A 469,301-nucleotide genomic window follows, 5' to 3' on the forward strand; every position below is an offset into this window, starting at 1 on the left:
TTCAAGTCTTTACTGTCCTGCAAGACTGAGCAAGTCACCTCTTTGACCTGAGTTCTTCTGAAAAAGAGATGACAGCAGTACCCCCATCTCCTGGGGTTGGGAGGAGTGAGTGAGAAATCTGCGAACCTCTTGGCATGGTTCTTAGCATACAGTCGATGAGCAGTTATCATTCATAATTATTCGCTTTGTTGTCCCTTCCTTCTTTTCAGTGGTTAAGAGTATATACTGCTTTTCCAGAGAAGCTGAGTTTGGTTCCCAGAACCAATGTCAGGCAGTTCACAACTGCCTGTAATTCTAGCTCCAAGTCTCCCTGATGTCTCTGGCCTCCTCAGCCACCTGCACTCATATAAACATAAACATATACAAATAATTAAACATTCTAAAAGTTAGTTTTTTAAAAAATTGTAGCTCTGGGTGACCTGGAACTCACAGAGATCCATCTGTCTCTGCCTCCTGAGTGTTAGGATTAAAAGGGTGGCCATCATTCCTAGCAAATTGGTTGCTGTTGATATATCATTGCTGAATTCTTTATACCTTGAAATATGGTGATCCCTATTTTTTAAGGGGCTACTTGGCCCTTCCTCTCTTTCTTTTTTTTTTAAATATTTATTTATTTATTATACAGTAAATACACTGTAGCTGTCTTCAGACACTCCAGAAGAGGGAGTCAGATCTCATTACAGATGGTTATGAGCCACCATGTGGTTGCTGGGATTTGAACTCTGGACCTTTGGAAGAGCAGTCGGGTGCTCTTACCCACTGAGCCATCTCACCAGCCCCCAGTGATCCCTATTTATAACATAACAAACATATAGTGCATGCCAGGTATCAAGGCATTATTTATTATTATCTATATTTTATATTAATATATATTAACAGTAACTTTCAGAAATGGGGTAAGACTTATCTCTATTTAATTGCTGTGGGTACTCAGATGCCAGTGACAAAGCAATAGATAGGCACCACCTGCAGTGCCTTGCTCCATGTGTATACTTAAAGGCTCTCATCCACTGCACTTCCAGTTCACAAGTGAGACAAGCAGACATTTATGGGAGGATGCACAGGTGGCTAGAATTAATTATCAGAAGGCTGAGGATGGTTAGAATTCATAGGAGGGCTTGTGGGTAGCTAGAATTCATGGGAAGTATGCACGAAAACTGAAAAGAAGCTGTGTCTGGCTGACTGATGACAATTTCAGTACTGTGGGGGAGATTGGGATGTTGCAGGTTCAGAGGCTAGTTTACCTTTTCTTGGATTAATTTTGGCCCTCTGGAACAGCCATTTCTTTTTTTTTTTTTTTTTTTTTTGGTTTTTCAAGACAGGGTTTCTCTGTATAGCCCTGACTGTCCTGAAACTCACTCTGTAGACCAGGCTGGCCTCGAACTCAGAAATTCGCCTGCCTCTGCCTCCTAAGTGCTGGGATTAAAGGCGTGCGCCACCACCGCCTGGCTTGAACAGCCATTTCTTGTCCACCTCTGTGTCGGAGCCAACATCTTGTGACTAATAGAAATAAGCCTTTTGAATCTATTAACTTACTTGATGGCAATCTTAGCTTTTGGATTGGTGGGAAGAGTGGTTAGCTACGAGAAGCCTCCCCCATCTCGCTGGGCCCGCCTCTCTGATACATCCACTTCTCTTAGTGTTCCTACCTTTCTAGTGTACCCATCTCTCTGACTCACCCAACAATGCTTTATTTATTTATTTATTTTTGGTTTTTGAGACAGGGTTTCTCTGTATAGCCCTGGCTGTCCTGAAACTCACTTTGTAGACCAGGCTGGCCTTGAACTCAGAAATCCGCCTGCCTCTGCCACGCCTCCCGAGTGCTGGGATTAAAGGAGTGTGCCACCACTGCCCGGCCCAACAGAGCACTTTAAACTTCATTTGATAACTTTCTTTGTTCTGTAAAACTATTTTTAAAAAATTCATGAACTCACTTCTACATTAGAACACAGAATTTAGAGAAACCCAAATCTGTGTTCCTGAGCCAAGGTCACTCAAAATGGCTCCAAAATAAACTACCTCTTATTCTTCTTAAGACGAAAGCTTGTGTGTGTGTGTGTGTGTGTGTGTGTGTACATGTACACAAAGCAGAGGAATAGAGTAGCCATCAGGTCTCTACTGACTAACGTTATTTTATAGGCAAAGAACATAAGCATTTGAAACTCTGAATTCTAAATTAGGTAAAGGTGATAACTTCACAAGTGAGTTTGATATTCTTGCTTTGCCTCACAGTTTTCCTGAGACATGTCTCTTCCACAACACTTTTTAAAAGTTGTACTCAAATGTATTCCTTAATTAGACATTAATTTTAAATAATTTTAACTATTAAGATCCTAATGTAGTTTACATCCTCCTCTTCCCTCTCCTCCCTCCAGACCCTATACACTCTGCCATGCTCTTTTCCCACTTCATCCCCTCTTTTGTCTCAATTGTCCTTACATGTGTGGAGTGGAAATGTAAGGGTTCTTCGGAAAGTCGGTTGGATGGTGTTTGCTGGGGCAAACGTGAAGAAACGTCTCATTAAAGTGGACACGGATGTGAAAGGCTGAGGCAGACTCATGAAGGAAATGTTGTGCTGACGCAGACACAGGAGAGGGTGTTCCACTAAAGCAAGCATGTGAAAGGACACGTGATGGAGGATTCTTTGCTAACAACGTGCGTGTATGGATCTGCCTTACATTGCGTAGTTGAGCTGCATTGTCAGGATGTTATAGAGAGAAACACACAAAAAACTTCTGGTGGTATGCTACACTTCCAAGGACTCAGGCTAGCCGGGCGTGGTGGCACATGCCTTCAATCCCAGCACTTGGGAGGCAGAGGCAGGCTGATTTCTGAGTTCAAGGCCAGCCTGGTCTACAGAGTGAGTTCCAGGACAGCCAGGGAGATACAGAGAAACCCTGTCTCCAAAACAAAAACAAAAACAAAAACAAACAAACAAAAAAAAAACAACCCCCAAAAACTATAAATACAACCTGTTTAGGACTTTTGATTGATTGGTTGATGATTGACTGAAACTGGCTCATCAGAAGTGGTGGTACAGGTCTTTCATCCCAGATCTTGGGAGGCAGAGAAAGGTGGGTCTCTGTGAGGTTGAGGCCAGCCTGATCTACAGAGAGAGTTCTGGGACAGAACTACACAGAGAAACCCTGCCTCTAAAAAACAAAAGTGGGGAGGGGACTGGAAAGATTGCTCAGTGGTTAAGAGCACTGACTGTTCTTCGGAAGGTCCTGAGTTCAAATCTCAGCAACCACATGGTGGCTCACAACCATCTGTAATGAGATCACATGCCCTTTTCTGGGGTGTCTGAAGACAGCTACAGTGTATTACATATAATAAATAAGTAAATCATTAAAAAAAGAAAACAAAAAGGGAGGGAGGGACTCTTTATCTAAGATAAAGATGGCCAAAGATGACCTTTAACCTGTGATCTTTTCTTTTTTCTTTTTTTAAAAAAATATTTAGCCGTCGCCGGGCGGTGGTGGTGCATGCCTTTAATCCCAGCACTTGGGAAGCAGAGGCAGGTGGACTTCTGAGTTCAAGGCCAGCCTGGTCTACAAAGTGAGTTCCAGGAGAGCCAGGGCTACACAGAGAAACTCTGTCTCGGAAAAACAAAAACAAAAACAAAAGATTTAGATGTCTTTACACATCTCCAGAAGAGGGTGTCAGATCTTGTTAGGATAGTTGTGAGCCACCACGTGGTTGCTAGGATTTGAACTCAGGACCTTTAGAAGAGCAGTCAGTGCTCTTAACCGCTAAGCCATCTCTCCAGACCCCTGTGATCTTTTCTAGTGCTGGATTTGTTGGACTTTCTGACTTGGGACACACCCTCATGGTATGGAGGTTTGACTCTACGCAGCACTTGGTGTGTATATGGAACTGGCCAATCAGAGAAAGTTATCCTTTTCAGCTCGCAGGTTCCTAAGCAAGGGCAGCCAAGTCATTGTCAGGAGCTCAGCTCCAACCCTGCAGTAATGAGCATTCTCCCTTTTAGCTCCCATTCTGGAGCCACCATCTCTCTTTCTTCACCTTAAGGGAAACCATCTGAGGATCTGCTTCTGAGGTAGCTGCAGAGAGAAGGGGGAACGGCTATAGACCATGCCCAGCTGAGCTTATGCAGAATTCTGAGGTCAGCTTGCCCTGTAATGCCCTGAAGCCAATGTCCCTGGATTTTCAACCTTGCAGACACAGCTTGGAGTTCCATTCCTGCCCTGAAGCCATTCACTTCCTTCTGCAGTCCCCTCCCCCACCAACTCTTCTAATACTTTATTGAGGCGTGTTTTGTTGTTGTTGTTTGTTTGTTTGTTTGTTTTTGAGGCAGGTTTTCTCTGTATAGCCCTGGCTATCCTGGAACTCACTCTGTAGACCAGGCTGGCCTCAAACTCAGAAATTTGCCTGCCTCTGCCTCCCAAGTGCTGGGAATAAAGGCGTGTGCCACCACTGCCCAGTTTATTGAGGTGTGTTTAAGAGGAGTTAAGGGAAGACTGTCTTCTCTAAACCGCTCCCTTCACAAATAAAACAATCTCTAGTTTGAACCCAACCCAGTTGCTAATGGTCTGTATCCTTATCCCTTGGGGAAAATGTTTGCGAAATGACTTGGATTTCTAATATCTTGTCCTCTGGACTTTGGAGAACCTGCATATACACAGTGAGGTTCAAGTCTAAACACACAATTTACTTTTGTACTGTATTATAGATATAATTTTGTGTATGGAACAAAGTTTCATGGTATAAAAATTTACACTTGTGGTATCCTCTCTGTATTCAACGAGTTTTTGTATTTTGGAGCATTTTTGGTTAGGGGGCTTGTTGGTCTGTATTTGGACAATCATGGGATAAATAATTCTACCCAAATCTCTCTCAGCCCCCAGAGAACAGATTCTTTGTCTCTCTTGCTAAGCACTATTTCACAGTACCCAGAAATGCCTAGCACAAGTATGTTGCTGATATAAAACTCAAAGGAAATGGGATAATTAATTTTCGTCCAAACATGGGTGTCCATGGCACTGGAACGTAGATTCATGTTGCCCTGAATAATGTGGATGTAGAAATGGCCTCATGACCTTTTTATAGTTGCAGAACAAAAGGGAGTCATCAATCAAAGTACTTACCAAATGCATTGTGGGATCACCAGGTAAGTAGGTGATGGCAGAGAGGGGAAATCTGTGCTCTTGTTGGTCTCAGATGCTGCCTTGTGATACTCTTGGCTTTTGACTTGAGGAAGCTGGTAGTCTGCTAAGTTTAGTGCATTCCAAAAAGTTTCCCCTGGTGTTGGCAAGGATGTCATGAAGGAGGTTAATAAAACCGAAGATGCTTTGTTCTGGTTCTCCAGCATTCCCACTCTCCACAATCATGAAGTTCTGATCAGTATCCACCTACCCAGATCTTTCTTCTGAGAACTTCAGCTCACTGAGCTACTGTGTCAAGTATATGCCCTTTTCTCCATGGAAAATTGTTTTATATTTGCACAACACAAGGAAAGTAAAACAAAACAAAAAAGCAATCAACTCTGATTAGCCAGTCCAAGCTGGTTTCTGCATTTTGCCTATCACTGCTCCCATGATCACCAGTGAGAGGACTCATTTCCTAGGTCCCCTTTGCACACACACACACACACCCACACCCACACCCACACCCCCCCCACACACACACACATACACATACACACACACAGCTACACATTGCCTTTGTGGCCACCACTCCTCCATCTACTTTTCCCCTTCAGAAGACAGAAATCTTTGGTAGGCTGTTGTCAAGTCTCTCAGTCTCTTGGGTCCTGTGGTGGAGCTATAACAGGCATCCATCCATCCTATCCGAGCTACCCTATGACAACAGCCCAATTGTTGAGAGACCCTCAGCAACAGCCATTCAAGTCAAGCCAGGGGAAACTGGGAGCTAAGTACTACTCTGTGGATGAAGGAATGGAGTTTGGAAATATTTTGTAGGTAGGGAATGAGCAAGATGGGTTGCTCAAGATGGGCTGGGCTGTGGCTCATCAGCATAGCAACTAACTGCCTAGCATGTGAGAGCCTTGGCTTCCCGCCGAGATAAGGGGCATCAAGGGAGGGGTAGCAGGGGACTGATTCTCTAAACATTGTTGAAACCTGGGACACAGGAGCATGTCTGACACATGACAGAGTCTAGGAAAAAGTGATCCCATCACTAATCCAAGCTCCCTCCCTGATAGATGGTTACTAATAAAGGAGCTCTGTAGGGTGAGGTTGACTTGCATTGAGGTGGTCAGGCGGGGGTCCAGGCAAGTGACTTTGGTGGCTTCCTCTGTGGTAGGACAGTCCTGCCCACAAGAGAGTGAAAACAGGGCTTCTGATTTTCCCAGTAGAGGCATAGGGGTAAGATGGCCACTAGTCCAACCAAGGGAGGCAGGAAAGGCCCAAACCAGCTTGCCAGTCAAGGGAGCCAAGTTGGGTTTGTTTTATTTTTTTAGATTTATTTATCTTATTGTATGTACATGAGTGTTTTGCCTATATGTATATCACATGCACACCTGGTGCCTGCGGAGGTCAGATGTGTGTGTGTGTATACCACATTTTATTGTGTGTGAGCATTAGTGTGTATATGTATGGGACATGTGTGCCACAGCATGGGTATGAAGGTCAGAGAAGAGCACACACATGCACTATGTCCTCAAACTGGTCTCAAACATGCAGCAATCCTCCTGCCTCAGCCTCCTGGGTATTCATTTTCTTTTCTATGATAATTGATAACTTTGTAAAAGGTCAAACAAGAAAAAAAAAAAAAGGATATTTGCCTCATCCCAGGTAGAGAAGTAGTAATCCTACCTGGTGCCTCCAGGGAGATGGAATCACAGGCTGTGCCACCACACCCAGCTACTCACCTTCCTCTTTTAAAGGAATTATCTGTCTAGTGTCTAGTATGTTTGTGTAGGTGCCTGCAGAGTCTGAAAGAAGGTGCTGGAACCTCTACAGCTAGTTACAGGCAATTATGAACCTCCTGATGTAGGCGCCCAGCTACCTTCTAAAACTTTTGTGTTTGCAGTCCTGAAGATACAAGTATTTTGCGGTGCTCACTGTTGTTCCTGTATATATGCACACATGCCTGCATGCCTGGTGCTGAAGAGGGCCTTGTGCATCTAGGAGAGGGCTCTACTACTGAGCTACATCCCTAGCTGCGGATAGGCTGAATTCAATTCAGTAGTAGATTTTTTGGGGGGTGGGGGGTTGAGACAGGGTTTCTCTGTGTAGCCCTGGCTGTCCTGGAACTCACTCTGTAGACCAGGCTGGCCTCAAACTCAGAAATCTGCCTGCCTCTGCCTCCCGAGTGCTGGGATTAAAGGTGTATGCCACGACTGCCCAGCCATTAGTAGTAGATCTTAAACTTAGCAAACATTATAATCATGAATTGTTGAGATAGGGTGCTAGGCCCAAGTTTCTGGCTCATGTGACTGAAGTCAAGTGTGAGGTCTGGGATTCTGACGGGTATGTGGAGGGTGTTCTGTTGGCATTGGGAATTGTACTCTGGGAGCTTCGGTCCTTAAGGTGTGTTCCTAAGGATGGGGAGTGGATATTGGAGGATATCATATATTGTCTCCTACATATGCTGTTCAACAGAGGTGCCCAAATATAGGCAGGCTCTCTTCAAGCCTAGCCTTTGGATTTAACACTCTGTTCCTATCACATGCATGATATGAGTACCCTGCACAGTTGCTAGCTCTCTACTGTGCAGGGCTTTCTCTCATGGGTTTGCCCACAAGTGACTCCTCAGCTTAAGACACACTGTGGCATTTCTTGCACAGTGAGAAGGTCTAAGCAAGTGTTTCTGCTGTCCTAAAATCTTCAAGAATGTTCAATAGACTGAGTATAACATTATATTTTGTGGGCACTTAATGAAACATTTCTGATTTTTGATCTTGTAGCTATTTAAAAAGTTTCAGATTAAATGAAAAGTCTATAAATGGATTTAAATTTAATTAAGCTGCTGGCCTAGCATGAGTAAGGGCCCCCAAATCAAAATAAAAAATAAAACTTTTGTGGTCATAAATTCTGATTCTGGTGCCAAAAGCACTTTGACAAAGTGGGCTCTTTCAGGAAACCAGGACTGTGGGCCTAGAGAGGGCTTTCCTCCCCCCCCCAGACAGGGTTTCTCTGTGTAGCCCTGGCTGTTCTGGAACTCACCCTGTAGACCAGGCAGGCCTCGAACTCAGAAATTCGCCTGCCTCTGCCTCCCAATTGCTGGGATTAAAGGAGTGCACCACTACCGCCCAGCGAGAGGGATTTCCATATGGACAAGTAGCTGGGGTCAAGGCAGAGACTGAAGGAAATGAGGCTCCTTCTCAGGTCTGAGCTGTCTAAAAGCCAGTTCTGTGGAAGACAATAAACGCACTAACTGGTCAGGACAGGCCGAGTTCAGCTGCACTGACAAATGAGTCCCAGGCTGTTAGCTCACAGTGAGTTAGTCAGCTTTCTGTTGCTGTGGCAAAATAACCTAAAAGAAAGAAAGAAAAGATGTATTCTGGCTCATGGTTTCAAGAATTTAGTCTATGGTCACAGGATTTGTGGTGAAGTGTTGTGGGCACAGAGGTCCTTATATTCACAGAGAAACACCAAGACAACCAGAAATGCTAATCACGCAGGGGTGTCTCCTCAATGGAGGAGATATAGACCAAATACCTGCATTCCATCCAGAAAGCTGGAAGTGGAGGTTGTTAGTGACCTGGTGATCCCATTCAAGTTCCCCAGAATGATTATTCTCGACTCTTCCCTCTATCCTTAGGGGAGGTAACAGATGTACTTTATGGCCTACTGACCTCCATGCTGCTGGTCCTGTAGAACCCACTCACATGGTCACATGCACTCTGTGAAAGCGTTTCTATGTAGCTTTATTGTGCACCTGGAGCTGGACTGATTGGACTGGTTGTTGCCTAGAAACCTTTTGCCAAACTGTACTGTGCTTTAACTATGCTGACAATGAATTGCCTGGCGTTAGACTCCCCGAAGTCTGATTCAGGTTGGCAAGTCAGTCTGCACCAGCTTTGCATTCTTACCTCTTTGCGGGGCGGGGTTCACTTTCCTGTATGACACCCGCAAGGACGCCTTCAGGGAGTAGTACGTCATGGCCACAGTATGTGGTGAAACAAAGCTGCTCATTTCATGGCGGCAGCAAAGAGGGAAGGGTTGTACCCAATCTCTCACCAATGGTACACCCCAATGACCTAACTTCCCTCGCCTGTCCCCAACAGCACCATCAGCTAGAGCCAAGTCTTCAACATGAGCCTTTGGGAGACACTCACATCCATGTCATAACACACAACATTCACGGTACCAACAAAAACTTGTCATGTCACCTGTGCCTTACGGGTCATCAGGGGCTTCACTCCCCCCATATTGGAAGTTCATATCGAATAAAACACCTTCAATCCGATACCTTGCCACAGCAGGGAGAAAAGAGTGTTTTCATTAAATATACATTTTTAACCAAGAACAGTGAGGGGCTGGAGAGCACTGGCATCCTTGGCAGAGAACTGGAATTCAGTTCCTTGCACCTACCTCAGGTGGCTCATATGTGCACATGTGAATACTCACATGTAGATGCATACACGTAAGTAAAAATACATCTTTTTAGGAAGACAGAAAGGCTCTTCTCTGACCTTCACAAGTACCTCCCCCCATCACCCCCCCCCCCCACATCTAAAGACAAATCTATGCAGGAGAGAGAGGTCAAAGGAAACAGCAGGGATCTGGGAAACATCTGAGTACATCAAGTCAAGGGCAGAACTGCAAGGCAACATAGGCGCCAGAAGTAGAGGAGTTGCTTTTCGATTGGTGGGCTGTTGTGTGTTTACTTTTAAGTTAGGCTCTCATCGTGAGGCCTCGATGGCCTCAAACTCATGACAATCCTGCCTCAGCCTGAACCACTAGCCTAGCTGACTGTATGGAATTTCTATTCCATCTGTTTTCAAAGGCAACACCTTGGCTGTGCAGAAACCCTCAATCAATCACATTCTGATTGGCTGGTTAGTGAGGCCCCTCCCATCTGAGAGGTGATGAAGGCCAGAGACTGCTGATCTCAGTTGTCCCTGGAATCTACTGGAATAATGTGCAGGAACACTTAGCAGGTTTAAAAGTCTTCAGCAAGCCGGGTGGTGGTGGTGGTGGTGGCCCACACCTTTAATCCCAGCACTTGGGAGGCAGAGGCAGGCGGATTTCTGAGTTCGAGGACAGCCTGGTCTACAAAAGTGAGTTTCAGGACAGCCAGGGCTATACAGAGAAACCCTGTCTCGAAAAACAAAAACAAAAACAAAAAAAAGAAAAAAGAAAAAAAAAGTCTTCAGCAACCTCCCAAGTCAGTCTCCACGGCCCTGTATGTATCCCTTCCTGCAGAATAAATTCTTCAGGCTTTGGCTGGGAAGCGACTCTCCTGTCATTTCTGTTGTCTTACCCTCCTCCTTTCTCGAGCAGACTCTCCCCAGGTTCCTCCAAGCTCCTCTGCAATGGGCTTCCAAGTTTGGACTTACATATTCATCTCTACTGTGCAGAATTTCAGCAAGAACCATGCTAGAGCAGGGTAGCCAGAACCCCTATCCTTGATATTAGATCCCCTTGAGATCTGACCAGATCTGCATCCTCTACCACCCTCCTGAAGTGCCGTCTGGATATCCTGACTTTACACTAGGTGGGTTTAATGAATTACCCTTCCCACCCAAGCTTCCTCTTAGTCACTTCCATCCTTGCCTAGCTCATGACTACACATTCCTACTTTACCTTGCTTTGAGCTAGAGGCCAGATGAAGGAATCAGATACCCTGGAACTAGAGTTATAAGAGCATTGTGAACCCAAGTCCTGCAAGAACAATGAGCATCCTTAACTGCTGAGCCATCATCTTTCCAGCCCCAGTGCCCTATTAAAAAATTGTAAATCAATGTGTATGTGTATACATACATATGTATGTATGTATGTGTAAATATGAGTGCACATATAGGGACCACAAAAGAGAGTTGGGTATCCTCTATTCCTCTGAAATGGGGCCTCTCCGAACCTGAGGCTTGCATTTTCCTGGCTGGATTGGGAGCCAGCAACTCCAGTGACCCTATCTTGCCTCTTCAGAGCTGATGTTATATGCCTGTACAGGGTGCTTGTTACTACGGTGCTGGTATCTGAACCCTGGCCCTCATGATTCCTCAGTAAGTGATCATATAAATGCCTGGCCAGTTTTCTAGCCCCACGCTGGCGATGCTTTCTCTAAGCTATAGGAACTCTTCTTTACTGCAGTGCAAATACACCTTCCCACAATGCACCAACACTTCAGGTTACCTTTCATTTTGCAGTCTGACAGGGTCTAGTTGCATTCTGCATATAGATATCTAGTCACAGAGATATTTGGGCAAACTACTTTTTTCTAGTTCTTTAATGTTTAATGGGTTCTCTTTTGAATAGTTTTGACTTGTTAAACTCCAATGACCACAACGTTCATGTTTATTTTTGTATATCAAACTCTGTTCCGTTGAGGACCAAATGAAGTAACTAATCTTACACTGATACCCACTTTTCATTAAAGATGTCAAATGGCTTAAAGGACAACACAAGGAGCACTCAAAGTCAAGTGCCTCATGGGTAAACTGTAGAAAAGTGGCTTTTCTGCAAGAACTGGACCTCTCTAGCAGCTGTCTGGTCACATTACATGTCCAGACATTACATGTCACTGAGTCCTAAATCTAGGCCTTGCTTCAAACAAATGCAAAACGGAGTTATTTTTCACCCTGTCCTAAAACAAAATAAATTAACATGTAAGAGCTTTTGAGTGCCAGGCGGTGGTGGCGCTCGCCTTTAATCCCAGCACTCGGGACGCAGAGGCAGGCGAATTTCTGAGTTCAAGGTCAGTCTGGTCTACAAAGTGAAGTCCAGGACAGCCAGGGCTATACAGAGAAACCCTGTCTGGAAAACAACAACAACAACAACAACTAAGAAGAGCTCTTGAGTAACCACAGCACAGGTGTCAGTGCTCTGGCACAAATCCTGTGTGTCTGTCATGGGTTATCATCACCCATTTCCTATAGGCATTGTTTATTAAATGTATTTTTAATTTTTATTTTGAGATAGATCCTATTATGTAGCTTTGGCTGTCCTGGAACCTCTCTGCAGACCAGACTGGCCTCTGATATGCAGAGATGCGCCTGCCTCTGCCTCCCCACTGCTAGGACTAAAGGCGTGCGCCACCACATGGAGTAGCAGTGCATTTTCAGATCCAATTTCCTAACTTACCTGCCAAAAACACTGTCTTGAATTTCAGATTCCTCACTCAAAGATAATATTCTCACCAAGGTTCGTAAAGCATAAAAGGGATTTAGGAACGACTTAAAGTCCACACAGCTGCTGACTCAATGATTCAGTGAGCAGCCAAATGCCATCTAGCACTGAGTACATGTAGGAGAGACAAGTTCTCTGAGCATTAACTGCTCCCTGCTAAGCAACTGTCCTATAAAAACGCCAACTAGGACTGTGCAGAGACGAAGAATGAAGAATAAATTAGTGTGAATTCTGTGCTTCTCCTCTGGAGTTTTCAAATATTTGAGTCCACAAGCTCATGCCTAATTTGCCCCAACTTAGGTTCCTCTTCCTTGTTCCTAAGAGACTGAGACAGGCCATTTCTAATCAGAGCACTTCCTGGTTCTCATGCTGGACTACAGAACAGCTCCTCTTGTGGGAACCAGTAAACACTGTGCTATGGAAAAGAAGTCATTCACTCATTTATTGAGTGTTCTCAAACAGAATAAAGTTGTTTATCAGCAGTTTTAAGCACAGCATTCCCAGGCAGGAGAAATGCTACTTCACAGGGTCAGCTGGATAGAGAGGGAGTGAAAGGGAGTGAGATGGAAAGAGGGGTGCCATCCTCTCTGACCTGAAGTGCTGCAGGAACTGACACTGAACACCAGCTGCAGGCACAAGGGAGGCACAGGAACCCCGACACGACAGATGCATCAGGGACCTACTCCATGTCCACATCTCTGCTGCATTCATCTCAACTTCCTTCTGCCCTTGTAAACTACCTTGTGTTAACTACCGAGAGCTCCTACACAAGCTCCTACACCTGGTCCTTGTGAGGCCCGCTCGTCTTTCTAGAAGAGAACAGGGCACATGAGGGCTGTAGGAAGGAATTATGTCAAGAACAGAGCTTCAACAGGTGAGAGTTAGAAAAAACCCACAGAGCAAGAAAACCAATTAGCAAGTTCACTGATAATTCTACTTACATTTTCATGGCCAATAATTTTCCAGGTTAGGACGTGAATATAGGTGCTGACCCATGAGTGTGTGAACTTGTCTAATTCCATTTTATGAGATACATGATATGAAATAAAAATACAGAAACATAAAGCATTTATTTATTATTGCTATAATCAAGGCAAACTTTTCTTTAAACAATTAGCCTTGATAATGGTAGTATATCAGAACCGTTACTCACTAAGTTTACAGCTGTTCTCCACTGCTGAGACATCACTGCTTTATACACACCACCTACAAGACCTTTGTCATACAAGAAGAGCTTGAGAGTCACAGTGCAGTTTCAACACTTGCCTACTTCCTGTCTTCACACCAACCTTACCCTCTCCAAACTTGTTCATATTATATTTTTAAAAAGTGGTAGAAGAGGAGGCCAACTACATCTAGTTACTTGGAAAATCAACTGAGATAAACGGGGTAATTGGGAGAACATGAAAGAATTTAGTGTAAAAATTACAGAAGGCATTTTACCACTAATATAAGGAGGGATATAGTCTTGTCTGTAGGAGCCTGCATGACAGCTTCCAAGAGTTTTGAATCCTGGAGCAGGGCAAAGAATATTGATGGCCAAGTTTCCAACCCACTCTCTAAGGAAGCATCTGGCTTGACAAGCCTTCATATTAACCCAACTATAACCTAAAAACACTGTCAGTTTTATTTAACCTTAATATACATTTGTACAAGCAATTTAAAAAAGGCTATTCCACAATGACTTAGTGGGTTTTACCTATTTTGAAGATAATGCAGTTACAAATGAGAGGTAGAAACACTGTAGTAAAGACCTAAGAATACAAACATCCTATACATAAACGTTCAAATTAACTGCTGGAATTTCATACAGATAAATAATGTAAAAATTACATTACTTTGTTCACCAAGTAAATGAAAACCATGTTTTCTCTGTTAACTTTAATCAGCACACTAAAGCAAGTGTGGCGCCAAAGAGTTTCTGTGCAGCTATCAGAGAGTAGGTCAGTATGTGTAAGTTTTGAAGTAAAAGGATTAAAACCGGTGAATGGTTTATTCAAGTATTCAAGCAGGTAAGTAAAAGATACCAAATAATATACAACACAGGAACCATTCTTGGAGAGGTGCTGATCTGCCATGACTAGCTATGGTGAACTCAGGGTTAACACTGAGAAGTACACATTAGTCTGGAGAGAGCTGCCCATTTCCTAAGGGAAAACGAACCTCATTTCTTACTAATTTCATGTAGAAACTCCACATCACTAACAAGCCATTATTCATCACTTTGATTTGGCCCTATTAAAATTCTCAAGAGTATTTCTTGATTCATGATAGCTTTCTAATACTGCCCAAATAAACTTAGCCTTTAGTAAACCTAAGATCACAGGAGTCGATGCACATTCTGCATGCACAACAAAAAATGCAAACAACCAGCAACTCAAAATTCCACTAAGATCTGTTGGTGAAGATAACAGGTGAGAAAAATGCAAAGGTTCACATGAACGCAATTTCCAACCATTTAAAAGTTCAGTGGAGATTACACATGAATTCTGAAAAGGACATGTATATAATCAAGTAAAATATTTAAACAAGTCCATTGTGCCTCAGTTAGTTTTAAATTGCAAAATCCAATACACAGTTATTTTAATAAATTAGTGCAATATGAAAGATTTTTGGAAGATTAAAATCATGTCCACATTAGATCAAGTTGAAGATTTCACAATTCATCCAAGAGTCACCTTTTGTTTCTTCTTAAGATTCCTCCTCCTGAGCTGTTTAAAGATGCAGGCTCAGATTCAGACAAACTTACCCCAAACCTCAGATCGTCTGGACGAGCTGTATACGCTTTTGCTTGTGTATGCTTTAGCAAAACACGGAATTTCATGTATTGCTCAGAGAGCTGAATGAAGCCACTCACTTTGTTTCCTGTTTAATTATCCACAAGAATAACTGTACTTATGATGCTAGTTCTAAGGTACATTTATTATTTGCCAGGTTCAAATAACTTGAGCCATGTGGAAAACTTTTTGTTCTGCTTCTATGAAGAGAAAGGAAAGGGGGAGTGACTTCTCCAATAAGGCAGGTTTTCTACAATATGTAGTAGTTTTGTATTGTTCTTCCTTCTTAAGCTGCTGCTTGTTCTTTGGTAGTCACCACACTGTCCTGGGATGGGTGACAGAACCAAGATGTAATCCCAAATGTATCACCTCCTGTTCCATGCCAGTCCACAGACAAGCCTGCTACTCACACAGTTGCAGTGCTACAGCAGAGTGCTGACAATCTTCTTTCAATACTACATTTATCTAGAAATAAAATGTAAAATGGTATTAATAATAAAACTATTTGTGTTTTTTAACCCAGGGACAGAGGAACTAAAGGGAAAATCATGACTCTCACCACCATGGTTCCTGCTCTATCTTGGCCCCAAGATGAACACAATGAATACACTTTCTTTCCTCTTTCCAGCAACAGTTCAGATATGACCAGGAGCTTAATGCTGTAGTGGTAAAATTCATATTGGCAAAACAACTCTCTTGCTGAGAAGTACAAGTAACTTCAGGAATGCTGTCCTAAAACCACAAAAATAGCTCCTCCTCAAACACCAGATACCTGGGATATATATAAATAATATATGTGTGTATATGCAGATATCTATATATATACACATATGTATATGTGTATATAATGTATGTATGCACACACACATATACACATGTGTGTGTGTGTAGCATTCTGGTATCCCATCAATCTATGCTCTGTTGGTTATATAAAATATGTAGTATATAGGATCTTTACAATATTCTTTGGTTACTACACCCAGAAAGCTTAAAAGAGTTCTATTCAATAATAAAACAATGTCCTCCTATAGTCTTAAACAAGAATGTGACAACACAATAATGCAATGAGAACAATATGAAGGATGAAAGTTATATATATTTTGTATGAAGCCTTTCTAATCCTTACAGTATACAAGGTTGGCATTGTTGTCAACATATTACAGAAAGATTAATAATTTGTTCAAGTTTTTAAAGCCAAGATTCATCTCAGGCAGTATGATTCCAAATCTAGAAAACAAATTACAATTAAATAAATTCATCAGTTCTTTTTTTACCCACTCTAAGATTCCTGATTTAGGCCTGAAACTATAAGTATTCTCAAACTCTATCTACAAACCCAGTACTACCAATACATTATACTATCAACACAGTATATTTCACAGCCACTCCTACTAAGTGACTCATAGGCAGTCATATACATAGCAAGTGTGCATTGGACAAAGGGATGCACCATGTCCCAGGTAGCAGAGGACGACTCAAGATTTTGTCATGCTACTTAGAACAATGTAAAATGTGAATGGGGAAGAAGAGAGACAATAAAAAAAGACAGAAACAAATTTTGTTTGAAAAATTCCATAATGAAGGCTGGAGAGATCTCAGCAACTAAGAGCAATGGCTACTTTCCCAGAGGACCTGCATTCAAGTCCTAGTACTCACACGGCTTCTCATGACTGTAACTCAAGTCCAGGGGATCTGATACCTTCTTCTAGTTTCTAAAGGCATCAGGCATGCATGTAGTACACTTAGACATACATGTAGGCAATGCATTCAAACACATAAAATAATGAAAAATTTAAATGTCATGATTCTAATTCTTTTCTGTTTTTTTTTTTAGATTTATTTATTTACTTATTATATGTAAGTACACTGCAACTGTCTTCAGACACTCCAGAAGAGGGTGCCAGATCTTGTTATGGATGGTTGTGAGCCACCATGTAGTTGCTGGGATTTAAACTCAGGACCTCTGGAAGAGCAGTCAGTGCTCTTAACCACTGAGCCATTTCTCCAGTCCTTGTTTTTGTTTTCAAAATAGGATTTCTCTGTGTAGCCCTGGCTGTCCTAGAACTGGCTATGTAGACCAGGCTGGCCTAAAAGTCACAGAGATTTGCCTGCCTCTGTCTTCCAAGTGGTGGGATTAAAGTCATGCACCACCATTGCCCGACTGATACCCAATTTTTAAAAAACTAAACAATTAAAGAACCCTATGGCTGTTTATTCCTCAGTTTTCTATGTAATCGTTCTGAGCCCTGCTGTGGAAAGTGGAGCGAAGATGAGCGAGCACTGCTGTGTAGTGACTTACACTTATGCACATTTTCAACATCTGTAGGGTCCTGCAGGATCTTACTTAAGCCTTCCAAAAGAAGGGCTGCCTTGTGGTAGCGATAAACGATGTCTTCAGTCTGCTGAAACATCTCATCCAGGGCTGCAGATTGAACCTGGAACCAATTAACAAAATAAGAAGATCTGCAACTGCAAGGATAAACAAGTCCTATGGACAGAGCACCTTTACATATTAAAATCAATATATTCTATGAAAAGAAGAAAGACTCTGTAATGTTACAATTAGATTCAGAAAGGAAAGAAGCAATATAATTCCTAATAGACAATTCTTATTGTCTTAACGCAGTATGGTTACTACCTACCATTCCTATCAATAGTTTAGAGCAATAATAAACTCTCATCAGGTTACATTCCAAAACTTTTTCATAAAACTATCTATTTTGAGCCGGGCGTGGTGGCGCATGCCTTTAATCCCAGCACTCGGGAGGCAGAGGCAGGCGGATTTCTGAGTTCGAGGCCAGCCTTTTCTACAAAGTGAGTTCCAGGACAGCCAGGGCTATACAGAGAAACCCTGTCTCAAAAAAAAAAAAAACAAAACAAAACAAAAAAAAAAACTATCTATCTTAGTAGCTGTCAAGGTAAAGCCAAGAGTATATCAACAATAAATGCAATTTATCTAAATGGGATATATATATATTATGTTGAAACGGTATAATAACATTAGTCCATGGGCTGGAGGGATGGGTCAGTGGTTAAGACCACTGCTCTTCCAGAGGTCCTGAGTTCAAATCCCAGCAACCATAAGGTGGCTCACAACCATCTGTAATGGGATCTGATGCCCTCTTCTGGAGTGTCTGAAGACAGCTACAGTGTACTTATAATAAATAAATAAATAAATAAATAAACCTTTTTTAAAAAAAGCTGAACAGTGTACATGAAATAATCTAACCCCCCCAAAACCCCCCAAAACATTAGTCCATAAATTTTCTCCATTTAGATACTTAATAACCCTATGCTACATACTTGTTAGAACCATTTTCCCACAGTAAATAGAAAAAAATTTCCAGTATAGTCAACAAATGGAAAAATAGCTTTTCTTCTATTGTCTATAGTTCAATAAAGTCAGTAAGTTGAAGTCAAGAATCTAAAATTTGGGGGCTTAACAAAGTACTATTTTTTTAAGGTTTTTTTTTTTTTTTTTTTTTTTTTTTTTTGGTTTTTCGAGGCAGGGTTTATATATAGCCCTGGCTGTCCTGGAACTCACTCTGTAGACCAGGCTGGCCTCGAACTCAGAAATCCGCCTGCCTCTGCCTCCCAAGTGCTGGGATTAAAGGCATGTGCCACCACACCCGGCTTTTTTCTAAGTTTTACAGAGCCAAACTTTCTTAAGTAGCAGAAAATGCAGAAACAAATTAATTTAACTTTTAGATAAAAACTATAGAAGGATAAGAACATACCTATATAAATGAAGTTTAAAAAGAAATATAATAAAAAGTTTCGACTATAACAACTAGGATTATAAACTATAGTAAATTTATTAAATAAATCATATAAGCACTACTTATATATCAGGTAAGTTCAGTGACTTCATTAGGTAATCACACACCTGGGACTTGAGAAAGGGTAGGATATAACCCTTTTCTTGGTTGTTTTTTTGTTCTATTTTTTTTTTTTTTTTTTTTTTTTTGTTATTTTGAGTCATGGTTTCTCTGTGTAGCCCTGGCTGTCCTCAAACTCACTCTGTAGACCAGGCTGGCCTAAAACTCACAGAGATTTTCCTGCCTCTATCTCCCATGTGCTGGAATTGAAGACATGTGTCACCACACTCAGCAGGATATAAATTCTTAAAGGACAGATCATTGCAAGTAGGTGTTCAATTTAAAGACACCCAGAGAGAAGTACTACCGTTATAAAATATCAAGCCTTGAAAGGTTTACCATTTCCACAGCACAATTATAGATGAGTTTCTCTGCAGTCACACTGTTGATTTCATCAATAAATCTCTGTTTATCGGAGAAGAAGCGATTCAGCTTTTCTGTAAGTTTCTTGCACATGGTGATGCAGAATTTGTATCTTTCATTCAGATTTTTAACAACTGAAACAAAGTTGATATTGGAATTATTTTTAATTTCTTCCAGAAGTAACACAGTGACATGTACCTTTCCCCGCTGTTGGAAGGAGAGTGACACTACATGCTCACTGAAGGAAAAGCTGGGAAGTCAGGTTCTGTGATCTCTCAGTACTGAAAGACAGATCCAGCACTCCTGACTTCTCTGTATCAAGTTAACATCAGTGGACTGACTCTGTGGGACACAAAGGCCCTTGGGCCTGAACACTGCACTGTTCTGTACCTTGTTTCACAGCCATGGATGGGCTCAGCTTCCCAGACTTGACCTGAGCTTTGGCGAGATGCAGGGAAGCCGCCAGCAGCTGTGCTGCCTTCATGTACAACACCAGCTGCTCCACCCGCCTGCCGGAAGACAGGAGCAGAGAATTATCCTGGGAAGTGACCCACAAGACTCAGCATGCTAAATATCAGGCTACCATCCAAACAGCTTTTCTAGGGGACTATGTCCTCATTTTTCCCACCATGAGAAATGATTTTCCTATGTAACCCAGGCAGGTCTCAATTTATTAATCCTCCAGCCTTAGTATCTTATGTGCTGGGTATGGAACATACTTGGCTTCTTCCTGACTTTTCTATATATATATATATATATTTATCTAACTCCTGAGGAAGAAGAACTTGTATGGAGAAATATATGAGAACTTTGAATATTATAGGAACACTGAAACAAAAATATGTATAACCTCTTGGTCATCAAATATCTTCAGTCGTAAATTTTCAGAGAAAGGTAACGCTAAGGTTGTGTAATAAACTCCTGGCTAACATATCACACAATAAAACAACTTATATTTTCTTACAACTATTAAAAGTGAGACCTGACTTCTAACAATGCCTACATTTAGATACAGGTTTATAGAAAGCATAAAGAATCTGGTGTGTGGATAGCACCTGGGTTGCTTGTATTTTGATGCTAATTCCACTCTCCTGGGAAGGGCTGTGAAGAAGGAATGAGTCACATACTCAGGTGACTTCTTTTTTTTTTTTTTTTTTTTTTTTGGTTTTGGTTTTTTTGAGACAGGGTTTCTCTGTGTAGCCCTGGCTGTCCTGGAACTCATTTTGTAGACCAGGCTGGCCTCGAACTCAAAAATCCGCCTGCCTCTGCCTCCCAAGTGCTGGGATTAAAGGCGTGCACCACCAAGCCTCGCTCTTAGGTGACTCCTTATAAACCATCCCCTAATGAATAAAGGATGCAATCACTGGGCAAGTAGGAGGGACTTCCGAGTTGGATAGGGCAAGAGAGGAAGTAGAAAGGAGAAAGGGTCCTTTTGCACAGGGATAGTGTGAGGACAAGATGTAGCTACTAGTGTCTCCCTGTTTCAATGGCAAATCTGTTAGGATTTGCCACCTGAGGTTTTAGATTTAATAAGGCTTACAAGATTAGGATTTTAGTTGTTGCACCCAGTGATTGAGTTACCGTTGTTTCTGAACTAAATTTTGTGTTTTCCTTCATGTGATGGCTCCTCTGGGTTCAAGAGAGAAAGGTATGGTGGCAAAGCAGGGGTTTGCCAGATGTGCACCACAAAAGGCCATGGAGGTTTTGTAGCTTGGGGCTGGTATAGTAACAACCTGCCAGTGGGAACTTAGCGAGCTGTGTATAGAGATTTCAGATCTCTGAGTCAGAGAGTCTCCACGAGATAAAAGAACTGGCCAGTGAGACACTGGGGCTGAGAGTAGCTGGGTGTAGCACAGAGAACTTGCCATTCTTTTCAATATTTCCTGTAACAATCTGGAAATGAATGACAGGAGGTACCTACCCCCAATCTTTGCTTAGCTGGCTGATCTGGTCCACAACTACACTCTCCTGAATCTGGTACAAGGACACAGCAGATGTGCACAGCTCAGGGTTCCCACCCCTCACTGCCGTCAGGTCCAGCACACACTCAGTAAACATTAACATCATGTTCAGATGGCGTAAGGTGTCTGTGTGCTCTCGCTGCAAAGGCAAGGTGTTTTATAAGATTTTAGATTAAGGATTTAATTGAAGTATATATATATAGATATATATATATACGTTTTCCCATATTATGAATGTTGGAATGATCAAAGAAAATCAATGTTTTTAAATTTCAGAAAGCTGTTAGAAAATAAATACAAATCAAACCAAATATTATACCTGGATATGTCTGCATGTATTACAGCACCATGTAAGTAGGCTGCGAACTGTGCCTTTACTAGAAAAATAAGACCAAACTAAACCAAAACTGAATAATTGAATGAATGTATGTAAAACAAAACATGACAAAACAGACATCAGGAGTACAAGGGCGGGCTGGGAAGATGGCCCTGTGGTAAGTGCACAGGCTGCTCCTATAGAGGACAAAGGGTGAATCCCCAGCACTCACATAAAGGGTCACAGACACTTGTAACTCTAGGTCAGGGGATCTGATGCCCTCTCTTGAACGACGAGGACAATAGGCAGACATGTGGTACACAGACATAACACAGGCAAAACATTCATATAGAGTAAACAAAGTAAAATGTTAAAAACTGAAAAATGACAAGGACAGTTGTGGATGGTCCAGACGTAGAGAGATGTCCAGCAGGCAGACACACTTGCTTTGCAAGCTTCAAACTCTGAGCTTAATCTCCAGAACCCATGAGGGGAAAGAGAATGAAGACCACTAATCTCAGAACCACTAACTAGTGAGATGGGAGGTAAAGAAGGAAAAACATCCAGAAACCCATGGGTCAGCTATCTAGGAGTGCACATTGCAGCAGAAACAAAAGAGGTACTGTTTCAACACAGTCTAGAACCAACTCCCCAAAATTATCCTCTGATCTCCATATGGCATATATATGGCACCTACACTCCCATATAAATAATAAACTTAAAATGGAAAATATTACAAGGATACTGTTTTTTTTTTGTTTGTTTTTGGTTTGTTTGGTTTTTTTTTTTTTTTTTTTTTTTTTTTTTGGTTTTTTGAGACAGGGTTTCTCTGTATAGCCTTGGCTGTCCTGGAACTCACTCTGTAGATCAGGCTGGCCTCAAACTCAGAAATCCACCTGCCTCCCGAGTGCTGGGATTAAAGGCGTGCGCCACCAAGGATACTCTTTTTTTTTTTAAACGGTTTATGTATGTATGTATGTATGTATGTATGTATGTATGTATGTATGTATTTATTTATTTAATGTGTGTACACTGTAGCTGTCTTCAGACACTCCAGAGATCAGATTTTTGTTACGGATGGTTGTGAGCCACTATGTGGTTGCTAGGATTTGAACTCAGGACCTTTGGAAGTTGGAAGAGCAGTCAGTGCTCTTAACCGCTGAGCCATCTCACCAGCCCAAGGACTCTTAATACTAAATCAAACTTTTTGGGGGGAGGGTGACAGGGTCTTGCTCTATATCCTAGGCTAGCCTGTAACTCCTATCTTTCTTTTCCACTGTCTTTTTTTAAAAAAGATTTTTATTATAATTATGAGTAAGTACACTGTAGCTGTCTTCAGACACACCAGAAGAGGGCGTCAGATTATGGGTGGTTGTGAGCCACCATATGGTTCCTCGGATTTGAACTCAGAACCTTCGGAAGAGCAGTCAGTGCTCTTACCTGCTGAGCCATCTCACCTGCCCCCTTTTCCACTGTCTTAATAGCAGGAATTACAGGTGCTGCCACCAAGAGCTACACCTCTTTATAATTCAGTGAGCGTATTGACTTGTTCTTTTAGAAAGTTTTTAGTTAAGAGTGAGTCACAACCAAAGCTCCGATTTTCTGTGACCTACTTAGTTACTGATGAGAGCATGGGGAGACACTCTAAAAAATGTCCTTTCAAAACAAGTACTCTAGAACTTTCTTCTTTAGTTATAAATGAACTTTAAAATCTCAAATAAGACTACATTTCTTTCCAATATGTGTGTGGTAGGGGGTAGTATGTGTGTCGTTTTTTGATCAGTATCCACTTGTATTTTTGTATGTCTCTGTGACTGTAAATGTGTGTGTGGATGCACACACTTCTGCATGAATATGGAGGTCAGGTGAGGATGCTGGGCAGCCTCCACCACTCTCTGCCTATTATTCTGAGGTAGGGTCTTTCTCTGAACTTGGGTTTCCTATTTTCTCAGAGAGGCTGTAAGTCAGCAGCCCCAGTGATTCCTCCAAACTAATGGAGTTATAGGTGTGAGTGTGATACCTGGCTTGTAACCTGGATGTTAGGATTCAAATTCTGGTCCTCATGGTAAGAGTTCTAAACCACTGAGCCTTCTCCACAGCCTATACCTTATGTTTTGTGACAGGATCAGCCCTTAAATGTGAATCTGTGATTCAGACAGACTGGCTGGCAATTAGCTTCGGGAATTCACTCCCTCAAGGCTGTGGTTACAAACATGCCATGTCTCTTTTTTATTTGGGTTTGGGGACCCAAATTCAGGTTCTTGTATTTGTGCAGCAAGCACTTTACTGAGTCATCTCCAGCCTTCCATGTTTCTCTGAGACAGGAGCATAAAACACATTTCTAAGTGTCTCTTAGCTGTATGACAGTGTGTTGGACTATATTCCCCAACATATGGAGTGTTATCTTTAAGTTGGGAGTGAGGAACAACTGCAAAATCACAATAACTACCTGTGGTTCTAGATTTGTGCTCAGCACGGGGCAGATGACATGTAGTGTGTTTTATTTTCATGCAGAACTGGATCCACAGAGAAAAGTACTGACCTATGAGTTATAAGCATCTAGTCTGCTTAACAGGGCTATTTCTACGTTAATGGCTAACCTGGTATTATGGCTTATTGTTACTATTATTATCAACATAGCATCTTACCTTGTTGCCTGGGTTGACCTCAAACTCAAAACCCTACTGCCTTGACTTCCAAGTGCTAGAATTACACAGGTATGTGCCATCATGTTGTTATTTTATAACTTAATATTTCTATTAATTCTTTAAGAATTTCATATACTGTATTTTCATCATATTTAACACTGATTCCTCTTCCTAACTCCTTTCAGATTCATCTCCACCTCGTTACCTCCCAATCTTCATTTCTACTCTGTTTGTTTGTTTGTTTGTTTGTTTTTTGTTTTTTCGAGACAGGGTTTCTCTGTGTAGCCTTGGCTGTCCTGGAACTCACTTTGTAGACCAGGCTGGCCTCGAACTCAGAAATCTGCCTGCCCCCATTTCTACTTTTTAAAAAATAACCAAGTCCAATTTTTGCTGTCTACATACTCCTAGGTGTGGGCCATCCACTGGAGCTACAGAGATCACTTTTTGTGTGTGTGTGTGTCTCCCCCGGTCCATAGACTGGCATCATTTTAAAATTTATGTTTAGATGCATTTTTTGTTTTTTTGTTTTTCGAGACAGGATTTCTCTGTATAGCCCTGGCTGTCCTGGAACTCACTTTGTAGACCAGGCTGGCCTCGAACTCAGAAATCCGCCTGCCTCTGCCTCCCGAGTGCTGGGATTAAAGGCGTGCACCACCAATGCCCGGCCCTAGCACTGGTAAATCCAAGGTCAGCCTCATCTACACATTTTTAGGACATCCAGGGCTATATATTAAGACCTTGTCTCAAACAGACAAAGAAACAAATGAACAAAACAAAAAAGGGAATTTGAAGTCGGAAATACTTGATATAGTGTGTTCTTCCCTCCTCACTAGGACACTCACATCAGAGCAACAGAATATTCACACAGCCCTGTAATCTCTTGCCTACCTCCATCAGTGTCTCCTCTGGTAGTTCAGGGGCTTCAAAGGTGATGAGACCCTCTAGGCTGGGTGGTGAAGCACCATAAGGCACGTATCTTAGGCTGGGAGCTCCCTCTGCTCCTGGTGGGGAAGAGCCCAACCCTGGTCCAGGAGGGGAGCCCACACATACTCGGCCACTTGCAGAACACAAGGAACCTCCTGAGCTGCTGGACCCCACTGCAAAGAAACAATACATGTAGCACATGTTCACAGTCAGGCAGAAGGGACTTTCACACTCACACCTCTCATTTACTGAACATAAGCTACTCAAGTGACAAAGACAATAAAGTCCCAGGCTCTCATTCTATAAATAGATGAACAGATCTCGTTATATACATACATATGCGTATATAAATAAAACAGAATCAGCATGTCTACTTTTCCCACACTCCATTAAACACATTTGTATAATATACAACTTGTATAATATTTTTCTCTCTAATGCTCCATAGACTTAAGTATAAAAACACAACTGATGCACAGTAGTTCACTAACTTTACGTATACAATGTGTATCTGGAATACTTTTAAATTGCTGATTGTTTTTTATATTACAAATTACTACTAAAAACTTTTTTTTTCTTTTTTTTTTTTTTTTTTTTTGGTTTTCCGAGACAGGGTTTCTCTGTATAGCCCTGGCTGTCCTGGAACTCACTTTGTAGACCAGGCTGACCTCGAACTCAGAAATCCACCTGCCTCTGCCTCCCAAGTGCTGGGATTAAAGGCATGCGCCACCACGCCCGGCTTTAAAACATTTTTCTTAAGTTGTTTCTGTGTGATAAGTGCTTCAAAGTAGGAATGGAATTTTCAAAGTGTAAACATTATAAACATTTTTTTTTTTTTGAGAAAGGATCTTTCAATGTATCCTTGGGTGTCCTGGAACTCTCTCTATAGACCAAGCTGGTTTAGAACTCACAAGACTTGCCTGTCTCTGCTTTCCAAGTGCTGGGATTTAAGGTATGCATCACTACCCCTACTACTATACACCTGGGGTTATACTACAGCTCTTCCTGAGACTAGCCATCTAACTTCCTCAAGAAGCATTAGGTGTGCCTACTAAACCACATCATCCCTGGACCTTATACTTGAGAAAATATGCTGATATGCTGAGCCCTGTGTGGAGAGCTTTTGAGGCTATGTCTACAAGTTTGGCAGGAATTTGACATTGGGCCATGCAGGACACCCAAGTAAGCTCAGGCAGGAATCTGATTTGGGGCTAGAACAAAGAAGTAGACTTCAGGCATGAATATGATTTTGGGCTAGGATAGGGAAGTAGGCTCAGATATCTTGGTCACACTGATAAACAGTGATTGCAGGACTTTGTTTATTGCCTTGTGAGTTCTTTGACTATTTGTGTTTGTTGTCTTGCTTGTTCCTTAACCTAGAACTGACTTATTATTTGCATGTAACTAAATTGGTATAAAAGCAGATTGGGAAAAAATAAACCCGCCTCAGCCTCAGCTGGGGTCATGCTATAGTATTGTCTAATTGTCTTTTTTTTTTTTTTTTAAGTCCTCAATCTAGACCTGGAGAACCTGTTGACTGACTGAGCTGGCTTGGTTAGCCCTGGTGGCAAATGTCTTTAATCCAAGCACTTTGGAGTTGGGAAGCAGAGGCAGGTAGGTCTGTGAGAGTTCAAAACCAGTCTGGTCTAGAGTCAGGCACCCCCCTCCCATACGAAAAAAAAAACAAAAGAGAGAAACAGAGAAACAGAGAGAATTTTTTAAAAAGTAATAAAATGGTAGTTTATTATTTAAGATTTAGAAGTATTTTATTTATTTTTTTGTTTGTTTGTTTTACTTTGTATTGTTTGCAGAGAGGGCAGACCTGGCTAGCCTAGAGTCCTCTCTGTATTTTTTTTTATTACGTATTCTCCTCAATTACATTTCCAATGCTCTCTCTGTATTTTTGAATATCTGCATAAAATGCTTTAGTTCTACCTTTTATTATCTCTTTCCCTTATTAATTTATAAGAACCCTGATTAGAAACTTATTTATAATACAAGAACCTAGAGGACACAAAAAGCAGCACACAGAATTAAGACACATGATCACTTCAAACCCACACTTAATACTTTTTAAAAAGAATCTACTGTTTTATATTTTGTGTGTGGGTATGTACACATGATGCAGGCACCTGCAGAGGACAGAGGAACTGGATCCCCCGGGAGTGAAGTTACAGACAGTTGTGAGTACCACGTGGATGCTGAGAACTAAACCTCTGGAGGAGTAGGCAATGCTCTTAACCACTAGCCAACTCTCTAACCTTAATCAAATACTTTCTTCTTTTGTTTTAAAGATCTATTTGTTTTATGTATATAAGTACACTGTAGCTGTCTTCAGATACACCAGAAGAGGGCATCAGATTCCATCACAGATGGTTGTGAGCCACCAAGTGGTTGCTGGGAATTGAACTCAAGACCTCTGGAAGAGCAGTCAGTGCTCTTAACCTCTGAGCCATCTCTCCAGTCCTTCAAATACTTTCTTAGTGTTTAGTATTAGTAGCTGACTTAGACAGTATGGATGATTAAGTACAAACACTGGTACCTGAAGCACAAAAGTAAAATTAAAAAAAAAGTTTTTTTTTCTAAGTACACTGTAGCTGTCTTCAGATACTCCAGAAGAGGGCGTCAGATCTCATTACGGATGGTTGTGAGCCACCATGTGGTTGCTGGGATTTGAACTCAGGACATTCAGAAGAGCAGTCAGTGCTCTTAACCACTGAGCCATCTCTCCAGCCCCGTAAAATAAAATTTAAACCAAATCTGTTGGCATATGCTGTAATACTAGTTACTTGGGTGGCTGAGGTAGGAGGATCTCAACTTTTGAAGCCAGCTTGGACTGTACCGTAAACTCAAGGCCAGCCTGGGAAACACCAAAAAGAAAGGTGTGTGTGTGTGTGTGTGTGTGTGTGTGTGTGTGTGTGTGTGTGTTAGGGGTGGGGGAGTGAATTAAGCCAGGTGTGGTGCCACACACTTTTGGTCCCAGCACTAAGGAGGTAGGAGTAGAGAGTTCAAGGCCAGTTTGGCCTATGTAGCAAATTCCAGGTTAGTCAGGACTCCATAGTGATACCCTGTCTTTAAAAGTGTCTGGGGGAGGAGCTGGAGAGATTGCCAAGTAGTTAAAGAGCATCCACTGCTCTTCCAGGGGACCAGTACCCATATGGCAGCTCACAACTGTCTGTAACTCCAGGTCCAGAGGATTGTATACCTTCTTCTACCACCTTGGACTCTAATCAGGTACAAGGTGCATATACATACATGCAGGCAAAATAATCATATATACAAAATGATTTTTAAACGGGGGCACATTGAGGATGCCAAGTCATACACCTACATTTCCAACACTTGGAAGGTAGATGCAGGAGGATCAGGAGTTCAAGGTTTTCCACGTGAGAGGGGCTGGAGGAACCTGGGAATAGAGTTCAGTGGTATAGCACTTGTCTAGCATGTGGGAGAACCTTGGGTTCAATTTCCAGCACCACAATAAGTAAATTAAAAAGTTTTATGAGCCGGGCGTGGTGGCACACGCCTTTAATCCCAGCACTCGGGAGGCAGAGGCAGGCGGATTTCTGAGTTCGAGGCCAGCCTGGTCTACAGAGTGAGTTCCAGGACAGCCAGAGCTAAAAGAGAAACCCTGTCTCGAAAAACCAAAAAAAAAAAAAAAGTCTTATGAGTGAGGTAGTGTACAAACTAGTCATGCATATCTATTTTCATGAAGAAGTCATGTTTTACTGAATGTTATACTGAATATAGACACATGTAAATATACATATAGTATATATTACCTTACAAAGTTCTCCCTAACATGTATATTTACTTCTGACGTATAACCTTTAAGGAAGGTAAACAGCTATAATCACTTTACAGGGACAGAAAGCAAAGGCAAGAGAAGTGAGGGGATTTGTCTGAATTTACTACACTGTCATCAGAACTAATCACATAATGTTCTGAACTAGAACAAGTGAGCTTTACCTGAGGTGGTTCTTGTTCGAAGGACCATATGAGTACAAGTGGGGGCTGTGGCACTGTGTGGAGGAGACCCCACGGTGAAGAGGACAGCTCTGGCGCTTGCTGCTGTTCCTGCTGGCAATGCCAGCATAACACCACAGGCTCCTGCAGGAGCTGCAACAAAAAGTTGACCAGATATTCAATTATATTCATAGTATGCCTATATGTAACTGGAACATAAGGAAACATACTTTTACTAACTTTAACATTCATTCATTCATTCATTCATTCATTCATTTATTTATTTATTTAGGTGTTTCAAGACAGGGTTTCTCCGTGTAGCCCTGGCTGTCCTGGAACTCACTCTGTAGACCAGGCTGGCTTCAAACTCAGAGATCCACCTGCCTCTGCCTCCTGAGGTATAGGATTAAAGGCATGTACCAGCTAGGCGGTGGTGGCGCACGCCTTTAATTCCAGCACTTGGGAGGCAGAGGCAGACGAATTTCTGAGTTCGAGGCCAGCCTGGTCTACAAAGTGAGTTCCAGAGAAACCCTGTCTTGAAAAACCAAAAAGAAAAAAAAAAAAAAAAAAAAAAAAGGCATGTACCACCACCAAGTGGCTGATGTGTCATATATTTAATCCCAGTACTTCAGAGGCAGAAACAGGAAGGTCTCTAGGAGTTTAAGGCCAGCTTGGTTTACTATATTGTGAGACATTATCTTAGGAAAAAATTCTGTAATAAAAGAATAATAAATAAATAAATAAAAGAAGCCCAGTATTCAATGTTTTGGATAATTAGAAAATATCTGAATTGCAAGTTATATCTGTTGATAATTAGAAAAATTAAGACAATGAAAATGGGAAATAAAAATACAAAGGTAAACAACACAGATTAGAAAAACATAAAAGTTTAAACAAAGTATATCCATTCAGACTAGATTTCACGCTTGTGAGAGAGGGAGCACTGGTACAGCAGGTGTTGATCGGGCAGAGGCTGATGGGTTGAGCTTGGATTAAATGAAGATTGAGTAAAAAGTTCCCCATCCAGCAAAGCATGCAGAATCAGCAAGTTTAGTTCAGAGCCTCTGCACATTCAGACATCTAAAAATTATTACCTTTATGGGACTAAAGTCAAATATTTATAGTACATATCAAACATGAAAGAAGACACCTTATAACTGAGGGGGAAAACTAAATAAGACTTCTAGCTTTGCTTGCCTTCACATGACAATAAATTGTTTTTTTAAAGTTATTTACGTGTAGGAGTGGTTTGCTCAAATGTATGTATCTGCACTACAAGTGTGCCTGGAGGTTAATGGTCGCCAAAGGAGGGTGCTGGGTCACCTGTACCTAGAGTTATCAACAGTTTTGAGCTCTCATGTAGGTACTGGAAACTGAACCTGGGTTTTCTGTAAAAGCAACCAACACTCTTAACTACTGAGACATCTTTCCAGCCCCTACCGATCACTAATTTTGAAAGACTAGGATAGAGTCAATGCTATATACACTTTACCTAGTACAACAAGGCTGTGAGTTCAATTCCTAATACTACAACTTGGTCTGCATCGTAAGTTCCAGGCCAGTCAGAGCTACAAAGCAGGAGATAGCTGGGGAGATGGCTCAGCAGTTAAGAGCACTGATCGCTCTTCCCAAAGGTCATGAGTTCAATTCCCAGCAACCACTTGGTGGCTCACAACCATCTGTAATGAGATCTAATGCCCTCTTCTGGAGTGTCTGAAGACAGCTGCAGTGCACTTATATGAAATAAATAAATAAATAAACAAACAAACCTTAAAAAAAAAAAGCTGAACAATATGTTATTAGTCTCTTATTAATTTTGGTGCAGATGGCACCTCTGACAGAAATTGCCTAAGAAATTAACACTGTTCAGTGTCAAACAATTATGTTGCCTTTCCTTATTCTGTATCTTAAGCTGCAAGGCTAACTATCTCTCTAAGTAACTGAAGAGACATAGAACACACAACTTACAGGTGAGAAGCTTTCTGTCTTCATTTACAGAGCACAGAACTTTATATAACACTGGGATGTGCATCATCTGACAAACACACACTTCCTATTCCTGCTCCTTAACTAAAAGTAGAACTCTGTTTACTGTGCAAGAAAATAATGTGTTTATTACAGAGACCGGCCTAGAAAGGGAAGTGTTCTCCATTAGGAGGAGGGTATGAAGCCTGGATGCTGGCCCAGCATCTATTCCCTGATCACTGCACTTTCAACTTCCCCTTCCCTGATGGGACAGTGAGTGATTGGACTGAGTTCCCTAAGATGTAGCTTTAGAAATATTTATTTGATTGGACACATGTGTGCCTGGCTGTATGTATGAACATGCAGGAACTTATGGAGGTCAGATCCCCTGACTAGAGTTACAGCTGTGAGCCACCAATTGAGTGATGGAACCAAGCTTGGGGCCTCTGCAAGAGCAGTAAGTGCTCTCAACTGCTGAGCTATCCTTCCAGACCCCACAAAAGAACAGATTTGAGGACAATATCCTCTTCTATCTTCTAAAGTCCATAACTAAGCTGATTGCTTTCCCATCAACTATAGTCTCTGAGTAATGATTTTCAAGTGGTGAGCTTCAAAACCTGAACCCTGAACTAATATAAAAGGAAACCCTGCAATGTCCACCCATCTACAAGAGAGCACCGCAAACTTAAAGAGCTCATAAACATTCTAGCGAGTAAGAGAACAGTTAAGTAAAAACTGCAGAGAACATACAAAGATTTAGAAAATGAGGCAGATACTCTATTTAGCGTAATGTCTTCAAGGCTTTTATTGTACCATGTATAAGAAGTACTTAAGAATGGGGCATAATGGCACACGCTTATAATATGAGCACTGAGAGGTGGAGACAATCTGATCAGGACTTAAGGTCATCCCTGGCTATATAATGAGATCAATGCCAGCAACATTTCAAAAAACAAAAGTATTTAAGGGTGTTTATTAGTGTACTCTAAGACCCACTGATGTTATATTTTTTGGAAGGCTTAAAATTTTCCTATTATCAACAATTTTCACTTCCACAAACTGAGACTTTATGGTTAAAAAAGAAAAATGTATAATTATAAATGTTAACAAAGTTCATGTTCAAGAGAAAAAGAGAACATGAATTATCAAGACTTATGGATGGCTAGACATCCTTAAGGAATGTTTCATAGCTAATAACTTGGATTTAAATTATAACATGTGCATATAAAACTATTATGCGATATACATTTTTTATAAAACTAAGAAAATTTGTGATCACTCAGATAAGCTGTTTTCAAAAAACAGTCCAAATACCTAGTGACTGAGAAGAGTAATTCCTAGATTATTCACATGAAAAGCTCCTTCCTTCATAGACCTACTCCTCAGTAAAACTATACTGAAGAAAAAAATTCTTACATAACTACTTAATAAAATATCTGGAAACTGTTCAAATCATCTTAAAACACTGTGTCCACTTACAATCCCTGGGCTGAAAGTAGGAAGTGGAGAGTAAGAATACGGAAGGTGAGCTGCTTTCCTTTGGAAATTTGCGCAGTAACGGCACTGTTGAACAGTTCTGGGGACGGATGCTACATCTGAGCTGTAGAGTTCAGTCACTATGTGACAGTTCTATAATTAGCAAAGCAGAGCAGTTCACAGTGGTGGGGCAACATGGTAGGAGCTATTCTTATCACCAAGGATCAGGAAGGAGAGAGCAAGATGGCAAGGAGCAAGGAATAATACATCCCCAAGAACTTCTATCTAGTGATTCATATCTTGCAGGTGTGCCCTCCTACCAAAGTTTCCAAACAGACTGACCTCTTGGTAATCAAGATTCATATTCAGAATATGAATCTACAGAGGGTGTTTCAGATTCAAGTCAGATTAAGTTTCTTTCGCTGTGCAGAAGCTTTTTAGTGGACACAACTCCTGGCTTGTTTTGAGGTCCTAACCAAAAAATTCTTTGCCTATACAATGCCTTAAAGTTTTTTGTTTTTTTGTTTTTTGGTTTGGTTTTTCGAGACAGGGTTTCTCTGTATAGCCTTGGCTGTCCTGGACCTCACTTTGTAGACCAGGCTGGCCTCAAACTCAGAAATCCACCTGCCTCTGCCTCCCGAGTGCTGGGATTAAAGGGGTAGGCGTGCGCCACCATGCCCAGCCTTAAAGTGTTTAATTCAGATACTTGGTCTATTTTGCACTGACTTTTTACATAAGGTGAGAAAGAGGGGTACAGCTTCACTTATTGAAGACTGTCCTTTCTCCAGACTACTCTAGCATTGTGATACACAATTTATTGGAGAAAAAACTGTTATTAGAGTAACGAGGCATTTTCAGCAGATAATTGTGACATTCAGGCTCAACACAGTAGCAACAAGAGGCAGCTGTGAGACTGCAGTGGCATTGTTTGCACTAGCTAATTCATGCAGTTATGCTTTATTTATAATTCTCTTAACTGAGTGGCTCCATGTATGCTATTTTCAGTATTTTAAAGAGAAAGAAACTGAAAATATAACCAATGAATGATGGTGAAAAACTACACAAACTTCATTTAAGAAGTTAACCTCAGGGGCTGGGAATACACAACAGCTGTCTAACATACATTTGTTTAGTTCTCAGCACCACACACACACACACACACACACACACACACACACACATCCCTACCTACCACCATATAGTATAAAGGCAAAGTGAACATTAAACATAGTAACAGTGAAAACACAAAGAGAAAATCTTGAAAGCAGAAAAGTAATCTGTCAGTCAAAATGAACCCAAATAAAAGTTCTGGTTAACTTGTAATCAGAAGTGCTGGAAGCCCCAGGGGACTGGGGCAGTGTGAAATGCTGAAAGAAGAAACTGCCAACTAAGGATCTCCATCTAGAAAATTCTTCAGAAATGGATCTAAGAGCTGGGGGTTACAGCCTCATCTGCATGAAAGCAAAAAAGAGCAAATCACTGACTTGATGTCAAACTAACATACTTCTTATTGGAGAAATGGTTCAACAGGCAAAGTGCCTCTATCTTGGTCCTGAGTTTGGCTCCTTAGAATGCACAGGGAGCTCAGCATGTCTGCTTCCCCAGCACGGCTCAGTGATTGGGAGGTGGAATCAAGGCAGTCTCTGGAAACTCAGGCCCAGTGAGCCCAGCACAGGGAGCACTGAATAAGAGACCTCGCCTCAGCACAGGGACGGGGAGGAGGGCAGCACGGACTTTCACACACAGAGTTACATGCCTCATTCTCACACAAAAACATGAACACACACAGATTTTTAAAAAGAAGATAAAATAAAGATACTCCTAAATAAGACATAATTAAGAAAAAATTGAGTCCAGCAGACTTGTTGCTTTGACAAGAAATACTGAGCAAAGTTCTTTAAGCCCCAGAAGGTAATCCATGTAAGTGATAGGGAAATGAAAGTGCATCAGATGAAGATAAGTATGTAATTACTAAACAATATAACCGCATCCTCCTCCTCCTTTCTCAAATGACCTGAAAAGTAACCATGGAAGGATAACATGCATGGAGCTGGGAGAGGGCTCAGCAGTGTAGAGCATGTTGCTCTTACAGAGAACCTTAGGTTGGTTCCTAACAGTCACGGAGCCTCATGACCATTTGTAACCCATGCACAAACACAGTGTACATATACACATGAAGGCAGAATATTCATAAACATAAAATAAATAAATCTGAAACAGAATAGCATATAATTCTGTTGTTAGACTGATCTGTGACATAAACAAATGTAATAGTACATTTGCTGATACCACAAAGAAAGGAGATGGAAACAAAGCTGTATTTGAGTAAGAATGTGTCACTGGATCGAAACAAAAATTCACAGAAGCAACTAAAAACAACCAAAAATGGTAAATCAGAAGATAGAGCAATGAACTGCTAATATAAATTACCTTTTTAAAACTCAGTTGCTTTTAAAAAATATTTTTACTATTCTTAATTATGTGTATATCTGTGTGTGTACATACTACAAGTGCCCCAAAGGCCAGATGACAGCTTGAAGCTAGAGTTAGAAGTGACTATGATGCCTTAAGAGGGGGATGATAACTAGCCACCTGCAAGTCCCATTCCAGAAGGTCTAACATACTCTTCTAGTCTCTGTAGGCACCAGGCAAAGTGACGCACATATATACATGCAAGAAAACACTCCTGTACATTAAAAAAAAATCTAAAAGAATACATCACATCATATCTAGAGTAACAATGATAGTACTAAGAAATGAAATGAAAATTGATACTTAAGAGGGGTAATTTTTTATATCTTTACTAAAATTAAGTTAATGTAAATTTGAACTTGATTGTAATGATATATGATAAGCCCTAAGACATTTATTAAAACTAAACTAAGTTAAAGAAAAAAAAAGAGAAATAGCTGGTTGATAATGGGCAGGTGGATCTCTGAGTTTGAGCCCAACCTGGTCTACAGAGTGAGTTCCAAGAAGATCAGAGCTACATAGAGAAGCCTTGTCTTTGAAAGAAAATATCAAAATGTGACTAGTACACAAGAAAGCAGTAAAGAAGGATCAAGGGTTGGGTGTGGTGGCACACATGCAATCCCAGAACTTTGGAGGCAGAGGCAGGAAAATAACCACAAGTTTGAGGCCAGCCTGGCCTATCTAGTAAGTTTCAGGCCAGGCAGGGTTGCATGGTGATATTCTGTCTCAAAAAAACTAATTACAATTTTATGCATGTGCACAGGATGTGCTCTAATGCCAAAGGCAGCCCTAGGTTAAAGGGGAAGGGAAACGAGTATAACACAGTATAACACCGGCACCCACTGCACTGCACAGACCTTATAGCAAGAACAGGATGAAGGGACATCAAATCCCATGGTTGCTAGTTGTTGTTCCTTTCTGATTAGAAAACAAATCCAGTCAGGCAATTTGCTGGCCCAGATATGTTTTAGGATGCAATAAAGACAATAGAGAACTGGGCACAGTGGCACACACCTTTAATCCTAGTACATTCAGGAGGTAAAGGCAAGTGGATGTCTGTGAGTTCTGGCCAGCCTCCTCTACATAGCGAGTTAGAGGAACATCCAGGGCTATGTAGAGAGACCCTGTCTCAAACAAACAAAATTCAACAAAACATCAGAGAAAACAAGAAGGCTATAATAGATTGAAAAATTTAGGTACATCTAATACATAGGAATTCCTAGGCTCCACTCCAGAAGATTTAATTGTAAACAAGCCTGGGTTAGGGCATGGAATCTCTCTGGTGTTCATTGTTTGCTTTCGTTTTTGATAAATAGTTTAAATAATCTAGAATGAGTTGGTCAACAAATTTAAGCCCTGGAGAAAATCTGAGAGGTTCAGTGGCCTCACTAACTGGATATTTCTGAGATTCAGCTGCTATAAAGGAAATGCTTGGGAATACTGTATTTAGGCTAATTGTGGCCAGGATGGTCCTACTGACAATAACATTTTGGTCACAAACTCTTCCAATCACAGACACTGTCCATCAAGATACTGAGTAAGGTCTGTTTTGACAGGCACTGAGGAGAAAGGGAAGATGACAGGGTGAATGCTACAACTGTAAAAACATATGTGTGTTGTTTTAAGCCAGCCACCAAGCTTGTGATACTTTGTTATAAAGTAATAAACTATGCATATGCTAACAAATTACTTCTTGACAAACTAAGAAAGTTTTCTTACCTACATCCATTGGTCGTTCTGTGTTTAAACTATCCGTGCTGCCCTGGTGTCCACCTAAAGGTGCCTTTACTTGTTGTTCTGATAACTTCCCAGTACTGACAGATCTGAAGAAAATAGTGATGTGAATAAGAAAAAGGTGCTTTTTCTTTTTTTTTTTTCTTCAGAAGTTGATGAAAAATAATTCAGGGTATAAATAAACTTTTCTAGCCAAAATGTATAGTTTATTCAAGAAACTCAGGAAGAGCTCTATGCAGTTACTGGAAACATCTGTATTTTTTTTAAAAATTCCAAATGTATGTGGTACATATTATTAATCACATGGCATAAACCACCTACTAAACTAATGTGTCTTATTGCTTTACAAGAGAATACATTGATTTAGGGAATAGTCTCTTACCTGCCAAACACTGCCTTGCTCTGCTGCTGCTCAGATCGATGCCTCTCGCTTCCTTGTACTGAGAGGCAGTGGGAACACTCACGAGGGTCATTCCCATCTTTGGACTGGCTTTCAGCAGGCCCATGACGAGTAACCAAGGCTAACAGGTTAGAAGATGCTTGTGTTTTAGGGATTTTGAAAGGAGCTGTAGTCTAAAGAAACGTATAAGCTGGTTAATATGATACAGTGCACTGCCATGAGTACAGACTGGGGACTTAGATGTTCATTCAAATACCAGCTTTCTATTTACAATCTGTATGACATTGTGCTGTTCCTTTAAGCTCTTTAAGGCTCAACTTCCTTTTCTGAACAGTTAATGTTCACTAAAATTGTAACTATTCTCACAATGAATCCTTTCATAAAGCACCAAAGTTCATATGTATAACAGGCTTAAGAAACACACCTTAGTAGGAGAGCCAATGATTGTTGGTAAAGGAGTTTTAAAGAACCAGTCAGAATTCCGTGGAGAGGACCCCGTGTGCTTGGTGGGAGAGGTCCCAAGGCTGCCAGGCCGACTAGGCTGAGGTGAGTAACTATACCCAGCTCCAGCATGGGACGGACACACAGGGTCAGAGTGCTGCTTTCTGAGCTTCTGCTTGTTCTGATAGATATCGGTGAGGGTGGGTGCACTCTGCAGTCTAGCACCCAGTAAGAGTGACTGTGGTGCCTGGGTCTGTGGCACTGGAGAACCTATTGACAAAAATGAAGGCAACATTAAAACCCACAAAGAAGTGCAGAGATAAAACAGGAAATGAAAAAGGCAAATTGGTGTGCATGTGTGTATCTGAGGACAGGCCAGTCTCTCAGGGAGTGCACGTGGAGGCCAGAAAACAACCTCAGGTGTTGGTTCTCATCTTCTACCTTGTTGGAAACATACACAGAAAGACAGGCAGGCAGTGCAAATACCGAGGAAGGTAGGCATCTCTTTTCCATGTAAATCGTGTTGTTGTCAAGCAAATGTCACTAGTATTTAAGTTCCACTAAGACGTTCTCTTAAGTTTCTTGCAAACCAAACTATTACTAATAACATTAAGAACATGCAAGTGTTCCTAGTGTCTAAAGTATTCTCTTCTAAACAGCCACTGAAGCCAGGTTTGGTGCTGTATACTTGTAATCTCATAGACAAGATCTTAAAGTAGGAAGATTTCAAATTCACAACCAGACTGAGGTTACACAGCAAGACCCAGTCTCAAACAAGCAAGCAAGCAAACAAATAAACAAAAAGCCAATTGACTAACAAAACCTTAAAAACCTCCAACAATTACAGCAATGTAATGATCGATTACATTCATAAATACCAATTGAAGAAAATAACAATTGAAGGCTGAGCATGGTAGCACATGCCTTTAATCCCAGCACTCTGGAGGTAGAGACAGAAGGATCTCTGAGTTCAAGGCCAGCCTGTTCTAAATGAGAGTTCCAAGCCAGACTGGACTAAATAGAGAAATCCTGTTTAAACAAACAAACAAACACACACACACACACACAATTGGAACTTTGCTATTAAACATTCCTGCTTGATCTCATTCTAAACCTGACATTATTAAGAACATTATTCTACTTTTTAGAGAAATAAATGAATAAATAGAAAAGTAAAATTTGTGATAAATATCATGAACAGAAAAAGTAACTTAAATATTACTTTAAAGAAAATACAAAATTAAAGAGAACGAGTGAGGTTTTTTCAATAATATGAACTTTCTCTAATTATTAAACTCTACATGTCCATATGTATGATTTACATGTTCCTTTCCAGGAATATGCATTATCTAATACAACAATAAACACACATGCACACACATACTTTTTTGCATAGCCTCATGCACCCCAGGCTGCTGCTGCTTTACTATGCAGGCCACTGAGGATGACCTTGAACTTCTAGAGCTCTGGGATTATAGGCATGGTTTTATGGGGTGCTGAGGACTTTTGATAAGACTAGAAAAATATAACTCAAATTCACTAATAATAAAATATGTTTTCATACCTGAGGAGTGCCTACTCCTGGCTTCATGGCCCTGAGGATGTCCACAGCAGCACTGACTAAACTGTTCAGGAATGGTACCAACTAGGAATGGAACAAAATAAAAATTACTTAAAACCAATAAAGGACAGAAATGGGCAACACACACACACGAGCTGCTCAGTCTGTAATAGTTTAAATAATTCTCATTAGGAAAGATTTGATATATCTAATCAATGTGTTAGGTGCCAGGAAGGCTGAGATTTAAAAAGTATTATATTAACCAAACCCAAATCAATGCCCAACAGTAGGTATATAAAGCAGAAGTACCAGAGTTTGAATAAATCGGGTTTGTGGGGTTGCAGGACCCAGCTGACTGATAGGCCAGCTGTAGTCCTTATATATCACATTTGTGCTGAGGTCGGGTTCCTGCGGGCTGCTACCAACCAATGACAAATCTACGCCTGTTGAAAAGGTCAAGGAATTCATTTGAAAACTTAGTGCTGAGGCTATACTTGTAGTCTGGATAAAACTTTTTAGACCTTGTTATAGTCTGAGACTCTTTCCTAATGTTTCCTCCCTCTCCAAGGTATGAGATCTATGCCTTGGTCTAAAGCCTTCTGTTTCCTCTTCACCCTTCTTCCGTTGGCCTTTACAGGTAGTTCCCCAAACAATCTCCTACATAGACAATACCTTCTTTATATCCACATCCCTATGAACATACACTGCCATAAGCAAGAAAGTTTCAGAGTGTTTACACATACAGAAGACAGGTCTACAATAGGAAAGGGCTCTGCTCAAGAAGTAATGCAATGGGCCCTTTCAGCTTTAAGAATAAGGTCTGGATCTTGTCTTTGTGGGCCATAGCATGCTCCAGTGGCTCCTGTAGGAGTGAAGGGAAGCCAAGATTTGGTTTGAAGATTTTTTTTTTTTTTTAGCTAAAAACAGGCTCTTTAAATTTTCTTTTATGTAGTGTATAAATGTGGATGCCTAAACCTGACTGACACTGTCTTCTCTCGCCCTTATTTCTTTTTCTGAAACAGGGTCTCTTGCTGAATCTGGAGCTCAGCAGCTGGCCAAGCAGCCCCTGGTGCCCACTCGCTCTGCCTTCCCCCAGTGCTGTTACAGATGCACGCTGCTGTTACATGGACTTACAGATCCCAATTTACATATTCATGCTTAAATGGAAAGCACTTTACCCACTGAGATAACTTCTCAGTCCCTAAACTTTTAAAAACACAGGATCAGAGATCTCTGACTACAGATGAGGCCTTTCTGCAGTCAGAGTCTCCAAACTGTCTTAGTACTTTGAGGAGGAGACACTACAGACCTGAGTACTTTGGCCTCCCTTATATAGACTCTGACTTCAGAATTGTACTTTTTAGTTTTACTTAAAATGAAGTTCATTTTTCTGTTTGCTGTAGTTTCCAGTACTTTGTTTTAGACTTTCTTTTCTTTTTCTTTTCTCTCTCTCTCTCTCTTTCTTTCTTTCTCTCTTTTTTAAAGATTTTGTTTATTTTATATATGTGAGTAAACTGTCACTATCTTCAGACGCACCAGAAGAGGTCGTCAGATCTCATTACAGATGGTTGTGAGCCACCATATGGTTGCTGGGAATTGAACCCAGGACCTCTGGAAAAGCAGTCAGTGCTCTTAACCACTGAGCCATCTCTCCAGCCTACATTCTTATATTTCTAACAGTCATCATAAAGATTGGAGATTTTTTTTTTTTTTGCTTTTTTCTTCTGTGTGTCTCTTGATTATTCTTCCTCCATAGTCTTTGAGACACAGTCTCTCAATCAAATGCAGAAGTCACCAGTTTGCTAGGGGGAAACAGGTAGGAATCTCCTTTTTTTGCCTTTTAGGGCTAGAATTACAGGTAGGTCACCAAACCCATCCAGCATTTTTTTGAGTTCTGACAAATCTGAACTCCAGTCTTCATGCTTCCCTGACAAGCAACTGCTGAGCCACCCTGCAGGTTCAAATAGAGATTTTTATGGTGAAGTTGGGAGAAGGATACAGCACAACAGATAATGTTCTACAGTCTGCTTAAAAGCACTATTTCATTATCTTGAGAATATAATCTGCTTAAAAGCACTGTTTCATTATCTTGAGAATGTACTTTATCAGATTTGTTACAGGGAAGAAACAGGTTTTAATTGACTGCATTCAATTCTCCTCACCCAAAGGGGATGGTGAGTAAGGCCTGGAAGAGCCAGTAGAGAGTCTTCGTCCTCCTGTCTGCACTGTGTCTCCTGGTACAGGGGAGCAGGACCCAACCCGGAGGAAGCCCATGGGGCTGGTATTAGACCTTCGTACTACTGCAGATCTGAAAAGAAAGAGAATCACTTCCTATCTGATAGGACCCAGGGCAGAACTTTATTTCTGATATTTTTTCCTGATAACTCCTAACAGCATTCCACGTGGAACACACATAATGGTTATAAGAAGCAAAAATGAAAAATGTAAAATGAGCCAGCTGTGGTGATACATGCCTTTAATTCTAGAATTTGGAGGCAGATAGAATGAATTCTAGGTCATCCTGGTCTACATAGTGAGTTCCAGGACTAGAAAATGAGATCTGGTCTCAGAAAAAAAAAAAAAACAAAAAAAACAAAAAACAAATGTAATTTAAAAAAAAAAAGAAGGGGAAGGAAGGAGAGGAGGAGGAGAAGAAAGAAGAAGGTGAGGAGGAAGAAGAGGAGGAGGGGGAGAAGAGGAGAAAGAGGAAGAGGAGGAATAGGAAGAAGGTGAGGAAGAAGAGGAGGAGGAAGAGAAAGAGGAGGAGGAAGAGGAGGAAGTTTCCTCTCTTTTCTTCTTCTATCCAATCCTCCGAGCTTCTCCTATCTTATTATGAAGGTTACCACTACTCTTAGTTACTGGTGATCCTTTCAGAGCTCACTCATACCCTGAATTCATACCAACACTACTATTAGCTTTTAACCTCTGAGTGACACATGGCGGACTAATCACTGTTAGTCTAGACTCAGGTCTAGTTTCTTTTATGCTCTGAAAAACAATTTAGCTTCCAGAGAGTTTTAGTCAACTTATCTCTTGTTATTTGCTATATGTAAACAAAGTTTTTAAGTTAAAAGCTAATATATTAAATTTAACCTAAGATTATAAGAGGTAAATATATTTTTCAAGAAAGTAAATAAAAGGGAAGCATAGTATTTTATACTTCTGAAAATCTCTAATACCTTGCTTAATAGAAGACATTTGAATTTTTATTATTATTCCAGCAATCAAGTTGTTATATATTATTTCATTTTGGGTAAAATATATAAAGAAGACTCAAACTTACACAGATATGTCCTAGAAAAGCAAAAATATTTTGGTAGGTTTTTCAGGTAGCTGATACTTTCCTTTGACACCAGCAAGTAGTGGTTTCTAAAGAGTTGGACACAATCAGAAACTATCCATGAATATTGTACTTTGTTACATTACAGTTCATTCTTCTGAAAAATATCAGGACTTTGAATAAATCTTTAATTTGTGCAGAATGTTTAACATATTTTGGACAATACTGATTAACTGAATTATGCAGATAATTCAAACACTGACACATTACACAGTATCAAAAGGTCACATGTATATAAAAATGTCCCTGTATGTGGCTAGAGAGATGGCTCAGTATTTAAGGGCAGTTTTTGTTCTTGCAGAAAACAGGAGTTTGAGTTCAAGCACCCACATGTTAGCTCACTATACACCACCTATAACTCCAGTTCACTATACACCACCTATAACTCCAGTTCACTATACACCACCTATAACTCCAGTTCACTATACACCACCTGTAACTCCAGTTCACTATACACCACCTATAACTCCAGTTCATATACACCACCTATAACTCCAGTGCTAGTGACTCCAGCACCTTCACTCTCTTCTGATCGCCAACAACATCTAGGCATATAAGTGGTACACAAACATACATGCAGGCAAAACATCCATACACATAAAACAAATCCAAAAAATTGTCACTATCAGTCAAACAGAAATACGGGAGGAAAAACTAACAATACCTGTCAGCATTACAGTGGTGAGCATGTTTTCCAGAGGTCTGGTTTGTGTTTGAAAACTCATTATTGGTATTTATCCTCATTATTTTCTTCCAAGTAGAAAAATTTAGTTCATTTCTGACAAAATGGCTGCTCTATTCCCATACCATAGTTTGTCATTCTTTAAAATAAAGAGTGCTCAGTGAAAAGGGGGCTAGTTTAGCTGGCGACCCAATCATGCAATGCTTTTCCTATGGCAACTATTTAATATATTACAAACATGCTTCATTAGCATCCTGGGTAGCATATCTCCCTAGGGCTGTGATTTTCAAAGGATAATAGCTTTTGCTGCTTTGCTGAGGACATTCCTTTGTATGTAGTGGTAAATAAAGGCCACAAAGACAGTACACTTGCAGGTTATCACCTCGATTCATGTTAAGACACAAGCAGTTTTATTCATTCTTGCTTTCTTCACCATCAATGCATATATCAACACAATGAGAAAAGAAAACCATGTCCTAGTCTTATTATCAAAGTTTTGACCTATGGGCTCTATGAGAAGACCCAATAGTCACAATTTTCATTTTCATTTTTATACTATACTTTGGAAACTCTCTGTGTCAAACTTAGCTTTGTTACTCATTTGAATAGAAGTTGTATAACTTTTTTGTTTGTTTGTTTGTTTGTGGGTTTTTTTTTCCGAGACAAGGTTTCTCTGTATAGCCCTGGCTGTCCTGGAACTCACTTTGTAGACCAGGCTGGCCTCGAACTCAGAAATCTGCCTGCCTCTGCCTCCCAAGTGCTGGGATTAAAGGCATGCGCCACCACTGCCCAGCTTGTTTGTTTTTGAGACATGGTTTCTCTGTGTGGCCTTGGTTGTGCTAGAACTTGCTCTGTAGATGAGGGAGGCCTTGAACTCACAGAGATCTGCCTGCCTCAGCCTCCCTGGGGTTAAAGGTATGCACCACCACCACCTAACTTCCATAACTTTCATTGTCATAGATGGACTATAATAAATTAGTATGGAAACACTTGGCTTATTTATCACCTTTTGGTACAACAATAAGCTACACCAGATGCAAAGACTGTGTATGAGGAATATGTATCTGATTATGTATAGATAGATTAAGAGCAAGTTAGCTGGGCAATGGTGGCGCATGCCTTTAATCCCAGCACTTGGGAGGCAGAGGCAGGCAGATTTCTGAGTTCAAGGCCAGCCTAGTCTACACAGTGAGTTCCAGGACAGCCAGGGCTACACAGAGAAACTCTGTCTCGAAAAACTAAAAAAACAAAAACAGAAAACAAAAAGAGCAAGTTGCCAGAATTGAAGGACTAGTCCCTTCCTTCATGCTACCAGAGTTCACTGAGATTTAGGCCTCTATGGGATACAGTGATTTCCATTCTGTCAAGAGTCCTGAATACATTCACTCTGATGCTCTGAAGAGGTTGGCTTCCATCCTTTTTGTTTTCTAGAAATTTAGTGAAGTCTGTCACCACTGACCATCTTTTTATTTTGTTCATGGAATTTTTCTTTACGATCACCTTCAGACGTTTCAGATGTAGAATAAGTACACAACACATTTAAAAAATCCTGCTGAAGCTGAAAGCCTTCTTCCCTTCCGATTTTGTCTGCTATGTAGCCCAGAGTTGCCTTAAATTGTCAACCTTCCTGCATTAGTCTTTAAAGTGGTTGGATTACGATCATGAGCCACCACAGTAGAAATGTTATTTATCAAACTAGTTCATCTTCCTTCCCCACCCCCCTTGTTTTATTTTGAGATAGGATCTTACTCTCTCAAACTATCTCACCGGCTAGACTGGAGCTTGCTATGTAGACCAGGTTGATCTTGGACTCAAAAGATCTGTTTGCTTCTTTATGTGGGGAATGAAAGGTACCTGCCACCAGGACTGGCTGGTGGTGTTGTTTTGAGACAAGAGCTCCTGCAGTTTAGGAGGGCCTCAAATTCTCTGTGTAGTTAAGGATAGCTTTGAATTTCTGATCCTCTTGCTTATACCTCCCAAGGGCTAGGATTACAGGAATGTGTCATCTTGCCTAGTTTTTTCTTTTCTTTTTTTTTTTTTTTAAAGATTTATTTATTTATTTAACGTACGTGAGTACACCATTGCTCTCTTCAGACACACCAGAAGAGGGCATCGGATTCCATTACAGATGGTTGTGAGCCCCCATGTTGTTGCTGGGAATTGAACTCAGGACCTCTGGAAGAGCAGTCAGTGCTCTTAACCGCTGAGCCATCTCTCCAGCCCCTTAGTTATTTTTTCAACTAAAAAAAAAAAAAGTTCCTCTGCAAGGACAGGAAAAGTTTATATTTCATGACATGATTTTAACTACTCACATTCTGCCATTCAGTACTATACAAGTACAGCACAGCGTATACAGTGTTTGCAACTGAATGAAGGGCTTTGTGTTTGGTAGGCAAGCATACATGACTAAGCTACATCTCCAGCCCAAGTTCTTCCTCAGCAATTATATTTCTAGACTATCACATGTGTGTGATAGTCATCACAATCTTTTGAGTATCAATAATAACAACAACAACAAAAACCAATTAGACAAATAAAAAGAAGGAAGACACTGGCTTACCTTGGAGAACCATGTGGGTTTGTGCCAGAGCTGGCAGTGGATATAAGATTCTGTTCTATGCGCTGATAATTCCTTACTTGAGTAGGAACTGGAATTGGGGCTGTTTCGCTGTGAGGTGACACAGTAGGTTGACACTGCCTGTCACCATAATTTAAGAAAGGAAGAATAGTCAGACTAATTTTCTTTCAGTTGATCTGCTAGTGATATTTAGAAAAAATTCCAGAAAGGCACATGATCACTTTTAAATGTGAATAAGAAATCATCCTGTTTTTATTTAAAAAAAAAATGTAACCCAAACTCAAATCTGTCAAGAACTCTCCTGGCAGTCATACACATACTGAGGACTAAAAACTGTGTCAAAGCTGGGCAGGGTGGTAGACGCCTTTGACCCCCAGCACCTAGGAGGCAGGGGCAGATGGATCTCTGAGTCCCAGGCCAGGAACGGAAAAATAAATCCTGTCTCGAAAAAAGTGTACATGCACGTGTGCATGAACACACACACACACAAGCAGCAGAGGAGGAGGAGGAAGAAGAGGAGGGGGAGGAGGAAGAGGAGGGAGGAAGAAGAAAAAAATGTATCAATAATCTAAAAAAAAAAAAAAAAAACCTCCTCTACACTGAGGAGAAGCTCACCATTTGGTGAAATGGTTTCATCTGCTTACATTCTGTTATTCACTACTATACAAGAAAGAAGTCTATGCCAAGTCAAGAACAGGACATCCAAAATCAAAGATGACTGGAATGTTTATAAAAGTCGTAAATGAAGTAAGCATTCCCAAGGAACTCTCACAAACTGCAACTTGAAAATATAGTATGCAACTCATAAGCACACAGCTGGCAGGATGCCCGCATTTAAGGATAGGGTGAATAACTTTTGTAGCCAGCTGTTTGCTGCTCACTGCTGTAGTCTGGAAATCCTGAAGCTCCAGCAAAACTCTTGACAAGTAACTGCATCCAGCATCTTATCCAGTCCTCAGGAGGTGTGGGAAGTAGGAAGACAGGTCTTCTGCCTGTACAGACCTAGTGCCATGTTTTCTTCCCACACTTGAAATACAGCAAGAGATGGCACTCACTTAGGACATGAGTCACACCACAGAGGATGATCTGGAGAGTTTGGGGGGCAGGGGTAGGTAGGTGCCTCTTATGTACTGCCCCCACTGTTTACTACACTTCTAATAATTTAAGATTATTATATTAAGAAAGCTTTTTATAGCTGGGTGGTGATGGTGCACAGCTTTAAACCCAGCACTTGGGAAACAAAGGCAGGCATTTGGGGTCACCCTGGTCTACAGAGGGAGTTCTGGGACAGCCAGGGATAGAGAAACCCTGTCTTGAAAAACAAACAAACAACAACAACAAAAAAAAAATAAAAAAAGAAAGAAAGAAAGAAAAAGAAAGAGAGAGAGAGAGAGAGAGAGAGAAAGAAAGAAAGAAAGAAAGAAAGAAAGAAAGGAAGGAAGAGAGAGAGAGAAAGAAAGAAAAGAAAAGAAAAAAAAAGAAAGGAGGGAAGGAAGCAAGCAGGCTGACTAGCTTTTTATATTTTCTGCATACATTCAAATTTTGCTCACATACTTTTCATTACTGAACAATGCATGCATACACACAAATAAATAACTTTTTTTAAAAACTTAAATGTTTAGGAAAGACTTCCTGTTTTTCTTTTTGTTTTTTTGAGATTTATGTATTTTATTTGTATGAGTACACTGTAGCTTTATTCAGACACACCAGAAGAGGGCATCTAGTTGTGAGCCACCATGTGGTTGTTAGGAATTTAACTTAGAACCTCTATAAGAGCAGTCAGTGTTAACTGCTGAGCCCCCTCGCCAGTCCCTCCTCCCTCTTTTTTAAGAGGAGTGTTGTGGGTGGTCCTGGTGCTGTTTGTATTTTCATGTTAATTCTACTTTCCCAGGAGTGGCTGTCTGGACCCAGGAATAAGTCATGTGCTCAGAAGACTTCTTGTGAACCTTCCCCTCGTGAACAAAGGAACCAATCACTGGGCGAATAGGTTGGATGGAGGAAGAGAGGAAGCAGGAGACAGATAGGGGCTTTGGGACAGGGACAGCCAGAGGACAAGATGTAGCTACGAGTTAGTGTCTCCCAGTTTAGACAGCAAATCCATTAGAGGACTTAGATTTAATATGGTTTACAAGATTAGGATTCTAGTTGCTGTGCCCAGAGATTGAGTTACCATTGTTTCTGAGCTGAGTTTGTGTGGTGTTTTCCTTCCAGAGAGAAAGGTACGCTGGCAAAGCGTGGGTTTGCCTGATGTGCACCCCAAAAGACTGTGGGAGTTTTGAAGCACGGGGCTGGCATGGTAGTGACCTGCCAGTGGAAAGTTAGTGAGCTGGGTGGAGAGATCTCTGAGTTCTGAGTCAGAGAGTCTCCACGAGATGAGAACAGGCCAGCCATTGTCCACCAGTGCCTTGCTGGCAATAGTGTGGATTCTTTTTTATAATTTCCCACAACAGAGGAGATTTGCTGCCTATAGAACCTTTCTATGTTAGAAGGAAAACTTTTTTTTTTAGGTTGCAATTGAAAGACAAGAGAGCCTTTGGAGATCAGTTAGGAAGACTGGCTTGTAAACTGAGAAGATATTAGGCAGTAATATGAAGCCATAAAAACAAAGGTAGGCCTGGTGTGTTGGCACACACCTTTAATCCTAGCACTAGGAGACAGAGGTGGGAGGATCTACATGTGTTTGAGGCCAGCCTGGTCTACAAATCAAGTTCCAAGGAAGCCAAAGCTAAATAGAGAGACCCTGCCTCAAAAAAAGAGGGGGAGTCTATAAAAAGGTATAGGTATCATGTGGACAAATACACAATTCTGAATTACTATACTCGATTGATTGATTGATTTATAAATAATAATTACTTATTTATTTTATGTATATGAGTACACTGTTGCTGTCTTCAGACACACCAGAAGAGGGCATCGGATCCCATCACAAGTGGTTGTGAGCCACCATGTGGTTGCCAGGAAATTGAACTCAGGACCTCTGGAAGAGCGATCAGTGCTCTTTACCACTGAGCCCCAGCCCTAGATTTATTTTTTAAGGATTTATTTATTTATTTAATGTATATGAGTACACCATTGCTCTCTTCAGACACACCAGAAGAGGGCCTCAGATTCTATTACAGATGGTTATGAGCCACTATGTGGTTGCTGGGAATTGAATTCAGGATCTCTGGAAGAGCAGTTGGTGCTCTTAACCACTGAGCCATCTCTCCAACCCCTATACTATATTTATAAATCAAATTTTAATTGTTATGCAGAATCTAGTTGACAAAAGCACACGATTTATAAAACCAATGTCAATGGGCACACAATATATAAATAACTGTATACTCCCAGGAAGTGGGGGAAATTGGGTTGCAACATCCATCACTCTACTAAGTGCCAGGGTTACCTAAGCTACAGAACAATGAGAATATATTTAAGCCTCTCACTATAAGCTTCAAAGTACTTAAGAGGATCAATTTTATGTATTTGTTATTATAATGAAAATTTGTTTTAATGGGTTTAAGAACACAGGCCTGTAGCTACTTAGGAAGCTGAGACAAGATTTCCAGTTTAAGGTCTGCCTGGGCTACAAACTGAGCTCAAAGCTAGCCTGGGTAACTTACAAACTATCTTTAAAATGAAAACCAAAAAAAGAGCTGGGTATATAGCTCTGTGGTACAGAACTTGCCTATCATTGGCAGGGCTCTAGATTTAATCTCTAGCACTGCAAATACATACATAAACACATAAAAGTATTAATTGTTTTCTTTTAAGAAAGAAATTGTAGGGGGCTGGTGAGATGTCTCAGTGGGTAAGAGCACTGACTGCCCTTCCGAAGGTCCTGAGTTCAAATCCCCAGTAACCACATGGTGGCTCACAACCATCTGTAATGAGATCTGACACCCTCTTCTGGAGTGTCTGAAGACAGCTACAGTATACTTAGATATAATAATAAATAAATCTTTAAAAAAAGAAAGAGAGAAAGAAAGAAAGAAAGAAAGAAAGAAAGAAAGAAAGAAAGAAGGAAGGAAGGAAGGAAGGAAGGAAGGAAGGAAGGAAGAAAGAAAGAAAGAAAGAAAGAAAGAAAGAAAGAAAGAAAGAAAGAAAGAAAGAAAGAAAGAAATTGTAAGCTTTACTTGGCAGTACAAGCCTGCTCAAGAGACTAAGACAGGAGAACTACAAGTTAAAAGTTAGCTTGGGTTTCAGTGAGTTCAAGGCTAGCCTAGGTAACTTAGCAAATGCTATCTCAAAATGAAAAACAAATTGTAATGGCTGGGCATACAGTTCAATAGAAGTGCTTATGTATTATGTCTGAACAAATGAACCAAAAGCTCCCCAAATAATATGTATGTGTGTTAATATACATGAATGCATATATGTGTAAATTGTGAAACAAAAATTAAATCAAGAATAAAAGGTTAAATAAAGGCACTCAAATAACAAAATATCAAAAATCTTTTTTAAAATTAGAACTTCTCATCATCCTGCCTCCCTCCACCCTTCTAGGTGCTAAGATTACAATGGTGTGCCACAGACCTCACCTCTGTGCTCCTGCAGTGGAACCTACAGCTCTGTGCACGCTAGAAAAGCACTCTACCAGCTGAATTCTTCCCCAGACCCAAGACGAAAGCTCTGTGGTGAGCTATGGAAACATACCCTCCACACATAAAGAATTCATTTGAAGCACGTCTGGCCGTAGTCCCCATTGGCATGTCATCTGAGGAGAAAGAACAAACAATCACATTATATCACACACTTCAAAGAATGGAAATATCTTCCAGCAAGATGGTTTAGAAATAATCTGAATACAAGAAGATGGGTGTTGTTTGTTTCAGTTTCTTGAGATAGGGTCTCTCTACATCTGACTGACTTGGAAGTCTCTATGTAGGCCAGGTCAGCCTCAAGCTCGTAAGTATCTGCGGACTTCTGCTTTCTGAGTGCTAGGGTTAAAGATGTGAGCTACCATGTCTGTCTAATGACTGTGCTTCAATTTCTACAAGAAGCACATGAACACAGAAACTGCACCTAGCTAGAAACAGAAGCTGCAACTTTGGACCCATCCATTCCCTCTAAGCAAACCCACAACCTTGTCTGTTTGCTTGTAAATAGGATCTCACTTTGTAGACCAAGTTGGTTTCAATTTACAGAGATTCACATGTCTGCCTCCCAACTTCAGGGATTAAAGGAATATATCACCACAGCTGGTCTCATCTTTCTTCTTTCTGGCATTAGACAAATCCACCACTCAGTAATAAGAACTTATTTCTCTTAGCTGAACCAAACTGCAGACCTGGGAAAGACCCTCTTGTAGGCAGTGGCTGGGCATTGCCCAGCATAGCCCATAATCGTTTTTTGTTTGTTTGTATTTTGTTTTGTTTTGTTTTTGTTTTGAGTTAAGGTTCCATATGTGCTCCTAAGTTTATGTATTTCTTCACTATTTACCATGTATAAAAGTTATGATCTTTTTATCAGGTTCCTTTCTATAGACCACTGAGAAGGATTGGTACTGTGTCCAATATCATTTTGCTTGAGTGGTCTACGATTTCCCTTCCTTTCCCAGTCTTGTATAATTGTATGTGTGCACATGTGTGTATGTGTGTGTGAGTGATAATTTTGTATGTTGTATGTGTTTTGTTGTTGAATTGTGTCTCACCATGTTGCCCAGACTTGGAAATCACAGAGACAAGGATCCTTCCCCAATCATGGTCTGCCCCACCTTTCCTTCCAACTCGGGACTTCAGGTGTACTACACCATGCTGAGCTTGCTTTTACAGTTTTAGCTTTTTTGAGACAGATTCTCTCAATGACTTAGTGACTTTTACCACATAATTTTGCACAAAATATATAAACTGGTTATAAAACAATGTGTAGCTCAACAGAATGTTAGGTACCCATCCTCTTGTGCAGCCTCTGCCAGCTTGTGCCAGCTTGACGAGCAAGACAGTGTTCTGCTGAAACAGCAGACAGCACAGGCATTCCTCATCTTCTCTCCCATCTCTGTATGTGCAGCTGCACACAGTTCAGAACTCAGGATCTTGTCATTGTTATACTTCCTATATCAATGATCCTGTGCCACTCTACATGATGTTAAATAACAGCTAGCCAAATAATGTATTTGTAAAATAAACCACTTTAATAACCTATCCTCAAAAACAAAAGGACAGTTACAAAACTCCTGTGAATGATCCTGAAACTGAGTGCTGCATTTATCTGGCACAGCTCAGGTCCCGCTCTCACAAACATATGTCCTAGAAGTCAAAGAATCTGATATACTAGTGTCAGATAGTGCTTAGAGGACAAAGGAAACTAAATGAAGGTCATGAACAAAGTTCAGTGGAGCAAGACAGGAAGGAGTCTACTTCATAGACAAAATAAACTGGGGTGAAAATAAAGGAAATGGAAGTAGAGGCAGGAATGTACACTTGAGGCTAAACAGACATGTTGCTCAGTGAGTAACAACAGCCACTTCTCTTCCAGAAACACAAGCTTGTCCCCACACCCATTTCAGGTGGCATACAATGACCTGCCTGTCACAGCGGCTCCAGGGGATCCCAACTCAGGCTCCTCAGGCCTCCATAGGCTCTGCAGTCATGTACAAAACCTTCCCCATCTACATACACAAATAACTAAAAATAAAATCTATATGCAATTATAAAACAAAATTATATTAAAACAAATAAGAAATAACCCCCAGAAACCCAAAGTAATCCGAAGCAAGGAACTTAGCTACATACCAACTTGGAAACTTAACCTAATCACAGAGTGGGAAGTTATTTCAAGTGACTTTAGGCCTTTATATACCTAAATACAAAAAAACAAACAACAAAAAACAAAACAAAACAAAAACTCCCCAAAATATCTCCAATACTTTTAGTAATTTTATTTAAGTCCTATTTGTATTGTACTATGAGACCACACTAGTATTTTGAAATTCCAAAGAGAAAAGGAGACAATAAAGAACCTGTACTTATACAGGCAAAAAGAAGAGAAAAACTTACTAACACAGAAACATACAAGCTTGGGCCAGTCACTCTGGGAGGTAGGAGAATCCTCCTGAGAATCTGCCTCAAAAAGGAAAAATGAACAAGAAAGAGAAAGAGGAAGGGAGGACGGTAAGAAAATAAAACTAAAGAAAAGAAAATCAGAAAGCTGATGGGTAAGAGTAGGTTCTTTCTCATCTACTTGACCCAAAAAAATAGAATGATTAGCTCAGAAAAAAAACCAGTTTACATCACAGAACCCTAAAAGGCTTCAAATAACCAGCAATACCAGATGCCTATCACTCTCGACATAGGGCTGAAAACAGGTTATCTGAATGTCTGTTTTAAAAAAGTCTCGGACTGGCAGGTTGACTCAGTAGGACCTGAGTTCAATCCCCAGAACCCACGTGGGAGAAGGGGAGAACTGACTTCTGCAAGTTGTCATTTGGCCCCACAAGTACATATACATACCTAAATACAATAAAATACGCCTTTGATCTACACTTGGGAAGTGAAGGAAGGCAGATTTCTGAGTTTAAGGCCAGTCTGGTCTACAGAACTAGTTCCAGGACAGATAGAGATAAAGAAACCCTGTCTTGAAAAAAACAAGTAAGGCCGGGTGTGGTGGTGCACGCCTTTAATCCCAGCACTTGGGAGGCAGAGGCAGGCAGATTTCTGAGTTCGAGGCCAGCCTGGTCTACAAAGTAAGTTCCAGGATAGCCAGGGCTACACAAAGAAACCCTGTCTCAAAAAACCAAAAAAAAAAAAAAAATAATAATAATAATAATAATAAAATAAAGAGTACTACAGCAAAAATTGACAAAGTTATTAAGTAAAATTGTATACTAACTCTTGAAACTATAGGCATTGATGATACACTAAAATATTATCAGTATTATTTTGTTTACACAGAAGACCATGTCAGAGTAGCCCTTCACAAAGGAAATAGTCCAGTGAAATGCCACAGCCATATATAACCCCCAATATAGACACTGAAGTAAGATAGCTTCCTTCCTTTCTTTTTTTTGTATGTGATGTGTGTGTGTGTGTGTGTGTGTGTGTGTATGTATGTGTGTATACACACACACACATACACACACTTTTCTGAAACAGTATGTAGTTCCAGCTGTTCTGGATCTCACTATATGTACCAGATTGGCCTTGAATTCAGAGAACTACCTGCCTCTGCCTCCAAAGCACTGAGATCAAAGGTGTGCATCACAGTATGCCTGGCTAAAAGATAGCTTTCAAACTGCTCATGGTGGTACACAATCCCAGCACTTGAGAGACAAAGGCAGGCAGAGCTCTGAGTTTGAGACCAGCCATGTCTAAAAATCCAAGTTCCAAGATAGCTAGCTAGGGCGACACAGAGCAACCCTGTCTCGAAGAATAAAACAAAATAAAAATCTTAATTTGCTTTATTTTATAGTGTAGAATTAGCCACTGCTTTGTTCTATAAAGCAGAGTAAGAGTTCCATGGTGAGGTTGGTTTTATAGTTTTTTAGGGCTGAAGAAGAGAAAACAAAACAAGGAGATAGCGGCTGTCTAAAAGCCATGTGCCTGGTAAAGTCTGGATGGGGTGGCAGAGCACAGCCAATAGTAACTAATTCCTTTGCACTGAGCTACTTCCTGTAATTCTTTCTATGGAAAGATCAAGGTGAAGAGAACTTAATCACAACACCAATTGAAACTAGAATTGAGCTTGAGAAGTTCAGCAGTTATCTCTCTGTACATAGAGTACGTCTGACTTTGTGAAAGACCAGATTCAGACTGACGCTGTCTAACTTCAGCATGAAGGACTTCACTGTGATTGTTCACTGAGCCTTAGTCCACAGATTCCTGTCAAGATTTTCTATAATACTTAGCATTTTCTGCTCAGCTTATTTATTTATTTATTTATTTGTCAGAGTTTGAATTGTACAAGTTCTTATTTCATGGTGCAGTACTTTGTTTTGTTGTATACTCATGATCAAGAGGATTTATGGGGCAGTTAAGAGCACTGATTACTACTGCAGAGGCCCCGATCATGTTCCTAGCATCCACATAGCTCACAACTATCATTTACTCCAGCTCCAGGTGATCTAGTGCCCTTTTCTTGCTTCTGTGGGTACCAGACGTATACGTGGTACATACATATACGTGCAGTCAGAACATTCACACACATGAAATAAGAATCATTTAAAAAAATAACAGAGTGTAAAGTGTTTGAAAGGGACTGAAGGCGTGTGTCACCATGTCAGCTTATACCAATTAAGATTTTTTTTTTTTCAAGACAGGGTTTCTCTGTGTAGCCCTGGCTGTCCTGGAACTCACTTTGTAGACCAGGCTGGCCTCAAACTCAGAAATCCGCCTGCCTCTGCCTCCCGAGTGCTGGGATTAAAGGCGTGCGCCACCACGCCCGGCTTTATACCAATTAAGATTTTTAACTGTGTCTGCTGCTAACACTGATGACCTGGGTCCAATCCTCCAGACCCATAAGATAGAAGAAGGAAAATGAAATTATTATTGTTTTGATCTCTAGGAATGTAGGCACACACACTTTTTGATCTACAAAATAATTGCAGGTAAAGTTACATATGAAAAAAATTAAATTGTGAAAAGAAAATATCATTATACCATTGGCAGCACAACAAAGATCACAGGCACAACTTCTTGACACTGATAATTCAGAGACAAATCCGACACTCACATTTTAAAAGGTACCCACTTTGAAAAAAACTCTGGCACCTGTACTCAGACACATATAATAAATTTTCAATACTGAAAATGCTTAATCTAGTGTAAATCAGTAGGGAAATGGGCAAACTGGGCTTTAGTTTTACTGTAAAACTGAAGCATTAAAATGAACTAGTCATAGCTGGGTACTAGCAGCACAAGCCTTTAATCTCAGTACAAGGGAGCCAGACAGAGGCAGGTAGATCTCTTTGAGTTGGAGGCCAGTCTGGTCTACAGAGCAAGTTCCAGGAAAACCAAGACCATATAGAGAAATCCTGTCTTGAAAAACCAAACAACAAAACAAAACCAAAGAAGAAGAACTAGTCTATGACTAGACATGCGTCTAAGTCCAAAACAAAAAGCTATCGAAATAAGCACTCTATAACATTTACTTCAACAGAAAAAAGACAAAACTACTATGTTTTCTATGAATCCATATACAGTCTGAAGGATCAAAATATTTATAGGACGAATACAGATCCAAAGGACTAAGAAGAGCCAAAGAACTTTATATGTACTTGTATTTTCCTATCTTTAGAAAATTAGTTTAAAATAAAATACAGGAAAATACTGGTATATGCATGCCATGGTGGGTGATTTGAGTTTCTGCTGTAATATTTTGTTTGAACTATTTTATAACTTCAAAAGTTGTATTATTTCTAATAATGAGATAAGACCATGCACTACAGGGTGATATTTACAGGTCAACTCCCTGGTTTTACAGCACTGATTCTAAGAGAACACACACTTGCAAGGTTCTGTGCTTTCCTGTTCTTTTCAGTTGTTCAGGCTGGGAACTATGACCTGACAAACACAAACACAAGCCTTGGGCCTGGGAGATGCACCTAGTAAACTGAGTGGGTAACAGGCAACTGAGCAGACCTGCACCAACCTGTCCTGCACACAGCAGGACCAAAGCTCTAGCTCTCCTCAGCCTCTTCCCTTTACAACCACAGCAAGGTTGTTTCCCCGTCAATAGTTCTGCCTGTCTCCTTTCTCTGGCTTTTCTGGTACTCTTCACCATTCTACATAGCCCTGGCTAAGTTCACTCAACCTGGATTCCCTCCCAAACTTACTCCCTACAGATCTGAAGGTAGGTATGGTGGTGCACACCCATAATAATCCCAGGACTCAAGAGGCTGACACAGGGAAAGGACAGTCTGATGTCTACATGGGGAGAAGCCTCTCACACCAAAAGAAAGAGACTCCTCTGACTAGTAGATTTTTTTTCTCTAACAGGTTCTTCCTTTACATCATCCCTTTAAAGTTACTTGCTTATTCTGCTCATTTTTGATTTCTTTCTATATGAACATAATGTGAGATTATTTCTTTAATCATTTTCATTACATTCAGAATTCAAAAATACTATGTTAGAGAAAATCACTAAACATATTTTAGAAAAGTAGGTATATAATTCTAAGAATTCAAAACAACTAAATAAAGGTTCCCTGCACAACCAGTTGTAACATTGAAGTTTAAATTTAGTAAATTAAAAACTATAATGTGTACAAGTAGAAAAGATTCTCACATGAGTGGTCTGACGAGATGTTGTGTGGAACCAAAACAAAGTCATCCGTGTCACAAGAAGAGTTCTTGCTACTATTACTCGCAGAGTCTTTGGACACCTGTAGATAGTTGGGAGGACCCAACGGTGGGGAGGATAAGTTTTCTTCCTGAATATGCTGCATATCTGGAAGGGACTAAAATTAACAACATAAAATTAAAAATGTCCTAATAATCAAATACAAGTCAGAATAGTCTAAAGAATATTTCTTTTATAAAAATGGGAATAAACGCCCATCTAAGGTTTTACACACACATAAAATCTTTTCTGAAGATTTTTCTTTTAGAAAAGCAGTTTAAAATGTTTATAGAAAAACTTCTGAAACACTACCAGAATGACTCTTAGAAACATAGTATTTATCACATGTACATATCCACCCCACCTGAAACTTTGGAGAAGCTAAGTTTTTTTTTTTTTTTTTTTAATTATTGAGACATCCCCCAGTCCCAGCTCATGGCCTTGCAATGTAATACTAAGTAATCATTTACTTAACGACTAAATATATAATGTCTAGTGACTTTAATCCCATACTATGCATTAAAAGTTTTAGACAGACTGAAGAAAACATTGCACACAGAAAAGCAAAAAAACATGTTATGTAAAAGAACAGACATGTAATATGGGTAATGTCTGTTAGACTACAAAGTTTACGCTCACAGAAAGATTTAAACAACCTTACAAGTATGGATGTGTTTCTTTTGTTTTTGTTATTAAAAGGAAGAGGTAGGCTGGGCAATGGTTGTGCACGCCTTTAATCCCAGCACTTGGGAGGCAGAGGCAGGCAAATTTCTGAGTTCGAGGCCAGCCTGGTCTACAGAGTGAGTGCCAGGACAGCCAGGGCTACACAGAGAAACCCTGCCTCGAAAAACCAAAAGCAAAAAAAAAAAAAAAAAGAAGAAGGAGGAGGAGGAGGAGGAAGAAGAAAAAGAAAGAAAAAGAAAAAGAAAAAGAAAAAGAAAAAGAAAAAGAAAAGGAAAAGAAAGAGGTGGTTGTTTGTGGCAGATAGGATAAGAAAGGAAGAGAAGTATACAATTACATTTAAACAACAACTTAGGCATAAGCTGCTATGTATCTTTTGGCATTTGACAAGCTCAGAGACTGGTGATAACTCTACTGAAATGCCTTGATTAATGGTTCTAAAACAATCGATTTTATAAGTTGTGTTAGTCTCTATGATCCTATTTAAATTGGTATTTCAGAAAAAAATAAAACAAAAAGCCCTACATCATGCTCTTTAAATCCAGGCCTTAAACCCCCAATTCGCTTTTCCTGAGTCTTTAAATATCACTTAAAATGAAATAAGTCTCAGAAGCACTTTACCACATCTGTTTATATGTGTATGTGTGTGCACATCTGGGCATGTGTGAAGGTATGTGCAATGCATGTGTATCAAGACTGATGTTGTTCATCAAGAGTCATTCACCAGCTGTCCTGGAACTAACTATGCAGACAAGGCTGGCCTCAAACTTACTGAGGTCCATCTGCCTCTGCCTATACCTCTCAAGTACAGAAATTAAAGGCATGTGCCACTGACCCTGGTCTTGCTCTTTAAAAATTTATTTATTTTGATTTATGTGTATGCGTGTCTATGTGTGCACACTGTGTACATGTAAATCCTTACAGAAGCCAAAAGAGGGTGTAAGATCCTCTGGAGTTAGAGTTACAGGCAGTTGTAGTAAGCTACCCAGCATGGGTGCTGACTAGTGCAGATCCTCTGGGAGAGCAAGTGCTCTTACTCTGAACCCTCTCTCTAGCTCTCTCACCTTGTTTTTCTGAAACCAGACCTCTTGCTGGAACCTGTGGCAAACAGTCCCATGTATGTCTTTTTGTGTGTTTCACATACAGAAGGAGAAATCCCTCTGCCACTCTTGTGAACACTATGGAGATAATAAAGTGAGGGAAATGGAGGACTAACATTACAGTCATTGACTGTTCTGTTCAGCTCTAATTCTAGTTATATTCAGGATTCCATTTCACAACTAGATAAACCAAAACATAAAAGCTCAGAGGATCAGTTTCATGTAATGAAACTGAAATGTGACCCAAGAGCCTTGCTCCGTAATTTCTTTTTTCTTTCTTTTTTTTTTTTTTGGTTTTTCGAGACAGGGTTTCTCTGTGTAGCCCTGGCTGTCTTGGAACTCACTCTGTAGACCAGGCTGGCCTCGAACTCAGAAATTTGCCTGCCTCTGCCTCCCAAGTGCTGGGATTAAAGGTGTGCACCACCACACCCGGCTGCTCCGTAATTTCTTGCCAGTGACTTAAATTCTAATTTCTTTCCCTGCTATTCAAAAGCTCCTGCATCCACAACCACCTTGCTTTCCTTTCTTGTCTTGTTCAAAGCTTGTTACTTCTCTTGCATCCAAAGCTGCTCTATATTCCATTTCCTAGGTTCTGACAACGTAGATCAGGTCCCAAAATTGTACCCTCTCTATATTCTGGCTTTTACATAAACTCCTTCCTTCCTTCCTTCCTTTCCTCCCTCCCTCCCTTGATCCCTCCCTCCCTCCCTTTCCTCCCTTCCTTCCTTCTTTCCTTCCTTCCTTTCTTTTCCATCGCAAATCTCTGATTACTACCTCTTCTTTTTAAATTTTTCTTCTTTTCTTTTCTTTTCTTTTCTTTTCTTTTCTTTTCTTTTCTTTTCTTTTCTTTTCTTGACAGGTCTCAATGTGTAGCTCTGTCTGTCCTGGAACTCACTATGTAGACCAGGCTAACCTCAAACTCACAGAGATCAGCCTGCCTCTTTCTCCTGAGTTATGTGACTAAAGTTGTGCACTACTATGCCCAGATTTTTGGTTTTTATTTTTTTAATCACGTTTCTTTATTTTTAATTTTGATTTTGCAGGAGTAGGGATAGAACTGAGGGCCTCACGCATGCATGCCAAGCACTGTATATGGGCTGCAGCCAGCCCTCCTTACTTGTAAGGATGTTTCCTGAAATCATCAGTCTTCACTTCCTCCAATTCCTTACCTCACACATTCTGAACTTGGAAAGTAAGAAAGGCAGCAGGGAAAGCTACACAGTGTGACCACACAAACTGTTGTGAAAAGCTACACAGTGTGTCCACACAAACTGTTGTGAAAAGCTACACAGTGTGTCTACACAAACTGTTGAAAAGCTACACAGTGTGTCCACACAAACTGTTGTGAAAAGCTACACAGTGTGACCACACAAACTGTTGTGAAAAGCTACACTGTGTGACCACACAAACTGTTAAAAAGCTACACAGTGTGACCACACAAACTGTTGTAAAAAGCTACACAGGGTGACCACACAAACTGTTGAAAAGCTACACAGTGTGACCACACAAACTGTTGTGAAAAGCTACACAGGGTGACCACACAAACTGTTGAAAAGCTACACAGTGTGACAACACAAACTGTTGTGAAAAGCTACACCATGTGACCACACAAACTGTTGTGAAAAGCTACACAGGGTGACCACACAAACTGTTGTGAAAAGCTACACAGGGTAACCACACAAACTGTTGTGAAAAGCTACACAGGGTGACCACACAAACTGTTGTGAAAAGCTACACAGGGTGACCACACAAACTGTTGTGAAAAGCTACACAGGGTGACCACACAAACTGTTGTGAAAAGCTATACAGGGTGACAACACAAACTGTTAAAAAGCTCCATTAAAACGGCAACTGAACGAGAGAGAGAGAGAGAGAGAGAGAGAGAGAGAGAGAGAGAGAGAGAGAGAGAGAGAGTCTCTTAGATGTCCCATTCCAGGAGGGTCTTCTAGGGAACATTTTCCCAGGTTCAGCTAGTAGGACACTCAGAGGCCACTCCAGCTTTGGTCTAAGGGGACAACTATACTGGAGTTGGCATTGCCCACACGGTGCTGGTTTTTCAGGCATGCACATAAAGAGTGAATAGGATAAGGAGGTTTGTGGAAAGGTTTAAGAAGCTGCTGAGGCCCAGGCAATACATAGGTCAGCTTCCCTCCGTGGAGGTTAGTGGCTGTGAATGAAGCCTTTAAGGTAAAGTTCTAATGATAACATCTGAGACTAAGCCCAGATGACACCACCATGAACCCTAGATGAAGAGATGGAAGTATAGGTAGGGTCTGACATTTGTCTGGAAAGTTCCAGCCTCACTTTGGCCCCCATTTCCTCCATATTTATGTTCCTTTCTGAAAGGGACCATTATAGGTTGGAAGCACCAAACTTTTTTTTTTTTCCATTTCACAGGGGCTCACCTGAGTCTTAAAAACTTTTGACTTTAGGATAGTGTTTGAACATTAAGACAACAGGGACTTTTAAATTGGGTGGAGTACATTTTGCATTAAGAGATAACCATAAGCCTATGATAGAATGTTATGGTTTGAATGTAAAATGTCCCCCACTGGCTAATGTTTCAACATCTGGGAGGTTGTGGAACCTTTTGGAGACGTGGCCTAGCTGACATTGTAGGTCATAGGGGTAGCCTTATAGGCTATAGCTTGTCACAAGGCTGTCTCTGCTTCCTGAACTGTAAGCAAATTCTTTCTTGCTGCCACAGTCTTAGACAATTCTTGCCATCATATCTTTCCATCAGGATGAACTGTACCCCCCTTAAACTGTGAGCAAAAATAAACTCTTCCTTCTTTACACTTCTTCCAGGCATCTTTTTTTTTTAATTAGGTATTTTCCTCATTTACATTTCTAATGCTATCCCAAAAGTCCCCTATACCCTCCCCCCACTCCCCTACCCACCCACTCCCACTTCTTGGCCCTGGCGTTCCCCTGTACTGAGGCATATAAACTTCACAGTGAAGCCAGTAACACTCAGCTCCAAGGCTATTCCCCCACTCCTCAAACCTTATGGAATCTGAACCTTTACAGTGTACAGTAATTAATTAGTCACCATTTATCCACCCCTAGATTCTTTGTTTTCGTGGATCACTAAATTCCCACATGGCACAAGAAGGTGGTAGTAATAATCTCTGTTTAAAAAAAAAGGGTCGGGGCTGGAGAGATGGCTCAGCGGTTAAGAGCATTGACTGTTCTTCCAGAGGACCTGAGTTCAGTTCCCAGCAACCACATGGTGGCTCACAACCATCTTTAATAGGATCTGATGCCCTGTTCTGGTGTGTCTGAAGGCAGCAACTGTACTCACATACATAAAATCAATAAATAAATCTTAAAAAAAAAAAGAGGGGGTCCTAGAGAAACTTGCCGAAATTACACAGCTAAGAGAGCAAAAAGCCAAAGTCAGGACAATTTGACCCAACTCTGATGCCCTTTCCCCTAGACCTCAGCTGCATAGTAAACACACCCACTAGAACAACAAAAGCCCTAACTCTAAAATCATTTTAATAAAACCCGACTTACTGGTGGAGAAGCAAAGCGACAAGATGGTGAGCTGCTGCAGGAGCTTCCAGGGACAGGGCCAGAATACACAGGCACTGGGACTGGGCAAGCTAGGGAAGAAAAACAGTAAAAGAACTGTCTCTCTATAGTGGGTTGTAAGATCTGTCTAACAGTACAAGCCGTCAAAACACCAACCTAGTTTTAACCAAAAAAAATTGCATTTATCTATTCATTAATGCTTCCATAGATAGAACAAAAAAAATGCAACAAAATATTTAAGAAAGAAAAAAAGAGCTGGATGGCGGCGCACACCTTCAATCCCGGCACTCAAGATAGCAGAGGCAGGCAGACCTCTGAGTTTGAGGCCATCCTGGTCTACAGAGCAAGTTCCAAAACAGCCTGGACTACAAGGAGAAACCCTGTTGGGGATGGGGGAGGAAAAAAGAAAAATGACTCGGAAGATTGCTCAGCAGGTAAAGGTGCAGCCAAACCTGACCACCTGAGTGCAACCCCTGGACCCATATGGTAAAAGAGTGAACCAAGCTGTGCTTTAACTTCCACATGTGTGCATATGCACGGACACACACACACACACACACAAAGTAAAATGCAAGAGCAGTTAAGAGGGTTAAGTATGGTCCCCAGGGCCCACATCAACTGCCCCATAACCACCTGTCACTCCAGTTCCAAGGGATCCAACCCTTTCCTTTGGATTCCCTGGGCACCTGCATTCCTATCCACACACAGACGCAAAGACATACTTAAAAATTACAAAGATAAATACTTTTAAATTTTAACTTAAAAAATTAAAAGTTAACCAGAAATGCAATAGTTGGGCTGGAGTGATGACTTTGTAAGCAAAGGTGCTTGCCACCACACCTGACATTCTGAGTTCCATCACCAGGACTCATATGGCAGAAGGAAAGAATTGACTCTTACAAGTTGTCCTCTGTATGTGTACACACACACACTAACACACACTCTCACACAGCATAAAAATGACTTAAAATTTTTTAAATAAAAATGCAGCAGCTAGTAGACATTTTTCAATTTGGGTATAGAAAGAAGTACTGCTGCTGTACCAATACAATCATAGGTACGTAGGGAATATTTACGGAATTTCTGAGAAACACATTAAAATTAATTTTGTGTTTCAAAATCTTATTTTTTATCTTTTAGCTTGCATACTCTCTGTAAGTAAAATATGTAAAAATGTGAACTTACATTTTTTAACTGGAACTTGCTCAAGGAAAGGATGGCTGAAAAATGCTTCTGTAATAGAACATGAGAACACAACCTTTAAAAAAGAAATTTTAAGGCTGGAGAAATGTCTTAGCCATTAAAGGCTAAGACTCACAAGTAAAAGATATCGACTACTAGGTAAATTAACCAATGAGGTCACAAAAGAGGCAAAGAGAAATACATCAGAGCAAAAAAACAGATATAAAAGAGCAACTTCAGTCCATATGAACATCAGAAATGGTAAATATATGTTAATATTAACTCTATATATTTTTCTTCTTTCAACCCTTCTAAAAAAGATATGAGTACATAACACAATAGTTAATACACTGCTTTGTGTTTAAATAACCTAGATGTACTCTGTGACAATTTTAGCACATTCAGAAGATGAAATGGAATTACAACAGAAATTTTTTATATTTGGTGAAATTCAACTACCATCTATACAAAGTAAATGTAATAAGAAACCCATTATAATCCCAAAGCAACCATTAAGAAAATAACTAATACATTTTAAGAATTCAAGTAGTAATTAGAAAATGCCATGATTAATAAATATCACCCACTGGCTAACATCTCCTCGATTTATCCTTAGCTTAGCTCTCTCCTGACGTTAGCGTTCTCTGACATCTATCTGCATTAGCTATCTCATCAATATTGTAAATGTAACATGTCTAATTCCAGCTCCTCTTCTGGTCCCCACAGTTCTCTCTATCCATAGTTTTCCTATTGCTGTAACTGACAGGTCACCCTTCCAGCTGCTCAGGTCAAAACCCATGGAGTCTACTTTAGTCTGTTTCTTAACAAACTATTAGTGAACACTGAAATCCCTACCTCTAGAAAGGTCCAAGATCTCCACTACTTCATTCTTTACTTCTATTACCCCAACTTAAGCTACATTCTACTCTCAAGTGAATCAACAGCCAGCTTTTGACTTTCCTAGCATATTGTCTGTTCTAAAGAAATAGCCAGACCAGTACTTTCTAAAAGCATCAGAGCCTTCTAATGACTTCCACCACACTCTGTCTTCTAATGACTTCCACCACACTCTGTCTTCTAATGACTTCCACCACACTCTGTCTTCGAGTGGCCTCCTCACTGGATCTCAAGCTTCCATTCGTGCTCCCAGCTCAAAGCTTCCCCATAGATTTTTCCCTCTGCCTAAAATCCCTGCCCCCAGCCACACCACATGCTTCAGGTTTATCTATTCTTTGTTCGTGTGACAGTGGACTACCTTATTTAAATTTTAGTTCCCTACTCCATATTGTGTCCTATTTTTGCACAGTCCCTGGCACTTTCTAACACAACACACAATTACAGTTTTAAATCATTCAGTGTCTCTCTCTCCTCCTCTGGACTGTCATTTGAGAGCACAGATTCTCCTTACTATTCTATCCCACATTCCTGCTCATAATAAGCACTTGATGAACATTTATTAAAATAATGAAAGAAAAAGAGACAAACAAGCTGGGTGATGGTGGCCACACACCTTTAATCCCAGCACTCCTAAGGCTGAAGCAGGTGGATCTCTATGAGTTCAAGGCCAGCTTGGTCTACAGAGGGGGTTCCAGGAACAGTCAGGGCTACACAGGGAAATACTGTCCCACAAAACAAAATTTAACAAAAACAAAAACAAACAAAAAGACAAACAAAAGCAAAATGGATAAATCAAAAGCAATCTATATAAACTTTTCAGCAAATATAAAATTAGAAGATACACAAAGCTTGACATTATTACTTACCAAAGTCCATTCTATCCTTTTGATTTCTCTGAAGCAAACCCAAAAGGAGATTAGCCAAGTAAGGTGATGTTTCTCTGGGAATACTGAAGTAAAAGACAATGTAAGTAATGAGTTTATATGTATTTAACAACATTACTTTTGCCTTCATTCTGATAAATAAAAAATGTTATATACACTTTCACAAATATTCCATCTATAACAACAAGACCTGATAAAGCTTCATGCCTTCGAGTGATAACTACCAGCACAGCACCCTGCACATGTTGAACACTGTTGTTTACACATGTTCATTTGCTACAAGATAGAGCCTGAAGTTTAACACAGCTTGTATTAACAGCTGGTATAAAATTCTCTCAAGAAAAAACCTCCTCCAGTCCTGTCTAGAAATGAGCAAAGCTTAATTATAAATGCAATTGACATGGAATAATTTTAAAAGCCAGTATTAAAATAGGAAAACAACTGAAAAATGAGGAACAATAATATACATGCCATGAACTACTAACTAGTAAAAGATATTAGGACAAATAAAAGTGAGCCAACCTCATTAATAAATAGAAAAATATAAAATAAAAAGTTAATTGGGCCAGGCAGTGTAGGCGCACGCCTTTAATCCCAGCACTTGGGAGGCAGAGGCAGGCGGATTTCTGAGTTTGAGGCCAGCCTGGTCTACAGAGTGAGTTCCAGGACAGCCAGGGCTACACAGAGCAACCCTGTCTCGAAAAACCAAAAAAAAAAAAGGTTAATTGGTCTTCTTTCCTTTATGAGGAAAGGTATTCTCGTCACACTTTAGCATCAAACAGGAAAAAGAAAGTACACCTGTCTGTCAGTCCAACAATTATATTTTCAACAAAATTCTTAAAAAAAAAAGTAAGTGTGGTATGATCACATATGTCACTAAAGCTGTCTGTAGTAGGCAAAAAAAAAGGAACAAAAGAATTTAAATAAAATAGAACATCTAGTTTTATAAGACTTTATGTAGCTACCAAAAAGGATAAACACACTGTATAACATTTAAAATATAGAATTTTTTAAAAAGCCAGGCATGGAAATACATGTCTATAATTTTGGCATTCAGGAGGCTGAATTGAGGTCACTCTGAAAGCCTGAGCTACCCAGCAAGAGCCAATCTAAAAAGAAGAAGAAGAGGAAAGAAAAGAAAAGAAAGAAAATACTACTCAAAATGTAATTTATCTTAAACTGTACGTATACACACACACTTTCTCTCTCAAGCATGTATAATGAACTCCCACAAAGAACATTTTTGGAAAAATACACAATAACTCTTATTGTTGCTACACAATGTCCACAGTCAAGGTAGGAATTAACTTTCTGTTTTATGAACCTGCGTCTGTTTGCCTCCACAAGTTATACATACATACATACATATATGCATATATGCATAAATATATACATATGAATATTCTGTGATGCCTTCTCTTAAATTTACATTTTAAAAATAAATAACATATGATACAGTACTATCTAGGTATTTATGGTGTGTTAGCACCTTTCTAATTCCCTATTACAACATTTCTATAAATTAAAACTCATTAAGAGAAATGCACAAAACATGGCATTCAAATAAAAAAAAAATCCACTACATTCACAAATAGTAAACCCAGACCAGACAGGAATGATGGCTATACTCCTGTAATTTCACTTAAAGGTAAAGTAGGAGGATTGTGGGCTTGAGTCTAAATAGGCTACAGAGTAAGACTCTTATCTAAATAAACATAAATAAAAAATTAAAGTAAAACCTAGTGTAATTTAAGTAAAATTTAATTACATACCTAGGCATTAAGCTCCTGTTTTTTTCATAAAACATCCTTAGGTCCTGAGGACTATTAGCCTATTTAAGAAAAAGAAAAGTTAACTTTCCATACAGAGAGGAGCAAAACTTCCAAATCATGATTAACATTCGTGTTCCTACTACAGAATATACATGGATGCTGACGCTGAGTGCCATGGACAAATGGATTGCTGGGCATAAGACTTATAAAACCTCTGAGATAGGGGGTGGGTGGATATGGGGGACTTTTGGTATAGCATTGGAAATGTAAATGAGTTAAATACCTAATAAAAAATGGAAAAAAAAAAAACCTCTGAGATAGTGTGCAAATTCTGAGTATCTTTGTACAATATAACTTTTCTGACACTAGGCACTCAAAGGAGCCTAAAGCAGAAAAGCTGCTATTCTGGAGGTTACGTTACCTGGCCTACCCAATAAGTCCATCATTATTGTGTATAATGTAGGTGTGCTTTACCTTATGACCTTCAAGGGACTAAAGGAAGAAAACAAGTCTATTGCCAGTATTGTCCCTCCACAACAGCAGCACTGTTACAGGAAGAGGAGCTGGGATCAGTGAATCTGTCTCTACATACAAACCACACTGGGAATGCAAAGAAACTAGCTTGACTGCATTACTGATTTCTTTTTGTGCCGTGCTGGGCAAATAATTTCACTCTATTATAATTTTCAGGTTAAAAAATTAATAAAACTATAAATTATTGCTTGACAATATAAACTTGAGATACTGGCATATCCTCTGAAGGCCAGCCTCTTAATAGGAAAAGATGAGGAAGACAGACACAGAATTTCAATATTCCCCCTCTTACCCACAGAGTGCCAGGAATGGAGAGTTGGAGACAAGGTTTCTGTGCCCCTAACTCATCTGGATTCCACAACCCCCAAACCAAGCAGGAAGAGCTTTGGTTACCATTCATCATAAACTGCTAGCCCTGACTCTACTCCACTATCCTGGAAAACATCCAACAGACTTCATGCCAGTCTTACTATAAAGGGCAAGCACAAAGAAAGGAAGAGCAAACACCTTGGCTTCCCACAGCTTTAACTCTAACAATGTCAAGTAAGTGGCAGAGAAGCCTAAAACCTACTGCTTCCAAAGTATTCCTTATTTTATAAATCAAAGGCAACTGCAAAATTTGAAGATGCTAGAACCAAGGACATTAAAAAAAAAGTCAGGCTACCTGAAAAGGTGGTTTTCCAACTAGGCATTGATAGATCACTGTTCCTATGCTCCATAAATCTGCCTTAGCATCATAATGTTGAGACATAATAACCTCGGGAGCCTGTTCACAAAAATCCAAGAGACATGAACTATGTTAGTTACAGCCTTAATGTGCATACATTGATTCACTGTTAATGATCTGATCATATTAAATAAAAATGTTAACATACTGTGATATTACCCTTATAGAACGATACTCCCTCCCCACCCCGTCTCTTTTTACTCCCTCCCTCCTCCTGTCTCTCTCTCTCTCTCTCTCTCTCTCTCTCTCTCTGTCTTGCTCTCCTAGTATAAATCTCTCAGTTGAACCTTTTTACCCTCTTCATGGTTCAGGTCACTGAACCCAAGGCCTGCATCATTGAGCTACCTTTCCAGATAGTCAACCTTTTTTTAATAATCAGTTAAAATACTTTGATCAAGGTTAAGTTAGTTTTTTTTTTTCTTTTTCTTTTTTGAGACATAGTCTTGCTATACATAGTACAGACTGGCCTTAACTTCTGATCCTCCTGCCTCCACTTCCTAAATGCTGGGATTATAGGCATAGGTCACCAAGCCCGGATCTTGACCTAATCTCATACTTAGCAAGTTTTAGACTTCTATTAAAGTGTTGTTTATTTTATATAAGCAATAAAATTGTGATTTAAAAAGTAAATGTCATTTAAAAAAAAAACACGGGGCTGGCGAGATGGCTCAGTGGTTAAGAGTGCTGACTGCTCTTCTGAAGGTCCCGAGTTCAAATCCCAGCAACCACATGGTGGCTCACAACCATCCGTAACGAAATCTGATGCCCTCTTCTGGAGTATTTGAGGACTGCTACAGTGTACTTACATATAATAAATAAATAAATAAATAAATAAATAAATAAATAAATAAATAAATAAATAAATAAATCTTTTAAAAAAAACCCACATGATTTTTCATTACTAGTTCTCTTTACCTCAGAGCAGATTCTAAATGTTTTGACTTTATGAGACTGAGTTTGCTAATCAGTCTAGGCTGACTTGGAATTCACAAAGATCCTATCACAACCTCTTGCATTCTGAGATTACAGACATCTGCCAATACTCAAAGTTAATTTTACATTAGAGGGTACAAACGTAAAACTGAAATAGGAATTTTGTTTTGTTTTGAGACAGGGTCTCACTGTGTCACTGTGTAGCCTGGGCTGAACTGGAACTTACTACATAAATCATGCTGGCTTCTTTCTCCTGATAGTCATATTTATTTATTTCATATAATTCTGCAGCTCCATAATTATTTCCAAGCTTAATACTTCACATTAGTTCCTAAGATTCATAACATACTATACATTATCAAAGGTTAAATAGCTAAGATTATTTTTCAGCATTAAGTGCAGAGTTAAAAAATAACTTCTACAATATAAGAAACTTGTTAGATAGACATCATGTATAAGATATAAGTCTATCTTATGAAAAAAGAGAGCCGGGTGTGGTGGCACACGCCTTTAATCCCAGTACTTGGGAGGCAGAGGCAGGCGGATTTCTGAGTTCAAGGACAGCCTGGTCTACAGAGTGAGTTCCAGGACAGCCAGGGCTACACAGAGAAACCCTGTCTTGAAAAACCAAAAAAAAAAAAAAAAAAAAAAAAAAAAAGGAAAAAGAAAAAAAGAAAAAAGAGGTAACCCAAAAGGCATGTGTAAGTATTCTTTTTTGTTGCTGTTGTTTTGCTTTTTGAGTCAGGGTCTGTCTGTGTAGCCCTGGCTGTCCTGGAAATACTTAGCAGACCAGGCTGTCCTCAAACTCAGAGATCTGACTCTTGACTCCCAAGTGCTGAGATTAAAGGCATGAGCCACCACCAGCCAGCTTCTATAGGAATTCTTAATTACTGCACATTTAAGTATACTTTGACAGTATTACTTGAAATTTTATTTCCAGTTGACTCTGAGGGTGTTGTGGTCTCACTGAGAAAGGCTCACATATGCCCAGATGATGGCGCTATTTGGGGAGATTATGACCTTTCACAGTGTGCAGCACTGCTTGAGGAAGTATGTCACTGGAGGTGGGTTCTGAGGGATAACAGCTTCACCCCACTTCCTGTTCTCTCTTCTCTTCTTCCTCCCTGCTAACTTCTTGGTATCCTGTTTATGGACATAATGTGACTGATCAGCCAGCTCCCTGCTCTGGCTGCCATTGCCATGCTTGTGTTGCCATTATAGACTCCCCTCTGGAACCATAAGCCAAAATAAACTCTTCCTTCTATAAGCTGCTTTTGGTTCTGGTATTTTATCACAACAACAACAAAATCAACAACATTACCAATACACAGAGATCTCTAAAATAGTTAATCTTTAAAAATAAAAAATAAAAACAGGGCCAGGCATGGTGGCACACACTTAGAGGGCAGAGATAGGATGAATCTCTGGGAGTTTGAGATCAGTCTAGTCTACAAAGTGGGTTCTAGGTCATTCAAGCCCCAATTTAGAAATAAATAAGTATAAACAAACAAAATAGGGGGCTGGAGAGATAGATCAGCAGTTAAGAGTGCTGGCTCCTCCTCCAAAGTACTCAGGTTCAATTCCCAGTATCCACATGGCTTACATCTGAAGCTCTAGTTCTAGGGGATCTGATACCCTCTGTATTGGCAAAAATCTCATCCACATAAAACAATAAAATTTAAAAAGATTCAAGACCCAAAACCAAACATGAAACAACTTTTAAGTGTAACAAACAAGATTTCTGTGTGATCTCATTATTGTTAACATAATTAACAACAGCACTATAAGTCACTGTTCAGATCAGACACTCAAGTTCTTCTCACTCACCATGTACATTGGGGATCCACACAGTGTCGCTGCCATTGTGTTACTATGTAGGTACCGTGCGAAACCAAAATCAGCTGTTTCACAAAGTTAAAAAAAAAGAATAAATGACAGTTTGTTCAACACTTTACATATATTACATATACTAAGTAATTCTGTAAGACATAGAAGGCACAAAAGAACTGTGAAAATAAAGTGTCTATTGAAAAACTCTGTCTACCAAAAGAAAACAAGTAGATATCTCAATTTAAAGAAGTTAAAAATAGTAGCAACACTAGCAAGCGTTTGCTAAAAGGACCCTGATATAGCTGTCTCTTGTGAGACTATGCCGGGGCCTAGCAAACACATAAGTGGATGCTCACAGTCAGCTATTGGATGGATCACAGGGCCCCCAATGGAGGAACTAGAGAAAGTACCCAAGGAGCTAAAGAGATCTGCAACCCTACAGGTGCAACAACATTATGAACTAACCAGTACCCCGGAGCTCTTGACTCTAGCTGTATATGTATCAGAAGATGGCCTAGTTGGCCATCACTGGAAAGAGAGGCCCATTGGACTTGCAAACTTTATATGCCCCAGTACAGGGGAACGCCAGGGCCAAAAAGTGGGAATGGGTGGGTAGGGGAGTGGGGGGGAAGGCATGGGGGACTTTTGGGCTAGCATTGGAAATGTAATTGAGGAAAATACCTAATTAAAAAAATAGTAGCAACAGTCAATTATGTAAGTCTACTGGCTTTTAACCAAGGATCCTCAATCTTTGCAAATGGAAATGCTACTTATATTAAATTATTAATTAACATAGCTCTCATTAAGCATCAATACCACATTTAGAATTTGAATTCTCTTTACTAATAGCTTCACACACTGCCAGAGCACTAAAAGCATCAGCAGGGGCTGAGTAAGATCCTTTGGACATCTGTGTCAGAATCAGAACTGTAGAGTCACGATCATGCTGCATCAGTTCCCCTATCCAGGGAAGCAGGCTTTGCATTTGACCCTTAATAGACTTAATAAAGAGTCACATATCTAAACAGATCTCAATGAATCCCGTAACAATTTCAAAATGGCATTAATAAAACCCATTAGTCTAACAAGTCTGAACTAAAATGAGGTAAAATTACTGTCTCAAAAATGTCCTTTCCGGGGCTGGAGAGATAGCTCAGCAGTTAAGAGTACCAACTGCTCTTCCGGAGGTCCTGAGTTCAAATCCCAGCAAACATATGGTGGCTCACAACCATACGTAATGAGATCTGATGCCCTCTTTTGGAGTGTCTAGATTCAGCCACAGTGTACTTACATATAATAAACAAACAAACAAACAAATCTTTTTTTTTAATGTCCTTTCCATGAAGCAAGACATGGTTATTTACCTATTTTAATACGAATACCACTGACATTCGACTTCCTTCGATTGGCATAAGACAACAGGATATTCTGTGGTTTGAGATCCCTGTGGATTATCCCTTTGCTGTGCAGGATTCGCATGGCTGCCGCAATCTGATGGAGAAACACTCTGATAGTATCTTCACTCAGAGTTCCTTTAGCTGGTAGAAAAGGAATCACATGAATAATTAAACAGACAAAAATCAAATACCTTTTCATTCCATTAAGATAATTGAGCTGTTAAAGAGGGTACAAAATAAAAACCTGGGATTCACATGTATTTCTTTTGTAAATTTAACAAGCAAAATCTAAAATGACAATAAATTTCTAAAAAAAAACCCAAACTGATCTGTTAAAGAAAACTGATTTGTGCTTTTATTGTTGGTATCTTTTCCTTTTTTCTTTCATATTTTTACTAGTCAAGGTTCCTACAGTACAGCTCTGAACAACAAAAGAGGTGCTCAACAAATGGAAATGCCCTTTACAGACCAAAAAATAAGTTTTGTTTGACATTGGTCATACCTAGGAAAAAATGTTCAAGTTTCATACCAAGCAGCTCATGAACACACGACAGACAAGTGAAATCCTTGTGTGGAACCTATAGCCATCTACTCTAGGGGTTTCTACGTAGTAGTGTCACTTTCCCCTTAACTCTCATGGCCACAGTACCCCTGCCCCACATAGACTCTCTCAGAAGGGAAGACGTCTTTAAGAAGTCGTGCTTCGGGCTGGTGAGATGGCTCAGTGGGTAAGAGCACCCGACTGCTCTTCTGAAGGTCCAGAGTTCAAATCCCAGCAACCACATGGTGGCTCACAACCATCTGTAAACGAGATCTGACTCCCTCTTCTGAAGTGTCTGAAGACAGCTACAATGTACTTTCATATAATAAATAAATAAATTAAAAAAAAAAAAAAAAAAAAAAAGAAGTCGTGCTTCCACTCTTGTAATCATTATCCAGTGACTATCACAGAACATGGAGAGGCTACAGGCTAATAGCATGGTGTGGCAGTAGGGTGAGTAAAATCCCAGCCTCTGCCCCATGTGTGACTTTGGAAGAAGACTCTTCTGTAGAAATCCGAGGAGACTGACTTTATAAAGTAGCTGTGATAACACAAAACAATATGCCTCACAGTGGAAATGTCAAAAGACCTACCATACAATGTATAAACAAATTTACTTAGGTATGTAAATGTAAATTTTCTATAGTAATAAATCTGTCACAATTCAATCTATTGACTCTGAATAAAAGATTTAAATCCTTCATGATGGGTTGGAGACATGGCTTGCAGTTAAGAGTGCTTCCAGTACCAAGTTTAGTTCCCAGCACCCATATCATGTGACTAAAAGCTACCTCTACAGTCCCAAGGAGTTTGGTGCTCTCTTCTGGCCCCCATTAGCAGCTGCATATGCCATACATTCACATAAACATATTAAACCTTTAAATCCTTTATGAGCATATTTCTGTCCATGTAATTCTTAAAATGCATTCTAGAACTTTTTCATGTATAACAAGAAAGGTAAAATAACATTAACATTTGAAACAAGTTAAATACAATTTTTTTTGTTTGTTTGTTTTTTGTTTTTTTGAGGCAGGGTTTCTCTGTATAGCCCTGGCTGTCCTAGAACTCACTTTGTAGACCAGACTGGCCTTGAACTCAGAAATCTGCCTGCCTCTGCCTCCCGAGTGCTGGGATTCAAGGCGTGCGCCACCACGCTCAGCTTACAATTGTTTTAAAATCATTTTTAAAAAAGATTTAATTTATTTTATGTATGTGAGTATACAGTTGATGCCTTCAGACACACCAGAAGAGGGCATCAGATCCCATTACAGATGGTTGTGAGCCACCATGTGGTTGCTGGGAATTAAACTCAGGACCTTCAGAAGAACAGTCAGTGCTCTTAACCGCTGAGCCATCTCTCCAGTCCTTAAAATCATTTTCATATCATGTCAAATGACATTTCATGGCTTGAAACCACTTTAATAACTTGCTGGCATGATATTCTTAAGGACAAGACATGATGCCACACCTTTAATCCTAGCACTCAGGAGGAAAAAGCACATGGATCTCTGAGTGAGTTCCAGGACAGCCAGGGCTACACAGAGAAACCCTGCCTCAAACAAACAAAGACAAAGCAGAGAAACAAAAACAAAACAAGACAATTATGTCCTTAAGATTGAATAAAGTCAACCCCATGGCTTGAAGAGTACGAAATGTTTTTCCTATGAGGGTTGTTCTTATTCTCTCCTCTGGGGTTTTTTCTGATAAACACTTTTTTTTTTTTTTTTTTTTTTTGAGGCAGGTTTTCTCTACACAGCCCTGGATGACCTGGTATTCATTATGTAAGACCACTCTATCCCAGTCCACTTGCCTTTGTCTCCCAGTGCTGGAATAACCATAACAGACTGTAAAAAAAAAAAATTTCCAAGTACTCTAAAGTGAAATCTCCTATATCATGAACACTAAAGAATTTCAAGTAGAACCTAGTATGGTCTCACATGCCTTTGATTCCAAAACTCAGGAGGCAGCAGAGGTAGAGACAGGTAGATCTCTGTGACTTCAAGGCCATCCTAGTATAGATATACAATGATACTATGTCTCAAAACCAACGTGAATTTGAAATCTTTAGCCAGTTGCAGATACCTACAATCTTAGCAATTGGGAAACAGAAGCAGGAGGTTCAGGAGTTCAAGCCCAGTCTCATTTAATAGTAGGTTCAGAGATAGCCTACAATACATGAAACAAAACAAACAAAAACTGATCCCAGCACTCCGGAAGCAGAGGTGGGTGGATCTCTGTATTTCAAGGCTAGCCTGGTCTACATAGTGAGTTCCAGGTCAGCCAAGACAAAAACAAAACAACAGAAATCTGGTGATGTCTGGAAAGATGGCTCCATAGTAAGGGTACTCAGGTTTGATTCCTAGGTCTTACTTGGTGGATCACAACAACCTCTAACTGGTGTCCCAGGGGATGCAACACCCTATTCTAGCCTCTGGAGGCACTTCATGCACATGAACAAACATATGCAGGCAAAATAACCCAGTCATACAAAATAATGATGATAAAAATAAATATTATTATTATCCAGATTAAATAAATAAATCTGGAATGCATTCTTTCAGTTCTACTTTCTTTTTTTTTTAAAGATTTTATTTATTATATATGTAAGTACACTGTAGTTGTCTTCAGACACTCCAGAAGAGGGCGTCAGATCTCATTACAGATGGTTGTGAGCCACCATGTGGTTGCTGGGAATTGAACTCAGGACCTTCAGAAGAGCAGTTAGTGCTCTTAACCTCTGAGCCATCTCTCCAGCCCCGTCAGATCTACTTTCTTATAAGCACTAAGATGTATGTTACTATACGTTAGTGGGTAAGTCAAATCAGTGTCTAGAGCAGTGGTTCTGTTCTCTACCTTTCCAATGTTGTGAAATGTTCCTCACTTTAATACAGTTCCCCATGTTGTGGTGATCCCCCCCAACCATAAAATTATTTAGTTGCTACTTCATAGCTGTAATTTTGCTACTGTTATGAATAGTAATGTAAATATCTGATATGTGACACTGTATTGGCTGGTTTTTTACATCAACTTGACAGAAGCTAAAGCCATCAGAAAGGAAAAAGCCTCAGGTGAGGAAATGCCTCCATGAGATCCAGCTATAAGGCATTTTCTCAATTAGTGATCAATGGGGAAGGACCCAGCCCACTGTAGGTAGTGCTGCTGTGCCAGGGAAATGTTAGTGATTCCCCAAAAAACACACACAAGAGACAATCTGATGCAACTCACAGCACGGTCTTTATTCTATTCGAGCTAGCTCGCTCCCCGTCCCCCAGTGCACCTCCATCACACAGGCACCTCCATCACACAGGACGTTTTGGTGGAGAGAGGATCCCTGAATGTCAATCGGGCAAGGCTTTATAGAAAGCAGCAAGCAGGGAACACATGTGCAAGCATCTAATTGGAAAGTACTGTGGCCTTTAACATAATTGGCTGGTGCTACGAGTCATATTATAAACTTAATCTCTGTTCTCCTCTGCATTGGTGGTCATTAGGCAGGAGGGTGGGCTTGTGTAGGTTTGTTGGGGGAAAAACCTGGAGACACTAGTCTTGTTTGGCGGGGGGGGGGGGGGGGTGCAACTTGGAAACTAGTGTTAGTACAAGCCTGTTAGTTTACCTGAGTTAAAACTTAAACGATTTGGCATCTCAGTGCCATCCCTGGGCTGATGGTTCTGGGTTCTATAAAAAAGCTGGCTGAGCAAGCCAGGAAGTAGCCACCTCCATGGCCTCTGCATCACCTCCTATCCAGGTTCCTCCCCTGATTTGAGTCCCTGTCCTGACTTCCTTTGGTGATGAACGGCTATGTGGAAGTGTAAGCTGAATAAATATTTTCCTTTCCAACTTGCATTTTGATCTTAGTCTTTCACTGAAGCAACAGAAACCCTAAGACAGACCCCCAAAGGGGTCTCACCCCACAGGTTGAGACCTGCTGCTCTATAGTCTTATTTTCTGATATAACATTGTATACATGCATAATGATTTAGACCATATCACCCCTTATTCCCTTCCCACTTCCTTCTTCTTCCAACTTCCCCTTCTACTTCATGGGTTTTGGTTTGTTTGGTTTTTTTGGGGGGGTTGTTGTTTTTGTTGTTGCTGTTTGAGACTGGGTTTCTCTGTGTTGTCCTGGCCATGCTGACCTCGCTCTGTAGACATGCCTGCCTCTGCCTCAAGTGCTGGGATTAAAGGCCTGCTCCCACTGCCACCACCAACCAGCTTTGATTTTTAAAGAAATGAAAGGAACTAATGGCTCAGTGATGATAAGACAGGAAATAAATTGAAGAAAATGAATTCTTATTTAATTTCTTCCCTCCTGGGGAAGTCCCTCCTTTAAACCTCTTCCTCACTGTCAGAGAACAAGGTTGATACTTATGTGAGCTTAGAAAATTAAAACCAGCTGGTCAGCAAAATAACTACACGTTATACACAGTTTGTATTGAATGTTTCTACACAAGTTTGGGACACAGAGGCAGCATTTCAGAAATGCCTCTCAGAATTAAGCATACTCCACTTACTGAGCATTGATAAATACACATAAATTTACCTTGCGGGGTTAGTGAGATGGTTCAGTGGGTAAAAGTGTTTGCCACCAAACCTGACAACTTGACTTCCATTCTGAGACCCACATGGTGGAAAAGGACAGTGTACTCCCACAAATTTTCCTCTAACCACATGTGTGCCATGGTGTCCCTGTACACACACACACACACACACACACACACAAACCTGCACAAATAAGGAAGTGTAGCAATAGAATTACCTTGCAAATAATCTGCCAGGTCTCCACCATTGCAATACTGATAAGTAAAAAAAAAAAAAAAAAAAAAAGGTAATTAACTTCAAAAGATACTGTTATTGTGATTAAAATCAAGTATTTAATAGACTGATAAGGGGGTATACTTCTTTAAGAGGCAGAGGTAAGCAGATCTTTGTGAGTTCAAGGACAGCCTGGACTACAAACTGAGTTCCAGGACAGCTAAGATACACAGTGAGACCTGTCTCAAAGAAAGAAACAACAACAAAAACATTTTATATTTACAAACAAAGGAGTGTCTTCAAAGTGAGCTAGCAGGTAAGGGTGCCACATGTGACCAGAGCTAGATCCCCAGAATCCACTCAATGGATGGAGATGGAGAGAACCAAAGCCTCGAAGCCTTCCTCGGAGTCTGGCTGTTGGGATGCACGCCTTTAATCCCAGCACTCAGGAGTCAGAGACAGGCAGATCTCTGTGAATTCAAAGACAGCCAGGCCTACACAGAGAAACCTTGTCTCGAAAAGCCTAAACCAGGGCTGGCAAGATGGCTCAACAGGTAAGAGCATTGACTGCTCTTTTGAAGGTCCAGAGTTTAAATCCCAGCAACCACATGGTGGCTCACAACCACCCGTAATGAGATCTGATGCCCTCTTCTGGCGGGTCTGAAGACAGCTACAGTGTACTTACATATAATAAATAAATAAATTTAAAAAAAAAAAAAAAAGCCTAAACCAAAACCAAGTCAACTAAAGAAAGTCCAAGTCAGTGCCCATCCCTCCCACACACATATAATAAGTAAATAAGATGTACTGTATTCTTTTTATTTATTTTTGTGACAAGGTTTCTACTATACAGCCCTAGCTGTCCTAGAACTCCTGCTATATAGACCAGGCTAGCCTCAAACTCACAGAGATCTACTTATCTCTGCCTCTGGTGGGATTATAAGCATGCGCCATCATGCCCAGCCAATAAAATGTAATTTAACTTTAAAAAAGAAAAAGTAATTAAAATGAGAGCATTAACTCAAAATGAATTTAATCAATTGTTAAAATTGTTTATAAAATATAATCTAATTTTAAAGTATTTTAATTGTCTAGTTAAAACACTTACATTTTTTTTCTTTATGAAGAAGTAGAATCTAAATCATTCAATCAACTTTATTAATACTTATTCTCAATACTGGTAGAATACCTACCTCCATCACCAGAAAGACAGAGTTGGGCAATTCCTAGAAAATAAGCATAAATATCATAAAAAACTAAACACTAGGTTTAGTTAATTAAAAAATACACATGTTCATCATTAAATGAAAGTCACAAAATTCATCAGGAAGTAAAATTAAAATTCTCAGGCAAGAGAAGTCTTATCTTTTTTACTTCATACACTTTCAGGATAGAACCTGGGCTGGGGACACCCAATGCAAGCCCCTCTATGCTATACCTCTGGCTCTGAACTTCTCAACTGTGTCTTATGTATTGGACTGCATAGTCAAAATAGATTTTGATGACACTAAAGTAGTTATCAACCTATTTAGAGGCTACTGCAGGATAAATTAGCTTAGCGTTGAGGATGTTGAAAAGCAGTGGAATAAAACCCAGTGACACATGAGGAACACTGCAAGCTCGAGGCTTCATCAGCACAGCAAGTCCTGTCTCCAACCACAACAAAAAGCATGATACATTCACCATTTGTGAACAATAAGAGAGAAAGAAGGCTTTACTCGGCCCTCAGCGAAGTGCTCCCACTCTGAGAAGTTTCAGCTCAGTAGCACAATGGCTTATGCTCTTCCTAGCAACACTAGCAAACTCTTATTTCTGAAACATAGCCATAGGATGAGTAGTTTTGGGTTTGTTTGTTTGTTTTTGTTTGTTGTTGTTTAGGACAACCATATTATCAGTAAATTTTTGGAAAATGAAGATTTCTTATTACAGTATACAAAATATATTTAAAGATTTAAGGAAATTAGTTTGAGTATTTTTTCCAAACTGTCACACTTATACAGCTTCATGTCTGCTGGGTTAGCAATTCAGAGACTAAATATATGGCAATTTTTTTATTACATTTTAAAATTGCAATGCTGCCAGGCAGTGGTGGTGCACACCTTTAATCCTAGCACTTGGGAGGCAGAGGCAGGCGGATTTCTGAGTTCGAGGCCAGCCTGGTCTACAGAGTGAGTTCCAGTGACAGCCAGGGCGATACAGAGAAACCCTGCCTCGAAAAACCTAAATAAATAAATAAACCAACAAACAAATAAAATAAAATAAAATAAATTACAGTGCTAATTTTGAACTGGCTCTCTGGCTTGACATAACCAGTGCTGAAATGACTCGAGATACAATACTTCACAGGCAGCAATTAAGCTCAACAAGTTCCAAAATTCCAAGACAAGGTGATCCATGGGAAACAAGAAGGCATCTGAGAAAGGGAGCGACTAGTCCAGTCAGAAAATGACTTTACACTGTCCACACTGCAGCTACAGCAGAGAATCAGAGAAATTAACTAAGGATCTGAAAAAGTTAAGACCATTCTACAAAATAATTTTCACAGTTTAACTTAATACAAACTTTGGCATGGGAGCGTACATCATTCACAAAATACTTGCCTAGTATGCACACATGAGCCCCATGTTCAGTCTCCAGCACCACAGAACAAAATAAGCTCCTCCCCTCAAGTTGACCTCCCATTTATAAGCCCTCTTTTGTTTACTTTTATAGTAACACATTACTAAATTAAAGTTGTAGTTCACCCAGAGCAGAAATAAAAACTGGTGCTTCAGGACAGGAAGTCATACAGCCGTTTTCAAGCTGCACCCTTTAACCTCAGCACTGAGTATAAAAAGGAGCTGCCCTGGGTCTGTTCTCCCTGTTATCTCGGGGAAGCCACTGCAATGCTAGAGCTGAGTGTGAGGTTCCATCCACGAGAAAGTCAGTGACTTAGGTTAACTTGATTCACACACTTATTTCTCAAGAGGACTAGATAAAAAGAACGGAAGCCTCCTCTTCCTCCTCCTCCTCCTCCTCCTCCTGCTGCTGCTGCTGCTGCTGCTGCTAGTGGTGGTGGTGGTGGCACACGCCTTTTATCCCAGCAGAGACAGGTAGATTTTTTTGTTTGTTTGTTTGTTTTTGAGACAGGGTTTCTCTGTGTAGCCCTGGCTGTTCTGGAACTCACTCTGTAGACCAGGCTGGGAGCGTACTCAGAAATCCGCCTGCCTCTGCCTCCCAAGTGCTGGGATTAAAGGCGTGAGCCACCATGCCCAGCCACAGGTAGATTTCTGAGTTAGAGGTTAGCCTGGTCTACACAGTCAGTTCAAGAAGAGCCAGGGCTACACAGTGAAATTCTTGTCTCAAAAAACCCAAATAACCAAAAGCAGAAGGGGGAGGGGGTGGTAGAAACACATTATGCCCAATTCTTCAATTCTTTTATCCCAAGGTCTATAGCCATTTTCCAAAATGGTGATGCCATCTTTTTTTTTTTTCTTTTCTTTTTGCTAAGGTGAACAACACATCCAGACATGGAACATTTAACACATCCTGGCTTCCTCAGCAGCAGCACTCTCTTGACAAATGAGGAAGGATGTGGAGAACAGACAACATTTAGCAAGCAAGAAAAATCAAGTATAGAGAAAATAAATTGTCTGAGGTCAGCAAATGGCTCAGAGGGCTCTGGCCTAATTTGTGAGCTCCAATAGAAACTGTCTTAAAGGATGTGGACAACATTCCTGAGGATAATATCCCAGGTGGTTCTCTGGCCTCTACACACACACACACACACACACACACCACATACACACAAAGTAATGCCAATAAAAGACTTCTAACAAACAATAAAAAAGACAACCCAATGTATAAGCAAGCAAGAAACTTCCATGGAAATTTCAAAGAGATATTTAAATAGTTACTAAATTTACAAATCATATTTAAACCAGAAGTCAGTAGAAAAATACTAATTAAAACCATAACTAGGGCCGGGCGAGGTGGCACACACCTTTAATCCCAGCACTTGGGAGGCAGAGGCAGGCAAATTTCTGAGTTCGAGGCCAGCCTGGTCTACAGAGTGAGCTCCAGGACAACCAGGGCTACACAGAGAAACCCTGTCTCAAAAAACCATAACTAGAGGACTGGAGAGATGGCTCAGTGATTAAGAGCACTGACTGCTCTTTCAAAGGTCCCGAGTTCAACTCCCAGCAACCACATGGTGGCTCACAACCATCTGCAATGGAATCCAATGCCCTCTTCTGGTGTGTCTGGAGAGAGTGAGAGGTATGCTCACGTAAAATAAATAAATAAATAAATAAATAAATCTTTAAAAAATAAATAAAACAAAAACCAAAAAAAACAAAAGCAAAAACAAAACAAAACCCATAACTAGAAAGTAGGCAAAGTTGTACACCCTGTAATTCTAGTACTTGAGAGGTAGAGGCAGGAAATCAGAAGTCTGAGGCCATTCTGAGCTACACAATGAGTCTGCGCCAGTCTGGACTATGTAAGCCTCTGTCTCAAAAAAAAAAAAAAAAAAAAAATTAAAAATCCTAACTTAATACAATCACCAGAATAACTAAAATTGCCAGATGTTAGCAAGAACATGGAACAAGTGAAACCTTTAAACACCTGCTGGGAGGAGTGTGAAGCAATTCACTGGCAGTATCTACTAACAGGTCTGTATTTACCATAACAACCAGACATCTTAGAGAAGGCTTTTGCAAGACCTATTTCAATGAGAAGGAGAAACTACAAGAAGCCTCCTTTTCCATTTCTTTGAGGCTCTAAGGGAAGTGTTTTGGTGAAAATAATATACAATTAATAAAGTAATCCTGATTTGGAAAAAGATAGCTTCATATAGAGCCAATAAAAAAAAGAGGAGGAGGAAGAAGAGGAAGAGAAGGAGGAGAAAGCTAGCCTAGAGATGTAGTTTTTGTCTTCATATATGCAAAGCCCTTGGCTGGGTCTCCAGCACCCTGAGAGAAAAATGAAATGTTTTCAGCAGTGTTGAATGTGTGTATACAAGCACACATGTACTAAAAAGGAAAAAGCAGGGACTGGAGATGACTCAGTGATTAAGAGCACTTGTTGTTCCTGCAGAGGATCAGGTTTTGGTTCTCAGCACACACATGGAGGTTTACAAACACCTATAACTCCAGTTCCAAGGGATTTGACTTCTTCTTCTTCTGACCACATGTGGTACACACACATGCAATGTAAGCAAACATAAAGTAAAATAAATGTAAGAAAGAAAAAGTTATATATAAGATACACCAGAGGTTTCTTCTAGAAGTAAATGGTACAAGAACAAACTCTCTTTTTGCTTTATATTGTTAGATAGTTTGAATTGTTTTTACACTAAGAGTATATTACTTAATTTTTGAAAAAGTGAGTTCTTTACAAGTTGAACAGCAGGACCAAGTGGTTCTCTGTAGCAGAGTTTACATAACTCACACCAGAAATGGAGAAAACAACAGTGAGATACAGAAGCAGCAGAAGCCAATTTACTAACAAAGATTAAAAGAAAATCTTGTGGTTCCTAAAACCCAATCTTCCAGTTTCTCTGTAACATGTTTGTCTTGAGACAGGGTCACCCTACACAGCAATGGCTGTCCTGGATCTATGTGGTCTCAAACTCCTAGAAATCCACTTGCTTCTGCCTCCAGTGTTGCAATTAAAGATGTATACCACTACATCTGGCTCTGCGACATTTCTTAATTCATTCCCCAACCTGCGGCACCTTCTATAGACTGTCTCACAGAAAGAAGAAGAATGATGTCATGCCTATAATCCTTCGTGTTACTCCCCTTGGGGTTACCATCTCAGAGTATCCATCATGCCCATTATAGTGAGTGACAAGGGTAATAGTGTTCACATGGACAAGATCTTAAATGAGTTTGCTGTAAAAAGCAATACTCTAATCTAGGTTCCTTACATTCGGAGCTCTTAGGTTATTCCTGGCTACTATAACAACCAATCATAGCCTGGGTAACTTAGTAAATAGAAATTTACTTTTGTATAATAAGTATTTTTTCAAACTATAAATGCCAACCACCCTCTTTTGCATTTAATACATATACTTTCTATATTTTAACAGTCTTATTTAACCATACAGTTCAATTAATTATAACAAACGTGCACATTCAGATCAACACGTGTAACATTCGCTGACAGTCCTTCCAAGTTTCCCCACTTCACTCTCTCTGCTTGTTTTCAAAAGTCACAAAAACATGCCTGTAGTAGCAGAATATGGCTTCATGTTTTCAACTACTGAGATTCCTCAATTATGTTATTGCTATACATTTTTTGATGCTTTTAATTTACCTGGTAATTAAAAAAAAAGAATGTAAATGGTATTTTTCAGCTTTGTATTTTCAGTTTTGCCTACACCATCTATTAAATAATGCATTTTGTTCTTGTTATGATAAAATTATCAAGAGTTGATTATGAGGGTAAAGGGTACTCTACCTATAGCAGGCTCAGATTACTCAAGATTTATGTTTGAAAGAAAGACATAATTTTACTCTCCTGCTTATGAGCTGTCCTTAAAGTAAAGATCATGGGCTGGAGAGAAAGCTCAGTGGTTAGAAGCACTTGTTCTTGCAGAGGACTGGAATTCAACTCCCAACACCCTTTGGAGGATCACAACAATCCCTAACTCTAGTTGCAGAGTATCTGACACCCTTTTCTGACCTCCACAAATCATCAGGCATGCACGTGGTACACAAACATACATGCAGGCAAAACATTCATGCACATAAAGTAAATATATCTAAATGAAAACCTTAAAGCTACCAGGCCGCCTCTGCAGCATCACCAGTCCCCTTCTATTATCTGACCTTGAAAGCCCTCTCCTTGACCCTCAAGTCCAACAGCTCAATCATTCTTCCTTGCCGCGGTATTCACAAGGGAACTCCTTGGGATGCTTATGTGCTGTTCCTGACCTAGCTTTCCCACCCATCTATCAAATAATTTCTTCAGAGAGCCTTCCCCAGCCCCAACCTGACATCTTCATATTGTTTCCTCCAACGCTCTGCACCAGTTCTTCACATACAGCCTCTTGTATGTGAAGGAACAACTAGGAACTATTTGCTTAATTTCACCTTCCACACCAAACCTGTAAGCAAGAACCACTTCTTTGCTCTCTATTATAATCTGTACTAACTGGCTCAAAAAATACTAATCATAAAGACATTAGCAACAAACACACCAGAAGCAGCAATGGAAAATCAGAGAAGAAATAACAAAAAGCAAATATAACAAGATGATACATTTACTAACAATTTATGAAGTAATTTTGTTATTTTTCTCCTAATGAGATGTGTTGAGTGTGTGCTTAAAATAAACTTGCATAACCTTTCAGGACAACATGATAAATATTTTGAACAACTAATTTCAGTTCAAAAAAGACAGGAACCCTAACCAGACATGGTAATACATGCCATTAGTCCCAGCACTAGGTAGACAGAGGCAACTGAATCTTTGTGACTTCAAGGGCAGCTTAGTATATATATAAAATGAGTTCCAGAACAACACAGTAAGACTCAAAAAAAGAAGTGAGCCTTACAAGTTCTAGGACCCAGAACCACACAACACATACTTGTAATCTCAGTACTGGGAGAAAGAACAGCAGGCAGGGCTTGCTACCTAGGGAACTGGCCTTGCCTATCTCATTGAGGATTTGGTCAGAGACCTTGGAGTAGAGAAAGAGAGAGAGACAGAGAAACAGAGAGACACAGAGAGACAGAGCTAGATATACAGAGAGATGGGGAGGGAAGGCACTTGATAGGCACTCATTGTATTTCCATACAAAGACTGTTAATAAATTCCTCATAGTTAAAGGTATTACAAATAAGGATTAACCTGTTTTATTTATAAATTTCTAAAGGAAATACACCAAACAATGTTTACATCGGAGAACTGTCATTTTTTTCTAATTTGTCACTCTGACAATGTTGATGGTTTGAATATAATTACAGGGAAATATGTTTCCGTTAAGTGTCATATAAACTACAAAAATGTGGCAGGTTGTCAGTTTCAGACGGGGGCAGATCATTCATATATATATATATATATATATATATATACATACATACATATATATATATATATATATATATATATGCTTAGCCTATGTTTGAATGCCAGCACAACAACAGATAAGGACAGGGTAGATGTAAGCAGATGAAGGAAGGAAGGAAAATGTGCAAGTTACAAAAACATATGTAGGGCACTGAGAGGGCTAAGAAGGTAAAGATGCCTGTCACTGAGCCTGACAACCTGAGCTCAATCCCTGAGAGCCACATGGTGGCAGAAGTGAACCAACTCCTGAAGGTTGTCCTTTGACCACCATAGGCCCACAACAACACCTCATCCCTCACAGACAAAATAAATAAAAATATAAAACAGAAATAGTGTATATGTGTGTATGCGTGTGTGTATATTTATAAGCTTCACACAGCTCTCCAAAAATGAAAGTTCGTAAAAGTGGCATTCCTATTAATATAAAGTATTTTATTAGTCTGTAAACATACTATCCCCCTTTACAAACAAACAGAATCAGAGAAGCAAATCTAAACTATTAGGCCAAGACTGTTTACCTGGTAGCCAAAGGCTATACTTAAGTTTATTTTATACCTTAGTTCTAAAAGTACAAAATGGGTAATAAAGCATTTTTTATGCAGCCACCTTGAATTCATAGACTGAAAACTTTGATTTTGTTAATATCTCTTCTAATGATAGCTCATTCCACAATCAAAACCTGTACTAAAAGAAATGTTTTTCCTTTCTGAAAAAAAAAATCTAAGTACAAGCAAACCTGTTCTTGGTTGTCAGGGTTTTCTAACCCTCTCGGAAGCTAAATGAGGAGTCAGTCAATATCATTTAACAGCTTTGTACAGAGCACCACCCTGCACCACCCAGGGCCCTCTATCCACAAGACACAAGCTACACTCAGAGCTCTGAGGACAACAGACACTTCAGTTAGGAATGGTGATATGAATTTAGCTTGACTTGAGAAATTTTGTTTGCCCTTTCTTTCTATATTGCTTTGAATTCCACAAATGAAGAGGTAAACTATATCTAGCCCTGCTGATATTCATATTTTTGTGCATGTGAGTTTATATTGCTGACTTTTTTGGAGTGGAGGGGAGAACAGTCATACTCTGTCAAAATCTGTAACACTGTTCTTAGTATTTGAGCTACACACTCCAAATCCCAAAGTCAAAGACATTTTCAGAAAGGATATATTACTCTCATTTCTATAAGAGGAAAAACATAAACTTGTGCTAACATGGGCTTAGTCAAACGTCTTGTGATGTGACCTGGTAGCTGAGCACGTGTGCCAGTCCACTCTGTATCATCCCACTAAGGCTAGGCACAGCAAGGTCAAGATCTTGTCCACTCTTTCATTCTAGACTCAGGGTAATGGCTGGCACATGGCAACCACACAAAAGGCCTCAACAACAAATGCAGCTGAATAATTTAAAGGACAGACAGAGCAGGTGTTAACTAGAAACAGAGCAGAACCATCTCATTTACTGTAATGGAATTCAACTGTACAAATGAAGTAAGACAGGAGACAGACAGGCAGACTATGTGCACTGACCAGTCTTCCCTGGAGTCAGCATCTTAAGAACGAGCTGTTCTGTCCCTGTGCTCTCACATGCAACACACTGGCCACACAGGCTCTGGGATTAAACCAGGACTGTCAAAAAGCACCAGATAGCCTCTAGATGCAAGCCAAGTGCTTCATCAGAAAGCTCCATTTCTCTCCAAAGTACATCTCCTGAAAAGATTTCCAAGAATGATTCTGACTACAAAGTTTGCTTCAGATGACTTTAGACTCTGCCTCAAAAAAGCAAACAAAAAACTGACCTTAGAATCCAGATTCTCTATCTAAATAAAACACAGGTCAAGCATATATCATGCTGATCATCGCACAAACACAAAATTGTACACACACACACAGTAAATGTGTACAACATCCTTGTTTTCATTAATTTTATTTTCTTCTATTTCTATGATTTACAAATGCTACTTTTATAAAGAAAAAAAGGTTTTTACCTAATTTCTAAGTAGACAACAACCTTTACATTTACTAAAGAAATGTTAGATTTGATATAAACTACAAGTAACCCAAAGCAATACCACCCAACAATGTATCTGCAATTGTTAAAACATTTAATCATACAACACATTATTTATTTTATCCTATGGCTATATGCAATTTAAAAAAATTCTTGGAGCTAGCAGGATGGCTCTTAGGGTAGAGGCCAAGACTGAAGGCCTAACTTCAATTTCTTGGACCCTTTGACTTTCACACATACACTACAGCATACATTCTCTCTCTCTCTCTCTCTCTCTCTCTCTCTCTCTCTCTCTCCTCTTTGACTTTCACACATACACTACAGCATATATTCTCTCTCTCACACACACACACACACACTACAACATGCATTCACAAACACACACAAAATACGTACACTACAGCACACATCCCCCCATACACAATATATATACTCCAGCATGCATTCACACATACAATATATATAGATACATGAAATAAATAAATGCGATTTTAAAAACTTATTTATTCATTTTTATGTGTATGGGTGCTTTGCCTGCAATTTTGTCTGTGTGCCATGTGCATGCTTAGTGTCCAGGGAGACTGGAAGGCGGCACTGGATCCCTTGGGACTGGAGTTACAGACAGTTGTGAGCCTCCCTGTGGGTGCTGGGAATCAAACCTGGATCCTTTGGAAGAGCAGTCAGTGCTACTAACCACTGAGCCATCTCTCCAACCCAAATAAATGCAACTTTAAAAATTAAAAATAAAAAAACATTTTAATGTAATTCAAATAGTAGAATTCTTTTCGACATGAATTAAGGAAGCTTTAAATTTCAATTAAAATTCACTTAAATTCACATAAAAGAAACTTTTTAAAAATTTAAGTTTAAAAGAAAATCCAAAATCAAGTACCTGAACATCATAGAGCGCTACGATGTTTTCATGCTGAAGCTCCTGTAAGGAGATAGGAAATTTAAATATTATTATATAATCTGAAAATATACTCTACTATGCAAATAAAACTCACCTCTACACATGCAGATCCTACCTGTAGCATATGACACCTTTACTAACGGCTTTGAAAAGTCAGTCTATTACAGAACAAAAATAACTGTGTCTGATCAGACTTTACCTAAGACCTAAATACTTTTTACCACCGGTTCCTTTTTTAAAATGTTTTATCTTGTCTGTTTACTTGTGTGTGTGTGGTGTGTGGTGGTGGTAGTGATGAGATGTTCTTATCTGCTTGACTATCTGTGCACCATGTGGGTGCAGTGGCCAGAAGAGAGCGTCAGTGCTCCTGGAACCAAAGCTATGCACAGCCAGCTCTGAGCTGCCATGTGGGTTCTGGCAACTGAACTAGGGACCTCTGAAAAAGCAGCTAGTTCTAATGAGTATTCTTGTTTGCCAAACAAGTGCCATAATTAATATGATTGCAGACTATCTACTAGTCTTCAGTGTTTGCCTTTAGAAACCATTTTCTGCCTGAAACATAATTCATAGCTCAAAAAACTCTTGCAACTGGTGCCCTGTTCTTCCCATCCCAAGAACTCTAATTCTTACCAAAATCTTACCAAATCTTACCAAAAATCCTCCACAGAATGCTTTTGAGGAAAGCAGCTGTTGGATGATATTTTGTGATCAAATCAGTATGGGAAACACTGGGTTAAGTACACCAAACCAGTAGAAAATTTCACTTTCTTTAGTGAGCCAGATGTTTGTAACTGTACAAATATTCAGTAAACAAAGTTTACCAAATTTCTTTGACCACAGGCTCTTTCATTTTCCTCTTGAAAGCATCTCACTTTGATAATGCTACAGGCTGTGAACTGATCTAAAAATGAACTTTCTTCTGGAGCTAGAGATTTGGCTCAGCAGTTAAGGGTATTTGTTTCTCTCACAGAGGACTTGGGTTCTATTGTCAGAACCAATATGGCAGCAGCTCACAACTGTCTGTAACTCCAGTCCAAGGGGACCTAACAAATAAATGTCTTCTGGTCTCCCTGGGCACCAGGTATATAAATACATACATGCAAGTAGAAACACTTATACACATAAAGCAATAAAATAAATAAATCCAAAATAAATAACTATTAAAAAGTAACTTCTGGCTGGGCAGTGGTGGCACATTCCTTTAATTTCAGCATTCTGACAGCAGAGGCAGAGGCAGGCAGACCTCTGTGAATTTGAGGCCAGCCTGATCTATCAAGTTCCAGGAGAGCCAGGGTGGTTACACAGAGAAACCCTGCCTCAAAAAAAAAAAAAAAAAACCAAAATAAATAAATAAAACTTTCTTCTATTTATAAGGGGGGAAAAAGGATACCAAGTTCTCTTACTCCTTCCCCAAAACGTAAGGGTATAGGAATATGATAAATATGTCAGCAGAAAAGAGCAATATACCAACTGTATCTGCCTGGCATTCAAACAGCAGCACTGTAATTATAAGAAATCATAAGAAGTTAAAAATCTTCAGAGAATCCCTCTGTTTGGCCAAATCACAAACATCTAGTCTCAAAAACAGCCTCAAAGGGGGCTGCAGAGATAGTTCAATGGCTAAGAGCACTTGATGCTCCTGCAGAGAACTTAAGTTAGGTTTCGAGCACCTATACCCATCTCCAGGGGTTGCAAATGCCTTCATTGGGCACTGTACTCGTGTGCATATTTCCACACATGCATAAAAATAAATTTTTCCAGCTTGGCAGTGGTGGTGGTACACACCTTTGATTCCAGGACTCCGGAGACAAAGGTAGGCAGATCTTTGAGTGAGTTCCAGGACAGCCAAGGCTATCTGTGCTTTTCTAGCACTCCAGAGGCAGAGGCTGGCAAATCTCTGAATTTGGGGCCAGCCTGAACTACACAGTGAGTTTCAAGTCAACCAAGGTCACATAGCAAGACAAGACCCTATCTCAAAGTAAACAAACAAATCTTTGAAAATAGCTTCAGAATACTCTGTAACTCAAAACAGCAACAAAAACAAAACACATGCAAAATGAACAGCAACTAAAAATTATCAAACTTTAATCCAACTACCAAACTTCAAAGGATGTTATAACATGCTCTTTTAACTCAGGGTAACTTTTAACTCAGACTGTGATAGGTATTCTAAAATAGCATACCTTTAAGATTTTTATTTCCTTTCCAAGCAGAATTTGTGATTTTGACAAGTTCTTTTTATTAATACTTTTAATAGCCACCTCCCAATCAGTTTTCTAAAAAGGAAAAAAACAGTGTTATGCCTGAAAATTATAACATAGAAACAACTCAATAATAAAAGCTGTAAATTTATTTTTAGCCACTCAATGTATATGTGGTAGTGGGGAAACATGGCAAAGACCTCAAATCTCAAACTAAAAAACTGATTTCATAAACAACACAATACATAGCAATGTCCTACAGCACTAGTCATTAAAAGTTGTAAATACAAAGACCATATAGGATCAGTTGAAAAAAGTTTACAGTCACATAGGAGTTATGGATAAATAAACTTGGGAAGTGATAGAGTTTAATGAAGTTATCCTGGCTGGATTACACTGCTCTTATTTTTTTTCCTTGACTTTTAAGTTATTTCATAATGAATAAGACATAGACGACAGTACCTTTTTAATAGGCACTCTTGAAACAAACAGAATAACCAAAGCTTTTTTTTTTTTTTTTAATTACTTCCAGTCTCAATGTGCCTTCTCAAATTCTTTAGATTCTATAACCTCGTGTGACCTATTTGCGAAACAGTGGCTTGGAAAAAACAAAGAAACAACAAAAAAAAAAACCCAAACAACTGAGGTTTGAACTTGCATCTACGTTGTATTATTAGGTTAGGGTCCAACTACCTTTGTCACTTATTTCCTCTAACTCAAAAAGGGGAGGGATACTACAAAGCTCCCCCAGACACAGAGGAACGTGATAGTCTGAGAAAGCTTCAGACTAACGGGAAACGCGCCCGTTTTCCGCTGGGTGTGCAATTATCCACGGTAAAGGTGACAAGCTCCGGAAAGCCCGGGGCAGGGAGAAGGGACAAAGGTCCACCGACCCATAGTATGGACAAGCACATTACACTGTGCAAACACTGGAGTCCTAGTCGCTTCGGGACCAGTGGCTTCTCTGAGCAGCAAGTCCCCGGGCGCACCTCGGTTACCCAGCACACTGTCAGGGAAGAACATCAGTGGCTCTGCGCCCGTCGGTAGGTGGAGCTCAGCCTAGCGGCTCTGGCCTCCAAAACAAACCCTGCGACAGTGACAGCAAGCACAAAGGCAGGCAGGCCCGGGGAGCCCTGCCCAGCGGCCAGGACCGGGGCGCTGGCTCCCCAGTTTCGCACCAGACAACGGGCCGGCGGCGCTCACCTGGCGGTGCCGCCCCCGGAAGACCACAGCGAAGGCCCCGTGTCCCACGAGGTCCCGCTTGCAGTACTCGAAGTCGCCCACCACCTCCATGGCCGCGCCCCCGGGACATAGAGCGCTAGGGTGGGCAGGCGTGGCGGAGAACCGGGATCAGCACCGCGGGCCCGAGGGCCCCAAGCACGCCCGCGGGCGGCGGGACAGGGGCAGCCACGGCCCCGGGCCCGGATGGACACTCATGCCGAGAGGCCGGAGCGGAAACGGGACGGGCCGCCGCGCGGAGCCGGGGTCAGCGAGGCCTGGGCCCGGTCGCTTCTCATGGCCCGGGCCGCCGTCGGCCGCGGGGCTCTAGCCAAGCGGCCTGGGCACTGCCCGGCCGAGGGCACCGCCGCCGTCACTGGGCGTACCCGGAGCTACCCGCGCGCCTGACAGCGGTGCAGGGCCGGGGCCGCGCCATCCCCGCAGGTGCGGCTGCCTCCGCTTGTTGCGCCCGCGGCGCTGCTGTGTAGCGGCCGCCGCCCTGGAACCCGCACAGCCGCGGTGGCGGCTTCTGCCTGCTTCGCGGGAGCGCCCAACGCACGCGCGCGCGCCGGCCGCTCCGCGCCGACTACCGGCCCTGTGCGACGTCAGCGCGTCTTGTAGGACGATGCGCCCCAGTCCTGCTCCCTCCGCCGAGAAAAGGAGTGCGCACCCCGGGACGCGGCGCCAGGCACCGGGGCGAGTCTGCAGTCACTGGAGCGAGTTGGCGAGCAGGGGTGTGGGGAGGAGGCCGCGGCTGCTTAGGAACGGGCGGCGGGCTCGGCTCCGCTCGGCTCGGCGCCCGCGGCTAGCTAGAGCCCGCCACGCCCTGACCTGAAGCCACCCTCTAAGAGGCGGATCTTGAACTCCGGCCCCGGGAGTCGCTGAGGCGGTGCAGACACTGGAGACAAAAACTCCGGGAGCTGCCTTTCAAATCCAGACCGCAAACTGCTAGACAACCCACCTAAGGGATAGGGTCTGACTGGAACCTGCGCCTTCTGGGGGTCTCTAGACTTCTGAGGGAGGCTCAGAACCTCCTTTCTAAGGAGGCGCTTCATCACACCAGTCAACTACCAGTTTGCCTCGGGCTTTTTTTTTTCCTCGGATTGTTTAGGTGAAAAATGATAGTCAACTTTTGCTCAAGAAAGCATTACAAAGCCATGGTAAACAATATGTGTGACCCCATACCTAAGTGTGTGTTCAGGTTTGGGGATGTTGCTGTCAATTTCATCGCCTGCCCCTGAAACAACTCCTCTCACCTCTCTCACTTCTCTCACCTCTCCCTCTCTGTCTCTGTCTCTCTCTCCTCTCTTCTTCCTCCTCCTCCCCTCCCCCCTCTGATTTTACTTTTATGTGTATGGGTGTTTTGCCTGCATATATGTGCACCACGAGTGCACCTAGTGCCTGCAGAGGCCAGACCAGGGTGTCGATCTGAAACTGCAATTACAGATAGCTATGAGCCACAATGTAGGTACTAGGAATCAAACCTGAGTCCTCTGGAAGACTAGCCAGTGCTCTTAACCACTGAGCCGTATCTCCAGCCAGCCCTCTGGAACTCATCTTGACAAACAGGTAGAAGCCCTAAAAACCTTCAGCTTTGAGACAGGTCAGGAATCTGAAAGCAATGTCTCTAGTCCATTTTCTTTTCCTAAAAAAAGAATACCACAGACTCAGTAAGTCCATTTTCCATTGCTAGAACAAAATGCCCCAGGCTTGGCACCTTATAAAGAAATGAGATTTATGCAGCTCACAGTTTTGGAGGCTGACACCCCAAACAGCAAAGCACCAGCTCTGACAAGGAGCTCATGAAAAAAGGCTTCACAAGGGACTATGGGACAGAAAGAGATCACAGGGCAAAGAAACCAGAGACTGAGAAGGGACCAGTGTTACGACTGTATAACAACTCACTTTTGAAAGAACCCGTATCACAGTCTCTCAATTCAACTTACTTCTTGCCACACGGAGGACCAAGCATCCACCACAGGAAACTTTGAGGAACACATTCAAACCATCCAAACCATAGCAGTAAAGTAAAAATTGTTTTCTTAAGCACAGAAAAATCTTGTCTTGAAATACCAAACAAACAAACAAACAAACAAACACCAAACACTAGAAAACAAAAAGTTTTTAAAAGATGTATTTATTATTATATCTAAGTACACTGTAACTGTCTTCAGACCCACCAGAAGAGGGTGTCAGATCTCATTATGGATGGTTGTAAACCACCATGTGTTTGCTGGGATTTGAACTCAGGACCTCTGGAAGAACAGTCAGTGAGTGCTCTTAACTGCTGAGCCATCTTTCCAGCCCCCCCCCTTTTTTTCTTTTTTTAGTTCTAGTCCACAGAAGTGGCACAAAGCATCCTAAGATGAGATCCAGGAAGTAGTGAGGGGGCCTAGGCCAGCTGGAATATTTTTTTTCTCTCCTAGATGTAGAGGATCAGACCCAGGGCCTCACACACGCTAAGCAAGTGCTCTACCACTGAGCTTTAGCTCCAACACCTACCCACCTTTTAAAAGACAAGTATTTAATGTGTGTGTACTTTTGCTCCCTTATGTGGAGGTCAGAGGGTAACTTGCAGGAGTCAGGTTTTTCCCTCCATCATGTGGGACCTTCCTTTGGAACTTAGGTAGCCTTGGTGACATGGCAAGCACCTTTATCCTATCTAGTGAGCCATCTCACAGGCCCTCCCTCGCTTCTTTTATAGCAGACCTACCCAGAAGGCAACATATTTACCTAGTAACTTCATGAATGGATTTGTCTGTACCTGAGGACAGACCTGTAGTGGTTTCTAATGATAATTTGGGTCCCCCCAAACTGTTTGTCTGCACATACGACACTGAGGGACTCTGTCCCAAGTTAATTCTGATTGGTAAACAAAGATGCCAGCAGCCAATAACTGGGAAGAAGAGACATAGGTGAGGGTTTAGGTTCCCTGGGCTTGGGACCAGGAGGAAGAGAAGGGAGCCGCTATGGAAAAGGAAGAACTAGCAGGAGGGAGAAGAGCTGCCATAGACTAGGGGCCAGAGGGCTGCTTGGCTGGAGCTGAGAGCAGCCCAGATGGAACAGTAAATTGTGAGTGATGGCTTGGGATTATCAATGGGAAGGTAGATTCTAACAACATGGAGGGTAGGCAGTTGTCCAGCTATTGTGCTGCCTAAGACATATTTAAAAAATAAGACTGTGTGTGTGTCTTTCATCCAGGAACACATGGTCTTAGGTGGAAACGAACCCCAGAACAGGATTTATTAAATATTTATCACTACCCAGACTCATAGTCACTTCTTGAGTCCCTGGTCCCAGCTCTTCTTAAGGAGATTACATTTACCACAAGTTTCAGAAGGAACAAACTTTATCCCGGCTATGGCACCTTCTTCATACTCTCAAAATGGGGGGCTTTGCGGTAGATGATGATGAATATGCACATACCCCTTTCTAGAAGTAGGTTTCATGTATGTCCAGCTCCCCTCTCCACGTTGGGATTTGGGCTTGCATCAATCTTGTGTGTGCTGTCACAGGTTCGTATGTGTAGCTGCGCTGTTGTGTCCAAAAGATACTGCTTCCCTGTAATCATCCACCATCCCTGACTCCATGTCCTCTTCTGCAGTGATCCCCCAGCCTTTGGTGGAGGGGTGTCATGTATATGTTCAATTCTGGGCTGAACAATTCCAACGTCTCTCAATCTTGGCCAGTTATGGGTTTCTGTGTTCATCATCAATCAAGTACAGCTTCTCTGACGGTTTTAAGATGCTCTAACCTCAAGTGAAGGGTCAGAGGGCAAGAAAGCATTTGAAGGGGGCTGGGCTTGACAACTAAGAACATAGACTGTCCTTGCAGAGGATCTGAGTGGCTCACAACTCCAGCTCTGCAGATCTAATGTCCTCTTCTGGACTTTTGAGGCACCATGCTCACATGCACATACTCCCCATCCCCTCTCGATATGTACACCTTGTCAGAAGATTCCAGGTAAGTCCTAACTTTCATTATCAGTTTAAACCATTATTCATGCTGAAGTGTCTACAATAGAATGCTCTGCCCTTTTAATGTTATTTGTGCATTTTGACTTGGGATACGGGTTTCAACGGATATTGTACCAGTTTAATTAAAAGAAACACTATTTGTAAGCAGAAAAGAAAGATTTATAGTTAAGAGATTATGCATGTTACTGTTTAGTTTAAAAAGAATAAAGCAGCTGGGGGGAAGGTATGTGTGTACCCTTTTAATCCCAGCACTCGGAGCAGTGGGCAGAGACAGGCGGATCTCTGAGTGTGAGACCAGCCTGGTCCACAGAGTGAGTTCCAGGATAGACAGGGCTACAAAGAGAAGCCCTGTCTGAAAAACAAAACAAAAGATAAATAACGTACCCTTGGATCAGTTCTCAGCGCGCGCACACACACACACACACACACACACACACACACACACAAATACCTAGACATGTGCTTTCTCTTATAAAATAAATATGTAGTGAAATGATCCAAGGGCACCCATGGTTCAGTTTTCTGAAACCAGACACTGACCTGGACGGCTTATTCCTCAGGAATGGTAGACACAGGAATCAATGAAGGTAAAACACGTTACTGGTTTGACCACTTGAGAGCCTACCTAGCAGAAAGTTCTAAAGCCAAAAATCAGGAGCTAACTGTGTATGGTGGTGCATATCTTTAGTCCCAGCACTGGAAGACAGAAGACTGGAACCCTGGCCAAACTCAGGGTTCCAGGCCAGCCTGGTTTACAGAGTGAGTTCCAGGATAGCCAGGGCTACACAGAGAAACCCTGTCTTGAAAAACACACCAAACCAAACCAAACCAAACCAAACCAAACCAAACCAAACCAAACCAAACCAAACCAAACCAGAGTTGTCCAGCCCCGAGCCCATCTCCTAATGGATGGGTGTGGCTGCTAACCAATGTTGAGGGCCTGAAGAAGCTAATAACTACAGTCCAGTTGTGTGTCAGCTCCTTCCTCTAAGGGGAGCCTGGACAGAATATCTCTGAGGTTATCATGCCAACTGGAAAACTTCCAGAGCAGGCTGTAATTTTCCAACATTACATGCCATGTCTATTATTTCACAGTAAATGTTTCTTGTTTATTTTGTTGGGTTTGGTTTTTTTTCTTTTTTTTTTGAGATAGGATCACTCTAATGTAGTCCTGGCTGTTCTGGAACTTGCTATGTAGAGATCCACCTGTCTCCCTGGGAGAGACACTGCACAGGTACACATGCACACACACAACTGTGAAGTAGAGTGTGATGTGGTGGTCTATACACTTATAATCACAGTACTCAGCAGACTGAGGCAGGAGGTTATATGATCCAGGCTACCCAGGGCTACAGAGCAAGATCATCTCAATAACCCAAAGATAAGTTATTTCAATTATAACATAACATCCCTGCTGTCCTGAAACCCACTTTATAGATTAAGCTGGCTTCAAACTCACAGAGCTCCTCCTGCCTCTGCCTCCTGAGTCCTGGGACTAAATATATGTGCCTCAGTGCCTGGCATAATCATAAAATTCAAGTGGCTAAAAAAAGAAGGTAATGTGTAAAATTTGATATACTCAGATTTAACAAACAGCATTAAGAAGCCAATTATTTACACTTACCAAATCTAAGATTGAAGCTTAGTGCTCACACTCTTGTCTAGGAACTGTGAAGCCCTAGGTTTTATCCTCAGCATCACATATGCACATATACATGCATATATACATATACATACATATACTTAAATATACCATTCATATATACACCACACATACACACATACTTATATACATATACCATATATACATATACACACACATATATATACACACTACACATATACACACATACCACCTGCACACACATATATACATATATACCCTACATACCACATATACATACACATGCACATATACACATATATACCACATGTATACACACATATGCACACTATACATACTAAACACATACACAGCATATATACAAACATGTACCACACACACCATATAATGTATGTATGTGTGTGTTTATATATATATATATATACATATATGTATATATATATATTACATACAATACAGACTTACACATTGGTGTGTGTTCACACACAGATTAGTAAGCTGATAGAACAATTCAACCTTCACTTTCTCTTAAATATAATCACTGCCACACTTGGCTAGTACAGTGTTTTTCAATTTGTGGATTTTGAGGAGTCCTAAAGGCCCCAAGATAATACCAGGGGTTCAGTAAAGTCAAATATATTTTCATAGCAGTATAGACAAATAAACTGCCTTTTTAAAAAATTGTGTCTATATCTGAGACAAGGGTGTAAAAGAAGTGACTGGTGAACTTCCTGGCCCCTTGGCAGGAACCTGGACCAAACCAAACCAGAAGAAATCACCAGCTCCAGTTTTCCCTAAGTTTCCTTTGTGTAGCAACAACAATCACTAAATTGGGAGAAATCTTAACCCTCAAGTATATGGTTTTATGTGCATTGGTGTTTTGCCTACATTCATACCCGTGTGAGGGTGTCAGATCTCCTGGAAATGAAGTTACAGACAATTGTGAGCTGCCATGTGGGTACTGGGAATTGAAACCAGGTCCTTTGGGAAGAGCAGCCAGTATTCTTAACCACTGAGCCATCTCTCCAGCCCCAAGTTTTTTGTTTGTTTGTTTGTTTGTTTTTAACATGTTGACAAAAGGGGAAATCCATATATAGCACTTCCTCATGACAAAGCATGGCTCTTGGCTGCCACATGCCCTCTACTTTCACAGAAGAGCATTTCTTTCAAAGCTCTTTCACAGGCATCGGTGTTTTGCCTGCGTGTAAATGTATTGTTTGAAGGCGTCAGATTCCTTAGAACTAGGGCTGCCACTTCCTGGGTGCTACGAATTCAACCTGGGTCCTCTGGAAGAGCAGGCATTGCTCCTAACTGCTGAGCCACCTCTCCAGTCCCCGGAATATCATTTCTAATGGCAAGGACAGCTGAAAGTAGGGTATTCAGACTTCCTCTACATTTCTTTTGCTTTTATTTATTACGTAGGTCCTCCCAACCCGGGGACCAGGTCTCCCTCCTATGCAACCTAGACTGTTCTCAAACTCATGTTGTTGTTTTGTGCTCCCCCACCCCCACCCCCCGGTCTCCCATGTGTGTGAAGGCAGGTCTCACTATATATCCTTGGCTCTGGTAGACCATGTTGGCCTTAGATTTAGAGATCCCCTTGCCTCTCTGCCTCCTGAGTTTTGGGATCAAATGTATATGTCGCCAAGCCTGGCCGTAATCTTATTTTCTTATTCTAAAATCATTTCTCTTAGTGCAGTCCTAGTAGCTAATCAGGATTTATTTATAGTTGTGTAACTGGCAACATGAAGAAACATTTCCCTATTCCCCCCACTCTAAGAAGAACTGCAGATTCAGTGTCTTTGTCTAACTCAAGAGGAAGTTAAGTGTTCCATCTTCACCACAGATTGCAAAGCAGTCTCTTCTGTCCCGTGTTTCTTGATAGAGGTCAGAAACACAGTGCACCGCAGACATCCTACCTCTCCAAGAGGAAGCACAGGTGTGCCCAGCCTCCCATGAAGGAAACAGGAAAGCCTACTGGCAACAAGCACAGAAACCAAGTGGGTCATCCAGTGCTGAAGTGGGGAGGGGCTAGAGTGTAGTTCTGTGGCAGAACGGCTGGCCAGCTGTGCAAGGCCCTGGGTCCCATCACAAAAGACAAAGAAACAGAGGAGCCAACTTGAACTCCGTGTAAAGCATCCTGCAAACACAGGATTGAGGTACCACCAGAAGTTGGTTCCATTCTTTTCTGATAAGAGCAAGTCACAGCAGGACACAGAGACTGTGACACACAGGCATGATCCAGAGGTCCAATTTATCGATTCATGAGTGAACATTCAACTGTTTAAAAGATAAACCAGAAGACGTGTTTGGAAAACCTAGTTATCTATTTGTAGGAAAAAAAAAATCACTTCAGCAAACAAGGGGGGCAGTTCTTGTAACTGGCCTTTGCTACAATCCTGACTATGAAGCTGGTGAGTAGGTGTGCAAGTATGTTCATGAGGCGCAACCAATGTAGCATATTCTGTGTGTGTGTGTGTGTGTGTGTGTGTGTGTCTGGAGGTGGCAGGGGTGGGTGGTAGATTCAGACTTAAGAAGGCTGCCAGGGCAGGGACAACACAGGAATTCTCTCTAGTCTTCCCAGTGCTGGGCAGCCCTAGAGCATTGCATAGGCTACTCAGTGCTCTAACCACTGATCGATCTTCCCTCCAGCTCCAATTTTATGTATTTTCTGCTTAGATTTGTTTTGAACCTAAAACTGTTTTTTTAGAAGACACCCTCCCCCCAAGTAACTGAGATTTGTTGTTGCTTACACGCTCCTCCCCCCAAAGCACTCTCGTTTCACCCAGGGGAGAGGTCAAAGCTGAGAGACCCTACAGGATCTGGCCCATTTTCTCGGTGGTGCCTCCAAGCACAGTTCTGTCTGAGGCCTCTGCATGAACCATTCCTTTGACCTGAGATGTTGGGGTGAGCAGAATCTGCTTCTTCCAAGGTTCGTGCCACCCTGTTAGCATGCTAGCCCTGGTCACCAGTTCTAAAATCAAGTCCTCCCTCTTATACTTCTCATCTCTCAGCCCAGACTTAGCTTTGTCCTTAAACTAGCTTACATACATTTATTTCATTCTACCACTTCTTGATGTCTGGGTTAAGATCACGTGTACCATCTACTGTAACCCTTCTCCCACTTATGCTTCTGAAATAGAGTAAGCCCCCTGAATGGACAGACTTAGTGGTTTTGTTGTATCCTACCTAGATGGGCCTGCTGGCACCTGTCATTTCAGCACTTTGGAGGCAGCAGCAGGACAGCCTCAACATCCGTGTTTCCTTTTTTGCACAAGTATGTAGCCCAGGGTGGCCTCAAACCTTTAATCACCTTGTGCCTACTGAGTGCTGGGGTTACGGGTGAGCACCACCACATGCAGCGATGGGAACCTTCCCAAGTGTAAACATGACTTTGTGCAAGGGCAGTAGCCATGAGAATTAGAAAAGATACCTAGTTTAAGGTCTGTCTTCAATACTAATAAGGAATTTGGACTTTTTCCAACCCCCCCCCCCAAAAAAAAGAACCCCTTTGAGTTAGAGAGTTATAGTGCGTACCTCCTGTATTCACACCTTTGAGTTAGAGTTATAGTGCGCACCTCCTGTATTCACACCTTTGAGTTAGAGTTATAGTGCGCACCTCCTGTATTCACACCTTTGAGTTAGAGAGTTATAGTGCGCACCTCCTGTATCCACACCTTTGAGTTAGAGAGTTATAGTGCGTACCTCCTGTATTCACACCTTTGAGTTAGAGAGTTATAGTGCGCACCTCCTGTATTCACACCTTTGAGTTAGAGAGTTATAGTGCGCACCTCCTGTATTCACACCTTTGAGTTAGAGAGTTATAGTGCGCACCTCCTGTATTCACACCTTTGAGTTAGAGTTATAGTGCGTACCTCCTGTATTCACACCTGCTAAAGATTTAAGAAAGGCAAGAGGATTGCTTAGGTTTATGGCATGCAACGCCAGCCTAGGAGCCAAAATGAGAACTAGCCTTTAAATACTAAAAGTGTGTGTGTAGAAGAAAAGGAATGGGGGTTAAGGGAAAGAAAACCAACAGAAATTTTGTTTAAAAAAGCTATAATCAAACCTAATGCTGTGTATGCTAATTAAAATTTTAAATAAAGCTGAGCAGTGGTGGCACACGCCTTTAATCCCAGGACTTGGGAGGCAGAGGCAGGCAGATTTCTGAGTTCGAGGCCAGCCTGGTCTACAGAGTGAGTTCCAGGACAGCCAGGGCTACACAGGAAACCCCTGTCTTGAAAAACAAAAACAAAAAAATTTTAAATAAAAAAAAATATATATAAATTCAACCCAATCCTTATGTTCTTGAAAAATAATACACAGCCTGTAACTGAATTTTTTTTTTTTATGAAGAATGTGGCCTTAGAGCTGTACAGGTAGTTATCAGTATCACAATCAAGTAAGCTAATTAAGTAAACCTGTGTGGTTAGTGCTTTGAGAAAAAGAACATTTTCCTTTTACTGTTCCTTCTTGTTTATACATCTGAGTGATTCCACCAACACCTGTAATCAGCCTAGCAAAATATACCATAACAATAACAGAATACATGTAAGATACACATTAAATAATAAGCTAGGTGCATACATTATAACTGTAACATCAGATTTTACACATTGATAGTTAAGCTTATTCTAGAGCTCATTAAAAAAAAAAACACAAAGAAGGCACAATCCAGAATGATCTCTATCTCTGAAATCTGAATGCTAAAATATTAAGTTTCTCACATCTTTCCTTATGTTATCTATTAGCTTATCTAGTATTTTGTTGCTTTGTTGGTCTGCTTGCTTGTTTCCAAGTCAGGGTCTCACTATGTAGTTCTGGCCTATTCTGGAACTCACTATGTAGACCAGGCTGGCCTCAAACTCATAGAGATCTACATGCCTCTGCCTCCTAAGTGCTGAGATTCAAGGCATGTGCCACCACACCTCAGACTAGTCACCTAGTGTTATAATAATAATAAATAAATAAATAATAATAAAAATGAATGCTACAACTTAAATAAGATCTTTGGTCAGTTTGGGAAAACTTTTAAAAGTAAAAATAAGTATCAATTGTGAATACTTAAACTTCCAGAAATAGAAATCAAATAGCCAGATGTCTATTTATAATATCTAATTTATTTAATTATACATGCTTATTTTAAAATAACAATATATATATATATTACAATAATACAAAATATTGCTTTTCCCCATTCTCACATTAAGTTAACAATTAGCTTCAAATTCTCCACAAGCATCTTTTGAATCAACACCTTCATGATATCTACACCTAGTTTCTTTAAGTAGCTCTCCTTTGCTTGCATCTAAGCTGTTTGTGATACAGCACTTTAAAGATGTATGTCTGACACTCTCCCACGGAGTCTGGCCCAATGTGTCTTGTCATAGTAGAACTGTCCTCCTCACCCTTGACTGACCCTGAGGGTGTGTTTGTAATCCTCACCATGGAACCACTTGCTTATTGCTTTTGAAATAGCTCTTTGAAAGGCTGGTTTGCAAATGTACTCTTGTACTAGTGAGGGGATGTTTCCCTGGAATAATGAGAAATCTCTCTGTCCTGCTTTTATAGAAAAACAAAACAAAACAAAACAAAAAAGCACCCACTCCCAATTCGTTCAAGTAGGAGAAGCTTGGAACTGCACAAAACTTGCCTTTCTGAGGCTCACACAGACTATAAATGTGAGAAGCCATCAGAAGCTAACAACAGCAGGAAATGTCAAGGTGAGTTACAGGGGTGTGGGAGAGGTTGAGACCAGATTGTTAGGCAGTCAGGGATTGTGATGTCTCAAGAGCAAATGAAGTTGTGAAAAAAAGTTGGGAATGGTGTACCAAAAACTTTTGGGGAGAGGAAGGGAGAGAGAGATCCCCTTGATTCCCCAACAGTTTGCAGCTGGCCAGATACTAGAGAGGGTAGCCTTCCAAGTAAGGGTCTGAATGTGAATGTCACAGCAGCTTGGAGCAGGTGTTCCTGGTCGCGAGCATCAGGACTGTGAGAGGATCAAAGAACACCATGCAGAACAGGCAGGTTTTGGAGAAAGAATGGGCTGAGGAGAAACCTGTGAATGAAAATATGGAGTGGCGGGCGTGGTGGAGCACACCTTTAATCCCAGCACTTGGGAGGCAGAGGCAGGCGGATTTCTGAGTTCAAGTTCAGCCTGGTCTACAAAGTGAGTTCCAGGACAGCCAGGGCTATACAGAGAAACCCTGTCTCAAAAAACAAACAAACAAACAAACAAACAAACAAGAAAAGGAAAAGATGGAGAAATCCACCTACCCTAACTCCAACAGGCTTCTTCCTCTTTCAGAACAGATTACATTGCATTGTCAATACTAGAAAATGTTCTAGACTGCAAGGAAGACAAAGCAGTAAGTCTGTGCAGGGAACTGCTGCACTGCTCAGAACCAGAACAGTCGTAAGGATTTATGCGCTAGATGAGGAACTGGAGACGAGGATGCACAGAGAGGAGGAACGGGAGAATGAAACAAGTGTCTACGGAAAGACGGTCGGCAGAGAACAGGCGAGGGTGCATGGGCACCTCGGAGGGCAGCCAGAACCAAGGGGCTGAGACAAACAGGGAGGAAAGACTGAGGACTGGGATTTGGATGTTGTCAGCTTTGATAAACACCTGGATATTAATGAGAGACTACGGGTATCGAGATATCAAGAGTAGGAATTAAATCATACTCCCAATAAGAGAACATATTCCCACAACAGAAATACTCATTCCCCTAATTGCAAGGAAGATTTTAAGGCAGTGAGTCTCAAACTGTAATCTTACCACCAGCAGCTGTAATCTGCTGCAAAAATTCTCAGGTTCTACCCAGACCTACTAGATCAGAAACCCTGGGGGTTAGCTAGGCAGCCTGTGTGCTAACAAGTCTCTCTGGGGACTCAGGTACACAATGAAGTTTAAGAAAAGTGCTTTTCAGGCTGGGGATACAGTTCAGTTGGGAGAATGCTTGCCTAATATGTTCAAGGCCCTGAGTTTGGTTATCAGCATTACATAAGTGTGTGTTTGTACATGCCTGTGCCTCTTTGGGAGGTAGGAGATAAAGGAGTTCTAAATCACTCTCTTCTACATAGGAAGTTGGAAACCTGACTGATGTGCTTGAGACCACTTCAAAAACAAAAACTCTAATGTTTAAGGATGGAACCTTCCCCTACCCTCCCTCCCTCCCTTCCTTTCTTTCCTTAAGACAAGGGCTCCACAGCCCAAGCTGCCCTTGATATTCGTTTTTAACTACATCTTTGTTTCTATCTCCTAAAAGCCAGGATTACAGATGTGTACCACCACACCCAGCTTAAGTTTTTCCTTCTTCCCTTTTATTTATTTGTTTTGTTTTATTTGAGACAGGCTTTCTCTGTGGAACAGTCCTGGCTGTCCTGGAACTCTGTAGACCAGGCTGGCCTTGAACTCTGGCCTTGAGATCTACCTGCCTCTGCCTCCTGAGTGCTGAGACTAAGCACAACCACTTCCTGGCTGCTTAAGTTTTTCTTTCTTTTCTCTCTTTCTTCTTTCTTTTTTTTCTGAGACAGGGTTTCTCTGCATAGCCCTGGCTGTCCTGGAACTCACTCTGTAAACCAGGCTGGCCTCGCCTGCCTCTGCCTCCCAAGTGCTGGGATTAAAGGTGTGCGTCACCATTGCCCAGCTAACTTGCTCTTAATCTATCTATACATAATCAGATACATATTCCTCATACACAGTCTTTGCATATGGCGTAGCTTATTGTTGTACCAAAAGGTGATAAATAAGCCAAGTGTCTGCCAGTGTTTCCATACTGCTATAATGGATGCCAGGACTCACTACTGAGTAGTATAGCAGATGTCAAAGGGTTAAGAAAACTTAAGCTACTGGCTTGTCCCTGGCTGTGTGATCCTACAGTCCTCTGTTCTTCCAGCTTCAGTGTCACTTATTAACATAAAAAAGAAACGAGTACTCACCTTTTAAGTCATAAGAATCAGAGACAGTGCTTAGCACATCCTAAGTGATCAATTATACTGGTTATTATTATCAATAAGAGAGATTCATAAAGTCCACCACTTCATGGAGTAGTTCGATTCTCAGCTAGGCTTTTCCAAAGTCATAATTTCCTATCACGTGCATGTGATAGACTTACATAACTCTTCCCGTTTCTAGCCTCTAAGAATTAACATGTCCCAAAGTTCTGCAAAGCACCCTGAGGCCAAGAACAACCCTGCACTCTATTTTTGTGCTGTTCAGAAACAGCCTTGCTGATCAGACAAGCTGTGCACACCTTGTTCAACACGTGACCAAACGCCCAAACTCATAGCAGGTGAGTGGGGTGGTACAGTGGCTAATCCTCAGAGAGTGGAGAAATTAGGAAGGTATGGAAGAGTGGTGATGCCCAGTAGGGCTCTTGGTGGTAGAGGAGTTGAATCATGGGTCCAAAAGGACCCAAGTTAAATAACAAAAAAGACCACAAAAAAACTAGTTCATATTTGATTTACTGGTGCTGAGGTAAAACCTAGAGCCCCATGTGTGCTAAGCATGCACTCTACCACTGAAAGACACCTGAGCCCAGCATGTTTTAGATGCAACTCCAAGGGTTTCTACATGTTAATCTTATTTTCTCATCTACCATGGAATCATAAATAGTACTTAGACTAAACACTCACCAAACTAGCAGTTAAGTAGAAGGAACAAAGGCTGCTCTTTGCCAAAAGAAGAAAAAGAAAAATCTGGGTATCAGGCTGAGTTTTGGTGGCTATCACTTAGAGCTATACCAGTCTGAAGGGCCAAGTCTTTGTTGAGTGTTTATTTCAGCTACAAAGTGTTTTCATTTTAAACTACACACACACACATTTTAAATAACATACACACACACACACCCCTGTATGTGCAATGTGAATGAATGTAGGTGCACATGGAGGCTAGGTGTGAGCGAGCAGTATACCCTCTCATTACTAAGCAATCTCTTCAGTACTTGCTTACACTTTTGAGACTGGGTTTTATCTAAGCTGGCCTTAAACTTGTGATCCTTCTGCCTCAGCCTTCTGTGTTCTGGGATTATAGGTACCAGCATACTTGGTGGCTAATAACTCTTTCATGACTGTGTATGTGGGATTCTTACTATTATACAGGCAGAGATCAACTTGGGATCATTTAAGGACCAGCCTGAAGGCACATTTTAAGAGTGGTCTTGGAACCTGAAACCAGAAGAAACCAGTCATGTTGGAATCTTCATCTCTCATTCATTCTTGGGAAATAGGAACCCACTCCAAGATCCTTGTACCTTCCTACCCGAACCTCAGGTTCCTCTGGTGTTGATGTATCATCTTTAGCAAAGGGTTTAATGTATCCCATTCAAGTTCTACAGCATCTTTAGTGTGTCAAAGCAGGCTACTTTGCAATGAACCAAGGATATGCACAAATCACCAGACAAGAATACTGACCTCCTGGTGTACTCAGGCAGGCCCTCCGTGATACCCTTGGAGCCTTTGCTTGAACCAATACCTTAAATACTCTTTTTGGCCTTCCCCACTTGTCCAAAGCCCACAGTACCAATCCTCTTACTCTGAGCCACTCCCAGCTCTGCCCAAGCAAAGAGGCAGTTCCTCAGAGCTTACCTGGAAAGGACTCAGAGCACAGGACAACTATTAATGTGACTCCCTCAAGTTGTAGCATTGATGAGTTTTAACAAGTAGTTTATGGCTACTTGCTACTTTATAGCTCTGAGGTATAGAGGTGTGGGCTAGTATATAGATGTACTCAACACCTACATAGGTCTCACGCGTCACCACCTCCCTGCTAGTTGAAATGTCTTCTGTTTCTTGGTGGTAGACAGTTAAAGAGTGGGGATCAAGCTTATTCTTAGGTAGAGCATGAGGAAACATGAAGAGGCCCTGGTCTAGGATGCATGAGTTCTAGTGACCATCCTGCAATACAATAGGGCCTTTCTAAGGTGTGAATAACTTCTCAGAAAAAGAATTAAATGTTTTAGTTCCAGGAGATTAGGATTCCATTTCAACAGTATATACAAGATGACCAAGGCAGGCTTATTATAGGAAAATTCTGTTCCAAAATGTCACAGTAATTAGCAATGTGCTAAACACATGGCTGTTAGTGTTTTAGAGCACTGTGATAGTACTTTAATCAAGATCCTTTCTGTTGCATGTACTAACAAGTCACTTTAGATTCATGTTAAAAAAAAATCCAGATGCATTCTAAGCATACCCTAAGGATGACTGAAAACCAAGACGAGGGTACAGAACTGGATGAAGAGACAAGGGAAGTGCTCAGGCTTACCAAAGCCTCCTATCTCTCATGCTTGTTCACCAGTGCCAACTCCTGCCTGCGGAAGTACTCAGATCATCTCCTCTTCCAGGTGGTGACTGATTTTTCTCCTTCATGCAAAAGCCTCAAGATACAGAATTATCACTGGGCGTTTCAATTAGTTCATCCCTGGCTTCAACAACTAGCATGCTAGAAAAGAGTGAAGAGGGAGAAAAAAGCAAGGCCACTGAGGGTGCTGAGTCAGGCAGAGTCTCAACAGTGCCTTTAGAGACATCAGCTGCTACATCAGCTGCTTAGTTGTTGATGCTCAAACAAACCAGCAAAGCCGGGTCTGAAGGCTGAGCTTCTAGTCCCTGACTTTGGAAGGCTAAAGGTAAACTAACTACACAGTGAAACCTTGTCTCAAACAGCTGAAAACAAAAGCTCTAGTACTCTAAACAATTTACATCTCAAAAAAGCCCCAACAGGTACTGGAATCAAACTAGAGAAGTCTGTTGCCTTTCAGTGCACTTCACTGGATGTGGCTGACACCTGCTTTTCAGGTAGGAATGATGAAGACAAGCCAATTACAATGCTGTCATTTTCTCCTTAGTAGGTTGACTGTTAACAATCTGCTAGCTGACAACAATGGAATAATAAGAATGAAGTCCAACTGCTTCCTTAGACTTAAAAACCCTGTCAGGGAATCATTTTGTGGATACATTGCACAGAGCCTGTAGCACGTGGGTAGGTAGGTGATCAATGTTAGGTGAATCTTGTGCTAATTTTAAGTAAGTACAAGGATCTAACATACAATTGGTCTTATTGATTTGGATTCTTCTGCTCCTGTATCTCAGAGCAGGCAGAGCAGAAAACAAAACCAATCTCAGGTTTACTCTTTCCCCTTAGACATAGCTTACAAATACTGACATCTTGACCTCAGAAGCACAAAATGCACAAAGAAATCACTAGAAAGTATTTTAACAAACCCACTAGTTTAAACAGCCGAGAGCATTACAGATTTTTTACCCTGAAGCATGCAAAGGCAGAGGACACTCAGAATCACGTTTGACTCTATGTCTTTATGTTGCTTTTCACTTAAAGTTTGAAGCGATATGAAATGGAGAGAAATGCTTTGTTAAAGGAACAGAAGAGCCACAACAGCACATACACTAATTAAAACCTCATGTCTATGTCTACACCCAAACACAAGGCTATGTCCAATTGGGGATTATGTTCTGGAGTTTTGTAAAACAAGTGGAAATATTAGGAAGGGTCAATATACTTCAACAGGAGAGCCAGAAATGCCCTGAAAGCAGGAAGTTGACACCATTTTAAATATAATTCATATATATATATATTTAAAATCAAACACAATTAAATAGAATATGGTTTAAGTACATGAATACTTCAGAATAACAGAGATGGTACATAGTACCAAAAACTTATACACAGCCTTTTTGCTTCTTCTGTTGAACAGTGTGCCTCTGTACAATCAATATTGCAATGAAATAAATTTTCTGTTCATTCAAGACTTTCCCCAAGGACAGAGGTGATTAATAATTATATATGTACATGTGTGTATACACACACACACACACACACACACACACACACACCCTTTTGCAAATTCTGAGCAAAAGCAATAACACCTAAGAAAACTTCCTTTCTCTCTAAGCTGTTACACACAAGGAAGCACTGGCACCGTGAGGCTGGGGGAGTGTGCTTGCCAGCGGGGTGGCCCCGCCAACGGCTGTGCCACAAGTGCAAAGCCAACTAAGCAGAAGGGCAGCGAGTGAGTCTCCTACTGTCTTAAGACAGGGAGGGAAAAGGCAACTGCACATTTCCCACTCACAGTGAAGAATTGGGGAGACACCCACAAGGGAGTGCTTCTGTCCCCACCTTATTAAAAAATAAAACCAATTTTGTGAATGTGTTCTAAGGACCACAGGGAAAAACTGGAGTGCTCATTTTTTCCATGTGTATTCTGAAGAGGGAATGAAGCGTCTGGAGCATAGCGTTCTGATAGCGGAATGGGTCTTGATGCTCAAAGTAAACTAAACTCGCCCTCTTGTCAGCAGAGGAAGGACTAGCTTTAAGGATCGATCACCTCGGGAGTGAAGGAAAGGTGAACAGTGTGTTCTGTCAGCGAAGGAAAGGATGCAACACTGAGGCTTGACCCACGACTTGCCAGCTTTCTAAATTAATGCTTCTGTGAAGGAAGACTAGGCAAGGAATTGTCCTCTGCTCCACAGGCTGCTGGCCCACACTGCCACTTGGAGATGCTCGCTCCAGGCAGGGCTGACTCACCTGTGACCTCTAGGAGACAAGAATGAAGCACCTCTGTCATGCTTTCTGACACAGCTGAGGAAGTAATCTGCTGCGAGCATGTGGTCCCTGTCTACCCCAGTGAGCGTGGCCACTGGAAAATGGTCTAATAAGTCGCCACCACCACTTTGTATCTCGGGACTCACTGTGTTACTGTCATGTGTGTCATCTATGTCTACATTTAACAACCACTCTCGGACTGTCTCCCACTCTTCCCTGGAAACAACAGTGATCTAGCAGTGAAAAGAAATGCAGTGCTCCGTTTTCATCGGCTGTGTTGAAGAATCCAACCAAAGGGGAAAGTTCTTATTTTTTTCAAAATCAGATTTCCTTATCTCTGGTTTCGAGTCATAGCTAGGGAAAAAGAAGAAAAAGTAAAAGGTAAGGTACATTCCAGTAGTAGATGACATACTATCAGCACAGATGAGAGAGATGCCCAGCACATACAGTGCTTCCAGTCAGGGCTTAGGGCAGAGTATTAATTATCCTCAGATATTCCTGAGTTCACAGGAGCTTAAAGAAGCTAAGAAGTTTTTTTTAAAAGGTTTATTTTATGTATATAAGTACACTGTAGCTGTCTTCAGACACACCAGAAGAGGGCGTCAAATCCCATTACAGATGGTTGTGAGCCACCATGTGGTTGCTGGGAATTGCACTCAGGACCTGCTCTTAACCACTGAGCCATTTCTCCAGCCCTGGATTCATTTTTCTGTTTAGACAGAGTTAGTAGAATAAGACCATTCACTTTTCTGTATGTTTGTGTTCATGTATTTGCATGTGCATTTGTGTGAACATCGTGTAGAAACCAAAGGTGAACTGTGGGTGCCATTCTTCAGGGGCTGTAAACTTTGTGGGGTTTTTTTTTGTTGTTTTTTTTTCCCCTTTGGTTTTTTGAGACAGGGTTTCTCTGTGTAGCCCTGGCTGTCCTGGAACTCACTCCATAGACCAGGCTGGCCTTGAACTCAGAAATCCTCCTGCCTCTGCCTCCCAAGTGCTGGGATTAAAGGCGTGTGCCACCACTGCCCAGCCTACTTTGTGTTTTTTAAAACAGGGACTCTAACTGCCCTGGAGCTCAGCAATTTAGTGATACAATGAACCCTAGGAATCTGCTTGTAAGCACCAGGTTACAAATGTCACTGCATCTGGCTTTTTAATATGGGTTCTAGGGATCAAACTCCAAAGAACTTAACAACTGAATGATCTCTACGTCTGTCAATGTTCTCATTTTTTAAAAGAAAATTATGTACATTGATGTTTTACCTATTATGTATGTCTGTGTAAGCATCCCTTGGAACTGGAGTTACAAACAGTTGTGAGCTGTCACATGGGTGCTGGGAACTGAACCTGGGGTCTCTTAACTGATGAGCCATCTCTCCGGCCTGATATTTTTATTTTTTGACGAGGTTCTACTTGTAGGACTCACTCAACTCTACTGAACTCATCTGAGAAGGTAAAGACACACGTGCAGATACTGAATACACACTGTCTTTGACAACACTACATAACTTAAATAACCCAGGAGACACATAAGGATTGCTTTTTTGTTGTTGTTTTTGTTTTTGGCGACAAGTTTTCTCTGTGTAGCCTTGGCTGTCCTGGAACTCAGCAACAAATCCTTTAAAAATTCAGTAATGATGTGAGATAATGCCTAAATACACTCCAGGCACAAATATATTGAATCCAAGGAATTCAAAACAGAGAGGTGGCAAACTGGCTACACAGACCAAATAATCTGTATGGGCTCATGTCTGCTCACATTCATGGCCATGGAATGAGAATCGGAAGGAGGTCTTCTGAGGTTTTCCTCTCCCAGTGTCTCTGATCTATCACTGAAGGAAGAAAGACCTCACAAAACACATCCAAAGGCTGGGAGGGTCGGCTCCACAGTAGAGCATTCAGGAGGCCCTGAGGAGCTTGGTTCTCTCTTTTTCTTTCTTTTCTTTTCTTTTCTTTCCTTTCTCCTTTCCTTTATCCTTTCCTTTCCTTTCCTCTCTCTCTTCTTTCTCTCTTTCTCTTTCTCTCTTTCTCTCTCTCTCTCTCTCTCTCTCTCTCTCTCTCTCTCTCTCTTTCTTTCTTTCTTTCTTTCTCTTTGTCTGTCATTCTCTCTGTCCCTGTCTCTGTCTCTCTCTCTCTAACATCTGGCAGGGCAAGATGAATGTTGGACCTGCATCAAATTCAAAACATCCAAGCTGCTGAGGATGTCACAGTACACTTTCCTAGGCCAGGATACATACAGTTTAGGAAAGACCACTCATCTAGCATGCGTGAGACCCTGTGCTTGATAAAGCACAGGACCCTTATGAATATAGTTTCCCAAGATGTCTTTTTGCTTGAATGTAAAGTATAGCAATAGTTGACACCTCCCCCCGCCCTGCAAAAAATGAACACAGTTGGATGTGGTGACTTATGAATATAATCCTCATACTTAAAAAAGCTGAAATTAGAAGAGTATTATGAATTCAAGGATAGCCTGGGCTATAGAGACTTTGTCTTGGAAAATTCATCCAGGAAGTGTCAAAAATTTGCAATTAAAAACTAATTAAAAACTCTTGTTGGATTGCTTGTTTTGTTTTTTTTTAGACAGTATTATTATGTGGCCAGGCATTCTTTGAGTTCCCTATATATAAGCACAGGTTGGTTTTAAATTCATGATCCTCCACCTTCAGGTTCCTGAGAACTAAAATTATAGGTTCTACTGCCACACCTGGTTTAAAAGAATTTTCTTAGGATTGATTTCAGTTGTTCGGTCACTAGGACTGAATTCTCTCAGGTTTTGTTTGGCTTATAAAAATCCCTTTATTTTAACTTCACTTATCAAGAGATACCTTCTTGTTTGACTTTTACGTATTAGGCAATTTTAAAACACTGGATCGTCTGGCTTACTTAAGTTTTAACAGGATGATTGCTGTTCTTATCTATATGTGTAATATACCTCCAGCTATTTTAAATATCCTTTTTATTACTGGAACCCAGAACTCATGTTATGTATTCTAGTATTTTGTTTATATTGCTTCTCTGTAAATATATTAAAGTTTTCATTAAATCTGGAACTTTTAATAAATATTTTTTCAAGTATTTTTTTCTGCATTTGTGCCTCAAATGTTTGTTAGAAGGTATCACATCATCCAATTGCTTGCTTGCTTATTTATTTATTTATTTATTTAATTTATATTTCCAGTCTTTTTCTGTTTGTCTTCATGGAGGAGTAGACATTCTTTTCAGAGAACCTCTTCTTGTATTTCCTAAATGCAAATGATTTCATTCAGGGTTAGTTTTCATCTCTAATATTATTTCTTATTTCAGGAATCTTAGTTTTTAAAACCTATCTATTTCTTCCCATTAAATTGTTTGCCTTGACATTCTTGTAAAATGTTATTCCATATTAAATTTTCAGTCTGCACGCCCCTGTGCAGGTGGTGAATCTGCTAGAGCATGCTGTGGAGTTCAGGACAACTGTGTCACTCAGCCCTCTCTTTCCATCTTTACTTGTGTTCCATTAAAGAGGACTAGCTTTAGTTTTAGCATACAGTTGTTACTTAGAAGTTAGTCTGATCCTTCCAAACTACTTTTGTTGAGGTCTATTAGGGCTCACTTAGCTCAAGTATTAAGACACAAGTCCCCACTGTTCTGTATCCTTTGTGTTAACATCAACTACACTACTCCTAGCCCTGTCTTTCAGGCATCATTTGGCAAACTTTTGGGGTTTGTCCCTTGAGACAAGCATTTTCTTCCACATCCATGCAGATCGGTTTCTGGCTAGGCCAATGGTTTGAGACCTTCCTCGAGTATCTCTGTACCTTTTATTTCTGGACAGTATCTTCTTTTCTGCTATAAATAACTGCATCAAGCTTTCCCTCTCTAAACTTTCCTTTTGATTTTTTAGTTCAGCAAATCTCCTGGGCTCTGTTCAGATTTGCCTTCTCTATTTCAGAAGCCAGTTCTCAACAGTGGGCTAGGGCTCACTTGAATCCTACTTCTTTCAGGGATTACAGTCCCATATGCCCAACATCCATGATCTAGAAACAGTTTGCACTTAGTTCACCATCTTTGCAGTGCCTTATGATGAGAAAGATACTTCCTATAGCAGTTAGTTCTTCCGAGGGAGATACAGAAGGATCCTAATGTTGTATGTGTGTGAGAGTGCAGGGATCTGAGGAGACCACAAGCATCAGTTCTATGTGTTAGAGATGGCTGTGGATACAGGGAACCAAATTCTGGTCCTGTGCAAGAGCAGTATGCACTCTTAACTGCAGAGTCCTAATTCCAGCTCCTCTTTTTTTTTTTTTTAATTACTAAATACTCAAAGTGTGTGTGTGTGTGTGTGTGTGTGTGTGTGTGTGTGTGTGTGTGTGTGCTTATTGATTTATTTTACAAAAGCTGGTCAAGGGCAGAGATACAGTTAAGTTGTTAAAGTGTTTACCTAACATTCACAAAGCCCAAGGGTCCTTCCTCAGCACTGTACAAATCAGCTGTGATGGCACGTCCTATAATTCCAGCAGTTAGGAGGTGGAAGTGGGAAGATCAGAAGGTCCAGGTGAACTGGCCACAAGACTTTGAGGCTAGCCCAGCCTACATTGTGACCCTGTCTCAAACAAACAACATCAACAAAAGGCTAGGTCAGAATAGAAGTAACCCTTACCTTTGTAGACTTCTCTAGTGGTTGATCATGGTGTGCCTGCTGCATAACATCACTCACTATCATTTTTGCAATCTTCCAAGCTAGCTCTTCTTGGGCCTGAAAGAAGTATTTCAAACTGTTGATAATGTCAGGAAGATCAGGATACATAGAGTTGGTCTTCTAACCATGCTTACCACTGGATCAAAAGCACTTTCCAGTACGTCCAAGAATCTGGTTACCTTTGACTATGATATATAAACATGACATTCACTGTTGTTCAGGGTCAGCTACTGAGTAGCCAACATCACAACTACTTTCTATATTGATGGTCAAAGGAACACTGTTTTTTTCACTCTCATCTCTCAATGCACTTAACTAATCCAAAGCAAGCTTCCTCAACTGGAAATGACAAAGCATCTCAGCTTTTGTCTTCGCACTCATGACCTGGTGTGATGTGAAAACCTGAGCCTAGATTTATGTCTCAGTGACCATAGACTCTGGGTTGAGGATACTTTTACTGTTCACACCAGGCAATGACTAAATGCTAAAAGAGCATTTCTGTTACAACCAAGGCAAGAGAACATGGATATGATCTGTATTACAAGGAAACCAAAAGCAGAGACCATGTGGAGCCTTCCTTAGACAAGGGTAGGCCTTTTGCTTCTATAAGAATTTACTAAAGACTTACCTCGTCAGTATTTCCTTGCACCCACTTCTTCATAGCTTGTGAGAACATGAATCCTAGTAAACAAAGCCAAAATGAATATGGAATTCAAGTGTAATCTTACATTACAAATGTTTTTAGGGCATGCTACTTGAACATGCATTGCTTCTATAACAGAATGTTTATAACTTTGTGAAAACTGTGATTCAAAGTGCTTCTGAAGAGCTGTTTCAGAGGTCTGGAGGCTTCTCATTTTCTCACCAGATGAAGGAGGTTAACATTAGACTTGTAGCAAACATTGAAAACAAACAAACAAAAGCCTTAATCAACATAATGGTTTGGTATAAGAATCTACCAACACATCAGGAGACTGATATGTCTCCAGTCTAAAGGATTCCTTCCAATATTTCCTTTCTTTAAATAAACATTTTATGTATTCATTTATTTAAAGAAAGGAAATATTTACTCATCCATTCTTTCATTCATTTATTGATTGACTGGGGTTGGTGCGAATGTGTTAAGTGTAGAGATCAGAAGACAATCTAGAGAAACGGTTTCTTCCTTCAGCACGTGTGTCAGCACATGCGACCTGAGAACTGAACAAAGGGTGTCAGGCTTGGCACAAACGCCTTCACTCCCTGAACCCTCTTAAACCCCAGTAGATTAATTCTTAAGGTTCATTAACAGAGATGAGCCTAGACATACTATTTATGAAAAAAAAAAAAAAAAAACCCAGATCTTTTTCCTTTGATACTTTTTGTCATTGGAGGTTTTTTTTTTTTTTAATGCTTAGCAGTGGTTGTACACAGCTTTAATCTCAGTACTTGGCTGAGGCAGATGGGTTTGAATTTAAGGCTGGCCTGGTCTACATACACAGTGAGTTCAGTGAGTTCCAAGACATCAAGAGCTACAAAATACCCTGTCTCACAAAAACAAAACAACAAAACAGATTTACTTATTTGTTATTACTTGTCTGTGCATGTGAGTGCAGAATTTCATCAAAGTCAGAGCACTGGGTCTCCTGGAGCTGGAGTTACAGGTGGTTTTGAACCACCATATGTGGATGTTGGAAGCCAATTCCAGTCTTCCACAAGAGCAGCAAGCACTCTTTTAAGAGTACTCTCTCTAGCCTTCTACTCTAAGGTTTTAAATCTAGTTTGATCATCAGACATTGCCAAGCAGAAGCAATAAGGCCATAATACTAAAATCTCACATGGCTGCTGAATTATCTATGTCCTACGCTACTCTGTTAGGTTCATCTGCAGACATACAGTAGTCTCCCTTGCTGACACTTTCCAGTACCCATGTATTTAGCTCCTTTCCTAATACTTCTTCAGGATAATACTGCCAACCTCCTTTCTTAACCCATTTTCTTTGATGTACTTCATCCCTTCCCATGGTTTTAAATTCCCTATATGCCAGCAATGAAGAACCTCCTCTGTTGGCCACAAATCTGTACTTCTATCTAGTAGGCATTTCAATTGTAACATATTCTAACCAAGTTTATGTGCTTCCCACTCAGCCTTAATTTGTTTCTTCTCAGTGGTAGGATCCTTCTCTAGTATGTAGGAGACTTTAGATTCACTGCTATAACATTAACCAAAAACAAACAAGCACCTTCTTCAGTCACATATGACATCTGCTACCAAATTTCACCTGAGATTGCAACTTCTCCACTTCCAACCTTCAGTCTAGACTCTTTCTTCTAATTCTTATCTCATTTAAATTCCGTTCTCCTGAGAGCCAGTCTACAGACTGATAATCTTGATAGCCACCTCTCCCCAGCACCATTTCCTTCAAATTTTACCACCAGAGCAATGCTCCCAGTCATTAGTAAACTCTGAAGCTCAGTACCTACTAGTTAGGAGTTTAATTTCCTCAATGAGGCATAGAAGGGCTCTCCCAAGACAAATGCAGGAGAGGCACACTGAAGGGACACATGCTCACATTTTTTTGTAATTCCTTCTTGTTATTATTTCAAGATTTATGATTGTGGGTGTTTTGAGGCAGGCTTTCTGTGTGGCCCTGGCTGTCTTGGAACTTGCTCTGTAGACAAGGCTGGCCTTGAGCTCAAAGAACCACCTGCTTCTGCCTCCCAAGTGCTGGCTCTACAGGCATGAGCCACCACACCTAGCTACTTTTATTATTTTTTAAATTTTATGTGTGTGTGTCCCCACAGAGGCCAGAAGTGTCAGAACTCTTGGAGCTGGAGTCAGAGTTGGTTGTGAGTCACCTGCCCTTGAAAGTTGGGAACTAAATTTGAGTTCTCTACAAGGCCAGAAAGTCTCCTTAACTTCTAAGCCATCTCCCTGGCCACTTGCTTTTTTTTTTTTTTTTTTTTTTTTTTTTTTTTTTTTTTTGTTAAATATAAATTTTCAACTTACTTTGTTTGCCCTGAGATAAAAATTCTCATAGTCTTACAAACCTCTAAGATACACACAAACCTTCTTTAAAATTAAAAACATGCTTTATTATTAATTATCACTATCACTACCACTGCAGGAGGACAAATGTTCTATGACCCACGTATAGAGCTCTGAGAGCAATTCTGTGGAGCTAGCACACATTCTGGGGACTGAACTCAGCTGCCACGGCAAGGATCTTTATGCACTGAGCCAAGCTGCCAGCAACTTTCTCAAAACTAAATCTTTTTCTCTGTGCTCTGTTGAGGTCTTTTACTATGTGTTGTAATGCTAAATACTGCTCCCCAAGACCTGGTTGCCTCTAGAGATGTGAGAATCCGCACATAGACTCAAGTGACACAGTGTAACCTTGCCCCCTAAGTTATCCCTGATTGATGAATAAAACTGCCTACAGCCTATAGCTGGATAGAAGAGAGATAAGTGAGTTTTTGGTTTCCAGGCTTGGGGTCGGAGGCAGGAGACCACCAGAGGAGAGAGAGAAGATGGAGAGAGGACAAGATGACATGAGGCAGGAATCATGAAAACATGGCCATGAGGGCTGGCCAACTGGAGTTAAGAGTTGCCCAGATAGAACATAGCTCTTTTTTTTTTTAAATTTATTTTACATAAATGAGTACACTGTAGCTCTTCAGACACACCCGAAGAGGGCATCAGATCTCATTACAGATGGTTGTAAGCCACCATGTGGTTGCTGGGAATTGAACTCAGGACCTCTGGAAGAGTTGTCAGTGCTCTTAACCACTGAGCCATCTCTCCAGCCCCCACAAGTTCCAAGTTCGAACTCAGGATTATTCATAAGGAAGTAAATTCAAATAGCTTAGAGGGTAGCTAACTGCCTAGTTCTAGTGCTATAAAGTCTTATTATAAATACGAAAGTTGTGTGTGTCTTTTATCTGGAAACTGAATAATCAAAGGCAGGGCAGAAACCCTTGATTGAAATTAAATATTTACTACAACAGTGCTCTGTCCACCAGGGTTTCAAAAGCCAAATCAAAATTGCTGGCCAATAAATGACAAAAACGCAAAAGGAATTGAACTATAAAAACTTTTGCTGAGTGTATGTGTGTGTGTGTGAAACTCTTGCCGAAGATATTCTGAGTCAAAACCCTGGAGTTGCTATTTGTGAAAGCCATGTTACCTGTCAAAGCTGACTGAATCTAGAATTCCTTTGGGAAGACCTGTGAGGGCGGCAGCACGCTCTTGAGCTCCCTGCCATGAAGGACTGTACCCTTAACTGGGAGAAGAAGCCCTTTCTCCTTTTAGTTGTTTTTGTTAGATTACTTTATGACAGGACAACAAACCATTAATGTACTATGTGATTCCTAAAGCCACAGCCTCCTTAGCTTCCAGTTTCCTCATTTATAGGAGAGTAAACATATACACAGATGCATCATCTAAACTATATGAGCTTAAAAATTCTAATAAGTATCCACTTTTTATGTCTGAGCAGGGAGGACTCTTTTGAGTATCTGCAACCAAAAAGGTTATGCAAATAAGAAAACTTACATATCTGTGCAAAAGGCAACCTAGTTTAAAAAAATGACTTTGTTTTGAAATAAAATATACACTGTTATTTTAATCACTCAAATAATTACCAATTAAAATTTAAAATTAATGTATCAACAAATGTTAATTAATATCTGCTGCGCACAATTTTAGAAACAAGGAATATACAGCCAAATAAAGGTAGGACAACACTGTTGAGTTCTCAGTGTTGATGCTGTAGTTACACAGGAGTAAGTATACAACAGTAAACTGGTGGCTTCTGCAGCCAGGGAAAGCTTTTCTGAAGAGAGAAAACTGAGATGAGGAGGAGCCAATCACTGCACACAGTCCACAGCAGGGCAACTACAAAAGACCAAAAGGCCATATGAAGGCAGAAACTTCAGAGCTGCAAAGGATAGCTTGCTTAGAGCTTGGCTTGTGAAAAAGGAATGGTTCAAAGTAGAAGCCAGAAGAGGGCAGTCATGGGTTACAACAGGAAGAACTGACTTGCATTTCAAGTGTAGTAAGTTGCCCCAGGATGGAATACGTGGATGACGAAGCAGTAAAATGTGCACTTGACACCTCAGCCATGCTGCACGCTCTAGTTCAGTCCTCAATGCTTGCTTCACAGAGGAGATGGGTGTGTGTGTGAACTGTATAATCGCATGATGGGTGTGTGTGAACTGTATAATCGCATGCCCCTCCACTTTGTGTGCTTAATTGCTACTGAACTTCTCACTGATCTCTTCAAGTGGTATTTTAATATATAACTTCAACATTATGGAGAGTCTCAAATTTTGGCCTGGAACTCATCACTGTAGACCAGACTGGCCTCAAACTCATAGAGATCCACCTACTTTTGCCTCTGCATCTCAAATGAGAGCCTTTGAATAATATCATATACAAATATTTCCTACCAAATGTATAATTTCCAGTTTACCAGAAATACTAGGAGAATATGCTGAGTGGCATAAAGAGGAGAATCCAGGAGGTAGAGAACTCTGGGATTAGCCTGATATGTTTAACAGGTCAGAGGCCTAAGAAAGGGAACAAGTCAAGAAAACCTGACAGACTACATTCTTTTATTTACAGCCCTGGCATTTAGCATAATGCTTAGTATTCAGGATGACTTACGTTTTTCCTGAGTGTAACACAATCAATCTGTATGCTTCTGTATCACCAAAGCATATGTGATAAAGAGCCATCTTGACAACCAAAGGAAGTGGCAGTGTATACTCATGTATACACATATATACAGTTTGTGTACATACAAACTGCATAATTTCCTAATCATCACTTCATGAAATATATCTTGATTAAAAATTCAAGTAACCCGATGGAGAGTTAGATCGGAGGTTACAAGCACTTGTTTCTCTTGCAGAGGACCTGGGTTCAGTTCCTACAGTGGTTCACAATCATTTGTAATTCTAATTTCAAAACTCTCAACGCTCTTCTGCCTTCCATAAGCACCATGCAAATCAAACAAAGAAACCCCACAGATGCCTTAATGGACAGAACTGCTGCTGGCAGAGACGGAACCCTGTTGCCTGTCCTACTGTACCTACACCAATCAACCCGCCCGTCCACTGTGTGCCTGACCCACTCACGGCTCCGCTCAGGCTGCCAAGATGCCTTTCCACTTCTCTCCAACTGCCACGCTCTGTTTCCAAAACGCTGCAGAGTATTTGATCACGCTGTGAGATTTGTCATTTACTGAAAAACCCCTGCTTCTAGTTGTGGTGAGGCCCAGCCCTTGGCACACATTTTATCACCCCCGGCTGGAGTACAGACATACCCTTAGTACAGACTTTTAATCCTAAACACTGACAGAAAGTTCATGTGTAGAAGGAAGCAGCCATGTTTGAAAGTGATGTCGAACTGAGTGGAAGACAAATCAGAAAGATTTGACAGAATAAGATGTCCCCAACTCTCTTGAGAGAGGAAAAGGAAACTATAAGAGGAGCAGAGAAGAAAGGAGTCAGTTTTACTGGGACAACTGTACAGAAACAGTTACAACAAGCTAGACACAGGGGAAGACAGAACAAGTCAGAGAAGGAGAAGGAGCCAGAAGATTAAAACAGATTGCTAGAGTTAGTCTGAGGCCAAGCAGAGCAAAAAGTCAGAGACGGAGAGAAAAGCGAGTTTGAATCGGTCAGCATGGAGAGGAGTCCATGAACATGCAGGAGCCAGAACAGCCGAGTTGACCAGCCAGCCAGAGTTCAGAAGAGCATTAAAGGGTGAGCTTCTTCAGCAGTAAGTCTCAGAGGCTGAAAACATTCTAGGCCTAGATTAGATTGTGTGGAGGCTAGAAGCTCCAGGACTAAGCTTAGGGTAGCAGACTGAAACAGTAAACCTCCAAAACCAGAATTACATCAGGAGAATCAAAGACATTTTTACACCAAATGGTTGCCAGAACAATTCCTTCAATAACAAAAATCATGTGATGTCACTTCTCTAATCCAACATGTCATGAGTCTCCATCACCCTCTAAACTTTGCAGTGGTCCTCATCTACCATTCTTTCTTCTGCTTACTCTACTCCACAGACACTGGTCCTGCCCCTTGATCATGAGTGTGGTGTTTGTATTTGCTTGACTCAGGGAGTAGCACTAATAGACCCTGTTGGAGTAGGTGTGTGGGCCTGGGCTTTAAGACCCTCACCCTTGCTGCCTAGAAGTCAGTGTTCTGCTATCAGCCTTCAGATGAAGATGAAGAACTCTCAGCTCCTCCTGCACCATGCCTGCCTGGATGCTGCCATGCTCTCACCTTGGTGATAATGAACTAAACCTCTCTGAACCTGTAAGTCAACTCCATTTAAATCCTGTACTTTGTAAGACTTGCCTTGGTCATAGTGTCCACTCACAGCAGTAAGACCCTAAGACAACGTGGTATGCTCCAGTTCAGCCATCTACTCGTTCTTCAACTGAGATGCTGCTGGATTGAAACCTCTCTCCTGGAACCTCGGCCCACCCTAAACCGCGGCTAACGTTCCTGAAGATTACCTTCCCACTAATCTGACAATCCCTTACCCTTCATTTTATGCTTACAGCTAAGTATTATCCATGTGCATAAGCTGTGTTTACAGTCTCCCTCACTGTCGCATGAGTCACACGGAGGACACAGCTAAACAGAGATCACAGAGCGCCTGCTTTCTCCTAGGTACTGAGAGCACCATAGGCGCAGTAGATACTTCATTACTCTTCAGAATAAATGATATGAAAAGACTAAATAATTAGAATGGGCAGAGAAGAACTCAAAAACCACTTTTTGGGCTAATAGCACAGCTCAGTGGTAGAACAATGCTTAACATGTTCCAGGAACTGGGTGTAATCCCTAGCATTAAAAAAAAAGTCTTACATTTTTCTTTACTCTCTACTCTCTTTTCAGCATCTTAGACATCTCTGATGAAACAGGAAATAAATTATTTGGAGTCAACTAGAGAACAGACTCTCTTGTTCTTTATTACTTCAATAACTTTGGCATCTTTTTCTTTGAAAATATATATATTTGAAAAGAGTAGATCAAAATAGCAGTGAAATTCCTATCAAAATATAATTGCATTAAGGAACTGGGAGATGGCTCAGTGAGTGAAGCTCTTGCTGTGCAAGTGTGAGAACCTGAGCCCTGTCCTCAGCACCCATGTGATAACCAGGTATGCTAGTGTGTGAATGAAATCCTAATGCTCCCATGTTAAACTAGAGAGGAGGCAGAGATGCCCAGACTCAGTTCTAAACACCACACATACACACATACCCCACATTAAGAAGAGAAAAACAAACTACATTTAAAAATAGGTACAGCACAATGGAAAGCAATTAAATCCTGAAGGAAGAGTAACAACAGCTTCCATTTTAAACCTAATAAAGTGGGGCATTTTTTTTTTTACAAAGTTAGTATCATTTACTCAATACAGTACGGTTGATCCAACCACAATGACAAGATGTCATCTGAATGGATTCATATTTGTTCCCAAAATTTTCCTGTGTGAAAAAATTGTTTGGAACTAGAATCAGTCACAAAGAGTACATTTTTATGAAAAAAAGACTTGAAAGAACAGCCAGGTGTGGTTATAAGGAGAAAAAGGGGGCTATATGAAAAAAAAAAAAAGAGGGGGGGACTGAGTGGAAACAAACTTGAGGGGCTGAGGAGGGGGCTCAGTGAGCAAAGTGCTCGAGGTACTCAGAACCCAGAGCCTGCACAACAGTCAGATGTAGCAGTGCACCATGGGAACCTTCCTGCTGGGTATAAGGTGGTGAAGATAGCATTAGCCAGCTAGCAGAGCTGAAAGGCAAGTTTCCGGTTTTGTTAGAGACCCTGTTTCAAAACGGTAAGGTGAAGAAGTCACTAAGGAAAACATTCCCACATCACTCTCTGGCTTCCACTCCGCCTGTGTGGGTGAGTGAACACAAGTTCATCTACCATGTACACACGAAAGGAGAAGAGAAAAAGGTTCTAGTCTAAATCTTAAGACTTCATCAAGCCACTCTTCTTTTACAGACTGTTAGACAAAGGCTTTGGATTTTAACTCATTATCTCCCATACCTATTTCATAATAATTTTCAGTAACTGAGGAAATTTAATAAACTAAAGGGTTACAAGATGCTGCAGCCACCGGCCAACCGGGATTCTACTACTGCTGTGCTTTCTATAGTGGCAATAACTTTTTATTCAACGGAAGAGATTTTTGAAGAGGTACACAAATTCCTCACATACAAGTGTATCTATAAACAGAGTAAAAACATGGTAGTTACAGCCACTTTAAACCTTAAATAGTCCTTCACTTTTAGTTAGTATCTAATGTGAGCAAAAGCTTAATTTGAAAAATAAAAAAACTGCATACAACCTTTTGATTTCTTCACATCAGGTTCAGGCTCAGACTCTCGGATGAACTGCCCCAAATCACTAACTCTCCCAAAGGACATCTTCCTAAACAGAATGAAAAGACAAATATCATTTCTAAAATTCAAAGTTAAATAGCTTACCAAAAGCTCAAAAGCTGGAACCACAGCTCATATTGATTCGAGTTATTCAAAGTGAGGCTTATTTGAAATAGAGCCTCTTTTCATAGAAACTGAAAGACACTAATCAATGGAATTCCTTTAAAACCCTAACAAGGCTTATGAAACATAACACTAGGTGATTTACAGTTGTAAAATTCATAGAGAGAATAGGCACAAGACTAGCCAAGACAATTTTGAAAAAGAAGTAAAAAAAAATTCTGATTTACTCTACATGATCAGAAAAATGGCAAGTCCAGAATGAAAGTGTAGTTCTTGTGTGTGCCAGCACAGGTGAGACCCTGGGCCCAATTAGAAACGCTGAAGACCAAACAAAACTAAGCTAACCAACCAAACCCCTCCTCTCAACTCACGAATGAAATCACTAAACAGAACAAAGTATAATTTCAACTGTGGAAAAGTGAGCAGTGGACACTGCTGTGACAGAGTTTACAGCGACTACCTGAGCGGGGGGGGGGGGGGGGGGGGAGAACACCACTTGTGAGTGATTACAGCAGACTAGCAGCTATGTGTGCTTACTGCAACAAGCTCATTTTTATTTAAAAATGAAACAAACAAACAAACAAACAGAAACAACAAAACTATTTGAATTACAATGTAACAGAAGAGAAGACCGCGTTCTGGTACTTATGTGTTCTTTTATACATTGGAAAGGGTCTTACTTTACAGACATTCTCTCTATCCACTCTCATATATGCCATGCATGTATGTCAGTACACCAACAGACACAGATTATTTGCCTCGGGAAAAACTTACATAATATACATTTTTATATAAAAAATACTAAATTCATCACTTTACAAGCTGGGAGTTTTTTGTTTGTTTTGTTTTATTTTTGTGAGACAGGGTGTCTATGTAGCCCTGGTTGTCCTGGAACTTGCTAGAGAGAATGCCTGCCTCTGCTGTAACTAAAGGCATGAGCCATTGCTACCAATTGACTTTTCTTTCTTTCTTTCTTTCTTTCTTTCTTTCTTTCTTTCTTTCTTTCTTTCTTTCTTTCTTTCTTCCTTCCCTCCCTCCCTCCCTCCCTCCCTCCCTCCCTCCCTCCCTCCCTCCCTCCCTCCCTCTCTCTCTCTCTCTTTCTCTGTATAGTCTTGGCTGTCCTGGAACTCACTTTGTATTCTTGGCAGTCCTGGAACTCACTTTGTAGACCAGGCTGGCCTCGAACTCAGAAATCCACCTGTCTCTGCCTCCCAAGTGCTGGGATTAAAGGTGTGCGCCACCACCGCCTGGCACTAATTGACTTTCTTAAGTCAGGTTCTAAGTAAATGAACAATTTCATAACATTAAATTTCATCTTCAAGAAAGAACTCATTTGCACTTTGTTCAGGTGTGTGTGTGTGTGTGTGTGTGTATGTGTATGTATGAAAGCCAGAGGTTGATTTCAGGTATCTTTGTCAATCATTCTCCACAGTATTTACTACTGTCTTAAATCTGTATCCAATGTATTTATATATGTAGTTGGGGAGTGAGAGGCTCATAAACATGACCCCTGTGTAAGGTCAAAAGGACAACTCACAGAAGTCAGTTATCTCCTTCTACCATGTGGGTCTCAGGGATTCAACTCAGGTGGTCAGGCTTGGCAGCAATTGCCTTTACCCACTGAGCCATTTCACTGGCCCCATCCACTTTACTTTTTGAGCCAAGCCTCAAAACTGAACTGAACCTTGCTTGAGTTTGTTGATTCGGTTAGACTGGATGGCCACTCAGGGCCACACACTTGCACAGCGAGCACTTTAGCTACCATTTTAAAAGATCGCTATGACTGCTAAACACGACAGGCAAGATGGCTCGGTGCGTAAAGGCACTTTTAGCAGCAAGTCTGGAAACCAGAGTTCAAACCCAGATAATGGCGAGAAGACAAAACCACTTCAACAAAGTGGTAGTCCAACCTTTGGAACACCACTGTACCATGACATGTGTGACCACAGGGACACATAGTCACACATACACACAATTAAAAAAAAGTTTCTACAAAGTTGACACAGCCAATACGTACTTTCAAAGACAACGTGATAAAGTTTTTGTTTTCCTTCAAGGATTTCCCTAGACTTCTCAGTCATCCAAATGCCACTGTTAATTTCTGACAAAGGCATTAAGGCCTGGTGAAATCCCTTTCCCACACTGCTAAGATCAAGTCCAGCACAGGGTAAGTCATCAAGTCTACACACATTTATGTGTTCAAACACACCAAGAGTAGGGGTAATACACACACAGAGCAGGGTTTATGTAGTCATCAAATACACTTAAGAAGGAAGTCAGTTTATAAGATATTTCAGAAAGTGGAACATTTTATTGTCTTTTCATTCTAGGCTCAAAAGAACAAAGTTCATTCTCAAATACAAAGAAATAACTCAGTTTCCTAAGTATTAACTATGTAACACTCAAGTAATCTCAGCATCTTTTTTTAATTCTTTTTTTTTGTTTGTTTGTTTGATTCTATTTTTGATTTTAAGATCAAGACTTTTAAAAAGCTAAAATGGCCAGGATGGTGGTACATACCTCTGATCCCAGCCTTTGGGAAGCTGAGGCTGGCAGATCCCTGTGAACCTCATCTATGTACTGAATTCCAGGCTAGTCAAGACTACATAGTGAGACCCTGTCTCAAAATAAATAAGTGAATAAATAAAACAGGTAAAATGTAAACGAGATGGAATGTGTCCAGCAGACAGCTGAGACCTCACTATGTAACTATGACATCATCAATCTGGGACACAGGAGTGGAGTGCTGATGGGAATGGTGTGTTCCCAGTGACTATTTTAATTGCTTTTCATGCATTACTTCATTTATGTCCTTAGTGAGTTGGAGTGTTACATCTGAGTCACTAGAAGACTGAGTAGCATGCCTAGACACAGACAGAACTGAAAACTCAAGACCTCCCTAGCCCTCCTTTAAAAAAAATTTTTTTTTTTTTGGTAAATTTATTGTTGTTATATACATGTGCCTGGTATGTGTGTGAATCCAGTTATGCACATGCCATAACATGCATTGGAGGTCAGATGAAAACATCAAGGAGATGATTCTCTCTTTCCACCATGGTTCCAGGAACTGACTGAACTCAGGTCCTTCAGGCCTGCTGGCCCCAAAGCCATCCTTTTTGTCCTATTTATTTATTTATTTTTTTCAGACAGGATCTCACTGTGTAACCTTGGCTGGCAGGGAATTCACTATGGAGACCAAGCTGGTCTTGAATTTACAAAGATCCATTTGTCTTGGTCTCTTGAGTGCTGAGATTAAAGGTAGGCCACAATGCCTGGCTTCCTTTTAACTACTATATCACATGGCATGTGAAAATGCTGGGCATTTAAACTTTTTAAAAAAACATAAAAAATGCTAAATTCTACATGCCGAATTAAGCTTACCCTGCATATGTCCGTTGATATAAAGATTCTGGGTCCAGACTTGCAGCATCCACAATTATTGCTTCATCAAAATTTTTCAGAATTTTAATACTGGCTTTTTTCACACTAGACTACAACAGAAATTAGTATATTATTAAAACAAAACAAAACAAAACAAAAAGTCCTGAGTTTGGAAGACGAGAGACCAGTATAAAGTCATTTCAAATATCCAACTCCTTCACTGGGGAATATGGAGAGTTCTGAAACACTCTACAGTTTCAATGGAAAGGAGGAAAGCACAGCATACACAAATGTACACCAAACAGGACTCCACATCTTCCTTCAACTTTAACTGCCTGTAACTCTTATGAGCCCTCTCCACCATCCACAGCGGAATGCTGATGGGCCAAGCCTCTGCAGGCAGGCAGCCACTGTAGCTGTGAGCCCAGGAGTGCAGCATCCAGGTCGTGTGCAGAGGAAGCATTTACCGCTTTCCCCTCATCCTTCAGCTCATCCATTCTTTATGCCTCTTCTGCAAGCTTTCCTAAGTCATGGAGAGATCATACAGATGTCCCATTTGGGGCTGAACCATCAACAGTCACTTGCTCTCAGGAGGTAGAGCCCCCCCCTTCCTTTTTACAGAGCTCTGTACTCTGAGTTAATTGATTTTAATAAAGTCACATAGGAAGTGTAGAGCCAGTGGTCCCTAAATGATACACATTCATAATTTTCCCATTGAAGGAAGATGTGGAGTCCTATTTGCTACTGACATACTACCTTCACTCAAGCAAACACCCCCCCCCCCCAACCCATTCTTGTGCAGGCAATCCTGATTAAATGGAGTGGGTTGGTCACTACACCCCCAATGAAAGGACATGAGAATAGGAGAGGACTTAGAAAGAAGAAAGTCGATGGGAAAAGAGAGAGAGAAAAAAAAAAGAGACATAGAGGGGGGAGAGAGGGAGAAAGAAAGGAGAGAAGGAAGGATGGAGGGAGGGAGGGAAAGGAGATAAGAATCAGGGAGGGTATGGTGGTAAAAGCCTTTAATCCCAGCACTCAGGAGGCATTCAAGTGAATCTGTGAGTTTCAGACTAGCCTGGCCTACACATTCATGTCCTGGGAAGCCAAGGCTACACAGTAAGACCCTGTCTCAAAAATAGATAAAAATTTAAAAGACACAACCTTATAAGGAGGGGGGAAATGAGAGGATAATGAGTAGAACTTTGATTAATATATATGGATGAAATTTCAGAACACTATATACATTTAAAAAATCAGCTAACTTAAAAAAAATATTGAACACGTCCATATTTGCATGACATTGGAGTGGACATGGGCAACATGTGCATATGGAGTCCAGAGGAGAACTGTGTAGGGTGCGTTCTTTCTTTCACCTTTATGTGGGTTTTGTGAGTCCCATTAAGAGCCTTTTCCAAGTGAACTAACCCCTGGTTCTCAGTTAAATTCTTAATGCCTCCTTCTGATTTGCTATCTCAGGAATATCCTTACGACTTTAGGGAGAATCAGATAAGATATGCTAACACTTGTTTTTTTTTTTTTAAAGGGAGACATAACATAGCATTCTAGTTGGAAACAATTCTGAAAGTAGTAAGGAAGCGCCCTCAATGAAACAGATGAGCAGGTCAAAGTGCTCACCCTGGAAGCCTGAGGGAGGATATGAGTTACAATCCTAGAACCTGAAACAGACCACTGCAAGTTCTCCTCTGGCTTCCACACTCACACCGTGACATGTATGTGCCTGCACTCACACACACATCACACATGTTTTAAATAAATTAAAACAGTCTGAGTTCACTAGTAATAAAGTATCTTAAACTCAGTTATTAAAATTTCTCAAGTTATAAAAACAGCTCTGGGGGGCTGGCGAGATGGCTCAGTGGGTAAGAGCACTGATTGCTCTTCTGAAGGTTCTGAGTTCAAATCCCAGCAACCACATGATGGCTCACAACCACTCATAAAGGGAATGGCATGTCTGAAGACAGCTACAGTATACTTATGTATAATAAGCAGGAGCAAGGACTGAGCAAGTGGAGTTGACTGGAGCGAGTAGGGTCAACTGGAGTGGGCAGAGGTCCTAAAAAAGAAAAATCAATTCCGAACAACCACACGAAGGCTCACAACCATCTGTTCAGCTACAGTGTACCTATATACATTAAATAAATAAATAAATAAGTCTAAAAACAAAACAAAACAAAAAACCCCCCAGCTCTGTAGAGCTTGATTACTGGGCTGAAGAGAGAGAAAAGTGCTTGTTATGCAAGCATAAAATCTAAGGTCTAGCCCCAGGACCCACACAAAGAATCTGGCCATGGTGGAGTGTTTATAATCCCAGACAACACCCTGAGGGAGCACCCTGAGAGAATGTGTACTATGGATGTGACCATGGTCATGTTAAGGGCAGCAGTGCTTCAGAACCAAAGGAATGGCAATGCTTTTCCTTGGTCTAAGTATGGATAGTGACAGCTGTATGCAGGAAATATCAACCACAGCTGCTGCTCTCTGCATGATTATAGCCAAGACTGCTACCCTACGGAGGCCCCTGTACTGAGATTCAGCTGTATATAAAAAAGCCACCTCCTTGTTTCGCTGTGTATAACAGAGATGCTGAGTGTTGTCTGGGCTGCTAATGCATCCATCAAAGTTCACAGCCCATCTGACCCAGCTTCTCCGTATACGTCACTGTCAACACAGTCAGGTCAATCCAAAAGCCATGCAAGAGTGTCAACTGGGGAGGTAGAGGCTGGCAGATTCCTAGGCCTTGCTGGTCAGCCAACCTAACCTAATGTTAAGTCAGGGCCAGTGAGAGACCCTATGTCAAAAACCAAGGTGAATAATGTCTGAGGAGTAACATCCAAGGCTGACCTGTCCTCTGCACTTTTGAGCATGTACACACACATACTTTGTCACTAAAACAAAAAGGCATGTTGTCCAACAGATGAACAGCTTTTATGACAGAACATAATACTTTACAATATAGTAGAAGCCTAATTACTATTTACAGTCTGACTAGAGTTTACAAATAAGCTGATTTTATTTTCTTCTATCTACTACTTAAAACATACGAATGGGATCTACTGCTGGCATTTGGAGGAGAGGCTCTCTATGCCTCCCATCCCATTGATAGAGTGACATTGGCTAATACCTGAGCAGTGGAGCCATCGGAACCACCTGAGTGAGACTCCTCAGGAAGGCAGACAGAGCCGTGAGCAGCCAGGGAAACATTCCCTCCAAGAAATTCATCTCCTCGAACTGAATGGATGAGATCATTCAAATATTTGTAATAAAGATTGCTGGACAGAAAACCAGGCAAAAAGACCTGAAAGAGGAACAACATTTTAAAGACGAAAATCAAATACATCTAGTAAAATTTCTTTGAATAGCTTTACCTACAAGCCTATCACTAATAGCAACATCACCATCACTTCTACTTCTCTCTGTTACACTTCTAGCCTTTTGTACAGTTTTCGCTGCCACTAAAATCAAGTGTTGTTGCCCGCCCACACTTTTCATGGACATTACATAGTGACAGGTTGGTAGTCTTTACCACATACTGATTTTAATTCTGAATTGACTTCCCTAAGATAAATAATAAGGCATGTGGGCTGAAGAGATGGCTCAGACCTGAGTTTGGTTCGCAGAACCCACGTCAGGTGGCTCACAACTCCCTGTAGCTCAAGCTCCAGGGAGATAGAACACCTCCAGCCTCGATCGGCATCTTCACCCAGGTATACAACCCAAACACAGACATGAAACTAAAAAGAAATATTTTAAAAATTACAAGGAATGAGATTGCTAAGTTTAATTTTAACCTTCAGATATCTGACGATTGTACCTACCAAAGAGATGTTTTTAATTTATATTACTGGTTATAGATTATCTGTGTCCACACAAGCTTCCTGGTGCTGATTTTCTTATCTGTTTCCAATTGACTAATGGCACTTGCTGAATAAATGCCAACTAAAGTATGTCTTTATGGTCACTTAAGAATTATTAATGGTGGAGCTAAAGGGATCTGCAACCCTATAGGTGGAACAACATTATGAACTAACCAGTACCCCGGAGCTCTTGACTCTAGCTGCATATGTATCAAAAGATGGCCTAGTCGGCCATCACTGGAAAGAGAGGCCCATTGGACACGCAAACTATATATGCCCCAGTACAGGGGAACGCCAGGGACAAAAAAAAAATGGGAATGAGTGGGCAGGGAAGTAGGGGGGAGGGTATGGGGGACTTTTGAGATAGCTTTGGAAATGTAATTGAGGAAAATATGTAATATTAAAAAAAATAAATTAAAAAAAAGAATTATTAATGGTGCTGAATAAGTACTCATTTATCATCTCCCATTACAGACTTCCTTCACAGCACTTGTAACAACTGTTGGTATGTCTGTCTGTAATTAAAATATCTTTTTTTTTTTTTGGTTTTCCGAGACAGGGTTTCTCTGTATAGCCCTGGTTGTCCTGGAACTCACTTTGTAGAACAGGCTGACCTCGAACTCAGAAATCCACCTGCCTCTGCCTCCTGAGTGCTGGGATTAAAGGTGTGTGCCACCATGCCCGGTTTAAAATATCTTTTTATAGACATAAGTTCCAGAGGTCCAAAGCCCCATTTGTTTACCAGTATAACACCAATAACTAGTATAGAAATATTCAACAGAATTTGTTGAATATGTCATATTTTCACTTTTCTTTTTTTCAATTTAATTTTATTTATTGTTTATGTGTATGTACAAATAGTTGTCTATGTGCAACGTCCCACACGTAGATGTGAGAGGACAACGTGCAAGTGTTAATTCTCTGCCTCTCTCTCCCATGTACTCTGGGAACTGACCTCTGAATCTGAGAACTCCTGCTAGCCCTTCTCTTTGCTGTTTAATATGTCAGTGTGTGTGATCCTCAGGGACTTGGTCTCTCACTGGTCTAGAGATCAGCCATCTCTCTGTACTGGCTGGATAGTGGGCCCCAGGGATCTCCTGAGCACAGGAGTGTTCGAAGATGTGTGCCACTCAGCATTTTTTGAGTTCCAGGAATCAAACAAGTCCCATATCTCCTAGCCTTAAACATTTCATCTTTTCCACCTATCTGAGATTGTAAGTTGTGTGTCAATACACCCAACTATATATCTTGGTTTTCTCTGTATTTTATTTTCATGAAGTTTATATCTTTTATATTTCACAAGACCCGGACTTCCTTAAAAAAAAAAAATCAGAAAAAAAAATTATTTTAATTATGAAAAAGTGACTACCTGGAGTTGTTATTGATACCAGCCTTTTATACTAATTCTTTTAATTTAGTCCTTTTTGTGTGTATGTTTATGTGCATGCATGTGGAAACTAGAGACTAATTTTTGAGTGTCTTCCTCAATCACTTCTCCACCTTATTTTTCAAGACAAAGTCTCTCACTGAACTTGGGGCTCACCAATTGGCTGGATCCTCCTGTTCCTGGGTCCTCAGCACTAGGATTAGAGGCTACCTCTCCATACCTGGTTTCTTGAGAAATTATTGAGGGTCAGGAGGTGGTAGTGGCAGCACACGCCTTTGATCCCAGCACTAAGGGAGGCAGAGGCAGGTGAATTTCTGTGAGTTCCAGGACAGCCAGGGCTATACAGTAAAACTGTCTCAAAAAACCAAAAAAATAAAATTAAAACAGAAAGAAAGAAAGAAAGAAAGAAAGAAAGAAAGAAAGAAAGAAAGAAAGAAAGAAAGAAAGGAAGGAAGAAAGAAAGAGGGAGGGAGGGAGGAAGGAAGGGAAGAAAGGAGGAAAGAAGGAAGGAAGGGAAGAAGGAAGGAAGGAGAAGGAAGGAAGGGAAGAAGGAAGGAAGGGAAGGAAAAGAAGGAAATGGAATTCCTGCGGATACTAACAAGCCTGACTGAGCTACTTTCCAAGCATCTATATACATTCAGTATTTTTGTGTATGGCATTTTAGAATCATTAATGTTTCAATCTTGAGGATCAATAGTTATTTGTCAATTATTCAGAAATTAACTTTGTCTCATACTGCTACTGTAGCTAATAACAGTTAATATTTTTAATGTGGTCATTAAGATAATAAACATTTTATATCATTACTTTATTTTAATACTGTATAACTTTGATGTTATTTCTATTTTACAGATGAGGAAATGGTATTAGGAGTTCAGTAACAGCCTGGGCTGATTAAGCCTACAAACGTAAGGTTAATACACACCAAGTCAAGATTCAAGTCTCTGCTCTTAATCACTGTGCTGTACTGTTTCAATTTCCCACAGTTCCCACAGTTGTTATACATTATATTTTCAGAGTTCCACAAGTAAAACTTCTCATAGTTTAACATTTGAAGATCTTTTTTTTTTTTTTACAACCCATAATTATTCTATTTATATAAAATCAATGATGATCTGTTCATTTGTTCATTTGAAGATCTTGGTTACCTTCTCCATGGTTGTCCAGGCCTGACGTAATGGAGTTGTGAAACAATTAGGAAGTGGTCCACCTTCCCTGCAGATATTAGATTCAATTTCTAATCGTACAACATCATCAAATCCAAGGGGGTGTGTGGCTTGGAGGGAAAAGTACCTATGCAAAAGATTCAAAGTATAACCAAATTACACACAAGATGAAACAGCTGTCTCTTCTTACAGACACTCTTACCGGGGAAGGAAAGTGCTACTGTGTAGCCTTTTGCTGATTCTCATACCCTCTAGAAAACCTGCTACTTTTCACCTGTCTTCCAACATCTTCCGTTTCTACCTAGCCAGCTCTGCAGGTACTTGAGTTGTGAGACAGGTTACACAGAAGCAAAGAAACCAACCAGCTACACATACTCAATGGACACCTGTTTTCTTGTCTAGGATCTAAATAGGAGTTTGTAACAAAATTTCTTAGCTAAGACTCTATCATTTTCCCTGAAAAGAGTAACAAAGACTTGTGCACAAGATAATACTGAAACACACCACCACACCTAGCATTGAAATAAACACATGGGAATCCAAATAATACTAAAGGTGAGGCTGATGGATTTAACTGGAGTTAACTCAGAGGACCTGCTAATGATTTAGAGCAGAAAGGAAAAAGTAGTGGATGAGAACCCAAAAGAACCTGAGCGTAATGGGATATAGTGCAACTAATGTTTGGTACCTTGATTATGTATACAAAAAACACAATAAAAGCAGGGAAAGTAAACTTTCACATACTTTAGAGCTCTCTGCCTCCATCTGTGACAGACACATGGAAAGGATAGTGATACGTACGTACAGGAAACAGAAAGATAAACAAGCAGGAAACAAGAAAGTCCAACCCAACAACCAACGAACAAAATAGCAGCACCCATAGGACATCAGACTTGGAAGAGTGACTTCCAAGGTGAAAGCAGGCCTGCTCTGAGCAATTACTATGCTCCAGCCTGAACTGGGTGGGGCCCAGGACCACTGTTCTACCCCAGCGTTCACAAGCTGTTCTCTCTTCATCAGCCTTTCCATATCAAAAAGCACCTCTCCTGAGCTACAGGCAAGGAGTTAACAAGTACTCTCAAATGAGTTTAACTTCCAGGCACCCAGGTCAAACTTCAAATATGCATTCTTCCTATTGCAACAGCCATCACTCTCTTTACCCAATAACTTCCACTAACCCACCACAGCAAGGTGAGCACTGGGCTAAACAGGAAGAACAAGATCTGTTAGAGTTCCACTACCACCCTGCCCTCTAACTGACTTTGGGAAACAATGTTCTCCACAGGACTTAGTTCTCTACCTTCAAAACGGAAAAATCAGACTAGACGCTTAATCTGATTATTCATCAGAGTTATCTAGAATGTTTTCAAAGGAATAAGCATTCCCAAGTCTCCCCTTCAAACCTGCTGAACCAGAATCTAAAACACAGGACTGGAAGCAAATTTTAAACAAGGTCCTAGATGAATTTTTTTTTAAAGATTTATCTTATTTACATGTTTGGGTGTTTTGCCTGCAAATGTCTGTGCACAACGTGGGTGCCTGGTCCTTGTATCCCCTGGAACAGCAGTTGTAGATCGTTGTGAACCAAAATGTGGGTGCTGGGACCTGAACTCAGAAGAGCAACCGTTGCTCTTAACCATTGAGATGTCTCTCCAGTCCCTTGTAGATGAACATTATGCAGACAGCTTGACACAAATCTGCAGTCCCATGTTTAGCATCCACTGGTCTAGACATTCCGACTCTTTTCAATGGCATCAAAGAGTTCTTGCTTTTAATATTTTTTAATGTGTGCATGTGTTGTCTGTTTGAATGAGCAAAATGTATGTGCAGGCCCCTTGAGCCAGAAGAGGGTGTCAGTCAGATCCCCTAGAGATGGGAGCTATACACGATTCTGAGGTGCCTAACACGGTGATGGAAGCAGGAATTGAGTTCTCTAAAGAATAAATGCTCTTAGTTGCAGAGTCACCTCTCCAGCCACCAGGCCTGAGGAATTCTTTTAATCCCCAAGTCAACCCTTTTAATTTGTCTATGGAGACAAACAACAAATTTCCTCACAAAAAAGAAAAAAACAAATGTAAATAATTTAATTTAATCAGGGAACAGGACTATGGTGACAGAGCTGGCTACAGTCTTATCATTTGCCTGAGCAGATGTTTTAATTATATTTATAGTCAGATTTTTTTTCCCAAATTCTTGTCTTTGGTGAAAACTACTGAGAAATTGGCTGGTATAGTCCAGAGGTAGAGGACATGCTTAGCATGTACAAAGCCATGGGTTCAATTCCTAGCACCAAAAACAAAACCCAAAAATTCCTGAAAGAAACAACAACAAACCCCACCCCCACTATTTATTATCAAAGCAGGTTAAAGGTATGATACATCTACACCCTTTCCAATGTGTTCCAATTATTTTAGTGTATGTCCTATTGTGTTCTAGAAACATTTTTATTACCCAAATATAAGTCCTCTTTCCTTGTCCTTATACTAGGGACGATGCTGGTTCCTAAGACAGGCTCTTCGGCTGGGTTCTGCAAGCCCTCTTTCCATCTTGGTCCTCGCTAAGTGCTGTGTTTCCCTGCTTGCCTGGACAACTCGCATTGGTTCTTTTTCTTGCTCTTTTCATGTATATATGTATGCACAATCACATGTATATGTGCAAGTGATTATGCATATGTGTACCTACATGTGTGGGAGCCACAGGTTGATGCTGGGAGGAGTCTTCCTTGATGGCTCATTTTCTTTCTTTTTTGAGGCAGGGTTTCTTTTTCTTTTTTTTTAAAAGATGATGCTCTCGCCATCACTGGAAAGAGAGGCCCATTGGACACGCAAACTTTATATGCCCCAGTACAGGGGAACGCCAGGGCCAAAAAGTGGGAGTGGGTGGGTAGGGGAGTAAGGGGGAGGGTATGGGGGACTTTTGGGATAGCATTGGAAATGTAATTGAGGAAAATACATAATAAAAAAAATTAAAAAAAAAAGATGATGCTCTCTATGCCTTTTATGTGTATGAGTGTTTTGCCTGCATAGATACCTATCTATGTATCATGTACAAGCTTTGTGCCTGAAGAACTCAGAGGACATCAGGTCCCCTGTAACTGAAGTTATATGCTTATGAGCCAGGCATGGAACCCCGGTCCTCTTGAAAACCAGCAGTACTCTTAGCAGCTGAGTTATCTAGCCCCAAGGCAGGACTTTTAATCAACCCCCAGCCTTGTCCCCAAGCCGCCGTCGCCACTGCCACTGCCTCCTCCTCCTCCTCCTCTTCTTCTTCTTCCTCCTCCTCCTCCTCTTCTTCTTCCTCCTCCTCTTCCTCTTCTTCTAATTTTATATGAGTATGCTATTTTTGCTGAGAGTTGAACTCAGGACTCCTGGAAGAGCAACCACCTTCGCTAAGCAATCTCTCCAGCCCTTCAATTTATTCTTAAGGATCTAAACCAAGTTTGTCTGTGAAACCCTTCTGAGTACCACACCTTGGTCCTGCTTACTATAAAAACACATTCATTTCCTCAGCAGGGACTTTTGTTCTCCGACTGGAGAGCTCTGTATCTATCCCATCCAAATCAGCTTTTATGCTGTCTTGTGGACTCACTGACAAAGTTCAAAGTTATCATCCAGTGCATATAGTGAATGCTCAGAACAACTCACTTGTCATATAAAATCATGGCATCATTCTGGGCCTCCTGTCCATCATACTGGCCCTTTTTGGCAGCAAGCTGAGACTGGAAATTATCCGCTGCTAACCAGAATTGTAAGATATTCACTGCATCTTCTTTTTCCATGTACTAGGAAGAAAAACACAAAAGAGTAAGACAAGAAGCAGTTCTCTCATGACCTATAATTTCTATGTTGTTAGCAATAAAGTCAAAAGGATCCCCTGCACTCCACACCTTCCAGCTACATGTAGAAACCTGAAGTAGACAAGTTTAAATATTCTTCCGGGGGAGAGGGGAATAAAAAAAATGACAACAAAAACCCACACCCTGTACCAGGAGATGCAAACTTCAGTGCACCAGAGCAAAACTTAGACAAATTTGGGCTCATACTCCCTCACCAGTAATGACAGTGAACTAACCGAACTAATTCTTTTACACCCAGCCACAGCTATCATTCCATAAGAACGCATGGACACTCCATGAGGACAATCTGAACAAATACTCATTTCAAGTATGGTTAAAAGGGAAAAAATGAAAACCAAGTTGACTGTTTAGTGTACTTTTGTAAAAAAAGGCACAGGTCAAGCATCTAGGTTGCTATTTTGCCAAGTGACGTTGTGAACTGTGAACCTAGAACCTCCTAAAGGTTAAAACAGAACCTACCACAGGAATCTTTATCATAGTCACTTGTTTTGCAACACAAATAGTTTCATTTGCTAAAATCTAATAAGCAGTTATATAAAGCTGTATGCCTTACCTGCTGTAGGTGGATAATGCTGCTCCCAGAAGCCATAGGTTATTAAACCAAATCTAAGTGCCATAGTGGGCTATCTTTCTGTAAGCTGTTATGTAGAGAGACACCCCCCCCCCCCCAACCCGAGGCCCTCAACATAATACAGGCAATTGCCATTGTAGCTGCTTGCTCACCAGTACTAGATGGTAAGGCCCCACTGCTGAAGAAATCACTTTGGTCACATGATATAAAGAAATCAAGCAGGAAGTGGAATGGACGTTTCTTCCCTGCTAGTTAGCCCTTATAAGTTGGAAGGTACCATCAACTGTGCTGGGGAAGAATTGTTACATGGCTATAGCCTCCAATACTTCTGACCAGCCAGGCAAGATGAGCCCCCTGGTACCACAGTAGCAAGTCTGTTATGGAGCTAGCCAATTGTTTTCTGGTTATATTTGATACCCACTTCAAAGGAAGAAATCCACATTTGTTACTTTAAACCCAATCAAAAGGTCATGGCTGAGGTCAGAAGCCCCAGTGAGGAAACTATTGCTATTGTTTTGCTAAATGGATATGATGTGCCTTCTAAATAACATGTTCATACATACAGAACAGAGCTATTGTCCCTTTTTTCAAAGATTTATTATTATTATTATTATTATTATTTATTATGTAAGTACACTGTAGCTGTCTTCAGACACACCGGAAGAGGGAGTCAGATCTCATTACCAATGGTTATGAGCCACCATGTGGTTGCTGGGATTTGAACTCGGGACCTTTGGAAGAGCAATCAGTGCTCTTAACCGCTGAGCCATCTCTCCAGTCTGCTATTGTCACTTTTAATGAGAGTTGGTTTTTTTGTTTGTTTGGGTTTTTTTGAAAGTCTCTTTGTGTAGCTTTGGTTGGCCTAGAACTCATTATTTGTACATCAGGCTATCTTTGAACTCACAGAGATCTTCCTGCCTCTGCCTCTCCAGTGCTAGGATTAAAGATATACAATACCATGTCTTTTTGCAGTGATTACTGGTGACTGCAGAGATCCCATAAATAACTACTGAATGTGCAACTATAAATGGGACATCTGTATCACTACTCCACGGCTCAAGGAATATCATGGAGGAAGAATCAGAAAGAATTAGGAATTTAAGAGCTGGAAGGAGATGAGTGATGTACAACACCGTGGCTGTTCCCCTACTGAACTCACAGCAGCTGTGACTACCTGCAAAGATCTCCACAAACTGGGCCCATCAACAACCTTGTGGAAGGGGAAGGTTCATAGGGCTATGTAACTCTTTAAAGCTTTACACAAAGTTAATGATGGATGGGGGAGGGAGAGACACCTTCTTCACTGCTAAGTTGATGGTAAGGTGGCCATGCTTTTGTAAACAATCCTAATGAAACTCACTGGGGGACAGACACACATTCACCAAAAAAAAAAAAAAAAGGAAGGAAGGAAGGAAGGAAGGAAGGGCCAGTTGAGAAATGAAGGGAATTAGGAGAAGGATAAATAACAAGGTATTTGTGTGAATATAATCAAAATACATTATAATCTATGAATCTGTCATAATGAAGCTCATTATTATGTGTGTTTTATTTGTGGCAATAAAAACTTTTTTTAAAAGACTTTAATAAAATGAATAATTGTTGGAAAATATCATGTATGTCTCAAAGAGATTAACAGATTCAGTTTGCTTCAAATATTATACTGAAAAATTCTAACAACTAGCTAAAATTTTAAAAAAGTGGGAAAATGAAACTTTTCTTTCTTTCCTCTGAAATCAGGTCTATAATTACTGCAATGGAATGAAGTAGCCAATTCTATAGCTTGATTTACTTGCTTTTATTTAGCGTGTATATGAAGTGCATGCAGTATGTTCACCCTTGAACATAGTAAGGCCAGAGACTGATAGCAGATGTGAGCCTTTATTGAACTCTATTTTTTTTAAAGATTGATTGATTGATTGATTGATTGATTGATTTATTTATTTATTGTAAGTACACTGTAGCTGTCTTCAGAAACTCTAGAAGAGGGCATCAGATTTCGTTACGGATGGTTGTGAGCCACCATGTGGTTGCTGGGATTTGAACTCAGGACCTTCGGAAGAGCAGTCAGTACTCTTAACCACTGAGCCATCTCACCAGCTCCCTCTTGCACTCTATCTTATTTTTTGACACATGGTCTCTTACTAAGCGTGAAGCTCAGTGGTGAACTGTCTAGATAATTTGTCAAGGCTCCAAAGAGCCTGTCCACTTCCCAATACCGAGCAAACTGACGGGTGTGGCCATGCCAACATCCCCCATGGATTCCCTGGATCTGAACTCAGGTCCTCACGCTGGTGCAGCACACACTTGGTTACTGAGCCGTCTCCCCAGCTCCTATTTATTTTTGAGGTAGTCCAGGTTGTCCTCAAAGTCATTATGTAGCAAAGAATGGATAACCTTAAATTTTTGATCCTCTTGTCTCCACCTCAATAATGCTGGAATTACAGGTTTGCACCACCATGCCCAGTTTCACATAGTGACAGGGACTGAACTCAGAGCTTCGTGCACACTAGGCAAATATTCTGCCAACTGAGCTACATCCCAGCCTTCAATTTTATGGCTTTAAAACAGTTCAAACTATCTCTTATATTGTATTTTCTTATAGTGTAGCTAAAGTACTTTCTAAAAATTAGGGTTATTTTATGAGTTTCCTCTTTAATCTGATAAATATGCCATTGACATACTCGTGCCATTAAGTACAACCTAAAACAATCATTTTGCGAATGAGTTATCTCTTTTATGTCATTTTCTTCGGACAGGGTCCCAGCATGGAGCTGGAATGCTCTAGCAGAATATAAAAGAAAACGCAGAATTTACCTCAGAAAAATAAAAGAGGGCTGACTCACAGAAGAGGATATCAGCCAGGTAAACAGTCCCACTGGTCAGCACTTCAATCTGGTATTTACAGAAATGGTGACTTCGCAGAAACTCACTAAAGTGCCTGCACGTGAACAAAAAGAAAATATTTGAGGGAAGGATCAAGGAAAGAGCATAACTGGAAAAAAATACTCTTTCCAAAACTATTCCTAGTCAATCTTTTTTTTAATATGTTTTTTCAAGACAGGATTTCTCCTGTATCTGTATCCCTGGCTATCCTGGAACTCATTCTGTAGACCAGTGCTGGTGTAAAGGCATACACCATCAGAGCCTGGCTTCATTCCCATAAAATCTTGAAGGCTTAGGTCAAGGCTACCTTATTTCCCAAGGTGCTGCTCCTGACTCCTTTCAGCTGTAAGCCATCTCTCAGTGAGTTTGTAGCTTTCTTCTGATGGTTAGCATGTACTACCTTGTGTTACAGTAACCAAAAAGCATGGCCTCTTTCTTTTATTAAGCTGTAACTTCCTTTAAGGCAGATTTGTATCTACTTGTGGCCCCTTACAAAAACATGTAATAAATACCAAGTCAAAAATGAACATACAGATTCTTAAAGGCCCACAACAGTAATCTTAATAAGTCTGGAGACATTTATTGTTATTATTTAGTTATAGAGCATAAACTTAAAGCATGAACAAATCAGATGTCCATTTGAAGACATGCATTACTAAACTAGGAAATCCTAAGTCATATACCAGTCTCAATCACCCCAATGACTTTATCCAAGTACACTGTTTTTAGTTGAGTAAAGTCCATTTTCCAACCAGGAGCTAGAATCCCCAGGAATGCTAATGTGAGAGTATGAACTTACTCTTGCTCCATTGCACTAAAGACTACAGCCTGTGCCAGAACGAAACAGTTGGGATCCACCTGTCCATCTTCTCCACAAATCTTTGCTGTGAAAAAAATAGCAATTGAATTTCCACTAAATTCAAGCTATACCCACTTTAAATAAAATTGGGAAATAATAGGGCATACACATGAGGTTTCCAGGAGAACTAAAAGAGCTGGCAAGATGGCTCAGTAATGCTTGCTGCCAAACCTGATGATGACTCAAGTTCAATACCCATGTGGTGAGAGAAGAGAACCAATTCCCACAGATTGTCATCCAACCTTTACTGTGACACATGTACCACCGCCCGAAATAAGTAACTAAATATCTAAATAAAAGAACGAAAGGAAAACATTGGTACCATCTTGGGACCAGAAAAATCTTTTGAGATATGCAAATGGGAAACCAATCAAAATACTGAACAAGACAAGCATCTCTATACATTAAATTGCTTCAAAAACAGAATGAAAAGGCAAATAAAACAAATGGGCATAGGAGTAGAAATGGACCAGGGGTAAATAGAGGACTCAAGTATGGTTCCCAGCACCCATGTCAGCTCGATCATAACCACATAGAATCCCAGCTCCAGGAAACAAGCACCTGAACTCAAATGTACATGCCCACACACAGATATATGTATACACACATAATTTAAAATAATAAAACCTTCTTTAAAAGTCAGGACATGTATGACAATTAAAAGTTTAGCATCAATGAATGGCCTACATCCCAAATAAAAACTGAACTAAGGACATGACAGAGACTCCAAAAGAACAGAGGTGGACAGCACTCTTAACATTACCCAGGCCATCAACCTGCTTTCTTCTATTTAAAAAAATAACAACAACAACAACAAAAAATGGCTATTATGAAGAGATACATAAACTTGTGAGTTATCAAATGAAGCAGACAGCAGACAAAAAATCAACACAAAACTGCTTCAGAAATTATATATATGTAACATGTGTATATGTATACACATATACAAATGCATTTATGTGTGTATACAGAAATTATAGATAATATATAATATACATATACATTTATACACATAGTAACTATTTAATAGCATATGCTTAAGCAAGCTAGGACAGAGGAAAACATACCCCTACTAACAGGAGCACACACAGTGTACCTTCTATAGGGCAATTTGATAGTTTCTATATTAGCTTTTTTGGGGGAAGACAAGCATTATGTAATCCTGGGTAGCTGTAATTCTTTGAAGACCAGACTAGCTTCAGATTTATAGAAATCCACCTACCCCTGCCTCTGGAAAAATAAAATATTTTTAATCAGCACACTACTTCTAAGACTATGTAACCTAATGAACTATGGATTTAAAAGTTTAGAAGTGAGTGTTATGAAGAAAGCTGCCTAAAATACATCATAGAAAAACCCTGAAGCAACCATAAAGGGCCAGCTCTGCTCAGCCCCTATCTTTAGAGAGGCTTCAGGAAACCCAAGGTCAGTCACATCCTGATCCCTTTTTTCAGCACTCTCCAGACAATGCTCAGCTGTGGTATGGATATGTGTGTCATTCTTGAACAATTTCCTAGCAGTCTGATCGTAAACTTCTTGGAGTCTCTGGAGTTCTGAGAGTGTTTATCATATGCTTATAAGATAATCAGTATTTAGGAACACCTAGAAAGCTTCAGGAAAGGGCCTGGTCACCAGAATGACTTGGGCCCCATGGCCATGGCCTGTTGAGAGGGTTAGGATTTCAAGTGAAGGGGACTGAAGGCCAGGTACTCAATACTCTTGGCCAATACTCATACTCAGCTATGCACACACAATGAAACCTCTATTAAAACCTAAAGTACAGGGCTGAGAAAGAGGAATTATACATTAATGACCATTCAGAGGGTGGCATGCATGTGGAAAAAGCACAAAGTTTCATGTTCCTTCTCTAATTTGCCCTGTACATAGCTTTCCATCGTCTATGGACTTGCATCCTTTCTAAATATCCTTTATAATAAATTAGAAAATATAACTATTTTCCTAGATTCTGCAAGTTGCTCTAGCAAATGTATCAAACCCAAGGAGAGTAAATGAGAGTCAGCAATGTAGGCTGCAACCTTCTTAGAAGAGAAAATCTTGTGGGACAAAGCAATCAACCTGTAGAATCTGAGGCTATTTCCAGGTGACAGAACTGAATTGACAAAGATGACATCCAAGTAGCATCCTCTAAAGAACCATATAATTAACTGGTTGTTGACAGGGAAGGCCCCATGTATCCGGGGTCACAGACCAGTCTCACAATTGTCAAAGTATAGCAGGAGAAGCTAAATGTTTCTATTACAGCATCTAGTACCTCCTCTGTCCTCTCTGCTGAGGACTTCGTTTCCCACTTCACTGAAAATCCAGAGCAATGAGATTAGCCTCTTCTGTCATATGGGCCTCCACCACCCCAGAGTGCATTTGTTCCTGTCACTTCACATGAACCTTTATTCTTTCTTTCTTTTCCCTTTCTTCCTTAATTGCTATATGTGTGAGTGTTTTGCCTGCATGTCTATATATGCACTATGTGCATGCCTGGTGCTCAAGGAGACCAAAGAGACTGCCAGATCGCCTAGAACTGGAGTTAGACAGTTGTGAACAGCCATGTGGGGGCTGAGAATTGAACTCTGGTCCTCTGCAAAAGCACCAAGTACTCTTATCCACTGAGTCACTCTCCAGCACAGATGAACCTTTCTTGCTCCTATCTGAGCACCCTTCCACTCCGGCTCTGAAATCCCACTGTTTCTGCCTCCACAAGGCTCTACCTCAGGCTTTTGTGTCAGTGCTCTCTCATTACTCATCAGCTGCCAAGAGGGTGCTAAGCACACACTCCTGTTGAAATGTGAAAACACACTTTGTGGTTGTAATACCTCACTTTAGAAACAAAACCAAAGGCCTTGTTCCTTGACTTCACACTTTTCATAGCAATATGGCTGACTCATTAGAATTTTCAATACTTCCTGCTTCATTCTTTATTCTTTCTCTTTTCTTTTGAGATGAGGGTCTCACTACGTAGCTCTGGCTGTCTTATAACTTACTATGTAGACCAGGCTGGCCTTAAACTCACAGAGATTCGCCTGCCTCTGCTCACTTAGTGCTGGGATTAAAGGCATGCACCATCACTGCCTACAATAAACTTTTTTAAAGGCTTGTTTATATATTTTATGTATATGAGTGTTCTATATGCATAAACACCTGCACGCCAGAAGAGGGATTAGATCTTATTATGAAAAGTTGGGAGCCACCACATGGTTGCTAGAAGCTTTCTCCCGTTTTAAAAAAAAACAAAACAAACAAAAAAAAAAATCAATGTACTTTATGTGAATAGGTGTTTTGCCTGAATTTATTTTTGTGCACCACATGCATTCCTGGTACCCACTGAGGCCAGAGAGGGCATCAGACCCCCTAGAACTGGAGTTACAGATGGCTATGAGCCACTCACTGTGTGGGTGCTGGGAATTAAACTCACGTCCTCTTAACTACTGAGCCATTTCTCCAGTCCCAAAAGAGTTTTCTTTTTGTATTTTTTATTTCTGTGGTGTGTGTGTATTCTATGTGTGCAGGTCATAGGGTCCCCCAGAGCTGAAGTCACAGGGTACTAAGAACTGAAATGGGGTCTTCTGGGAGAGAAGGAAGTGCTCTTAACCACTTAGCCCTTTCTCTAGTACCTCTTCTCCACAACTTTAAAGTTTGAGTCAGAGAAAATATAACTGTTGACATAGCTTTGCCTATGCACACATATGTATGATGGAAATACATTCTTGAAATGTTTGCCTCAACAACTCTGAAATTCTTCAATTTTTTTTTTCTATCCTAGTTTTGTTTTTGTTTTGTTTTGTGGTTTTTTGTTTTTTGTTTTTGGTTTTTCAAGACAGGGTTTCTCTGTGTAGCCCTGGCTGTCCTGGAACTCACTCCATAGACCAGGCTGGCCTCGAACTCAGAAATCCATCTGCCTCTGCCTCCCAAGTGCTGGGACTAAAGGCCTGCGCCACCACCGCCCGGCCCATAATGTATTTTTATGAAAATACATTAAAAAAATGTTTGCCTGTCTAACAAAAACAAGAACAAAACAAAACAGAAACAAACCCTATATGCCATGTCCTTGAAAGCACCAGCTTCCCTAGTCTCAAGCTTTCTCATTTTCAAGCTTCCTTATTTACAAAGTAGTAAGTGTAACTGTATTTATTTATAAGAAGAGATTCTTATTCAATACATGGAAAGGCCTCAGAATATTGTCTAAATCTTACAAAGTTGTTAATAAAATGTTATTTTTGCTATTAGTGGTCCCACTCCAAGATTCTGAGTCAACATGCAAGAGAGAAGTGAGCTAAAATCAGATAAAAGTACCTTGGGAGGTTGAAGATTGGTACTGCAGTTAAGAGTACTTACCGCTCTTGCAGAAGACCTAGGTTTAGCTCCCAGCATCCACACAGAGCCTCACAATTGCCTGTAACTCCAGTTCCAGGGATCAAATGCCCTCTTTCTGACTTTTGTGGGCTCCTGCATGCACATGGTACACACACACACACACACACACACACACACACACACACACACACACCCCACAATTGCATAATCTCTTTGGACCTGAGAGATGGTCCAGAAGTTAGGAGCACTTGTTGCTCTGGCAGAGGACATGGGTTCAGTATGTAGCACTCGCATGACTACACTCAACTGCTCTAGTTCTAGGAGCCTGATGCTCTCTTCTGGCTTCTATGAGCTCTTGCACTCATGTCATACACATCAATTCATATATATATATACACACACACACACACACATAAAAATAGCAAATTTCTTTTTGGCTGGGTGTGGGGGCACATGCCTTTTGTCCCAACATTCAGGAGACAGAGGCAGATGGATCCCTACAAGGCCAGCCCTCTGTTCATAGAGGTACAGGCTAGCCAGGACTATATAGTGAGACCCTGTCTGAAAAAAAAAAAAAAAAAAGAGAGAAAAACAAAAAAACTTCAATAATAATGGTGATTAAAGATAAAAAAAAAATCTCCTAGTCAGTAAGCAAACTCATCAGTTCTTCCCCCCATTACTACTCACCGATGATGTCGTTTCTCATGGCTTCTGTAATTGGTATTGGCTTAGCAGCATCTGGAGATATATATTTGGTAAAAGTATTCACTGCATCTTGTTCTATACCTAAAAGAGAAGAAGATGACACCTTCAAAGCCAAAATGCAATTTGGATCACTGAAGTGGACTGTGTTCATAACAACAGGGTGCCGTTTGCTGTGTAGTGCTATCTTAGGACAACTTCCACTGTAAAGCTGTCCTTTCACTGTGTGGTTCACAGCACAGAAAAACCTAGGTCAATTATTTTCCCAGTGTCTGAATGAGATTCTTACTTATGATGATCTCTTTTTGTGTCTCTTCTCCAGAGTCTCAGATTGAACTATCTGCATATAAACATTGAAGCTCAAAAATCTTTATAAATCTACATTTATAGATAACATTTGAGATATTTAAATACCATATACCGAACCCCATGAAACTAATGCCAAAACGGATCATCTCTTTCACAGTTTGTTACTACCAAGCACTTGCTAGCAAGATGAAAGCAAATGTGATTGAATGTTGGTATAGGCTGAACAGCTCTAGAAAGTCACCCATTTATTTTAGATTCTCCAGTTTAGGGGAGTATAAATTTTTAAAGTATATCTTCAAGAATCTCTGGATTTCCTCAGTGTCTGTTGTAATGTCTCCCTCTTAATCTCTAATTTTATTAATTTGGATATTCTCTCTCTCTCTCTCTCTCCTGGTTAACTTGGCTAAAGATGTGTCAATCTTTTTAAAGAGCCAACTCTATTCCATTGATTCTTTGTGTTTCTGACTTCAGCTCTAACTTTGGTTCTTTGGTTAGAGCATCAGCCTTCTCTCCAGCTCTCAGCTCTGATTTAGTCTCTTCCAGTCTGCTTGTTTGGGCTATTGATGGCTCTTGTTTTTCTAAGGCCTTCCCATGCACCATTAAAGTGATAGTATGTCCCAATTTTTTTTCCATAGGTACATGGTGCTCTGAGCCTTCCTCTTAGCACTGACTTCACTGTGCCTCCTAGATGTTGGTATGCTGTGTTTTTATTTTCAGAAGTTCAATTGTAGGAATTTAAAGACTTTCTTCTTAGTTTCTCCTTTCATTCTACTTTGATTCAGTGTACTTCCTATCATTTCTATTGCTGATATTCGGCTTATTCCATGGTGAATTAGGATGTGATTTCAATTTTCTTATATTTGTTGACACCTGCTCTGTGTCCTACTATATGATCTATTTTTGAGAAAGCTCCACGGGCTGCTTGGAAGAACACATACTCTATGGGTGGAATGTTTTATAGACCTGCAAGAAACATCCTACATGTCCACTAACTGCTGAACAAACAATGAAAATGTGGGGCATCTACATAAGGGAATGTTATTCGGCTATTAAGAAAAGTGAATTTTGCAAGTAAATGGATGGAGGAGGAAATGAACATTCTCCATGAGGTAAACCAGACCAAGAAAGACAAAGAGCACATGCATACTTTCTCTCATTTGTGGTCGTTAGCTCTGACACTTCGGAGTCATGGGGGAGGGGTAAGAAAGAGCACACTGTTATAAGGGATTAAAAAGGAATAATGGTAACAGGAAGAGTTAAATTGGTGTGAGATAGAGAGGGTAGGGCAGAAAAGGAAATAGTGAAGGATATGTTCCACCAAAGACCTTTTGAAAAAATAACATGGAAAACTACTACCATAGAAGCTTCCTAAAAATATACACATTAAGAATTAAAATTGAGCTACTCTAATGAGGTAACAATGTCCCTACAAGACAACACCACAGACTAACAAAAAGCCCAGTGCCAGGAATTAGCTATTTCTTTTGGAGTTGTTGGCAAGTTAGGTCCCACAGACTCCCCCAAACATCAAAGGTTATTGCCTTCATTAAGCTCTTGGTTACCTTCAAAATTTGACAATAAGATGCTATTCCTGAAGACACCATATATTCAAGTCATAGAACATGTAGATACCAAACTAATACCAACTTGAAACTTCATCCCCACTGACTAACCTTTTACAAGTGATGGGAGGGACTATGCACACTACTGAGGAGAAAAGTAATCACCAATCTCATCTAGCTATGAACCCCATGAGCTGCAGTAACGAATGGCTTAGCAATACATGCCCACTGGTGTACTAGTGTCAGGCCAATGCTGGTGTAACCAATCACTCTCAGATTGGATTTAAGGCCCAGTCTACAATATGAAACCCATACCTGGCACCATTATTAGGCCAAGAACCTATGGCTAGACATGTATAGGCCCTACAGTAAGCTTACTATGATTCTGCTACTACATGGATACAGTAACTGAGTTCTAATGACTTATTGATATATCCATAAATTGATGTATCTTTCAATCTTCATCAAAGATTCATAACTCAAAACAAACATAAAACAAAAATAAATAAATAAGTAAGTAAATGGAGCCTGTAAGATGGCTCAGCAGGGACCATACAGTGGCAATTGTTCTCTGATCTTCCCGGTATGCGAACATCTTTACATATACACAAACACAAATGAATGAATGTGATGTGACTTTAAAAAGAAAAGGAATAGGAAAATTCCTTAAAATAGCCTGTACTGTTTTTAAAAGATGTACCTATTAGGGTCCGTGATATGCCAGAAACTGGAAAAGAGAACTTACTTTCAGGAATCAGGGAGATCTTTAAGCACTAAGTCACTCGATTTCGCGTTTTAACAAACAGCTTTTAAAATACTCCAGGGGATTACTTTCCCAAGAACCCAGGTTTGATTCCCAGAACCCACATGGCAACTCGCAACTGGCTGCAACTTCCACTTCCAGGAGAGCCTCTGGCCTCTGATGGCACTGCACACAGTGATTCATAGGCATACTTGAGGCAAAACACCCTCTCCCAAAAACAATAAAATAAAATATCTGAATCCTTAAGATCTTGTTTTTCACCTCAAAACTGATCTTCAACCAACCACAACAAAACTCAAATAGTGACTCCATGAAACCATACAAATAAAAATACCTAGAACTTTACAATTTCTTTTAACTAAGATATAAGGGTTTTGTTGTTGTTTGTTTCTGAAAATGACATAGCTCAGGAACTAGAGAAGTGCCTGGGTAGTTAAGAGCACTTGTACTGTATGGTTGAGAGCCTGCCTTCAATCCTCAGTACCTTCTAGTAGCTCACAATCATCCATAACCTCCCACTGGGAGATCCAGCAGGCACACATGTGCTGCACATACATGTATGAAGGCAAAACATTCGTACATATAAAATAAAAAAAAATTGTAAAAGTAAAATAAATTAAAAAAATTTTTTTAAAAAGTGATAGATTTCAGATCACTAAATTTTAAGAACAAAGACTTAAAATTACTTCAGGGCATATAAAGCAATTTAAAATTAATTAAAATATAAAAGATGAAAGCTTAATAAAAAAATTCTTCAGATAGTTTTTTTTTTCTTGGTTTTTCGAGACAGGGTTTCTCTGTGTAGCCCTGGCTGTCCTGGAACTCACTCTGAAGACCAGGCTGGCCTCGAACTCAGAAATCCACCTGCCTCTGCCTCCCGAGTGCTGGGATTAAAGGCGTGTGCTACCATGCCCAGCCAGATATTTTATAAATTGGATAAGAACTTCCCCGAGTGGTTAGCCTGTGGCTACTTCATTTATGACTACATCTTGAAAATGAAGTGTGTAGTAGATACTCAGGAATAAACGTGCCACAATAACTTTCTGAAAGATTGAATTTACCAAATGAAGTAACCAATTTTTTTCTATATTTTAAATAATTAAATTATTTTAAATTTAATTTAAATTATTAAATATTTTAAATATTAAACAACTAAATTAAATTGCTCTTATGAACAAAGACAAAACCCAAGAACGCCTGAGGTCTTGCTGGGCAGTGGTGGTATACACCTTTAAATTCCAGCACTCAGGAAGCAGAGGCAAGCAGATCTGAGTTTGAGACCAGCTTGGTTCACAGAGGAGTTCCAAGACAGACAAGATGACAGAGATAACCTGTCTCAAAAACCCTAAGCCAACCAAACAAAAAGTCTGAGGTCTTAGGGCTAGAAAGACAGATAAGTAGTTAGGAGTCCTGGCTGCTTTTCCAGGACCTGGTTCAATTCCAGCACCCACAGGAGGCTCACAACTATCTGTAATTCACACACGTATATAGCAAAACATATTCCACACCGAGTTTCTGAATCTCAAGATTACAATGAATCAGAAACACTAGAACTATAGATGGGAATATCAGACAGCTATGTTTAATAGATTTAAGAAAATAAAGATAGTATCTTTTATGGAGTGAGAAACAAGAAACTACAAGGGAAAAGAAAGAAAGAAAGAAAAAAAGACATTCCAAGAAAGAATTCAGGGGACAGCAATATCAAAATGCTTGAACCACAAGCCTGATTCCCGGAGCCTACTGTGGAAGGAGAGGAAGCCTGAAGACTCTCTTCTGACTTCTGCACGCACAATGGCACTCGTATGCCCACAATCACACATTTACACACAGAGTAAAATAAAATCTTACAAAAACTTAGGAACTTTCCAAGATGAAATGACAAACTGAAATTGATTCATTAGCAAACCAGACCTATCTTTAGAGATTCCATAAGCTATAAGCATTTGAAGCAAGCAAAGCCTTTAAGAACTAGAACAGAGCAATAATTACAAAAATTAGAGTGTGGTACAATTTCTGAACTAACAAAATAGGAAAGAAAGATGTGCTGTTTTCAAAATGCCTGTGTTTAATTCTAGCTCCTCACTCACTAGACAACCTAAAGAAGCAACTTTCTAAACCAGTTTTCTCAAAGGTAAACAGAATATTAATACTTGTTTAATGCAGCTGTCATGACAAATGAAATCCAAATATATACTTAGTACAGAACTCAATAAATGATATCTAATGGCAATCTAAAAAAATAAAATGAAAAACAAATTAACCTACGAGGTGCAGTTAGACAGTTCCGAGGACCGAGACCTGGAGACTCCCCTTGGTCAACAGCTTCCCTTCCAAACGTACAAAAAAGCAGCACACTGACTGCCCTGCCGCTCTGGTCAGCTGGTTACACACTGCAACAACGACACCCAAGCTCTCCTTCCTGCTCCCTTTTCACACCCTGACTCACTCAACCCTCAAATCCTCCTAGATGTGTAAACCAGGGGGACCACCTACGGTCCTGACAGCGTTGGGAGACATCACTTACTTTTCATTAGTTTTTCTGACAGTTCTCTCAGTGGAGAAGAGCAACTGTTTCTACTGCCTACTGCAAGTCTGGAGGAGGAGTCCTGGGAGTCGGTGGGAATCTGATGACTTCCTGTTCTGGCCACCTCACGATGGAGAGAACGGGCACTGTGGCCTTCCTGGGAAAGCAGCAAGTGGTTCTGAGGGTTCTGAGTTCTACTACTCAGGTCAGTTCCTTCTGATTGAGTCACAAGCAGTGGGGCTGAGCTAGAATCCCCCAACCTCCTGTCAAGAGCCTCAGTTACAGAAGATGCTGGAGTCTCATGTCTTTTAGATGGAGAGACAGGCTCAGCCAGTGAACTCTGTTTCACTGTGTTTAGACTGTGTGCTCTTATTCGGGACCACGTTGTAGAGTGAAAACTTTCAGCCTCTAACCAAAATTTCACCAGGTGCTCCATTCTCCGAAGTTCCATAAACTGAAGGAAATATGGAAGGACAACAGTGTCACGCAAGACTTGTTCAAGGGTCTTTGAAAGACTGGATTTGGTCTCTTGAGTCTGATAGTCCAGACAGGATCTGCCTAAACAACAGAAGGAAATGAGTCAGACATTTGGTAATAATGTTCTATCTACACACAGTCTACCAGCATTTCTAACATAGAATCAGACAGAACTTCTAAACTGACTGCTGTCCACAACAGGCTTCACTCATTCACACCATTTACAACGAGGACTGGCCATTTCCCTCTGCCCAACTTGATGTTCAAATTAGCAAACGCTGAATATATTTTAATATTCTAACTTGCTATTTTGCTTTGTATCTCCTTGAGTACTACTGAGTTATCTTTGTGTGTGTTTGTGTGCAATCTTATTAAGTGTCAAATGCATCTCTCCAGTACACTGCTCACTATTCCACTGGACTAGCCTTGTATTTACATGACTACTATTTCATTACACTTGCAGTGTTTTGGGGTTTTTTAAAATTTAATGTATCTTTTCAAAGTCTCCTCAATCACACAGTTCAGTATCCTATGGTAGAATCTCACACTGATCAGGAGATACCCAGAAGTGGCAGTCACTTACCTAGGTCTCCAAAATGAGCAGCCTCCATGTGGCTTGGCTGTTTCTTAAGCGTTGCTGTCCTGCTACTTGAAAAGGAGTCCATGTTGGCAGAAATGGCATTGATCGCAACATGACTTGGTCCTGCAGCCTCCAGCAAGGCATGATTTTTAGTGCTTTTTTGTGGGGAATGTACGGCTACTGAAGCTATACATTTTGAAAAAAAAATATTTAAAGTTATACACAATTTTTTAAAAGATTTTATTTATTTATTTATTATAAATACACTGTAGCTGTCTTCAGACACACCAGAAGAGGGCATGAGATCTCATTACAGATGGTTGTGAGCCACCATGTGGTTGCTGGGACTTGAACTCAGGACCTTGGAAGAGCAGTCAGTGCTCTTAACCACTGAGCCATCTCTCAAGCCCAAGTTATACACTATTTGATTACTTAAAACTTATGGGCAGGCTTTAAGAAAACTTTAAAAATTAAAAATTTTAACACAAGCAATATTCAAAAAATAGTTAAAGTGCTACAGAGATAGCTTAGTGGCTGCTCTTCTAAAACCCCCGGGGGGCTCAAGCCCAGCACGCACATGAAAACTTGCACACACCTGCAACTCCAGCTCCAGTAGTCTGGTGCCCTTTTCTGGCCTCTGTGGCGAATAGACACACACACATGATGCACAGACACACACGTTACACACAGACATACAAGCAGGCTGAACACCCATACACATTAAATAAATAAAATAAGTCAGGTCATTTGACACATGCCTTTAATCCCAGCAAGTGGGAGACAGAGGCAGGCGACATTCCATGACTGCCAGAGCTTCACAGCCCCTGTCTCTAAATAATAATAGTTAGAAGATATCAAGCCTCAGCACAATGGAAGATACTCTATTATTTAGAACTTTTTAAAAAATATTTATTTATTATTATATATAAGTACACTGTAGTTGCCTTCTGACACCCCAGAAGAGGGCGTTAGATCTCATTACAGATGGTTGTGAGCCACCATGTGGTTGCTGGGATTTGAACTCAGGACCTTCAGAAGAGCAGTCAGTGCTCTTAACCGCTGAGCCATCTCTCCAGCCCTATTTAGAACTCTTAAAATACTACTCCAAAATACAATTTAGAAAGATCTGAAAATTTTGATTAAAAGAACCAAAGTCAATCTGAGTTTGGTGCTATACAACTGCAATCCCAGCAGGGAGCCAGGGAGCCAAGTCAGGTTCCAGGTTAGTCTGGGCAACAAGGCAGAGCCTGTCTCCTCAGAGTGAAGTATAAAAATTTAGAAAGCATTCTGAAATATGGACCTTTTCAACTTCTTAAACTGAAATTTAGAATAAAGTTATTGTGAGAAAAAAAATGTAGAAAAACGTTTACCACGATACTTTTCTTCCTTAATTGAGCAACGAAGTTTCTCCACCTAATATAAGACACTGATGACTAAAGTTCAAAAAAAATAAATACTCTTAGGTAGGGCATAGTGTTCCATCCATGCCTTTAATCCCCTAACTTAAAACTAAGTTATCTTTGCTTTTGTTTCATGTTAAATTGAAGGAAGTAAAACCATTTTAGCAAGTTTATAAACAAAAATAGTTTTGCTTTTTATCTGTCTAATTATGTAGGCCAGGTTATCCTCAAACCCCGAATCCTCCTGCTTCAGCCTCCAGAATGCAAGGATTACAAGGTAAGCACTATCAGAGCCAGTTTTAGATTTTAACAAATATTTACTGGGGTGTGTGCACATGATCCGTGTGTATGAGTATACTTGCCACAGTGCACACGTGGAGAGCAGAAGACAACTTTGTAAAGCTGGTTCTGTCCTCCACCTTTACGTAGGTTCCAGGGGATCAAACCCAGAGTCCCTAGGCTTGCATGGCAATCATGTTTAGCCACTGAACCATCTCACCACCCCTGACTGGTTTTTTTTTATACAGATAATAGTTACACTGAAAAATCTATGTGACTGTCTCCTTTCTAATTCTATCTTAGTTAGATGTCCATGATAACAAAAATGCTATGAATCCATTTGTTCAGTACTTCCTCTTAGAAGGTGGGAGGAAGCGATGCATCAGTTAGCACTCACTGCTCTTGGAGAAGACCAGGGTTCCATCCCAGCATCCACAGGTGGCTCATAGCCATCTGTAACCTCAGTTCCATGCCCTCTTCTGGCCTCTACATACATGGTGCGCACATAGGCATGCAGGGAAAACACAAGGTTTTCCCCCGCACCCCTTCACTACTCCATTAGAACTCATGCATCATATCCACTGGTTCCTTCCTCATAGTCTCTTTAGTTGGTCTCCATGGTACTACACTCCCTAATTTCCCTTGAGTCTGTCCTTCTCATTCTAAAACCCATCTCTTAATTGTCCACTGTCAGAAATGGTCTCCCTCACTGATTCCTCTTCCTAAGAATGTTCTCTAATGCTTTCTTCTCGAAAGTACATATATTCTCAAATATTCTCAAACCCTCAGTTATTACTAGAGCAAAAAGTTTTCAAACTGTAAGTTCTCCCTACCCCAAATAAACTTAATAAAAATCAGGTCTAATTAGATCTACAAATTCAATAAACGCAGGATAACTAAGAGCACATTATTGTTCCTTTGGCAACAGCTCCTAGAGAAAACCCCTCTGGAGCATCTGGAAGAGCCCTGGCCTGACTGCTTACCTATCCTTTAGTCTGGGCTCTGCTCTGACATCTCTTCTTATTTATTGCTGGGGAGTCCCTCTCTGGCTTTGCCATCTGAGGCCATATTTGTCCTAACATAAAAGTTATCTGCTCTTCTAAACCAATTCTAACTCCCCTGTCTGCTCAGATCTGTCTATTAAGCTCAAGAGTATGGTCTTACTTTCTTTCGTTTTTTCCCCCCCACTATCTCAGTATCTTTTTCTTTTGTTTACTTTCCTATTTATTTTCAAGACTAAACTCTTTTTCTACAGTACAAAAGAATTTCTGGGTCTCCATCTTAGAATTCTTCCAAACTACCCTTTTGAAAAGTAGCATCAATATCCTGCTCAAAGGCCTACAGTGGCTCCCCATTTTCTCTGAGTCAACTTTCTTTTCTGTTTTTGAATTTTTTCATTCGTTTTTCTGTTTTGTTTTGTCTTTTGGCATAACTCTTTTCAGTTTATTACATGAAGGAGTTAATTAGTATGAATTAAAAGTGGACCCCAAGAGGCTGGAGAGATGGCTCAGCGGTTAAGAGCACTAACTGCTCTTCCAGAGGTCCTGAGTTCAAATCTCAGCAACTACATGGTGGCTCACAACCACTTGTAATAAGATCTGATGCCCTCTTCTGGGGTGTCTGAAGACAGCTACAGTGTATTTACATATAATAAATAAATAAATCTTTAAAAAAAAAAAGTGAACCCCAAATGGATATACTACATAAGATGGGAGGTTTTTTGTTTTTGTTTTTTTTAATTGTGACAAGGGACAGAAGAGAAATTCTACTCATTGTAAGGAAATCCTCACTTAAGCTTCAGAGAGCCACGGCACTTAAAACCCATGAGCCTTCAGGAAATAATCCTTAGCTAGTCCAATCTCTATTAGAAACTGGTATGTGTTCATTAGCTGAATTGCTTCTCCATATTCTGGATGCATAACTATAGTACGATGGTAACAAAGGCAAGTTTCTTCTTAAATGTCTCTAGCTTCTTTTTATCATAATTATGAGCAATCCCTGGAAGTAAGGAACTTCCAGCCAGTTGAATTCTTACATGGATACGTAATGCTCAGTCACCTTTATTTGAAGGTTCTAGATAGCAGCATCTGATACAATTCCCTCTCCTCAGTGGAAATGGCCTGCCAAGGAGACAGCAGGAGAAGAGGGTGTGGGTGAGGGGTGGGGGCGGACACACTGGGAGCATCAGGAATCTAGGGGTGTGGGGAGGAAGAGGCAGCTGAGTGGTTGGCAACTACCGTAACTAGGGCCTCTTTTCTTTTCTGGTCTTTATGGCTCTGTACAACATCATTTCAATCTTTCTGTAGAAATTTCCCTTTACTTATTTGAAGGACCCTCTGAGATAGATAGATAGATAGATAGATAGATAGATAGATAGATAGATAGATGTATTCAAAAGAATTTAAAGGCTGGCAAGGACAAAAACAAACAAACAAACAAACAAAAAACCCAAACCAAACCAATTTTCTCTTTCATTCAAATCTTCTTCATTCTTTAGTGTTTATATCGGCTGTAACACTTCCATGAAGTATTCCCTAAAGTTTTCTCACCTCAAATTTTCTGGGCCCCTTGCAATACCTCACTTCAGCTCACTATGTTAACATTAGGCAGCAATCTCTACCTAGAACACCCATGACAAACCAGGCAATCTACTGCTTTGTCTACGGATTTTTACTTATGTTTAGGTCTTTCTGAACAATTCTTCAAGACTGGTATTTCCTCCATTTTAACGGTAGAGGCAAACATACTGAAAAGGTAAACTATTCTGTCCTAGATCTATGAACTTGAAAAGAGTCATTTCAAAGAGTCATTCCAACCTAGGTCACTTAAGAGTCATACCTCTGGTTAAAACCTCAGACCCTAGAATTACTATGTGTGAAGCATATGGAAATGAATAACTCAAAAGCACTTCCCTGTACAATATACCACAACTAAACATGTAATTCCCTCGCTTGGTTCTGTGAGGCAAGCCAGAAAGGTAGCAAGTCATAACCTTCCATCCGTGCCCCTCACGCCTGAGATCTAATTACTAACAAACCTCAGTTAACGCATCTGTTGGACTTCAACGCTGTCCTCATCTCTCTATTCCCATCACTACTTTGAGCTGCCTGTAAAGTTATTTGGCAAATTTTCTTCTCTCCTACCAGTCTATGAACTATATCCAATATCCAGTAACCAAGCTTTTCACAGTCTTACTACAGCTAACTTTTGAAGTGTTTAAAAGTTACAGCCATGGCCGGGCGTGGTGACGCACGCCTTTAATCCCAGCACTCGGGAGGCAGAGGCAGGCGGATTTCTGAGTTCGAGGCCAGCCTGGTCTACAAAGTGAGTTCCAGGACAGCCAGGGCTACACAGAGAAACCCTGTCTCGAAAAACCAGGAAAAAAAAAAAAAAAGTTACAGCCAACCTTTTAAATATCAAGAACTAAAAAGTGCTCTATAGATGGCGGCCACTTACTATGTCTGGTTCATTAGCAGGTGTGCATTTAAGTAGGTCCTGTTAACCAGACTACATCTTCACACTTACCCTTACATATGTCTATGTATGCATGGATGTGCATGTTCATGCATGCAAACAAATACAGGTGCATCCCTAGCAGGAGTGTTTATGGAAATAAGAGGATAACCTCCAGGATCAGCTCTCTTCTGCCACGAGTAGTTTTGCCCACTGAATCTCAAGGGTCCTTCTTGAAGGGTTGGTTCTTGTAACGCTTCTGTTATTATCCTAAGATCAAGTCCTTACCTGCTAAGCAGAGACTATGTGATCTCACTAGCAGATTACAAGCATGAAGATTATTTTACTTCATATATTATTTGGCAAGTTATTATTTTTCAGACATAACTTATTTACTTGTTTTTTTCTGAGACATGGTCTCACTATATAGCCTGCGCTGTCTTAAAACTTGCTGTATTGGCCAGGTTGGCCTCAAATTCAAAGAGATTTGCCTGCCTCTGTCTACTGAGTGCTGTGATTAAAGGCATGCTTCATCTTACCCACCAAGTATGAAGTTTTTAAATCTCAATTTTAATTTAGAGAATTAGAAACTTACTGGGAAACAAAATGAAGCCAATCTCCTCACTATGCAAAATGAAGAATCTAAAGAAAGTTCCAAGACTTTCTTTCCAAAGTCCGGATACTAGTGTCAGTTCTGTGTGAAGACTGCAGTTCTGATGGCCTAGGGTGCTAATCCTTTCCTTCTCCCAGGCAAGCCTCCACTTAGAACTTTCACCTTTAGTCACATCTGGCTTAAAGAAGGTAGTTTAAATGAATTCACTTTAAATTATCAATAATAAGTTTATAATAAGGCTGGAAGAGCATTTTTTTCCCTCTAATCTTACAGGTCTTATAAATGTTATAAACTCTCTGGCTAATTGAGCAGACAGTAAACACTCAATGCTGGCCACATATCAGAAAACACTGGAAAAGAAAAGTCTAAATAGCAGTCTGCATATTTTTGCTATGTTAGATAATGAATTTTGTATATACTGGCTATGGAAATAATTTTCCATTGTAAATTTTCATTCCAATCTCAGTATAATAGATATTAAATAAAAAACCCAGCAGAGATTTAAAAAAAGAAATAAAAGCATAAATAAGAAGTGTGTTAATGTCCACAATGTCCACGATGTACTGGGAATAAGCTTCAATGAAGGCCATTGGTCCTAAGCAATACAGTGGAAGCTGTACTCATCCACACTTCTGAATAGACAGAAAACCAGCCTTGTAAATGGGATTCTCTTCAGCTGTCACAGCTCAGTGTCTGTTTTATTGAACAAACCAACTAATAACTGTTAGGGAATAATCAAGTGTGTGATTTATAAAGAAAAACTGGTACACTTTATAGCAGCCAGCAAATGCTCAGTAGAAGCCTGTTAGAATATAATTAAAGAGAAAATAAATCACAATGATAAGTAATAGTAATAATAATGATGGAAAATGATTTCTGTCATCGCAAAAGAAGATAGAAATTGGACATTCATACCCACACATCCATCACAGTGACTATGAAGGAGAGTCACTCACCTTTAGTGGACTTGACATCTAAGGTCTTCTCTTGCTCTTTACCTTTCACTAGAACACAAAAGGGCATCATGACCAACTTATGCAGGGAAAGAGAGCCATTCTATATATTGTTAACATCAGAGACACTTGAATCTAATAGAATGAGTATTCTGATTTCTACAATCAAGTGTAGGTGCCCTGGGGATAGGTCAGTTCTTAGAAAAGAATTCTTTGAGAAAGTAACCTCTGAACAGCAATGGATCAAAACCTCGGGAATGGCTCTTGAAGAGCCAACCTTCAAAACATCTATATTCAAGTTCTGCCTCTTGCTACTTATCAGCAGTGCAATCATGGATAAGTTATTTAATTTCACTGAATGTTAATTTCCTTAAGTATTAAGTAGTAAAATCAGGTAATTTATAAAACTCACTTAGAGGGTTGCTGATGAAAAATGAAATACTTGCAAAAGGCATTTGAAATAAATTTAGGGTAAATTTTAATACCACAAGTCACCCACTATGCTGCCTACAAGCGCAGTAAAGAAAAAGACTTCTTTGGTTATATATAGCATCTTACTTCTTTTGTATGCCCTCCCTAGCTTTGGGTACAAACATCCCAAACTTACAACCTCAATTCCTAAGCCTAAGGCTAACAGGTTGTCTCTAAAGTGATTACATAATCTTTCCTTTATTACACAAAACAGTGAAAATTCTATAGCAGAAAAGCTCACAACAGCAAGCAAGAAAGCTGCAAAGCTGCTCTAGGCAAGTGTGGATTCTATTATAAGACCTGACATGAGGTTATTTTTAATCTCCTTTACTTTCCTGGTATTTTTGTCTTAAACATTAAATTTCCTTGAATTCACTGAATGGCTTATCAAAGTAAGAAATCTCAGAACGTGCCTATGTCTCCATGTTCTGAAATACTATTAAATGCTGAAAAGCTAGTAGCAAAAAATAGCTGGCTCTCAAGTATCTCCCTAAAGTCAACCCATCAACAACCCAAATCCCCAGAGTGTACTCAACTCGCCCTGCCCAGAAAAGTGCCCTTGCCTTCAGCAAATCTACTTCCAAGCATGTAGGCATCAACCTGAAAAAGATAAAGTGGCTGCTGTCACTAGGCACTGCTGTCAGGAATGTGTGACAGAGTGACCAGTATCTGACAGGAATCCTCTTGCCTTAGCCTTCTAAATGCTCAAATAGCAAGAATGTACCACCCACCACCGCACAGTGGTCTATGTCTCTTCTGATATAAGGAGATGGTGAAGCCTTGCTCTAGAGAGGATGAAATCTCTGGAGAGATTATCATTTGTCTTTTTAAATATTAAGATGTCATGATGGTCATTTATATTTTCACATAGAACTAGCCTATAAAAATTAAGCCTGATTTTTAAAAATATTATTAATTTTTTTGAGACTGGGTTTCTCTGTGTAGCCCTGGCTGCCCTAAAACACACTCTGCAGATCAGCCTGCCTGCCTCTACATCCCGACTGCTAGGATTAAAGGCATGTACCACCAACCTTTAATCACCCTGATTGTTTTTGTCTTAGCATTTATTTTGAGGCGTGGGCCTCAGGGGTTGCAGTCCATTCTTGCTGTTGCTGTTGCTTGTGAGAGGGTAAGGCACAGGGGCAGGAAAGGGGCAGAGACCACACACCCCCGACAGTGTCATCCTTTAAAGTCATCTCTGCAGTTTTAACTTCTAATTTTACACCTTCTGCTTTGCACCTCCTCTAAAACCAGACTGGTGCAGCTAACTGTTGATCCACTTTTTATCTGACAGGTTTATTTAAATTATCTGAAATTTTAACTCCAAACGTGGTCCATGAAGACCTACCATCAGATTTTTAGTATTTACTTTCTCAGGGTAAAACTTCAGTCCACCCTTCAACTTGTCTTTCTTTCTTACTCTGTATCCCTTCAGTCAGCAGGTCTATTAAGGGCTATCCCAGAATACAACCTAAATTCAGCCACATGTCACCACTCTTGACAGTCAACATCGGTTGAGACAGTCACCTCTGATTAGGCTGGTGTCTAAAGAAGTCCTCTGAGATATTGCTTGAATTACAGCTGAGATGTCAAGAGGAAGCTGATTTTATGAAGATGGAGAACACAGCACTATGTTGTTATCACCTTGCTTATGAAGTAACTGCTTAAAACTATCTGGAAAAAATAATTCCACATCTCCTCTTATTCTTTATCTGTATCTATACATCTACAGCTATTTTAAAGGTTCACACTTATTCTGAAAAAAAGGCCAGAATATAAACATTTTTTAAAAATGTTTTAAAAATATGTATTTTATGCATATGAGTGCTCTATTTACATGTATGCTTGTGTGACAGAAGAGGGCATCACACCCCATTATAGATGGCTGTGAGCCACCATGTGGTTGCTGGGAATTGCACTCAGGACCTCTGGAAGAGCGGCCACTGCTCTTAACCTCTGAGCCATTGGGATGGGAGAGATGGCTCAGTGGTTAAGAGCACTGGTTACTCTTCCAGAAGACCCTGGTTTGATTTCTAGCACCCACATGGTGGCTAAAAACTGACTGGAACTCCAGTTATAGGTGATCAATGCTCTCGTCTAGCCTCCAAGGGCACAGCATTCACATAGTGCATGAACTACATACTACATTCAGGCAAAATATTCATACACTATTTTTTTAATCTCAAAGTTTTATTTTACTTGATATACTGTGTGTGTGAATATCAGTATACACATGTGGAGATTAGAATATAATGTGAGTCCTTTCTCCTTTCACTATGATGAGTTCCAGGGACTGAATTCAAGCTGTCAGACTTGTCTGACAAGCACTTTGACCTGCTGAGCCATTCGGATAGTCCCATACTGTAACTACTCTAAGTTCTGCTGACCTCAAAGGTCTCTGTTTATACTATCAAAAATACACATATGTCTGTGTTACAATAACACCTTGTTTCAAAAGCTGGTGGTGCACTGCACTGCACTGCACTATTGAGATGGCTTAGAGGTCAAGAGTATGGGCTGCTCTTCCAGAGGACCTGTCTACAGTTCCAGATGATCCAACTTCCTCTTCTGACCTCCAAGGGCACCAGGCACACACACGGTACACATACATACATGTAAGCAAAACACTCATATACATATATAAATCTAAAAACAAAATAAAAAACTGGAGGACTGAGAGATTTGATGAATGGACTGTATCTTGTCTCTGAAATAGAGAAATAAATCCCAAGGACTAGAGAGATGGCTTAATCCTTAAAGTGCTTGCCATATAAACATGATTAACCTGAATTTGATCTTCAGAACACACAGTAAGTTGAGAACTGACTCCACAAAGTCACCATCTAAGTCTTTTGAAATATGCTCTTTGTAATCTACTGTCATGAGCTTTGTCTTCTTTATTTTTTTGAAGTTTTGGATTCTTACATCCTTAGATCTCCTTACATGTCCAGTTACACCTGTACCCCATACACACAAATAAAATAAAAATCTCCAAGTAGAGAGGAACACTAAATGAGAATTAAGATTTAAAATGATTTAGAGGGAAAAAAATCTGTTCTTGGCATAGAGAATTTAAGGAAAGAAGGCTAAAAAGATGACTCAGTAGTTAAGAGCACAACTCCTGCCTGTCCTGGGTTGCACACCTTTAATCCCAGCACTCCAGCAGAGGTAGCTGGGTCTCTTGAGTTCCAGGCTTGGGCTATAGAACAAGTTCCAGGACAGCCTAGAGTACACAGAGAAACCTTGTTTCTAAAAAAAAAAAAAAAGAAAAAAGAAAAAAAAAAAAAAAGCACATATTATACTCCTGTATCAGACCCGAGTTTGGATCTTACCACTCATGTAACTTTAGCTCCAGATCTGACACACTCTTCTAAACTCAGAATGCTGCACACACACAAACACACACTCTCTCTCGTACATTGTTAAAGACTTTTAAAAACCAATTTCTAGAAGGAAAGGGCTCCATCCTAAGTAAGTTTCTGAGTATCCTAGAGTGGGCTGAAATTACTTCCCGTTTGCTGCTCTTCTGAAGGTCCAGCAAATGAAGGCAGATCTTTGATGAGCCCCTGAAAGCTGAGAACACTGTACTGACGAAGGCATTCCCCTTTTTGCTTGTGTCTTCTGGGTTTCAGAGCCATGATCTATTCAGCTGGTTGGAAGCACTGTGCCAAGTGGCCAGGTGTGCTAACTTATATTTTGGGAGCTATACTGGCTTCCCAGTGTGGAACTGTGTCTATCAATAACATTTCAAAAGAGAAAGCTGGCAGCAGTTAAACCAAAAAAAACCAAAAAAACAAAAAAAAAAAAAACCCAGGTGTGGTGACGCACGCCTTTAATTCCAAGCACCCTCATGGTGGCTCACGACAATCTTTAAACTCTAGTTCTAGAGAATCAGATGCCCTCTTCTGGCTTCCTTGGGCAAAGGCACACATATAGTGTACATACACACACAAGCAACACACCCATACATATAAAATAAAACTCAAAAGGCAGTGCTAATTCCTATGGGACAGTTCCATGTGAAAGTAGAATAAAATGACAGAGATCTAAGAGGAGCTATTCTTGTGTGTGTGTGTGTGTGTGTGTGTATGTTTCTGAGACAGGGTTTCTCTGTGTAGCCCTGGCTGTCCTGGAACTCAGACAATGAGAATTCTGTCATTCCATCCATTCCAGGATATGTATACGGAAGAGACAGACAGGCCAGACCGTCACATTCCTGTAATCCCTGTACTCAAAAGACTGAGACAGGATTGCTGTACTTTTAAGGCTAGTAATGACTTCATATCAAAATACTGATTTGAAAATTCAAAAATTAAAAAAAGACAAAACTCATGACAGTAGATTACAAAGTGCATATCTCAAAAGAAAAAATACAATAGACAGGTAAACTGGGGAAACACTAAGGTAATTCTTACAATTGTTTCCATTTTGTTGTGGTGTGTGAGTGGTTTGCCTACATCTATACATGTAGATGCCAAGTGCCAAGGAGGCCAGAGAAGAGTAGGGGAGTCCCTGGACCTGGAGTTACAGATGGTTCTAAGCTGCCATGAAGGTTCTGGGAACTAAACCCAGGTTCTGTGTAAGAACAACATAAGTTCTGAAGGGCTGAGCCACCTCCAGCCCTCTTTTCCTGATTTTAGATTTACCATTTTTAATGAAATATGATAAACCTCTAACAAGAAAGAAAATTAAATTGAAGGATCTTTATGAGGCTGTTTTCAGAGGTTGGGTGTGGTGATACATGCCTATAATCCAAATACTAAATTAGAGGAAGAAGAATGTCCACAAGGTCCCCATCTCAACAGGAAATGCTAAGGCCAGGACTACAAAGCCAGACTGTCTTGACTCCCAACCCCTCAAAAAGGTTGTTTCTAGCTCTCTTGCCACATTCAATCTCCAGAAATCATCTGGAATAATCTTTTTACTCCTTAAGTACATTTATTTATTTTGTGGGAGTGGATGTACCACACAGCACATGTGTGGAGGTCAGAGGACAACTTAATGGGAGTTACTCTTTCCCTCCACCATTGTGGGTCCTGGGGCTCTAACTCTGATGGTTAGGCTGCACAGCAAGGGTCTTTATCTGCTGAGCATCTGGCTCTAGAATAAACTTTCTAAGCAAATAATCAGATCACCCTTTATTGTAAGGTCACCTCTCTTCAAAAGCTTTACAATATATTCTCTCTGCATTTGGAATAAAACTCTCGATAATGTGGTGTCTGCCTATCTGCTTCTCTATGCCTCAGCCACAGTGGCCACCTTGCCTTTCCTAAAGGGCACCAGCTCTTTATTCCTGGTACCTCCAGTGTCTTTCCTGACCTCTCTAAAGTTACATTCTACTACTGATCCTCTAGTTTTACGTTTCAAGGTTACATACTGAATTCTTCTAACATCCAACCAAAATAGGTTTTTCTTCATAAATTAGTCTTTCATTACACATCATTCAATTTGTAAGTATATACACACTTTTTTTTTTGGCCTTATTTATTGCCTGCCTTCAGCATCAATGAGTTTCATAGGTACAGAGACTACGTCCATATAACTATTTCATGACACCCTAAGACAGTGTCTGGCAGACTGGACACTCGACAGTGTGTGTTAAATGAACAGACAGAAGTCTGTTGTTCAACTTGAATTAGTCCCATACTTAGAATGCATTCCCCCCCTTAAAAAACAAGCACCACAACACTGTCAACCTAGGTACATTAACAACTCCAGAGATATTAAGACACTTTACTGATAAAGCTTCCTATTATTTACCAGTTTCATTCATTCCCTCACCTAGCATCAACAGACAGCCTCAGTCCTATGAGGCCTTTAGGAATCATCTGATTCTCAGCTGGAAAAAAAGTGGGTTAACCGGCTGTTTCGGGTTACAGAGTTTATGAAAAAGCTATCACGTGAATACAAGTCTGATTTGGTGTTATGTTTAAAAAAAAAAAAGTCTGTCTGATACATCTTCTCAGTAAGAATGAAGAGATACAACCACCTCCACCTAAAGAGATTTGATTGATCAATTTGTGTATGTATATTTAATGAAATACCATAACCCTTTCCAGGATCAAAATCACCTTGCCTCTACTTTAAAAACTAAGTAAGCTTTTACAACTGGACATCCGAAATCTAAGTAGTTCGTTTATAGTAGCAGCAACGGTCTCAATAATTAGTAAAGTTGCTCAATCATCAAAAGCAGTAGTCTTCTGAATACGGAACTTCAGTAGTAAGAAATTTTATTTTAGGAATAACAGTGGGCCCCCTTCCGCTCTCCACCCCCGCCCCCAAAAGAGGAAACTAGAAAATAGCGCTAGTTGAAGAAATAACAGTTGCACGTGGTTTTAGGTATAACCCCCCCCCCCCAATATTCGGAAAAGTCAAGACTTCCTATAAGTAAAGGGATTTCCTTGATCTTCATCCACAGTGCGCGCGTGGATCACACACACATACAAACCTCCAGAAACCAAACACACCAGGAAAACCTTTTCTTTAGCCAACAGGTGTTAATTTCTATGGGTTTAAGCAGACACTTTTGGCCCAAAGCGACAATGCCCCTCGACCTCGCTTGAGGAGGCCACCTTCTTCCCTGCGGAGTCCCGGGCAGCACACTGCACCGCGGGTGTCGGCGCCGAGGCCGAGCGGCTCATCGAGAGCCTCGCGGCCGCCCTGACAAAACCCTTGCAGGTTTGCTGCCCCACCGCTGCCCGAGACCCGGCTCACCCCCCGCCGGCGACCCCTCGGCTACCTTTCCGCCGGAAGAAGGACATGGCGGGGCCCGGGTCGGGGCGGAGGGCGCGGGGGGAGTGTCGCGGGGAGGGCCCGGCTCCCCTCATTCAGCAGCTGGCCGGGACTTCCGGGGCCGCAGGAGCCGCTGCACTAGTCCGAAAACAGCCCCTTCTTCCGGGTGTGGGCGCTGCCGCCACCTCGGGATGCCCCGGCAGCTGCTGCCGCCATGTTATCAACAAGCCACCCGCTTAGAGTTCCGGTCCGTCCGCGCGCGGGGCTTCACGGGAGGCCCCGGCCCCGCCTCCTCCTGCGCACCTCCTCCCGCGGGGCCGGGGCGCGCGCCCGCTCAGCCCACGTGACCTGGCGTCCTCGAGTCCGCGAGCCCTTCCCCCTGGAGGCTTCGGATGACAGCGTCTCTTTGCTGAACCTCCTCCTCTTCGGGAAGCCCCCGCCAGCACTGCTGCGCAGCCTTTTCGCGGAATCTTGCTAAATGCCGCAGGCTGCTTGGCAGCTTTACCCTGCCAGGTCCCCGGGGGATGCAGGCGAGCCTGCAGGACGAGGAGCTGCTCTTATGTAGCTCCCGAAGCTCCCTCCCTCAAAGTGACCTCAGGAAGGAAGGAGAAAAAGAGTGGTAGGCTCATTTTCAGATGAAATCCCTACAGATGCTCAAAACAGAAAGAGCCAGCAACCTGAGCCTCAACAGAGGGCTATTTCTTCCGTTCTTATTCGAAAGCCACCTTCCTATAAATCTTCTGGCTTTCTTAAAGCTTACCCACCTTTAGCGCCCTGGATGGATGGCCACTATAGCTACAACTACTGTCAAAAGCGAACCAGGAACTCGTGATGCACACAGTTGCTGATTTTTATGTTGGATCAGCAAAGTCTACCTGAGACAGAAGGAAAAACAAGTGCAGAAGCGGCAACTTGCCTGATTATTCGGTGTGTTAAAACAGGAACTAAGTAAAGCCTGGAGTCTTAACCATATTATTAGAGCAGGTTAATAAGTTTGCTAGTTTTGTTTCCAAGCCTGTTTGCTAAATGATGAAAAACCATCATAGCTAAACTTATTTATAACATCGTGCACAGATACCATACTAAACCCTCCAGGTTAGTAACAGTCTTTAAACTTGCTCTTGGTATGGAGGAAACTAGGCCAGCTTTCAAGGTCACGCTGGGCAGGAACTGAAAAGGAGAGCAGGGCTGTGGTTGCCCCATGTGAGGTAATGGTGTGGAGGTCTGAGATGATTTGGAAATGAATATTACACTCTGGGCATACCCCTCCCCTATTCCCACCCACTGCCCACCCTTGAAAACCTTTCCTTGCCTAAGAATATTAAGGCAAGCCAGGGGAGGTGCTCTGGTGGTGAAAGCCTTTAACACACTTGGAAGGCAGAAAGAAGCCAGTGGATCACTGAGTCCCAGGTCAGCTTGATTTACTTAGGGAATTTTAGGCCAAGGTGAGACTGTGTCTCAAACAGATAAAAACAAAACAAGGCGTTGAACGATGGCTTAGCAATTAGGAGCACAGACAACACTTGCAAAGGATCCACAGTTAGAGTATCTACTCTGTTCTTAGGCAGAATGGGTGGTGTGTCTTACATTATTCCTTTGCCTTTCCCTTCTGGAGTTCCAGTCTTGGCAGAGACTGTTTTGTATTTGTTAACTATTGGTTAGCTGATCAGGGCAGGAGGAACACCAGACGAATGAGTGAGAAAAATCCCTTAAATGAGCAAAAAGTCAATGGGGTTGAGGGGAGGGCTCTGGCTCCATTAGGATTTCTAGAATCCTTACTCATTCTCTCAGGCTAAATAAACATAAATCAGTGTTGAGGAAGTGTTTTTCAACTCAATTTCCAATGAGGTTTATTCTTTGAGCCCCCCCTACCAGAGATTCTGGAGTTGCTTTTATTCTCTGTGAGAAATAGATTGTTACAGTCCATTTACAGATAAGAAGAAAGCAATAGGCCCCCTAGCTGGTGGCTGGTGCAGGCTTGTCACAGAACTCTAAAAAAGTTACAGGTAGTCTGCTACCCTATTGCTCATGGTCAGAAAAGGAGGAGGGGTGCTATCTCAAGCCCCAAACTATTCATTAGATAAGGTTTTGTGTCCTAAAACAATAACATGGGAAATTTGGGAAAGGGGCAAGTTCTAGCCAATGGAGACAAGAATAGAATTAGAGGGAACTTAAAACCCCTCCAGATTGGGGGGACCTTAAAAATCACTGCCTTGTACCAAAGCATTGCACCAGAAATTTTTGACTTTTCTTTTTGCTGGCATCCCTTTCTGCAGAATTGTATATTTAAAAACTGCTTCGTTTTGTTAGTTCCTTGAATAAGTTTTATTATTTCCACTATCTCTCAGACAGCTAGACATAGCAGTCAGCTAATCGAAATCATTATTTACTAAGAACTTGTGATGTACTCTCTATGTTCCTAGCACTTTACAATTAAGACTTTTCATAATCCTTCACACATACACCTCACCACCACCCCACAAGAGATCCTGCCACCATCATGTCTTGTTTATAGAGGATGGTTTGGGTTTCTTTGTAATGACCTAGGATCTCAATGGTAATACAAGATAGAGAAAGGAAGGAAGGAAGAAGGGTTGTTGGTGAAGCTGTGACTCCCACTTCAGGAAGTCTTACTGTAGTTATAACCACTCCAGACAACTTGTACCTGCTTTGGAAGACCCCAATCTGGGCAAGATATGCTCAGAACTGTAGAACTCAAAAGAAGTAGGTGAGGACACCTGATGCCCTGTTCTGGCCTCTGCATGCACACACACACACACACACACACACACACACACACACACACACTCACACACACTCACACACACACACACACACACACACACACAGAGAAGCATGTTTACCCCTAACATAGAGGTCCAGTTGTAGGTGATCAAACAAATCAGTTAAAAATAAAGTTAAAGCTCAAAGGTTGGATAAGTCCCAAGATATTTCTGTCAGCCCTTGCCCTGCTGTGTCACATGACAACAACAATTATGCACTCTTGCTTCTGAACACACAAAACACGATGCACTTAGGAATCTGAGGGAGTACTTTCCCACATAGAACTCCACCAATAAATGATGCTTGAAACCCCTCAGATCAGAGTTAAGACTACTGGATATTATGAATTGCAGTGTTATTTACTGTACTTATCAAGTTTCCTGATGCTATAGAAATACAATGTCTTCACTGTGGAAAACAAAGTGTTCAATATTTCCTACCATCATGCCACAGCATGGAAATATCAAAGTAGTGTATCTTTGGATTGTGTTGTGTTAGAACATCTGATTTTCAAATTTTCTGTTTGATTTTCTTATATATATATATATATATATATATATATATATATATATATATATGCCGTTAACAGAGAGATTCTCAAAAACTCAGAAATGGCCCCAAACATGCATAGTTTGTTGTACTATGCCTTTAGGCAAAGCGGCAGTGTAACAATTACAAAATCAAAATATTCAATTCTGACAGACATTGATGATGCTTTTTGTCTTACAGTATTAAATATTTAGCCAAGATTTAATTCTTTGTGTAAAAACAAAAAAGCATACCCGTCTTGTATGTGTGCCAATTTGCTTTCATTTTAAATAAATGGTAAAATTCTACTTCTGTCAAATAATTGTTTTCAAATAGATTTCTCTGTGGTTTGTTATCAGTAAATGTTTCATATGCTTATTTTATATTCCTACATATTTAGGATTGTGCAAACATTCTTGGGCAAAATGTTTCTTGATTAAGTTTGATTGTTCATTTGATTGGACCAGACAATGGCCAGGGGGTTAGTAGATTACACCTCAGGGCCTGTCTGTGAGAGTGCTTCCAGAGACACAGTATGACAGCTTTGACTTAACAGGTTACTCCTTGATGGAATTATCATTTTATGGGTTTCTTTTAGTGGTAGTAAAAAGGAGGAGGTGAGGTGTTAGAGGCAGTAGGTCCCTGAGGTCCTCTCTTTGGGGCTATATCTGGCCTGGCTTCCTACATGCTCATGTTTGCTGCCTGTTTGCCATTGAAGAAGCTCTCCCACATACCTTGCTGTTCTGTGCAAGGATGTGAGGCAAAGAAAACATGAAAACACAAGCTAAAAAACAACTAAATTCTCCTCCCTTAAGTTGTTCTAGGCAATGCTTTGGCTACAATGACATCAAAGTGGCAAAAAAAAAAAAAACAAAAAAACCCTGTTTCTTGTTGTGGTATGGCTCAGCCCCAGCACACACCCAAGAGCTTTCTGTAAACAAGAGCTAAATACGGGTGTCAAAGATAGGTCAAGAATCAGAGCAAGCAACCGGTTGGCAGGGAATAAACATGAGGAAGCCCAGGAGAGAGAGAGGAGGGTCTTTGACTTGAAGGGTATTTAAGACAGCATGAAGAAGTTGAAGAAGGAGAAGGAGTTGGACCTTTGTCCTTCTGGGACTGCGGTGGAGTAGGAAGGTCAGCTGGGTGCTTCCTCTGCCTCTCTGAGCAAGCAGGCTTTCACCACAATGTCTGGCTTCTGAGTTGTCATTTGGTAAATTGAACATTTGGGTTTTTTTTTTTTTTTAAACAATGTGGCACTCCAACTTGTGGCATGGCCCCCATGGGAGAGAATCACTCTATCACTCCAGCTGCAGACAAACTGAGAAGTGATCAGACTTGGTAAGTCACCTGGGAAGTCCTTTAGGAGGGAGCTACAGATAAGCAGCACCATAATACATAATGGTTTCCATTCACCCTGTGTGAAGCAGATATTAAATTCATGGGCAACTCGGAACAGAAATATCCCCCAAGACTGGAAAGATTTGGCAACACCAATGTCAGAAGCTGGTCCTCAGTTACAATGGCAAACGTGGTGGAAAGAGGAAGCTGGGCCATAGAATAAGGAAATCAGGCGAGAGGCATTGATATTTCCCCAAGATCAGTTGTTAGGTGAAGGTCAATAATGCTGATTACAAAGGCAGCTTGAATTTGAGGACCACACCTTGGTGTTATGTCTTTTAGCAGTTTTAAATGTTTGGGATAGGTTGAAGAATCAGGAAAGAGGTCTGTGTCATTTACTAAAACTATATAAGCCCCAAAAGAAGTCTTCAATAATTTTTTACAAATATTGACTCCAACTGTAAATAGCATCAGATTCAGAAATCAGAAAAATACTGACTGAATCTTTGACTTTGCAAGTGGTATTTCATAATGCAAAGTGATGATGAGGCTTTTAAAGGCAAGGTCACTACCAATAGAGGAACAGATTAGAGATATGGCTGATTTTGGCTTTCACATTTATGATGTGAATCTGATAGAAGTAATTTCTAAAAATCTTAACAAAAATAAACATGGCACATGTTTTAATTGTAGTAAGCAAGGTCATTTGAAAAAGAATTGCAGGCAAGGTGTTCCTAGAAATAATGATTTTTGTCCTGGAAATAATCCAAAAAGAAGGCCTCAGACTTCTGAAGTATGCAGAAGATGTGAGTGACAAAGGCAGGCATTGGACAAATGAATGTAGATCAAACAAAAAGGGAGATATGGGAATAATATACGAATATTAGAAAAAGGGTAGATTATTGAATCTACTCTTATATATTTTTATTTGATGCAAGATTAAGGTTATTCTGGGCAGTGGTAGCACATGCCTTTAATCCCAGCACTTGGGAGGCAGAGGCAGGCGGATTTCTGAGTTCAAGACCAGCCTGGTCTACAAAGTGAGGTCTAGGACAGCCAGGGCTACACAGAGAAACCCTGTCTCAAAAAAAAAAAAATTAAGGTTATATTTGGTTATACAGGTATAGATCTTTATATATTGATACAAAATTAAGGTTATATTTTGGTTACTACATATTCCTCTTAAGATACTGTGTCTATATAATTCTTTTTTTTTCCATTTTTTATTGGTATTTAGCTCATTTACATTTCCAATGCTATACCAAAAGTCCCCCATACCCACCCCCCACCCACTCCCCTACCCACCCACTCCCCCTTTTTGGCCCTGGCGTTCCCCTGTACTGGGGCATATAAAGTTTGCAAGTCCAATGGATCTCTCTTTCAAGTGATGGCCTATTAGGCCATCTTTTGATACATATGCAGCTAGAGACAAGAGCTCCGGGGTATTGGTTAGTTCATATTGTTGTTCCACCTATAGGGTTGCAGTTCCCGTTAGTTCCTTGGGTGCTTTCTCTAGCTCCTCCATTGGGAGCCCTGTGGTCCATTCAATAGCTGACTGTGAGCATCCACTTCTGTGTTTGCTAGGCCCTGGCATAGTCTCACAAGAGACAGCTATATCTGGGTCCTTTCAGCAAAATCTTGCTAGTGTATGCAATGGTGTCAGCGTTTGGAAGCTGATCATGGGATGGATCTCTGGATATGGCAATCACTAGATGGTCCATCCTTTCGTCACACTTCCAAATTTTGTCTCTGTAACTCCTTCCATGGGTGTTTTGTTTCCTATTCTAAGAAGGGGCAAAGTGTCCACACTTTGGAAAAATATGGAACGCTTCACGAATTTGCGTGTCATCCTTGCTCAGGGGCCATGCTAATCTTCTCTGTATCTTTCCAATTTTAGTATATGTGCTGCCGAAGCGAGCACGTCTATATAATTCTTAAAAGTGCAATGTGGAGTTCTAGTCCTTTTGAAAGCTACTATTACAAATTGTTTAGGATGATGAGGAAATCCAATTTAATGCTCAATCAAACTTGTGTTTTTGTTAGGTACTAGTTTAGTTAATCACAGATATTTTCTAAGTTAATCAAATAGTAAATAGCTAGAGGCAAGCAACATTTGCCTATTCAAATATTCTGAGATAGATGGTTTTCAAAAACATCAGCAATCTATAGAGTGTGGCATGTAAATGTGTTTTATTAATGTAAGACTTTTTTGACAATGAGACAAGTCTATTCCTGGCAGCACCCCCATTCTACTTCAGAGAAGATGGTGAGCATTGAAGAATCTCCTTATGGAGTTTGCTTCAAATATGGCAAGCTGCCAATGGGCAAGAAACTGCCCTTGCTTCAGCTGCTGACAGTGTGCTGTCCAAACTGTGGGCAATCAGGACACAAAGAAAGTCCATTGATTAACTCTGCCAGGACAAAGTAGAGAAGACCTTTATAATTCCTGCTCCACAGAAAAATATGTCAGATATTCTGGGACAGAAGGCCAGAGAGATAGATGCTCCAATGTTGGAGAGGAATCTTGAGTGACTGTCCATGAGACCAGCAGTCTCTGTCATTTTTATAGTTTTGGAAGCTGCTTGCTCTGCAATTCTTGTTTCTTCAGATAATATTTATTATTCTCAGCTCTGATGAAATTGAAGACTAGATAGTTATAGTCTCACAGTTAAGCATAAGTTGTTTATGATTAAAGAAAATGTTTTAAGGTCTAAAAAGATGGTTTTAAGCCAGGTGTGGTGGCACACGCCTTTAATCCCAGCACTCAGTCTACAAAGTGAGTTCCAGGACAGCCAGGGCTATACAGAGAAACCCTGTCTCAAAAAAACAAAAATAAAAATGGTTTTAGGTTGATAAATGCAAGTTATGATAGAAAGTGATGTAGGTACAGAACTTTGGACTCACTAAGTTAGGACAGGCAGTAGAGTACTTTCTCCAAGTTTGCTAAATACAAATGGGCTGGACATTGTGAATGCAATTCTTACCAGATAGTATATAGTTTACTGATGTTAGAGAAAGAATCTTTTATTTTAAAATGGGGGAAACTTAGCAGGATATTTGATCACATTGTGAACACTGAGACTGGAAAAACCTGTTTCTTGTTGTAGTGTGGCTCAACCCTAGCACACACCTTTAACCCAAGAGCTTTCTGTAAACAAGAGCTAACTAACAAGCAACCTGTTGATGGGAAGTGAACATAAGAAAACCCAAGAAAGAGGAAGGAGGGTTTCTGAGTTGAAGGGTATTTAAGACAGTATGGAGATGGTGCTTTGTCCTTCTGGGCTGTCAGTGGAGTAGAAAGGTCAGCTTTCTCTGCCTCTCTGAGCTGGCAGGCTTCCACCTCAGTGTCTGGCTCTGAAGACTTCATTTGGTAAACTGAACATTTTAGGATTTTGTTTTTAAGAACAACATAGTGGTTTCAATGAGCTGTCCCCCACAGTCTCAGGCATTTGGAAACTTGGTCCCTAATTGATAGTTGGGCGGTTTAGAGAAATGATCCATGTGAGATAGTTACTAACCATGCTGGTTAGTCAAGTAAAAGTTCTGCTGAGTCTTTTTTATTAATGTGTAGACCAAGAGGGGGCTTGTGCCCCTGAAAAGCCTCTTGGTGCCTGAGTTCAAGGATACAGGGTTTTAACTATATGTAGCTATAGTTACATCATTTCTTAAGATGGTAGTGATGATGGGGTGTACATTAGAGAGGAATGCAGAATTGCCTGGTAACATCTGCTTTCTTTTCAAGCTTCAGTGGCATCTTCAACTGCATAATACATTATGGTCAAGGTCATGGACAGCCCCCAATGTGCTGCCAAGGCAGAGGATGCTGCTGGAGGAGTGGAAGACCGAGAAGTGACCCCGCAGACAGAGTTGGGAGAGGATATTGTTAGCTTAGTCATGTCATTAGGAGGTATGGCCTTGTTGGCAGAAGTATGTCACTGAAGGTAGCCTTTGAGAGTTTGCCCATTTTGAGTCCACTCTCTCTGATTCCTGGTTGTTATTTAAGATATAAGCTCTCAGCTTGCTACTCCAGGTGCCATGTCTGTCACTTTCCCACCATGACAGACTCTTATCCCTCTGGAACTATAAGGCCAAATAAACTCTTTCTATAGGTTGCCTTGTTCATGGTGTTTTATCATAGCAATAGAAAACTAATACACACATATACAGTGAGAGATCTTGGGAATGGAACCCAAGTCTAAACATGAAATTTGTTTATGTTTTTTTTTAATAACCTTATACACAGAACCTAAGGCCCATTGTAATGAGAATTCTGGAATACTGGTTTCTTTAAAAAACAGAAGTATTATATGAATGTGCAGGCTGGAGAGGTGGCTCAGTGGTTAAGAGCACTGACTGCTCTTCCAGAGGTCCTGAGTTCAATTCCCAGCAACCACATGGTGGATCACACCATCTGTAATGGGATCTGATGCACTCTTCTGGTGCGTGTCTGAAGACAGCTACAGTGTACTCATAGATAGATAGATAGATAGATAGATAGATAGATAGATAGATAGATAGATAGATAGATAATGTGCTTTCATTTTAATCCCAGGTGTAGGGATGTGAGGCTGCTTTGGACTGTCCACAGTAGCTGACCATGATGTGGCTGATACTCTATCAGAAGCATGGTTTTGCCAGCTGCAGATAATTTCTATGATTCTGTGATGTTTGGAATTCTGGGAACTTTTCAGAGGGCTCTTAAATGCTAGGTCCCCAAGAGAGGCTGGTGGTTGTTGATTGTTTAGGGTGGTTGATTACAGTTTGCTTGTAGCTGTGGTCAAAGAAGAAACAAAAGGAGGAAAATTAGGTTTAGGGATCTCTATCTCCCTCTTTCCTCTATCCTTGTTTCCCTCCTATCTTGTATTCAGGGTGAAACCTGGATGACAAAGGATGGGGAAAAGAAGAACCCACAAAGTAGCAAAGTCTAGCTACAGCCTATTTTACTGTGTTTCTATGGTGGCTCATCATATGAGGTCAGGTGAAGAATTTTCAATTTATGACATCATGTTAGTCCTGCAATAGTTTAGGACTTTGGAGCATTTCTGCTTTTGAATTCTCAGCTAGGAATACCTAAGTTAATTATTTTTCCTTCACTGCTTAAACACAGTTGCCTGATCTTTGACAGAATCCATCATCCCTATTGGCAGGTACTACCTCTCTTATTGTCCACTCTTATCAATGGAGGACTGCCACCATCAAGCCATACAGAGTGCCTCCTGGTAAGACTGCTCAGGTCTAGCGTAGAGAATCAGTTCTAACTTTTCCTCCTTCCTTAAGCCTCCTGACTTCCTCCTTAATACCATATCAAGAAAACACAGGAAATATATATTTTTCATGTATTCTAAGCCATATTACATTCCAACAATCTATTAGTAGTTCTTGGTGTTCTTGCCAGAGAATGGGATCTTGATTTGTGAAAGAAGGCCCCAACTAAGGAAAAAAATATTCCTCTGGTGGTTTCTAAAGTCTAACACATATTCAGCCCAACTGTAACTGAATACAGTATATTTGCATCATGGGAAGTGCAAAGCCCAAACACAGGTGGCAGAGACATAGAAGAAAGGTGTTCTTCTCAAACAAAAGAAATGTTGGAGCTTTATCCAGGAAGCCTATGTGTATTCATATAGGATAGCCCTTTATAGGTAGACACTTCCTGAGGATGTTCAGTGAAAGGAGACTTGATAGAAGACCATGATTGAAGGAGAGATAGAGCTGGGTTGTAGTAGCACACGCTGCTAGCCCCAGCACTTGGGAGGCAGAGGCAGGTGGATCTCTGAGTTTGAGGCCAAGCAGGTCTACAGAGTTAGTTTCAAGATGGCCAGGGTTACACAGAGAAACCCTGTCTCAAAAACAAAAACAAACAAACAAACAAAAAGCAAAACAAAAAAAAGGAAGAGAAGATAGAAACATTTTTGTTTGTTCGAGTTTTTTTTTTCCCTGTCATGCTTAGCTTAAGGCCATGGTGCATATGTTTAAAAGCCTGCATTGGGGGCTAGAGAGATGGCTCAGTGGTTAAGAGCACCGACTGCTCTTCCGAAGGTCCTGAGTTCAAATCTCAGCAACCACATGGTGGCTCACAAACATCTGTAATGAGATCTGATGCCCTCTTCTGGTGCATCTGATGACAGCTACAGTGTACTTAGATATAATAATAATAGATAAATCTTTTTTAAAAAGCCTGCATTGATGGACAGTAATGTATCATTTCATGCTTTTCTTGCACCATAAAGTTTTAGCTGGAGAGCTGGCAAGAAAACTCAGTAGGTGTCTCGGTGACTGTTGTGTTGTTGTGAAGAGACATCATGACCAGGGCAACCCTTATAAAAGAAAGCATTTGACTGAGGGTTTGCTTTCAGAGATTTTGTCCACTGTCCTGTGTTCATGGTGGGGGAGCATAGCATCGTGCAGGACACTGCTGGAGTAGTAGCTGAGAACTACATCCTGACTCAGAGGCAGAGACAATGGGCCCATGAGCTATTAAAACCTCAAGCCCACCTCCACTGACATAATTTCTCCTTAATCCTTCCAATTCTATCAAACAGTTACATGCCCTGGTAACTCAGTACTCAAACACAAGAGCTTCTGGGGACTGTTCTCATTCAAACCATCACAGAAGGTAAAGACACTTACCACCAAACCTGAGGACTTGAGTTTGATATCTGAAATCCATATGGCAGAAGGAAAGAAATAGGGCAAGTTGTCCTCCAACCTCTGTATCTCTGTATAGCACAATGGCTACCCCAACCCCAACCCCTCCCCCAACATACTTACTTCATTAGTTACATTTCCTGCTGCTTTGGTAAAATACCCTAACCAAAGCAATCATGCTAGCTAGTTTCAAGTCAACTTGACAAAAGTTAGACTTATTTGGGAAGAAGAAGCTTTAACTCACAACGGGTTACCCTGGTTTCTCCCACACCAGAGCCTTGGTTCAATGTGGTGTTGTCTGTCCAGCAGAGACTGTCTCCCTTGGTCAGCTAGCCAGTGCTCCAACTCTGGTTATTTACCCAAGCACAACCTGAAGTGGGGCTCTATTCCAGCAAAGCAAAGAGCAACCAGCATGGCACCTGTGTCCTCTGGAGTAATGGAGACTCTGGAGGAATGGGAAAACTCGAGCCGCACAGAGCTCCACTCGTTCATCAGCTTTGATGAGAAGCCTGGTTAGGAGTTTACATTCTGTCTCTTTCGCAAATTTCCTGATATTTGCAATATAATCTGCACCACCAAGAGCAATCCTGCAACTACTTTCTTTCTTTCTTTCCTTTTTTTTTTTTTTTTTTTTTTTTTTTTGGTTTTTCAAGACAGGGTTTCTCTGTATAGCCCTGGCTGTCCTGGACCTCACTTTGTAGATCAGGCTGGCCTCGAACTCAGAAATCCGCCTGCCTCTGCCTCCCAAGTGCTGGGATTAAAGGCATGCACCACCACGCCCGGCCCGACTTTAAGCTTTATAAATCATCCTCGCCCCCCCCCCCACAGTCCTCCCTTAATTGCCCTCCTACCACACAATAACTCTTAATAAATGTGGATGGCTATTCAGCAATATTCCATTTCTACCATATCTATTCTCCGATGCTAAGTAGCTCTAAAGGGACAGAGCTAATTTTATCCTCATCAAGTGTGCACCACACACTAGAAATCATCCAAGGGATTTTTCATTTCATTAAATGTAATGGTGCATTTAATTCTCACGACAACCTGGGATGGTAGATATTTGCCTCATTTGGAAGATGGAGAAATGAGTCTTCTGAGAGACCAAATAAATTGTCTGTGATCTTGCAGTGAATTAAAACAGAGCCAAGACTGAAACAGATTTCTCCTTTCCATAGTCCCAATCTTCCCGCCTCACTGTGTAAAGATTTGACTTGTCAAATGTGATAGTTAGTGAAATCTGTCAGTAAGTTTCTAACCTTGGAGAATAGCATCTGTAAACTGAAAAACTTACTTCTTTCCTATGTGATACTGCACTTAAAAAACAGTGTGTTGGGGCTGGAGAGATGGCTTGACAGCTAAGAGCATCGTTGCTCTTAGAGAGGCTCTGATTTGGTTCCTGGTACCCACATTCTGGTTCTCACGGTCTGTCACTCCAGTTCTAAGGCATCCGGTTCCTTCTTCTGACCTCCTCAGTTACCAGGCATCCATCTTGTTCACAAGCATACAGGCAGACAAAACAGTCTTACGGGTAAAAGAAAAATACAAACAAACAAACATCAAAACACAGTGTTGGAACTGCCTGGAACAAAACTCCATCCCCCAGAATGTATTCAGTAGACAGAGACATCTGCGCTACAGTGTTGCCGTGGTTCTATTGCTTCTGTTGATTATGTATATTGAAGATGTAGGTCTTGTTATAGTCTCCAGGGTATAGAAGATTAAAGCCTGTTGCTATCTTAGTGGGTGGGGACTCACAGAGGGGACAAATCCCTAAAGAGAGAATGGTGCTCAGAGGACCCATGAAAGAGGAAGGAAGTACAATGTAGCCACCACTGGTCCTGATAACAGTGGCAATCACAGAGTGTTCTCTTGGCTCCTCTGTTTAATGCCTATCTTTTCTCCTTAGGAACTAAGTTTCAAGTTCAACTAGTTTCAAGTTCAACTTCTGTTGCCAGTCCTCCCAGACTTATCCAGCTTCTGCTGGATTAATTATTTATAACCCATCATATTTAGCACAAGGCAGCTCTTGGTTGTTGAACACGTACTGTGTCCAAGGCACCCTTAGTGCAGTATCTCAAAATTGTCATACCCTTTATCTCATCCTCTTGAGAGGAAGGTATTTGAATTCCAATTTTATAGATGGAGAATCTGGGGCTTAGAAAGCTTTGCCAAGCTCCTACAGCTCAGCAGCAGCAGGGCCAGAATTCCAATTTGTACCTTAGTGATTCTTAAGTAAGACTTGGCAGATTAAGGCCCTCAGGCCAAACACAACACATTCACTGTCTATTTTTTTTTTTTTTGTAAATAAAATTGTTTTAGAACAAAGTCATATCCACTCATTTCTATTGCAAGGCTGTTACTCTCAGCAGAATCTGTACTTCTCCAGGGCTGCGGTCTGTCAGTATAAGCCAAGTTATGCTGCTGTAACAATCAAGTTTAATAGCTCAGTCACCAAAGACAATGAGGATTATTTGTCATTCATCTTGTACTTCCAACAGAAGTCCACAGGGGGGTTGGTTTATTGTGATATACAAAAGGACATATGTGGACAGTGACATCATTGCCACAGGAGCTCCGATACTACTGTATCTGTAGATAGAGTGACATATCAAAACATATATTTTGTTTCAGAGCTTCTGTTCACATTGTACTTGCCAATCACAAGGCTATGATCAACTCCAAAGGTGGAATTAAAATAAAGCTGAGAAATGCTATCTTACCATGAGTCTGGGGAAAAAAATAAAGCGTATTTGTGAGCAGGTCTATAGACCACTATATCTGCTAACACACTCTCCTGGGTATCCCTTTTCCCTGCCTCACGTAGGGGTCAGAGTGCATTGAGAATGTTATCCCACATAGAACCATGTGAATTTGTGTAAGCATCCCTGGTTTTCTTTCCTCTGGCTCCACTAAAGTTTACTAATAAAAGTATATCCTCTTCTCTGGATGCCACTGTGGCTTCCCTTTTTCTTTTTGTTGTTAGGGTTTTTGTCATGTTTTCTAGGCTGGTTTTGACCTTCTGGCTCAAGTAATTTCCTGCCTCAGCCTCTTGAGGAACTAGGACTACATACAAGCAGGCACCCTGGTGAGCAGCTGCAGTGAAGTTTTGACTGATCCATACTTGGCTAATTTTAGTATATTTTGAATAAGGGATTTTCTGGGAATAGTTACTCCACAATGTGAAGTGGATATGACCCCACAGACAGTGGGAGACGAGCACTGACCATTGGTTTGGTTTGCTCTGGATGCTGCCATTGAGAGCAGCTTGCCCAAGAACAGCTCCGTGAGGTTCCTGTGGCAGTTTGCTGCGTCTGTGGCCTCACCTCAGGCCACACGATTGGCAAGCCGAAAGCTTCCTGACAGCTTCGGGTTTGCGTCTGGTGTCAGCCTGTCTAAAGGATTGGTCTGTAGCTGCCAGTTCGTGTGTGCTGTCTGCCTGCCTAGAGGATTGGTCTGCGTCTTCTGTCATATTTGGTGTTGCCATGGGACTGGACTGCTACCAAAGAAGATCAAGCTCACCTTATAAGCACTATTGCTGAACAGGCCCACTTCCCCCATATCCTAATAACTTTTCTCTACCACTACCTCTGCTGGGTGGTGGGCTAGTGGAGAAGTTGGACTGTTATCAAAATTAGGCTGCAAAAATTGGTGCCTACGATACTGAGATACTTGGGTCTTGGAACCCTGACTAGGGGCTGCGAGAGAATGGCAAAGGAACAGACAGACATGTAGACACATATACAGGAAAGCTGGGGTCAGGTGGGTGTATGCACTCTGGAGAAGTAACATCTACCACCACCACGGTGGCACCTGCTACTGCTTTAGTGGCACCTGCTACTGCTTTAGTGGCACCTACTACTACCACAGTGACACCTACTACTACTATAGTAGCGCCTACTAACCTTAACCTCAGCGTGTTTATTTTGTTCAGCACAGTGGGAGGGGTTAGTTAGTCTGGGGAGGGGGTTCTCTATAGGGAGTTCAGGAACCAGGAAGCTGCAGTTGCTAGTTTTGTATACATTGGTCACTTGCTTGCACTCAGATCCCAGTGGAATCTGTGGTGGTAGTAGGTGCCACCGTGGCGGTAGTAGATGTCACTTCTTCAGAGTGCATACACCCACCCTGACCCCAGCTCTCCTGTTTGCCATCTGTTGGAGCTTCCCAGTGTTAGATGTTGCCACCTCTGAGAGGCTGAGGTACTACAGTCCTGGATGTGGCCAAACCTGTGTCAACAACATACCCAGGATTTCACTCACTGAGTCTTATTAAGTTTCCCAGTTTGGTGCTGAATTGCTATGTAGCCTAGGCTGGTCTTGAACTTATGACTCTCTTGCCTTAGCCTCCAAAAAGCTGAGATTCTGGGCCTGAACCACCCTTGGGTTTGTCTAAGAAACAGGTTGGTCTGATGCTGGCCACCATTGGTCATTACTTGTGAGGCTGAGTCAAGAAGCTCACTGGAGTCCAAGAGTTCATGGCTAGCTTGGACTGTACAGAGAAACCCTGTACAGGGTTTCTTCCCTATACAGGGAAGAAGGAAAGAAAGAAGTGGTTGGCTGCCATTGAATGTTTACTGTGCATCAGGCCCCAGACTTAGCATTTATATCCATTCAATCCTCACACTAACTCCATTGTTATACTCCAATGTTAGATGCCTGGAGAACCCACAGCCCAACTCCAGAGCTTTCTCTGTTCACTACTTCCTGCCCATGCTGAAGAACAAGGAGGTTGTTCTGGGCAGTGTGGGGCATGGCTTGGCCTGCCTGGATTGTACTCTACCTTGGGGGTGTGGCTTGGCCTCTCTGGATTGTACTCCACCCTCGAACACATGCAAGTCTCATGGGTCAGCATCTCATTGAGAAGTGGAAAACGTTGCTTAGGAATGTTGTGTAAAGATAGACAGTTTGAACCATCTTGAGTTTATATTGTACTAAGAAACTGAATTCTAGAATTGTGGTTCTGTGGGACCAGAGATTCAGCGGCCATATTTCTGTCTTTCCTAAGACCACAGAGTACCTTTGGACCAAGTCTCCTGCTCAGTGGCCTCAGAAGTCATTGTACCCAGGGTTCTCTGAGCGATCAAGTATGGTCCCAGTGGTCTTTGAGGTCAAAATGAATGAGGTTCTGAAGTCTAAGATGCTAAACATCACTGCAGGGCCCAGAGTCTATATTTCTGTGGTCCCAGAGGTTGCTTTGGGCCTTTGGCTCTAACCATGGCCTCTTGGCAGTAGACTGGCTTCAGTGGGTCTGAAGTTTGGTGTCCTGCCTTCAGTAGTTTCATAGATCACCAGGGTGACCAAGGATTAGACTCCATCTGCTCACCTCAGTGTGTAGTGTGCAGCGCAACCCTTGGTCCTGTTGGCACATAGCCAAGACAGGATCCCTTTAGCACCCCACTCCATAACCAACTTTCTCTTGTCCTCATAGCTGAACTTTGTGTAGATATTTCTCTAAAGGGAGCAGAAACTAGAACTCCCACTAGGCTTTGGAGAAGAGGAAGTAAAAAATCAGCCCACTTCAACAGATGCGCAAACACGACAAAGCAGTATCAGGATTATGATACTGCCATCCACTGGACCAACTGCCCTATCAAGGGCAAACACAGAGACACCACAGATACTAAACCAATATAAAAAATTCATTTCTGCTGTTAGTCTACTCTCTAGGAAAGAAATTAGAAAAATTTCTATTCAAAATAACTCAACCCCATTAAATATTTACGAACATATCTAACCAAAGAAATGAAAGATATTGACAATAAAATTGCAAGATACCGAAAAAGGAAATTATAGAAGATACTATATGATGGGAAAGTATTTCATGTTCTTGCAGAGTTAATATTGTGGAATAGAATAGAATAGAGTGTCTATTCTACCAAAATTAATTTACAGAATTAAATTAATACCTACCACAATTCTCATGTCCTATTTCACAGGTTTAGGAAAAACATGAATTCAAATGGAACCACACAAGACCATGAATTAGCCAAGAAATCCTAGGAGGTAAGAGAGACACATGACTTCAAACTATACTGTAGAGCTATAAGGATAAAAACAACATGATGCTGGCCTGAAAATGGACAGGAAAACCAGTGGAATAGAATAGAGGTCCTGGAGATAAAACAGCAGAGCCACACCCACTTAACACTGACAAAAGAGGCAAAAACATACTCTGGAAAAAAGATAGCCTATTCGACACACTGTATTGCCCAAACTGGATTCTGCCTGCAGGAGAATTAAGTTAGATTTATGTCTTTCAGCTTGTAGAAAAAATATTTCAAAATGGATCAAAGACTTCAATTTAAAACCCGAAACACTGAAATCTTAAAAGAAAAGACCGGGATATCCTGCCAACATATTGGGGAAGACAAGAAATTTAAAAATAGAACACCAAGATGGGAGCTGAGTGCAGTATCAACTGATAGATGTGGAAAATAAAAGGATTCTGTGCGCCGAACCGTTACAGGACCACGGTCAGCATAGTTATCAGGTAGCCCAGAGAACGGGGGAAAATTTGTGCCAGCTACACTCAGACAGGGGCTATGTCAGAACTTACCAAGAGCTGTAGAAATTTAATACCAAGGGGATGAACCAGCCAACCAACAGACAAGTAAACTAAGTAGACATCTTTTAAAAAATACAAATGGCTAATAACTGTTTTAAAAAGTGTCCAATATCTCAGCCATCAGAGAATTGCAAACTAAAATTTATTTGAGATACCACCTTATCCCAGACAGAATGGCCATTGTCAATAAATCTGACAACAAATGTTGGAAAGGATATGGAGAGACAGGAGCCCTTATGCACTGTTGTGGGGTACAAATTAATTGTGAATTTTCCAGAGTATGTTTTTGCCTCTTTTGTCAGTGTTAAGTGGGTGTGGCTCTGCTGTTTTATCTCCAGGACCTCTATTCTATTCCATTGGTTTTCCTGTCCATTTTCAGGCCAGCATCATGTTGTTTTTATCCTTATAGCTCTACAGTATAGTTTGAAGTCATGTGTCTCTCTTACCTCCTAGGATTTCTTTGGCTAATTCATGATCTTGTGTGGTTCTATATGAATTCATTGTGAAAACTGGTTTGAAGAGTCTCACAACATTACAAATACAACCACCATCTGGGTATCATGCCTTTAATCCCAATTCTTAGACGGCAGAGGCAGGGGGATCTCTGTAAGTTCTAGGACAGCCAGGGCTACATAGAAAGGTCCTGTTTCAAAAGACAAAACAAAATGAACTGAAGCAAAGCAAACTACCACATGGCAGCTCCACACCCTACCATGGAGATGTCTGTACCACCCCCCTTTCCCGTGTCTATTGATGCTTTATTCACTGTAGCAAAAAATAGGAATTAGCCGAGTTGTCTATCAAAAGATGAATGAATAATGAATATATATAATCTATAATGGAATATTACTTAGTTGTAAAGAAAAATGAAGTTAAAAAGTTTGTAGGAACATGGGTACAGTGTAAAGTGAGATCTCAGAATTTTAGAAAGACATAAACCTCATGTAGCTTTTCATAATTGAATCTAGCCTATATGTATTGTTACATATGTTACAATATGACATATGCAAACAAATGTCCATGTGGGTACAGTATAACATGAAGAAAGAGAACAAGAAAGGCGCGTGTACAGGGATGGGGAGGACTGAACTCAGGTGATGGACACAGCTCCACTCCGAACGCCAATCCTAGCTAGATAGAAGCTATGTATACAGTCATTAAAAGCTGTATAGAATTGGCATCTGTGATATTTTTATTTATTTGCAAGTTTTATTTTCTTTATAGTGTAGTGGGTTTTTTGTTTGTTTTGTTTTGTTGTTTTGAGATGGATTTTTATTATGTAGCCTTGGTTAGTCTGGAACTCATAGAGATCTACCTACCTGGCCCTATTTTTTTTAAGCAATAAAGTTTATAAAATAAAAATTTACATTGTGTTTGTTCTCTGACATTATAGTTAATCCCATATTGACAGAGGTTCTGCCCTGGGGACTAAACACTAGTGTGCTCTTCAATGCTCTCAGATTCATGATGTCTCAGGGAGAGTCAGTATGTAATCACTTCTGAAAATGTGCCTGTGGCCTGTAAAGCTATTCGTTTCTATCAGAAAAAAATATAAACGTTCTTGTTCAAAACTCCAAGGAATTCTGCTTCATTTAATTAAAAGCCTCTAGCCATGGGGAATGCGGGATTTTACATTGGGTCACTACTAGATGTGTCCCCTAGGTGGCAGCAAAGTCCTAACTCTAATTCTGACCTACTGGGCTTGTGTTTTGGGAGGGTGGGATGGGGAAATGGGGGAGGGGGGAGGGGGGAGGGGAGGTGTCTATTTGTTTGTTCTTTTTGTTGTTCTTGTTGTTTTGTTTGTGCTTTAAGACAGAGTCTTTCACTGTAGACCAGGCTGATCTTCTACTTGTGGCAATCCTCCTGCCTTAGCCTCTCTAGAGTGTCAGGAGTATAGGTATATGCCAATGTATCCAGCTTCCTGGTCCTTTTAGAAACTAATGATGACAATGAGAGTGTATTTATGTAATATAGATATGTACGTATATATCTATATATTACATAATAAATATTACATAATATGTTATATAATACATTACATAATATATTGAATATATATGTTTTGCAAATAGGTAAATTTTGAGCCATCTTTGGATTTAAATTTTATTTTTAATTGAATATCGTTATATAATATTACTATTATGAGGTTTTAGTTCATTCTCCTGTGGAAAGAAGATCTTAATATGCTCTTCAGTAATCCATATATGTGTATATACTGCCACATCAATCATTAATCAACTTGCCTAATCTCAGTTGAGAGTCTCTCTTCTAAAATGACTCTAGCTCATGCCAATCTGACATAAAACTAACCAAGACACCCGTGTTACACAAGAATTAAGCAATTTAACACTGGTTAGAGAAGGCTTTACATTTCTATGGTGCATAAGAGTCCCAGGGCACTTACCGAGTGGTTTTGGTTGTTATAAATAATAAAACTATACATTTAACAATAAACAAATACAAAAAAGTTTATAAACTCTGGTACTCTTAAGCATAAAAATAATTTATCTGAATGACATAAGAGCCATCTGTGAGGGCTCCAAAGTGGTATTTAATCTAAAGTGTCCTCGGGTACATGTGTTACATGCTTGGTCCTTAGCTTGGCCCTGGAAGGTCCCCAGCCTCCCACTTGGAAGGTGCTGGAACTTTGAGGAATGGGGACTACGGAAAGCATTCGGGTCATTGAAAACATGCCCGTTAAAGGGGACACTGTATACCAGCCCGTTCCCTTTTTCTTTTGCTTTCTGAACACTTTGCCTTTTCATTTACCCCAGCAGGGAGGCCAACGAACAGAAACCCTCAAAGCAGTGAGCGAAAATCAACTGTTTTCTTTATAACTTGATTATCTCAGGTACTTGGTACAATAATAGAAAGCTGACTCCCATAAAAAGGCTCATCAAATAGGCCCAAGCAAAGGAGCCTCCATGAGGGCCTTTCAGGTGAGCAAGACGGCGAGGTCCCTTCCGCTGCCACAAGAGGGCGCTCTAGCAACATGAGTCACGGTTTGGAACTTGACTCACTTTTGCATCACGCATTCCAAACTTCGGGGTGGCACAACCCTTTGACAAAGCAGATGTCACAACTTAGAGCCCCAAAAGTATAAAGAGAGGGATGGTCTCCCTGCTGCAGCCATTAGAAAAGTAGGACCTACAGCATGCTTGCAACAATTCGGGCACGGTTTTTGTCACCAGCCTCGACAGTGGAGTGCCTCAATCCTGGCGTGCCTGTAAAAGTAATTATTGTTGTTATTGTTATTATTATTGTTGTTGCTGCTGCTGCTGTTGTTGTGTGTGGGTATGCTTTTACTGCTGAGCCATCTTGCTACCCAAATAGTGCTTTTGTTTGTTTTGTTTTGTGAGACAGGGTTTCTCTGTGTAGCCCTAGCTGGTCCGGAACTTGCTCTGTAAACCAGGCTGACCTCGAACTCAGAGATCCGCCTGCCTCTGCTGGATTAAATGAGTGCGCCACCATCGCCTGGCCCTGGTAGTACTTTTATTGCTGCTAATTTTGATTTGGGGGTGTAGGGTGGGGGCGGGGCTAAATTTGACTGCCCAGAGCCTTTGCTTTGTATGGGGATAACCCATATAAAATGCTTTCCCAAGGACTGCGATGCTCACTGAACTACACCGCAAGAAACAAAACAGAAAGAGGGAAAGCGTCAGACAAACCAACCAGGAACAAGGCAACAGAAGGGAGGCGGTAAATGCTGAGGCTCGATGACTGCAAAGCCCAGTCGGCTTGTCTGAGGGAGGACGAGACTAAATCCAGGCAAGAAGTGAAAAGGCTGCACAGAGTTACTCGAGGTCAGCGCATGACGACAAAGGGCAGTCTGCCGGAACGTAAGTGTCCAAATAGGTGAAGCAGCAGCGTGGTTATTTACAAAGCAGAACTCTGGGGGGACCGGGTGGGGGCGCACAAAGATGACATCAGATGTTCGAACTATACCTAAAGACATGGAAGACCTTAAGAATGCAGCTAACAAGTTATGCAGGGGAGTGTAGGTAAGGCCGGAAGGACTTGGCAGGAGGGCACAGGAGAGGGAGAAGGGCGAAAGAACACCAGAGAATTGTGGAAGGATCAAGAGACACTGATGAAACTGGGTTGGATTATGTCATACTTTGGAGGACTGTGTCGAGTAGGAGGCACAGTTTAGAGAGATCACCGGAGGAAGCAGACTTGTTTAACATACGGGCCTATTTCCTTCAAGGGAAGGAAATGATAACCGATACCCGTTCACCCGGAAGGCTAGAGTGGATGCTGTCTAACCCTGGTGATCTTCTGCTATTCTATGGACTCAGCCTTCACCTGAATCTGCCAAAATCCTGAGCATTGTCTAGGCCTCAGTCCTGAGCTTTGCCTCCCAGTGAATAGACCCCATCCTTATGAGAGAGGTCCCGTGTATTTTGCATTCCCCATCAATAGAATCTATCTGAGTGCTTATTAAAGGGCTCTTACAGGCCCCAGCATGGCAAACGTGGAACTGGCAGGTTTTGCCCTCTCCCCTTCCCCCTCTCTCGTCAAACTATTAGATTACATTCCTAAAGCTAGCCACCAAGGTCTAGCCCCGAATTTGGCCACTTCCTTATGCCTTCGTAATAGAATCTCCTTTGTGCCGAGAACTTGGTGTCTGGGTGTGTTCCGTGCCCACTCTGAGGTCCCTTCACTTCCTACAAGTGGATTTGTAGGGTCTTTCTTCCTTGGCCTGTGCCGTGAGCACTATTTATCAGTCAATACAACTCATTCTTAATATAAGAGTCACAGGTGCTTGGCTAGTTTGGAAGGGAGTTTAGGTGCAGCCGTCCCTGAAGCTTTATGGTGAGAATTGTCACATGGAGACTTTCCCCAAGGCTTTACTGTGCTTAAATGTGTATGGAAAATAAACCATGAGATCAGACTCTGGATGTGTGTGTGTGTGTGTGTGTGTGTGTGTGTGTGTGTGCATTTTAAAGACTCTCCTAGCGTGAGCCTTTCGGTGCACACCGCACACCTTCTCTCAAAGTACTTAAGAGGCAAAGGTGGGTCTCCGAGTTCATAGTTAGCCTCATGTACATGGGGAGCTCAAGCCCAATCAGAGCTACGTAGCGAGAACCTGTTAAAAAACAAAACCCAAACCCAAACCCAGCCCAACCCAGCCCAACCCAGCCCAACCCAACCTAAACCCAACCCAAACCTAACCTAAACCTAACCCAACCTAAACCCAACCCAACCCAGCCCAGCCCAACCCAACCCAACCTAAACCCAACCCAATCCAACCCAACCCAACCCAACTCAACCTAAACCCAACCCAACCCAACCCAACCCAACCCAACCCAACCTCAACCCAACCCAACCCAGCCCAAACCAACCCAGCCCAAACCAACCCAAACCAAACCAAGGGCTAGCAAGATAGCTTGCTGTGCTTAAATATGCTTGCTACCAAACCTGACAACCTGTCTGATTCCAGACAGCCACATGGTGGAGGGAGAGAACTGACTCCAGTAAGATATTTTCTTACCCACATGCACATGCACCACATGCACCCCGACACACGTGCACCGCATGCACCCCGACACACGTGCACCGCATGCACCCCGACACACGTGCACACCACAAATATAAATAAACAAAGCAAAACCAAAAACCCCAAGACAAAACTCCGAGGACTGATTTTGATAAACCATGTTTTCTTTCATACAGTCAGGGCCGGGGAACAAGCTCAATTCAAGAAGCTCTTGCCAGGCTGGCCCAGACCTGAGTTCCATCCCCAGAACCCATGAGACAACAGACAAAACCCAAACCCAACCCAAGCCAACCCAAGCCAACCCAACTCAACCCAAGGGCTAGCCTGCCTCTCCCTTCCCAGCACCAGAATCATAGATGCTCCCCCATGATCCCGGTGCTGGGACGGGAGAGGCAGGCTGATGCTTGAGGCTTGCTGCCAACCAGTGAGCGACCTATCAAAAGAAAGATGGCTGGCACCCGAGAAACAACACCTGAGGTCCTCTGGCCTTCAAATGTACACACACACACACACACACACACACACACACACACACACACGTATAACTGCACACTTATGTGTGTGTGTGTGTGATCTGCATGCTTGTGTGTAAGTGTTGGCACAAGTGTGTCACAGCATGGCATGTGGTGAGTCAGAGGATAACCTCAGGCTAATCCTTGCCTTCCACATTGTTTGAGACAGGGTCTCTCTTTGTTGCTCACCATGTATAACCAGACTCCCTGACCTAAGCTGGGAGTTCTGGGGTTCTCCTGTCTCTACTTTCAATCTCCTTCAATCTGGGATTACAGATGTGTGCCACCAAGTCTGGCTTTACATGGGCTCTGGGGCTTCAGATTCAGTTTCTCATGCATTCATGGCAGGTGAGCCATCCCCTTAATGCCTGCTTACTTCTTATTAAAGGCAGCGATCACTGTGGTTGCCATTGTGTTTCTCTATCTATCAGGACAGCTTGGGTTCTGTCTAACTCACAGATGGGTATGTGATGGCCCTAACTTGACTCCACGCTTACCACCCATCTCACTGTCTATTTGGCTCCTGCATAAGAAAGGTCCATTGACTGGGTGGCTTAGATGATGGAGATGGAGTCTCAGGGCCTCCAGATGTTGAAGGTCAAGGCTAACTTGATGTCTGATGAAAGTTCCCTTCCTGATTAATTGATAGGAACATCTTTCTACATCCTCACACGGGGAGATGTACAAGAGAACTCTGTTTTTGAGGATATTAGTCCATTTCCTGAAGTCTCTGCCTCATTATTCTCTAAAGGCTCCACCTGGGAACATTGAACAACACTGGGGATTGTGCTGCAACATCTGAACAGGGACATAGTCATCCAGTCAGAGAATCCAACAGTCTCACTGCCTGATGCTGCCTGATGGCAACAATCAATACTCCAGGTTATCATTCTGGATTGATACACACGTGTGCACGCACACACACACACACACACACACACACACACACACACACACACACACACGGCCTCCTGCTCACTCTCATGAATCTCATCCTCTCTTCTTTTCCAGAGAAAACCCTTTTGACTTTCTTCCCTCTACTAAAGGAAACCTTCATTTCCCTTCTTTTATACTTCTCTCATCTTACAGTGTGGGGTGGGGTGGAGCTGGGCGGGGCTGGGTGGGGTGGGGTGGGGGCTGCTTCCATCCTGGCCAGGATTCCCATCCTTTCCCTTTTATACATGCACAGTCTGCTGAGCAGTCATGCAGAGTTAACTTTTCCTGACTGCCCTTCAGTGGTATTCTTTCCATAAATATTTAACATGCTGAAGTTTCTTCCACCACGAAAGCAAAGCAAAACACCAACAAAGGCCAGCCCAACACCCAAACCCTCCTTCAACAGCCTTTCCACCTCTACTACCCGGGCGTCTCTTCCCCTCCCCACCTCATCTAGAAAGAATTGTCTGTGTTTCACTCTCACTACCTCAAGCATGACTCATGGTCCTGCCATTCTGTTCATGCATATTTAATAGTCGTAGGTGACTTTTATGTTAATAAATACAGAACATGTTCTTTAGTCTCTGGACAAAGCGTTCACCCCCAGGGGAGGGAGAACCAGGCTGAGAGAAAGGACAACCCTGAACTCGGTCTTGACCTTGTTCAATTCCAGGGCCTCAGAGGTGTCCTAGAGATGTTGGGGAATGAGGGCTAAAGTGAGGGAGAGGTCTAAGCTGGAACATAAACGGTCCCTGCAGTGTATCCACAGAAGCGTGTGTGTGTGTGTGTGTGTGTGTGTGTGTGTGTGTGTGTGTAGATAATCAATGTCAAATGAGTCATGGAGTTATTTGAGGGGAACAAGGGAAACCTAGACAAGTTCTCAAACTTGAATCTATTTCAAAATTATGTCAAGAATTTATATGTAAAAGTACAAATTTCTGGATCCCACCTTTACAGAGGGTGTTTTTCTCTTTTGAATCTAGTAAAACTAAATAGTGCATGAGTGTAGCTCCCTGGTGGACCCTTATTTAGCACATATGGGGCTCTGGTTTTCATCCCCAGCACCACAAAAGATGACCCAAACCAAAACCTAATATTCTCTGTAGGGTGTAGATTCTTGTACTTTAAGCAAGCTCCCGTACAATGTTGAGGGCATTGGTCTGAAATCCTCACTTTAAGAACAATGGACTGAGAGCTTGTTTGGAGACTCTACCTCAGCTACTTGAATACCCTTGATCTAAGACGGGTCTTCCGATCCTCGTGGAAGGTCATCAAGTACATAGTTTGTACACCTGGACACACATGGAACAGTGAGGGAGGAAGGCCAGGCAATGGTGACACTTGCTTTTAATCCCAGCACTTGGGAGGCAGAGGCAGGAGGATCCCTGTGAGTTCGAGGCCAGCTTGGTCTGCAGAGAGAGTTCCAGGACAGCCAGGGCTACACTGAGAAACCCTGTATCGGTGGGTAGGGGGAAGAGGGAGGAGGAAGAGAGGAAAGGAGAGAAGGAGAGAGGAGAGTGGACAAGGAGAGAGAGAGGGAGGAATGGAGGGAGGGACGGAGGGAGGGAGGGAGAGAGAGAGAGAGAGAGAGAGAGAGAGAGAGAGAGAGAGAGAGAGACCGGGTGGTGGTGGGCCTTTAATCCCAGAACTCAGAAGGCAGAAGCAGGTGTATCTCTCTGAATTCCAGGCTAACCTGGTCTATAAAGTGAGTTCCAGGACAGGACAGACAGAACTACATGGAGAAACCCTATCTTGACCCCCCCCCCCCCCCCATAAAAAAACAATAGTCTAAAGTGCCGAGGGGGACCCTCTTTCTTCCCCAGTGAGATGCTCCATCAACGACTACCCATCAATGGAGGTTGAGTCGATGAGAACACAAGGAAAACTTCCGGAAAGAAACCGCTAGATGAGAACGGAGGGTCTGGACTACATCTCCCAGAAAGCCCCGCACTGGCGCGCGGGCGCCCCCTGGACGTGGCCATCGGGAAGGCGCCAGCGGGATCGCCAGGACCTTCCCCAGAGCATCCGTGAGCTAGGAAAGCCGCGGTAGCTGCGGGCTGCAGCGGCGCGGGAGTCCGGTGCGAGAGAACCACGGCAGGTGAGTTGGGGTACGGGATGCTCGGTCCTCTGTTTCTCAGCTGCCTTTTCTCAAGTCTGGCGAACAAGACGGGGTGCAGGAGTCCTGGCTCGGGGACGTGGGGTGCCCTTCTGGAAAGACGCGCTGCGGTCCTGGATACCCAGGCGGCGGGCAGCGCAGGGACCGCGCTGCAGGTGGGGACCGCAGGTGGCCGGCCCTCCCCTCCGGCCGCGGGTTTGGCGCAGCAGCCTGGCACGGGGACCAGGTGGCTCGGCCGGCTGTGGCCCTGGGGAGCCCCAGCCCCCGGGACAGGTGCGTGCGCTTCGGCGGGACTGGAGTGCCGCTGAGTGTTTGTCCACAAAGCCGCTGCATCCCTGTCCTGCCCAGGTGGTCGCCTAGAGCTTGGGCTGAGGGTTTCCAGGACGCCTAGGAGCGCGGGGAACTGTGCGGATGCTGGTGCGTGTCCCCGCGGTGCGCAGGCTAGCGTGAGCGCAACAGTGCCGATCTCTTTTCCTTAATGCCCTTGGAACAAAATTAGTTTTATGTGCTTAAAAAAAACAACAACAACCAAAAAACAAAAAAACAAGTTTGACTCTGAATATCTTAGTTTGATTTTGTGGGAGCTCCAATACGCCAGCGCGCAAGTTTATATAATAAGCAGTATACGCTTTGGGGGAAAAAAAAATCCCATTGAAGGTGCTCTTCCTTGCCCTCTATCGGATGAATTATGTCGAACTGGTTGACATGGGTATCCATTAGTAACTGCGGTGGCTGGAGGCGAGAGATAAAGTGTTTTTGAGTGAAGTCACGACCGAACCCTTTTGATCAGTTTTTGGTTTCATACGATTTGGTTATCCAGTTTCAAACACGATGTTATTTCAACGTTTAAGACGGAGTTGGAGGGTGGAGACCGAGGGTTGTCAATCCTAATACCTTAGTCTAAGGAAAATAGCTTTGCATGATTAACTCAAAGCCATCAAGTTTGCTTATTGATTATTTTGAGACAGGGTCTTGCTAACTATCTCTGACGAGCCACCACATTCGCAGTCCTTTAGTTTGTGTTCCAGATAGTGTCTCCCTAGGTAGTTCTGGCTGGCCTGGAAGTGCTATGTGGCCCAGGCTGGACCCTCCTCCTTCCATTGGGAATTTCAGGAGTGAGCCACCACACTTGGCCAAAGAAAGCAGTTTTAGAGCTAACTCCGCGGCCCCTTCTGAAGCCCGCATCAGTTTTAGTTTTTAAGCTGATTTGTGGATGTGCTGGGTAGATAATTTTATTGTTTGTTAAGAAGCACCGTGGGACATTTTTGTCGTGTTTGGTTTTAGGGAAATGTTCCCCTGTCTTTTCTGTAACTGGACTTTGTTGTGTTAAATGTATTTTTATTCATACCTGATTTCTTAGACGTTAAAAGTCAGGGAAGGCTGGGTTCCCACCCACCCACCCCCACTGCTTTTGTACAACATGCATTGATAGGACCATGTAGGTTTCCTTCTTGAAAATCCCCAGCACATTATTTTGCTGGATTTTCTCACTAAAATCCTGTAATGCTTGAAAATGAATTATTTTGGAGCTATGTATAGTGGCTCATGACTGTAATTCTAGCATTCCAGACTGAGGGAAGAGGATGAGTTTGGGGCCAGCCTGTGCTACATGGCAAGACTCTGTCTCAAACAAACAGTATCAACAAGACAACAACAACAGAAGACAAACAGGGAAAACCCAGTCCTGACCCCCAGAACAAAATCTCACCTAAAATGTGTGTTTGGCTTGTTTGATTGATCCAAACAGGAACCTTTTCTTTAGTGTTGGTAAGTGGCTTTGCTATGACGTTTCCCTCCTCCCTGTCATTAGGCTCGTGCTGTTCAGAGTGATCCTGCTGGGAACTTCCTATCGTTTTCTGTGCTTTGGAAGAATGATCTGTTCCTTGAAGTGTGGCAGAAGTTGCCTACAGGCTGCCCAGGCTGCTGCTGCCTACAGGCTGCCCAGGCTGCTGCTGCCTACAGGCTGCCCAGGCTGCTGCTGCCTACAGGCTGCCCAGGCTGCTGCTGCCTACAGGCTGCCCAGGCTGCTGCTGGCATGGTTTAGAAAGCGGCTAGCAGCACCCAGCAACCTCGCCTGTGCCATGACCACTGGTTGTTCGCAGCTCGCCTGTTGCTCCAGTCATATTTTTTTTTTTTTTGAGACAGGGTTTCTCTGTATAGCCCTGGCTGTCCTGGAACTCACTTTGTAGACCAGGCTGCCCTCGAACACAGAAATCCGCCTGCCTCTGCCTCCCAAGTGCTGGGATTAAAGGCATGCGTCACCACCGCCCGGCTTAACGTCCATTTTTGTCTCAGGAAATCATTAGCATTACTGATAACCAGACTATGTTAGCATATGGTATGTACTCTCTTTCAGAAGATAAACACAGGCATTTATGACGAATTATTATTCTTATTCATACTAATGCTTCGTGGCTTCTCTTTTCCGTTCTCTTGTTAGTATGTGTTAAGTGTACAAAATAATGGCTTCATGTACTTTCTTACATGTATATAATGTATTTTGACTGCACCCACCTTTTCTTTCTTTTTTTTTTTTTTTATTGGTCAGGCTTACTTACGATTGCTTCTTTCCTGGATCCTTCCAAAGAATCAGTTTTTGGACTAATTGATTAATGCTATTGATCAGTATCTTCCTATGTTCCTAACTTCTGTTATTACACTTTGATTCTTTCTACTTATTTGACTTTATTGTGCCCACGTTCTGGTCCTTTTGAAATGAAAGGGTGAATTCTTTATTTAATTGTTTGGCCCTTGCCCTAAGCAGGTCCAAGATGTTCATTTTGCTCTGTAGCCTGAGCTGCATTTTTACTTTAACCCCTGGGTTAGGCACTGCTGCTGATGCTGTGGTCTTGTAAGATGGTGGTCATCACAGTTAGCAAGCTGACCTACTTACCTGTCTGTCACTCTCCTCCTGTTTTCTGTCACACACTGTCTTCTGGGGAGCATTTTCCTTTTCCTTCAAGTACACTTTTAAAAATCTCATTTAGTCAAGATAAACTGCTGATAATATCTGAGAGTACTTTTATTTTGTCTCCATTTTTGGATTTGGCTTTCTCCATGTTTCTTTTTTAAACTAATTTCGGAGGTGTGTGTGTGTGTTAGCATTTTTGTAGCTGAGAGATTTGAGGATCGCTTGTCATATCACTGAAAGGAAAGTAAAGGTAAAAAGATATTATTTTGTAGTGTAATGAACCGGGAGTTTTGTGACCTTTAATATATTGTACACTTTTTTTTCTTTTGGTTTTTCAAGACAGGGTTTCTCTGTGTAGCCCTGGCTGTCCTGGATCTCACTTTGTAGACCAGGGTGCTTTTTGAGATTGGCCTGCCTCTGCCTCCTGAGTGCTGGGATTAAAAGTGTAGTCCACCACACCCAGTCTATATTGGGTAGTATCTGTGAAAGCCAGCTACTTTGCTAGTGTTTACTAACATTGTTGCCTAACCAATCTCTAGAGCTACCCATCTCGAGAACTGAAACTAGATGCATGTTGTCCTTCCCTTGCCCCTACAGCTGTTCCTCTCTCTGTCTCTGGGACTGGGTTTTAGGTACTTCCTGTGGTATTTTATATGATATCTGGATTTTAGGCACAGGATTGTTTTATTTAGGTTTATTTATTTATTACTTACTTAGCGTGGTTTCCTAAAGATTCCATGCTGTATTGTGTGTCTTCCTTCTAGTTCCCTTCCTTTTGAAGTCTGAGTAATGTTCCACCCTCTGGGTGGGCCACTCCATGCTTACCTGTTCTCCTCTTTTGTCAGTGGACACATGTTGCTCTCACACTTTAGTTACTGTAGATGACCATTGTGCACACATATCTCTTCGATAATCTGTTCTTGATTCCTTTGAGAAATGAATATACATAGAAGATGGAATTACTAGCTTATAAACTAACTTGTTTTTTAAGCTTTTGGGACTTTGCCATGCTATTTATTATCCATAAAGTTTGTTCCTTTTACATTCCCATTAGCCTTCCTCTCTCCTGATACAGCCATCTTGACAGATGCACATTTTTGTCTTTAAATAGGCAGCTTTTGTTTTACATTTTATTTATTTCTTGTGAGTATGTGTATTTATAGTATAATTTATAACAGTAGCAAAATTACAGTTATGAAGTAGCAACGAAATAATTTTATAATTCGGAGTTGCAGTAGCAGGAGGAACTGCATTAAAGGGTCACAGCATTCGGAAGGTTGAGAACCACTGGTGTGCGTGTACGTGTGTGGGAGCGCGTGTTGGGATTAAAATACATGTATCACTTCACCTGGTTGGATTGAATTTTTTATTCCATTTTTATTTGACTCAAGACTTGAAAGTTAAATATATTCTTCTACTCTATATATGGTTAAGCACCCATATATTTTGTGTCAAGTGCTCATTGCAATGCAAGCATAAAGGTATGCAAACTATAAATGTGTAGTTCAATGAATTTTAATAACCAGAACCCAGAAAAGTTTTTTCTTATGCTCTAGAATCTTCCTCATTCCACCAGCATTTTGAGGTAAAGGAGAAAAACTACCTGAGGTACCCCAGCAGCCCAAGGATGTGTAGAGCTTTAACGACCTTGACACAGGTCCAAATCAACATTCATGATTCTGATACTGAAAAATATATATCAGGGCCAGGTTTGGATATTTATTAAAGGTATTTTAACATAGTCCTTGGCTTAAGAAATAGAGGAACGTAAGACACGCCCAGGTGTGGATATGTCTTCAGGGTGGAAAGAGCCCCGGTCAGTGTTTTTACAAGTCACCCCTAGGATTTTGGTGGGTTTGAAGTGACTGCCCTGTCACCATGTGGTTCCTGAGGGACATCCAACAGGGTTCCAGTTGATAAGGTTAAAGTCTTACCTATAGGGATGCAGAAAGGCAGGATGTCTTCATACAAACAAGATGAAGTCTTGTTTTGAGATCCTCTGGCAATGACTGGGGGAAGGGGCTATGCCCTACCCAGCATCCTGTATATTCTGGTGTCAGCCTTTGGCAGCGTTTACCACAGGGGCTCTTCTCCTCTCATGGCTCCCTTAGAACAGCTCATCATGAAGGGTAGCCACTGTTTTGATTACTAATACAGAAATTGAGTTTTGCCTGCTTTTTCTGCTTTGTACTAATGGAAGCGCACAGTCTGTGCCCTTCTGTGCCTGGCTGCTTCTCACCAGCACGACATTTGTGAGATTCCTCCATGCTCTCTGAGGAAGATGAGGTAGGTTTGTTCCTGTTGTGGTGCATAGATTTCCCTAGAGGATATCTGTTCACCCTAGATAGGGCACCGATGATGGACCAAAACACGATTCCACCAGTGCTTCCAGGAACCAATAGGTTTATTGGGCTAACTTATATCGAGGGGTTACTTACAGGAGTGTAGGTAACCCCAAAGCAGCTGGACCACACTAAGTTCCACTCCATGGTGGATGGTAGCTGCATGGATGGTGTTCAACGGATCCCCACTTTCAACTTACCTTCCACTTCAAAATCACCGCATCTGGAGGAGGGCAGGAAAGAGTTAATAGATGGAGTTCCGCTGTGAAGACCCCTGACCTTCCCTTCCTCCATCTAAACAGAATGTCAAGATCTCCATCACTGTCACCTAGACCTGGCTATCCCAGTGCTGTTTTGCTCAGGTGTTGTCATGGCTACCAGGCTGTGTTATTCTCTGTTCTAATATGGCAGGGAGGGGAGCACATTGTGCATAGAGGAAACAGGCCTACTACACATGTGTGTACATCCGTACAGTAAATAGCCATTCTACTATGGCTGGTGTGGGTGGTTTGTAGTTTTAGAACACTGCAGACAGGGCTGCTGTAATGTTCTAGCAGTTGCCTTTTGTTGGATGAATACATGTATTTCTGTTGATCATGAGTGAATCCTAAGAGTAGAATTCATTTGGTGTGAACAGACCCAGTGCTCGCTCCCACTGTCTTTATCTCCCATCACACAAAGCAAGGCCTCTCACGACAGTTTCACTTCCTGCATAAAGCTGTCGGTGTTCAACAGCGCTTGTGGCATGAACGTGCACTTGGAAACACAGATGAGCATGCGTGTGTCTTTCCCTGGTGTCAGGATTTACTAAATAATAAATTTGCACAGTATGGCATTTTCATTGATAGTGATGTGCCAGACAGAGCTGGCTGAGCCAACCAGATTCTTGATTTCCATTCTTAAAACCAACAACAGCAACAACAAACAAACAAACAAAACCCCTGTAACATTTTATTTATTTGTGTGTCTGTGTGTGGGAAGGCCAGAGGAGAACTTGTGGGCTGTCTCCTACCCTTTATGTCCTTAGGATCAAACTCAGGTGGTCAGGCTTAATGGTAGGTACTTTTACCCATTAGGTTATATTATTGCCAGCCTTCACTTTTTAAAAATTACTGTTTGTATTTATTTTCTGTGTATGGGTGTTTTGCCTGCATGTATGTCTGCATGCCATGTGCGCACTTGGTACCCATGGAGGCCAGAGCAGGTGCTGGCTCCTCTGAAACCACAGTTACAGATAGTTGTTTGTCACCATGGGGGAGCTGGAAGTGAACCTTAGTCCCTGGAAGAGCAGTCAGTCTGTGCAGTCATCTCTCCAGCCCCTGTGCTACAAGACAGAAGTTCAAGTAGACCATGTCAGCCGTATACACTGAGCTGAGCTGAAGCTCCGAGAGAGTGGGGAGTCCTCTGCCTTTGGACCCTTGACACAGTACACTGAATGGTCAGATGATGGTGGGGCTGAGATAGGGGGATTGTTTGAACCTGGGAATTCAAGGCCTGTATGAGCCACAAAGATTTTCTGTTTCCAAAATTTAAAACAACAGCAACAAAGACCCCAAACCAACAAAAATCCCCAAACACATGCAGATACATAACCAGACAAAACAAAAACGGAGCTGCAGAAACCCAGCATGTGCTGGGACTGTGGCTCAGTGGTAGTGTCTGGCCTGTGGGAAATATGGTAAATAACCCCCGGCAACCTCCAACGTAAACTGTGGTGATTCTTCAGTGTTTGTAGCCTCATCTTTGAGATGTTTTTCTCCATCTGATGAGAAGCCATAAGTTTATTAATGTTGCAAACAGTTCAGATTTCAAACCATGCTGAGACCCTCTGAAACACTATCAAAGGGTCTTTGTTTCAGATGGTTATATTGTTAACAACAGCGTTTATACATCAGTACTGTTGCTTCTCAGGGCTCCTTTGCTCTCTCTCCATGCATTTGCTTGTGACTCAATGTTCTTTCTTTCTCTCTCTCTCTCTCTCTCTCTCTCTCTCTCTCTCTCTCTCTCTCTCTCACACACACACACACACAGAGTATTCATCAGCCTCTTCCTCTTCCTTCTGCTCATTTTCTTGTATGTTTGAAACAGCTTTCCCTTCATTTGGATTTCTCAGCAGCTGCTTGCTTTCTCAACTGTGCTTGCTGATATAAATTATCTTGGCTTCCCCTAACATTATATAGGTATCTAAAGCAGGACTCTTGTGGCCATCTGGTTCTATGATGACAAAGGAAATACTCTTAGATTTCCAGATAGTGACTCTGGTAACTCCTGTAAACTGTGGAAGACCCAGTCTGGACATTGCCCTCCTTGCCTTCCTTTCACACTGACTCCTTTTCCTTCATGGACTTTGGCTGCTGCCATCTGCAATCTTGTAGAATCTTGTTCTTCATGCCTTGATACCTATCATCACTGTCAGATTCTATTCCAGACTCAAGATGTCTATGTTCAAGCAAAAGCTTGCAGGAATTCAAGCATAGACCCAAGATGTCTGTGTTCATGCAAGAGCATCTTGCCTTTGAGTTTGATGATTCTTTTTTCCTTGCCTGTTTTGTTCGCTGGGGCCTCCTCTCAAGACTGCCTAATTTTCATATGCGGTTGAGTGGGCTTGTGCATGGAGTGTTTGGTGGACTGTGGGTGACTCAAGCTAGGGGGGAAGGCTCGAATGCTCCTAGCCATCCCAGCTGCTGTTTCCTAGTGACTGGGTGGCTGGATTCTATCCTTGTCTCTCTACATATTTGGAACCTGGATGGTGCTATTGTTTTTCACTGCCTGCCGGCCTCATCCCAAGCTCATAGTGTGGTTTAGTGGTTTGCCCAGATTGTCTGGTTCTGAGGACTCTTGACATTGCCGGAATGCCTTCGGCATGTAAGTTGGCCACTGGCATGGTTTCCTGTTTTCTAGGTTTATTATTGATTGATTTAAAAATAATACTTCTGTTATTCCAGGTAACGTGAAGCCTCTTGAAAGGCAGAAGGCTACGCTTAGGCCATCATCTTGGTCCAAATCTTTTATCTTGAGTTTATTTCTCTTGGGACCCAAGGCCACCTGCAGATTTGGCGATTCATTCACCATGGCTCATAGGACTTAGCATGGCTGTACTTTAGTTCAGTAAGAGGTCACCAAGAAACATTAAAAGGGGGGAGGTGCACAGAGCTATATCTGGAGGAGCCAAGCCCCGTTTCCAGGAGTCTTCACCCCATTGGTCATGTAAGGTGTGCTCAACTCTCCAGCAGGGAGCTGTGAACTGATGTCTACCTGGGAAGGTCACGTCACACTCAGCCTGATGGGAGGCAGGTTTTAGGGATTGGTCATGTTAATTCCTGTCCATCAGATAACCCATTCCAGCCCAGAAGAAAGCTATGTATCCAGTATAGTACCTGTGGCCACCAAAGCTTGCCATTGGCATGGCAGAACTCACCTTTAATCACTGGGAGGCAGAGGCAGGTGCATCTCTGAGTTTAAGGCCAGCCTGGTCTACACAGGGAGCTCCAGATCTGTAGAAACCTGACTCAAAATCCCTGGAAACAAAAACTCTTATGCTCTTACCAGACAGATGGTGAGAACTCTACTGCCCCAAGTGCCATTCATGAGTCAAGTTTGCCTTTCATTTACTTTTTAATTTGCCACAGTGTAACAAATTTCCTTGTGGTGTTTTTTATATGTAAGTTTATCAAGCCTCCCTTCACCCTCTCCTGGTTTAAACCCCGAAGTTTCCCTATCTCCCTTGACTGACTTTCTTGCCCTATTTGTTCCTTTGCCCTGGCCATCTCTTCTTCCCCTTCTCCCAGGCCCCCTTAGTATTTCCTGGCATTCACCCACACTCCACTCATTCCCAATAAACATAGAAAAGTGAGAAGCTAGAATCCATATGTGAAAGAGGACACACACAGTGTCTGTCTTTCTGCACCTGACTCTCCTCACTTAATATGTTCTCGAGATTTCATTTCCTAGCTGTTGTGAATAGAGCAGTAAGGATAGGCAAGTGTCTGTGGTAGGATAGAGTCTTTAGGGTATATGCCCAGGAGGCATAGCTGGGGTGTGTGGTAGTTCTATGTGTAGTGTTTAAAACAGTTTTTATTTTATGTGTATGAGTGTTTTGTCTGCGTGTATGTCTGTGCACCATGTGCATGCTTGGTGTGCACAGAGACCAGAAGAGCTTTGGATTGCCTGGAAGTGGAATTACAAATGCTGGTGAAACACCATGTAGATGCTTCAGATTGAACCCTGGCCCTTTGGGAGAGCAACCAGTTTTCTTAACTGCTGAGCCTTTTCTCCAGTCCTGTTTTTTTGTTTTGTTTTTGTTTTTAGTTTCTAGTGTTTTTGCGGAGAAGCCTCCAAACTGATTTCTGTAGTGGCCGCAGCAGGTAGCATTCCTGCTAGCAGTGAAGAAGGAAGGGCTCCTATATTCTTACGCCCCCAGCATCATTTGCTGTCATTCCTTTTCTTTGATGATGGCAAGTTTGTCTTTTAAGGACCCTTTAAAGAGCAGCAGGCTCAGGCCCTACTATATTAACTTCTCTGCAAAAGTTCTCTCCTATTTTCTTCAAAGAAACATGAATACAGGATGCTTGGAAGTGACTTCTGGTAGATGACCAAGTGTTTTTCACCCCTAGAAGAGAGAAACATTTGTAACTATTTAGGTGTAAATGTTAGTACTTGCAAATATTAGTGCCTGTGTTGGGGGTTATAACTCCCAACATGTTGGGGGATAAAACCATTGCCTCTCATGTGTGAGGTCCTGTGTTTAATCCCCAGCACCAAGGAAAAGCAAAACAAGACACAAAATATGATTAAAAAACAATTTCTTGACTTGAAAAGAATTCCAGAGTGTGGCAGATGTTGTGTAGAGCATGGAGGAGCCGGCATTTTAAGAAAACGATCTCACCCTTTCTTGGCTACTGTGTCTTCAGACCAGCACAGAAGTCTGCCGCTTCTGTCACATCTTTTCCATTGTTGGATTGCCCCCCAACCCCCTTCATGGTCTCTAATCACTCATATTTTGGCTCTGTCTCTGGTCATATGACATCTCTCCGCCCTTCTTCTCTGGTCACGTGGCATCTCCTCTCTTCCTTTCTGTGGTTGTATCTCTGTCTGAGTTTGATTGCTCAGCATATTGGGAATCCCTGAGAACTGAGCGGCAGGTCACAACTGTTGGCGGGGTGGACTGATCAGTCGAGGCTTTCCCTGTGGCCTTGCTGTATAGAGAAGGAACGTCTAAAACCAGTAGCATGTTTGGCAGAGCCAGCAATAGCCTGGGACCAGGGCCTTGGGAGCTTTCCCCTGAGGCTCCGTATACAGAGAAAGAACATCCAAAACCAGGCACATGCTTGACAGAGCTGGAGCCAGGCAGGGCCTTGGGGGAGCAGTGGCTTCAGATCTGGAAAATCCAACTCTTTCCACCATATGGGGCTGTGGTTTTCAGTCCCGCGGCCACTTTGTTCTCAGTCTATAATGTTCTTGAGATACCCTGGGGTCCTCTTGTGCAGCATTGTTTGATTAGCTTTCACTGAGTTGGTCCCATTATATGATAATTTCTTCCGACCTTGTCCCAACTCTGCCCTGGAAGATGCTATACCTTAATAAGCTTGGTTGGCATAAGACATAGCAGGTTCAAGACCTCCAGGTCCCAAACTTAAATTGTCTCTTAATCTTCCCATCTCTTGGTCCTCTTAGGACCCTATCACAACCTGCTGGCCTAGGTCACATACCTGGTTACACGCCCCGTGTCTCTTTTGGCCTATAGTTGATGCTTACTGATGTTAATTGGTAGAACAGCTAAAAGGAAGCCGGAAGCAGGCTCTCCCCTTTCTGTCCCCTGTTTACCACACACCTGATTTTTACTTTGTGCTGAGGATGGTGATTTAAAACTGTAAGCTGGCATTGCCGGTGAAGGTTGTCTGGGTTCTGTCTGCAGTAGGTGGTATAATTAAATGCTTGCCTTTGAGAGGCCTTTTGAGGTCATATAACTTAAGTATGGGCTTAGATTGTCAAATCATAATTTTTAAAAATCAGTGAATATTAATTGTACAGAGTGGTGGTTTTCTCCTCCTTCCCTCCCTCCATTTCTTTCTTTAAAATTTTTATTTTTACTTCGTGTGCTTTGGTGTTTTGCCTGTGTGTAGATCTGTGGTTGTGGGGTGTCAGATCCTCTGGAACTGGAGTTACAGACAGTTGTGAGCTGCCATGTGGATACTGGGAATTGAACCCTGGTCCTCTGGAAGAGCAGCCAGTACTCTTAACCCCTGAGCCATCTCTCCAGCTGTCCTCTATTTCTTTTTTGAGGCAGGGTCTTGATATGTTGTCTTAGCTGGCCTGGAACTTTCTATGGCAATCAGGCTGCCTTTGAACTCCCAGAGATCCAGCTTGCCCCTTATGGTGGTTTGAATATGCTTGGCCCAGGGAGTAGCACTATTAGGAGGTGTGGCTTTGTTGGAGTAGATGTGTCACTGTGGCTTTAAGACCCTCATCTTAGCTGCCTGGAAGCCAGTTTTCTCCTGTTTGCCTTTGGAACGAGATGTAGAACTTGCAGCTCCTCCTGCACCATGCCTGCCTAGATGCTGCCACGCTCCAACCTGGACGATGATGGACTGAACCTCTGAACCTATAAGCCAGCCCCAGTTAAATGTTGTCTTGGTCATGGTGTCTGTTCACAGCAGAAAAACCCTAACTAAGACACTCCTGCCTCTGGGATTAAAGTGCTGTTACTAAAGGTGCGTGCACCACCATACCCACCTCTGGTCTTGAAGTCACAGTGATCCTTTTATGCCTGCTGAGTGCCGGGCTACAGGTATGTAACACTACAACTGGCTAAAGTCATTTCCAAAAAGAATTTTAAAATTACATTTATTTATGTGCATGTGTGTGTGTGTGTGTTTGCTTGTGCACATGTATGCCTTGGCATATGTGTAGAGATAAGAGGACAGCTTGTAGGAGTTGGTTCTTATCAGACCATGTGGGATCCGGAGACTAAACTCAGGTTTCAGGCTTGTTGGCAAATGTTCCCACCTGCTGATTCATCATCATCATCATATATATACATATATATATATATATATATGCACACACATATATTATATATTATATATATATAATACATGATTTTTAAATCATATTCTCTTATCCTCTGTTATCCCTTCTTCACCCTTGTCCCTTTCTACCTCTCCAACAGTCTCCCTTCTACTTGGGTGTCCCCCACCTGCCATCCCAATTTGAGAATAAACATGCAAAGAAAAAAGTGTCATTTTTTTGGTCTGTTTTTGAGACAGGGTTTCTCTGTGTAGCCCTGGCTGTCTGGAAACTTGTTCTGTAGACCAGGCTGGCCTCGAACTCAGAGACCCACCTGCCTCTGCCTCCTGAGTGCTGGGATTAAAGTGCTGCCTGGCTGGTGATCTCTAGTTTCATGTATTTCTTCTAAACAGCATGATTTCACACCCCCCCTTTAAGTAACTGAATAGTACTCCATTGTGCGTATATTCCACATTTGACGGATGGGCACTTAGGCTGTGTCTGTGATTTGGCTGTTGTGACGAGCGTTCCTGTGAGCTTGGGTGTGCAGATGTTCATACTGGATGTTCATTTTGATTCCGTCAGGAGTGGTCCAGAAGAGTCACGTCATCGTTCCTGACGCGACACTCGAGTTTCCAAAGCATTTGCTCTAACTTAACATTCCCACAGTGCTGTGTAGGCCCCCTTCACCTCACATCTTTGCTGAACTTTGCTATCTTTTGTTTCTCTGATGAGGACCATCCCGACTGGGATGAGAGGCAGTCAAGAGGCGATCTCAGCATACTTATTTGCATTTCTCTCAGGGCTAAAGTTGATAAACATGGCCAGACTAGGTGGCTCAGCAGGTAGAGGCGCTTGCTGCCCAAGCCTGACGACTAAGTTTGATTCCCAGAACCTACAAAGAAAGAGGAAAGCAAAGTCCACAGAGCTGTCCTCTGACATGGGCACTGTGCGCACACGTGCTCTCATCGTACGTACACGGTCTCTTACACTACTAGTGGCTAAGATACAAATGAGAAACGTTTTGGAAAATGATGAACATTTGCACTGTACTTACTGCTTTGTGTTCTTACTCTCTTGACTTCGGACATGTCTGCTTAGTTAATTTACCCATTTCCAGATGGGTTATTCATCCTTCTGGGTTTAAGTTTTTAAGTTTTCTATATTTAATATGTTGGATACATATATATTATATATGTTCTAGAAAGACAGCCTTTTCCCACTAGCGCTGGGAAACTGTATATCCATACCTAGAAGTCCAAACCTATGTCCTTTTCTCTCAGTTTGTATAAAAGTCATCTCAGAATGTATCAAAAGAATTGAAACTCTCTCTCTCTTTTTTAAAAAAATTTCTAGACAGGGTCTCACTATGGAGTCCTGGCTGGTCTGGAACTTGCTGTGTAGACCAGGCTGATCTTGAACTCATAGAAATCCACTTGCCTCTGCCTCCAAAATGCTGGGATTAAAGGTGTGTAACACCACCCAGGCCTTCAGTGACTTTCTGAATAAGACTCTTAACAGCCCAAGGATTGAGAAATGGAATTGCATGAAATTAAAAGGTTTATCTGGGTTTCTGGCACATAATTTAAACACTGGGAATCAGAGGCAGGCATATCTTTGAGAGTGTAAGGCCAGTCTGATCTACATAGCAAGTTCCAGGGCAGCCAGGGCTGCATAGGGAGATCCTGTCAATATAGAGAGATCTTCTTCCCTGCCCTCTGCCTCCTAAATTCTGCATAGCAGAAGAATTAACGGAGTGAAGAGTCAGCCTACAGAATAGGAGGAAACCTTTGCCATCTGACCTTCGATGGGATTAATATCAATTTGACTTCCTGTCTCACTGTTCTGGGTGTTTAGTTACAGACAGTCCCCCTGGGATTTCAGACTGTAGACTTGGCACACAGAATGACTCGTGCTCACCATGGGAAACGGAATGAATCATGTTATTAGTCTTAGCGGTTTTCCCTCTCTTGTTTTGCTGGTTTCTTCATTCATTGGTTCATATGCTTATTCATGTCATTTTATCCATCTGCCCTGTCCTTACTCCCACATCCAGCCAACCCTAATGTATTTCATGTGTACATTTTTGCTGCATTTATACTTAAAAAGGAACCACTCTATGTGCATGTTTTTTATTTTAACACACACATGTACACATTCATGCACACACACATACATACAGACACATACACACGATCTCACTATGTAGCTCATAGCTCAAGCTGGTCTGCAGCTCAATTATGTAACCCAGACTTGCCTTGACTTTGTAATCCTCCTGCCTCAGCATTTCAAGGTCCAGGATTACAGGCATGCTCTACCACACCTTTAATTTTAAAGAACACATCTGTAATTGTATAAGAGGTGTAATGTTAAAGACTTTACCCCAGGTCTTCTGGTGTTCTTTCTCCACCATGCCTGCTGTCCCTCCCCCACCTCTCCTGTGGTTTTGGGGTTGCCAGGTCTCTGTGCTTGGTGCTCTCCTGTGGGCAGACATTCAATTTGTTGCCATTCCCAGGCCCCACAAAGGATGACAAGTGAAGCTACATCATCCTCCTAGCGACTTGAGGGGGAATTGCTCTGGGATTTAGACAGAAGAGCAGTATTGCCTTGTTATGACATAGACCTGCAGTTTACTCTTCTGCATCCATGGGTCCTTTAGTCAAAGGTTCAACCAATTGTGGATGAAAAACCAAAACCAAAACAACGAAAAAACAAACCCAGAAATCCAAAAATCCAAACCCTTAAGACATCCTATCTGTACTAAGAATGTATAGCTGTTTCTCCTTGGCTTCATTCCTGAAACACAACACGGCTTCACAGCCTTGCGTCGTACCAGGGCTGGCCAGTAATCTGACACCGTTTTACATGAGGACTTTAGCACCTGTGAATCTCAGCATGTGTGTAGTGAGGATGGCGAGGTGGGGTCCTCTGTGGATGCTGAGGGACAACTGTGTTAATGTAGTCAGGTCTGCCACTTCATTCTCCAGATGGCCTGCACCATGCTACCTGCCCCTGAAAACACACTAGGCTCTTTCCTCCTCTTTTGTTGCTAAGGCTAAGGTTATATACAGTTTAGAAACCCTTACCACACATGCTTTTAATGTGTAAAAATTTATATATTTAGGGGCTTTCTTTTTTATAATTTATTTTTTTAATTAGGTATTTTCTTCATTTACATTTCAAATGCTATCCCAAAAGTCCCCCAGACCGCCCCCACCCCCAAATAGGGGCTTTTTTGTTGGCAGGAACTAAGTCTTGAAATTCATGTATGTTTCATGAGAACCTCATATTCACCACCTGAAGATGGTTTTCTTTTTTTAAAAAGATTTATTCATTTTATTTTATGTATACGAGTACACTGTAGCCACAGAGATGGTTGTGAGTCTTCATGTGGTTGTTGGGATTTGAACTCAGGACCTTCAGTAGAGCAGTCAATGCTCTTAACCGCTGAGCCATATCGTCAACCCAAAGATGGTTTTCTGTAGTCTCAGTGCGTCTGCGTTTTGACTGTGATGTGCCTCAGAAGATTAGGCTTGGGCTTTTCCGTGAGTGATTTATGCCAGCACTCAAAAAAAGAGAGTTTGGATTTTAGAGTTTGGAACTAGGGATGTTTAAACCCTATAATAATACTCTGTTAATAAATACATTGTAAATGTCCACTGCATGACTGGAGCTGAGATCAACACAAAGGATAAGACACAAATATTCTTAAGCTGAATGTCTGGGTCAGGGGACAGATGAGCGAGCAGTTACAAAGAGAATGAGAAGCTAGGGCAGGATGAGCACAAGGCTAGAAAGGTAGGAGCTGGGAGCACGAAATGCCAGAGAGCACATCCTGAGAGCCGGGGAGACGCTTGGAGGGATGGGGTAAGGATTTCACCTGCAGGATCCAGAGTGGCTGGATGGTGAGTTCAGGGTCTCTCAGGGTTCTGAGGTCCTGAGGGGAATTGAGTTAGATGCAAAGGGGACAGTAAGTTGTCCAAAGTGAGACTGTAACAGAGACCCGACACACCATCCTGATGCTTATGCTTACGTTCTTGAGCCTGGTGACGACAACCCTTCTGCTGTTAAACTGTGTCACAGCATAAGGAAACACAAAAGCATCATGACTGATTTATGATGTAGCAGTAACCCGGGTAGGAAGAGCAGAAGCCCATAAAAGTAAGCCTCGGGGAAGTTTCCAGACAGTGTGTGCACCAGGATGCTGAATATCAAAGGGCAAGAAACCTGGACAACATAGGTTTCACTCCAGAAATGGCAAAATATTTGACATTAGGACATATATTAGTTTAATACAGTATTCTAATAAAAAGGGAGTTTCATAACCATCTCTGAAGGAGCTGGAAGGTGCTGGGTGGAACTTACTTGTCTCATGGCTGGCAACCTTGGTTTGTAGTGTTCCCTTCCCTTCCCTTCCCTCCCCTCCCCTCCCCTCCCCTCCCCTCCCCTCCCCTCCCCTCCCCTCCCCTCCCCTCCCCTTCCCTCCCCTCCCCTCCCCTCCCCTCCCCTCCCCTCCCCTCCCCTTCCCTCCCCTCCCTTCCCTTCCTTTCCCTTCTCTTCCTCCTCCTCCTCCTCCTCCTCCTCCTCCTCCTCCTCCTCCTCCTCCTCCTCCTCCTCCTCCTTTTCATTTGCAAGGTTTTGCTTTGTTTGACAGCAGTTTTGTGTTGAGGGGGCACACAAGCCTGACCACCGTGTTCCATTTGACCACATGAGGCGATCCACGGCAGTGCTGGTGGGCCTGGGGGACCAGCCAGAATAGCTCAGTTTGAACCACTGGCTTCCAGGCTCTGTGTTCATTTTGCTTTCGATGCCCCTCTCCATAGGCTTCCCCGTGCCCTTCCCCCAGAGCTTAAGGCCGATGGCTCTCTCAATTTTGCCCATAACCTGGTTATTCAGAGTGGCCTGTCCCCTTTCATAGTCTGCGGTGACTTGAGGCTTTTCATTGATTTTCATGGCCAGGTCCTTCTGTGTCAGGCCTTTGCTCTGCCAGCCCCGCTGGATCACTTTGCCCACCTCCACGGTCACCCTGGCGTGATGCAGCTTCTCTGTCTCCTGGTCGAGCTTGGCTGTGTTTTTAGTGATGGAATGCTGCTTGTTCTGGCCAGCAGCCCAGTTTTTGGATGTCTTCACATCTCGTCGTCGCCGAGCTGCTAAGGTGGCCTCCTTAGGACTTGGCCTGTGCTGCCTTGGAGCGGTGGTCCATTTGCAGGTCTGGCAGTGCCTGTTCCCTGTCTTCTGAGACTTTTGATTTCTCACTGTTTCCTTAGCTTTGTGGTCTCTGTCCATGTTCATCAGTTCTCATTGCCTCTGCGTGGGGCAGGTTATTCACCCCCTGGTCTAGCACGTGTTGCATAGCACGTGTTGCAACATGTTTCCTCCCTGATTTTTGCTTTGGAAAGTGGTGCGGGGGTAGTCCCAGCTGTAGCTGTAGGATCCTGGTTTTTTCCTCCTCCTCCTCCTCCTCCTCCTCCTCTTCCTCCTCTTCCTCCTCTTCCTTCTCCTCCTCCTCTCCTTCTTTTCCTCCCTCCCCCTCCCTCTTCTCCTCCCTTCCCCTCCTCCTTCCCCTCCTCCTCTCCCTCCTCCTCCTCCTCTCCCTCCTCCTCCTTTCTGGGGTCTCACTATGCCCCCAGCTGACCTGGAATTTACTATTTAGGCCAGGGGGTCCTAGAACTCATAGAAATCCGCCTGCCTCTGTAACTTGAGTGCTGGGATTAAAGTGTGGACTAACATACATGGTCCTTTCTCCTTTTAAATTCCATCCTTCTGCACATACAGATGATAGAGGGATCCTGCTGTGGCAAACCTCTGGGCTGGCTTGCCATTCCTTCTCAGCCCTTCTCCAACCTTGCAATTAGTAACTGTACTTGCTAAGTTCCCTCTACTGGACTGCTTCTCCAGAGCACAGCTCCAATGCAGCCTGATGTGCTCACAGTCTTATGAGGAAAACAGACATTGAAGTGACTGTAATTTGGGTCCATACAGTGATTGTCCTCGTGTGTGTGTGTGTGTGTGTGTGTGTGTGTGTGGTGTGTGGTGTGTGTGTATGTGTGGTGTGTGTGTGTGTGTGTGTGTGTGTGTGTGTGTGTGGTGTGTGTGTGTGTGTGGTGTGTGTGTGTGTGTGTGTGTGTGTGTGTGTGTGGTGTGTGGTGTATGTGGTGTGTGTGGTGTGTGTGTGTGGTGTGTGTGTGTGTGTGTGTGTGTGTGTGTGTTTTCTATTCATGAATCCAGGATAGCTCTTGGGCGGGTGTGCATGTGCAACTGGCCAGGAGCACAAAGCAGTGTAAGCAAAAACGACATGCAACAAATACACACACATATGTGTGTGCAGATGTACACACACACACACACACACACACACACACACACACTCACTCACTTGTACAGAGTCTAGACACTTGGTCAGGTCAACCTCAGGTATCATTCCTCAAGTGCTGTCTGCCTTGTTATATGTCCCTCACCGCCAACTGCTCCAGACAAGGTCTCTCACTGGCCTGAGGCTCTTTGATTAGACTGGGGTAGCTGGTCAGGAATCCCCAGGAATCCTCCTGTCTCTCTCTCCCCAACACTAGAATTGCAAACAAAAACCATTATGCTTGACATTTAAACAATGTGTTTTAGAGTTAAGTGTTGTATGTGTGAGTGTTTTGCCTGCATGCATGTATACTATTGTGTGCATGCCTGGTACCTCAGAAGTCAGAAGGCACCATTGACCCTCCTAGGGCCAGAATTATGAAAGATTGTGGGCCATCATATGGGTGCTAGGCCCTCTGCAAGAGCAGTATGTTCTGTTAGTCACTCACTGAGTCTGCTGGTTTGGATATGGTTGGCCCAGGGAGTGGCACTATTTGGAGGTGTGGCCTTGTTGGAGTAGGTGTGTCACTGTAGGTGTGGGCTTTAAAGCCCTCCTCCTAGCTGCCTGGAAGCCAGTCTTCTAGCAGCCTTCAGATGAAGATGTAGAACTCTCATCAGCTCCTCCTGCATCATACCTGCCTGGACTCTGCCATGCTCCTGCCACGATGATAATGGACTGAACCTCTGAACCTGTAAGCCAGCCCCAATTAAATGTTGTCCCTATAAGAGTTGCCTTTGTCATGGTGTCACTTCACAGCAGTAAAACCCTAACTAAGACACCAAGCCATCTCTCCAGCCTGTACTTTTGCCTTTTTGTGTAGGTTTGTAAATCAAACTCAGGTCTTCATTCTTGCATAGGGAGCATTTGACTGACAGAGTTATCTCCTCACTCTCTCTCCCCCTCTTCTGCCCTTTCCTCTCCTCTCCTCCTCCTTCCCCTCCCCCCTCTGTACCTCTCCTTTCTTCCTCCCCCCATCTCTCCCTCTGTCCCTTTCCTCTCCACCCCTCCCCTCTTGAAAGTAGATTTTGCTTTGGGCACAGGAATTGGCTAGAATGTGTGAGTCTAAACATGGACACAGACATGTACAGAGGGAAGACGATCTGATGAGGGAGAAGATGCTGTCTCACAGGAAAACTGGAGAATAAAATGGTGGCCAGCTGTGTCCACTCAGGGCCCCTGTCCTCTTTTGTTTTCATATTTTGTATGTTTATGTGTGTATACGTACATGCAAGCCATGAAAAGGGGCCTGGGAATTCCCTCATAGCACTGTGAAGAAGCCAGCTGGCAGACACCTTCATGTCAGGCTTCTAGCTTCCAGAGCTAAGAGAAAAGGCCTCTTCATTGCTCTAGCCCCGCAGGTTTTGGTACCTTGCTATCGCTGCCCAGCAAATGGATACGTCCACCATCCCTCTGTGCATCCCCAGACAGCTGCTCTTCCTTCCATCCTTGTAGATTTCCTTATACTGCACACTTCCTATAAATGGAATCGAGTTTTCTCCTCTGACTGGCTTTTTTCACTTGGTTGAGTAATTTCAGGGTTCACCCGCGCTGTAGCATGTAGCAGTGTGCCTTTGCTTCATACAGAGAGGTAATATTCTAGCATCTACCACTGAGCTGCAGCCCTAGCCCTCATGTGTGAATATACTGCATGCTATTAACCCATTAGCAGTTGGTAGACATTAATAATACTGCTGCAAATGCTTGTGTTCTTAGATGCATGTGTAGTCTCCTGTTTCTGGATTTCTACCTTGGGTGGAGTGGCTGGATCAGATGGGAACTCTGTATTCAGTCACTTGAAGACCCGTGGGGCACATTTGCAATGTGGCTGGATCATTTTGCAGCCTGCTAGTAGTGAAGGATGGTTCTGTTTTTTTTGCATATCCTCATGTCGTGACCTGACATTCCCAGCATCCTACGGGGGATGCAGCTCTGCGGCACCGGCAGGTGTGTTGTTTCCTCCTTTGTTTTCTTTTGAAGTGGGGTCTCACTATAAATGCCAGGCTGGCCTCAAACTGATGGTCCTCTCACCAGCTGGATAGCTGGGATTATAGATGCACACTGCCACACCTGCCTCACTGTGACTTTAATGTGCATTTCTGCATTTTTCTCATGCTTTTATTGGACATTTATATATCTTTGATAGAAAACTGTGTATTCCTGTGGGCTTTTGATGTTGTTGGGTTGTAGAACTTCTTTATACATTAAGGGTAGTAAACCTTTATGAGTTGCATAATTTGCAAATGATTTTCCATTACTAGTTGTCTTTTGATTCTCTGTCGGTCTGTCTCTCTCTCTGTTTCTCTCTCTCCCTGCCTTCCCCCTCCCTTTCCGAGACAGGGCCTCAGTACGTACTGCTGCTTACTCTGGCCTGGAACTTCTATATAGACTAGACTGGCTTTGAACTCATAGAGACTTGCCTCTGTCTCTCAAGTGCTTGGTTTAAAAGCATACACCACTAGCTCCTACATGTAAGTATTTGGTCCATTTTGAACATGTATATATGATTGTTCTTGCTAACCAATTCGATGAGATCAAGAGATGCTTAGATTAACAGCAGTTGAGGGTACAGAAATTTTCAGACACAGAAAGCCTTGAATCTGATCAGTGGTTTAACTCATTAATGAATACAAATTGGGGTGGAGTATTTGTTTATGCTTAGTAATATATCAAAATCAATCTCTTAAGATATATTCAGGGCCTTTTGATTGTTTAGAGACTAGTTCATGGTGACTTCACATGCCAGATGTCTGATATGAGAACTTTTTATGTGTATGAACATTTCTGTGTGTATGTGTTTATGTGTATGTATATGTGAGTGTGTGTACACATGTGTGGATGCCAGAAAATTACAATAGATGTTGTCTTCTTCAGGATCACAGTCTACTTCTATTAAGGCATGGTGTCTTGTTGAACCTTGGGCTCACTGATTTTGGCTAGGCTGCCCAGTGAATCCTGAGGATCCCCACCCCCCCCCATCCCTCCTTCCCCAGGGCTGGGATTGCTAGTATGCCCCCCCATCCCTTCTTCCCCAGGGCTGGGATTGCTAGTGTGCCCGCACCCCCCATCCCTCCTACCCCAGGGCTGGGATTGCTAGTGTGTAGCATCACTTCTGGCATGGATCCCAAAATCAAGCACATCACCGTCTGAGTTGTCTTCCTGAGTCCTGATAGGACTTTCTTAAATCACAGGTATGACGTGACTGCAGGCATCGCATACCAGGTATGGATGGGCTTTGTGTGTTTTGCACACACACCGACTCTGGTTTGCATTCTAATGAGTCCAGAGGCCTGTGTCCTCTACCTCCATCGCCGACCCCAGAAGCTCTCCTCTTCATGACCTGTTTCTAACTTCCCAATGGTCTTTTCCCATAACCCCCAACTCCTAGGACCCCCCCTCCCATTTTCCTCAGAACTTACTTCCCCACATTGCATGCGTGGAGTAAGGCAACAGAGAGCCTGGGATTAGCGGAGGTAGAACAGGACATTTACAACAGCCATTTTTTCTACCAGGGTAGACTAGGTAAAATGGCCAATAAAAACAGAAGCTACAATTACTGCCTTGGTCATGAGCTTCAGTTCTTGGTAATGCCAGTGGCTTCTTTCTGAATTGTTCTTAAGGACAAAAGACTCTGGTTTCTGTCGAAGTGGGATACTATCCAATGAGGTCCACTCTTTCTCACTCTGGCCTTTCTGCTAGGTGTGAGGATTCACCTTCTCCCTGGGGGCCGATCTTATGTTGGCCAAGTGGTGACTACTAGGTCAGCGCAGTGAGAAGCCCCAGTCTCAGCTGAAGAGAGATCTGGCCCAGCTCCCCTTGAGGGCCATCGTGACAGCTCCTTGGAGTGGTCACTGTGCCCTCTGACCTTCACTGGCCTGTCCTCCAAATTTTCAGCTCTACTAGGTATACTGGCTGAGAGGTAGACCTGGCCGTTACTCTAGACTCCAGTTCTGCCATTGGTTTCAGCTTGTTTCCAAGGCTAGACCTGCCCAGTCCCCAGATCACAGTCAGGAGCAGGGCTGAAAAGCAGGAACTACTGAAGAGAGGAGCTGTCTTCTGTTCTATTGCCAGGTACTTCTGCTGCACAATGGCCACACCCACTTAGAAACTGGCCAGATGTCACTGCAGGCTAAATGTTATAATAATCTTGTTTTGTTTTTGTCTTTAAAAATTGTATCTGTTTTTATTTTATGTGCGTGGGTGTTTTGCCTACACATAAATGTACTACATACATAGAATGCCCTAGGAGGCCAGAAGAGGGCATCAGATCTCCTGGGACTTAAGTTACAGATGATTATGAGCTACCATGTGGGTGCTGGAAACCCTGGTCCTTGTGTATTTTCTTATTGGTGTGTGTGTTGTGGTGGGGTAGGTAAATAAACCAGGGTCGTGTCCATGCCAAGTACATCCTCTACCGCTGGGCTATACCCCTGGGGTCTGTCAAGCGCCTTTTCTGCATTAATTGAGGTGATGTCTGATACAGGTCAGTTACCATGTTTAACACATCTATATAGGAGATTATATTTATGGATCTTTAAATACTGACACAACTCTTCATTTCAAGAGTAAACCCAGGATGTTATTATTATGTATTGCTTGCATTTGCTGATAGTCTGTTATGGGATTTGTGGAGTTTTGTGTTTTATCTGTGAGGCCTACTTATGTTTCCATTTTTGTATGGTTCTTTGAATCATTCTAGTAGCATGGGACACTAGCTGCATAACATGAATCACAGGTTCTGGTCTCTTCTGTTGTCTCAAGAATTTCCAGTAGACTGTGAATTCTCCTTTAAACATGGCAGAATTTCCTCAGTGAATCTCTTGACTCAGAGATTTCTTTAATGGGGAATTAAAATATTTTCAGGAAATTAGTGTCCTAATAAAACCCTTGTTTTCTGAAGGTACATATATTTTTTATTTGTTAGGGAAGGAGCATAGTTATCTAACGTATCATTTATAAAAATTTAAGGTTAATGTTTCTATTTTTGAGCTTTTAAATTAATTTTTAAGAGACCGTCTCTTGTCTCTTTAACGAGAGCACGTCTGTGTGGAACAGTCTGTATTGCTTTGGCTGTGACCCACACATGCTGTAGGGGGAATTCTGGGAATTTTCTTTGAAGTCTATTTTGCTAGTTATCAACTTAGCTACCCTGCTTTCTTCATGAATACATGCAGATACCACTACATGTAGATACAACTAACCATTCTTTATTTTCATCCCCTCTCTGATGTTTAAACTGACTTTCTTACTGTCTTTTTTTTTCCTTTGTAAACTGCTTAGGTTAGCAAGCGGAGTTCTCCCAAGCATCTTCAGCAGGATATGCCTTTACATTGTTACACTTTGTTTTCCACATTCCCCTTTCCCAGCGTGGCCAGGCCCCACCCCAGTCGCTTCCTTCTCTGCTTTCTTACTACATACTTTACATAATTGCCCTTGCTATTTTGCACCTCCCTTAGGAGTTCTCCCTTCTTTCATGATGTGCTTTCTAGTTCATGCTTCACAAACACACACATACCCATATACAGAATTTAAATTCAGTTTACACATATGGGGGAGAGGGTGATGTTTGTTTAAACATGTTTTTAAATCTGCTTTGCCAATCTCTGTCTTTTTAGGTCCTTTCCATGTACATATGTTGACAGTTCATCGCTTCCGCTATACCCTGCCTTTTCATTTAAATCTTTGTTCTTGGATTTTCATGTTAATGTCTATTTTCATTTTCTTGCCTTCCTGTGAACTATTTGGGGTTTTTTGTTTGTTTTTGAGACAGAGTAACATTATGTATCCCTGGATGTCCTGGGACTCTCGATGTTGATCAGGCTGCCCTCAAACTCAGAGATCTGCCAGGTTCTGCCTCCTGAGTGCTGGGTTTAGTTTCCTGATCTTAGACATTTTATGTGCACAGGTACTTTGCCTATATGAATAGCTGTGCACTGTGTGTGTACAGTGTCTGCAGAGACCAGAAGAGGGCGACAAATCCCCTGGTCTTAGAGTTACAGAAGGTTGTGAGCATCCATATGTGTGGGACAGTGGACTATGCCAGGAAACTTGGTGAGGTTGAGCAGGTTGGAAGCCCTAGAACCTCCCTATCATGTGACCACAGCCCCCCATGGAGAGGATCATGGCCTTCAGTCATGTAGGGCCAGTGGCCCCAAGTCCCTCTACATGCAGGTGAGGCATCCCTAACATCTCAGACCAAGCCAATAGAAAGCATCTGTTGTCAGACCCAACCCACCCCTCAAAAGTATGTAAGATCCTATCTGGAAGGAGTAACGGTGTGTGAGAATTTGCTCCATCTCCTGAGAGCATCTGTCCTCACATCCTGGCTTTAACACATCCTGGGGAGGAGAGCGCTCTCCCAATGCTTCAGCTCCTGGAAACTCCTCTGCACCTTGCTTGTTAGCTGAGCCCTTCACTGACTCTGCATTGCACAGCTCTCTCCCCTTCACTTGAATGCTCCTGTGGGGCCATTGATTTCTGAGGGTAGAGTGTGGTACACAGACGGACACATTTGGTTGTTGGGAATCAAGCCTGGGTCCTCTGGAAAAGCAGTCAGTGTTCTTAAACCATTGAGTCATCTCTGCAGTCCATGTCTGAGTTGTTTTTTATGAACTCATTACACAGCATTATTAGTAGCTGCTGTATCTAACCTTTGTGCATAACGTATCTTCCCCTGACGTCATTATTTTGTTACCGCAGGGATGTGTTGGAACGTCACCTCCCTTTCCTTCCCCGTTTATACGAGAGTTTAGAATCAGAGTTGTGATTTTTTTTTTTTTTTGCTTCAAAAGTTAAATGCCATTTAGAAGTCATGAGGATAGAGATTAGATTATTAAAATACTTTGTTTCCTGCCATTTCTTCCCTCTACATACTCTTCATTGTTTCTTTCTCGCCGAGTGGATTTTCTGTTGCACGTATTTTTGGGTATAGGTGGAGGTACAACCCAGTGCTATGTCCTTCCCGGAGCCTCCCCCTTTCTTTTTAGAGAAAGTCTTCAGGCAACCTTCTCTTTCTTTTCCCTTATCTCAGACAGTCTTGATTTTTCTTTGATTCCTAATGGATACTTTTAAAAGCTCGTAGGGCTCTGGCTTGAGGGGTCTTTTCTCTCACCATTTGAAAAGTGTATAGGTGGAACAACATTATGAACTAACCAGTACCCTGGAGCTCTTGACTCTAGCTGCATATGTATCAAAAGATGACCTAGTCGGCCGCCAGGGCCAAAAAGGGGAAGTGGGTGGGTAGGGAAGTAGGGGTGGGTGGGTATGGGGGACTTTTAGTATAGCATTGGAAATGTAAATGAGCTAAATACCTAATAAAAAATGGAAAAAAAAAAAAAAAGAAAAGTGTGTTGCTTCCTTCCAGCCTGCAGTTCCTGTTGACTGTCCCCCTTTCCCTTTTTGTTCATCTCCGATCTGGCTTGTCGTGGACTCTGGGCCTCTGGCTTGTGCTCTGGCATTGGATGCACAGTGTTATCTCTTTTGTCAAACCTGGGATGTTTCAGTTACTGTATTCTAGGCTCGTAAGGGCTCCGATCTCCTTGTCCCCTCGGTCTTGGCCCTAATGTCGAGTGTTAGATCCTTCTGGTCCCAGCTGTTCTCAAGGCCGTTCTTTCTCTCTTCCTTGGCTCCCTCTTTCACCAGCCTCTGTTGCTCGTGGTGGCTGAGATCCAAGGACTTACCTTCAAGTTCGCTGATCATTTCCTGTGACTCCTCATTCTGTCTGTGTGTAGATCATCCTTAGAATTTGGTTACTGCATGTGTCAGTCATAAAATTTTCATTTTTTTTCTAAGACTATTTTTCATTTGTTTGAGTCACATTTGTAACTATGAGACATTTATTTTATATTTGTGTTTTGTTTGTTTGTTTGTTTGTTTTTGAGACAGTCTTACCATGGAGCCATGGCTTAGCCAGAGCGTATTAGGTAGAGCTGAATTCATAGAAATCCACCTGCCTCTGCTCTCCAAGTGCTGGATTAAGGGCGTGCGTCACCAGGCCTTGTCTGAGGTGTTTTCTAGTGGTGGCTTTAGGATCTGTCAGGTTCCTTTGACCTGTGCTCACTCTTAGTCTTTATTTTTTGTCTCTCTCTTCCAGTCTGGGACCTTTGGATCTTGGTATATACCTTTGTCCTCTGAAACGTGGACATTTTGAGAATGAATGAATTTTCTTTAAAAGGCCAGGCAAGTTTTCCAGTAAAACACCCCCCACCCCCACCCCAAGCACCCAAGCATCTCACCTGTAATGTTTTGAACTGACAAGAGGTTCAGAGGTGATCCCTGCCTGTCCACATCGTCCTTGGAAGCCCAGAGTGGCAGGCAGCCCAGTGGCTTTGAAGGTCAGCTTTGATCATGGCTTCCTCTTTACAGTTAATAACTTTGCCTGTGGGGTGAAGCTTTGCTGTCATGTGAGCGTGCTTTTCCATGGCCATCATCAATGGTTTTGACCTTTGGTCTTAGTGATTGTGTTAGGTTGCAACAGAGTGATTATTTTTTCCTAATTCTATTCTTCACATTTGTCAGCTAGTATTCTGTAAGTTAGACATCTCCCTCCTGAACTTTTTATTCTTTTGATATTATTAATATGTATTTAAATAATTTATGATTAGTTGTCATTATATTTATTTTGCTGAAATTGTCTCAAATTGGCCGTGTTGAACCCCTTCACTTTAATTCCTCAGTCCATCCAATGTGACCACTCTAAACCTTTGATAATTTCCTTCCTTCCGGGATGTCAGTGGTTTCTTGCATGTGTTATGTTATACCTGATCAGCTTCTTCCAGTGAGAGAGAAAGAGAGAGGAAAATGTAAAAAGCACTTTTTAAAAGGGCCATCCAGTCATAATTGTCATGATTTTTCCATAACTTAGGTTTTTATTCAAAACCATGCAGGTAGAATTTTAGTAACTTGTACGACTGGGTTCCTCCAGTCACTCAGAAGTTCATGGAAAGCAATGTGGTGTCTTTTTTCATATTTATATTCATGGTAATTAACACTGTGTCTGGAATACAGGAGACAATAAAGTTTTTGACTTGAGTCAGACATCATATACCTCTAATGCTAGCTTCTGGGAGAGTGAGGCAGGAGGGTAGCCTGGTCTATACACCATCTCAAAACCACACAAGCGATGAAAAACCCAAAACAAAACAAACAAATAAGGCATGTACTTAAATTGTTCTAAGTAGATTCCATCCCAATTATAGCATAAACCTTTATCCTTTCCTTCTTTCCTTCTTTCCTTCCTTCCTTCCTTCCTTTCTTTCTTTTTCCTTCCTTCCTTCCTTCCCTCCTTCCTTCCTTCCCTCCTTCCCTCCTTCCCTCCTTCCCTCCTTCCCTCCCTCCCTCCCTCCCTCCCTCCCTCCCTCCCTCTTTCTTTCTTTCTTTCTTTCTTTCTTTCTTTCTTTCTTTCTTTCTTTCTTCCTTTTCCTTTCTTCTTCCCTCCCTCCCTCCCTCCCTCCCTTCCTTCTTCCTTCCTTCCTTTCTTTTGCAGTGAGGAATCAAAGGCAGGGAGTTGCTCGTGGTTCACCACAGAGCTACACACCTCAGGCTAGTTCTCTTACTTTCCTAATGACTGAGTCAAGGACAGTAAAGTTGCATGGAAACATTCACAGGACATAGGCAGAGCTTGCCTCTCCTGTGCCATGGGAAGTATTTCATAAGCTTCAGCATCCTGAAAGATACCAGCTCTGGTAGTACTGGTGAGGTGCTGGTGCGATGAGGTGAGTGCTGGTGAGGTGCTGGTGCGATGCAACAGAGCCCATGGCTCTTCTCCGCGGGGAGTGGTGTGAAATGGCTCTCAGCTCGGCAGAAGAGACCTGTGGTTTCTTTCACTGGTTTATATAACTTGAAGGCAGTCATTCAATTTCTTCCCTGTACTTTTCACTCGGGAGAGTGTGATAGCATCCTAAGCCAACCAAGACATAATGGACCATTGTCAGATGGGTGGAATGTTGCATGGCGCCCCATTAATATGCACACCTTTGCTGTTTTTGCATACTGGCTTAAAAATAAAGAAAAAGAAGTGATGAAAAACATGCAGTGCACTGATTAAATCAGAGCCGTGCTATGGTAGAGAGCGCAGTCATTGTGACAGCTACGAGGACTACTCACTCCGCGTCCAGGGTTTGTTTTTTTTTTTCAGAAAGGCACTGAAGTGGTATTTGATAAGAATACCAAATGAAAGATGGGTTCTGCGCTGAGCCTGGGTCCGAGACTGCGATGACAATAGGACCGTCATGCTGTGATGTTTTCAAACTCTAAGTGGGTTTAGGCAGATGGCACATGGAAAGCAGACTCATTAACAAACTGCATCTGTGAGAAGGAACAGACCCTATAAGGAAATAATGAAAGTTCAATACAATGTCTATCAAGTAAGGAGTGTGTGTGCATGTGTGTATGTGTCGGTGTTTATGTGTGTGCAAGTATGTGTGCCTGGGTGTGTTTGAGTATGGGTATAAATGAATGTACATGAGTGCATGTATGTGTGCATGTGTCTGTACATGTGTATATATGTGTACATGTATGTGTATGTGCAAGTATATATGTGTTGCTTGTTTATTGGTGTTTCAAGTGTATGCATGGGTATGTATGAATGTATGGACAGGTATGTGCATGTGAGTGGGTATGTGTGAATGTATGTATGCATGCATGTGTGTATATGTGTATGTATGCATGTATATGTGTATGTGCATGCACATACATGTCTTTATGTGTGCATTAATATGCTTGTGTATATGCATGCATATGCATGTGTGTGTATGCAAATGACTGTGTAGGTTCATGGTCAGGAAGGGCATGTTCATTTAATCACTGCTTTTTTTTTATTACATATTTTCCTCAATTACATTAATCACTGCTTTTTAAAAAACAAGATTTAAAGAAAGACTTTGTTTTCTGAATTTAATTTCTTATTTCAAGAAGTAACTCTCACACAGTTGAGGGCAGAGTGCTGGTGTAGTGTGCTCAAAACCCTGAGCTCTGTGTTTCATTTCATCACCCTTCCTCTGCAAAATGTAATTCTGTGCCAGGAGTGGTGGTCTCATCTCCAGTGTGAGGCTACTTGGGAGTCTGAGCCAGGAGGATCATCTGGGCCTAGGAGTTTGATGCCGTCTAGGAGAGACGCCGTCTCGAGGGGAAAGGAGGAGTCATTCTTGCTTGGGGATCACAGTCACAAACCTCCCAGGTTTTATCTGTTTTGCTTCCGTTTTTATTTTTATTTTTTGCATTTACTCATGAATTGCTTGTGCATGTATTTGAGGGTGCACACATATGTCACAGCACACGTGTGGAGTAAGAGGACAACTTGTAGAATTGTTTCCCTCCTTCCTTGATGTGGGTTCTGAGGATGGAACTCACGTCCTCAGGCTTGGTGACAAGTACCTTCCACCCTGAGCCGTCTCATCAGCCCTCGTTTCTGTTCTTTCAGGCCCAGATCCCTTTTTATAGGACGATTGCTCATACTAACATGATTACACATTTGTGGTCAGCTGGAGCTACCTGGGAGATCTATCTCAAAGCAAAACGAAAACAAAAAACATTAAATAAATAAATACGTAAATAAATACAATCTTACAGTGTTGGCAGTCAGACACAGGGCCTTACACATACTGGGCTTTTCCCTTTTCCTCTCCTTCTGAGTCAGGCTCTCACAGTTTGGCCCTGGCTGGCTCACACCCCTGAGGCTCCTCCCACCAAGACACCAGGCTCTAGCCCGTTTGCTGTTGCTGGTTTTGTCTTGTTTCTTTGAGACAGGGTCTCTCTCTACAGCTCCAGCTGTCCTGGAACTTAGTATATTGACTGGCCAGGAACTCTCAGAGATCTGCCTGCTTCTGCCTCCCAAGTGCTGAGATTAAAAGTCTCTGGCTCTGGCTAGTTTTGATGACTGGCTTCTCTTGTTTGTTTCTCATGTTGCAAGTGTCCTATAATAAATGCTAGTCTCTTTCTTTGTTGCTGTTATAAACACCCCTGCCATGTCATACGATCATGTCTGCATCTGCACACACAATCATGTCTGCATCTGCACACACAGTGTGCAGCACTGGGATACTCTAGATCACTGAGATGATATTTGGGAATTTTCCAGTTGTTCCCCTCAGACGTTGACATTGAGAGAATCCTCATCTCAGACTGCCAGACTACAGCCCTTGTCCCTTCTCTAAGCACCGTGTCGTCCTCATCTGTCACACACGTCAGGACTATGCTTAAATAATTGAATGTTCCTTTTTAAAGTTCCCTTCTTGGTCCTGCTCTCTTCTGTTTCTGTCCTTTTGCCTCCAGCTGCTGACTTTGTGTGTGACAGAAAGAGAGAGAGAGAGAGAGAGAGAGAGAGAGAGAGAGAGAGAACACATGTGTGCATGATCTGAAGGCCAGAAGTTGACATCAGGTGTCACTCTGACTGCTTTCTACTTTGTTATTTATAATTTTTAAATTTGTTTTTTTATATTATGTGTATGAGGGCTTTGTCCTTATGTATGTTTGTGTGCTACCTGTGTGCCTGGTGCCTGCAGAGGCCAGAGGAGGATGCTGTGTCCTCTGGAACTGGAGTTATGGATGGTGGTAAACCACTGTGTTGGTTCTGGGAGCTGAATCTGGATCGGCTGCTGAGTGCTCTTAACTTCGGAGCTCTTTCTAGCCCCTGCTTCTTACTTTTTGAAACACAGTCCCTTATTGAATCTGGAGCTCACCAATTCAGCAAGACCGAGCGTCTTGAGCATCTTGTCTCACCCACACCTGAGCCCCAAGTGCTAGGGTTACAAATGCTTGAAGCTATGCCTGGCTCTTAAGTGCCTGTTGGTGACTGAAGTCAGGTCCTCATGGAACAAGACTTTGTTAAAGAAGTCATCTCTCCAGCCCTTAGAATCTTAGTTGGTCTTCTATTGCTGTGAAGAGACACTGTGAACACAGCAATTCTTAAAAAAGAAAGCATCTAACTGGGGGCTTGATTATAGTTTCAGAGGTTTAGTCCATTACCATCATGGCAGGGAGCATGGTGACACATAGGCAGACATGGTGCTGAAGAGATAGTTGAGAGTTCTACACCCAGATTTGAAAGGCTGTGAGAGAGAGACTGAACCTGGGCTGGGTTTGGATTTTTGAAACCTCAAAGCCCACCCCCAAGTGGCACACTTCCTCCCAACAAGACCACACCCACTCTAGCAAGCCACACCTCTTAATCCTTCTCAAGTAGCATTTGGTTATTTCCATTTTGTTTGTTTCTTTGTTTTGTTGTTGTTGTTCATTGAAACAGGGTCTTACTAGGTAACCTTGGCTGGCCTGGTACTGACTATGTAGACCAGGCTGGCCTCGAACTCAGAGACTCTCCTGCCTCTGCCTTGGGAGTGTCAGGATGGAATGTGTGAGCCGCCATGCCAAGCCATATTTGCTTATCTCTTAAGTTCCATCCTGAGCTCTTCAGCTTTTTTCTTTTAGACTGTGATATTTATACGAATGTTTTAGTACCTCTCCCCTCCCCCTTTTGATATTTCCATTAATTTAGTTCAACAAATATTAATTGCTGCTGGCTCCACGATAGGCAGTGTTCCAGGTACTGAAGTGTGCCGACAGATCGGAGGGAGAGGTGCTCTTTCTGAACTATAATCTCAGGCGCTAATCAGTGCTGTGGAGAAATGGAGCATCGTGGGTGTTATATTGGAGTGCCCTGGGTCAAGTCTAGTAAGGGGTTGATATAGTTAATAGTCAGCTTTACTTAGGGCTCACAGGTTATCATCAAGGCAGCTTCTGGAGAAAGGAAAAGCATAGATCTTCCTTATCTAAGATGCAATCATCTCAGCTAATCTACTGCGAGCTGTGTGGCCTTCAGCAGGTTACTAACCTCTTGGATCTCAGTAGCCCAGAGGAAGAGAATCATAGGTACCTCCTAGGAGCTTGCTAAAAATTCAGTGTGAGGACCAGAGAGGCGGCTCAGGGGTTAAAGGCCATGAAGCCTCAGCACCTGATTTTGACTCCCAGACTCACATGATGGGAGGAGGAACTGATTCCTGTATGGTTCCACACTTTCACAGTGGCGTGGATGTACTCTTTCATATCTCCCACAAATAAATGCAAACACTGAATCTGTTTTTAAAAATAACTAAATGGGACAACATAAGCAACCCCCCCAAAAACCCTAGAAAAGTGTTATATCTTAATATAACTTTATTAATTTTAACTAAGATATTACTAGCTTAATCACTTTATTCAGTAGTTTTTAAATAAAAAAAGTTCTCCATGATTTCGATTATGTTTGGCATCGCGTGGCTAATAAGATGTGATATTTCAAAGACAGCTCCTTTAAACAGCTGTTGATGCCTCTTGTCACCATGGTAACTGCTAAGATGGGAACTGCCGGTATCAGCATGTTTATTTCCGTGAGTTGTCATAGTTTGATGTTCGCATCCTGCTGGCCAGATTTTGTTGCAGTCATGCAGAGCAGAGAGGTGGTACATTTGTACTGACCACTGTGTTTGAGCAAACTTTAGTAGATTTGGAAGGTCTCGTGTAGTGACGTGTAGTGGCTTACATGCACACAGGCAAAACGCAAAACGCCCATACACATAAAATAAACAAACTTTAAAAAAAAAAAAAAAAGCAGTAGAAGGGAACCTTAGGCACTAGGTCATTGTGACATCGTGGCTTCCTCTGCTCTTCTAGATCGTTGTCTCTGGGAGATAAAGTGTCAGTCTGGAAGATAGATCTTCTTAGCAGCCCCATAGGGAGGTAGGTGTTCTTGGCTGGTGTGTTTGTTAGTGTTCTCCAGAGCAGCAGAGCCGATAGCATGTACATACAGGTATGTGTGTATGCATGCGTACACACACACACACACACACACACACACACACACACAATTTATTAAATCAGCTTACACTGAAATACTATCAACAGCTACCTCACCTGAAAGGCTAACAGCCCAGTAGTGTCTCAAGTTGTGCCACAGCTGAAGAGTCTTAGAAATCAGAGCTCCTGGGGCTGGAGAGATGGCTCAGGGGTTAAGACCACTGACTGCTCTTCCAGAGGTCCTGAGTTCAATTCCCAGCAGCCACATGGTGGCTCACAACCATCTTTAACAGGGGTCTGTTGCTCTCTTCTGGTGTGTCTGAAGACAGCAACAGTGTATTCATAAGTATAAAGTAACTAAATAAATCTTTAAAAGAAGAAAAAAGAAATCAGAGCTTCCACAGTGGCTGTTTCTCACTGGAGAGCCTGAGCGCCTAGCGAAGACTCAGTCCATGGACCTGGGTACCTCAGCAGTCCCAGTTGGCAGCTGAAATCCCGGAGGGCCCCCCCTGAGAGCCACTGGTCCTCAGCCAACAGTGCAAGCCTGATTCTTCTATCACTGAAGGAATCAGCCAGTGTTGAGAGGGAAGGTCAAGAGAGCAAAAGACACTCATCTTCCTCTTTGACCTTTTAAAAAAAAACTTATATATTAACTTTATGTGTATCAGTGCTCTATCTGTATGTAAACCCGCATGCCAGAAGAAGGATTCAGGTCACATAGATGATTGTGAGCCACCATGTGGCTGCTGGGAATTGAACTCAGGACCTCTGCAAGAGCAGCCAGTGTTTTTAACCACTGAGCCGTCTCTCCAACCCTCTTTGGCTCTTCTTTATCTGGGCTGGCTGCTACCAGAAGCTACCCACCTATACTTGGGTGAGCCTCCTCACACTAATGAAGGCAAAAAGGACAAGTCTGTAGTTGAGGATCGCTACTCATATGATCCCAATTCTTAGCATGTTGACATTAAGATCAGCTGTCACAGCTGGGACCAAGGTCTCCCAGGGGCATTAACACATGCCGTGCATGTGAGCTTACATCAATCCTCCAGCTCCAGATGAGGCTCCTGGGTACAACATCATGGAAAACCCCGAACTTGACCCAGTCAGCAAGGCCTCTGCTGGAAAGTGTGGGATAATGTACATTTTGGTTTACGCTGTCAGAAGTTGAGAGCGATTTGTTACACAGCAATAAGTAACCATTGCAGATGACTGACAAGCCTGTTTTTTAGTCCAGTGAATTGCACTGATACCAGTAAACTCTTTGCTGTGCAACATCCAACCTGTGGTCAGGTGCTGCTGCTTCCAGTCGGACCTATTGATTTAGCTTGAATATATCTTTAATGAATCAATATACCTTTAATGAATCATGTGTCTCACCAAAACCTTGGGTTTGAGGCTCGTGAGGGCCATGGGCTTTTCCATGGGATTACCCATCCTTTCTGACTCTCTGGATGAGGCTTCTGCTCCCCTCCCACTCCCCACCCTAGAGACCCATGTGGCAGGAGCTGTGCCAGCTTGGCTTGCCAAGTCTCTGGTCTTCTTCTAGGCTCATCTGTTGTCCCAACATTATCTTCCAATTTCTAAGGCCCCTCCCCTCTTTCTCTCTTTAGAATAGAGTTTGCTTTTTCCTCATTCTGACTCTCCTTTACCAGGTCACCAGGAGGCAGTTTTTAAGCTGCCCTCTTAGCTGGAAGCCCAAATTTGTCAGTATTTACCATCCTACTACAAAACCAGAAACAAATACAGCCAAGAAATAAGAGTGAAGAAAAAATGTATTGCCTGTCGTGGCAAGGGAGAACATGGGAGTTATTTTCAAAGCGATGCTCTTGAACAAAGATTTTCCTGAAGAACTGACACATTTTCATATAGAAAAGCACTCTAGGGGCAGGAACATACCTTTGCATGCTCAGTGTAAGAGGTACATGATTGCATGATCATTTTAAGGTCGTATTTCAAGAACGTAAGATGGCAGACACACACTTCAGTCAGTGTCATGTTTGAAAGGTAAAAATGGTGGAAAAGGGCACTTCTGGGCATGCTCAGCTTGTGCCATGGAGGTGACAGAGGAGTGCCTCTGATCATGCTCCTTTTTCTCCAAGAGGTTTCGGGTGAAACAAAAGGAAAGGACATTTTGAATGTGTGTTAGTGTAGGAGTTTTCTCCTACAGGTGCCTCATTTCTGGGCTTCCAGTACTTTGGTGTATCACTTGGATATACAACATAGAAACTTGTTAGTTGGACACAGAACTGATAGAATGTGTGTGTGTGTGTGTGTGTGTGTGTGTGTTCATGGATCTGTTAGGATGGCTTATAGGATGTGGTGTAGATAATCTGAAAATGTCTCACACTGGAGAGTCTGAAACTCTGGTAGTTGCTCAGTCCATGATGCTGGATATCTCAGCAGAACCAACCTTCCACTGAAGGGGTGGAGGATCTTGGAGAACTGTTGGTCTTCAGTCTACCTTGGAGTCCTGAAGAAGCTGGTTCTAACAGCAGCTTCAAGAGAGATGAACTCGCCAGTGAGAGTGAGGGCAGGCAAGCCAAAAGCAGTTTCCTTCTTCCAAGTCCTGTTATCTGGGCCCCATCAGAAGGTGCCAACCACATTTAGGGTGAGTCTTCCTGCTTCAGATAATCCAGTCAAGACAATGTCTCACAGGAGTGCCCAGTGCTTTGTATTTTCGTCGATTCTAGGCATAGTCAAATTGACAACCAATATTAGCTATTATAGCTTTCCTGGTACACATTTGAGTTCCAGTCAGTATATGCTTACACACGCTAAGAATTGTATTTTAATTCCTCTCAATGTGACTTTATACATCATCAAACCACATTGTAGTCTATAATGATGTACTACTGCAAAATTAAGAATTGGAAAAAATGAATTTTAACAAACATGAGCACAAACTAATAGTAAATGCCAGTGAACAAATATTATGACCACATCATTTAACTCTGCTATAGACAAGTGACCAGTACCTGTAGTGTGGCCTTAAATAGACACAAAGAACAGTATAGACACAATAAACAACAATTCTTTCCAAGAGAGACATTGTAGGCATAAATTATAAATTTTCCTCAACCTACTTTAATAAACCTTCAACCTCTCCTCTTGCCCACCATCCACCAGAGGTAGTGAAAGAGAAAAGTTATTAGGACACGGGGAAAATAGACCTGTTTAGAATTAGTTCTTTGGAGGCAAGTCCAATCTTTGTCAGGATATCAGCAGTTCAGTGCAGTAGCAAACACCACATATGAACCAGCAGCTGCATGCAGTCCAGTCCTCTGGACAGTCACCACGTGACTCAGCAAGGGCAGCTCAATCCAGAAGAAGCAAGGCTCACCAATGGGCTGGGGTCACAGAAGTGCAAGAGGCCACAGGAACCTCATGAGAAGTTCTTTGGAGAGTTTCTCTCCAAGGAATCACAAGTGGCACTCTGCAACACAATGTAATGTGAACCAATATGTGCTTGTCGTTTGCAAAGAATAGTGAGGCGGAGCAAAGCAAACCAATGCTCCCGCTCCCGCTCTCTGTGGGGTCATTTTTTATATTTCTTCATCACACATCATTTCACCTGTTTGCTATAGCAAAACATCATTTCACCTGTGTCTGTGCCTGCTTCAGGAAAACATTCTTTCACCTTTGTGCCCCAGAAAAACATTATTTGACATAACCGACTTTCCCAAGAATCCAGAAGTTTCCAGTTCAAGACATAAAATTAAGAGTGGGTGTGTGCTTGGGGAGGGATAGGGGGAAAATGGGGGTTACATGTGATCATATTTCATTATATAGATATATGGAATTCTTGAGAATGATGGAAAAATGTAAAGACTATATATAACAGTATTCCATTGACTATAATTTTATACCTACATGTGTGAAGAATGTGTGAATAAGTTTGTTTCTTTCAAACATCATACCACATATTATTTATTCGTATTTTAATGATTAAGACAGAGTCTCAGTATATAGTGTATTAGTTACTTTTCTGTTGCTTTGATAAAACACCACAACCAAAGGAACTTACAGAAGGAAGGCTTTATTTAGCTTATGATTCCAGAGGGACGAGTCCACCTCAGCAGGGAAGTAAGTAGCAGGCAGGCTGGCTGGAGCAGCAGCAGAGAGCTCACATCTTCACCACAAACAGGAAGCAGAAATGTGGTATTTCTGGGATATGTCACTTCAGGGATGTTTGGTCTCTGGGGCCCAGCAATTGGGATTATAGCTTCTGAGTTTGTGCTTCCTCCCACACAGGCTGTCTATGCAGGTTGGGTAGACTCTTATCGCTGTGTCCTTTGGGATTCTTGGGTCTACTGCTGTCTGGTAGTGGACAGCCTAGTTAATAATTGCTCAGGACTCCTCACCAACAAGGCCTGTGAGGACTGGTTTTTGTTTTTTTAATTGTGTGTGAGTATGTGTGTGTGTGTCTGTCTGTGTGTGTCTGTGTGTTTGTGTGTGTGTGTCTGTGTCTGTCTGTGTGTGTCTGTGTATGTGCCTGTCTGTATGTGTCTGTGTGTGTGTCTGTCTGTGTATGTGTGTGTGTCTGTCTGTGTGTGTCTGTGTCTGTCTGTGTGTGTCTGTGTATGTCTGTGTGTATGTCTCTGTGTGTGTCTGTGTGTATCTGTGTGTGTGTGTGTCTGTATGTCTGTGTATGTCTGTGTGTGTCTCTGTGTGTGTGTCTGTGTGTGTGTGTCTGTGTGTGTGACTGTGTATATGTCTGTGTGTGTCTGTGTGGGGTAAATTCAGGTGGCCATGGAAGCTGGAGGCATTGGCTCCCTTTGGAGCTGGTGCCAAGAGGCAGTTGTAAGCCTACTGATGTGGGTCCTCTGGGAGAGCCGTCTGTGCTCTTAACTGAGCTGTCTCTTCAGCACCAGGGCTTTTTTTTTTCACCCCCCACCCCCACCCCAGGATACTTTTGGAAGTTGTAATGGCTACTCCTGGTTGCCAACTTGACTATATCTGGAATGAACTACATTCCAGAATTGGAGGGCTCACCTGTGATCAGACCTAGAGGCTGGAAGACACAAGTTTCTCACCTGGATCTTGGCATGGAGAACTTGAGCCATAGGGCTATGAAAAGCTTAGGCCCAGGCAAGGTAGTACACACCTTTAATCTCAGGAGACTAAGGCAAGGAGATCTCTGAGTTCAAAGTCATCCTGGGACAAAACAAGTCCCAGACCCAGGCGTGGTGGTTCACCCCTTTAATCTGGGCCACACCTTCTGCTGGAGACCTACAGAAGGGCATTGGAAGAAGGAAGATTCTCTCTTCTTCACCGTTTGCATTTACTTGCCAGCACATCTCTTGGAATCTACTTCTACAGAAGACCAGCTGAAATAACTAGGCTCATGGGACTGAGCCACTACTCGATCCATGTGTTTCCAGCTGACCGTTGTTGGGGACTTGGACTCTAGACTAAGTCATCATAATAAATTCCCTCAGTATAGAGAGACATTCCATATGTTCTGTGACTCTAGAGAGCCCTGATTAATACAGAAGTTTTTTCTATTACTGATCATACAATACTTTCTAGTATGTAAATCACTGATTTTGGTCTTATTTGTCTTTCATTTGTTCCACAAACCCTGAGTAGCTTGCCAGGTGCTGTGCACTGTGCAGCAGGAGTTTTGCCCTCGGGCTGATACGGTGTGGCTTCTGTGCTCCCTTGATTATGTTTCTATCCTTCATTTCTCATCCTGACTGTGTTTCAGACCCACAGACTATTTTCAGTCTGTGTCCTCATTTTGGATTTTGCTCTTCAGTGTGAAGACAGTAACAACTGTGGTATCCATCCTTTCCATGAGAGTTTAAAAGTTCTATTTTGTTTTATCTTCTTCAGTTCCAACACACAACAACACATTTTCTAAAATTCAAAAATACAGGCTGGGGATATGACTCCGTGGTTAAGAGCACTGGGTGCTCTTCCAGAGGATACAGGTTCAATCCCCAGCACCTACAGGCTGTCTCACATCCATCTTTAGCTCCAGCTCCAGGGAATCCAGTAGCCTTTCTGGGCATGGTGCACAGGCAAAGTACCTCTGTGTGTGTGTGTGTATAAAATTAATATGAATACATCTTTAAAATAAGAAAAAAATAGTAATTTTTTAAAATATCAAATATAGAAACACTGCAATATAAAACATCTTTACCACTTTCACTCTGCTGACCTGCCATGCAGAACAGCTCATCAGAGTGCATCTCTCTTCTCTCTCTCTCTCTCTCTCTCTCTCTCTCTCTCTCTCTGTGTGTGTGTGTGTGTGTATCTCTGCAGGATCTTACTTTGAATATCAAGTTGGGCTGGAGTTCTGTATGCAGCCAAAGATGGCTCAAACTCATAGGGATCCTCATGCCTCAGCATCCTCAGCCTCCTCAGCCTCACTCAGCCTCCTCAGCCTCCTCAGCCTCCTCAGCCTCACTCAGCCTCCTCAGCCTCACTCAGCCTCCTCAGCATCCTCAGCCTCCTCAGCATCCTCAGCCTCCTCAGCCTCACTCAGCCTCCTCAGCCTCACTCAGCCTCCTCAGCCTCACTCAGCCTCCTCAGCCTCCTCAGCTTCACTCAGCCTCACTCAGCCTCACTCAGCCTCACTCAGCCTCCCTCAGCCTCCTCAGCCTTACTCAGCCTCCTCAGCCTCACTCAGCCTCCTCAGCCTCCTGAGTATTAGGTTTATAGGTGTGCTTGGCTTATTTTTCATTTTGGTAAAAGTGATGTTTTTATTGGCTAACCATGACTCTGTATGCTTGGTGGTCGTGTGTGTGTGTGTGTGTGTGTGTGTGTGTGTGTGTGTGTATCCTTTGCTTTTTTTCTGTTGGACTCTTTGTCTCTTCTTGAGTTAATTTTGGTCATCTGTGTTTTCATAGAAAATGATCAGTTTTGCTTGGTTTAAAGCCCATGCATATAATTATGCCCTCTTGCTTGTTTCTAATTTTTTTTTCTTCCTTGATGAGATTTTCAAGAGGTAATCTCTTGTTAATCCTTTTGAAGCGCCCTGTACTTCTGTTAATCTCCAAGGCTGATTTTAGAATCTCATTCTGTTTTCTTAAGCACTACCAGCATCCAGCAAGTCTCTGTCCCTTCTGTGCTCTCTGAAGTCCCTTTCTGCACATTGACAGGTTCGAGCACAACTGTCACAGGCTGAGAGAGACAGTGTTAAGTCATCCCCTGTTCTCCTTCCACCCCCCCCACCCACCTCTACAAACACATCTGTAATCCCAGCACTCAAGAGGCTGAGAGAGGGGGTTCATAAGTGGGAGATAGCAAACCGACTGACTGACAAGCCTAGGCAGATCAGAATCAACCAAGACACAAGGTATCAGGAGCCAGAGAATCCAAGTTGAAACTGTTGCCTTTACTGATGCCGAGGCTGGTTTTGAAAGTAGTGAAAGACCTGTGCCAACAATCAGATGGGCTTCCCTCTGAGATGAGATAAGAGGACCTTGAGGAAAGTTGGTCTTTCATTTCTGTTTGGGGGCCCAAATAAAAATAGATTAAACAAATAAAAATAAGTTGGTGATCCCAGGCTGGTGGGTGACAGTCAAGGACATGTTGGTGGAAGAACATGATCTTGGCGTGGGAGTTTTCAGAGAAGTAGGTATGTGGGACCAGCAAGAGAGGAAAAGAACCAGGAAAGAGGGAGGGGCCAGAGGCTCTAACTCCCTATGAGCCAATGAGCGAGGCTCAGGGTGAATATGGTAACAGGCTTGGGAAGAACAACAGGAGAGCATCATATAGCCTGGATCTTATGGTCAGAAAGTGTGCCGGATGGTCACATCCCCGAGTCAGACTGAGGCTGGGTCATTTTAGTCTACATTCTCCCTAAATTAGTTCAGCATCTGTTTAGAATCCAAAAAAGTAGCTGATCTCTTGTTCCTGGCTCATTAAACAAACTCTAATCTACGTAGCCTGGGATGGAAGCTCAGCATAGCTGGCAGGTATGGAAGGCCAGGAGCAGAGGGAGGGTGGTCCTGCTGGGTGGGAGGACAGAGGAGGGTCTGTCGTTGGAGACAAACACATCTCACCCCATGCAACCTTTGAAGGTTGTGCTCCTGATCTCAGTGAGTGAGTTCACCTGGTGATACAGCACTGCTTTTATAAAAACGCAAACCTTGCAACACACCGTGACTTGTCAGTAGGCATGCTTCTTGCTCCTAGTCATGTACTTATAGAGCGAGCTTTGCTGCATAATGAACCTTGTCTCCTGGCTCTTATGATGTCGGCCTCTCCAGCCATCCCTTGCCCAGTGTGGTGTCTCCCCCTGTAATTAGTTCTCTCTATGTAATTTTGTACCGTGAAATGTGATGCTTTAGAGAGAAATTAAAGTGATCTGAAGAGATGCTTTGGTTCACAGAGAAGTCAAGTTCCTCTGAGCAGGACCAAGTGCTTGTAGACACACAGACCTTATGGATCTCACAAAGGACAGCATTGTATAGCTGGATCTTGAAATGTCACCTAAAGTGTTTTGTGTTAAAGGCTCCAAGACCAACAGTTAGGAAAGGGGGGCCCAGATGCAGGGCCCATTGGGAAGTCTCCTAGTCATTGGGCATGCCTTAGAGAAGGCAATGGAGCCTCTGGCTCCTTCTCTTCCTCCACTGCATCCTGGCTATGAGAGAGTAGCAGTACTCCACCATGCCTCACTGGCTGGTCACAGGCTGGGAAGCCATGGTCCCACTGACTGTGGTCTGAGTCCTCCAAAGATAAACCTTTCTCTCCTTTAAGTTGATCATCCCAGGTATTTTGTTATGGTGAATGAATATCATTCTATACTCTGACAATTTTCAGAGTTTGTTTAGTACATTAGTGTGATCATTTGCTAACTGTGGCTCTCAACCTGTGGGTTGTGACCCCTTTCTCAGGAGTCACATATCAGGTATCCTGCACAGCAACTATTTACATTGTGATTCATAACAGTAGCAGAGGATTACTGTTACGAAGTAGCCATGAAATAATTTTATGGTTGGCGTCACCAAAACATGAAGAAGTGTCTCAGTGTGAGGAAGGTGGAGAACCACGATCTAACCCACCGCCTGTTAATAGACACTGGATCCATTTCTGGCTAGATGAAACCTAGAAAACTGTGAAGATTTTATCACCCTCCCCAACCCCAAGTGTGCCCTGCCATTCTGCACCATCAGATTCTTCTCAGTCCCTCTCTGCTGTCACACAGAAGTCCCCAGGACACTTCTTCTGAGTCTTTGTAAAATTAGTCCAACATCTGTTTGACACTCATGCAGAATCACTTCCATTCCCTGACTTCGTCCGAGTTATTTTTAGGGTTGATAAATTTATTTTCCAGCAGCAAAACAGAACATTTTTTAAGGTTTGGTTTGGGCGAGGATCTAGGAAATTCTTGTTCTTTGGAGACTGGGTAGGTTTCTCACTGAGACATGAACTTAGCCCGGGCAGCTGTTGCTGCAGCTGCAGGGCACTGGCCTGGGCTCGGCCTCCTGGGCGTCCTCCAGCATTCATGCTTACAGATGCCTGAAGTGAAAACTTAAGGGTTCTTTGGAGAGTCAGTTGTGATGGATGGTTTTTTTTGCTGGGGCAAACACACGAAAGAGCGTTTTCCTGAAGTGGACACAGGTGAAAGACTAAGGCAGACTTGTGAAGGCATGTTTAGCTGAAGCAGACACAGGTGAAAGGATGTTCTGCTAAAGCAAGCATGTGAAAGGACACGTGATGAAGGATTCTTTGCTAACGACACACATGTATTGGTTTACCTTACATTTTGTAGTTGAGCTGCATTTGTCAGGACTCCATAGAGAGAAACCCACCAAAATCTTCTGGTGGTGTGCTGTAGTTTCTTGCTGCTTCGGTGGACTCAGGCTGATTGGCAGAGTGGTATCAGCTGAGGCAGGACCCGTGGGGGACATACGATGTTTGGAGGGTATAAATAAAAAAGTGACAGAGGTGGAGCTAGACTTGCTTATAGAGCTAGCTGTGCAACACTTGTGGGTCTGGAGTCTTTGCTGATCTTCGCTTCCCTGAGAGAGGCACTTCCCCTGGCATTCCTCCTGGTCCCTCCTGCTGACTAGAGCCGAGGCTGAGGCCTGGCTGTCTCTGCGAGGTCGTGCCACCACTGCTGATTCCTGTTTGCTATGCCGACTCTAGCAAACTGGACTGCTGGTGTATCCGAGAAGTGTTTGCGAGTGAATTGAGCTGCCGCTGCTGATCTGTGAACTGAACTGCCGATTTCCAGACAACACAGACGGGAGTTGCTCCAAAGAACCTTTCTAAACAGGTCCCCCCGTATTCTTTCTTTCCGACTACCTCTGGTGGGTAGTGGGCTAGAAGGGAGGTGAAAGTGTTTAATAACCATCATTGAAAGTAAGATTTGAAAAATCAAAGTTACAGATGCCTCCAAGTGGTATGGTTGTCAGTCTCCTCAAAAATCAACCGCTGCTACAGTTAAGAAAGCCTTTCTTGGGCCGCTTGAGCTTGCTTTCTGCAGTGTAAGCTATGGGATTATACAAACAGCATCTGATGCGTCGGGGTACATAGACAACATCATCTCAGCAGCACAGTTTTTACTGCTGCCCAGTGCTAGTCCTCCCGAGCCCTTTCACCTTAACAAGTGGCCAAAAGTCTAACTGTTGATAAAAGGAACAAATAAAAACATTACTATTCACTGTTAACCACCATGTTATTACAAATGCAAATGACCATGAATACTGCCTTTCTTGAGGAAGTCTTTAACAAAAGAAGCAATGTCTGCCATTAGTAAATTTTCTTGTTTTAAAGTAGTCATTGGGCATGCTGGTGCACACTTTAATCTCAGCACTCAGGAGGCAGAGGCAGGTGCATCTCTGTGAGTTTGAGGCCAGCCTGATCCACAGAGTGAGTTCCAGGACAGCCAGAGCTACACAGAGAAACCTTGTCTCAAAATAAACCACACTGGGGCATTTATGTTCTATAGATAAAAATTATGTAAATAAACGTTACTCCACAAAATTGTCAAATATTTACTGTACTGTAGAAAAATTTAAAAAGCCTAAAGAAAGTTCTTCTGTCACTGCACTAGTCAGTAAGAGCCTTCTCTCTCTCTCATTTATTTACTTTAAAGATTTGTTTATTTTATATATGTGAGTACACTGTTGCTCTCTTCAGACCCACCAGAAGAGCGCGTCAAATCCCATTACCATGAGCAACCATGTGGTTGCTGGGAATTGAACTCAGGACCTCTGGAAGAACAGTCAGTACTCTTAACCACTGAGCCATGTCTCCAGCCCCGTTTGTTTATTTTTTTGAGACAGGATCTCTCTGTGTAGCCCTGGCTATCCTGGAATTCAATTTGTTCACCATGCTGGCCTGCCTTTGCCTCCCAAGTGCTGGGATTAAATATGTGTGATACCACTGACCAGCTGAGAATCATTCTTAGTAAGTATAAATGTGGGCTCTTACCATTTATGATCTGCATTTTCCAAAAATATTACTCATTGCTCAATATCACAGATTATTTCCAATATTACTTTTTTAAAAAAATTATTTATTTATTATATGTAAGTACACTGTAGCTGTCTTCAGACACACCAGAAGAGAGAGTCAGATCTTGTTAAGGGTGGTTGTGAGCCACCATGTGGTTGCTAGGATTTGAACTCAGGACCTTTGGAAGAGCAGTCGGTGCTCTTAACTGCTGAGCCATCTTACCAGCCCCAATATTACTTTTTAAATTAAGATAGAATTCACTTGCCAAGTAATTCAGACCTTAAAAATCTCCCGTTTTCTTTGTTAGAGGAAGATTTCTGAGTGATGTCCCATGATGCAGTGCAGAGCAGGTCTGTTCAGTAGCTGCACACCGTCAACATGGGCTTTAGTGAAACTCTGCTGGTGATTGAACAGTTCCTATTCTGTGTTCTGTATGGCAATTTACCACTGCAACTCAGGACTGGGGGATCTGTCGCCCTCTTCTGGTCTCTGTGGGTACTATACACATGATGAAGAGACAACACTTGTAGACAAAACATCTATGCACATATTAAAGTAAAATACATATGTATTCTTAAAGTTGATTATTTAGAGTATAGCCGAGGATCCTGTCTTCAGGGACATCTCCAAAGCAATTGGCTGCAACCCTTATGTGCCTGCTAAGCTCTCTGCACAGCTGCATTGCTGTGTGAGCTGCCTCTCCATATATGGAAGGTGGTCAGACACCAAGGAGGACTGAACTCCTGACCCAGGTTTAGACCTACCCTTGACTTCCAACCGAGAGCCGATAGCTGGATTTTTTTTTCCAACAGAGAGCCCATAACTGTTTTGTTTTGTTTTGTTTTGTTTTTTGAAACAAGATCTCTTTGTGTAGCCCTGGCTATCCAGGTATTTAATACATAGACCAGGCTGGCCTGGACCTCATATAGATCTTCCTGTCTCCTAACACACAGGATGCCTGTCCTTAAATTTCAAGTTGAATTTAAAAAAAAAACAAAAACATTTATTTTATGTGAGTATGTGTATGTGTGCCAGCACACACACACCTGAGAATAACCTGTGGGAATTGGTTCTCCCCTTCCACCAGGAGGCTCTGGGAAACTCAGGCTGTCAGGCAAGCCTGGGACCCTGGATGCTGAGCCCATCTTGCTGGCCCACCCTGTCAGGATTTTCAGTGACACTTTGCAGTTAGCAGTGAGCACATCTTATTTATTCGTAAGCACTTTAGTGTTTTTAATGTACATATGTGAATTACAAGCCCAAGCCACCACACCTGGCGTTTGTACGGTGGCTCAGGGGATCAGACAGACTCAGGTGCTTTTCAGTGCATTGTTGACTAGACATAGGGAGGACAGAGAAATCTGGTCTTGTTTCTGGTCTCAAGAGAAGGGTTTCCGATGTTGGTCGTGGGTGTTTTGTAGTTACCCTTTGTCACGTGGAGGAAATTCCCTTTTATTCCTAGTGGTTGGATTTTATTTTTTTTTAATCATAAAAATTTGGGTTTTTTAAAAGTGTTTCTTCAATATTTGTTGAAACGGTTGTGTGGGTTTTCTCTTTTAGTCTTTTAATTTGAACTATGTTGTCACTGTTAATCAGAATTATGTCTGATTCTCATTTGTGATAATCAGTCTAAAATTCCTGCTGTGAATCTCCTTTGGTCACGGCATAGCATCATTTGTATACACTGCTGGATTTAATTTGCTCTTGGTCTGTTCGGGCATCTGTTTTGCTGTTTGGATTGTTTTTAGGCACTAAGGATTGGACTCAGAGCCTTGTGAATGCCAGGTAAATTCTCTACCACTGAGCTGTGTCCCCAGCCACTGGTATTTAGATCTTAAATCATCCTCAAAAGCCTCATCTCCAGCACAGAAGTATTGAAAGATGGGGCCTTCGGGAGTCCACTGGGCTGTGGATGCCCTGGCCTTGTGGGTGGATTAATTGATTTGTGCATCTGTAACTGAAGAGGCTCCGGTGGTGGGAGATGCAGGAAGTGGAGCCTGATTGGGAAAATTAGGTCATTACCAGCACACTCTTTTCTTTTTTAAAAAAGTTACTCATTATTATTGTGATTATGATGATGATGTGTGTTTGGGGGTGCGTGCTGATGCTGTGGGGGTGGGGTGGAAATCAGAAGACAATTTAGCTTTGGTTCTTCCCTTTCCTGTTTGTGTGTGCGCTGGGGATCCGACTCAGGTGCCTGTCATCGTAGACAGCAAGTACCTTTACCTCTTAGCCATCTCACTGCCTCTGGGATCCTGCTCTTGGAGGCTACATTTTGACCCCAGCCCTTATGGTCCTCTGGTTTCCCTAGCTGCCATGAGGAGAGCCACTTGGCTCTGCCATGCGCTGTGTGCTATAGCATAGGGCCAGAAAAATGACCCAAAGCAGCTGTGGACTGAATCTGAAGCTCTGAGCTAATGAAACCTTTCCCGTCCGTTTGACTTTGTGAGGGATTTTGTCATGATGGAAGTCTGACTAACACGTTCAGAGCAGGTAAAGACCATAGTTGTTCACATAGCTTTGTATACCTAGTCGTTGTTTTTGTCACGACTGTGATAAAATGCCCAATAGAAGGGGCATAACGGAGGAAGGGCTTGATTTCGCTCATCATTTGGGAGGGTCTCAGTTCATCAGACGTGGATACAGTAGGAGCTCATAGCTGCTCCTCCATATGGTAAGGAGCAGGTGTTAGAAAAAGCTCCAGCTGGAACCAGAATCCAGTATAACTTTCAAGGACCCACCTCCAGTGACTCCAGCCAAGTTCCATGCCCTAAAGGTTTCACAACATCCCCAAACATCACCACCAGCCAGGGACAATGTGCTCAGACACAGAGCTTGTGCAGGAGACCTCACACTGAGGCGATTCAGCGTTCCCTTATGGTCACTGAGTAGCCGGCATTTGCACCAAGGGACTAGTGAACCAAAGGCTGTGCATGCATGTCTGTTTGTCCCATCTTGTCATTCATTGGCTTTTACATTTTATTTATGGTAGAGTCTGCCTCATTTTCCCAGGCTGTTTTCTTGGTGTTAACCATCACAGAATTTCCTGCACATTTGCTCCAAAGTATTGCTGCCCAAAGGGGCAGCAGTAGCGGGCACAAGAATTGCTGAGTTTATTTAGAGGCACGGGGCCACAAGCCAGGTATAATGAAGAAGGAGCTATCATTTGGGAGCTTTGTGAATTAAAAATTAAGTATGGACCTATTTACTTAGGATTAAAAAAGAAATTACAATAAATTCCTGAAGGTGCCGTGGTTAAAGACTTCAGGTCTTTCTGTCGAGTCCAGACTACTGCCTGCTTTAAAGAGCTTCCTGGTTCCTGACTTCCTGTCAACCCAGAGCTCCACAGACAGCAGCACTCACGAGGGCCCCAAAGCTCGAAGCTCTTGGGCAGACTGCCTCTTTCTCTTGGTTCGATATCTCAGGGTATTTGTCCTTGCTCTTGTGGGTTGAGGGAGTTCCCTTTTCTTCCTAGCCAGCCGACATCTTTACATTTTTAATTTTGGAGAAGTCTAAATTAAATACTTGGCACCCAGTGAGAGAGAAATTTGATTTTGCACCATGTGTATATGTGAACTTGTAAGTGGGGGGCGGGAGGGGAGAGGGAGAGGGAGAGGCACGGGAGGCAGAGCCCGCCTGCTTCCTGAGCAGGCCTTGCCCAAGCGCTGGCTGAGTGTGGTTTTCCTCTCAGACAGCAACTGGCTCAGAATAGAGCAGTGGCTTTACTGACTGAGGCCGGCAGCTCCCGGGAGGGAAGAGGAGCCGAGGGCTTTGCAGTAAGTACGAAGCTGGTTCTTATTTAAGACTGGGGTGAACGATCTTAGGGGATGGCTCTGACTGGAAGAGAGGTCTTGCTGCACCCGTAGACCTGAAGGTGCTCACCCAGCAGCCGTGTCTTCAGTTGTGTGGGGACTGCGGAAGCCAACATTGCTTGCTTTGGGGGCTGACCGTGCATTTGATCCTCATATACTATCTTGGGAGGAAAACAGTCTTCTTGTGAGTCATTTTTCCCCCCATCATGCAAAGTCAGAATGACTCATGCTCAAGTTACTGTATAAACTTCTGCCAAAAAGCCTTCTCCCTGGGTGCTAGTCACTAGAAATGCAGAGCCCCCTCCTTGTAAGTGACTAGACCGGCTTGGTGCATCTTTTTGGATAAGGGTAGAAGTCTAAAGTCCTGCTGAGAAAAGCTTCCAGTTAGATGAGTTCTTGGTATGTGGAAGGTTCTGGAGTTATGAGCATGTCGAGTTTGACCTGGCATCTAGCAGAGGAGTGGATTCTGTCCCAGTGCTGCACATCTGGACCAGACTTTATTTCTGGGGTCTGGAATTAGATACTAGAGAAACCCCAGATGGCAGAATTTCAAAGTGATAACAGGACAGCGACTGTGGCTTTTCTAGGAAGCTATGTGTTCATGTTTTTTTCTGTGACCGTCTTCCCCGACTCTACAGAAGGCTGTCAATTCTTTGCTGTATCTTCTGAAGGCTTCTGGATTTCTATTCTTAGTTTCCACTCTGTTTTCTGGGAATGGAGCTTGGGCTTTGATTTCCTCTTCCGGTCCATTGGAACTTTTATATTGGAGTGATTTAGCTCAGTAATGTGGAGAGCTCACGCTGTAAGTGGTGAGATGCACCTTCCCTTTCAGAACGCAAAGTCACCCTTGCGTTCCCGATGTGTTTGTGCGGCTTCTGCAGGAGTTCTCATCCAGGTGGCTCCTTTCATCCCAGTAAGTTCCAAAGTTCCATTCTCTACACTCCCGGTGACTTAGGGCTCTTTTTTTAGAGTAGCTGGTTCTGCTTCCCGGGACCTTCCCCTTGCCAAGTGAGTTACTGTCACGAGACATCTGGACAGGGACTCCTGAAGGCAGAGGGGAATGCAGAATGAGCTACACTTGGCGCTCAGGTAAAACTCTGGAGTTGGAGATAAACTCTTGCACCCTTGGAAGCTCTCCTCTTTTAAAGACTCCTCTCCGTCTTATTTTTCAAATGTTAAATGACAAAGGTAATATTTTAGAGCTCTCACCCTGGAACAGGCAAAGCTGCCGTGTGTGTGCTTTGTAAGCAGGACTCCAGCCATTCATTGCCTGCAGTAGCCCCTGGGGCAGCTAGCTCTGTGGCCCTGACTTCACGAGTGAGGTGGGCACAGCTAAGCAAGGCAGTGGGCAGAAGGAGACGGTGCAGGCAGAATGGGATGGCTTGTCTTGACTTCCTGGTCCAGGGCTGTGCTATTTGCCTGTTGCTTACCCTCCCCCACTCTTTAAAGAAGTATTTTTGCGTTTTCGAGACAGAATTTCTCTGTGTAGCCTTGGCTGTCCTGGAACTCCCTCTGTAAATGAGGTTAAATTTTTTAAGTTAAAACAAAACAAACAAAAACAAAACCCAGGTATAGCGACTCATGCCTTTGATCCTAGCACCTCAGAATGCAGAGGCAGGTAGATTCCTGTGATTTCGGGGCTACATGTAAGACTCTGTCTCAATAATCAATCAACTAAATAAATAAATCATTGAAAAAAACCCTAAAAATTCAGTTTGTTTGTTTCTCCTCTCTCTTCTCCCTCCCACCCTCCCTCCTTCCTCCCACCCCACCCCCACCTTTCCATTTTCCCTCCCTCCCCCTCTCCCTTCTTTTCTTGCTTCCTTCCGTTTCTTACATTATAACTAATATTTCAGTAACTTCCTTTGGTCAGAGGATGTTTCCCATATTTATGGGTTATATCTGTAAATTTGCCAGTGTGGGATCACTGGGTCAAAGGGTACACATGCTTTGTGTGTGTCACAGGTCCTGAACCAGAGCCTAGCATGAAGTGTATGCTGTACCCCTAAGCTGCTCCAGGCCTGGTGGGAGCTCTTTAATGGTGCCTGATATGTGCTTCTGGCTTGCTTTCTACCCGCTGGGCGAGAGCTTTCTATTTTAGTTCCATCTGTTTGTCACCATGGACATGACAAGGAGTGAGTCAGAACATCTTCATTTTCACAAGACGATGTTAAAGGTCTTGCCCCCATCCTGTTGCTGCTGGCTTTCATGGGGGTTTTAGTGGAATACATGAAATGGTTAATCTTGACTGTCAACTTGATTTGACCTGGGATGCTGAAGAGGTTCCTAAAGTGCACGTTGGCCGTTCTGTGAGGGTGTTTCCACAGATGACCAGATGACATTTCAGACTTAAGCGATGCTGAGTCCACTGATAGATTCAGACTTGGGAGATCTTGACTTGTGGGAAGGTGGGAAGTGGGTCTGGCTTGGGGAAGGTAGCCCTGAGCTGTGCCTTGCTCTGGCCCCTTCCTGTCACCCTTGCTCTGGTTCCTTCGTGAGAGGAGCAGCACACCCCACCCCCAAATCTAGTCAAGGACTGAATCTGTCAAAGAGAAAGAGACCCCTGCTGCCTTAGGCTGTTTCTGTCAGGCATTTGGTCCCAGCTTGGTGTCTGTCTGTCGTGATGCCATAATGTCACCATCTTGCAGGCTGCTTTGCCAGCTCAATGTTAACCTTCTAAAGGTTTTTCATGGATCTGGAAAGGCGCCAAGTGGTGAGGAGCACTTCACAGGTCCCCCTCCTGCGGGTTTCCATTCAGCCCCCAGCGCGCGCTCCAGGGAGCTCACAGGAGGTTCCCGGGTATCTGCCACCTTCTTCTGACCTCTGCAGGTACCAGTATTTACCTGCCCTCCACGTAATTAAAGTAAAGCAAATCTTAAGATTTGAATTTGGTAGATGCTGGCTTAACCACATACAAGACCCTGGTTTTAATAAGTAAAACTCTTAAAATAAATAGTAAATAAATAAAATAAAAATTATTGGGACACCATGTGGTCATTTAGTATTTTTCCACAGTCGAAACTGTTCTGCTTTTTCTGAGCCTTCTCTTTGAAGGGATTTATTTTCTTCTAGCATTTACTCTGCCGAGTGGTGTGGAAGGTAGATTTAACCTGACATTTAAAAATAATACTGAGCTGTTTTCCCAATATCGTTTATAAGTAACCTCATGCTCTCTGATATATTTTTAAAGATTTTTAAAATCTCTCTCTCTCTCTCTCTCTCTCTCTCTCTGTGTGTGTGTGTGTGTGTGTGTGTGTGTGTGTGTGTGAATATGAGTGCAAAACCTGCAGAGGCCAGAAAAGTGTCCCTTACAGCTGGCGTCGCAGGTGGTAGTGAGCTGCCCCATTCGGTGCTGAGAGCTGAACCTGGGTGGCCTGTCCAAGCGGAAGCGCTCTCTCCAGCTTCGCTTGTTGATATTTCATAATGTCCTTTGTTTTTTTTCTTTTTTGAGACAGGGTTTCTCTGTGTAGCCCTTGCTATCCTGGAACTCACTCTGTAGACCAGGCTGGCCTCGAACTCAGAAATCAGCCTGACTCTGCCTCCCAAGTGCTGGGATTTCATAATGGTTTGGGATAATCTGGAATGTGTGTGTGTGTGTGTGTGTGTGTGTGTGTGTGTGTGTGTGTGACATTGATATGTATTTCTATCTCATTAGCACATCATGGTAATTTATTCTTTTGTAATATATAGGAAGAATGGAATGTCTAAAGTAATTATGTCAAAATAAGAAACTAGATAACTAGATAAAAAAATTCTTTTAGGCAGGAACAATTCTGGGTCAGAGTTTTTGACTGTGGGATGGCAACCCCATCCCTCCACTTGATGCTCTGTCTTTCTACTGGAGGTGAGCTCTTCGAGTTCCCTCTCCCCACTGTTAGGCATTTCATCTGAAGTCCCTCCCTTTGAGTCCTGAGAGTCTCTCACCTCCCAGGTGAGAGTGAAGAAATAAAAACTATATTCTCTAATACATGTATGTGTGTGTACACATAGAGTCTGCTATATGTAATGTGTAGAGAGTATGTAACATATGAATACAAGTATACTGAATGCAAAAGTGTGCAATATATATATACACATACATACACACACACACACACACACACACACATATATATATATATATATATACTTTTCCTTTTGGTTTAAGAAAGCCCTTTGTATAATCCGGACACTCTACACACTAGGAACGGCTACCCTGTAACAACAGGCTGGAGGGGAGAAGGATGTGGAGCAGGACCAAGGCTGTTGTGTAGTGGGGAGCTCACGTGCATGAGAAACAAACAAGAAAAATGGGCAACACTTATAAGTAGGTGATTCTCAGGAGAGTAAATACATGATATCCAGTCTCATGGTCACAGGAGGAGTGCACAGCATGTCACATGCAATGCCGTGCAGCGTCACTGGCAAAACACTGACAGCTTTGAATATGAATATGACTGACATATGAATGACAAGAACATATAGATGTGTACATTAGCAATAAGAAAGTAGATAGTGAGCTCTAGACCAGTCATGGCTACACAGTGAGACCAGTCTCAGAAAGAAAAGACGAGACCATATATTTTGTGTAGTTTTACATGTGTGTGCGCACACAGGCTTTTGTGCGCAAGCATGCAGAGGCCTCAGGAGTGACAGGATCTGACACTGTACTCGGAGCTCACACTGGTTTGGCTAGGAGAGATCGCCATGTCTCCACCTCCCCAGCACTGGGGTTCCAGGCACGTGCCACCAAGCCTGGGAACTGGGATCAGAGCTCAGCTCCTCATGTTCGTATGCTAAACGCTTTAGCAACTGAGCATCTTCCCAGCTCGATGCTGTACATTTTTAAGTAAGACTATATGGTGTGATCAAATTACGTTTAAATTCTTAGTTATTTGAAGAAGCATCATTATTTTTATATAGTCATAAGAATTCATTTTAAAAAGCAATAGATGTGTGATATCAAGTTGTGTGTGCTGCTCCCTCCAAAGAGGGAAGTAGACCCGGGGCAAGTCAGCTTTCTCTTTGGGGAGGATATACTTCAGTGTTGGAATTTCTTATGAGTCTGCGTTTGTATATTTGTGTGACATAAATAGATAATCAGGAAACTTCTCAGACCCATGGGCGAGAAGATTCTTGGGACCAGGATCCCAGATGTAGAAGCCCAGCGTTGGGAAAGCAGGTTTTTATATCAAGGAGCATTTGGAGGCGGGGGAGCCTGAATCAGGTTATAGAAGAAGAAGCCCAGAAGCCGTTGAGAAAGCAGAACGGCAAGTACTGAGGACAAGTTGCTGGAGTGCTGCATGCTGGCGGCTTCCCTGCTCTGTCCCCATTCCCAGGCTTCATGTGGTGACTACCTACGGAGCTCAGTGGCCCCCTAGCGTCCCTTGTATTTTATCTCTCCATTTAAAAGCTGCCACCTGAGGTTCAAAATGAGCCTTTATCCAGTTTCTTAATCCGTTTCTTGCTGCTATAACAGAAAACACCAAGTACTTTATTCATAAAATAGCAGTTCTCAGCTCACAGTTTTGGAGGCCGAAGCACAAGATGTGCAGCCAGCCCACGCGTTCAGCCTGTGCCGAGGGCGGTCTAGCTAGGTGACAGCGTGGTAGATGGCCTCATGGAGGGAGCTCGTACAAGAGTGTTCTTTTTATAACCACCTATTCTTGCCTGAGCTGACAACAGTCCCACGAGTATTATGTTAATCATTTCTGAAAGGGGCACCTTCAACCACCTAGCCAGCTCCTGTCAGGTCCCACCTCTTTACATTTTTATCTTAAATGTCCTTCCTTCTTTCCTTCCTGCCTGCTGCCATCCTTTCTTCCTTCCTTCCTTTGGGTCTTTTGTTTTGTTTTGTTTTTGTTTTTGTTTTTTAGATAGGGTCTCACTTTTTAGCTTGGCAGGCTCAGAATTTGTCTGGTAGACCAGGTGGGCCTTGAACTCATATAAATCCACCTGCCTTTGTTTCCCTAGTGCTAAGATTAAAGCCCTTAGTTGCTGGCCAACCTTAATTCTGTAAAAACAAACAAAGAAACAAACAGCTATTGTATCAAGTCCCATCTGTGCTGCTTACACACTCCTGTGTGGGGCCACTCAGGGCTGCTCACTAGAGCATCATCAACCTAGCATAGGACTCCTCACCGAGGTGGGTTAAATATCCTTCCTGCTTCATCCTCGGATGCTGACTGGTTTGATCTTATGCAGGTCTGGTGCAGGCAGCCACAGCTACAGCCACCATGAACTCAGGAGTACAGAGGTCCTGTCCCACCTAGAAGATGCTGCCCTTCTTGCCCCCCGCCCCCAGTCTTGCTCGGGCTCTTAAAGTCTTCCCAGCCCCTCTTTGTGGTGATCCCATTTGTGGATGAGCACCTCCCTGACATTCACTCTCTACACTTTGATCAGTTGTGAGCTTCTGCCTTAACCATGATCCACAGCACAGAGAGACTTCTCGCTAATATGGAGATATAAATTTGGAGGGTAGTTTGATACTGTGACCATTGAGCCAAATGACTTAGTAGATTTACCGCCAGCAGGTCCTGCTGCAGCAGTGCCATCACACTGGGGACAAAGCTTCTAGCATACAGATCTTTGGAGGACACGTGTAGACTATAGCACCTAGTTAAATACCTAGCAGACATCAATACCTAGTCTGCACCAGGCAGCATCATGCCTGGGGAGATAAGGAGGTCTTGGGCATGATGACGAAGGGACACAAACACACTGAAGAGTCTCATCGGCTACTGTGTCACTATGACATCACCCGGAGGGTGCCGGGGGGAAGAGTTACAGAGGAGGGACGTGAAGTTGTGGCTATTCTGGGAAGCACCTGTGGAGTGTCTGCATCTTTTTTTTTTAATTAGGTATTTAGCTCATTTACATTTCCAATGCTATACCAAAAGTCCCCCATACCCACCCACCCCCACTCCCCTACCCACCCACTTCCCCTTTTTGGCCCTGGCGTTCCCCTGTACTGGGGCATATAAATTTTGTGTGTCCAATGGGCCTCTCTTTCCAGTGATGGCCGACTAGGCCATCTTTTGATACATATGCAGCTAGAGTCAAGAGCTCCGGGGTACTGGTTAGTTCATAATGTTGTTTCACCTATAGGGTTGCAGATCCCTTTAGCTCCTTGGGTACTTTCTCTAGTGTCTGCATCTTTACTGGGGATTTTCCGACATGCAGCCCCCTCACCTCAAGCTAATCTCACCTCTCTAGTTCTTTTTTTCATCTTTTCTTTGACAGGACTACAGACCTTAGTTATAATTCCTCTTCTCACGGTTGTTGCCACTGCCAGCCACCAAGACTTCTGCAATTTCCCCAAAGCTTACGTTCTTAACAGACAGATGGAAACACCAAATTAAGGTGTGAGAAACAAGGAAAGTGAAATGAAGCCAAATGTAACAATTAAAATTTAAAACGCCCTGTTGGGAAGGCTAAAGGCGGGGTGGGTTCGGTCACAGAGAATGCTGTTTATAAGGAGGAAGGAAATGTATTAGGCTGAGACATTAACTGTGCTGCCGGAGGGATGGCAGAAAGAGACAGGAGGACATCTATTAATTCTGAGAGTGCACAAGGTAAGCCAGCAATGCATCACGACTTGGGGAACAGGGGTTCCCCTGAGGCAGGTCTGTGTGGAAGTCATACCTGGTTGCTGCAGTAACAACCTCCTCATGAGAACTGGGAGGCCTGAAATAGCCAGGTCTGCTTCAGAAAAAAAGATGAGTAGCCTTTTCCATCTCCCCTACGGGGAAGTAGAGGTAGGGTGGGAGAGAAAGGGGACATTAAAGGTAGGACCTTGAGAGATGCTTTTAGGTTGTAAGTGTCCACTGAGCCCGGCATTGTAAGGACCTCTGGGGTACTCAGGCTCCCAAGGCACTGTGGACAGTGTCCTTTTCTGATGGCTTCCTATGCTACTGGAACCCCTGCATGGGGAGACACTGAACCTTCCTGTGCTGCTGAGTGCTTTGATGGTCTCGTGGACCCTCTGTGAGGAGGGCTGTGTCCCTCTGGCAGGACCAGGGCAGATGATGTGTGAGCATGGCCTCCTAGGTCCACCTGAAGCACTGAGCACCACCTGCTTGCTTCCCATCTCCTGCTGTGGTGTCTCCTTCTCTGATGCTGCTGTTCCCCCCTACCATAGGCAACGTCACCCAGAACCTTTCCCTCTTGTCTTGGGCGTATCCCTTCTTGGGTAAGCTCTTCCCTTTTTTGACAGTCTGTATTTTCTGTTCCCTATATTGGACCCTGAACCCAGGTGGGAAGGGTGGGACTGGACTTGCCCATCCTTGTGCCCTGATGCCTGCCATAGTGCCTGAGGTACACACAGTAGTCCCAGAATGCTTGCTAGACAGGTGAAAGAATAAAGCCATTCAGCTGTTGTGTTCCTTTCATCTCCCATTGTAGCAGGCAGAGGCAGGAGAATCTCTGTGACTTTGAGGCTAACCTGGTTTACAGAGTGAGTTCCAGGACAGCCAAAGAGACCCTGTTTTCAAACAAACAAACAAACAAGCAAACAAACAAACAGTACCCCAAACCAGATATTTGTTGTTGAAGGGCTTATTTATATTTTCTTGAAGTGTGCATATTGCTGTTGTGTTGTGTCTCTTATTTCTTTGGTTGAATCTCATGAGTTCTTTGCAAAATGCCTTCCAGGTTCGTGTTCTGTGGCTATTAGTTTCTTAGCAGCATCTTTTGAAGAGCAGAAGTTTATATTTGATAAATTCCAATCTATAAGGAGTCTTGTTTTAGATTTTTGTTTTTGTTTTTTGTTTGTTTGTGGGGTTATGTTATTGTTTGTTTTGTTTTGGGTGTTTTGTTTTGATTTTTTTTGGTATTTTGAAACAGGGTCTTATATAGCCCAGGCTGACTTCACTGTGTGGTCAATGTAACTTTGGACTCCTGGGCACTGGGAGGGTCCTAGATTTTATTCTTCCAATCATGCATTTGGCCTCATACCGAAGAACTTGTACATAAAATCTTTGTCTAACTCATGGTCACAGAGACTTCATCCTGCTCTCTCAGATTCTTTCTGGTCTTAGATTTCAAGTTTCAGTCTGTGGTTCACCTTTAAAATGTATTGTGGTGCCGAAGCTGGCCTCAGAAGACTGATCACCAATGAGTCTGTCTCTCTCCAGGGCCTCTGGGCTGTGGTGGGGACTTTCCTGAGGTAAACAGGAGTTTGGGCACAGGGTACTGTTAGGACCTGTTGTCTAAGGACGGTTCCCCAGAGAAGGGAGTTAGGAAGAAAGGATGCGGGAAGGGAAGCCTGTTGTTCTAGGGTCTAAGTGGAGTCTGGGTGATGGTTTCCCTGCAATGGATGTGCCTGGGGGCGGGGGTCTGTGTGCCAAGAGGCTGGCAGGAGTGGACAGAAGAGAGCCAGGGCAACATATAGAACACTTAGTATCTTCTACTCTGAAGTAAAGAGCTGGTGGCTTTAGGACAGACCCATGCCCTGCTCATGGACAGTCAGATGAAATTGATTCTTCATCACAAGCCTGCCCTTAGGAAACAGGACTGTACTATAACTGTTTATATCCCACCGCTCTAGGGGCAGATGCTGTACTCACTGTCCCCATAAAATTACTTTTGAGGATGGTGCAGGGAGTGGGTTACAACCAGGTAATCTGGGAGCAGTAGAAAGAATCATCGCTCAGTGCGTGGGTTTTATATGTATTTAAAACACAACCTGAGACGCATTTGAGATGGGGCATAATGCAGGTTGCTGAATACGTTACCCTGCAAAGCACAGCAGTCGCTTTCATTAGCCAGCTGGCGCTCCGGGAAGATCGCTAAAGCCTGTGGGTTAGGCAAAAAGGAGTTCAGGAATGTGAGAACAAAAAAGAAATAGCTGTGTCGCCGATTTCAGTTTAATCCGGCAACAATAAAGAAATCCAGGACTCCCCATGTTCTGAGAAGGGACAGCCACCCACAGCCCTATGCGTGTGTGAGGGCTGGACTTTCACTGTTCACCAGGGAATGGTGGGTATCCTTGACACTCAGGACACCATGGTGACAATGTAGCTGTAATGTAAATGAGGTCCCAGGGTTCTCCATGTCTTTGGAGGCTCCTGTTAAATTCTGCCTTCCCTGGCTGTTCAAGGTGGATCCCAGGAGTGATGGTAAGTACTACACAGACTCCACATGGCTTTTGTTCCCAGCCGGCACACTTCCTGGGGTAGCTGAGGTCCCTGCTGTATACAGCTCTGCAGGCACTCCACAGCTTTGGGGACCACGATGGGAGCCAACCCCAGGTGGGCTACCTCCATCCTTGGATAGTGAGACTATTACCACCATGGTCCTTTGTAGCTTCAAGGTATTGGAGCCAAGTTGTTAAGGAATCCCAGAAGGCATGGGGAGCATGCTGGGAGAAGGTTGGCTTTCCTGAGGAAATAGCTCTTTAGTGTCTTGCAACCCAGTTCCTACCTCCCTTTCTAACCCTAGATTGAGGAAGCCTTGCAGCCTCGCAGATGGACAGACAGACTCCCTGACACCTGGACCACAGCATCCCTTGTGGTGGGAGTTCAACCGAGACCTTCTATGCTTAGCTTTTCAATCTTATAGGACCTTGGGTTGTTTTACCAAGTACGGAAATGCTGTTGAAGATTCATCTCTACCTGATAGGAGACCTTCATGAATGTCTTGGAGTCTGTAGGACTCTGAAGGCATCATATCCAAGAAATGGCCATCCTGGAGCAGGAGGCAAGAGGAGCCAAAGACTAGTCTTGTTCTTTCTCTGGCAGTTCTGAGTTTTACCGTGCTTAACATTTACCCTATTCTCTTGCATATCTTCTCCTTATATACCTACTATTGCATGAGTTTGCATGCATGAATACACACACGCAGAGTCAGCAATCAGATTAGCTCGGGCCTTTGTTCAGTGAAACCCCTGCATTTGATGTATGATAAGGACGAGTGGTGAGGTCAGCAGAACTGAGCATGTACCTTCAGGGAGAAGAGAGGAAATCATGGTTAAAATATCATAATAAGTGAGCCATTGGGGGATGTCTCATCATGTGACCTGTGAAGCTTATATTGGTGTTGTATGTTCCCTCCATGATGACAAGTTGACACCAGCTCTCTGAATCTGAAGGGGTTGTAGCTGAGGATAGTGGCTCACACCTATAGTCTCAGCATTCCAGAGGCAAAGGACCCCCCTCATTTATCTATCTATCTATCTATCTATCTATCTATCTATCTATCTATCTATCTATCTATCTATCTCTATCAATCATCTGTCTGTCCATCTATCGTGTATTTATTCATCTGTCTATCTAATCTAATGTATCCATATCTATCTATCTATCTATCTATCCATCCATCCATCCATCCATCCATCCATCCACCCAGAGACAGTCCCACTGTGTAGCCCTGGCTAGCTTGAAATTCACTGAGATGTCCCCTGCCTCTGTCTCCTTAGTGCTGGAAATAAAGGCATGGGCCACCACACCATGGGAAGATAGTGATTTTGAGTTCAGCCTGGGCTACATAATGTGACGCTATCTCAGATAACACCACAGTTTTGGGTTGAGTGGGTTTGGGTGGCATGTGTGTGTCTACAGTATCCTGCTTCCTGAAAGCATGAGGACAGTCTTGGTGACTTCTGTGAAGTTTCTTATGGCCTTCGTTTGCAATATATCCAGCATGAGGCAGCCATGGGTTTGTAGAACTGGTGTTGACATCTCTGATGATGGCTTCCTGTGGTCAGAGAGGCAGTGGGGAAAGACAAAAGCAGTGGATGCCTGATGCTGTGGCCCTCTGAGAAGTCCACCAGACTTCTGACTCTCAAGCTGCACTTCCGGAGTGCAGCTGCTGGAGCTTTGCAGGAGGCAGGTGAGCCTGTCTCATTGGCCTTTTTGAGGGGACCAAACTGAGTTCTAGCTGTGCTTAAAATGTAACAATTATTCCAGAACATACCAGCTAGCATGTGGCATACACAAACTTTAGACTCTGAGGAGGAACATTTCATTCTCAAAAATAAAATAAAATAAAATAAAATAAATCCCCTTCTTCCTGTTTCCAGTAGTCCTGAATGTTAGATAATTTTTTCCTATGGGGTCAAAGTTACCGAAGCATACAATTGCAACTGGAAAAATAAGGGACAGGAATCAGGTGTTGGCAGTTTTTCTGTTTTCATTTGTGTGTTAATTTTTAATATAAATGCAGGGTGCAAAGCATTAACGTAAGTCAAAGTGTTTCAGTGAGCTCATTTCAGCATACAACTTTGTAGCAATTATAAATAAGCCTGTCAAAAATTTCTGGACAATGCCAGCATTTTAAATTTGAATTAAAAAAAGGTAAATGTCTTATTCTCATTCTCTCTCTCACCCTCCTTCCCTCCTCCTCCTCCTCCTCCTCCTCCTCCTCTTCCTCCTCCTGTTCTTCCTCCTCCTCTTCCTCTTCCTTCTCCTCCTCCTGTGCTTCCTCCTCTTCTTCCTCTTCCCCCTCTTCCTCCTCCTCCTCTTCTTCCTCTTCCCCCTCTTCCTCCTCCTCCTCTTCCTCCTCCTGTTCTTCCTCTCCTCTTCCTCTTCCTTCTTCTCCTCCTGTGCTTCCTCCTCTTCCTCCTCCTCCTGTTCTTCTTCCTCCTCTTCCTCCTCCTGTTCTTCTTCCTCCTCCTCTTTCTCCTCCTCCTCTTCTTCCTCTTCCCCCTCTTCCTCCTCCTCCTCTTCCTCCTCCTGTTCTTCCTCTCCTCTTCCTCTTCCTTCTCCTCCTCCTGTGCTTCCTCCTCTTCCTCCTCCTCCTGTTCTTCTTCCTCCTCCTCTTCCTCCTCCTGTTCTTCTTCCTCCTCCTCTTTCTCCTCCTCCTCTTCTTCCTCTTCCCCCTCTTCCTCCTCCTCCTCTTCTTCCTCCTCCTCCTCTTCCTTCTCCTCTTCCTCCTCCTCTTCTTTTTCTTTGAGGCAGGTCCCCCTATGTAGTTCTAGTTGTCCTGGAGCTCACTATGTAATTCTGGATATCCTGGACTCACTTTGTAGACCAAGCTGGCCTTGAACTCACAGAGATCCACCCGCCTTTGCCTCCTGAGTACAGGCATGAAAGGCATGCACCACCATGCCGGGCTATAAGTACATTTCTTACTGAAGCCCAAAGGGAGGGGGAAGTAGCAGATGTGGTCATGGAGGTGGCCTTGCCTCTCACAGGCTTTTGTCATATTGTCACAGCGGGTCTAATTCAGCAGTGCAGTAGGCAAAGTTTGTCCCCCGCCCTTGAGTGTCAGTAGTTGATGTGAAGGTGCAGGGCACAGAAGTCTTTCTGGGCAGGAGGGGCAGTGTGCTTTGCCGTCCTGGCATTGTTTCCAGAGGAAATATCCCAAAGGTGACAGAATTGGCTGCTGCCGTAGAAGGCTCGCCTCTAGTCCCAGCTCACACAAGGGTCTCGGGAACAAAGAAGCACATGGGTGGAAGATAGAGTACCCAGACCTGAAGCTTTGAATTATTGGTTCCATAAATTTTTGTTTACCACTAGTTCCCATATTTGGAGCATCAGCTTACATAAATCCATTCGTTATGTTCCTGTTAAGCCATCTGGTTCTTATCACCACAAACTGGGTCAGCAAGGTTTCTCAGCAGGTAAACACCTTCCACCAGGCCCGAGAACCTGAGTTTAGTCCCTGGGATCCACATGATGGAAGAAGAGAATAGACTCCCTATAAGCCTATAAGTTGCCCTCTGACCTCCATATGTGCACTGTGGTATGTACCTATACACACAACACATAAAATGTAATTTAAAAAAGAACTTTTAAGACCCCATAAACCACTGTTGATATCATATGGAACGGTGGCTAATTTTTAGAGAGCTGGCATGGAATAACTTCGGGAACTATTTTCTTTTCTTCTTTTTTTTTTCTTGTAAAAAAAAGATTTATCTATTTTAAATATATGAGTACACTGTTGCTGTCTTCAGATACACCAGAAAAGGGCATCAGATTCCTTTACAGATGGTTGTGAGCCACCATGCAGTTGCTGGGAATTGAACTCAGGACCTTTGGAAGAACAGACAGCACTCTTAAACCACTGAGCCGTCTCTCCAGCCCCTTCAGGAACTATTTTCTTGAAGTATTTTTGTTACTTTTGTTTATTTGTGTGTCCTGGGAGGTGGCACACAGTGTGAGGATTGGAGGATAACTCTGAGGAGTTGCTGTCTCTCCTTCCATCCTGAGGGATCCAGGGATCAAATTCAGGTTGTCAGTCTCCGTGGAAGGTGTCCTTACACTCTGAGCCATCTTGCCACTATGAGTTAATGAAATTAAGTTGTATGATGTAAAGGGTTGTGTGTCAAAATGAGTATTAGCGTTGGTGACAGTGCAGGAACACCTGATACCTTGAGCAGCGGTTCTTGTTCTGAGAGCAGCTTGGGGTCCTTTTCTGGGTGACTGTTATAGATTTTCCTGAGAAGTTCCTTTCCTCTTTCAGAAGAGACTTGCTAGTGCCTTCTAGTTCAGCTTTGAATTACCCATTACTTCTGCACTGTCATAATGGCTCTCCTATTGCAGGGCCCTACGCTGGGACCTGGGTGCCTTCTGGAGCTTGGTTGGGCAGAAAGCAGGAAACACTTACCAGCAGGTCCTCTTTTAGTCCCTGATGGCGTGGCCCTGTTACTTTTGGGTCTGTGGCAGCCCAGCCCAGCATGCTAGGAGCACGTGGCAGAGGGAGCCATCCATTTATAGTGTCTAGGAAGCAAAGATAGAGGAGGGAGGGGCTGAGTTCCAATTTCCACAGTGGTTTGGTTTTTCAGAAAGGTGTCACCATGTCCCAGTAGGAATACAGGCTAGAGACCAAGCCTTCAACCCACAGACCTTTCATGTGTAATTCTATTTTTTTTAAAAAAGATTTATTTATTATTTTATGTATATGAGTACATTGCTGTCTTCAGACACACCAGAAGAGGGCATCAAATCCCATTACAGATGGTTGTGAGCCACCATGTGGTTGCTGGGGATTGAACTCAGGACCTCTGAAAGAGCAGTCAGTGCTCTTAACCACTGAGCCATCTCTCCAGCCCTTATGTGTAATTCATAACCAGAGAATTAGCACCATGTGATATGGGGGGGGGAATGTGTCACAGTGACACAGTGAGAGGTGATCAATGACAGGTAAATGATGGCACCACTAGGCATGGTTTGTTTATAAAGGTTTTGAAGAGATAAGCCGGGCACTGTCAGCTGGGTGAGAGAACTATTCTAGAGCCTCCCAGAGGAAGTGCTCTTATACAGAGATGGAACCCAGAATGAGCAGCCCTGAATGTGAGCATCTGGGGGAATTCACACAGAGAGAATAGCAGGCACAGAGGGAGCAGCAGGCACAGAGGGAGCAGCAGGCACAGAGGGAGCAGCAGGCACAGGGGGAGTAGCAGGCACAGAGGGAGCAGCAGGCACAGAGGGAGCAGCAGGCACAGAGGGAGCAGCAGGCACAGGGGGAGTAGCAGGCACAGAGGGAGCAGCAGGCACAGAGGGAGCAGCAGGCACAGGGGGAGTAGCAGGCACAGAGGGAGCAGCAGGCACAGAGTTTGCTGGAAGAAAGCAGATGTCTGAAGAAGCTGAAGCAACTTGTTTGGCTGAAGTGGAGTGGGCAGGCGCTAGCACTAGGGCCCAGGTGGAGAGCTGGACACAGCCTGAGACCTGGGGGGTCATGACACAGGACTTGGCTTTTTATTCCAAATGCACTGAGAAGTGAGAGGCCAGCATGTGTTCTGTGGGATGTGACACAATATAATTTGTGGGGTGTGTGTGTGTGTGTGTGTGTGTGTGTGTGTGTGTGTGTGTATCTTTGCTGAGGCTTGAGCCCAGTGTCTTGTGTGTACATGGTAAGCACACACACTACAGCTGAACAGCACCCCCAGGCCCCTGGTGAGCTATGCTAGATTTCCATTATTGTAACAGAACACCTAAGGTAAAATTGTAGAGAATGTGCTGGGTACTTTTATGTCAAGTTGACACAGGCTAGAGTCACCTGAGAGGAGGGGACCTCAACTGAGAAAAATGCCTTCATAAGATTGGGCTGTTGGCAAGCCTGCAGAGCATTTTCTGAATTAGTGATTGATGTGGGAGGGCCCAACCCATTGCAGGTGGGGCCACCCTTGAGCTGGTGGTCCTGGGTTCTTTAAGAAAAGAGGTTGAGCAAGCCAGGGAGAGTACCCTTCCATGGCCTCTGCATCCATCAGCACTTTCCTCCAGGTTCCCTCCCTCTTTGAGTTCTTGTTCTGACTTCCTTCAGTGATGGACTGCTACCTGGAAGTGTTAGCTGAAATAAACCCTTTCCTCCCCAAGTCGCTTTGGTCATGGGGTTTCATCACGGCCGCTGTAACCTAAATAGGACAGAGAGGAAAGGGTTATTTTGGATCACAGTGTCAGAGGTTTCAGGCATGGTTGATGGCCTCCTGGCGGGTGAAAGGAAGAGAATGAGATGGTGAGAGTATTGTAGTTGGAGGCTTCCTCCTTTATCCATTTCTGATCCCTCAGGCTCTTGGCATATTGGAGGGTGCCACCCTTCGGAAGGCTCTCCCCTGCTCACTTTCCACATGTCCCATGTCTCTGCAAATTCCCTCACAGATACAAATGCCCATTAATTACCCAGTATAAGGTTTCTTTTCTGCCCTTTGCAGTGTTGGGGCTTGAACTCGGGGTCCCGTAATGCCAGGCAAGCACTCCACACTTGAGCTTTGTCCCCAGCCCCATAAGGTATTTACTGTAGTACCCAGAAGGGACTAAGACATTGAATGAGATGGAGTAGTAGCCCAGGACTGGGTGCACAGGGGGCAGGTGGCACTGCCTGGCCTGCCTCTGGGCGTTAGCTGCCTTCTTGTTCCTTAGTGCTGATCTGTAAACCCTAGATGTCAGTGGCTACTTGGCAAGGGAGTCAGGAACATGAGAGATAATGAAAGGATATGCTTGCCATTGTGCTGGCTCATGGTTGATAAATAGTAGCTTCAAAATAAGGAGAAATGGATGGTTGTTAGGAGAAAGTGACCAATCCCAGAGGAACCTGCAGAAGTCTGGTGGGAATACACAGAGGGATGAGGGACGTGTTGACGAAGGTTTGTGCTGGGCACAAGGGCCTTTCAGAAACAGGACAGGGGCCTGATCTGCCCATGTGTGGACAGTTGTGAGTTTGAGAAATGAGCCTAGGAGAGAGTCCAAAATGATGCTCCGGATGGCTGAAAGCAAGACGGTACTGAAGACAGACCAGGAAGTTGGGAGCAAGACTGGTTATGAAGATCTATTCAAAACTGTGCTAAAGCTTGTGGGAGACAGGCAGACCCTCTGGATAAGTTTGCAGATCTGGTGGGCAGGTGGGTAAAGGGTCAGACTGCCTAGGAGCCCCTAGAAGACCCTTGTGGCTGGAGAAACAGATTCTAGAGGGAGTAGACTTAAGTTCACTTTGGAAGGTAGTGTTTAAGTGAGCCAGCCAAGGAAGCTGGGCGGGTGTCCTTAGTTTCCTGTGTTTGTGCCAGGCAGGGCCACCAGAAGCACTAGGCTCACACACTAGCCTCTCTAGCATGCTGTGGGGTGGGGGTGGGGGTGGGGGTAGGGGGAGAAATGGCTTCTTTGAAGGTTTTTTTTTCCCCCTAGCTGCATCCTCTGCATCTAGGTGGTGGATTCGCTTTTCTCCTGAAGTACACACACATCTTCTGGATACTGGTCCAGCTCCGTCTGAGCCGTACTTTACTCTCCTCCTTTATTCTCCCCTGCAGGCTAGCGGTGCAGACGGTGATAGCCCTAGGGTTCTACCAGCTCTGCCATGCCCTCATTCCTGTCAGCTCCACTCTGTTTCCCAGCAGGCATTCCAGGCAGAGGTGGAGGCCTGCACCAGATGCCTCAAGCCAGGACAGAATAAATATGACTCAGGATGCTTCAGTCTGAGTAGGCATGAAAGCCTCTGGGCTCCCTGTCTCCCTACCCTCGCTTTGTTCTTCTGCCATGTGCTCTTTAAAACTGCTCCCAAAGAAAGGGCTCCGGGGGGATCTTGTTTCCATCTCCTTTTCCTGAAGCTTTGTCTCATTCCCTTCAAGTCTCTGATGTGAAACCACATGATAAGTAAGGAAATAACTGCCCATTAGTGGTCACTCCACTCTGCAGGCCGCCAACTCCTCGGTTCAGCTTTGGAGCCAGAAGGACACCCCAGACGAGTAGTTCTGAGCACTTGATCTCAATATAGCCACAGATTATAGCCTCTGCTACCACCTGCATTCTGTATTCATGACCGCCCCTGCCTGCCTTGGTTTCTCATTCCGGGCTGTGCCCTGTCTCTGTTTCTTGTGGTTCCCACCCTTGGCAGAGTGCCTTGATTTCCGAGTCCCTGACATCATTTCTTCCCAAGTTTGTGATATGCCAGGGCTCCCGTCACTCCAGTGTACCTTTTGTCTGAGGATGGGACCAGTGAGTCCGGGTTTGCAGCTTCTCTTCTGATTTAGTGTGGAAATCTTTCCTTTTCCCCCCGTTGACCACGGAGGAATTTGCACTATTGGGATGGCTTCTTTCATCTCCAAGCCACAGGAAGTAATCATTTGGAAGCATTTCCTGTGACCAACACTGAAGTGTGAGGGCAGCTAACAGTTCTGTGTTCCATGGGAAGCCCAGCAGGTGCCTGGCCAGGACCTCATGACCCCGACACCGCTTCCCCCACTGCATTGCTAACATTTTGGCCTAAATGCTTCATTCTCCTGGGATTCCTTTGGTCAGCAGGATGCCTAGTGGCACCTCTAGCCTCTGTCCAGTAGCACCCTGAAGAGGGGTGCCTTTGTGAATGCCTATGTCCCCTGGGGACAGAGTTATCCCAGGCCTGGAATTGGCCCATCCAATTGTCTGTAGCAAACTAATAAATACTGTCCTCCTCGTCTTTGGCTAGATATTTTCAGCCTGCGGGTCCCTGGCGCTGCACTTCCTGCCGGGTCCCTTGGTAATTGAACTATGTGCTCATTCCTATTTTCCTGGTTCTCCAGCTTGAATGCTTTAGCTCACTTGCTTCCTACTGCTTATTGTGTTTGCAGCTGAGACCTGAACGCCCTCCCACTCTCCGAGACTCATTATTTTCTGTTCATCCAGAATGGTTTCCCGGTCGCCTTCCAGTTTTCTTGCCTTAAAAGGGAAATAAAGAAAAGGGACCTCCCCAGAGAACACCAGCAGGCTGGGAAGGCCACCGTCCCTAAACCTTTGCTGGGACACAGTACCTTTGTGTATCCCTAAAATACACTGTCGTGCCCTGCTTCCTTCCGCCCTCCCCGAGCCCTTCTTCTCTTTTCACTACTTTATGCTATGCAGTTCTTGGGGGACAGTTTCAATGTAAGCCATACGCTGCTCTAAACAGGAGTGAAGTGTGTGGCATCAAAATAAAAGGCTTGAAATAATAAAAAAAAAAAGTTCCCGGGAAGACCCTCCCTCCATCTCCCATCCTTTCTCTTGAATGAATTCCTACATTCAACTCTAATTTCTTAATCGATTTGACTCTTTGTATTGTTTATGGGGAGTTTAAGAAATCAGAGAATTAAGGCTAGAGACCTTCCCCACCACCCCTTCTGGTTCCTCTGTGCTTGGCCAGAGACCACCTATTCATTTTCTGTCCCTAACTCACATCCAGGAGAGAAGCCTGAGTCAGCGAGTGTGCTCACCTGTGTTTATCTTGTGGCAGCCCAGATTGTCTGTAACCAGTCCTAGGCTGAAAGCCATCTGCCTCTGTGTTCGTTTCCCTCTCTGCTTCCCCGTGCCCATGTTTTCAGATGAAAACAGGCTGTTCTGTGTACAGGAAGAACACTTGCCTGGTAGATCTGGCAGCCTCCTGTTCCGAAGATTTAATGGATCTGTGGCTGTGCATTGTCAAGCTAACAAGCAGTGCCCCGACTGGTATAATTGACAGAAGTTTCTTCTGTTGCCTCTTGTAACATCATCTGATGCTGAGAAGTATAGAGTTCAGACATCCCAGACTCCTAGTCAGCAAGGAGCTGGACCCACTGTGGGGATGATGCACGGTGCTCCTGTTTCTCATGTGGGCAGAGATTATCCGGATGGCCTGTCTAACCTGGTTTCAACCTTGGCTATAGATGAGTTCTGTGATCTAGGCAAGTTGCTTGACTTCCCTGAGTCAAAGGAAGTGTTTTAATTTGTTAGAGCTAAAACGGGTGCCTTATAAACAAGTGAGAGACACTGCTTGCAGTTGTGGAGGCCCAAAAGTCCTAGATCTTGGCTGGCAGATTCAATGTCTAATGGGAGTCCTCTGTCTGGTTCACGGTATTACCCACTTGATAGAAGGACAAAAATGTTCCTTCAGGCCATTTCTGTAAAAGCTCTGCTCTCCTGACCAAGCTTTCTCCCAGACGTCCCACTTCCTAACAGTACCACACCTGGTACTGTTGGTTTCACCTTGTGAATTTGAGGAATACACCAATACTCAGATGATAGATAGCACAAGGCAATACCACCCAGGGCTGAGATAATTCACATGGGGCATTAGCCAGCACCTTCTACTTGCAGTGGAATGGCATGGCTGCCCTATCTGTCTGCCAGCACAGGGACTCATCCTCCTTCCTTCCTTCTTGCTGTGACTGTTTTGATCTTGTATGCTGTCGTCACTTCTCTAGGCTGATACTGCCAGGTCACTCCTGGACATATTGTCTGGCACTTGCCCTACTTGTGAGACAGAGAGAAGTGGGGGGGGGGGTCCTTAAAAGTGATGGAGAATTTCCCAGCTCCCATGTCCCTAGTTTGTAGAGCTAAGGTACCAGACAGAACCATTGAGCAGCAGAGCTATCCCAAGCCAATGGCTTCTCGGTCCCTTTTCTCGTGAACTCAGGATGAAGTTCACAGACAATGGGTGGGTGAGTTTGGAAATTAGAGTTAGTATAGGATTTTAGGTGGGCACTTGAGAGGAAAACCGAAGGCAGAGCCCCTGTAGAGCAGGAGGGGCCCCCAGAAAATGTGGTATTATCGAGCAGCTAGGCTAGGGGCTTCTTGTAGTACTTAGAGCAGAAAGTGCATGGGGAGATGAGCTGGTCAGCCCAGTTGGCCTGCCCATGGGTGTCTGGATGTTTCACAGTTTGACTCTATCTTCACATATGGTCTAGGCAGTATGGCTCACACAGATTGTGTAAAACAAGAGAATTCCCCTTCTGGCATTTCTGGCCTGTAGCCAGGACAAGACGGAAGACACTGTTGGCTTGTGCTCAAGGACAAGAATGGTGGTCCCTGTTCCTAAAATGTTTGATCTCTTTAGATATCCTGCTCTCATCCCCGGGGATGACTCTGCCTGGATACTGTGGGTGAGATGTTAGTGATTCATGACAGAGCATCTTGAATTCTGAAAGCTGGAACTGTCAGGAAAGAGGCTAGCGGGTGGGAGAGTACAGAAGGAAGGGTGGAGTACAGTGGAGAAGACAGTAAGAGTAGAGAATGACAGACTCTCAGAGAGTAGTGTGGCGGCCTTACCTGTGAATAACTTTATCAGATTCCAAATATTTGAGGAGAATAGAGAAAGTGATGTGGCAAGAAGTGATTGGAGAAGCAGCAAAGCAGGCAACCTACTGACAAAAAACCATGTTAAACTCCTCAACTCCATCCAGCCCTCAGATTTGTTACCAGAAATTGAGAGCTGAGCTTATATATTTGAATTTGGATAAGATTGATTAATTAACTGATTGAGTCAAGAAAATGGTAGGGAAACGTCCATCTTCTCCTGGTCGCTTCTAACCTCATAGTTTTCTGGGAAGTAGACTAGGGGCTTTGTCATCTTAAGGTAAGTGTGGCAGGTTTGGAAAGCATATGCCTAATGGTGTTCATGAAGTAAGCCCTACACTGTCACTTCTAAGTAGTTCTAGTAGCATAAAATGGGATGTTGGCTTAGTGGATATTTTGTGATATTAAATGATCTTCATGCGTCAGCCCGACAGGGCCCTGGTTAGATCGTAGTCAGGCTGCCTTAGCTCATTCTATACTGAGAGAGTATTAATGAAATTAGTCACTGCACAGGTCTTAACCTAAGGATTCTTTTGCTGTTGCCGTGGAAACCAGAAAGAAAAACATGGGCTGAGAAAGAAAAATAATCAGCACTAAACATCAGTAAAATACTTTGGCAGCAAGCCGCTTTTCTTAATACTGAATTTTTAAGAAATCGAGAGGCCCAGAACCAAGCCAAGACTAAGAAGGTTCTGAGCAAGTCATGAAACTGAGGTCATGTGTCACTGTCCTCAGGAAAAAGTGTGGGAAGCAAATGGTAGCCCCCTTTTTTTCCTTTTACCAATAATGAATTCCTGTGTGTGTGTGTTTGTGTGTTTGTGTGCACATGCAAGTGTTTCTAGCAGTGCCAGGGATGGGACCCAGGGCCTAGCTTACAGCAGGCACAAGTTTGAGCTGTGCTGCCGAATCTCTTAACAAAGGATCTCATCATTAGCCACGTTGACATAGCTGCAGAACATATCAGCTAAACAGGGCACCTGTATCTAGGAGCCTAATCACTTTGCTTAAACAGAAAGAGGAACTGGGTGGCTCTGGGAGAGACAGATATTGTCTGCTGAAATGGTTTCTTCTGGTCAGGAAAGGGACAGGGATGTGAAGTGGTGGCAGCCTGATCTGGGCTGCAGAGCTGTGTGTGGTTTATCCAGGGGTCCTGGGATGCTGTGAGGCAGAGGAGACCCTCCATTCTGAGTACCAGCGACCACCCCTTAAGGGTGGTTAGTCAGAGCCTTGTGTCCCATGAGACTGGTTGCTGGAATTGCTTGTCACGTGTGGGTGTTCTTTGAAAGGATGGAGCACTGTGGTTTGCCATACCAGACAGAGCTCAAGAGGATGGGCAGAGGCAAGATGGTGGTAGAAAGATTGAGCCTTGTGATGCTGTTGACAGCAGAGACTGAGGCTTGGGTGATGAGAGTGATCATGGAGAACAGTTGATGGCTGGACCTGGGATGCCCACTCTTCTGTCTTGATATTCGGAGTTTTCTCCTTGGTCTTCAGCTACAATCTGCTATCATTTGTTTGTTTGTTTTGTTTTGTTTTGTTTTTCGAGGCAGGGTTTTTCCATGTAACAGACCCCAGAGCCCTGGCTGTCCTGGACTTACTGTAGACCAGACTGACCTTGAACTCACAAAAATCTGCCTGCCTCTGCCTCTGGAGTGCTGAGATTAAAGGCATGTGCCACCATGCCTTGGAAGCAGGCATTTAAATCTTTTTTTTTTTTTTTTTTATTTTTTTTTTCATTTAAATCTTGATACAAGCAGCTGGAGTGTGTGTGTGTGTGTGTGTGTGTGTGTGTGTAAGTACACATACACGAGTGTGCTGACAGATTTGTAGCGTAACACAAATCTGTTAGGTGTCTGTGACAAGAATAAACTATCAGTGGCTGAAAAGTAACGTCAGAGTATCAGTCAGATTACATATATATTGTAATAAATCATTAAACACCCATTCAGAGAGCCGGGCGGTGGTGGCGCACACCTTTAATCCCAGCACTTGGGAGGCAGAGGCAAGTGGATTTCTGAGTTCGAGACCAGCCTGGTCTACAAAGTGAGTTCCAGGACAGCCACAGCTATACAGAGAAACCCTGTCTCAAAAAACCAAACAAACAAACAAACAACCTCCCCCAAAAAAACCCAAAACCACCTGTTCAGAGGTGTAAAAACAAGCAGCACACAAAGGTAGCATTTTAGGAATAAAGTGTTCTGTACCTGCCTAAACCCTACCACCATTCTGTGGTGGCATCTGTGAGCTTGGTGAATGGAGTTTGTAAAGCTTTATCATATCACTCACAAGTATAATTTTGGAGACATGTGTTTTCCCTTTTACCCTCCTACAGAGAGAAGGACTCCTCGGGACATCATGCGGAGTGCCGCCAAGCCCTGGAGTCCAGTCGCCAAAGCAGGCAGCCATGGTCCTGATCGCACTCGGCCCCTCCCTGGCACTCCTTCTGGCATGAAGAGTTCCAAGTCTTCAACCTCACTGGCTTTCGAGTCTCGGCTGAGTAAGGTACAGACTTTCAGGGCAGGGCTGTGAGGATGCCCAGTGTCTTGTGAGGCAGGGATGAAGAGGGCAATTAGCGAACTCCATTGGCTCCTGAAGAGGGGATCCAGAGCAAATCCTGACCTAAGGGATGGAGTGAATAGAGGACAGTGGGGTAACCCAGGGTGGAGAAAGGCCCATTTGAGAGGTTTAATGCAGTGCTTGAGGCCGTCTGTCCTGGCTTAAGTGGATGCTCTGGCTCCCCTAGATGGAGTCAGGCTCATACAGAACCATCCTGACCCTTGCTTGACCTGTCTACATGGCTGATAATGCCCTTCACCAAGAACTGCATTCCACTCTCAATTCTTCCCTCCTCCTTATCCCCTTGGCATCCAACAGAGGACAGTCTGGGCTCAGCTTTTCCTCTCTTACATCCACCCTCTGCGTCAGGGTTCTTCCCATGAATCTGTAGCCTTTCCTTTCTGTGCTGGGATGAAATTCATGGACCATGTTGCTAACTGCAAGCAGACATTTGAAAAACCGGTGCACTAACCTGAGTGTGAGTAGAAGGGAGAGGTATTTCTCTCTATCTGCACTGCCCAAGCACGGCTGTGCAAAGGCCCCATGGAACTCCCGAGGGCACCAGCACACCAAGAAAGATGCTGCCAAGGGAGAGTAATGCTGAATGCTCTCAGGACATTCCAAGCCAGGGTGCACCTTCCATTTCCACTATGAGGGTTATGCTCTTGGAGAAGTCAAGGCTTCTGGAAATTGTAAATTGTCTTCCTGTGTGACATTAAGGGAGGCCATAGGCCTAAAAGATGCTCCAAGGTGGTCCGCACATGACATGAAATGTCCAAAGAAACCATGAAAACTGGGAGAGGGGGATTTTGCACAAAATTGTCATGTGTATTATAGAATATGTAAATGTCCCATCCTGTCATATGTTAATATCAGTTTGCACATCTATTCACGGTGACATCTAAAAGTGCACACTCCCAGATTACAGGGCTGCCCCCTGTTGAGAGCCATTCTCCCGTGACAGCATCTGTTCTGCAGATGGTATCCATAGTCCCATCAGGAGCCTTCCCGCTGCCTTGAGTGTCAGACTGCCGCCCGAGTGTAACATGTCCAAGCCCATCTCTGTCTCCTCCCAGGCTGCTCCTCCTCGGTCCACTCCTCCCTTTAGCTTCCTTAGACCGGAGTCCTTCAGCATCAGCCTTGCACACGGCTCTGTTCATGTCCCACAATGCAACAGTGAAAAACCATCTCCTTCTGCCTGAGAAAGTGACGTTACCTGAAGCCACGTAGCCTCCTCTGTGGCCAAAGCCCAGCCTTCCCAGACCACGGCTCTGCTTTCATCTTGGTGTTCCAGCATTCTGTCCTCAACAGGAGTCCCTTAGCACATGTGGCGTGTCCCTTCTCTGCTCAACACCCATGCGAGCTCATTCTATTTGAGTGAGTGAAAAGGAAAGCCCTCCTAGTCACCGGAGATGCTGTTGGGATTAGTGTCTGTTTGTTTGTTTGTTTGTTTGTTTGTTTTGTTAGACATTGCCATACTCCTCTACACCTTGGCTCCCAGAGTTCAAGCCACAGAGTTCTAGAGACTGCGGTGACTGTCCCTTGGACGTGCCAAGCACACTCCTAGAGAGGTGTGTCTGTGCTGTGTCCTGTCTCTGCCTAGAGGGCACCGTGTACGAGGTCATCCTTGAGCACTCTGTGTGCCGCGCTCCTGACTGCATCCACACTCCTCACCCTCCTCAGCATCTCGTAGCTCTTACTCCATTGAGTGAGCCTCCGGATCATTGAGTGAGCCTCCGGGTCATTGAGTGAGCCTCCGGATCATTGAGTGAGCCTCCGGGTCATTGAGTGAGCCTCTGTCTCCCTTTGGCTGGCTATGAGCTGCAGGAGGGCAGGACTCTGTGCCTTTGCTGTCTACCATTCTGCTTAGGAAATCCTGTGCTGCCTGCTAAGCACTTAGTGCTTCTCAAATACCATGGCCCCCTGTTCTTCTTCTGGGAGTGTCAGGGCAGTCAGACCAGTCTAAGGCAGACTGAGCCACTCTGCAACTGAACTCTCAGGCAGGGGTTAGAACCACCTACCCTAGACTTGTGCCTTCTGGTCTGTGAGTTGAGGCAATGCCTAACTTGCTAAGAGGAGTTAATGTGGATCAAACATCTGACAAAAATTTTGTTATTCTGTCGTCCTAGGCTAAAGTGTCATTTCTAGTATTTTCTTATTAACTTCCATCTAACAGCAGCTTTGGGACAGGGTCTCACTATGTAGCCCTGGCTGTCCTGGAGTATGTGTGTGTGTGTGTGTGTGTGTGTGTGTGTGTGAGAGAGAGAGAGAGAGAGAGAGAGAGAGAGAGAGAGTTATTAAAATGGCTTGGTGGTCCTGCTAGTCCAACAATGCCTGTCTACCAATAGAGAGTGCAAAAATCTAGAAGTTTAGTCCATAAGGCCGGATATCTATCTGGTCTTCAGTATATGCCAGAATCCCAAAAGAAGTAGGCTTTACTGCCAGTGAAGGAATGGAGTTGGCAGCCAGAGTGATGACAAGCTGGCAAAGAGCTTTCTTCTTTCATGTCTGCTATATAGGTTGCCACCAGCTGTGACCTGTCCCATTTCAAGTAATTTAAGAAAAAACGTCTCTCACAGGTATAGTCAAGTTGACGACCAAAAGTAGCCATCATAAGTCCACCCCTTGTCAGCTTGACACACAATCATATCTCCTTCTGCCATGCTTAATTTCCAAATGAAAACAATAACCAGGTTATAATTTCACTAATATGATGTAACTATCCCACATACAACTGCAAATGAGTTATATATTTAATCAAGACATAATTATGCCTAACATGATTTAGCTATCCCATGAACAACCACAAATGTGGTTATAAAATTATAGATTTTAGAGTAAGGGTCAATGTCCCCCTAGGGACATTCTTTTAATATCTCAAAACTTAAATATAATAATCACTGATATTCTCTTAATTGATGTTACATTACATGAAAAGGAAATCAAGGAATATCTGTACAAACACATTCTTAACAAAGGAATCCTCCTTTCTGCAGCTGTCCACGTGGCCTTAGCTGGTATTTATGACTCCCTTCCTCTACTCTCCATTCTGTGTTTCCTCCACCCCTTTGTCATCCTGCCTGGATTAGATTGTTATATTTTCCCGTTGATTTTAATCACAGGACACAGTAGCACCAAGAGATGCCCTAAAGGAACTTCTGCATTCCAGACATAAACTTTCTTACTTCTGTTGTGGAGAAGCAATCTAATTTCCCCATGATAATCGGAACCAGTCACCCCTCCTAACACTGTTATGCCTTTCTTAGCCAGTTGGCTTAATGGCGTTAGAAGCCCAAAGTGGCCAGGAGGAGCCTGGGCTTCCAGTTTAATGGAATGTTTGTTGTGGCTCCGGCAGGAGCTTTCTTTGCCCCTAGAACCAAACTTCTAGGCCAGCAGAACTTAAGCTCACAGGAACAGGAAGCAGAGTTTTTCCTAGTGGGTCTTTAAGGGTGATAGTGAATGAAACTGTTCCCCTTTCCATCCCTTGATTCGTGGACCTGCGGATTCTGGCTATAGGAGAAACTGTATATTGGATGCGGATTCAAAGCATATACTGCCTTTAGGAGAACCCTGTCCTAGCTTTCCAAGTTCCGGCCATCTCGTTGGTATTGTAATTGTGTCTTCAAAAGGTCATTCCATCTTTCTGTCAGGCTGGCTGCTTCAGGATGGTGGAGCATGGTAACACTTGTAGATTCCATGATCGTGGGCAACAGTGGTGTTGCACTTCTCTGTGGAAATAATATAACACTAAATTAAGGCCTTCTGTAAGTCATTCGATGGTAGTTTTGGCAGAAACAGTATGTGCAGGAAAGGCAAACCCAAGAACAGAATAAGTATCTACTCCAGTAAGAACAAAGCATTGTTCTTTCCACAGAAGAAGTGATCCAATGTAGTCAACCTGTTACCAAGTCTGACTGGTCACCCAGAGGAATGGTGCCATATCTGGGGCTCAGGGTTGGTCTCTGCTGTTGGCAGATCTGGCATTCAGCAGCAGCTGTAGCCAGGCCAGCCTTAGAGAGTGACAGTCCATGTTGTCAAGCCCATTTATAACCTCCATCTCTGCCACCATGGCTACCGTGCCATGCTACCTTGGGCCCAGTGGTCAATGACAGGGATGGCGGGTGGGAGGTAGAGAGGATGGAGGCTGACTGTCCACAGAACAGGTCATCTTATGTGCTTGACTATTGACCTAACTTAAAGGTGAATCTTCCCACATCGAAGGATCCAGATTAAAGGTGGTTCTTTTTACTTCAAAGAATTTAATAAAGAAAAATAATCTCTCACAAGTGTGGCCAAACACTTGGGTTTTAGTTAATTCCAGATGTAGCCAAGTTGATAACCAAGAATAGCCATCACAGTAGACCATGCACAGCTAACAATACTTATTTTAATTAAAAAATTAGTTACAGCTGAGCATAGTGCTGCATACGTTAATCCCAGCACTTGGGAGGCAGAGGTGAACTCTCTGTAAGTTTGCATTCAGCCTACGAGTTCTAGGACAATCAGGGCTACATAGAGAGACCCTGACTCAAAACACATTAAAACATAAAATAAAAATTCAAGCCATAATAGCACATTTTAAAGTTCAGATTTTAAGTGAATGTATTCATTCCACTAATAATATACTGAAAATATTTCATATGCATACCAGTAATATTTGGAATGTATTGAATATATTTTAAATTGGCACAAAGCTGGATATGTAGTTTGGAACCTGCCCTCCTCTTGTCTCAACTTCCTGAATTTTAGGACTGCAAGCATGTACCACCAGGCTCAGCTCTCTTAAGTTGTTTTTGGAACAGTTCTTTTATTAAAATATTATCACAATCATTTCCCCCTTTCTTTCCCTCCCTCCAGCCCTTTCATTCTCCCACTCCTACTCCCTGTCAAAGTCGTGGCCTCCTTTTGTTTAATTGTTACTGGTTTACACACACACACACACACACACACACACACACAGGTAAATATATTAATACAACTTGCTCAATTCATTTAGTGTTACTTGTATGTAAATGTCTTCAGGGCTGGCCACTTGCTATTGGATAACAGTTAGCTGATCCCTGGGGAGGATATTTTCTCCATCCCAGCATTCCTTACTTACCCGGGGCTCTTTTCCCGGGGTTGGGGAACGCCTTGAGATTTCCCCCTTCCATGTGGGCATGTTTATTGCTGGTGTACTTGTGTGGTTTTGTTTAGGGAGCCATAAAAGTCGGAGTGTAGTGGGTGAAGCTTCCCTGTCATTCCTAGGAGACATAATCTCACTGCAGATTTCTTGATCCTCTGGCTTGTACAGTGCCCACAACCAGTTGTTCTCGGCAGTTTGACTGGTTGTGGTTTTCTGTAATGGTCTCTGTCTATTGCAAAGAGAAGTTTCTTTCACGAGGGGTGAGAGCTATAATTATCTATGGGTATGAAGATGTCTTAGGATTTTTATTGGTTTTATTGCTGTGAGATTCACCATGACCACAGCAACTCTTAGAAAACATTTAATTGGAGCTGGCTTATAGCTTCAGAGGTTTTAGTCCATTATCATCGTAGAAGACATAGTGCTGGAGAAGGAACTGAGAGTTCTACATCTTGGTCCACAGGCAGCATGGGAAAGACTGGGATATAGCTTGAGCGTATGAGACCTCAAAGCCCACCTCCACAGTGACACACTTCCTCCAACAAGGCCACACCTACTCCAACAAGACCATACCTCCTAATAGTGCCACTCCCTGTCGCCAAACATTCAAACACAAGAATTTACGGGGGCCATTCCTATTCAAACCAACACAAAGGATATACTTACAATGCAATTAGGAATTATGATGGTTTGATATGGTGTGGGAGTGGAATCTCCTCTAAGATCTAAGAGACCTCACAAACCCTGAGTAGGTGGCTAGGTTCATTGTAACAGTCATGATTTCCCTCCTGTTGAGCAGGCCTTACAGTTTGCTTAGACAGCTGTTGGTTACTGTCAAGACTTGAGTGCCACTATTGTACTCTTAGGGGTATCCTGCCATTTATACCATTGCTGTGTTCCCCTCCCTTGGCAGATCTCATAACACCTTCTTGTTCTATGAAGCTAGATTCTGGAAAGATGCTTTCAAGTCAGTTTTAAGACAGCTTGGATCCTCTGAGTCCTGTCTGAAGTGCATAGTATCTTCAGAAGTAGGGACCTGTCTTCAATCTCTGGGAGTCAGTCGAGGGCAAGGGCTGTAGCCTATAATATCTTGGACTCTCCTGATTAACAAATCAAAAAGGGAGTTTCTTGTGCCTGGTACTGGATTTTTTTATTAGATAGTCTATGGCTCTTGGACAAACATTATCAGCCCGAATGTAATAACTTCATTTAAACTCTGTGAGTGTGTGTGTGTGTGTGTGTGTGTGTGTTAGATTAGAAGTTATGGCTCCCCATGGCTTATTCGAGCACCCTGTGGTGGCCTGAGTGAGAATGACCTCCACAGGCTCATATGTTTGAATGCTTGGCCTCCAGTTTGTGGAACTGTTTGGGGAAGATTAAGAAGTGTGGCCTTTTTAGAGGAAATGTGCTACACCCTTTCCCTAGCTTTGAGACCTCAAAAGCCTCCCGCCATCCCTGTGATCTCCTTCTCTGCCTCCTGCTTATGAATCTAAACGTGAGCTCTCAGCTCTTCCTGCCCCCATAATTGAACATTTCTCTGTAAGTTGCCTTGATCATGATATTTGTTACAGCATTATAAGAGTAACTAACACATAACTGTCTTAGGGTTTCATTGCTGTGAACAGACACCATGACCAAGCAGACATTTAATTGGGACTGGCTTATAGTTTCAGAGGTTCCGGCCATTATCATTGTGGTGGGAAGCATGGCAGTATGCAGGCAGGCATGGTGCAGGAGGAGCCAAGACTTCTACATCTTGATCTGAAGGCAGCATTAGAAGGCTCTCTTCTACACTGGGTGGAACTTGAGTACTAGGAGACCTCAAAGCCCACCTACACAGTATCACACAACAAGGCCTCACCTAATAGTGCCACTTCCTATGGGCCAAGCATATTCAAACCACCACAATACCCTTAGTGTTATTTTCCCCCTCCCTCCTGCTTTTATATTGACCTCTGCCCTCCGCTTCAATTAAGATCCCCGCCCTCTTTCTCCTCCATGTCACTATCCCCTGCTATTCCATCTCAAGCACTTCTGCCTCCCTCACATATAGCTTTTTACTTCATAACATTTGCCTTTTTGTGTCTGGATTACCTCACTTGGAATAATAATATTTTCTAGTTCCATCCATTTGCCTGGCTAGGCCTAGGTTTGAGATGTGAGGTGGGCTAGGCAGAGAGGTTGGGTGTCAGGACAGTACTTAAGAAATGTACAGGAGTGTTTCTGAGGACAGCGTGGTGCAAAGGCAAAGGCTGTTGCTTCAGAAACTTCTTCCATAGGGAGTGTCAGGGGAAAAGCAGGAACTTGTGTGGCAGGCTTCCTTTTCTTCATTGTAACGCATAAGCTTTCTCGGTCTGATACTATGAAGAGAACAGCAGGGTCTCAGGAAGAGCTGAGCTGTGCCTGCACCTTGCCAACCCTGCCCTTTCCAGCTGTGGGTGGGCAGAAGACCACGGAAACTCCAGAGAGCAGGAGAGAAGAGGGGGAGATGTGATGATCAGAGAAGCAAGCCGATTTCCTTCCCCATTGAAAACTTACAAGCAGCTATGGCAGTGGAATCTCTAGCACATATCCTGCAGCACCGCCAGGGCTACATAGGTGATGTTTCTCTGAGAGCAAATGGATGTGGACGTCTCAACCGCTCACAAATAGGAAACCGAATCCAATCCACCCAAAATAGAGCTGAATCCCTCATCTCAGACGCTGGCTGAGCTGCAGAAGCTGGAGGAACAAGCAGGGGATAAAATGCAGGAAGAGTGGGCAAGGCTGCCGCGGTGAACCCTCCTCATGGTGTTCAAGCAGCAGTGTGCATGCTCTGGCTTCAGCACTCCACAGCACGCCATCACCCCAGCCACAATAAAGGACCAGGCCTATGTATCACGGCTTACTTAGTTACAATCGACAGAATGTTTGTCCGAGTTTGTCTGAGCAAAAAAGAAATTCAAGCTGTACGTCACTGTCCACAGGCATCTTCTTCCAGGATTACCATTGATGCCAAAGTCTGTGGGGTGCTCAGGGGGCCTTATCAGACACTGTGTGGTATTTTCACAGAACCTACAAGTCCTGTGTGCCTTAGACTCTAGCATCTCTGGATTAGTTATAATATCTAATTCGATCTAAATAACTGTTATACTGTACTGTTTTAGGAATCAGGCGAGAATAATCTACATTTTATTATAGATGCTATTTTTTTCCCACTGTTTTTGAGTAGAGTTTGACTAAGTCCAAGAATGACAGCACAAGGAACAGACACCAAGATTCCCACACCTCTGTGGGACAAGTGTTCAAGAATGCATCTCAGAGAGGCTAGGCCAAGGATGGACTCCAGAGCTAGTCTCTACTCATCTCTGCCACTGCTTTTCTCTCGCCTCTTAATGCCTAGTCTCACCTAGTGTACGTATGAATCATATGGCCAGCCTGCTCACCTCCTGTGTAAGCCTAGTCACCATTGTGTGCATGTTCTACTTGTTGACAAAAGGAAAGGAGAACAACAAAGGAAAAAAAAACAGATAAAAACAACAACAACCCTGAGTTAGATGCTGGTCTCATGCTTGCTCTATACAGGCTGCTGGGCTGTTGTCTGTCTGTCTGTCTGTCTCCCTCCCTCCCTCCCTCCCTCCCTCCCTCCCTTCCTCCCTCCCTCCCTCCCTCCCTCCCTCCCTCCCTCCCTCCCTCTCTCCCTCCCTCCCTCCCTCTCTCCCTCCCTCTCTCTCTCCCCTCCCCCCCCTCTCTCTTTCTCTCCTTCTCTCTCTCTCTCTCTCTCTTTCTCTTTCTTTCTTTCAACAGGGTCTCACTGTTGTGGAACTCACTGTTTAGACCAGGCTGGCCTCAAACTCACAGAGATCTGCCTGCCTCTGCCTCCCAAGTGCTGCAATTAAAGGTGTGTTCTACTACATGCTTTATAAATTTTATTTTAAAAATGTAGTGTCATTATCCTTGTGGGTCTGGGACAGAGTGTGGAGTTCAGTGTGGGAAACTGTTCTCTCCTGCCACTATGGTTCTGGGGACCAAACTCAGATTGGTCAGGCTTGTGTAGCAAGCACTTTTACCCACTGAGGCATCTGGCCAGTCCATCACAGCTTCTTTATTTGTTTTAGTTTCCTTTTTAATGTAGTTGCCAGACTATACAAATTTACAAGGTGAATCATATTCAGTTTCTACAGAGAGGGGGCTCTAAACATTGACACAGTCCCTGGAAATGTCTGCCTCATACGGTGGAACTCAGCAACTTGGTGGTTGGTGTTGTGTCCAAGGAATGACGAAATTAGGTGTGTGCATTTAAATAAACCCTCACCACAGTTGATAGTTGCTTGCACTTGAGGACCACAAACAGAGAGAGTTACCTGCCCCTAGAGATTGGGGTTGTTTTGTTGTGGCTGATGCTGGTGGAGCTCTGCGGGTTCTCTCTCATCTCTGTTAAATGGAGAGGAATGTTTTTAGTTACTTTAATCTGCAAGGCATTGAAACCTTTTCCTTTGTGAGCTCAGGTGCCCAGCAGCTTAAATCCCAGTGAACCCTTAGTGTGAGTACTTACCACACATACCAGAGCAACACCCGAGCTCACCTTTGTAGGGGCCTTCCATAGTGAGCCAGAAACCTAGTTGGGTGCTGAGCTGCCTCCAGGTAACAGGAAACAAAGCCTCAAATGGAGGAAGAACGTGAGGCAGTAACCGAATCTGCTGCTCCCGCTGTGAATGGATGCCTCCTACAGTAGAGGGAGTGGATGTTTAGGCTTCTAAGGCACGGTGGGTTCATTTGTAGTCGTTACGTTGTACATCTTGGGGAAGCTTCAGTGCAACAAAGCTTTCCCATTCGGAATTCCTCATTGTAGGTGCAGGGGAAATAAGGATTCCCCTGAAAATCTCTGCCGGCTGAGGAGGAGCAGCTCCATACATACTTTTCTTGTCATGTGTACTAGTATGTATGTGTGTAGTATGTGCGCATGTATATGCGTGTCTTTATGTGTGTGTGGTTCATGTGTGCTTGTGGAGTCCAGAGGGTGACTTCGAGTCTTCCTCGGTTTCTTTCCACTTTATTTACTCAGAGCAAGGTCTCCTACTGAAACCTGAGCTCACTGATTTGGCTCTCCGAGCTTGGGGGTCCTGTGCTAGGGATACAGGCAGACTTCCACGTCTGCCCATCTTTCAGGTGGGTTCTGGGGATCTGAACTCTGGTCCTCCTGTTTGCCTGGCAAGCCCTCTTTATCAACTGAGCCATCTCCTCAATCCTCACTGCATAGTTTTTAGTTATTATTACATTATTTATTAACCTAAGTGTGAGTGTGTGTGTGTGTGTGTGTGTGTGTGCGCGCGCGCGCACAGGTACACACACACCTGCACATGGAGGGGACAACCTCAAGGGCTTAGAACATTAATGAGATTAAGGAGACACACCTTTGGGTACGTCTGGAAAGGCTTTTCTGGAAAGGATTAACTGAGGAGGGAAGACCCACCAAATAATAAAGAAAGAGGACAGAGGTATCTGAGCTCCAGAAGCTCCGATGCCCTCGTCCTCACACTGGTCTGTTGAGGAGTGGCCAGCAGCCTCTTGCACTGGTCCTTTCTAGGCACCGTGGACTGAATTCCCTGAACCATGAGCCAAAACAGAGCAGGAACCTGATCTAGCAGGCAGGGCCTCAAACAAAGATGGCAGAGGAAGATTGCTTCCTGGCTTTGCTCCCTAGCCTTTGCTCTGCTAGATTCCTTGTAAATCCCAAGGCCATATACATAAGAATGCTACTGCCTCGGGGCTAGAGAGATGTCTCTGGCAGTTAAGAGCACTGATGTTTCTTCCAGAGAACCCATGTTCAATTCCCAGCACCCACTTGGCAGCTCATAACTGTCTGTAACTCCAAGTTACAGTGTGACACCCTCACACTGATATATATGCAGGTGAAACACCAATGTACATATAATAAAAATAAATCAATTTTTAAAAAAAGAATGGCACTGCCCAGAGTGGGCTGGGACCTCCTACATCAACTAGCAATCAAGAAAGTGTGGGTGCTGGCACAACTGGTTGTTATCATGTAGAAGAATGCGAATCGATCCATACTTATCTCCTTGTACTAAGGTCAAATCTAAGTGGATCAAAGAACTTCACATAAAACCAGAGACACTGAAACTTATAGAGGAGAAAGTGGGGAAAAGCCTTGAAGATATGGGCACAGGGGAAAAATTCCTGAACAGAACAGCAATGGCATGTGCTGTGAGATCGAGAATTGACAAATGGGACCTAATGAAACTCCAAAGTTTCTGCAAGGCAAAAGACACCGTCAATAAGACAAAAAGACCACCAACAGATTGGGAAAGGATCTTTACCTATCCTAAATCAGATAGGGGGCTAATATCCAACATATATAAAGAACTCAAGAAGGTGGACTTCAGAAAATCGAACAACCCCATTAAAAAATGGGGCTCAGAACTGAACAAAGAATTCTCACCTGAGGAATACTGAATGGCAGAGAAGCACCTGAAAAAATGTTTAACATCCTTAATCATCAGGGAAATGCAAATCAAAACAACCCTGAGATTCCACCTCACACCAGTCAGAATGGCTAAGATCAAAAATTCAGGTGACAGCAGATGCTGGCGTGGATGTGGAGAAAGAGGAACACTCCTCCATTGTTGGTGGGATTGCAGGCTTGTACAACCACTCTGGAAATCAGTCTGGCGGTTCCTCAGAAAATTGGACATAGTACTACCGGAGGATCCAGCAATACCTCTCCTCGGCATTTATCCAGAAGATGCCCCAACTGGTAAGAAGGACACATGTTCCACTATGTTCATAGCAGCCTTATTTATAATAGCCAGAAGCTGGAAAGAACCCAGATGCCCCTCAACAGAGGAATGGATACAGAAAATGTGGTACATCTACACAATGGAGTACTACTCAGCTATTAAAAAGAATGAATTTATGAAATTCCTAGCCAAATGGATGGACCTGGAGGGCATCATCCTGAGTGAGGTAACACATTCACAAAGGAACTCACACAATATGTACTCACTGATAAGTGGATATTAGCCCCAAACCTAGGATTCCCAAGATATAAGGTACAATTTGCTAAACACATGAAACTCAAGAAGAATGAAGACTGAAGTATGGACACTATGCCCCTCCTTAGAATTGGGAACAAAACACCCATGGAAGGAGTTACAGAGACAAAGTTTGGAGCTGAGATGAAAGGATGGACCATGTAGAGACTGCCATATCCAGGGATCCACCCCATAATCAGCATCCAAACGCTGACACCATTGCATACCCTAGCAAGATTTTATTGAAAGGACCCAGATGTAGCTATCTCTTCTGAAACTATGCCGGGGCCTAGCAAACACAGAAGTGGATGCTCACAGTCAGCTAATGGATGGATCACAGGGCTCCCAATGGAGGAGCTAGAGAAAGAACCCAAGGAGCTAAAGGGATCTGCAACCCTATAGGTGGAACAACATTATGAACTAACCAGTACCCCGGAGCTCTTGACTCTAGCTGCATATGTATCAAAAGATGGCCTAATCGGCCATCACTGGAAAGAGAGGCCCATTGGACACGTAAACTTTGTATGCCCCAGTACAGGGGAACGCCAGGGCCAAAAAGGGGGAGTGGGTGGGTATGGGGGACTTTTGGTATAGCATTGGAAATGTAAATGAGCTAAATATCTAATAAAAAATGGAAAAAAAAAAAAGAAAGTGTCCCACAGACATGCACACAGGCCAATTGAAGGTCCCTCTCCCAAGTGTGTCATATTGACAACTGGAATGAACCAATCTAGTCTACTTGGCAAGTCCTAGGCCAATGAGACCGTTCATCAGAAACGAGGTGTACAGTGGTTATTCTCTGACCTCTACATGCATGTGCACACTCGTGTACAAACATGAACATGTACGCAGAATAGCAGCTAGAGAGATGCTCTGAGTCTCAATAGAGACTTTGGACTTTTGGACTGTTAAGACTTTGGGCCTCAATGTGGTGAGCACATACGTGAAGGGTTGGTTATACTGTGTAGCACCAGGTGACTCTTGCTCAAGCTGGAGGGCCCTCTTTCTGTCTTAAGTGCAGGAATTTGATGGAGTCATCTGAGATTTTTTTCTCCTTCACGTGTTCTAGTCTAGTTAGGTTTTATAGGCTTAAAATGGATTGATCAGTGTTACTACTATATCAGAGGTCATGTTAGCCCCCTAACTTATTCACTGAAGGCAGAGTGTAGCTCCATGCTATCAGGGGCTGAGCTAAGTGCCTTTTCCCTTTGCGTAGTCTCTGTTATTCTACCTAAACTACTGGCCCTGGTGGGCATTGAGTTCCTCACCGTGTCTGCCCTCTCAGCTTCTCTCCCACTTTTCTCTAGCTCAAGAGGGCCAGCAGCGAGGACACACTCAACAAACCTGGAAGTGCCTCTTCAGGGGTGGCGAGACTGAAGAAGACCTCAACCTCCGGAGCCATCTCTGAGCTCACTGAGAGCCGCCTGAGGAGCAACACAGGTAGGAGGAACCTCCCCGGCCAGCTTGTTTTGTAGAAGCTCTTTTTGACTCATGATCCCTCCTCTGATCGCCCTGGCCTGGAGCTGCTCTGGGGGCATAGTCTTTTCCTGCAGAGTCTGTATACTGGGGAGGCAGGCAGAAAAACAGAAAAGCATCGGTTTGCCCTGTCACCCCAGGAGTCCATTTGTCACCGGTGTGTGTTCGTGTGTTCGTGTGTGTGTGTGTGTGTGTGTGTGTGTGTGTGTGTGTGTGTGGCCATCTTGGGTGCTGGCAATGATGGCAGTGGATCGTGGAAAGGCCCAAGATGAAGAACAGCCAAGGTCCTCCTTAACCATGATGCGTGTAAGCGAGTGCTACACTTTCTGCCTTTGACACATGTCACAAAAATATCACATTCCAAAGATGTATTTTAACTTATTCTTCCTTCAGGAAGTTTAATGTGAGGACTGAATGTGGCTTTGGTTGTAAGAAGGGCCCATATTTCTGTATAATGACTTAGCTGTTTTAAAGACTGAATTCATATTAAATACAACAAATGAAAGTAAGCTTATCTTCACCGAGTAATCCTGTGTTCCCGAAGTTCAACAGATGCCACTAAAAGTAAGTAATTAATTAAAAAGTAACGCCAGCCTTGTTCTCAAAATTAATACCAAAACAAGACATTAAAATGTTAGCAAATGCTGTCCAAAAAAGTTTAAAAGGGCAGTAGCAGACAGCAAAACCGAGCGGATTTGTGCCATCTAAGAATGAATGAATGAGGGTCTTGGGAGATGGCTCAGTGGTTAAGTGTTTGCTGCTCTTCCAGAGGACCAGGTTCAGTTCTCAGCACCCACGCCGTGGCTCACAGCTATCTGTAACTCTAGGATCCAACACTCTCTCCTGACCTCCATGGGCACCGCCCACATGTGATGCACAAACATACATGTCGGCAAAACATGCATATACATAAGATACAATTCAATCTTTTTTAAAGATGAGCCAATGAATGATTGTTATCATTTTATAATCTGCCAGGCATATCATAGGCCAAAGAAAAGCCATATGGTCATCTCGATAGATATGGGAGATGGAGCTGTCAGATTTAGCCACCATCCTGATTTAATAACAAACTCTTGATAGACCATTGGACAGGATGCGTGTGGGGGAGCACTTCTAGCAAAGAAGTATGTGTCTTGCTGCATGTGACAACACACACCTGTGGTCCCTGATGCTCAGACAGGGGTGTCTCCTGAGTTCACAGGTTCAAGCCTAGTTAGGTAAGACAGAGACTTCACACCAAAAACAAATAAACTGCACTCAGAAAATGTGGCAGGAGGATCAGGAGCTCAGAGCCAGCCAGGGTTACATGGTGCCTTGTCTGAAAGAAAAAAATGAATAGTTCTTTGATCAGTGACTGGTTAGAAAATATAATGTTGGAAGAAATGATCTCATGTAAGAAAGGATGGAAGGTGGCACACTGAGCAATAAATTTAGTTATTTAAGAGCCTGCACATTTAAGAGAAGTCTAACACCCCTTTGAAGAGCACAACTATGTCCTTGTGAATAAAGGCAAGGACATGCGTGGGTTTGGGATAGGAAGTTAAATATAGTAAAGACTAAATTCAGTAGTGCCACGTATTAAATGCAATAAGGGTGTCTCATGATTTCATCAATTCATTTGCATCCTAACTAACATATCAGTGTGGAACTGGGAGCAGCCAACAAGCAGCCAACAAGCACCAGGCCTGGCTGAGGAATTTAGGTTGTCCTGACTAGGAGGCTACACTTCCACCTAGTGGATAGAGGGCAGAGATGCTGCTAATCGGAGAATGTACAGGACAGCCAGAGTGTCCTGACTGACTGGGTAGGTCTCTGCTGGGATCTAGCAACATCCCAGGGAAGTTCTGAGGAAGAGCAATTCAAAGACTAACCACAGTAAGCAGAGGCAATACTGTGGAGCCATGGTGGGCAGCCAGGATCCACGAGCATATTTGGTACAGGGTAAATAAAGGTGGTTTGTGGCAAGTTGGAGCCTGTGGGTGTGGCTCAGGGTCAAGCTTTAGTTCAGCAGGTAAGAGGCCCTGAGTTCAATCCCCAGCACTGAAGAAAGGCCAAATAGAGGAAGTTAAGTTAAAACTGGATTACCCTGAAAAGTAAAACTGGATCTCATCTCATTCTTCTTACAAAAATAAGTCACAGGGATGTGGGAGAGTACAATGCTTACCGTGCAAGCATGAAGACCTGAGTTCTGTGCCTAGTGCCCATGTGTGAAGCCAAATGAGGCAGTGCTTGCTTGTCACCTCAGCACTGGGGAAGTGGAGACAGGTGGATTCCCAGGGCCTGCTGACCAGCCAGCCTGCCAAGTGGTGAGTCCTGGGTTCAATGAGAGACCTGTGTCAAAAAAACAAAAAACACAAACAAAAATAAACCAAAAAAAAAAAAAAAAAAGTGGAGGGCGATCACAGAAGACATTCAGTGCTTCATGTGGCTTCCATAGCAACACTCCTCACCTGTACGCCCATCTGTACGTGCACACACATGCAATCACACATGCACATGAATACCACAAGCACATTTGTAGACATAATACAAGTTCTGAAAATAAGGCATCAGAGAGTTAACCTGTGGTGGGGATAAAGGAGATGAAGAGTGGCTTCCATCATTAAAAAGCTGCAGAGTGCTAGAGAGATGGCTCAGCAGTTAAGAACACTTGCCATCTCAGAAGATCTGGGCTCAGCCCCCAGCACCCATGTGACAGTGCCCAGCCATCTGTAACTCCAGGCCCAAAGGGTTTGACAGGTTCTCTTGTCCTCCACAGGCACCAGGCACTCCTATGTATGAAGGTGAACACTCATACACATAAAATAAAAAAAATACTTTTGAAAGATGCTAAAGAGATTATTTACAATATATGCAAGTTTGTAAAGACTATTCAAACCCATAAAGAAAACTGCAGAACAATGTGTAGCTCATATAAAAAAGAAGTGGCTATTCCACAGAAAAATAGTAAACTTCCCTTGTAGTTGAGGAGCTACTAGTCAGAACAATAACTCTCTCTATGGCGCACCCTGGTGAGAAAATCCCAAACAGGTAACCCTTGCGACCATGACTATGGGTACAGAGAGCAGGTACACTGCTTATGACAGTTTGGACAGCTTGGCAGCACCTGAGGCTTGTTGGTTTGGCTGGCCAGTGAGGCCCTGGGATCCTCCTGCCTCTGTGTGCCCAGTGAGCACTATTTATATGCATTACAGGCTTGGCCTGCTATCCCTGCCTTTCTTACATGGATTCTGAGGACTGAAACAGGTCCTCATGTTTGTGTGGCAAGCCCTTTACAGGTTTAGCCCTTGATCTGTCCTCCTAACCCGTAACGTTTTCCATTTGTATTAGTACGTATTTGACTCAGCACATTACAGATGCTCAGGCTGGATCCCAATGCTCTTCAGGTGCTGTGTTTGCTCTAGGACTGACCTACACCCCAGCCCGTCTACTGCTTATATTCAACATGAGTGCTGTGTGTGTGTGTGTGTGTGTGTGTGTGTGTGTGTGTGTGTGAGAGAGAGAGAGAGAGAGAGAGAGAGAGATCGTCTTACATGCTGGCAAGACGTAATGCAATTCTCTGGAAATTCATCTGTGAATTCTAGGAAATTAAGGAAATGCTGCCAGCATGTAGATAATCTCTAAAAGTTAGGCAAGCTTGTAACTTACATAGAGGCTCATGGGAAGGTGTCTTAATGCCATTTACTCTTAGGGTACAGACTTTTGACTTGTTTGCTCTGATGCATAGAAGGTAGTACTGTTGTTGTTGTTGTTTTCTTTCAAGTATAGTAGTTTATCTCCTGGTTAATTTTTTATTTTTAAACTATATATATACATATATATGTATGTGTATATATGTGTGTATGTATGTATATATACATACATGTATGTGTGTGTGTGTGTATGATACTGCAATGACTAATATTCATGATCAAATGTGACTGGATTGGAATAATGTAGGAGACACCTAGATGAAGTGGGGTCTTGGACTGAATGAAAAAAGATAAAAGGAGAAAGCAAGCAGAATGCCAAGCGAGCAGAATGCCAGCATTCATCCCTCCACTTCCTGAATGCAACATGTCCACCCACACTTCCATGAGCGTGCCTTCCTGCCCCGAGGGACTGTACCCTCAAGCCATGAGTGGAATTAATTCTTCCTTCCTTAAGTTGCTCCTTGCTGGGCTTGTCACAGGGACAAGGAAAGCCCCTAGGACAGGTGCAGAGACAGTTTATATGTATCCTGTGTGAGTAGATCTGGTCATTGGCCTATTACCTGCCCTGCCCACCATTTCTTTGTTTAGATTTGCCTTGCACTGTGATTCTAAACCTATAACTAGCCAGTATCACATCTCAGGCCCCTCTGCACGCTCAGTCTGAACCTCACCAACTCAGTGATTGACACATGGTAGGCAGGATGGGAGTTGCTTCCATAAGCGTAGGGTGGGAGGCTCATATCTTTTCTTTTTCATTTTTCAAAGACGGTGCCCAGTTTCCCCTGTTCCCTATAGTACTGCTAGAGTTTGCTTCAACAAGAACAATCAATGGAGCACCTACTAGGTCTGGCCCACCACCTGCAGCCCTGCTCCCTGCTCCCCTGCCATCTGCTCCCCTGCCTGCCTCCCCTCCCAATGGTCTCTCAGACCTGTTGATACTTCTTCCTCAGGCAGACTTAGGGCTCTGGTCTGAACTATCACATGTCCACCTTGAGCACTCACTTTTGGACTTTATGTTGTGGATCTGAGTGTGTTAGATCTTCTTCCTCTTATCCCTGAAGTGCCCTTTATATGTGTGTGTTCTCCCCAAAATGTGAGCTGCAGAGTAAGGAACTTTTAGAGTCCTTGTGCCAAGAGCTACCTCTCAAGTCAACAGGACTCAGGGAAGCGACTGCTGTGGTAGACGAGAGCCACCAGGTGGCAGCCTTGTCCAAAATACTGATAAGCTGGAGTCTTGGTTCTATGGGGAGCTGCTACCTTCAGAAATAATGATTCTTTAATCAACAAATATGTCTGAACACTTACTCCATATTCAGCACGGTTCTGGGGAAAGGGTACCAGGACAAAGATCTCTGTCTCCATTAAGCTACCCGAGCTTCTGAGAACATGATCAAGGGAGACAGTAGGCTGGGAAGGACCACCGTGGCAGGGTTGACAGTTTGGGGCAATGGCCTGTGCCCACCAGTGTCTGGCACAGTCTGGGAGCAGAAAGAAGGGGCTACAGAAGAACCAGCGGCAGAGCAGGCAGGCATGGGTGACTTCTGCAGGATCCTCTGGAATAGGGACAGCCCCCGAGTTCATGCCCTAAGAAATCCTTCGGCTGCTTTTTGAGAGTAGACAGGTGGACTGGGAAGACCAGATGGCTAGCTGCTGTCATAAACGAGGAAACAGTCATTACAGCCTGGGCTAGGCTGGGAGCTGGAACAGCAGGCAGGCTCTGGGTATATTTTGAAGAGTAAAGCCAACCAGCCTAGTAATGCCCTGATCTTCTTTACTGTGCACATAAACACACATAAAATTCTCTCTTTTAGACATTTTTAAAAATGGCATATCTTATTCCTTTATTTCATGAATGTGTGCGTGCATTTCTCGTAGTTCACACGTTGAGGTTAGAGGACAGACATGGGGGTCAGTTCTCTTCCCACGTGGGTTCTGGTGTGTGAACTCAGGTTGTCAGGTTTGGTGGCTAGTGCGGTTAGCTGCTGGTCCTCTTTTAGCTAGTTTTTGTTGTTGTTGTTTTTGTTTTTCGAGACAGGGTTTCTCTGTGTAGCCCTGGCTGTCCTGGAACTCACTCTGTAGACCAGGCTGGCCTCGAACTCAGAAATACGCCTGCCTCTGCCTCTCAAGTGCTGGGATTAAAGGTATGCGCCACCACACCTGGCTCTCTTTTAGCTATTTTTAAGAATGTAGCCCACTCCCTTCACAGATGCCATTGTGGTTGTTTTGTTTTTTGCTGTGCTTTGCAGACACTGGACGTACATTCTGCTACCCAGCTCCCTTACAGCCCTACGTGTGAATGTAGAGATCCCACACACATCCACATTGCCACACAAGCCTTCACGCCATCTTTTTCCAAACCGCTTCATCTTAGAGAACTGAAGCCCTGTGCTCAGCCAACACCCAGCCCACCCAGCCCCTACAACTCTTATTCTGGGTCTGTCTTTGTACCTGGTTCCTCAGCATAGACCACAGTGTGTGCTGAGGCTGGCTTCTTTCATTCCATAAGATGTCCTCACCAGTATCCATGTTGCCACATGTGCCAGCATTTCCTGTTTTTTTAAAGCCAGATTTTATTGTGGTGTATGTTCTTACCACATCCCCTCACTTTCTTCCTCTTGGCTGTTATGAATTGCACTGCTGTGGTCCTATCTCCTGGCAGCTTATATGATCCACATGGGGTCAGATTGTTGCTTATGGTAGTAGCAATGGGACCCTGAGGGATGGGATGTGTGTATGCATGGCCAGGAAGGTCCTGTGGCCATGTAATGGATGACTGAGAACTGGTTCTCATGTACTTGGGGAGCTCATGGAGATGACGCCACACATCATACATGGAGGGCTGACAGGAAAGAATCCTACCATTTTTAACTGACACCAGTGCTTTCTAAAAGTTAAATAGGAATTAAGCTTAAGCACTGCTTTGATCCAGCTACACTCCACTGCTCATGGAATCTTAGACATCTTAGTTTTGTTATTGAGTGCAAAGTTGTGATTCCAAAGTCACAATAGGCACACCTTTAATCCTGGCACTCAGAGGCAGCTCTGGTCTCTGCAAGTTCTAACCTACCTACTCTGCATAGTGAGCTCTTGGCCAGCCAGCAAGGGCTACATACTTTTTATTTTTTAAGGCCGTTTCCAAGAAGGTATCTGTGACTTCACAGGACACATAGCCATCATTCTGTAGTGAACTGGCTCTGACCTATGATGCCCGTCCTTGCTAACAGAGGAGAGGTCTAGCCTGTGCTCCAGCTAGGTGCTGGCCCCTCCCCCATAGTATATAGCTATACTCAGCATTCCTCAGGAATGAAGAGAAAGAGGTTCAGGCAGACTTGATAGCTCTCCCAGACTAAGATCCAGAGCCGGATCCTGGACTCCTTCCTGCTGCAGGCTTCACTGCAGTGTGGGACCCCCATTTCTTCCCTCTGTTATAGACCTACTGTTTCCCATGCCGACACTGCTTACTGTGTGCTGTCTCCGGTTTTTCTTTACTGTAGTTCTATGAGGCAGTACCATCTCATCCCTCAGGCCAGAAGACAGATCAGAAAGGCAGATAGGAGCCAACTGTCTCCATCCACATCCAGGAAATGCTGGGACCAAGCCACAGAGGCTTAGAGGAAACTAGGGTATGGTGGCTTGTGGGAGCAGGTGTAGGAAAAAAAATGGTGGTGGTGGTGTTGGGGGTGACAGCCAATAGGATGGGATAGGGAGCTAGACCCTGGAACACTCCCACAGGAAGAGTGCCCGAGGCAAGGAAGTCAGCAGTTAAGAGTTTGGCTGAGGTCAGCTGTGGATAACAGGAAGAGGGGGAACCAGGCCCTGCTACAGGAATGTGAAAAATGGAAGAGATCTATCCCCTCAGCAGCCAGAAGAGAGGGTGGGATAGAGGAAGATCACCGGCCACATGTGCCTCAACTGCTGTGGTAAAGGTGGTGGGAGAGTTACACAGGCCTCAGCTCAGATATGAGCTCAGCTGGAGGCCATGCCCTCAGAATGAGTTCATTCTGAGCTCCAAGGAGCCCTGGTGTAGGATTGAGCGAGAGGGTGGGGCAGGTCAAAGGTCAGAGTCCATCTGGAAAGTCAGCAAGATAGCAGGGTTAAGAATGAGTTCGTTGTTTTCACACTTCAGAAAGACCGCTTAATCATGAATGAATACGCTTTTGTAGTAAAAGACCCATTTCAAATTTAAATTCAAATTCATTTTCCTATGCTTAATGTGTCTTCAAATTATGAAAAGTACACTTAACAGGATCTAGAATTCTTGTGACAGGATCTAAAATCACCTAGGAGACAAGACACACCCTTGAGGCATTCCTAGGTTTACCTCTAGGCTTTAGTGAGTATCTTGATCTGGCTAACCGAGGTGGGCAGACTCACCCTAAGAGTAGGCGGTACTATCCCTGGGCTCTGGTTCTGGTCTGCTTGAAAAGGGGGAAACCACTGAATACAAGCATTCATCACTCTCTGCTTCTCTTTATTGCTTTTTAAAATTTTTATTTATTTAATCTGTCTCTGTCTAATCAATCTCTGGGGTGTTTGTGCCTGTATGTATATGCACGAACACACTTGCGTGTGTGTAGTGGTCAGAAGAAGGCCATCGGGTGTCCTTTTCTGTCACTCCTTATTCTTTTGAAGCAGGGTCTCTCCCTGAGCTAGCCTGTGTTATGATCTAAGCAATGGACACCATAAAGTCACACCACGTGTCAGATCTTATGTGGGAGGTTTATTGGGGAGAGGTTGTACAGAGGCTCCTCTGGGCAAGGGTGGAGGGAAGAAGACAGTGAAGAGGAGGAGGAAGCACTGGCCTGTTATAAGGGGATGTGGCTCATTTGCAGGGGAGGATGTGAGGCTCGCAGCAACCGTAGGAAGGTGTCACATCTTGACTGTTAGTCATGATGCTAGTGATGATGCACCCTGCTGTCACTGGGTCCCTCGGGGTGTTATACATAACAGCCTAGAACCCAACAACCCTCAGCACCTTCCTGAATCTGCCCCACTTGGAGCTGGAGTACAGGCATGGGTGGGGTGCCTGGCTTGTTAATGGGTGCTGGGATCCAAACTTCAATCCTCAGGACTTGGGGCAAGCACTCCTAACTGCTGAGCTGTCTTTCCAGTTCAGTACTTTGCTTCTTCTCTGCAGATACAATGAGATCAGCTGGCTTCTCCAGCTCCTGCTACCATGGCTTCACTGACATTGTTATACACCGCGTTGCAACTCAGTCTCCTCCCACAATCCCTAACCCACTCGTCTATCTTCTGTCCCTATGTGTAAGCTGTTATAGCTTTTCTGAGGTCATGCTATGTATGTCCTTCTGTGATATATCTCTTGACATGTGTCTTCGAGGTCCATCCAACCTGTAACCTATGTCAGGATATCCTTTCTTAATCTTAAAGAGGGAGGGGACATCCATAGGCCCTTACTTGTATTGTTCTTAGCCAGCTTTGGCCATTTCCCATGCATGGTTGTCTTAGTTAGGGTAACCATTGCTCTGAAGAGACACCATGACAAGGCAACTCTTATAAAGGCAAACATTTAATTGGCGCTGGCTTAGAGTTTCAGAAGTCCAATCCATTCTTATCATGGCAGGCATGGCGCTGAAGTAGGTGAGAATTCAACACCTTGTTCTGAAGGCAAACAGGAGAAGATTGGCTTCTAAGCAGCTAGGAAGATGGTCTCTCAAAGCCCACCCCTACAGTGACACACTTCCTCCAACAAGGCCCCCTCCTAATAGTGCCATTTTCTGGGCCAAGCATATTCAAACCATCACAATAGTCCTCCATGAAGTGTAGTCAAAAGCAAAGGAATCCTGCATGACTCTCGGCAGGTGCTTCATATAGAGGCTTCACCCTGTAGCTCAGTTTCTTTCTGCATGGTGGACATTTTGTAAAAGCATCCTTTAATGTCCTGAAGTGAAATTGATGAGTCTATAAATGTGGCTGAAAAAAAAATTAATGCCTTACCTGAACTATAGAAGAGAAAGAATAGGAAACCAGATCCTAATGAAGTAGCATTGTGGATGAGCAGCAGGCCCCTGGCTCCCTCAGAAGGAGGGGAATGCCTACACACTGTATAGACTCTGTCAGAAGAAACTGCTGCACATGAGACTGACAGCACCAGCCAGCAAGCCGCGCTAAGCAGTGCTGCAGGAGGGCATTCTGAACTACCAAGAACAGGTGGGTAACTTCCTTTGAGGGGAGGATAGTTCCATGTTCCATTTTGAGGTGATTCAGGGTAATCGTGTTCTGCAAAGCTGCTCCTGTGTCTCTATGTAGAGCAACTAGAGTATCATCTCCATCATTAAAAATAGTCTCCCTCCCTCAGGGAAACAGGACAGGGCTGAGGTGTGGCACACTCTAGCTCTTGCCAGCTTACTTTATTTATAATGTTCTGATCAGTAATTAAATGTTCTAGTGAAATGGACCATGGTTAAGGGATTTCAGATGGCTTAGTAGGTTGTAGACCTGATGGAAATAATTTTCTAGCTCATTTTCATTGTTTTTAATCAGTAGAGAACACGTTTTATTTTTATTTTATTTATTTTAAAAAAACACTTTTTTTGGACAGGGTCTTAGCATGTAGCCTTGGCTGACCCGGAACCCACTACGTGGCACTGGCTGGAACTTGCCACCATAGCCTTGCCTGTCTAGAATTTTCCTTATAGAATCGGCTGACCTCTAACTCATGGAGATTCATCTGGAGGGCGAATTTTATGTGCCAAATCTTTGCTTCTCAGCTTTTCCTCTGAATTGTACTTTAGTATTTTTTCATTTCTGTCACTCTGCAATGTGTGACCCTTTTCTGGTTCTGAAAATGGTTTCCAAAATATACTTTTTAAGTCAAAATGTAAAATCATTAAGAACATTGAAATGTATTTCATATGTTTTTAAATTTAGGAAACATTTAATCCGTGTGTTACCTAGTTAAATGTGTTTTGTGCTTTGTCTTCTGCGATTATAGGTCCATAGGCAGTTATAACTGGTCATTTGTGTAGATCCCTGTGTCCTTTACCATTTTCCCCTGATGTTAACATTTTGCAAAATGTTAGACCACATCAACCTTGACCCGGATATAATGAGGTCACAGGACATTTCTAACAACACAAGGATTCCTCATATGACCCTCGACAGCCACACCTTCCGCTCTGCCGTCAATCACCGTTTTTGTTCTCTGTTTCTGTAATTATGTTGTTTCAGAGATGTTTTGTGAATGGAGTCACACAGCACGTAAGCCTTTGGAACTGGCCTTTCCCACTTTGCATAATCCCCTGGACACGCATCCAGGCTGTTCAGTGTATTAAACATTGTTCATTGGTTACTTCATAGTTTTTTTGTAGTGTGAATGCCACGGTTTCTTTGATCGTCCGCTGGGTTGTTTCTAGGCTTTTGCTGTGATGAATTAAGCTTGTGTATAGGTTTTTGTGGGGGTGGGGGGGAAGTCTCATTGGTGCTAGAGACCCAATACAGAGCCCTGTGCACGCTCAGCAAGTGTTTTGCCACTGAATTCAATTCCCAGCCCTTGGGTGAACATTTTGCAAGAGAATTTCTGTGGAAAAAGATCTCCAGGAGTGAAATTTCTGGGTCCCGTTGCATGTAGTTAAGGAATTGCAGACATTGTGCACCCCCTACCCCCAGTTGCTCTGCTCTTCCGCATCCCAGCACTGTGTAGATGGTCTAGCCTTTGCACCTCCTTGTCGGCAGTCAGTGTCCTCACTATACGGCCTTGAAACAAGATTCATTGTGTTTTTAATTTATGCATATGTACAAGTGTATGTATGTGTACCACATACCCAGAGAGGTCAGAAAAAGATAATTGGATTTCCTGGAACTGAAATTATAGGTGGTAAGCCACCATGTGTGTGGGTGCTGGAAACTGATCCCTAGTCCTCTGCAAGAGCAACAAGTGCTCTTAACTGCTGAGGCATCCCCTCCAGCTCCATCCTCACTAGTTTTTATCTTAGCCCTTAGGATGGGCATTCCATTGATCTTACTTACTTGGCAATCTGCAATCAGCTAATGATGTCTTATCTTTTCATGTTCTGTTACCAGTGAAGCGTTTGCTCAGGTCTTGTTCACTTTCTGGCTGGATAATGTGATGTCTTTCCCACTGGGATCTTTTGAGTCCTTTGGATATTCTAGGTACTAATTCTTTGCTGAATGTGTGACTTGCAAATATGATAGCTGAGCCTCTGCTTTGTTTTCTTAATAGTCTTTTCTTTTTACAGTTCTGGGGACTTTCTCCTGGCTCTCGGGTGTGAAAGTCAAACACTTCTTCCACGCAGCAATATCCCTGGCCCTCTTTTCACCTTTTATTTTGAAACAAAGTCTCACTAAGTTGCCTAGGTTGTCCTTGAACTCACTGTCTTAGCTCAGACAGGTATTGATCTTGGGATTCTGCCTCAGTTTCCCAAGTAGCTGGGATCACAGGCCAGAACCACCAGGCACGGCATGAGGGGCAAACGGTTATCATTTTGATTATTATTTCTGTTATTAATTTTTTTACTTCTATAGATTGTGATTTGTTGAATTTTAAAAACACTTTTTCTTTCCCTAGACCATTAAGATTTTCTCTTGTACATTTTTCTAAACATGTCATATGTGTGTGATCTATTTTAAGCTAATTTTGTGTATGTTGTTAAGATGGGGTTCATGGGTCACTTACTCTCACTGATCAATAGCTAAGGTGCCATTTGCTGACAGAGTTACTTTTCGTCAGTGATCAGTTGAGAGTATTTGTATAGGTTTATTCTGAGTTTCCTATTTTGTATCTCTCCCCTCCCCTGTCCTTCTGCCTTTACTTCTCACAGTGTTGATTAAGTAAGCTCCGTCATACCTCTGATGATCAGGCAGACTCATTCTCCTCCCTTATTTCTTTCCCAAAGTTGTTTTAGAATAGTTTTTATTTGTGCCTACAAAAAAAAAAAAGAAATCATCTGAGACTTGCTAGGAATTGCCTTGACCTATATGTCTGCTAGGAATTGCCTTGACCTATATGTCTGCTAGGAATTGCCTTGACCTATATGTCTGCTCATGGAGACTTGACATCTTTTCACTGTCTTTGATTTCTTTCATTAACACTTTATACTTTTCAGTGCATGAATCCTTTACTTAGGCTGGCAAAATGCCCCAGTGAGTAAAGGTAAAGATAAATGCCAAGCCTGGTGACATGAGTTCAACCCCTGGAACCCACATGGAAGAAGAAAATAACCGACTCACGCAACTTGCCACGGGTCTCCATAGGTGTGCTATGGCACGTGTGTATACACACACACACACACACACATAAATAAATAAATGTTATAAATGTTTTAGACATAAACTTTGGTTAGATTTACAGCTGAGGGAAGAAAAGAAAATAAAGAAAATCAGATTTACATGTAAATACTATAAATATTTCTATTTTTAATTTTGTAGAACCGACATTGGTACTGTATTTTTGGTATTAGTGTGGCATGGCTAGTGCAACGAAGTGCAGTTGCTTTTCATGTCTGTATCTTTAACTTTGGCGAGCTTACTATTAGTCCTCAGAGCCTTTTGTGCGCTTTGGATTCCTTGTAGTTTTTATGTAAGGGATCATCACCCAGTGGGGCATTTTTAATCTGTCCCTTTCCGATTGATTTGCCTTTTCTTGCTTCCTTGCTGTGGCTGGACTGGCTGGGCTCCTTTGCTTTGTCCCCGATCCTAGGCTGAACACAGTTCATCTTTAGGTTAATGTTAGCTTTCGGGTGGGAGGTTTTAGGCAGTCTTTATCCAGTTGAGTGGTTTTTGTTTGTTTCTTTCTTTCTTTTGAGACAAGGTCTTGCTAGGTAGCGAAGGGTAGCTTGGAACTGACTGCATAGCCTAAGCTGGGCTTGAACTTGTGGTCTTCCTGTCTTTAACTCCCCTATATGGAATGACAGGTGTGTGCCCCGTTGCTTCTTCTTTTTCCTTTTCCTTTTCCTTTTCTTTTTCTTTTTCTTTTTCTTTTTCTTTTTCTTTTTCTTTTTCTTTTCTCTTTCTCTTTCTCTTTCCTTTCCCTTTTTCCTTTCCCTTTTTCCTTTTCCTTTTCTTTTTCTTTTTCCTTTTCCTTTTCTTTTTCTTTCTTTTTTCGTTTTTTTCCTTTTTCTTTCTTTCTTTCTTTTTTTTTTTTTTTTTTTTTTAGATAGGGTTTCTCTGTGTAGCCCTCGCTGTCCTGGAACTCACTCTGTAAACCAGGCTGGCCTCAGACTCAGAAATCTGCCTGCCTCTGCCTCCCAATGCCTTTACTGGGATTAAAGGCGTGGGCCACCACCGCCCTGCTGGTTTGTTTATTGAAACAGGTTTTCACTGTATAGCTCTCACTGGAATGGAACTCACTATGTAGACAAGGCTGGCTTTGAGCTCATAAAGATTCCTTATTGTATTTTTCTTTCCTTTTCTCCCTCCCCCTCCCCCCCTTTTTTTTTTTTTTTTTTTTGCCTATTCATATACAGGATTACACTGAATTTTTTTTTCTAGTCTTGTACTTGCCTTCCATATCTGCTATGGTATATTTTTTCATATTGCCAAATTCTACTTGCTAATGGTGTTTATTTTTAAATTATTTATGTGCATGGATGTTTTGCCTGCATATGCATCTATGTACCATGTGCATGCCTCTTGCCTGCTGGATCCAGAAGAGGGTGCTGGATCCTCTGGAACTAGAGTTACAGACAGCTTTGAGCAATCATAGGGTGCTGGGAATTGAACCTTGATCCTCTAGAAGAGCAGCCAGTGCTCTGAACTGCTGAGCCATCTCTTCAGACGCCTGCTAGAAGTGTTTTGAGAATTTTTATTTTTAGCAACTGAGCATGGTGGTACATACCTGTAACGTCAACACGGAGCCCAAGAGGACCATATGTGTGACACTGGGATACATGTGTTCCAGCCTGTCCTGAGAGATGGAGGGATGCATGGATCAAGACACTGTCTCAAAAAGCATGCCTAATATAGTAGTGCACACTTGTGGTCCCAGCACTTGGGAGACAGAGGCAGGAGGATCACTGCAAGTTAGAGGTCAGGCTGATCTATACACACAGTCCCAGGCCAGCCAGGGCTACATAGTGAGACACTGATTTAATAACAACAGCAGCAACAAGGATCCTCTTCACTGTGATTCCTGTGGGTCTGTACTTTCATTTTCTGTGTGGGTTTGGAGTCAGATTCTACTACTTCAGAAGATACACCCTTCCATTTCTGATGAAACTGTGTAGAGTCGGTATTAATTCTTCATTAACTATCTGGTGAATCCCCTGGTGAAACTTTACTGCAGTTAGAGTTAGTTTTCATTTTGTTTTTTCATTAAGAAGGGAAATTTTTTTATTTGTTTTGAGACAGGGTCTTTTGACACAGGCTGTGCTCAGACCCAGTATGTAGCTGAGGATGGCTCTGAACTTCTGATCTTTCTGCTTCCACCTCCCCCACGTGGGATGCCGGACGCATGGCAGCAGAGGAGTTTGTGCAGTTCTAGGGACTGAACAAGAGCTTTGCATCCAAGGCAAGCGCTCTACCAACTGAGCTACATCCCCAGTCAGAAGGAGGCTTATTTTTAAAACTACAAAGGCAAACTTCCCTAATGCTTGTAGGACTGCTCAGATTCTCCACACCACACTGAAGGAGGTGAGCTCACCAAGCAGTCAGCTGTTTCTCCTTTGTTCCATTTCCTGTGTGTGGAGGGCAGTTATTCATACTGTCCTTGAATTCATGCTTTGAGTCCACAGGGTCTTGGCAATGTCTTTCTGTTTAACTCTTGATATTGATCATTTGTATTCTCTCTCTCTCTCTCTCCCTCCCCCCTCCTCCCTCCCCTCCCTCTCTCCTTCTCTCTGTTGTTAGTATTGTTGTTGTGATTTAGACAGGGTTTTGCTCTACCTAGCATTAGCCCATAACTCAACATGTAGCCCAGACTTTCCTCAAATTCACAGCAATCCACCTGCCTCAGTCTTCCAAATGCTGGCGTTATAGAAGTAAGCTGTCATCCTGACTTTTTTGTTAGCTTTAATAGAGGTTTGCCAATTTTACTGACTTTTTAACAATCAGCATTTTCATTAATTTCCTCTATCCTTTTCTGTTTGTGACTTCATTGATTTTTGCCCTATATTATTTTCTTAGCTGTATAATGGAGATATCTCACTTCTCTACTATAATTGTTAGAATGGAATGAAGGTAGTGCAGAGCCTGAATGTAGATATGACTATAATTGTGGTGATTTCTCCCTTTGAACTATTTCCCAGAGTAGAATCTCTCTCTTGGGAATTACAGCTAAAACAAAACAAAACAAAACAAAAAAACCCCAAAACTTACATTCCTTAGTGTGGAGCACACCTTGTAGGGGGTTGGGCTTAGCCTAAGATTCCCCCCCACACACACACACAGAATCACAGTTGACTGATGTCTAGATTTAAATACATACTAAATCTTTAAAAATTATTTCTATTATTCTTATGTGTGGGGGTATTTTGCCTGCATGTATGTCTGTGCACTACCCACATGCCTTGTGCCTTCTCTCCAGCAACCCAAATACATACAAATTTAAGAACAGAAGAATTGCATAGGCTTATAAACACTTCTCGCCCCCTGACATCTGTCACAGATACTGTAGGGTTGGGAGCGTTTAGGAATCACCTGCTCCGACAAGAAGAGAAGGAAATGGACACTACACGGGAGAGACATGGTGGCCCTGGCAGAGTGGGGAATCTGCATTATCTGATCTAAAACCAGCTCAACATATTAAATCATCCGTGTTATCTCAGGGAGCTTTTCCCTGGCCCTGCAAATCGGGCTCCTTTTTCACGGGTGGGCAGTGATACAACCTGCAGCCCTCTGTAGCATCCCAGTACAGTGCCTCTTATTTCAAGGGCAATGAAATGGAATGTGAATATTTAGCTGGGGTCTACATGGTGGTGCTAATGTGGATGGTTACATGGTTTGCTGTATGGATATATGTACAGCACATTATACATATATATTTATGTGCTATATACACAGAATATTTATATATTAAATGTAATACAATATAAAATTTATCTTCACATGTTACAAACATAACAATTACATGTATATATTGTGGACATATGAAGTTATTATAAAATATATTAGTACAGTATATATGTATTAATATAGTACATTTAAAGCCACATCTTTAATTTCAATACCATATGACAGGTTCTTTCCAGCTTTGCCCCTGTCATTTCTGGGAGTGATAAACACTGCTCATACTATCCTCAGTTTATTTGAACATGTGTTTAATATAATATAATAAATATAAATGTGTGTAATATATTAAGAGAATAATATAATATTCTCTCCAATCCTTCACCCAGCTGCTGATCCTCCAGCCGCCAAACCCTACCCCGCTCTCTCTCCTGGTTTCCTAACCTTTGCTTCATACTTACTTACTTACTTACTTAGCATAGTCATCTTTTCACTTGGGCAAGGGAGAGAAAGATGCGAACAGAAGTGAGCCAGACTTCCCTTTCTCTGTGTCTTTTTCTCTCGAGTGTTTAAGATTAAAACCAAGACCTCATACATGCTAGGCACAGGCCCTATTACTGAACCACGTGCCTAGACCAACTGGGCATGTTCCTCATCTCCTATATGTTTCAGCCAATCATGTCGTCTCTTAATTATTTGCATTGTCGAAAGCTGACTCTCATGCCTCCTTTGATGAGAAAGCGTTTGTTTCTCATAGCTGGAAACACTGATATATTGAAGTATGAAGGAAAAGCATGGCTGCTCTTGTCTCTGGGGAGATCACAGACAGGCAGAGTCAGTGCTTCATCTGGGAGCCGGGTGCCTCTTCTTGAGCTCTGGGCATGTAGGAAGGGGCCATGAGGGATGCAGGTTATAGCTGCTTTAAAGTTCCACCCCACTCTAGTCAGAATGGCCACCAACAAGAATACAAATGACAACAAATGCTGTGGCGGATGTGGGGAAGGGGGCCGTACTCTTATGTATTCTGCCATAAAGATACTTGTAAAATTGGAGCCAGGAATGGTGGTCTATGCCTTTAATCCCAGAACTCAGGAGGCTGAGGCAGTCAGATAGATCTCAATGAGTTTGAAGCCAGTTGGTCTACATATGAGTTCCAGGAGAGTTCTAGGATATCCAGGGCTACATAGGAAGTCCCTGTCTCAGAACAAACAAACAAACAAATAAAAAAAGATTGGAAGGTAAAGCAGATGAAGCTGGAAAAACTTTTCTTGATTGCCATAACCCAGGTTCAGAGACACAAATGCCACGTGTTTCCTCTCATATACAAATCCTAGCTTCAAAATGTTAGCCACGCTTGTCTAACTTGGAGTGCCTACAGGAGCCAATAGACTAGAGAGGGGGCATTAGGGGAGGTGCCTTATAATAAAACATGTGAAATGAAAATAGAGATGGAATATTGGGGATGAAGAGGTTTAATGAGGAGGGTGAGAGGGTTGGAGAGAAAAGGGGCAACAGAGCTACCGTGTCAGCGGGTGTGTGAAGTATGGAAACTTACTATCTATCCATTTGAGGTTTTGGTCAAAGAGGCTTCAGAAGCTGCCAAAACAATACAGCCTTCTTTCTGTCCTTCTTGAATGATACAACCCTGTTGCTGAAGACACCACGTATCTCAGTTATAAGACTTAGAGAGTACAAGGTGGGAGGGAACTGGAAACTCCCTCCTCACTGGCTAGCTTTCATAGTGCTAGAAGACACTGCATAGACTGCTGAGGGAGGAAAGACATCACTGATCTTACCCGGCTGGAAACCCTATGAATTTCCATAACAACCTGCTTGCAAGAGCATCACTTTTATGGGAATACCAACTATTCTCAAACCCCATAGTAAGGCTGGGCAAGCATTGGAATAATAATACAGTAAGGCTGGGATGTTCTGGGGTGATCTAGGAAGGGATGGATGTGCCCTGAAGTAATAGTGCCATAAGGCTGATAGCCATACTAGGGTATACTAGTGTGATGGAGTAAAAAGGTGCCATGCACTTGAAGTAGTAACACAGTAAAGTATTAAGTACTCCAGAAAGGTATGCTGGAGCAACAATGCATACAGCTAGGAACTGTCCTGAAGGAACAGTACAGGAAGCCGGAGGGCATGGGAACTATAGTGCAATAAGAGCTGGGAGCTATGCTTGAATAGGAAGAACTGGGAAATTGGTTGAATATTAAAGTAATAAGCTTCAGGGATGGAGATGTTACCAATAACAGATGGTTGTATTAACTAATTAGCACCTATTATTCGGAATGCATGTAGATGAGGCATTGCAAATAAATATGCCAAGTGCCATTGTGAAAACTCAGGAGGGTCTGTGTGACTGTAGCACTAAAGATATAGGATGTTTTCCACTGTTCTTGTAGGACATCGGGACTCAAGTCCTTGAATAGGATCTGCTTCTTTTTGTAAATGTGTGTTGATTTACTAGTTTGCTAAGGCAGTGATTGTGAATGTAGCTCCTTCATTTGAGCTGGTTTGTATTCTGAACATGGTGTGGTACCAGTTCTCCGGGCTTCATTATAGTTTAGCATTCTACTGAAGAGCCAGCTTTATGTTCCAAATGAAAAGGCCTGTTTCTCTGGGTCTGGTTCAGAATCGTCACACAGGGTGGAAGGGAAACTGGAAGTCTTTCCACTGAATTCATGGAATATTATAAAGTTCCAGCCCTTGAACTTGGCGCTGACCTTCTGAAATGTTCAAGGCCCCCAATGGAAAACATGGTTAGATCTCTGACACTGCTTTTCCTGGCTGCTGGCGCACAGTGGATTCTCAGAGCCGAGCTCCCGCTTCTGAGTGCTTGTTTGGATAACCAAGTTTGCTATTGAATTGTCGTTACCCATTGATTTCCACTTGAAAACTTAATTTATGATCACGAGAAGTACTTTTCCTAAGCAAATTACAGTACGGATGGGCAGGGTGGAAGTGTGGGGTTGATAGCTCACCTCTCCTCAGAGGACCCATGTTGAGATTTCCATAATCTATTCCAATGGGAATTTTTTTTCTCACTTGCTTGACCCCAAAAGATAAATCAGTAAAGACGGTTTCCTGTGGTAAGGAAGTAGTTTTGAAACATGAGAGATCTATACTAAATTAAGTCAATTCGTTGAATAGTGTGCAGGGTGGCCTGGTAGGAACCCTGTTTGGGGTTGATTATCTGAAACAGGCTTGCACACCGCCCGTGTAGCGATGTGGAAATTGTAAGAATACTCACCTGTGCCATCTGAGGAGCACAAACTAACCTTGCCCAGCCCCTCACTACATCCTGGTGGTAGGGCTTTAAGCACGTTATCCACCACTGCTCCTGGGATAGCTGTGCCTGTGCATTTCTAGATGAAAGCCAGTGAAAAGGGTATGAGAGCTGTCAGGCCCAGTGCTAAGGAGGCAGAGGCAGGAGGATCATTTGAGACTTGGACTCAGTTCAAGACCTCCTTAGGATTCACAACTAGCCCCTATCTGGGAGGGGACAGACCGCAAAGTGTCATCCTCACTCTGTTTTCCTTCCATTCTTGGCACTTGTCGCATAGTTCTTGGTGGTTTGAGAACAGTCTTTACACATTCACAGGCCACCTTGGTACTTTCAGATACAGACTCCCTGGGCCTAGAAACGTCAACCAACTTGATGGTTTCCTTGAACTTCGGTTTTCCACAACCAAAGCTTGACTCGGGCAAAGGGTAGTTGGGGGCACACATGTGTGAGAGATGCTCTGAATACAGTCAGATTTGAAAGAACACTGGGGAGCTCTTGCCCTCCATGTTTCTCTCATCCCTTTTCCCTGATTTTGGTGTCTCACTGAGTAGACCAGGCTGGCTTTGAACTCTCAGTCCTGAGGAGCCACAACTACAGTTGCATGTTACTACAGCTGGCTCTGCTGTTTTCATTGCAAACCACCCTAGCTCCTTTCAAGGACAACTTCCCAAGCCATTTCTTATATTCCCGCCAACCCCTGATTCCAGTCATTATCAGTTACCCAGTTTGGGGTCAGAGTCACAATGCTGAGAACCTTCTCTCCACGTGACCCTTCACACCATTGCTTAGCTTTGCCGAGAGCCTCCTCTTCTGTAAAGTGGATATAATCCCACTGTTACTAGACGTTATGACAAAAGGAAGTATTCTGTTGGCTCCTGCATCCACAGATTCTGCACCTGCAGATCTAACCAACTTCAAAAATATTTGGAAAAAGCAAGGCATCTGCACTGAGCCTGTGTGGATCCTTTTTTCTTCGTGGTTCTCTAACCTACTTTTCAGTAACTATAAGGGTTACATGCAAAGACTGTGCCATCTCTTGTTCATGCACACATGCGTGTATATGTGTGTGGTGGGGCTGTATTGTGGGAGTGTTCACGCCCTCTTTTGTTCAAGCATGAATGTGTATGTGGGAGGGAGGTTGTAGTTAAGTGTGTGTGTGTGTGTGTGTGTGTGTGTGTGTGTGTGTGATTCAGCTAATCAGTGAACTTCAGAGATCTGTCTGTTCCATGCTCCTGCTCCAGAGCTGGGATCATAGACAAATGCCACCACCCTTGAATATCTACGTGGGCTCTGGGGATCTGACCTCAGGTCTTCATGCTTGCATCACGGGCATTGTGTCCACTGTGCCATCTCCCTGGCTGTGACACTTTATACAGGGAAGGCACAGTCAAGGCTTTTGTTGATTCAAGGTCTCAGAATCCAGCCCTCTGATACTGAGAGATGACTGCACCAGTAACAGAGAGCAGAACCCAAAATGTAGATATTTGTATAAACTGCAATCCCCTCCTCAACCATCTACATTAAAAAAAAAAATCCTTGCTTAGCAGTTACAGGAGAAAACAAGATCCAAACTTCAAAACCCCACATCTTAGAATCTGGAACATCTCACCCAGAATCCTCAGGATTTGCTTTCTTTCTTCTTTAAGTTTTTATTACTTTAGAGCTCTTTGAGGTTCAGAGCAATGTGGAAAGGACAGATTCCCCATGTGCCTCTCCTCACACACCCTCTCCACCATTATCAACACCCTACACAGTGGAGCTCTGGTTACAGCAAGCCTGTACTGACATATTTATCACTCAAAGCTCATAACTTAGGTTGGGAATCAAATGTCCAACGATGTGTCTGTCATTGTCAGTATTGTACAAAGCTTTTCCTCTCTCCTAGAATCCTCTGTGGTCTGCCTGTTTGTTCCACTCCACTGCCTGGTGGTAACCAGTAGTTTACTTTCTGTTTCCAAAATGTTACCTTTCTAAGAATGTTGCACCGCTAGATCCACATTGCAGGCAGCCTGTTTGAATTGTCTCCTTTCACTTAGTAATATACATTTAAGATTGCTCCATGTAGCCAGGTACAGTGGTGCGTGCCTATAATCCCAGCACTCAGGCAGAAGCAGATAGGTTTCTATGAGTTTCATTTTAGTGGCTTTTAAATAAGTGTTGCAGTTTTCCTCTTAACCCAGCTAGCTCCCAAATAATTGAGACTGGAAATTTATATTTATTTAACAAGCTTTACGGACACAACAACTAGCCGGGTGTGGTGGCGCATGCCTTTAATCCCAGCACTTGGGAGGCAGAGGCAGGTAGATTTCTGAGTTCAGGGCCAGCTTGGTGTACAGAGTGAGTTCCAGGACAGCCAGGGCTACACAGAGAAACCCTGTTTCAAAAAACAAACAAATAAACAAACAAACAAAACATCATTTCCATTTCTTTAAGGTTGAGATACTTTGTCTCGTACCCTCTCTTGTGGAAGCCCTAGGGTTACAAGACAGACAAACTCTTCTCCTGATGAATAGAAGCCCTTGACTCATGCTTCAAATTGCTCCTCTAAGGCTGAAACTGATTTTTCTCCAACTGCTGGTTGAAAAGGACTCAAGGATGTTTGACACCCACATTCATCCACCCAGGCAGTCAGTATCTCCCCGTCATGTTCTAAGCTTTTCTCTGAGAGTTAGGACGGTAGCAATGAGTAGACAGTTGGAAGTCCCTGTTCTTGTGGATCACATGTCCTTTCCAAAGGTTCAAACTAAATTCAACATCCTCATTGCAGAGTCCCTTAATGACTCCCCTGGCATCTGGACTTATCCTAGTTGAAGTGACATTTTAGTCACTTAGATAAGTTCTGGAGTTATCAGCAGCAGCATATTTCCTTCCACGTGCAGTTGTCCTTAGCAGTTCCACGTGGCGGCCTGTTTCCTTTGGGTTTCACTGGCCATACCCACACAGGGCCCCCTAAAGCACAGCAGCTACCTCATCTCAGTCGCCACTGGTGCATACAGTCTATTCTTTGACCATGTGTAATTGGGGCCCATCTGGGGACAATTAATTGAAAAACAAAACTTGTTAAATCAAGAAAGAAAGAGAATGGAGGGAGTAAGACAGAAAATAAGAAAGGATGGCAGACTTTAAACATTATTTGCCATCAACTATTGACATGCGAGTTTATTTACTGATCTTTAGTTAGGATCAGGAATGTTGTTAGACTAGGCTTGCTAACTGAAGTTGCTTAACCTCTTTAGGCACACTCTATAATTTTCAGGTTCATGGCTTTTTGGTATTAAAGAGAAAAATTCAACAGCAGGATACATTGTTAAATGAATGCACCGATAACTGGTTCAATAGAAGTAGTTGCAATTCTCAGGGTGCTCATTAGATATTCTGGTTTGAATATTGGTTCTCTTAGTGTGCTTCAACCTTGAAAATATTTATTCACAAATGCATGTGCTGCCAAAGAGTGGTATGTTGACATTAGACATGATTGTAATGTGAGGGTATTTGTTTCTGGGAAGAGAAGCCCTGCAAAGGTCCAGGAAAGAGATGTGATCAAATTCTCTTCTAAGCTGAACATTAGATCTCAGCTCTGCATTCAAAGATTGACAGGGAATGTTTTTGTTGACTAAACATGGAGTCCCAGATGTTTTCCCAGAAATCTTGAAATCAGCTTCCATATTGTGTCAAATCAAAAAAAAAAAAAAAAAAAAACCAAGGGATACATATTTTATTTAGCCAGTGTGTAGAAATGCATACAAATCATTTGAGTTTGTCATACTTTAGTTTTATTTGGAAGGAATTATAATTTGAAATATTTTATTGAGAAGCTAGTTTTTTACCTTGATTTTTTTTTTACCTTGTTCTAACTCATCTACATGAGTAGCTAAATTCACTTAAATGATGAATCTGAAAATAAATGACAAATCTGTAAATGATAAATCAGTTTTTATTGTCAATTTTTGATACAATGTTGTTGTTGTTTATGGGAGAGTGAGAGGGCAGAGTCTCACCACGCAGAACTGGAGTGCCTGGAACCTCCTGTGTTGATTAGGCTGGCCTTAACTCGAACTCCAGCCTTCATCGTGTGCCACCATACTCAACTCCAAATTTTGTTTTTGATTCCCTAAATGACTTGTAAGAGGTCACAATTCATAACATTTCACCAGCATGTGACTTTAATTTGCCCATATTCTGAAGAGAGATGATGTTGCTATAGTCTGCATCAGCACTTTTTTCAAAACTTGCTGGAATTGGCAATGAGTTCATGCCTTGGTCCTGAGGAAATTTAGTCTTGATGTACTATTCAGTGATATTTCATTATACATGAGTTTTAGGCGTGATAACATCGTCTTCTATTAATTTTACCAGCCATGGCTACATCCACTTAGGTCAGATATGTTGACAATGGTTAAAAAACATAATTTTACTACTTTATATAAAAATCTCTTAACTGACCTATACCTTTTGTTTTGTTTTGTGGTAGAGTTTCTCTGTAGCCCTGGCTGTCTGAAACTTTCTGTGTTGACCAGGCTGGCCTTGAACTCAGTGATATTTTAAAAAGATGTGTATATGGCATGTATATGTGAATACCCATGGGATCCAGAAAAATGTGCCAGATCCCTCGGAGTTGGCATTACAGGCCTTTGAAAGTTACCTGATGCGGTGTTAGGAAGTGAACTCAGGTCCTCTAGAAGAGCAGTACGTGCTCTTACATCGCTCCAGCCCACTTCAGTGCTATTGGATTTGTTCTGATACCCGTAATAAAAATGGATTTGCTTCATCAGTGCTGTCATGGACTGCCTTAAGCATAAATTTGAAGTTAATGGTTTTGTTCTCCAAACTTCTTTCCTATGGGTTCTTCCTTCTTCAGCTCACCTGGTTATAGTTTGGTGAGACAAACTGATTTTAGACCCCACCCATTCCCTTTTAGGGCATTTTATATCTGTTGCACTTTCCACATTGCTTAATAAGCTCACCACCCATAAGTGGTTTGGTGTAGTTTTAAAATTATTATTATTGTTATTAATTATTATTATTATTTGCCACTCAATATGTTACCATATAACTAGCTCTTATAACAGAATTTGTCTGTTTTATAATTAAAAACAGTGAGACGACACTAGAAGGCCTTCAGTTTTACTATTTTGTTTTTGTGACTATTATGTCCTTGTAATAAACATTAAAATCGGTAGCATTTATATATGCTGCCCTTTGAGTTTTCAAAACTTGTGCAAATTCTCAACGTATTAAGCAGAATGCCTTATAGTTTGCCTGGAGAAAAAAAAAACATCACCTGTTTATATTTTGTTGAACGATCTTCCTTTTCTTCTGGCGGCTTCTGTTTCCTTTGAGCCATGGTGGAGCCCGTACTTTACCGTTACTGATCATGCTTGGGGGATGATCTTGATGAAATATGATCGGTTGTGTCTATTTCAACTAGAAAGTGCTTCTCATTTCTCATCTCTACACTACTGCTGGCTGCTTGTACAGAAGGTTTTATGAGCCCACAGGGCTTTTTGATTGCTGTAGGTGCCAAATGCAGAAAAATAGGGGCTCTCCTTTGCTGTGGATAGCACATGCCAACAGGTAGCAGTGGTGTATGGCCATGGCTTTGAATGGTCCTTCGGCAGGGTCAACAGGGCCCCGTCTAGCTCAGCAGCCATTCCCTTGGTTCCAAGAGGTAGTACTTTTCTTCTCATCTACCTTTTATTTCTGGATGTTCTTTCTTTTATTGTTGGGTTAGGTCTTACAGCGTGAGAGGTCGGGCACTGGAGAAGGCATAGAATTTTACTCCCAATGGCAGACCAAACCCTAGCTGGAGTGTGGTAGTCACCACTGTTAGAAGCAAGCTGCAGGTGGAGCCTGTCCCCTCCAACCCCCAAGCATGTTTAAGAATTTAGATAAGTGTGGTGGCACACGCCTTTAATCCCAGAATTCTCAAGGCAAGAGGCAGGCAGATCTATGTGAGTTCCAGGGCAGCCAGAGCTACACAGAGAAAAAGAGAAACTCTGTTTTGAAAAACAACAATAACTACACACACACACACAAACACACACAAACACACACATACACACACACACACACACACACACACACACACACACACGGTTAATGTTTTGTATGTTTATAGATAATTCCCCACGAATTATAGTTACTGCAGGCAGGATCTTTAGTGACACTGAACCTTTTTGCATATATTCAGTGTGTTCTTGCTCCCCCCCATAACACACACATTAAATTTTCACCAGTTCTTGTGATAAGTTATACAACTTAAGTACAACCAGCATTTGTCTAAGGACAAACACCCAGCCCTACCTGACTCTTACAACCCAGACAGCCCAGTGCTGGAGGCAGCAGTGCACAGGCACAGTCTTTGAGGGGAACTTTCAGCCAAAGTACTCACCTTGCCAAGGGTATGTCTGAATACTTAGTGCTTGTTGGCTGTTTGTGGATTGGTTATCAGACAAGTGTTAAATGGAGGTTGTATGTATTAGCAGGCTGTCCTCTTGAACCACATCTTTCCCCAGACCACGGCACTGCTCAGCAGCCTTCAGGCTAAGACACCTTACAACCTCTTGCCTAGATTAATGTGACCCCACTGCAGCCATATCTCCTTCCCCCATTGGAGCATTGATTGTGACTTCTTCACAATCGAGCCTTTGTTCACCCTCCTGAACAAAGAGGAGCCCAGAGCTGGGCCTTGCTGTTCAGGATGCCGGTGTCCATGCCAAGTGCCTCCTCATCCCTCTGTGCCTTCCTGCTACTGCAGACAGGGACAGAATGCAGCTCACTGAGAAGGGACAGGCTCACACTCAACACCTCTTTCCAAAGGTCTTTCTGAAGGGACTCACAACAGCATGTGCCTTTTGCTTTTAAAATCCCATTCACCATATCAGGCCCTGCCTGCTTCTCCTTCTTGCTTAATAATTCTTGATTGCTTTGAATAAAGTCCAGTTCTAGAGCCAGGCACCTCCAGGGTCAGAGTAACCCTCACCGCCCCCCCCCCCCCATCCCTTCTCTTCTTCACAGCCTGCCAGGCTTCAATCACGCTAATTAAATTCAGAGTGAGGGCCCAGTTTCTTTCAACTAGAAAACAACACAGTCCTAAGGCTTTTACTTGACTTTGAGGGGTCAGGGATCACTTGCGTATCATAAAATCCATCTAAGGTGTGCAAAGCAGTGGTTTTTAATAAATTGGCCAAGTCACAACTGTCATCGCAAACCAGTGTTAAAACTCTGTATGTCCTCAGATCGCCCTCCTTCTGTTGCCCTGTTTTTACCACCAGCTCAGGTCAACCACGGATCTGCTTTTATCCAGAAGAACCTTCCCCTGACCCCCTGCACCGGCCACCTTTCTACCACTGGAGTATTCCAGGCCAGCATGCAGGCATTCACCCAGTGAGCCTGGGTCTGAGTCAGCCACTTGGCTTCGATGCCTTCCGCTCACACTCAAGCTTCCCTTGGCTCTCTTCCTATGTGAACTTGGTCCTCTTTCAACAAGGTGGCGATGCTCATTGGGAAAGCTGAACTTTTTTTCCTTCTTCAGAATGTGGGAAACTTGAAAAATGTGATGTACAAAATAAGTACTGAAAATTATGTCCTGGATAAAGGAATCCACAGCCTCTAAGGTGTGGGCTCTCTTACCTTCTAGGATATCGAGGGTAGTGCACGTAAAGCCACTTTAATATTTTATTTTTGAGACAGGATCTCTCTACATCTGATTGTCCTGACTGTTCTAGAACACACTATGTGGATCAAGCTGGCCTTGAATTCACAGAGATGGCCTGCCTCTGACTCCCAAGTGCTGGGATTAAAGGCATGTGCCACCACAACCCATCTTTAATTATTTCTTCTTAAAGAAAATATAATATGATCTAAGTATTACTAGGTCTGGGCATGTGCCCAAAGAATTGAAGGTAAAGACACTAAAAGATCTGTCATGATGGATTATATTGCTGTAAAACGTAACAGGTGGAGATAATTCAAGTGTCCATTAATAGATATACAAATGAATACAATATGGTATGCTGTGCATTCTTAAAAACTAGAACATTCTAGGGCTAGAGATGGCTTAGCAATTAAGAACATACTCGTTGGAAGATTTTTCTCTTCTAGGTACTTCAAGGAGTGGACTTATATCACATCTGTCCTTCTGCAATGGTTTGTTTTAATACAATGACATCAAGGCTCTTCCATGTTATAGAATGCACCAGGATTCCCTTCTTTTTCTTTTCAAAAGCGTGTGTGTACAGGCCTGCTATGGTGCTACATACCTTCAACCCCAGCACTCAGGAGGTATCACCATGATGGTGATGTTTGCAGAGCAGTGTAAGTATACTGCCCACTGGGAAATTGCACACAGTTAAAACAAGCATGGTTAAGTGCTATGTGCATTTACCCCGAATTAAAAAAAAAATCAAAAAGAGATTCAAAACGTGCTGGAGAGATGGCTCAGGCATTAAGAACACTTGTTGCTCTTACAGAGGATCCAGATTTGGTTCCTAGCACTCACATGGTAGCTCACAGACATCTGTAGCTCCAATAGTAGGGGACCTTGTGCCCTTTTCTGAATTCTGCATGCACCAGGAATGCATAAGGTCCGCTTACATATGTGCAGGCAAAAACCACTCATATACATTAAATAAATTTTAAATGAGATCCAAAGGGGAAACCCAGAAAGTATTTTTTAAAACTTTGTGTTAATTCTTAATTGTTATACAATTTGTCAAATGTCAGTTGGCTGCTCATATCACTTGAGAAATACCTGTTCAGATCCATCGCCCATTTTCAAAGAGATGTAGCTCCATCTTGCTTAGTGGTACATGCCTTTAATGCTTGCAGAGGCAGGCAGAACTCTGTGAGTTTGAGGCCAGCCTGTCTATACTATACTGTCTACAGTATAGTGAGTTCCAGGACAATAAGGGTAAACACAGTGAGACCTTGTCTCAAAACATAAATAAATAAAATTATAGATTGATTTTGTCTTCTCATTTTAATAACAGAAGTTTTATGGACAGCAGAGACTTAAAAAAAAAACAAAAAACAGGGTTTTTACCATGAGCCCAGGATAGCCTTACATATACCACAGTCCTCTTGTGACAGTCTCCTATCTACTGAGATTACTGGTGTAACTACTCTGCCTAGTTTCAAATAATTCTTTGACCCTTTGAGGGGTCAAACAATCCTTTCACAGGAGTCACATATCAGATATCTTGCTTATCAGGGATTTACATTACAATTCAGAACAGTAGCAAAATTGCATATATGATAGTAGCAACAAAAATAAGTTTAAGGTCGGGGGTCACCACAATAGCAGGAACTGTATTCAAGGGTCTTAGCTTTAGGAAGGTTGAGATTCAAAACTCATGACAGCTTTTGTTTGAGGACTTAATGCTTTAGTCACATTGTGAGTAAATCAATTGTTACCCTGTAGTACCCTTGTTGACAGTTTAGCAGACCTAAGAAGAGGGAGCCTTAATCACAGAGCCACTCCCCTAAGATTGGCCTGTGGATCTGTCTGTGGGGCACTTTCTTGATTGCCAGTTGATACGGGGGGTACATAGTTTATGAGGGTGGTTCCATCTGTAGGTCGGTGGGCCTGGGCTGTATAAATAAGGTAGGGGGATGTGAGCTTGGGAGCAAGGCAGTAAGCAGTGTCCATCAATGATTTCTGCTTCAGGCCTTGGTTGACTCCCCTCACCAATGGACTGTGTTCTGGAAGGGTCAGTCAAATAAAGCCCCTTTCCCTCAAGTTGCTTTTGTTCACCGTCATAACACAGAAACAGAGGAACAAACTAGGACATAGCTGAGTTACTATGTATTAGGTATTGGGGATGCCAGGGTGATCATTGCTTCTCAGAGAGCGATCCCAGACTCACAGGAAAAGATGGCTAACCTAGGTTAAGGACATGGGGACATGTAAGCATTTACAAAGTCCAGTGAAAGAAAATACTGAATTCTGCCCAGGAGATGCCCGTGCAAGAATTTAAAAGGTGCCAGTAGTGCCCAATTTATAACTAAAATCATAACATAACCAAACACCACTCAGGGAGTGGATCAAATGATAGGGATTAATTTCCCACAAGTCTTAGAGGTTCTGAGGCCACAGTCTCAGTTCTGATGAGAATTCTTTTCTTAAACAAGGTTACCTTTTTACCATGTCTGTTCATGACAGAGATGTCTTTCTCCTTTTAAAGCTCCTAGTGAGAGGAGGGTCCCACCCTTAAGGCCTCACTGAACTGTCTCACTAGAGGTTGGTATTTCAGTAGATTCCTTTGGAGTGGGCACAGTTTTGTTCATAGCAGATGAATCTGTAAGCGCAGAGGCTTAAGGCAAACAGGCTGTATGTTTAGAACTACAACTGGCCTTGTAGTTGCTAGAATATAAAGTAGAAACCATGCCACACTTTTGAAAGATGATGCTAGAGTTGTAGGCATGAAATTGAAGTCCTAGTCTTTCTAAGGACCTATGTGCTACACCTACGAACTGGGGACCTTATTTTAAATATTGAGGGGAGTCACTGGAAGCTTTTAAACAGAGACAGCGTAAAGTCAGACTTGCATTTTTAGATTTGTTAGTTTATTTTTTAATTTTTAAAAATTAGATTTATGTATTTTATCATATGTGAGACTGTTTTGCTCACCTGTATGTACGTATACCATGTGTGTCCTTGGTGCCTGCAGAAGTCAGAAGAGGGCATTGGATTCTCTAGTACTGGACTTGTGGATGGTCGTGAACCACCATGTGAGTGCTGGGAATCAAGCCCAGAATCTCTGCAAGAGCAATAAGTGCTCTCAACTGCTGACACACCTCTCCAGCCCTTGACATTTTTAAAAGTTGGAAGGAAGAGCAATTTGAGCCACAAAGCCAATGCAGTCACCCTTGAAAGCGATGAAGGCCTACATTGAACAGAAGGCAGTGATGCCAAGAGAGAGGTAAAACCTAGAAGATGTGAAGAACACGAAATACAGAACTGACTAAATGCTTTAGATGTGGGTGTTGAGAGACTCGTAAGAGGCCAGGTTGGGCTGGTGTCTGGTGTTCATGAAGAGGTTTGGTAATGGCGTGCTTGGCGTTTTACAGAATTAATAAAATGACTCATCCATTTCCAGACTCTTTGGATAAGCTTAGGACTACTCTGTAAACAGAAGCTGTGCCACTCTTAAAATCTTTACAGACTCAGGTTTGCCTCTCATTAGAGAATTATTTGGGGGAAGTTGACCATCTTCTCTGGATCCATCCTTTTAATAAAATAGGTAGGGGGTTTGAACATGACTCTGTGTGGATTTTTGCTCCAGCATTGTCTTGTATAATTTATTTCTCTAGACCATTTGTCTTAAAGCCCTGCTAGGTTTTGTAGATTACAGCAATAAATGTGATACTTGTCTGACAAAATAGTATTGAAGAAATCAGTTTGTGGTATTACCACTAAAAAGTAATATTATCTTGTATAAACAGTATAACAGCAATACAAGTAATACCTATTTAAGGGATTACTTATGTATGGCAGAGCCTATATGTTTGTTCATTTATTCATGCACTCAAGAAATGTGAGAGGATAATAATTAGCATATAGGACCTGCCACTGCGGATGGGACACGGCAGTTTCAGTTACCTATAGTTAAAATACGGAGTAGAAAATTCTAAAAACTAACGGTCGGTAAGTTTTAAATTTGCAGTGTCCTGAGTAGCATGCACAGTGAAGTCTCATGCCACACAGCTCCAGGATATGAATCATCCCTTTGTTTAGAATGCCCATCTTGCATACACTGCTTTCTGGTTGGTCAATTAGCAGCCATCCTATCAGATCCCCTGCCACAGCACTGCAAGGCTGTGTTCAAGTAACCCTACTTTTAATAACGGCCTGAAAACATGAGAGCAGTGACAACGGTAATATGAATATGCCAAACGGATATCATAAGGTGCTCCCCTTAAATAAAAAGGTGAAAATTCTCAAGAACAGGAAAATAATCACATGGTGTGGTTGTAAAGTATTGTCAGTCTCTAACTGTGCCTAAGTTTATAAATAAAGTTTTATTAGAAGTGTGTGTACTGGAAGAAATATAGTATACATAGGACTTGGTACTATCTGCAGTTTCAGGCAGTTTGAAACTTGTCTCCTTATGGTATCCCAATAGAGCTACTGTGCCTAGAGACAAAGAGGGTCCTAGAGAGCCACAAAAAAACCGGGAGTGTATCTGCTGGTCTGGGTGTGATGAGAGCAGCCTCTCTGAATAGGAGGACTTTTGAGCCCAGGTCTAGGAGGTGAGTCATAGGGTCTATGAGTGTCTGGGGGAAGTGTATTCCAGAACAAAGAAGCAGGAAGTGCAAGACCGTGGGTTAGTAGGGATCTGGTGAGTCCTGCATCATGGCGGCCTTTACAAAATAGTCATTCTATGGACAGGATTTGCTGATAAACTTGATGTGAGAGGAATTGAAGTTGTTGACCTGAGTCACTTGGAAGAATGAAGTTTTAAATTAAGGAGATAAAGAAAATACAAGAGACATACGTCTATGGAAGAGAATCCAGACATTTCATTTGTTCTGGTAAAATTGTGTTGCTTCTTAGGCTTTTAAGAGCATTTGACAAGAGGTGGAGTGAAGAAGGCAGTGAACTCATAAAAGTCTGCTGTTCAGAAGAGGGGGTCGGGCTGGACATACACTGAGAGTGTTTAAAGACCACTGCACCCATGAACTCATAGCATTGTGGCCTACACAAGATCAAGCCAGTCAGCATTCTAGCATAGAGGGCGAAGGACCGGTTCCTCACCGGAGAAGCTCCAGATGGGTAGGTGATGGCTTCAAGAGGAAGAAGAGCCATTTTCTCTAAGGGTGTGGCCCTTAAAGAAATGCTACGGTGATGGACCACACCTAGTAGTATATGGGCAGTATAAATCAGATTTGAAGGATTATTTTAAAAACAAAGGTAGGAGGGAACAGAGAGGAGAGGTTCTGGGAGGAGTTAGTCGGAGGAGTTGGGAATGAGTATGATCAAAATACACTGAATGAAATTCTCAGAAAATTAATAAAAATAATAAATTAAACAACTAGTGTCCCCCCAGCATGGGTAGTGCAGGTCTTTAATTATAGCACTGAGAAGGCAGAAGCAAGCAGATCTTTGAGTTTGAGGGTAACCTGGTTTATATAGGGAGTATCAGGACAGCCAGGGGTGCATACAGTGACCTTGTCTCAAAACAACAACAACGCCAACCAAACAACAAAACAGTGTTTAGTGAGGCAGGGGAAGGACCTGTCATCCTATACATGATTTTATTATTCCTAAGTATTGTCATTGTTAGATTTAGTTAGGTCTGGCTAGTTCAACGGTAAGATGAAGGATGGACAGAGTCGTTTCCATAAAACCATTTCTGACAACAACAGTTTCTGCTTCTGATTGTTGTGCACAGTATTCTTAACATCGGATCGTGGGCAGGACTCTGCCAGCTTGGTTTTGCTTCCCCTGTTCGCTGAGAGTTGTTCCACATTCATTCATTTGCACCGTTTAAAAGTATTTATTAAATGTCTGCCCAGTGTCAACCAACTCTAGTTTTTTTTTTTTTGTCCAGAGAGATCTGATTTCTCATGTGCAAGACTTCGGATCTTTCCCATGGCACTTGACTTCAGCGTTCCACAGTGGGGTTTTTCCAGCCTACCTTGTCCAGCTGTAGTTCTCAGCGTGGGCGGGGAGAGGCCTGAAGTCGGTCATCTGACAAAGGGCCTGGAGAGGCTCTTTGGACACTTGGAACGGTATGCAGATAAGGGGGCGGGTCTCTCTTGACAGACAGCAGGAGTTGAGGTGGGAGGGCGGCAGGATGCAGATGAGAGGGGCGGGCCAGAACAGGCAGGCATTGAGGAGCCCGGAGGGGGTGGGGCCCGAGCCTGGTCTGACAGACCACTGGAGCTGAGGGGGGCGGGGCGAGTCATTCAGGCGGGATGTAGATAAAGGGGGCGGGTATTGAGGATTTCCCAGGGGGCGTGGTGCATGAAGATGAGGGGGCGGGGCTCGCCTGCGGGCGCGAGGAGCGGCTCTCTAGCCGCCGGGAACTGGAAAGCGCTCGGCTCTTTCTTTGACTGGAGTGGACCAGTGGACGCTACCGCCTCACCAGCGCGAGCGGGCGCGCGCTGCGGCACGGCAGCCACTCGGTCCGAGGCCGGCGGTCGGCGGCCATCGGGATCTGCCGAACATGGGCAACCACTCAGCGAAGCTGGAGGAGCCCGAGACAGGTCGGTGGGGTGCGGGTCGCGCCCCCTCACCGCCGCGCCCTTCCCCCACCGCGGCCCGCCGCGCAGGGGCTCGAGGCAAGGTGAACTTCCCGGGCCGTGAGTCTCCGCTCTGGAATGCGCTAATGGGGTTGTGAAATTACCTGTGCTGGCTGGGCTGCCAGGCGGGGTGGGGCGGGGCGGGCGCTGCCGGCGGCGGGCCGACCGGGGTCCACCCTCAGCCGCCGGTCCCACCTCGAAAGCTAGGATGGCATCTGAGATGAAAAGTGTGACTTGGCAGTGCTTTTCTGGTTCTTTGTCCATTTTGCAGTGTGTCATTTGCGAAGCACACACTTTCTGGACTCCCACAGAAGGTGGCGACCCGTCAGCTGATTTGTTACTCACGCTCAGACCTAGGACTAGATTGTGATTGTTCTTGACCCCAAGTAATCTGGACCTGTTCTAGGATGCCAGAAACTTCTCGGTTCATCAACTTTTTATTTGCTTGGAAACGAACGAGCTCGGTGGGGAGTGAGCTGGGTTCCGGTTTTCACCTTTTGGTTGTTCGACTGGACTCAGGCACACGTTTAGATGCTGAACACCAACCGGTGTATTCAAAACAGCACTACTGTCACATGAATTAAACGAGATTTAATTTAGCCGCAAAAATGACATCTTGGCCTATTGGAAAGATTTGGTAGCAGGTGACCAGTCAGAAGTATTAAAATTCTTTTCAAAGTAGTAGTGATTTTTTTTTTTCAGACGAAGCCTTTTTATTATCTAAAAAAAAAAAAAAAATGCTTCCCATTTGTTTAGCTTCTGACTTTGCCTGTGCATTCAACATTATTCCGTTTTTCTGCTCCTTAAGAATGAACACACTCACTTTGTGCACATGGAACCTCTTTAGATGATTCGTTGTCTGTTTTAGACTTAGGTCTCACAGCAGAAACCTTTCTTCCTGGTCCAGAATTTACATGTTGATTTTGGTGCCATTCTGACCTTAGCGGGGGTTCGAAATAGCCCCCAGTCTTGTTAGAGGTGGTATTGTAGGAAAGCCCAAGTTGATGAGTCAAACATTCTGTCTGAGTGCCTCTAAGCAGCACCCCTGGAAAAGGAAAAAAAAATCAAAGCAGTAGTAATTTTAAAGTGTTTAACTTGGAAGGCAGTTATGTTCCCTACTGTACCACCAAGGCCGAAACTTTTAACTTGAGGACAGTATTGAGGCTCTGAGGTGAAATGGTCTTTCCAATAACTTATGCCTTGAATCTAGAGCAGTGCTGCATGTACAACCCCAATCATCTTTACCCCAACCATATCCCTTCATTCACACCCTGGCGTCCTTAGATCTGGACCGCTGCCATTGCCTTCCTGACACTTGTGGTACGTTGGACTGTTAGACCAGCCGCCATTACTCAAAACTCTGACAGCGCCGGGCATGGTGGCGCAAGGCAGAGGCAGGCGAATTTCTGAGTTCGAGGCCAGCCTGGTCTACAAAGTGAGTTCCAAGACAGCCAGGGCTACACAGAGAAACCCTGTCTCAAAACAAAACAAAACAAAACAAATCAAAACAAAACAAAAAACCAAACCAACCAACCAACAACAACAAAAAAAATTCTTGACAGCCACACTGGAATCTTAGGGGTAGACAAAAGAAAAATCTTAGGGGTGAGTTACTGTGTAGTGTACATAGCGGTCTCACACAGCAGTTATCTGAACTTCTTGGTACAGAATGACCAGTAAATGTAAAGTAAGAGTAATCTATTGTTTATTCTACGGAGAAAAGTTTGCATGAGCTAGCTTATTGATAAACTAGGTAAAGGGTATATAAAATTGAAAAAACACTTGTCAGTGCCAAAGAATTGTGAGAAACTCTTCATTCCTTTAGTTAAAAACTTATAAGGAGACTGTTACTTTTGTCGATCAGTTGTTTGATATTCTAATTTCCAAGTGCCCTTACATTTTAAAGCTTCCTAATGACCAAGAAGATCAAAAGATATGTGTATGCCAGTGGTTTATTTTATCTTAATATTTGGCTCGGGTGGAGCTCAGGGCTTGCTGTGCACATGCTAAGCACATGCTCCACCATTCGCTCGAGCCCCAGCCCTTTGTTGTGGGTTTTCAAAGTGAGTATACTTTTCTAACGGGCACATATTCTGACTTGCTGCAAGTAAAGATACTTGATTGGAAATCTTGGTAAAGGCTTTAAAGATTGAACTCTGGGTTGAAAGGATGAACATGATTTTAGCATTGCCTTCATGAAATGCTGTGAAATTTACCAGTGAAATTCTAGGCAGTAGAGTTCTTCTGTTCAGGATGAATGTACAGTTGGTGCGTTGAACTACGATCTGAACAAGTAGCTCTGCAGAGATGAGGGTAGTGGTAAGAGGGAATAGGAGGCCAGAAGCGGCAGAAACACCTAAGTCTGAATCATGAAGTTCCTCTACTGTCTCCTTTGGGAGCTGACACCCAGGAATGCATGAGGTTTATTACAGGAAGTAAGACCAAAGAAAGAGGAAGCAGAATTGATGAGGGAAAACCCTCCAATTATAAATGCAGTTACAGGGAGAGCCTCAGAATCATGCTGATCTGATGAAGTGTTAGCCTGTAGATGAGTTCTACAGCAAAGCTGACTATTAGAAGAAAGTTTAAGCTTTCTGCTCACCAGTCCTCAGTCCTTCTGCTGTTGGTGGTCACTGGCCAAAAGCTGTTGGGGCGCAGGGGATGTGCCTTTACGGTCAAAAGCCAAGTGGGATCCTAGGATCCTGGTGGTATCTGAATGATGTATTCTTTCTCAATTAGAGATTTTAGTGATGTCCCTTTAGGGCTATCTGGCAACAGTACCTCACTCAGATGTTTGGACAAGGACCTTCTATTTAAAGGGTAAACGAGGATGAGATGGCTTGGTGGATAAAAGTGCTACATACCAAGTCTTACTAACTTTTGAATTCAATCCCTAGAATCCACATGGAAGAAGGAGGGAACTAGTTTATTCACTTTTGTCTTCTGACCTCCTCTGTACCACACACAAGTAGACAGATAAATGTAATAAAGAGGAAATGAATGGTATTTCAGACCTCCTTTCAGACCCCTTCTGAGACTTGAGAGGGCTGGTTGGATAAGCCTGTTCTTCAAGTGATGCTCTTACTCATTTTTGGAGGAGTGTTTAGGCAGAAACCAAGTTTCTTAGAGGCTGCTTTTGTAGCTCTGTGGCATCTATACTGGCAGCAAGGTTCTTAAATGTGTGTGGTTTTCTGAGTTAGTTCATCATAACTTTTTGTGGTATTGCAGGTTGGTAAAGAAAAATGATCAAGTTAAAGACAGAAGTTCCATGTTCAAGGGCAGTTATAATTAAAAGAGCACGGTGAAGGCTACACCCCTTACTTGCTACAGGGTCTAGTTAACAGCCTTTCAATTTCTAGGCAGGTTGCCACAGGGCTACAGCCTGTGTACTGTTTAAAGGCATTTGGATAAATCAATGGACAAGCCCAGCCAGCTTGGAGTTGTATTGACCCAGAGGGAGGAGTGCAATTTTATAATTCTGCCTAGAAAGTGAGCTGAGAACTTACAATCGATCCTCCTGCTTTCACTTCCCAAGCTAGCATTACAGGCACAGGCTACTTCTGGGGTTTTTGCAGTGCTGAGGATCAAGCCCAGCACTTTGTGTATGATGAGTACTACAAACTAAGCTAATCCAAGCCCCATTTAGCTTATCATTCTTTTTTATCCTTCCTTCCTTCCTTCCTTCCTTCCTTCCTTCCTCCCTCCCTCCTTTCCTCCCTCCTTCTCTCTCACCCCCCTCTCTCTTTCTTTCTTTCTTTCTTTCTTTCTTTCTTTCTTTCTTTCTTTCTTCCTTCCTTCCTTCCTTCCTTCCTTTCTTTCTTTCTTTCTTTCTTTCTTTCTTTCTTTCTTTCTTTCTTTCTTTCTTTCTTCTTTTTCTTTCTTCTTTCCTCCCTCCCTCCCTCCCTCCCTCCCTCCCTCCCTTCCTTCCTTCCTTCCTTCCTTCCAGGTCTATTTATTTATTTATTTATTTATTTGTTTATTTATTTATTTAGACAGGGTCTCCCTATATAGCCCAGCCATCCTTGAACTCACTATGTAAACCAGTTTGGCCTTGAACACAAGAGATATTTGCCTGCTCTGCCTCCCGAATGCTGGGATTAAGTATGTGTACTGCTGTGCCTGGCTTCATTCTATTTTTTGATATAAGTCAAAGGCATTATTATCTGTACAAGACTACGAAATGTTTTTTATCTTTACTGTTTTTGATTAACTTTCATGGTTCGCCACTAATCCTTTCTGTGAAAGCAGAGGAACTAAATGCATTCTCATGGTTATATCTCGCACGCTTCATCTGCAAGTCATATATAAGTTGTAATTCCAAGTACATAACAATTCCAGACCAGCCATGGCCTGCCTAAAAAGAGACCCTGCCTGAAAGAAAAAAAAGATCTAAATGCATTGTTAGTACCAAAATATACATGGTGCTATATATACCATATACCTGAAAATTTTTGGTATATTTTTATACTAAACTTTTTAATAAACTTGATGTATTTTTTTAAAACCTAAGGGGTAAAGTGCGTGGCTCAGTGGAAGACCATATGCTTGGCATATGCAAGATCCTGGATGACCTTGAACTCATAGAGACCTACCTGTTCCTGTCTCCCTTTCTGTACCAGGGAGGTTTGTGCCACCATTCCCTGCCTATTCTGTTCATCTCCCACATTCAAATCTGCACATCACTTGATTAATTTGTACTTCTTTTGCATTTACACTGTCCAGATATTTTCCTTCCTAATTCCAAAGACCTATGACTGGACAGATTGCCTATTCTTTGTATATTTTCTATATCTTTAAGTCAGTATCTTTCTTGATAGTAAAGCAATGCAATTTTTAAAAATTTAACTATGATTCTCTCCTGGCTTTATCTGACTTATAAGGTCATTCTACTGAAATAATAGAAACAGTCAGTTAATGACACAGGTCACAAAATTTTTCAAATGAGAGGAGAGACCTTTCATACTGTAAGATCATAATCCTAATCTGTATACTAACTGACAAAACACTGGAAGAATTTAACCATGGTCATACACAAGCCATTTTTCCAGAATGTTCATAGACGGTTAAAATGTTGATCTGTTCTAAATACAGAAAGAAAGCATCATTAGAGTTTTAAAGGGAATTTTTACTGGCCACCCCATGACCATAATGTAATAAAACTATAAATAATAAAAGTTGAATTTGTAAAAAGTTCATAAATTTGACTCAATAGGCATTGAAAGCTATTTTTACAGATCACTTAAGGAAATAATTGAAATAGTGATGAGGTTACAAACAATAGGCAGATCCATTCTTCAGAAAGGTTTTATTATCAAGTAAAAAAGAACGGAAATGAGTGAAGTCAGTGCTAGATGAGAACATGCAGAAACAGCCCGCACAGCAGGCCTGTAGTCCCAGCACCAGGGAAGCATATCTATACAGGAAGGTCTCTGGGGCTTGCTGGCCAGTCAGTCTAGCCAAATCCACAAGCTCAAAGAGACCCCTGTCTCAAAAAGCAGTGTCCTAAAGTGGAGATCTTTTTTTCAAAACACAAGGTCATTTTGATCTTTGGTCTAAACACACATGCAGAACACACACACACAATTCATGTTCTAAGGGATTTTGGAGGGTTTGGTTAAGGTAGAATAAAAACCAAAAAATAAATTTTGATAAAATTAAAAAGTAACAAAATCAATTTATAAAGACAAGAAACAGGCCTGGGAGTACAGCTCAGAAAGTCACAGCATATATGAGGTACTGGGTTTGATCCTTATGAGAGAAGGGGGAGGTAAAAGAGATGGGAGAAGAAAAAAGAAATTAAATATTAGGATAGACAAGGAATCTTGGAGGATATCAGAAACTAACTTTAAAATATCTTGAGCCCAGATAGTTTTATAGGTAAGGAGGAAGATGTAGTTTTCTATGCTATTTAGATAGTATGGTGCATTTCCTAAAAATGGTTGTCTTTCAGAGGGGGCAAGTAATGATTTGATATATATTTAAATTATTTCTTATTTGGCAATGAACAGAAAAATTATAATAACCATCAAATTATGTTTGTTGTTTAGGACCAGATCAGGCAAAAAAGAAAAAAGAAAAAAGAAAGAGGAGAGAAAAAAAAGAAATGAATTATTCTGTCTTTCCTTTTATGGACTCTATTCTCCCAGAGCCATAAACTAAAATAAATTCTTTCTTTTTAGATTGCTTTTAGTCATGGTATTTTATCACAGCAACAGAAAAGTAACTAATATATATTCTAATTCAAAGAAGAGTTTGGATTTTGCCTTTTAGATATGTAGTCTGGATATTTATATTTTTGGTTGTAAGCCTAGCCCTGTCTGGATAGTTATAATCTTTTAAATTATTTTACTCTTTCTTTTGAGATTTATTATTTTGTGAATAGGAATATTTTGCCTTCATGTATAAATATGTATATCACATGTGTATCTGGTGCCCTTGGGAGTCAAAAAAGGGCATTGGATTCCCTGGAACTAGAGTTACTGACATTTGTGAGCTACCATTTGGGTTCTGGGAATTAAACCAGGGACCTCTGCAGGAGTAGTGAGTTCTCTTAACCACTGAGCCAACTTTTCAGCCCCAAATTATTTTACTTTAGGAATTTTCCTATGGCTCTAGTTAGGTCAAAGTGGTTTGCACAGCACTACTGAGCCCGTGAAAACATTTGCAGGGCTCTGTGGATCCTCTTGAAGTCTACCATGACAGTGCTTCTCCCAGGATATCCTCTAGCTAGCTCAGCCTCTACCTACTACCTTCCTATAGCCACCTTCCTACCTTCACGTGCAACATCTACTTCCCATGGATGTTGCGTTCCCAGTTGTTTGACTGCACAGTCCTTTGGGTAGAACTCTAATGAGCTCATGGCAACTCTCCGTCAATTCTTAGGAGAAATTAGACTTTTCAGGAAATGTAGGTTTAAGGTAGTTTAATGTGATTGGCAAATGTTTAAAATTAGGTTTTAAAACTGTTTTAATATGAATTTTAGAAAAGCTTATACATGGTCGGTTTTCCTTATTTTGGCACAAGTAATTTGCCTGTTTCCTCTCTCCTTGTCAGAGAACGCTTGTTCCCTGGGTTTTGGTAACTCATGCTGGTCATAGAGGCTCTTTTCTCAGAAGCTTCCTCTGCTCATTTTCTTATTCAATCCTCTTACTTTAGAACAATGAAGGAGGGTGTGCGTTTTGAGACAGGGTCTTGTTCTTGTATCCCTGGTAGCCTGTTCTTACTGTATAGATCAAGATGGCCTTGAACTTTTGGCAAACCTACTGCCTCAGCCTCCAGAGTCCTGGGATTATGGGCATTTACTCCAATGACCTGCACAATTAGTCCTTTTTCCCTGATCCTCTCTTCATTTCCATCTAGTTGTCCCAAATGTAGCCTCATTGTGGATTAATGTTGACAATTAGGGCTTATGATAAACCTGGAAGAGTAAAGTTACAAATTTGACCTAAAACTATATTTAGTAAAAAACGAGTGCCAATGACCTCTAAAGCCCTTGAATATCCTCTTATGTTTTGTCTCTTTTCTCTAATGGGTCCTGTGTTTCTCCCTAACATTAATAGCCAAATTGAAAAAAGAATCTTGGAGGTTAAGTCTATCAGCAGTTTAACCTTCTGATCTCACAATAGATAAAACAAAGAGACTATTCACAGTGGTCATAAAAGTATTAGGAAATTATCTGTTGATGATTTTTCCTTCAATCTGGAAACATAGTGTGCCAAAGTTTCATGAAATTATGTGCTTACAAAATGGACCTCCAACTAATAAAGAAATGTTTCTTTGTAGGTAAACAAAAGTATTTGTGGGAAAGGTACATGTCTCTATGTTTATAGATATGTTGATTTTGTGATTGTGTGTGTGAGTGTGTGTCCATGTATATGTGCCTGCCACTCACCACTTCCTTGGCTTGTTAATTTTCTGGGGCATTCCAGTTCTTATGACTTATGCTTTGGTTGGAATTACTTTGTGTATGTGTGTCTGCATGTGTGTATGTGCACGAGGGTCTGCAGAGGTCAGAAGAGGGCATTGGATCCTTTGGAAACTGGAGTTGCAGAAGTTGTAACTATCTGGTGTGGGTGCTTGGAATGATTAAGTTAAAACATCTATATCTTTGTGGTAAAATTAAAGCCATGCACCACCATGCCCAGGTAGGGTCATCATTATTAATTCTAATTCTGCCATCGATCTTGACTTTGATGCTCAACAGCCTCCTGAAGCCTGGAGTCAGCCATTTTGCTTGTCAGCATTCTGGGCCTTCCTCACCTCTCACCTTCTGCTTCCGATCTTTTCCTGGTGCCTGCAAACTGTGACCAAACCTGACAGACCATGTATATACCAGTTGTTGCTTCTCCTGTTTATAAAAAAATAGAGGGCTGGGGTACACCTCAGTAGAAGGGTGCTTATCTAGCATGCTGCTAAAATTCCTTTCCAAGGGGAAACATAAGCATATTCCTTCTCCTAAAGCTAAGGTCTCAGTGACAAACTGAAGCATAATTCTGCCAAAGTTCACTCCGAGCAACTAACAGAACAAAAGTGAGGGGCTACTTGCAGGGGTGTAGGTGTTCCTTCCCACAACAGGCCACACTTGGAAAAACTCTCTTCCCTATTAGCCACATAGATGGAACCCTCCCTCTCCTAAGCCAATGCATATGCAATTAAGGCTGAGTTGTGTACAACAGGTAGTAGGGAACTGCTGAATGTGCAGGTAAGGGTCTCATGACCTTTCTGCCCCTCAATGAGAAGTAAACACATCAAGCTCCGAGGTGATAGTCCATTTACAAGGGGTGCAGTTGAACTGCCCAAGATGGCAGTTACTTGACTTAGAGACACTTATAAAAAGCCCTGTGAGGCCCTGCTTCTGAGCCCTAGTACCACAATAAAAACATATATATAGACAAAAAGGTGGTATGGGGTACAGGCTTCTTAATTTTCCTAAAAATCTTTTCCTTTCCCTGGCTTGGACTAGCTTATGTAACTGTGTTGTCTCTCTTAGACACTTACTGTACATGTGCCTGGTCAGGTGCCATTCTTGTCTTAGCACCCAGAGAAGATAATTGGGCTGCCCATCTGTCAGGCCATATTGTATTTCTTGTCTCCAGGATCTTGAATGTTTCCTCAACAACTTTTATAACTGACCCCTCCACATGTTGACCATTATTCACATTTTTCTCCAGTAGGCACACTAAAAACATTTATTCTTAAGAGACAACTAGGTAGCCATGTATAGTGGGAGACACCTTCAATCCCAGCACCCAGGAGGTGGAGGCAGGTGGATCTATATGAATTTGAGGCAAGCCCAGTCTACATAGTGAGTTCTAAAACAGCCACAGCTACATAGTAAGATGAGACCCTGTCTCAGGGGAAAGGAAGGGGAAAAAAAAAAAGCAACCAGGTGCTGGTACATGATTGGAGAGGCAGTGAGCGGGTAAGGAGAGCCCAGAGAGTGCTTAGGCTAGGATCCACAGGAAGACTTAACAGTATGATGGCTTTCATGGTCCTGGAGGAGTTTTAGTCTGCCCACCACCCCTTAAGGCTGTAAGAGTCAGAGTTTCGTGTTTGAAAAGTGGAATGTGGGTTAGCCTGAAGAGATGAATACTGGAAGAGACTTCTGGTGAGGCAGATAAGAAATAGTTTCAACTGAATAAACAAATTCTGTTTTCTCCAGGCAATAGGTTGGATGAATAGACACAACCCTGGACTCAGGCACTCTCAGCTCATTTCTTTTTCCTTCAACTTGATGGGCTTTTATGTTGATAAAATGAAGATCTGAGCTATAGTTACACTTTACAGATCCTAAAGACCATTCTGACTTTTAGAGGTATATGTTTGTATTGTACGCTTTGGGGAATCCAGAATATAAAGTGTTTTGAACTTCTACATAGTACTGTTGGATCCCCCTCTGACAATTGCAGGCCAAAGGGGGAAACTTCCAAATAAGGCTCTATGAGTCTGAGGAACAAAAGGGAAACAATAACTAAAAAGCAAGTCCAGCCTTTGCCCTGGAATGAAAAGAATGCAGTCTGTTGGTTGACCTAAAGGTTTCTGTTTTATTTCATATTTAGGTGCAGTGGTCAGCTTTGACCATGCTTTCCAAAGAAGTTTCTTTTAAGACTTTAAAATATTTGCATGGTATTACAGTGATTGCATTATCTTTGCAGAGCTCTGTTCAGTTTTACTTACAAAGCTAATTGTGTATATGTGAAATACTGGGAAACTACATTCAGAGAAATTAATCTAGGTTCATAAGTGACCATGGGGGACATTCAGTGTATACTTATATCTAATAGAAGCACAAACATTACAAGGTCATTGCATGGCATTCTGGACCCTCCAGAATGTACCAGAGACCTGGGAGGTGAGAGACTCAGGACTCAAAAGGAGGGACCTTAGATAAAATGCCCTACATTGGGAAGAGGGACCTTGTAGAGCCCAACTCCAGCAGAAAGACAGAGCATCAAGTGAGGGATGGGGTTGCCATTCCACAGTCAAAACTCTGACCCGTAATTGTTCCTGTCTAAAAGAACTGCAGGGATGGAAATGAAGAGGAACCCGAGGAAAAGAAGGACTAGTGACAGGCCCAAAGTAGGATGCAGCTCAAGGGGAGGCCCCAAGACCTGACACTATTACTGAGGCTATGGAGCACTCACAAAATGGGGCCTATCATAATTGTCCTCTGAAAGACCCAACAAGCAGCTGAAAGATTCAGATGCAGATATTTGCACCCAACCAATGGACAGAAGCTGCTGACTCCTGTGGTTGAATTAGGAGAAAGCTGAAAGAAGCTGAGGAGGAGGGCAACCCTGTAGGAGGACCAGCAGTCCCAATTAACCTGGACCCCTGAGATCTCTCATATACTGGACCACCAACCAGGCAGCATACACCAGCTGATATGAGGCCCCTAAAACATATACAGCAGAGCATTGCTGGGTCTGGATTTAGTCAGAGAAGATGCACCTAACCCTCAAGAGACTGGAGGTCCTGGTGGGGTGGAGGGGTTGGGAGTGGGGACATCCTTGTGGAGACAGAAGGACAAGGAGGAGATATGGGATATGGAACAGAGGGTGGGCCAGGAGGGGAATAAAATCTGGAGGCTATAAATAAATAAATAAATAATTTTTAAAAATGGTAAAGTAACAGTAGCCATTTGATTCACTGATAATACACACACTGCCATTTTAAACTGTGATTCTCAGAATTATACCCAAGAATGGGGAAATTCTCTACAGATAAATGAACAGGGTGGAGTGCATAGCAAATGTTTTCCCTACTGAGCCACCATGAAGGCTCACGGTTGAATTTTTGACTTCTGATTTAAAGCCTAAAATAAGGGGTAGGGGGTCAGTGGTTGAACACATATGTAGCAGATGTGTTCAACCTAGATTTGATCCCTAGCACCACAATAAGTAAAATAAATAAGGTTAATACAGGAATTGAATATTAATCAAAGATGGGCTTTATTTTCTTAATGATCCATTTATTTTATTTTATATGTATGAGTATTTTGCTTGCATACGTGTCCATGGACCATGGGTGTGTCTGGTGACCACAGAAGTCGGAAGAGGATATTGGAATCCCTGGAATTTGGAGTGGTGGATAGTTGAGAGCCACACCATGTGTGTGTCTGGGGATCAAACCCAGGTCCTTTGCAAGAGCAAAAAGTACTTCTAACCTCTGAGTGTTCTCACCAGCCCCCAAAGATGAGGCTTAAAGAAATAAAAAATAATGAATTTATCATGAATATATAATGAGGTTCTAATTGACGGTTCTAGTTGCTGCCTGGGAAAATAGGCCTTGAGATTAAGATTGTGACTTCGGGGACAGCATATGTGTGTTGGGAAGGAAGCAGGGAAGGCTGAGGTGAGGTACTTAGCCACCTTGTCCCAAAAGAACTCAAGCCAGGACAGCCCTTCACAGTGTCCCACATGGAGTCCAGATGTTCAGATCCTTCTCCTCCCTCGTCCAGTTGTATAACTTAGGAAAGTTTAGGGAGGATTTGCCTTTTAGCAAATTAGTCTCATTATTTCCTTAATGAATTCTGATAACCTCAAAATAAATTATTTTGTTTTTCCAATATTTCCTTTTTTTGTTTGCTTTTCAAGTTGGCTCCATGGCTGATCCAGGTCTTACCCACATGTGGCCTGGCTGACTTGGGAGGTCAGGTCTGGGTCTCATTCTCTTGCACTGCTTGCTGTAGCTGTCACTGGGGCTTCTGTTCTTGGGCCTCATCTAGCCAGGCTTTTCCCCACCTCTTTTGTGCAGATGGCAGGGTGGGGAGTGTTGGGGTCCAGGAATTGCCTCACGAACCACATGACACCAATCTCAGTCAAACAGGAATAGTGTATTGAGCATATTCCCCAAGACTGGTCAACCAGGGCTGTTGTCCAGATCAGGAGCTGAGCATTGAGTTAAGATTTTACAGGTTTTTAAGCCCCAAATCCACAAACATCTGTGCTAAGTTATTTCACCAATCAGGATTTAGGGGTGGGGGATTTCCTTAGGAACATGTCTTTGTTGTACACCTATCCTGCACCCATTGGTTGTGGTATTCAATTGTGGCAGGGGACTTGCCTTGTCTAATATCCGTGTCCTGATTTGTCTACCAGGATGGGACTTGTCTAACATTTATGTCTTAACTTGCCAATCAGGATGCCAGTTACCCACATACATGTCTTTTCCTGCCAAGTAGGATGTCAATTCCCAGGGAGGTCTTAGGAACTTAAACTTTACTAGACCACTATTCAAAATGGAAGTATTACTCCAAATAGTTTCTTATTATATTAGTGTAGGCATCTCTCATGTTGAGGTCCATCCCAGGGGCAGCTTATAAAGGCAGTTACCATAAAAGCTTATACATGGATGCAGGAAGTGCTGTTGAGTGGCTGGTTTGGGTCCAAGCTTATTGTGAGTAACTATACAAAACAGTTCTACTGACTTCTATCATAATTGGTTTCCAAGTGCACAGAACATAACAAAATATGTAATCAGTCTTGGCATTAGAAAGATTCCTAGTGACAACAGAAACATTTGAGAAAGTTTCTTTATAATGACAGGCTAGCCAGGTAACTTATCTAGGCCTTAACATTCCATCTAGACCTTAATATTTTACTTAGGTCCTAACAGGGAGGCCATGACATAGCTTGATTTACAGCGGACTAGATACTTGAGCTTCCCCTGAGTCCTTCTGCCAGAAGAGTGAAGAGAGTGCCTCTGTCTTTTATATGACTCATTCATCGTGGTCTTACCACATTTAGTCTGAGGCCCCTAAACAGAACCTAGTCATCCCTCGGCTCCTGGTTCTGGCAACCTTCAAAATGCTTTACCTCCTTCTCTCGGAGACCACTTGCTCCAAGCCAGCACGGTGCCATTTGATGGTGTGTCTGGGGCGTCAATCTCTTTTGATTACTTCTGTCTAATACTAATTTGTGACCCTTTTAAAGTTTAGCACTTTCTTCATCTTGAGCTTTTTTCTCCTATTGCCTTTTCTTCCCTGCATGTGAATCTGGCTCTTCCTGTACTTAGAATTGGATCTTTTCAGACCTTATAGGTTAAATTACAAATAGTTTTATTTCTCAGAATTATTTTAGGGGGACTCTGAGTGAATGTTTCTTGTTGGTTAACTGGATTTTTCCGTAGTGTTCAGTATTGCAATATTCTGCATCCTTTGTTAATCAGGTTTTCATTACTATCACAATAAGATTATAAAGAGGAAAGATTTGTTTTACTTCATAGCTTTGACCATTCCATGGTCATTTAGCCTGATTGCTTTTGGGCCTGTGATGAGACTGCGTATTATTATGGGAACACATGGCAGAGCAAAGACACTCACCATACCTGGATGTGAAGGAGGGGAAAAGTGGAGGAAACAAGTATCTCACAGTGACCTTTAAGGCCAAATCCTCAGTGACCTAAAGGCCTGTCACTAGCTTTTGTCACTTAAAAGTTAAGGACAATCTATGTGGAATATATTCCAACTATATGCTGGAAGACTGTCCCAGATAGCTGAGTGTTTTGGAGCCATAATGGTTTTGCATCTTGAGATTAAGTGCTGTTGCCTGCTTTTTGTGGCCCTCCTCCCCCCAGCAGCAGTTCTGATCTGGAGATTCAGTGAAGAGAGTTTTACAGCCTCAAGGACTTCCTTCCGCCCTGCCAGGCTCAGGCCCTGCTGCAGGCTGTGTACTACAGGCCAAGAATTTGGGGCAGAGGTGTGAGTTGTCTGTATAGAGGGAGAGACCTCATATGCCATGATAAGCCTAAGGCTGTGAGCTTTCCCTCAGTATTACAACATGGAATTTGAACTCAGGCATGAATTCCACAACTCAGGAGACAGCGGCACTGAACATCAAGAGCGTTAATTAATTTGATAAAATCAGTCTTTTAAAAACTACATTCAAGGGGCTGGAGAGATGGCTCAGTGCATTGACCGCTCTTGTTGGAGGAGTCGGATTGGGTTTGCAGCACCGAGATTGCAGCTTCCAGTTGTCTGTAACTTCAGCTCCAGGTGATCTGATGCACGTGGCACACTTATATACATGCAGTCAAAAAACTCATACACATAAAATAAGTCTTATAAAAGGTTTCATTCAGCCTCTTTAACTTCTATGGATGGGCAAATTCCTGTGAATCCTCCAGTACATAAGCACTTTCTTCTTACTGGTCAATAGCATATTTATGGATTGTTGTTATTATTCTTGGATTCTTATCCTGACTTCCTTATTGACTGAAGGGTCTTGGACATAATTTCTTGATTTATTTTTCTCCTCCTTATATGAGTTTCTAAAACAATGTAAGTTAGTATATTCTCAACAGATATTTGATTACTAGTAAATGTTGAAGTTGCAAATATGTTCACACATTCTTTTTCTCTTGTCTCTACTTTCCCATGATTTCCATCATTTCAGTTATTTTCTTTGATATGTGACACTCCATCTCTCACCAGATATTAACCATACTTTTGTTTCCATGTTTCTTCCTTTGCTGTTGTAAGGTACTATTGATATGATAGAGGAATGTACTTGTTTCTTATTGACACTGACAAAGTACCATAGTTAGTGGCTCTAAACACAAATCTATTACTTCCATTGTACATTATAGTTGATCTATGTGGGTTCTTTCTTCCACCTGTCTCCACCCTTTCGGCCCCTTAACACGAGGTAGGAGAGAAAGGGATCCGAATCTAATTTCTTTCTTTTTGTTTTGTCTTCAACCACAACTACTATCAAACAACAAACAAACCTCCCAGATGATCAACCATGCCTGTTGGGGCTCTAACCTTTATATACCCTTTGAAAAGTTCTCAGAATTCCAAATGTTACATAATCACAGGAACTGTCTGCAGCTGACAAAACCACACCTCTGCTAGAGCATGAAGCAAATCATCGTCAGCTGCCGGGACAGTCTGAAGCAGCCCCATATCACACACCTGGGATTCAAACGGAAACATACTATTTCTGTGGTTTTTAAGAAACCAAAATTCTTATTGCAATAAGTCAATCCAGCCTCTGGTCTTGTCACATCTCTTTGCTGTCTTTGTTACTCTTGCTTTGTTCTAAAAGACCCATGTAGTAACACCGAACCCACCAGGCAATCTAGTACAGTTTCCATCTTAACCTCATCCTAAACATGTGTGCTTCTTATGTTGGAGAGTGAGTTATAGACATCCTTAGAGAACCACTGCTCAGTGTATACTACAGGGAGGAGCATTGTAAGCCTAATTAAAGCCTAGAGGTATCCTAAACATCAAGGAATAAACCCAGAATCAAGCAGTTATTTCTTCCTGTGGTGCTGGGAAAAGTTACAGAGGCGTTGGGGACTGCGAACTGAGTGTTGAAGAATAGGTATTTGTTGGGGAGTGGGCAGGAAGTTCTTACCAAGAAGTAACGTGGTGAAAGATTCCTGAAAATCTGAGGAGCACTAAGGTCTAGGGTTCTTGACACAAATTGTTGCTATGCCTTCTAGGCTGCACTCACTCACAAACCTCCTGAATGATAGGATTATGGGTATGTGTCACCACTTTTTGCTGGAATAGTTAGATCTTTAATGTTGCCAGGACATAGGGTATATTGAGGAGGAGTGGTAGGCTGTTACAGGATATTTGAACCTGTTTCTAGTTAGGGTGTGGCTCAGACCTTAGTACATACCTTTAATCCCTCTGGTTGGAGTACAGACACATCCTTAGTACTCATCTTTAGTTCCAAACAATGCAGGTAAAGTTAGTTTGTAGAAGGGAGCAGCAGTGTTTGATAGTGATGTCTAATTGAATGTCAGGAAAAAGTGATGAATCAGAGAAAGATTTGACAGATTAGGATATGCTCAACACTCACCAGAAGAGAGAGGAAAGGGAAGTTATTTGAGAGACAGACAGTACAGGAGAAAGAGTGTAGGAATACAGTAGAGTTTGTGGAGAGCAGTGCAGTAGAGTTGAGAGGGAGAGTGGAGCAGGACAGGGAGGGAGGAGGAAGCAGTTTTACCTGTAGAGTTTTACAGAGACAGATTGAAGAGAGAACAAGCCAGAGAATGAGAATCAGAAGATTAGAAAGATAGCTAGAGTTAGTTTGAGGTCAAGCAGAGCAATTCAGGAGAAGCCTAGAGAAGCCAGATTGAGTCAGTTATTGTGGAGAGGAGTTTTGAGCCACGGCATCTGAGTTGACCACCTAACTAGAGATCAGAAAGAGCCAGAAAGGGTGACATTCAGCAATAAGTCTGAGGTTGAAACATTCTAGCCTCTAAGATAACATTTACTGCAGGAGAATAAAAGTTACTTTTACAGAAAGCAAGGAAATGTATAAGTTAAAACCGGAAGATGTCATGATAACAGATTTAAAAGCGCTGCTGTGAAGAGGAGCAGAACAGTGAAATTACTTGAGTGAGTTTTTAATGTTTTTGTCCAATGATATAAGCAATACATGCTCATTTTCTAGAAAATGAAGAAACTAAAATAAAAAATTTATAATCCTGTCACCCAGGGATAATGACTTGATGTTTCTATGTGTTTCCATTTTATATATACAGACATACATACATAAACACTTTTATATAATTAAACCATACTGGGGATGGAAGACATGGCTCAGTGGTTAAGAACACATAAGTGTTCTTATACAATAATATTCTTACAGAAGACTGCAGCTTAATTCCCAGCATCTATATGGCAGCTCACAACTGCCCATAACACCAATTCCAGAGAGGTGGCACCTTCTTCTTGCATTTTGGGTAATACACCCAAAACATAAAATAAGTAAGTAAGTTGTAATACACACACATACACACACACACACAGAGGCAGGAACATATGAGCACACACACAGTATATATTCAAATTCAATTTTTTAACTGGAATAGTATGTCATAGCATTTCTTTTTGTAAATATTCCCAAATATTCTTGGCACCTCCATATCATTCTATTGTATAACAATATCATAATGTAATCTTTCTAGTGCTAGACCTAATGTGTTTTAAATAATACTAATGCAGAAAATGTGCTTATACGTTTAAACATTTCTTTGGGGTAGGAGTGTGTCTCCTTTTATTATTTTCAGAGACGTAAGTCTAAACAAGTATTTCCCTGCATCTAGGAGAAGGGCTCAAGAAGCAGTTTATTCATCTCAAGAATGGAAACGTCTGAGATTTCCTGTGTGAGGATTTATTTGGATACCACAGACCAAAGGCGTATTTAGCAAAGAAACAGTATGTTTCACTTTAAGGGGGAAGGCAGGAGGGTTTGGAGGAATAGGATGGCATTGGAATTCTCATGTTTGCCAAAGTACAAGAAAGAAGGCATCTGTAGGAACTATGAGCACAATACACGTCTTCTATAGCTTGTCATGTGAGCTTGAATTCCTATAGGCCACACAGGCTGATCGTGGTTCATGTAGGGAGAAAAGGGATTTTTGAGTGGTATGATAATTCTTGTGAGAAAAAGGTGTTGTCAGGAGGGTTGGAGAGCGACTGTGTAAGGCCTTGCAGCCAGGAACAGTGCTGCAGTGCTGCGCTGAATTCACGCAGAATTGACCCAAGCAGCACTCACTGCTGCAGGCTCCTGGATGGTGGAGTGTGCACTTCCTGCAGCTGGCACTGACATCCCAGGGGCTGGGTCCTCCATGTAACAGGGTTTGAAAGGATTCTTGAGAAGGCTGGGCTTAGGAAATAGCCTGGCTAAACTTAGCCTGTCTCAGTATAGTCTGAGCGTGAGACTGCACCAGGCCTCGGGATGTAAAATTTCTCTTAAAATTCTCATTACTGTTATGGATTCATTTTGTTGATTGGGGACATAATTTTTCTAAAGGTTTGGCTATGACTGTGAGGAATTGAATGCACAAATATAGCATTTGAAATTCTTAATATAGCATGAGTTAAACCTCTTCTACCCGAAATTCAAAAATCCAGGACTGAGCCCTTCTTAGGACATTTCAGGTATTAGGTTTTCAGATTTGGGATGCTCAACCTATGAAGTCTTTGCAAATATTTCAAAATCCAAAAAGTCATAAAGTCGAAGCACTTCTGGTGTTTGAGATAAGGGACACTCAGCCCGCATTTCCCATATGCCAGGGAATGACTGTGATAATGAGGAGGTCAGAAAGAAACATACCAAGCAGCAGGGTGGAGGGAGGAAAAAGTTTAAGTTAATAAACAGAAGTAAAATAAAGTAAAGAAAAAAGCCAAAAAAATTAATACTGTTAAAATATTCTTAAGCTAAATCTACATAGAAAATCAAAATCAGCAGAAAATCAGTACCAGAAGAAGCTGTATGCAAAAACGGGAGCTTCTACAGGACAAATAGAGACCCTAAATATACCATATACTGATTTTTAAAAACCCCAATTTTTGTTAATCTTATGTACCAGAAAATAGAATGAAAATAAAAAACCAGAAAAAAGAATTTGTTTAAAAACATATACTAGAAGATGTTTACTGCACAGGTTTTCTGATTTGACAGTCAGGTACACTGATTGTGAATTTGGATGCACACAGGAGCTGGTGGGTAACGTGAATATGCTGAAGAGAGCAGGGAGGAGAGCAAAAGCATGCCTTGTCTGAAGGCAGTCAGAGTTCTACATTCTGAAGCAAACATTTTCCAAGACTGTGTGTAGTAAGTGTATTTAAAACACAAAAATATGGACAGTATAAATAATATAATCAATATGTTTATGGAGCAAGGAATATACTTTTTGTCCTACGTCTAAGGGGTGTTGATAGAATTGGATCATGTACTTTGTCACAGAAAACAAAATAAACTTGAAAGTTATGATTTTGCAAATACCTCTCATCTTAATCCAGTGAAATCAGTAACAAGTGATTACGCAAAAAGTACCATGGAATTAAGAGACATTCTATTTTTGTATTGTTTTGTTTTGTTTTGTTTTCTTTTTTGAGACAGTGTCTCACTATGTAGATTTGGCTGTCCTGGAACTCACGATGTAGTCTAGGCTGGCCTTGAACCCAGATTTGCCTGCCTCTAGAGTACTGGGACAAACAGCACACACCAGCATACTCAATCTGGAATTAAGAGACACTCTATTATTTAAATCTTTGTGCCAAAAGCAAGTCAAGATAGGAGTTATAGATTCTCTTGCAATAAATTGAAGAGTTTGTAACAAAATCTTCAGAAAGAAACCGAAGACATGGTAAAATGCTTAATTATAGTACTATAAGGGAGACACTATTTATGAGTGAACTATCCAGTTATAAAACAAAAAAGGAAACTAATAATAGTAAAAACTTAAAGAATAAATAGAAACAAGAGGATAGAGAAATAAAACCAAATATTATGTGTTAAAAAGTCAGAAATTGAAAATTATCCCCAATTAAATAAAATATTGGCTGGGTAAGGGTGGTACATGCCTTTGATCTCAGTAATTTTCTTTTAAAATATAAATTCACAAAATTATTTCTAAGAAAATATAAAGCCTGCAATATAGTCACATATATTGATGTCTTTTTACATTTATTGTGTGTGTGCCCATGCATGCATGCATATGTGCATGCCACAGTGCACTTGTAGAAGTTGAAACACAACTTGCAGGACTTGGCTCTTTGCTTTAACTATGTAGGTTCCAGGAATTAAACTTGAGTTGTCAGATTTGATTGCAAGAGTCCTTCCCTACGGAGTCATTCAACTGTTCCTTATCACATTATTTTAATATTGATGAAGTAAAATTTTAAAAATTGGTTAAATCATGAAAAAGGAAACTCATTCTAAGAGCAAGAGTTTGTAAGCTAAGGCAAATATATAAAAATATAAATAGCCTTTTTTTCTGTTCTGATTGAATATACCTTTTCTAAAATGCAGGGAAGAGTTCCTAATTTCAAATTTTGAAATCCATAAGTGAACTTTATCTGATAATCTGACTGTAGTGGTGCATACCTGCAATCCCAGTACTCAAAGGTTGAGGCAGAGGGATTAGGGAGTTCAAAGCCAGCCTAGGAACTGGACCTGGAACAAACAAATATACTTCTACCAGGTGAGATTTCTTTTGTTTTGTTTTGTTTTGTTTTTTGTTTTTTTTCAAGACAGGGTCTCTGTATAGCCCTGGCTGACCTGGAACTCACTTTGTAGACCAGGCTGGCCTCGAACTCAGAAATCTGCCTGCCTCTGCCTCCCGAGTGCTGGGATTAAAGGTGTGTGCTACCATGCCCGGTCTTTGAGAATTCTTAATCCATAACCCACTTTGACTTTTGGAGCATTCCAGGGTTTTGAGTTAAGGATATGTTCCAGGTACTAGTGGCAACTAGCAAACACTGGAAAATGAAAGGAAAAAATTCCGTTTTACAAATCCAAAGTGAACTAGGAATATATTTATGTAGATATTACACAATATAAGGTTAAAAGTATCAGAACTGCTTGTGGTCCTAGAAGGGCTGAAATAATACAGAAACTACACAGTACTCCAAGGCATGCAGGTGTGATGTTCTACCATCTTTCCAAATGGCCTAATGTTAGACTAGTTTCTCAGACATTGTCAGTAGAATAAAAAAAGTTCTTAATAGTCAAAGCTCAACAAAAATTATCTTTTTCATTTGGGCCTCTTCTTATGAATAAGTAATTTTTAGGGAAGATGGAGTGGTGGGGATAACAACAGTATGTCTGAATTTTGGAGTTTTTGTAGAGACTAATTGACAAACTTGATTCAGAAAGAGAAAGAAATTTAAAACTAGTTATTCCCTGGGATCTCATAATTGCATGTGAATTGAGGCTTTGAACTCGTTATTGCAATGTAGTCAGAGCACAAATATATACCCCAGGAAGATTTTTTTTTTATTAAACTGACCAAATTATAGATTTGTACTTGTGATTTAAAATTTTATTTATTTATTTATTTATTTATTTATTTATTTAATGTATGTGAGCACACTGTCGCTATCTTCAGACACACCAGAAGAAACCATCGAATCCCATTACAGATGGTTGTGAGCCATCATGTGGTTGCTGGGAATTGAACTCAGGACCTCTGGAAGAGCAGTCAGTGCTCTTAACTGCTGAGCCATCCCTCCAGCCCCAAAATGTGTAGCCCAGGGTGGCCTCGAATTCGTGATCCTTCTGCCTCTGCATCCTTCAGCAGTCTACTGGTGTGGGGCACCATAACCAGCTATACTTGTGATTTAATATAAGATTTTGAATGATGACATCATGCTGTCCCTGGATTGGAACAGAGTTGATGGTTCTCTGCAATTTGAAATAAGTAGCTTAAAAGGTCCTAGTCCTATTGAAAAGCAAGGATCTAGAAAATGCAAATGGATATGAGTAAAGTGATCAGCAGTACTAAAATATTATATAGTGTAACTTATATAACATATAGGTAAATATATAAAGGATGTAATATATGATGCATATTATACAATTATATAAATATAAGTTAAAATAGGATTTGGCTATTTGCATCAATAAACACTTAAGTAGATCAAAAGGCTTTTATTTTGATTTTGTTTGGGTTCTTACTGAAAAATGAGCATCACCCTGTATTCAGGGACACAGTACTAGGATTAGATTTGATTAAGTGACAACTGACCCACACAAATGAATGGCTTAAACAAGATGCATGCTTCCATTGAGGACTTGTGTCTGTGATCTAGGGCAGATTCACCCAACAATGGTGAGTCATGGGTCCTGGTTACTTCTAGCTCCACCATTGTTTGAGTGTTTAAGGTCCAAAATGGGGTATTTTGGACTAGTAGGATGAAGTAGCAGGGTAAGGAAAGAAAGTAAACAAAAGGAATGTGTTTATACTGTCTGTTAAGGTGCCATTTTTTGGAAAGTTCTATCCAGTTGGCCAGAACTAACTCCTGGCCACATCCAGATATAAATGAGGCTGAAATCCATGTGCCCAACCAAACGTTAGACTACTGAGGAGGAAAGAGGGACTCATGTGTTTATGGCAGTAGAGTATCTGGAGGTAAAAATAACTAACTATACGTTTCAGGAAATTAAAGCATATTGAAATTGTTTACCAGGAAGAAATGATAAATAAGTAATTCCATTACTCAGAAGGCTGAGCCAGGATGACCACAAGTTTCAGGCTGCCTGGACTGTGTGTAGTAAGATAATGTTACAACAATACACAGGCAAAAAGAAAAAAGCTGTAAAAGAAAAGTTTGAATATCTATAACAGACACCAAAGAACTATCATTTGTAATGAGAGAGGTAGCAGATGAAGAGAAGCACTTAGCGATTAAAGCACCTTAGCTCAGTCCTTAGTACCGACTTGGTTGCTGAGTGGCAACATGTCCCTGTAGGAAGTGAGAACTTGAGGATCTTGGAGCTCACTAGGCAGCCAGTAGAACTAATCTCCAGGTATATGACCAAAAAAAAAAAAAAAAAAAACAGTGAAGACTAATAGATTTCCAGTGTTCACCCCTGGCTACTAGAGGTACATATATTGCATACATCACACACACACACAAAGAAAAAGATAAAAGCAGCAAGTTAGATATACATGTTAACTTGATTTAAATATTACATAGTGTATATGTGTGTTGAAACATTACATTCTCCCCATTAGTGTGAAATTTTTATGTTTTTAATGTATCAGTGAAAAAGAAACTTTAATTGTAAAAAGAGAAGATAATATGGTACAAGTAGCCTCTATTTGGACAAATGTAACACTCTATGGATAATATAAAATTTCTTTAATATAGGAACTTATAAAGAAAATTAGTAGCCAAAACAGATATGCTGAAGATCAATAGGCATTAGTGATAAACAATTCAAATGCAGAAGAAATGAAGGGGGAGAAGGGGAAACAAAATACCCATTTACAGAGAAAAAGTTTGGAGCAGAGACCGAAGGAACAACCATCCAGAAACTGCTTCACCTGGTGATCCATCCCATAAACAACCACCAAACCCAGACACTATGGCAGATGCCAACAAGATCTTGCTGACAGGAGCCTGATATAGTTGTCTCCTGAGAGGCTCTGCCAGTGCCTGACTAATAAAGAAGTGGATGCTCACAGTCATCCATTGGACAGAGCACAGGTTCCCCAGTGAAGGAGCTAGAGAAAGTACTCAAGGAGCTGAAGTGGTTTGCAGCCCCTTAGGAGGAACAACAATATGAACTAACCTGTATCCCCAGAGCTCCCTGGGACTAAACCACCAATCAAAGAAACACATGGAGGGACTCATGGCTTTAGCTGCATATGTAGCAGAGGATGGCCTAGTTGGTCATCAATGGGAGGAGAGGCTCTTGGTCCTGTGAAGGTTCTATGCCCCAGTATAGGGGAATGCCTGGGCTGGGAAGGGGGAGTGGGTGGGTTGGGGAGCAGGGGAAGGGGAAGAGGATAGGGGATTTTTGGTGGGGAAACTAGGAAAGGGGATAAGATTTGAAATGTAAATAAAATATCTAATAAAAAAGTGCATAATTTAAAAAAAGAAGTGAAGGGGGAAAAGAGATTCAACATAGTAGTCATAGAAATGCAAGGTAAAGAAAACTTTTTTCTCCATGCAGAGAGCTGTTGAGGGGACTGAGAGGGACACTGTTCACTGCCAGTGTCCTGTGAATTATTGTAATCTTTTTGAAAAGTGATCGGGCAGTACGTGTTCTGATTGAAAATGGGCAGGGTGTGATGGGTCCTCCTGCCTTTAATCCCAGCAATCAAGAGGCAGAGGTGGGTGGATCTTTGTAGATTCAAGGCCAGCCAGGTCTACAAAGCAGATCCAGGCCAACCAGAGCCATATAGTGAGACTTTGTTTCAAAAATAACCCAAACAGACAAAAACCAAGCAAAGAACCATAGTTTGTTCACCATCTATGCTTAAAACTGTATGTCATCGGTGTGTGTGCTGTGTCCCTAAATGTGTCATGTTTATCAACTTGAGAGTCCAGGAAGAATGTATTTTTTAGAGCAGTAGTTTTCAACCTGTGGGTTGCAACCATTTTATAGGGGTCACCTAAGACTGCCAGAAACACAGATATTTATATTATAATTCATAACAATAGCAAAATTAAAGTTATGAAGTAGCAATAGAAACAATTTTGTGGTTGGGGGGTCACTGCAGCATGAGGATGTGTATTAAAGGGTCACAGCATTAGGGAGGTTGAAAACTACTGTTCTAGGGTTCAATATTGTCTCTAATTGAGACAATATTGTCTCCAGGGAGGGCGTTTTGATTTCACTTTAGAAAGAGACTGCCATATCCAGGGATCCATCCCATAATCAGCTTCCAAGCGCTGACACCATTGCATACATACACTAGCAAGATTTTGCTGAAAGGACCCAGATGTAGCTGTCTCTTGTGAGACTATGCCGGGGCCTAGCAAACACAGAAGTGGATGCTCACAGTCAGCTAATGGATGGATCACAGGGCTCCCAATGGAGGAGCTAGAGAAAGTACCCAAGGAGCTAAAGGGATCTGCAACCCTATAGGTGGAACAACATAAACTAACCAGTACCCCAGAGCTCTTGACTCTAGCTGCATATGTATCAAAAGATGGCCTAGTCGGCCATCACTGGAAAGAGAGGCCCATTGGACACACAAACTTATTATGCCCCAGTACAGGGGAACGCCAGGGCAAAAAAAAAAAAAAAAAAAAAAAAATAGGAATGGGTGGGTAGGGAAGTAGAGGGGAGGGTATGGGGGACTTTTGGGATAGCATTGGAAATGTAATTGAGGAAAATACGTAATAAAAAAAAAAAGAAAGAGCTATTATTTTAGTATGTAAGGAGGTGAGGAATTTAGTGATTAAGAGTACGAATTTAGGGCCGGGCGTGGTGGCGCACTCCTTTAATCCCAGCACTTGGGAGGCAGAGGCGGGAGGATTTCTGAGTTCGAGGCCAGCCTGGTCTACAAAGTGAGTTCCAGGACAGCCAGGGCTAGAGAAACCCTGTCTCGAAAAACCACACACACAAAAAAGAGTACGAATTTAGGAGCTGGGCATGGTAGCACTGGTTATTAGTAACCAGGTAGAAGATCAAATTTGGGCCTAGCCTGGGCTACATAAGACCCTGTCCCTTTTTTTTTTTTTTCTTCAAAGATTGAAAAATACATAACCTTTGAATCCTACATTTTCTGGGTTTGAATCCTATCAAAGTGTGTAACTTTGGATATGTTATCTGACCTAAGTTTGCATCAGTTTCCCCTTGGTAAACATGTAAAAACAGTAGCTATTGTTATTGGTTGCTTGATGGTTGAAGGCATTTGTTCTCAAATTCCTGGGCTCAAGTGAACTTTTTGCCTCAGCCTCCAAAGTAGCTGGATCTACTAGCATATGCCACCGAGCCTGGCTGCAAAGAGTTCTGAATGGGCGAATGTTTGTAAATGTATTTGTTCCACTATAGATTTTACATGAGAAAGTTGCATTTGTGTTTTTCTTAAATTTTGAAACATTAGTAAGTCGGAGGTTGGAGAGAAAGTCTTTAGTTGTATTCTTTCAATAGAAAAGTCCTAAACATTGTCATTACTCTGAGAGCTTAATTTTGAAAAATGAAGTGAAACACATAATGTGTCTTCGTCATTCCTCTGCCTCTGTGGCACTGGAGTAAAAAGGTCCCAGCTAGCTGTAGAATGCAGAACATTGCTGCTCCTTCATTTCCCAGGAGGGAACTTAAAGGCAGTTCTTACTGCATCTTTGAAACCGTCCAGCTGCCTATAGAACTTACTTACGTCTGCTTCCATGTTTAGTGATTCAGACATCATTCTAGGAAATAGAGGCAAAATAAATGTCCACTAAAATATGACAGATTATTTCCAGACCCAACCATAATTCTGTCTTCTACTCCATATGCTTTTCTGTAGTGTGACTTCACCACTTCTTCCATGGAGGGTGTGCGTCTGGAATCTGGCAGGTCTAAGACTGTCTGAGTTAGACCGATAGGGCAGAAGTGATAAGTGTGGCTGCTGAGACTGGTTGTGAGAGGCTATGCAGCTTCCTGTTTGCAGGAGCTCTGAGCCATTCTTTAAGGAACTTAGTTCCTGAGAGACAACCGTATTGGAGAGGTCACTAGGACAGCTCAGCTGAGCTCCATCTGACACTACCCATATTTGTGAGGCAGGCAGGATGTCCAGCTCAGCCACAGCTCCAGATGACCACAAGCCAGTCAACTTCAGACTGGAGTCACATGGGCTGGCTAAACAAGGTCTCCCCAAATTAAAATTATGATAGCATAAGGTAGATCTGTCAAGCTGTGAATGTATGGACATTTGTCCTCTAACAGTGGTAATAAATGAGACATGTAGGTTTAGCAATGCAGTCATGGTGAGACCATCCCACTGATAGTGAAGAACCTTCAGAGACACCCCTCTCAAGCTGTTCATTGCACCCAGAAATGCTGGCCTAACCATAGTTCTACTGTGGTTAGTATCCTGCTCTGCCTCTATTTAATAATGTCTTCTAATTGTTTTGTTATATCCTAAATAGATTATATAATTTTCCTTTTCAGTTGTTGCTTAATAGTGTCTGCTAGAGTCTAAAGTCCTGTATTTCTTTTCAATTGGGTTAGTGTATAGTAGACTCAACCCCCTTATATCTGATTTTGCTTTCCATGCTTTTAATCAACTATTTATGGCCAATTTTGGTCCAAAAATACTCTTGAAAGTCACAGAAAAAACCCATAAGTTTTAGTTGCTCACCGTGGTATTTCCCATTATCTTACTTTATTGAGCCTGGATGTTAATCATCCCATTAGCCATGCTGCTCAACCTATCCTCCCATTAGTCACTTAGTGTACATCTTGATTGTCAGATTGATTTTAGACTTCTGAGGGTGTTGACATAACCCTTATCTAGCAGCCCAGTGCTGTTTCAGTGTTTACATCCTTCATCTCCCTTTATCATAATTTGTTTATTATATTATAAGAGTTTGTAAAAGTAACCACATTCACATAACTTTTATTACAGTGTATTGTCATAGTTGTTTTATTTTATTATTGTTAGTATCTTATATACATAATTTACAAATTAAACTCTATTATAGGACTTTATGTTTATGGTGATCTGGGGTCGGGGTGGGGTGGGGGAAGCATAGATGGGGTTCAGTATCTGTGGCTTCAGTCATCTGCAAAAGGTCCCCATGGCTCAAGGGAGACTAGGGGACACTAGTGTTCCATTTCCTATCTGCCATATTACTGTTAGTGTACTATAATAGAGAACTGACTTAGTTTTGGTCAGACTTCATTTGAATACTTGTTTGATTTCCTGGCTTCTACCTCACTCTCTTCCTAGGGCCGCCCTATGGATAACTCATGGTTTTTCTCCTTTCAGTAGGTAACATTGAAACATTGACCTCAGTATTAATTGTTTAAAGAATGTCTCAGGTCCAAGAGAGTGAGTTGGTAGAACTTCAGGAGACACCTTTGCTCCATGGATTTGATGGGTTATGATGCGTGGGATCAAGTACTTCTAAAACCACATCTCTGCTATGAGGGTAGGTAGTGTTCTGACAAAGATGACTGAGGGAGGTAGGCAAGAGCAAGAGAGAGAGAGAGCAGTCTCAAGCTGTCCTGGTGCTAGACTCTCAGTTGTACCAGCTAAAACCTTTTCTTTGTGTTGTTGCAAGCTTGAGTTACAGTTTCTGTTGTAAAAGATTTCTAACTCAAACTCTATCAGAAGCATTCTAAGGTTCTAGGTAGTTTTGGAGTGATTTTTGGTAAGTTAAAAAATCTCTAGGCAGTTTGTTGTATAAACTAACCTTGAGTGCTGTAAGGCCTTTTTAGGGAGACTTGGGAATGCTTTGCTTTGACTGAAGAATGGAGGATCAGCCAGAAACCAAACTGTCCTGTAAACCCAGAGGTTATACAGAAGAGGCAGTCAGTCTATTCTTTGTGCAGAATTCTTTATTCTTTATTTTTTCACCAAGAACCTGGAACCACTGTGTATTATGATAGAGAAGACAGATTGCAGCTTCAGATGAGGAAGGCTTGTCCAACTGTGAGCTGGTCAGCTCTGGATGAGCCTGGGCTGGGGTTCTCTTTCACTCAAAGTTCTCATTGGTGACTGGAACATGAGGATTCAGCAAACACCAGAAGTTACATGAATTGATATGAAAAATGGGGCTACCGCATTTCTTTTTTTCTAGTTCTAAACGAACATGATTTAATATTTTCTTAGGGATCAGAAGATTTACTATGTGACCCTTTGGCAAATGGTGAAACCTCTTAGATCTTCAGTTTTATTATCTGTTAGATGATGCTAGTAACATTTTTTTGAAAAAGCTGAGAATAGCAGTACATGCCTGTAATCACAGCTGCCGGGAAAGCTGAGGCAGGGGGATTGTACTTACGTACAAGTGTTAGGGTCAGCCTGGACAATTTAACAAGATCCTGCCTCAAAACAAAAACAAACCAAAAGATGACCTTGTGTCAGTTGATTTTATGAGCCTCAAGTAAGTGTGTGTGTGTGTGTGTGTGTGTGTGTGTGTGTGTGTGTGTGTGAGAGAGAGAGAGAGAGAGAGAGAGAGAGAGAGAATGAGAATGCTCTGAAAAAACTAAAGCACAGGACAGGGAATGTAGTTCATGATGATTTTGATATACATAGCTCTTCTGTGAGCCAGCATAGAACTCAATTGTGATCTATACTAGTTAGCTCTGACTTGCATGGAGCATCACAAAACTGAGGGTCATGCCTTTCCCATCTCTCCTTGAAGCAAGGCTGCATGTGGAGAAGGAGATCTTTTCATTCACTAAAGTATCCCCCACCTCCAAACACACAGCCCCTTATTCTTGGTGTTTGCTGCCTAGAGACCATGTGATTTATCTTTACACAATGCTGAGGGATTTCTGTTCAGAGATGCCAAACTTTGGAGTCTGGCAATGAGGATTTCATTGGCCTACACAGTGCTCAGGGAAGGCTGAAATTTGCAGAGTGAATTCTGGGGCTGGGCGCCCCTCTGGCCACATTGGCTCCAGAGGAAACAAGGCATCACTGCCTGCTTTGCACTTGTCAGACTTTGGCACATTGGAAGCTGCTTGTTGAGAGCCATGTTGCATTTTGGCTTCTGGAGATGAGTAAGAGCAGCCAGTGTGTGGGCTGCCTGTGAGAGTGGTCAGACCATAGCATTATCTTTCCTCACACACTGCTGCTTTGTGTCCTCCTGTGTCATGCTGTAACCCAGCACAGAGCAGTCACTGTGTCCTCTTCAGGCTGGAGCCCCCTTCTGAGTGTTAGGGGTCTTTTGTTCAGAAGCTGTATGGCCCCCCCTCTTCTGAAGTGTTTGTTGTTCATCATGGCCATGGTATAGAGTGAGCATTTAGGAAAGAGGAGGCTATAGATCTACAAGTGTTTTAAATTCTAACACAAATTCCTATGTAAGAATGAGTGACATTAATTTTGCTTTCTTAAAAAAAAGATTCAGTTATCTTTTTACACAAACGTCTCTAAACACTGAAGCTACTGTTTGCTTTTAACAATGTGAGCAAGTAACTCAGCTCTTTTGGATGAATGTAGAGCTCTCTCCTTCCCTCAGACAGGATTTTTCTGTGTAGCCCTCAAAGGCTGTCCTCCAACTCTCTGTAGACTAGGCGAACTCCAACTCTTAGAGATTTGCCTGCCTCTGCCTCCCAAGTGCTCGGATTAAAGGTGTGTGCTACCACCATGAGGCAAATGTAGAACTCTTCTGTTTTTCCTTCTGTTTGATTTTCAAAGTGGTTTCTACTGACTTTAGTTGGAGAATGTGTATTTCTCGAAAGCACTACACCAAGACTCTTGAAAGGCAGCCCAGCCCTGGAAAAACCCTTCTTACAAAGTTAAGGTGGGGCCAAAAGGTGATAGATAACACAAAGTTCCTTATAGCAGAGTGTCTGCTGAATTGTCTCAGCCTCTTTTTTTTTTTTTTTTTTTTTTTTTTTAATCTCATTTGCTCTAAGTCCAAAGGCTCAGTGCTGCCTGTAAAACTTGATTGCCTGCCTCCACAATGGATTCGGAGCTCACATTGCTTTTCTTACTTTGATTGCACAGGTGGTATATGCACAGGGTGGAATGACAGAGGGCAGGAGCTAATGAGAATCCAGAGCAGAACTGCCTTACTCTTTCATGTCTTATCCTTCTCAGAGGCAACTATTTGATCATGCTTGTCACTGCCATTTAAAATACATACACAGAAGACCAGAGAGATGGCTCTGAGGAAGGGCCCTTGCCACCAAGCCTGGTGACCTGAGTTTGATCCTTGATACACACTCTCACCCTTTTAAGTCTTAGTTGAAGGAAAGAACCAACTCCTAACATTTGTGCTTTTGACCTCCACATATGTGCTGTGGAATATGTGTGTCCTCTTTACCATAAATAATGCAATAAATAAATGTGTACATATACATTTTATATTCTAGATTGGTTTTAAGCATGACACCTCCTGCTCCCATATATATACAGCCACCCATTATCAGCAGCCCTCACCAGACTGGCGAGTTTGAGTTAGGTAACTTGGTCATCAGTGTCACTCAGAGTCCTATAGTTTATACCGGAGTTCAACCTGGGTGATGTATATTCTTGGACAAATATAGAATAACATGTATCCACTATTTTAGTATCATGCAGAACAGTTTCTGTATTTTGCTTATTTGTCCCTTCTCCTAAGCCCTAACTGTTTTTTTTTTCCCTGCTGTAGTAGTTTTGTGTTTTCTGGAATGCCAAATATGGCAACCAAATAGAACACAGCCTTACCAGATCAGCTCTGTTTACTCACTAATGTGTCCTTACAAGTTCTCCCATGTCTTTTCTTAACTTCTGTTACATGTTTGGATAAGTGTTCCCTAAAGTTCCACATTAAAGGCCCAATCCCTAGCTTAGCAGAGTGGTGATGGAAACTGAAGGGCAGGGCCCGATCGGAGACCTTTAGGTCATAGGGTGAGCCCTGAAGGAAACTGTGGGACTCTGCTCTCCAACCCTTCCCACTTGTTTCTGGCTATAAAGTGAATGTTTTTGCCTGAGATGTATATAGTTACATAAGGCAAAATCCAATGGGGCTGACCTCTCATAGTCTGAAGCTTCAAAAGCTAAGCCATAATAGCTCTCATATTTTAATAAGTTGATTACCTTAGGAATTCGTTACAGTGACAGCTGACTAACATAGCTCAGTGGCACTTTTTAAAAAAAGCATTATGTAGTGTTCCATAACATACAGTTGCCCACTAAAGGATATTTTGGTATGACATTGATTCTCAACCTTCCCAATGCTGTGACCCTTTAATACAGTTCCTCATGTTGTGGTGACCCCCAGCCATAAAATTATTTTTGTTGCTACTTCATAACTGTAATTTTGCTGCTTTTACAAATTGTAATGTAAGTATTTGTGTTTTCTGGTGGTCGTTTGCCTCTGAGGGGTTTTGACTCACAGGCTGAGAACTGCTGTTGAATGAGTTTTGTGTGGGTATAGCATTTCAGCTTATTTGCTTAAACAAGGAGTGGATTCTTGGGTCAGTAAGTATTTGGTTTAATACAGTGTGTAAAAAACAACTGAAATGTCTTTCGCTATTACTATAACATTAAGTTCCACCAGCAATGAGAGTTTCTGTTGTTTCCACACTGTGATGGTTACTTTTGTCAACTAACACAGTCTAGAATCACCTAAGAAGAGAGCCCCACACACGCCCTCTGCCCTCTGCCCTCTGCCCCTTCCCCCACGACAGACTTTCTCTTGTAATCAAATATAGCCTTGATTTCCTGGAACTCCCTCTGTAGTCCAGGTTAACCTCGAACTCATGGAGATCTGCTTGTCCCTGCCTCCTGAGTTCTGGGAGGTACTAAAGACAATTAAAGGCCACCCTTTAATCCCAGTACTCAGGAGGCAGAGGCAGGTGGATCTCTGTGAGTTCAAGGCAAGCCTGGTCTACAAAGCAAATCCAGGACAGCCAAGGCTTATTACACAGAGAAACCCTGTCTCAAAAAATAAACAAATAACCATAGAGAGTCTAATGAAGAATTGTCTAGCTCAACTGGGCATGTTTATGGAGGTTGTTTTTATTGTGTTCCAGTGTTCTCGGGTTGAGTCTTGGTGTATAAGTGCAGAGAGGGGCGGAACACCAGGAGGCATCAATCATTCTTTCTGCTCTTGACTGTGGATATGACTAGCTGTTTCAAGCTCCCGTCTTGGCTTCCCCACAAGGATGGACTGTAACCTATAGTTGTGAGCGAAAATAAACCCCTTCTCCTTTAAGTGCTTTTCCTCAGGGTGTTTTATCATAACAGAAAAGAAACTAAGACATATACCCTTGCCACATTTGGTGCTTTCACTGAGATTGTGAAAACATTGTGATATGTTTATAATGGCATCACACTGTGGTTTGGGTTTTTTGTTTTACTTTTAAGGCAGGGTCTCACATGTACTCCAGGCTATCTTCAAACACTTGGCAGGCATCCTGGGTCAGCACCCCAGTTGCTGAGATCATAGATGTGAGCACCCATGCTCAGCTTTCACTGTTGTAGTCTGCCGTCCACTAACCATGCTCTGTAGAACCTTTCAGATGCCTCTTTTCCACCTGTGTATCTTGTTTGATGAGGTATCTATTCAGAACTTCTGTGTATTTTTAAGCAGCCATTTTCTCATTATTAAGCTTCGAGAATTCTTTATATACTGTGAATAGCAGTTCTTTATCAGATGTCATTTGCAAATATTATCTCTGGCTGTAGCTGATCTTCTCTTGACATTGCTATTGTTAGAGTTTTTAAAACTCTAACATTTATAGGTTTTTTTTCTTGTTATGATAGATGAGGATTAAACTCTTTGTACTTCACTGTTTTTCGTCTTTGTTGTTGTTACTTTTAAAAAAGATTTATTTATTTATTTATTTATTTATTTATTTATTTTATATAAGTCACTGTAGCTGTCATCAGACATACTGGAAGAGGGCATTGGATTCTATTACAGAAGGTTGTGAGCCACCATGTGGTTGCTGGGAATTGAACTCAGGACCTCTGGAAGAGCAGTCAGTGCTCTTAACCACTGAGCCATCTCTCCAGCCCCTGTTGTTACTTTTAATAACGCATTACATTTTTATTTCTAGTTGTATCAACTGTATGTAGTTTTTTTGTATTAGTAAGGCCAGGGTAAATGTTAATGCTGCTCTCCTGTTTGCCCTCCAGCTTTTTATACTTTGTTATCTGTGTCTCAATTTCTTCATCTGTCTTTTAACTTTTTCACCTTTAAGCAGGATACTATTCAAATAATTTTGGAATTAGTCTCCCATGTTCTGTGTATAGGTAGTTTATGTAGTATGACTACATATCTAGTTGTATAGTGACTCTGTATTTCTTTTTCCATACAGGATGAAGTTCTAGGTTCTAGGTTGTTGGACTTTCACTATTTTTGTTTTATTTTAATTTTTTTCATTCTCTTCATACAATTAGATGTTCTATAAAAGAAGCTCCCTCTCAGGCTGGAGAGATGGCTCAGTGGTTAGGAGCCTGACTGCTCTTCCAGAGGTCCTGAGTTCAAATCCCAGCAACCACATGGTGGCTCACAACCATCTGTAATATGGCTCTGGCCATATTTATTTAATATATGTGGGTACGCTGTCACTGTCTTCAGACACATCAGAAGATGGCATCAGATGGCCATTACAGATGATTGTGAGCCATCATGTGGTTGCTGGGAATTGAACTCAGGATCTCTGGAAGAGCAGTCGGTGCTCTTAGCCGACACATCTGGGATTTGTAATCTGGCATCCTTGGGGCTCCATCTCTTCAAGTCTGTTGTGGGGGTGGGGGTGGGGAATATGTGGCCTCTCTCCTAATCTGGCTTTCCTTGGTAAATTTCCCACATTCATGGCATTTACAACATCCTGGAATTTGCACAACTTGTGTGGCTTTAGCTCCACTTTCCCAGCGTCACTCACAGCCTGTTCCCATCTCCATGAAGGGGATCTGACCCTGCTGCACATTATCCTCCTCAGCAGCTTCCTGCAGTCTCAACAGAAGCCTCGTTCTTGCATTTTGCATGCAAAACCAGCACCACTTGGATAATGGCAAGTTCTGCTTAAAGCTTAGGATGTAGCCTGGCTCCCTGAGTTCTCAGTAGACTCTGCCTTCATGACTCAACCTGCTGAAACACTTCCCCAGACAGCCATTTTTCACCAAGGTATCCTGAAGGCTCTTTCCAGACACTCTAAAATGAATTTACGTTATTCCCTGGAGCTCTCAATGGGTGAGGTCAGGCTCCTCCCCTTTTGTCCCAGCACAAAGGTACTTTATCTTAAACAAGATATCCTCTTCGTCTATAGCCTCCCTGTTCCTTCAGTCCTTTCCTCTCTACTTTCTACTCACTATACATCTGGGTAAATGCAGTGAGCAGTAGCTATGCTACAGTTTGAATGCTGTGCTCTCTGAAAATATCTCCCACCAAACAAATTAGTTCATACATTTTGAATTCAGTTTTACTCAAATTTGCAGGACTCAGGCAGAATGCAGTCAACTTGTTTGCCAAAATGGAATGATTTCTAGCCCAGGTCTTAACAGAATCCATGTTTGCCTCTGGAACATGAAATAGTTTACTCTCTGCATTTCTTTAGATATTGGTCATCTAAACTTCCATTAAAATCATCCATTAATCGATGACTGGATCCTAAAGTTTCTCATTAGCCTGCCATTCCAAACTCTTCCACATCTCTTCCACAAACCAGTTCTAAAAGCTTTCAAACGATGTGGTCAAGTTTATCGTAGAAATGGCCTCCTTCTCAACACCAGTTTTCTATTAAGTCACTTTTCTTACCACCTTGACCAACTTCCTGAAAGAAGAACTGAGGGGAAGGGTTTACCATTATCCCATAGCTCGATAGCAGGGAAGGCATAGTGGTTGGGACTCTCATCTTGATGCAGGAGCTAGTTACATAACAGTGTCAGATGGGAAGCAGAAGCAGGCTCAGGCTTGAACTATAAATTATAAACAGTAGTGAAGCAGTCTTCCTTGACTATAGACAGGTCCTGCAGTGAGCCTCGGTCTGAAGTCTTATATCTGAACAATATTTTTGTTTGTTTGTTTTTATTTGTTTGTTTTTAAATCAAGAAGCAAATAATTAGTGAGATATAGTTGTCTAAATAACTTCTCATGTAAATCTATGTCTTGTGTTTGGGGACTACTACCGGTCTTCATAGTCTTTAGGCACTCTTTACTGCTGAGTGTTTAAGGCCATGCACGTGGTCAAAATTAATTTTCCTTTTTGGACTGTCAAGGCCAGTTTAGGATTTAACCCTCAGAGGTCACTTGGCTTGAGAGGAGCATCCACCCTCTCTAACCTTTCTTTTAGAGTTGTTCCATATTGGTGCGGAGAAGTCAAAAGCCTTTCTTGACCTGACTGTGGCTTTCCTTGGAGGCAGTGAGGAAAATTTTCCTCCATGTTGACCTTCCTCTTTGTAGACTTGATGCTTGTTAGAGTGCAAAGCTTTCCTGAACAAGAGAATAAATGGTTTTACAGTTACAGGACATTTCAAGAGATGGCTCACAGTCCCCCAGGACCTCCTTGACCTTGGGAGCAAGGGGAAACGGTTCTCCTTTTTTAGTCCCTCTGTCAACATTAGCATAGCCTCCAAGACTGGTTACTAAATAGCCAGAAGGTCAGTTATACCAGTCTGGTACTTTTAACTACTGAATATATTTCAATAACTAACCATTTCTAAATAAACTCAGATTAGATATACAAATTTTAGCCAGTCCTTATAATTGTTGATCTTTGAAATTTTAATAATCATATATAGCATCTCTAAGTTTCATTCCTTATATACTTTAAATAACTTACTCAGACTTTCATAATTTGTGTAAGCATTATAGTTTTCATTCTGGAAACATACAATCATCTTAATTTTCACATATATATACATACATACATACATACACACACGTGTGTGTGTAAATTCCTTTTTAGTAAAACAATTTCTATTTTTACATCCTTCTAACATTTTATCTACTGGTTCCCATTCTGAAGAACACAAGACATAATAGCTTTAACAAGTGAATCTACTATTCCTTGTAAAAAAATTTCTCCCAAGCAGGGGAGGAGCTAAGCATCACTGTCCCCTCCCAAAAGGCTCCAATGACAAACCAAGGTTCCATTTCATTAAAGTTAACCCTAGAGAACCAATGAGTTACTGGGTTTATGTGTGTGGATGAGGGACTGCTGTGGGGAGTGTTGGCACCCAAAAGTAGCTGCACTGGAAAGTGCTTGCCCATGTATAACCTTGAGAATATTGACTAGTGTTTCCTGGGTGTGCTGAGAGTCAAGGAGACGTGAACAAGGCTGAGTACCATGTTTAGGACAAGAAGTCTGATGTTCACATAGTCTTGGATAAGAAACAGATTGTGACCAGCGTGATGGCATATGCCTTTAATCCCAAAACTGGGGAGGCAGAGACAGGAAGATGAGTTTGGGGCCAGCCTGGGTAATGTAGAGAGTTCTAGCAATCCAGGGGTACATAGTGAGACCCTATCTGGAAAAACAAAAAACAAAAAACATAGATTCTGTGACAGAAATAAGGATAAACTGCTTAACCGATTGTTCAGTTTGTCCCAGAGGTACGTATAGGTGGCTGGAATCAGGAAGACCTGAGAAAAAGTGGTCTCAGAAATTTAGATAGAATATTCAAGGTTCAGGCCAAAACAAAAGGAAAAGAACAACACAGGAACATTTCTAAAACGGTTATAAGATTTGCTGGCCAACTGCTTGGTTGCAAAAAGAAAAGAGGAGGAGAGCTTAAATATGACTGAAAGTCAGACAGAATGCATAAGATACAGAGATGCAGAAAGCCTTAGAGAATGAGCAGTCTAGTTTTAACAAAGAAAAAAATAGATGCAACAAATATCTGTACTGTATGTTTCACAACACATTGGAGTATTTCATAAATAAACTTTGGTTTGCTTTTAAAAAACATTCTGAGTGGTTTATACAAGGCACAGGTAATAATTATAAGGAGAACAGACCAAATCTTGGCAGCAAAAGGATGGAAAAAGCAACAAATGACTAAAGGTGGAAAGAGAGTGGAGGGAGGAAGGAAGAGGAGCCTCATTTAAGTGATATTTGAGGAATGGCAGATGCTGCCATGATAATCCTAGATCTGCAGGTTTGCCTGTTGGATGGACACGATAACTATGAAGCATCTGTGATCATCCGGTCTTCAGCCTGGTCCTCTCCAAGATGACTTCATTCTAGAGGATTGGTGTTACAAAAACATTTTATTGCTGAGTGGTTGCAATCTTCATTTTATAAGAATAATTAAACCTTTTCTTTATTGAGTAATTTAGTGTGGTGCAAGTAAGGTAACTAGATGTGTTCAACTTTTAGAAGTCTGCCACAGTATTCAGTGTCTGAGAAACACATTTTTTTTTTAGATATATCCATTTTATATTCATGAATGTGCATCACATGAGGGCCTAGTGGTCTGCCTGCAGAAGTTAGAAGAGGGCGTCAGATGCCTTGGAACTGGAGTTACAGATAGTTAGTTGTGAGCCATCATGTGGGTATTGTGAGCTGAACCTGGATCCTCTGCAAGAGCAACAAGTGCTCACCCATCTCTCCACCTCTAACATAAAGAACCAGCATCTCTATATAGTAACGTGGCCGAGCTTCTGCAGGACTTCCCAGTGGCTGCTATTGCTGCCCATTGTCATTGCTGTGTTGAGGTCAGCTCCTGCTCCCTCTTTTGGCAGTCTTGGCCAGGTTGGACTCAGAATCTCTTAACACTAGACTGTGACCAGTCTAGGGTGCATTCTACACCCCCTTCCTATACTTTAGAGAGGGAGAAATAGATTATCTCCAGGATCCTTCCTGACTAGAGAGCAGGCTACAGGCCATACTCATCAGTCTTTTCAGTTTTTAAGTAAGTTTAAGTCCAGAGTTTTCATTTCTCTGTGATCCCTGTATGAACCCTTTTGTTTTGTTTTGCTTTTCCAGACAGGCTTTTTCCTTGTAGCTCTAGCTGTCCTGGAACTTGCTTTGTAGACCAGGCTGGCCCCAACTCACAGAAATTCACTTGCCTCTGCCTCCCAAGTGTTGGAATTAAAGGCATGCACCACCAACTCCCGGCTTCTGTGGAAGCTTTAAAATGTTTTTTACCTTAAAATGTATCTATAATATAGTAAAATCTTATCTATAATATAGTAAAATGAAAAAACCCCATACTTATATTTCTCATAATAATATTCTAAATTTTATATCATTTCCCTGTTTTACCAGTTTCTTTAAACCATCCTTATCCCATTTGTTCTTGTTTCTCTATGAATACAAAGGAACACACCAATTCTGTTTTTTTTCTTTGTTCTTATTTCTTTTTGTTTTGTTTTGTTTTGTTTTTGTTTGTTTTGTCTTGTTTTGTTTTGAGACAGTGTTTTTCTGTGTAGCCCTGGCTCCTGGATCTCACTTTGTATACCAGGCTTACCTTGAGGTAAGAGATCAGCCTGCATCTGCCTCCCAAGTACCAACTTTGTTTTCTAATTCCTCCTTAGAGGCTTCCCTCTCTATACCTGCTCTTCCTCATTGAAGGTGGAATCTAGGGCCCTAGATATACTGGAAAATATCAGCTATATCCCAAGCCCCCCCTTATCTCAAAGTTGCACTCAGTTAAAATATGTTATTGGGAAATGAAAATAAACTTGTATTTTATTTAGTTCTCAACATTATCTGTATAGCTGTATTAAGCTATAGGTTATAGATTCAGAGTAACCTATAGGAAATGTGTAAATCAGCTGCTGTAACTGCAAGTCCAGCAATAGGCCAAGCTCCAGGGTTGATATGATGCTATTAAGAAGTTGGTTTTCTTCTTTCTGTACCACAGATCAAGCCTTACCTTCCTCACAGGACAGCAGAGTGGTTGTCAGCTGTTGCTTTTCTCGCCATGCTAGTGATATTTAGCAGCCCACTCTTGCACTCTACTGCATTTTTTCTAGTATCTATAGATCTTTTTTTTAATTATATGAAAGTATATTTCATACAGAATATTTTGATCGTATTCTTTACCCTCTCCAGCTCTTCTTAGATCCCTCTCCAAACAATGAAACAAAACAAAACAAAAACAAAAGTGGAAATCATAATAGATAAGCAAAATTTTTAAAAAGTCAATAACTAAAGATAATGTGCATGAAAAAGTATGGAGTTTATTTTGTTTGGGCCACCTATTCATGGGCATGGAGCCTGTCCTGGAATGTGATTGACATGCCCTGTGACATTACATTGGAGAAAACTGCCATTTTTTCTTTCCCATTGCAAATAGTTTCTTGGTTAGGGGGTGGGACTTTGTGCCCACTTTTCTGTCTCAGTGCTGGGCTTTGGTCTGGTTTGAGTCTGTGCAGGACATATGTATGCTGTCACAGTCTCTGTGGGTTCATATGTCTATCAGTCCTGTTCTGTATGGAAACACCTTTTTCTTGGAGTTATCCACCACTTCGGGCTATTAAGATCTTTCTACCTCCTCTTCCACATACGTCTCAGCTTTGAAGGGAGGGGTTTGTTAAAGACATACCTTATAGGGCTGAGTGCTTCAAAGCTGCTCACTCTCTGGACACTGTCTAGCTGCAGAGCTCTGTTAATTACCACCCACTACAAGGAGAAGCTTCTCTGGGGAGAGCTAAGCAGTTCTCCATTCTGAGTCCCCAGCCTAGTGTGGCAACTTTGGGTTCCTGGTCGTGTCCATAGATCTTAATTCAGTTATGAGTTCTCAGGGGATAGGATTGCTCTGGATTGCTCTGGCTAAGAGTCTGGTTTCCTTAATACACAAGCCCATGGGAAGAGGTACAGAAACCCTATTCAAAACAGATTTTGAGCATGTCACTGCAGACACCCCATCTCAGCCCCTGTCAGCCGCTAGCAACCCTTTTAAGAGCTCCAAGGGCTCCCCTACTGGGAACTCCCCAAACAATTCAAATGAGTTGTCCTTGCCGCTCTTACTGAGAAGATACCTAGAGGAGGAAGAATTGGATGAAGAGTGACAGCCATAGCATCATCTATGCCATATATGGAAGACATTTGAGTTTCATTATAAAATTTTTTTTCTTTCTTTTTTGTTTCATTTTTTCTTTCATCTTTTGTCTTTAGGGACTATTCCAACAACTAAACGGACAGGCATTCCAGCTCCACGGGAGCTCTCAGTAACTATCTCCAGAGAGAGGTCTGTGCCACGTGGTCCCTCCAGCTCAAAGAAGTTAGGCTCCAGCCCAACTTCTTCCTGCAATCCCACTCCTACCAAGCATCTGAGGACCACCCCTGCAAAACCTAAGCAAGAGCATGAAGGTGCAGAGAAGGCTGTGCTCGAGTCCCAGGTACGAGAACTTCTGGCAGAAGCCAAAACCAAAGACAGTGAAATCAACAGGCTTCGAAGTGAACTAAAAAAATGCAAAGAGAGGTGGGCCCTGAGCACTGAGGATGCCAATGCTTCAGACCCAAGTGCAGAGGGAACAGCATCCCCAGAAAGTGATGCACAGCCTTTGATAAGAACCCTGGAGGAGAAGAACAAGACCTTTCAGAAAGAGCTTGCTGACCTAGAGGAAGAAAACAGGGCCTTGAAGGAGAAACTGACTTACCTTGAGCAGTCACCAAATTCAGAAGGGGCAGCAAGTCACACTGGTGACAGCAGCTGCCCAACATCTATAACCCACGAGTCCAGTTTTGGAAGCCCAGTTGGAAATGAGTTGTCTAGTGAAACAGATGAGTACAGAAGAACCACACATGGGAGTGCCTTGCGGACATCAGGGTCTTCAAGCAGTGATGTCACCAAAGCCTCTCTGTCACCGGACGCCTCAGATTTTGAGCATATCACTGCAGACACCCCGTCTCGGCCCCTGTCAGCCACTAGCAACCCTTTTAAGAGCTCCAAGGGCTCCCCTACTGGGAGCTCCCCAAACAATGCAAGTGAGCTGTCCTTGGCATCTCTCACGGAGAAGATACAGAAGATGGAGGAGAATCAGCACAGCACTGCAGAAGAGCTGCAGGCTACTCTGCAGGAATTATCAGACCAGCAGCAGATGGTGCAGGAACTGACAGCCGAGAACGAGAAGCTAGTGGATGAGAAGACCATTCTGGAGACCTCCTTCCACCAGCACCGAGAGAGGGCAGAACAGCTGAGTCAGGAAAATGAGAAGCTGATCAACCTTTTACAGGAGCGAGTGAAGAATGAGGAACCCAGTGCCCAGGGAGGGAAGGTCCTTGAGCTGGAGCAGAAGTGCACGGATATTCTCGAGAAGAGCCGCTTTGAAAGAGAGAAGCTGCTCAACATTCAGCAGCAGCTGACCTGTAGCCTACGGAAGGTTGAGGAAGAAAACCAAGGCGCTATAGACATGATTAAGCACCTGAAGGAAGAAAATGAGAAGCTGAATGGGTTCCTAGAACATGAGCGGTGTAATAATAGTGTGATGGCCAAAACTCTGGAGGAATGTCGAGTTACCTTGGAAGGCTTGAAAATGGAGAATGGGTCCTTGAAGGCTCTTTTGGAGGCTGATAAGCAAAAAGCCATAGAGGCCAGCAGTACTGTGGGGCAGACAGCAGAGAACTTCGAGGTTCAGGAGATGCTGAAAGTGGCTCGAGCTGAGAAAGATCAGTTGCAGCTGTCTTGCACAGAGCTCAGACAAGAATTGCTAAAGGCAAATGGTGAAATTAAACATGTTTCCAGCCTGCTAGCTAAGGTAAGAAGACAGTTCTCAACTAGTATTTGTTGACATTTCTCTTTGAGACCTTAACATTGTGAACCAAAGAGAATCAATTATTCAACTGTATTTGTGAATCTAAGCCTTCTGATTTGGAAATCTATTAGAATTTAGGCAGGTTAGCTCTGGGGATTCCAAATTTTAAAACAAAACAAAACACAAAACAACAACAACAAAAAAAACCCACCCAGATTTCTGTACAGATAGATAAAAAGATTAGTGGAAATACTGTAAATTACATCAGATGATATGGTGTAGTGATGAAGACCGTCAGGGGTGACCTGTGTCTTGGTGGTAGAATACTTTCATAGCCTCCTTGAGACTTTAGATTTGATCCCTAGCTCCACACAAAAATAGGATAAAATAAGATTTAGAACCATCCTGTATACATTGATGGACTTTTTGATACATTTAATACTTTGTGAGCATATTCTAGCACTGGCTTTTTAAAATGTTGCTTTCAATGCCAGCTAGTACTTATCATGCAACTATTTTATACTCACTAGTCCACTGTTATTGCTATGTGTGTATTATTGGTTGTTTATGTTCTTTCTTGTCTTAGAATATTAAAAGTAAATTTTTATATATCTCTGATTATTTCTTCAGGAGAAATTCCTAGACGTTGACTTAGTGAGTCAAAGAGTATAAACATTTTAAAGACTTTCAACACATTTAGCCAAACTGCCTGCCAGAAATAATATGCCAATTTGTTCCCACCAGTTCATGAGAGTACTTGCATCCTTGAGCCGTTGCCAAAACTTAGTACTAAATTATGTCATTCAAGTCTGTTAATCATTTCCTGAATTTTTTTTTAGCTTAGAGCCCAAGATTAAATAAGTGGTCATGGCTTTCATTTTTAAAATAACTCTTTGATTTGGCTGGAATGTTGTTGTGTGATACAGGATTATTGGTGGTCACTTTGTGATAGTCGTCTGCCTCACAGCATGCAGGCTGGCTCCTTACTCCTGTCTTTCCAGCTCTGGATCTGTGACTTGGGAAACTGCTGGGGGAGGGTGGGGGGAGGGTGAAAGCATCCTCCCCCTTTATTTGATGGTTGTCAGTGTTTCAAAAAAGCAGTTTATGTTGCGAGCATAAATGTGCAAGTACTGCAGCGCAAGCATTACCGGTGAAGTTCCGTAGGCCTGCAGAGGGGCTGCCTGCCGGGGCAAGTGCCTTACTGCTGGGAGACTTCAGAGAGGTCCCAAGAACACATAGTTCTGGCTGCTGAGGACTGATCAACAGTGCCTAGATGCTGTGCTGCTGACACTCAGGGCATACCTTACACTAAAGAGCAGAATGACTGATGTCAGCTCTGAGCTTGGACATTAAGGGAGCTGCATTGTCCTGTTTCTGATTTCTGTCCCAGCTGAGCAAAAGTACTCCCAGAAACTCTAGATCATTAAGCTTCAGCTTTTACTGTTGACATGACATTAAGCATTTCTTTTTAAAGATTTTTATTGTTTTTAACTATATGTAGGTGTATGTTGTCTATGCATGTGAGTGTAGGTGCCCGTGGAAGCCAGAGGGGTCAGATCTCCTGGAACTGGAGTGATGCTGTTATGAGCTTCCTTGATGTGGGTGCTGGGAACCAAACCCAGGTACTCTAGAAGACCTGCAAGTGCTCTTAACCCTGAACCATCTCTCCAGCCCTATCTTTTTTTTTTTTCCAATTGTGCAGACCAAAGCAGAAAACAATTATTAGTCTAATTTGTCAATTTCTGGAGCCAGTGATCAAAGATCGGACCATATGTATTATAGGCATTCTTAATCATGGACTTGTACTACCTTTTAAAATCAAAGTTGAGCAGGAACGTGTTCAGAACAACACGTTAACTGATGTTAAAACCAACAACCTTTGGTTCAGAGAAAGCAAAGCCTTATAATTAGGAGAACTTTACTCCCTTATGATAAGGTCAACAGCTTTGCAGAAAAAGAAAAAGAAAACGGAAGGAAGGAGAGAGAACTATCAGGAAAGTGGTTTTGGCTAGGCGTGATGGTATCCACCTGTAATCCCAAGTACTTGGTTGGTTGAGGCAGGGAGATTATGTATTTGATGCCAGCTAAATAGTGACTCTGTCCCAAAAAACGTCCGGAAGAGAGCAAGGGAGGAGAGGAATGAGAAAAGGAAAAAAGAGAGGAGGGGAAGGGATTTAAAAGTTTATTGAGCTATAATGCCAAAGTGAATGGATCAGAGCTGTCTAGTATGTTCCTGTGGCTGTGCAGTGATCACCACAGGCTGATTGACAGCTCTTATCGCCCCAAGAGGAAACTTTGAACCTATTAGCAGGTAACGCCTGAGCTCATGTCCCTCCTAACCTCTGCAGTCTGTAATCTGCTTTTGGATCTTTAGGTTTGACTCTGCCACATTCCGAGTGACCATTCATCACTGGCCTTCTGTCTCTGGCTTTCTTCATTTAGCATGGTGTTTGTTTGTTTGTTTTTCCCCAAGGTAAATCCATGGATGATCTGTGTCACGACTTCATATCTTCTTCCTGGCTAATAGTGCAGTGTACAGATATGCTGCCTTTTGCATATCCGATCAGTTAAACATTAAGGTTATTTTTCATTGTCTTTTGAAGCCCACACTTTTCCATTTTGATTTTGTGAAATTCATTTAGTTGGTTTGACGGTTCTGTTTTATTTTGTTTTGTTTTTCTTTTTTAAATGTTTTTAATTTATTTTGCTTTGGATACATGTGTCACAGCTTACATGTAGAGGTCAGAGTTTGTGTTCCCATACAGGTTCTCTGAACCAAACTCAGGTCAGGTTGGTGACAGGTGTCTTTACCCTGTGTTGTCTTGATAATGGCCTGATCTGCGGAATTTAAAAAATTAATTATGAAAAAAAGAAAACAAAAGTTGTGTGGTGGTGATACACACCTTTAATCCCAGCACTTGGGAGACAGAGGCAGGCAAATCTCTGAGTTTGAGGCCAGCCTGGTCTACAGAGTGAGTTCCAGGACAGCCAGGGCTACACAGAGAAACCCTGTCTCGGAAACCCGATGATGATGATGATGATGATGATGATGGTGGTGGTGGTGGTGGTGGTGGTGATGATGATGATGATGGTGATACATTTATAGTTGAGAAAGATTATCTGGCCACAGATGAGAAAGCCAAGGGCTGACTAGGCTGGGCTGGGAGGACGAGGAATGGAGAGACATTTAGATGACTAGGAGTTGGGCCCAGTAGGGTTTGCTGAGTATTGATTTGTTATTGGGGACTGCAGAAGGAGCTATTCATTGCCTGTACAGACCTAGGCCTGAATGACTGTAAAGGTGGTTGTGCTGTTTCCTGAGAAAGCACATAGAATCCAAACATGAGGAGAGCTATCTGGGAGCAGGAACAATCTTCAGACACTCACCAAGGCTTTCTTCTGCTCCTGTCCCTACAGTCACTGACCTCATGTTGATGGCTGCTCAGCTTCTAGGCCAAAGTGCCTCCTGTGTCAAGACCTGTGCTTCTCTTTGCCCCTCCTTCCCTTTAGAAACAGTAAAAATGTATCTAATAGTAATGTCCTGATGTACATTCTGAGTTTTATAAAGTTAAACTTGATTGGAGGAGGCACTGTTGCAAAGGGTCGGAGAGGACTAGCCCGAGGGTTCAGTGGTTAGGAGCACTGGCTGCTCTTCCAGAAGACCTGGGTTCAATTCCCAGCACCCACATGGCCCTTAAAACTGTCTGTAACTTCAGTTCTCAGAGGTCTGAGAACTTTCTAGCCTCTGTGGGTTGTAGGCATGCTCATGGTACATAGACATATATACAGGTTAAATACTCTTCCATATAAAAATGAAATAATTTTTAAAGAAGAGAAAGGGGTAGGAAAAACTTGTAACTTCTTTGTTCCCTGTTCTAATTTTTTTTTTAGTTTAGTTTAGGTTTTTTTTTTTTTTTTTTTTTTTAGTTTTTAGTATTCAAAATTACTTAATGGACATTATAATAACCAAATTTAGTAAAGTGGTCAACTCCTCTGGCTGGACATGGCAAGGCCCTGGACTCATCATTGATGCTGCCAAAACAAAGCCTCCGAGCTGACATCTGGACACAAGAAGCAGCAGTTTTACGAGCCAGACCTCCTCCTCTGGGCTGCACCTCCTCCATGTGCTCATTTCTGATAGAACTCTTGACACAACTTCAATGTTACTAGAATTTATTGCAGTGACCTAGCTCTAATCCTGTCCTGCTCTGTAATTTGTGTACGATTATTTGAATAGAATATGAAATGATTTCTCAAAGGCAGAGTCATTTTTCAAGATGCTGTCTTTGCCATCAGAACCTACTAAACCCAGCTGTAAACTAAAATATTTAGACTCCATTTTCAACTCACACCATGCTTTTACTCTTAATGTAATGGATTTTTGCTTCCTTATGTATTGGTGATAATGTTATATTGGCCATAGGTTTGTTTCCTTATCTGCTTTATTCTACATTCTCTGTCCTGGGGCCAGTTTGAGCTATGATAAGGGCTTGATTCATAGTTGATCTCCAGCTTGATGTCCATAGTGCTAGTTCATCATGATAAACTAAAGGAGACTGTATGGATTCATGTTACAAAAATCATTATTCTACGTAATCCAGTCACCCAGTTCTAACGCCATCACGGCCAGTTATTTATACCTGTCTCTCCTGTGGGAGAGATTACAGATAAGTATATGGCAACACAACCTTCTCTCGTCTCCACCCAGGCTTCCACTCTCTTTTACTCCACTATTGAGAATCAATGACAAACCTAACTGGAGCCCCTTCCAAGATGGCTCTCTCTGGGTAGTGTTTCATATGGCTAATTCATTGAGAAAATAGAGACCAGGGCCTTTACAGCTGGGTCAGTATAAAGGTAATGCTAGGTGTGGCCCTCTCCCAGAAGGGTCAGTGGATGCCATCATGAGATAGTGTCAAAACTCCACTGCTTCATGGCTTTCCCACACTGAGATTAAGGAGCACTCCTCAAAATATTTCCTATGTGCACATGTCCTTCTCCAAGGAAACTGACCTGCAACAGAACTTTTCCCCCAAGTTCAAAAATGTCCCAGAGCTTGGAGGAAGTGGTGACATTTGCTAAGATTCCAGCCTGGTCTGACCACAGCTTACTAGGTCGCTACCTGGGTTTAGTCGTTGTTGGTGAATCAGGGAGGACTCTTGATGTCCTCTTACTGAGAAATCGTGGTGATCTGTTTGAATCTGACTAAATAGTTAGTTTTCAAAGATGAAAGATGCTTGCAGAGCTTGGGAGTGACTTCTGTTTTTCAAAAGACTCACCAAAAACCAAGTTTGGATGTCTGAAAGTGGAATTCCCAAATTAGAAAAACTAAACTCAAAGTTTGCATTGCTAGGCAGCAGAAAGGCTAGGATCACAAAAAGGGCATTTTAGAACTCCGGTGGTCATAAATACAGGGCTTTGTTCTCTGCTGTTTGGTTGCTGAATTTTCTAAAATTCTTTATTTGTGTTTGTGTGTGGATATGGCACTTGTGTGAATGTACCTGTGGAGGCCAGAATAGGGCATCAGATCATTGGAGCTGGAGTTGCCACCCAATGTGGGTTCTGGGAACCAAAATCAGGTCCTTTGGAAGAACTGTATGTGCTCTGGGCCATGTCTCCAGCCCACATTCTTCTTTTAAAATAATTTCCCTATATATGTTTGTTAATTTATAAAACAAACATAATCTGAAAATAATAACGTTGTCCCTATGAGATGAAATGGTAAAACTACTCTTTTAAAAAAACTAAGTTTTTTGACTGAGTGTAGTGGCACAGGCCTTTAATCCCTGCCCTTTGGAGGTAGAGGCAAGTGGGTCTGCCAGGTCTAAATAGTGAGCTCCAGGACAGCCAGGACTATGTAGATATGGAGCAAGATATGATTTGTAGGCTCATCAGCTCTGACTCTCTGTACTTCTGTCCCCTCCCCATGCATGCCACCCCTTGGTGTTCATGATCATGAGGTATAGGAAATAAAACCAGAGTCTCTGAGGGTCATCAGTCTCAGATGCACTCAGAGACCTCATTCAGGATGCTTGGCCACTTTCCTCATGATAGTGCCCAGTTTTACTCTGTGCCCTTAGTATTCCCTGCTAGTCCTGTGCATGTTTCTGGGTTCCAGGTGACATGCTTCTGCCTGAGGAGTCCAGCCATGAGCCCATAAGACTCAAAGTTTACCTTCCAAGGCTGCCTTTCAGACAGTAGCTTTCTAAAATCTAAAATGTAGGGCTTCAGGGCTGGAGAGAGGACTCAGCGGTTAAGCTCTTCCAGAATACCTGGGTTTGGTTCCCAGCACCTACAAGTGCACCACAACCATCTGTAAATCTTTTAAAAAAGACAAAAAAATAGAATGTGTCTCAACTTTTAAAAAAGTCATTTTCTATGTATTATGAAGTAATCGTGATAAGATAGAAGACTTTCCACCAGCCAACTCTCATGGTTAAATAGACCTATATTTACTGTGATTCACATTATTATGTCTTTTTTGTTGTTGTTGTCTCTCTGTGTAGCCCTGGCTGTCCTGGAACTCACTTTGTAGACCAGGCTGGCCTCGAACTCAGAAATCCGCCTGCCTCTGCCTCCCAAGTGCTGGGATTAAAGGCGTGCGCCACCACGCCCGGCACATTATTATGTCTTACTTATGCATAAGACATAAGGCTATTCTGGAAGAAGGAAGTAGTTTTTATTGAGTGGTTACTATATAAGGCAAAGTTAAACTGTACCAGTCACTAATAAACTGTAAATACATTATTTCATTAAACCTCCATTGTTCAAATAAGGAAACTGAGGCAAAGGAATTAAAAGAATACAAGGTTCAGCTATGTATGGTGCGGCATGCTGTAGTCCCGGGACTAGGGGCTGAGGCAGAACTTCAGTTTTGAGTACTTAACCAGCTTAAGTTACATAAAGAGACTCTTTCCAAATAGCAATCTTAAAGTAAAGTAAAATAAAATAAAATAAAATAAAACCCCACAAATCTTGATTTGGTAGAACTGGAGTTTAAATCTTGGCATTTAGTTTCAGATTCTGTGCCCTTCGCCATTTTGGTATACTTCCGCAGCTTTAGTTTTGACAGCAGCCTGCAGTGGTATGTATGCACAGTGCAGAGCCGCAGGCTTTTGTAACTGAAGTATGACTTTTAGCTCGGGCTAAATGATGTTTGTTGGTCCTGAGGTTGTTCCTCATATTCTCATCCATCCATCCATCCATTCACCTGTCCCACCTACCAAGTGGAAAACATCACAGGATCGCCTTGTACTGTTTTACTCATCCATTCATCACATGCACATTAAGTCCTTTCTCCATGCCTAGCACTGTGCATGTGCAGAGAGAGGGTTCTGTGTACTGTTGTGAATAAAGTCGACCAGATCCCTATTCCTATAGCGTCCCCAGCCAGAACTGCAACTGGGAAAAAAAATTAGATGCAAAGTCCCCACACTTAAAAAAATTAGAAAGAAATCTATTGCATATCAAGTTTATGTTGCCTGGAAAATACCTACCTATTTATTAATGTCAGTTAAATTGCTAAAGAAAAGGGGCAGTGTTTATTGTAGCATTTTTAAAATAATAATAAAGTGGGGTTTACAGGCAGTGGATTTCCAGTATATGGTAATTAAAATAATGTAGTGCCAACTAGTAGATGGCTCAGTGGATGATTCTATGTACTAGACAATGCTTATTATACTATTTTAACATAATTTTAAATGCAGATTGATACATATTACAACAGGTTATTTGTATGTGTGGTAGATGCATTTTCACATGTATGTGGGCATGTGTAACTATGAGGACCAGAATTTGAATCCCTAGCACCCAGGTAAATGCGGGGTAAAATGATAGCTTGCCTATAATCTTAGTACTCAAGAGGTAAAGACAGGAACTTCCCATAGCAAACCAACTAGCTAGACTAGCTGAATAAAAAATTTCTGAGTTCAAGTGAGAGATCTTACCTCCGTATCTATCATGGAGAGTGATCAAGGAAGACACTGATGTCAAACTGACCACCATTCATTTGTACAAACACATGCACCCACACACTTGCCCACATACATGTGAAGATACATGCACACACACACATAATCTGCTGTAATATGTATCCATCTGCATGTACTAACATTTAAAATTATGTTGAAATAGCATAATAAGTATTGTCAGTATAAGACAAAGGCATATTACACCCTGCAGTGTAATACTTCCAAATCACCACACACATACAACCAGTTGTGTAAAGTTTTATAATACCTGTTCAAGCCTATATATTATCAAGTACTTATACACATATGTAATAAGCATGGGAAACTCTTCATGGAATAACCGCACACCAACTTTAAAACAATGTCTGTTACTTGCTGAAATGGAAAGAAAAGTTGAGGCATTAACACATTTTATTGAATTAAAAGATTCGGCAAATATGGAAAAATTTGTTAAGCTCAAGTGCATCATTATCTTGTTTCTATGTGTGTAATTAAAGTTGAGCAGGTAAAATTAATGGGAGTATTTTCTGTTTCCAGAACATTCAGATTTTTATGTTACACGTTTTATTCTTCCAAAGAAGGTTGAGATCTGTCTGTGGCTCAGGCTGCAGGAATATTGAATCTCACCAGCAGAGGGCGCTGCTCTGCAGAGAATGTGAAGAGTGGCCAGGTTTTCATGCTTCCCTGTTCTGCCCTGGGAAGGGAAAGAGTTGCCTGTACTAGGAGGCCCTTGCTTTCTGCTTATAAAAAGGGGCACAGAATCCAGGCCTTTGGACACATTGTGCATCTTTTAACATTTATAGCCTTGGCTGTGCCCAGACTAAAAACAGCAAGGAGTGGCGTACGCCAGGGCATCCAGCAAGTCTTCTACCGACCTGTGAGAGTGGTTTTTTGTTTTTGTTTTTGTTTTTTTTTCCTGTTAAACTGACACAATATTCCTTTTTCTCTAGATGGAGAAAGATTATTCGTACCTGAAAGAAGTCTGTGATCATCAAGCAGAACAGCTGAGCAGAACCAGCCTAAAATTACAAGAGAAAGCTTCAGAAAGTGACGCAGAAATCAAAGACATGAAAGAGACCATATTTGAATTGGAAGACCAGGTGGAGCAGCATCGCGCCGTCAAGTTACACAATAACCAGCTCATCAGTGAGCTGGAAGGTAAGTGGCGTCAGCCTGAAAAGGGTGCGGCGACAAAGGGGTTTCTAAGGATGTTTGGTGGCCAGGGTGTCAGAAGAGCCTGTCTTGTGAGCCCTGTATCAACTCCCTAAGAGAACTTAAAAAACAAGCATTAATCTCTGAGAAGACCACAACTCTTGAAAGAGGCAGTGCATTTGGGAAGGGTTAGATGTACCTACCTGTGCAGCTTCCTGCAGCCTCCACCTCTAGACAACCAAGCCGTCTTTGAATTCTGCTGTGACTGTGGGAGGCGTTTTCCCCTACGGATGGCCTTCAGGGTTTGAGAGTAAATTATTTACTGCCTTTGTATCAACAGTGTGTTGCCTGCACTGTCTGATGGATGAGATCTACTCAGAGTGAAGCAAACCATTGTGCCTGTGGTCAAGTCCAGCGTGTTCCCATTGGTGGCAGGATTTGGGAATCTCTCACAGATGTTAGCTGCTTGGTTTCCAAAGACACATCAGTATATGGCTTTAGGAACTCACTCCCTTGAATGGGGAAAGACATTTTTTTAAGAGATTTAAACTTCCTTTATTTTGTCTAAATCAACCTTATCAAATATCACACCTAGTTAGTTTTGCTTTTGTAACAAAAGACTTTAAAAAACAAAGATTTGTAGGGCACTAGTTACTACAAAGATGAGCTTAGTTGCCTGAGAAGTTTTCTGTCATGTACAGCCAGCCTTGGTACTCACAGATTCTGCATTCCTGAATTTACCAATTCACCAGCTCACTAGAATATACTTGTATCCCTAGATTGGTGCTTACAACACCTTCCTGGTTTGGGAAAAATGGAAAGAGGTGAAAAGTCAGAGGAAAGTCAGGAAAACCTCTGTTCTTCGCAGAGATTAAGCTCAAGAACCCTCTACTTTCTGGTCTGAATTATGATGCTGTGTACAAGGATCTCTTTTTTCTTTAAAAATATTTGTTTTTTACCTTTTATTTATTTTGGCTGTGGAGGTGGGAGGACAGCTGTGGGTATTGGTTCTTTCCTTCTACCACACGGTTCCCAGGGATCAAACTCAGTCGCCAGGCTTGATAGTATGTGTTTTACCCACTGAGCTAGCTCTCCAACCTGCAAGTGGGTTTTTTAAAACATAACAATCCTATTTAAAAACAAAAGAAAACACTCTTGTACTTTTTTTCATGGTTTTTATTTGAAATGCTCCCAGATACGATGCTGAAGTGCTGTCTACTGTCCCTAGGTGCAGAAGGCTGTGATGGTATCTATAGAAATAGGTGTGTTAGATAACATTGGTCAGGCCTGAGCTTTCGTGATGGTGAACATGAGTTCAGTGTCAGACAGCAGTCCAGGATATCCACACAGAGGAGACGGTCGTTCTTCCATCCTAACACTAGGCTTCTTTGATGCGCTGGGGAAATGCCGGTTATGCACAGTGACACATCTTCACTGATGTTGAAGCTATGAAAAGGATGGGAAAGCAAGGAACTTTAGAGATTCATGGAATGAAGATCTGTAGTTGACAGTGTCCTGGACAATAGTGTCACAATGCCAGAGACAAAACGAATTCGCTGTAACCTAGCCCAGGGCCAGCAGAACTGTCATTCATTATACACTGATTAGGCATAAGGGAAAGGATGCTTGCAGGCAAGAAAGGTTGCATAGATCAGAAAGCTACAGAAAATTGTTTAAAATACCAATTCAGTATTGCAAAAAGTAGAGAGGGAAAAAAAAGGCATCCTGATGCATATGGAACAGGGATTCTGGTGTGCAAATAGCATTTTAGATGGTGAAAACTGTGACCAGAAGCCTATAGGAATCCAACACTGTTTCCGTGGGGAGCAACAGTTCAGTATTCCTTGTTGATTGAGCACAGTGGTTTCTATGAGGGGAGCTGATTGTGTGCTCTGTGGCTGGATTAATTGACTAATACCAGAGTGACAGTGCCCGTTGTTCGTTGCCTTTGTCATGGACTGTAGAGCAGTGACACTCAGTGTCACCCAGGTTCAATAGCACTTCTTGAGAATGCAATTAAATATCTGGCCATGGCCTGTCTCCAAACATAGCACCCTCTTTGTAAAGAACAAGGTCAAAGGGGACAAGCCCTGTTTTGTTTTGCTTTGTGATTTAGCACAGTGGAGGTTGTATTGTCCCTAAATCTCTAAAAATCAGCCCAGACACACCAAGAAAACAAGTGTATAATTAATGTCCAGAGCAAATTTCAGGCCTGAATCTAGTGATTATATCATAATATATCTGAGACTGAAAATAACACAGACCGTCTTCTGAGAAGCTCTTAAACTCCTGACAGAGATATTAAGGTATTATTAAAGTATATTTGTGTCAGGAAGACAGCGACACTCAAAACCAGCCTTAGATTAATCCCTTCCTGCCATGAACTTCTTGAAAGACAAACAAAACAAGAAGAAATAAAGGAGGGGGCTTCTTACTCTGTGACATTGACCCTAAACGAAAATCCCCAGTCCCCACAAGCTGAGTCAGAACAACCTCTGGGGCAGGATGTAACTGTGCATTCTAACCTTCCCTGGGGATTTGATTCATATCCTCCCCAACCTCCCCTCCCCTCCCCTCCTCTCCCCTCCTCTCCCCTCCTCTCCCCTCCTCTCCCCTCCCCTCCCCTCCCTTCCTCTCCTCTCCTCTCCTTCCTCACTTCCTTTTTTTTTTTTTTTTTTTTTTTTGACAAAGTCACTTTGTGACTCAGGTACTAGGATTAAAAGTATGTACCACTATGCCTGATTTGATTCATATCCTTAATAGACAACTACTAGGAATTTTTGCTTGGTGATTAACATATTGATACTTAAATCTAAATGGCTCTGGTTGCAATGTAGAGAGAACTGGAGGCAGGAAGAACAAGGGACAGAATTGGTTCTTAATTAGGAAGAGGTGGGTGTGCCACCTTGGAGTTGTTCTAATCTATGAGGGCCCAGATCCTGGCTGTTGTCAGGGATTCTGGGCCCGAGGGTCTAGAGTTTATGCCTACATATCTGCCATACATGGTTCTCAGAGTTACCTGTGGCTAAGAGTGGTGATCCTAGAGGCTAGTTTCAAAGTCACAGGAGTAATAATCAGGAGAATCTCCTTTTACACCAAAGCCATCTGTATCTCAATAATAAAGACTGTCAGGAAGGTTGTGTGACTGGCAGGGAGGCCCAAGGCAGGGGTGTACTTCCCATGACTGTTGAAGCCTCCTCCCATAGGGCTGCAGGAGAGCTGTACAACTGACCTTCTGGGTTATAGCCTAAGTAAGGACCACTGTCATGCCATCTGGTTTCCTCTTGGACGACTGCTTCTAGTTCTGTCTTTAGAGTCCTTACAACATAACTTACTGTAGTGGGATGGGTTTTTAAGCCTGCTGTCTCAGCTCACCTTGTGCAGGAGCCTTTCATCTTTGTAACTCTGTCTAACTCATTTCCTTTTAGGCAGTGTGATCAAGCTGGAGGAGCAGAAGTCAGACCTAGAGCGGCAGTTAAAGACGCTAACAAAACAGATAAAGGTAAGCCGCAGACCAGGAGTCTCCTCTACCATCTTACTGGGCAGTACTCCTGTCTTAGGTTGGAGATGTTGGGAAGGTACTGTTACACTCTCCAGCCAGCTTTTCCCAGAACATCTCCAACATACATTTTTTTTTTTCTGGCAGGAAATGAAACTAAAGCAATCATTCAATTTTTAGTTACAAAGAACTCTTTGCCATCAAGGAGTTACCTCTTGTGTCTCTTTCAAGTAGTGAGGCACCATTAAAGCCAAGTCTTTCTGCTTAAGCTTCCTAATGACTGATTCTTCAGGAACTAAGCTTCAGAAACCCCTACATAGAGACCCCAGCACACTTACCTAGTGTCTGAGGTAACGTGGAGTCTGTCCTTTTCAGGAGGAAACAGAAGAATGGAGGCGATTCCAGGCAGACTTACAGACTGCAGTGGTAGTGGCCAACGACATCAAGTGTGAGGCTCAGCAGGAGCTGCGCACTGTGAAGAGGAGGTTGCTGGAGGAGGAAGAGAAAAATGCCAGGCTGCAGAAGGAGCTGGGAGACATACAGGGGCACAGCAGGTGGGTCACAGGAAGAGCCACACTTCTGTGAATCAAATGGGCACATAGTCAGTGCTTTGCTTCTTGTGAAGGAAAAAAATCTAGCCAACTGTTCTCATATGTTTAAAGAAGGGGCACCTGATAGACTTTAGTATTCATCAGCATAGGGAGAACACACTCATAAATAATAACTTGCCAAAGTCTCTACATCAGAAAAAGCTAAAATGACTTCATGGAGGAAAACTGCCATCAGATAAAGGAGCCATTCCTACCAGCCCAGGAATGTGCTTCGTGATTTCTGATCTCATGGGCTAGTTCAGAAAGGTAGAGGCACAAGGATAGACGCAAGTGTGAGACCAGCAAGGTCTAAATAGGGAGTCCAAGCTACCTTGCATCCCTGCTGTAAACAAAAACAAAGAAACAACAAAAGTCGTGTGTCTGCTGGATCCAGTGGTGCCTGATACCTGTAATCCCAGCTCTTAGAAGACAGGCAGGAAAGCTAGGAGTTCAAGTTATCCTGAGATCCATAGTGAGTTCACCAAGCTTTATTCCCAGCCCCCATCCCAGGTGCCTCACAATACATTTGCCCAATCACGTTTAAGAACGTGTTCCTAAAGCAAACTTGAAGTTGATTGGTATGGAAAATTCAAGCTGGAGAGATGGCTTAGCAGTTAAGAATGCCGGCTGCCCTCTTCAGAGGACCCAGGTTTGATTGCTAGCCAACTACATGGTGGATGACAGCCATCTGTAACTCCAGTCCCAGGGGAGATCTGATACACTCTTCTGGCCTCAGAGGGTGCCAGGCATGCATGCAGACTAAATACTCATACCCATAAGATCAATGAAATTTAAAACTGAAGTAGGATTTACAGATTTACAGATTATCTACAGCATTTTTGGCATTCGGTAATGTGGTATCTTCGCCTAATGGGAGCTTTGAGAATTCTGAGTGTTCAGAAATTATTTTGAATTTCTAAATGTTTTCAAATATAAAATACTGTCTTTTAAAGTCAAATTTAGTGGGTTCTCAATGTAAGTTTATGGAAGTTGCCTTAATCTCTGTGTTCCGGGATTAGAGGCGCTGCTTGCTGATTTGTTCCTGAGCCTTAGGGTCTGACCAGTGGTTATGGGTTTTACAGCATTGGAAAGCTAGATTCTTCTCACAATTCTCTTTTTTAGAAGTCTTTTATATTGTCTATCAAATCAGTTACAGTTATGGCCTGTTCCTTTGTTTGGCTCGAGAAGGATTCATGCAGTCTTGGAAAGTCATGACCATTATTTCATAGTCCAACTTTATTTTCTGGACACCAAAGAACACGATGATTCTGGGGTTTTTTTTTGTTGTTGCTGTTTTGTTTTGTTTTGTTTTGTTTTGTTTTGTTTTGTGTTAGTCAGAAGGGGAGTAGGAAATGAAGGTTTCTGATGTCCCCTACTGAGATGATCACAGGGTCCTCTATTTGCCTTTGTGCCTGCTATCATTGTCTGTCTGCCGTGCTTCCACATTCTATGCCTTTGGAAGAGGAACCAAACCATAACTTGCATTACTTGCTACTTGCATTATTTTAAAAATTATTGTTTTATAAAAGGCAGGCTCTACATTTCTGTGGTGACTGTGCATAGATTATTGTACAAGATGCTGCGTTTCCTGCATAGGTTCACAGATCCCTGCTGAAACTCCGAGGTAATGGGACACCTTCACCTGTGTCCTGAAAGTGTAGGGCTCTGTGTGCTACATTCTGTCTCCTTCATTTTTCTTTTAAAAGCATGTGCCAATTTTTATTTTCCTGAACATTTTAAACCAACTACTCAAATCTAGCAACTCAAATCATAAAACCTTTCAAAACTTTAGAACTGACAGCAATCAGAGTGGACGTGTTACTGAAAACCATTCTGCTTCAGTGTTTGCCTGCCACTTGGCAAGACATGGGACAACTGCTGCTGATAGGCTCTTACTGGATTTTATACTTCTCACAAGTGGCTCCTTGAAGAATTGACTTTTTGAAAATTACTGGCTGGTAACTCAGCTTCTTCCTGAACCTACCATATGAGCAAAACTGGAAACCAACCCAAAGCCTTAAAGCTCCCGAAACAAGTTAGTGACTCCATGGTGGAACAAGTTCTTGCCTGACATTTCAATTTGACTTTGACAGTCACCTCATAAGAACCCTAGGGTTATTCATGAAGGAAATAAAGCCAGAGAACTTGCAGAGGGTTCTCTGATGAGGTCTTGCAAGCACAGCTGAGTCAAGAGAAGAACATCCATATAGCAGCATGACTGTAACATAGGGCTTGCAGTCCATACTCTCATTCTGTGTAAGTGGGCATTTAAAGGAATCACATAGAGTCAGCTGGTAGGTAAGCAAATGAGGAGTCTGGGCAGAAGTACAGAACAAAGTGGGATACAATTTAACCCATTAGTCATCTTTAGTCCCAGTACATTTTCAAACGTGTGGGTATTATTATTATTATTATTATTATGATGATGATGATGATGCTTTGAATGGTTTGAGACTGTTTTGTTTTGAACTTGAGTAATTCTCCTACCTCATCTTCCCAAGTTTTTAGAACTATAGGCACATGCCATCACTCCCTATTATGCTTTTATTTTAGAGTCAGAATAGTTGATCTTATTCAGGGAATTGCCAGGTATGCTAGGGGATAGCTATAATCCTATCGCTTGGGAGGTAGAGACAGAGGATGGGTAGTTCAAGACCATCCCTGACTTCATAGTGAGTTTGAGGCCAGCATGAAGTATACAAGACCCTATATTAAAAACAAAAACAAACAACAAACAACAAACAAAAACCTGGGTGGTCAAAGAATGAAGGTGGTCAAATATTTTCATAATTCAAAACAAACAAACAAACAAACAAACAAACAAACAAACCTGGGTAGTGGTGTCTCACGCCTTTAATCCCATCACTAAGGAGACAGAGGCACATGGATCTCTGTGAGTTCAAAGTCAGCTTGGTCTACAGAGCACGTTCTACGACAGCCAGGGCTACACAGAGAACAACTCTGTCAGGGGCGGGGGGCGGGGGGCATAAAAAAAATGGGTCCTAGAAAAATGGCTTGGTGGGTAAGTATGCTTGGTTTTAAGGGTGAGGACCTGAATTTGAATTCTCAGAAACTATGTAAAGAAGCTGGTCATGGGCACAAATGCCTGTAACCCTAGTGTTGGGAAGCTGTAGTCAGGTGGATGCCAGGAGTTCAGTGGCCAGCCTCTGAAACAGCACTCTTCAGGTTCATCTAAAAGTCCTGTCCTGTAGAGTAAGGCAGGGAGCAATAGAGAAAAACAATCCTGTCCTGTAGAGTAAGGCAGGGAGCAATAGAGAAAAACACTTGACATCTTTGGTCTCAACACACGAGCATAGGTGAGCACACCTGCACATGGATATATGCATACACCACATACAGCTACTCCTCAAATGTGTGTGTGAATACACACAGACATATACATACATGTGTATATGTAAACACATTACATATAGCACATATACATACATATATATGCATAAATGTCCCCATGTATCTTAATACTGATATATTGATGTTAGTTTATTCTTTTTTATGTTGTCAAAAGGTTTAATTCATAAGATAAAGCAGTTGTGACTATTCATGCATGAATTCTAACAGCAACAGTCAATCATAAATATAAAAGTTGCATGAACTATAAAGAGGAATATGCGAAAGTCATGGAGAATAAACTCTCCATCTTTCTAAACTCTCAGTCTTGCAACCAGCTGGCACTGCCCTCTTCCCCATGTAGCTCTACTCTCTGTTTAGATTAGGAACTATGACTAGGTGCTTTCAGGTTCTCCCATTCTGAGGCTGGTTGGTCAGCTGACCTTTCTCTGTTAGTCGGAAACCCAAGAACTAGCCCTGCCATCTCTCCCATGCAGTCCTCGGAACCTTAAGGATCACCATCTCCAAATGTTAGCTCTGACTTCCAGGCCTGATCTTTTTCTCCCAGAATTTAAACATGCTGATATATTTTTATTAATAAACATGAAAATGTTCTGTTTTACTGGACATAAATTAATGAATAAAAGTGTAAGATATAACTTTCTCAGTTATGGCTCCTTCCCTGGATAGTTAAGAGTTAGACATTAAAATAAAAACTCATTTGAATTAAAACATCACGTCTCTGGGATGGGATGTACCTCAGTGGTTCACTGCTTGCCTAGCGTGTACCAAGTCCAGGGTTTAATCCCAAATCAATCAATCAATTAATCAATCAGTCAGTCAATCAATCAATCTGCTTCATAGTTTTCAACAGATACAGGGAAATGTAGGAACATAGGCATCTCAGCATCTGGATTCTGTGGGGCCACATATAGCACTTCTAACAAAAGGTATTGATGATGAGCAATACACATACAGGAGTCATGAATAATAGCAGGAGCTATTTTTAGGGTGACATCTTCATTCTTACAGTATTTATCATGATAGTATCAATAGGCACCTGTGGAAGACATCTTTACAAGAAAGAACCTATTAGAAACACTAAATATCTGCTGCCGATTAACAGCATTAACTTCCAAAATAAAATCCTTCTGCTTCCATGTGCTGATCTTTACATCTTCCCCCTAGATCACACATTGTCCTCAGTGTGTATGCTGTCCTCACTAAGTGAAGCATGGTGACCTGTCCCATACAGACCTGCTGGAGCTGGCTTTTAACTAAGTGTGAACATCTGCTCTGTGTGCTAATGTCCGTTGTGTATGTCTGTGCTGCCCTGTCCTTAAAGTTCTAACATTTCAGAGCAACACAGCATGTGTTCTTTCTATAGCTGCTGCTAGAGAAGATGTGCCTATGATGGAGGAATAATGTTCTTGGATAACAAAGATGTCACTTGAAACTCAACTGTGACACTGAATCCCTGGTCTTGGTGGAAAGACCAGTTCCCATAGAAATTCCTAGGCAGTTTCTTATTTATTTTAGTATTACTGGGCCCACAGGCATTTCATTTGGCCCTTAAAGTAGAAATTGGACATCTCCTATGGTCTTCTCATCAAACATAATTCAGTCACTTGCATATGTTTTCATAGTTAAATACAGTTATGACATTAGATATATAAGCCTATGATGTTTAAATCTGTATGTGTGATTCTGAGGATCAAACCTAGGACCTTGTATATGCTACACAAGTGCTCTGTCACTGAGCTAACACCCTAGTCTAAAGGGCTACAAATGCCTTTCTCCTGTTTGAGAAAATATAGGTATGCTCTTCGTTGAGTCTTTAGGCTTCTTAGGCTGGAATAGTAAAAAGAGATCATTTTGTTTTGTTCTTGGCATTGATGACGGAGGGAAGCACAGAACTCTGCAAATGACAGGGGCTGATGTGCATCCCTGCTTCTCCAGGACAGTTCGTAGAGAAGTTCCGGGGAAGGAGCTGGGTAATGGCATTTTGGAGTTTTTGCCATTTGCTCAGTCCAAAAAGCATTGGCTTCCAAAACTTGTTTTGCAGCAATCAAAATGAAAACATGGCTGTATTGTGGGTATTAGCTCCTCCCTGTGAGGCAGATAAGCTGGTAGACTTGTGTTTATAAGCAAAGATCCCATTGGCTTATATAACTCCTTTACCAGCCTTCCCTCCCATTTCTATCTTCACAGCTCCATGGTCTCTGTCAGCTAGCAGAGCATTTGGTGGAAGAAAGAGAGCCCAGCCCTTGCCATGATTGGAAACTACTGCCATTTCTATATGAAAGGGGGACTCTGTAAAGGAGATTACCACTGTGTAAAGCGCTCACTTGTCTCCTATGCCATTCCCTGTCCCACACAGTCATCACAACCAAAGTTTCTCTAGTTTCCTCCTTCATCTTGGAATCAGCTCACTGCACGATCACACAGTCAAAAGTATTTCCCTCTTTTTTCTCAGAAAATTCAGTGCGCTCTCTCTCTCTCTCTTTCTTCTCTCTCTCTCTCTCTTTTCTCTCTTCTCTCTCTCTTTTCTCTCTTTTCTCTCTTCTCTCTCTCTTTCTTCTCTCTTCTCTCTCTCCTCTCTCTCTCCCTCCCTCCCTTTTTTCCTCTCTCCCTTTCTTTCTCTCTCTCTCTATGGAGAATAAAATGAAATTCTGAAAAACAAAATACAAATCTTGTAAAAAAAAGTTTTCATATGTAACTAGATCCCACAAAGAGAATAGTGGCATAGCAAGCCCCGGGCATTGGTGAAGCAGCCCTTGTGGGCTCTGCTTTCCGGTGTTTACTTTTATGCTGCCCACTTGAACACAGGATTCAACAATCTTGGAATTCAAGCTACTTGCAGCAAAATAAGAAGCCATCTGTGTGGTGCCTTAGACCAGAGAAGTTAAAGATCTGCTCCTAACATTGAGGCTTCCTTGAGCCTTTTTAAAGCTGCAGTCTCATTTCATTACCTCATTTGAACCTGCCCCTAAGCTTTGGTTGGTTTCTAGAGTCTCTGATGGGCTAACTATAAGCACGTTTGGTTGATGATAAAGGATGTAGTTAGGTGACAATGTCAGTAGAAACCCAACAAACTAATGAAGAACAACTTACAACAAAAGCCTCACAAATGAAACTCACCCTGGAAACTTAAAGACTTTCAATGCAGAAGCTCACAGCTCACAGTGGTCTGAAATGCAGGAAGTGATTTGACTTTTGGAAATGTGTATATATATATATATGTATGTGAAGACCTGTATCTGACTCAGCAAACCCATCAGGCAAAAACCTACGGCACGTCTCCTGTGAGAGGCGGCGCCAGAGAAGATCTACCTACTGTACTTCCCATGTGAGGACAACGCCAATGAAAACCTATTGCTTGTCTCGTGTGAGGGCAGCTCAGTGAAAATCTACCAGGCTCCTCTTGTGAGGGGCAGTTCCAGTGTGTCCATGTAGGGTTCTAGCTACATCGTTCTAGAAGATATGAGTTAATCTCTAATAAAAGGAAAATTAAGACTGGGGATTATTCTTAAACTCAGGAAGACATTTTGAGGTATTGACTTTGAGAGCACAGATTTAGCTTGAAATGAGAAAGAAAAGACATTGATATCTTCTGTAAAAATCATGTAGAAACGAGCTGGGCTTGTCCAAATAGGACTATAATTTGTGTTCTGAAAGACCTTTTCTTCAGATTGAGAATTCTAAGATGACTTAAAATTTGTGTGCCAAATTTTTTGATATATAAACAAAGAGAAAGACGCAACTTCAACTTCAAGTGCACAGCGATATTTGCAGTTATGTATCAATCTGTCTTTCCTCTGGGTACTATTGAATGTTTTCAACATCTGTTTATGATATGCTAAATAAATGTTATTTAGAAGAGTCTGTGGTTTGAATTTTAATCACTGGTTGCCTTTCTGGAGGGCTCGTATGAATTTTGTTTGAAACTTTTGCTTCATTATAATTTTACAAGGCTGGGAATGGAACCTCGAGATTACCTGTATAGTATGCACTATATCAAACCCTTAATACCTTCATATAATAGAATCTGATTGTATTTTCCTTTGTTTCTGGGGGTTTTATTTGTGTTTAAGATTTTTTTTTCTACTCCAGTATTTGTAAATACTCTTAAGTTTTCTTTACTTCACACACATGTAGATGTTCACACCCAGTCATTTGATCCCCCTGTGTTTACTGAGCCTGATGTAACATACAGCCCTTTTTCTTCCATATGCATAGCCAGTCAAGCCAGAATAATTTATTACCAGAATAATTCTTTCCAACTGAATGGAAATGTCACTTTCCGTTGTTTATTTCATCTGTGCGTCCTGTGCTCAGGGAGGCCTTTCCAAATATGCCCCTCCTTTCATATTCTTTTGAGTTAGTTCTGCTTCAGAATATTTTAATGGGATTATTGTAGTGTGTGTGTGTGTGTGTGTGTGTGTGTGTGTGTGTGTGCATATTTAAGTTCAGTCTTTCATTTAAAATTAACATCTTGCTAGCCATAGTGCTATATGTTTGTAAATTCTACCCTTGAGGGCTAGAGGATCTAGAATTCATACTTATCCTTACTTACCCAGTAAGTTTGAGGCCAGCCAGGACTATTTCCCTCCTCCTACCCTCTAAAAAAAGTCATTAAGTAAAATTGTCTTATTTCATCTTTTTTTCTGTTGTATGAAATTTTAAGGTAGATATTATCAAGTGCTTCTTTCCTTCCATAAACTTATAAAGGACTATTCTCTCCTAAATGTGATTCTTATTTTACGAAGTATTTTTATAGAAAGGACCTTTAAGGTTTTTTTTTATTTTTATGTTTTTATGTGAAGGGCTATTCTGTTCATCCCAAACTCTTGTTTAAATAACTACGAGTATATCGGGGCCTGACCTTTGCCCTGAGTATCTGTAGATTATGCCTGGATGTACCACTTTGCCTACTGATTCTTTAAATCATTGACTATAACATAAACTAGAAGGAAAGCTCTCAAAGTAAATTGAAGTTCAAATAGTATGCAATGGGAGAAGGTACCCAGTAAGAGAAATCCCTGCTGAGTGTTGGTGGTGCACACCTTTATTCCTAGTACTCAGGAAACAGAGGCAGGTGGATCGCTATGATTTGAAGGCCAGTCTGGTTTACATAGTGCTTTCCAGGGCAGCTAGGGCTACACAGTGAGACTCTGCCTTGGGGGAAAAAATTCCTGGCTTGTAGTTTCTTCTCTGGAGAAACCTGGATTTGGAAGCCACATTTCTGGGTCTGCTTTTGCTTAGTCACTGTCCCTGTTAGATACAGCCCATGGCATGTCCTGACCTATGCCCAGGATCCTTCTTCTATGGACAGTTCAGGAAGTGCTCATATCCCTGATGCTTTTGGCTTTATGCTTCGCGCCAGCCCTGGCCCTGGAGGGTAGAGGATACCTGGAGGGTAGGATACTGTCTTACCTCTTTGTAAGGGAACTGGGGGAAAGCCCTTGTTACTCCTCCCACTTATATAGATACACATTCTCTATAGCAGAGAGCCTTAAAAGTTTGTCTGCTTTTTGAGACTTGATCTCACTATGTAGCCCTGACTGGTCTAGAACTCACTATGTAGACCAAGCTCTCCTCAAATTCATGGAGATCTGTCTGCCTGACCCTGACTCTGACTCTGACTCCTGAATGCTAGGATTACAGTTTAAGCTAAGGAAATGGTACCCTTCTTTAGCTTCCATTGCTGATGGAAAATGCCTAACTGACTTGGTTCTTCTTGATGGGATTTAGAAAGTATGATGTGTTTAAGTTACCATTTTACCTGATTTTTTTCTCTTGTTCTGTATGCTAGTACCAAAATTAGAAAGCGAATTTCAGCAGATAATATTCGATGCTTGAAATAAAATACTTCATTTTTTCCCTTTTTTTATTGGATATTTTATTTATTTACATCTCAAGTGTTACCCCTTTCCTGGTTTTCCCTCTGCAAATCCCGTATCTCATCCCCTTCCCCCTGCTTCTATGAGGGTGCCCCCCCCATCCATGCACTCCTGCCTCACAGCCCTAGCATTCCCCTACACTGGTGCATCGAGCCTTCACAGGACCAAGGGCCTCCCCTTCCATTAATACTAGATAAGGCCATCCTCTGCTACATATGGAGCCATGGGTCTGTCCATGTGTACTCTTGGGTTGGTAGTTTAGTTCCTGGGAGCTCTAGGGAAAGGGGCCAGTCTGGTTGGTTGATATTGTTCTTCCTATGAGGTTGCAAATCCTTTCAGCTCCTTTAGACCTTCCTCAAACTCCTCCATTGGGGTCCCCATGCTCAGTTCAATGGTTGGCTGGGAGCATCCACATCTGTATTGGTTAGACTCTGGCAGAGCCTCTCAGGAGACGGATATATCAGGCTCCTATCAGCAAGCACTTCTTGGCATCAGAAATAATGTCTGGATTTGGTGGCTGCATATGGGATGGATCCCCAGGTGGGGCAGTCTCTGGATGGCCTTTCCTTTAGTCTCTGTTCCACTCTTTGTCCCTGTATTTCCTTTAGACAGGAGCAATTCTGGGTTAAAATTTTGGAGCTGGGTGGGTGGCCCAATTTTTTTCTTATAACAAGAGTAAAAATCTCCTTTTAGATTTGTTTAAAACATTAATAGTTTTATTATTTTGCCATCCCAGGTAAGAGCAAAGAATGTGCAAAGGAACTGAGTCAGTACATAGAGGAGAACAAAACTTCAGTGAGCTGAGCTGAAGTCTGGGAGCTCTATGGGTAGAGGAGAGTCACAGAAGCCTACAGTGACACTGAGAAACCTGGATCTGGGCTTTATTCCATTGTTCATATGGTTGATGGGACCGCTCCTCTTTACAGATAATCTACCAACTGAAAGCATATCAGCGATGTGATGGGACCATTGCCAAGTAGAGTTAACATGGAAATACTTTAGCAGTCGTAATACACAAGAGCTTACCTGTACTTGGATCAAAATAGGCAGTGCCACCAAGCAGTGCAGAAAATCAGCACCATTTGAAAGCTCTGTTCCACAGCTACCAATGTAAGCAGCTAGTTAGAGAAGCTAGGGGGAGATTTGAAGAGAATTTGACAAAGCGTACTGCCCAAAAATTCAGTTTACACCCCAGATTCACCATTTATGTGCCAGGTAGCCTTTGTCAGAGTTTCCCTCAAAATTAAATAATGTAAGAGATTTCTGTAGAAAATTAAGCCAGGCAGTGTGGTCTCTGTGGGTTTGAGGCCAGCCTGGTCTACAGAGTGAGATCCAGGACAGACAAGGCTACATGTTCATACATATGTTAAATTAAGCCATAAGACACAGAAGGTAGTAGACCTGCAGCTAACTAATGGGCCTGATGCAACTACAGTGGTTGCTGGGCCATGTCCTGAAAAACAAAAAAACAAACACACACACAAAAATCAAGCTTTCAGAAACTCCTTCCTTAGCTCCCCAGGACTGGGACTTAGGTAACACCTTGTGTGACACATTGCACTGGAATATGCAGTAGACATATATCATTTGCATTCATTTACTGAAGTGACGTTATAGCTTTCTATGTGGTAGCAGGCATGTTTTGTTTCTGTTTTAGATGTGATTTCTAACCAGAGAGTAGCCATTTCCTGCAGGATATAGCTAAAGAAAAAGGCAAACTCCAAGGTGGTATAGGGAAAGCTAGTGTGTTGGATTCACTAAACACTGTAGTGTTTGTTTTCATGTTTTGAAACCAGCAGAAACTGTGCTTTTGGACGGCTTAGAATTCCAAGGCATATTTGACTCCACATTGCAATAGAGGCCAGAGTTGGCTTTGAACAAATGCTTTGTCCAGTGTGTAATTTTGTATTTCCCTTTTATTTACAGAATTTGCTAAGATATTCCTGGCTATATGATTAAATATTTCACCTATTATATAGAATTCCTATTCCTCTTGCAAACACAGGGAGTGTAATCATTCATATATTGCTTGGACTGTAACAGCTCTTAGTCTAGTACAAGGAATTTCAGGCTTGTTCGCAATTAAAGTATGAGTCAAGTATTCTCTATTTGACTATTTTAGATTACAGCTTTCCCTCAGACTTTTTTTTTTTTAGATATTTACATAGGTAAAATTAGATACCTAGAGGATTGTGACCCAGGCTGCCTCCTCAAATCCACTGATGTTTCATTTACACTTTGCATAGCCTGAAGACTACTTTGTATTATACATTTAATGTATCTACAACCTCATATGGGGTCAAGTATGGAATTTCTACTAGTGGTACCATTTGATATTCAAAATATTATAGAATTTTTAAGGAGTGTGTGTTTGTGTGTGAATGAGAGAGGTTTTTTTTTTTGTCACGTGTGTGTATATACTGCATACATTTCTGGTACCCATGGAAGTCATAAGAGGGCATTTGAACTCCTAGAACTGAAGACATAGACAGTTGTGAGCTTAGGCTACATAGGTGCTAGGAATCAAATCTGGGTCTTCTAGAAGGGCAGTCAGAGGTGAGCCATCTCTCCAGGCCCTAATTTCAGATGTTTGATAATTTTGAATTTAAGATTTTTGGAAGAAAATGTCAGACTTATTCTTACCGTTAAAGCCAAGTGAGTGTCATCTTTGGATATGTTGAAACATGATTTCATATCACAGTGTTCTTAGGAGGCCTAAGTGAATCATCCCACTTATCATTTAGTGCTTCGAATCATTAGGAAACCTAGACACTTACAAAGAACAGATTGCAGAATGTAGGATTCTCCATTTTATTCTTACTAAATGAACAAGGAATGGCGTTTAGGGCCTTGGGTGCTCTTTGGCATAACCCATGTAAATGTACTAGAAGGTGGCCCACATTTGATGAGCTTGAGAGTTGCTAATGTGGAAGTAGGAATTTTTTTTTAAATATATAGACCTGATCTCTTAACCTGGCTTCATTTTCTTACTCCATACCCACCAGCTAATTTTTCTGTTTTATTTAATTCCTGTATTTATTTTCTTATTTGAGATGGAATCTTCCTGTTTGCCCAGTCTGGCCTCAGTCCCGGGCTCAAGTAATCTTCTGTTGGCTTCCTAAGTATCTGGAGCCGCAGGTCACACGGTCACACTGCCTAATCACCTGATTATACACCATGTACTGCAAGGCAGGAGGCACTACAACTACCTCTTTGCAGCAAATCATTAGAAGTTACTTTAGAAAAACAAAAGCAAGAAACAAAAAGGTCCCATTTTTGAAATGCTTGCTAGTTTCTCCCAAGGAAGTTTTCAGTTACTGATTTTTTTTTTTCCTGCTCAAAAAGAAGGTCTGTATAGTCAAGAGTGATATAAGTGCTTTAATTTTGTCTCATTTAAATTTAGCCTTTTGGTGTTGATTATAGAGCAATTAGAAGAATTAAGGACAAGTATTTTGAAGTGTAGGAGCTTATGTGTAGCTAGATTAGTTTAAAAAAATCGGGAAATATTTTAAACCTTCACTGACCTTATTAAATATGTTTCCAGAAATATTCTCTGTTTGAGCCTTTCTCATAAATTAGTCATCTTGCACAACAGCTGTGGCAATATGATATAATAAAAAGTGCAGTGATTTACCAACAGGGAGGTTGGGAGTTCTCATCTTGGCTCATTCACAAGAAGATTAAATGACATCCTAAAATCCTCTAGATAAGGAAGCCTTGGAGAGCTGAATCATATGACCTGTCCCTTGTGAGTCTGCTGGTGTTTAGAAACCACACAGCATAGAGTACATTTGTATGAGAATGGAAGCTTAGCACAGAATTTCCATTTTTTTACTCTCAGAGGGCAAACAGCATTTCAAGAAGGACTGGTGTATGTTATCAGTTGCACTTCAGTTGGCTTAGGCAGAAAAGTGTTAAATAACTTACAAAATCGCTAAGAAGACTGAATCAACTAGATTGTAGACTGAGCTTACAGGAACAGCTTTCTGAGGTTACAACACAACCGGACTGCCTTCACCATGATGGGAACCCTAAACCAGGAGGTTGCCTACCCATTTAGAAAGCTGCAACCACAATTCCTAGCCCCAGGAGCACCTTGCCTCTGTTACAGTCATGTCAACACCGTAAATGTCTCATGTTCTGGCTCTGGCCCAAATCTCTGTTGGGAAGCTTAAGTCATATGAAACCCTTGGCCAAGCAAGAGTCTTGGTATTCACCTCTCCAGCCTCTGAGTGCCCCCAGGACTGGAGCACGTGCCAACAGGCCAGGCCATTGTGTACACTGACAATAAATTACACTCACGTTTCTTCACATTCGCAGAGATAGTCATGTACTTTTCACTTAGAGATATCATTCTGTTTACAAATGTATTATTTCTGACTACCTTCTAAGAAAGTATAAAAAAATTGAGATCAGTATTTACTTTATTAAAATTCAGAAACCGATTAAAATTGGGGCTTCCCTTCCAGCTTATCCTGTCCACATTGGTTTTACTTCCATCTATGTCTTTTCCCACTGAGGACACCCTCCACCTTTTCAACTTAATGTGCTCTTTGCCATACAGACCTGTGAATGAAGAGCCAGAGCCCTCAGAGGCCGATGCTGCTGGCCGGTGGCGTGGAGTCTATGTCAACAGAACATCTCCAGCTCCTTCAGACTCTGCAACCACAGTAAAGTCACTGATCAAATCATTTGACTTAGGACACTCAGGTATTTTACAGAACTGTACATTCACATCCTATCTGCCACACTGGCCCCAACAAGTTGATTGGAGCACGAGCTCACTCTAGCTCATGCATCTCTGCGGGAAGCCTCGAAGAGCCTGTGAGGCCATAGGTAGTACTGAGGCAGCCTCATCCTACTTCCACTTGCTGTCTCGCCCCCACTTCATCCCTTTCAGGGCTCTCTTCTTGTGTTCAGAGAACTAGCAAGGATGGCCAGCAGCCTCATCTTCCAGGAAATGAGCATTCCCTGTGTGTATTTGGCCTCCTTGTCAGGAGTCTCAACATCCTCACTTGCAATGTGCTATTAGACTTTTTTCTATTTGGTCGTAGATGTGACCTTTCCAATCTGTTGCTTCTGATCTTGGGTTTCTTGCCAGCTTTTTCTGGAATGGTCTGACTGACTCACAATTTCCCTGTGGCTGTGTATCTTACATGAAGCAATTACACACTCATCCTTTAAGCATATACATGATAGTGTGTTGAAGAAGCTTTGATAACTTCCTTTTTTGACTGCCACAAATGTGCATTATATTGGAAGACTGAAGCAGTGGCTAATTCTAAGATGAATTGATTGTCTCTGCTAAAATAGTTTCTAGATTACTTAGATTAAGATTAGACTCCACATCTTGGGAGACAGGAAAACACAGTGAGTCAGTCTCTAAAAGAGCATGATACATCAATAATGATTTGTAGATTAATGTTCCTGTTGTTTCCCCCAAGAGAAACCTCATCATGTATTTCCTTCCTCTTGCTCCAATATTGGTATCTGAAACCATCTGTCACTCATCTGACCCTTCTCCTTTCCTTTTCTCAAACCAGCTATGGTCAGAGGAGAAAAGCATAATGAACCATTCTACCTAGTATGTGAGAGTCTTCTTTTATTTGAGACAAGTTCTTTCTATGTAGCCCTGGTTGTCCTAGAGCTTCCTAAGTAGGTCAGGCTGACCTCTGTCCCTCTCCTGAGTGCTGGGGCTAACCTATGCCACCACACCCAACTCATCATGAGATTTTTAAGTCACCAACAATGGGAAACAGATCAAAACCCATTATATGCAGTTTTGAACTGAATTTACGTATTTATGTTCCAATCTCTTCTTGGCAGGTGGAACTGGCCAGAGTATTTCTGTCCACAAGACTCCCAGAAGCCCCCTGAGTGGAATCCCAGTGAGGACTGCTCCTGCCGCTGCTGTCTCTCCGATGCAGGTATAGAAGACCACAGCAGCAGCTCTTGTGTAACCTTTGGGTGTTCCTTACTCATAGGAGTGCATGCCTGTGAAGCAGCAGGACTGGGAAATCGGGAAGTATGTCACTCAGTCCTCATTTCACTCTGGTACTGGAATGGAAGGCCTGTAACACAGACATTTGGCTTTTGGCTCACTACTAGATTTATTGCTTAGAGCAATGGGTGACAGTAATCACATCACAGTAGAGCTCTATGAATTTCTGTCTATCAAGTGAAGGAATGTATGGAAGGAACTTCAAATGTTAATCTTTGGTCATTCTTTTTAAAGGCCACATCTGCAACATATGCAGTTACTTAGTCACTCTTGATGGCTGTTTCGGGCATTGTGGATTTAACTTAATACAAAACAATACAGTGAAGGTCCCTATCCAAACTTCTGACCTCTTGAGGAACTATTTTTGTATGAAAGCACATCAGGATTTATTTCAAAATGTTGGAAATTGCTTTAGTTAGCAGAAAGGAATTTAGTTCAGGGGCGTTGGTACTTCAAGGGCTGGAAGAGGTGACTAAAGCCTTGGTGAGCTCATGGGAAAGGCTTTCTACCATCTCAAGTTGGCCCTTAAACGCACTCTGCTGTTTTGATTCAGAACATCTTTCACTAAGTGCTTGTGACCATCAACACCTAAGATCAGCTTCAGGACTGCACAACAACATGTGCATCCACAGCAGCAAACCACATGCTCCATCTACCCATAGAGCTGTGTGGCAGAACCAGAGCCTCTGCTACAGGAAAGCAAGTGCCTCCACAGCCAGCAGAAGCAGCAGAAGGGCCGCTGCACCTTCCTGGCAACTTCTAGAGTTTTGAGAATGTGTCTGTGTCACAGAAGCCAAGTGACACGATGAACCAAGCTTTAAGGAGTTTAGAAAAAATACCCTTTATCTTTCCAGTCTTTAGAGTAGTGAGCAAAGGGACCGCAGTGGGGTTGAGGGCGCTAGTTCTTAGAACTCTAGAAATTGGTTCCTAGAAAAGGGAAGTGTGTTACTAAAGAAGGGAGATGGGTTGGCTCTGTCCTCACGTATTGAAGCACTTGATAGATGCATTACCCTTCCATGTAGTCTTTCACATAGAAAAGTGCGGTTTCCCAAGAGTTTTCACTTCTGTGCAACTGTCAAAGGTTTTAGCAGGAGAGGTGGGACTCAGTTTGACTTTTGTGGTTTTACTTCTTCATGTGTGACTGTGTAATGTTGCTTTCATCTTCCATTTATGTACTTATCTTTGCGCTGACCACTTTTCTATATGTTGTAGTTGTTTACTGGTTATAAAATACTTTGAGCTGGGCAGTGGTGGCCACGCCTTTAATCCCAGCACTTGGTAGGCAGAGGCAGGCGGATTTCTGAGTTCGAAGCCAGCCTGGTTTACAGAGTGAGTTCCAGGACAGCCAGGGCTACAGAGAAACCCTGTCTCGAAAAACCAAAACACAAAAACCATTTTGATATATATTCTCCTTAATCTTTGTTTTTACAACAGAGTGCTTCTACTAGGGACTGGAGAGAAGGCTCAGTGGGTGGGTGGACTTACTGCTCTTATAGAGGACTCAGGTTTAATTTCCAGCACTCATATGGAGCCTCCCAACTGTCTGTAACTCCAGCTCCAGAAGTCTAATGTATCTGGCCTCTTCAGCAGGCTCCTGTACTCATGCATATTTCCACACACATACATGGAACTTTACATTTAAAAAAAAATATTGTTTAAAAATGTAAGATGTCTGACTTTTTTAAGCTATGGTTTTATCTTATAACATCATAATTACCTTTTAATGAAGAGATAATTTTTTTCCTGGAATGTTTTCACTGAAGAGAATATTTTTCTGTGTTTCTTTCATGACTTTAAATCTTTTCAGGAAGGTACCTCATATGGGAACCTTACCTTACAGCTGCCTGCCTCCCCTCCTCTCCCCTCCCCTCCCCTCTCCTCCCCTCCCCTTCTCTCCCCTCCCCTTCCACCTCCTCTCCTCTGTCCTCTCCTCGAAACAGGGTTTCACTGTGTAGCCCTGGCTGTCCTAGAACTTGATTTGTAGACCAGGCTGGCCTTGAACTCAGAAATGTGCCTGCCTCTGCCTCTGCCTCCTGAGTGCTATGCCACCACCACCTGGCATAGATAGATCTTTGTTTTCAAATACAGAGTCCTTTAGTCAGTTCATAGATTTCCAGGCACATAGAATAGATGACACTGGAAGACTAAAAGCCACAATTAAAAAAAAAGCCAAAAACCAAAAAACCAGAAAAACAGAAACAGGCTTAGCAGATATTGATTCTATTAGACATAGATTCTAAAAGAACAGTGATAAATTCGATTGAGAAAATGAATACCAGCCAAACAACAATAAAAAAGAACCCATTAAAAATTACATGGGAGCTACCCTCTTCCTAAATGACTCTAGCTCATGTCAAGTTGACATAAAAGTAGCCAGCACAATTATGTAAGCTGTGTTTTCCTAATTATGACATACAGGTGCCAGTATTCATTCATGTGTATTCTCATTCATTCTCTCTCTCTCAAATATGTTTTTAAAAATCTTTTATGTGAATGGATGGTTTTAACCATGCATCCATTATTTGTGCCATGGGCATGCCAACTGCCTTTGGAGGCCAGAAGAGATTATCAGATCCTCTGTACCTAGAGTTACAGGTGGTAGCAAGCTGCCATATGGGTGCTATGAATAGAATCTGGTTTCTTTGGAAGAGTAGCCACTGTTCTTAACCATTGAATCATACTTCCAGCTCCTCTCTGGGAAATTCTTTAATCTGATTTAGTGCGAGTAATCATACTTCGTGGTGAAATCTCAGATGTTTCCTTATAAGGCTAAATTGTTAGGAATCTTTTGCTTCACATGCTGACTTCAAAAACATTTTTTGAAAATTATATTCTACAATTTTACTTATGAGGATCACTGGGAAGCATACATTTCATGCTTAATATCAAAGTAGAAACAGACCCCTAAAATAAAGAATTCTTAAGAGAATTCTTTATTTTATAACATGTGTATAAACAGTGTTCATAACACCAGTATCAAGGTCAGTACTGCTGTTCATAGAGGGTGGGGCCAGTGAACTATGGAAACAATAGCGGCTAACCCATGAGATGATCATCGTGTGCAGTGATCTGCTTGTATTATTCTGAATGTACCTTTAGTCATCTAAAAACCCTCCCAGCAATCTCCGTGGCACTATTGATGACACATCATTTTCTGGCTAAGGCAGCTGAAGTGCAGGGGATCACGTGGCAGTTAATAGCAGTCAGGCTGCAGAAGACCCTCTGGGTCGTGCGGCCACTCATTCTGCAGTTCTCATGTGAACCTGTCGGGGTGGTGGATATAGCCTGGTAGAATCTACCAGGAGTGCAGCTCCAGGCCGCCAACATAGAATTAATTATCTCCAAGATGTATTCAACAAACAAAGCCAAATGGCACCAAGTAAGTCTAATAGATGCTAACATTTGTGTTTTTATAGACAAGGTAGGTAGTTTATATGAAATAGATCACCTTTACATATACTCATTAATCATTAAAAACCAAAAGGTAGGTGTGTGTGTGTGTGTGTGTGTGTGTGTGTGTGTGTGTGTGTGTGTGTAGTATGTGCATATGTGGCATATCATGTCTGTGTAGATGTGCATATTTGTGCACATATATGTGAAGCCAGAGGTCAACATCAAGTGACTTCCTCTTGGCTTTCCATCTTATTTTTTGAGATCAGGTCTTCCAATGACCCTGGAACTGACCAGCTGGCTAGATTGGCTGGGCAGCAATCTCCCCTCCCTTTTCTGCACCCCTCCCTTGCCACCACTCCATGAGTCTCCTGCCCTGGAGATCCAGAGGATCCAGCATTCCCAGTGCTGAGATCAGGCATGCTGTTCCACTTTACTTAAAAAAAATTATTTTTACATATATCTCTGCGAATGTATAGAATATTCCAGAAAGGATATGTTCATAAAGCAGTTGCCTGTGGGACAGAGAACTACATGGCGGAAGGGAACTGGGGATTATCTTTCATTGTTTGTTCTAAGCCTGTTGGGCTTGTTACTGTTAAACTAGTATGTTATTTTCAAAGCCTCCTGGGTGTTCTGAGGTGCTTAGGAATTGTGTGCAGGCACAGCAGCGTGTACTTGTGTTGTGTTCTTATGTTGAAAGCTCTTCATGCTGATGTGCCCTTTGGTTTTGACAGAGACATTCAACATACAGCAGCATGAAGCCAGCCAGCAAAGGGACGTCTCAGCGCTTGGATCTGCCGGACCTTCCCCTCTCTGGTAAACTGACTGAAAACACAACTACTTTTGGCCTGTTTTAGTGGTGTTCACTTTTTGTTGCATGAACTTGAACTTGGAAAACTAATTGGTGGTGTTTATTTCTGCTGATTTCATCCCCTCGGGGTGCACATTGTGCCCTTTAGAGCCAAATGTGCAGGTCGTGCTAGAAGGAGGATCTCCTGCTTGCTACCCTCCTCAGTGTGCGTGGATGCAAGAGACATGCCAACTTGCCTGGATTTGTATTGTTTTTAATAAGCTGAATCTCAAGACATATCTTCTCTTCTTAAAAAAAAAGTAACTATGTTTATGCAGAAGCCCTTGTCTGGCTTTGTGTTTGTCTGCTGATATCTCGGGTCTTTAAATGCACCATCTTTAGGTCTTGCTGCCTCTGAGAATCATTCTTTCCTCTTGTTGCACTGTATCCTTTTCAAACTCAAATCCTGACAGTGAGGCAGAGGTCTCATTAGTCACATTTTCATTCCTGCCAAGCCTCCTGTGCTGATGGTGCAGAGGTATCGCCAATGAAAAGACAGTAAGCAAAGCCCTGCTTGGCCTTGAGTCTCTTGGCACTACCACTCCCCTCTATCTAGCTTTGGCTTTGTTGTGTTTTGCTTTCGTCATGTCTTAAGATAGAAACATTTCTGACACTGGGAAGATAGCAAGCACAGTGGTCAAGAACACTTCCTGTTCTTGCAGAGGACCAGTTTGCTTTCCAGCACCCACATTAGGTGGCTCACCTGTAACTCCGGGGGGTCTGACAGCCTCTTTTGGCCTCTAGGGACACCTGCATTCATGTGTATAAACTTACAGTCACACATATACACTTAACTTAAAATTGATCCTAAAAAAAAGAAAAGGAAGAACCTACTTCAAAGTGTCATTTGAAGGATTGAACTGATTCATTTAAAACACTGAGGATACTGCCTGGTATGTCGTGGGCATCATAGAAATACTTGTTGTTAGTCACGTTCCTTGCTGTTGTCTGCTGAACCTATTGATATGCTCAGAAAAAAAGAACAACAGCGCTTTTGGTCTAGTAAATGTTAGTTGTCTGCAAGGGACTGGAACCAAACTAATACCACAGTGAAGTAAGAAGAAAAATTTATGCTTGCTCTGTGTTGTAATTTAGGTATGCAATATCATTACATCTAAAACTACACATAGCTTGCTTAATAATGGTGTCTTATCACTGATAGTCATCTCCGCCTTCAGCAATTTAGCATCTTTTATCAGACAGTGGGTCTTGCCTTTATGTTGATGGCTACCGATTTAGATCAGGTAGTGCTTGCTAAGCTGGGATAATGGTGGCAGTTCTTACCAGTGACATTTACTGTGTCACCTCACCTTGGCTTTCGCAAGGGTTTTTTCCCACATAGCATTTCTTTCAAAATTAGAGTCACTTCTTTCAAAATATGGCTTTCCCGAGTTTACACCATACTCTAAATCCTTTGTTACCATTTTCAGTGCTCACAGCACCTTCAGCAGGCAGAGATTCTTTCTCAAGAAATGGCTTTCTTTGCTCCTTTATAAGGAACAACTCACTACCCACTAACATTTTCTCCTGTGATGGCAGCAGTTCAGTCTCCTCCTTGGGCTCCTGTGCCAATCTAGTGTCTTTGCCATTTTCCCATCTGCAGTGATCCCCACCACTGATGTCTGGGACTCCTCAAAGTCACCACTGAGGGCTGCGGCCACTGCTTCCAAACTCGCATTAAGGTTGACGTTTTTACCTCCTCCCGTGGATTACTGTGTTCCCAGTGGCATCTCAAGTGCTGCGTCTCTCCAGAGAGCAGTCCACTTTGTTGTTTAGATTCATGGGAGGAATCATTATTTGTGGCAGCTATAGCTTTTGAAATTTCTGTATAATAAACATTGAAAGTCAGAATTACTCCTGGATCCACAGGTTGTAAAGTGACCTCTGTGTCAGGAGGCCAAAAAAGAATGTTAATAATATTATCTTTGCACATCTCCATCATAGTTTTGGATGACCAGCAGGAATACCGTCAAGGACAATGAGGGTGGAGTTATTAATTTTATTGATTATTATTGTACATGCGTGTATTGTATGTGTAGCTATGCATATACCACTGCACATATGTAGAGGTCAGAAGACAACTTTGTAGAGTTGTTTCTCTCCTGTTATTTTCACATGGTTTATAGTGTGCAGCAAGCACCTTCACCCACGGTATAATATAGGCCTTGAGCATAGTGTTGTTGTTGTTGTTGTTATTATTATCATTAATGTGTGTGTATTCCTTAGTGTACATGTGTGCACAACATGTATGCAGTGCTCAGGGAGGCCAAAAGAAAGTGTCAGACCCCAGAGAACTGGTGTAGACAGCTGTGAGCTGCTATGTAAGTGCTGGTAACTGAATTCAGGTCTTCTGCAAGAACAGCCAGTATTAACCTAAGCTCTCTCTCTAGCCCCACAGAGAGATTGTCAAAGGATTTGTGTGTGAGAGAGAGCAGTAGGCCTTTACAGCGAGCTTTAAAGATTTCATACATGCTGTTGTAAAGAGATGCACTGTCATGTTGCCTTTGCTGTTCCATTTACAAAGTATAGGCAGAACTGGTTTAATACATTCTTAAGTACCCAGGGCTTGGGGAGTTAGTATGGCTGCAACCTAAAAGCATTCAAGTCTGAGCAACTCTTTCCCAGAAATGAAGGGTGGAGGCCAAAACAGAAGATTGGAAACCTGTCTGCATCATTATGTAATATAGCACACGCTCATTATGCAGTGTGAAATAGGGAGTAACTTACTTGCTCAAACAGTGCTAGGTGAATTTTTTAATCTTGTGGTAAAAGCTATACAACATAAAATTTACTATTTTACTGTACTCTGTGGGTGATCGTATTTTTATGTCTTTCTGAGGGTGTTCTACCAATTTCCAAATTTCCTAATTATCTAAAGAACCATTCTCTTGATTGACAAGATAAATAATAAAGTTGAGGCCACAATTACTGCTGTGGAGCTCATTTGACTGGCCTCCTCCTTCCTTACCCCCTAGGCACCTGTCTCCCAGAGATGATTCTGTTTACTGTAATAAAGGACTGCATAGTGAAAACTGTTTGCTTCCAGCCATTTCCAGCAACTGCTTGTCAACACTGAGGTCATCCCAACTGCAGATTAATGTCCTGTTTTTGTTGTTCGCTTCAGTGATGTAGAACTGTTTTTCTCTGCTATTCAGACCTAATTGGCCTCACCCCCAACATCATGCCCATAATTGATGGCTATTAGCTAAAGAGGTACTGTTTTCTTCTGTGACTGAGGGTGACAGAAGGTGGCTCCAGCTGTCCTGTGATGTGCAGCTAATCACCTGAGCCTCATAGCTCCAGCTTCCACCCTATATACACCACCCTTAAGCATTTTTTTTTTTGCTTGTTTTTGCTTTTATAATCTTTGAGAAATCTGGAGAATTCAGCTCATTCTAGTACCTGTCTTCACTAATGCTAATATGAAAGGAGCAGAAAGGAGCCTTTTAAAATATTTTTGCTCAGTTTTTAGTGAACTATAAGTCTGTAATTGAAACAACTTTTTCTTATGTGGGCAATTGTTCTTGCTTTCCAGCTTTTCGTCTGCTGCTACCTGACAGTCACATGAGACATTTTCCTACCAGCTTTTTCTCTGTGATATCATAAAGCAGACACACTAGCTAGAGCCTGGGCTAGAGGAGTAGATGTCCTAAAGGGCCAATTGCACAAGGCTCTTAGAAGGCCCTTACTTTACTTAATACTTTGATAACTGTGTGAAAATTAATAATCTTTTTTTGAACAAAGGGCTACTTTGGCACTAGGCTTTTCTTTCTTTTTCTTTTTCTCTTGCATGTGTGGGTGTTTTGCCTGCATGTTGTCTGTGTGCCTGATGTGCCTGGTACCTGAGGAGGCCAAAAGAGGATGTTGGATCCCCCTAGGACTGGAGTTATAGATGGTTGTGAGCCATTAGCTGGGTGTTAGGAATTAAACCCAGCCAGTGCTTATAACCACAGAATCATTTCTGCAGTTCAACTAGATCCTTTTTTAAAAGATTTTTTAAATTTTTATTTGCTTATTTATTTGTGTGAATGTAGATGTGTGCATCTGTGAACATAGGAAGAGGTCAAAAGAGTTTCTATCATTCACCACCTAATCCTTCTGAGACGCATCCCCCTCAGTCTGAGGTTCTTATTTTCTTGGCTAAGCTGTGAGCTAGCAAGCACCAGAAATTCATTCCTATTGGGGTTGGGGTTTCAGATGTGCACAGGACACCTCGCTTGCTGAGGTCTGAACTCAGGCCCTCATGGTTGTTTAGTAAGCACTGAACAGCTGATCTATCCACACTGGCCCAAGGCTTTACAGAGTGTGTGTGTGGTCCTGCCTGGAGATAGAAGATACCATGTCCCTATTTCATTTTTATTACTCCAGAAAGAAAAAAAATATGTACATGTGTGAGTATATGCACATATTTATGTAGATATGTCTTTGTACTTGAGCATAAAGTATGATAACCAGATTACTCCCCTTTAGAAGTAGGTGACAATGTTATTTATTCATACAGATCTGCTGAAGGGAAGGGCCGAGGACCGGAAGTCAGACCCTTACCTCCGAAAGAGTCCCTCACTGGAGTCCCTGAGCAGACCCCCCTCCCTGGGCTTTGGGAACACCAGACTGCTGAGTGCGTCCACCGGGGGTCTGAAGCCAAGCAAGCTCAGGTACTGAATTTTAAAGTATGAGAAATGGGATGAACATGGTCTGCCTCCTTCTCTCTCATCCACAGTCAGCTTACTTCTGAATGACAGCAATTAAGATGTAAAACACACCTTCAACAAGTCTATTAAGATGACACTACATAGCGATTTGGGCCAAAATCAAATGAAAGACTGTACCTTTTTTAAGCAGGAGCTCTGAGATGTATTGATGAATAAAGTCTCTTGTCACGCAAGCCTCGATGACCTGAATTCAATCACCCAAATCCACATACAAGAGAGAACCAACTCTACAAAGTTGTCTTCTAACCTCCACACGCATGCGTTGGCGCACAGTGCTACACACACACACACACACACACACACACACACACACACACACACCAATAAAGATAAAGTTTTTAGAGCGTTAAAGTTTAAGGAAAGTGGGCCTTGGAGAGTTGGCTTAGTGGTTAAGAGCACTTGCTGCTGGACCCAGATTCAGTTCCTAGCACCCCTATCAGATGGCTCTCAAGTGCCTAAAACTTTATTTCCAGGGGATTCTCCACCCTCTTCTGACCTTCAGGAGCACATGTACTTCTGTGGTACACATATATACATACATTCAGGCACACACATATATCCATAAAGTAAATAAATACATCTTTAAAGTTTAAGCAAAAGTACTTGAGAGGTTGGTGGTGGATCAGGGATCCTAGAGAAGAGTGGGGTCTCTGCCAGTAGCTGTGAATGATAGGCCCTTTAGAAGGCCCTGACAGACATACAGCAGGCTCCCAGCCACTCCAGGTAGACAGCTGGAGAGTTACAGCCGGAAAGGCAGGCTGGAGCCCTGTTGCAAACAGTCTGCATTGCCAAAAAAGAGCTTCATACTTATTTTGGTAAAGCAGTGGGGAACCACTAAGACTGTGGTATTGTGTTTTTGTTTTTGAGTAGTGATTAAGAGCAGACCTGCTATTTAAGCAAGATTATTGAGAACACAGTGGCATAGAAAGAGGATTAGAGAGACGTTTTAGGATCAGTGTTTAAAGGGATGTTAGCATAGACGTGTAGCATGCAGCAGAGGAGGGAATGAACAGTGGGGCTGATGAGGTGGTTGCCAAAAGCCCATCTTTATGTCCATGGTTCTACTACCTCCTCCCTGCTGGTGCCCTTGGCCAACATCCCACAAATGCATTTCTTGTTTCCCTTCTTTCCGGAGTCCTTCCTTCTTTTCCATGTTGTTAGTCTTCTGAATGAAGCACCTGGTGTCCTACTGCAGCCCTCTCAGAAACCCCTGGAGTAGTCATCACTTTGCATTCTGCTCTTCAGGGTCTGAAGCTTAGCTTCATCCCCCTCATCCGCAGTGATGGCTTAGCCCTTCATTCCAAGATAAATGGAAGACTAATGAATTTACCATCAAAAATAGTAAATATGAGATGGCTCAATAGGCCAGAGCATCTCCCATGAAAGCAGAGGAGGGCCTAACTAAGTTTAAATCCCACTTGGATGTCTTCCACTCATTTGGATGTGTAATTTCATTCTATGTTTGGGTATCTTTCCCAGTGCCTTGCCTTGTGTTCTACATAACAGTTCACCCTAGATGAGTCTACAAAACTGTCTCCTTCAGGGATAAGAGCTTTATAGTACTGTAATCATCCATGTGTGTCTTGAATGAAAGTTTGTGAGTCTGAATATTTTCAGATCCTGTATCTTTGGAATGTAACTGATATTTGATTCCAAATAGGTAAAGTCAGATGTTTTAATAGGTTTATAAAAGTCCCAAATACAGATCATCCTACTATCTTCAGGTTAATTGATAGAAACAGATTAGAAGAACCAGAATTAGTGATACTCTCAAAACAATGCCATAAACTCAAAGGTAGAATATTATAGTATACATTTTCTTCATAAAAGGTCAGTTAGTGATTTTAAAGTCATATCTTATACATTCATGTTATTGATATTAGATTTTTAAAATTGCATTTATCTTTGTGAGAGCATGTGCCACAGTGTGCATGTGAAAGTCAGAGAACAACTTCTACCACATAAGTATCAACAAGGTTTGGATTCAGTTCAGCAAGTGATGAACCATCTTGCCAGCCCTGAAATTTTTGCATTAGAAATTTAATCTGTAGCTATGCTTAGTCAATTATGCCTAGAAGAAGCTGAGGTAGAAAGATGAGGAGTTCAAGGCCAGTCTTGGATACCTGATGAGTCCCTGTCTCAAAATAGAAAAAATTTTAACCTCTATTATTAAATATCTTGTTATTTTTTATTATTAATTATTACTATTATTTGTGTGACATATAATGTTCTTCTCTTGCTCCTCACCTTTTTTTTGACATAGAATTTCTTGCTGAACTTGCAGCTTTCCGTTTTGGCTAGGCTGGCTGAGTGGCTAGTAAGCCCTAGGAGGTATCTGTCCCCATTCTCCACACTGGCATCACAGGCAGGATTGACCCTATCTGCCTTTTATGTTGGTGCAGGTTTTGACTCAGGTCCTCTGCCTTTATAGCAGGTGCTCTGACCTACTGAACCATCTCCCTAGCCACTTATATTTTAAGTATTTTTAATGGTAAATTTGTTGGCTTCTCATTTATCAAGAAACTTATTTAGTTTAATTGTTCAGTTATAAAGAATGACATAATTCCAGGTGTGGTCACTATGGCTTAATTTTATAAATTGTCCATATACATGGAAAGGTAGTCAGCAAATTGTACAAGAAAGTTTTTAGTGCATATTTCAAGTACTTTTTAAAAAACTGCTATATTAGTTTATATTTCTAAGACCTAGAATCATCCATTCCTTGGTTAAAATTATTGAAAAACATATTTTATTAAGTGACTGGAGAGATGGCTTGTCTGGTAAAGTGTCTTCTGTGTGAGCATGGGAGCCTGAGTTTGGATCCCCACCCCTGGCCCTGTCTGTAACCCTAGTGTGGAGAGCAGGGGGTTGTGGCAAGACAGTGGTGGATCCCCAGAGCTCTCACCAGCCAGTCTAGCCAATAGATGAGCCAGCCCCAAGTGTCTTAAAAGACCCTGTGTCAAAAGATGGAGAACAGTTATGGAAGACAGTTGACACTGACCTCTACCATCCACATATGTGCTACATACATGTGTACCTTCATGAATACATTCTCTCTGTGCACACATATAAACGTTTTTTGTTGTTTTCCTCTAAAGGGTTTACAATTTTAGCTTGTAAACTAAGCTGGGAGTAGATTAACAAGAAAAATATACAAAATGTTGTTAATGTGCAAAGTGTGAGATTGAAAGAAAAGGTTGGCTAGTTAAAAACCTAAACAGCCTTTTCCAGGGCGGGGCAGGTGGGGTGTCGGGTGAGCTTTAGGAGGGCAGTAAAATATCTTTTGAGCACATGCTCTGGTTGTAGTGTCTGACTCAGGGTTTCCTCCTCTGTTGATCTGGCTGGTGAATGACGGCTGAAGATAGCTGTGTTCATCTCTTCCTGGGCCTAGTCAGATACAGGGGAGAACTTTCACAAAGTCTGTCTCCACGCTGGGAAAGGGAAGAAAGGATGGGCAGGGGGACCTTTATTGACCAGCTTTCCGTCGTGTAACTAAGACGACTAAGCTATCCAAAGAGAAAGTTTGTTCTGGCCATTGGTTTGAAGGGTGCAGCCTATGTTCTCTTGGCCCTGTTGCTTTGGACCTATGGTAAGTTGGGATTCTGTAACATTACATAATTGCTGTAACTTTTCTTACTTTGGAATATTCTATGAGTGTGACTGGACCTCAACCTATTTGTCTGCTCACTGGCACATACTTGGCTATCTTTTTACTGTTGTAAGGATGCTACCTTGCTACCTTCTTGGGTCGGTGTCTCAATGATAGCTATCTACCTTAGGAGTGGATTGATAATTCCTATCCCATTGTAGTTGTTTGCCCTTGGTGAATCTTTCTTTCTCCGTTATGAAATAAAGTACACTTCATAACTCCTATAGCAGTATACTTCTGACTCCATGACCCCATGCTAGAAGCACTGTATGATCTTGAATCTCTTCTTAACATTTGAATAATTTTAACTAGACCAACAGTGACCTCCTAAACATTTGCTGTTAGGATGCTAAGATATTATAAGTAGTGATATCATCTCATCCTGTGCCTAGAATCCATGGAAACTGGGCAAAGACTCTGAGTCATTTCATTTTATTTTACTAATTTTCCCTTCCTCTCTAGTCCTAGCACCTAGTTTGAGGTTTGACTCTGCCTTTTCCTCTACCGTTTACATGCTAAAGAGTAGCCATGTATAGTCATGTTGTACTCAAATGGTATTGTATTTCACTGAACAAAAACCCAGATGAATAAATTTTAAAGATGTATTTTTTTTATTTCATGTGTATGTTTGTATACCACATGTATGCATGAGCCATCAGAAACCAGAAGAGGGGCTGGTGAGATGGCTCAGCGGGTAAGAGAACTGACTGCTCTTCCAAAGGTCCTGAGTTCAAATCCCAGCAACCACATGGTGGCTCACAACCATCTGAAATGAGATCTGATGCCCTCTCCTGGTGTGTCTAAAGACAGCTACAGTGTACTTACATATAATAATAAATAAATCTTTTTAAAAAAAAAAAGAAAAGAAAAAGAAACCAGAAGAGAATATCTAATTTTCTGGAAGTGCAATTATAGGCAGCCGTGAGCTGCCATGTAGTACTGGGAACAAAACCTGTGCCCGTTCAAGAGCAGTCAGTCTCCCCCCTCTCCAGCAAAAAAGAAAGAAAGGAAAAAGAAAAAGAAATCCTCAGATATACAGTTGTCGAGTACAGTTTAGTTTTCTTTTATAACATGAGACATAGTGTATTTTTAATGTGACTTATTTGGCTTTAGAGTACTTTTCTTTAGAGTACTGTTTACATAAACCTAAATTTTGGCTTTTTCTTATATAGTTATTTCTGATATATTTGTGGATTTTAAAAGTCAGCATCTAACCAGATGTGGTAGTGCATACCTGTAATCCCAGCACTTGAGATGTAGAGATAGGAAGATCAGGAGTTCAGAGTCATTCTTGCCTGTAGAGGGAGTTCAAGACCAGCCTGGGGCATATGAGACCTTGTCTCAAAAGAAACAGAAAAACAAAACAAAACAAAAACAAAAAACTACAAAAATAAAACAAACGAACAAAAAACTCAGCCATTCTACCAGCATCTTTCTTAACTGTGTGTTCTTCATCACCAGTGTTGAAAGAAGAGACCCTCTGGCAGCCCTGGCCCGGGAGTATGGTGGCTCTAAGCGTAACGCACTCCTGAAATGGTGTCAGAAGAAGACAGAAGGTTATGCGGTAAGGGGCAGTGCTGCCAAATGGTCATTTGTAGTTCTGTGCCTGGATGTGTCCCATGTGTGCATGTGTTTGGTAGCCCGGTTTGCATATAGTGTCATCTCTGTTCTCTCAGCCATGACTCCCAGGGAGGGTATGATATTTGTGTATTGTACTATGCAAAGGTCTCCCAAATGAGGAGAGCCAGGGTGTGGGGACAGAAGGCCAGTCTGCAATCCATCCCACAAACTGTATCTGTAAGTAGTCACATATGTGTAGGAAGGGAACCTTTTGCCTCGTTCCTCCCTAGCCAGAGCTGTTCCTAAAGCTTCCTCCCAGGGTTCCAAAGGGTTTCCAAGCTTTTTTTTTTTTCCAGAGCTTTAAGTGTTTTCATTTAGTTTAATTTGTCTAGGATGGTGTTTACTTTCTGAGAACAGCAGACAAGGAAGTGATACCTGATATAGGTTGAAACTCTTATTATGAAATAATATACACAAAGATAAAAGTGAATGAATTAGAGTCTCATTAATCATTATGAAATGAAAAGCAAGTCATAAACCCCATCCAGAAATAGCATGTTCAGTTCCCACAAGTCCGTCATAACTTTCCAGCCAGAGCCCCTTGCCACTCCCCGATATACCTGTCTGCCTCATTTCTTTCCCTTGTGGGTTTTCTGTAAAAGAGCTTGAGTAGTGGTGCCTTTCCTCAGCTTTTAAATAAAAGGAGCAAAAAGCTATAAAATATTTTCATCTGGCTTTCCATACAGTATTAAGTGAGTAAGATTTATCCTTTATTCCTGTAACTTATTTTCCTTACTATTTAGTAATACATTCTACGATGTTGCCATTACTTATCTATGCCGTTGACATTTTTATCCCTGCTACATATGCACTTAGGAGTGGGATCCCCGGGCCTTACTGCAAGCTCATAATGAGATGTGATAGAGGATGCCAAGCAGATTTCTCGTAACTGTGTGTCGTCCATGCCGCCGTCAGTCCTGAGACATCTGTCTCTGTATGTTCTCACCAGCATTCTGGAAGTTCTCCTCTCTCATAGTCATTTGGATTAAGGTGTAGTCACTTGTGATGGTTTTGATTTTTGTTAGCCTGTTGGCTAGTGAGAGCGACCTTATGGTAACTGGTCATTTGGACACTCTCTCTCTCTCTCTGTAGAGATGTATTGATCAGGCCCTTCATCCTTACTTATACTTTGTGTTTATTTTTGGTCCTGACGATGGAGTATAAAGCCTCTAACATGTAAAGCATTCTACCACTGAGCTGCTTGCCAAACTCCTGCCCATCTTTAAAATCTTTCCCCCCTTTTCTTCTTTATTGCTTTCTAAAATCCTTTCTATGGGCTGGAGAGATGGCTCAGTGTTTAGAAGCATTCATTGTTATCACCATCTCTTCCAGGGCACCTGACACCTGCTGATGTACATTCAAATATGCAGCCAAAATAGTCATAGTCATAAAATAAAACAAAACTTTTAAGTTTAAAGATTTTTTTATAGTTTATATATAAGTTCTTTGTTAAATAGATGTATCACAAATTCTTTCATGTGGCTTGAAATTTCACTCCAAAAACAAAACTCTTAATAAAAAAATTGTATTTAATTTTTTCAATTTGTATATCTTTGGATGCATGTATGTGGACACATACAAACCACCATAGTGCACCTGTGGAGGGCAGAGGACAACTCTGTAGAGTTGATTCTCTCCACTTTTATGTGGGCTTCAGGAATCAAAGCAAGTGCTTTTACCTGCTTAGCAATCTCTTGCTGGCCCAGAGCTCTTAATTTGTACTAAGCCAGATTGATGCATATTTTCTCTCATGGTTAAGTGCTTTTTGTATCCTGCCCAGGAGTCATTTGTCTGAGGGCTGGGTATGGTAGCACGTGCTTTTTTTTTTTTTTTCTTTTTTTTCTTGGATATTTTATTTATTTACATTTAAAATGTTATCCCCTTTCCCGATTCCCTCCTCCCCGAGACCTCCTATCCCACCCTCTCTCATCCTGCTTCTGTGAGGCTGTGCTCCCTATCCACTTACCCACCCACTCCTGCTCCCTACCCTAGCATTCCCCTACACTGGAACGTCGAGCCTTCATGGGACAAAGGGCCTCTTCTCTCATTGATTCCCCACAAGGTTATCCTCGCTACATATACGGCTGGAGCCATGGGTCCCTCCATGTGTACTCACTCCTTGGTTTAGACCCTGGGAGCTCTGGTTGGTTGATATTGTTTCTCCTATGGGGTTGCAAACCCCTTCAGCTCCTTCAGTCCTTTCTCTAACTCCTCCGTTAGGGACCCTGTGCTCAGTTCAATGGTTGGCTGCAAGCATCCACCTCTGTATATGTCAGGCTCTAGCAGACCCTCTCAGGAGACAGCTATATTAGGCTCCAGTCAGCATGCACTTCTTGGCATTCACAATAGTGTCTGCATTTGGGATGGATCCCCAGGTAGGGCAGTCTCTGGATGGCCTTTCCTGCAGTCTCTGCTCCACACTTTGTCTCTGTAATTGCTCACGTGAGTATGTTGTTACCCCTTCTAAGAAAGACCGAAGCACCCACACTTTGGTCTTCCTTGCTCTTGAGCTTCATATGGTCTGTGAATTTTATCGTGGGTATTCTGAGCTTTTGGGCTAATATCTACTTATCAGTAAGTGCATGCCATGTGTGTTCTTTTGTGATTAGGTGACCTCACTTGGGATGATATTTTCTAGTTCCATCCATGCCTTTAATCTCAATGCTGTAGAGATAGAGGTAGGCTGATCTCTGAGTTCCAGGCCAGCCAGGAACACATGGTGAAGCTTTATTCTTCTGTAGTTAATGCTAAGTGGCTATGCCTTCTAAATTCTTATCCTCAGCTCCCTTCCCCCTTTTTGCTAAACTTCAGACTAGACTGATGTTATAGCACCATATAAGATCTTCCCAGTCTCGAGCTTTGAAAGTAGCCAGGACAAGAAAGAGGCTAGCAAGTAACCATGGCTTAGCTAAGTCCCAGTTAGCTGAGAAGCAAGGCTGAGATTCTCTTTGTTGTATTAACCATACAGTAACTTAAAATCAGAGTTTATCCAGAGTAGTATTAGCTTTATCTTGTTTTTTTTTTTTAATTTCTCCTTTTATGTCACAAAACTTAAAATACTTAGTCGTATTCATGACAAATAACAAAGGACCACAGAGGACACACTTGCTTCTAGCTCATTTTTATTCTCTTAGCCATTTCTATTTACCCTTGATAAGCCCTAGTCTAAGGGATGAACTATCTCACAAATGGAAACCATTTCCATGCCAGCATCTCTCTACTTGTCAGCCATGCTGCTGAGGAAATGGAAAAGCAGGAGATGCAAGAGAATGCCAATTGTGTGAGGGGTGGGGGTTAGTATCAAGAAAGTATGGTAGTTGAAACTAGAAGAAAACAGACTAGAAGAGCAATCAGCCTCGACTGTGGCTGAGCCCAGTGCGGTCGTCTCTGGCTGGGTGCTGTCATTTCTCTACTGTAGAAGTGGATCCAGGGACAGACAAGAGGAGTTCAAAGACAATTATAGTTTTCAGAAGAAACTGACCCTTTGTGGTGTGGTGTTATAATTAAATGGCAGGGAGGAGATCGACAGTATATTTCCAGTCAGTTGAGAGAAAAATATTTCCTGCTAACAAAAACTTGTTTTGTAAATGCCTTGGATTAAGTTTTCAGGATACTTTGTTTGATGAAACCCACAGCTTACTATGTCTGAAGAATATTTTTCACTCATTGTTAAGTGTCTGTAAGTTTAGAAAGAATTATAAATCACACATGTGTCTACCTTTCACAAACTAGTGTTTAGCTAGACCAGTTTGTTCACAATGGTGTCTGGAGCTCTCTGTACTTACACTCACAGAATTTAAAAGACAAAACCAATTATTGAAAGTTTAGATGTTTCATAATCTCTTTGAAGACCATATGGGTTTTCACTTCAAATAACTTTCTACCTTGCAGTCTTTCTACATAGCCAGGTGTTGAGTTGAAATGGACAGCGAGGAAGGGAAGCCTTTAAGCACCAGTTCTCTGGCTCAGGGTCCCTGCCTGACAGCCAGTAAGAAGCGTTGAGCATCAGAATGTTGAGGTCTTGTTGATGCCCACAGTGTTTCTTTGTGGGGTGCTCTATATTTGTGAGGTTCATGGCTACGAGTGCAGCAGCCAGCTGGGCTGAGGACAGGTTTCCTTTCCTTCTGCCTTCCTTCACCAAGGGACATTGATCTGGATTGTGTGGAATTCACTGCAGATCTCTGCAGAGCCCTCTGTTCATCGCCCCCTAAGCAGCACAAGGCATAATTGTCTCCATGCACCTTGGCTGTGCTCCTAGGGCTTTGCCGTGTCCTGGGCTCTGGTGGACACTGGCAATTCAGTCCAGGTTACGGCAAAGTTAGCAAGTGTGAAGTCTGCTAAGACGACTTGACTTAAGAAACTGATTCTTTCCAGAGCCTCTGGGTAAGGTCCTGCCCCCAACATGTGGAAACAGAAACAGAGAAAGTTGCTAAGCAATGCTATTTACACCACTCCATCTACAACCAGGCCACATACAAACTTCACAGCTCTTTCTGCAGACTTGAATGTTAGCTTCTGCTAAACTAGATGGGAAAGCAATGGGTCTTTTCTTGTATTCTTGTCATTCTTCTATACTCTACTTCTTTTTCGGCCTGCAGACTCTTGACATCTTGAGGTGCATAACTGTCAAGAGTACACTTTCGGCTGGGGCTCTCCATGCTGCCCACATATCTGAATTGCCAGAATTACCTATCTTAGCCCTTCCACGTTGCTACAAAATACCACAGATCAGATGGTTTACAGACAATAGGAAGTTACTTTTCATAGTTAAGGGTTGGGAAATCAAAGATCAAGGCAGATCTGTGATGAGGAAGGCCTGTTCCTGTTAATAGGTGACAGGTTTGGCTGTGTCCTTGCATGATAGAAAGGAGTAAGACAATTCTCAACCCCCTTTTGTAAGGACATAATCCCATCAGGGGACCCAACCATCTTCCCAGGGCTCACCTTGTAAAATCGTCGCCATGGTGATCTGAGGACTGAGCTGCACTCACAGCCTTTCGCCCATAGCTTTAGTGGAATAATTTAAGCTCCCTTAGAAAAAGTGATTGAGTAAGAAAACTCCATCACCAAGATGGTTTCCTCCCAGAGCCTTCCATTGTGATTCACATTTTAGCTTCCCATTCTCACCAAGGCCCAACGTTTACAGCCTGCTTCACAGGCACTGAGACCAGAGAGGAGTGAGACTGAACTGTAAGCTGTGTCAAGGCTGAGAGGGGAGCCGTAGTTAAAAGCTGGATGCTGTGTCCTTGGGGTTATGTGCTTATGTGCACGACCCTGAGTTCAGAATCCACGCCAGTAGGCAGGGATCTGAGTGCTGCTGTCAGCACAGGTTTGTATTGCATCAGCCTGAGGCTAGCAGCATCATCATAGCAACTTCTGATAGTTACTTTTAAACCTGACCTGAGAGATGATTAAGTGAGGATTGAACATGAAGTAAAGAAACTAGTTTTAAGCTACAGTTAGAAGGCCACCAAAATAATCATTCATAGTGTTGATAGAAAAACAAACACAACCCGGACAAAAACACCAGAGCTCTCACCTCAAAGGGAATAAGAGATAGTTTATTCTAGAACTGAATTTGAGTGATCATATCCCAGGAAACACAGAGCTAAGTTACCCCAGGTTCCTTGTTCCAAGGTGGGAGCAGTTTGGTTTAGCTTTATGGTAACAAAACAAAAAGTATCAAGGTATTTTAAAAATACAGTGGAGGAAACACGAGAGAAGCAGTTAGAGCAAGATGGGAGAGTCTCTCCTAAGAGATCCGGATGCTGTCTGATAACATTCTTAGCTTTTGGCTTGGTGGAAGTCATAATTTCCAAAAGGTCTGTCTGTTAATCACAGTATGTTAGGTTTGGCACAGAGATGGGCAAAAAGTGGCTATTTAGAGGGCTAAAGCCCAAGAGGAAGTATACTTTAGGCTCTGGATCTGCAACATTCCAACCTCTTCATATCATTGTAGTTCTACTCAGTCAGTCAGCCTTTGCAAATGTGGTATGGAAGGCATCCCAAGCAGAGGGAAGGAGAGGATCGTGTTTGGGCTAACGAACGGGCAGGTAGGAAAGGAGCTGTCAGGGCAGGATAAGAAGCCGTTTCTGCTGGAAGTGCAGCTGAGCTCCTTCCTGTCAGTCAGGTTTTAATTAGCCTTGCTGTGTGCAAGGAAAAGGGCACACCTGAGCTGTGCCTTTCTTTGCATTCCTCACTTGCCCCCAAGGAAAGAGAGGCATGAATCCTGCGCACACACTTCTCCCCCAAGAGGTGTTAATGTCTGCTCTGTAGCACAAGCCCTGATGATCCCCTGTGACTCAAGATTCCTGAGCACAGTAGAGAAAACTGCATGTACATGGCTTCTTTTAAATCTCCAGCAGGCTGGGTGTGGTAGTACACATTGTCATCACTGCGAGTTCAAGGCCAGCCTCATCTACACAGAGAATTCCAGGAGAGCCAGGGCTACATAGAGAGAGTCTGTCTCAAAACATCAAACAGGGCTACACAGAGAAACCCTGTCTTGAGAAACCAGCGAAACAAAACAAAGTCACTAGCAGGAGATGGAGGGTTAGCTCAGTTGAAATTTGTGAGCACTGAACTTCTATACAGAAAAACAAAGTAACAATATAAGTCACAGACATTTAAAGTACTCAAAAATACAAAATTGTGTTGTTTACCACAAAGTGTGGCCCTGGCATAACGGGGCCTAAAAATTAGGCAAACTAAAGTCTTACGCAATAGCCAACTTTATTCCTTGCATCAGACGATTTATACTCTGCGGTTTAAGAAGAGTCACCTGAGTAAAGTGTCAGTCCCAAGGACAAGCCCCACATTGCAAAGAGGCATGTGAACGAGTAACAATGGCCAGTGGCAAAGAGTAAAGTAAACTCACTTCCATCTGCTCCACTCGGTAGGGCCACAAAAGCACGGTCCAAGAACAAGCCTGTGTTTTGGAGAAACTGAGGTCTCAAGACTTGTTTTCTCACAAGCACTCAGAATTCTCCCAGGACTCCATTTTTAGAATGTGTTTTAACACTGTGTTTTAAACTAAATGTTTAACTAAAAACTGGGCATCAAAACAGTGCAGTTGGGAGAATGGAATACCATTTCTTTACTTACTGAATGGGAAGATTTTTGATGATGATGGTGGTGGTGGAGGTGGTGGTGGTGATGATGATGTGGTCAGAACGAGAATCCTACACAAAGCAGATGAGTACCAACTTCAGGGAAGAAGTTAAGAAGTGTATACAGGTATTGTAAAAATGAGTGTACCCCTAACACAGAATTACTCTTCATTCCTAGATATTTATACCAAAGAATAGTCATAGATGCCTGTAGAGATGTAATTACAGATTTATTATGCTTTTATTTATAATTATTTTAAAAATTGGAAATGATAAGAATTGCTTATAGTGGAGGATTAAATATATTATGGTATCTGTCTGTTACAGAATATTATAAAGCCCTTAAAGCATTATGCTTCAGGAAAAGCTAAAGGCATAAGAGGAAAAAAAAGTGGGGCCTAGGGGTGTAGAACATTTATGCAGCATGTTCAAGGCTGGAATCGCATCCCCAATATTACAAAAACAAGAAAATAATAGATCTAGGATAACTAAATTCTTTTCTGCTCTTCCTTACCCTTCTTCTTGTCTATATTTCTCAGTTGTTTGTTTATTGGGAGAAACTATTCCTTAGCCCATGCAGGCCCATTTCGTAGTTTAGAACACAGGTCAGTGATGAACTTCTATGGAGCTCAATCCCCAGAATTCTTTACAGTCTGTAATCACTGCACTCTGAAAGACACCAGCCTTCCCTGTTTCTTCAAAAATCTTTCATGGAATCATAATATCTGAAGAAATCTGCATATGCCTTCTTTCTTGGTTCAGCCTCACCAAACTTACAGAAGCTTCAACTGGCCACAGTGAATATGCCAATGGTATGAATGTGCCAACCATATGTACCTGAAGAAGCCTGGCCAGAAGACCACATAGCTGAAGTTTCTACAGCACAGTGGGAGTCATGGTAGTAATTGTCCTCCACACCAACGTCCTTCAGTTCTGGGAGAAATGAATGGTGTCCCAGCAGCATGCAAGCACACAGTGCATGGAAGACCCATTGACTGTACCAAAGGAGTTCACTTTTTCATTGTAAAGTAAAATGCTATGGTACAGCCTAGGTTGTTTTATATTGTGCTGAGGATTGGATGAGGGCCTCACCCACTCTGAACATGAATTGCACCACTGGGGACTAATCTCAGGGTTCTCTCACCGAACTAAGCCCTACTCCCAAAATGATGTCTGTTTTGAGGAAACGAGTCAGATACAAATGATATTATATGACTCCATTTATTTTACATTTCTGGATTAAAAAATGCATAGTGAAGATAGAGAGCTGGCTCCGTAGTCAAAAGCACTGACTGCTCTTCCAGAAGATCAATTCCCAGAAACCACATGGTGGCTCACAACTGTCTATAACTCCAGGTCCAAAACATCTGACAGTTTCACACAAACATACATGCAGGCCAATGCACATAAAATAAAAATAAACCATTAAAAAAAGACAAATCCTAGGAATGGAAGGTAAGTTAGTGCTCCCCAGTCTGCTTCACACTCATGGCCTCTCTTACCATCAGATGTTAGTGCATGCATGTGTATTTGCATATGCATATGTATTCCTAAGTATGACCTGTTGCATTCATATAATGTCACTTGCATGTTTTTAGGGCTACCCACTTGGCACCAGAAAGCCAATTGGTGTGCTCTTCCCTGCAGAGGGTCACCTGTCCTGCTCCTGGCTTTACTCAGTTGCCTGTAGTTTATCATGTAGGGTTGAGGCCTTGTGGGCTTTTTCCCATACAGTTTGGCGTGTTTCTTGGTATCTTTGTTCAACTCACATTTGGGCAGCCATGTTGGTGAGACTTTTTCTGATATTACTTGGAGACACAACTTCACAGCCAAAGGTCCTCTGGCTCTTACAATATTTCTGCCTCTTCCTTAGGTATGGGAATGTTTTCTGAATGCATCCATTGAGACTGGGCTCCACAACTCTGCGTTTTAATTGGTTGTGGTTTTCTGTAATGGTCTGTCTGTTGCAGAGAGAAGTTTCTTTGATGAGGGGTGAAGACTACCCATATCTGTAAGTGTAAGGACAAATGTTTATAGATTGTTGTTAAGGAATAATCTGGTTTAATAAATTAGTAATTGTAGATTCTCCTCCAAAAACCATGATTTCACTAACCTTGAATAGTTAATTTCCAGTACCAGCTGTGGTATTCCTTTTGTTGAGCTGATCTTAAGGAGAGCTGTTGGTTACCACCAAGTTATATGTGCCACCATTGCACTGGTAGGGGTTGCATGGCTTACTGGTCTTGTTATGGCTCATAGGAGTCTTAGCTGGGGAAGACTATTGTTTGCTGTGGTGGTTTGAATAATAATGGCCCCCACAGGCTCATACATCTGAATGACTAGTCAGCAGGGAGTACCACTATTTGAGAAGGATTAGGAGGGATGGCCTTGTTGGAGGAAGTATGTCACTGGGGATGACCTTTAAGGTTTCTAAAGCCCGTGCCAGGCCCAGGATCTCTGCCTGCAAATTAGAATATAGCTATCAGTTACTTCTCCAACACCATGCCTGCCTGCATGCTGCCATTTTCCCTGCCGTGATGCTGAACTAAACCTCTGAAACTGTAAGCAAGCCCTCAGTTACCTGATTTCTCTTATAAGAGCTGCTTTGGTCATGGTGTCTCTTGGTGACTAAGACAGTTGCCTCTGGAAGCTTGCATTGTTTCTTCTGGTACCTGGAAACTAGTCTTTAGAGAGGGAGCATTCAGGTCAGTTCCAGCTCAGAGGTCCTAGGGACCTTCCTGAAGTGTGTGGTGTCTTCAGCAACAGGGACTTACCTTCTCCCTCTGCCAGGTAATCAAGGTTATACGGTAGATTTACTTTTAGGGTTTTGAGGATTCCCCATCGTAATTTCCATAGTGGCTGTACTAGGTTGCAATTCCACCCATGATGAATGGGGGTTCCCTTTCCCACATGTCCCCTCCAGTATTTATGTTGGTTGTTCTGTTGATCTTTGCCACTTTGACTGAGGTAAGATGAAATCTCAAGCTTGCTTTGACTTGAATATCTCTAATTGCTAGAAATGATGATCAGTTTTTGAGCTATTTCTTAGTTATTATTTTTTCTTTTGAGACTCAAGTTCCTGCCGTGATGCTGAACCAAACCTCTGAAACTGTAAGCAAGCCCTCAGTTACCTGATTTCTCTTATAAAGAGCTGCTTTGGTCTTGGTGTCTCTTCACAGCGATAGAACGGTGACTAAGACAGTTGCCCCTGGAAGCTTGCATTGTTCCTTCTGGTACCTAGAAGCTAGTCTTTAGAGAGGGAGCATTCAGGTCAGTTCCAGCTCAGAGGTTCGTCCTTCCTTCCTTCCTTCCTTCCTTCCTTCCTTCCTTCCTTCCTTCCTTCCTTTCTTTCTTTCTTTCTTTCTTTCTTTCTTTTTTTCTTATTTATTTTACTTATATGAGTACACTGTCACTGTTTTTAGACACACCAGAAGAGGGCATCAGATCCCATTACAGATGGTTATGAGCCACCATGTGGTTGCTGGAAACTGAACTCAGGACCTCTGGAAGAGCAGTCAGTGCAGTGTTCTTAACCACTGAGCCATCTCTCCAGTCCCTCACTTTTCAGATGGGTCGTGCTTTTTAAAAGTTGGGAGTTTGATTTTGGAGGGGATGGATCTTGATTTTTGTTTTTGTTGCTTTTATTTTTGAGTTACTTGTATATTCTGGATATTAAACCTGTCAGATGCATAGCTGGCAAAGATTCCCTCCCATTCTGTGGGCTTCCTCATCATCCTGCTGATTGTTTCGTTAGCTGTGCAGAAGGTTCTTAGTTCCATGAAGCCCTACTGCATGTATGTCTGTTTAAACATACTTAAAATAAAGCAATAAAGTAAAGCAGACAAGGATTGACCATCTCAATTTTCTTTAGGAGGTACATTTCACAAATACTCATTTTCTTATTGTGATTCATAATATGAATATATTTTTTGTATTGAATGTTATATTATGACATGTAATTTAGGGATGGAAAGTCTGAGGGAAAGACCATCAAAAAATATTACAGTCAATAATTAAACCAGGTCTTTTTTGAAAAGGAAAAAAAGCTGAAGTGGAAAACAATTCCTATGGAAAACTTGTTTACCTGGCACTGCAACATTCAGAATTCTCGTTAGAATTCTGTTGAGTTGCATTCATTCACACCTCTGCTCTCTCACTTCAGAGCTATGAGGGCATTAACAAACTAGTGATTTCCTTCTAAACTGTACCTTTTGAAAGTAAGCCGTGAACTGAACACAGTGGTACGTGCCTTTAACCATAGCTTGTGAAGCATAGGCAGGCAGGTCTCTGAATTTGAAGCCAGCCTAGTCTACATAGGAAGTTACAAACCAGAGCTACACAGTGAAACTCTGGTCTCAAAAAAACAAAATAATAACAACAAAACTAAAAAGTAAATAAATAGAATTAAGGTATGGATATAAAAGTATTGATAAAGCATTTTTCATAAAAATACTTAAATGTCTTTCCTCTAATTTGTGCATATCCCCTTGTAACTCCATTTGCTCATTTTCTCACAGTCCTTAATTTTAGAAAGACAATGAACATGAACTTTTTATCATCAAAGTTCTTACTGTGTTAAACCATAGCATCATCAGGTGACACTGCTGAACTTTGATTGGAACCTTGTCTCAGATGAACGGGCCAACTCTATCCCACCACGTGTTTTTGTAGGGAGGTTCTGGTAGAACTCAGGTCCATCCTCTAAAGCATACGTTGTCTATATCTGCTTTGTTGAAGCTACGGGGTCACATAGCACAACAGAGACCTGATGAACCAGAGTAGTTTGCAAACTGGCCTTTACAGAAGTGTGCTGGCCCTTGGCTTAGATAAAGCCATGCATGAAAGATCCTGTTTGGTTCTTGCATTTCAGGTAGCAAGGAACAAGGCTTCAAGTATCCAGGATGTGCTTGAAATTTTACCCAAATCCATTCTCTTTCTTGTTTTGTATTATTAAAATTTTAAGAAGCAGAAGATGCCTGCACAAGTCATTAAGAGACAGATAGATAGGTTTGAGCCAGTTTGAACTTGTTAACTAAGACCTTCATCTTCTCTTTTGGAGAAAAAGGTCTGGAGATGTCTGGTTTTGAATCTGGACAGAACACCCACGTTGTAGGCAACTTCCGCTGTTCCATCTCTGAGTTCCCACAGAAGGGCAGTGTAGCATGTTAATCCAGAACAAGCAGCCTATGAAATATCAGGCCATTTTGAACTCTGTGTTTTCTTTTTTGAGACAAGTCTCTTGAGGGCTACAATTCAAAGAATGTAGAATGTTCTGATTTATTTATTGTCTTCTGAGAGACTTTTCTTGACTTCATTATAAATATAGATTCCCAGGGGGCTGGAGAGACCGCTCAGCCTATGAGAGACCCTGCTGCTCTTCCACAGGACCCAAATTTGGTTTCCAGCATCCACTTTAGGCAGCTCACAACTACCTGTAACTCTAGCTCTAGGGATCCAACACCTTCTTCTGGGCTTGTTGGACACCCCCAACACATATACCCACACCTACCTTCTAGCACACATAAAAATAAAATATAAATAAAACTTAAAAAATATTCTCAATGGAAAATGACTGTCATCATGCTCCTTCCAGAGAGCTGTATTCACCCATTATGAATACAGTGGATTGTGAAGGTATATATAATAAGGCCCAGGTAATCTTAAAAGCTGAAGCAGCAGTAGAATTTGTTGGAAAATAAAGGTGACAGACACACACTCACTTTCTCCTAGGGTCCACTTTTCCAGCTGGTTTTCCTTGGAGCCCCCTCTTGCTTTGCAGCTAGTATGTGCATACCCCGTGGGTGAAACTACCACATAAGAGCTGCATTTGGAGCAAAACTACGAAGCAAAACCTCTGTAGTTTGTACAGCAAGTGAGGAGTCCATTGTATATTCGAGTCCCAGAGAAGCAGCAATGACCTTCTGCATCTGTCAGTTCCTTCCCTGGGAATGTTGGAGCTAAATGGAAATTATTCTAAGATACGATATGAAACTTGGGGTCTGTTAGCAACCATGGTTTTGCCACGGCCAAATGAGTGACCATAGCTGACCCAGGACAGGTCTCCTTAAAGATTTCATACAACATGGCTCTGGGCTAGCACAGGGGAGCTTCCGTTTCAGGAGGGTTCCTCTCATCCCATGCCCTCATTGTTCTCACAAATGCTGGTTCATGTTGAGTACCCTTCTTCCTGTGTATCTGCAGTGTGGCCTGTGCTAGGCAAAGGATCCAGAAAACCCCCAGAACGACACCATTTGTAAGGATTCCCCAGCTGTCAGCCTTCACCGCACATTGCTGAAGGGTTAAGCCTGTCCTCTAGGGAAGCCTGCTTTCCTCTGGATTTTCGTCCACCAGCCTCTTATCCTCTCTGCTCATTCTGCTTTGTTTTCTTTCGGTGCTGTATTTCTGTGGATAGGAACCCTGTGTTGTGGTCCAGGATTATAATCCCAGCACTTGGGAGGCTAAGGCATGAGGATCGAGAGTTCCCAGCCAGCATGGGACTTTCCATGTGTCTCCAAAAAAACCCAACACAAAACAAAAAGCCAACCCTGTAACTAGAATTGTCAGTGAGTGGTTGGAATTCTCTTGAGGACTGAGTCCTCCTAGTGATCACAGAAACCCAAATGTGTGTTTAGATATATTGAGGTGTGAACAGGGACATAGGCCATAGCATGAATGTGCCTCAAAGACATTATGCCAGGTAAATTAAAGACGAGTCAAAAACAAAACAAAACAAAACACATATATGATTTTGTTTACATGAAAGGTCTAGAATAGGAAAATCGGCCACCGTGGGCGCGAACTTGGCGGACAGTCCCACGGTCCCCGGAGGTCTCTCCATGCCACAGGCACCCTAGCACACCCAGGATCTTGGTTGGGATCTCTGGTGAGTGGGAGGGTCCCTTCCGGCCTTCATCCTCAGCCAGGAGGCGGAGCTGAGACCCAGACCTCTGGGCACCTTCTCTGCAACTGGAGAGCTTGCCTACAGGGAGAGCTCTGATCACTGGAAGAGAGTTGACTCCCAGGAGTGCTAACAGAGACTAACAGAATCACAGGAGGAACAAGCTCAAGTCAGAGACAGCTAGAACATGTAACACCAGAGATTACAAGATGGTGAAAGGCAAACGTAAGAATCTTACTAACAGAAACCAAGACCACTCGGCATCATCAGAACCCAGTATACCCACCACAGCAAGTCCTAGATACCCCAACACACCTGAAAAGCAAGATTCAGATTTAAAATCATATCTCATGATGCTGGTAGAGGATTTTAAGAAGGACATTAATAACTCACTTAAAGAAATACAGGAGAACACTCCTAAACAGCTAGAAGACCTTTAAAATTCCTCAAAGAATTACAGGAAATCACTGCTAAACAGGTAGAAGTCCTTAAAGACAAAACACAAAAATCCCTTAAAGAATTACAGGAAAACACAACCAAACAGGTGATAGAATGGAACAAAATCATCCAAGATCCAAAAATGAAATTAGAAACAATGAAGAAAACCCAAAGGGAGACAACTCTGGAGATAGAAACCCTAGGAAAGAAACCAGGAACCATAGATGCGAGCATCAGCAACAGAATACAAGAGATGGAAGAGAGAATCTCAGTGCAGAAGATTCCATAGGAAATGTGGACACAACAATCAAAGAAAACGTAAAATAGGAAAATCACAGAACAACAGAACAGCATTAGTGGTTACCAGGAGCTTATGGGGGGGGGGGGGGAGCAGGAAGGAATATTTAAGAGGTACAAAGAATCCTATTGGGGTGGAAATTTTTTTCTGGAATTAGTTGTGATAGACATAAAATTACTCGCGAAAGCTACTTGGTGTTGTGGGTTTTTAATTTTTGGTCTTGTTTTATTTTAATTTATTTTATGTGTATGATGTTTGTCTCCATGTATGTCTATGCAACTCATGCATGCCTGTTGCCCACAGAGGCCAGAAGAAGGCATTTGATTCCCTATAACTGGGACTCCAGATGGTTATAAACCACCATATAGAGCTGGGAGTTGAACCTGGGTTCCCTAGAAGACCAATATGTGCTCATAGCTATTGATTATTTTAAAAAGCCATGATAGCAGGTGCATACCTATAATACTAGTCCTTAGAGGCGGAGATGGGAGGAGTGCTGAGTTTGAGGTCAGCTGGGGCTACATGCTGAGAACTTGTCTCAACACCACCACCCCAAAAAAATCTTTTTAAAGTATATGATGATGTTTATTATTGTCATCCCTTTTTATGGTTGTGCTGAAGCTGAAACCACCAGAGTTTTAGTACAGTAAGCTCCGGGGTGAGCTTGCTCTCTGAGGAGTCTGCTGCTCTTTTTTTTTTTTTCTCCCCGAGACAGGGTTTTTCTGTGTAGCCCTGGCTGTCCTGGAACTCACTCTGTAGACCAGGCTGGCCTCTGTCTCCCGAGTGCTGGAATTAAAGGCGTGCACCACCACGCCCGGCTTCTGCTGCTCTTTCTATTTGATACTATGTGATACGTGTTTGTCATGTAGCTCTCCTGTACAGCCGTTCCTGTCACAGGTCTTCAAGACCAGACTGACAGATCCAGTTGGACATGTTCAATCTGCTCAGGCTGATAAAGTGACCTTGCTGTTAAGTTTTTTCTTTGCTATGGAAGTGGGCATGTTTCCTGGGTTCATTAGTCCTTTATGTATTACTTCAGTGACTTACTGGTATATAGTTGCTTGGCAGATTAGAAAAATTCATCTGGTCTTTTTTTTTTTTCTTCAAAATTTTGTAAGAGATCTTTGTGGTTTACATTTTTATGTGTGTCAACATTATACACACCTATAGTAAGGTGTGGAGAAGTCTACAGGTGCAAGCATACAGACCACCGTCAGGGCCACTTGCCACTCCCAGACCCAGTGGCAGCTGTGTAGAGCTGGGCTCTGTGGGATTTGCCTTCACCTTGCTACATAGTGTGCTTCAAGCTGGGTTTTTATTTTAGTTGTATCTTGAGCTCTTCCTAGGAAAGGTGAAAACCGATCTCTCTTTTACCACTCCTCTAGTCCACGCACAGCATAGAGGTCTCACTGAGATGACAGAAATGAACAGTGGTCTGGTGGTGTAGGCTGCAGGCAAAGCACTTGAGAGGTGGAGGCAGAGGTATCAGATGAAGACCAACTTCAGCTTCATAGTTAGTTCAAGGCCTGCATGGGCTACCTCGGACCTTATCCTAACAAAAGCCAGATGATAGACCCAGTGTAATTTGTGGACTGGTAGGTGCAGGTCCTTGGTCAAAGCCTTACCTAGTGTGCACAGTCCTGGATTTGATCCCCAGTACTGCATAAACCAGGCCTGATGACACAACCTGTAATCTTTGCATTCTGGAAGTAGAAGCAGGAGAATCAAGAAATCCAATTTCATCATCAGCTATGTATGCCTGGGGTACGTGAGACCTAGTGTTGAGGAACAAAGAGAGGTGCTTTGCAGATAAACTGTGCTCTGTGCGTGGCGTGCACTCTGCATGTTCCGTGTGGCATGCCATTCTTGTCCTGTTGGTCACTGTGGTAGCCTACCTACACAGCATTTCACTTTTGTTCACGATTGTGTACACCAGGCTTCCAAGGAGACCCCTATCTCCGCCCATCTTACCCTGGGAGTGCTGGGATTGCAGTGGCAAACTGCCGTGCCTAGCTTTAAATAGGTTCTGGAAATTCAAACTCAGTCTTCACATTTACATGACAGTGTCCATTGAGCCATCTCCAGTCTGAAAACTCCTTTGGTGTTTTGGTTTTTTGGGGGTTTGGTTTTTTTGGTTTTTTTGGTTTTTTGGTTTTGTTTTTTTTTTTTTTTTCAAGACAGGGTTTCTCTGTATAGCCCTGGCTGTCCTGGAACTCACTTTATAGACCAGGCTGGCCTCAAACTCAGAAATCCACCTGCCTCTGCCTCCCGAGTGCTGGGAATAAAGGCGTGCAACACCACACCCGGCTGGTGTTTTGTTTTTTCCTTTTCTGGAGGCAATTAGGAAACCTCATTTGAAGGTTCTAGACAGTTTTTGTGTTCTCTAAAACTGAAGGTTTAAAAATGTACTTGGAACTAAATATTGTTTTTCTCTGGAAAATATCACAGATCCAGAGTGCCTGACATACCCTGCCTGTTCTCACACGTGTTGGAACCACCCACCCCTCTCCCATGGTCCCTGAGCATCTCTGAGGAGTGAGGTTGTCATGGTGTCATGGCCCATTGATCAATTGGTTCTAAGTAAGGCGTGGCATGGTCTTTTCCTCCGATTCTGAAATTTTTCAAAATCTTTTAATTTCTAGAGTTTTTGCTGTAGATACTTTCAACTCTATTTAAGGATTCCCATCATATAGTCCTCATGGGCGTTGTTTTTTTTTTTTCAATATGTCTGACGTAGGTGTGCACAACACCAAAGGAATATTCCCGTTTGTGTTTCATTTGTTACATCTTTGTACTTCACCCTATCTTGATCTCTTGTCCTTGGTGTTGCTCCTGTAGGTATTTTAGGTTGACAGTTAACCTGAAAATCCCTCCAATACTGAAGCTTAGCTTATTCATGCTTTTGTGGCGTTTAATATATTTTCTATAACTCTTGCTACCTTAATTCTATCTAGTGTCCTTACTGGTTTCCTTTTTCCTGATTTCCACTCATTGAGTAGCTATGTGGCAAGGGATGTGAGCTGGGGTAGATTGAAGTTTAAATCTAATGTTCATTTTTTTTAATCAAATTTGAGTGGAATAAACAGGTCTTTTCTAATATAACAGTTGTTTTTTGTTTTGTTTTTAGTGTAGATCTATAAAGCCAGTGTATTAATGAGAAGTGTTCTCTCTCTTTCTCCCCCTCTTGCTCTCTCTCTCTCCTCTTGTTATTTATTTACTTACTTGTTTGTTTATTTGTATTTTGGTCTCTTTATTATTTCAGCTGTCTCTGTTGTAGTGAGAAATCAGCATTGCAAGCAAAGTCTAGGCCCAGCTGCTCTTGCCAGGGATACTTTCCAGGAAAGATGAATTAAAGGTCTTAGCACTGGCCAGGTCAACTAGCATCTCTCCTCGGGTTCATTAGTCCGTTTCTGGTCACTGTAATAAAATTCAAGGCTGGGCGGTTTATTAAAAAAAATCAAGGAGGTAGATGTGTTGAGGATGTGGGTCCAATGGATGGATACAGGAAAGTCTCTGGGGCTCACCAATTAGTTTTGCTACCTACCCAAATCAGTGAGCTGTAAGTGAGAGACACTGTCTTAAAAATAAGATGTGTGGTGTCAGGAGGGAACTGAGTCCCCAGGGTTTTCCTCTGACCTCCACATCCATGCCATGACACACATATGAGTAAATAAACACACACACACACACACACACACACACACACACACACACACACACACACACACACAGTGTAAATGGAAAAGAAATGTATCCAAGTTGAAGTTCTAGAGCAAAATAATATGTACAGAATTGTTGTTTTCTACAAAGTTGTCTTTTCACACAAGCCTACCGTGTGGGTCTAGGTCATTTGGATCCAGGATCCTTACGGGTTCTTAAGCCATAGTGGCAGGTCATTGTCCCACTGGAGCTCTAATTCTGGAAGACTGTGTTGACATCACTGTGAACTCACCCTCGAGAAATGACATCTGAACCACCATTCTGTCAGGGATGTGTGAAGACGAAGGTGGACACATGCAGGCTGAACCTTAAGATGCTATGCTAAGTGAAGTCAGCCAGTCACAGAAGGACACATACTGTATAGCAGACAGGATGAGTAGAAGGTAGAACGAGCATCGATTCAGAAGAATGCATAAAAATGTATTACATATGGAGCAACGAGTCAGGATAGTTATTACAGCAGCACTTAGAACAGAAAGGCCTGGCAGCAACAGGAGCAGCTCTGAGCATTCTTAGTGAGCCGTCTTGTGCTGTCACAGGAGAATGAAGTGCACTCTGGGGAGGGAAGAGCGAAGGTCAGTTGTTTGTCAGGTGATGGGTACTGTTCTGAGCGTGTTATCTGTTGCAGGTACATTTACTCTTGATTACAGTCCTGTGTTTTACATACTGTAATCCTTTTATGTTACTATGGTAAAATGCCTGATAAGAAGCAACTTAAAGGAGAAAGGGTTGGCTTGGGCTCACAGTTTGAGAAGATACAGTCAGTCCATTGTGATGTCCACAGCCACAGGCAGCTCACAGTGGTGGGAATATGTAGCTAGGGTCCCTTACCTCCTCACACCTCTATGGAGTGAGAATTCAGAGGAATGGGCATGCCGCTGCCTAGCTGACACTCTCTCTCTCTCTCTCTCTCTCTCTCTCTCTCTCTCTCTCGCTCTCGCTCTCTCTCTCTCTCTCTTTCTCTGTCTTTGGTTGGGTCCAGGATACCAGCCAAAGGCACAGTGCTGCCCATATTCAGAGTAGAACGTCTTCCCTAAATGCACATTTTTCTAAAACATCCTCATAGACACATCCAAAGGGTGTGCTTCACTAATGCCTTAGGCATTTCTTTTTTTTTTTTGTTTTTGTTTTTTTGTTTTTTTTTAAATTAGGTATTTTCCTCATTTACATTTTCAATGCTATCCCAAAGGTCCCCCATACCCACCCCCCCAATCCCCTACCCACCCACTCCCCCTTTTTGGCCCTGGCGTTCCCCTGTACTGGGGCATATAAAGTTTGCAAGTCCAATGGGCCTCTCTTTCCAGTGATGGCCGACTAGGCCATCTTTTGATACATATGCAGCTAGAGACAAGAGCTCCGGGGTACTGGTTAGTTCATATTGTTGTTCCACCTATAGGGTTGCAGTTCCCTTTAGCTCCTTGGGTAATTTCTCTAGCTCCTCCATTGGGGGCCGTGTGACCCATCCAATAGCTGACTGTGATCATCCACTTCTGTGTTTGCTAGGCCCCGGCATAGTCTCACAAGAGAAAGCTATATCTGGGTCCTTTCAGCAAAATCTTGCTAGTGTATGCAATGGTGTCAGCGTTTGGAGGCTGATTATGGGATGGATCCCTGCATATGGCAATCACTAGATGGTCCATCCTTTCGTCACAGCTCCAAATTTTGTCTCTGTAACTCCTTCCATGGGTGTTTTGTTCCCATTTCTAAGAAAGGGTAAAGTGTCCACACTTTGGTCTTCGTTCTTCTTGAATTTCATGCGTTTGGCAAGTTGTATCTTATATCTTGGGTATCCTAAGTTTCTGGGCTATTATCCACTTATCAGTGAGTACATATTGTGCGAGTTCCTTTGTGATTGGGTTACCTCACTCAGAATGATACCCTCCAGGTCCATCCATTTGGCTAGGAATTTCATAAATTCATTCTTTTTAATAGCTGAGTAGTACTCCATTGTGTAGATGTACCACATTTTCTGTATCCATTCCTCTGTTGAGGGGCATCTGGGTTCTTTCCAGCTTCTGGCTGTTATAAACAAGGCTGCTATGAACATAGTGGAGCATGTGCACTTCTTACCGGTTGGGACATCTTCTGGATATATGCCCAGGAGAGGTATTGCAGGATCCTCCGGTAGTACTATGTCCAATTTTCTGAGGAACCGCCAGACTGATTTCCAGAGTGGTTGTACAAGCTTGCAATCCCACCAACAATGGAGGAGTGTTCCCCTTTCTCCACATCCTCGCCAGCATCTGCTGTCACCTGAGTTTTTGATCTTAGCCATTCTGACTGGAGTGAAGTGGAATCTCAGTGTTGTTTTGATTTGCATTTCCCTGATGATTAAGGATGTTGAACATTTTTTCAGGTGTTTCTCTGCCATTCGGTATTCCTCAGGTGAGAATTCTTTGTTCAGCTCTGAGCCCCATTTTTAATGGGGTTATTTGATTTTCTGGAGTCCACCTTCTTGAGTTCTTTATATATATTGGATATTAGTCCCCTATTCGATTTGGGATAGGTAAAGATCCTTTCCCAATCTGTTGGTGGCCTTTTTGTCTTATTGACAGTGTCTTTTACCTTACAAAAGCTTTGCAATTTTATGAGGTCCCATTTATCGATTCTTGATCTTACAGCACAACCCATTGCTGTTCTATTCAGGAATTTTTCCCCTGTACCCATATCTTCGAGGCTTTTCCCTACTTTCTCCTCTATAAGTTTCAGTGTCTCTGGTTTTATGTGGAGTTCCTTAATCCACTTAGATTTGACCTTAGTACAAGGAGATAGAAATGGATCAATTCGCATTCTTCTACATGATAACCGCCAGTTGTGCCAGCACCATTTGTTGAAAATGCTGTCTTTTTTCCACTGGATGGTTTTAGCTCCCTTGTCAAAGATCAAGTGACCATAGGTGTGTGGATTCATCTCTGGGTCTTCAATTCTGTTCCATTGGTCTACTTGTCTGTCACTATACCAGTACCATGCAGTTTTGATCACAATTGCTCTGTAGTATAGTTTTAGGTCCGGCATGGTGATTCTACCAGAGGTTCTTTTATCCTTGAGAAGAGTTTTTGCTATCCTAGGTTTTTTGTTATTCCAGATGAATCTGCCGATTGCCCTTTCTAATTCGTTGAAGAATTGAGTTGGAATTTTGATGGGGATTGCATTGAATCTGTAGATTGCTTTTGGCAAGATAGCCATTTTTACAATGTTGATCCTGCCAATCCATGAACATGGGAGATCTTTCCATCTTCTGAGATCTTCTTTAATTTCTTTCTTTAGAGACTTGAAGTTCTTATCATACAGATCTTTCACTTCCTTAGTTAGAGCCACGCCAAGGTATTTTATATTATTTGTGACTATTGAGAAGGGTGTTGTTTCCCTAATTTCTTTCTCAGCCTGTTTATCCTTTGTGTACAGAAAGGCCATTGACTTGTTTGAATTAATTTTATATCCAGCTACTTCATTGAAGCTGTTTATCAGGCTTAGGAGTTCTCTGGTGGAATTTTTAGGGTCACTTATATATACTATCATATCATCTGCAAAAAGTGATATTTTGACTTCTTCCTTTCCAATTTGTATCCCCTTGATCTCTTTTTGTTGTCTAATTGCTCTGGCTAGGACTTCAAGTATAATGTTGAATAGGTAGGGCGAGAGTGGACAGCCTTGTCTAGTCCCTAATTTTAGTGGGATTGCTTCCAGCTTCTCACCATTTACTTTGATGTTGGCTACTGGTTTGCTGTAGATTGCTTTTATCATGTTTAGGTATGGGCCTTGAATTCCTGATCTTTCCAAGACTTTTATCATGAATGGGTGTTGGATTTTGTCAAATGCTTTCTCAGCATCTAACGAGATGATCATGTGGTTTTTGTTTTTGAGTTTGTTTATATACTGGATTACATTGATGGATTTCCGTATATTGAACCATCCCTGCATGCCTTAGGCATTTCTTAAATCACCAAGTTGACAATCAGAATTAAGCACCACACATATGCATTTCAAAGATATGGAAATTACAGCTTAAAAGGTTAAGCAATCAGTCAGGGGCACTAGTAAGTGACCAAGCTTTGGATCCACTCTCCTGGTCTCTTCAGTGTAGCATTTTATCTACTTGTGTAAAAGGACCTACCTCTAGAAAGGCATGCTCAACATGCTAGTATTTGCACAAAATGTGTGTGTGTGTGTGTGTGTGTGTGTGTGAGAGAGAGAGAGAGAGAGAGAGAGAGCGAGAGTATGTGAGAGAGAGACAGAGACAGAGAGAGAGAGACAGATAGACAGACAGACAGAGAGAGAGAGACAGAGATGGGGGTTTGGGAGAGAGGAATGCTCAACAGGTAGTGCTGTTCATAGAAATCTATGATGATGGTTCTGGTATTTATCTGCAGTGTCTGATCCAGTAGCCACAGATGAGGCTATTGAGTACTTCAAAAGTGGCTGAGGAATTTAAAATTTTTATGTTATAATTTCAATTAATTAGTGACTGTTGTATTGGCCAGTGCAAATGGAAGCAAAAGAAAAGACTGAATTGTGTGGTTTTCAAATCCTACCTTTAGAAAGCTTCTGCAGAAATGGTAGCTGGAGGAACAGGTTCCGTAACTAACCATTTCAAAACCACTGATACGATCCAGCATCTTGGTAAGAAACAGGAGACTGAAGGCCAGAAATGGTGACTCATCTTCCTGGAGTCATAGTCAAACCACTGCTTTTATGACAACGGAAAGAAGTCACAATCTGACTTGTCTTTTTTTCCCCTCATTTACGCAATAAAGGAAAGAAAGAGCATACCCCAGACTTCTGTCTCCTGAGTTCCTAGAACTGTGTAGGGAACCCTGGTAGTGACTCCCTCACTCTCTAAGGGCAGCCACAAATTGTCCCCTCTACTTCCCAGACTCCGTATGTCTTGTCCTGCCTGTTGTTTCACATCTGGTGCGTGAAACAGGATAGGGACCATGTTTCATTATATCTGTATGTCCCTCAGAACTTTACACACAAAGCATCTGGCTATAGCTACAAATGCAAGAGCCACAGGGCAGATTCCACCCTGGGTGGTTTGGATATTAAATGTTCCCAGTGGCTCAAGTGTTAATGACTTGGGCCCAGCTAGTGGTGCTGTTAAATTAGAGATGTATGGTCAAGCTCATAGCTGAATGAGTATTAAGAGGTGGGACCTAATGGAAGGAGTCAGTCATGGGGGTGGGCCTTTGAAGGGTGTATCGTTTTATATATACAGTTTATTCCTATTTCTTGTTCATTGGTGTTCTGCCTGCGTATAAGACTGTGTGAAGTGGTCAGAAGCTGCCATGTGGGTGCTGGGAATTGAACCTGGGTCCTCTGGGAGAGCAGATAGTGCTTTTAGCCGCTAAGCCATCTCTCCAGCCCTGAAGGTTGTGCCTTGTTCTTATCTTTGACTCACCTCTTCATCCTGACTTCCAAGAAATGATAGCTTTCTCTCTGCTGTATCCTTGCTGCAGGGATAAACAACGGGCCGTAGCTGTGAGCAAAAATGAACCTTTCTTCCTTAAAGTTGTTGGGTGTTATGTCATACGTTAACACTGTTCAATGAATTCTCCCAGCCTACGGAGTTGAATCATTAATAAAGATGGTTCATTCCTTGAGTGAATTAATGGGTATAGATAAGCCTCAGTTAGAAGGAACTGAGGAGTTCTAGAACGCCTGAGCCTGGAATGTGGATACCAGTTTAGCTGACAGATAACCATGTGCTTTATAGAAAAGGTAACTGAAGAAGAGTAAAGCTAATTACTTAATAGAAAGGCAGCTGTATTAGTTTCTTGTCTCTCCCTTTACAAGACGGTCAAAGTAAACGAAGGAAGAATTTACTCTGGCTTCACACTTTCAGGGTACAGTCCATCATGGTGGAGAAGTCAGGGCAGCAGGAACCTGAAGCAGCTGGTCACATTGACTCCAAAGTCAGGAAACTGGAATGAATGTTGCTGTTAGCTCTTTTTCTCGATTTCATCTAATCCAGGACCCTAGCAGGAAATGATGATGCTCAGACTAAGGATGTCTCCCACCTTAATAAGCCCGCTCTAGAACACCCCTCTGCCATTTCCCTAGAGATTTGTTTCCATCCGGATTCTAAATCTTCTCAAGTTTGAAATGGAAATTAATCCTTCGAATAGTACAGGAAAGAAATTTGGGGGAAGAAAAACCCAGGCTTCTCCAGGGGCATAGGTTATGGTTTAGTCTGGGGATTCCTTGTAGAAAATCATTAGAATGTCAGAGGAGAGGCCACCACTGAGTCAAGACCTGTCATCTTTCTTCACCAGGGTTGGCTGTGCAGAGGCCAGCACTACTATTGAAGCTACCCCAGGGAGAGGCAGCTCTGGCATGTGTTAGTACCAGCCCCTTGGGTCTAGAGTTACTGGATAGCAAAGCTTTGAGTTTACAGTGACGCTGAGCTAGTGTGAAGCTGAGGAGTCCAGAGACCCTCAGGAAGGAAGTGTGCGTGGAGTCTGCTGTTTTTTAAGTAAAAAAAGGAGGAGCCTGAGGGAGAAGCAAGAACACTGGAGTCCTGTGTTGATCCCTTTGTGTTGCTTCAGCAGAATGCCTCCTATAGTGTTACTTTTTAGGTCATGGCTGATCTGGATCACAATTCTAGAAGCGGTGGTGTGCAAGCCCACCATGGTAGCATCCATGGTGGGGGGCGCACAGTTCTTACTGAAGCACCCCACAGAAAAAGACAGAAAAGTAAAGGTTCCTGTGCCTCAGAGCCTCGCTACAGTCAGGTGGACCCTGAACTTTTTCTCTGGCCTGTTTTTCCCCTTACCCAGTTCTCCAGTGAATCAGATGGTGTCAGCCTGTGGTGAGGGAAATCCCCAGTCGTAGAGCAGTCTGCTCTGAGACACCAGGAACACGCAGAAGCGATGCCTATTGGCTCATTGGGCAAACTTCCAGAAATTGACATCTAAAATTCATCATTTTAAGCCAACCACTGAGCCATGTCTTCCATCTCAAGAATCGTTGCAGTATCTTCCTGAACATCTCTAGTGACAAAACGTCCCCGGTGGATGCCCTTCTCCACCATCCCTTGGTTCTTGCCCTGTAAAGCAACACACAACCCTTCCTAGACTGACTAGCTAACTCAGTGTCAGCTCCTCCAGACCTCAACCCCTCTCTGTCCCTCCAATGGGAACAAAGACAGAGAGGAGTTGTTTAAACAGTGAACTTTGTCTAAGTCTCTAACCTTAATATAATTCTGATTAAACCCACAATATGATTTTCTTTCTCTTCAAATTTAACAAAATCGTTTTTTTTTTTTTAATTATCGGGGGTGGGATGGGTTGTGGGTACGGGGGTAGCTAAAACAAGCTGACAAAATGAATTAGTGGGTAAAGGCACTCACCATCAATCCCAGTGTCCTGTGTTCCTTCCCTAGAGTCCACATGCTTGAAGAAGAGTACCACAAGTTCTCTGACTTTCACACATGCTGCGGCATACACGTGTACACATTCACACACACATAAGCAAGTTTTAAAAAGGAATGATGATGAGAGAAGACTTGCCATACACCATGATTAGGGCTCCACCACAGGGCTGGGGAGATGGCTCAGTGGTTAGATCAAGCGCTTGGCAAGTTGGAGAACCAGAGTTTGGACCCTCAGAAGCCATGTAGATTCTGGGTAGGAGAAGTGTCCTGCCTGTAATTCCAGTCTCGGAAGCTGAAAATCAGGGATTCCCCAGAGCACGCTGACTAGCAAGACTAGCTATACGTGAGCTCTGAGCTTACTTGTGAGTCCCTTCATCATGAGTAAGGTGGCAAAGCATTCAAGGCTGGCTCCCAGCTTCAGCCCTGGGTTTTTACGTGTGATGAAGTCAGGCAGCAGAGACTTAGGGAGCTGGCAGGTGCACCACCAAGAACAAGTGAGAACGAGTGCATGCCTACTTGTTTAGTTGCCTATGCTCGGCTTGACTCCTCTTCTCTTCAGGGGCCCCTGCCTCGGTGCCATCCAATCTTCTCACACACAGGCCCACAAATTGTATCTAATATTAAGGAGGGACAGTGAAAGTGTTCTAGTCATCTATTACTAAATAACAAACCACCTAAAACTTAATGGATTAGAATAACAACTAGTTGACCTTTTTCCTTAAATTTTTTTATTATTGAAATGCATTTTATACATCAAACATATTAATAATATGGAGTATTTTGAGAATCAAATAATACATAAAAATTTGTTCAGTTTTTATATTCATATACTTTTATACCCTAAAAGTATCATTAATGAATATTTAATACCATCCATAACTGAGGATCCTATATCTAATGTTGAATACTAAATTGTGTCAAAACATAACAAAATATTCTTTGGGAGTTAAGCATAGTAAAAGAGCATGTGATATTAAAAGTGAATCATTAAGAGATATATTCAAGCTAGGCAGTGGTGGCGCAGACCTTTAATCCCAGCACTTGGGAGGCAGAGGCAGGTGGATTTCTGAGTTCAAGGCCAGCCTGGTCTACAGAGTGAGTTCCAGGACAACCAGGGCTATACAGAGAAACCCTGTCTCGGAAAACCAAAAAAAAGAAAAGAAAAGACCAAAAAAGAAAGAAATATATTCAAAAGCCCTTATATGGTACCACCTGACATAGTGAGAGAGTATTTAAAATGCATTATATGTCAGTGTACATTGTCTAACAATCAGTTCACTTAAAAAGATTATCAGTGTTTCTAGGGGAAAAATTATTTTACCAGTAAGTATATTTTAAAAATTTCAAAGTAGCATATACTCTTTGAAGTTAAACATTAAGAAAATGCTAATTTTAGCCGGGCGATGGTGGCGCACGCCTTTAATCCCAGCACTTGGGAGGCAGAGGCAGACGGATTTCTGAGTTCGAGGCCAGCCTGATCTACAAAGTGAGTTCCAGGACAGCCAGGGCTATACAGAGAAACCCTGTCTCGAAAAACAAAAACAAAAACAAAAAAAAAAAAAAAAACAAAAAAAGAAAAAGAAAATGCCAATTTTAATCACAGTGAGAAAAAGTATCAATAATGTTTCCACAATGTTTGTAGAACATGATTTTAATATTTTCAACTTTTAATATCCAGCAAACAAAATAAATATTTTAAGATACATTTCATTGTTATGTCTCCCTTTTCATTACTGATTTTATTCATTTGAATACTGTCTCTTTACCCTCTGGTTAGTCTGGCTAAGGGCTTACCTATCTTGTTGATTTTCTCAAAGAATCAGGTCCTGGTTTTGTTGATTCTTTGCATAGTTCTTTTTGTTTCTGTTTGGTTGATTTCAGGCCTGAGTTTGATTATTTCCTGTGGTCTACTCCTCTTGGTGAATTTGCTTCTTTTTGTTTTAAAGCTTTCAGGTGTGCTGTCAAGCTGCTAGTGTAAGCTCTCTTCTGTTTCTTTTTGGAGGCACTTAGAGCTATGAGTTTTCCTATTAACACTGCTTTCATTGAGTTCCATAAGTTTTGGTATGATATGTCTTTATTTTCATTAAATTCTAAAAAGCCTTTAATTTTCCTTGACCAAGTTATCATTGAATAGAGCGTTGTTCAGCTTCCATGTGTATGTGTGCTTTCCGTTGTTTTCATTGGTATTTAAGACCAGCCTTAGTCCGTGGTGATCTGGTATGATGCATGGGATTATTTCAGGCTTGCTGTATCTGTTGAGGCCTGTTTTATGATTGATTATATTGTCAGTTTTGGAGAAGGTACAGTGAGGTGCTAAGAAGAAGGTATAATCTTTTGCTTTAGTATGAAATGTTCTGTAAATATCTGCTAGATCCATTGGTTCATAACTTGTATTAGTTTCACTGTGTCTCTGTTTACTTTCTATTTCCATGATCTATCCATGGCTGAGAGTGGGGTGTTGAAGTCTCCCACTATTATTGTGTGAGGTGCAATGTGTGCTTTGAGATTTAGTAAAGTTTCTTTTATGAATGTGGGTGCCCTAATGTTTGGAGCATAGATGTTCAGAATTGAGAGTGCATCTTGGTAGATTTTTCCTTTGACCAGTATGAAGTGTCCTTCCTTATATTTTTTGATAACTTTTGGTTGAAAGTTGATTTTATTCAATATTAGAATGGCTATTCCAGCTTGTTTCTTGGGACCATTTGCTTGGAAAATTGTTTTCCAACCTTTTACTCTGAGGTAGTGTCTGCCTTTGTCACTGAGATGTGTTTCCTGTATGCAGCAAAATGCTGGGTCCTGTTTACATATCCAGTCTGTTAGCCTATATGTCTTTTTATTGGGGAATTGAATCCATTGATGTCAAGTGATATTAAGGAAAAGTGATTGTTACTTCCTGTCATTTTTGTTGCTAGAGGTGGAATTGTGTTTGTGTGGTCATCTTCTTTTGGGTTCCTTGAAAGAAGATTACTTTCTTGCTTTTTCTAGGGTGTAGTTTCCCTCCTGGTGTTGGTGTTTTCCACTTATTATCCTTTGTAGGGCTGGACTTGCTATGGTGGGAGAATTGGGTTCTGATGATGCCAAGTAACCTTGGTTTCTGTTGCTTATGTTCTTCAGCTTGCCTCTTACCATCTGATTATCTCTAGTGCTACCTGCCCTCACTATGTCTGACTGGAGCCTGTCCTTCCTGTGATCCTGGTTGTGTCAGAACTCCTCAGAGTTCGGCTGTCTCTGGGATCCTGTGATTCTGGGATCCTGTGATCTTGAGATTCTGGGTGTGTCAGAGCTCCTGAGATCATGGTGTGATTAAGATCCTGGGATCCTGTGGTCCTGGGCATGTTAGAGGGCCTGGATGTGGATCTTCCTCTGGATGTTGTGGAACTGGCTGTGGAGTTCACGTTCAAGGTCTGCTCAAGGCACCGTCCCAGACAGGAAGGAACCCTTGCCACTGATTGGGCTGAGTTCCTGGGTCCTGCTGCTCCCAGTTACTCCTGGTGTTGGGCCAGATGATGTGTCCTCTTCACCTCTGAACCTATGATCCTGGGCATCAATTGATCTTTTTTTTTCCCCAGCAAACCCACAATTTAGACTTGAATTCTTTGCTTCCCAATGTCTGGAACCTCACATGACCAGAGACTGGGACAGTTCCAGTGTGCTGGGCTCTTCCATAGTTTCCCACATCTTGGAGGTCCAGACAGAGATTTCCAAGAGTCCTGGGTAGAAACTTAAAAATTATTTATTACCTGCCAGGGAAGTCCCAGCAGTCACTTTCTGCATATGCAAATCGATTACTTAAGATCCAAAGAAAGTGACACTGGGCTTCTAAATTGTACCCATGATTGAGAAGAGGCATCTTCATCCCTCATGAGACTGAACATCACCTCCTGTGTTTTAGGCAGCAGTGTCTCTTTGGTGTGTCACTGGTTCATTCTGCCATTTTTGACTCGACCTATCCTATCAGGATATATTCTAGTCGTTACTCATTTGCTGCATATATTGTTTTTAATTTTTGTCATACAGAAAATTATAGATTCAGACTTCTCAGGCCTTTTATACATTTCAGTTTTGTGCTTTTCTTGTTTATTTGTTGTTCTGTTGTTCTGTTGTTGTTGTTGTTGTTGTTGTTTCAAGACAAGGTTTCTCTGTGTAGCCCTGGGTGGAACTTACTCAGTAGACCAGGCTGGCCTTGAACTCACAGAAATCGCCTGCCTCTGCCTCCTGAGTGCTTGGATTAAGGGCATATACCACCACTGCCTGCTCAGTTTCGCAATTGTAATGGTTTGCTTCTCTGAGATTATGGAGCTATTGGTTTTCTTCTAACATGTTGAAAATCTTTTTTCTTAAAAATATCCACTGACAGCTTGCTGCTAAGCAACAAGAGAACAAGACAGTCCTGTCTGCCTGGCCAGTTTCTACACTGTGTAGCTTTGAGAGCTGGCATGGGAGCCAAACATAACAGTGGCAGAAGGGAAAGAGTCAGAGTGGGCAGCTGAGCAGCTCGTTGTATGGGAGAGACCAGCCAGAAGGAGAGAGCTGTGCAGAGAGGAAACCCCACAGCCTGCTTACAGATGTCTGTGGTCCATGATGGAGGGCTATGCCACAGATGTGCAGGACAGGGTCACTCTGGCTTCTCCAGATAACCCGAGATTTAAGAAGAGAAGCTAGAGTTGAATGAGTGCATACATTTCTCAGAGGCAAGGCCTGGCTTGCTGACACAAATGCAGGGCAGACAATGCAAGCTGTATTTCTTTCTGCTTCACCAGAACCCGACTATTTGTGCTTACACCATCTTTGTACACCTTCAAACTAAACTCCTCCCTAAACTGTTATTCTATATGCTCAGTCTCAGGGAGGAATGAACAAGTTTTTTATTATTTTATTTTATTTTATTTTTGGTTTTTCGAGACAAGGTTTCTCTGGATAGCCCTGGCTGTCCTGGAACTCACTTTGTAGACTAGGCTGGCCTTGAACTCAGAAATCCACCTGCCTCTGCCTCCCGAGCTCTGGGATTAAAGGCGTGCGCCACCACGCCTGGCTTTATTTATTTTTTGAGTCAGGCCATGTAACAGCCCTGGCTGTCCTGGAGCTTTCTGTGTAGATCAGGATGGCCTCGAACTCACAGAGCTTTGCCTGCCTCTTCATCCTGAATACTAGGATTAGAGGTGTATGCCATTACCACCCAACAGGAATGAACAAATTTTATTCTCTACATCTGTAAATTGCCACTTTTACAAACCCCAAAATGAAATAACACAGTCCAATATCGGGGTTGTAACAGTGAAGTCCTATCTGCCTGGGACATCCCAGGAGTCAGGACATGTAGATCACTGTGTCTGGCTCCTGAAGAATGTACAGTGCGTTCTAATCTGCCTCCTGCCTCTTTCCCAGAAGCTCTGCTCTGCTCTTTTGATCTGTTTTTCAGCTTCAGCACTTAATGGAACACATAGTCCCTACAAAGGAGTCAACAGGAGAAGCTTCGGGCTCCTCCGAGAAGATGGAGTGGTGGGAGAAAAGGTCATAGCTAGACCCAGCTGTGTCCTCAGTGGAATTGAGCTCAGGGTGCATTTCAATGAAGTTCTGTAGCTTCTTTCCCCTGTGGCTAATGTTTCCACCAGATGTTACTGTTTCTAGGCAACACAAAGCAAGTAATTTTCTTGGAGCTCATGGGCTGGGTGATAGGGTTTTGCTTTGCTTTCTGTCCCACTGTGTTAAGAGTCTTGCCTGCATTCACCTTGTGGAACTATGGACACACTCAGATGCTCCAGGGACAGCCTTCACTGTTCAGCAAAGTTAGGGTGTTAGCCTCTTGTGTATGGTCCTTGTTCATTTTCTCCCATTTTTGTTTCACTGAGAACAATTCTCTATCTTACAACTTTAAAAAAGAAAAGTTGTCTATTTTGGAATGGTAGCTCTTACATCTGAGATTTCTTTTCATGAAAAAGCACTTGGAAGCCAGGTGATGGTGGTACGCACTTTAATTCTACCACTCAGGAGGCAGAGGCAGGTAGATCTCTGTTAGTTTGAAGCCAGCCTGGTCTATAGAGCAAGTATTAGGATAGCCAAGGCTACACAGAGAAACCTTGTCTCAAAAACAAAGCAAAGCAACACAAAAAAAAGCTCTTTGGAGTCAGAGGCAGGTGGACCTCTGTAAGTTATGGGCTAGCCTGGTAATCATAGGAAGTTTCATACTAGACAGGGCTGCATATCTCCTAGCTTAAAAAATAAAAATGGGGTTAACCTCAGGAAGCCCAGTGGGGTAGTTTGGATGAGAATGGCTCCCATAGCTCTTGTTTGAATGTTTATTTCCCAGTTAGTGGAACTGTTTGAAAAGGATTAGGAGATGTGGCCTTGTTGGAGGAGGTGTGTCACTGGGGATGGTCTTTCAAAAGAGTTGTTTCCAGTGCTAGATTATGGATCAAGAATGTGAGCTCTTGGCTGTTTCTTTGCTCTACCATCATGGACTCTAACCCCCTGAAACCAAAAGCCCAATCAAGTGCTCTCATTTATAAGTTGCCTTGGCCATGCTTATCACAGTAATAGAAAAGTAGGCAAAGCACCCAGCTATTTTCCTCCTTTTCCTTCCTTCTCAGTGAGGACAGCCTATTCCTGTCCTCTGCCCCCTAGGCCTCTTTGAGATTTACAGCTCACAGTGTGTAGATGTATGCACAGGGGACAGTAATGCAAGCCCTGTGCCTCTTCCAGCATAACACAAAGGGAAAACATCTGACAAAGCATTCATCAGTTCACCTGTGTTGATTTAACCTCATCCACATAAAGCAAAAATCACACACAGGAACAAACTGTGCCACAACATACCAGGGGCTGCGTCATTCACAGACACCTGCCTCATTGACTGATAGTGAAGCCACTTTGGCAATAATCATAGAGAGCAAATCTCAGTGTATCTATGGTTCTTCACAGGCTGATGGTCATCTCGGTTTTGTGTGTGTGTGTGTGTGTGTGGTTTTCCGAGACAGGGTTTCTCTGTGTAGCCCTGGCTGTTCTGGAACTCACTCTGTAGACCAGGCTGGCCTTGAACTCAAAAATCCGCCTGCCTCTGCCTCCTGAGTGCTGGGATTAAAGGCGTGTGCTACCATGCCAGGTGGTCATCTCGTTATTAAGTATCATAATATACTCCTTTTCAGCAGTTTAGCTAGTATTTTCACACTCTTAGTATTCAAATGGAATTAAAGCCCATTTGAGGACTTGGGGTATAACTCAGTGGTAGAGCACTTGCCTACCATACACAAGGTCCTGGGTTCAAATTCCAGAATTGAAGAAAAGAAAAATACAAAATAATACAATAGCCAAAAAACCCCACTTGCTCAGTTCTCTTAAACTCCTAAAAGCTAGGACCATTCCAGATAGCATTCAGGGAAGGACTGAGGTGCTCTTGGTAATAAAAAGGATGAGGTTTTATTTGACAGTTTGATGATCCTGGAGTGGGTGTAATTAATAATACACACCATGGCTGCTTTGCCTCCATCTCTGCCAGTGTCAGACAATAAGAAGTCTTAAACATGGGGAACAGTTTACATGTAAGAGAAACATTTCCCAGATATTGGATCTGACGTCCTGACTAGATTTGGAATTTCTAAAACAAGCCCTTATTATAAAAGGTAGGGACACTTCATCTCCTTGTATAGTTTCCATGTGCACTTAGGTGCTACTGATGTGAGACTGCATTAAGACGTCTAAGGTTTGTTTTTTCTTTTTGTATTATTTTTATATTTTTTTATTTCTTTTGGAAAGGGGGCATATATAACACTGAAGTCAGAACCTGGGAACTCGTACATGAGAGGCAAGTCATTTATCACTGAACCACCCCAACTCTGAGTTCAATCCCCAGAGCAATCAATCAGTTAATCAGTCAATCCGGAAAGCACACTCTGCCCCATCCCCTAAGGAGGGTCTGTGTGCAGTGCACTTGGACCATGTGCACCTCTGCTCTCCTAAGAGAATAGGTGATTTTGTTTGACTTTTATTCCTGAGGGTGGAAAACTGCTCATGAGCTTCTAGTCCTCATGTATTACTCACTCACAGTCACAGATCAAGAGCTGTTCTTAATTGGGATTCATTAACCTAGTATTAGAATGACTTGGGGCTGCATTTGTCTTCTCAGAAGGCTTCTGAAGATTATGCCAATAAAGGAAAATGAAGTTTCGTATTGTTGTCTTTCAAAAGGCACAATTACAACACATGCAATTATAAAACTAACTCATTTTTGTTCAGAGCAACCTCCACTCTACAAAATAGAGCAAGAGCCCCACTGGCTGACTAATGGCTGTGTAAGGAGAAACAGGAAAGAGAGCCATGTGAACAACACAGCTCATGGACTAACATCAGGGTACTTTTCTATAGATCTGAAAGCAGAGGGGACTGCCTTATTTTCCTGGGATGCCCAAGTGACTGTCTGTTTTTGGCTTACTCTTGCCTGCTGGGGTCTAGTGTAAGTGTTTTATTTAAACCAAGGACTTTTGTTCACTGTTGGAAATAAAATGATGATAAACTGAAGAAACTAATGGAAATAAAGTTTTTAATATACAGTTCTTCACAAAGGGACACCAGCAAAGAGAAAGGGCAAAAATGGCTGGTATGCTGATTTGGTGCAACACTAGTTTCTAAAGTCCCCAGATTAGGAAAAATTCCTGTCCTCTTCTCTCATAGTCCAGGACTTGTCCCTTCCCAAAGTCCCACTGTTCTAGAACACAGCCTCTTGTCTAATGAATATTTGGGGCTTTAGACAGCTGCCTCCTCTGATCATGGGCTCAGTTGTAGCTGAGTGCCTGAGACAAGCCAGTTCTAGTCACCATAAAGGGGAGAGGGGGGCCTGGGCCTTCTGTTTATCTGTGACCGATGTATTAAACACACCTAATATTGAATGAAAGTGGACTGTCACAATCTATTTCTTACATCATAGAAATACATATAGCATAAATATTGTAACATTTTTAGGACAAGAAAGATGTACCAAGTTTATTAACATGTAGGTACAAATTTGGGAAGAAAGGAAGGCAGGACAGAGGGGTACTCTGGTCTCTGGACTCATATGTTCCTCAGACAGATCAGCTTCACCAGGCTGGAGCAGCATACTCCACCCCACCAGCCTGTTTTGGTCGTCCATGGTTCTTGGTTTTTTAACTCACAGGGAGTAAGAATAAAAGCTCAGGCTAGACTCTCCCATCCTCACCTGTGGTTCCTTTTCCTCCTGCACTGAGTATTTCTTTGTGCCACAGCTCTTGTGTGCATAAAACGGGAGTGACACTTCTCACTATATATGGCAGTTCTGAGGGACAAAGGAGAATATGTTCAGTGGCAGGTACATCAGAGGCTCAACTTGTGCCACTGCTCTAGCCATCCCACCATTTTAGGAGCCTGAAATTAACGTTCCTCTTTGTAGAATGTGCAGGGGTGAGAGTCTGCCGTCTGGATCTCTGATCAAGAGGACAAGTGACTCCCAGAATTGCAAGATCCTTTAAGAAATATTCCTGGGGCCAAGGTGACCTTATAGGGCAAGGACCAAAATATTGGTCTCTGACCACATTAACATGGCTCTCCAAGTATGGTGGATAAATAGCCAAAAGACCCATTACACCAGTAATGAGGAATAAACCATTCTTTAAAAATTAGCTGTTGTACAGCCCTTAGATAATGGCTGACAGGGACAAATGTTTAATAAGCCTGATGTAAGACTGTTAATGAGAAGCCCAATACACTTAGTAGAAACTGTGAGCAATGCTTTTGATAAAACATAAAGTCCTTTTAAAAATACATTACTTAAGGAAAGCTGAACACACCGGGCTAGGTCATTATCCCCATCCTCAGTCTCCAGGAGGGGTCGAGCCAGGCGCAGGCAGTCGTCTGTGCATCCAAGCCTTATTCTCTGAACCAGAGCCCTCATGCAGTGAGCCGATCAGTTCTTCCCATAAGTGGGGATGTCTTTGTACCACTTGCAGATCAGAGCTGTGTCAGTCATAATTAAGAGTGCTTATCTAACTTGCTTGCATTATATACTAACAGGAATGGAAGCTAAGTTGGTTATTTTAATTAATATAACCATTTACTTATAATCCAGCCTAGTACTATGTAAACATAAAAACTTATAAGCATATATGTAGAAACACAGTCATATATAGTCTTTAAAAATATTAAGATTCTTTTATATATTGGCAGTTTTAGGTTAAACTATCAGATCCTATTTTATAAAGGCATAAGCAATTTTTTTAAAGATTTATTTATTTAATGTATACGAGTACACTGTCGCTGTCTTCAGACACACCAGAAAAGGGCATTGGATCCTATTACAGATGGTTGTGAGCCACCATGTGGTTGCTGAGAATTGAACTCAGGACCTCTGGAAGAACAGTCAGTGCTCTTAACCACTGAGCCATCTCTCCAGCCCTGCATAAGTAATTCTTAATCCAAAATCTGTACTTTTTTTTGAGACACGGTCTCATTATGTGGCCCTGGCTGATCTGAAACTGTATGTAGACCAAGCTGTCCTAAAGTTCACAGAGATCCACTTGCTTCTGCCTCCTGAGTGCCACCAAACCTGAAATCTGTACTTGTAATTATAATTTATATAATTCTAATAATCTTTATATAAATTAGAAAGCAAATAACTTTAAAGACATAGAGCTTAACTGAACATCTTTAAGGTTTAAAGATGGCCAGGCAGACACCATTGACTTGGTTTTTAAATTGTATATATTTTTAAACCTTTAGTTTAAATTGCACAAGATAAAAAATCTTGAAAAAAAAAAAACAAAACGTTTTTTGAAGGCGGAGAGCACATTAGGAAGGCAGTGGGCTGGTTTTGTTATTGTTTGTTTAGAATAAGCAATCTTTTTCTTAGATTTATTTAAATTTTACATCTATGAGTGTCTTGCCCTAATGTATGTGTTCCACATGTGCACCACATGTGTGCCTGGTGTCCTTGGAGGCCAGGAGAGGGCACGAGACCTCCTGGAACTCCAGTTCAAATCCACTGGTAGCTGCTATGTGGGTACTGAGACCCAAACCTGGTCATCTGTAAAAGCAGCCATGTTTCTAGCCCCAAAGCAATGTATTCTAATCTCAATGTTACAACTGTAAGTTAAAGCTCATCTTAGAAATGTAAGATGTTACTATTATCTTTATCTTTAATAACAGGGCCATTGTATTATGTATAAATTCATCCAATTTTGAAAGCTGTTTGTTGGTATTATATCATCCCCATCATGAAAGAAACTTAACAAATATTTGAGAAACATGATTAGTATTTTTACATGTACTGTGGCTTTAGTAAAAACTTCATATTTAACATGTAAATCTAAAGAATGTTTCTGAAAAAGAAATCCATTAGAATTAGTCGAGTATATATTTACAATGCACTTTATCTAGGGCATCCCAACTAACGTGAAACATTTTTATGTCCTATTATTTTCATTACTTATGACTCTTACACAACTGAAATAAGTTAGTAATATTTTAAAGAGTGTTGGAGAAAGGAAACTATTATTAAAAATCCCTGTATTCAATTTCAGATTTTATAATCTAATAAAACTTTTATGACTCCAGTAAAAGTTATTTTCTATAAACAGATAGCATTTTAAGACTTTATAAAACATTTAATAGAATCAAAGATACTATTTTAATTGGTTTAAGAAGGAAAATGAATGCCTTTGTAAGTGTATACTTGCAGGGCTTTTTATTATATCCCCAAAACATTCACAGTTACATGTACTTTTAAGGTAGATATATCAAGGCATTAAAAAAAAATAAGAAACAGGGCCAGGCATAGTGATGCACTCCTTCAATCACAATACTCAGGAGGCAGAGGCAGGTGGATCTCGGAGTTTGAAGCCTGCCTGGTCTATAGTGAGCTCCGGGATAGCCAGAGCCAGAGCTACATAGAAAGACCCTGTCTCGCCAGGTGTGGTGGCGCACACCTTTAATCCCAGCACAGCACTCGGGAGGCAGAGGTAGGCGGATTTCTGAGTTCGAGGCCAGCCTGGTCCACAAAGTAAGTTCCAAGACAGCCAGGACTACACAGAGAAACTCTGTCTCGGGAAAAAGAAAAAAGAAAAAGAAGAAAGGAAGGAAGGAAGGAAGGAAGGAAGGAAGGAAGGAAGGAAGGAAGGAAGGAAAGAGAGAAAGAAAGAAAGAAAGAAAGAAAGAGAAAGAAAGAAAGAAAGAGAAAGAAGGAAGGAAGGAAGAAAGAAAGGAAGGAAGGAAGGAAGGAAGGAAGGAAGAGGAAGGAAGGAAAGAAAGAAAGACCCTGTCTCAAAATAATTAAGAAAAAAGTCACCGGTTATTTGGGAGAAATTCTGGGGTCAGACTGAGCCCTGCTTCCTGTTGTCCTAACACAGGAGACTGCTAGCAGTTATGTAGAAACACATGAACACACATGACAGAACTGCATAAGGTAAGAAGTTTCCATCTGTCTTTTGACAGGGGTCTGTTAGTCTGTCTGCCTTTTGGTCATTTCTCAGTCTGCCTCGAGCACCTCTAGCCCTGTAAGGTGGTTGTGTCTGGGGAGGGGTCTTCAGGTCTCTTTGAGTCTATGGTGCCAAAGGTTCCTGTCCTATTGAAAGTTCTTAGGCTACCAGCTGTTTGTGTTAGGAAATTTTAGAAATAATGTTTTTAAGGGAAAAACAGAGCAATAGGAAAAAGTTACATTCTTTTAGGAAGTCAAGAGCTTCTGTAGAAAGGATAGAATCACGGTTTGGAAGTCCCCATCAAGCAAGATAGGCTCAATATAGGAGACAGGTAGGCATGCCCAGTGTGTACCAGTTGCCTGGTGCTGTTCCAGGAGTCCCCAGAGAAGGATGGTCACTTTGTGTTCATGTGAGTCTATGATTGAGCATGGACTCCAGATCCAGAAGGCCCAGCATGCTACTCAGAGGAGTGCTGAGTAAGGGTAAGAAATGCAAGAGTGGATGGGTAACCAGAAGCACTGTCCTTGTGTGCCCCGTGGGGCTTTTCTCCTTTTGTTATTTTCTTTAGTGTCTCTGGTCCTGGTAGAGAGCCACTGCTGTACAGGACTATCCACTGAGCCATACTGCCACCATCTCCATGAGTTAAGCTGTGCCTCACAGCTGGGCTTGGTGACTGCCAAGTTTCCTGTATGGAAGGAATGGTGGGGAGAATTAAGAGACTCTTGTCGGAGTCTCTGGTCACTCTTCCCAACCAGATGTATGCAGTTTTACCTTAATTGCACATAGCATCAGAGAGGGACAAGAGGTATACATAGACAGGAAAGGACTTAGGGAGGGGAGCTCCGTCAAGGTGGCCATAGAAGAGTTTTCATCCCCACTGAATGCAGACCTCCCCGTGTGGCTGCTTTGAAGCCACCCATGCTTCTGCCCACAGCCCCTCAACAAGCCTAATAAAATCTCTCTGGTTCCTCATAATAAACATTGCTATGTCAGTGAAGTAGTACCTTATTAGTTTGTCAGTGAGATCTTTGGCAGAGTTGTAGACATTGTTTATATCTCCTCCAGGGAAGGAATTTTACCAGCAGCCATACTGACCCTTATATAAGGAACTCAGATCACTTCCCGTGATTTTAACAAAGTAGGTCCAGCTGTAGGATAATATTTAAGATTTTATCTTTTGGCTAATTTTCCCCTCTCTGGATTGAGGCCAGGCAGTCTTTTTTTTTTTTTTAATTATTTATTTTCGGAATCAGACATCCCAACTCCTGAGGCTACATAGTAGCCTCAAATCCAAGGAAATAGAAGGCAGATGTCCCATCATGATAAGAAGGCAGATTTCCCATAAGGCGGTAGAGACAAGTGCCAGATGAAGCTCTAGAGTGGAGGGAAAAGGGCTTCCCCTTCTGCCTGCTTGAGGCCCTCAAAGAAGCCAGGCAGAATGCTATACTTCAGACTCTGTCCCCAAGCACGGGGAGGCCCACATGGGTACAGCCACATAAGGATTAGAAACACTGATTTTGTGGATTGGAGAGATGGCTCAATAGTTTACAGCACTCGTTGCTCTTGTAAAGGACTTGAGTTGGATTCCCAACACCCACATGATGGCCTACAACCATCCATAACTCTAGTTACAGAGGTCATATGCCCTCTCTGGCCTCCACAGGCACCAGGCGTGCACATGCAGGTAAAACACTAGTACACATCAAATAAATCAAATTTAAAAAAGAAATAAAAAACCCCACTGGTTTCCGTTCCTAACGGTCTTGGACTTCCTTTTCTCCAGTACATATATTTTGTCTAGGGGGTGGGGATTAGCAATATTTTTATTAAATCTTTCATACAATTTCATACAATGCATTTTGAACATTTACCACCCTCTCACACTTATCCCATAACCATTCTTTCCGCCTTCCGACCCAACTTTGAGCTTGTTTTTCCTAGTTAGGTTTCTGTTGCTATGATAAAGGCCATGACCAAAGGCACCTTGGCGAGGAAAGGGTTTATTTGGCTTAGGCTTCCACAGCACAGCCCATCATCCCAGGAAGTCAGGACAGGGGCTGAAGCAGAGGCTGCAGTGGAGCACTGCCTATCTGCTCGCTCCTGCCTTCTTATATAATCCAGGACCACCTGCTCCAGGGTGGCACTACCTACATTGAGCTGGGCTCTCCTACATCAATCATTAATAAAAAAAAAATGCCCTACAGACTTGTCTATAGGCAGGCTCATAGAGGCATTATCACAACAGTGCTTCCTCCTTCCAGATACCACTAGTTATGTGTCAAATTGATTTAAACAACAACAACTATCAGATCTCCTTGTCCTTGTCCCCCTACTCCTTCACCTCCCCCTCCCTCTCCCTAACCTTCTCCTCTTTCTCCCTTCCTCTTTCCCTTCCCTTCCCTCTCCCCATGGAATCCAATTTGTGTTGCCCAGCTCCTCTTGGAGATGGGGCCTGCCTGGGTTCAGTCCACATACCACTGATCACATCATTAAAGAAAACTGACTCTCTCTCTCCCAGCAGCTGTCAGTCCTGGTAGCTGTTTAGCTAGTGGTGGGATTTCATGGCTGCATTCTACCACTACCCCATTCTAGATTTTTTTTTTTTTTTTTGGCTGGAGCTTGAGAAGATCTTATCCATACTCTCACAATTGCTGAGTTCATATGTGTGACTACCCTGTTGTCAGGGAAACATTGTTTTCTTAATGTTATCAACCACCGCTGAGTCTTGCAATCTTTTTACCCCCTTCTTCCATGAGGCTCCCTGAGCTTAAAGGTAGAGTATGATATGTGTAGCACTAAGTACTCCATGGGTTCTTATTCTCTGCACATTGACCAGTTCCTCAACTGGTCTCTGTGTTAATTGCCATCTCTTGCAATGGGGAGCTTCTCTGATAAGGATCAGGAGATGCTTTGATCCATGGGTATAGTAATACGCCATTAGGCGTGTTTTAATACTGTGTCCATTTAGCAGAATAATGGTTTCGGGTTCCCTAAGGCCTGTGACCTATCCAGCCTCAGGTTCTTGTTCTCTAAAACAGGGTTAGGTATGGCTTCCATCTATGGAGTGGGCTGTAGAGCTAATCAGAAGGTGGTTGGTTGCTTCTAAAACATCTCTGCCACTATTGAATCAGCAGGTGTATCTTGTCAGGACAGCCATTTATTGTAGTTTTCAGGTTCACAACTGGATGAGAAAGGTGTTTGCTTTTCTCTTCCGAAGGCATGCCTTACCACTTCCAGTTGAGTGCCAGCTTGATTTCTCCAAGTTCTGTGACTCAAGTATGTGGTGTCTTCAGCAGTAGGGTTTAATGTCAAGTTCTGGAATATAACCAAGGGCATTGGCAGTAGCCTATATATAATGAATGCTTTGGGATCTGTGTGACCCTATTTCTGGCCAAGATTTAAACTATACCACAGTTGCCTGCCCACCACCACCCCCCCCAGGATAAATCTTCAGGGGACTAAGATCTCTATCCTAAAAAGCTCTTTTTTTAAAAAAATAACAGGGCTGGCTAGATGGCTCAATGGGTAAGAGCACTGACTGCTCTTCTGAAGGTCCTGAGTTCAAATCCCAGCAACCACATGGTGGCTCACAACCACCCATAATGAGATCTGATGCCCTCTTCTGGTGTGTCTGAAGACAGCTACAGAGTACCTATTTATGATAATAAATAAATTTTGGGGCTGGAGTGAACAGCAAGTGGGGCCGACTGGAGTGCGGGGTTGACCGGAGTGAGCAGTCCTAAAATTCAATTCCCAACAACCACATGAAGGTTACAAGCATATGTACAGCTACAGTTTACTTATATACATAAATAAATAAATCTTTAAAAAGAAAAAATAACAATAAAAACAACGTCTGAACTATGAAGCTACAGTTTTGGACAAGAGATGATTTAGTGAATGACTGGCTTTGGCCCTTTTATTTTAAATGGCCACACAGATTAGAAATGCAGGTAGGCTGAGGTGTCTCCTTTGAATCTGATGCTCAGGAGAAATCCTTATTACAAAGGGTCATCCCCTTACCCGTAGAGGCAAGCGTGTCCACAGTGAATGAGCAGCAAAGAATTGAGAGAAGTTGGAACATAATGGAGCAGAAGGAAAGGAATTTATCCAAGAGGATCAGGACACACTCAGCCTGACCTTTATCATCTGAAGCTGTGCTCCTGAAGTCTCACCCTTAACCCATGAGGCCATTGGCTTGGGATCTCAGACTTCAAACCCTTGTCCCCAATACTATTATGATGTTTATGTAAGTGGCCAGATGAGAACTTTCGGGAATCGTTTCTCTCTGTCCACTGTGTGGCTCCTGGGATAGAACTTAAGTAGTCAGGTCTGACTGCAAGCACCCTTAACCCACTGCACCAACTCCTCAGCCCCTGGGCGTCTTTAAAGTTTGAATCTTTGGAAAGATAGCCTTGTTAGTTCTCACGGTGTGCCAAGCAGCAACCCCAACCAGTGGCCTGCCCTGCGAGAGGAGCCTCATTCCCCACTGAAGGAGTGATCCTTGCTTCTCCTCTGTGATAGCAGGGAGACCACTGAGGCTTCGCTCACCCCTGGGAAGCTGCTCTAGTTAAGGAAGGAGATATAGAGCAAAAGCAATTGTTGCTTGGGTGCCATGCTCTTGTTTTGTCTGGTCTGCTTGTTGTTGGGTTATATATAGTTATGGTGATGGTGATGGTAATAATAGTAAAGGTAATGATGGTGGTAGTGGTGGTGATGATGATGGTGATGGACACAGTGGTGGTGGTGGTGATGTTGATAATAGTAGTGATGATGATGGTGGTTTTGATGATGGAGATAGTAGTGATGATGGTGGTGGTGATGATTGTGATGATTGTTCTTCCTTGGCCAGTAAGTCTGGGAAATGCTGGATATACAATGCTTATCTGGGGAGTAATTTGAAATAAGATTTATATTAGGCCTTAAAGGCTCCCTATGGGGATAAGCAAGAATTCCCATGGTCTTATCTTCCCCTACACAAATACCTGTGAGTGGATGTGGGCCACAACTGGTCATGCCTGTTACCAAAGTTAAGCAACACCCCAAGGAAATGTAGTTTATTATGTTGCATCATCCAAACCCAAAGATAGATACCTACAGCATATTGTCTGACTCGTGTCCTTGATGGTACAGTGTGGGTTAACACTGCATTTACTCTCTCCACAGAACATTGATATCACCAATTTCAGCAGCAGCTGGAGTGATGGGCTGGCCCTCTGTGCTCTGCTGCACACCTACCTGCCTGCCCACATCCCATACCAGGAATTGAACAGTCAGGAGAAAGTAAGTCATGGCCTGGGCCACCCCACTTCTCTAGGAGAGCCAAGAGAACTTCTGTGGCATTACTGGGTGGGTAGGAGAGGCTTAATAGAGATGGGGTGGACACAGGAAGGGCTCAGGGGCAGGATGTGACTGCAGTGTGGGATCCTTTTCTCAGCAAATATGTCTCAGCTGCCCTTCTCATTGCATGCACTTTGCTATCAAGAAAAGCAGTGAATGCCGGGTGTTGTGCCGCATGCCTTTAATCCCAGCACTCGGGAGGCAGAGGCAGGAGGATTTCTGAGTTCAAGGCCAGCCTGGTCTACAAAGTGAGTTCCAGGACAGCCAGGGCTACACAGAGAAACCCTGTCTCGGAAAAAAAAACAAAACAAAACAAAAAAAACCAGCTGTGAATGCTAGTCAACTGTAGTTGCTGAGAGGATCCTATTACCCAATTTCTAGAGAAACCTCTCGTTCATCTGTTACCTTCATCTTGTAAAGTCTTTTCCAGTGTGAGGATGGAGGAAAGAGGGATAGCAGAATTCCCTTCTTGTCTCTTAAAGGAACTCCACTTTTTCCTATTAAGCTGGTTGGATTAGGCCCACCCACATTCCAGAGAGTCATCAGCTTTATGAAAAGCCCATCACTGTAAATGTTAGAATCACCTAACTATGTAGACCAGGCTGGCCTCTAACTCACAGAGATATGCCTACCTCTGCCTCCTGCATCTTGGGTCAAAGTTGTGTGTCACTGTGCCTTGCCTAATCTCACTCTGTAAATACCTTCCTAGAGGGCTGACAAGATGCCTCAGTGGATAAAGGCATTGCTCCCAAACTTGACAACCTCCATTTAATAACCAGGATCCACAGGGTGGAAAGAGAGAAGCACCTCACACAAGTTGTCCTCTGATCTCCACACACGAGCGTGCACACACACACACACACACACACACACAAATAACCATCACATAATATCTTATAGGACTGGCAATAGAATGGCAGAAGCAGTGATCCAGCATGTAGCAGACCCTGGGTTAAATTTCTAGCATGGAAAATGTAATTGTTTTCAAAGCATTTCCATGTGGGGTGCTATGTAAACTGTGAAACAGGCTGAGTACGACCATGTGACGTTTAGGAGGAAAGATACGCAGTGCATCATGTTAAGTCTGAGATGTCTAAAATAGTCAAGTGTTAAGTTAGGAGGCAAACAGAAAATATGAAGTTCAGATTGGAAGTCAGAGCTATAAGAATGGATGTGGGAGCCGGGCGGTGGTGCCACACGCCTTTAGTCCCAGCAGTTGGGAGGCAGAGGCAGGTGGATTTCTGAGTTCGAGGCCAGCCTGGTCTACAAAGTGAGTTCCAGGACAGCCAGGGCTACACAGAAAAACTCTGTTTTGAAAAAACAAAAAACAAACAAACAATGGATGTGGGGGAAATTAGAGAAGATCTGTGCTTTGTGGTGGGACTTCCCTAGATGAAGCAGCATTCTGCCAGTGCACTGTCCAATGATGTTGGAAGGGTAGACACAGATGGTGTACTAAGCTGTAAAACTGAAGATCAGCCAGTTCCCTTGATCCTAAGAGAACTATCCTAAGCAACTTTCATAATTATAGCAAATAACTGAGACTCTGTATGTTATAAAGAAAAGAAGTTTATTTAAAGCTTTGAATGCTGAAAATGTAAAATTGAGGCAGTCACATCTGTTTGGCCTCTCATGAAGGCCTCATGATAGGAAATATTACAGCAGTGAGACATGGGCAGAAGAGAGGCACAGGGTGAGCCCAGAAGCCAGAGAGATTCAGAGGCCAAGTGTGCTCTTATAATAATTTGCTCTCACAGGAAGTAATCAGTGTCTCACAAGAACTACATTGATCTCTTCAGAGAATAAGATTCCCAGTCTCCTGCATTATCCATATCCTAAAGGTTCCATTAGTTCATATGCTGCTGGTCAAGCTTTCAGCTCTTGAACCTTCTGGGACACACTCAAGCCCTGCCCACAGCACAAGAGAAGCACGGAGTGGAGAATGATCCAGCAGAGGGAACTAGAAGGAGGCCATCAGCCATTGCAGAGGCTGAGGCACAGCAGGACATCTGACTGTGACCTAGGTGGCATTCCCTCCCCACCCCTACTGATTCTCCACTCCCCTCTGACGTGATGTTACAAAATAATTATGTAAATAGTGAGCATAGCAAACTTCAAAATAATCAACAGTCCCTCCAAAAATGGCAGCAAGTTAAACTTAAGCACCTACACACCCACACAACCTAAAACCTGAGTCTTCCTGGAAGTGAATTGTTTATCTGTAGTCAACAGGCCTAGCTTCTTTGACCTTGAATCAATTCAGATCTGTCTGAAAAGAATGGGCCTGTGAGTGTTTGCTCTCACACTTAGTATCATGAGCATTGCTTCCTGGTGACCAAAACCTCACCCTGAATCCCTGAAGTTCCTGCATCAGGCACCTTGCCAGCTGCTCAGGAGCATCAGGGCAGGCTGGCATCAGTATTCCCATTCTTGTCACTGTTATAGGATAGGGGCCCCTGGTTCCCACACATCTGGCTGAGTTTCTTTTTCTAGATCTTTGCTGATGTCATCAAAGAGTGTCAGTGGTGAAGGACCACTATGAGATGGAGAGTCAGTGTCACACACCAGGGGTGTCACGCTCAGATCTGTTTGGCTTCACAGCTCCCTGCCAACTCTAGTTGAGCTTGAGTTCCAACATCTAGGACTCTGTCAGTCACCCCTGGACCACTACTCCCCAAAGAAATATCTGGCTTCACCCTGGCTATACCCTAAGGGGAGAATCAATGGCTACAGCTCAGGGTATGACAAACAGGGGTGGGATATACCAAGAGGCCAGATTCATCCATTACGGAGGAATGTTGTTAAAATCATGTGTCAACAGAAGCCCATCAATACAAACAACATCAACTGAACATGCGTGGAACTTTTGATGAGGATAATTTCCCTGAGACATTAGTAGCACTGGGCAGAAAGGACATGTTTGATATTGGGCTTCAAAGGGAATATGGCTACCACAGGCCCTCCTGGATAGGTGAACATGGTCCAGACTCTGCCCTGCAGTCTTATGTACTCAGTATGAGGGTATTCCACAACCACCAAAAAGGGTACTAGGAGAAACAGACTGTTTGTAAGAATCCACTAAAATTGAAATATAAAAATAGTATGATAAAGGCTTTGGGCTCCATGGTAGATAGAGCCCAGGGTGTCTTTGTGAGTGAGGGCCTGGACTTCATCTCCAGCACCAAAGAAAATTAATTAATTCAGAATTAAAAATAAGAACTGGGCACAGTGGTGCATCCCATAAACCCAGCGCTTGGGAGGTAAAGATAGGAAGATCAGGAGTTCAGAATCATCGTTAGCTACATAATAAGGTCAAGGCTAGACTGGGCTACATGAGCCCGTGCCTTAAATAAACAAGGATATCTTGTATGGTATTAAATGGATATTCAGTGGCAGGGTGTACATTACAGTAGGTGCAAGGTGTGGGTGAGGTATTTTGCTTTCACTGGAAATAGTCTTCAGATATCGGCTTGTGCAAGCTCTTCCAAGAGGCCCAGAGCCAGGTTGTAGAGTAGAGAGTGATTATGTTGGCATCTGAAATCTAATATGAGTGTGAATCAGATCCTTTCTCCCACTTATTTACAGAAAGACATTGTGCCAGTATGATCCTACCAGCCAAGCTGGGGACCAACCAAGTTCTGCATCAGATAGAAACAGGTTGCCCTGAAGTGGAAGGTCCCAGGCTCACACCACCCCACACACAGGGCAGGCACTGAGGAATTGCCTCTCTTCCACTGAAGCACAGCTCATGGCCTGAGGACAATGGCTCTCCTCCGTCCGCCTCACTGGGCACACACTCTTCTGCTCTCTGGCCTCAGCACAGCATCACAGCAGTGTGCAGTGAGAGGGTATTAAGATAGTTACCCCTGGGCATGGGTGTCCTGTTAACATCAAAATAAGCAAAAATAATTTTTATGACTACCACCACCACCACAACAAAAATCTCCCCTGACAAGTTCTATGTAATGCCATTTCAGAGCATTTTGAGGCAATTTTCCAAGATGGACTATTTATTCCGTGCTCAGTTTCTACTTAGAAAACATATTTTTATCTGAATCATACTAGAATCTTAGCAGAATTCTAATTAAAATGTTTGGTTTAGAAATGCCTTCTCTTTAGACCTTATTAGTAACCTAATAATACAAATTAAAACAATAAAATACCATGTTTAGCCTGACACATTTGGCAGATAAAGACACAGGAAGAAAAAGAACATGATTATAGGAGCTGCCTTCTTAGGAAGTAGTTTGGCATTACAATCACATGAGCCGTAAGAATTGCTCATAGCTCAGCTTCCTCAGCAATGTAACCTAAAAGCTGGCCTAAGCAAAGGGACTTAGAGTAAGAGCAAAGCAAACATTAGCACCAAAATAGGGATTGCTCTTCTAGCATGGGCTGGAAGGACCCATTACTGGGTCTGCTCAGCAGAGCAGAGCAGTGTCTCAGAAATAAGGGTGCATTTGCCAGTCATTGCCCATTAGTCTCCCTGGGTGTCAAGGACAAAGGCCGGTGGACTGGGCAGTCTCACCACTGAGCAGCAGCTTCCCCCGGGCTAGGAAAAAGCACAGACGAGTCTGCTTTTCCTCTGATGAAGTTTATACAGCAGCACTGACTTCAGTGTCAAGGCACCTTTTGGCCCAGAGCCTAATGTTTAGACAGGGCACAGTGAAGACCATGGGAAAATGGAAACACAGAAAGTTATGTGTAAGTGACCTGGAACTCGTGGATTCCAGTGATCTTATTCCCTTAGCTGCTTAAAGAGCTGTGGGCACAAATGCACACCTAGCTTATATATAAACTTTGAATGTGACTGGAAAAGTGCTTACCTAGCATACACAACACCTGGGTTCAATCCCTAGAGCTAGGGAAGAAGAAAAAACCTAAATATATCAAATTGCAAAATTATGCGTGAACATACTTCTCAATTATACTTAAAATATCTAGTTAAATTTCTAAAACTTAATGGCTTTACTATGAATTATTGAGGTGGGACTGCACGACAAGTAATTGAGATTATATGTACAGAGATGTCAGAGAAGGCCAGGAAGAGTCTGAAAACAAAGCAGGAGACAGCTGCTCGAGTTTACAAGAGAATTATTTTCAGCCTAGAATTCTCGGTACCACCACTATTAACCAAGCATGATGGTAAAAAATGATTTTTCTGTATGGATGCATCTGGAACATGTTTCTCCTTGAGAGGTTCTGGGAGGTCCTCGGGGTACAAAGATTTCGTTGGATAATAATAGTGACTAAGAGCTTCAGAATTTGACAAGTAGGAAGTGAGCAGTAGTCCAAGGACACCTGTATCAAACGTGAGGCAGACCCTCTGTGTGAGGACCGGAGCAACGGGCTTCGAGGAGGGTGTTAGAAACTTCACACAAACCCAAAATGAGTAAGAAACCAGATGCTAAGGGACAGTTCTCCAGTAAGAGAAGTCTGGAGCCAGCAGAACCTATAGGGGGAAAGCAAACGGCAGAAGAAGGATTGGAACCAAATCTCAACAAGTTGCCCTCTGACCATCATAGGCCAGCCATGGTGCACACACACACCTAAGTAAAAATTTCAAAATAAATAGTGGTGTAAGATTACAGTCAGCAAGAGATCACTATAGAAGATAAAGACAGACTAGAAAGCGCTTCTCTGGAGGACTCAGATTGAGGGAGGGAACAGTTTTTTATTTGGCTGTATTTAACTACCTTCAGGTATGGCTTTCATAATTTTATTAAGATCAGGTCTCACTATGTAGCCCTAGGCAATCCTCCTGCCTAAGCTGGAAGTGCATCGATGCCGCACCCAGCTTGATTATCATTTGTGACATAGCCCTGTGGGAAAAAACAAAATGCAGCAGAATGTGGTGAATGTTACAAAGCTCGAAAAGCCACAAAGCAACAAAAAGTTTGTCTCTAGTCATGTGTCAGCCAATGTCATTTTCCCAGTGGTAGCTGTAACATGTTAGCCTTTCCTTCCTGAGGCAGAGCGGGTCTGCATGGTTGGCTTGGGGCTACTTGTTTTGTGCAGTGAGTACTCTGTAGCGTGTCACCTGCAGTCCCTTCTCTCAGCCATTCTCATTGTCTTCCTTAATACAGAAAAGGAATCTCCTGTTGGCATTTGAAGCCGCGCAGAGTGTAGGCATCAACCCCAGCCTGGTAAGTGTCCTCCTGTGGATCCTTTTTATGTTCCTTCCTCTCCATGAGAAAACCTCCTGCTGCCCACTGAACACGATGCTCAGATCCACTTGCTGATCTGTTACTCACGATCCCTAGTATAAAGTTATCCAGTGGGTCTGAATGCAAGTTAGACTCAGGGTTTTTGTTTGTATCTTTGTTTGTTGTATTATTATTATTATCATTATTATTATTACTTTGTGTTTGTGGGTGTTTTGCCTGAATGTGTATGTGTGCACTCCATATGTGCCAGGTGACCTTGTAGGCCAAAAAAGGATATGGTATCACCTAAAACTAGAATTACCGCTGACTGTGAGCCACCCTGGTGGCACCCTGAGTGCCACCAGGAAGGTTACAAAGATACTAGAAATGAGCATTTGGAGTGAGAAGCACACAGATGCGTTGCTAAACTAGTTAGACACAGCAAGAGAAGCTGGTGGATGGGACGTGAGCAGGAGACTACCCAAAAGATCAAGTAGACAATAAAGGATGGGAAAACAGTAGAGAACTTGTCATTATTTAATGTCCGTTTACTTTCTACAATGGGGAAGCCAACAAACTCAGTGAGTCGGAGGCCAGCCTAGACCACATGAAACCCTGTGGGCTTAAGAAACAGTACTGAGTGGTAACCAATCTAGAATCAACCTTTGGGCTTCGTATGTACAACAACAGCAAAAATCTGATTTCCGCAACTGCTAATCACCTTTCTATTCTTGAAACTAAATTGAAACTTCTTATATAATCTTTCAACAGAACTTGGCCAAAGGTTGTTAATTATGATTGCCACTATTTTGATTGGGTGTAATTTAGAAATGACAGATATACCAGGCAGTTGTCATGCACACCATTAATACCAGCAGTCAGGAGGCAGAGGCAGGTGAATCTCTGTAGACCAAGGCCAGTCTGGTCTCCAAAGCAAGAAACCTTGTCTCGGAAAAACTAAAAAACAAACAACAACAACAACAACAAAACAGCCAAGTATAAGCCAGTGCATTGTGCATGTGTGTGTAGCAGGGCTGGCTTGGGTATCACTGTGTAGAATGACCTTGAATTTCTGACCCTCTTGCCTCTACTTCCCAAGTGCTGTGTCTTGAGGCATGTACCACACCTTGATTGGCCCAAGTTCTTTGATGTTGTTTTAAAGTACCTACAAGCAGGGGTGGAGGGAGCCAATCAGGAAAACGAAGGCTGGAATAGCAGTGAGTTACAAGTGCACAGCTCCCAGGGGTGGGAGGAGTCAGGGAATGAGAAGGGAAAGGGGCTGTGGACCAAGCAGTCCTGTGGGTGCTGATGACCGGTGTGAATCTGATGAACAACGGACAGTGTTGTAGAAATAACACTATTCTTCAAATGTTAGATATAAGTATTTTCTCTAAACCTTCCTCAAAAAGTAGAACACTATTTAAGAAATAGAAGCCAGCTGAAGAGGGGGCTCAGCACTTGAGGGTTCTACTGTTGCAGTGGACCAGAATTTGGTTCCCAGCAACCATGTTGGACAGCGCACAACTGCCCATAACTTCAGTTCCAAGGAATCTGATCTGACACCTGCCCGTTTTGGCCTCGGCAGTCACTGCACCACTGTTCAGAAGCCCACACTCAAACACATAAGTACACCTAATTAAAAATAATAAAAATAAGTCTTAGGTAAAACAGATAAGCAAGATCCCTTCAGAGTGAAGCTCTGTAGTGTGCACCAAGCTTTAGAACGGGTTCCTGCTCAACTACCATGACACGGACGCCTTAAGTGCACATCGCAGTCCTACAGAACAAATGGGCAGACGCTCTTGGCACCACTGTCATTACTGCAGAGCCACCGTGCTGTGTCCTCCAGGACTGACAGACTGTGGCTTGGTGAGGGTTCACTGTGGCCTTAGTCATTTAGTCCAGGACACGCTGCTCTCTCAGGGCATGTGCAGGATAGTCACTGCCCAAGACAAAACTCCCCAAAGCAAGAACTCCAAGAGCCTTCCCCTTGGTCTTTCTAAACATCCGTGAGTCCGGTAAGTGATGTCAGTTGCTTTTTATAAGTTTTACCGTCTTAATTACTTTAAGTGGTATGAAGCACCTTCACTTTGTGGTGCAATCCTTGCCACCCTCCCCCTGTAGAATTCTTATCTTGCAAAATCGAAACTCTGAGTCTGTTAAACATTAATCCCTCAGCCTGGTGGCCACTGTTCTTTTCTTAGACTCTGAGAAATCACCTATTTTAGATACCCTGTGTAGGTATATTTACTGTACCATTTCTGTCTCACGTTTGGCTTATGTGACATAGTATAAGGTCCTCAAAACTCATCTTTAGAAGCTCCTCCCTCTTAAGGTAAATCACAGTTCTGCCACATGCTGCTCATCCCTTCATCCGTTACTGGACACTAGGGTACCACTATAGTTTGGCTCTGAGAGAAAATGCTTCTGTGAGCCTGGATGCAAAGGTACCTTCTCTTTTTATTACTGAAGGCCCTGAGAACAGTGCTAGGCCATAGACTGTCAGTAGCCAGTATGTCTGAGCAGATGAATAAAATATGACACATTTCTGGTGGATTTTTTTAAAGATTCATTTATTTTTATTTTATGTATATGAATATTTTGCCTGCATGTGTGTGTGTATACCACATACATGCCAGGTGCCCTGTGGGTGTTGGGAACGTAACTGAGATCCTCTGGAAGAGCAGCCAGTGCTCTTGACCACTGATCCATCCCTCCAGCCCCTGTGATATATTTCTAATGTTCTTGATTAAGTTCATTACCACCAAGGTACTAAGGTTCTTAACCAGTATTTTCAAAGTCAAATTCATTTTCATTCTGGCTGGGGAATTTTTGTGTTCCATTTTATTCTGTCTGCTGTAGCCCACTAATTAGGTCCTTAAGCCATGATAATCCATCCCTAAATTATTGACACCAAACCACATGGGAGAAGCATATCTTTGCTTCAGAGTTAACATACCGGTATAAGTGTCTAGCACACAGGTGCAGGAATACCACTGAAGTCGCCTCTTCTCTTGAGGGACCGACTAACCAATGCCTTTAGCAAAAAGCATTAAGCAGGGGAAGAAAATATCTTCTAAATTTAATTCTACCTGGAGCTCCTTTTTATTTCCTGTTCAAAAAATGCTTCCATTCACATGTGTGGTAGCAGACACAGATGCAGACAGAACACCCATAATATACAATACAACAACAACAAAAGTACCTCCAGTATCTTCCTCTTGTCAGGAACTGCCCCGTGAGCCAGAAAGACGGCTCAGGAGTAAAGGTACTTGCCACCAAGCCTGATGACCTCAGTTCAATCACTGGAATCCACATGATAGAAGGAACAAGTTGTTCTCTGCCCTCCGCAGGTATGGCATGAGATGCACATGTAAACACACACACACACACACACACACACACACACACACACACACAGAGAGAGAGAGAGAGAGAGAGAGAGAGAGAGAGAGAGAGAGAGTGAATATCTTCTAATAGATCATACCAATTACTCATAAATGACACGACCATTTTATTTTGTGTTAGAGTGCTTTGTCCCCTGCCTGTGGCAATTGTCATGTTTAGATCTCTGTTCTTATGGCACCTGTCTCCTTTGAGTGTTTTGCTTTGTTGTGGGAATGAGTCTTTAAGAAGGAGTTCACTGCATAGCCAAGGCTGTCCTTGAACTCCTGAACCTCCTGCCTAACTCTCCAGAGTGCTGAGATCAGGACTGCATGACCACAGCCCTCTCTGTTGTTTTAACGTGAGTTTCTCTGTTGGAACACTATGCTGGGCAGTTCTCTTTGTTGCTGGCCAGTCATCTTCCTAGGTCTGGTGTCTTTGTTTCTTTCTAAATCTGATTGTTGTCTTATTGTTGAATTTTAAAAGGTGTGTGTGTGTGTGTGTGTGTGTGTGTGTGTGTGTGTGTGTTTTGCTGGATACAAGTCCTTATTAGACTTGATTTTCAGATATTACCTCTCAGTCTGAGAGTTTCTTTTCATTCTTTTAACAAATCTTTCTGAGAGTAAGGTTTTTTAATTCTGACCCAGTTTATCAGTTGTTTTCTTTCATGGTCAAGCTTTGATGTAGTTAAAAGATCATCACCCAACCCAGGTCACAAACTCATATTTGCTCTTGTATTTTCTTCTAGAGCTTTCAAAAGTCTTCCTTGTGGTCCCTGATTGGTTTTTATGTGAGCTGTGACGTATGCACTAATTTGCTTGTTTGTGTGTTTGTTTTATGTATGACCATTCAGTCCAGTCCCAGGTATGAGGAGAACACTGTAATCCTACCCAGAGCTGAAATATCCCCACTTTGTTGTTCTTCTAGACTGTTTGATATTTTTTTATATTTATAAATTTTAGAACATTAGTTAATATCTACCCAAAATTAAGATTTACTGGGATTTTTATTGGAATTATATTATATGTATATATCAAACTGGGAATAATTAATAATCTTACAATGTTATCATTTAACTCATAAACACATAATTCATGTCCACTCATTGAGATATTTGGTCTCTACAATGTTTTATCACGTTCTGCAGCTAGAATGTGTGTATATAATGTTAGATTTGAGCTTTAAAACTACAAATTGAAGAGCCGGACGTGGTGGTGCACGCCTTTAATCCCAGCACTTGGGAGGCAGAGGCAGGTGGATTTCTGAGTTCGAGGCCAGCCTGGTCTACAAAGTGAGCTCCAGGACAGCCCAGGCTACACAGAGAAACCCTGTCTCGAAAAACCAAAAAAAAAAAAAAAAAAAATCCCAGTTTTTCCTTTCTGGCACGAAGGAAGGTAACTGAGGTCTGTGGGACAGTGTCATGGACTCTTGTCAACCTTGGGTGTAGAGTTGTTTTTCAGTTTCTACAGTCCAGACATCTGCAAAGCTGGCTTTATCATTTCCTTTGTAGTCTGCATGCCTTTTTATTTCTTTTTCATGCCTTATTATATTAGCTAAATTTTCAATGACTGTATTATGCATGACAAATAAGAGAGTCCATCTTTGTCTTATTCTTGATTTGAGGGAAGAGCATTGTCTTACCCAGTTACATATGATGCTAGCTGTTGTGTTTGGGGTACATACCCTATATTGTGAATCTTTTTACCATGAATGTATTCTGAAGCTTGTTGGTCATGGTTTTTTCTCAGTGTTACTATGATGAATTACATTGACTTAAAAGCATCAAACCAGTGATACTTTGCAAAGCCTCACTGAATTATGATATATTCTACTTTATAGATGAATGAATTCGGTTTACTAATTTTTTTCAATTTACCAGTAGTTTTATGTCTATTTATCTGAGAAACTGATTTTCAGGTGTTTTTTGTTTGCTTGTTTGTTTGTTTTTCTTTGTTTGTTTTTGCAGTGTCTGATAGTAGGTTAATCTGACTTCTCAAGATGAGTTGAGAAATATTTCCTCATCTTCTGTTCTTTGAGACTAAAAAAAAAAATGGTATTAGTTCTTCCACGTATGTTTGGTAAAATTATATGGACCTGAGTTTACCATTACATTAATTTAAGCAAATATTGCAATTATTACTAAGACAACCTACCTTCCTCTTCTTGAATTGTACAAAACACTTCTTTAGAGGTTTTCAGATATAATGTTAATAATCTATCAAAATATTTTTGATTCAGTAATTGCTGGTATGAAATGTTCTTAGTGAAACTGTGACTAGTAACTGTACTGTGAAGTTTTCTGAAACTGAAGACACTTTCCTTTACAGCAGAGGTTCACAATTTAGGGGTCATGACTCCTTTGGCAAACCTCTATCTCCAAAAATACTTACAATTCTTTAAATTAGCAGAATCACATTTATGAAGTAGCAATAAAATAAGTTTATGGTTGGGGGTCACCATCATTTTATGGTTGGGGGTCACCACAACATGAAGGGTATTGAAGGGTCACAGCATCAGGAAGGTTGAGAAACACTGCTTGTCTACACAGGAAAGCTTGCTGTCTCTCTCGAGTTTGTAGGCGTAGTCAGAGCTCCTCTGCCTGCAGTCAGCACAGTTTCTAGCCTGTGTCCATGCTGTCATTAGCAACTCCTGCTTCAAGACTTCATTTTTCTAGTTCTAAAAACTGTTCTGGGCAGAACTGTGTAGAAGGCCCCACTTGTTCCCTTTGTACCCTTCCCCATAGATGGTGACATGCTGATGGTTTCAGTGTGACTAAAGAGCAGAGCAGGAGGGAAATGCTCAGATGTTGAGTCAGTGGCTGATGGACAGCTGTGTGTCACGGCCCGGAGCAGATGTGCTCAGCTCAGCCTCTTTCCCCATTGTCTCTGTTTCTGGCTTATGTTGTGTTACACACACAAAAGACTACACATCTAGTCCACAGTTAATAATTAAACATGGGCTGAGAGCCTGGCAGAGTGGCCACCCCGGCACCCAGCCTTCTCGCCTGTCTCATCACGCTTTGGCCTGGCCTCGTACATGCTTGTTCAGTGAACTTGAAGAATGAGCCCCCAAAAGGAGTAAATTAATAAAATTAGATAACTAGCTTCCCCCTCCCCAATTACTGAACTAGCAGAAAGAGAGAAAGGAAGGGAGGGAGGGAGGGAGGGAGGGAGGGAGGGAGGGAGGGAGGGAGGGAGGAAGGAAAGAAAGAAAGAAAGAAAGAAAGAAAGAAAGAAAGAAAGAAAGAAAGAAAGAAAGAAAGAAGGAAAGAAAGAAAGAAGGAAAGAAGGAAAGAAGGAAAGAAGGAAAGAAGGAAAGAAGGAAAGAAATGTGAGAGTCAGGTATTAAATAGTAATAACATTAGTAAGGCACCTGGTTGAAATTGACTCAAGGCATCTGACAATCGCTCCAGGAAGTAACTTGACTGAAAGAGATAACACTACCCATGTAAAGTGCAACTCTGGAAGCAAAGGGAAACTACAGAAGTGCACACTCACTCAAGTACAGCAGTGTGGGAGAATGTCCATTGGAAAGGCACGGAATAGTGAGGACATGTCCACTGTGGGAGCCTAGAAAACTGGACCTACATTCATATGCACCACTGCTGCTTCCTCCTCCTCCTCCTCCTCCTCCTCTTCCTCCTCCTCTTCTTCCTCTTCCTCTTCTTCCTCCTCCCTCCTCCTTCCTTCTTCTCCCTCCACCTCCTTCTCCTCCTCCTCCTTCTTCATCTGTTTTGTTTTGTTGGTTTGGGTTTTGGTTGTTTTGGGTTTTAGTTTTTAACACAGAGTTTCTTTGTGTAGCCCTGGCTGTCCTGGAACTCTCTGTGTAGATCAGACTAGCTTGGTACTCCCCCTGCCTCTGCCTCCCTGGAACTAAAGTGTTGGGATTAAAGGTGTGTTCCACCACCATCTGCTTCAACGATTTTCTAGAGTAAAAGTCTGGGTGACTATAAAGAATTATAATGGTGTTTAAAGATGAAAAAATTAGGAATTATGTCTTTGGTCTTTGGAAGGGACACACCGACCAGGCAAGCTGCTGAAGAGCCTAACTTAGCACTTTAGCATGGCCTGTGTGTGCCTGTACCTTGACTCCTGGTGGTAGAGGGTTTCTGGTCCGTACCAACCCTGACCTGTATCAGAGTCCCTTTTGTAAAAAGAGGTTTGAGACATCCCTTTGCTGACTTCCTTTCCCTCGCAGGAGCTCAGTGAGATGCTGTACACGGACCGGCCTGACTGGCAGAGCGTGATGCAGTATGTGGCCCAGATCTACAAGTACTTTGAGACATAAACAGACCCACTGGCTGCTGCTTGACCTCAAGTTAGTCCTGGACGCGCCTGCTCACCGTCCATCACACCTGCTATGCCCACCACCTCACCACCTGGATTTCCAAGGAAAGCTCAAGCCAAGTGGGCCAGCACTCCATCGAGAGGCAGAGCTGCCTCTTCCATGCCCCACCATGCGGACCAGAGGCAACATGCCTGGAGCCTATGTTCAGCAACCCTTGCTCCCAGTGGGGAGTTTCTAGAGAGGCAGCCCCACTCCTCACACGCTGGGTCCCCAAACCCAGGCCCTCTTCTGTGAGATTCCACAATGGGAAGTTTCTAGAGAGGCAGCCCACTCCTCACATGCTGGGTCCCCAATCCCAGGCCCTCTTCTGTGAGATTCCAGTGTTGCCAGTCCCTTGTGCAGCCCACACGTGCTCTACGTGCTGACACCAGCCCTTCACTCTCCATGTCTCTTCTCCTTCCCCCCTTCACTAACACTGCTCTGGCCTTGCTTCAGTCAAAACTCTGTCCTTAGCAACTACCTGCCCCAAAATAAAGCAGCACCCCACAGAACAGAAAAACAAACGCAGCTTTTGCCTCTTAGCCACCTAGCAGCACACTGACTAGGGAAATAGTTTGCTCAGCTCTGTGTAACTGAGGACTTAATTACACTGCATAGGTCTCACTGTCCCCATTTGATTCCTCGAGTGTGCAAAGGAGCCTTTGGTGCCTTGCTGATGGTCCACGGGAGGCCAGCTGGCGTGCACATGAACCACACAGCCTGAGTACAGGTCTGGTGTCTTGGCTAATGGAACCATGACCGTTGTCCACATCACCTTCTGCCCTGCTATTTATTTACAGTCCCATTCACACACACATCTGCCTAATATGTGGGACTCAACAGAAGTCCCTGACGCGTGTGAAGCAGCCTGTGCTGGTGAGCTCCTTGCACATTTGAACAGTCCAACAGGGTGGGAAGGCAGAAATAGAAACTGCGTTTTAGTTCCAGACAGAGTTGGTTCTTAGCACTTGTTGGACCTTTTACATTTGCCTAATGATAAAAGCTATGAGAACAGTCACACTTTCCCCTGATATCCTGCTGCTTCTCTGAGAAACAGCGCCCCTTCTTCCCCTCCCCCCTCCCCCCTCCCACCCCCACCCCTGAGTACTCGGGCTCATTGGCTCTAGAGTCTAGGAGCTCCTTGCTACTTTTCTCCGTCAAATAAATGTGCACTTCATAGCAAATGAGGATGCCCCTTTCTCAGACAGTTGGGTGTGCACAAACACCCATTATTGTTCTAAGTGCCAAATAGCCCTGTGCTGGTCCTTTGAGAAAGGACCATGTCCACAGCAACCCCTGAGAATAACCACCATAGTTCTAGTGAATCTCTGCCTGCTTATCTGAGCCACCCTGCTGGCCCGGTCTGTATCCTTGGAGGACCTGAGTTCTGTCCCTCCCTCCAGTCCATCCCTCTGATGGGTGGCAGCTGGGTGCAGCAGCGCTGATTCTCAAACTGTTGTAGCCTCTTGGGGCCACAGGCTCCACCTTCAGGCTCTATCTGTAGTTCTTGGCTGTGGCTCCATCCAGTTCCCCTGGGACTCCTAGCAACTGCATGCCTGACCCTCCAATCAGGTGAGTCAGAATAACTGGAACCTAGCAAAGATGGAGTCTGCAGATTCTCACAGTTCTCCAGAACTGGTGGACAGCCATGCAGAGGGGCAAGACACTCCCCCGCCCCCGCAGCCCCCTGTGCTCCCCACAGGAGCTCCTGAGCAGTAGTCAGCTGTGAAATGGGCCCCTTCATCTCCAGGTGGAAGTCTAGGGCTCAGAACCTCCTTTCTGATGAATGTGTTGCTCAGAAAGCTAGGACTTGTGCTGCGTCAGCACTGGCTGTGTTGATGTCATTGAGGACAGCCCTCACTGTCTCTGGACTTCTGCTCTGCCCAGCGGGGAGAGGGAAGTGCTGTCCCACACATCTAGGTCCTGGTTCCCCACGGGTGATCTCCAGCTATGTAGGGGAGGCCACAGTTAAGGCTTGTAGTTCAGTCTGTCTCTGGCTCTTGTCAGGGTGCTGTCTAGACATTTAGGAGCTCTCAGCAGAGCAGGCTCCATGCCAGTCACTGAACACCTTACAGTTCCTTGTAAGTGTAGGCACTTTGGGGCCCAGCCTCCCTGTGATTGGAATCCAGTTTGCCTAAGACTGGCCAGCCACATGTTCTTGTCTTTATTTTCCTTTGACTTTCTCCTGATTACTACACTTCTTGCCAGGGATGTAGAAGAGAAATGAGATCATTCCCAGTAGAAACAGGTACTGCTGGTGATGGGGGTGAGGCAGAGGGCAGGCAGATAGCACTCTGCTCTGGCGCTCTGACATGGTACCACACTGCTGCATGTGGAGGTTCAGGGTCTGGGAAGAGCTCCAGGGTACAAAAGGGAATATGGAAAACTGACCAGCTAAGAATACCAGCACAGCCGGTGCCTTACATTTTCTCCGGTTTTATTGGGGTGTTTGGGGGTGGGTTTGTTTGTTTATTTGTTTGCTTTGCGTTGGGGATTTTATGAAACAGAATCTCATGGCTGGTCTTGAATGCCTGATCTTCCTGCCTCTGCCTCCCAGGTGCTGAGATTAGACACCATGCCCGGCTTTGGTACTTTGTGGTTTTGCTGTGGTTTTGTTTGTCTTGTGCTTCTTTACTAACTATCATTTGGAGGTTGTCAAAAGCCTCCATGGCCGTGTGTTTCCCCTCTGCCCTCAGCTAAGCACAAGAGAGACCTGCAGAATGCAAGACCTTGAGAAGTTAAACCATGTGGGGAAGCCCGTGGTTTTCTGTGCTGAGTGGTGTCTGAGCTGATGACAGGTGACAGTGCTGAGGCCACACCGACAGGGACAGGGTCCGAGGAACGGCCCTCTCCTCAGTCCCTTCTCACTTTAGCATCCGAGTTTGTCCTTAGTTCTCATTCTTCATCCAGTTGCTCCTCAGCTTTTGTAGGGCATCCAGAATTCAAGCCATGGCTGGGAGAGAGAAAGCCATGTCCTGCCAAGCACGGTGCCCCTGCCTATGACTTCAGCTATTCTGGAGATGGAAGCAGGAGAGTCAGCTGAGCCTGGGGATTTGGTACTAGTCTGGCAAAAGAGACCCTGAGAGGGAGTGGGGCTGTCCCAAAGCAATCGGCCTTCTAGCAGTAATGACTATCTGGAGTATTCTCTTCCCATCTCCCACGAGCACCAGACACATGCCAGTCTCACTGGCCAGTAGAAATGGAGAACTGAGACCCTTAGAGACAAACCCACTCACCAAATCTAGCAGTTTCTAAGTATCCCAGTTAGAGATGCACCACTACCAACACAAATGAAAGCGGGAACCACCAGCCATCTGAAGAGAAGTGTTCCCAGCACCCACTTACGGCCCTGGACATCTAGCCCTCTGATTGAGGTTGGAGTTCTGGGACACCCTGAGTAGCTCACTGACTATCACTACATTAGTTGAATGCACTTGATACATTGTGGCCTCCTTTCTGTCAAGAGCACACTAGATAGCACCAAGCACTGCCCAAGTGTGACATACTATTCGAGGTGAACAGAGCTCATAATGGAAGTGTAAGGTGTGCCGCTGTGTAATATTTCTAATAAATATATTTTGTTTCTGCCTCAGTTCTTTCACCTGGTGACATTTATCCGAATTTTTTTCAAAGCACCAAACTTGCTTTGAGTCTGCTGACAGCCAGCATCGCCCTGCATGCTCCCGGTCCCTTCCCAGCCTCCCCTGCAGCTCTTCTACAGGTCGTGCCTCTGCCCTTCCCATCTGCAGCTGTCTTGCTGTGGATATAAGCTGTCAGATGAATTCCAGCACCAGGATGCTACCAAGCTGTGCAAATGTGCTTAAGATGGGAAGTGGGCTGCCTGGACCCCAGAAAACACACACAGTGTTGTAGAAAGTTATGACAAGCTTAAAGAGGCAAGTAAATAAAAAAATATAATTAGTAGAGATGCCAGTGGCACCTGGAAGCCACAGATGAGGAAGGCCACCCTAGAATCTTCATTCCTATTTCCTTTCAAGTGAGCCCCACAGCCTGGCCTTTTCCTGAGGACCTCCACAACTGCTCAGGGTAACAGTCGCTGATACGACTTAACAAACATTGGGCCAGCCTCAGGGCTACCACTTCCCTCTCAGTCTAAAGGGACAGGAAAAGTTGTGCCAAGAGATACCCAGTCTTGTTTGCTTCACATCTGATTGTCCTGTGCATCCTAAGTGCCAGTTGCCTTGGGCTGTGTACACGTGTGCATCCCTGCTGGCTCATGCACGTGCATAGTAGGCCTTTCACAGCTGCCCAGTGTCTCCCCACTTGGGAATTATCTCCATAGCAGCTGGCTTTGGAAGCTTATCACACAGGTTCTATCCTATGAACCTGGCTCTCTACATGAATGATGTAAGTACCATCCGTAGGCATTCCATGAGTGGGCCACCTTTGCACATGCAATTTACAGGAAGGGTAAACTGGTTTTGAAGTGGCCACCTGGTAGCACTGAACCCCAGGGCATCTTCCTTTCTGACCCCAGATTTCCCGTACAGCTATCTCGGGTGGTTTCTGTTGTCACAACACATACAATCCTACAAACCGCGTACTTTATAAAAAATAGAGGTTTGCTTACCATCAGCTCTGAAGTATGGACCCTCCAAGAGCCCAGCACTGGTGTCTGGAAAGGTATTCTTGCCACAGCATGACTTAGCAGAGGCCATGAGGAAACAGAGGAAGCATGCTGGCCCTTGGCCTTCCCTTGTGAAACCAATGATACCACGGGGAGCCCGGCCCTCATGACTCATACCCAGTTACCGCCAAAAAACCATTAAGCTTCTAGCACATGAACTTTGGGGAGATACATTCAAGCCATAGCTTCAGTGGCAACAGCTCAGGCTTAGCTGAGTTAAATGAGAGGCTCCTAACAGCCCTGTGTACAGATCCCTGGGCCCATGGCCACGTTCCCTCTGCAGGTGCGAAGGGCTTTGCTCTCGGGCTGTATGAACTTCTATCTGAGCTCCATGAGGGCCAAGTGTAGACATCTGTGCTCATGATGCCTAAACCTAATAAGTGGTGATTATATAGATCGCTTGATGAATTGGTCCAGCTGCCAATTACTTGTCTTCTGACTTGGAAATTAGTTCCAGGAATGAATACCACAGCATCCAGCCTGTGGTCCATCTTGTGAATGGTCTGTTCCAGCGTTTTGCGGCTTAATGGTGAGTGGGAAAGGCTCGGGGAAGAACTTGAAACCTGACCTCCCCGAGGCCTTCATCTTTCCCTTTCCTTACTGGTATTATATACTGGTCTCGTGAATGAAAAGACCTAACACATTCCCCCTCGGAGTCTTCTGGGATCTTTAAATGAACTCGTTTTAGCTTATTTCACCTGCTTCAGTAAGATATTTCTATATCATGAAGAAGAAAAAAAATTCCATAAATAGATTTGCCTAGAACACTTTAGAAGGTTGGCCAGTGGGTCTGTGAACCTTCCCATTTGTCCATCTGGGCCGCTATTTATATCCCTCCTTAGTGTGGCCATTTCCCTTGTATCTGAAAAATGAGACAGAACTGACAGTGGGACATGGGAAAAGTTTTCCTGCTACACGTGACCTCAGAAGGCTTGGCTGCCATTCAAGGCTGATCCTGGAAAACATCTGGAGATGGACCTCGTCCTAAGAAAGGCAAAGCCTCACCACCCAGAGCCTCCAAACAGGCAACAGGGATGAGAACTCACTGTGACATTGAAGATGTGTTGTTCCGACTGCTGAGGCCTTTCAGACCTGCCTGCTGTGCCCACAGCCTGCTGTGCCCACAGATCCAGTTGCTTTTGTTGAGGGAAGGGGAAGAGGAGGCCTGGCTTTGGCCACCTGCCTTTGTTGTCTACAGCCATGGGCCCAAGGTGAGAGCACGGTGGTTTTGTCCCTCTCAGAAATCCTGTGGGTGGCTCAGTGTTGGGTCAGTCGGCCCTGAGTGTGATATCAGTATTTAGAACTTTGAGGTATAACACAGCTGTTCCTGCAAATCATCTAATATTTAGCCCATCTGGGCAAGTGTGTGGCCGGGATAAGCCCACTTGAAGGAATTTGTAGACATTCACAGCAGAATCTCTAACAAAGGAGGATGCCAAGCTTCCACCCTGACTTCTAATCCAGCTTTCTTAGGGCCAAGTTTAGGTCTTTAAAGCCCAAAGAAACACTTATTCTCCATTTTCCCCTTAGTCTGGAGTCCAGGGAGCACACCACTCACAGACTGTTAGGCTGCTGGTCTTTGTAGTCATTGTTTGTTGCTGGTGTAACAAATTACTACAATGATTGCTGTCTTATGGTTAGAGAGTTTAGATACCAGTCTACACAAGATTTGCTGAATGCCATACTTTGAGTCTTGAATATTTCTCAATGGGTTAAAGACATGTTCAGCAACCTCTTTAAGAGGTGAGGCCTAGTGGGAGGAAGTTAAGTCCCTTGGGGGTGTATCCTTCAGAGATAGTGATACCCTGGCCCCTTTTTTCTGTTGTGTTTCCGATGCTATGAGGTAGGCAAGCCTCCTGCACCACACACACTTTTGCCGTGATGTGCCGAACCACCCACCATAGGGCCAAGGGACTGGATGAAAACCTCTGAAACCTTTCTTCCTTTTAAGTTTATTTTCTTAAGTATTTTGTTACAGCTGTGGAAAGCTGCCTGACACCTGGAACTAAAACGACCTCAGCAGGTAGGGTGACCTTCCCTTGGGGAGGCCCTAAGTGACAATCTGTTTTCTTGCCTTCCCCAGCTTCCCACATTCATAAATCGTGACCTCTTTCTTGGTCTTAAAGCCAGTGTGTGCTGAAGCTTCTGGCCATCCCTTTAAGACCAAAAGCATGTCTTTTCATGGCATGTGTTTAGTAGTCTAGAAAAATCTTACTGAAGAACGTCACCAAATTCTTTTTGCTATTCCTGGCTACATCTTCCCCCTGGCTCTCTGCAGCTAGGGAAACTCTGATTTTAGAGTCATGTAGGTAGATCGGGGCTATCCAGGTACTGTATTAACGATTCTCCCCATCCCACAACCCTACTCACCTTCACCACATCTACAGTCTCTCACCATGTGCGAAACATCTGTGCGCAATGCATACCACAGTCATCGCTCTGTCTCTTCTCATTAACAGTGGTAAAATCTTGTTTTCCTAGTTATAGTTGCCAAGCTATATGAAAGCTCCCTAGAAAAACAGGACCAGGGCGAAATAGATATGGAATGGGATTGTAAAGAAACTAGACCTTGTGATTAGAGGGTAGCAAGTCCCACACTCTGCCACCAGCAAGCTGGAGACCCAAGAAGGCCTATAAGCCGAGACAGTGGTGCAGACTCTAGTCCAAAGTTCTTGGCCATCCCTTTAAGACCAAACCTTTTTATGGCATATGTTTAGTAGTCTAGAAAAACCCAGGAGCACCAAAGGCAGGTCATGGATGTCCAAGCTCAACGTGGAGAGATTTGATGTCCTTCCTCTGGCTTTTTAACACCATTCAGTCCCTTACCCACACTGGGTAGCCATTGGGTGTTATTGTGCTCACTCTACCAATCCAAGTGCCCCTTTATTCCAGAAATGCTCTCCGAGGTACACTAAGAAATAATGCCTTACTATCATATCCCAATAAAGTTGATACATAGAGTTAAACATCACACAAACAGAAGAGCCAGGCTGCTCCACTATCAGGGTTCTCCATCCTTCCTGTGCCCCAACTGTTTTCCTAGGAGAGCTTTCCCCAGCTCAGCTGCCAGCTGGTGGTTTCCATTTCCTAGGCCATGTGCCCATCCCTGACCAAGCAGCTAGAGTAAGATAAGTGTGGTCCCTACTTAAGAGTAAGCCATGTTCATGCATCCTAGAACTGACTTCCTCCAAAGGCATTCCTCCGTAGTAATGATGTGTTTTCTGGGATGGAATTTAGCTTCCTAAACAACTTTCCTCCATGGGACTGGAGCCTGTATAACTAGCTAAAAAGTCAACACTTGGGAGTGAGCAAGGGACTGATCTGAATGGCTCAGGGCACCGGTGAGCATGGTTAATACTAGACCATTTGACAAATAAGCGAACGGAGGCGTACAAAAGCTAAATAATTTGTTTACAGTACCTTAGCTTGGAGGAAGCAAAGCAGAAGGTTAAACCGAAGCCAGCTGGTACCAAAGCCTGCACTTCCGGCCACTGCCATATTCCACCATTGTTAGGTACCTGTGGTGAAGGAAGCCTGTACTGGAGGTGGTAATTGGCCCTCAGTTGATGCTTTGTGATGCCTTTGCTGTGACTTACTAGGAAACAGCTGAATTCCTACCTAGTAACGGCTAGAGAGCTGAATTCTCACATTAAGATCTTAGACATATCTTTAGCCAGGTGTGTGTGTGTGTGTGTGTGTGTGTGTGTGTGTGACGGATCCTTCAGCCCCTTGGGTTCTGTCACATTGACCAAGACAGATCACATGCCCTAACTTAATCATTGGCAAAAGAAACAGCAGTCTGTGCTCCTCTATTACCTGACTTGTGCTGGGGGTCGATGGAGCCCATCTGTCAGACACAGGTTCCCACTGAGCAGAATCCTTTTGTTAACTTGGAATGGTCTGTGGTACTCAGGAGGCAGCCAGTATGTCTGCCCCAGTGTGCATGTGTCGGCCACATGAACAGGGCATTGCCTATGCCAGCTTTGATTCTTGCAATCCTTCAGGGGTCAAGGCTTCTTGGAGAATCTGGGAGAAAACAGCTTAGGGAAATAGGTGAGGGTCTAGGATGAGGGGTCCTGCTGCTCAGCACAGAACTTAGCGTAGGTTACAGTGCCCTCTGCTAGAACCAACCCACCAGAGCCACTGACTCCCAGCAGGAAATCGGTATGCTCCATTAAGTCATTGCCCTCAGACCCCCATAGCTCTGCAGCTGATCCTAGTGGCCAGGCCAGGTTGGGATGTGATGGGGGAAGAACAGACAGGTGATTCTAGGCACCAGAGAGAAGGGAACCTCCCAGGTAGTCATCAGAAATGGGTGCTAAGTGGGGGAAGGAGTCTCCCTGGCCTCAGCTCAGATCTGACAGCCTGAGGTTCTGTTAACCCTCAGAGGCTGGCCCCTGCTGTCTGCATCCACGGTGCCCCTGTCCCTGGGGCAGCATGCCTAGGGCACAGCATGGACAGGGATGTGGATCTTCATTTTGCTCCTTCCCCAGGAATGGAAAGAGGCTTGTGCTTGAAGACAGGATGATAGGCAGGAAGCTTCTGCATAGTCTCTCCCCACACTCTTACACTGAAATCTTTCTCTCCAGGATCACCCATCACCTCCTGTCCCCGAGGCCACCACTATCCACAAGAAGCCACCATGAGGGCCTAGAGAGATGGCTTTGTGAGTATGAGCACTTGCTGCTCTTGCAGAGGACCTGGGTTTGGTTCCTAGCAACCACGTGGGAACTTAGAACCATCTCTAACTCCATTTTCAGGGAAGCCAGCGTCCTCTTCTGGCCCTCTTGAGCACTTCATGAATGTGATGCATATAAGCACATGCAAGCAAAACATTTATATACATAAAATTAAAAATACTTTTTATGGCCAGGCATGGTGGCACACACCTTTAATCCCAGCACTTGGGAGGCAGAGGCAGGCAGATTTCTGAGTTCAAGGCCAGCCTGGTCTACAAAGTGAGTTCCAGGACAGCCAGAGCTACACAGAGAAACCCTGTCTTGAAAAAAAAAAAAAAAAACCCAACCAACCAACCAACCAAATAAAAAACAACTTTTTATAAGAAAAAGAATTTAGTGTGACCTCCACCTGTCAAAGCCACAGGTCAGTCTTTAGTTTTAAGCCAATTCTACTTCCTGCTTTGGTGGCTGCCCTTCCCTTGGCCCTGCATCCACCCCAACACTTGCACTGGCTCCTTTCTTTTGTGTTTTCTTCCCCCATACACCTTTGTGTCCATTAGGACAGGTGCAACACACCACCATAAACTGAGTAGTTCATAACCAAAACAAATTGATTTCTCATTTTAGAATTTTCTGTAATGGTCCTGGTTGTTGATTTAGCTTTTGCCCAAGGCCTGGTGTGTCCTAAACATGTGCTCACCCACTGAACCACACTTCCCTACCGTCTCAGTAAAGCGTAATTAATCCAATAAATTAATTTATCATGAAAGTTTAAGATCAGGGTCCTAGCAGAGCTGCGCCCTGGTAGAGCCACACCGATGGCCAAGCCTTTGCTGGGTTCTCACATAATGATGGGATGTGAGCGAGGGATCTGGCTTTCTTACAAAGATGCTGGTCCCATTCGTGAGGACTCTGGCTTATGCCTAACCCAACTGCTTGCTGATTCCCCACCTGTGTGAGGAAATGAGCATCCTCCCCATTGCATTGGGCTGGTTGGTACCTGAGCTTGCCCCTCCCCTCAGGGAGACAGGGGGGACCTACATACTGCCTTGCTATGTGCCTTATACTGCATTACCGTTGTGAGAGATGCAGAAGGACTGGGGATCATCCAGACGAGATTCTACAGGAATGTCTCAGCCAGTCCCCTGCGGACTGAGTCCAGATGGCATGGGTCGTCAGGTGAAGTTTAATCTCTGGATTACAGACAATTGATAGTTATAAGCACACGGACATTTCCTGTGACAGTTGTCTTCTAACAAAATATCAATAGTTCAATTTCATCAATGACGACTTGGGAGCCAGATGCTGGGGTGAAAGCCTGCTAGCTCAGAGAGGCAGAGAAAGCACCCAGCTGACCTTCCTCCTAGCTGATGTCCCATCAGGAATGCCCCTCTCTCAAGCTCTCTCTCAAACAATCTCCTTCAAACTCAATGACCCTCCTTTCTACTTCCTGTGTGTCTCTCTATCTGTCTTCCTGACTCCCCTTTACTCTCTATGGTTTTCTTTTTTCAATAATCCTATGTTCACCTCCTGTGAACTGGTTGTTTGCTCTGCCTCTTGACCTATGGTTGACTTTGATTAATCCTGTTTACAATATTCAAGCAGAACGCTCTTGGATTAAAGGTGTATGTTAAGGCTGAGCTACACCACAGCTAAAAACAGGTTGTTTCAGTAAATAACACAATCTTGGAGTACATGGTGTGATCAACATACTTAGATTTTTAGAAATCTGACTTTCAAATGTCACTGGCTGCTCTCTAGGACCAGGGGTACACATGCTCTTATGCATGCATGACTGGGGTGTCCCAGGGCCCAAGAATAAGCAGTTCCAACTAAGCAAATTGACAGTCAAGTCCCCAACGGGCCACAGCATGGTGTCTGTGCTTTCTCTGCCTATATCAAAGTGTTCTGTTCCCTGGCCAGCTTTGAGCAAGGGCCCTGAAGTGTGGCCTTTGCCCCAGCTCCCTAGAAAAGAAATAGTGTCCACATTTGACCCCTGGGGGTATGTGTTAGAAGCTGAATTCAGGGTGTGGAGAGATAAAGGAATAGTTTGAAAAGGAAGAGGAGGAGGAGGAAGAAGAAGGAGGAGGAGGGGGAGGGGGAGGGGAAGGGGAAGGGAAAGAAGAAGAAGAAGAAAAGAAGAAGAAGAAGAAGAAGAAGAAGAAGAAGAAGAAGAAGAAGAAGAAGAAGAAGAAGAAGAAGAAGAAGAAGAAGAAAAGAAGAAGAAGAAGAAGAAGAAGAAGAAGAAGAAGAGAAGAAGAAGAAGAAGAAGAAGAAGAAGAAGAAGAAGAAGAAGAAGAAGAAGAAGAAGAAGAAGAAGAAGAAGAAGAAGAAGAAATAGTAGTGGTAGTGGTGCTTTGAAAGGCACCCTAGTGGGAGGTGATAAGATGACAGAGGGCTCTGCCCTCAGGGAAGACTCTGGTGTTCTCTCTAGAGAGAGTTGTTATGAGCAGAGTAGCTCTGTACACTATTTATATGCAGGCGTTGGGCTTGGCCTGCAACTGCCCCCTTTACATGCTTTCCTGCCATGATGCCGCCCACCTTCTCCAGAGCCAGGGCCATCTGGGCCATGCTGCTATTGTGCTTTTGATTTCCAGAGCTGGGACCTAATAACCCTTTCTTATAAAGGACCCAGCCTCAGGTATTTGACCAGAAAGACAGCAGCGTGTCGCCAGAGACACCTTGTTCTATTCTTGTTCTATCCTAGACACGCTTAGAAACACTTTGAAGTGTCTGATCCACCCCTCCTCTCCTACTCCTACCTTAACCACAGCTTCAGAGGGACTCTTTCAATCCCACTTTGGGTGGTATGTCACTTCTGTCTCACTAGTGCCTAACATGCCTTACCTTTAAGAGGCATCCCCACAATTCCCAGCCTAT

At 42.5% G+C, this 469,301-nt stretch overlaps 3 protein-coding genes, 3 long non-coding RNA genes, 1 other non-coding gene and 2 pseudogenes across 21 annotated transcripts; 2 read left to right on the plus strand and 7 right to left on the minus strand.

Annotated features, from left to right (window-relative positions):
- Positions 1-13,278: 13,278 nt before the first annotated feature.
- On the minus strand, positions 13,279-93,015 carry Ulk2 (unc-51 like kinase 2). Of its 4 annotated transcripts, XM_006533508.4 has the most exons (28): positions 92,168-92,773; positions 90,947-91,039; positions 88,743-88,784; positions 78,980-79,012; positions 77,791-77,827; positions 72,461-72,634; positions 71,094-71,167; positions 68,271-68,372; positions 67,073-67,131; positions 65,283-65,365; positions 63,523-63,570; positions 62,320-62,408; positions 56,966-57,137; positions 50,399-50,459; positions 45,743-45,880; positions 41,323-41,468; positions 39,164-39,244; positions 37,583-37,869; positions 37,141-37,331; positions 36,744-36,847; positions 29,115-29,264; positions 25,110-25,318; positions 21,218-21,396; positions 19,687-19,805; positions 19,273-19,430; positions 17,355-17,490; positions 15,615-15,714; positions 13,330-15,520 (listed from the first exon to the last, which is right to left on the minus strand). In XM_006533508.4, coding segments are annotated over exons 1-28 (3,156 nt in total). In that variant the 5' UTR covers positions 92,258-92,773; the 3' UTR covers positions 13,330-15,519. The 4 variants fall into 4 exon arrangements, with proteins under 4 accessions (NP_038909.3, XP_006533571.1, XP_006533572.1 ...); NM_013881.4 differs by lacking the exon at positions 15,615-15,714 and having other exon boundaries at positions 13,279-15,520; XM_006533509.4 differs by lacking the exon at positions 45,743-45,880 and having other exon boundaries at positions 92,168-92,515.
- A 9,868-nt stretch (positions 93,016-102,883) lies between these two features.
- On the minus strand, positions 102,884-167,989 carry Akap10 (A kinase (PRKA) anchor protein 10). Of its 3 annotated transcripts, none has more exons than XR_879723.3 (15): positions 167,670-167,989; positions 160,463-160,510; positions 153,765-153,947; positions 152,705-153,262; positions 147,529-147,627; positions 142,456-142,540; positions 141,617-141,711; positions 137,991-138,127; positions 134,329-134,473; positions 131,061-131,234; positions 127,919-128,028; positions 124,381-124,463; positions 115,655-115,707; positions 114,988-115,083; positions 102,884-110,702 (listed from the first exon to the last, which is right to left on the minus strand). XR_879723.3 is itself a non-coding variant. In XM_006533814.4 (15 exons), coding segments are annotated over exons 1-15 (1,902 nt in total). In that variant the 5' UTR covers positions 161,019-161,759; the 3' UTR covers positions 102,884-110,696. The 3 variants fall into 3 exon arrangements, 2 of the variants coding, with proteins under 2 accessions (XP_006533877.1, NP_064305.2); XM_006533814.4 differs by lacking the exon at positions 167,670-167,989 and adding an exon at positions 161,018-161,759 and having other exon boundaries at positions 141,588-141,711; NM_019921.3 differs by having other exon boundaries at positions 108,988-110,702; positions 141,588-141,711; positions 167,670-167,938.
- Positions 167,990-174,126: 6,137 nt separating this feature from the next.
- Gm23721 lies at positions 174,127-174,233 on the minus strand. The gene has a single exon (XR_003949973.1). It is a non-coding gene; the product is annotated as a U6 spliceosomal RNA (small nuclear RNA).
- A 14,364-nt stretch (positions 174,234-188,597) lies between these two features.
- Positions 188,598-190,415, plus strand: Gm12273. Its single transcript, XR_388712.3, has 3 exons — positions 188,598-188,756; positions 189,127-189,363; positions 189,732-190,415. It is a non-coding gene; the product is annotated as a predicted gene 12273 (long non-coding RNA).
- A 4,028-nt stretch (positions 190,416-194,443) lies between these two features.
- Positions 194,444-460,694, plus strand: Specc1 (sperm antigen with calponin homology and coiled-coil domains 1). Of its 9 annotated transcripts, none has more exons than NM_001281818.1 (15): positions 194,444-194,570; positions 266,934-267,103; positions 280,624-280,756; positions 355,381-356,963; positions 365,881-366,088; positions 369,511-369,584; positions 369,957-370,135; positions 383,987-384,132; positions 385,249-385,349; positions 389,551-389,632; positions 394,168-394,321; positions 399,489-399,591; positions 443,065-443,181; positions 449,325-449,384; positions 456,966-460,694. In NM_001281818.1, the coding sequence occupies exons 2-15, from the start codon at positions 266,957-266,959 to the stop codon at positions 457,053-457,055; spliced, it is 3,177 nt and encodes a 1,058-aa protein (NP_001268747.1). In that variant the 5' UTR covers positions 194,444-194,570; positions 266,934-266,956; the 3' UTR covers positions 457,056-460,694. The 9 variants fall into 9 exon arrangements, with proteins under 9 accessions (NP_001268747.1, NP_001297455.1, XP_011247408.1 ...); XM_011249106.3 differs by lacking the exon at positions 194,444-194,570 and adding an exon at positions 224,976-227,904 and having other exon boundaries at positions 456,966-460,686; XM_006533656.3 differs by lacking the exon at positions 194,444-194,570 and adding an exon at positions 243,050-243,152 and having other exon boundaries at positions 456,966-460,686.
- Gm12274 (predicted gene 12274) lies at positions 211,474-212,039 on the minus strand (annotated as a pseudogene).
- Positions 216,762-217,261, minus strand: Gm17912 (predicted gene, 17912; annotated as a pseudogene).
- On the minus strand, positions 276,357-288,105 carry Gm39988. 2 transcript variants are annotated; one of them, XR_003949695.1, is made up of 5 exons: positions 287,950-288,105; positions 286,936-287,036; positions 282,960-283,126; positions 276,847-276,987; positions 276,357-276,695 (listed from the first exon to the last, which is right to left on the minus strand). It is a non-coding gene; the product is annotated as a predicted gene, 39988 (long non-coding RNA). The 2 variants fall into 2 exon arrangements; XR_003949694.1 differs by lacking the exon at positions 286,936-287,036.
- Positions 367,244-384,051, minus strand: Gm39985. The gene is made up of 3 exons (XR_879913.2): positions 383,989-384,051; positions 369,920-370,160; positions 367,244-367,528 (listed from the first exon to the last, which is right to left on the minus strand). It is a non-coding gene; the product is annotated as a predicted gene, 39985 (long non-coding RNA).
- Positions 460,695-469,301: the final 8,607 nt, after the last annotated feature.

The sequence above is a fragment of the Mus musculus genome, chromosome 11 (assembly GCF_000001635.26).
Source record: "Mus musculus strain C57BL/6J chromosome 11, GRCm38.p6 C57BL/6J".
Classification (NCBI taxonomy): domain Eukaryota; kingdom Metazoa; phylum Chordata; class Mammalia; order Rodentia; family Muridae; genus Mus; species Mus musculus.

Bases quoted from the DNA above. Each gene is read 5' to 3' on its own strand.
- Ulk2 (XM_006533508.4), bottom strand. From the start codon at position 92,257: ATGGAGGTGGTGGGCGACTTCGAGTACTGCAAGCGGGACCTCGTGGGA. The intron at 57,138-62,319 runs GTAAGTCGGGTT...TGTTAATTTTAG, and splicing joins GTCGCTTTGCTTCTCCACCA to TCCCTTCCAGATATGCAGCA. The intron at 19,806-21,217 runs GTAGGTACCTCC...GTCTTCCGGCAG, and splicing joins CAGCTAAGCAAAGATTGGGG to GCGGGTGGAGCAGCTGGTGT.
- Akap10 (NM_019921.3), bottom strand. From the start codon at position 167,757: ATGAGGGGAGCCGGGCCCTCCCCGCGACACTCCCCCCGCGCCCTCCGC. The intron at 141,712-142,455 runs GTAAGTTCATAC...GTTCACGTGCAG, and splicing joins TTTAGTGCAATGGAGCAAGA to GCACTTTAGTGAGTTTCTGC. The intron at 134,474-137,990 runs GTGAGTTGTTCT...TCTTTTGCATAG, and splicing joins GCCATGATTTTATATGACAA to GTACTTTTCCCTCCAAGCCA.
- Specc1 (XM_030246108.1), top strand. From the start codon at position 314,676: ATGAAGATGAGGGGGCGGGGCTCGCCTGCGGGCGCGAGGAGCGGCTCT. The intron at 369,585-369,956 runs GTAAGCCGCAGA...TGTCCTTTTCAG, and splicing joins CGCTAACAAAACAGATAAAG to GAGGAAACAGAAGAATGGAG. The intron at 399,592-443,064 runs GTAAGGGGCAGT...CTCTCTCCACAG, and splicing joins AGAAGACAGAAGGTTATGCG to AACATTGATATCACCAATTT.